We start from the raw sequence: 460,376 nt of genomic DNA on the forward strand, positions 1-460,376 counted from the left end.
CCGCCCACCATCCCAAAAAAATCAGCAGATTCCAATAAATTCACTAGTCTCAAACAAAGCAGCCTGATGACTACAAGATGGGACTGGGTGACTAGAGAAAGAGACTTCTTTACTCTTCTGAGTTTCTGGTGGGGGGGTGGGGGGTGTTGAATCAAGCTTTCCCCAGCCTTAGTCTCCAGGATTCTAACCCCAACATCATGCTGGCCCTCAATTAGTGTAATAGTTTGAAATGCCAGAGAGCTGCAAATTCACGGTGTCCAACAAAGCTTTTTGCTTTTAAGAGCATCCCGTCCAATTTCTCCTATAGAACCTGCTTCCACATGCATTGCATGCTGCCTTTTACATTCAGGAGAGCTTCAACATTTGCAGGCAGTGCAGCACTGCAGCGGAAATGCTGCTAATGGGCACATGCAAGTCAGCCTGAGCCTTGGTCCCTTCTCCATTGCGCAACGATGACGCAATTCTTCAGCCTCTCCGAGGATTGCCACATCAGTTAGGGGCACATTTTCTTCTGATGGTGCTGCCCACATACAGCGCACTGAGCAAAAAAGGAGAGGCCCAGCGACACCACCGGACACACCAGTCTGTTAACATGGATTGATTTAATTGCTGGTAATTGGTAAAACAGTACTGGGCAGAGCTCAGACGGTTTGACAGGGAAAAACTCGGATGCTGACACTGCCTCCTGTTGCTTTGCATGGAAGCTGCACACAACATTAGCGCTGCTGCTCAGAAATGGCTCCTTCCTGCTTTTCTCTTCCTTTGCTTGTGCATTATTTCCATCCATAGCATGAGCACACTTTGAAGGAATCTACAGAAATTGCTCCAAGCATCAAAGTTATTTAGAGCAGGGTCTTTAGACAAAAACATGCTATAGATCAGGTCTTTGGCCCTTCACATTGCTGAGCTTCAACTCCACATCACCCCTTGTCACCTGGCTATGCTTGCTGGGACTGATGGGAATTGTAGTTTAGCAACAGCTGGAAGGTAAAAAATAAAATAAAAAGCACAACAATGGTTGCACCCATTATAGTCTGCTGCAATGTTCCAAGAAACCCAATAAACCAATCAAGGGATGGTAGGAAAAGAACCTAACAGATTAGCCTAGTGACAGTAAGAACAGACTGAAGCTCAATCCAGATAAGACTGAGGCACTGTGATTGGGCGGTTCCCTAGATCAGATGAGTGGGAGGTCACCTGCTCTTGATGGGGTTACACTTCCTCTGAAGGAGCAGGTTTGTAGCTTAGGGGTACTCCTGGATCCTTGCTGTTGCTTGAGGCTCAGGTGGCCTCAGTGGCCCAAAGTGCCTTCCATCAGCTTTGGCTGGTGGCCCAGTTACATCCCTATCTGGACAGGGATAGCCTAACTACTGTTGTCTAGGCTCTCGTAACCTTAAGGTTAGATTACTGCAATGCCTTTTATGTAGGGTTGTCTCTGAAGACAGTTTGGAAACTTCAGCCAGTGCAGAATTCTGGGGCCAGGTTGCTAACCGGGGCAAGACTGTTTGAGAGCCAGTGTGGTGTAGTGGTTAAGAGCGGTAGTCTTGTAATCTGGTGAACCGGGTTCGTGTCTCCGCTCCTCCACATGCAGCTGCTGGGTGACCTTGGGCCAGTCACACTTCTTTGAAGTCTCTCAGCCCCACTCACCTCACAGAGTGTTTGTTGTGGGGGAGGAAGGGAAAGGAGAATGTTAGCCGCTTTGAGACTCCTGAAGGGGAGTGAAAGGAGGGATATCAAATCCAAACTCTTCTTCTTCTTCTTCATATTACACAAATCCTGGTCCGACTGCACTGGCTACCAATTAGTTTCTGGGCTCAATTCAAAGTGCTGGTTTTAACCTATGCAGTGGTACTTCAGGTTAAAGACGCTTCAGGTTACAGACTCCGCTAACCCAGAAATAGTACCTCGGGTTAAGAACTTTGCTTCAAGATGAGAACATAAATTGCACAGCGGCAGCGGGAGGCCCCATTAGCTAAAATGGTGCTTCAGGTTAAGCACAGTTTCAGGTTAAGAACGGACCTCCGGAACGAATTAAGTTTTTAACCAGTGGTACCACTGTACTGTAAAGCCTTAAATGGCTCAGGACCGCAATACCTCAGGGACCGTCTTTACCAGGACCCTGTTATCATCTTCTGAGGCCCTCCTTTGTGTGCCTCCTCCTCAAGAGGTGCAGAGGGTGGCGACCTGAGAACAGGCCTTCTCTGCAGTGGCGCCCCATCTGTGGAATGCTCCCCCCAGGGAAGTTTGCCTAGGGGCCAGGCAAAAACGTTCCCTTTTAACCAGGCCTTTTGTTGTTTTGACTGACATCCTATGCCCTTTTAAAACGTGGTTCTTGGGGGGGGGGTGTTATTGGGTTGTTGTTTTTATTTTGATTACATATATTGTGGTTTTATATTTTGATTTTGTTCTGTGAACCACCCTGTGTCACACAAGCCTTTGGGAGGTACAGAAGACATCAGAGGAGGGAAAGAAGGAAGGAAAGGGACAGAGGCAAGTATTGCGCACAGTACCCCTAGCATTAGGGACGCGGGTGGCGCTGTGGGTTAAACCACAGAGCCTAGGACTTGCCGATCAGAAGGTTGGCGGTTCGAATCCCCGCAACGGGGTGAGCTCCCATTGCTCGGTCCCAGCTCCTGCCAACCTAGCAGTTCGGAAGCACATCAAAGTGCAAATAGATAACTAGGTACCCCTCTGGTGGGAAGGCAAACAGTGTTTCCGTGCGCTGCTCTGGTTCGCCAGAAGCGACTTAGTCATGCTGGCCACATGACCCGGAAGCTGTACGCCGGCTCCCTCGGCCAATAAAGCGAGACGAGCGCCGCAACCCCAGAGTCGGCCATGACTGGACCTAATGGTCAGGGGTCCCTTTACCTTTACCCCTATCATTCAAAGCACCCCAGGGTGCCCCGGTACTCTGGTTGAAAACCACTGTCTAAAACCATTGTTCTACCTACCGGGCTGCCGGACTATCACCTGCAGCGACCCCAAACCTAACTTTGGGAGGTATCTCCTGAAGAGCGTCCCCAAGAACCAGCACCTGCGCTTTGAGGGCTTCATTGTCACCCCCGGAGAGGATCTGTGTGCCGTTCCCAAAGGCTCCATGGACTTGGTTGTGCACACGGTGGACCAGTGCTTGGTGACCAACGTCACGGCCATCCTCAGCCATAGCTGTCAACCTTCCCTTTTTCCCCGGGAAATTCCCTTATTCCAGCGCCGTTTCCCGCTGCTTCCCGCTTCTATCCCGTATTGTTAGATATCCCGTAGAGTGTCCCCGGGACAGGTGAGGCTGCTGACCCCTTATTTTCAAGGCTCCCTGGGACAGGTAAGGCTGCTGATCCCTTATTTTCGAGGCTCCCTGGGACAGGTAAGGCTGCTGATCCCTTATTTTCAAATCTGAAAGTTGACAGCTATGTCCTCAGCGAAGTCCAAAGAGTGCTCAGACCAGGGAGTGGGAGGCACAGGAGCACAGGGAGGCATATTTGAGCCCCACACCCCAAGTTGATGGGCATTGCCATTCAAACGGTGTGTGCGTATAGCGATGAGGAGACATCAGCAAAAGGGAGGAAGCTCATGCAGAAGCTAAGGGAGCTTTCAGGTGGGAGCTATTTTCAGATGACATCCAGCCCTGCCCCTTCCAGGAGCGGCCGTTGCTGTCTCTCGCGCGTGCGCTTGATTTGAACGTGAGGCGACAGTTGGCCGTCGGGGGGGCGGCTGAGGCGCCGCTTTGCTGGCGGCCCTTGGTCGGCGGCTGAGGGCCTGGCTCCGGCCCCTTCCTGCGAGATGGTCGGAGAGGTCGTGCTCAACGTCTCTCGCCCATCGGGTTTTTCCCGGCTCTTTCTCGGGTCAAAGAGAAACCGCGCGGCCTTCGCCGCCTCCGCCTTCCTGAGGTGACACAGCAGTCGTACATCGCAGTGGCGCCTCCAAGCGGTACCCCCAGCTTCCCCTCGTTTCCTTCGCCGCTGGGCAAGGGAAAGGTTGGCCGTTTCCAACGCCTGGAAACGGTGAGGTTTGGGCGTCAAATGTACGAATTCATAATCCGGATATGCGCATCAAGTTACCGACGCGTTAACACGTTGCGTTCTGTTTACCTTTTTTAAAAAAAATAAATAAATAAGGGTCAATGTATGTTCGCGCAGATTCTAAAACTGCCCCAAGAAACGGGGATGTAAACCTAAACAAACAGGTCCTTCCATAGAAAAAGCTCCTAATAGCAGAGCCAGTGCAAATGCCATGTAAGGAATTGTGATCGGATCTGCCCTCCTTGTTCATAAAGTAGCCGCAGAGGGATGTCTGGATGTTTTCTCATATATAGATATAGATATATGAAAATATCCGATATATATCCCATATATATATATATATATATATATATATATATATATATATATATAAATATCCGTAATAATAAGTAATAATAATAATAATTGCACTTTGGCCAATTCAGGTTGTGCAACAGCAGCTGTTTGCACAGCTCTTACACAACAAACCTGCTTACCCCCAAAGGTCAGACTTTCGCACTATCATGCCTTGGAAGTGTGGAATGACGCAACATTTTATATTCCTCCTGCAAACAAGTTGGGATGCATGTTTGAGGGGGAAGGGACGACCTGGTGATCTGGAAATTGCCCAAGACACAGGACGCTAAGTCTAAAAGGGAGGTCCAGTCTTAGGGAGAAGAGGCATAAACCTAGTGCTTTCCTGTAAAATTTTATGCCTAACAACTCAGTCACTGGTGCTCTTCCCTGTTTTGCAAAACCTGTGGCAATCACAGACCAGGCTTAAACTTGAAGCTGATACGTAGGTGCTGGTGGGCAGTTTCCTCCTAAGGCAAATGGCCTTACGAGCCATTTTCATCAGGATCACAACAAGGGGAGGAACCCCCCCCCCCAAAAAAAAACCAACAACTAATGCAGCCCTGCTATTATGAACTCCCTCATGACCAGTCCAACGAAGTTGATTTTGAAGAATCATCGTTTCAGCACTGGTGATCTTTCCTTCTAACAGCTGTGTTGTCAGTAGAGGGTTTCCCAGACTTAATAATAACAGCTTTGAAAGGGATTTTGAATTGGTTCCACTGGCTTCCTTATTTTATTTATTTAAAAAATTAAATTTCTATACCACCCTTCATCCAAGGATCACTGGGCAGTTTACAATATAAAGACACAAAAATACATAGCACGGTAACAACAACAAAAATCTCCACACAGTTTATATTTTTTTAAATAAATTTTATTAGAGTTTATAAAGAGAGATACAGAACTTAATACCAAATATCCTTTTTTATCCGACGCTAGTCTAAGTAATGTATCCTTGCGAGATGCCTGTGCCACAAGATGAACATACTAGGATGAATAAAGAACCATTGGTTTATTGCATGAAATAAAAGAAGAGTATAAAGGGCTTGATTCAGGCAGCAACATTACAGATGTGCAAGCAGCTGTGAGAATTTGCCACAGTACCAAAGGTAAGGTGGTGGTTGGTAGAACTGATCTAGAAGCAAGCAGAGTGCAAAGTCGGATAGTGTTACTGTATAAGAATTCTAAGGTCTCAAATACAGAATAAATATTCATAAATGCTCATATATCTAAATATATAAGCCATGTGTCTGAAGTAGTACAGGAGAGCAATCCTGAAGCCATTTTGACTCTCCCAGTGACCTCAAATATTCCACTGCTATTTGAGATTGCTTTTAATATAAAATATGCCCCTCGGTGAATCATGTCAACTGCGCAGATGTAGTAGTAAACTAAAAAGTAGTAAACTAAAAAGTTCAGATTGGGGCAACTATGCATGTATCCTGCACTGCAAGCCCCTAAGCGCCATGCCACACACTGCAACCCCATACACCCCACATTGACCCCCACAAAAAAACCTAACTGCTCTGGCACTGATGGCCCCTTCACACAGAAAATCCCCACACATCCTGCTCAGGGCCGGATTTAGGTTTGAAGAGGCCCTAAACTATTAAAGGTAAGACGGCCCTTTATATGTCCACACCTGTCCTTTGCCAACAACAAATTGTCACTGTTTTTGTTTGTTGAATATATGCTATCTGGTAATTTATAGACCTAATAGGTATCCAAAGCCATTTGCACATAACAAAATATGTATTTTATAAAAGTAATTGTTGAACTGAAATGCAATTAACATTAATAGTGAAATAATTATTAACCTCTAACTTTAAATTATTTTTTATTCATAACAAACTTAATAATGCAAACACATTGGCATTTGGCAATAACAAAAGTTCCTTTAGAAGCACAATTTACAAAGACTCATAATCTAGTCTCTAGAAACTTGCTATTACAAGAAATAATAATAGGTGCAAATATATGATGCAAACTACTAATTATAAATAGCAGATTGTAGGCACCCTATATATAGAAACGAGCAAATCAGTGATATTTTAGGTAACAGGCGGGGCCCATTATTTTCATCACAGGTGCCTACACAACACAAAACACTGTTGCTTTATGTAGGTTTTATTTTATTTGTTTTTTTATCTTACGTTTTGGAAATGTGCATCCAGGTTTTTTCCTGTAAAATTTTTGGGGGCCCCCAAGAGAGTAGGGTCCTAAGCTATAGCTTGTTTAGCTTACACATAATTCCAGCACAGGGACGCAGGTGGCGCTGTGGGTTAAACCACAGAACCTAGGACTTGCTGATCAGAAGGTCGCGGTTCGAATCCCCGCCACGGGGTGAGCTCCCGTTGCTCGGTCCCTGCTCCTGCCAACCTAGCAGTTCGAAATCACGTCACAGTGCAAGTAGATAAATAGGTACCACTCTGGCGGGAAGGTGAACGGCATTTCCGTGTGCTGCTCTGGTTCGCCAGAAGCGGCTTAGTCATGCTGGCCACATGACCCAGAAACTGTACACCAGCTCCCTCGGCCAATAAAGCGAGATGAGCACTGCAACCCCAGAGTCGGTCACGACTGGACCTAATGGTCAGGGGTCCCTTTACCTTAAATCCAGCACTCATCCTGCTACAGGGCCCAGTTGTTCTGAAAAGATTGCCATATGCCTATATTCTCATCTTCTGCACTGGCAAGGGAGATTTATAATTAACCTAAAGTAGGTAATAAAAACCATCAGGTGCCCATGTCTCTCAAGCCACAGAGAGACCAAAAGAACAGCTAGAGCGAATAAAAGTAAAGCAATTGCAGGGCAGGACTGTGCTGCTCAAGTCTGCAGCAGCTTGAGACAAAAAAACACACAAGGGAAGCAAATATACCACTGAAGACTAGTTTCAAATCCTTCCACCCCAACATTTTTCAGCGCAGTTTTGGTGTGAAAGAGTTCTGCCATGGGAAAAAGGTTTCCCCTTATATTTAGGAAAAGCTTGTAAAACATTTAAACCAACATTCACTTTGGGTTACTACAGGACCGCGGAGTACACTGCTGCAATAAAGTGTAAGAATACCCCCTAAATGAGATTGTTTCCCTCTTAAAGACAGCAAATATAGTTTCTAAGTTCCTCTGACGGGCAAGATTACAAGTGCATGCAGAAACCATGTTATTGGTGAGTTTGTGTGTGTGTGGAGTTTATTAACAATATTTCTTTCCACCCTTTGAGATCTTTGAGGACTGGAAGCAACAGATAATAACAAGCCCCACCATTGAGACTCTGCGACTGACTTTCTCTTCTCCTCTGGCTTTGCTGTTTTCTGCCCTCCTGCTAACATGGAAGCAACATTCCCAGTTGTCCTGCTCAGGTTCTGCGTCCAGATATTAGCCTTCCCTGCTTACTTGCTGTGGTATCTGGGTATCTGGGAACCCCTTTGCAAGAGGTTATTCCCCTACTTCATGTCTGTGATGACAATCAGTTATAATAAGCAGATGTTCAACAAGGGAAATGTTCAGCAACCTGAAGGACTTTGCCAGTCCTACGAGGGCCCTCACACTGCTGGAGATTGGCACAGGAACTGGCTCCAACTTTCAGTTCTACCCCGTGGGATGCAAAATCATATGCACTGATCCGAACCCCAACTTCCAGAAGTTTCTCGACAAGAGCGTGGCTGAAAATCCACACGTGCAGGTGGAACGCTGTTTGGTGGCTCCGGCTGAGGACCTGCACCAGGTACCAGCTGCATCGGTGGATGTGGTGGTTTCAACGCTGGTGCTATGCTCTGTGAAGAGCCCAGAGCAAGTTATGAAAGAAATCCTACGGGTGCTGAGACCAGTAAGTAGCTCACGCCGTGGGAAGAACAAGGGCAATTCAGTAACTGCAGGGGCATGCTGTATTCTCGGGCGTTAGTCAATTCTATATCCGTTGGGGAATCAAAAATTCAGGTAGAGGGATTCGGATCCCTTGTTGTTTCTGCGTAAACCAATTTGCTTCTGAGCTATTTACATTCTCACAAGTTGCAAACGTTGGAATCCCTCGCTTGCTTTTCTCCCTAACTACAGTTAGGAAGAAACAATCCCACACTCTGTGTTATTGAGAGCACCTTACTCAGATCTAGACATGCCTCTTATTATTTTGTCTGTTGTTGTTGCGCACTTGTGAAAGACCAAAGCAAATTTTTAAACATGCTTGTCTCTCATGTTGAAACCGATAAGAGGGTTGGGCAGGAACACCCAGTATACCTGAAGCAGCCTCTCCACTCCCGCCGTTCAGCCCGGACACTGAGATCCAGCTCCGAGGGCCTTCTGGCGGTTCCCTCACTGTGAGCAGTGAAGGGAACCCGACAGAGTGCCTTCTCGGTAGTGGTGCCCACCCTGTGGAACACCCTGCCATCAGATGTCAAGGAAATAAACTTTTAGAAGACATCTGAAGGCAGCCCTGTTTAGGGACATTTTTAATGTTTGATCTTTTATCGTGTTTTTAATATTCTGTAGGAGGCCATCCAGCGTGGATGGGGAAACCTGTATTTATGTATGTATGTATGTATGAATAAATTATTATTATTCCTCCTCCTCACATTTCAGCCTCTCTGCATTTGTTTTGTGTCTATCCCCACCTGCATTTTTTAAAAAAATAAAAAATAGAATGATTCATGTTTGGGATTGGCTTTTTAAACACATTATAGCCTCTCTTTCCTTTTGAAGTATAGTGAGTAAAATGTATCTGTTTCACCCACTGAGGTTTCCTTGACATCTTCCACCTCTGCTTACCAATGAAACTGGCAAAGTCGGGAGCAATCTCAAAATCACCCTTGGCTGACCTGTTAACTGACTAGTGACAGATCCCATACCCTCCAACATTTATTTGATGAAAATAGGGACATCCTATAAAACAGCAGCAATTGTATTATTGGTTTCCCCAACCACTCTGGGCTGCTTTCAACATACATAAAAAAAAAATTTACGTTGGCAAAAAGCAGTTGTGAAAAGCTCCAAAAGGATTTCTCCAAGCCATAGAACCAGCTCCTAGGGGCCGAGGTCCCATTGACCCCACTAATAAAATATTTGAGGGGGCCGGGAACCCCCAAAGGTGATGGGCATTGCGATTAAAATGGAGTGTGTCTGTGTACTACTTCTTGTGGTCGATTATATGGGGAGGGGCATAGCTGGCCTTCCCCAGTATTTTATTCAAGTTGCCACTCCTGCTCCAACTGAGCGAATGGGCATTAAAATGGCCTATGAAGATGTTGGTGAAGATGTTGACCCAGCTTGTAGCAGCTGTGAGAAAAGGCAAATGATGGAGATGTGTAATGTTATGCTTTGAATGGAGAAAGCGGACAGAGAAATCATAGAATTGTAGAATTAGAAGGGAGCCTGGAGATCATCTAGTCCAACCCCCTACAAGGAAGGAATATGCAGCTGTCCCGTACAGGGATCGAACCTGCAACCTTGGCGTTCTCAGCACCATGCTCTAACCCACTGTGCAGTCTATGTTCCTCTTATAAGACTAGAACCCCAAAGCCATCCAATGCAGCTGAATGTGGGAAGATTCAGGACAGAATTCAGGGAGGCAGTGGCTGTTGCCATGAAAAATTAACAGCACTCTGATACCATTAGCGCTGATTATGCAAAGGAATATCTGAGGAACTCCAAAGGAGAATAGAAAGTAACTTATATGCATTCATTTCTGTTTCTCCAGGGTGGCGCTTTCTACTTCCTAGAACACGTTGCAGGTGCTCCTTACAGCTGGACTCTTTTCTGGCAGCAGATCTATGACCCAACTTGGATATGTCTCTTTGACGGGTGCCACTTGGCCAGAGAAACCTGGAACGACCTAGAAAAAGCTGGCTTCTCAGAGCTGAAGCTGCAACACATACATGTCCCTTTAAAATGGCAACCTAATAAGCCGCATATCATAGGTTATGCTGTAAAGTAGCTTGGAAATAAATTACTGAACAAAATCTCCATGCAGGTGTCTCTGGGTTGGGGTGTAGAACCTAACCGTAAGAATTATAGGACAACCCATCACTATGTCACCTATGACCTGTGAACTTCTTGTGCAAGCTGTAATTGGATGCACACACATGTATGTTATTGCCAATCCATTTTTTATTTCCACTTGACAGACTGTCCAGCTATCTTCACTTTCCACAATCCAGCTGCTCCCATGCAGATGTGAATATTGCCATAGCACATAGCTTGGGCTTGCGTCATTCACTTCCACGTGAGCATGCATGAACTCCCATTACTATTCTCCCTGGAAGCATCTGATCCCCATGGAGGTTGGGATATCAGAAGAAGAAGAGTTTGGACTTGATATCCCGCCTTTCACTCCCCTTAAGGAGTCTCCAAGTGGCTTACAATCTCCTTTCCCTTCCTCCCCCACAACAAACACTCTGTAAGGTGAGTGAGGCTGAGAGACTTCAGAGAAGTGTGACTAGCCCAAGGTCACCCATCAGCTGCATGTGGAGGAGCGGGGAAGCGAACCCAGTTCACCAGATTACAAGTCCACCGCTCTTAACCACTACACCACACCATTGTCCATTACCTTAAACAGAATTTCCTTTTAATTTTGAAGATGATTGAGAGGTTCCTATTGCAGGTGCTGCCAGTGTGGTGCTTGCAGGCACACGCATGCTAACAGAGGCCTTTCCTGAAACCCACGGAGTCCCTTCCCTGCACTTAAAGCCTACACAATACAAAACAGTGTCGGTGTATGTATGTTTTGTTTTATTTGTTTTTTATCTTATATTTTGGATATGTACAAGTTTTGTTTCCTTCAAATTGGGGGGGGGGGGCTCCAAAGGCAGTGGGGCCCTAAGCTATAACTTGTTTAGCTTATACGTAAATCCGGCATTTATGACCGCGGAGTACTTCTGCAATAAAGTGTTAGAATACCCCCTAAATGAGATTATTTCCCTCTTAAAGACAGCAAATACAGTTTATAAATTCCCTCTGACAGGGGCAAGATTACGAGTGTGTGCACACACAAGGATATTGGTGAGTGTGTGTGTGTGTGTGAGTGTGTTTAGTTTATGAAGAATATTCCTCTCCTCCCTTTGAGATCTCGCAGCCAGTGTGGTCACTGCCAAGGGCTCTGGCAGCTGTACCTTTATCATATATCAAGCTATTCCTGGAACTTGGTTGCTTCGTTTTAACTGGCTAGTTATTTAGGGCTGGAAGCTGCAGATAAAAACAAGCCCCACCCTCGAGACTCTGCGACTGACTTTCTCTTCTCCTCTGACTTTGCTGTTTTCTGCCCTCCTGCTAACATGGAAGCAACATGCCTCATTGTCCTGCTCAGGTTATGCGTCCAGATATTAGCCTTCCCTGCTTACTTGCTGTGGTATCTGGGTATCTGGGAACCCCTTTGCAAGAAGTTATTCCCCTACTTCATGGCTGTGGTGACCATCTGTTATAATAAGCACATGTCTGACAAGAAAAAGGAAATGTTCAGCAACCTGAAGGACTTTGCCAGTCCCACCGGGGCCCTCACACTGTTGGAGATTGGTGCGGGAACTGGTTCCAACTTTCAGTTCTACCCCGCGGGATGCAAAATCATATGCACTGATCCGAACCCCAACTTCCAGAAGTTTCTCGACAAGAGCGTGGCTGAAAATCCACACGTGCAGGTGGAACGTTGTTTGGTGGCGTCGGCTGAGGACCTGCACCAGGTACCAGCTGCATCGGTGGATGTGGTGGTTTCAACGCTGGTGCTATGCTCTGTGAAGAGCCCTGAGCAAGTTATGAAAGAAGTCCTACGGGTGCTGAGACCAGTAAGTAGCTCACGCCGTGGGAAGAACAAGGACAATTCAGTAACTCCAGGGGCATGCTGTATTCTCGGGTGTTAGTCAATTCTATATCCGTTGGGCAATCACAAATGCAGGTAGATGGATTCGGATCCCTTGTTGTTTCTGCGTAAACCAATTTGCTTCTGAGCTATTTACATTCTCACAAGTTGGAAACGTTGGAATCACTCCCTTGCTTTTCTCTCTTAACTACAGTTAGGAAGAAACAATCCCACACTCTGTGTTACTGAGGGCACCTTAGACAGATCTAGACATGCCTCTTATTATTTTGTCTGTTGTTGTTGTGCACTTGTGAAAGACCAAAGCAAATTTTTAAACATGCTTGTCTCCAACTTTGAAACTGGTAGATGCTTGGGCAGGAAGGCCCAGTATACCTGAAGCAGCATCTCCATCCCACTCATTCAGCCCAGACAATGAGGTCCAGTGCTGAGGGCCTTCTGGCGGTTCCCTCACTGCGAGAAGTGAGAGTACAGGGTACCAGGCAGAGGGCCTTCTCGGTAGTGGCACTCACCCTGTGGAACGCCCTGCCATCAGATGTCAAGGAAACAAACAACTATATGACTTTTAGAAGACATCTGAAGGCTGTTTAGGGAAGTTTTTAATGTTTGATGTTTTATTGTGTTTTTAATACCCTGTTGGGCGGATAAATTTATTATTATTATTATTATTATTATTATTATTATTATTATTATTCTCCTGAATGTTTTTGACAGCAGCAGATAGCCATAGTTTTAAAGGAGAATGCTATAAGCATAACAAAACCATAACATCTTAACTACTTTTAAACAAGGAGATCTAAAGAGCAATCAGATTGTGCAAGAATGTGCATAAGAACATGCTTAACTTCAAGTCCCCTTTCGCAACAGCCTAGATTCAAGCTACAGAAGGGCATTTGCAACCAAGGCTATTTTAAAAGAAGTTGGAGAGGTTTTACTGCGCAGACTGTTCCAACACATAAATAAATAGTCAATTTAATTTTCCGTTAGTATTTGATGTTACCCTTAAGACTTCTCTTTAACTATCCTTTCTCAGATATGAATGAATAGACAGAAAGAGGAAAGCCAAGGCTGAACTTCTTTTTTAAAACTGACCTCATTGTAAAACATTGTAAAATATGTGAAAGCCCAGAGAATTGTACAGTGCTCCCCAGACACTCAGACACTCCTATTTTCCAGGGACAGTCCTTCATTTACAGAAGCTGTGCTGGTTTTTTATTTGATCCGGGAATGTCCCGCTTTTCTTTAGGATATCCCTATTTTCATTGGAGAAATGTTGGAGTGTATGGAGATCTGCAATCCCTGAATCAAAGGGATAAGTAACTATATAAGTTTTAGAAGACGTCTGAAGGCAGCCCTGTACAGGGAAGTTTTTAAATGCTTCATACACTGGCAGAGGGTCATGTCTGCCTTATCCTAAACCTCCCGCAGCAGCATAGATTAGGAAACAGAGTAACACAGAAAGTTGTGAGTGTTGAAATTGCTACATCCCTATGGCCTTTACAACAAACTCTGGACAAATCCTTCATGAAATATTCCGATTCACTCTTTGATGCAAGGTCTGATGATGATGTAAGAGTTCATGAGGTGGGGGGTATCAGGATTTTCACTTTGAGTCAGCAAACCGCAACTGATCTGAAAGGAAAGGAATTTGAATTCTGATATATGATAATAACTGTCAATTGGCTTCGGTGACAAACAGCATTTAAACAAATTCCAATTGCTTCCTGCAAACATGTGAAAATCTTTTTGTCTTCCCACCCCTTTTTGTTTTTTTGTTTTTTGTGGGAGCTGTAGTTTCTGTTGCTGGGAAAAAATGTAAATTTTGGTTTTCAAAATGTTCCAGCTTGCAAAGCAGAATTTTATCAAGCGATGGAAATGATATATTTGTGGGAAACTGATTTTTAAGAAAGAATGAAAGTGCTTTCAGATTATATATACACACACACACACATTATATATATATATATATATATATATATGCTTTCGTAGATTTTCACGGGTACAGGAATGCAGGTTTTGGTGTCCTCGGGTGTCTTCCCGTGTAAAAGTTGGGGTGTCTAGGCGACGTTTCGACGAGGTCTCACTCGTCATCTTCAGGCTGGTGCTTTCGGCTTCTTGTTACTGGAACAGAGCAGGATCTCAGTGTTTGAGTTCCTATAAATACTGTTGAGGAGGTGTGGTGTATAGCCTCCAATGTTCTGGGCAGAGAGGAGGTTCCCAGGCTAGTGTGCCTTTTCTTCTTTTGTTCCTTAATTACTTGAGGGATATCTTGAGTGATTTCTTGAGTGATTTCCTGAATCCCACTTAGGTGGGTCATTAGGTGTGGATTAGTTGCTAAAGCCTTCGTGTCTTGAACTCTTGAACTTTGTGAAGAGTTTTTCTGAGAAGATGGCTGTACTGCACTTGGTTGTGCTCTGGCTTGGCTTCGTGTATAGGGGCGAGCTGTGGTTTTGTGGCCTGTGCCAGCCAGATCTGTGTAGGGATTGCAAACCCAGACCCTCTCCACAGATAAATTACAGACACCATCCAGTAGCCAAACCAGGGTGGCACCTCCGGATGCTGCACCCCCCTGCAATCCCTACACAGATCTGGCTGGCACAGGCCACAAAACCACAGCTCGCCCCTATACACGAAGCCAAGCCAGAGCACAACCAAGTGCAGTACAGCCATCTTCTCAGAAAAACTCTTCACAAAGTTCAAGAGTTCAAGACACGAAGGCTTTAGCAACTAATCCACACCTAATGACCCACCTAAGTGGGATTCAGGAAATCACTCAAGAAATCACTCAAGATATCCCTCAAGTAATTAAGGAACAAAAGAAGAAAAGGCACACTAGCCTGGGAACCTCCTCTCTGCCCAGAACATTGGAGGCTATACACCACACCTCCTCAACAGTATTTATAGGAACTCAAACACTGAGATCCTGCTCTGTTCCAGTAACAAGAAGCCGAAAGCACCAGCCTGAAGATGACGAGTGAGACCTCGTCGAAACGTCGCCTAGACACCCCAACTTTTACACGGGAAGACACCCGAGGACACCAAAACCTGCATATATATATATATATATATATATATATATACCACTTTAGCTAATGGAGCCTCCTGCTGCCGCCGTGCCGTGCCGCCGCGTGATTTCTGTTCTTATCCTGGGGCAAAGCTCTTAACCCGAGGTACTACTTCCGGGTTAGTGGAATCTGTAACCTGAAGTGTTTGTAACCCGAGGTGTTTGTAACCCAAGGTACCACTGTATATATATTCCACCATGAGTCATTCTGATTCCTCAAGAGCAATATATTTTAAACTCGCAGTGGTAAATTCTTAGGCTAGGGACATGATCCAGCCCAAACAGCTATTATCTTTCTCCCTGCAACACCGCCAATTTGGACAGCTGCAAATTGGATGTAAATTGCCCTCTCCTTGGTCATCAGATAGTTCATTTGATGAGCCAGGAAAAGGGATAGCTCCGCTTTTCAGCTGATCTGTATGGATCCATACTGACTTTTGGACCTTCTCAGCATTGGCATGCAGCTGTCAAGGGTTTGCTAAGCTTGACTGCAACCTTCGGCCAAAAAGGTTAGTTAGTTATCCCAGTTCATAATCCTAAAAGGACTCAACATACCGTATTTTTCACTCGATAACACGTACCCAACCATAACACGCATGTAGTTTTTAGAGGAGGAAAACAAGGAAAAAAATATTCTAAACGAAACAGTGGATGTATGATTTTTGTGTTCATGCTGTGGCCACAGACATGTGATCTGACGGTGAGTTTGGGGTTGCCCAATGCAAAAATCCTGAGGATCCATGTGGATCCATGTTTGTAACCACGTTTTTGCACCACTGCAGCCCCAGGCAACAGTGGGTGCGTGATTTTTTTGGTACAAACTGTAGCCATGGACATGCTATGTGATCTGATGGTGAATTTGGGGTGACCCAGTGCAAAAATCCTGAGGATCCATGTGGATCTGTGCTTTGTAACCACGTTTTAAGTGGGGAGGAAAGAGGGAAGGAAAAGCACTCAAGGGACAAGAAGCACCTGTGGAGAAGGCACTCTGTCCCTCTCTCCTCCCCATTCAGCGGCTCTTCTCCCACTGGAAACCATGGAGGAGGGGAACATTCGCTCCGTAACACGCACAGACATTTCCCCTTACTTTCTAGGAGGAAAAAAACGCGTGTTATGGAGCGAAAACTACGGTAAATAAACTTCGGAATTTTTAGCAGTTCACAGTGTACTTTAATTTGCGGTTTGCACAATCAGTTATTTAGAAACGAGCCCTTAAACTCAACCTGTTACTCATTAACATGTCCAAGGACTGAACTGGGGTCATGTTTGACAATTTTTCACGTTGGCAAAAAGCGGTTGTGAAAAGTTCCAAAAGGATTTCTCCAAACCATAGCACTCCTGCTCCAAACTGAGCGAATGGGCATTAAAATGGCCAATGAAGTTCAAAGTAATCAAGTGTAGAGTGATTTTGGGGTGATAAATAAAAATAAAATCACATATAACCTCAGGAATCTGAATTGGTGGTAAGTGACCAGGGATGAGACTTTGCAGCCATAGCAGATAGCTTGGTGAAGAGGTTGACCCAGCTTGTAGTAGCTGTGAGAAAAGGCAAAATATGGAGATGTGTAATATTATGCACAGAATGCACAGAACGGAGAAAGCGGACAGAGAAACCATAAAACTGTAGAATTAGAAGGGAGCCTGAGGATCATCTAGTCCAACCCCCTACAAGGTAGGAATATGCAGCTGTCCTGTACAGGGATCGAACCTGCAACCTTGCCGTTCTCAGCACCATGCTCTAACCCACTGAGCAGTCTGTGTTCCTCTCATAAGACTAGAACCCCAAAGCCATCCAATGCAGCTGAATGTGGGAAGATTCAGGACAGAATTCAGGGAGGCAGTGGCTGTTGCCATGAAAAGTTAACAGCACTCTGATACCATTAGCGCTGATTGTGCAAAGGAATATCTGAGGAAATCCAAAGGAGAATCGAAAGTAACTTATATGCATTCATTTCTTTTTCTCCAGGGTGGCGCTTTCTACTTCCTAGAACACGTTGCAGGTGCTCCTTCCAGCTGGACTCTCTTCTGGCAGCAGATCTATGATCCAACTTGGATATGTCTGTTTGACGGGTGCCACTTGGCCAGAGAAACCTGGAAAGACCTGGAAAAAGCTGGCTTCTCAGAGCTGAAGCTACGGCACATACATGCTCCTTTAAAATGGCACCCTACTAGGCCGCATATCATAGGTTATGCTGTAAAGTAGCTTGGAAATAAATTTCTGAACAAGATCTCCATGCAGGTGTCTCTGGATTGGGGTGTAGAACCTAATCATAAGAATTATAGCACAGCCCATTACTATGTCACCTATGGCCTGTGAACCTCTTGTACAATCTGTAATTGGATGCACACACATGTATGTTATTACCAATCCATTTTTTTCCCACTTGACAGACAGCTACCTTCACTTTCCACAATCCAGCTGCTCCCATGCAGATGTGAACGTTGCCATAACACGTAGCTTGGGCTTGGCTCATTCACTTCCATGTGAGGATTCATGAACTACCATTACTATTCTCCCTGGAAGCATCTGATCCCCATGGAGGTTGGGATATCAGAAGAAGAAGAGTTTGGACTTGATATCCCACCTTTCACTCCCCTTAAGGAGTCTCCAAGTGGCTTACAATCTCCTTTCCCTTCCTCCCCCACAACAAACACTCTGTAAGGTGAGTGAGGCTGAGAGACTTCAGAGAAGTGTGACTGGCCCAAGGTCACCCAGCAGCTGCATGTGGAGGAGCGGGGAAGCAAACCCAGTTCACCAGATTACAAGTCCACCGCTCTTAACCACTGCACCACACCATTGTCCATTACCTTAAACAGAATTTCTTTTTAATTTGGAAGATGATTGAGAGATTCCTATCGCAGGTGCTGCCAGTGTGGTGCTTGCAGGCACACGCGTGCTAACAGAGGCCTTTCCTGAAACCCATGGAGTCCCTTCCCTGCACTTAAGGCAACGTTTTATTGCAGCCGGTATAACAGGTTGTGGAGTGTGCCCACAACAGCTTATCTGGTTTGCTAATGTGCCCCCAGGCACTTTTTGTAGTCCTTGTTTATTGCTATTTACACAACGGGCAAGAGGCGGCCTAATTTCAATCATCATCACTGCTGCCAGTTGCCTTTACGACCCTTCTCTTACATTCCCACAGTCTTCTGATATCTGTGTGCACAGAGATTCCGGTCTTTGCTCCACCTCTGAGCCAGAGCTTAACCCTGCAACACCTGTGAATCTGTCTGCTCCCTTTCCTGCGTCTCCCCTTCTTGCGTTTCTTCCCTGCCCTCTCTCTCCTCCCCCACCGTGGGCTGGGAATCTCTCTTCGCTTCAGTCTCTCCTCCTTCTGAAGCCCTCTTCCCTCTCTTCTTCCTGTCTCTCATACAGTTCAGGCTCACTGATATAACTAATGTCAGGGAGTTCTGACATAAGTACCTATATGATGTAAACTACTAATAATTATAAATAGCAGATTGTAGGCCCCTATATATAGAAATGAGCAAAGCAGTGATATTTTAGGGGGCAGGCTAGCAGGTGGGGCCCATTACTTACATCATAGGAGCCTACACAACATAAAACACTGTTGCTGTATGTAGGTTTTATTTTATTTTTTTATCTTACATTTTGGAAATGTACATCCAAGTTTTTTTCTTTTAATTTTTTGGGGGCCCCAACAGAGTGGGGCCCTAAACTATAGCTTGCTTAGCTTATAGAGTACGTAAATCCAGCACTGATCCTGCAACAGGGCCCAGTTATTCTGAAAGGATCGCTGTATGCCTATATTCTAATCTCAACAGATGGGTTTTTATCCTATGCTAAGAAATCAGGCCTTGACTCCGTAAGCTGCGGAAAATCTTTTTTTGAAAAAATCCTTAACCCGCATGGTCAGAATTTCACTAAAATCCTGACGTTATGCAATTCACTCATAAATGGTGCCAAACGGTTGCAAATGCCACTCTGAAAGGTTTAGCGGTGAAAACCAAAGGGTTTTTATCCTAGGCTAAGAAATCAGGCCTTGACACCGTAAGCTGCGGAAAATCTTTTTTTGAAGAAATCACAAAAAATCTGACATTATGCAGTTTAGGTTAATTTATAATTAACCTAAAGTAGGTAATAAAAACCATCAGGTGTCCATGTCTCTTCTGCCACCGAGAGAACAAAAGAACAGCCAGAGCGGCAGCTGCCAAAGATGTTATTCTTATTTCAGACAATTCCAATAATTAAGGGGACAGTGATATTTAAAGAGTAGCAAAGAACAATTTCAAGATATATCTGGCAGGGTAAGAAGCCAAGAATTATGTATAAGTTATTAACAGATGCAAAAGAAAGAGGAGGCTTCGCCCTGCCAGACTTGAAATTATATTATGAAGCTTCATGTCTCTGCTGGCTGAAAGAATGGATAAAGTTAAAAAATACTGAGCTATTGGATTTAGAAGGTTTTGATAACAGATTTGGCTGGCACGCATATCTATGGTGTGAGAAAAGAAAGATTCATAAAGGCTTCAAAAACCACATCTTTAGAAGATCTCTCATAGAAATATGGGAGAGATATAGAAATTTATTAGAATCAAGAACTCCCCACTGGCTATCTCCGTTAGAAGTTATGAGTCTTAAGAAAGTTAATATGAGGGGGAACTGGATTACATATAAAGAATTGATTATAAAGGAAGGAGGAAAATGGAAAATGAAACCCTATGAAGAAGTGAAAGAGTATGTGTATGATTGGTTGCATTATTATCAGGTTAACGAAATGTTTAAAAGGACTTAAAAGAAAGAGGTTATGAGGAAAAAGAATCTAAATTTGAAATAGAAATAATAAACAATGAAAATAAATTTTTGTCCAAAATGTATAAAATCTTGCTAGAATGGTATACAAAAGATGAAGAAGTTAAATCGGTTATGATACACTGGGCCAGAGATTTGGGTTATAATATACAGTTTAACGATTGGATAAAACTGTGGAATGAAAATATAAAATTTACGGCATGTACTGCGTTAAAGGAAAATGTTATGAAAATGATTTATAGATGGTACATCACACCTGTGAAACTGGCAAAAATGTATAAAACATGTAATATGTGTTGGAAATGTAAAGAAAAAGAAGGAACATTTTACCATATGTGGTGGGACTGTAAGAAGGTGAAGGGCTTCTGGGAAATGATATATAATGAGATGAAAAAGATGTTGAAATATACATTTGTTAAGAAACTAGAGGCTTTTCTTCTAGGAATAGTAGGAAATGAAATAAATAGAATGGATTGTAAACTTTTCCAATATGCAGTAACAGCAGCGAAAATACTATTGGCCCAAAAATGGAAACAGGAACAACTGCCAACGCTCAAAGACTGGAGAATGAAACTGATGGACTATGCTGAACTAGACAAACTAACAGGAAAGATCAGATATATATGAGATCAAAGGTTCATTGAAGACTGCGGAAAATTTTCAGACTATCTGAAATGTGTATGTGATGAGCAAATAACACTAGTGGGATTTCAAGAAGTTCTGTAAATGATAGAGGACTATTGTATTGATGAAAACTAAGAGTGTGAAGGTTTATAAAATGCAATATAAAATTAGAAAATGCGTATTTAAGAATTTGAATAATGGATGATTGTCAGAGAGGTTGAAGGAAGTCAAAAAGAGAAAATATGTGATAAAATCTAGATTGGATATTATAAATGTATGTTGCTATATATATATATATATATATATATATGCAGGTTTTGGTGTCCTCGGGTGTCTTCCCGTGTAAAAGTTGGGGTGTCAAGGCGACGTTTCGACGAGGTCTCACTCGTCATCTTCAGGCTGGTGCTTTCGGCTTCTTGTTACTGGAACAGAGCAGGATCTCAGTGTTTGAGTTCCTATAAATACTGTTGAGGAGGTGTGGTGTATAGCCTCCAATGTTCTGGGCAGAGAGGAGGTTCCCAGGCTAGTGTGCCTTTTCTTCTTTTGTTCCTTAATTACTTGAGGGAAGGAACAAAAGAAGAAAAGGCACACTAGCCTGGGAACCTCCTCTCTGCCCAGAACATTGGAGGCTATACACCACACCTCCTCAACAGTATTTATAGGAACTCAAACACTGAGATCCTGCTCTGTTCCAGTAACAAGAAGCCGAAAGCACCAGCCTGAAGATGACGAGTGAGACCTCGTCGAAACGTCGCCTTGACACCCCAACTTTTACACGGGAAGACACCCGAGGACACCAAAACCTGCATTCCTGTACCCGTGAAAATCTACGAAAGCATATATATATATATATATATATATAGACAGCCAGAGCGAATAAAAGTAAAGCAGCTGCTTGAGACAAAAAAACAAACCCACAAGGGAAGCAAATATATTACTGAAGACTACCATAGTTTCAACTCAGGGGTAGCCAATCCTTCCACCCCAACATTTTTCAGCGCAGTTTTGGTGTGAAAGAGTTCTGCCATGGGAAAAAGGTTTCCCCTTATATTTAGGAAAAGCTTGTAACAAATTTAAACCAACATTCACTTTGGGTTACTACAGGACCGCGGAGTACACTGCTGCAATAAAGTGTAAGAATACCACCTAAATGAGATTGTTTCCCTCTTAAAGACAGGAAATACAGTTTTTAAGTTCCTCTGACAGGCAAGATTACAAGTACATGCACAAACCATGTTATTGGTGAGTTTGTGTGTGTGTGTAGTTTATTAACAATATTTCTTTCCACCCTTTGAGATCTTTGAGGACTGGAAGCAACAGATAATAACAAGCCCCACCATTGAGACTCTGCGACCGACTTTCTCTTCTCCTCTGGCTTTGCTGTTTTCTGCCCTCCTGCTAACATGGAAGCAACATGCCTAGCTGTCTTGCTAAGGTTCTGCGTCCAGATATTAGCCTTCCCTGCTTACTTGCTGTAGTATCTGGGTATCTGGGAACCCCTTTGCAAGAGGTTATTCCCCTACTTCAGGTCTGTGATGACAATCAGTTATAATAAGAAGATGTCCGACAAGAAAAGGGAAATGTTCAGCAACCTGAAGGACTTTGCCAGTCCTACGGGGGCCCTCTCACGGCTGGAGATTGGCACAGGAACTGGCTCCAACTTTCAGTTCAACCCCATGGGATGCAAAATCATATGCACTGATCTGAACCCCAGCTTCCAGATGTTTCTCAACACTAGCCTGGCTGAAAATCCACATGTGCAGGTGGAACGCTGTTTGGTGGCTCCGGCTGAGGACCTGCACCAGGTACCAGCTGCATCAGTGGATGTGGTAGTTTCAACGACGGTGCTATGCTCTGTGAAGAGCTCTGAGCAAGTTATGAAAGAAGTCCTACGGGTGCTGAGACCGGTAAGTAGCTCACGCCGTGGGAAGAACAAGGACAATTCAGTAACTGCAGGGACATGTGTATTCTCGGGTGTTAGTCAATTCTATATCCGTTGGGCAATCACAAATGCAGGTAGAAGGATTCGGATCCCTTGTTTCTGCGTAAACCAATTTGCTTCTGAGCTATTTACATTCTCATAAGTTGCAAATGTTGGGATCACTCCCTTGCTTTTCTCCCTAACTACAGTTAGGAAGAAACAATCCCACACTCTGTGTTATTGAGGGTACCTTAGACAGATAAAGACATGCCTCTTATTATTTTGTCCATTGCGCACTTATGAAAGACCAAAGCGAATTTTTAAACATGCTTGTCTCTCATGTTGAAACTGATAAGAGGGTTCGGCAGGAAGGCCCAGTATACCTGAAGCTGCCTCTCCACTCCCGTCGTTCAGCCTGGACACTGAGATTCAGCTCCGAGGGCCTTCTGGCGGTTTGCTCACTTTGAGCAGTGAAGGGAACCAGACAGAGGGCCTTCTTGGTAGTGGCGCCCACCCTGTGGAACGCCCTACCAAGGAAATAAACTTTTAGAAGACATCTGAAGGCAGCCTGTTTAGGGACGTTTTTAATGTTGGATCTTTTATCGTGTTTTTAATATTCTGTTGGGAGCCATCCAGAGTGGCAGGGGGAAACCTGTATGTATGTATGAATGAATAAATAAATTATTATTATTATTATTATTATTATTATTATTATTATTATTCCTCACATTTCAGCCTCTCTGCATTTGTTTTGTGCCTATCCCCACCTGCCTTTAAAAAAAAAGAAAAATAGAATGATTCATGTTTGGGAATGGCTTTTTAAACACATTATAGCCTCTCTTTCCTTTTGAAGTATAGTGAGTAAAATGTATTTGTTTCACCCACTGAGATTTCCTTGACATCTTCCATCTCTGCTTACCAATGAAACTGGCAAAGTTGGGGGCAAACTCAAAATCACCCTTGGCTAAGCTGTTAACTGACTCTAGTGACAGATCTCATACCCTCCAACATTTATTTGATGAAAATAGGGACATCCTATTAAACAACAACGGCAGCAATTGTATTATTCGTTGCCCCAACCACTCTGGGCTGCTTTCAACATACATAAAAACATAATAAAACATAAAACATTTTTTTAAAAAATCCCTATACAGGGCTGCCTTCAGTTGTCTTCTAAAGGTTGTATAGTTACTTATCTCCTTGGCTTGGGAGTCACATAACTCCATATCCTCCAACATTTCTCTGATGAAAATAGGGACTGAGGAAAAGCAGGACATTCCAGGATCAAATCAGAAATCGGGACGTAAATCTAGGACTCTTAGCATAGGGACATGATCCAGACCAAACAGTTATTATCTTTCTCCCTCCAACACCACCAATTTGGACAGCTGCCACAAAAAATAAAAAATAAGTGCAGAGTAGACCTATTAAAATGAATGAACCTCGCTTAGTCACCGTGATTAACGTAATTTCAATAGGTCTACTTAGTTAAATACCTGCCAGGGTACTAGGGTGGATGAAGTTATTTAAACCTCTCCTTCAAGCCCAGTGGCCTGGTGGGGATGTAAATTGTCCTCTCCTCGGTCATCAGTTAATTTATTTGATGAACCAGGAAAAGGGATAGGTCCCCTTTTCAACTCTTACATCTGTATGGATCCATACTGAGTTTTGGACCATCTCAGCATTGGCATGCAGCTCTCAAAGGGTTTGCTAAGCATGACTGCAACCTTGGGCCCAAAAGGTTAGTTAGTTATCCCAGTTCACAATCCTAAAAGCACCCAACATAAATAAACTTTGGAATTTTGAACAGTTTACATACCGGTTCACAGTGTACTTGAATTTACAGTTTTCACAATCAGTTATTTGAGAAACAAGCCCTTAAACTCAACCTGTTAATCATTAACATGTCCAAGGACTGAACTGGGGTCAAGTGTGACAATTTTTCACGTTGGCAAAAAGCGGTTGTGAAAAGCTCCAAAAGGATTTCTCCAAACCATAGAACCAACTCCTAGGGGCCGAGGTCCCACTGACCCCACAAATAAAATATCTGAGGGGGCAGGGAACCCCCAAAGGTGATGGGCAACATGATTAAAATGGAGTGTGTCTGTGTACTACTTCTTGTGGTCGATTATATGGGGAGGGGCATACCTGGCCTTCCCCAATATTTTATTCAAGTTGCCACTCCTGCTCCAAACTGAGCGAATGGGCATTAAAATGGCCAATGAAGTTCAAAGTAATCAAGTGTAGAGTGATTTGGGGGTGATAAATAAAAATAAAATCACATATAACCTCAGGAATCTGAATTGGTGGTAAGTGACAAGGGATGAGACTTTGCAGCCATAGCAGATAGCTTGGTGAAGAGGTTGACCCAGCTTGTAGCAGCTGTGAGAAAAGGCAAATATGGAGATGTGTAATATTATGCTCGGAATGGAGAAAGCGGACAGAGAAATCATAAAACTGTAGAATTAGAACGGAGCCTGAGGATCATCTAGTCCAACCCCCTACAAGGCAGGAATATGCTGCTGTCCCGTACAGGGATCGAACCTGCAACCTTGGCGTTCTCAGCACCATGCTCTAACCCACTGAGCAGTCTGTGTTCCTCTCATAAGACTAGAACCCCAAAGCCATCCACTGCAGCTGAATGTGGGAAGATTCAGGACAGAATTCAGGGGAGCAGTGGCTGTTGCCATGAAAAATTAACAGCACTCTGATACCATTAGCACTGATTGTGCAAAGGAATATCTGAGGAAATCCAAAGGAGAATCGAAAGTAACATATGCATTCATTTCTTTTTCTCCAGGGTGGCGCTTTCTACTTCCTAGAACACGTTGCAGGTGCTCCTTCCAGCTGGACTCTCTTCTGGCAGCAGATCTATGATCCAACTTGGATATGTCTGTTTGACGGGTGCCACTTGGCCAGAGAAACCTGGAACGACCTGGACAAAGCTGGCTTCTCAGAGCTGAAGCTACGGCACATAGATGCCCCTTTAAAATGGCCCCCTATTAAGCCGCATATCATAGGTTATGCTGTAAAGTAGCTTGGAAATAAATTACTGAACAAAATCTCCATGCAGGTGTCTCTGGGTTGGGGTGTAGAACCTAATCATAAGAATTATAGCACAGCCCATCACTATGTCACCTATGGCCTGTGAACCTCTTGTACAATCTGTAATTGGATGCACACACATGTATGTTATTACCAATCCATTTTTTATTTCCACTTGACAGACTGTCCAGCTACCTTCACTTTCCACAATCCAGCTGCTCCCATTCAGATGTGAACGTTGCCATAACACGTAGCTTGGGCTTGCCTCATTCACTTCCACGTGAGCATGCATGAACTCCCATTACTATTCTCCCTGGAAGCATCTGATCCCCATGGAGGTTGGGATATCAGAAGAAGAAGAGTTTGGACTTGATATCCCGCCTTTCACTCCCCTTAAGGAGTCTCCAAGTGGCTAACAATCTCCTTTCCCTTCCTCCCCCACAACAAACACTCTGTAAGGTGAGTGAGGCTGAGAGGCTTCACAGAAGTATGACTAGCCCAAGGTCACCCAGCAGCTGCATGTGGAAGAGCGGGGAAGCAAACCCAGTTCACCAGATTACGAGTCCACCGCTCTTAACCACTACACCACACAATTGTCCATTACCTTAAACAGAATTTCTTTTTAATTTGGAAGATGGTTGAGAGCTTCCTATCGCAGGTGCTGCCATTGTGGTGCTTGCAGGCACACATGTGCTAACAGAGGCCTTTCCTGAAACCCATGGAGTCCCTTCCCTGCACTTAAAGCAACGTTTTATTGCAGCCGGTATAACAGGTTGTGGAGTGTGCCCACAACAGCTTATCTGGTTTGCTAATGTGCCCCCAGGCACTTTTTGTAGTCCTTGTTTATTGCTATTTACACAACGGGCAAGAGGCGGCCTAATTTCAATCATCATCACTGCTGCCAGTTGACTTTACGGCACTTCTCTTACGTTCCCATAGTCTTCTGATATCCATGAATCTGTCTGCTCCCTTTCCTGCGTCTCCCCTTCTTGCGTTTCTTCCCTGCCCTCTCTCTCCTTCCCCACTGTGGGCTGGGAATCTCTTCGCTTCAGTCTCTCCTCCTTCTGAAGCCCTCTTCCCTCTCTTCTTCCTGTCTCTCATACAGTTCAGGCTCACTGATATAACTTATGTCAGGGAGTCCTGACATAAGTACTGTATTTTTCGCCCCATAGGACGCACCGCCCCATAGGACGCACCTAGTATTTTTTTGGAGGGGGGGAATAAAGGGGGGGAAATTATTTTTCCCCCAGGCGCGGGGCTGGCATGGGGGAAGCCCGAGCTTCCCCCGACCCCAGCCCCCAAAACAGGCTGCTGCCTGCAAGCCTTGCGAGCCCGGCTCACCGGGCACGCAAGGCTTGCGGACATCTCCGCAGAGGGCGTCCTCTGCTGGCCGCGCGAGGCTTGCGGACACCTGCACGAAGCACGGGGTGCCCTCCGGAGGGCACCCCGTGCTTCGGGCTGCAGGCTGCTGCCCGCAAGCCTTGCGAGCCCGCGGGAACTGCCCCGGGCTCGCAAGGCTTGCAGATAGCTTCCTGAAGCCTGGAGAGCGAGAGGGGTCAGTGCGCACCGATGCCTCTCGCTCTCCAGGCTTCAGCGAAAACCTGCATTTGCCCCATAGGACGTACACACATTTCCCCTTCATTTTTGGAGGGGTAAAAGTGCATCCTATAGGGCGAAAAATACGGTATATGATGCAAACTACTAATAATTATAAATAGCAGATTGTAGGCCCCTATGTATAGAAATGAGCAAACCAGTGATATTTTAGGGGGCAGGCTAGCAGGTGTGGCCCATTACTTACATCATAGGAGCCTACACAACATAAAACACTGTTGCTGTATGTAGGTTTTAAAAATAACAAATAAGTGCAGAGTAGACCTATTAAAATGAATGAACCTCTCTTAGTCACCGTGATTACCGTAATTTCAATAGGTCTACTTAGTTAAATACCTGCCAGGGTACTAGGGTGGATGAAGTTATTTAAACCTCTCCTTCAAGCCCAGTGGCCTGGTGGGGATGTAAATTGTCCTCTCCTCGGTCATCAGTTAATTTATTTGATGAACCAGGAAAAGGGATAGGTCCCCTTTTCAACTCTTACATCTGTATGGATCCTTACTGAGTTTTGTACCATCTCAGCATTGGCATGCAGCTCTCAAAGGGTTTGCTAAGCATGACTGCAACCTTGGGCCCAAAAGGTTAGTTAGTTATCCCAGTTCACAATCCTAAAAGCACCCAACATAAATAAACTTTGGAATTTTGAACAGTTTACATACCGGTTCACAGTGTACTTGAATTTACAGTTTTCACAATCAGTTATTTGAGAAACGAGCCCTTAAACTCAACCTGTTAATCATTAACATGTCCAAGGACTGAATTGGGGTCAAGTTTGACAATGATACCAAATTTTTCACATTGGTTAATGCTAAATATGGAGATATGTAATGTTATGCTCGGAATGGGGAAAGCAGACAGAGAAATCATAGAATTGTAGAATTAGAAGGGAGCCTGAGGATCATCTAGTCCAACCCTCTACAAGGCAGGAATATGCAGCTGTCCCGTACAGGGATCGAACCTGCAACCTTGGCATTATCAGCACCATGCTCTAACCCACTGAGCAGTCTGTGTTCCTCTCATAAGACTAGAACCCCAAAGCCATCCAATGCAGCTGGATTGAATTCAGGACAGAATTTAGGGGAACATTGGCTGTTGCCATGAAAAATTAACAGCACTCTGATACCATTAGCGCTGATTGTGCAAATGAATATCTGAGGAAATCCAAAGGAGAATTGAAAGTAACTTATATGCATCCGTTTCTCCAGGGTGGCGCTTTCTACTTCCTAGAACACATTGCAGGTGCTCCTTCCAGCTGGACTCTCTTCTGGCAGCAGATCTATGATCCAACTTGGATATGTCTGTTTGACGGGTGCCACTTGGCCAGAGAAACCTGGAACGACCTGGACAAAGCTGGCTTCTCAGAGCTGAAGCTACGGCACATACATGCTCCTTTAAAATGGCACCCTACTAGGCAGCATATCATAGGTTATGCTGTAAAGTAGCTTGGAAATAAATTACTGAACAAAATCTCCATGCAGGTGTCTCTGGGTTGGGGTGTAGAACCTAACCGTAAGAATTATAGGACAACCCATCACTATGTCACCTATGGCCTGTGAACCTCTTGTGCAATCTGTAATTGGATGCACACACATAGAATCATAGAATCATAGAATCATAGAGTTGAAAGAGACCACAAGGGCCATCGAATCCAACCCCCTGCCAAGCAGGAAACATCATCAGAGCACTCCTGACATATGGTTGTCAAGCCTCTGCTTAAAGACCTCCAAAGAAGGACACTCCACCACACTCCTTGGCAGCAAATTCCACTGTCGAACAGCTCTTACTGTCAGGAAGTTCTTCCTAATGTTTAGGTGGAATCTTCTTTCTTGTAGTTTGGATCCATTGCTCCGTGTCCGCTTCTCTGGAGCAGCAGAAAACAACCTTTCTCCCTCCTCTATGTGACATCCTTTTATATATTTGAAGATGGCTATCATATCACCCCTTAACCTCCTCTTCTCCAGGCTAAACATACCCAGCTCCCTTAGCCATTCCTCATAAGGCATCGTTTCCAGGCCTTTGACCATTTTGGTTGCCCTCCTTTGGACACGTTCCAGTTTGTCAGTGTCCATCTTGAACTGTGTTGCCCAGAACTGGACTCCAGGTGAGGTCTGACCAGAGCAGAATACAGTGGCACTATTACTTCCCTTGATCTAGATGCTATACTCCTATTGATGCAGCCCAGAATTGCATTGGCTTTTTTAGCTGCCGCGTCACACTGTTGGCTCATGTCAAGTTTGTGGTCAACCAAGACTCCTAGATCCTTTTCACATGTACTGCTCTCAAGCCAGGTGTCACCCATCTTGTATCTGTGCCTCTCATTTTTTTTGCCCAAGTGCAATACTTTACATTTCTCCCTGTTAAAATTCATCTTGTTTGTTTTGGCCCAATTCTCTAATCTGTCAAGGTCGTTTTGAAGTGTGATCCTGTCCTCTGGGGTGTTAGCCACCCCTCCCAGTTTGTTGTCATCTGCAAATTTGATCAGGATGCCCTTGAGTCCATCATCCAAGTCGTTGATAAAGATGTTGAATAAGACCGGGCCCAAGACAGAGCAGCTGCATGTGGAAGAGCGGGGAAGCGAACCCAGTTCACCACATTACAAGTCCACCGCTCTTAACCACTACACCACACCATTGTCCATTACCTTAAACAGAATTTCTTTTTAATTTGGAAGATGATTGAGAGGTTCCTATTGCAGGTGCTGCCAGTGTGGTGTTTGCAGGCACACGTGTGCTAACAGAGGCCTTTTCTGAAACCCACGGAGTCCCTTCCCTGCACTTAAAGTCTACACATCACAAAACAGTGTTGGTGTATGTATGTTTTGTTTTATTTGTTTTTTATCTTATATTTTGGAAATGTACAAGTTTTGTTTCCTTCAAATTGGGGGGGGGGGACTCCAAGACAGTGGGGCCCTAAGCTATACCTTGTTTAGCTTATACGTAAATCCAGCATTTAGGATCGTGGAGAGCTTCTGCAATAAAGTGTTAGAATACCCCCTAAATGAGATTATTTCCCTCTTAAAGACAGCAAATACAGTTTTTAAGTTCCCTCTGACAGGGGCAAGGTTATTGGTGAGTGTGTGTGTGAGAGAGTGTGTTTAGTTTATGAAGAATATTCCTCTCCACCCTTTGAGATCTCACAGCCAGTGTGGTCACTGCCAAGGGCTCTGGCACAGCGTGTTCTCCCTAACAGATAGCACGTGTTGCGGTTGGGAAATACAAGCTACCCTGTTATTGATTGGGAGATTTGGATAACCCAAGCCATAATTGGTTAAATTGGGTTGCTGGGGTGTTTTGATTGTTGCCAATTCAGAGTAGGGGTCAGAGTCTTTAAATACAGAATGCCCAACGCTGGGCGCTGGGCGTCCTCTTGGCTCACCCTCGAGACTCTGCGACTGACTTTCTCTTCTCCTCTGACTTTGCTGTTTTCTGCCCTCCTGCTAACATGGAAGCAACATTCCCAGTTGTCCTGCTCAGGTTCTGCGTCCTGATATTAGCCTTCCCTGTTTACTTGCTGTGGTATCTGGGTATCTGGGAACCCCTTTGCAAGAAGTTATTCCCCTACTTCATGTCTGTGGCATCCATCTATTATAATAAGCACATGTCTGACAAGAAAAAGGAAATGTTCAGCAACCTGAAGGACTTTGCCAGTCCCACCGGGGCCCTCACACTGTTGGAGATTGGTGCGGGAACAGGCACCAACTTTAAGTTCTACCCCACGGGATGCAAAATCATATGCACTGATCCGAACCCCAACTTCCAGAAGTTTTACAACAAGAGCCTGGCTGAAAATCCACACGTGCAGGTGGAACGCTGTTTGGTGGCTCCAGCTGAGGACCTGCACCAGGTACCAGCTGCATCGGTGGATGTGGTGGTTTCAACGACGGTGCTGTGCTCTGTGAAGAGCCCAGAGCAAGTTATGAAAGAAATCCTACGGGTGCTGAGACCGGTAAGTAGCTCACGCCGTGGGAAGAACAAGGACAATTCAGTAAATGCAGGGGCATGCTGTATTCTCAGGTGTTGGGCAATCACAAATGCAGGTAGATGGATTCAGATCCCTTGTTGTTTCTGTGTAAACCAATTTGCTTCTGAGCTATTTACATTCTCACAAGTTGCAAACGTTGGAATCACTCCCTTGCTTTTCTCTCTTAACTACAGTTAGGAAGAAACAATCCCACACTCTGTGTTATTGAGGGTACCTTAGACAGATCTAGACATGCCTCTTATTATTTTATCCGTTGTTGTTGCGCACTTGTGAAAGACCAAAGCAAAGCAAATTCTGGGCACCACAGTGTGAGAGCCAGTGTGGTGTAGTGGTTAAGAGCGTTAGTCATGTAATCTGGGGAACCGGGTTCGTGTCTCCGCTCCTCCTCATGCAGCTGCTGGGTGACCTTGGGCTAGTCACACTTCTTTGAAGTCTCTCAGCCCCACTCACCTCACAGAGTGTTTGTTGTGGGGGAGGAAGGGAAAGGAGAATGTCAGCCGCTTTGAGACTCCTTAAAGGGAGTGAAAGGCGGGATATCAAATCCAAACTCTTCTTCTTCTTCTTCTTCTTCTTCAAGAAGGACACTGACAAACTGGAACGTGTCCAGAGGAGGGCAACCAAAATGGTCAAAGGCCTGGAAACGATGCCTTATGAGGAACGGCTAAGGGAGCTGGGCATGTTTAGCCTGGAGAAGAGGAGGTTAAGGGGTGATATGATAGCCATCTTCAAATATATAAAAGGATGTCACATAGAGGAGGGAGAAAGGTTGTTTTCTGCTGCTCCAGAGAAGCGGACACGGAGCAATGGATCCAAACTACAAGAAAGAAGATTCCACCTAAACATTAGGAAGAACTTCCTGACAGTAAGAGCTGTTCGACAGTGGAATTTGCTGCCAAGGAGTGTGGTGGAGTGTCCTTCTTTGGAGGTCTTTAAGCAGAGGCTTGACAACCATATGTCAGGAGTGCTCTGATGGTGTTTCCTGCTTGGCAGGGGGTTGGACTCGATGGCCCTTGTGGTCTATTCCAACTCTATGATTCTATGAAATTTTTAAACATGTTTATCTCTAATGCTGAAACTGATAAGAGGGTTGGGCAGGAAGGTCCAGTATACCTGAAGCAGCCTCTCCACTCCCGTCGTTCAGCCCAGACACTGAGATCCAGCTCCGAGGGCCTTCTGGCGGTTCGCTCACTTTGAGCAGTGAAGGGAACCAGACAGAGGGCCTTCTCAGTAGTGGCGCCCACCCTGTGGAACGCCCTGCCATCAGATGTCAAGGAAATAAACTTTTAGAAGACATCTCAAGGCAGCCCTGTTTAGGGACGTTTTTAATGTAATGTTTGATCTTTTATCGTGTTTTTAATATTCTGTTGGGAGCTATCCAGAGTGGCTGGGGAAACCTGTATGTATGTATGTATGTATGTATGTATGTATGTATGTATATAAATTTTTATTATTATTATTCCTCCTTCTCACATTTCAGCCTCCCTGCATTTGTTTTGTGTCTATCCCCACCTGCCTTTAAAAAAATAAAATAATAGAATGATTCATGTTTGGGAATTGCTTTTTAAACACATTATAGCCTCTCTTTCCTTTCGAAGTATAGTGAGTAAAATGTATCTGTTTCACCCACTGAGATTCCCTTGACATCTTCCATCTCTGCTTACCAATGAAACTGGCAAAGTTGGGGGCAAACTCAAAATCACCCTTGGCTAAGCTGTTAACTGACTCTAGTGACAGATCCCATACCCTCCAACATTTATTTGATATATACAGCACTCTGATACCATTAGCGCTGATTGTGCAATGGAATATCTGAGGAAATCCAAAGGAGAATAGAAAGTAACTTATATGCATCCATTTCTGTTTCTCCAGGGTGGCGCTTACTACTTCCTAGAACATGTTGCAGGTGCTCCTTCCAGCTGGACTCTCTTCTGGCAGCAGGTCTCTGATCCAACTTGGATACGTCTGTTTGACGGGTGCCACATGACCAGAGAAAGCTGGAACGTCCTGGAAAAAGCTGGCTTCTCAGAGCTGAAGCTACGGCACATAGATGCCCCTTTAAAATGGCCCCCTATTAGGCCGCATATCATAGGTTATGCTGTAAAGTAGCTTGGAAATAAATTACTGAACAAGATCTCCATGCAGGTGTCTCTGGGTTGGGGTGTAGAACCTAATCATAAGAATTATAGCACAGCCCATCACTATGTCACCTATGGCCTGTGAACCTCTTGTACAATCTGTAATTGGATGCACACACATGTATGTTATTGTCAATCCATTTTTTATTTCCATTTGACAGACTGTCCAGCTACCTTCATTTTTCACAATCCAGCTGCTCCCATGCAGATGTGAACATTGCGATAACACATAGCTTGGGCTTGCCTCATTCACTTCCATGTGAGCATGCATGAACTCCCATTACTATTCTCCCTGGAAGCATCTGGTCCCCATGGAGGTTGGGATATCAGCCATTGTTGATTACCTTAAACAGAATTTCTTTTTAATATGGAAGATGATTGAGAGGTTCCTATTGCGGGTGCTGCCAGTGTGGTGCTTGCAGGCACACGCGTGCTAACAGAGGCCTTTCCTGAAACCCACAGAGTCCCTTCCCTGCACTTAAAGCAACATTTTACTGAAGGTTAACAACAGGAAGATTTAAAGGAACTATTAGAAACTCAAGGCAGCAGAGATATGAGATGATCAGACCCCCCCCCCCAAACTTGAAGCATGGGAAGTCCCAATAAAAATTTAAAATTTGGCAGAATATTTGGACTATATGATATTTAATTGTATAATTTGGAATATTTAATGTGATTTGATTGGATTGTTAAAATGGAAAACTTAATTAACAAATTTTTTTTTAAAAAAGAGCAACATTTTACTGCAACCGGTATAACAGGTTGTGGAGTGTGCCCACAACAGCTTATCAGGTTTGCTAATGTGCCCTCAGGCTCAGTGGCAGAGCGTGTCGTGCCAGCGCCTGAGGCTGCGTGGAGGGGGTGGGTGGGTGGGATGGAGGGAAACAGGCGAGGTATATATGCCTCATGGCATCCGTGTCACCCAGGAGATCGCAGCTGCAGAGATAAGAAGAGTCGTTCCGTTGTCTGAAGAGGTCACTTCTTGGTTCACATGGAGAAGTCGTCTTCAACAGAGTCCACTGATGAAAGCACACAGCTGTATTGAAGCAGCACTGGCTGTTAAAATTTTGCACCCAGGGAAACCACCCTGATCCACGCCACGCCACAGCTCAGCCTCAGAAAGTTTGCTGACCCCTGTCCTGCAGCGCTTTGGTTTATTTTTGTATTCTGCTTCCTCTACCTGCTTCCCCTTGCCTTTTATTTCTAATAAAGCTTCACAGTTTGACCGCTTAAGTGTGTGCAGTAACCAACCTCAGGATTCTGGAATCCCCATGTGCGTGGAATTCATTCTAATTTGAATGTTGAGGATCAGCGTCGTAAGAAACCAGCACATTCTTCTTTGATCTTGGAAAGACTAGGGGAGCGTGGGCTGCTTTTACACTGTGAGCAACGTGTAAGCAGTGGCGTAGCGTGGGGGGTGCAGGGGGGCCCGGGCGCACCGGGCGCAACATCTGGGGGTTAGGGGGCGCAAATCCACAGGTTAGGGGGCGCAAATCCACGGGTTAGGGGGCGCAAATTACTTGCCTTGCCCCGGGTGCTGACAACCCACGCTACGCCACTGCGTGTAAGCGAACGGTCTGGGAAATGGGGGATGCATTGGTCCCAATGTTCCAGGGCTTTAAGATGTGGGTGGGTGGGTGGAGCTGCTTTGATCTTGAAGTGGGATAAGGCAGCTGGAAGTTAGCCCCCCTTTCCCCATTACATTGTGTGCAGGTGAGGAGTGCAGGGTGTAGTTGCTAGGAGTCTTTTTTTTTTCAAATAAAAAAATGAATTGCTTTGGTGCAGCCCCAGTTTCCCCCCCCCCCTCCACCTCTTGGGTTCTGGGACTGTGGGTGATGCCTAAAAATGAGGCTGGTGGTAAAAGGTAGAAAGGTAAAGGACCCCCAGACGGTTAAGATGCCGGCGTTTGTCCACAGACAGCTTTCCAGGTCATGTGGCCAGCATGGCTAAACTGCTTCTGGTGCAACGGACACCGTGACGGAAACCAGAGCGCACGGAAACGCCATTTACCTTCCCGCCGCAGCAGTACCTATTTATCTACTTGTGTTGGTGTGCTTTCGAGCTGCTAAGTTGGCAGGAGCTGGGACACAGCAATGGGAGCTCACCACCATTGAGCGGATTGGAACTGCCGACCTTCCGATCGGCAAGCCCAAGAGGCTCGGTGGTTTAGACCACAGCGCCACCTGCTCCCCTTATTGGGTGGCGGTGGCAGCAACTGGTGGAGACTTAAGACTCAACTGGCAGCACTGCAGGGCTGTTGTGCAGCAGCCGGGAAAGGAAGGGGGCATGAGAGGCTCTCCCTTCTCCACACAGCCGCCTCTAACTGAACAAACTGGCAGATTTGCTGTTAAGGTTCCATTCCTCTTAAGAGTACAGTAACATATCTGCAGAACAGGAGGGTTGAGAAGCCATGGGAATGAGGATGGTGCAAGGGGAGTTTGAAAAAATAGAGGAGGAAAGGGGGGTGAAAGTGAAAAGGAGGGAACAGGAGGCATGGGACTGGGGATGAAGGTTCAGGCAGTTACTCTGAGCATAAGTGGGGCTGCAGAAAAGGAGGCAGAAAAGAAGCTATGGACAGGAGGGTGAAGATGAAAACAGGTGCAAAATGGGGCTGCAGAACAGAAGGGATTATGTCTCGACAGAACAGACAATCCAGTAATTAAAGTGCCTTTTTGGGGGGGGGGGTGTTGGGCATTGAGTTGGCGAACAGTGGGGTTAAACTGAACTTTCCTTGAACGGTCCTTTCATCCTGATGCTACATTTGCCAAACTAGCTGGCTCATGGCAACCCTTAGCCCCAAATGACCCGCCGTTGTAACTGCCGTCCTTTGCACAAAAGAACTCTCCATAAAACAGGAGCAGAGAAGGTAGGTCTTCAGATCCCTGCATGAGGGGCAAAAGGTTGCAGTGACATCAAGGGAAAGCTATGGGGAGAAATCGCAAGGCTGCTTTGAGAGAGAGAACTATACATACTTGAGCTGAACAACTTGGATGAGTTAGAGGAGGAACAAATTGTTCCAGACCCTTCCAAGTGTCCCTATTTTCCAAGGACATTCCCAGATTTACAGAAGCCGTCCCGGTTTCTGATATGATTCCGCTTTTCCTTAGCACGTCCCTATTTCCATCGGAGAAATATTGCAGGGTATGGAGTTACGGGACCCTCGAGCCAAGGAGATAATTAAATATACAACCTTTGGAAGGCATCTGAAGGCAGCCCTGTATAGGGAAGTTTTTTAAATGTTTAATTAGGTTTTTATATATGTTGGAAGTGGCCCAGAGTGGCTGGGACAACCCAGCCAGATGAGCAGGGTATAAATGAGAAAAATTATTATTATTATTATTATTATTATTATTATTATTATTATTATTAAATAGGATGTCTGTATTTTCATCAGATAAATGTTTGAGGGTATGTTGTTCTAAACACTTAAGATTTGGCTACATGTTAATCAGTTATGTGATTATATCCTTCACAGATTTTTTTTCTTAACCCCTCCCCCCCCCCAAAAAATAAACCCTTGGGTTAAGCTGCCTCTGAATGGAAAATGCAGGTAATAATGATTTTATTATTATTATTTATACCCTGCCCATCTAGCTGGGTTTCCCCAGCCACTCTGGGAGGCTACCAACAGAATATTTAAAACATGATAAAACATCAAACATTAAAAACTTCCCTAAACAGGTGTGCCTTCATATCTCTCTGCCCCCAGCTCCAGGCCCAAGTTATTCCCCCTCACACACATATGTACACACTCATGTGTACATGTGTGACGGGTAAGAGAAATCTGAGTAAGCTGTGGGTTAAACAAAAAAACAAATAAACTGCTTTCGCGCTTCAGAGCGCCGGAGTAGAAAGAGTTACACAGTCACCCTCCTTCCCTTCCCTTCTGGCAGATTGCCAAAGACTGCTTTTGGCAGTCAAAACAAAAGCCTCAGGCTGAATGAGGAAGTCAGTGGGTAACGTGATCCTTAGGAAGTTCGTGAACCTAGCAAGAAGTTTGCAGCTTCCTCTCTCCTCGTCCACAACCCTGCTTTGAGATCTGCACTGGAACTAAGCGATGATAGAGGAAAGAGAGCCATCCACGTCCTAACTTTCCCAAGACAAGCTATATCGACGTCGTTTGCACAGAATTCAAAGCTATTTCCCCTGCTTCTGGACTTCCGAGGGAAAAAGAGGGCGAAAGATCCGAGACTGGGCTAGAGGAGCTGAAATGGCAACAGCCCTGGTCTTCTGCCTCCGTCTCTGCCTCCAGCTGCTAGCCCTTCCCATATACGTGCTGTCGTACTTGGGCGTATGGCAGCCCTACTGCAAGAAGATCTTCCCGGCCTTCATGGAGAAGTTTGCACCCAGTTACAACAAGAAGATGTCAAGGCAGAAACAAGAGCTGTTCCGCAACTTGTTGGAGTTTGCAGGCCCCTCGGGGCAGCTGCGGCTGCTGGAGATAGGAACCGGCACGGGCTCCAACTTCCAGTTCTTCCCGGCCAACTGCAGGGTCACCTGTACAGACCCCAACCCCCACTTTCAACGGAGCTTAGCCAAAAGCATGGCCCAGAACCAGCACCTTCAGTTTGACAGCTTCTTGGTGACCCCGGCGGAGAATCTGCAGGAGGTGGCCGTTTCTTCCGTCGATGTCGTCGTTTCCACTTTGGTCCTCTGCTCCGTGCGGGACATGCAAAGTGTTCTGAGCGAAGTCTGCAGGGTCCTCAAGCCGGTGAGTATTTGAGGGGGGGAGGGCAGCAAAAGATACATGGTGGGGTAGAGATGCAATTTTAGAGGAGTGTAGTAGGCAGCAGGCCGATGCAAAGGAAGGGAGCAGCAGGGTTCAGTGGCGTAGCGTGGGGGGTGCAGGGGGGGCCGGCCGCACCGGGCGCAACATCTGGGGGGGGGCACGCTCGCACTCGCAGCTCTCTGCCCCTACCTGGCTCACTCTCTCTCACTGCAGTGCTGGCTGTGCGAATCCGATCCGAGCCGCCGGGTCGCCGCCCACTGTGGAGGGGAGGGTGCCAGGCGTGCGGTGCGGTGCGGATGGAGAGCGAGAGACTATCTGGGGGAGGGACAGTGCAGCGGGGGGGGGGCGCAAATTACTTGCCTTGCCCCGGGTGCTGACAACCCACGCTACGCCACTGGCAGGGTTCACTTGCCCCAGACCTCAAAGATGGCATGGGGGCCCTCGCCAGGGTCTCCAAAACTTACGCTGTCGTCATGCCAATAACAAGACTCCCACCACAGACCTCAGACAAGCTCTGAACAGGCCTGGTAGGTGTTACAGTGCAATTGTAAGCACGCTTATCGGGAGGTAAGCTCCATTGAACTAAATGGGACTTTGCTCCTGAATAAACATGCCTAGGATTGCAGACCCTCCAAGTGTCCCTATTTTCCAGGGGCAGTCCCAGAGTTACAGAAGCCGTCCCGGTTTCCTTTTCGATCCCGGAATGTCCCACGTTTCCTTAGGAGGTCCCTATTTTCATCGGATAAATGTCGGCGGGTATGGATTTATGCAATCCCTGAGCCAAGGAAATAAGTAACTATACAACCTTTAGAAGACATTTGTCTTACCAGACTGACTTTGTGTATGTTCCTTTTGACAAAGGCCTAAAGCTTCACTGAAGCCTGTGTCTATTTGGCATTCCTTTTGGGACCCCTGACTACGGACCCCAACCTTGTACAGTGGTGCCCCGCAAGACGAATGCCTCGCAAGACGGAAAACCCGCTAGACGAAAGGGTTTTCCGTTTTCAGAGGTGCTTCGCGGGACAAATTTCTCTATGGGCTTGCTTCGCAAGACGAAAATGTCTTGCGATTCCTGGCGGGTTTTTTCCGCTCCCCACCCGCTTTTTCTAAGGCACTAAGCTGCTAATAGCCTTTTAGCAGCTAATCCCTTAAGCCTTTAATAGCCGCTAATAGCCGCTAAACCGCTAATAGCGCTAATCCGCTAATGGGCTTGCTTCGCAAGACAAAAAAACCGCTAGACGAAGAGACTCGCGGAACGGATTAATTTCGTCTTGCGAGGCACCACTGTACTAAATTTCCCTGTCAGACAGAAGGGAGATTGCTAGTGGTAGGTAATCAGCCCTTGGGCTTACATGTTTGTGAATGCCCAAGTCTAATATTCATTCAGAAGATGCATATTTTGCCTTTTGACTGAATGATCCTCAATGCAGCTTGCAACAGATTGTAATAACATACATATGCAGGAGCTCTTAGACCTTCGAACTACTGGAATATTGACATTTTCGCAGGTATTTATGCAAGGAAGAAGCAAAGCACAAGTAGGTCGGTCAGATTTTGGGGAAAATAAATACCTGGTGAAATTGATTTTAAGGCACTGAAAGTGGTCTTATATAATGCACAAAACATCCTACACTCTTGGTTTCCCTGAAATACTTGTTGTTCAAATGGTCTCATCCTTTCCTTTAGGGTGGAGCATTTTATTTCTTGGAACACGTGGCTGCAGACCATTCAAGCTGGTGCTACTTTTGGCAGCAAGTTCTCTTCCCAACATGGAAACTTCTCTTTGACGGATGCTGCTTAACAAGAGAGATCTGGAGTGATCTTGACAAAGCAAATTTCTCAGATGTAAAGCTGCAACATATATACGTCCCCTTACACTGGACACCGATTCAGCCACATATAATTGGTTATGCTGTAAAATAATTCTCAATTCACCAGTGCAATCCAATCAGATGAATGTTTACTGAAAAATATGTTCCACTGAGTTCAGCTCCTGTGTCAGACTGCAATACAGTAGTATGGCTCAGTTACTTGGGAGAAAGCTCCACTGAACTCAGGGAATTTTTATTTCTGAGTAAACATGCTAAGGCTTCTCCTTTTATATACACATTTCAAAGGAAGTTTCCTTCTCTGAAAGGAATTCAGTTCTACTTTCTAAAGTGCAGAGCAGACAGGGAAAATCTTAGAATATAGTCAACGACAGCTTGTTTAAATCAATTAACTGCAAATTAAAGCACTACTAAGACACCATTTTAAAGTTCTCTGCATGCTTTTTTCTCCCAAAAAATATGTGTAAACACATAGCATTGCTAACTGGCCAGAAAAAGAAATCAGCCTGGCCAGCTTGTGCTGATTTGATCTGCAGAAATCAGCTGGCGAAGCTTTTACTGACAGGCACCTAAATATTATCTGAGTGGGGTGTAGAGATTGGGGAATTCTCACCACTTGCTTCAAACAATTCCAGGACTGTGAGGGGCAGAGCCATGGCAGATGAACTGGTGGGGAAGGGACCCTCGCTCAGTGACAGAGCACAAGGTGCAATCCTTGGGCTTCCTGTTAGGACCCAATTGCAGGTGGCATGGGGAAAATATTGTCCAAGACCTCTGGCAGCATAGTGAGCATGGGCAGAGTTGGACAAAAAGTCTGACCCTATATATATGGTTACCTATATTAAGAAGTGAAGGTGTGTTTGTAATGTAGCTGTTACAAATTTTTGTTGATAAAACTGCTGTAAAGGGGTTGGTACAGGAACCAGTTCAAAGGTTGCCTACTTCAGCAATAGTTAACTGATGTCAGTATTTAACTTTATCATTTTTGCTGTATGGTTGTTTTATTGCTGCAACCCACTTTGATATATTTTTTATGACATAGCAGTACATATTTTATAGATAAAACTCTATCCCAAAGGTATTTTAACATCCCTTTAGCACTACCATATTCTACATGTTAAATATGCATTTATACCTGGGTTCTGGAAGTGGTTGATATTCACCCCCTACAGTTTAGGGGTGAATAAAGAGCCATGGGTTGAAAAGGGTATAGTAGCAGGAAATCTTAATGAGGAATAGTACAAAAGAATAATCATCATGAGCCTCAGAAATAAACAGTATGGGCATGTATCTTCCTTGCCAATGTGGAACCTTATATTTAACAAGATTTCACAATCCAACAGTATGCCAGATTTATTTTTACATTTTTGCAATTCCTGGTAATGGTGGGTGATTAATAAATGTTCATGATATTCTGGTATTTCTTGACTATATTTCATATACCTACCTAAGTATATGCAGTGGGGTTGATGCCAACTTCGTAAATTCATCAAAGGGTCAATGATCTCCTAAGCTTAGGAATTAAACATGAGAAGCCATGAGCACTGAACCACTGTCATAGTACAAGTGAACTACTGTGTTTGCTACTGTTTAGGATAATACCAATTTGAGAAACTACTTTTGCCATTTTTATGGATGTTGCTTGTTTACAGATAGTTGTCTTGGTGATATTGTGTCGATTGCAGTAGTCCTTGTATTACCACCCTCTTCATTGCTTTATAGCAGTTAAGCTTAGCCAGCCATGTTGGGCAGAAGATTCCTGCATCGCAAGCGGTTGGACTAGATGTCCCTCAGGATCCCTTTCCAACTCTATGCTTCCAAGCACGAAACGAAGGCGTCTGTATACACACCTGCTTACTGCTGACTTGCTGTATATTGGAAATTTAATTTGTAACATTCTTTTTTTTAACCAGACTTTTGGTTGATCTGATTGACATCCTATGCCCTTTTAAAATGTGGCTCCTTGGGGGGGGGGGTATTGGGCTGTTTTCATTTTGATTTTTTATATATTGTGGTTTTTATATTGATCTTTTCTGTGAACCTCCGGGTATAGGGTGGTATATAAATTCAATCAATAATAATAATAATAATAATAATGCAATAATAATAATGCAATTGCCACAAATCAAACCAACTGGGAATAGGGCGGTATATAAATTCAAATAATAATTAATAATAAAGCAAGTGCCGCAAATCAAACCAACCGGTAAAGCAAGGAGGTGTGTCGGCGGTGCGGCTACAATGCAATTCTTTATCGAAAACGAAACAAAAAGAAGAAGGATCTGAGTCAAATCTTAACTTTAAAGTTTACTTCCAAAAAGGATTTCTCGAAGGCTGGGGATGTATACTCTCAGCTTTCTTGCAATGGGCTTTAAATCGCGCATAAATCCCTCGCAACCGCGGCTCGATCGGCCTCGCTGTTATGTTTGCCCCATTAGGGAGGGAGGTTTCGTCCCGCCAGAGTTTCGCGCGGACCTCGTTTCCGTCCCGCGCGCCCTTTCCAGGCAAATGCAAGAGCGGGAGGCCGCCGAGCGCAGAATCCTCTCGGCCTCCGTCACGTGACGCTCCCAACGTCACTCCGGCCGAGGAGAGGGAAAGACGGCGAGAGGGGGGGAAAGTTGGCCGCCATTTTTTCTCCCTCGACAGACGATGCGGCGGAGCCTTCGCCCCGCAGCCGGGCCCTCGCTGGCGCTCCTCGCGCTGCTGTACGGACCCCTGCCCGGAGCTCTGCCCTCCGCAGTCCCCGCACATGGTGAGCCCGGCGTCCCCCCCTGGTTCCCGTGGGTGCTGCAGCGGGCGCTTGGGCAGGGCAGGTTCCTTCACGCGTTGAGGGCCTTGGGCGGAAGTGCGCCTGCGCGCGGAGTCCCCCTCCGAACTACGACTCCCGGCAGCCTCCAGTGCGACGGACGCAGAGTGCGTAAGGGGCATGCCAAGGAGGAGGAGGGATGCCTCCTGGCGTGGTGGAATCCTCAACTGTTTCTTCCCCGACAGCTCTTCCTTCTACTCTCCCGATTACTGGGATCTCTTCCCAAGTTAAGCGGCCCTCGGTTTGCCGCTCTGCCTGGCCGCTGTTTTTCCTGGAGGTCGAAGCACGTGGATCTAATGTTAGGCAAAGAAGGCAGCGAAAACTCTACCCTTTTCCCTTCCTTCTGCTCCTGTCAAACGGCGCTTGATGCTGTACGTGGTGGAGTTTAAGTCAAAGGGGGAAAACGCCCAAACCTGTTTGGAAGCGCACGCGACGCGAAAGTGAATTTAATTCGAGTAATTCCCCCATTTAGTAATTTTCTGAACTTTTGTTGTTGTTTAGTCGTTTAGTCGTGTCCGACTCTTCGTGACCCCCTGGACCAGAGCACGCCAGGCACCCTTGTCTTCCACTGCCTCCCACAGTTTGGTCAAACTCATGCTGGTAGCTTCGAGGACACTATCCAACCATCTCGTCCTCTGTCATCCCCTTCTCCTTGTGCCCTCCATCTTTCCCAACATCGGGTCTTTTCCAGGGCGTCTTCTCTTCTCATGGGGTGGCCAAAGTATTGGAGCCTCAGCTTCAGGATCTGTCCTTCCAGTGAGCACTCGGGGCTGATTTCCTTAAGAATGGATAGGTTTGATCTTGCAGTCCATGGGACTCTCAAGAGTCTCCTCCAGCACCATAATTCAGAAGCATCAATTCTTTGGCGATCAGCCTTCTTTATGGTCCAGCTCTCACTTCCATACATCACTACTGGGAAAACCATAGCTTTAACTATACGGACCTTTGTCGGCAAGGTGATGTCTCTATTTTCTGAATTACCATGTAACAATGCCACAGGCGCAAGGTCAGTGTCGATCTCTGCCCCTAAAGTTCATATGATTGCAACATTCCTTTTCTAAGCTCTGGAAGAAAGGAGGTTTCGTTAGGTTGTCAGTGCTGTTTGGGGCGGAAACGGTGTAAGATGTCACTTTCAGCAATTTAAGAATACACGTGAAGTGTACCAGTTCAAGCAATATTGGCTTGAAATTTAATCAGCTTTGTAAGCATATCTGACCTGTTCAGTAAGGCTGCTGTGCCCTTTTAGAAGCAAGCCACATAGGCCATTAAATCGATTTATATAATACATAATAATGGAAAAGTTTCAAGAAGAATTGCCTTTCCAAAAGCCTTTTATGTTCAGTTGTTGTTGTTTTAATGTAATGCTGTGTAATCATGTGAAGAAGAAGAAAAACAAGTTCTAGTTTTAATCTTGTAAACTAGATCTTGAGCATAGATGAGATTGTGATATTTCCAGGTGGGAATTCTGATTCAAGTTTTTGCAGGGTGCTGTCGCACAGACAAATTGGAATGAGATCTGCCTCTTCACCTCTGTTTAGACTTTGTTTCTCCTTTGTCATTTTGTTGCAGCAATAGAGAAACTGGCCTGGATCTGCTCTGGGACTTTTCATACTGTATTTTTATTTTTATTGAATTCTTTTTGCAGGATTGTGAAACACTTTATCAGATTTTAGTTTAGTCTGAGTTTTTTATCTAGACCAGTGGTTCCCAATTAGGGGTCTGGGGACCTCTGGGGGTCTGTGAAATGCCCCCATGGGGTCCACAGCCCATCCCCACTAATTTTTTACATGGTAATATCACAGTTTTTATAGTCTGTGTTTTTTTGTATACCTTTGCTTATTTTTTAATATACCTTTGTTTGTTAGGGGCTACCCTAAAAAAATGCTTTGCAGAGGTAATTATCATAGAGTTATCAAAATTTTCAAAAGCAGGGGGTCTGTGGCTTGGCTTTTGAAAAATAGGAGATTCTCAGTAATTAGCTAATCGGGAACCACTGATTTAGACTTTATGCCACATTACAGTAATAATTTACATCAAGTGTTTTGTTTTGTAATGAAAAGTACTCAACTTGTTGAATTGTACTGTTATCTTTTCAGTTTCCTGTGTCTTTTTTATGTGTGTGTGTGTGTCTTTTATGTACTGTTATAAGAATTCTAAGGTGTCATAAATAAAACGTGTGTTCGTAAGTGCACAAGGTAAACACTCATACATAAGTACCTAAGCTACATGTCTGAAATAGTACAGGAGAGCAATCCTGAAGCCATCTTGACTCTTAATGACCCCAGCTATTTCCTCTGCAGAAGAAAATACAGTTGTACCTCGGGTTACATACGCTTCAGGTTACAGACTCCGCTAACCCAGAAATAGTGCTTCAGGATGGTGCTTCAGGATAGTGCTTCAGAACTTTGCTTCAGGATGAGAACAGAAATCTGCCATGCTCCGGCAGCATGGCAGCAGCAGGAGGCTCCATTAGCTAAAGTGGTGCTTCAGGTTAAAAACAATTTCAGGTTAAGTACGGACCTCTGGAACGAATTAAGTACTTAACCCGAGGTACCACTGTATCTTGAAAAACCTCTCCCAATAGTTCTTTTAACTTACAGGTCCTTCAAATCCAATCAAAAGAGCACATTTTGTGTATGAATATGGGAGGTCTGTGGCGATGATTTCAGAAACTAGGTTATTTACCATTTCAAGAGGGTGGCTCAAACTAGCCAGAATAAGGCAGTCAGCACACATTAGGTATCTTGACAAACAGGAGACAAGCCACACCCTCAAATTTCTGTTGTAGACTGCCTCTTTCCGTGATGCTTGTGTGATGCTTTTGGGTGGTCTTTGAATAATCAATCAAACAAGTTGGTGTGTTCTTTTAGGCCGGCATCTGACAATAAGATTATTTAATGATTCACAGAAGCCTTCATGCTTGCATAATCTCCAACAGAAAGCAATCTGATAACAGAACTGCTGTGTCAGATTGCACGGTTGAAACAATGGCTATATTGTATTGTTGCTGAATGCCTGCTGTGTTTTACACTGAAATACCAGTACAACTTTTTTATTTTTAGAATGCGGAAAAAGGCCTCTTGTGGATGAGACAGCAGAAGGATCTCGGATTATAGGTGGACATGATGCTCAGCTTGGGGCTTGGCCATGGCAAGTTAGTCTACAAGCTCAACCTGCTCCTGGAGAATCTTTTTACCATATATGTGGTGGATCTTTAATTAATAGCAACTCAGTGCTGACAGCAGCACACTGCATTAAAGTAAATATGTATGTATTTTTTTTGTTCTGAATCTTTTTCTGTCAGTTTTGTGCTTGAGGGACATGTACTGGTCTCTACCCACAAGGGGGGATCTGGAAAAAAATGTGTTAGTACTGTATATTGCCAACCCTTAACAGGGGTGTTTTGGTTCATGTGTCTTCAGCTAGCCTAATTGAACCATACCAGAGCAGGAGCCCTATAGCGTTGGCCATGGCTCAGGGGAAAGAGGAGGGAGAAAAGGAAGAGGGGAAGATTTCAGTTTTTCCTACCATTCTGAAACCTTTCCCCATTATGCCATATAATACTGTGGTTTTCAAGTTCAGGGCTGGTTGCCAGGCATAAATCTGAACACTTAATTTAATCCATTCCGTTCAATACTTCTGTAGGACAGTCTTTACTGATGACAATTTCCATGTGGTTGCTATAGAATACATAGCTTGTCAAAAAAAAAAAGTTGGGTAGATAGAACCTGCAGGCTGGCATATGTCCATGGAAACCTTCTTTCCAAAATAGCCACCAGCCATCCTCCTGAAGCACTTATTTCATGAACCATAACATCTACATAACAGTTATGTACTTAAGTTTTGGTTGTTTCCTTAATAGCTCATGTAGTATTGTATAATAATGCAGTCTTATTAAAGTAATATAATTATGCTAATAATACTCAAAATAGGTACAAAAGAAGTGGAGATGTGTACCTCAAACTCTGAGTCCCCAAAAATGATATATCCACACTCCAGGAGAATCATCTGCAAGATGGACTGGAATGCCACTTTACTATAGTTATTTTTACACATTTACCTGTTTTTAATTATATGATTATGTTGTTACCCACTCTGGGACTTTATGGTGAAGGGTAAGAAAACTGGGTGGGGAGGGCAGCACAGGAAAAGAGTGTTTGTTTGTTTGTTTGTTTGTAGCTCATGGTGCCTATCTCCCAACTCTAATGATCACTTACAGTATACTATTAAATGTTAGGGGCTTAATCAGGCCATCTTGCCCTCTGAATTGACATCTTCACCATTTGACAGCTGAATTAGCCTCAACGATAGATCAGATTTCTAAACTCACACTATCTGCCCAGCATCCATTTATTGAAGGTTCTTTTCTCTCTCTCGTGAGGTGGGAGTGTAAGTTGCCCAGCATGCTATTTTTATGTTCTTGTTTTACTTTTTTAATATCCCTGTTTCACTCCCGAACTTAACCACTGAGTTCACTATTAGACAGAACAAGCAAGAAACAAAAAGCTGCAGTGTATCCTCAGTCCCTAAAAGGCCCCCTCCTGTTCAAGGTTCTATCCAGCTTTGAATAAAAACCTTATAGCCCTTTTCAGGTCTGGCTGGTAGAAGGGGGGGGGGGTTTCAGGAGGGAGGGGCCTCCTCATCTCCCAACCTATCTGCTGCGTTAAAAGGGTCAAGTGTAGGGAAAAACCTGTCTGAGAGAGCCACTATGAATCATAATAAGCACAATACTGATCTAGGTGGACAAATAGACTGATGGTGTATGGCAGCTTAATTTCTTTCTATAGCACTCTGATCCCATAATTATAATGACATACCTACACATTTCCATCATTGGTACTGTATTTGCATGCACAGTGAAGGCAGAAATCATTTAGCGTCACTTGAAGCTTGTCCCAAACCCATTTGGTCTTGAGCATGCCAATTCCTTCTTTTCCCCACCTCAGGTTTTCTTTTTTCTTTTCCTTCTCGGCTAAGATGTTAAGATTCTGTTAGGCCCCAAAATTCAGATTCATGTAAGGCTTTTGCTTCTTTGTCTTTGTGTTTGTAAAAATTTTTTTTATTTAATTTTTTTATTTAACTTAAATACTGCAGATCTAGGAAGTCCCCGAATATGCAGAAATAATCCGCTTATTTTTGAGTGGCACCAATTCTCTTCCACACAGATGGGCCCTCAATAGCCCAAGTTCTAGAGAAAAAATAATGAATTGCTGTGTCAGCCCATATAGGAATAGTATCATACTGTGAGGGTATAGGCTAAATTTTCGATATGTGCCATTTTCACAGATCTGCGACACAGCAGAATCACAGAAAGGCTGTCTAGGTGCAGTCTGTATGCTTCTGTGACATCAGAAGCCAGTGTCAGTCCTTTAAATAACCTTCAAAGCAGGAAGGCATTTTCATTTCTGGGAGAAAGTTGAACAGTTTTTTGGGGGAGTGGTGCCTTACTAAAAACAATATTCTCCTACTACTTCAAGCAGAGCATAGCTGCTGTCATTGGTTGTTTTGTGAGTCGCCGTGACGCTCCAAAATGCCCTGACAGGAATGACATTCTGTTATGATCTTGTAGTGGTGTTTCAACTGCAGTATTGGGAAATATGGCTTATTTGGCTACTGATTGTAGCAGCTGTACACCACATGAAGCAGCTGCCCCCACCTAAACAAATTGCCCTCCTTTGGCCTACCTCCCCCACCCCACATTGGCCTCCAGATCAGAATCTAGCCCACCTTAAAAAGCCACTGTTAACCTCATAGTTGGATACTTAATTGCTTTTCTATCACAGCTACACTCATTTAGGATTCAATACCTAGAAGAGAGGGGATGCAGGTGGCGTTGTGGGTAAAACCTCAGTGCCTAGGACTTGCCGATCGCATGGTCGGTGGTTCAAATCCCCGCGGCGGGGTGAGCTCCCGTCGTTCAGAACCAGCTCCTGCCCACCTAGCAGTTCGAAAGCACCCCCAAGTGCAAGTAGATAAATAGGTACCGCTTTATAGCGGGAAGGTAACGGCGTTTCCGTGTGCTGCGCTGGTGCTGGCTCGAAGTGTCTTCGGACAGCGCTGGCTCCTGGCCTCTTAAGCGAGATGAGCACGCAACCCCAGAGTCGGACACGACTGGCCCGTACAGGCAGGGGTACCTTTACCTTTACCTTTACCTAGAAGAGAGCTTTCCAGACTGTGTGCCACGACAAATTAATGTGCTGGCTGCAGTGTGTAGGTGTGTTGCAGGGGAGCGGGTGGCGCAGTAGTCTAAACCACTGAGCCTCTTGGGCTTGCCGATTGGAAGGGCGGTGGTTCAAATCCGCAGTGGTTTGAATCCGCGTGACGGGGTGAGGTCCCATCGCTCTGTCCCAGCTTCTGCCAGCCTATCAGTTTGAAAGCACACCAGCGCAGGTAGATAGTTATTGGAATTTTTCAACATAAATGTGCCATTTTAACCCTCAGCCATGCATGCTAATGTAACGTGTAACAGCTGAGAATGGGGATGCTACGAAGGGCACTTTTTCTTCATTTAAAAGCATTTCTAAATTGCTTAATATTCTAAAAACCTAAGTGGCATGCAACACAAAAACAATATCTGTATCACCAACATACTTTGGTGACCAAGAGCAACAGAATTGCAGGGGCCGGAGAACCAGCAAAATGAAAAGTACATGCAGATCAGAGCCCATCAGTGGTGCACTTTGCATGTCAACCAATTATATGAAAAAGTCACACACACACCCCAACGAACTTTTTTTGGATTTATCATCAGTAGGCTTTGCAGGAGAGCAGCCGTGTTAGCCTCTTGCAGGAGAAACAGTAAGCATTGAGGCACCTTAAAGACTTCACAAGTGTTAACGGCATAAGCTTTCGTTGACTCTGGCTCATTTCTACAGATAGTGGAGCTGGTGGCTGTGTGATCTAAATCACTGAGCCTCTTGGGCTTCCCGACTGGGAAGTTGGCGGTTCAAATCCACGCGACAGGGTGAGCACCCATTGCTCTGTCCTGCCTTCTGCCAACCTAGCAGTTCTTAAGCATACCAGTGCAAGTAGATAAATAGGTACCGCTGTGTCAAGGAAGGTAAAAAGTGTTTCTATGCACTCTGGCACTCATTACGGTCCTCCATGTGCCAGTAGCGGTTTAGTCATGCTGGCCAAATGACCCAGAAAGCAGTCTGGACAAATGCTGGCTCTCTAGGCCTGATGCAAGATGAGCATCACAACCCCGTAGTTGCCTTTGACTGGGCTTAAGTAGGGGCTGGAAAGGGTTAGCTTAACCTCCAGTGTGCTAGTAAAACTGAATTACTGTGTCGTGAAATGATGCTTGTCCAAAAAGTGTGCCACCAACTTGAAAAGTTTGAAAAGCGCTGACCTAGAAGTTCCAGTAGGATTTCTCAGCAAAAGGATTTTCACCATAGGTTCAGGTTTTAAAAGAGCCGCATATCATGAAACTTGTACCATTGTAGAGTACAAATGACAATTATCTTTTCTCTCTGTATGGCTTCCATGATTCACTATGGCATGTCCAAGGGATTGTTTACTTTGAGCAACAGGTGTATATACTGATGCATAAACTGCTTATGCAGCTCTTCCCATTCAAAAGTGCTCTGGTATAGTTTCTACTCAAAAGTTCTAGTGTCAAATGCAAAATTATCTGTGCAGTTCTTTGCATCGATGGACGATCTTTCAATTACCTCCTGTTTTTCTTGTCTTTTTTGCGCTTTATTTTTGATTTTGAATAGAATTTCCTAATAAATTTCCATAAAACTAATATACTATTTAAATGACAGAAAAAGCAAAACTCATAGGCTAGCTTTTATGAAGAGTGAGCCATGACAAGATTCCAAGTTCATGGTTTGAGTAGAGTTCCTGAAGGGGAATGATTGCATGTGTGTTGACCCGGGTTTGCTGTTGCTCTCAAATTTTAAAGTCTGAAATGGGAACTTCTGCACTAATTATTTACTCTAGAAGGGATTTTATTCTGTCCTAGGAGTCCAGAATCTTGGAGGGCAGTGATTGGCTTGCATCATCTGTATAAACCCCACTCTCGTACTGTAATACAGAAGGTCAGCACTATCGCAATCCATTCAGACTTTGAATGGGGCACCTTTGAAAATGATGTTGCCTTGTTTCAACTTGCCAAGTCTGTCAAGTACAATGACTATATTCAGCCCATCTGCTTACCTGACACTCCTCCTCTCCTGTCACATGAGACCTCGTGTTACATAAGTGGATGGGGAAGCACATATGAACATGGTAAATCTTTTATTTTTCCTTTAAACTTTTGTTACTAGTGAGAATTAAGTTATCTCCAGCTGCATACTTAGCTGGAAAGTAAGTCCCATTGAAGCAGTTCAACTTATTTCATACATGGGGAGAACATGGATCTTCAGATCAGTGGCACTGCCATGAGCACATACATAGCTCCATAGTATGGCAACCTTTTCCTGGCTGATTTAGAACACTTTCGGATTTCCCCAAAAGCTTTTCCTTTACCTACGGGTGCTTCCAGATTGCTGTTATTGCAGGATCAGTGTTCTTCAAGTATTTTGTAGGTTCCTCTGGATGTCATTATCCCAATGGCAGCTTGTATTTTCCTCATTTAATCCAGATTTGCCATTTCCAGGGAAATAATAATAATTTTTAATTGTTTGTTTGTTTGTACATACATACCTCACCCATCTGACTGGGTTGCCCTGGGCAGCTTCTAACATAATAAAAACAAAGCAAAACATTAAAAACTTCCTGATACAGGGCTGCTTTCAGATGTCTTTGGAAAGTTTTGTAGTTGTTTCTCTTTGACATCTGATGGGAGGGCGTTCCACCGGGTGGGTGTCACTACTAAGAAGGCCCTCTGCCTGGTTCCCTGTAACTTCTCAGTGACAGAACCTTTAGAAGGTCCTCGGCGATAGATCTCAGTGTCTGGGCTGAATAATGGAAGTGGAGATGCTCCTTCGGGTGTACAGGGCCAAGGCTGTTTATTGCCAATGGCCCATTTGCAACATTAAGTGAATGTCTGAGATACACTGGTGTACATTTATCATTTGGATTATTGGACAGGAGACTCTTGAGCAGTTCCACCAGGACTTCAGTAACTTTCACTCCATTATTAACCTGGACCTGGACCACTGCATACAATAGGTTAACTGTCTGGACACTACTGTGCAACTGTATAATATAAGCATCACCTTATATCGGAAACTCACTAACTGCTGCACATACTTACGTGCTTCTAGCTGCCACTTACACACTGTGGTGTGTCCTCAGGTAGAAGAGAGACTTTGAGGGACAGGACCTGAGGAAGGATTGTTGTAAGTCAGCCATGGAGATGTTTGCATCTTATGGAGCTTTGCGAGCAGATGATCTGACAATGAATGTTCTCTCCAAAGCTGAAGTATTTGTGAGAAAGTACAAAGGTGGCTAGATGTTCTGTAGCCCCATCAGGGATGCTTCTGATGGCTTGCAGTCCATCTTTGTGGGAGATGTTGGTGTAAAGAGCTGCAGCATCCATAGTAGCTGGTATGGTGGTTTTGGGGACATTATCAATGCTGTAGTTTCATCAGTTAGCGGTACCCCATATGTAACTTGTACAGTAATACCACATCTTAACATGTATATTCAAACCATTGGAGCCACTCCAGCAAACCAAGCCATCATGCTGAGTGGGACTTACCTTGCAAGGTGAAGAGCTTAAAACCTTTTTTGTACCCTGTAACCCAAATGGACCTGCAGCAAAAATAGCTTTTAAGCGCTCTGCCTTGCTGGGGCAGGGGTAGTGGGTGGTAAATTCTGCTCAGTGCACTGGCTCTGAAAGGATAGTGGTGTTCATTTTGCCCTGCAAGATCTCATGGGAGCATCTCACAGCCAGCATGCTGAACGGGCCTTACCCAACAAGCAAGGCAGAGAGCTTTAAAGCTATTTTTATGCTGGGTAACCCCAAGCAGACTCAGCACAAAACGACTAAGCTCTCTGCCTTGCTTGGGACTTAACCTGCACAATTTCAACCAGCCCACCTTCAGCTGCATATGCCTGAAATTGCACAAGTCAAATGTGTGTAGGATTAAGGATTGCTCTGCTGGTGGCATTGAGTCTATATATCTAGGCACCCCCAACTGTGCAGGTACTAATGCCTGAAACAATGAGTTCCCTATGGTTTCCTGGTTTGTGTATTTTGGGTAGTAGATTGAAGATGCCTGGTCAAAGCTCCTGAGATGGTTATGTACAGGTTTGGTCTTGCACATCTGTAGGAAATTCCTCCCTCAGGCTGTGTTGTTTCTTCTAAACAGAATAAAAAAATTCCTTCCAGTAGCATCTTAGAGACTAAGTTTGTTATTGGTATGAGCTTTCGTGTGCATCTGAAGAAGTGTGCATAACAAACTTAGTTGGTCTCTAAGGTGCTACTGGAAGTAATTTTTTTATTTTGTTTCGACTACGGCAGACCAACATGGCTACCTACCTGTAACTTGTTTGTTCTAGTATTTCTAAGTGGAATCTGAGGATAAAGGCACAATACATGACTCAATATATAATGAGTCATTTTTGTGGCAAGGAGGAGTAGATGCTGGTCTGTTCTACAAAAAAATATGCCAGTTATTCAGATACTCAATTACTCTGGCTTTTGCTCTGACCAAACCTGTGCAAACATCATAATTCTCGTATTGTGCACCAAACTAACCTGGGTAATTTGTAAACCTGGCTAATTTGTAAACTGTCTGAACTACCATGCATAATATAGTGATAGCCATAATAAAATCTTTATAATATGTATAGCAGTTCAAACAGTTTACAACTGGCCAAAGCAAATAATGTGACACTGAATCTACTGAATTTACATCTGTTTGCCAAGCCATAATGACATCTTATTGCACAGTAGACACTACTACTACCACTCTCAGTGGTGGGATCTAAATTCAATGTACTATCTTCACACATAGCCACACTCATTAAACAATTGCACTACTGGAAAAATGAAAAGAACATTGAGTTCTGCATTAGTTTCTTAAAAGTACACACCGTAACTCTTGAACCTTAGTTTAGCAACTAATGTAGATTATGCATGGAGAATGGGGGTCTGGTGCAGTAGGCTTAAGAAAGATGTACTGACCCAAGAGCTACTAATATCCCTGTTGTCCTGTACATTCCAGATTATTAAACAACAAATTAGCATACTTCCACCTTTGTCTTGTGTTTTCATTATAGGCAAAGCTGTACGTATATTACAAGAAGCTCGAGTCAACATTATTCCACAGCAAATCTGTAACAAATTTGATTGGTATGCTGGGGCAGTATCATTGAATATGCTTTGTGCTGGTACTGAAAACGGGAGTGTCGATAGCTGCCAGGTAAAATTCCATTTGAAAAACATATTGGCGAAACCTCCAGCCATGTGGTTGCTAAGTCAAACTTTACTACCTGGTAGCAACACAATTATATGTCAGTGTAACACCATAGTCAGTTCCAGAAACATACAAATTTGTTCATGTTTATGTGCTAAAACATTTATTATTTACAATAGTGCATAAGTATCCCTTATACACTGAACAAAAATAATAAAAAGTTCCCCCTTGCAAGTATACACTTGAAAAGACAAAAGTGTCGGTTTGCAAGCCCCCTCCATAGAGGCTGGCCCCTCTCACTGTCCTCGGAGCTGATATCCAGACAGACCTGGGAGATTTTGATAGGCGACATTTTCCCAAGAGTGGGTAAAATGCACAACCCCTCCCTCCTGCTTCCGCAGGGGAAAGAAAATTAGTCAGAAATCTATTTACATTCTTTTATTTCTCACATTACAGCACTAGAGAAAAACACGTCCTTTCAGTTCAGTTCCTCTAGCAAGTCTGACAAACCTCCTGTACATGCGCAAATGGAAGGTTTCAAATTACACTCTTCACAGAGACTTTTCCAGCCTGTGAACTTCCTGGGAAATTCTTCTTTCCCACAGATAGGCGCATCATGTGATGTCAACAATCTGGCTGTCTGCAGCTGTGATGTTTCCATATACTGACAAAAAGGAGAATTGGAGAAAAAGTGGAACTAGGGTTGCCGTATTTCAAAAAGTAAAAGCCAGGACACCATGAAAGTTGTTGAGGCTTTTTTAGGAAGACCCCCCCCCAATGAGCTTTAAAAAAGGAAAACCCAGAAATTGTTGCACTTTTTAAAAAGACAAAGTTGTTTTGTTGAGCTTTTTGTGTGTGACACAAACACCAAAAGAATTGCGATTTTTCGTATGGCAGCCCTAGTGGAACTAGATTTCTAATACAGATTTCAAGGAATGTGCAAATCTGGGCATACTTCCAGCTGAAGTAAAAAAAGCCTGAAGTAAAAAAAGCCTTGTTTACCTCAGTAAAGACTGCTAAGGGGTGGGGTAGGGGATAAAAGCGGAGGAACTTTATAGAATAGTCGGAGTGTGTTCATTTTCTTCCATTCAGAACACTTGGACCACATTATTTGCATTCAAAATAGAGAGTGAGGAATGTTCTTCTCAACACCTGTGTACATAAGGCCTTGTTACGAGAGCAAAAACTGGATGGAGCGCCATGCGCACTTCAATGCGTAGAGTAAATTTCTCATCAGGCTTACTGAGCTTGTAGCTGGAATTCCCAGAATAGGCATTACCAATTTTTTGTAAGTAACATAGTTATGGTTAGTGCTGTTCCACAAAGTCCAGCTGTCCCACATCCATCTTTTCTGGCAATCTGTTTTTCTTTTGATAACTTTTGTTTATAGTTACTTATTAGTAGCACTTAATCTGTCGCTCAACACTGCCAAAGCTCTCTGGGAGGCTTACATGGAAGGCATAGCTCAGACTTACTGAATTCTATCCAGAGTAGAGTTCCACTCACAAACAGGACGTCCACTTCCTCTCCTCCCCTGCAATGCCCAAAATCGGTTTGGTTTTTCAACCCTCCAGAACTGTTTCTGAGGGTGCACACGGAAGGGAGAGGAAGTTCCACTGTGTGCATGGAAGCCTATTGCACCCGTAAAGCTCCAGCATTAGATACAGCCCCTACTATCATAATTTCTATGCACGCTACATCTCCAGAATACCTTCAGCAGCACTCAAGTTATCTTCTTTATTTTTTATCCTCCAGGGAGACAGTGGTGGTCCTCTGATGTGTTCTTTCCTAGATGACAAGTATTATCTGGTAGGAATCACCAGCAGTGGTGTTGGTTGTGGCCGACCACAATTACCGGGAATCTATATCCGTGCAGCAAATTACAGAAGTTGGATTGATTCACATGTATCTGACAACAAAACCACCACTGTGAGCATTCAGTTTGTCCTGATCTTTTCAACTGCTGGATGGGTAACTTTCCACCTCATTTTCTAAAAGAGGCAAACTTCTACTCCACTGATCTAGAATAATCTCGAATTGTTTTCTGAATTTACTTCTTCCTCTTGGCAAATGTGTTCTAGCCAAATTCATTGATCTGGATTCAGGCATTCAGATCCCGTTGAAATCAAAGTGTAGTTTGTCCCATGGATTTAATTGGGAATGAAAAGTGACACACAGAGCAACCCAAACTGGACTTAGAAACAGCAGTGGAGTGACAAATATGTTGCCACATCAAAAGTCCTGCTGACTCATGCTGACCAAGGCAGATATTTTTTGCTGTGCCAGCTCCAGTCTGCTATAACTGAGAGGCCTTGAATATCAAACCTCTCAGGGAGTCTGTGGGACTTTGGGTCCAACAGACCCAAAGCTGCCAGTACCCTGACTCTACCCTGCAATGCCTGTTTTGTGGCTGCTAGCTACCACTGACAGTAACTTTTTGAATGATTCTGGGGCATCTGCAAAGCAACCCCCATCCCATGGCAGAGAGGCGATTACATTTCATCCAGTCCCCATCAACGTGTGTTTATGTAAGGGATTGTGTTATTAGTTTGCATCCAGTCCTTTATTTTTAAACAACCTATATGCTTTGTATTTTTATTATTATTTACTGAATTTATATACTGCCCTATACCCAGACACCTTAGTGTGGCTCACAGAACAAAATAAGATTCAAATATATTATTTCACCCTTAATTTAAAAATATGAACCCGAAAGGCGCTTTTCAGTTAACATGTGTGATTTACATTGCAACCATCACACCCTTCAAAATGGGCTAACAGGCATGCTCTGAAAACAGTCACTGAGCATACGATACAAACATATTTTTATTAATGTTTAAGCAGAGGACTCATAATTTGTGGAATTCAAATCTTACCCATTTTTTTTTATTATTCTAGAAAAAATGTACATGACAGTTGCCTAACAAACAATGCCATACAATTATACCGTGCTTGATAATAAATTTTGCAGTTGAATGTCAACCTATTTGAAACCCAAGTGTAGTATTTATGGGAATCCTTCACTTTCCGTTGCTGGTGCCCAACTTAAAGATGGGACGTGGGGGGGGGGTGAATATTATTCACTGGGCGTGGGGGGTGAGGTGAATATTATTCACTCTGGGCGGCTTCCAGCAGAATATAAAAACGTAATAAAATGTCAATCATTAAAAACTTCCCGGTACACCTGTGTCCCTGGCAAGAGATAAGAAAACAGCCATGTGTTGAACCCTGAGTCATTCCCTTTTACAGGAACATAGCATTTTGAATACAGGCTTGCTCTTTTGATACAAAGGAGGACAAAAAGTGCTGTGGCATAGTACAATTATTCTGTTTTGTTACCATCTCTATACAGCAGCCTAAAGTACAGTGTGTGCTTCTGAACATGACAAGAGCTTAAACAAGAGTGCATTCCCATGCTTGGTCCAGTGATGAATGTTAGATAAAACAAAGAAACACCTATATGCCAGAATACTGTTTCTGGAGTGGAAAGGCTGCAAAAAGGAAAGCTTAATCTGTTGCGTTTCTGCCTCTCAGCTTGTTAATGGCACAGTAAACCTGCCAGAAAATGAAACGGGAAACCGAAGTTCAAACTCCTGCTAAGTTACTAATCTCCATTATAGATACCTTGGATCACCATGTACAAATCTCTTTCCTACCTCACATGACTGGAGGGGGGGGGAATACATACAGTTGGTATTGTGAATATCTATAAATAAGAGTTAAGTCCCCCCCCCCAAAAAAAGCTGCTTCAGAAGTATTGGGAGGGGGTGAACAGGCGGTTTCCATCCTCCAGTACAGCATGCGAGGTAACCCCGAAGGTTGTGATCAGGGAAATGAATGGAAATAGCCTTCCCTCCCTCCAGCAAGGCGCTGCCACCGGCTCCCGACACCTCCGCCGACGGGAGGGGAGACCCATTTTGCAGAGGGACGAGTCGCGACACCCGCGGCCTGGGAGCGAAGGCTGAGGCGCCAACGCGCAGGCGCCGCCGTCGGAAAAACGTAGCGCGCGGCTGTCACGTGACGCTCAGCCGGGCAGCGCGGGAAAAAAGCGGGAGAAGACTCGCCGCCCGCCATTTTGTGTACTTGACAGACGATGCGACGTTTTCGTGCGCCGGCTGCTGGCTGGCTGGCGCTGCTCCTGCTGCTGGGCGAGGCCGCCGGCGAGAACCCCTCGCCCGGGATCTCTCTAGAGAGTGAGCCCGGCTTCGCTTGGCGTTGGACGGCGGAACCCGCGGGCACATTCTCACGTGTCAGGTTCTCACGTGTCAGGCACGCCCTTCGAGGCTGGGGCTGGAGGGAGGCTGCTAGTGGCCTCCGGTGTTATGGGCTTCCCCTCCCGTGAGAACCGCCCATAAGGAACGAGGCTAGGGGAGGGGGCTGCTCAATGAAACCCTCGGCTGCCATCCGAAAAATAGACCAAGGAGAATGAGGGGATTCGGTTTCTATCCTATTGGAGCAAGCAAAATTACCTGCAGTGTTTTAGGGGTGGGGTGGGGAAATAATAAATTATTTAGAACCAACCCTTGAATTAATTGACTGGAAGGTAAAGGGCCACTAGACGGTTAAGTCCAGTCAAAGACAACTATGGAGTCTATTGATTATGGGACTATTGACTGGAGGGACACAGGTGGTGCTGTGATCTAAGCCTCTTGGGCTTGCTGATCAGAAGGTCAGCGGTTCAAATCCATGTGACGAAGTGAGCTCCCGTCGCTCTGTCCCAGCTCCTGCCGACCTAGCAGTTCTGAAGCACACCAGTGCAAGTAGATAAATAGGTACCGCTGTCACGGGAAGACAAACGTTTCTGTGCGCTCTGGTTTCCGTCACGGTGTCCCGTTGCGCCAGAAGCGGTTTATTCATGCTGGTCACATGAACTGGAAAGCTGGCTGTGGACAAACACTGGCTCCCTCGGCCTGAAAGCCAGATGAGCACTGCACCCCATAGTTGCTTTTGGTTGGACTTATCTGTCCAGGGGTCCTTTACCTTTTCCTTTTTTTACCTAATTGACTGGAAACAAGGCTAGATCCTTTTATGGAGAGCACCTTCGAGAGAAGGAATGAGCTGCCCACATACAAAACAGGAACAGTCTTAGATTTCTTGATGCCCCTTGTCCGTCCACCCTCAGAAAGGGGGAGAGGAAAATCATGAACTCTGGATCTTTCCTTGGAACTAGGATCTTACTCAATTTAGAACATGTGATTTTTACCCATCTTCTTGCAGGTTTAGGTGCCCAGTTGGGGTACAAAAAGAGAGCATCTTGCAATAGTCGTATAATGTAGTCTTCTGTTAACATAGGTTAAAATCAGTGATATTGCAGAGGCTGGCTTTGGTTTGCAACCCAACAATACAGTATAACCAGGGTTATTTTCCCCCACACTGTGAATGTTTCAGGTTTGCATAATGTCTCCATCAGGTGTTCTGGGTATTCCCAACAATTTAAGGAATGTACTAGTGCACAAACACAAGTCCTTGCATAAATGGAAAGATGCAAACCAATTGCTGGATTGCATCTCACCAATATAAATTTTGATATTTAGAATGTGGAACCAGGCCACTTGTAGATGAGACCACAGAGGAAGAACGGATTGTAGGTGGACATGACGCTGAGCTTGGAAGATGGCCTTGGCAAGTTAGTCTTCAAGTTCACCATACTAATGGAAGATACCTTCATGTATGTGCTGGATCTTTAATTGATTATGACTCCGTGCTAACAGCAGCACACTGCATTCAAAACAGGTATATAATTCAGATCTTTATATATTCAATCTTTTTTCTGTGTCTGGTGTGAGAAAAGTATATGGATCAAATATAAGAATATGGACTTACTGAATGTTTTTTGTATGTGTATCCATACATGTGGCTCTTTATCTTATTTCAGCTTTTTGCAAGGCCAGGTGATTTGTAGTGTTATAGCTATATTATGGATATCTGTCGGAGAAAACCCTCTCAAACACACGGAAGAGGCAAAAACGAAGCAAAAGAGAAACAACAAAGACAGTGATATATAGAATAAGGACCCCCCTCCCTTTACCCATAGAAAAAAGGAATCTGCCAACCTGACCAGAGGCAGGGCAGAACTGGAGGGTAAAATGGCTCCTAATCCTGGAAGAGGCAAAAGACTTGAAATGCTTTGCCTATCTCTTCCAGAGGGAGGATTCATCCTATTCACTGAATGTCCCCCAGTCCACTCCAGCAAATTTCTGAATGTAATTCCCCCCTGGGATAATGAGCATCATAAAATCAACTCCCTGCAAAAAAGGCACAGATAGGAAAGGAAATAACATTGCTCTATTTACAGACACAATTGTCATTGTGGCATTCCAAGCAATGCCATAGCTACGGAGGGGCTAGCCCCCAGAGGGGTGCCATTGTGTGCCAAACTCTGTCTTTGACCTGGGTGAAATAAAGCCTAGTTTTGTCCAATTCCAAGTTAGTTGAACTGAATTGAAACTCTTGTTGAGCATGTTTTGAGCTTGCTCTGACTAGTGTTACCTATCTGTATATCTGTTTGGAATGTAAACGATTTGCTGGATATGTTGCTTTTATTATATCTCTTTCATTCTTTTGGTGTTTGATGAGTCTAGCTTCATGTTTATTTTTGAACAGATGGTGAAGCAAGACACAAAATTCATTGCTCTGAAGTTGCAATCCTAGCTTAATGATTGACTCTGCAAGGGCTTTCATTTTGTCCTAGGACAACACCAGAGCTTTGGAGGGCTGTGTTTGGCTTGCGTCGACTTTATGGAGACAAGATTCATTCTGTAAACAGCCAGGTGATGAAAATCATGCCCCACTGTCGTTATGATGCAAGAAGTCACGTAAACGATATTGCCTTGTTTAAATTAAGCCAGGTTATCACATACAATGACTATATTCAGCCCATCTGTTTACCTAGCACCCCTCTTCTCCTGAGTGACAGGAACCCATGTTATATAAGTGGATGGGGATTGACAAAAGAGAATGGTAAATATTTCCTTTTCCTTTTATTTTTTATTTATTGACTTCATATACTGCCCTATACCTGAAGGTCTCAGGGCGGTTCACAGAACAAAATCAGAATATAAAACCCATATATATATATATATATATATATATATGCAGGTTTTGGTGTCCTCGGGTGTCTTCCCGTGTAAAAGTTGGGGTGTCTAGGCGACGTTTCGACGAGGTCTCACTCGTCATCTTCAGGCTGGTGCTTTCGGCTTCTTGTTACTGGAACAGAGCAGGATCTCAGTGTTTGAGTTCCTATAAATACTGTTGAGGAGGTGTGGTGTATAGCCTCCAATGTTCTGGGCAGAGAGGAGGTTCCCAGGCTAGTGTGCCTTTTCTTCTTTTGTTCCTTAATTACTTGAGGGATATCTTGAGTGATTTCTTGAGTGATTTCCTGAATCCCACTTAGGTGGGTCATTAGGTGTGGATTAGTTGCTAAAGCCTTCGTGTCTTGAACTCTTGAACTTTGTGAAGAGTTTTTCTGAGAAGATGGCTGTACTGCACTTGGTTGTGCTCTGGCTTGCAATCCCTACACAGATTTGGCTGGCACAGGCCACAAAACCACAGCTCGCCCCTATACACGAAGCCAAGCCAGAGCACAACCAAGTGCAGTACAGCCATCTTCTCAGAAAAACTCTTCACAAAGTTCAAGAGTTCAAGACACGAAGGCTTTAGCAACTAATCCACACCTAATGACCCACCTAAGTGGGATTCAGGAAATCACTCAAGAAATCACTCAAGATATCCCTCAAGTAATTAAGGAACAAAAGAAGAAAAGGCACACTAGCCTGGGAACCTCCTCTCTGCCCAGAACATTGGAGGCTATACACCACACCTCCTCAACAGTATTTATAGGAACTCAAACACTGAGATCCTGCTCTGTTCCAGTAACAAGAAGCCGAAAGCACCAGCCTGAAGATGACGAGTGAGACCTCGTCGAAACGTCGCCTAGACACCCCAACTTTTACACGGGAAGACACCCGAGGACACCAAAACCTGCATTCCTGTACCCGTGAAAATCTACGAAAGCATATATATATATATATATAGTTTTCAACTAATTTGTTATTGAGAGTGAGAATTAGTTTGGTGATCTTAGAATACCTCCTTGCTGTGAATACATTGGGACTATTTCACATTACTCGGAAGGAAACCCAGGTTTCCCAACAAGTATACACTCAGTAGGTGTTCATGGCCAAAACAAATAAACTGACAATGAGCAGAATAAACTTAGGACCACAACATATGCACATTTCACATACAGTGGTACCTTGGTTCTCAAACTTAATCCATTCCGGGAGTCCGTTCCAAAACCAAGGCACGCTTTCCCATAGAAAGTAGTGCAAAATGAATTAATCCATTCCAGACTTCTAAAAACAACCCCTAAAACAGCAATTTAATATGAATTTTACTATCTAACGAGACCATTGATCCATAAAATGAAAGCAATAATCAATGTACTGTACTATAAAATAAATAAGACAGTATTGTAGATGATAAAAAGGAAAATTTAATTTTTTTCTTCCCTGCACTGATGATAGTCAGGATGGGGGGCTTTTATCAATTTCTTCAGTCATACAAACAATCAAACAATCAATCAATCAATCAATCAATAGCTGAATTGGGTTCCACACAGTCACAAAAACAAATTAACCGAAAAAGCCTCAAAAACGAAAACAGAAAATAAATAGCAAAAACAAAAGCACCAAACTTAATCCGTTCCGGAAGTTTGACTTCCGAAATGTTCGAAAACCAAGGCGCAGCTTCTGATTGGTACAGGTGCCCTGGAAACAATAGCCGACAGCCGCATCGGACGTTCAGCTTCCAAAAATAGTTTGAAAACTGGATCAGTTACTTACCGGTTTTTGGAGTTTGAGAACCAAGATGTTTGAGAACCAAGGTACCACTGTACTTGATCTCAGCTTTACACACTGTGACCAGGGGCACTAGACAGGGGGGTGGGGCAGCCTTGCTTATCAGTGTCCTGGAGACTTGTGAGAACCTCCAGAACCCTTGTGTGACTCAGAGCCCAGTAAGAAAGGTGGAGGACTTAAAAGCTCTTTCCACAAAGGGTTTTCCCGCCACAGAAATAGTTTTTAAGCCCTCTGCCTTGCATTCTGGGCTCTGGGAAGGTTGCTTGACATCCCACATAACCCCTCACATAACTTGTGGTCCTATTGTAATTAATTTTATTACAACTTAGTACGCTGCTGCCATGACTTCTAACCCTGCCCATGGTGATGCCTAAACTCATTGCACCATCGTTAAGCCCAGCCATTCAGATTGCTCATTTAAAGGTTGCACCACTAGAAAATTTAAAGGAGAATGCGGCACACTCAAAGATAAATGGGGTTGCATCTACAGCTGAGAGTATACATTGAAAGTAGATGAATAAATGATTAATTTAATTTGGAATATGCAGAAAATATAAAATAAAAATTTAAGGGGGGAAGGAAGTCGAGTTTTGAAATGTTAAAATGATTGTAAAATTATTGAAATGTATAAGATTGAAAATCATAAATAAAAAATATTTTTTTAAAAAAAGGGATTGTATCTACAGCTCTGTATTCACCTAGGGTCAGTGTACCAAAATTCATCACGTCTCCAAGATGGTGGAATGACTTTTGAGCTCCGTTTTAGCAATTGACATAGGTTCTCTCTCTGCACTTTAATGGGGATGTGGCTGCGGTGCATGAGGCTTAAGAAAGTTACTTTGGACCAAAAGATGTCAACAGCCAGCATTTTTGCATATTGTTCAATATGTTACAGAATGTTAAACAGATGCATACTACCAGCTGTATTTTATGGATTCATTATAGGTACACCAAGTTATATATTACAAGAAGCTGAAATAAAAGTTTTTCCACACGAAGTCTGTAATAGTTACGATTGGTATAATGGACACCTATCAAGGAATCAGCTTTGTGCTGGCTCTGAAAGTGGACATGTTGACGCTTGCCTGGTAAAAGGAAGATAATTCTGTTTCAAAACAAATTGAAGAAACATGTTGTCTTGTTGTTGGTAGCTCAAATATCATTACTGGATGAGGGTAACACCGGTCACAGTACTACCAAAGCATTTGGAAAATTAATAAAAATAAGTTGCTGTTTCTTCATTTGATGAAATGGTCTCATTGACACATCACAGTAAAATTCAAGCAATACCATAATTTCATGTGGCTAATATTGATTTGAGATTGCATGCGGCATAATTTCAGTTAAGATATAGAACTTGTTACCACTATTTTCTTTTTGGGTCCTTTTTTGGCTCACTGAAATATACTAGTAGCTGAGAAATGAGAGTGGGGACTTTTACCTTTACTTTAGAAAGAAAAGTGGAGCATACATTTCAAAACATAAAATAAATGAAAGAAGAGCTATGCATAAAAATTCAGGGTATTCGCTTATTTCCACTTTGCTTCCCTCCAAAACAGAATTTGGCAACAGAGGGTGAGGCAAGAATTGTAATAAAAACATGGCTCTTGTTATGGTAGCTAACATTAAATGGAATATCATGTACAGTACTATTATTGTATGACTAGCTTGATGTCTAGAATTCCTCTCCCCACCTGCCCCAAATGATCACATTTTTAAAGTGGCCTACCTGTTGGTACTCGAGAGTGGGTGGCACTGTGGTCTAAACCACAGAGCCTAGGGCTTGCCGATCAGAAGGCCAGCGGTTCGAATCCCCATGATGGGGTGAGCTCCCGTTGCTCGGTCCCTGCTCCTGCCAACCTAGCAGTTCAAAAGCACATCAAAGTGCAAGTAGATAAATAGGTACCACTCCGGCGGGAAGGTAAACGGCATTTCCATGCGCTTCTCTGGTTTGCCAGAAGCGGCTTAGTCATGCTGGCCACATGACCCGGAAACTGTATGCCGGCTCCCTGGGCCAGTAAAGCAAGATGAGTGCCGCAACCCTAGAGTCGTCCACGACTGGACCTAACGGTCAGGGGTCCCTTTACCTTACCTGTTGGTAGTGCTGTTGAGCCACAAAGGAAGATTACCCAATTCATTATTTCCAGACTCATCCTTATTTCCTAGCAATGAGTATTTTCTCTTGATGATTTCTGAGAGGTAAAACTCAAAACGATTGTATCTCAATCCCTCTGCATGTGAAACCTTCCGAATACTGTCAACAACACTTAAATTGTCTTCTTTATTTTTCATTTTCCAGGGAGACAGTGGTGGTCCTCTGATGTGTTATTTGCCAGATGATGACAAGTTTTATCTGGTAGGAATCACCAGCTTTGGTATTGGCTGTGGTCGACCAAAATTACCAGGAATCTATATACATGCAGCCAATTACAGAAGTTGGATAGATTCACGCCTACTTGGCAAAACCTCCATTGTGAACATTCCATGTGTTCTGATTTTTTCAACTGTGGTGTGGGTAACCATTCATCTTGTTCTGTGAACAGGCAAACTCTGCTTCCATTGCACTTTTAAACTCAATTATTTCCTCCTGCAAATCTTTACCAAAATGCAATATTTAACAGTTACTATGCTTTATAATCTACTTTGAATTGACAAATTCAAAAACAAGTTTTATCTGCAAAGATATAAACCCAGAAGCACTGTTTGTTTAATTTCCTTTATGAATCGCTTCTCATAAAGCTTCCCAAAGCGATTTCACAATAAAAAATATGCATATACAGACTGGTTTATCCATGCCTCCCCTTGTTATGCTGCTTCCATCATCCTCCTGGAAAAAACCCCCTGCTCTTTAGTGTTCAATTGGAGCAAACAGGAATCTGTGTTTCCCCCAGATTTCCATTTGTTCTGATATATCACTAAAGAGCGGGTTTTCCCTTGGAAAGGGGAAAACTCTAGTCAAGCGGGAAACTGCCAGGACTTGTGCTTTCTAGGCACAGCACATGCGGAGTTTACATATATGTATATTTTACGTTTTTTGATGGGTGGGGTATAAATAATAAAATCATTATTATTATGTACAATTTTAAAAGCTACGGTAGTAAGATCAGTGGTAGCTAATAAATAAGTTGCCTGTGTTTAGGACCAAGCTTTATCAGTACAAGGTAGACTAGTTTGTTGAGTGATACATTATTGTTTCAGTGTTTTATCACACACCGTTGTAATTTATTGTTTAATACTGATGTGAACTGTTCACAAGTGCTTTATCAGCTGCGGAAAAGTGGCATATAAATCTTGAAACAAATAGCTCTCATTCTACCATAAGTCCTTCTTCCTAGTGTGCTCTAGTAGTTCAGAGACATGGGTTGAAATCCCCACTTGGTTATGAAGCTCATGGGGTAACCTTGGGCCAGTCATGAACTCTCATCCTAAACTGTTTCATAGGGTTATTGTGATAATATGGGGGGGGGGGGGGCAATGTACAATGCCCACCATGGGAAAAGTTACACAAAGAGTGCTGTAGAATTACAATACTGTACTGTGCTTCAGTTGGCCAGATGCAAAGCCAACCTTGCATGAGTTTTACACACACCCCAAACACTGAGTTGATTCAGAACTAAATCCCTTTAAGATACGCTTTCCCCCGCCCTCACTGCATAATGGTCGCCTATAAGAGGCAATCGTAGGAGGGCACTTGTGTTGCTCTTACACAAGCATTGTCCAGTCCTGACACTAAGGTCTAACTCTGAGGGCCTTCTGACGGTTCCCTCACTGCGAGAAGGGAGGTTACAGGCAACCAGGCAAGAAGAGGGCCTTCTCAGTAGTGGCACCCACCCTGTGGAACACCCTCCCATCAGATGTCAAGGAAATAAACAACTACTGGTACCTGACCTTTAGAAGACATCTGAAGGCAAATTTTTAATGCCTAATATTTTACCATTTTTATATCAGGGACACAGACGGTGCTGTGCTCTAAACCACTGAGCCTCTTGGGCTTGCCAATCAGAAGGTTGGTGGTTCGAATCCCTGCGATGGGGTGAGCTCCCGTTGCTCTGCCAACCTAGCAGTTTGAAAACACGCCAGTGCAAGTAGATAAATAGGTACCGCTGCAGTGGGAAGATAAACAACGTTTCCGTGTGCTCTGGTTTCCATCACTGTGTCCCGTTGTGGCAGAAGCGGTTTAGTCATGCTGGCCACATGACCCGGAAAGCTGTCTGTAAACAAACCCAGCTCCCTTGGCCTGAAAGCCAGATGAGCACTGCACCCCATAGTCGCCTTTGACTGGACTTAACTGTCCAGGGGTCCTTTACCTTACCTTTACAATTTTTTAAGCTGCCCAGAGTGGCTGGGGAAACCCTGCCAGATGGGTGGAATATAAATAATAAAATCATCATCATTATTATTAGGCATATCAATCCTTATTTATCAAAATCCCTTTAACTGATAAAAGAACCCATGCCCCCGCCCGTTGCCTCTCTTAGCCCCGAATACTTTCGTAAAATACGATTTATTGTAACGGGCAAAGCCGATATCAGCTGCCGTCGCTGTGACATTTCACCAGGCGGTTTTTTTGCTTTCCTTACGCCGGGTTAAATAATAGGAAGCTTCGCTTTCGTAGGGCTTGGGGAGAGGTCGTCCCCATCCTCCCTCGTTGCCGGCTCTCGGGATTCCCTTATCGATCCCCGACAGGGGACTCCCGCCCCGAGGAGCAAGCGATCCAACCGACGGGCGTAAAGAAGGCGCGGAAGCTCCCCCCCCACACACACACCTTCCCCTCCCCCGCGCTAACGTCACTTCGGGCGGAGGAGAAAGTTTCCTCGACGGACGATGCGGCTAAGCCGTCTCAGGGCAGCTGCTGCGCCTCTGCTGGCGCTGCTGCTGGGTCAAGCCGTGACCCTGAACATAACGTCTCTGTTCCCCTCGGAGGGTGAGCCGGCCTTTCCTCGTCCCCCTTGAGCGGTGCGCGGCCCGTCGGAAGCGTTTAGGATCGCTCAGCGTTTAGGATCGCAGGGGAGGAGCTGCGCGTGGAGCGCGCTTTCCCCGAGGAAGGCGGGGAGCGGAAGGGAAGCCGCTTCAAAACCTCGGGTGGGACGTGCGCGGAGCGCGCAACAGGCGGCGCAGCTTCGCCATCGGGGTCGCCGCTGGGGAGGGAAGGATGCGAAGGCATTGGATCCCTCAAATCAAGCGGGCGGTTTCTTTCCTGCAGGTCGAGGCCCATGGATCCGCCGTGAGGATCCCTCCCCGTCTCCCGGCAAGCGGTTCGCGGGGTTGCACTTGGCTCCTGGAAACGACCACTGTTTATACTTTTAGATATGTGTGGCTTTATGAATATTTATTCTATATTTGAGACCTTAAAATACTTATATCACTATACCCTGACCATTGATGGTTTATGCCCCCCATAACTAGTAAGTCTGGAAGGTTGCTGCCTCTTTTTTCAGGCAGACCTTCTACCACCCAGCCAACTTCTTTGTTGCTACCCTTTCTGCTCTGCTGTGAAATCTATTATCTCTGGCTGACACAGATTTCACAAGGTGTTGTACAAGATTTAAACACTCTGTTACACATACTGGCAGTGGCGTAGCGTGGGTTGTCAGCACCCGGGGCAAGGCAAGTAATTTGCGCCCCCTAGCCCGTGGATTTGCGCCCCCTAACCCGTGGATTTGCGCCCCCTAACCCTAACCCCCAGACGTTGCGCCCGGTGCGGCCGCCCCCCCCTGCACCCCCCACGCTACGCCACTGCATACTGGGAAACAAGTTACCATAAATATCCTAGCTTTGACCTTTTTAATAATACAAAAACAAAAAAACCAACTTGCAGACATAGCTAGCCACTTGGCATTCCTCACACAATAGTTTTGGCCTTTTTATAACAGAAAAACAAAAATCCAACTTGCAGTTCTAATTAGCCACTCTGGAGTTCCTCACAGCGCCTTGCAGAGACAGGCAGAGACCCGGGCCAGGTAGATAATGTGCCCCCCCCCCGTGTTTTTTTTTACCCTGGGGATAACTGAAGTCTTATAAATAAGTAAGTATATACATAATTTTCACAAAAGTTATGCTGACAAATAATTTTATTTCAAGGCTTGAACCGTATCTGCATATAAAGACAAAATGGAAAATATAGATAAATATGCTGATCAAGGCCCCATTTGGATGGCCCATATGCCCCCCCAACCCCCCATCTGGGCCTGGTTCCTCACACAATAAAGTTTACATGCAAACACACCCCTGTGTTTGGGGTAGGTAGCATTGTTTGGAATAGCTGAAGTACAGTGGTGCCTCGCAAGACGAAATTATTCGTTCCGCGAGTCTCTTCGTCTAGCGGTTTTTTTCGTCTTGCGAAGCAACCCTATTAGCGGATTAGCGCTATTAGCGGTTTAGCGGCTATTAAAGGCTTAAGGGATTAGCGGATTAGCTGCTAAAAGGCTATTAGCGGTTTAGCAGCTTAGAAAAAGGGGGTGGGGAGCGGAAAAAAATCTCAAGACTCGCAAGACATTTTCGTCTTGCGAAGCAAGCCCATAGGGAAATTCGTCCTGCGAAGCGCATCGAAAAACGGAAAACCCTTTCGTCTAGCGGGTTTTTCATCTTGCGAGGCATTCGTCTTGCGGGGTACCACTGTATACACATGTTAACCCTTCAAATTATTGTAGAAATAGTGTATTCCTTCCTTTTAATTAGATTGGGTCACATCTGTGTTATTTTATGTTTTTAAAGGGTTTTTTTTATAAAAAACAACAACACCCCTCCATCTTGAGCCACCCAGCGACACTTGTTGGAAATAAAACATTGTGGGGGGGGGGAACAGCATGCCTCCTGACTCATACGGCCATGATGGGTTCTTCCACGGGGACCCAAATGCCATCCCCAGAGCCACTTGCCAGGAGATGGGGCTGCAAATGCGGAAGGCAAGCTCTGCAGGGTTCCTACATGTGGGTTTCTGTTTCGCGCTCTCATTCTTGCATTTTTGCAATTCAGATGGGAAGCGAATCGGGAGCAGGGCAGTCACGTGTGAAAGCTTTTCCAGGGCGTCTTGCTACTTCCAAATGGGTGCCGCTCACAAGGCCGCTGAAATTTATGCAGAAGAGCCTCCATTATAGCAGAAATTTGGGCGTGTGGAGGTGCTGGTTCTCACAAATGATGTCTCCGGTTAAGTGGTACCGTGTAGTACCTATGCATGGTAATGGGTGCATTTTGCCAAGTTCATACCTTGGGCTTTATATCCATTGGCACAAGAGAGAAACGGGATTTTAAGGAAGTTGTGGGGGAGCAACACCATGACCAAACAATAAGTGGCAGTGAATACAATAAGGCAGCCCTGTTTAGGGAAGCTTTTAATGTTTGAATCATTATGGTATTTTAATATTTTGTTGGAAGCTGCCCAGAGTGGCTGAGGAAGCCCAGCCAGATGGGCGGGGTGTAAATAAATTATTATTATTATTATTAATATTATTGTTATGATTGTAGTAGTAGTAGTAGTAATAATAATAATAATAATAATAATATGTTCTGACGTTCATTTTATTTGGAGAATAGGCTTTTTTAAACAAACTTTTCTAAAGCAGACTTTAATTGTTTGTTGGGTTTGGGGGCAGGGTAGGCATGCAGTTGTGTCATGACTGATGGTTTGGATTTTCTGCGATCAGTTCTCAAAGTCAAAGTGGTGGTAGGGAGAAAATAGCACCTCATTGAAGCATGGAGCTTTCAATCGATTGTGTAAACTTAAAACCATAAGCAAAGCTTCCTGGATCAGGCCAGCGGCCTATCTAAGCGCAGCAACTTGTCCTCTGTGGCCAATCAGATGCCACTGGAAGCAGTCATCAGGAGTTTTGGGGCACAGCGTCGTCAATGTAATGTGCTGTATGTGGGGTTTGCAGCTAGTGCAGAGCAGACCACAGCTTGGGTGGCGAGTGGGCACATACCATGCCAGCATTGAGGGATCTTGCAGTGACTGCCTAATAGCCACCAAACTGCTTTCCTACATACAAAACCCTATACAGTCGTACCTTGGATCCCAAACGCCTTGGTACTCGGACGTTTTGGCTCCCGAATGCCGCAAACCCGGAAGTGAGTGTTCCAGTTTGCGAACGTTCTTTGGAACCCGAACGTCCAACAGGAGCTTCCTGCAGCTAATCAGAAGCCATGCTTTGGTTTCTGAACGTTTTGGAAGTTGAACGGACTTCTGGAACCGATTCCATTCGAGTTCCAAGGTACGAAGGTATAATTGCACCAAATTACTTATATATTTTAAAAAAGCCCCCTGCACTATATGATCAGCTAATGAAGCCTGGTTAGTTTTCTTAAGCTAAAGTTTTGGAGGAAATGAGTGAGACTGAATGGTGGCAGAAGCTTAAGTTTAAGTGGCCAGCAGGAGTGGGAGTTGGGTTTTGTTGTCCAATAAGTAAATAAATACTTCCCTCCACAATGCCCAACAAAAATTCATCCGGTAACAGAATTGTTGTGCCATACCGATCCATTCAAAACAACGGTTCTAAGGATCTGCTTTAAATGTATTTGTTGCTGAACGCCTGCTGTATTTTGAGGGACGTATCTCACCACTAGCATAACTGTGTTTTCATTTCTAGATTGCGGGACAAGGCCTCTGATGGGTGAGACGACAGTATGGAATCGGATTGTGGGTGGACGTGATGCTGAGCCAGGGGCATGGCCATGGCAAGTTAGTCTTCAAGTTTACCGCTTTGGTACAGGATATCACCATGTATGTGGTGGATCCGTGATTAATAACTACTCAGTGCTGACAGCAGCACACTGCATTAAAAAATGGACGTAGGTATATTTCTGTTCTAAATCTTTTTCTTCTTTTTTTTGCCAATTATAGGCGTGAGAAAAGTGTATTCGTTAAAACGACATTAGCTTATTTTTGAAATCTGTATCTACCGCTAGAGACCTGGAACAAAACGTTTCAGTATATCAATAACAGGAGCAACCCACTTAAGGCAATAGACCTGTAACATCAATCCAGAGATCCTTTCACTTCCCCCATCCCCACCTGAAACCATTCCCTGCTATGCTTTATAATAAGGGTGGGGAACCTTTCACAGCCCATGGACAACCATAGGCAAAAAGTGAATTGAACAATGGATGTAATTCATACTTTTCTGGAGTTCACAGGTTTCTACACACACACAAATGCTCACAGCCCTCCAACCACCAGGCAGTGAATTCCAGCATAGACATCCAAACGCTTTTCAAAGATCAATACAAGGCATGAAAAACCAGATCTCTACAGCAGAGTTCATTACAAAAAAAAAAAAAAAAGGCCATCTGGACCCTGCAGTTAAAATAACTACCACCCAGTAATAATTACCCCTTCTTGGGCAAGGTGGTGAACAGAAATCTACTAGAATGTTGTAGTTTTTCAGATCTGAAATGGGAGGAGGGGGCAAGGAAAGAGCAAGGACTCTGCTTTCTGTGTACAAAATGAGTTCACATCTGTCTGCAGGAAAATGCCAAGCATTTATGTATGTAGAGCATTTGTACTCTGCTCTTCAGCCAAGAAGCCTCCCAGAGTGGCTTACATGAAATCAAATCAAGACACTCCCTACGTGTAGGCTTACAAACAAAAAAAACAAACACACAAGGGGAAAGGGAGGAGGAGGGAAGAGGAAAACAAAACTCAAGCACCGATTTCTAGATAGTTTCTATATTTCTGTATTGACCAGCCAGCATAGTTCAGAGGCTGGAGGTGCCTAATGGAACTGGGCCGCCAGCAAAGCAGATTCATTCATGGATCCGATTTGAGACATTTTATACTGGAAAAGAATAATTTCAGTAGTTACTTCCTTATCTCTTATGTACAGCATATTTTAAAAGCACATTAAAAGGTGACCTCTGACCGTTAGGTCCAGTTGTGGACGACTCGGGGGTTGCGGCGCTCATCTCGCTTTATTGGCCGAGGGAGCCAGGATACAGCTTCCAGGTTATGTGGCCAGCATGACTAAGCTGCTTCTGGCAAACCAGAGCAGTGCATGGAAACGCTGTTTACCTTCCCGCCGGGGCAGTACCTATTTATCTACTTGCACTTTGACATGCTTTCGAACTGCTAGGTTGGCAGGAGCAGGAACCAAGCAACAGGAGCTCACCCCATCATGGGGATTCAAACCGCCGACCTTCTGATCAGCAAGCCCTAGGCTCTGTGGTTAGACCACAGCACCACCTGCATCCCATTACTTCTCCCCAAAATCATGGGAACTATAGTTTGCCTCCTCACTGCCCCAGTACCCTAAACAAACTACAGTCCCCAGGATTTTTTGGGGGGGGGGGGAGAGAGTCGCGTGCTTTAAGAGGGCAATGAATGTTACATAAATGTGGTGTGGCTCTGTTTAATCCAGATAATCATACTTTTCAACTCAGTTTCTTGCAGGTGTCTCTGGTACAATTGGTTTGTGCATTTGACTGTTAACCAAAGGTATATTTGACTTTTCAACTCCAAACAGGGATAGTTTGAAGGTCGGCAGTTTGAATCCATGCAACGGAGTGAGCTCCTGCCCCAGCTCCTGCCAACCTAGCAGTTCAAAAGCACGCCAGTGCAAGTAGATAAATAGGTACCACTGTGGTGGGAAGGTAAATGACGTTTCCTTGCGCTCTGGCTTCCGTCACAGTGTTGTGTTACGCCAAAAGCAGTTTAGTCATGCTGGCCACATGAACTGGAAAGCTGTCTGCAGACAAAGGCCAGCTCCATTAGCCTGAAGCTAATTTATTTATAATTACATCTGGAAATGAAATAACTAGCATCGAAGAGCAGTAGGTGTAGTTGCACTGTGATACAGAAGTCACATTAAGAGGTGGTAATTATATTGAGAAGACATGCCCGCATTCATGATGGAGATGCAGACAAATATTTTTGCATAAGATCTCCACTATTAAGGTATAAAACAAACAAATGGAAATAGATGTTGCTCACACACAAATCACAAGCCTGTTGTGAAGGTGGTAGCATTTGCTTTTGCAGTCTTCCACACTTCTGAATGTTTTTTTACAAGGCAATGGAGTAGTGGAGGAATGTAGTGGAGGACAGAGAAAGAGTGGTTGGGGTGAGGAACAATATAAAATCCAGAATATTTTTCATCAGGATCTGCCTACTGATGTGGACAGTAAGCAGTGGAACAGCAACAAATATGGTGACTGAAAAAGTTATGTGGTTGCCTTATGAACCAATCACATGTGCAGAAAAATCATTTCTGAACCACCTGTTTGTAAGAAAATTCCTGTATGTGGACATGATAAAGGGATTTTATTCTCTCTTAGGGATCCAGCATTTTGGAGGGTTGTATTTGGCTTGCACCATCTTTATAACTATGAATCTTCTACTGTAAAGCGCCACGTCAGAGCTATCGTGATGCATTCTGGTTTCAAGAGAAGCACGTACGAAAATGATGTTGCCTTGTTTAAACTAAAAAGGCCTATCAGCTACAGTGATTATATTCAGCCTATCTGCTTACCTAACAGCACTACTCAACTAGTGGCAGAGGAAAACCCATGTTTCATAAGTGGATGGGGAAACACGGAGGAGAAGGGTAAATATCTTATGTGTCCTTTAATCTGTGTTAAAAATCAGTTTGGTCATCTAATTGAGATTGGTGATCTCAGGAAGAATCTTTGCAGTGAGTTGTATTCAATGCTAGCCCTTCTCAGAGTAGCATTGGATTCACTCCAGTGAGGACATTCGGGATTATTTCGCACCATGCACACAAAGAAAACTGAGTTTGCTGCAGAATGTACGGAGGATTCCTTGGACCTGTCAAAGCTCTCACTCTCTCTGTGTGTGTGTTGCATTCACACTGTGTGTTTTTAAATGTACTCTTAAAATGCTTTTTTAAAATTATTAATCTTCTGTGGAATACTGGAAATAGACTTCACAGGGGATGTGTGGCACAGTTCATGAGTTTTATCATTGTCCTGTCCCAAGAACTGCTATAGCTAGCAATTTTATATTACACAGCGCTAAAGAAACACAAGCATACTTCTAACAGTGTTTTGTGTTCATTACAGGTAGAGGAAAATTTATATTGCAAGAAGCTCAAGTTGACGTTATTCCACTATATATCTGTAATAGATATGACTGGTATGCAGGCGTAGTATCGTGGAATATGCTTTGTGCTGGTTCTGAAACTGGACATGTGGATAGCTGCCAGGTAAAAAGGAAATATTTCTATTTTAAAACATATTGTCAAAAATATATTAGCATGTCATTTTTTACCAGCTTCCCATCTCCCTGTCTGCATGTGTACGCAAACTAGCAGTTATGCTTGCATTCACAGAAATGTGGTTTTGGGACTCTTTAATCTTTTGAAACTGCAGGAGAAAATGGAGTATGAAGAAAAGGAAGATTTAACTGAATAGATGGATGAAAAGAGCTTGTCAGTTGTTAATATCTGTCCTATGTCCGAGCCCTGAAAGCTGAAGGGTGCATGCATGTGTGTTTTTCTGATTTGTGTAAATAAAAATGGTTTGCTTTAAACATCTGTGTCCATACCTGTATCAGACAGCAACATGGCAAATCAACATGGCAGAGCATGATTATCGATTTAGGCTTTCCCAACTGATCCATATTTCCTAGAAAACTGTATTTTGTTTTGCCTGTTCATGAGATGCAAATTAAAACTTATTGTTTTTCATGTTCCAGGGGGACAGTGGAGGACCTCTGATGTGTTACTTTCCAGATTACACCAAGTTTTATCTGATAGGAATCACCAGTTTTGGTATTGGCTGTGGTCGACCCAAACTTCCTGGAATCTATATACGTGCAAAAAATTATCGACCATGGATAGATAGAGCAGTCACAATATTCAGCAGAACTTCTACTATGAGCTTTCAACACATTCTAATGTTTTTGACCGTTGGATTGGTAACCTTCCATCTTGTTCTATGAAAAGTCCTGTTCTTTTGGAATTTTATACTTTTCCTTTTAAAACGTATTCATTCCTCTTGCAAGCAAGTATATGGAGCCATTTGTTTTTATAATAATGAATGCTTTGTACTCAGTTGTTTAACCTTGTCCAAAATGAATGGAAAAATCCTTCATTAAAAACGTCAATCCAAAAGGCATTGTTCAGTTACATTTATGTTTGGGGGCTGTAAGTCATATTGTGATTGTACTGATAGGCTGCAATATGAAAAAAGAGCATGGTTTCAAAAACATGAAGAAAATTCTAATTTAATATGTGAAAGAAATGCTTTAATTATTCATAGAAGCTTAATTTACAAAATTCAAATGATCCTATCCCAAATATATATTTCCATAGTCTATAAGAAATGTACATGATAGATGCTTACCATTGCCATGCTTTTCTGTATAATTTAAAAAATAAAACGTAATTTACAGTTGAATACAGGCATATTTGAAATTCTAGGGTAATATTTTTTAGTCCTTATCCCCCAAAGGAGAATCTACAAATGAGAATTTTGCCTATAAGTAGTTCCATGTTTTAGGGATGCGGGTGGCGCTGTGGGTTAAACCACAGAGCCTAGGACTTGCCGATCAGAAGGTTGGCGGTTCAAATCCCTGTGACGGGGTGAGCTCTTGTTGCTCGGTCCCTGCTCCTGCCAACCTAGCAGTTTAAAAGCACATCAAAGTGCAAGTAGATAAATAGGTACCGCTCCTGCGGGAAGGTAAACGGTGTTTCCGTGTGCTGCTCTGGTTTTGCCAGAAGCAGCTTAGTCATGCTGGCCACATGACCCAGAAGCTGTACACCGGCTCCCTCGGCCAATAAAGCAAGATGAGCGCCGCAACCCCAGAGTCGGTGACGACTGGACCTAATGGTCAGGGGTCCCTTTACCTTTACCCTTAGTTCCGTGTTTATTGTTATTAATTGCTTTCTGCAACTTCTCCTACAGCAAAGCAAAATATTTAATGATTTGGTGTTAAAATAAATGGGTTTGGGGGTCCTCTGCAATCCTGTAATTTCATAGTGGCAAGATTGTATTCTGCAGAAGCTATTACTAAAATGGTCAAGCCAGTTTCTTCATTAAGTAAATACCTAGCCAGGTCTGTTAAGTATATACTTATTTACACTTGCGCCAAGATGTTGCAATTGGAACTACTGCTCCTGGAAGGCAAGCTGTAGGGGAAAGACCTCTACTGTAGTTGCAGATTAACTCAGCAAGGTCCGAGTGCAAAAAGCAATATGATAGTCTTATCTGTGCTTTGGATGGCAGTGTTAAAACCTGAGACATGAAAGCTAGGAGCTAAAGGGCACCTTCAACCTAGGTTATGGGCGCAACAACAGAATGTCTAGGCGCGCTTTTTTAATCACAAGAATACAAAGCTGAAAATGAATGAACTGCAGCTAAAACATTATGTTCATTTTTCACATGGTCTAGTCCTTCTCCTGCCCACCCCCCACATATTCTTAAGAGGGTCTCTTCTCTGGTCTTCAGAGAGTGGCTGGAAGTGGGGAAGCCGAAACAGCTCTTCCTTTTCTTCCACTCTGCAGTTTTAATCGCTCTAATGAGATTCCCTGCCGCAAAATGCTCCTAGGAAAATGGGGGGGGGGGCAGACCCCTCGGCCTCTAGGAGTTGGCTCCTATGCAGGGCTGGATTTAGTTTTGATGAGCCCCTAAGCTACTGAAGGTAATGGGGCCCTTTATATGTCCAGCTGTCCTTTGTTGTCAAGAACAAATTGTCACTGTTTTTTGTGTTGAATATATGCTATGTGGTAATTTATGGACCTATTAGGTATCTAAAGCCATTTTTCACATAACAAAATATGTATTTTATCAAGGTAATTGTTGAACTGAAATACAATCAAGAAGTATACATTCAGCTGTGCTACACTGCAGTCTGCAGCTGCATGCTACATGTTGCCATGCAACCATTCCATGCAGAATGTAGGCACCCTATACAGTGGTACCTCGGGTTACGTACTTAATTCGTTCCCGAGGTCCGTTCTTAACCTGAAACTGTTCTTAACCTGAAGCACCACTTTAGCTAATGGGGCCTCCCACTGCTGCCGCACCGCCGGAGCACGATTTCTGTTCTCATCCTGAAGCAAAGTTCTTAACCCGAGCTATTATTTCTGGGTTAGCGGAGTCTGTAACCTGAAGCGTATGTAACCTGAGGAACTGAAGGAAGGTAAGGACAGGTGACCTCACCTAGGCCCGAAGTCACCCCCCACCAAAGCAGGCTCAAAGCTTCTCAAAGCTTTTCAAAATCATTTTCTCAGCAGCTAAGCATCAGAAACATTCCGCTCTGCTGTAACAAAGGTAGAGAACAGTCCATTGTTTCTCAGGCCTTTCTCATGTCTTCTGGCCTTGCTAAAGAATCACATTGCAACTTACTTTCTGTCCGGGAACCATGCCAGAACAAGAGATTGAAACAGATCTGAACATGCTGAAAACCCCTTGGCTTCTCACCCCCCCCCTTTCCTGGGAAGCGTGCCAAGAGTCCACAATAGTCCCAAGACAGCTTTCTGTTCATGCTCAGAGGAACTCTTGGAGAGGAGAAAGGGGGAGGGAACTGGAAAGGGGTATATATGCTTGTGCACATGATTGTGAACTCGTGCATGCTTTTTGTGAACTATCACACTTGCTCCTACCAGTTCATGGATGGTAGAAACTATTCCTTAAGTGTCTGTTGACTCCCACTTCCCTTTCCCAGGCGCAATATTTTCCCCACCCGAGGGCAAAGCCTCATAAGGCTACAGAACCACTGCATATAGAAATGAGCAGACTAGTGATATTTTAGGGAGCAGGCTAGCAGGCGGGGCCCATAACTTACATCATAGAATGTAAGTAGGACACAACACAAAACACTGTTGCTGTATGTAGGTTTTATTTTATTAGTTTTTTATCTTATATTTTGGAAAGGTAAGCTATAGCTTGTTTAGCTTACAGGTAAATCCGGCACTGCTCCTAAGGCCTTAACCTATGTTAATAGGTATGTCTCGGGTCAGCCTCTTGAGGAACCGTAATCCGGTTCCCTCCAACCCCATTCTTTCTTGAGAGAACCGCCTCGGCTCCTTTAATGATCTCCCCTCGAGAACCAGAACCCTGCGAGACGTGTGTGTATGTGTTCGGTGTTTGTGCGGAGGAAAGCAGCAAAAGGTTCTGTCAGAACGAGCGAAGGAACTCCGCGCCATCTTCGCTCCACTTCCCTCCCTCGCGCCGCCGCCGCCGCCGCAACGTTATTCCCGCCAAGGGAGCTGGGGGGGGGGGGGCCGCCGCCATTTTGTTTCCCCGACGGACAATGCTGCGAAAGCTCCGCCGGGCAGCCACGGCCTCTCTGCTGGCGCTCTTGGGGCTGCTCAACACGCCCAGAAACGTCACGTCTCTCTTGTCCATGGAGGGTGAGCCCGGCTTTCTCTTCCCCCGCCCGCCCTTTCCACGTTCTCCGCGCGCTGCGCTCGAGCCGCCAAAAAAGACAGGAGTGGAACTGCGCGTGCGCATGGGAGGGAGCGAAGGAAGGAGGGGCGGGGATTTCCTCGGAAAGTCCCTGAGAGGACTGGGATTTGCTCACAAATCGAGCGGGCGGGCGAGGCCTGTGGATCCGTCGTGAGGAGGATCTGGCAGCGGCATTGGGGTCCCCGTGGAAGGACCCATCGCGACCTCAGGAACCGGAGAAATGTGGTTGTTATCCCCACCCCCAACAAATGTTCTCTTTCCAGCAAGCTGTCGCTGGGCGGCTCGAAACGGAGGGGTGTTGTTGTTGGTGGTGGTGGTGGTGTTTATATATTATTATTATTATTATTATTATTATTATTATTATTATTATTATTATTATTATTATTATTATTATTACCATCACCATCATCTTAAAAACCATAAATAATACCTCTCGGGCTCCCATCTCATTAAAAGGGATACATTATGTCTACAACAACTGGAAAGGTTAAAATGTGTATACTTCAAGCATTCCAAATTATGTTATCCACCCCACAGGAAGGTGTTTGCGTGTAAACTTTATTGCGTGAGGGACTCCAGGGTGGCTAGTGAGGTCTGCAGGTTGGGTTTCTGCTTCTGTTTTTGTAGTATAAAATGGCCAGAACTATTATGTGAGGAACTCCAGAGTGGATTGTTACCGTAGGTCTGCAAGTTGGTTTGTTTTTGTTTGTTTTTGTATTATTAAAAAGGTCAAAACTAGGATATTTATGGCAACTTGTTTCCCAGTATGTGTAACATACTGGGAATGTTAAATCCTGTTCAACACCTTGTGAAATCTGTGTCACCCAGAGATAATAGATTTCACAGCAGAGTAGAAAGAGTAGCAACAAAGAAGTTGGCTGGGTGGTAGAAGGTCTGCCAGAAAAAAGAGGCAGCAACCTTCGAGGCTTGCTGGGTTGGAATTTGTTTTGGGAATTGTAGTCCCAAAACGTCTGGAGAGCCGAGTTTGGGGATGCCTGTAAGACCATCATCCTTTGTGGACTAACCTCCAATCTTCAGAGTTTGGGTGAACATGTTGGCAAACCCTTTGCTCTTAGTAGTGATGTTAATTGATGCCAGATCAGTCCAAATAAGTCATCTGTTTTCCATGGGGGTGCCCAAGGTAGCATATATTACTGAGACCCAGGTGGGTTAGCTGAGCAGACCATATTTATCCTAGCTTTGTCCCCCAGGGTACTTGGTGCAGAACCAGGCCAGGTCAGACGGGAGGGGAGAGATGCTGCTAACCATTAAAATTCCATTGTCCTCACCAGGAAGCCAATGTGCTCTGTAACTGATAAGAGGGTTTGTTCCTGGATTTGGGCCTTTGAGATAGAATAAGATACTATTGATGTACTGCCCATTCTGCTGCCCAGCAGTCTTTTTAGCTGAGGTGGTCCCAGAGGTCATGTTGGAGAACATTTCACTGTTGCGTTGGAAGACTTCAGTGTCCATGCTGAAGCTGCAATTATTGGGCCCACGGAGGATTTCATGACCTCCATGACAACCATGGGGTTTCTCAGTACATCAAGGTTCAACTCGTGGGGCATACCCCAGATCTGATTTTTGCGACAGAAGGTATTGTGGATTTGTGGTGAACTGTTTATCATGGATGAATACTTTTTTGGTGTGCTTTGGACTGGTAGCAGCAAGATCCCCCTGTAAGGGTGGGGGGTTAAGATGGTCCACCCCTGAAGACTTACGGAATCCAAAGGATTCCTGAATGCTTCGTGGGATTTTCTGACTCACATAGTTAGTGCTGCTGTTGAAGCCCTGGTTGGCCACAGGTTTTCATAGTCTGGTTATTTCCAAGTAGGGCTATTGTAACGTGCCCTACATGCCTTTGAAAATGGTCTGGAAGTTGCAACTGGTGCAGAATGCTGATGCCAGAGTTCTAGCTGAATGTCCCAGGGTATCCTCTAACATAAATTCTGAAACAATTGCACTGCTTGTCTATTGTCTTCCAGGACTAATTTAAGCTGTACAAATTTAAAAGTTAACCTGAATGCCCTAAGCTCCCATACTGACCTGCATGAATTTTAAAATCTACGTGGGAAGCCCTGAGGCTTATGGAATAGGGGTCTGTGGACCATCTTTCTCTGCAGTGGCTGCTCTTCTTTGGAACAGTCTCTCCTTTAGTAGTGGTATGGAACCTTTGAAATTATATTGTTGCTGATGGTTTCATTTGTTACTGAGTTCCGTATGTTGTTTTAGAGTGTTTCAATTTCGATTTTTAACTTTTGGTTTGGATTGTGTATACTTCCAACCTAGGACCTTTGCGTAATAACATAAAAATTTACGACACAGTCCAGTCATTGTTCACAGTGTTTCATCATCTGAAGCATGTGTCAAAACTCTGGTGGGCTTCACAATGTCCGAGTGGGCATTTAAGGCATTTGATGGCCCTAGACTCCTTGCCATTCCTCAGTGAGACCAGGACCTCAACAGGGGTGTCAGACATGCCAATCAGAAAATCCCATACAGCAGGGGACCCCAGACTGTGGCCAATGGACCATGAATGATAGGAGCACTGTCTGTGAACAGTGGGTGCAAAGACTGTGTCATCATTCTTAGAACCCAGGGATCGAGTCTGGCCACAAGGTGAGCTGGAAGTGGACCAGAAGTAATGGGAGGAAGACACTTGGAAAGGGTTCTAAGGAATACAAATTGTAATACAATACAATGAAGTACAGTATATGAGAGAAGAAGCAAGGAAAGTGCAGTTAAAAATCATACAGCATTTAGTAAATTGCATCACATTTACAACAACAGGCAGAAAAAATAAGTGGTCCACTAAGACCTTCAGCAACTTTCAAGTGGTCTGGGGTGAGAGGTTTGGGAACCAATGCCCTAAATAATTCCTTATCATCTGTAAATTTCTTAACCCGCCCCTCACCTTTACAGGGGGGAACCATCACTGCCAGACCTAACTCACCAAGAAATGGTGTCTATCTTTATTTAAGACATTTATATACCACTTAATTATTTGCATTTCTAAATGGTATATATAAAGACCAGCCACAGAAAATGGGTCCAGAGGGTGGGTGCATAACAAAGGTGCTAATACCTCCTACCACAGAGACAAAACCATTCCACTCTGTGGCAAAAACCAGATTGTGATCCACAACATGTGTCCAAGGGGTAAGTGATTCAAAAGTTTGCAGTCTTGCATAAACTCTCTCCAGAGACAGAAGCGCTATGGCAAACTGGTCGGTTTATAACAATGACCCTTTAGATCTACTTTTAAGTTCGTTTTGGTCGATGGATTGGTGTGTATTAACAGAACATTTACATTCATGGCATCTCATCAGTATATCTGTGTTTTGATTTCTAGACTGCGGAACAAGGCCTCTTATGGATGAGAAAAAAACAGAGTCTCGGATTATAGGTGGACATGATGCCGTGGTTGGATCTTGGCCATGGCAAGTTAGCCTTCAGCATTATACCATTGGCCTAGGATATTTCCATCTGTGTGGTGGAAGTTTAATTACAAACAACACGGTGTTGACAGCAGCACACTGCGTTAAAAAAAATAGGCATGTATCTATTCTAAATCTTTTTCACGGTTTTAGGTGTGAGAAAGGTGTACTGTTGTTTTTTTAAGCACTTGGTGAATATTCAGAATTCATGGGAGGGGGGACATATTTCAAGGAGGAGTGGGAGAGGAAATGGGACTTCAGGAATACATTTCTCCTCTCATCCTCCCCAAATCTTTTCCCACCCAACAACATAGCAGTAAATGACTGGATGTTTCCTTTTTTAATACTATATAGTTTGGTAGTTAAAACAGTGTGACAAAGTAGATTTTTCATCTCCTGGTGCTCTTCCCCTCTGCTCCCCTTGGCACTTAACAGAAGCCTCTCAGGTCTGAAAGGTGAAGAGGGAAATGGAAGCAGGGGAAGAATTATGAGATTATTTCAGTTGTGTGCACTTCTCCTTTATTACAGTAGGGTTACAGTTTCGAGCATAAGTTCATGTTTCAAGAAACTCATTGCACGGAATACAATCTAATCTATTTTATGGTACGCAAGTACGGAGGGCACTAATGTCCTCCAATTTGCAAATTACAGTATGCCCAGGTGTCTTTCCCCCTACTTTGGCAGCAGGCATACATGCTGATTCCGCAAAGTGTTGATGCAACTGCACTCAAGCTTCAAAATATGCTTGTCATGCAGCATGGGTTATCAGCTACTCTTTTGTAGCTGACACATGCCCAAAATCTTGGTGTAGAATTATTTTTTGCAGTTCTTCGGCTTCTAACCTTAGTATTTGTAACTCTGTGGGGAGTCATCCTCATTATTCTTACTCTGGTTTTTCAGGGGTGGAGATTTTCTTTAATTCTAAATATATAGGTTAGAATTCAACATCACAGAGATTTGACTGTTCTGTTTGTACAAGTATTTCTGCATGCTGGAGGGAACAATATCCCATATCCTCTTCCCACATGCTGTTTTGGAGATTTTTCTGAGCTTCCAGACTGGGAGGAGCTCCCTTACACTTATATTTTTGCACTGGCTTCTGCTAGTGCTCCGAGTTACTTGAATCCAACTTGTAGCTTCCATTTTTTATATATATATACTATCTTCTATTTAGATAATTTCATTATGGTTCACAGTAGAGTTATTAAGACCAGTACATTAAAGCAATAAATAACAGCAGCAACCAAAAAAACCAAACAAAAACAGAGCTAGCTAATACAAATGATCTGAGAGAACCATTTTTCAACAAGCCCCACGAGCACATCTCTATTGGTGCTTGTCTTATTTCATAGCTGTGGTGAGTCCATAGGGTCAATGGCACAACGGGGGGGGGGGGGGGAATCCCATACTTAAAGCAAGATGGACCTTAGCAGATGACAATTTGGCTAGGAAGGTCTCGCCTGCAGATCTCGGTGACCTGGAGATTCACATCGGAGAAGGGATAATTGTTATAAGGCCAGTCCAGAGGCAGACAACTTATAAAGTTGCTGTGCTTATTGATAAGTCCATCATGATAAGATTTTTGGGGAGTTGTGTGCAAATGGAATTATTGTGGCATGTTTCAAGGCTGCTTTGATCAATGTGAGGCCCAACAGCTTAGATGATTTTAAAAGTGCATGAGACAAATTTATGGAGGATATGTCTATCAATTGTGAATAGTCATACTGAGCATGGCTCATGATGCTTCCAGATGCAGAGGCACTATACCTGAGTACCAATTGCTGAGCAGGAACTGTAGGTTCTGCTTGTGAGCTTCCTACAGGCAACCATCTGATTGGCTGTTATAGGACATGATTTGGTTTGATCTAGCAGGATTCCTCTTATGCATATATGCTTTTACTGGTTATATTACTATTACTGCAGAAACCTTTGTCATTCCCTCACCATTTGACTCTGGCTCCATGCTTGCTAGTTTTACACCAGGCTTGAAGTAACTATTCTAAAATAGTTTCTGACTCTGTTTTTGATTTTATTCTGTCCTAGGAACGCAGCCTTTTGGAGGGCTGTCATCGCCGTGCATCATCTTCATGCACACAACTATTATACTCGAAAGCGCCGGGTCAGTACAATCACGGTCCATTCTGATTATGATTCAGAAAGCTATGAACATGATATTGCCTTGTTTACGCTAATAAAACATGTAAAATATAATAATTATATTCAGCCCGTCTGCATACCTGAAAATGATACTATTGACATGTACCCATGTTACATAGCTGGCTGGGGAATGACAAAGGAGAAAGGTAAATCTTCTACTTTTCCTTTAAACTAAACTATTGTTAAGAGTGAGAATTAGTTATTTCAAAAAGCTTCTTTGCCATTTGATGGTGTATTGCACAGAGGTAAACCTAGGTTTGGTTTGCCCGTTAGTGTACACAAGGAATTTCTGATAGTTGTGATGATTAATTTGGTTTTCGTATCCTTTCATTATATTTTTTAATGTACAATTAAAGTTTTTTAATATTTAATGTAATTGTGAAATGTTTCTCGCTCATCACCTTTTCTGGACACTGAACTGTAAAACAGGTGTTCAGGAAGTGTTATCAATATTAGCAGCCCTAACCCTGAGTCGGGACGCGGGTGGCGCTGTGGGTTAAAGCCTCAGCGCCTAGGGCTTGCCGATCAAGAGGTCGGCGGTTCGAATCCCCGCGGCAGGGTGCGCTCCCGTTGTTTGGTCCCAGCGCCTGCCAACCTAGCAGTTGGAAAGCACTCTCGGGAAGGTAAACGGCGTTTCCGTGTGCGGCTCTGACTCGCCAGAGCAGCAATGTCACGCTGGCCATGTGACCCGGAAGTGTCTTCGGACAGCGCTGGCCCTCGGCCTCTTTGAGTGAGATGGGCGCACAACCCTAGAGTCTGTCAAGACTGGCCCGTACGGGCAGGGGTACCTTTACCTTTACCTTTAACCCTGAGTCAGTTTTTCTGTCCGCAGTAATGATGTAAAATTTTAATCTTGTGTGCAGAATATTTACTGGCTAACCATGAGCAAACTGGACAGATTTCTTCAGAAGTATTTGCTCTTTTAATCCAGAAAAAGGAGTGTCATTTGTTGGGTCTATAAATTCTTTAGCTGTGTTTATGTTTTTAAACTCTATACAGTGGTACCTCGGGTTAAGTACTTAATTTGTTCCGGAGGTCCGTTCTTAACCTGAAACTGTTCTTAACCTGAAGCACCACTTTAGCTAATGGGGCCTCCTGCTGCTGCCGCGCCACCGGAGCACAATTTCTGTTCTCATCCTGAAGCAAAGTTCTTAACCCGAGCTACTATTACTGGGTTAGCGGAGTCTGTAACCTGAAGCGTATGTAACCCGAGGTACTGTATTAATCAAGATAAAAACATTTAACAGCTTATAACCAAGGTCAGAAATACAAAATAAAAATTTACCCTGCGAGCATCAAATTTCTGCACTAAGAAAAGCTGGATTCTGCAAGGTCTGCAGACACACCCTCCAGATTTTGCTGAACTGCAACTCCCATTGGCCCTAGCCAGGATGGCCAGTGGCAGGGGAGGATGGGAGTTGTAGTTCATCATCTGGCTGGCCAAAGGTTCTTTGTATATGATCTATTGCTTAAACAAAATATTTGTCATGCTTTCTGCATTTATCATATGAGGGCAGTATATGTACTTGTGCCTTGAACCTGCCATGTATTCGTCTCTATCATACTTTTCAGAAATACGGTAAGCACTCAGAAAGTCATTTCTCTGCCTTTTCAAAACTTGCCTGAGATTTGTGCACTTGAGAAAACTATACGTTAATCTTTAAGGTATTTGATCTAGTCTACAAAGCATATATCTTTTGTTATGACTCATAGCTGATGCAGGCATACTGAATTGGGTAAGCCACTGGGCTATATTTAAATGTATTAACCAAACCCGGCAGACGCTTATGTACTGATAACCTAATGCACTTTATTTCAATTCAACCTTGCTGGATGGGGAACACTGAAGGGCTGGTTTTAATTAATTAATACCTCAAACCTTGAACCAATAACAAACAAGTTCAATAACACCTGAAATCATAGAATAATTAAGAAGAAAACAAAATACTGTAATTAAAACATAGGCACCCAAATCTCAATGTTGAGCATACACAGCTCCATATATACCTGGGGCCTGCGATGACTAGCAAACAGAATTCATTACAAGTTCGGTAAGGATTTGTGAGCCTTATTCTGAAAACGAAGGTAGGTTTCATAGACCTGCTTGGGAAATACAGTGGTGCCTCGCAAGACGAAAAGAATCCGTTCTGTGAGTCTCTTCGTCTAGCGGTTTTTTCGTCTTGCGAAGCAAGCCCATTAGCGGATTAGCGCTATTAGCGGATTAGCGGCTATTAAAGGCTTAAGGGATTAGCGGATTAGCTGCTAAAAGGCTATTAGCAGCTTAGTGCCTTAGAAAAAGGGGGTGAGGAGCGGGGGGGGGGGGAACCCAGGAATCGCAAGACATTTTCGTCTTGCGAAGCAAGCCCATAGCAAATTCGTTTTGCGAAGCACCTCCAAAACGGAAAACCCTTTCGTCTAGCGGGTTTTCCGTCTTGCGAAGCATTCGTCTTGCGGGGCACCACTGTACAAACCTGGTTTATTAAGTTTAAGAGTTAGACTAGCTTAAGCGGTTACCCAGCCACGTTGCATACCTGAGAACCTTGTTTCAGAATGTTAAATGCATTCTTCCAGCAGTTTTTTGTGTTTTCCTTTCAGGTCATGGCAAATTAATATTACAAGAAGCTCAGGTAGACGTTTTTCCGCTGAGATTATGCAATAGATATGACTCGTATGCTGGGAGATTAACAAAAAACATGGTTTGTGCTGGCTCTCTGACTGGACGTGTTGATAGCTGCCAGGTAAAATGGAGAATATACAATAAGTAGTCAACACATTCTGTCATGTAGTTGCTTGACTAATATATCAAAGCAATATATCAAAGTCGCTGGTAAATGAGGGGGAAATGAATCATTTTTATTTTAAGACATATTGCAAAACATGCTGTCATACAATTATTTGTCCAGGCTTACTCACTGCTGTGTCAAAGTAGCACCAAAGTAGTTAATACATTTTGGAGGAAAATTAGTTGATGTGAGAAAATGGGACCTGAGAAACATCACAATAAAATTCAAGCAGCGACATAACTTCACCTTGTAAATCAGCATGATCAGTTCTTTCTAAAAGCACATAATACGCGTGAGGCACAGTACAAAAACACAGCACATGAGTTCCTGACTGCAAATTCACAACTGAAGAAAGAAAAATAAATACAAAAGCAGAGGCGAATTGGAGGGAAAAGGGAATGTTCTTTCCTAATATGGATTCGAAGGATTATATAAAGAAACCATCATCCTTGTTGAGGTTTAAAATATATCACGTTGTGAATACTAATATTAAAATAATGATGATGCAGTAATAATGTCATTTCTTTTATGAATATCTTCCCATGAAACATCCCAAAATTATTTAATGTCAACAATTGAAAAACTTCAACTTTAAAAGCATATTTAAACATATATAAAAACAGATCCAGACTGGGATAAAAATTTCCACTTAGAAAGCTTAAAAAGATGATAGAGACAGTGCTTGTTTGCTTTGTAATAGCAGCAAGATTCAAAGGGTAGGTTCCTACATCATATGAATGGGTCACCTGATGAAATGGCATGTGCAAGAGACACTCCTTCAGAACGCAGCAATCATTTTGGTATATAAGAGGGTTAGGATTGTTGGTGTTCTGATCACCAAAGTTTAGGGTTATTGATAAAAGTACAGGAGCTTTGCAGAAAAGGTAGGGTGTTCATTTCCTTCCATTCGGAACACATTGGACCACTTTGCTTCCATCCAAAACAGACAACATGGAAGCAGGATGGTGCTGTCCCCCCACCTGTGTCATGTCTTGCTCTGATAGCTAAGATTAAATAGCCCTTTTGAGTCTTGAGTTGATTTTCAGGGTCAGCTTATTACTTCCTTATATTATTACATGTATCTCTCATCTTTCCTCCAAGGGGTGGTGCACATGATTCTCCTATTCCTTTTCTCCCCACAACAACCCTGTGAGATAGGTTACGCTGAGAGAATGACTCAAGGTCACCTCATGAGCTTCATGACTGATATGAGATTTAAACCCTGGTTTCCCAGGTCCTTCTCAACACACTAATCACTACACCACACTGTCTTATTGAAACTGTTGCTGGAATTCCTAAAGCATCCATGATCAAATTGTGTCAGCAAGGAAACCAAGGTAAGATACCCAAGTCAGGCTTTCTGGAGGTACTGTTTCTAGAAAAACGTGTTTTCTTTTGATAGTTCGTGAGAGACATAACTCAAGATTGATTGGATCCCAATCCTGTTTCCTAAAACTTCAGAGTACCATATTTTTTCATGTTCCAGGGAGACAGCGGTGGACCTTTGATGTGTTATTTTCGAAATGTTAGCAGGTATTATCTGATAGGAGTCACCAGTTTTGGGCTTGGTTGTGGCCGACCAAAATATCCAGGAATCTATGCTCGTACAGTTAATTACAAAAATTGGATAGATGCGCATTTAATTGCTAAGACCACCAATGTGAGCATTCGATGGGTTCTGATCTATTGGATTGTTGCATGGACAGTCTTTTATATTCTATGAAGAGGCAGACTCACTCTCCATTGTACTAGAGTGAACTTGGATTGCAAAATTGGAAGCAAAATTCTTCACTTTTATCAACAAATTTACCGTATTCCCCCTTATAAATTAAATATATGTATATATCAGATGTTATTTAAAATATATGTGTGTAATGGCCTGTAAATCACATTATGAAATCATACTCTTCAAAATAAAACATGAAAATTAACAGTTGAAAAAATAAGAACTGAATGATCATTCAGTACATAATAAAAATGTTTTTGTCTTGATAGAAGAATTTTCAGAATTAAACCCATACTATCACAATATTTACATCTTATTTCTATGCTAGAATATCAAAGTTTGTGATAGATGGTAGATGTTGTCATATATACATAGCACTTTAAAATAAAACTTATGTTATACTTGTATACACATGCTCCAGTGGAACACTTCCACGCTCAAATGAAGAACTGTTAAATATAAGCACCACATTTTCAAGGATCTATCCTGCAAACAAAATTCATTGTGTTGAATTCTTAAAGTAAATCCACAGTGTTTTGAAGAAGCAGGGCCTAAAGTATTGGACAGTTTTATCTTAATCATTGGTCCCTCTGCTGATTTGTTTATTGCAATGCAATCACACCATATTTCTTCTAAGCAGCTTTGTGTTAATCTTTTAAAAACGAAACACCAGCATGTCTTCTAGGGTGCAGTCTGTTAAATACTGACTAGGTGTTACGACTTTACACTAAAGGTGAACTTCTGAGTAAAAGTGCAGTGCCTTGTACTGAAAAAGTTTGGTAAGCTAGTATTTTTTAAGCTTGAACAAAGGCCTGTATCACTTTAAAACTTCAGAACTCTCCATATAGTGAATTTGGATTCCTTATTATTTGAAAAAAAAAGAGGAGCAGTCACCCATTTGTTTTAAAAATATACACAAATTAAGCAGTTGAATTAAGCAGTTGTGTAAAGATTGTTACCTATGTGCAGGGCCCAGTAGATTTAATTTCTGTGACAGAATGGTAGATGTAACATTGGACTTGCCATGAAGCTTCATTTTCTGCCACGGATGAACAAGATCCTCAGATGGTCTGTCCCTTGTACTAGGCAGCACTACACAAATTATACCTCATGTTCAAGAGCAACCAAGCTGAACATGCCAAAGACGTAACAGCAAACCTCTAGAAACAGGAGACCATGGCCAAGCAAAAATAATTGTATTGTCCTGCCTAGTGGAGTGAGTGGAAGGGACAAACCATCCAAGGATTCCCTCCTCCATTGCAAGAAAATATGTTCTCCTGTTAAATTATTATTTTAAAAGATACCGATGACCATAATAATCTGTGACGATCCACACATCTGTTTCTATTTTTCCTATACTGCTACACATCAACATGATATCAACTAGATATCAATGTGCTGCAACAGAACTAAAAAAAGTTCCTGCCCATCTTCCCTCCTCCTCCATTGTGGGCCTCCTGCCCCATCCAAAGAATACAAGACAGGCAATAGGCAACTCATTAAGTAGCTTTATGAAAAGAAGGCTGAGCCAGAAACATGCCAGAATTTACATGCATCCATCCTCCTGGTCAGCCTCATCCCAGTCCCCTGGCATGTGCTGGTCAATGTCCCTCCAACAGAAGAGAAAGCAGAGGGACAACTCAGCTATTTGTTTCTTTGATGGGACAATCCTATGAAGTTTTTGCCGTGCAGTTGCTCCCATATTGGCACTGCATATAGCGCTGGGTGAAGCTCGACCCGAAGCTCAGCCTTCTGTGGTTCCTATACACAGAAAACCCACCTCCTATTGCTCTCTGCAGTGTGGTGGCCATGCCACTGGTTCTGAAGGAGCTTTGGCTGGGCAGTTTTCTTCATTCATAAATGAAATAAAAAATAAAATGGGGGAGGAACTGTGCCTGGCAGCTGCTTGGGAAAGGAGGAACAGGAAGTGATTACTGTAAATCAAATCGCTGGTAATGCTGTATCTTGGTGCTCGACTCCACGCTTTGCATTGCGACAGGGGCCAGCTTCGATCCCAGGCACCTCCAACAATGGTCTGTCTCAGTTTAAGTGTTCCCTAGAAGACAGCCAAAACAGTACTTCCCATCCCTGTTGCCTTAAGCTCCCTGAGGTCCAGCTCCGAGGGCCTTCTGGCGGTTCCCTCACTGCAATAAGTGAGGTTACAGGGAACGAGGCAGAGGGCCTTCTTGGTAGTGGCGTCCGCCCTGTGGAATGCCCTCTCATCAGATGTCAAGGAAATAAACAACTAACTTTAAGAAGACATCTGAAGGCAGCCCTGTTTAGGGAAGTTTTTAATGTTTCGTGTTTGATTGTGCTTTTAATATTCTGTTGGGAGCTGCCCAGAATGGCTGGGGAAAGGTAGCCAGATGGGCAGGGTATAAATAATTTATCTTTTATTGAATTTATATACCACCCTATACCCAGAGGTCTCAGGATGGTTCACAGAAAAGATCACAATATATAAAATCAAAATAAGAACAATAACCCAATAACACCCCCCCCCCAAAAAAAAAGAGCCACATTTTAAAAGTGTATAGGATTCCGACCAGGTCAACCAAAGGCCTGGTTAAAAGAAATGTTTTTGCCTGACACCTAAAGGTGTATAATGTAAGTGCCAGGTGAACTTCCTTGCATTTCAGACTTTATAATAAATTAGCAGAAGCAACAGCAAAACCACACCCATCAAGAAATTGCATAAGGGCCATCAGCCTGACATGATGATGACGGTTTTATTTATTTATCTATTTATTATATATATTTTTACAAAGTATACCACCTTTCCTCCTGGTAGCTACTCTGAACGTTGCAAAAGCCAGCTTTCCCCAACTCGTTGTTAATACGCAAGTCCTGCACCTGAACCCTGTCAGCTAGTTATTATAAGAACTGCTGAAGGATTGGGATCGGTATTGAAAATATTTTGTTCTTCCCTTGGTGCCCCCTTTTCCCTGCGCAGGCTTCCCTCTGTCCCACAAAGACAAACTGCCGAAAACGCTTGAGCGTGAGGCCTCCGCGCGCCCCGTCACGTGACGCGCCCAGCGTCGCTCCGGCCGAGGAGCGGGAAAGGCGGCGGGTTGGCCGCCATTTTTTTCTCCCTCGACGGACGATGCGGCGTAGGCTTCGCCCCGCTCTCTCACTGGCTCTGCTCGTGCTGCTGTATGGACCACCGCACGGAGCCCGACCCTCCGGGGTCCCTACACACGGTGAGCCCCCGTTCCCGCGAATTGCGGCGCCGACTTCGAAGCCGCTTGTGGGCCGGGCGGGTTCCCTCACATTTGAAGCGCTCGGGCGCCGTCACGGCCGAAGCTAGTAACTGCGCCTGCGCATGGAGTAAGTGTCACCCTCCCTGAACTACGACTCCCGGCAGCCTCCAGTACAAAGCAGGTGGCGCGATTCTTCACGTGAGAGTCACGTGTGCGATATTCGGCGGGTAACGGATTTGCACGCGGTGTTTTGCGTATAATTTTAGGCATATGGAGCTGCTTGTGAGAGTCCATTTCTAGGCAGAGGGACGGGGAATTGCCGTACTTAAGGTTTAAGTCGCAGCGGGAAGATGTTTTCGAAGTGCGTCTCTGCACGGACACGCTTTTTGCAAAGGATGCCATTAAGCTGTGTTACGTCCAACGTTGCCCTGTGTCGGCATTTGTCCTAATTTGCCCAAGTTCGGAAAGAAGCGCACGTCAGCGGCAGCACCCACTTTGAGGTGCTGTTTCAAGGGCGCTGCTTCCACAGCCTCTGGGCTTTTGTGCAAGGACAGTGTGATGATCTTAAGGCTGTGATCATAACCCGGTTTATCTTGACGTTACATTGATAGCAGGCATTTTTTGTGAGGGGGGGGGGGTGAAGTGTATGCCAATCAGTATGATGTAGTCTGTTAGCATTGAACTATGGCTGGGGAGGGGATGCGGGTGGCACTGTGGGTTAAACCACAGAGCCTAGGACTTGCCAATCAGAAGGTCTGCGGTTCGAATCCCTGCAACGGTGTGAGCTCTTGTTGCTCAGTCCCTGCTCCTGCCAACCTAGCAGTTCAAAAGCACATCAAAGTGCAAGTAGATAAATAGGTACTACTCCGGCGGGAAGGTAAACGGTGTTTCCGTGTGCTGCTCTGGTTTGCCGGAAGCGGCTTAGTCATGCTGGCCACATGACCCGGAAGCTGTACGCCGGCTCCCTCAGCCAATAAAGCAAGATGAGTTGAGTGCCACAACCCCAGAGTTGGTCACAACTGGACCTAATGGTCAGGGGTCCCTTTACCTTTATGGCTGGGGAGACCTGAGTTCAAATAGACACCAAGAGAGCAATCTTAAGGAGTTAATGGAACTGGACTGACCAAGCTGAGTGAAGCTCCAAGTTCAGCATAGGCTGTCCAGCCCTAAAAATGGACAGCCTATGTTGAACTTGGATTTTCACTCAACTTGGTCAGGCAAGTACCATTAACTCCTTATACTTAAGATATATAGCCCAACTCTTCCATGAATTGACCAGCTGACCTGGAGATCCACTGGATTTTAATTTGCACATTCTGTGGATCTTGGGTTTGAATTGTCCCCTAAGCCACCAAGCTCCCTGAGCATGACAATGCTGCTGTGTGGATAACATGAGGAGGGAAGACTATGAATACTGCCCTGATACTGAATAAATTGCAGTACAGTGGTGCCCTGCAAGACGAATGCCTCACAAGACGGAAAACCCGCTAGACGAAAGGGTTTTCCGTTTTGGAGGTGCTTCGCAGGACGAATTTCCCTATGGGCTTGCTTCGCAAGATGAAAATGTCTTGCGATTCCTGGGGTTTTTTTTTCGTTCCCCACCCCCTTTTTCTAAGGCACTAAGCTGCTAATAGCCTTTTAACAGCTAATCCGCTAATCCCTTAAGCCTTTAATAGCCGCTAATAGCGCTAATCCGCTAATGGGCTTGCTTCGCAAGACGAAAAAACCGCTAGACGAAGAGAATCACGGAACGGATTCTTTTCGTTTTGCGAGGCACCACTGTATATAAACAAAGCACATGGATTACGCTGTCTTTTGAACATTGGGATATCATCCTGCAAGTATGTGTCCTTTTATTCTGAGAAACAAAGAAGCTGTGAAATTATTTTGGATTCACTTCTGATAACAAGGGATGGTGAGTCAAAATGGGTTTGCTTCAGCTCTCCAACAAGTGGCCTGTTTAGGGAATTGCTGTACTGAATTGCAGTGGCTCTAAGCATTTTGCTGGATGCAGATTGTATTTTATGGAACACTTAAATACATTGCATCTCACCAATATAACTGTGTTTTGTTTTTTAGGTTGTGGAACAAGGCCTCTCATAGATGAGAAAAAAACTGGGACTCAGATAGTAGGTGATAATGAGGCTCAGCTCGGGTCATGGCCATGGCTTGTTAGTCTTCAAATTTATCGTGTTTTTCAAGGCGGGTATCGTCATAGATGTTGTGGATCTTTAATTAGTAACGACTTAGTATTGACAGCAGCGCACTGCATTAAAGAATGGGTGTATGTATCTTTATATTTTATCTTGTCCATTTTAGGTATAATGGGGAAAATGTGTGGGTTCTTTTTTTTCTCTTTTTTCTTGGTTGCTTGGCTATAGCCTGTCTTGATGTCAGTATTCTGTGCACATCATTTTGGTAGGCTTCTCACAAATCTTAAATAATATCATTTTATGAATACAGTTTCCGAAAACATACTCAGAGTAAGCTATGTTTAAATCATGGGTCCAGTGCTTTAGAATTACTGCATACTGTATAAGAATGTATTTTACGCTATTTGAGATTTTTGTGTACTTTACAAGTCACTTACGCTGCTGCCAGGGGTGTTGAGTGGCACCTTCAATTGTCCATGTTATCCAAGTGATGTGTCATCTCATGAAGACCTGTGTAATTGATCCAGTGCCATCAGTTCAACACTATCTAAAATAATACTCAATCTTTCTTACATTTTCCGAAAGGAATAAGGATGGCAGGTTACACTGGATCTGAAGCATGTGATTTAGAACTTAAAGATGCACAAGTTCTGAATGGTGATTCATACAACCATCTTGAAGAACTTCCATTGGGGGGGGGGCGTTTATTGATTTCACTGGACCTTATGAAGGTGTAGCTACACATGGTGATTCAACAACTTCATCACCAGTATGTGAGGTTACTAGGCAGCTTAGCTTATACATGGCGCTCTCAGCACTTACCCCATCCTGCCAGGTTCTTATACTGTGTTTCAAGGGTGATTCTGGACTTTGAGCAGCAGTTTCCCATACCAAATAACTGTTTATGAAGCTTCACTCACTCAATTTCAAAAAACTTACCATGCAGCACGAGACAACTGCTGCTCAATAAACACAAGGTTAAATTACCTGTTGAGCACATAGAACTTGCTCTGATTCTGATTATAGTTTCCATGAGGAATTACAATGGCACCTCGGTTCGCAAACGTAATCCGTTCTATAAGACCATTTGACTTCTGAAACATTTGATAACTGAGGTGCAAAGGGCTGTCTGCAAGTTCAAAGAAGAAAATTGAATTGAAAAACATGCAGCAGAAGCTGTTTGACTTCCAAGACGCGTTTGAAAATGGAAGCATTTACTTCTGGGTTTTCGGTGTTTGGGTTCTGAAAGGTTTGTCAATGGAGATGTTTGAGAACCGAGGTACCACTTTATTGCAGTCATAAAATCAATCCCCTGCTGAATGAAAAGCCAGTTATTTGTATGGAATAGTTTGCCAAAATAATTTCAATATTTTCAAGTGGAATTATTACTTCATGTTTTGAGCTTTCTTATGGTGTTGCTCAAAGTTAAAATTCTCTTAAGCAGCAATTTTGTATTAACCATACAAGGGGTTTTTTTGTCCTAGGAACCCAGAGTACTGGAGAGTTGTGATTGGCTTGCATCAGCTTTATAAACGTCATTCTCATACTATAAATCGCCGGGTGAGAGACATTGTGGTCCATTCTCATTTCAAAGTGAACAGCTATGACAATGACATTGCCTTATTTGAATTAATAAAGTTTGTCGAATACGATGACTATATTCAGCCCATCTGCTTACCTGACATTCCTCTTCTAGTGACAGACAAGAACCCATGTTATATAAGTGGATGGGGGGAAAAAGAGGAGAAAGGTAAATCTTTTGTTTCTGTCCCTTCTGAATAATCTAATATTATTCAGCTGTTTTCGGACTTTAATTCCCATCATCCCTGACCACTGGTCTTGCTACCTAGGGATGATAGGAGTTGTAGTCCAAAAACAGCCGGAGATCCAAGTTTGGGAAACACTGTTTTAGTGAACACAGAAAGCTTTGTTGATATCAATACATTGAGATTTATATCACCTGAGGAAAACCTGGGTTTCGCTTGCTGCTGGCTGTCAGGATGATACATAAATTTATTGAAGTTCAGTTTTGTTCCTAGTCTCATTATTGACTGGACAATGGTTTTTTGGGGAGGGGGACCCCAAACCCTTGAAAAAGCCAAACAATTAAAAACCGGGGGCAGGGATTGAACATGTGGGCTCTGTGGCCCTACCTAAACTCAACCACCATCAGTCTCTGCAGTGTTGTCACTTTTTACATCCTGTACTCTTTCTGCCCCGAAATGAATAGAGGGGGGCTTGCATCCTTTTGGAACTGAGTTTTGAAAGGAGGAATGCTCAGCATACGTGCAGCCCAGCAGAGAACTTTGAAGTCTGGTTTCTATCTGGATTTTCACTATGTCCATTTGTTAGTAGGTATCTTTTGCAGGTGCCGGAGGGTGCTTGCAGGTGCAATGGTGTCCCCCACGGCCAGCAATTATACCACAAATTGTACTTGCTTACAACTTAACCTCCTCACACACACACTTTTACATGATCTTTCATCCCAAATCCAGGTGGGGTGGGTGGAGTGCCTCAGAAGAGATGCCCAAAATTGTCCTGGTCCTGTATTGCCTTATGAAACATCTCAGCCTTATTATACTGCTAGAAGTCTCCTCCTGTGGTTGACCCTTGTCTGTTTGTTGCTTATATCAGTAGCTGGCAGGATGTGTTAAAGTGGGAAATTGTGGGCTCCTGATTCAGTAGGGGCAAGAATGATTCCGTTGCTAATGACTTTGGAGGTGTAGCCCTGTTTCCTAGCACCATTTGTTGTTGTTTAGTCGTTTAGTCGTGTCCGACTCTTCGTGACCCCATGGACCAGAGCATGCCAGGCACTCCTGTCTTCCACTGCCTCCCGCAGTTTGGTCAGACTTATGTTTGTAGCTTCGAGAACAAACATGCACCTTTACAAATGATTATTTTCTCTGATGTCTGAGAAGTATATCCAACCTTTCCTACGGCCTCTAGAATATCCTCAAAGGTACCATAGAATTGCACTGTATTAATGTATGAATTGTTATCCATATGATGTGGTCTCAACTTATTGCACCATCTTTACCCCCAGGCACACAGGCTGCTCACTTAAAGATTGCATCATTGGAAAGATATAAAAGGAAAGTACCACAGTAAAGAAAAATAAAAATACAGCAGCCTGCCAATCTCATGTACTGTTAACAAAATAATAAATAATAACCCCCACAGGTCACACAGTATGACAGTCACACGAGGATAAATGAGCTCACATCTACAGTTTCATGTTTTAGCTGACAAAATTTTCTGTTTCTCCAAAATGTTAGAAGGAATTCTAAGCCTTGTTTGATAACACGTGTAGATTCTGCACAAGGGGATGAAGGTCTGCTGCATCAGGCTTATAACATTTGTACTAGACCCAGAAGGTTGAACACAAACATACTTCCAGTAATACTTTGTGTTTTCTTTACAGGTGATTTGAAATATATATTACAAGAATCTCAGGTAGACATTATACCACTGTACATCTGTGCCAGACATCCCTGGTATTCAGGGCATGGAATATCAAGGGATGTAATTTGTGCTGACTCTGCAAGCGGACACGAAAACACCTGTCAGGTAAAACAGAGATATTTCCACTGTAAACCACGTTGCCAACAGATGCTGTCATGTGGCTTGCTTAGACAAATTATATTGCCCAGTAGGATGTCAAAGTAGCACTAAGTAAATTTACAAAATAAAAATTAAGATTACATTGTGTGATAAAATAGACAATAGAGACATCCATGTAAAATTCAAGTGAGATCATATTGTTTGTGAACGTGCTCTCAGCACTGTAAAAATCTAGAACACACACAAGTTCTTGTCTGCAGATTCATAGACTTAAAAAGGGTGGGGAGGAGAGGGGACGTGAAGGGGGAAAGGGAAACTACTTTTTTGTACTATAGATATGGAAAGAAACTGATTCCAGTTGTGGTTGAAAACGTGTTACCATTAATACCAATTTTTCATCAAATATAACTATAGTAAGCTCACAACTTGTTCACATTCAGTTTTCTGTATGTGGCAAAAAATAAAAAGGGGATGGGGTTCCAGGGAAAATGATTTTGGCCGCCCAACCTGCCAATGAACCCAGTAGGTTTTGACTGTACGCAATTTTGGCTTTAAGCGTGATCCCTGGAATGTAACCCCCACATAAGTTGCAGACCTTCTTTAGCTGAGTGGTGAAAGGGTAAGATTAGAGGAGCCATATTTTTTTCCTAATTTGAACACTTGTACCACTTTGCTTCCAAACAAAAAAGCAACGTGAAAGCAAAAAGGGGTGTGTTTGTCTTCACATAATCTGTGCATCACCATCACCACCACCATGTTATGAGAGCTAAGAATATGTTAGAACATATTGTATTCTTAGGATTTTCGCTTGATTTTAAGTCTTAAGTTTATTGACCATGTAGCTGGACTTTTCAGAACACATGATAAGGTTTTGTAAGCAGCTTACCTGCAGGTACTATAACCCAGCCAAAGTGAGATTACCCAATCAAAGATTTCAAGATTTATCTGTGTTTCCTAGAAAAGCATTGTTTTCTTTTGACATGAAATGCACTGTTCAGACTGATTAGTTTACAGTCCCTCTGCATACTAAAACTTTAAAATACATAAGCAACACTAAAATTTTCATTTTATATTTTTCATGTTCCAGGGGGACAGTGGTGGACCTTTGATGTGCTATTTCCCAAATGTTTCCAAATATTATTTGATAGGAATCACCATCTCAAGCGTTAGCTGTGGCCAGCAAAAGTATCCAGGAATCTATCTTGGTACAAGTCATTTTTCAGACTGGATAGTTTCACATCTACGTGGTAAAACCAGCACTGTGAACATTAAGTGTGTCCTGATCTTTTTGACTGTGAAGTGGGTAATCTTTCACCTTGTTCTATAAAAGGTAAAGTTCCTCAAAAACCCCACAACTGATTTTAATATATTTAACAATACCAACCCATTAGCCAGCTGTTGGTTTGTTATTTAAATTCAATCAACCCTAACTGAAAATATTTGTTCTTAATCTGAAAAGAAATAGTCATAAGGCAATTTTGTACCTATTTAGTTGACAGTAAGCTTTACTGAATTCAGTGGGAATCAGTTCTGACTAGATGTAGGATTGCACTGTTATTAGTGCATTTAAAAATATATAATTTGTATAAGGATTATTATTATTTTGATAAAGCAAACAAGTTGATGTTTACCATTAGTACAATTAGTGATCTGTGAAATCTTACGTGACAATTTTATTTGCAAATGGCATGGTGGGGACCATTTTTCAGCAGGAGGTGGGGCTTCATTTTTAGAGGTAACCTTTGGGGAACTGCAGACCGGATGGGGCCAAAGCCAAATACACACACTGAGTGGCTGAGCTGGGGTTTCTTCATTTTCTTTCCCTCCACCTCCTCCCAGTGGCTAGAGTCCTCACCATTTCATTTCACTTTGTAGCGAGCCATGGAAAAAGAGGAGGGATGAGGTGAAGGAGGTTGGAGGAGCGAAGTGAACACATATGAATTATGGGATGGAACATTGCGATTGGGCAGACAGATCTGACTCTTGAGTAGAGGTTCCCTATCTTTGGCACGTAGGGCTCCGTAAATTAGAATCTGAGTAGAGGTTCCCCATCTCTAGCCCCCTTCCTTGCAAGTGCTTCCCATTACACACCTCTCCCTATTTTCCAAGCGTCTTCCTACACTTACTGGGGAGAAATTCGCATACACCCAAGAGAAAATGCGCAGGGAAGCACAATTTCATAAAACGATAAAGGGAAAACGATGGCAAAGGGAAGTGGGGGATGAAAACGCGGTGAAATGTAATTTAAAAGCCTCGCGCGCGGCCGCTTCCTGCCAATCATGTGCCGTTTATGTGACGTCAGGGGGCGGGGAAAGAGCCGCCCGCCGTTTTTCTTGACGATGCCGCGGCGGTGGCGGCTCTTCTCTCGCCCCTCAGCCGCTTCCTTGGTGGCGGCGCTAGTGCTGCTGTGCGAGGCTCCGCCGGGGGTCCAGCCCTCTGTCATCCCTACGAAAGGTGGGCCCGGCTGCCCGGCTTTGGCGTCGAGGAAGCCGGCCCCGGGCAAGGTTCCCCTCTCACCAGGGCGTCCCGAAGGCCGGCAGAGGCTGCGCTTGCGCGCGACGTCCTCGTCCGGGTGGGAGGTGGGAGGGCAAGGAGAAAGCTCTCCGAACTACGAGTCCCGGCAGCCACCGGGTCACGTCCGCAGAAGGCGACTTCCACGCTATATTTGAAAGCGGCGCGCGCGCCCTAGCGGGGACGCTGCTCACATTGCTGGGCCACGTGCATCTGCCGTGAGGGTTCGCTCGGGCGGAGGGCAGAGCAGCGAAGCCCCTGGCTCTCCGCTGGCAAACGGCGCTGGCAGCAGTTGGCGGAGTCGGAAAGCCCCTGGGCTCACGGCTGGTATCTGCGAACGAGATTGCCTGGGTGTTGTTTTGGGGGGGTTAAATCTAGCGGGGAGGGTTCCGTTGTTGAAGTAGCCAGGCCAGCGGGTGGGTCAGGCCAGTGGCCTGGAGTGAGGAGGACAATGGGAGAGAGTATATTGTGAGCTGGGCTAGAAGCAGGCAGAAGAGGGAGAGCCCCGCCTGGTTCCAGCTTGAATCCAAGGCTGGGGCTATGGGAGAAGAAAACCCTTCTGGGGTGTTAATGCTTGGGAGCCCCTCCATCTTGGGCCCCGGTTAAATACAGTGGTACCTCGGGTTACGTACGCTTCAAGTTACATACGCTTCAGGTTACAGACTCTGCTAACCCAGAAATAGTGCTTCAGGTTAAGAACTTTGCTTCAGGATGAGAACAAAAATCGTGCTACGGCAGCAGCAGGAGGCCCCATTAGCTAAAGTGGTGCTTCAGGTTAAGAACAGTTTCAGGTTAAGAACGGACCTCCGGAACGAATTAAGTACTTAAGTTCTGTTAAGCTCCGTTCCGGAGCCCTGTTCGCATCCAGGAGCAAACGGTAACTAGTGACGGCACATCTGCATGCGCGCACGTCACTTTCCGCCATTTATGCGCATGCGCGTGATGGTATTTTGAGCGTATGTGCGAGCGGCGAAACCAGGAAGTAAGACGCTCCGTTACTTCCGGGTTGCCGCGGAGCACAACTCGAATGCGTTCAACATGAAGCATATTCAACCCAAGGTACGACTATATGTATATTATACCCTCAAACAGTGCTATTTTTCTAGGAAAGGGGGTGCTGGAACTCACCCTTGTTCTCTTAATAATGGCAATGGCACCCACCTGAGAGGTGCCTGAATTGAGTTCCAGGGAGTTCCAGCTGAGAAAAAAAGCCCCACCCTCAAGACACCACACAGGCTCCTGTATCCCTCATTCCAAGGAAACCGAACCCTAGGTAAAGAGAGGGAATCCTGCACAGCTTGAAAGTTGGGGTGGCAATTAATGCCCATTTTTCTCTGAGTCTCATTCCTTTTAGCATTACAGTTCAGTTCTACCTTCCTAATCTCTTTAACACTGGCATATTGCCAGTGCTAACAAATGGCATATTGTTAGCAATGAAAATAACATCCTTTTACTTTAATATCAAATAATGAAAACAAAACATGATCTACTTGCTTATTCATGTATTTCTGATGCTTGTTTACCAAATGTGTCTCATGCAGTAAACATACACAAACCATTTCTCTTTTAAAGACCTTATTGCTCTTTTTCTCTTAATGTTAGAAATTACCGTATTTTTCGCTCTATAAGACGCACCAGACCACAAGACACACCTAGTTTTTGGAGGAGGAAAACAAGGAAAAAAATATTCTGAATCTCAGAAGCCAGAACAGCAAGAGGGATTGCTGTGCAGTGAAAGCAGCAATCCCTCTTGCTGTTCTGGCTTCTGTGATAGCTGCGCAGCCTGCATTCGCTCCATAAGACGCACACACATTTCCCCTTTTTAGGAGGGAAAAAGTGAGTCTTATAGAGCAAAAAATACGGTAAGTCCTCTAACACTGCAGGATAATGCACTTCATATCCTTTCTCGATTCCTTTAATTAAAAAAAATTAAAAAAAAATTACGTTTCAGGGGGGGACATGGAAAAGTGCAACACAGTCTTCATTAAGTTATGCTATCTGTTTAATCTTACTTTGAATTTCACTCTTTATCTCCTAAAAATATCGTTTGACTTCTTTTTTCTGAATAAAATTAAGTAAAGTTTAGAACAGTCTTTGCATGCTTATCTGAGTTCTTCACCAGCAGGAATATCGCTCCTTTGCCACTTTTTTATCTGAATGCCTCATTTTATGAGGCACTTAACAAGCATGACTTTTCACCAGTTTAACTGTGTTTTGTTTCTAGCTTGTGGAACAAGGCCTATTGTGGATGAGATACCAGCAGGGCCTCGGATTATAGGTGGACATGATGCTCAACTTGGAGCATGGCCTTGGCAAGTCAGTCTTCAAGTTTTCCACTTTGGCATAGGATATCAGCATATGTGTGGTGGATCTTTAATTAACCACAACTCAGTGCTGACAGCAGCACACTGCATTAAAGAGTGGACGTATGTATCCTTTGATTCTGAAAGTTTTCCTATCAATTTTAGGTGAAAGAAAAATATGCAAATACATTGGCTGAACTTGAAAAAATCTGTAAGACAATTAAATATTTGTACATTATTTGTGAATCCATCTTGTCTCCCTGAACTGGTTTGTCAGACTAGACTGCAAAGGTACTGCTTAGAAAGTTATGGCGTGCGTTTGTTGCATCTGCAGCCTGGGAAAAAATGCTAACCTGTTCATGATGATAAGATGCTTTCTTGTTTGTCCTTTTAAATTCTGCTTTGCAATATTGATCACGCTCACCCTTATAAAAATTCTGAATAGTCAGCTTAGTCTAAAACAAAATAATTTACCCGGGCTGTATAAAGAGTATATAGCAGAAAGGAGGATGATTCCACATTTTCCTGATAATCCTTTTTATTCAGTGAACTACACTGGTTCTCAGTGCTCTTAACATTGCACTCCCCTTTTTTATTTTGCTCACATTGTTTTGTAGCAAGGGTCGCAAAACTTTCACATAGATCCTCTTCAAGCATTCATAATTTGACTGAAGCTTGGGAAGGGGAAGAGTGTGCATTAGCATTTTTCACACAAGTATAAGACCCTTCCTCAGACAGTTCCCCTGGAATGCATAGAGGGAGGTAGAAGGTTTATTTTGGGGCTGGGGACAGACAGCTAGCTGGCTGTCCCCTTCTCCTATGCTTACTTTAGCCACTTTTGGAATACCTGAAGAGGGCTATAGTAAAGTAAAGGTAAAGGGACCCCTGACCATTAGGTCCAGTCGTGACTGACCCTGGGGTTGCGGCACTCGGCTTTATTGGCCGAGGGAGCTGGCGTACAGCTTCCAGGTCATGTGGCCAGCATGACTAAGCCGCTTCTGGTGAACCAGAGCAGCGCATGGAAATGTTATTTACCTTCCCGCAGGAGTGGTACCTATTTATCTACTTGCACTTTGACGTGCTTTCGAACTGCTGGATTGGCAGGAGCTGGGACCGAGCAACGGGAGCTCACCCTGTCACGGGGATTCGAACTGCCGACCTTCTGATCGGCAAGTCCTAGGCTCTGTGGTTTAACCCACAGTGCCACCCACGTCCTTTAGAAGGGGGCTACAGTACTACAGCACAAAATACACAGAATTGACTTGTTACCATCTTGCATTCAAGTACATTAATAATGATTTAAAAGTAAAAAATAGGTGTAGTGATGGTAAAGTTGGCACTCTAACCCACTGCCCCTGCTGCAGTCGAAATCTGGATTGAGTGCGACCATGCCTGCTATTTACATGGATTTAAAAAACCTTCCATTCATGCCAATGGAAGCTATTCTAATAATATTGGCCATGGTTTCTAGTAAGCAGCTTGGAATAGCTATACCCATATGGATTCACAAGCCACTTGCATAGCTTCTCTCACTTTCAAGAGGTCAGCAGTTTAGGCTTGGACAGCTGCTGTTCAAGAAACTGCTGTGGGAACACACACTTATTCATGGCATTCTTTGGCTATGAACCTTATCTTCCGAGTTGCTGTGATTATTTTAGTTTTCAAAAAGAACAGCTTTCGATGATTCTGAGTAGAATTTGCATAGGCAGTAATTGGCATGAGAAAACCAGCCTTCTGCTGAATGGCTCAGATAGGAAAAGTATTTGCACTCATTATTAAGCACAGTAATTTTGTCAGCCGGACATTTCAGTTGGTTAGAACATGGTGCTGATAACACAAAGGTTGCGGGTTTGATCCCCGTAAGGGACGGCTGCATATTCCTGCATTGCAGAGGTTTGGACTAGATCTTCAGGGTCCCTTCCAACTCCATGATTCTATTGTACTGTATCATTGTAAGATTCCAAGTTTGCTTGAGGACAATTCTTGAATTTAATTGAATTATTGCTGTTGCACATGTTACAAATTTGTTTTAAGAAGTATTACTCTTATCTGGACATAATATATGTGTTACTTGTTATATTTATGTTATCATTTGGAGCAAACTCAGCCATTCTCTCATCGTCTGATCAGAGTCTGGTTGCATGCTTAATGGTTTTGCAGGGGATGTGAAGGAAGAGACAACTCTCAAGTCTCAGTCTGTAAAGTTGCAATTTTATAGTGATCATTGACTTCACAAAGGATTTTATTCTAGGTTCCCCGAGTTTTGGAAGGCTGTGTTGGGACTGCATCATCTTTATAGGTACCAGCCTTATACTGTGAAGAGCCGGATCAGGGCTATCATTATGCACTCCGATTTCCAGGAGAAAACCTTTGAAAATGATCTTGCCTTGTTTAAATTAATGGACTCTATCAGATTCAATGATTATATTCAGCCCATCTGCTTACCTGAGGCTCCGCTTCTTATGACCAATGAGACTTCATGTTATATAAGTGGTTGGGGGAAAACGCTGGACAGAGGTAAATCTATACTTTTCTTTTGTTGTTGTTGCCAGCAGTGAGAAAATAAACTTGGATTTAGCCTGCATGTTCTTTATTTGCAGTGGATGGAAGTGATCTAGGAAAGAGTTGCTTTGAAGGTAGAGCTATGCAAATTCTTGGCCCCTTCAGTGAGAGGTCCTTACATAGCTTTAGGAGGTAATTTTGGATTTACAATCCAAAAACCCATTGAAGTGGGAATATTGCCCTCCTCTGCCGAAAACATACGCAGAAGATTGAATTGCTACTTGAATTGCTACTTCTGGGAGTCAGAGATACTGCTGCCACTTCACTACAACAGCAAGACAACTTTTGGGTGTACAGTATATGTATCTCCATCCAGTGAAGAGAATAAACATTCACAGCAAGTCCAGTGTTCCTACCTTCTTTAGTAAGAATTTTGGGTGGATGCTATCCAGCCATGAGACTGAAAACAACGTCACCCCTAGTGAGGTACTTTTCTGTGAACAATTGTACAGAGCACTGCTTGTTAGATCCCCCACGTACTGAACTGATATTTTCAGTTTAAAGCACTGAACAACAGAAGAGATGTCCCAAATGGAGAGATATATTAGCAAAGTTGTGCTTCATGCACTAGGCAGATAATATGCCTTTACGAACCTTGGCAAAATGTCCTTGAAACTTTTTCTGGTAGTGGAACAAAACAAACAACCCCACTTGCTCAGCAAATGTGCCACAAATAGGAACATAGAAAATTGCCTTGCGCTAGGTCAAACTATTAGTTTCCCATGTCCATTATTGCCTTCTCTGACTGGCAAAAACTCTGCCGGGTGCCTGGCAAAGATCTTTCCTGAATCACCTGCCTTTGGCTAGAGGTGCCAGGAATTGAACATAGGATCTTGTGCAGGCGCTACCACTGAGCTGCAGCTCCACCTCTGCCTTATCTTTTCCTTTGTGGTGTTTTAAGTTTATAGCGAAAAGGAAGTAACACTTTCTCTTGGCTACTGTGGAATAATGTGTGGGTCTTGGAAGCAACGCACAATGGATATTCTTGCACAGATAAGCAATGTCTCCAGTTACAACCAGCTAAAATAAACCTTCAAGCCTAACACTTTCATGGGTTGGTGGTCCCAAAAGGCTTCTTGTAGGAGCTCCAAGAACCTTATGCAGATTTCATAGGTGATGATATTCTTATAGTTGGAGAAACTTCCATAAGGTACTTCAACTAAAGATAACCAGAGATTATCTACTACCTAGCACAGGATCTGGGACTCTGCATTTGAAGGTGCTTGGATAAATACTATGTTCTAGTTTTCTCTCTAATTGTTGGAGAGTTGGCCCTGGTGTCAGCCAAAATGAAATGTTTCCTGTTTGGGATTTTTTTTTGCCAGAGCCTGCCCCTGAGCCCCTTTCACCCCTTTTTGCAGCCAGCTCTGTTTCTCTGCTGTCAGCAGACATGTGATAGAAGCTTACTTTGTCAGAGACCGAGAAACTGTCAGGTGGATGAATGTTGCAGCCAGTTGTCAGTACAACAAAATCGTTCACAATGCTGTAAAAGCCTTATCACCTTGTGAACCAGGAAATTATTTGCATAGTCTTACCTTCAAAGCTGGTGGGAAGAGTAAACCTACTTCAGAATAACCACTTCTAGTTGTGGTCAAGTAAGTTTAGTGATTTCAGGTAAGTTTCTTTGCTGTAAGTGCATTTGGGGCTATTTCGAACATTGCTCAGAGGATGTGCTAGAGAATGGCAAGCTAGGAGTCACAGTTGTCTGCTTGGCATACCTGGGTGATACAGCAATTTGTCACATTCATACATTATGTTTAAACATATACTAAAACTTCATAGGTACCTTGGGTTACATACGCTTCAGGTTACATATGCTTCAGGTTACAGACTCCACTAACCCAGAAATAGTGCTTCAGGTTAAGAACTTTGCTTCAGGATAAGAACAGAAATCGTGCTCTGGCGGCGCGGCAGCAGCAGGAGGCCCCATTAGCTAAAGTGGTGCTTCAGGTTAAGAACGGACCTCCGGAACGAATTAAGTACTTAACCCGAAGTACCACTGTACAATCTTAACCACTGCAATGTGTGAAATAGCTCTTCCTTTCCCTGTGACCTGTTTGTAGCAAACAGTCCCACAAGTCCGCTTTTGTCTGTCTGCAATAACGATGTAAAGTTCAACTTTACTCATCATGTAAATAGAATGAGCAAACTGGGAGGATCCTGACTGACAACTTAATGCAGTGCTGGGATTAGTTCTGGTGATGGTAATCATCCAGTCACACTGACTACCCACTTTGAAGATTGTGCTGCTGGAAAGATGAAAGGAGAATAGGGCACACTGAAGGATTAAGGATAGTATATTCAAAGCTTCGTATGCACCCGGGGTCTGTGTTAGCTGCTGAACAGTATTCGTTACAACCTCAAGGTGTTGGAAGGGTTCTTAAGCTTCATTTTGGCAACAATTGTAGATTATCTTAGTTCTGCACAGGAGATTTAGAAAATCTAGTGCCCAGTGCACTAGATTTAGGAAAACTACTGGCCCAAGAGTTGCCAATATATAAAGCCCTTTTGTGTATTGCTGTGTATATCAGGCAATATTAAACAAAAATAAGCATACTTCCAGCTTTGTCTTGTTTTCCTTACAGGTGGAAAAAGACGTGTATTACAAGAAGCCGAAGTAGACATTATTCCAATGCAGATCTGCAATAGGAATGACTGGTATGGAGGGGCACTCAAAAAAGAAGACATGCTTTGTGCTGGCTCTGAAAGTGGAGGTGTTGACACTTGTCAGGTAAAGATGTCAGGATGTGTATATCATTTTAAGACATGACGTATCACTGTATACTGTGGGTGTTAGGTCAAGTTATTGTTTTGTCCCTTAATAAATAGCAGTAACACTAAAGCAGTTAGGAAACCCAAGACATTCCTTGAATTCTGAGTTAGAATTCTATTCCTCTGTCTGTTTCATGATTATATAAAACCTCATAAGGAATACGCAGAATACAATCAAAGCATAGAAATTGGTATATGGTACTTCATGTGATAAAATAAGACATTAAGGGTGACACTGTAAACGACCAGCAATACCTTAATTTCATACTCTTACTAGTTTTTTTATTAAAGAATTTTCATACTTAGCAAGGGTGCATACATCTGTTTTCAATTCAGAGTCCTTTCTCACTTTCGGTGTCAGAAAGAAGGGAGGTAGTGATTTTTCATTCTTTCGCTTAGTGTATGTGCAGTGTGTTTGTGCCAGTGTTGCAAGGATAGGTTTTTTGATTATGTGTTTGCTTTTGTTGACGGTGTGAGAGGTTTGAGAGCCCAGAGCATGGTTAGTTGCATTTAGTTGATTGCAGTGAATTTTGTTTGTGTGTGAGGGGTGTGTGTGTTGGTTACATATGTAATAAAGGGAGTGGGGCAAAGACATCCTCTCTTGTTTGCCCCTATTAGTTTCAGTTTGCTGCTTAGCTTTTATAGTAGGGCTGTTTTCCAATATAGTTTGGTACCAGTGGTCCATGTTTACTCCTGACAGGTCCTGCCAGTGTCTAGTTGTGACTCTCTTATCTGCTGAGAGTAAGTGGCTTCTGAGTTCTTTGTAGTGTGAGTTTGCGTTGTTGTCTTGTAAAATATTCAATAGGGCTAGTTTTGGAGTGGCTTCTAATACCTGTTTTATTAGTATGCATATTTCTTGTAGGACTGATGTCCAAAAGGGTTGGATTTGGGGACATTTTTAATCTGAAATCTTAGGCACAGTACTGCGCTTAGAGCTCAGAAACTGCTTGCACTAATGAAATTCCTTGTCGCAAAACACATTTAGAAACATGAGTTTCGAATGCTGTCTAAAATTAAGGCTCGGTGGTGGTGAAAAAGTCAGAATATTTATTTTCAGTTGGATCATTTGCACCACTTTTGACAGGTCATGAGACGTAACACCGATTGGGCCACAATTTTCTGCAGCCTAAAGCTTAACAATAACAAAAGAAACACTCATATCCTCATTTTTATTTTTCATGTTCCAGGGAGACAGTGGTGGACCACTTATGTGCTATTTCCCAGATGCCACCAAATATTACCTGATAGGAGTCACAAGCTTTGGCCTTGGCTGTGGCCGACCAACATTTCCAGGAGTCTATATACGTACAGCTCGTTTTAGGAGCTGGATACAATCGCAAGCTATTTTATTTGACAAAACCATCACTATGACCACACCATGTATTCTCATCTTTTTAACTGTGGGGTGGGTAATCACCCACAGTGTTCTATAAAGAAGCAAGTTATCTTATTGTTCAGGAGTGATGTCCGATTCCTTTTAAAATTTATTGGCTTATATTCAGTTGTGTTCCTCTACACATGGAATAATCTAGCACAGACTTCCATGAACAGAAGGGTGGAGGGAGATGATTTCCACTGACTTCCCTTTCTTTTTGTAACACCACAGGGGAGGAGGGGGAGAGCTTTGGAGGAACACAGGGAGGGTGGTGTGAGGAAGAGAATTTGCAAAAGTCACCTCTGCCCTGCCCCCCACCCCCAGTTTCTGTTCCAAATAACCTTGTGTCAGCAATGTGGGACAGAGAGAGATGGGTGACACCCTCCCTTCTTCCATGTTGTAAAAAATAATAGGGGAATTTGTTATTTTTAAACAAGCAATATGCTCCGTAAATCAGATACTTACTTCCCCCTCCCCAATAGATTCAAACACATTTAACCCTTTATTCTGCATGCTTGGCTATAGAAACTGTACACGACGGATGCTAAATGTTGCCATAGCACTTTAAAAATAAAACACAAATTGCAGTTAAGTTCACACACCTTGTTTGAAGTTTAGTTGCAACATGTCTTCAGTCCTCCTTTCCCATCTTCTTGCATATTTTACATGATTTTTGAGATACAGTATGCTTTGCTCACTAGTAGCTGTGAGCTTTGCTACAACTAGTTCCATAGTATCCAATGGCTTTCAGTATTAGAAAACTTGATCTTAGCTCCCTCTGCAGGTCTTCCTTGAACGAAGTAAACAGCATACTTTCTTTCTCCTGTGTAAATCTACAGATTACACAGTACTAAAAACAACAAACCACACACCTATCGAAGGCTAAAACAAAGTATGTGTTTATAAGAATAAACAAATTCAGATACTTAAGATCAGCGCCAGACTTTCCCACAGGCTGAATTAACAAGGCAGTTTGAAACAGCATTTCAGGGTCTTTATTACTGAAGTCAAGGGGTACAGCCACCTATGTTTTTTTTTTAAAAAAATATTTACAAATATTTTAAGCAAAGCTGCTAAGTTTGAGGATAGTTAGGGTCATCAATAACTGTTATATTGCCTGTGCTCACAACCCAGCTTTATAATGACCAGACGATAGGTTGGCAAATAGCACGAATATGCCTCTTTAAATAATGACTGAAAATGAAATTGATGACTGTGTACTTCTGTGATGATATACATGGTTATGGTTCCTGTTTCAAAATAATAGTGCACATTAACAGGTTATCAACCTGCATTTTGCTCTTAAATCAAACACCACGACCTCCCCTGTTCTTGCTCTGAAATAATAGTAATAATAATAATAATAATCAAATGCTCTTTTAATAACATTTGAACAGCAAAATATTTTGTTACTATTAAATATACATATACTTGAGATGTATGGGAAAACTTGCAGATCACACTTTTGTCATAGAAGCAAAATATAATTTAGTATCATGCTAAACATGATGCAGCACACCTGAAAGTTTGAATCCTCTGAAACTCACACACAAGAAATTAATAAGTGTACAACAAATAGCTAGAAGATTCCAGGCCAGGTTGTGAAATACTTACAGCACGCAGTACTTTTTGTTGGTTGCAATCCAGAGGAAGGCACTGACCAGCCCTCATCTGCCTTCACACAAAACATATAACCCACAGCTGAAATGGGATTTTCAAAAATAGATTGACATACAGAATTGAGGTTATGCTGGAAAGCAAAGCTAGAAGCCTATCTGCATGTGCAAAAGCTTATAGAGACTTTCTGGGTTATGCATGAATATTCCATATTCCACCTTCCTTTCACTTAGGGCCAATTTCCTTATTTGATTTAATATCCAAATTCAACTTTTGGTTTTTTTTAAAGGACAATAGGAGTTTCTTTTTTTTTAGAGGGGGTGGGTAAAATCAGGGTCTACTATAGTTCCACAGTTCTTCCCCTTTTCAGCAATAAAGGTTGTGGTGCTGAGAAATTTCACAAATGGACTCCTGTTAGAATAAGATTGCTGAGTTCTGGTTCTAAATGAGTCTTGAATCTCGGCATTCTGTTGTGCTGCTACAACAGCCCTACAGTGCAGGCTGCTGAGCTTTAAAAGTACTAGGTGAAATGGAAGATGCTTGCCTAGTTCTGACCCTTAGTAGTAAGGGTCTATATTTACCTCTGTGGTGTATTAGAGAGGTTGGGGGGGATAATGGAAACCAGATGTTTCCATTGTGGAAACATGTGCTGCTCAGGGTGTGCATTTCCAGTATCACTCCTCCTTCCAGGATACGTTAAGCCATAAGCATTCCTCATTATACCTATTAATTTAGAACCCATAATAACAGCATATTGGGTTCAGGGATTAGAAAATAAAGTTGGGGGTTGTTTGCCTCCTCCAAGGCTTATATTGTGAGCCTTAGTCACAATTCCCCCGATACCTACATACAAAGAAAAGGCTCGTTATTTTGTAGTTCTCAGAGAGCAAGTGTTATTCTCAATTCTTGAAGGGGGAAGAGTTCTAAAAATGTTTATGAGCAAATACTTTTCTGCATGTCTGGGAAGTCCCCAGAGCCACCAAGTATTGGGGAAAAAATGAGTTAATGGGACAGTGTGTGGAATGCTGTGCCATGATGGCAATAGATATATTTTTTTCCCTCTAATGCATTTAGTGGTAACATTTCAAAGGAATGAAATGAATTGAAATGAATCAAATTGAATTGGAATGAATCAACAACATTAAGTAGGGTAAGGCTACATTGCTTGTGTTAATTAGTTCATTGTGTGCTCAAGAACCCAACTGATGTCAAAAGATACTTTAACATCCCTTGAGAACAAGAACCAAAATCACACTATTATTATCCCTGACAGCATCTTTAAAGTGAATTTATAAACGAATGTATCTTCTGTGAATACTAAACTATTTTCTCAAAAATATTTCCAGCAATTTTTGTTAAATTAAATTTGCCTAATGAAATATATAGAAATAGGTTCTAGTTTTCTTGAGCATCTCATAAAAATATAGAATTGATAATCTAAGAGGGAAAATATCTCTGTTTATTGAAACTTTATAAAAATTTAAAATATCCATATAAACTCAATTATAGAATTTGCAAAGGTAACGCTTCAACTACAAAAATATACCTGGTGTCTATGTCAACTGGATTACTTATAAAATTGGAATTGCTTTAAGAAGTCACTGTCAGGTTCACAAATTCAGTTTTGTAATTGAGTGCTTTAACATATATAAACATACTAGATTTTACCTTTGGTATATAATTTTAGCTTCTTTGTGCTTTGAACTGAGACAAAGCTAGGGAATTTGGAGTTTAATGCTTCTGTACAAGCAAAAGAAGAATATTCAAACAGAATATGGGATGCCTGTTCACTTGAAAGAATCATTTCTGTTTTATCTCAAGATGTTTTTTTCTACCCAGTGACATACACACACAAAAGCCCTTTGAAAATATTTTCTGCAACATTTGTTCTCTTGCATTAAACATTTCAGAGCATCTGTATAATCAATGATATGTGGGTCTGGTTTTCACGGCACAATAAGCCAATCTTTCATTATAAATACACCCCACCACTCTGCAGGTTTAGACGATATGACAAGGCGTTCTATGGCTTATTTGACCTGCCTGAGCTCCATACAATGGGAAGAAGCCACATGGGAACCTGCCTGGTGTGGAGAGGGGTTCTTCATGATGAAACCATCATTTAAGATGAACACTGGCTTTTTGTGACATGCAAACGAGGCCATGATATACGTTATCTACTCCTCAAGGAGTCTTATGACCACATCCTAAGACAGAGCACCCTTCTTTTAAACAAGTTGCCTGCCTGCTAAAACCAAATATAATTTCTAGCAAAGTAGTGTGTGTATCTTCTCAACACAGAGATTAGAATCGACAATTTGAAGCAAACACATTGTACGTACAATTAACTGTGACAGCTTTCTTAGGATTCTTCTCCCTGTTGGTGGGCTGCAATAGGTTTGACCCCCATACGTTGAAATAAAAATTGTGGCAGGTCTCCACCCAACTGGGAACCCTGGAAGAGTAGGCCTTCCAATCACAGGTGAGTGCTGCACACTCTGGCACATATGGATCCTTACTATAGTTGTGCATTTCAACACATGGACTGGCGCGAGGGCAGAAACTACTGCTACCTGTGCATTCACTATGTGGTGAAGATCCTTAGCCTGTGAAGGGAGCAGAAAGAAATATCTGATTTAATAAATTGAACCTATGCTAGCTATATGTTGACAGGCATTAACACCTGAAAGCAAAAGATTCAGCTCTTCTGCATAATGGCAATCAAATGCCATAGGCATTAAAAAAATTCAGATGTAGCACAAGAAATTCAAACATCTTGATTGACAGAATGTACATGTCCCACTTATCCTGATTGAAATGAAGATTCCAGTTGTGCCAGCAGAACTCTTCATGAGTTTTCATACTTCCTTTTTGTACTCTGCCATCAAAGGTTCTAAATAGAATCTCAAGTCTTTGTGGAATTTGGATAGAAGAGATTCATTTTTGACCTTTAATTAAAAAAAATGAATATAAAAAATCCTTCTGACATTCTTATGTTCACAAAAAGGTGTTTTTTTCCTCCTTTTACACATTTTTATGGCAGTAAAGATCTTTCAAAGTTTTTAGTTCTTCAATTAGAGTTTTGTTCTGGTTTTCAAGAACAGCAACTCGATTTTCAAGACATTTCACATATTCTTTCTTCTTTCTACGGCATTCTCGAGCTGCTTCTCTGAAATTCCAAAGCAAAGTTTGTTAATTATTACATAGAAGTCAAACTGGTTGGGAATTACAAGCATTCTGCTTTTGCTTCATTAGCTGATGTTCATCTAAAGAGGCTTGCCTTTCTTATTTCACGGACTGTGAAAAGTAAAACAAAGCCGCTTTCTTTGAAAAAATACTGATGTATCCACTTGACATAAAAATATTTAAAGAGCTGCAAGGATTAGCTCTTTGCAAGCTTGCTCTTTTTGCCTGAAGAGTTCAAATTATTTATCATATTAATGATCTAATGTTTTTTTTAAAATGGTCTGGAAATCTGTAAACAGATAAATTACATCATCTGCCTGAAGCACACATTTCAGGGGAGTACATTTTGGCTTTGTGAACAATAATGCTTTGGGACTAATGAGAAATTAGAGGGTATCTCATAGGCAAGTGGACTAGATGGGCTGTCAGCCTGATTCAGCAGAGCCCTGCACATGTCCTTAAATATGCTTTTAATAAAGTAACGAAGTTTGTCTACAATTACACATTTGAAGAAAAGGAAATACAGGGGCTGCAACAGAGGGTATCAGTGATACATGACCCTCTGAACAAAGTGACACTGTCCTCAGGATAAACATCCACAGCAAATACTTAAATACTTGAAGAGGGATGCGGCCATGGTCCCCTTGTACCATTTCTTATAGCTGGCTAGTTTATTAACACCTTGAAGCTCTCTTTATCGTACCAATAATTTCAAGATTTTAATAAATTGGCACTAGCATTTTGGGGGCATTTAGTCTCTTCAAATTGTATAATGAGCTTGCAGTGCCTCCAAGGAGATACAAATACAGTATTAGTGACTAGTTGTATTTACCACTCTCATCCTGAGACACAAGTGGGAATTAAGAAGATGCTCACATATGACACCTGTGGATCAGCTGCCAATCAGCTATTGGACCAAGTTCTAAGTCTTGTTAACATATGAGGCCCTTAACAACGAAGGACCACCTGGCCATTAGATCACCTGGGGATTAATTGGTCTGTATTTTTATATTGCTGCTTTATTGGTTTCAGGTTGTGGTTTTGTTGCAATGTTTTAACTGATATCTTGGTGGTTGGTTTTAGACTGTACACAGCTTAGAAATCTTTGAAATATAAAGTAGTTTAATAAATGCTTTTAAATACATACATACATACATACATACATACATACAAGCACAATGCATGTGTCTCTGGTGTTAGGAGGACAGGACTGGCTGAAATCTACTTCTCCTTTGAAAACCTCCTGAGTTTCCCTTCTGTTTAACTAATGTATTAGTCTTTCTTAAAAAAGAATTAACAGCCCCCCTCCCACATTGTTTCTTTAAACTGGAAAAGTTTGAAGAAACAAAAGCTGTCAAACACCCCAAATAATTATAGTCTAAATAAGCATTTGTTTAGAAAGGGAAAAAATATTTCTTGGGTAGTGGGGAAGAGGGCAAAATAAGAGAAGTCTACTGCTAATCTTGGGTGATATGATTCTGTAGCCAAAGATTATTTTATGGGGAATATATTTCAGTGAATGCCTAAGACCAAATGGGAAACCAAATACCTGTTTTTCATCAGCCGTATTTCACGTTTCAACTGTGGATCGTCCGTCTTGGTTGACTGAGATGTCAAGGAGACAGGAGCTGTCATCACAACCGTCTGGGGGAGGGAAGTGGTGGTTGGTGTGCTGCGTATCTGGTATGTCTGCATATCTCCTGATGCAGCTGTTGAGGAACCACAGTAAAGAATGCTGTGAAGAAAGGTGTTTTAAAGAAGACCCACATTTCCTGTTTGAATTCGGGCACACACAGCCAAGCACAAAATGTACACAGCAGTGGAAGGTGTACATGTAAAAAACTGGATATGGGCTCATAAACAGAAGCCAGATATCTCTTGAGGATAAACATGACACCTTTTCAACAATTTTAGTTTTACTTCCCTTCCGTCAGAATGTATTTTGACAAAACTATTTTGAAGCGGCAGTACCTTCAAAACAATGCTGATGAATATACAATATTGGTTAATTACATAATTCTGCTGACTTCATTCCTAGGCAGAAGCTTAAGGAAGCCCAACATGACACTGGCAACGCAGAAACATGATTTGTGTTAAAACTGGGCCCTCAGCTGCTGCATGTGCAATGTTAGTTCACCAGCCCAACTCCTGCCTGGGTTGCAGATCCAAGGCATGCTTAATGCTGTACATGCAGATGAGGACACCTTGTTTTAAGAAGGCTGTGCAGAACCCTGGATTCTGCTTATGTAGTACTGCATATTAATAAGGCTTTAGGCATGACACATACAGACATGATTAATAGAAAAAATTAGAATAATCTGTGACAGTACTGTAAAAAAGTTTTAGCCTTAAGAGGCAGCCAGGATGAAAACCCTTCTCAACAATCTTTGGACTGCTGCAGATGAGATAAGCATGTTTAACAGAAATTAACGCGGGCTTTACATGGCCATAGTCATAAATCTAACATTGCAATCGTGTGAGAAGGAAAACCTCAGGATTAGGATTGGGCATGAAAGCTGCTGCCTGACAAAAGAATTAGTACCCAGCTACAAAAAGTGAAGTAGGTGTCATCCCTTGGAAAACCACAATGTCGGGGAGAAATAGGAGCATTTCTGAATTATTTGTAGTAGGTACTTACTCTGCACGACCACCTGGTTGCTTGGCACAAGTATCTGCTGACCATCAGATGTCTGTACATACTGTAATAGCGGAGTCCCGCCAGCATTTGTAAAGGTCTGCAAACCTTGCACACACTCTGTCGCTGGGCTGCTCAGCTGTAATGGTCCATTTGGAGCAATGGCAACTTTAAGACAAGAAATAATGAAACGGAGAAGACACAGATCATTGTACAGCGGTGTGTACGGTAGGTTTATAACTTCTTGACACCCCCCCCCCAAAATAAAACCCACAATTTCCTGTATCATAAAGGGATGAACTTTTGCTTAAAAACACTGAAAAATTGACTAATTCTTTTCAGTTGCGAAAAAAGGTCACCCCAAAATGAAAAGCTGGAATTACCGTATATGTAACGTCATATGACTCAATGAAAATGGCTTCAAGAACTTGGCAGAAATATTGAAACCTTGCAAAAATGCATTGCAGGTATTGGAGAATCACTGGAAACGGGAGCCATCCATACCCCACAGATAACAAGAAGTAATCAGTGCTAAGAAAACACAATCAAAGTGACGCAGGAACTTTCTGGTGCTTGCAGCAGAAACAAAAGACAAACTGCGACTTTGATTTATTCTAATCAATAAGAAGTGCTGTACATTGTACAAGCATTAGAAAATTTGCATGGTCTATTTTTCCTGTATTATATTATATTATAATTATATTATATCATAATATATAATATAATTACATAATACATTATAGTTACATATACAAAAACTGATTTATTGATTTCAGGCAGGACCTCTTTTTCAAAATATTTGGAAATGACGGATGATTGTTTTTAGGCAAAAGTTCATCCAAGCTATAGGAAGATGAGTTTGTAAAAAAGTTAAAACCCTAATATACGGCTATCATGTTCTTTCTGTTGTGCTGATATCACAAAAATCTGCCACCAGTTACAGTCTCTTTCCTGTGAACAATTTACTTCATTTTGCAACCAGCACCTTCATTTACCAAACTACATCATAGAACCATGGAATTGTAAAGTTGGAAGGGGACCCAAGGGTCATCTAGTCCACCCCCTGCAATGCAGGAATCCAAATTAAGGCACTCATGACAGATGGCCATCCAGCCTCTGCTTAAAAACCTCAAAGGCAAGTCCACAACATTCTCTTCCTTTTGCTGGCCTGCAAATTCTGATTTATAAACTAGTAATAGATGAATGGTGGGGAAATTCTCAGCAGAATTGTTATAATAATTTCAGAAGGGACCTTCGGATAGCATTATTCTCAGGCTAATACAAAATTCAACTTGAAATATATTTCCAGAAACAGCATTCCTAACACAGACAGTTATAAATAATACATACTATATTGTCCAGTGCTTGTTTGGTAAACGGGCGTAGGGACAGACATTGATGTGATAGTAGAGATACCAGGACTTGCTTCATCTCCTTTCCTGTCTCGTGCGTCTTCAGAAGAAAGATCATTGAAGATTTTTCTATAAAAATTACAACAAAGATACCAGACATGGCTGAAAAACCACTTTTTAAAAAAAATGTAATCGTTACTCCCAATGCATAACCCTAGGTATGCAGTACAGGTGACTCGCATCTTATGCTTATTTTACTTTGCATGGGTGGTGGAGAAGTAAATAAATGACCAGAGAGCAAAAGAAACCCGCTCTCCGTTTACTGATTCTCCTCCGCGCACACACCTGCACAAAGCTGTGATCGTGGCAGAGGTGGATTTCAGGAGCATGACCTGTTCTGCTGCACTAGGTGCTGAGCCTAGGGGGCGCCGCAGGGCGTCATAACTATGGAACAGTGATTTAAGTAGAACAAGAGAAGGTGGGAGCATGCATTGACTTTGGGCCTCACACAGGGCGCTGATGAAATCTGAAAGACCCAAGTCCGCCGCTGATTGTGGGCTTACCTGGTTTTGGGAAAGCGGCATGAGGACTGTAGCAGTGGTCTCAGAGCCCTCACGCTGCCTTCCCTTGGGTGAGGCACCAGGCTTTGGGAAAGAGGCACAAGAGCTCTGGCATGGTCCTAGAGTCCTCTGCTTCCTTCCCAAAGCTTGGACAAGCATTTTTGCATATACATGTGGAGATGTAAGATGCGAGTTACTTTTATTTCTTTTCATGGTGGACAGAACCAGAATACAGGGAGAAAGATGCTGCTTTGTGGCTTTGGAGAAAATGACAATTATTTACCTTGTTTTAAAAAAATGAAAATAAAAAGTTAAATTCCACCTTTCTGCAATACAGGGGCAGGGAACTGGATTGTATTGTTAGGCCAGATCTTTATCATGACCACCACTCCGCAGCTTCTGAGGGATCTGTCAAACCCTGTGGGCTGCTTACCAACCGGAAAAGCTCTGCTGAAGAGCACCAAAGAAATGCCTAAGGAACTGACCTATAAGATGGACGGCGTGCTAGGATTCCTCTGGCTTTCTGTGAAGAGCCTATGCTATCGGAGGAATCTTGTGAATCGTCACTCTCTGACAAAGACACCTGAAAGAAACACATTTTGTATTATTTTGCTGAATAGCATAAGAGACAGCAGGACACACCTTTTGGGAATGCCAAGTATAATTGAATCAGCAGGTTTTCAACCATTTGCAAACTTTTTAAAATTACATTTAGAGTTATCAAGTTTCTTCAAAAGGAACACACCACTACTGCTATTTAAACTAAAAAAATTAAACATGATCCATTGTAAAGTTTGGAATTCTGAAGTAATTCATAGGACTGCAATATAAAACAAGCACACAAACAGTTACTGCAAACTCATGAGAAAGGGGGTTGGTCAAAGTTTCTGGAATAGTTGCAAAAATATTTGGTGTTGGGTTTTAACAGCAGTGCAAATGGTGATAGCATTAAGAAGTCAATAGTCTATCATTCTTCTGTTTGAATAAGTGAATATGTGTGATGTAGGAAGGAACAAAGATTGGTCTTTGCTGGTACAGGTCTGCTAAGCATTAAAATCAGAACAGCACCAGTTTAGTTTAACAATATCTAATTTTGCAGTGAAGCCTGTAGCAAAGTAATGATATATATTCAAGGCTCCAAACTGAAAATATGCAGATTTAGATAAGGAAGGAAGAACATAAGGAAACAAAACAGGAATATCTCAAGGACTCTTGGATTTTCATTCTTTCGGCGCACTTCACCAGTTTGGCAAATGTCAACAGTCCTTCTGGTGTTCCCAAATAAACGCCTTTCATTTACAGCTAACTGGTGAAGCAGCAGCAAAAGCTCCACAGGGCATAGAGCTCTTGCAAAAGTATATTGGTAAAGTAAAACAAAAAGAAGGCTGCTGTCAGGAGAGAGGGGCAGCTTTAGCTTTCCCTCAGTTTTCAGCGATGAAATTGCAGCATTTATAGCCTACAGCACTCCTAAGTGTAAGACGAATTCCTCTATATTAGAAACAAAATGACTGCAAAATGACTGCTTTTAGATCTTTGACATATGTAACACAGATAATGCACAAACAGAGTTTTAATTATTATTTTTAGGGGGCAATACTATTGCTATCTTCAACTAGGGCTTCAACTAGGGCTATCATGTAGGTGGAGCAAATTTGTTTTCTGTTGCTGGAGAGGACAGGACCCAAACCAATAAGTTCAAATCTCCAAAAAGGGGTTTTCAACTAAGAACTTCCTGATAGCATGAATAGTCCAACAGTTAAACAAGCTGCCTTGGAAAAGTGGTGGGCTCTCTTTCATTAGATGTTTTTAAGCAGAGACTGGGTGGCCATCTACCAAGGATGCTGTAGCAGCCAATTTGAATTAGATTACCTTTGAGGTCTCTTCCAACGCTAAGATTCTATTATTATAAATAACCAACAACACCTTAAGAGAAGGCTTACAAGGCTTTTCAAGGCAGCTGAAAACATACACAATTGATCAAAACATGAAAAAATATTTTCTATTGTTTGTTTCTTCCTATACTAGTTTTAGCTTTTCTTGTTTGGTTTTGTGTTTTTGATTTTTTAATCATTGGTGCACATAATCCTGAAGATTTTAAATACTGCATTAAGTTTATGTGAGGTCTTTCTTATATGTCTAACCAGCCATAGTAACTACTGGCTCCAAAGAGTGGATGAGGTAAAAGTTCTACCCACCCACCCAGAGTTCCTCCTATTGGCTCCACCCAAGTTCTGATCGTTGATGCACTTCCTATCAGCCATGTCAAAATGTTGCAATGCAGTCTTTGGCTCATGGGGGAGGGGTAGTTTCAGAATGAAAAAAAGACAAAATTACCCCCCCCCAAAAAAAAACCCACTTTCCCTGCTGTGCTATAGAACACTAAAAGGCTCAAGTTAAGGCTCTCAGTCACAGCACTTTATTCCTATGTAACAGGATATGAGGGAGGCTTCCGGAGAGCAAGAAAAGAAGACTACTTTTTCCTTTCACTCCTGTAATACTCCGAAACAATATATTGTAGACCACGTGTTTTGCATGCAGCAGGTCCCAGGTTCCACCGCTGGGCAACTCCACTCAGCTCTGGGAAACACTCCTGCCTGAAACCTCTGAACAGTCACTTCAAGTTAGTGTAGTCAGTACGGAGCTAAACAGATAAATTGTCTCTCTCAGTGAAGGTAGCTTCCTGTGTTTGTAGACAGCTTTATCTGCCCATTGCTGTTACAGCAGTGAAGTGGTATTGGGGGTTACTCACACTTACACAAGGTGCAATCCTGTGAAGGATGGTAACACCTCATTCTGCCCATGCAACCCTTCCAGGGCTACTTCCTTTTTCTTACAATATGTACACAAACGGCTAAACATGGATGAGTTTGCATCATTTTTATGCGAATCAGCATTAGAAACCATAACTCGTACATCCATTTTGAAGTATCTGTCGGACTGATGCTTTAAAGTTATGAACTGATTACTGCACTTGCCACAAAATGTGAACTCATCCAGATATTATTTTGTATCTAATTAAGTGAATGTGTGAGCGGAGCTTCTGCTTAGGCAACAAACTTCCTTTCCATCTCCAAATCTGCTCTGGGTTTCCCCTCAATCCTTTGGAGCAGATTTGTAGAAGTGTGTGGGTAAAGTTGTGAAGCTCGCACCAAAACACAAAATATGGTGGGGCTGCCCCCCCTAAGATCTCTCACTCTCCCCACCCCAATTTTTCCAGTTTCTTCTCAGGCCTTCACATCTCTAGATGTGGGGGGCATAGAGGGAAGGCAAGTTTCATTGGACAAGTGGAAGTTGTCCACCGGACTTGGTTTCGACTTTTTAATTAATTGGTGTCTAGCACATTATCAGGCATTTAAATAAAGAAGACAAAATAATAGTCCATAATAATGATGTGGAGCTTTGCTGGCTTGCTGCTGTCACCCCACAATAGGCTGAAATGCACTATAGCAAAATTCAGGTGCTGTCAATAAAACTTCCAAAGAAAGTTAACAGTACCTGCACTGATTGCCCTTGTGGTGAGTGAATGACAGATGAGGTTTGAGCTGTATGAATGACTCCCTGGACTTGATCCCCAGAGAGCTGAACCACTGTCAGTGGAGTTTGACCTCTAAGGGACATCTGAAACAAATCAAGAGTTGATTAGCCAAATCACGAAAAACACAATTTAGGCAATAAAGTGCCTACATTTAATGACACTGAGACTGAGGAAGAATAGTACTAAATTTCTAGTAAGGCAAGACTTCTTAAGTAAATACAGTGGTGCCCCGCAAGACGAATGCCTCGCAAGACGGAAAACCCGCAAGACGAAAGGGTTTTCCGTTTGCAGAGGCGCTTCGCAAGACGAATTTCCCTACGGGCTTGCTTTGCAAGACGAAAATTGACGAAAATTTTCGGGGGGGGGGGGGGTTCCCGCTCCAAAACCCCTTTTTCTGAATCGCTAAGCTGCTAAAAGCATTTTAGCAGCAAAACCGCTAATCCCTTAAGCCTTAAAAAGCCGTTTTTAGCCCTTAAAATGTCAATAGTGCTAATAGCGCTACTCCGTCAATGGGCTTGCTTCGCAAGACGAAAAAACCGCAAGACGAAAAGACTCGTGGAACGGATTCTTTTCGTCTTGCAAGGCACCACTGTATCCATTTTTGAATAGTGGTTGCATTTAGCCAGCTATCATATCAAGACACCTCAGTTAACACAAGTTCACACTAGATGTCCTCAGGGGTAATGTGCCACTCAAAACATACATGATTTTCAGCCCAAGTAAGATCGTTTTCCAAACCTAATAACAAAAATGTGGCTATTTTATGTAATTATTCATTTCTGCTTTACAGTAACTAAGACAAAGATGGGCAGCCTGCAGCTTGGGAGCCTTTCGCACTGACCTCATTTCATGCAGCCCTAACACTTCCTGAAACTGCCCCCATTCCTCCATGCCATCAGACTTCCCTCTTTTCTGTTCATTTTCTCCTTTTTTTCTTGACCTTTAAAAAGGATTTTGTCCCGTCCCCCCCCCCCGCCCCCCAGTTTTTTTTCTTCATTATACAATTGGGAGATGCATTATTTATCTATAAAAATAAATAGATCTTGTAAAAGCTTTTTACTCATTTCATGGCATGGAGAAAGTAATTCTGTCCATCTCCAACTGAGATCGATAGTCTTGTGCATATATACACTGGGCATAAGCACATCTGTAATTGGGAATTCTACTCTGAGATCACTATGGTGAAAAATGAAGCAGGGCAATCTTTATTCCAAAACAGCTAATTCAGAGCACTTTTGTCTCTGGATCTGTCCACTGCCTGTATATGGTTCCCAGCAGATTACCCTAGAGAAAATTACCTCCCCTACCACTGCCGCTAACAAAAAATAAAGGCTGACCACCCATGCTGTAAGAAGTCGTGCTTTTCTAACTTCCACTGACAAGAAAGTTCTGAAATTCAGACACTCTGCAACAGAACCCAAATTCATTAATTTTCAGTGCCATCTAGCAAGTACAGCCTCTGCTCTTTTCAACTCAGATCAAGCAGAGCACATGCATAAGCACCAATAAAATGAAACTTCACAACATCAGTGCTTGGTGGACTGCACCCTTTGTTTTGCTCCTGTCCTTTGTGCTAAGGTCAGAAAGGCCGTAGGAAGCAAAAATACTGAAGCAAACAACAGCTGATTAACCCGTATTTTTATAGCAGATTTGTTATGATTCTGTGACTGGGAGACAGTTTTTCAGAATTAGCAACTCTTAAGTTAAAAAACATGGAGATGCTCAACTTTCCCATTTCTTTGCTTAGCCAGTCAGCCTAGGTGATCCTGGAATAAGATCTAAAGAAAGAACATTTGGATTTTATGAGACATGTCAATATCTAGTGAATATGGATGCATTTTCAGCTCCACACAGGAAACACATGATTAACTCAAATTCCTGGAAATTATGTATGCACACACACACAAAAATATAAATATAATGCACTGTAAAAAAACAACCTAATATTGTACAGTAAAATTTCAAATTAACCTACTTAAAAATTCCTCAGAGGATCTGACCTTAGATAGCTTTCTTTACCTGTTGAGAAACACGAGAAAGCTGAGCTGCTTGTAGCGTGGTACCTTGTAAAGATGCTGCTTGTGCGGGTGTTGCTGAATTGTTGCTGTTGCTTTTGTGAGCCTCTTCCATAATCAGCCTATAAGAAACCAAAAGACAATAAAATGCAGAGTTTATTATTACCCAAGGGAGATGGATGCTTTTCAAAGAGTGCCAGAGGACATTATAAAAGAATACTGCCTTGTTGGTGATTACTGTCTTGGCCCTACCCACAGTTGTGTCTGCCAGCCATCGTAAAGAGGATCTTGCATCAGGAGTTGTCAATATGTGCAATTCAGAGACAGGCCTAGAACCTTGTTGAACCCAGTCAAAGATGATCTGCCAGTTCTGAGCATGTTGTTACACAACATTTGAAATAGTTGCAAGAGCTGTTGCTGAGAAACTGGAAATTACATTTCTCTCAATGGAAATATGAGTCATTGATTTTTCCCTGCCGAGACCAACCACAGGAGCTCAGTCCTAAAACCTGAAGAATGCAAGTCACCATAATGAAAAAGTCTCAAGAGCTTCACTTCAGCCTTTCCATTCTTAATCAGATGAATCGTGCTATCAAACAGCAGACACCTCTCATGAACACAATGACAACTTAGCATATACTACTCTCTCTCTCTCTCTCTCTCTCACACACACACACACACACACACACACACAGATTCTACAAGTGAACTCAGTTATAATAGCTACAAAGTTAATAGCTGAGTTATAATAGCTACAAAGAGAAAACCAAGCTGCTAAGCAATGAGGGAGGTATCAGCAGCTCAGTGGGATGCCAAGATTTGCAGAACCAGAGAAAATATTTTGGAGGGGAATGTAAGAAGACAACCCCCTACCCCCACAGCCCAATCATATCAGACCATGCTCAGTGACCATAAAATGCTCAGTGGTTTTTTGGAGTGAGGGACATGCTGGCGGTAATAGAGAAATAGAGCCGGCAACGGCTGGCTGCCTGGAACACTGAACAAGAACATTCCAAACTGCAACATTCAGTTGCAGCTCCACTTGTACTATTCTACTGCTATGGTTTTCAAACTATCCTCCAAAGAACTCTGGTGTTTCTCAATAAGGAGATCAGTAAAAGTGGGAAAACTTCCCTAAAAGGGAGCTAGCCCATCATTACCAATATGTGCAATCTGCAGCTGCCCAGGAGTTTTGTGAGTGTTCTATAAAGTGCCCTCTCTGTTCACAAAGAATAACAATGAGGCACAAAAGGCCTGGTCAGTGCTCTGCAAGAACTGTGCATCCTGGAACATGCCCCACAGTCTTCTGCAATGAGAAGGACTTAGTCTACCAAAAAGCCAATACAGGAGTTCCTTAAAGAGTTTGAAAACTACGTACTTTTTCTAATTACAAAGGAGGGGGGAGGCTAATTCAGCATTATTGTTTACAAATTGAAAGAACAAGGCTTTTAAAAGCTTGTAAGGAACATGGTCTGGAAATATCTCTTCCATCTCAGGGAATCTCTATTATAACCTTCCACACAAAATGAGACATAAAGGTGTCACAAAATAACGCCATCCAACTACAAAGAACACAGTGTTTGTATTTTGCAGGCTAAGATTGTGACAACTATATTACCTATTATTATTATTATTATTATTATTATTTCTATAGCACCCTTTATCCAAGGACTGCAGGGCAGATCACAATATAGAAACACAAAATACATGTCATAGTAACAAACAAAAACAATACCCTCCCATTCAGTTTAAAAGGCCATAGAGTGTTTAATTAGCCAAAGGCCTGGGAGAAGAGGAATATTCTTGCCTGATGCCTAAAGATATGTAACAAAGGTGCCAGGTGAGCCACCCTGGGTGAGAGCATTCCACAAGCAGGGAGCCACCACAGAAAAGCCTTGTTCTCATGTTGCTGCCCTCTGGACCTCTTGCAAAGGAGATACACAAAGAAGGGTCCAGATCTATTCATATTGGGAGAGGTGGTCCTTGAGGTCTTGTGGTCCTGAGCCACGTAAAGCTATATAGATCAAAACCAGCCCTTTGAATTGTGCTCAGAACTAACTGGCAGCCAGGGCAGTCGGGCCAGGATTGGTATTATATGCTCAAACCGTTTTGCCCCAGTGAGCAACCTAGCCACTGAATTCTGCACCAGCTGAAGATTCTGAATCATTTTCAGAGGCAGCCCCACATATAATGTATTGCAGTAACCTAACCTAGAGGTTAAAGGAGCATAGACAACAGCAGTTAGGCTATCCCTATCCAGAAAGGAGCACAGCTGAAGTTGAGGGAAGACACTCCGTACCACTGAGGCCACTTGAGACTCAAATGACAGCAATGGAACTGGAAGCAGCCCCAAGATGCATATCTGCTCCTTCAGATGAAGTTTAACCCCATCAGGAGCAGGCAACCTCCCATCCATTCTGTCTAGGGATCCACCCACTAACAGCCTCTGTCTTATCTGGATTAAGCTTCAGTTTGTTGGCTGTCATCCAATCCATTATTGAGGCAAGACAACGGTCCAGCACATCCACTGCCTCACCTGCAGATGTAAAGGAGAAGCAGAGCTGTGCGTCATCAGTACATTGCTGACAATGTACTCCAAAACTCCGGATAACCCCCCTCAGCAGTATCATGTAGATAGATGTTAAACAGCATGTAGGATAAAACTGAACCCTGAGGAACCTCACAATGAAGGCTCCACAGGACCAAAAAGCACTCTCCAAGTATCACCCTCTGGAAATGACCGAGGAAGTAGGACTGGAACCACTTTTAGAAATCACTAACTGCCTGTGCTGTGTGCTGCTCACCCAACCTGCTGCACCTCCTCCATACCTCTCTGTCATGGGCCTGCTGGATGCAGAGGGAATGCTGGGAGGCACCAGTTGGGGAACCCCCAGAGGAAGAAGGCTCAGAGCCAGGGGATTGGTAGTGGGAAGATGATGAGTGGTCAAAGGGAGAAGAGTGAGAAGACTGGGAAAAGGAGGTGTCAGAAGCTGCAGGGGTAACAGGGTTGAGTAAACAGGAAGATGTGCTGTGGCAGACAGCAGTGCGGACTCACAGAGGCTTAGTGCAGGCAGGCTGTGGAAGAAGACAGGGAGTCTTCCCCTAATGCTGTGACCAGCTACTAGCCCTGCTGGTCTCCCAGAATGCACAGATAAATGGGCAGAGCAGGAAAGCATGAGGGGCAATGGATGAACAAGTCGGGCTTCCAGTGGTTTGTGGGCTGAGTGAGATGGCTGACAGCGCAGAAGAGTCAGCAAAGCAGAGAAGGCAAACTGGGCTTGTGGTGGTGGGGCAAGTCTAATGAGAGGGGTGGCACATATGGGGGCGGAGCAGGCAAGGTGCACTGAGTAAGAGTGGTGGCGAAATGGTGTGAGCAAGGTGCAGAGGTGGCAAAGAGTAAGGGGAGGGAACTTTGGCAAGGAGTACAGTAATGGGAAGTGGAGGGGCTTTGCAGGAGAAGTGCTTTGAGGTGGGAGTAGGGAGGTTGCCAAGTGAAGTGAGCAGGGGGTGTCATTTCCTAGTTATAATTAAAACAAAGGCATACACTGAGTCAGAACAGGCTGAGTCAATACAGTATACTACTTTCACACTTTTGTGGGTGCTCACAATTCAAGAAAAAAACAGGCAAAACGTAATCATACTGGGTTCTGCCTCATAGATAATTTCTAAAATAAATGAAAACATTAAAAGGTGATCAGAGAAAAGGAAAGGAAAGAAAAAAGCAATAGCAAGTGTCTCAAAATGTCTATGTCACACATTCAACTCTTGACCTAGACACAAAATAAACAAGAATTGAAGTTCTCAAGATATTTGCCTAATTCATTATTTTCATTTATATGGACCCTTGCATTTTTTTATTGGAGCGACATAATGTAATTACACAAGAAGCAAGTCTATTACTTAATTGGTAAAAAGCAAATGAAAGTCCCTTTCATATGCTGTTCTTATGATATTACAAAAGCAACAAAACCTTATTATCTTAACTGTTCTTGCATTAAGCTTGGTTTAGATAGGAACAAGAGTGGCAGGTGGGGTGCCATGCCAACATAGCTCTTGGATGTGCCTCTTTGCCCAGTCCTTCCACAGTTGATGGGCCAGTGCCACCAGCAAGGGGCAGCTCAATGTGCCTGCCCAAGTAACAGATGGGTAGAAGCTACTGCCAGTGGTGGTCAGCTACAACATGGGAAAGGAAAGAGCTGGCCATGCTGCTGTCACATGATGGCAATGGGATCAATTCAGGCCTCTTCAATATACCAGCTTGGGATCTGAGACAGCAAAGTGGCACCTTTTCCTCCCCCACCTCAACAACTACTTGAAAAGCTTTTCAGACATGTGTACTGTGTACAAAAATAGCACTTTACTGATGTTTCTTAAACATCAGTAAAACAAACATACTAAATCAAATCTCAATTGATTTGGGCAATGGGATGTTACAAAAAAAAATGCTCTGATTGAAAATTTTCTAGAAAACCACCATCACTGCTACCGCGTTGAACAATGCAAAACAAGACATTCATCTCTAATATGAAGCCTGTTTTATCTAATCACAATCAATTCTTTCCTACATGAACAAATGAAATGTAGTGCTTAATAGTCTTCTTTTAATTAAGATGAAAAGAAGTCTATATATATTGGCTTGATCTATCTGCAAGTTAAATATTCTATTATTATTTGCTAAACAAAATTTAACCAAACAATGAATAGTGAATTACTGATATTAGTTGACATGACTGACTCTTCTAAATTAAGTTACTTGATGCAACAGAAGCACCACAATCTCTTCATGCAGCCTTATAGTTATTTTAAATACTGTTTCAAGAGCATCTTCCAAAATATTAGCTTTTCAGAGCAGTGAATTCACTTCCCAATGTGGTGGTTTCCTACGTACCATCTAGCAGCACTTCTGAATCACCTCTTCTGCTCTAATTTAACCCTATTAATACTTAGTATGCATACTGCAATTTTGAGGGTTCAAAATGCTTCACATGCATTACATTGTTGTAACCTTACCCCAACCTTACAAGGTAGGCCGTCACACGGATGGGGGGGGGGGGCAACAGTGTGAGAGAATGGTGGCTTAAATAAGGCCATGAAGTGAGTTCATGCCAAAGGAGAGATTTGACTTGTGGCCTTCACTAACCTAACAAAGTGAGAAAGAACAATCTTTTAATTCTTCTTCTTAAAGAGTTTAATAAACTTAGGCTTTTCTTGTCATTATTATATATGTGGCAAGGATTTCTATTAACTTGTTACAGAGTTCCCAATTCTTTGGTATTTTGGAAGAACTATACTTTCAGGAGAAAAGAAACTATTCCAGTTAACCACTTTAGATGCTGAGAGAATTCTGTAGCCAACTGGAAAAACATACGTACACTCCAGCTCTTGGCAACTGTAAAATATTTAGATCAAGCCAAAATTTTCAGAACACAGACAAAACTGGAAACAGATAATCATCCAGAAGAGTTTCATAGCTCTTACTAGACGAAGAAATGTAGCTTTCTGTTTCTATAGCACTTTTGGAGAATCATGAAACCTGTACAAACTGTCCAATCTATATCAGGGATGTAAACATCTCAAGTGCCTGCTGGTGCATGGGTATCTGAAATATTTTTACAACCTTAATCCAAATGTAAGGCTAACAGGGGGGATGCGGGTGGCGCTGTGGGTTAAACCACAGAGCCTAGGACTTTCCGATCAGAAGGTTAGCGGTTTGAATCCCCGCGATGGGGTGAGCTCCCGTTGCTCAGTCCCTGCTCCTGCCAGCCTAGCAGTTCGAAAGCACGTCAAAGTACAAGTAGATAAATAGGTACCGCTCTGGCGGGAAGGTAAACGGCGTTTCCGTGCGCTGCTCTGGTTCGCCAGAAGCAGCTTAGTCATGCTGGCCACATGACCTGGAAGCTGTACGCCGGCTCCCTCGGCCAATAAAGCGAGATGAGCGCCGCAACCCCAGAGTCGGTGACGACTGGACCTAATGGTCATGGGTCCCTTTACCTTTAAGGCTAACAGGCAATGTTAACAACTAACTGTAGCCCTGATCAGGCACTACTCATGTGAAGGAGCAACAAAGGGGCTGCAGGGACTCGCTTTTAACCCTAACCCAGTCATCATACAGCTTGTGCCATACTCCCAAGTGCTCAGGGCTAACTTCTGCTGTGGGGAGCCTTTTTCTAAATCATGTGGGGAGCCTACACAACTAGGAAAGACTTTCCATGTCAGAAGTTACACCTGAACAAGTGGGAAGCTGGCACACTCCATACAAAGATGGGGGTGGAGCTAAAGGTATTGCCCCTTTGTACTTGTGTTGTCCCTTCATACGAGGTCTTACTACTTTTCTTTCTTTCTTCCTCTCTTTGTTGTGTTTAATACTGCTAAAAGTTTCCTTTTGTTTCTCCCACACAAAATGTTTGATCGTCTTGATGATGTAATGTTTTACTTTCTGATCTTTCTCTATACCACCTTAAACTTTGATCAAGCTTGTAATCTGCCACTACCTGCAGCAGGAAGTAACTGCACCTAAAGAGCAGCCAAGCAGCAAACTGTACCTGTCCCACACTATGTCCCCTTCTAAAGCTGTGTCACACATATACTCAGCTAAGTCTAGTTGAACGCACAGATTATTTTGTCCCATCTTTACCAAGCCACAAAGAGTTAGCGATGCACAGTATCCATGCAGCCACTTGGTAAACTGGCTGGCTGCAAATATACAATGAGAATTTTACAATTCTGCAGCTTTAGGAGCATACTATAGATAACCAGCTTACCATCTGGTTACATGTACACCACAGTAAACTAACACTAATGTCCCAGTCTAAACTCATAGTTCTTCAAAAACTCCTTGGGCAACCCAAGACCTCTTATTCCAGTTAAACATCTTGATCTTTTTTGCTCTTGCTTCTATGTAAGTCATTCTCTTCATAAACTTCTTGTGCTCCTCTTATGTGTTCCAATGTCTTCTGAAGCAAGGTTAGCAGAGAGCTCTTTCTATGGTGGCGCCTTGTATGTGGATTCCCTGCCCTGAGAGATTACATTATATTCTTCTTTATTTGTGCTCCACTGGCAACTGAACTTAGTAAAACCAGCTTTTGATTCTGTTGCTGTTTAATGTACTGATCGAGGCTGCCCTCTTTTTTGCCACTGTTTATAAAATAATTTGATAATCTGACTTTAATAGTTTGATTACTGTGCTTTCTTATGTGAATTTCTGTTTTATTTAATTGCCTTAAGCAAATCCTTTGTGGAAAAGTGTGATTAAATTATTAGAATAATGATTTATGAAAAGCCTATTCTGCTCTCTTTTAAGAAATGCTCAAAGCATACCATTGTTCTCTTATTTTACTCTTCATTAATTTCTTATCATTCATTTTAAAACAGCTTCTACAACTTAAAACTCATTTTAATTATCACTTTAGATTTGGGCTTACTATTGCTTACACATTCCCTTCCTTTTCATTTTGTAAATTGTAAACCACTTTGGGCAGGAATCGATCTATTTTCTTGTTTGTAACAGTATCTAGTAAGCACTCGGGTGTAGTAGTAAAACTATTGTTTATTTATAGTGCATCACCAATGTACACACTTTACAGAACAACATAATCAAAAGAAATAATCCATGCTCCAATAAATTTATAACTAACATTTCAATAGTGAGGAAGACAAGATAAGATGAAGAGCAGAAGTGGGAAACTTGTGACTAGATGCTGGTGGACTTTGGACTCCCACCAGCCCTATACGGCATTGCCAATGGTCAGGCATGATGGGAGCAACAGTTCAACATCTGGAAAGCTACTGGTTCCCTATCCCTGGATGAAGGCAAGAATAGAAAGAGATGGTTGTCAAAGCCCTAAATACCAAAATGTGGGTTTTGCTGAAGTATTTGAAGAAAGAGAGAGGTGTCATAATTCTGCTAAAATGATGTCTAGAGTGATATATTTAAAATACCTACCATGTTCAGAATGGATCTCAAGGACTGGCTCTCCCCATTTGAATCAATTTGGACCTTCCAATAATAATTTCTTGCCCTTCTTTGTGTGTCCCCTCTGCGAGATGTCCAGAGAGCAGCAACACAAAACAGGCCTCTTCCTTTTGGCAATTAATTTTTATTGATTTTCAAACAAATTAACAACCAATTATACAAAACAAGCCTTTTCTGAGGTGGCTGTGTTTGTGGGATGCTGTCCACTGGTAGGCTTGCCTGGCACCTTAGTTACATATCTTTAGGCACCAGGCAAAAACATTCCTCTTCTCCCAGGCCTTTGGCTAACTAAACAATCTATGGCCTTTTAAAATGTGGAGGGTTATTACTGTTTGTTACTATGGTATGTATTTTTGTGCTTTTATATTGTAAACCACCCAGTGATCCTCAAGTGATGGGTGACCTAGAAATGTGATTGATTGATTGATTGATTGATAATACAGCATCAATGGGTGGGGGGTTTTTTTGCTTCCAAAGGTTATTTATTTTTAAAACTACTACTTATTTTTCAACTTTGATAACAGGCCTCCAAGGTGGCCTTTATTAAAAGAAAATGAACATGCAATTAACTCAGTCAAAGAAGGTACAATTATTTCATGAGTGATGTAAAAGAGAAACTGCAAACACCCCTTTCATAGAATTGTAAAGTTGGAAGGGCCCTAAGGATCATCTAGTCCAACCCCCTGCAATGCATTTTAGATTACTTATTTGGATCACAACATTTTAGACAACTACAGCACTACATTGTCTCTTTAAACAATTATGAAGAAGAATTACCCTTGAAAGACATATTAGAAGTAGCCCCCCAAAGTTGGGCGAACTAGAGTAGATTATTTAAAGGTTCTCTTTTGATTATCTTCAACAAGCTCAGAGCTATTTCACAAGCCTTGGTTTGGCACCGAGTATATGGTGAGCTAGAAACTGCAGGCAATTCTGCCTATCCAGAATACATGTATGAGATTCATTTTCATACACCTGTCTGCCACTGTTTTCACATTACAACTTCACACACTCCCTTTCAATATACCATTACAGCTGTACACCTTTCTAGAGCTGCTTCCCCAAACCCACTAAAGACCAGTATAATCAGCAGATTCAAGCACACCTAAAACCAACAGCAGAATAAAAGCAGCTGTCATTGTAATTTGACGTCTGTGAACTACCCTGAACATTTTGTTCAAAAGGCAGGATATAAACATTTTAACAATATATCCCCAGCACAGCTTTACAGATAGAATTTTAAAGCCTGGGGGAAATAAAAAAAGATAATCGGAGTTGATGCCAGGCGAGCCTTCCTTTGGAAAAGCATATCTTAAGGATACACCTAAATACACGCAAACACACACAGCACTGCGGAAGTTGCACCTGAGCACAAAGGAAGCCGACCTTCCGTTTAAGATTAAGCCCATCACGTGACTCGCTTTAGGTACTTAAAAACTGTACACAGGCGTTCACTGCAGCCAACGCCAAGGGGCCGAGGTCTCTTTGCCCTGCTCCCCGCACCGATAAAACATCGGAGGGAGCCGAGCTCCCCCTCAAAGTTGATGGGCGTTGTCACTCAAATGGTGGTGCGCGTGCCAGATCGGTTATGTGCGTGTGCCACAATCTTGCGATCGATCATGCAGGGCGGGGGTTAACGTGCACAAACACGCGCACCCCCCGCAAAAAAATATTTTATTCAAGTGGGCAAACCTGGTTGGAAATAAGGCGGCAAACGCATCTTTTATCAAAGTGCAACCCAAACGCCTGCAAGTCGAAAGCTTGCTTGAGACTTGTGCGAAGGTTTTGGTTGCTTCCCAACTTCCGACTATTATTATTATTATCATCATCATCATCATCTTTGCTTTCGAAGCCCCCCTCGCCTAATAATAATAATATCTTTGCTTTCGAAGCCCCCTCTCGCCAACTGTCAGGAGAGGGAGGCCAGAGGAGGAGGCGGCAGCAGCCGGCGGGCGGGCGAGCCTGAGGGGAAGCCGAGCCCTCGCCCATAGCGAGCGAAGCGTCCGCGGGTGAGACCCGGCGCTTGTGCAACAGCTGCGGCGGGCGAAGGTCTGCCTGCCGCCGGGGCGTCAGGAGACGGGCGAGGGCGCTTCGCCCTCCCTCCCGCCAAATCCCAACCGCCTCGCTCGCGCCTTTTCGAACGGGAACCGCTCGCTCGCGCCCGGCTTCCGCGAGCCGCCTCTCCCTCCTCCCGAGGCGTTTCCCCGACCCGCTCGCTCTCTCGCCCGCCCTCCTTCCCTTCCCTCGCGCTCGTTGATTCGGCCGCGTCCGCCTCGCCTCGCGCCCTGATTGAGTCGCCGCCGGTCGCGCCCGCTTTTACCTCAGAGAGACGACACCGCCGCCGGCTTCGCCTCGGCCTCACGCGGCGCCCGTGAGGGGAGGGGGGACGGAAGGCGGCGGAGGCGGAGGCGCCGCCGCCGCCCTAACGCCTCAGGGAAGCCAGAGCCGCCGCCAGCATTGTCGGGAGTAGGCCTCGCCAGGGAGAAGAAGCACGCACTCCCTCAGACACGCACCCTCTTGCTCTGGAGCTCGGGGTGGGCGGGTTGCGACGATAGAGTGCGCTGGAGGCCAGAGCTAGAGAGGGCTGCCGCCTTTGACGATAGAGCCGCCGCCTTCGCTGAAGCCTAGAGCAGCCGCTGCGCGAGCGCTCGAGGCACCACCGAGGCGCGGGCGTTCGGAGTATAGAGCGGCAGGGCTGCGCGTGCGGTAGAGTTTTCAGGGCGCCGCTAAGATCTTCGTGGTCGTGAAGCTGCGCGGCCCCGCCAGTTATCGCGCGCCTAAGGAACAAATGTATTTTAATTAAATTTATTTTTTTATTGAATTTATATGCCGCCTTTTTCCTTAAGAGGACCCAGGGCGGTTCACAGAATTTTTATTGAATTTATGTGCCGCCTTTTCTTAAGAGATCCCAGGGCGGTTCACAGAATTTTTATTACATTTATATGCCGACTTTTATTCTTTGCACTGCCCTGGGATCTCTTAAGGAAAGGCTGATGCCAGCGAATAAATAAGAGCTCAGGGTTGCAGCGCGATCCTATCCGTGTTTACTTTATTTGAGCCAAGAGAAAGCATGGGGTTGATCGGGCATTATTTCCTTAACATGGAAGGTGTGATAGGAATTTTGAGGTCTTAAAGGTAAAGGGACCCTGACCATTAGGTCCAGTCGTGGATGACTCTGGGGTTGCGGCGCTCATCTCGTTTTACAGGCCGAGGGAGCTGGCGTACAGCTTCCAGGTCATGTGGCCAGCATGACTAAGCCGCTTCTGGCGAACCAGAGCAGCGCACGGAAACGCCGTTTACCTTCCCGCTGGAGCGGTACCTATTTATCTACTTGCACTTTGAGGTGCTTTCGAACTACTAGGTTGGCAGGAGCAGGGACCGAGCAACGGGAGCTCACCCCGTGGCAGGCATTCGAACTGCCAACCTTCTGATCGGAAAGTGCTAGGCTCTGTGGTTTAACCCACAGCACCAGCTGCGTCCCATAGTCTTAGATATGTGGTAATGTTCATAAGTGTACCAACCAAGCACGTACATAGATCAGCACAGGAAGACCAACCTGGAACCATTTTGATTCCTAAACTGAGCAAATGTTTTCTCTGCAAGGTCAAAGTGGGAAACCTCCCCATTGTCTCTTTCCTCACAAATCCTGTTTTATGGACAGATTTAAGATACGAATAGGGTGTGAGCCTGTGACCTGGCCCAGGAACTAAGTATTTATCATTACAAAGGACTGGCCAGGCTTCCCAGGCAATCCAATCAAGTAACCTGCCAGACAGGAGATAAACAACAACAGGAGAAAAACAACATTCAAATTTCTGTTTTAGACCGCCTTTTCTGTGATGTAGCTATGATGTATCTGGGGGGTGGTCTTAGGTTACACCCCTTATGTGATGCATGTATGATGTTTTTGGGGGTGGTCTTGATCTACAGGGTGGCAATTTCAAAGGTCTTTATAAGGCCTTGCGCGACATTGTTCTGGGTTCCTCCTTTCCTGTGTGTGAGGGAAGCATCCTGTTGCAACAGATCAATAAAGATCAGGCTTGCTAGCTGCTTTGCTTCTCAATATTCTCTGGTTGGCCTCTGTTATTTTCTCCTACCAATAGGGAACCTAATGTAAGGACTCTATATGGGCTCTTGGATACCCCATAAGGGAAAAGGGCATTTTTGTTTACAACAAAGGAAAGGGAGCTTCACATATGTTCTCTCTGCTTCAGAAAAGCACAGAAGAGCACAGACAGATTCTATTTGTACTGAAATATTGTCGAAGCCCCATTTTCTTCCCCAGAATATGGCTGCACACAAAAACACCACCTCAGCCGTAGGGTTCTTGTTTTTCCTCCGTAAGCAGTGCTAGAGAAAGCTTGGTATGCTCCCCCATAGTTGCCTGCAATAAGTCACCTGCGAATGTGTTTCGCTTTGGCTTGACTTTTGTATGTTGTAATTCTAGCTAGAACTATCTGGGAATGTAAGAAACAGGGAAGCGTTGATGTCATTAGGAATTTGCTTCTATCTTATTCAGATCTCGTCAAATTATGTTGCTCCATCTTGACCTTAATGCAATAGGTGAATTCAGCACCGAGTACTTCTCAAAATAATTACCCGAAAGCTGTTACAAAGGGAGGCTTTCTTCTGTGTATAGTTTAATATTATCTTGATTTCTTCCTTAAACATATAAACAATTAAGAAAAATGTTTATTGAATTTAGCATTTTTTAAAATCTAAATGTATTTGCAAATGAATTGGATTATTTCTCAGTTCATAAGATGATTTTCAAGTTAATATTTTCTACACATAAACCATATTTTGACTACATATTTGACAGCTTCCTACTCCTGCCAGAAAATAATAATATTAATAGCACATTTGCCTACAGTACTTCTGTGGACACAATGCTTTCTAGTGTGCTTATGAAGTACTTGTTCCACCCAAATCTACTGATTTGCTATTGTAGTAAATCTGACGATAGGGGCATACCTGTCAATCTAGTTAAATGAAATTGTATAGCCTTGAGGCCTGCTTGCTTTTGATTCATTGAAGCAAGCAGCACATATCCCGATTTAGTTCCTGAATCCAGGTCACGGGCCTACCCTATTCATACACAAAATATGTCCTTAAGACAGGATTTGAAGGATTTCTCAAAGGTATTTCCTTCTGCAGAGGAAATATTTAGAGTCAGTAGGAGAACCTGGTCTCCCTCACCAGCTTCTGGCAACCAGCACCCCCTGGCCAGCTTCAGAGGCACCATTCGCATGGGGAGCTTGTAGCCAGGGCTGCTGCAACTAACAGCTGTGCAAGCCTTTGGGAGGCAGAGACATGAGAGGGCATCAAAGGAGGGAGGGAAGGAAAGAGGGATGGGGGCCAATGTGACTCACGGCACCCCTGACTATCCTTCAAGGCACCCCAGGGTGCCACGGCACACTGGTTGAAAACCACTGACCTAAACTATTGCACTAGCAGAAGCCAGTGTAACAATTGCCACTAGTGGGATGGGACTTTCTCCCATCTTTTCCTCCTGCACATCCTAACCCGTGCCCTCCCCAAATCTACCCTGGTCAGGAGAATCCCAGAATAGTGCAGTGAAGGGAGAGGGAAGATCATTCCATCAGGCAGATGGAATGGCTCCAGACAGAACGATCTCCTTAGTGCTACGTTGAATGTAACCAAAAATGTGCAGCACTCTTGAGCTTGAAGAAAGCATAGGATAAAATATTGGTAAGAATGTAATAAAATAAGTCAGGCATCATTATTTATTAACACAAGACAAAGGAGACACAATCAATGCGTTAATGGAACACTGTCCAGCCAGATGTTAAATTTTTAAAAAAAGTATATCTAAAACCTAATTTCAAATAAATAAAAAACTTTATACATAATTACAGTGTTGTAATTTGAATCTGACAATGGTAAACTTACTGACATCAACAAAAGGAAAAATGCCTTCAGGGCTAAAGACAATGAACATTGGTTTTTGTTTTTTTTACAACCATATCTCCAGCACAGTAAAGCGCGGCCCATCATTCTTGACTACACAGTGAACTAAAATCAGAAAAGCAGTGTAAAATGAACATGGTTGGAATAGTAAGTACAGTTACAAACATAATTAACAAGAGCAGAAATCGTCTGAAAGTAAGACATGAGACATTTTTGTCATTAAGTTGTATGTTCATAGTAGTAAACCGACTCTCAAGATAACAGCTGTTCCAAATTGCTTCATAACCATGGAAGTTGTCGAAAACCCATTCTATTTAGGTTCACAATCGTCTTTGAGCTAATATGGAAATTCAACAAAAACTGGGCTGGCAACATTGGATTGCCCCATTGCATTCACTAAAAATCACCAGCACCACATAGGTCAGTTATGGGGAGCCCACAGCTGTCTGGATGATGTTGGGACAGTTATATGGAGGAGAACTAAGGGCAAACTAGCTCCAGATAGATCCCTTAGCAAAACCTATGGAGAAGATGCGTCTTTATTGAATTCCATTTTATAAGCTGCTCTATCTCATGTACTGATGGAGAACATGGAATAACATACCCAAAGCCACGCAGAGCAAATCAGTGTCACAGCTCAGATAAACATGACACTGATTCCACAGTCATTCCTTTGGAATCTCAGCCATTTTGTATAAGTTACCTGAAGGCAAAGAATTATGCAGCACTGTGGAGGTCCCAGGCCTAAAAAGCAAAATTGAAATCCCAGGAGTATTAGGTCTTTTGAGAAGATAGCAATCTATGAAAATCACACACTAAGCATTTGTTTTCTTTCTGGTTTAACAATCAGATCAAGGGTGAAGGTTATACTGGTGGAGACTGGTTAAGTTTCTTTCCTCCATAATTCAGAATACAGCTTAGTTCTTCCAGACTGGAAGTTCTAAAATGCCACTCTAGCAAGTTTATCTGTACTGAACACAAAATTGCTATTATGCTACATCTCAGAAGAATTGATAGTGTAAGGGGTGTGGAAAGGTATCACATAGGTGTGGGGCGGAAACCCACCACAATTGTTGCCAAGGGAACACGCTACCGTTCCATTCAGTGGGAAGGCATTAAGACAGTGGTTTATTACAAAAAACTGAGACCTCCTAAAAGCCAACATTGCAGTTAAAAATAAGGGCTGGGGTGCACAGGACATTTAGGCTGCAATCCTAAGCACACTTACAAGGGAGTAAGCCACAGTGGGACGTATTTTCAAGTAAACATGCATAGGATTGCACCTATGTTGGATGCTGAAGCCCATCTGCACTGTGTGGTTCACATGCTGAATGATAGCAAGTGTGTGTTTCTTTTCCAAACCATTGCAAATGACATGCCAAAACTATTTCGGCATAGAGGGCTTTGTATTTATGTAGCAGCACCACACTGTGGAAATACTGATAATGCAAAATATTAAAACCGTCTCTGCTATGAGCCAGTAGTTAACATTTCAGCAGTTTGAAGCAATGGACCTCCCCTTCTATCCTGTTTCTAGTTTTGCCATAATTCTTTGTTTTATGATACATCCCATCACCATTATGTGTGACCGTAGAAGATAACCGTAAATATTTTGTTAATATATTTAAAAGCTTTCTGTCTAAATATCAATACATCAGGTCATAAAAAGAACTATTTGAAAAGTTTGTACAGAAAGTTTTTCAAGTATACATTTGGAATTTGTTTTAAGGGATAGTTGTCAGAGCTGCACTTAATATAGCTGTTGTAGTTTAGGATTTAATCCAAGTTTATATCTCTCTTAAAAATGTCTAAAAACATTAACTTTGTTACAGGGTGGGTAAACAGATAATTATTAAAATATTCTAACTATTTACACATAGACCACAAATGGCCCAAGAAGAGTTGTCACCATTTCTGGCATCTGCTTTCAGTGTTCTTTTAACAAACAGACAGAAGGGGAAGTGGGAAAGAATAGGCATTAGGGCACAACCACAAAAGTGAGGATCTAAATAAAAAGACCGAAATCTTGCTTTTCCCAGCTCACTGAAGACAGGGGACTGCAAACCATTCCCAGACAATGGATGTTCCAGCACATTTTAAGGCATCTATTGTCATCAATTCTTTGAACGCTGGAAACTGATCAGTCACTTGGAGTAGAATAATCACAACAACATATGGAGAGGTATTTCCCCACTATTTCAACAGAATTGCAACTGCCTCTGCTTTGAAGACATTCTGCCAAAGCTCCTGCTTTGCAGTAACAAGTCTCGCCCAGAAAGCAAGCTTCAAGATAACGGGCAGGGCTTTTTTTCCAGTTTAAATGAAAGTCGCTCTGGCATTTGCACCTGTTACCATGCACAACCAAGGAAGGAAAAGAAGGAATCATGATTTGGACCATGAATTGAGTGGTTCTGATAAAACTGGTGACCTGCCTACACATCATTCATGACAAAGAGTATGCGGAGGCTATACAGGTTATAATTAAACATTCCAGAGTTGCAGAATTTTTCTTGTTGTTTATAAAACGCTTTTAAAGCTTATGGAGGTCAGCCTCTTTTATAAACATGTGCCTTTAAAATATCAGTTTCTTCTACATGCTATGACATACTCTGGCCAGCAACTAAACAGTAAAAACTGAATGGACAACCTATCTGCATTGCTTGCATTAATTGCCAAACACACTTGATTTATTTTAAGGACTTTGGGTGGGGTTCACCTAAGGAGTCCGGTCAATGCAAGCCCTGTGTGAGGGCTTCTACTTGCACACAACAGAGCTCCCTCCCCCCTGAAATTTGCCTGTGGGAGGGGTATTGGGTGAACAGTGGGTGGCAAGAGGAGTGGAAGGTTTGTTCCGTCTGGTAAACTGCAGGACTAGTGCCGACGGGACATTCGCCACAGCATGATGCTGAATTCCACCCAATACTGAAATCCTTAAAACAATGTCTACCTCATATGTCATTATCTGAGCCGATTTTCTAAATAAATGAATTATGCATATTATTATTTACATATTTAAAATATAGGCAAAATCCTTTTTTTTTTTAATTCAAGAAGTATCTATATGAATAAGTAATTCTTCAGTTCAGTGGATTATTTGATTTGGTCATGGCACAATTTTAAGTAAGCAGTGTGATTCCCGTATTAACAGACTACAGAATTAAGCTAACTTACAAGTTGCAAAGCACACTGTTCACCGGGGGGGCGGGGGTAGGAATGAGCAGGACTCACATGACCTGGTTCTTGCAGGTTGTTATCTTAACTAAATAAACCCTCCCCTCGTATAATCCTAAAACAGTATTAGAAAAAATACAAATATATACAACAGATGAAAAAGTTTACACTACAGTAAAGGCCTTAGTAATTTGCTGTTTTCTCATGCAGGCCAGCTTCCCATTGTCTGTAAAGCCAACATCCTGCAATCCAAATGTTCTTCACTGGCTGCCATCTTCTGCCTTTCGAGAAGTCCATCGCTGCCAGCCCACGAGAGAGGAGACAGTAGGATAGCATGATCCAGCTTCACAACGATAATCACTAATTGTTAACCAGGTTTTGTTTGTTTGCTTGCACATACTTCACTGGTCCTTGAATGCTTTGTAAACTGTGCTATGCCCCACCGTCCCCAAATTACATATTGTATGCTACGTAGATGGGATCCAGTTGATCAGCCAAGAAGCTGTCACGGAGGTGCATGCGCTGCTTCTCTCCTCTGGAGTTGATTGGAATCACCCCGGGATCGACCACTACCACAACTCCCACAATTAGATAATGTTCTTCCAAAACCACGTTGGTAACCAGAGGGACAAGATCGAGGGCCTCCTGCTCACAGCCACATAGCTCCACAACCACCACAAGCAAGTTGGTCCACGTGAATACGGCACTGGGAGAAAAGTTAAGAGATCCACAATTTATTATACACATTTACAGGAACAAAGTCTACATGTCTATCGTAAGGCTTCCACTGTGTCAGGTTTTGCCAATGAACATAAGGTTCTTAAATTGTGCCACTGATAAATGCATCTACAGTGGTACCTCGGGTTAAGAACTTAATTCATTCCGGTGGCCCGTTTTTAACCTGAAACTGTTCTTAACCTGAAGCACCACTTTAGCTACTGGGGCCTCCCGCTGCCAGCGTGCTGCTGCTGCGTGATTTCTGTTCTCATCCTGAAGCAAAGTTCTTAACCCGAGGTACTATTTCTGGGTTAGCAGAGTCTGTAACCTGAAGCGTATGTAACCCAAGGTACCACTGTACACTTAAAAAACATTGCACCTTTGGAATATGTTGCCCTTTATTTTCCAGCAACTAGATCTTGATATGCTTTTTTCTCTTAGAAGCCCTTTATGTGGCCCAAACTGTCACCAAATCTTTGGATACAAGTCTATGCATCCTCTGAAGACAACAATTTGAAGTAGATGGGTGCTTCCTCGTTTCATTTAGTGCACCTAATTTAAAATTCAAAGCTCACCATGCATTAAAAGGTAAAGGTAAAGGACCCCTGACAGTTAAGTCCAGTCGCGTATGACTCTGGGGTTGCGGTGCTCATCTCGCTTTACAGGCTGAGGGAGCCGACGTTTGTCTGCAAACAGTTTTTCCGGGTCATGTGGCCAGCATGACTAAGCTGCTTCTGGTGAAACCAGAGCAGCACACGGAAATGCCGTTTACCTTCCCACCGGAGCGGTACCTATTTATCTACTTGCACTTTGACATGATTTTGAACTGCTAGGTTGGCAGGAGCTGGGACTGAGCAACGGAAGCTCACCCCATCGCGGGGATTCGAACCGCCAACCTTCCGATTGGCAAATCCTAGGCTCAGTGGTTTAGACCACAGCGCCACCCGTGTCCCTACACCATGCATTACACAGGGGGGAAATGCACCCACAATGTGCTTTAAGTGTACACCTGAAAATGTTAAGGGTGAATGCAGCTAACAGGAATCTGAAAACGTGTATAATACAAGTATTCCCCTTAGAGAGATGGGATTGACTGCCACTCTTTGACCAGTATATGTTCTGTGGCATACTTGGGTCTGTTGTTGTGTAACATGTGAAATGGACCTTAATGTTTTGCAGTACATTGCATACCAGCACTGAAGAGAGAATGTTTGGAGTTGTCATCCAAAGCTCAAAACTAATATTAGCCTCAGCTTAATAGTGTCCCAGTGTGTAGATGGAAAAGCCAATAATCCAGATTGCTATGATCCTGCTGTTACAATTGGTGTCCCTGTGTTATACTTCCAAACCTTTACCTTAACAATAATGCATTTTCATTTCAATGTTGGGGGTGGGGGATGGGACACAAGCTTCAGAGTGTGCCTTACCATTCAGCAATGCTCCTGTGCGTCCGAGAAACTGAGGTCTCTATGTCAATTGGATGATAGCGCAAGCCCCGTAGTTCAAGAGTTTCGTCCAATGCCCCTACGATATACAGTGCATCATGGCGTTCTGGGGAGGAAAGAATAAATATTATATGTACAAATTCTTTAAAACAGAGTTGGTAAGTGATTGTGAGGATAGCAAAAATGCCCTCAGTAATTTCATTATGAGACAATATGTACATTATAAAGTGAAATAATAATTTAAAAACTTCACTTCTCCCCCCAAAAAACTTATACAGTGGTGCCCCGCAAGACAAATGCCTCGCAAGATGGAAAACCCGCTAGACGAAAGGGTTTTCCGTTTTGGAGGTGCTTCGCAGGACAAATTTCTCTATGGGCTTGCTTCGCAAGATGAAAATGTCTTGCGATTCCTGGGGGTTTTTTTCGTTCCCCACCCCCTTTTTCTAAGGCACTAAGCTGCTAATAGCCTTTTAGCAGCTAATCCGCTAATCCCTTAAGTCTTTAATAGCCGCTAATAGCCGCTAAACCGCTAATAGCACTAATCCGCTAATGGGCTTGCTTCGGAAGACGAAAAAACCGCTAGACGAAGAGACTCACGGAACGGATTCTTTTCGTCTTGCGAAGCACCACTGTAAATGGAAAAAATGAGGCAGTTCTGTTAGAAATAAGCAATAAAAGATTTGCCCTCTGTTGTAGTGGTGGGCATGGGTGTAGCCAAGGGGGGGGGGCATACTTAACATTGGTTCTGCCTCAACAAAAGTCCTGCCCCCCCTAACAATAATCCTGGCTACACCCGTGGTGGTAGGGACCCTTAAGGCTTCTCTATCTGGCTTCTGGACTCCAGCCCACCCCCTGCCCTTCTCTGTACCCTCCTTGTGGTTTTTTGCCTAGCTGGAAAGGGTCCTTAAACCGTCGTAATGCCTCTTTGCTTGCTTGGATGGAGAAGGGTATGTGTGTGCAGAAACCACTGACTTCTGCACAGCTGTAGCCTGCTGTACAAAAAGGTACGGGTCACATCCATTGCTCCACCCCCTTTGGGTCTCTGGCCTCAGCCACCAATCACAAGCAATGCCCAGAAAGTGGCCCTTTTTTCCTCCCCTGCCCCACCCCCCTGCTATAATAATTTCACCCTAAATACCAATAGCTAAGAAAGAAGCTACACAATATATCTATATATATATATCTATATATATATATATATATATTAGATCACATTATTCCATGCAATTGGGAACGCCCTTGCAAGAAAAACAGGCACATGTTCTGAAAAAAACCAAAAATGAATTCAGGGATAAGCTAGCTGCAAAATGTCCCCCCCCCCCCCCCGCTAAAGTTATCTGCACACTGCAACCCACAGTTTATGAACCTTCTCCCGAGGGGAAAAGGACTGCCTTGTCCTACCTCCACTGGCTGCTGTGAGCTCAGTTCGACGTACAAATCCAAGGTACCCTGTTCGTGCCCAGAGAGTCTGGGCAGCGTCACCAAAGCTCAGGCGGGTGTTGAAATGATCTGCTTGGAGGGTTTCATTATCATAGATTGTGTAGTAACCACTGGCAGTGTGGGGGCTATTCACCCAGATCTGCAAAATTGAGAAACATAGAACTTGATACTTAAAGGAGATCAAAGATGTGTCTTGCAATAAAACAGGCTGAAGTGAAAGGAAAGAGCTAAAATACAAATGCACATTTGACCTGTAAAAGCCTTTAAATTCAAACTTGCCAATATGTATAGGTGTTCTTTGGAACACAGCTTCATTCAGAAGGGATGCAATTTTCTAAAACATATTTACTTTGATTTGAGATTCAAAAGATGCCTGCATGCAAACTCAGCCAGCTGAACAAAACACTTGCCTTTAACACTGCTATGCAAATTTTCAGCTTGCAAAAATGTGAAATGATCAACTGAACACCCTTGTGAAACAAAAAGGAGCTCTTCAAGAGTGAACTGGATCAAATACATACATAAAACAAAGGCAGAAAATACCTCTCCAAGGTGAGAATCCCCAACTGGTCCTTTGGTCTCAGGATTAACAATTATCACTTTGACCCCAGGCAGTATCTAAGAGAGATGAAAAGTAGGGTTGAAAATTGGCTTCTGTATTAGTGACTCAGGTTTTACAAATCTGTCTTCAACTTTTCAGGGTATGATGCAGCTCTGATGCCCACAAATATAATGTAAGCAATTAGAATAGGGCATTTTATAGCAAAGAAGAGGTATATTTCATTAGGATAACTATTGTTGCCCACCTGACACCAGCTGTCTACTCAGGTGAAAACACACAGGGAGAAGCCCTATTCTAAATCTAACTCAGAAGCATTACTTCAGCCGGTCTAATTCATATATTAAAAAATCTTCAGTACAAGCTACAATAAATGTCATGTGTCATGTGGCCCCAAAAGGATAACTTTCAATCCCAAATGCACCAAATCTGTGAAAGAAAGCAGTTCTCACATGCAATTAACGCCTGAATTTGTTCCATTGTCCCCTTATTCTACAGGCATGCAGGAAACATTTCTCAAGGACCCAGAGCTGTCTGGTTGCGTGCCAAGACAACTCACAAACAGATGTGACATTACCTTGCCTGACTCTGAGAGCAGCAGGCTCTGTGGAGCACCTCTTTCGACTAACCGCACTCTGGAGAAAGAGATGGAATTATTTTTTTTTAAAGCAAGTGCTTGTAGTTTAGTAAGTAAATGATAAAAGTACCCTTCCAGTAAGGTTGCCGCCTGTCCTGTAGAATACAGGATTGTCCCATATTTCAATGTAAAATGTTATGTCCTGTATTGATACAGTTTGTCCTGTATGTACAGTTTGTCTTTCTGGACAGTCAAATTTGCAAATTCATGGGTGGGTGTGCGTGCCTGTGTATGACAAATTCCAGACAGGCGATCCTGTTAGGCTGCAATAGATTGTAATGGATTGCTTTGAAGTCACTTCAGCACCAGACTGGGGGGGGGGCCTCTCCCCACCCCACCCCACCCTGTATATTGTCAGAAGAAAGGTGGCAACCCTACCTTTCAGTATTCTGGGCAACTTTTTAATGTAGCCAAGCAAAAAGTGGAGTTCAACATTATGCTATTACAAATGCATAAAAATATCAGCTTCCCAGACAGAACAATCCCACCCCACCCCTTGCCCTGTGTACTTTTCTGGGGGGGGGGGGACCTCTGCCATGTAAGCAGAAGCTCTTGCACAGAACTTCTGATGACAGGGTTTGTAGGTGAATGCTGCCCAGAGCTTTCTTCCAGTTCAGATTCAAGCCATGTCATTGTGTGTGTGTGTGTGTGTGTGTGTGTAAATCAATCAATCACAGTCCAGCACCCAAGACCTAAAGAGCAGCCACTTCTGAACAATAGTTTCTGATGCCTAGGGAGCAAACGAGGGAGGGAAAGGCCGGTAAAACAGCATTAGCTGGACTACTTGGAACCAGAACACTGCGGATTAGGGCAAATGCAAACCGCAGCCCAGTTAGCAAGTCCCACAAAAGCTGCTAGCCTGCAAAACATTTAACTCTTATGAATAAAAAGCAGGCAAGTAAAAAACGGTGCAGGCTAGACTAGAAATACAGCTTAACGGCAGAGAAGACGTGAAGCACAGTCTGCCTCCTGTGTCTTGGATTGCTCCACTTGTCCATGCCTGCTCCGGTGTGTTTCCACTTTCCTTCTGTTGTAAACAAAAATCTGCCCTTTTCCCTTATGGGGTATCCAAGAGCCCATATAGAGTCCTTACGTAGGTTCCCTATTGGTAGGAGAAAATAACAGAGGCCAACCAGAGAATATTGAGAAGCAAAGCAGCTAGTAAGCCTGATCTTTATTGATCTGTTGCAACAGGGTCCTCACTCACCACACGAAGGAGGGAGGAGGAACCCAGAACAATGGCGTGCAAGGCCTTATATGGACTTTTGAAATTGCCACCCTGTAGATCAAGACCACCCCCAGAAACATCACAGGAGTTTAACCTAAGACCACCCCCCAGATACATCCTACCTACATCACAGAAAAGGCGATCTAAAACAGAAATTTGAATGTTGTTTTTCTCCTGTTGTTTATCTCCTGTCTGGCAGGTTACTTGATTGGGGAGCCTGGCCAGTCCTTTGTAATGATAAATACAGTGGTACCTCGGGTTAAGTACTTAATTCGTTCCGGAGGTCCGTACTTAACCTGAAACTGTTCTTAACCTGAAGCACCACTTTAGCTAATGGGGCCTCCTGCTGCTGCCGTGCCGCCAGAGCACGATTTCTGTTCTCATCCTGAAGCAAAGTTCTTAATCTGAAGCACACTTTCTGGGTTAGTGGAGTCTGTAACCTGAAGCGTATGTAACCCGAGGTACCGCTGTACTTAGTTCTTGGGCCATGTCACAGGCTCACACCCTATTCAAACACAGACATACCCTTAAGACAGGATTTGTGAAGGAAAAGACAATGGGGAGGATTTTCCATTTTTCTTAGACCTTGCAGAGAAAACATTTGGTCAGTTTGGGACAGTTTGGGAATCAAAAATGGTTCCGGATTGGTCTTCCAGTGCTGATCTATGTACGTGCTTGGTTGGTACACTTATGAACATTTAACATATATCTAAGACCTCAAAATTCCTATCACACTTCCTATATAGCAAGGAAGGAAAGCGGAAACACACCAGAGTTTGCAAAAGAAAAACAGCACTGTTTCTCCTTTGCCAACTCGCTCAGCTTCTTTGCTGTTCACAGGGGAAGGGGCTTCCTTTCCCTCAAGGCCTGCATGAAAGCCAAGCAAATTAGCTAAAGGAGGGACAGGCTGCTCTGTTCCTCTTTTGCCAGCCCACACACTCACCTGCAGGGAATTCCATGCACCTGCCTGTGTGGAATTCCTGGTCATCAAGACCAACCAGGGAAGTAGGTAAATAAAAAAACTGGCAGAGGAGATTCACTATTTGGTTTTTGTAATACTGTACTGTAACTTTTTTTGTGGGGGGGAGGGTGAAGTTCTTCAGATATGGGGTGTTAAAGACTATGGAGTTGGTGGAGACACTGGTGAATAATTGACTTTAGGCAAAGAATGAGAACTACGGTCTGTGAATGATTTTTGTGCGTCTGTGGTTTCTTCTACCCAGCTTCTCGCCCTTCCTCTCCTTTTCAGAGGCCTTGCGCTTGTTCAAATTCAGTGGCGTTTTCACAAATCTGAGAAATCTCTGTGCATCTGCACCATCAATCTTGGTTACAGAATAACAACATAAACAAATACATAAATAGATAAATATAGTAGTAGTACCTGTCATGTCTTAAGGATTTCAGATCCACGTACACCGTGGTAGGATCAGGCCCTGAGGTTCCCTAAAACATTAACAGAGGTTATTTTTAAGTGTATTTAGTTCCTACTCATAATGAGACAAGTAATAATTAGAAGCTCTTCTGTGGATGATCAAATGCCTAAGGCTCAGAGTGCATGTATTGAGCAAGGAATAGTTTCTCCTGGAAACGTAAGAATATATGGAAGACTTTCCACCACTTCTGACTAACATTACAATCCCCATTTTTCTCAGTCCACAGACGGACAGACAAGCATCAGAGAGCAGCCCTTTCTCGTGTATAAATATGTGTGTATGTGCCTTGTGTGTGACACATATTGGCATATAAGAAAAGATCACATGGATTTTCATCTGTTATTGGTCACCCACTTCCTTCTATATGTATTTATGCATTGTAAGCTGCCGAGAGTGGCTGGAGAAACCCAGCCAGGTGGGCAGGGTATAAATAATAAAATTATTATTACAGTCATACCTTGGTTCTCAAATGGAATCCATTCTGGAAGTCCGCTCAACTTCCAAAAACGTTCAGAAACCAAGGTGCAGCTTCCGATTGGCTGCAGGAGCTTCTTGCACTCAATCGGAAGCTGCAGAAACTGCGTAGGACTTTCATCTTTCCAAAAACACTCGCAGGCTGGAACACTTACTTCCAGGCTTCTGGCATTCAGGAGCCAAATTGTTTTAGTCACAAGGAGTTCAAGAACCAAGATATGACTGTATTATTATTATTATTATTATTATTATTATTAGAAGAAGAAGAAGAGAAGAGTTTGGATTTGATATCCCGCCTTTCCCTCCCCTTCAGGAGTCTCAAAGCGGCTAACATTCTCCTTTCCCTTCCTCCCCCACAACAAACACTCTGTGAGGTGAGTGGGGCTGAGAGACTTCAGAGAAGTGTGACTGGCCCAAGGTAACCCAGCAGCTGCATGTGGAGGAGCGGAGACGCGAACCCGGTTCCCCAGATTACGTGACTACCACTCTTAACCACTACACCACACTGGCTCCCACTGGCTCTATTATTGACTGATAAAAACCTTTCTGAAGCTCGTTCGAGCAAATGCGATCTCTTGAATTGTTCAGCAGTGTAAGTGGACGTAACTGTTTATGCTCACAGCAGGAAAAACAGCTCTTAGATTATAAAATAATATAAGATGTCAAGAGGTGTCAAGAGGTAAAAATAGTGGTGTAAATCAGAACAAAGCATCCTTCAAAAGCTTCATTTGCAGGTTGGGAATACATCGACTCTACAGGGCCCCCTGAAATCCAATAAGGAAACCAACAAGGCTTCACTGTTACCTGTAAACAGATAGCAACATTGACTCTTGACCCAAAAGTGGTGCTGACTGCACGAGGTGAGAGGCCAATGTCCTTGAAGAGCTTGGAGAAGGACTGAGTAAGAGCAACACGTGGACGCTCTTCTGCCACAACCACACAGGTCCGGACACCAGACAGGTGAATGCCTCTTGCCTGCCAATACACACAATGAAACTAGTTAGCTTCTAATAGGCAAAACAAGGGCAATGTTAGCCAGTCCTCCATTTAGCACCCCGGTTTTGTAGCCTGCAATGCATAATTAGGTTCTCTGTTATGCTATCACTGTTTCCTGATCACTAGGAAATCACTGGCACAGCAATATCTGTTTAATACTCCTGATCTACTCCTTTAGAAATGTAAGGACAAAATGTACCAGTGTTACCCTTCCCATATAACCTGTAGTTTTTAGGCAGATATGGGAGTCCAGGGCACATGGCATTTTATGGCAGAAGAGAAAAAACCTTGAAGGATCAAAAGATACGAACTGTATTCAAAGAGTCAGATCAGTATGTACCATCAGGGTTGCTGGGTAATCATTAAAACAATATGCATTTTGTGCAAATGGCAAGATATCCATCTGGTCACACTAACATAGCAAAAAGAAAAAGTTCTAACAATGGGGTCCAATGACTCACCCTTCCCAACTCACCATTGACAAAAATCCAGTTGACACCAAAGAGTGCAGGTCAAGCCTGAATACTGGCCTCATTTTTACAGAACACACCAAGTAATGCTAAGAAGCAAATCATTGGCTGCTGAGTTTTTCTGATCCCACCCCAGAAGAAATCTTACTAGTTTTGTTTGATGAACCAACTGGCTATAACAGGTAATAATCTTGCACCAGAGGACTGAACTAGCAGCATCTGTTACTTTTAGATGCAAAATCTACCACGCTGCTCCATTTTACTCCCAAATTCAAGAGTAGTGATTCTGCCTTCTGAGCTGCTGCGTTTAACATTCCCTTGTCACTATCTTTTCTGAGTTAGATACTGTACTCTGTTTATTTATTTCAAATATTTAACAAGTGCACTTTTCCACAGATTTAAACTAAACTGGCAGTACACCGGGAACACAAACGAATAGCAGAGCTCTTGGGCAGCTTCTCCATTCATTTCAATGGTGATTATGCAGAATAATTCCTCAGTTGATGGTGTTCAATATTTCTAAACTGAATTTCCAAAATGCCTACACAAGATAGCCAGAGAAACCTTAAGGAAAAAAGGCTCCTTACAAAAGAAAGAGAGATCCAAATTTTCAATTGTGATTGTCTGAAAACCAGAATGTATTTTTAAAAATGGAAACACCAATACCTACTGTAACGTGCTTGCGCTTCTTACCTTTAATACATCAACCTGATTCCCAAGCCCCTTTGTACACATGTCCATGACTGAGTAGGAACAGAAAGTGTCCCGTATTTTATACTGGCTTACAGTGGAGAGCCACAGAAAAAGGTTGGATTCCAGCTCCATAGGAGGAATTAAGATGGATTGGTGACCAGAATACACGCTGCCAAGGAAGATCACAGACAAGAGAATATATATCAGTTTTTGGAAGTGGATGGAGTCCATTCACTTGGCACTGCCTAACCTCTTCTCCTGATGGTGACTTTGGTGCTCACATGCAAACCAGCCCCAGCCCCCACTGGTATCTAAATCCAAGCAAATTCCTGGTTTATTGGCATACAGCAGCTTTTGAGACAGATTATTATTAGCTGGGAGTTGTTGCGATTGTTCAGACCATTAACCATAGAAGCATCAGTGGCTCTTATACGGCATTTATTTATAAGATCTATTTATATAAATTTTTACCTTGCTGCATAGCTCCACAGAGGCCCTTGGCCATGGTATCTGATCTCAGTATTACCTAGGGATTTCTGGGGCTCAGCTTGTTTGCACTGCTGTAGGGGACAGGGTATTGCAGGTTTGTGGATTGTGAATGTTTCGGTTAAGTGAGCCACCAAATGTAGGTCTCAGGCTTAGAATAGCTCGTGAACAACTAAAATGAATTTTTCCAGAAGGCTACATTTAAATTAAATTATTTGCACTAGATAAACATCATCTCCTTGCAGACATATAATCCCCAAGGGGAAAGTGTCAACACATAGGATATAAAGGGGGGAAAGATTTTGACTCTGCACAGATTCGATGTATGGAGAAGCCTCTGTCAATCTTAATAGCCCAAAGACAAATGTTAAGACATCTAGCTGATGAAATTTGCTTGCTGTTTAGGAGACAGTGCACTTGTACTCTTGGCTCATGTGAACTGGATTCGCTTCACAGAAATCCCCAGATGTTCCAATCAGACCCTTCGAACAGACAAAGACCAGTGTTCCTGTTTACACCAGCCAAGGACCATTCCCCTGCAAGTTTATCCATTCTTCTAACTCAGGGGTTGGCAACCTAAGGTTCAAGGGCTACAAGTGGCCCATAGGGGTCGTTTAACCGGCCCATGGACCCCTGCTGCCCGCTTGGTCAGTTTCCGTGCGCCGCGCCAAACTGGCACAGAGCAGAGCAGGGACCGCCTTCCACGATGCTGGCTGGCTTCCCATTGGCTGCAGGAAGCTCCTGCAACCAATGGGAAGCTGTGAACGCCTCCTCCGTGTCAGAAGGAGCGCCGGAAATAGTGTTTTTGTGTGTGCGTACACTCTGGCCCACCGCAGCGTCTGCAGGACTGTGAACCAGCCCAAGCCACAAAAACTTTGCTGACCCGTGTTCTAACTGCATCCTGGTTCCTACCTGCAAAGGCACCAAAGTGCAAAACCAAGCCCACAATAGGGATCTAAACAGATGGCAATCTGACGTGAGGAGTATAGTTCACACTGGAGTTTTATGGCTCTGCAGAGGGCGCTGACTGCTGCATGGGACATCTGGAAAAAGGGAGGGGGGTTAGTGAATCCAAGTGGCACAATAGCAAGAACCTGATAAATACAACTTGACATGTATGCCCATGAGAAACCACATTGTGAGGTTAAGTGATGCTGATTATTTAAAGCATTAGTTTAACTACCGTATTTTTTGCTCTATAAGACTCACTTTTTCCCTCCTAAAAAGTAAGGGGAAATGTGTGTACGTCTTATGGAGCGAATGCAGGCTGCACGGCTATCCCAGAAGCCAGAACAGTAAGGGATCGCTGTACAGTGATCCTTCTTGCTGCTCTGGCTTCTGAGATTCAGAATATTTTTTTTCTTGTTTTCCTCCTCCAAAAACTAGGTGCGTCTTATGGTCTGGTGGGTCTTATAGAGCGAAAAATACGGTATTTCACTAAACCAGGAAAGCAAGCCCAGAATCATGCCTTAGTATAGATTGGTGCTGCTTTCTTCATAGCAGCATCCAGAGCTCCTTGCTTCCATCATAGACACCCTCAAAGTCTCTTGTTAAGAAAGGCAGGAAAGGATTACTGTCCTCACGGTATGAACAAGTGCACCGGGGGGGGGGGGGCGGAGCTCAAGGAGACAAAGGACTTTTGCTCAGCCTTGCACAGGCAGTCTGTGCCCGAGCAAGAAATCCAAGTCTTTAATATGCTCTCCCAATTCTCAGACTACTGAGATGCTGTTGCTCTCCCACAGCATAGGATGTCAAATGCTTTGCAAAGGCTAATGGTGACCATCCCACTGCCCAGTGTGCCACAGGAATAGTCCATGGCATCAGACAGGTCCACTCTAACATCAACACTGCTCAGTTCTATCACATACACAGCCCAACAAGACAATGATAAAAATCCACCAACAGCATACAAATCAATATGGCTAACCTGATCCAAAACACCCACCGACCCTACTCATACATGAAAACAAAGGTCACCACAGCCAACCCCAAATGAACAGCCACACCCTAGGCCAACCCCAACCTCTCTCACCACCAAAGGAACACAAGTGAACAGCAGAGAACCTGCACAAGCAACACTGACACAAAACCCCACATATATTAAGTCAAATAGAAACATCACCACCTGACTCCACCCCCACTCATCTTTTCCCCCTCCACCTCTTTTCCCCTATTCTTCCTAATATCTCAACAAATGAAACTGATTTCTAAAAAAACCCCACAAAAGTTACATGGGGGAAAAATACGAGAGAGAGAGACATTGCACATACCTTTGTAAATCAAGAAAATCTTTAATAAATGCTGCAATGTGGTTTGGTTTTGTCCCTGCTGAGTCAGGGATCAGGCAGCAGTAAACCGCTGGCAAGCCTGGCACAAAAGGAAACCTATCCTATGCATGCATGCCACAAACTCCTGTGTGGTCTAAGCTCTTTCTAATTTCATTTAAACCATTGGAACACCAGGAACATCACTCAAATTATTGACTGAGGTATGGTGCTAAGTAACATGCCAGTCCAATGTATTCATAATCTTGCAGCCAAAGATGTGAAAGCCCCTAAGGTACATCTAGGGCTCAGGCTATAGAACAGGAGCCCAAACACAAAACCGACTAGCGAGACACTACTGTACCTTCACTCCTGTAAGCATCCCTGTTGTGGAAACACTGAAATCCAGGTATGCCAACATTTCTGGAGTTGGTGGCTTATAGACCTGAGGTAGCCGCTTCCTGGGCAAATCATCTGGAGCAGATAAAAAAATGAAAGTGATTAATTTTTTATGTGGTCTTTAAAAATGAGCTTCTCTGGGGAACAAAGCAAGCAGGTGATGCTGGAATGCAATAGAACTACTTTTGGCAACACACTTACAAGGTAGTCTCTTTGTTTTCCAAATAAATTACAACCGGGACCTGTTTACATATTTTCTAAAAACAATCTGCCTAAGAAAAGGAGAATGCCCACATCATACAAGAAGCCAATTGGCTCAACTTTTAAGATGACCTATGAGGACACACACATACACATCACCAGGTTGGTGCAGAAGTATCTGATTACTCTGAACTTAATCTGATTTCATCAATCAGCCTATTCGTTTTAAGTAAACAGAATGTCATGCAGTACTTCGCAAGGAAATATGGGCTACAAGCAGACGACCAATGATTTTCTATCATTTGAGAACCTTGCTAAGGTGTGAAATCAGATTTGGACTTGTATTTTGAATGCGGCAGTAAGCAACTGGAAACTTTAAATGGCTTCTGTTCTCTGTGAATGCTCAACAGTTGTGGTATTGGTGAGAAATCCCTCTCCTCTATGAATATGGCTAGCAAGTAACTAGAACAGCTAGACAGACCAGTAGCTCTCTTACCTGTATCAATGATGGTTGGCCAGGTTTTCACATCAACAGCAGATGCTGCCTCTCTGGATCTCAGTAGCCTCATCAAGGTCTGACTTGTGAGGATACAGGCAGCTTTGCTAACCTAAAACACATTGAACAAGTGACTGCTGTTAGGAAGCAAACAAAGAATTAGCAAACACAGACTACCATAAACTAACCTGAGATTTAGAGCTTGCAAACTAAGGAACTTGGTTGTATTTGAAACCCACCACCTATTAGTATAGTGTTTCTTTGAGTGTTCAAAGTGCTCTACACAGTGTGTCATGCAAACCAGGCCAGGGCAAGCCAAATGTTAGTTAAGTGAGACTGTCTTTGTATATTCTCCAAACCAGGACTAGTGCTTAAGCTCGGTCCTCACTAACCAAGAGCTGTAACCACGAGTCCCAGTTGGGACAACAGGCTGAGCTCAGCATGGCACAGCAGCGGAAAGGATCGCAGAGGAGAAGCGGCAGTCTCACTAAGCTAATATTTGGCTTAGTGTGTCGTATGAATGAGGCCATTATCCCAGTATTCCTTAATGGAATCCTGCACAGTATCTCATTAAAAGGTAAGGGGGGGGGGGCAATGCTGAGAGACAGCAGTTTGCCTAACACTACCCAGTGAGTCTGTGGCTGAACTGAGGTTTGAATCTGGAACTCACCAGCCCACAGGTCACACTCTGAGTTTCATGTCCAGTATCTTCAAGTTTCACGGACTTAAAACGTTTCATGTTTTTCTTGTCCAGCTTTGACCTTACCCTGAGAAGCATCCAGCCCTTTTGCTACTTTGTATTTTACAAGAATCGGCAACCACAGAAGGGCTATTGTACTAGCATGAAACAGAATACCACATTCTAGTGCAACAGAATACATTAGAATGCAATGGTGTTCTTGTTCAGCTTAAGTGTGAAGGACAAGAGCAAGGTGAATGCACAATGTGACCTGGAACATAAAAGGGAAACTAGCTGGCAAGATGCAAACTGTTCCCACTCATTTATTGTTCTGTGAATTATCAGGCAGCAACAAGGTATTTCCACCGCATTTCACTGGTAACAGCATAACAAACATAGAAAATATTTTTCCACGGGATTAACAACACACTCTACCAGCTAACGTTCAAGAAACAGCTATTTCATTACTCTGAGATAAAAGGCCAACATTTGGATGTAAACGGCTTTCAAGCTTTTTGCTACTCACATCTACAATCATCCGCACGGTGGGCAAAGTGGCAGTGAGATTCTGAGCGTGTGGAGGCCGGACAGTCACAGGGATGCAACCAGCATACAAGCAGCCATAAAATGCTGCAATGAGCTCGATGCCTGCAAGAACACAGGAAGATATAGCAGAGAAGTAGCTCAACATCCTCCACCTGCTGTCCAGATTTTCTGCTGCAATGAGCTCCTTAAAGATCGGCAGGGACTGGCAGGATGCTGACAAGCGTGAGGCAGGGGAAGTGGGGTTGGAGTCTGACTCGGGAGAATGCAGGCAGCGGTTTGTGGGTGCCTGTACCAGCCAGGAGGCAAGAATCGGAGGCAAGAGGAAGCTTCAGAGTTGGAAGAGGAGGCAGGCAAGGCAAGTGAAGAACCAGGTGCTTCCCCACCCTCTTCTACACCACTGTCTCGAGAACCAGGAGAGAATTTAAGCAGGAAGAGCAGAGGAGGCTTCCTTGTAGGCCTAGTCTCTGGCTACATGAGCGCAGCCCATTGTGGGAAGGTACATAAACCGGTGCAAGGGGAGCGATTCCCAGTTGCTGCAACTGCTCCATAGAGTGTGGACTTTGGGAGAAGCTGCCTAGATGCTAGATCGGTTTGTGTGTGTATCCAGAGCTGTAGAAGCGGCTGTGTTATCTCTGATGATAAAGAGTGAACTCTCTGCCATGTGCATTCCTTTGGCTGGAAGCACCCTTGAAAAAGAGTCACAGCTCTGGAGGGCAAAACACTCCTCACCCACAGCTCAAGGTGGAAATGCAAGCCACACAGGAGAACTGGTGGCAGCAGACCAGACAAAGCAAGAGAGAAATTTTAAGAGGAGCTGCCATGAAGACCCATTCCTAATTTATACTAGGAATGCAGTAAAAACTTGTTGAGTGAATCACTACACAAAATAATCTGGCAAAGCAAGGGAGAACGAAATGCAGCAGATCTAGACTGGGATCACCAATATGATTCTTTGTCACAGTGAAAAGCAGTATTAAGCCACACTGGGGGGAAAGGCCACTTTTGGATTCTCACTCCAAGATTATGCCTATCGAAGCTAAGCATCTATTTGGCAGAAACCCCAGAAAACTTTGCTGATTGGGGGCATGGAGATTCAGAAGCCAGAAAGGGGTGCAAGCGGGGAAATGAAACAGAGGACTGAAAATCATTAAAATGCCCATTGTCCAAACTACCACTGAACTTCCCAAATGTATAAAACATCATCTCCTGGGCCTAAACTTGTTGAGAAATGAAAACAGAACATTATTTGACCTGAGTTGAAATGCAAACAAAAAGATTTTCTTTGTTTACAAAAGTATGTGCATCCTCTCTTTCTTCAGGTTGTGTTTTCTACAGATCAGTTACATTTGTTGCACTCTTCTCATCACTTGAAGCAGAGTTCCTATTACAATCCACATGATCTTCCCCACATTTGAATTTGCTATACCAGACACCTCAGTTTTGCACATCGTAATGCACTCCTTACATTCCAGGGCACAGCAAAGCTTTGCCGTTTAGAGGTAACAGGATGTACTGAATTCTGTGAAACTCCACACCAACCCCCCCCCCAGGCATTGCTTACCAGGAGGATAGAGCAGCACCACGTTATCACCGGCATTGAGGTGTCCCTTTTCATACAGAATCGATGCGATTCGCTCAGCTCGCTTGTGCAGCTGCAGGCAGGTGGCTGTACAGACAGGGGCCCCCTGGAAGAGACAGAAAGAAACATCCTCTAAACAAATGCATGGTGCTTGAAGAGAGTGCTTTGGAAACAGATCTGAACAAATACTGGCTGGTCTCTGGAGGACCACTTGAACACTCTCTCAATTCACTTAAACTGCAATGTGCAAAGAGTCTTGGGGGAATGATGCTTTTATTAACACAGCCCCATGACTGGGCAAATGATGACTGTTACGTGCTCAAAGGATGCATGGAAACCTCCTGGTTTCTATCTCTGATTATCATGATTTAAACTTATTATGAACCCATCCTCTTTCATTATGTGACTAACCGTCTGAGCCCAGCAAATGCATTGACCTCAGCTGACATGGCACACAACCCTTAAGCCTGAACACACACCCCAGAACGTGGAAGAAGCACGTATCAACTGTGCCCCTATTCTACAGGGAGTACAAGGGACATAAAAGTTTGCTAAATGCATTGTTCGTACGTTATCAGACCCCCATCCCTACCTTTGCATTGAGCAGGAGGAAAAGCATGTGCTCGGGCGTTGCTTGTGCTCTCCACTGGAGCACCTCAGACAGGAATTGATGCTGCAAAGAAAAGAAACTGTTAAGCTGCAAAGGCAACCTAAAGATGTGACAGGGCACTGGTGCAAAGAGGGAGATGGTCCTTCGTAGATCAGCCCAGGCTTCTTTGATATAGGACACCCATTGGATGGGAACGGAGAGACAGAACAATGCTGTTTTAGGTGTGCGGTGGGAGATCCCAGAGGGGTGACCTAAGCACAGGCTGTGGGGCCAGCCTAGGTGGGACTACCTGGGGTCCACATTGAACAGACATCTGGCAAGTAGCCAGAGGAAACAGAGCCAGAAGAGACTTTGATTTAAGCAGCTTAAGGAAGCCACAGGGAACTGGGACAATGTGTGGTTACCTTTTTTGTTTAATAGCTCTGCAGTGTGGCGAGGGCAAAAGTGCCAAGTGTCAAAGCAGTTATGATCCTAACTAGAGATGGGAAGGCCTGGAAAAAAACCCGAGAAAGTGGAAAAACAACAACAGGATTTCCCCTGGTTTTTTCAAAAACCATTTTTTCTGTTTGGTTTTGTCAAATGGCAGTGGTGGTTGCTCGTGAGTAACCAGCCAGGACTCAGACCTGTCTTTTACAGGTTTTATTTTGGTGCAAACTATTTACAGTGCAGAGCCACAAGGTCATGACTGCCTCAATCGCTAGCAGAATCTGGGAGTGGTTGTTTCCTGGACCTCCCCCAACATAAAAGTCTCATTACTCCCAGCCTTTTCCTTCCCTCTTTGCTCTTTAGACCTCTGCGCAGGGTGGGCGATGGAAGGGGCGTGCTTCCCTCCTGGCCGGCTCGGCCAGGAGCGGTGCTGAGGCTCCCTGCAACATCCTCTGGTCCTTTTACCTCTTCCCCACTGGAGGTGAGGCTTTCCTCATCACCGGAAGAGGAACTGCTTCGCAAGATTTTCAGAGCCTTCCTGTAACACAACTGCCCCTCTGTTTCCCGCCCCTGTTCCGATGGCAGTTCCCTGACCGGTTCCCCCCCCATCTTTTCCAGGTTTTCCCCAGGTCTTCCCGTCTCTAATCCTAACCCTCTTCCCAAAATTATGTAAAACTCTGGATAGCTCAGTTGGTTAGTGTGTGGTGCTGATAATGCCAATTATGCAGGTTCGATCCCCATATGGGACAGCTGCATATTCCTGCATTGCAGGGGGTCAGTGGCGTAGCGTGGGTTGTCAGCACCCGGGGCAAGGCAAGTAATTTGCGCCCCCCTCCCCCGCTGCACTGTTCCTCCCCCAGATAGTCCCTCGCGCTCTCTCCGCACCACACCGCACGCCTGGCACCCCCCCCCTCCACAGTGGGCGGCGACCCGGCGGCTCGGATCTGATTCGCACAGCCAGCACTGCAGTGAGAGAGAGTGAGTGAGCCAGGTAGGGGCAGAGAGCTGCGAGTGCGAGCGCCCCCCCCCCCAGATGTTGCGCCCGGTGCGGCCAGCCCCCCCTGCACCCCCCACGCTACGCCACTGCAGGGGGTTGGACTAGAGGATCCTCAGGGTTTCTTCCAACTCTGCAATTCTATTATTCTCCCCCCGGCCCAATGATAGAGCACGCTCTGCTGGAGGATACAGCTCCTGCTTAGACTAGGTCTGTGGCCACCTGGCCAGGCAAACCAGCAATTACCTCTGAGCAAACCAGAGTGATAAATGGCTCTCCTGACTCTTTAAGATTTAATGGGCATGAGAAAAGCATGTGCATACAAATCCACTTGGGGCGCTAGCCTGCAAACACCTTTGTCCTACTTTTTTTTGACAAGGCCAAGAAAGCAGCTGTGCATAGGATCGCCCGGTTCCAATCCAGGTAGCAAGTTTGGCTCGCACGCAACAGAAGCTCACCTTTCTCACCAAATCATTCTCTTCTATCTGTCCAAGGTCTCTCCCAGAGGCCTGTGCAATGCGCTTCCCTGCAACCAGGTTCCCCACCATCACAGAGGCGGGGCCGACACCTGTTGGCGGCAGCAGCAAACACTTGGTAAGGGAAGGCAAAAACCACACAGTTGTGTACAAAAGCAGTATGGGAGGAAGGGAACTAAATTAGGCACCACCCTGGTAAGAGGATTCCAAGAATAAGGCATGAGACTGAGCATTACAGGGGAGGAAACCACAGCAGATACGCTTAAAAAACCTCTAAAACAATGCAAAATAGACACTCAGGGCAAAGACCCATTTATGCTGCTGGGAAAGCCTGTCAAAACAAAAAGATCTTCAATTTCTTCTAGGAAGTGCAGATAATGAGTGCCTATTGTACTCAACAGGAACACTACTGCACAGAACATATGCAGCCACACTGAAAGCCCTGCTCCAGGTTACTGCAGAGCAGGTTTCTGTGATCTTTTAATTACTTCATGAAAAATAAATTGTTTTCATTTCAGAATATTCATTATATCATCTATCTATCTATCTATCTATCTATGGTGGGTGGGGGGCACCATCGCATCCCTGTGTTCTGTCCCAAATAAAGTTCCATCCGTTAATTTTCTTGAAAAGAAGTTATAAGGCCTTCCTTGTTTCATGAACAATATCAGTGAAGGAATTTCAACCAAGAATAAGCTTCCGGTCCAATTAGACTGCAGTGCTAAACACAACTTCCTAAATAAGTCCCACTGAACTCAACGAGGCTTACTTCTGAGTAAACATTTATAGGACTGTGTTGCTAGTGTGGATTTTTTTCAAAAAAAGAATGTCAAGTTTCCTCACACAATTACCTGGTTGTTTTTGCCTGGGTTTTGGCAGATTAGTCACACACGTGTGCGGGCACATGAGAATGTTGCATGGGTGCAGCGACCCCTCCAGGAAGTGCTGTTTGGTCTGAGATATATGGATCCCTCCTAGAGGAGTTTTTGGCAAAGTATTGGCTGGAACAAGAGCGAGGCAATATACTCCCACTTGGTGGATGCTGTCGATCGCCTAGGAATAAGAAAACAAGAGAATGACTTTCCAGTGCAGCTTAATTGTGAATCGCTTCAATTCATTACCTTGGCGGCTCTAGAAGAGATGCTGGCAAACCCATCACCGAAAGCTACAATGTAAATATATCACAAGCTTAATGGTCGCTGCTACCTTGCAAGTAAGATATTGAAATAATAAACAACGGGCAGTTAGCAGGCAGTTAGAAATCATGAAGGCAGGCCACATTCTCACAGGAAGCTTTCTGCACTCCTAATTTACAATGAAAGCATATTATACAGTAAAGCTTTTTTGTGGGGGGGGGGGTATAAGGTGTGGGGTTGAAGAAACAGGCCTACATTACGTTTTCACCTTTGCAGGTGGGATAGTCAGGGGAGGGGTCATTAACCTTGTGTGCATGGACACTACATGATCTTCAGCTCCTGAGTGCATTGAAAAAGGTTTCTCCCTTTCAATAAAAACACACACCTTCACGCCTTATTGCCATTATTTTGAAACAATTACTTTTAAAAGTGACTTTAGGGGAAACCTTATGCAAATATGTTAATAACAGTAAGGGAAACAAGATGTGTGTGGCTTTGGGTTTGTTTCTTGCATCACTCCTTGTTTTTGAATCCCACACACTTTTGCTGTAATTCAAAATAGAAATAAAGAAAGACATGCACTCCTATACCAAATACATTTACTTGGTATTGAGCTTTATTGGGACAATAGGATCCGCTTCTGAATAAATATACACAACTGCTTTTTAAAAAATACTGAAAGCTGGATTTAACAGCTGTTGCTGGTGGGCTTCATTTGGCCATACGAAATTTTAACCTGTGCAGTACAATAAAATGCTTTGCCTAAGAGGTACCCTACGTTTTAATATTATACCTCTGTTTCTGTTTCTGTATGTAACAGGTGTGACATACAGAATTATCATCATCATCATCATCAATTCCATGTGTGAACCCAAATACATATGAATCACTTTTTGCTGGGTGGTGCTGAATTTATTTTGGTTCTTGCCACCTTAGAAGAGGCTGCTTTGTACAAAAATAAACATGTAGTGGTCCTTAAGAATGCAGAAGTTGGCCATCTCTACCAATTGCATCCCACTTCATTGATCTAGAAACTCCAGCCCACAGACAAGACTCCTCAGTGTGTCTGGCAAAGCATGGGCCGCTACTAGCTGCTTCTGTTCCTAACAGGATGCCAGTCCATCAAGAGAGAGGGACCAATTTAGCTCAGGGACATTCTAACCTGCAGCACACGGCTCATCCACTGGAAACTGTCCTCTTCCGAAGCATCTGGCCGTTGTTCAGCCACCACCACAATCCTCTCATCGTAGAACACAGTCACAGAGAACACCGCAATCCTAAAAAGGAACAGAAGATGTGCTGTAGCGTGCATTCTTTGCTGGTGTAACCATGTCTGTAAAACGAAACAGCAGTGTCTGTGATGCCTGAACAGGGTAGGCTGAAAGAGATCACAGAGCCTGGCTACAAAGCCACCTCTCCCTTTTTAGGGCAACCAGAAATTCCATCCTACAGTCACACACACCTTACAGCTCCCCGTCCTCCTCACTATTCCCTCCGCTGTGCAATGACCCAAATCTGGAACATCTGCAAAATTTATGGCAGAAAGTGTTTCTAACAAGCGCATGACAGCCTACAATACTGATTACCATGGAATGCGGGGGAAGGATGATAATTAAACAAAATTCAAGGCGATGTCAGACATCTCACTGGCCAGTGGGCATCATTCATGCTGGAATAATTTATACTGACAGTACTGGTTACAGTTACATTCATCAGAGAACCAGGATGTGTGTTAGCACTACCTATCAAGTGAACACTCAGTGATCACTTTGGCTTCTCCCCACCACATAGTGTGCTCAATGGTCCTTAGTGTAGGAAAAGTTACTGGGTTGGCAGAGGTGGTGTAAATTGGCAGAGGATATAAGCAGCATCATGGCAAAAAGGCATGAAACAAGGGGAAAGGAACAATGGGAAGCAAATGCAAATATCTCAACGACTTTCGCCATGTTTTGTGTCACCATCCTCTGCCCTCATAAAACAAAATCCATACTGCATAATAAGAGAATGGCAACTTTCGTAGCAAACAGGTTCTGTATTTGTGTGGCTCTCTAATTACATGCCACTGGATGATGAATTTTAGAAGTAAAACGGTGACCATCCATTGCGAGAGGGATTCATTAGACACCATCTACATACATGCCTGTATAACGTGCAACTTTTTAGCACCATCAGGTAATTAAACAGGTGCCATCTCCCCTACTTTTAAAATGGCCAAGTCTGCTGCTATTGAAAGACTGCCCTGAGATTTCCTGTACTTGAAGGAACAGGGGGAGGGAACAACAACACTTGACGTTCTCCTGCAATTTTGGAACCATGTTCAAAAGAAGGCTAGTAAACAACAGCTGAAGACCCATAATTCCCCAGTTCGTTATTTTTTTATGGAGATGCAGACTTGCCTTCCTCTGTAGACCGTCTTTATAGATTCAACAGCCAGTCCAGTGGCCACAATGTCATCGGCATTATGTCTGCGTCCACTAACAATAAGCATCCCATCTATTTTTCCAACGACGAATACCAAGCTGCCCTGTATGGTGGAGAAGGGGGAGGGGGAAGGCATCAGCAAACACAATCCTTCTCCCCATGATCACCAGCTGCTTCCCCTTCTGCTATTTTGTTACCGTATTTTTCGCTCTACAAGACGCACCAGACCACAAGACGCACCTAGTTTTTGGAGGAGGAAAACAAGAAAAAAAATATTCTGAATCTCAGAAGCCAGAACAGCAAGAGGGATCGCTGCGCAGTGAAAGCGGCAATCCCTCTTGCTGTTCTGGCTTCTGGGATAGCTGCGCAGCCTGCATTCGCTCCATAAGACGCACACACATTTCCCCTTACTTTTTAGGAGGGAAAAAGTGAGTCTTATAGAGCAAAAAATAGGGTAATTCTTTTCTTTCATGTATTTAAACCACCCTTCCTACCAGGTAGCGTACATGCATCTTACAAGAGACCACAAAAGAAAATTACGACCATTTAAATCAGACCTTTTATTATGGCAAAGACCACAGAAACCCACCCAACCTGAAGTCTAAACTTAGGTTTCCCTCTCAACCTGTTAATTAGTGACGGGAAAACAACAACTGTGAAATATGAGAAGATACTGAAAGAAAGGAAATTTGGGTGGATGTTTCTAAACTATTCATAAAAACTGGACTGCGAATCAGATAACGGGGGGGGGGGGGGATAATTGTAGCATCTAAGCCACTGGGTCCTAAAGTGTGGGCCAGGGCACACTAGTATGCCACACAAGTACGTAAATTAAGCCAACATGTCGAATGGATTCACCACTCTATGCTCACGGGAAAAGGGAGACCCCATGCAACATTTTTCTCATCTCTCTCTGCTAATATATGAGAAATAAAGGAGTAAGGCTGCACCAAGATTCCCAAATGCAGCCTGTGCTGCAGATGATAAACCTGGAGGAACTTCAGAAGCAGGTTTGCCCAGAAACATTGCCACTGCTTAGAAAATGCAGCTCAGCTCTACTTTGGGCATAGGGAAAGGCAGGATGCCAGGAAGCAGTCTTAATGGGGATATCTCCTGGATGCAGTGAGAAAGACTATCTGTTTATTGTTCTGAAAACTAACAACATATATATATATATATATATATATATATATATAAGCTAAAAGGTAAAGGTAAAGGTACCCCTGCCCTATGGGCCAGTCTTGACAGACTCTAGGGTTGTGCGCCCATCTCACTCAAAGAGGCCGGGGGCCAGCGCTGTCCGAAGACACTTCCGGGTCACGTGGCCAGCGTGACAAGCTGCATCTGGCGAGCCAGCGCAGCACACGGAAACGCCGTTTACCTTCCCGCCAGTAAGCGGTCCCTATTTATCTACTTGCACCCGAGAGTGCTTTCAAATTGCTAGGTTGGCAGACGCTGGGACCGAACAACGGGAGCGCACCCCGCCGCGGGGATTCGAACCGCCAACCTTTCGATCGGCAAGCCCTAAGCGCTGAGGCTTTAACCCACAGCGCCACCCACGTCCTATATAGGAGCTAGGTGGGTGATTAAAGTAAGAGTGAAGTGTGTCTCTAACTTTAACAAGGAGCAAACACTGTATCCTAGGCACCAAAAGTTGTGAAGCAAAGTTCTAACAAATTATAGTTATATGATAAATGCTTGCCTCTTTCAAAATAAGTTGCTAAATGTATATAACAGAATATATTTATAAGAGGGGAGAAGGCATTACAGGGGGATTCAGGAGGGTTTTGCTTTGTTTTAAACACATTTCTTTGCACAGGCTTGTGTACATCCTGGCCCAGTGACTGCCTACTGTGAGATCCAGTGTGATGCAGTGATTTAGGGTGTTGCACTAGCACCTAGGAGACCAAGGTTCAAGTTCCCATTCAGCTTTGTAGCTCGCTGGGAGACCTTGGGCCAGTCATTGTCTCTCAGCATAATCTACTCCAAAGGGTTGTTGTTGTGAGGGTAAAATGTGAAAGGGGAGAAGGTCCCCTTAAGCTCCTAGGAGGAAAGGCAGATATTAATGTAAATATTAATGAAAGAAGGAAAAGTGCAATGAATGCAGGTGAACGTACAGGTCCCACAAAACCTAGCAAACCAGAGCGCACAAACGGTACATCGCCCACAGGAGAGCCAGCAGAATTCATAGGGATGACCTGAAAGAAGAAAAGGAAGGACATCATTTCTGTACAGGAAGATGCGCAGTTTATCCCCATTGCAATACAGCAAGACCCCTTTCCAGATGGATGTAGCCCAGGGGGGAAAAAATCAATCCTTTCCCCTGGAACATGCTTTGCTTACATAACCCAGGCATTGACATTAATTGGAACAGAGTGCAAACCCAGAAAGCACAAAACAAGGAACGCTGACTCTCACTGACAGGCGCAAGACAGTTTTACTAGTAGGCTTAACAAGACTGGAAACCAGGGCATGATCTGCTGCTGTGATGCTGTGATGCTCAGAAGCGTCTTGTTGCTCCTCTGTATTCACTGCTACCAAGGTGATGTGTGTGCCAACCTTTCCTCCCCTGAGTTAACCTCAATTTATTTTGAGCACACAAAAATTGCGCTCACAAGATCTACGTTTTCAGAGGAAACTGACAAGGATTAACGTGGCGGAAATGAAGGAAGGACAATACAGCTAGCACAGCAGGCAATAACAGACTCTGTCTACAGGATAGAGAGGTTCTCTGTGTATGAAACGGGTGCGCAAGCTGTGCTGGAAAATAAATCACACACCCTGATCGCTTTAATGCCCTCCACAGTTCTACTCTGAATCCTACCCCTTTAGAACCAATAACATCCCAAATTTCTCAGCCACCATGGCAACTGGAAACTTGCTGTAAAAAAGTGATTCTTTTAACTCCAGTCTGCAGAACTGAGTTAGTAACTTCACAGGCAGAACAAATACAAAGCCAAAGGCTTGTGCATCTTTGCTATGCATAGGGAGTCTCAGTTAAAGAGGTGTGCCGATTAAGAAACACAATTGCTTTTCCACAGCCTCCCATATTCAACCTTTCAACTTCCAAAGCAAGCTGAGTGAATGCAGCCTGCCTGGATCTCTGGAAAGCCTAAAGCTCTCAACTCTAAGAGAAATGAGCAGAATTATTTATTCAAGTGTGGCATCTGTGATCTCCTATATTCATCGTTTCCTATCATGGTGCCACAAAAACAGATTTTTAGTCTTTCAGTGGCTAATTGTAGATGGTTCAACAGATACTCCCACATAGTGCTAAATTTGAGACAGTGTTTAATTAAGCTTGTATAGTCAGCTGTTAAGAACGTATGTTCAGCGCAGAAAGTCCTCAGTTGAAGTCTCACCTCAACCATGAGCTCATGGGTGGCTTAAGGAAAGCCACTCTGTCAGCAAAAGCTCCACCACTCCTTGCAAATCTGTGATATGGGGAGCATACTGACCTACCCTACTGGTCGCCATAGGGATTGTTAAAAATATATACAAAGAAGAGTTTTTAGTACAGTCGTTCCTTGTTTTGTGACTGGGATCCGTACCGGAGCCCTGGCCAATAGCCAAAAAGGACACAGGGCAAAGTGCCACGTCTGTGCACACGTGTGGAGCGGTTTGTGCTTCTGCGCATGTGCAAGCAGCAAACCCGGAAGTAACCTGTTCCGGTACTTACGGGTTTGCAGCGGACATTCACCGAAGTGGATGCTAGACGAGGCAGACGTTCGCAGAGGTATTACTGTACTTGCAAGCACGATATGAATGCTTAATAAATATTATAAAAATTAAACACAGAAAGATTCCCTTTTCCATTCCCATCCACTATCTCAAAAAATGTGAAAAGCTGTGAAAAGCCCAAACAAACCCTCTGCTAACTCAATAAAACAGAGCACGATCCATTTAAAGTCAGAATGCAGAATTACATACCTCAAATGTGTTTTTAGTTACTCCAGTCAGCCCATAATACATCATTCCTCCTGTTCTGGAGCTAACACAGATTTCGCCAATCTCATCTGTCTTGCAGAGCTGAGGAGGTCCATCAGGCTTCACTATGCACATCATCCCTAGAACAAATCAAATGCCATTAGGGAACCTCCCGTTCAGTCTCAGAGATCAACTCCTTTGATGGAAATATAAGAGAAGAAATGGAACAGAACCAGGCTTTTGACCCAAGTACACATTTTAAGAAGCAACTGCTATGCTTACAGCAGCTACAGTCCTATTTTGTCTGTCTCCTTGTTTAAGGTGTTCAAGTTATCAAACACTTAACTTTAATGGGCAAAGCCTAATCTGGACTTTTCTTTCTTTCACAGCTTGTGCTTCCAGCATGTCAATCATTAGTTATCCCAGTAAAAGCTCCTTTACGATGTATTTTTGTTGGTTTCTAAGCAGCTGCAAGTTCATTTCTAAGCACAGGAGAGGATGGGATGGGAGATGGGGACTGCAGAAAATTAGATGCACGGGTATGTCATGGGGTGATATGGGCACAGACAGCAATTTCCCTAAGATGGAATACATGTTCTCAAGGTAAATGCTACCACAAAGCTAAATTGTGCTACTGAGACCTTTCCAAGCATGTGCTTTAAAAGGTAATGTGAGCCTTAAGAAGCAAAAGGAATAGAGGAACACAATACCCTTTTTTTTTTTTTTTTTTTTTTTTTGAGTGGGCAGAATAAGCCCAAACAATTTGAATAACCATCAGATGAAAAGGTCTGTTAGCAGTACCCAGAGGATTTTAAGGGTGCAACAGCAAAGGATTACATAGCAGCTGAGGCTACTGCAGGAGCAAAGCAGCCTTTGTGGCAGACAACATGGCTGCCCAACTCCCATATTTATTTGAAGCATTTTTACCTTGCTCTTCAGCCAAAGAACCTCCCAAAGTGCTTACAGTAAAAATCAGTGCTTATCAGTAAAAATAAGGCAGCCCCTTCCCACAAATTTAAAACCTAAAGGACGCAACACAAGAGGAAAAAGTGAGGAGGAGGGAAGAGGAAAACAAACACACCCAGACACCAATTCTTAAAGCTGCTTTTTAATTCTTACAACAGCCAGCTGGATTTGAAAACAGTTCAGGGGAAAGAGGAACAAACAAACCTCTGCTGCAGCCTGAAAGGATAGCTATTGTTAGGTGATAGATGAGAGAGGGAGGAGCCCAAACAGAGAAAGTTTGAAACATTTCAGAGCAGGGCCATGTACGGTCCCCTTCCACCACCATGATCCTCACCTCCTGGCATCACATGTCCAACATCCTGCACAGTGAGAGCCGAGTTCTTATCTTCTGTGTTCACACGTATGACACTATAACTCAACCCATTCATCGATAAGATGGCTCTTCCAGGCAAGGGTGCCCCAGGGACACCAGGTCTAGGAATACAAGAGGCATTAATATACAGTGGTACCCCGCAAGACGAATGCCTCGCAAGACGGAAAACCCGCTAGACGAAAGGGTTTTCCGTTTTTCGATGCGCTTCGCAGGACGAATTTCCCTATGGGCTTGCTTCGCAAGACGAAAATGTCTTGCGAGTCTTGAGATTTTTTTCTGCTCCCCACCCCCTTTTTCTAAGCCGCTAAACCACTAATAGCCTTTTAGCAGCTAATCCGCTAATCCCTTAAGCCTTCAATAGCCGCTAATAGCCGCTAAACCGCTAATAGTGCTAATCCGCAAAGCCGCTAATAGGGTTGCTTCGCAAGACGAAAAAACCGCTAGACGAAGAGACTCGCGGAACGAATTAATTTCGTCTTGCGAGGCACCACTGTACTACAGCACAATATGAGGGGCACTGTTGGCTTCCTACTGATCATGTTGGCCGGGATGGGGATCTTCATGCTTGGGTATATATATGAATGTGGCCCTCCTGGCCTTTCTATTTGGCCCTTGATACCCTTACGAGCTCCAAGTCCTTCCCAAGCACTTTTACCTGGCTGGAATGTACCCACAAACAATTATAATGCCTCTGGCTTACCACAAGGGAGATGTGTATGCATGTGAAGGAACCTCTGACTTTCGTGTGGCCGGAATGTGGCCTACTGTACAAAACTAGGACACATGTTCATTGTTCTGCCCATTTCCCCCTCTGGCCCTACACATCACTGTTAGGAAGGTTCCCCGCAAAGGAATGGTCTCCTTGGACTGCAAAACGCTCTCCACCCCAACTTAGGGAACCTTCCGATAACTAGCTTTTTTCTAATTGCTGAATGGCAGGGAGCCCCACTAGATCTGGGTTTTCTGAAGGCACACAATGCACAATGAAACCCATGGCGACCGATCCTTAGGTATATTACTTGGGTCACTTCATGTAAGGATATTTTAAAAGTTCCCGTATTATCTGAAGTGATCCAGGGAGGGTGGGCAGAAGGTAGGTTTGGACCCCCATGGTAGTTCCCGAACTGATTTGCAGTAGATTGGAAAAGGGACTCTGATTGCCTGCTGTTCAACGATGGTAACAAGGAAAAGGCATATTTTCCACCTTAAATTAGGCGGGTGAAACAAAGCAAGCTTGGGTTAACCGAGTATGAGTGTGTGTGTGTGTGTGTGTGTGTGTACATGGCTGTGGTTGTTAGATCTTGGGGTTCTGGTAAAAAAAACCTAAGTAGATCTGATAAGACTAAAGTCTGCCCAACACCAAACCAGGAACTTTATCCAAAGATGGGTGATCACTGAGTCCATGTACATTCAGCGGAGTGGAAACCTAGTTCTAATGGATTCTCAACCTCCTGATATATTTGAATGTGAATAAATTTCTGTATGAACCCAATGAGAGAAAGACATAATTCGTGCTTCTCATCAACAGATAAAAAGAAAGCCTTAAATGCCATTTAGAATTATTAGGTTTGCTTTCCAATAGCTACAGAAAAACAAACAAACAAAAAAAAAAAAAACAACAATCCAAAAAGACTGCACAGCAATGCCTCAAGAGTATGAAATCATATTCTAGGATCAAAACTGAAACTGATTTGCGTATTTTTATATTTGAACAAAATGAATACATATATTAGATCATAGGTAAAGGTAAAGGGACCCCTGACCATTAGGTCCAGTCGTGACCGACTCTGGGGTTGCGGCGCTCATCTCACTTTATTGGCCGAAGGAGCCGGCGTTTGTCCGCAGACAGCTTCCGGGTCATGTGGCCAGCATGACTAAGCCGCTTCTGGCGCCGTTTACCTTCCTGTCGGAGCGGTACCTATTTATCTACTTGCACTTTGTGCTTTTGAACTGCTAGGTTGGCAGAAGCTGGGACTGACCAATGGGATCTCACCCCGTCCCGGGGATTCGAACCACCGACCTTCTGATCAGCAAGTCCTAGGCTCTGTGGTTTAACCCACAGCGCAGAATAATAAAAAAAACTTGTGAGGTTTTTAAAAAGTTATTTTATTAATATTAAAATAGTTAAGCTCTGTTATTTCCGGCACAGTGTAAGGCAAGCATTAAAAACAAATAATTGGGTGGGTGGAGAAATGTGTAATAAATTAATTACGAAAACAGTAAAATATTTAAATTAGTCGCTTTTGTTCCCCATCAGAACCAGGATACCTATATATGCCCCTCCAGAGTTTTTACCAAGGCCAATATGTCCAAATGGATGGATGGCCATAGAGATATTACTGCCACTTGCTGTGAGGACAGAAGCAGTGAATTACTCAGTGAAGAAGCTATGTACTGACTACAACTTTCGTTTCAGATGCCCCAGATAATAAACGAGCTTAAAGTATTTGTAAATTGGTGGCATCTCTTTAAAACACAAAAGAGGGGTAGTTGGGAAAACCAGACATCACCTACCTCCGAATTGCCACAGTCATTGCTTCAGGAGATGTTGCACAAGGACATATTGCCTCCGGTTTAAGCCCATGGCTCTGGAACAAGCTTAGGAAAGCATCGCAAGAGGACACAGACCCTGGAAGGCAATCATTATCATTTTAAACTGTGAACGGGGCCTGCTAACAGAAACACAAAGGCTGCTTTAGGAAAGCCATAATATCTACCATTTATATGATGCCTAAATGTAATAATATTTCCTAAAGATTTAGTGCACTGCAGACATGTCTGAGTGCTATAATAGAGTGGCTCTTTCTAAAATCAGACTTCCTCACTTAATTACTGTGCAGTAATATAGTTCTGGAGCCCCAGGCATATTATAATTTGCAGGAGGCCTGTCTGCAGATGAAGTACACAAAAAGGCTGGATAAAAGCATATAATAATAAAACTGCAATGCCCACATTATGCTATTTATAAGGCCAGAAGAACCTCCACCTTCCTTTCAAAGCTCTCTGAGCATCCAAACCTTAAAAAGGAATTACGGGAACTGATGTTAATTCTAACTGTACAAAGCACTTCACAATAATCCCTAGGATTGTTAGAACCTCTGTGCAGACTCCTTGTGAATCTGAAAACATTTGTGAAAGAAGACAATGACAAGGTTTAAGTGCTCCCCCACCACACCCAGAAGATTACGGTATCTTCCCAGTGCATTCTGCCTCCATCTGATCCAGAAGTGCTAATTGCATTCAAATTGTAATGCTTGCCAATACCATCTGGCCAGACACTCAATTAATCCCCCAAGAGGAGCAGCACCCTGTTGCTCATTTCTTTCAAAGACCCTTTGCCTCATCCCCTGTGAGCAATTTAAAGATGCTCAAGTCTCCTCCTCTATGCTGCCTGTTAATGAAGGGGGTGATTCCCCACCCCCACCCCAGACAGAAATGGCTGTTGTCCTCTTTTAAAGATACAATTCTCATAGGACTTCTGCAAAGTCTTTGGCCATTTCTCTAGATGTTGCCTTGAAGTAGACCCCCAATACCATGTCTGCCAGAATATATCCAAGTGTTTTAATTCCATTTCTTTAACTTTGCCAGTATAACTCAAGTTATTACACGCTTAGAAGCAGACAAAAGCAAGTGTTAACTCTTATCTGACTACTGCCATTCCAAATTCCTGCGTCTAAGATGATTTACCAAGGTGTTCTTGTATACAGAACACCTTTGCTCTTTATTATGAGTTTTGGTTTTAGTGTTGTTACCTGTCTTGCATACTTAAGGCAGCACCAAGCTAGAATATCTAGGCAAAACTAAAACTGCAATTCAATTCCTCTTATAAAAGCAGCTCCAGAATATTTGGCAACTCACTGTTCTATAAGACAGTAATCATGTGAACAATATTGCAAAAAATACAATGAAGATTGCAAAAAAACACAAAGAAGCAAACCTTTTATTTACCTCTATTCTACAAAATAAATTGCAACAAATGCAAACAGTACAGGGAAAGTTCTCGTGACTGACACACACACACACACACACACACACACACAATCTTTGCTCTCTATTCTTCTAATTTGAAAATATAGAAGAGATAGTTATAACCAATTTCCTGTTGGAGTACAATGAAATATAGGTAAAAGGTAAAGGTCCCCTGAATGGTTAAGTCCAGTCAGAGGCGACTATGGGGTTGTGGCGCTTATTTCGCTTTCAGGCTGAGGGAGCCAGCGTTTGTCCACAGACAGCTTATGTGGCCAGCATGACTAAACCGCTCTGGATGCAACGGAACACCGTGACGGAAACCAGTGCGCACGGAAATGCTGTTTACCTTCCCGCTGCAGCGGTACGTATTTATCTACTTGCACTGGCGTGCTTTCAAACTGCTAGGTTGGCAGGAGCTGGGACAGAGCAATGAGAACTCACCCCATCACAGGGATTTAAACCACCAACCTTCTGATCAGCAACCCCAAGAAGCTCAGTGGTTTAGATCACAGCGCCAATAATTACTAAATTGCCCCCTCTCTCGCATAGCTCATCAGAAGATTAAGTTACATTTCCTCAAGAGGCAAAGATTTTATCCAATGCTCTGCCCCCTGTGGACCATTCACTTCCATTGTATTGCATCTGCCTGCCCATGCCATAAATGATCTTACACCATGCAGGCAAATAAGTGTATACAGCCTTAGGCTGCATTCCCATACTTGGAAATAAATCTTACTTGCATCCACGTGCGCACACACTTTTCAATGCTCTACTGCCAAGTATGTGAATAAGTTATCTTCACTGAGCACAATTCTGAAGACTGTTGGAGGAAAACCTGCTAAATATGCAGGCACTACGGCAGGAAAACAGGCCCACGTGGATACTCACAAGGGTTAGCACCATCTGTTACAATCAGCATCCGCAGGGAATTTAAGCTGACATCTCTTTGGTCCCGGTGAGCCATCATGGCCCAGTGCAAATCTCGACACTTCACCAAAGCCACCTTAGCTGCAACCGAGAGAATTAGAGAAAGTCAGTGCACCAAAGTGGAGGCTTACTTGTTGCTCCTTTAAGTAAAAGCCACAGGGATATTCTCAGAGATCTGAAGGACAAAACTCTAGGCAGACTTAGGAGGTAAATCCCTTTGGTAAACAAATGCTACGACTGCAGGGTGAGAAGATGCCAGCTCTCCAAGATCTCCAATGAGAAAGTAGCAGAACCATGTAGCCTAAGGCTATGTTCCCAGTAACAATCAAGAGTCACACATCCTTTTAGCAGCTTCTCTGCGCCCCATTCAGCTCCATGGGCATGGGAACAGGACTGGAGACCAGATAGGGGCCAGATATGTTTTTCTATAGGTGTTTTGCATATCAATACTTCCTGCACCTAATAAATGGGGAGAGTGTCAGTTTGCATTTCTTGGTACAGAAAGTATTGAGCGGATGTGTAGAGATCTTTCCTATTCTATTTACCGTATTTTTTGCTCTATAAGACGCACCAGACCACAAAACGCACCTACTTTTTGGAGGAGGAAAACAAGGGAAAAAATATTCTGAATCTCAGAAGCCAGAATAGCAAGAGGGATCTCGGCGCAGTGAAAGCAGCAATCCCTCTTGCTGTTCTGGCTTCTGGGATAGCTGCGCAGCCTGCATTTGCTCCATAAGACGCACACGCATTTCCCCTTACTTTTTAGGAGGGAAAAAGTGAGTCTTATAGAGCAAAAAATACGGTAATTCAAGAGTAGCTTCTCTGTGTGAAAGAAAGGTTCGTGATGTTGGGTTATTCCTTCAGAGAAGCTGACTACAGCTGGCTTAAACTGGTTCTGTTGTCTTTTTCGGTCAAGGTCATGCTGACTATAATAATAGGCCAGAAGGAACCTGGGTTTCTCTTTCTTTCTCTTTTCCTTCTGGTGTGATGTTCTGCACATAGTATGCTTAATGTTAAGGTTTAGTCTTTTTGTACGTTTAAATTAAGACTGCTGTAACTGGATTTCTAATGGACAGTGCCAATCCTGAACGTATCGGATTTGTGACCATTATGCTCATTTGCATTCAGTAGCAGTAAAACTCTGCTGGATGAAATACAATTGCCTCTGGTCTACATTTGGGGAATCCTGAAACATGTTTTAAGTTTTTACTCTGCTAACTATACATTGTTCTGCTCTGGATCATATCGAGTAGAATTTCATGACACGTCAGCCGTGCAACAGCCTTTCAATGCCCACCTTTGTGAGTGTGAACCCTCTGTACCCAGGAAAGAGGGCAGGTTTTCATCACTGAGTAGGGCACACTGACAGTGTGCAGCTTGTTCATTACACTCTGAAAGACAGAAAGAGAGCCGGTTTTACACATGCACACACAAGAGAATAACCCAGATGCAAATCAAATAAAAACAAACCACTGGCAAAAATGTGTGGTTTCCATGCACGTGAAAAGGCGTTTCCTCTATAACCACAATGAATCCAATCCAATAAATCTAATTCATAGGATTTTAAAATAATGCTGACATGCTACACTTCACATTCCACAGTGAGACTGCAGTCATACCATTCTTCAGTGGTCCTTCCATCTTTAAGACTAAGCTGAGCTGTGGCGCACGATGAAATTTTTCATAGGGGAACAGTTAGGGATAGAGGCGCCAGCTTGCAAGGGTGAGGGCGATGTTGTGGGCATGAGCATCACGCTTCCCTCCCTAAGCCGGGCAGAAGCTTCCCAGGCTTCCCAGCCCCCAGGGAGCATTTAGGGGGCTAGACTAGTCCCCCTAGTCCAATAACCGCATGCCTCTGTAGCCTACGAAAAGAAGTCACAGTAAAGTTTCTGCAGAAACTTAAAATGCTGACTCACCGTTAGCATGCTATGCCACAAGCCTGCATCTTTCTTGAAATCCAGGACGTTCACTATGGTTTCACCTGCAACAGAAATGTTAACACTTAACTTGTCTGAAATTTTGCTTCCCGAGGTGCAACTTTCTATTCTGCTAAACAAACACAAGGTCTACTCCAGGGTTCCATGAATAATCATATTGTACTGGCCACTTCTCAGACTTGCCATGAAAAACCAAAATCTCTCCCCTCAGATGCTTGCAACAAGCTTCTTAACAGGAAAATAAATCTCCCTCGTTGATAATGCCAAGCATTTCTCTAACAAGAAATGTACCAACAGAACTTTCTACGCACACACTTAAACAGATCTGTATTGCTAAGCGGGGCGGGGGGGGAGGAGATGGAATGCTATTTTAATTGTTTTATTCTATTTTATTGCAGTGATGATTGGTATTGGCTGCTTCAATAGTCCATCAGGGCAGATTAAGATGCCTGTAAATAAACTGCTATGAATGCTCTGTTTTGGTTTATATGAAGGCCCATCTATTCCAGGATCCTGTTCTCACAGTGGCAAACCAGAAGACAGCAGAAAGCCTGGAAGTAAGAAAGCCTGAGCACAACAACACTCTCCCCGCTTGTGTTTTCCAAACAAGTGGTATTCAGACGAAAGCTGAAGAAAAGCCACTGATGACTGATGATGCGTACTGAGCATTTAGGGAAGCTAAGAAAATGCCTGGTGAAAGGAATGTTACTGAATTTTTAAAAATAAAAATAAATGGCAACATCCTTCTCCTTTTGCATGTAAAAGCTAATAGGGATCAGTTTACAAAGTCAAGCTGCTCCTTGCAATAATTTCATAGAATCAAAGAATTGTAGATTTGGAAGGGACCATGAGGGTCATCTAGATCAACCCCCTGCAATGCAGGAATCTTTTGCCCAATGTGAGACGCAAACCCACGACCCCGAGATTAAGGGTCCCATGCTCCACCAGCTGATATACCGTATTTTTTGCTCTATAAGACTCACTTTTTCCCTCCTAAAAAGTAAGGGGAAATGTGTGTGCGTCTTATGGAGAGAATGCAGGCTGCACAGCTATCCCAGAAGCCAGAACAGCAAGAAGGATTGCTGCTTTCACTGTGTAGCGATCCCTCTTGCTGTTCTGGCTTCTGAGATTCAGAATATTTTTTTCTTGTTTCCCTCCTCCAAAAACTAGGTGCGTCTTGTGGTCTGGTGCGTCTTATAGAGCGAAAAATACGGTATGTGGGTATATTGTTGTACAATGGCCTAGAATATTCAATGCAGAGTGGCACATAAATGCTTTAATACAATGATTAAAATTCAAGGAACTATATGATTTTGTACAGAGAAACACATCAGTGAACCAAACTATATACGGTGGTACCTCTGGTTACGAACGGGATCTGTTCCGGAGCCCCATTCGCAACATGAGCAAAACGCAACCCGCGTCTGCGCGTGCCACGATTCGCCGCTTCTGCGCATGCGCGTGACATTATTTTGAGCGTCTGCGCATGCGTGAGTGGTGAAACCCGGAAGTAACCCCTTCCGGTACTTCTGGGTTGCCGCAGGACACAACCTGAAAAGACGTAACTTGAACCGAACGTAACAAGAGGTATGACTGTATACAGGAGATAGCGGCTATCTCAATATGAAATAACACCATTACCTTACCAGACATACATACAAGTCTCTCTCAGTGTGGCTGGGCAATGAAACCTATATCACACTGAAGTGTTTGGCAGTGTGAACTGGTGCACTGTTTGTAAACAATCACTTTGATTTAATGGGTGTAGCGCATATCCTGAGAGATAGCTCAGTTGGTAGAGCATGAGACTGTTGGTCTCAGGGTTGTGAGTTCGAGCCCCATGTTGGGTAAAAGATTCCCGCATTGCAGGGAGTTGGACTAGATGGCCCTTGTGGTCCCTTCCAACTCTACACTTCTATGATAACTCCTAAAGACTAGCACTGGGCTGGGTTCACAGTTCTCTGGAGAAAGCTGTCCACTAGGACATTATTCCCTGTGCTCATAACGCAGCCAGGCAGGACAGCACTCACCTTCAGAGTAGTTGCAGGCCTGAGACAGAGCCTGGCAGTGAGCCAGCATAGCAATTCGTGACACGGTCACACCCATCACACTCCCCTCCTTGCTGGTCTTGTACTGAGAAAAGAGCACAAATATCAACAATTCAGGGACCAAAGTGCTGTTGTATTTGCCTTAAGCATTCATAAAGCTGAAGGCAGAGAGCCCTTTACTCTTTCCCGTGTATATGCATGTGTGTTTGCATGCAAGGCAGAATATGGATAAGCGAGCAAAATTGAGTAGAATGAGGAAACAAATTACAATCCTGAATTTGTGGCCAGGGTTTCCCAAACTTGGGTCTCCAGCTGTTTTTGGACTACAATTCCCATCGTCCCTAGTTAGCAGGACCAGTGGTCAGGGATGATGGGAACTGTAATCTAGAAAACAGCTAAAGTTTGAAAAGCCCTGCTCAACCTATGCTATTCCTGTTCTCTCTCTCTCTCTCTCTCTCTCAAAATAAAGTGTGAACAGACTCACCAACGAAGGGAACAGACCATTTGAAACAAGGTTTAGAACTCCCAAAGTATTCCCATAAACCAGGGATAGGGAACCTGTGGCCCTAAAGAAGTAGCTGGGACTCCAACTCCCATTAACCCCAGCTAGCATGGCCAATACTCAGGGATGATGGGAAATGTAGTCCAATGTCTGGAAGACCACAGATCACCCACCCCATCACAAACTCTAACGGCCGAAGCTTTTTTCTGTAAAAAAAGATCTGTTCGAGAAGAACAAAGGGCACTGGAAGAAGAACTTCCGCGTAAATTTCGTCCTCAATTTATAATTGTGCCAGTTCACAAAGATGCTTAAACCACAACTTCTGGAGAGAAAGGGCACATTAGGAGGACATGAGGTTTTGGCAGCAAGGCACACAGACAATTGAAACACCCTAAATATATTACAAGGCAGCATATGCTGTTTAGTTAATTTTTGCTTGCTACATACCTCAATGTAAGCTGGCTCAGTCCCCGCGTTTGAAATGTTGGGCTGCCAGTCCTTTGGTGACTTAGAGAGGTACTTGGAATCTGTTACAACCCACTTGAGCCTAGGCCAACCTAAAACCAAAAGGTAAAAAAAGTGACTTCTAAGTTGCAATTATTTTTTGATGCATTCACATTGCAAATAATGCAATCTGGCTCCCCCAGAGGAACCTGCTGCAATGCTGCAAGCCTCACAAAGCCCTTAAACAAGTTTTCTTCCCCACCTTCCCGCCACCCCAGAAATACAAGGTTTCTAATCCTTATGAAAAGTTTATCTGGGTTTAGGCTGGTGGGGATCATAAAGAGACATGTAAAGAGGCAGAAAGTTAAAGCCGCTTCATTCAGAATATTATTCTGACATAGAGAAGATTTCCATGTACGAAAATTAAGATCATGCATGAATTATTTGGTCCACAATTACATGTACTGAAGCTGTTCTGCACTGCTAGGTCCCCAAATGCATCATCATGGCAAAACAAGCAAAATGTGTGCTTTTCATACGTAACCACACAGAGGCCATGATTAGTGGGTGCAGAAATGCTTAAGTATGTAACACTCAAGCCATTTACACCTTCGTCATTCAATAGCAGAATTGGATTTCCCTGTAAACCAGCAATGACCATGAAGTAATGTTGCCGCGTGCTCCCAGCAACCCATTCCCATTGTAAAAAGCATCAGGGGCTGTGGCCAGGTAGCAGAGCACATGCCTTTCACGAAAGCAGCCCCCATTCCAGTTACTAGTAACCCCAAATATCTCAGGCAGAAGAGATAGGGGTGGAGTTGCTTGGTTCTTCTGAAAACTGGCTGCAAGCCCTGCTTCTGCCAACCTGGGCTGATGGGTAATTGAGGGCTTGCTTTATCACTTACATAGTCAATAACTACAGCCAGGGAACCTTTATTTATGAACAAGTTAAAAGGTAAAGGGACCCCTGACCATTAGGTCCAGTCGTGACCAACTCTGGGGTTGCGGTGCTCATCTTGCTTTATTGGCCGAGGGAGCCGGTGTACAGCTTCCGGGTCATGTGGCCAGCATGACTAAGCCGCTTCTGGCGAACCAGAGCAGCGCACGGAAACACCGTTTACCTTCCCGCCAGAGCGGTACCTATTTATCTACTTGCACTGTGCTTTCGAACTGCTAGGTTGGCAGGAGCAGGGACCGAGCGATGGCAGCTCACCCTGTCGCGGAGATTCGAACCGCCGGCCTTCTGATCAGCAAGTCCCAGGCTCTGGGTTTAACCCACAGCGCCACCCGTGTCCCATACAAGTTACAAGTTACAAGTTACAAGTTAGTCTGCTGCAAAATAGGAACGTCATGTTCGACATTTATGACTTGTCACAAGTGCACGTGCACCCCTGTCATTTCCTGATTGATAAAATGCCACCCACAATTATTGTTCCATATAAAATCAACAACTAACCTTTGAACTGCACAATTTCTCCATTCTGTGTTTTGGGGAGACCCTTTAAGCAAACCTCAGTAGTGAGAGCCAAAGCAATGCCACAGCTGCCTAGAAGAAAGCCAATTTGCTGGCCACCAGCATCCTGTGGGAGGGAAAAAAGAATCACTGTGATTTGCAGATTGGGGCTAAAAAGAGAAAAAAAAGGCAGCTTTACCCTTACCAAACTCCTAAACGTCGGTAATGGTTTGGTAACTGGATGGTAACATTATGGACAACACTGAGCGAACTACAGACATTCAGAGTCATCCATCAGTAGTTTGAAACTCAAATGACAACCACCACAGTGACAGCAAGGGGAAGCAGGCATTGCACACAATGGAAAAACACAGGGAGTGGTGATGATCTGAAATCAGATGGGTGGCAACAGCGAATGTGGAATGCATGGCATTCATCCTGTGCTGAAAAGTCCATGAATGAAAGTAACTTGAAACTTGGGAAACAGCGCTCCAGAGAAAAGTCAGCCTTCCCCAACCTGGTGCCTCCAGACTACAATTTTTGGACTACAGGAAGAAGTTCAAGGACTATCTACAGAAATACTGTAAGATAATGAATGTCTGATGACACCAGATTGAATGTAAAAGGTTATTAGTAAAAAATGTAAAGATTAAAAAAGATCCAATATTTCAAGATATAAGGAAATACAGTTATATTAAGATATTAAAATTATGACAAAATCAAATTAAGACAGAGGGAAGGAATTTGCTGATAGAATATATGATCTGGAATACAGGGAAGGGAGGTCTGGGGAGGTCAGAGAAATAAGTTAATGTCAAGAATATAATGAGGATAAAAATTGTTTTTGTTTTCTATTTTTCTTTATTTGTATTTTTTGCTGTTTTGTGTTTGTGTGTTGTTGTATTTTTTTCTTTTCGTAGTGTTGTGGTTTATTTTTTCTTGTTTTTGTCGCCTTATACTTATTGTAAAACTTAATAAAAATGATTTTAAAAAACAAACCAATTTTTGGACTACAACTCCTGTTAACTATAGTCACCACAGATGGAGAACAACAGGTTGGTTGAAGGCTGACCCAGGTTATAGCCAGAGTTGTGCTTAACTCTGTGCTAAAGAGAGAAATTTCTGCTCCAAGAAAAGCTGAATTCCGCAACCAGCAGAAATTAAACAAGCATAATTCATGTTAATAGTAATATTTTTATTATTTATACCCCGCCTATCTGGCTGGGTTTCCTGAGCCACTCTGGGCAGCTTACAGCATATCTAAAAACATCAAGCATTAAAAACCCCGCAATAGAGGGCTGCCTTCAGATGTCTTCTAAAAGTTGTGTAATTCTTTATCTCCTTGACATCTGAAGGGAAGGCGTTCCACTACGGAGAAGGCCCTCTGCCTGGTTATATTTTACTTGCAGGGTCCTGAAGTCCAATTCTCAATCCCTTCACCACTAGCTTCTGAAATGTAGCCAACTGTCGCCCACACAATCTCTAGCAGGTCTTTTCTCCTCCAGCCACAGGGGGAAGGGGAAGCATTAGATTGGCAAGACTACCATGTGAGAAGCAAAAGGAAGGGACCTCTGTAGATGAGCTCATAGAAATCATCAGTGGGACACGTTCCTAAATGGTCCAGACAGTGGGAGTTTGTGAAATACCCAGCAGGATAAGCTGCAGGACTGGCTACAGAACATTGCCAGGCCTGCACTCCTTCCTATTTGCCCCCAAATTCAACATTTTTTTTTAAAAAAAAAAACTACCCCAAGAGAATAGCAGGCTACATATCAAAATCCATATTGCACTCAAACTTTATTTGTTAAAATAAAGCTATTTGTCTTTATTTGTTAACTTGATTTGTTAAAAAATGGACTGAACACATGGCATTTCCATACCAAAAATGCCAAACAGAAATCACACACAATAATAATAATAATAATAATAATAATAATAATAATAATAATAACAACAGCATATTGGTAAGAAGCTACCCCTCCTCTTCCAATCCCAGCATCCCTTAACTACAGAAGGGAAATTTATTAGGCTGGAACAAGCTGGAATGAGCAGATGATCAGAGAATCCCCAGCAACACAACAGAAGCGAGGGAAGAAAGCACTGAAATGGACAAGCTGGTTTACTGAGCGTATAGAGTCAGTGCGGGGGCTGGGATAGAATCCGTTTTCATATGCGAGTTGTTATGGCAGTTGTCATATTGAGACCACAAATCAAAGAGATGCCCCTAGGAGACCCATAGCATTACCAGGCTAGGTTACCACCTCATTACCACTTCTCTCACCATGCTCTTTGCCAAGCCGTCTCTTGAAAGACACTCTTAATACCTTAGCATGGCGTGTTATTCCGATTATGGTAAGGGTAGAGGTGACCTTTACATGACACACGGACTCTGTGAGAACACCAGGACCTATTCTCAGCAGTGCTCAGGACACAAGCTGGCCAGAAAATCTACACTGAAACTCATTTCAATCAGGGCTGTTTCTCAAGCTACCTCCGATAGGCACTGATACAAAACTATGCCCGAAAGTCTTGAAAACAATGTCAGAACTTGTTAATACACATATCTGTTTGGGGAAGCGAATTCAAAATGCTACCATCTTTTTGCCTTATACTCACTTTCCCCTCTGGAACGGATATAGTGTCTTATAGTTCTGATCTCTGTAGTTAGCAGTAGCTCGGAAACTGCCTGCATTTCAACTACCGAAATGCATTTCAAGATATATATATTTTTTAAAAAAATATGAAATATTTGGCTTTTCAGCAAGGGAGCAAACCGCAATTCCTATGCAGTAGCACAATGCCATGGAAATCAGTGGGACTGCAAAATAACAAAATAAGCTCCCCATTGTTGCTGTTTAAATAACGTTCTCTAAAATAAAGGTGCTGAGCCCTGGTGAGAATAAGGCCCAGGGTACTGACCGAGGGAGAGGTGAGATACTTCAATCTCTTTTACCATGTGCTCGACGGAAGAGGGAGGCATGACAGAACACCAGCATTTCGAAATATCAGCCTGAATGAGCAACAGCTGTGAAAGGCAGGCTCTCTAGAACTGGAAGCCGCAAAGTCTAAATGTATCCAAGGCTGACAGCCTGACTTGGTTCTCATCCCACATCCTATCACTCCTCTAAGTTCCATCAACGTTACCTTTCGGGTTAGAGGTACCTCTATCGGCACTGGGATGACTTCAGCTAGCAAACAGCCATAGAACGCCACCATGAACATGACAGGATCATTGTTGGGATAAACAAGGGCTACCTGCGATTCACAGAAATTATTAAGTTAGAGAAGGTAGGATGGACAGCAGTCAAGCTTGGACCATTACACTGCAAAGCACAAAATAGGCTGTTTAACTCAAAGAATGTTCATTAGATGACTGCAAAATTAACTCACATGATGCAATTTTTTAAAGAAGTATTTTTTTTTAACATTTAAAGGAGAGGAGGCACATACATTCATGCGCCGCCCCCGTTCATTTTTCACAAGAGGAGCTATAAACCGTTTGTTAAGGCTTCTTACTCTGTCTCCAGGCTTCAAGACAGGCTCATTTTTGGTGCCCAGTTTATTCAACAGCGTATAGGCCAGCTTCAGACTTCTGCTCCACAGCTTGCCTGGAACGCAGAGAAGAGTTTGGATTTGATATCCCGCTTTATCACTACCCAAAGGAGTCTCAAAGCGGCTAACATTCTCCTTTCCCTTCCTCCCCCACAACAAACACTCTGTGAGGTGAGTGAGGCTGAGAGACTTCAAAGAAGTGTGACTAGCCCAAGGTCACCCAGCAGCTGCATGTAGAGGAGCGGGGACAATCTGGTTCACCAGATTACGAGTCTACCGCTCTTAACCACTACACCACACTGGCTCTCGAGAGAGAGAAAGCAATGAGGCCGCACATCAGTCAGGCAGCAGCAGGTGCAGCATCTCCCCTGCCCCTCACGACACACGTCTATTATTATTATTATTGCTGGAAAATATCTGTATCCTGTATCTTAGCCAGTGCAGAATCAACGCAGGATTGCCAAAGTGCTGCTTTTCTAATCAAACAGCTTATGTGCCAAGTCAAGGCAGGCAAACCACAAAGACCCACATGCCTTAAAAAAGCCCGCTATGGTAAAGTGTATATGCTAACAAGACTCTATAAAGATTCTCACCATATGTCAGTGTGTAGACTGGCTTCCCAGTAACATCCAGGGCTGTCAAACAAGGGCATTTGGCCTGCGTCGTCCCCCAGCGTTGCAAAGCGGCTTCTAAAGCAGGAGGCCAGTTGCAAACTACTCCCAGGGGTTCTCCCTTCACAGGCGTCATCTGACGTCCCTCTGGCTTGGGCTGATTTGGGTCTGGCTGTGGAACTGCAAAGAAAACACCGCCAGATCAAGTGTTAAATCCACTGAGGAAAGGAGCAAGCTGTGTATGGAGGACTAAATGGTGCTAAACAAAGTCTATAGCTCCCTGCATTCATGGTGCAAAGGATTCCCCATTTTGGAAATCGCTGTTTCAAAATCCACTTTTAAAAGGTCGAAGCAATTTGAACGTATTTGTTGCTAAGGATAGATACCGCCCAGTAGGAGACAGGGAAACTGTATTATTTCCAAACACAGAAACCGAAGATGTTAACTCGATTGCATTTGGCAAGAACCTACTATTACTGCCGCTGCTACTATACAATTACGTAGCATCAATCTGTGTGCTAGGTACAATACGCAACACAGAAGTGAGCAGAAAGTCTAAAATCTCAGCCAGTCAGCCAAGACAAATATGAACAAACTAAGATTAAGTTTGACTTTAATAAAAGGCACCAAAGACAGAGTAGGACAGAGATAACAGGTAGCAGAAACAGCAGGAAGGTGTGGTCCAGCAAGGATTTGTATATGGAGTTTTGAAAAGTTGGAGTGGTAACTTGATAAAGGTTAATCAAGACGTAAAGAGCAGCAGGTCAAAAGAGAGAGCAGATGAAGAGAATAAAAAATGTCAAGAGAACAGAGCCATTTACAGGAGGAGAAAATTTGTGGCTTAAAAAAAGGAGGGTGGTATTTAAATCCAGGAGAGAGAAATTAGGTTGAGATAGTCAAAAACAACTTGCCCCTGTGACAGTGCCTAGGTGGTATATTCATAGATAATGCCATATACTGGAGTTGCTATAAAGCTGTTTAAGACCAGCAGAGTCAGCACTAGCACGAAAATGTACCATGGAACACCAAGCAGTTTTTTGGGTAAATAGCCCCTCTAGGGCCACCAGGAGAGCAGCACGCAATCTGAGAGGTGCGCCTCACTTGCAATGTTGATGAGGAAGTCTGAGCACAGCTCCTGGATCACACAACGCAGCTGCGTGGGCCACAAAATCTCTTGGGCCGACTCTCAGAGGAATAATCCAAATTTACTATTTGCCATCTGTCTCTCGGTGGGAGCTACACACGCCACACAGAATTTCAGAGTGGAAGTTTCAGATGCACAAATAAAGCAGCAATAACCCAGGTTTCCCCGTTCTCATATTGAAGGCTTGAGCTACCCTCGCCATGTCTGCGGCCCAATTCCATCCTTTTTTTTCTTGGGCACCAGCATTTCTGACAAAGTGTCAAGTGTGACCACCTGATTTGAAAAGGGGATGGGTGTGGGAGGGGAGGGAGAAGAGACAACGAAAGAAATGGCGGGGGGGGGGGACATACTATGCCAAGTGTTGCTCTCCCATCCCTCTTGCAATAAAAAGACTGATTTGGCATATATACCCAATGATGGCACGGTATATTCCCAGACTTTCCCAACTCCGGAATGTTGTCGGACCCCAACAACTTGCACGAGTTGCTGTCGACTCAGCCGACAATCTAGGATGATAGGAGCTGCCCTACGGACTGTTGGACTACAAGAAGTTGGGAGAAGCTGGTGTACCCTGTTTTAAGCAAGAAGAGCTCATCTTTCCCCCTTTTTCTCTTTAAGAAAAGAGGGCTTGACAGAGTAGCTCTCTGCCTACTCCAGAGGAGGGGAACTTTCCAGCCTATGGGCTGAATGTGACCTCCAGGTGCCCCTATCCAGTTCTTCCCAAGCAACAGCCCTCGCTATCTGTGCTCTGCACCCTGGAGTGCTTCTGCCTGTCTGAATAGGTCCTTCAATTGTGATGATGCCATTATGTATCTGGAGTGTGTGTGTGTGTGTGTGTGTAAGAATCTAGTGTACAAAGACTCTCCAATATGCTCTTCCACCCACTGTTTGCCTCCGGCCCCACAACCCCTGACGATGTGGGGCTTGGAAGGTTGTGCGTGAGGTTCCCTTTGTGCAGTTACAGAAAAAGCATATGACCAGGAGGAGCTAGATGGAACTCTTGAGCTTTTCTATATAAGAGGCTAAGATACAGCAGCACATTTGTTTTCTAATCCATATTGATCTGGAAACCTCATAAAAGGAAGGCACAGATAGAAGGAAGAGGATTCTCCCTTAACTACTGGAGCTTAACAGGCATCGAAAGAAGAAAAGCAAAACCAAGCAAAAGAACAAGACACGCAAAGTTTTCTGCAAATTGCAACCAGCCCATTGGCATATCCAAATACCTTCAACAATTTCTTCAAAATCATCCACAAAAAACTCCTTCAGAGGTGGCCGCTTGGGTCGCTTCAGAGTATTGAGCAGCTGCTGGATTTTTGTTGAGACTCTGCTACTTACAGGGACACCTGCAGTGTGGGAAATTAATTCAGTTTATCAAGGGCTAGGTCACCTGTGGGCAACTGCCACTCTGTATAAAGAGCTACCCAAACCATACCCTTTCTGATGCAGCAAATTGCAATATACATGAGCAGAAATTGCAGTGATCAAAGCCTGATGTAAAACATGGGAACGCGGACTATCCAGAAGGTTATCTGGAAGGTACGGCTGCTAATAAAAGGGCCATTTATTTCCTTTTCAAAGCTGTTTTCAGCATTTGCACAACACTGTCTATGTATGTTTTTCATCTCTCAAGACCAGGCCGTATATGGCAAGCTGCAAAGGCCTAGACAAACTTCCCATTCCTTCCTGGGATTGCAGAAACAGAGTCGGGCACCTCTGAGATCACAATTCTTGACTAATGGGATATGTTTGGCCTGGTGGGTCACAAATTGTGCATGCCGGATTGAAATGGTCTTTCTAGGATCCTTTTAGGACTTGACCACCAGAGGGCACTATGGGAACTCCTGAGATTTGGCAAAGGTTTTCTCACAGACTCAAATCAAGGCAGCAGTTTATCCTCAAGGTTATTCTAGTCACCGCAGTTGGGTGCTTTTCTACCTGTATATAACAAACTCCAGCACAGCAGGCCTTTTAGAAGTGCAGGTTCTACTTTAGCACTCATTGGCTGCTTTATGCTGAAAATAGTACTACCAACAAATGAGAGCGAAGCCTCTTCTCCAAGGTTAAGGAGACGCTGGCTTTAGGAGTTAAATCTCAGGGCAACACAGCTGAGGCCCTGGAAATTCTGCATAAGAACAACAACAGAGTTCTCTGACCAAAACAGTTCAATGCAAACTGTCAGTAATGCAGATCAGTTAGTTCATGCATTTTTCCTCTCTCTCTGCAAGGTGCGAATTACTTAGTTGAGAATTCACATCTTTAAAGAAAGGAACAAGGGGAAATGAATAGAGCAGTGCTGTGACAAACATAGATCTGGTGTGGCAAAACAAGACCACCTGTAGGTGGCTAGGTGCTGGCGAAAGGAGTTTAAAAAGCTATTTTTGCTTCTGTTTCAGCACCTGACACTGTACAACCAAAGAGCTCATTTTACAGCCCGGTTGTGTAATCTGAAAACTCTATAATCAAATGACTGGGGAGACTATACAGAACCACAGAACGATCAAATATGGGACCAAGGAGAGGGTCTGTTGTTCTAAGACTCCTAAGATTCACTTTACTTTAACGCCCAATGCCTCTCAAATACCCAATGCAGGGCTCTCATTCCTTTGTAAAACACATTCTGTACTTTTCTTTTCAATGCACACACAAAATAAAATTGCAATTTCCTCACCAGAACTCCCTGCTCCCCTTTCCTAATCCGTAGTTCTCAGGGGTTAACTCCTGAATCCAGTGTTTGGTATTTAACAAGAAAAGCAGTTTCCTGATACTCTGCGTGCATTGAGTTATCGCTCTTCTTTAGATTACAAGGCACAGCAAAAGAACTGAAGCTCCTAATGAGATACCCACAATCACTGGTCTCCAGCTATGCTGAGGAAATGCATCAGCAGTGGTATCTGCTTGAAACAACAATAGGAGCCCTTAAGAAACTGCACTCTCTAGGAACCACACACTCATGTCAGAGAGGCTACCTGTTTCCTCTTCCGACTGTGTGAGCCATTTGGGATCTGCCACACTTTTCACAGTGGTGGACTACAGAAACAAAACAAAATAGTGAACAGGAAAAGGGGAGCTTTCTGGAAGCTTTCTGGGAATCCACAAAACTGTTTGGGTTAACAGCAGGGGCTGGAGACAGGATGAAAGTTCAAAGAGCAACTGCCTTCCCTTACTCATACATCAAGAGGCTGGGCCTTGCTGCAGCAGTGGAGATATTCTGAGGTTGGAGCTAGGCTCAGCTTCTCACTTTGCTACTAGCGGAAAGGGCATACAGAGTCTTTGCTCTCTTCCAGGTGGCAAGGGTGCAAGAACCGTTCTATATCAAGGCAATTTTGGTTATTGCGTTCGAAGGATTTTTCCTTTGAAGCTGGCTCGCCTGACATCATGTGACTTTGACAGGTGAGTGGGACAAGGTGATCTGACAGGTGGGTGACCCCACCTACCTGTCAAAGTGGCCTGCAAGTTGTGGAGGACTTGGGGGTCTAGCCTGCTGACTGCTTCCACTTTTCCACCCTGCAGTACATGTTCTTTGCCCCTACATGAATCAAACTTGAGAGGGTCTCAGTTGTTTCTGCCCACCTCAGTTGTTTCTGCAATGCAAAGCAGAATACACTGACAGGCCGATGCACAAATAAAAGCTGGAGAAAATGCTGGTGTTAAGGGCTGGCACTTTTGCTCAAAAGCTTAGGTAGGAACCGGCAGCTCCTGATCTAGAAGAGCAAAGAGTATTCACACCTTTGCTTCTTTCACACGAATTATGAACGTGCAGGGTAAGAAGTTAAGAAGCACAGGCTTCTTTTCTAAAAGAAACACACAAAAACAAACAAACTACCATTTGGGTATTGGACATAAGAGCTTAATGCCAACAGCTGAAACTTAATCAGCTGCCTTTCTCCCCAAGATGCAATTGCCCAACCTGGGTCTCAGGGCCCCATTGTTCTCAAGATTTCACAAGAAAGCAAACAGAAAAAATTGTTGTTGTGTGAGGCAGGTGCCTACTAATGGCTGACATGGTAGACCTTTAAGATGGATAACATGCATTCTGCAATGCTGCACTGATGAGCTGTAGAAATAAAACCATGTTACTGGTGCCCTATTGGCTTTATCCCATAGTCTGGATTTGCAGATGTACCATCGGCTGTGTCCATAAGGCTAGACCGGTTGGATGCTTTGTGCATGCCCTTCACTATTCCTGATGGAGGGAGGTCAATAGCAGATGGGCGGGCAGAGGAAGCAGGTGTGGAGGTAGTTGCAGTAACATCCGGGGGAACTGAGAAATTTTCTGGAAGGAGGATCAAGAAAAAAACAATTGAGATTCATATTATCATTTTGCAACCAGGTGGCCTAAGATGCGATATCACATTTACCCACCTTTCCTTGGTCTGATGCAAAGGCACCTGACTGAACAGCGAGATTGATTCTACTTTCCATTTCCATTACAGTGCCACGGGCTATTTCACACCCCTGTTTCTCTAGGCCACATATTGCACTGCCCATTTCCAAAGGTTAACTAGACTAACTCATACAAGGACAGCAAAAATGTTATGGGACATATCACCATTGCCCCATATCTCCTCTTAAGTAAAAATTGGACAAAGGATAAGAACAGGAGAGTTTGGACCATGTAATCTTCAACAGAACTTCCTAGAGTCTCAGAAAAGGCCTCCTGGTTTTTCAATTTTTTTGTTTGCCATTTTGCCAACAGAAAAGATTACCCAGCTAGCTGACTATGTTGTCTCCATAGTGCACTGAGTGCAAGACTAAGCCCCTTCCTCATCCCTTATGCAAACTTCCAGATCTTGAACACATTTCTGTATCACAACAGAAATAGTGGCACTGCAGGCTGAAATCTGGTCTAGTTAACTGCAATGCCCTTTAATGAGATACTGCGGCCTAATTTGCATGTCAGGCTGAGCCAAACCATAGCTTAGTGCACATGTGTGAGCTCCCAGAGAGGAAATTGCAGTCACTTTGCTCTGCCCTAGTTGTTCTGCAGCTATACCACACTAAAACCATGGCCTGGGCTTAGCATTTTGTCCAAACGTTTCGTTCACGGTTTAGCTCTCCCAGACAAACCTTGGGCCAAATACTGTAGAACAAAGATTGGTTTTAGGGTGTGATTAGCCTGGAGAGAATTAAAACACAAACCTGGGTTTGGATAACATGCTAAATCAAGCCATTCTTAGTTCAACGCAGCACAGCAGAACAACCAGTGAGAAATCAAGCAACCACAATCTCCTCTCCTGGAGCCTACATGCTTGCTTGTGCTCTGCTGCTGTTTGGCTTGGCATAATGTGTGAACCAGGCCACTGTGTCCAATCTTCTCCATCCTCTGCTGAACTGCTATGTAATTGTGTGTTTTAAGCAGCTAAGTGGTTCATAATTCAACAAGTTGCATTTCTCTGATGTGAGAATATATATAATTGAATAGTTTTATATCCCCCCCCCCAAAAAAAAAAATAGGCTACTGGGAGAGCATTTCAGGGACAGAGTTATCACAACAGATTTAATAAAGGTTAGCAAGTCAAGTATTTAATTTCTGCAGGCAGCACATTCAGTTAACAGCACTGATGTGGAAAAACTCAGCATACAAGTTTGCTTACATCCACGCAATATTGTAAGACACACAGATTGAAAGTTTGCAATGTACTGCATGTGTTCAGTGAGTTTTATGCACACCAATGTCATCATTAGGTAAATGTACAACCATTCAGAAGAATTAAAAGTATCCTGCTGAGCTGTTCCCTGACTTCTTAAGCAGAAATGCTTTATGGTGTACTGCAGTTTGGGTAAGGGAACTGATGTCCTTTCCATCATTGTACCAAGATGTACAAAACAGAAATACCTCCCTCGGAACAGAAGGCAGGATAGGATTTAGTGTGCATTGTGAAGTATATGCTAGACACACTCTTGAGGGCTCATCTGATCAGTAATAGAACATACTTCGTTTTTGTCCAAGGGCTCGTTCTCTCTCTGTGGTGGCCACAGGGAAAATCCTCAATAAATGCCCAAGGTGTGATCCTGTCAGCCTATGGTGAGGCAGCTGGGCACAGAATTCAGTCTGGGTTGATCCATGCTGTATTGGGCTGCTAAGTACTCTTAAATAAATGAAACTTGGCATAAAACAAAGCTTTTTCATACAAGCACCCTGTGCTAGAGTTGCGTGAGAGTAAGGCCTCAAAAATCAATGCAACATTAATAGATTTTAGATATGGCCCTGTATCAAACCCAACTTAGGTGTATTAAATGTTGACAAAGTGCCGATTCTGTGGTTGATTTCAATCCTATCCTTGTGAAATGGCTTCTTGCCTTGAGCTCTTAAGCCTGAGATAAATAAACTTCAGATCTACTGTGCTGAGTGTATCTGTGGCTATGTTTTTAAATGCTCAAAACTTATCGAGGTAGCCATATGTTTATATGTGTCTACCTCTGTGTTGAAAATATAACAGTACCAGTAGAAATGTTGCTCCTAAGTTAACTGTGCTTCATATTCCCAAGATTGCACTTACAAGAAAGAGCTGTATTTTATAGCACCAATTTGACATTAGCTATTCAGCAACCAAATAGCTGGCTGTTCCAATTTGGGACCATATTTCACCATTGCTTTAATGAGAGTATCTTCCATCTGAAGAAAGCATTATTTATGCTGATGGAATTTCAAACAGGTAAATCTCCCAAGTTTTCCATTTTAGAAAATGAGTTGCATCCCAGTAAGAGACAAAGACATCAGCAACATACAGGTTAAAAGAAATAAAAAGAAGCAATTAAGAGACACCAAACAGCTACACATTGCTTGCCTGAAACCAATTAAGCCAAAGCAGAGAGCACATTGAGACACAGCAATCCCCCTGGGATGCAGCGATATCCTTTCGAACACATTAACAAGAAAACACATACAGTGGAGCCAAACAAACCCTACAAAAAATTCATACAGCAGCACCAGCAGCAAGGAGCACCTCAGAGCATCAAAAAACTGAGCCTGGGGTATCCAGATCTTGAAATCCCCCAACAAATGTGTACACGTAGCTGGGGAAATGGTTCGGGGGTTAAATATGCTTTAAAATTGGGTGTTTGGGGGCTGGGGATGTAATTCCTGGTCTACCAGTCAGGTGGGATAAAGCAAAAAAAAATTTTTTTTATAAAAAATTGCCTTGTTATATAGCCACTCACATAGTCACCTATGATGAGTAAAATATCTTGCAGGTAACAAGGAAGTGAAGCTTTTGAAAAGCTTTCCCCATCCCCACAAGTTAGGCCGTTATGCGGAAGGCTGCAGCACAGCCTTGTTGGATAAATTTAAAAGAAGCATGGCGATCTTTTTGGCTGGATAAGGGTTAGACATCTGCAACACAACACAGGACATGTAGGCTACAGCAATCTCTTTGCTCACCCAGCAGTGAGAACACTTAGTGTAAAGAGCAGCCACAAGCATAAAACAACACCCATGTGCATGACGAAAAGTGCCAGGTTACTGTGCACATCTTTCATGACTACTGATGTCACTGGGATCCTTTCTCTAGGCCAGCAGGCTCGCCTTCCCTCACCCATGGGTAGGCCTCTACTTATAGTGGGCAGAGTTTTTAAACCGTTTGGCCTTTGACACTGGGAGATTTCTAAACTTTTGACACAAAAAGAAGACGTGAAGCCCTTGGTTTTGCTGTCCGCACCCCAGCTCCTACCTATTCGAGTATTGGCAAATACATCGGCTAGTGACCCACTGGTCCCTTTGCCTTCTCCATGGGATAGTGTAGAAGATGCTGATGAAGATGTGGATGACCCCTGAATAGATCGGTTGATCCATGACTCAGCATTCTGTAAGCTCTGATGCAATGCAGCAGATAGAGCAGCCTGGCGCCTGAGCGACCCTTCATCTTCGGATGCAGAAGACGTGTCTGTGGGGGATCAGAAAAGGGAAGCACACCGCACTTAACATGCTCTCTTTGCAACCGAGGAAACACTGGCAAAGGCTCCGTACCACCCAATGCAGAGTGTGTTCAAACATGGGCCAACGTGGAGGGGAAGCTGGTAGCAAGCACCCCCTCCCTGCCCCAGTGAGGGCCAGCTTCTTCCTTACTACAAAGGAAAAAGCTGGTACAAATATTCCAAACCGAGTCAAACATTTAACCGCCCACCCATCCTTAAAGGTAAATGCATGGCCTTGTAGGTCACAACCCTGCTCTTTGCATGCTATGGAACCTGGCTGCAGTTTTCCCCGACGGCCAACAATTCTGAAATGGAAAACATCTGTATCAGCCCATCTCCATGGAGAGTTTTGGGAATAGGTGTTCTGGGAAATTGCCTGTGTTCTACGATTACTGGCTTGCAGGAGGACACAGATGAAAGAGAACTTCTTTACAATGCCCAAGGCTGTATACATGGAAGAATTCCTTTGTCACTGTTTTTTCCATACAGAGAAATCAGCATCAGTAGAACAGACTCTTGGTTACAACAGGGGACTCTAAATAATTGCAAACAAAGAGTGATGGAAATAGATCTTCAGCTATCCATATAGTGCCACTGATGTAAAATGTTTTTGCTGTTTGTGCATCTATTTGCATGTGTACACTCACATTTGTTTGCAAACACCATAGCACCTGCCTGTCGATATCCTGAAAATGTAGGCTGTCTATAACTGCAGTTTGCAATAACAAGGTGCAATTGGTTAGGGAATACCAAATCATCAATTTGTCAAATCTTGATAATATGAAAGGAAGAGAAAGACTATACAAATGTTAATTCAGAGATCTGCAGATAATATATGGGTTTCAGCATACCATGGACTTCTAGGAGATGACACAACTGAATGAGTAGAGGCCCCATATGGACATAAACCTCTAAGCAGGCATTCATCTGACCCATCAGATGGAAGACCAGACATGTAGAGCTTTAAAACAGAATGTGGCCCACAAGCCATATCAATATGATCCTGGGGCCCTCCTGACACAGATGGGAAACAACTGCCCAGTCAGCCTCAAATGTCTTATAGTGATGCTGAAGACAGTTTCCAGGGGGGGGGGGGCGGAGATCTCTCTCACCCATAAGATTATGAATTCATTTGCACATATGGGGCAAATCTGCTTCTTTGTTCCCAAACAACAGGAAATGTGTTTGAATACACATATATTTAACTATAAATGATCCTCAGGGGCCCTTCCAACTCTACAATTCTATGATTCTAAGAAATGCACCCAGTTGAAAAATGTAAAAACCAGAGAAGGAAATGTCAGGAAAAGTGAGGTATAGAGTTGTTCAAAGGGGCAAGCTGTGACCTCTTGGCCACTGAGCATGAAACACAATACTTTTCTTCATCCTCTATAAGCTTTGGGGAGAAATGTGAATGTAGGACATTTTGCAAATTGAACATTCAATTTGCAAAAAAGAATTTCCTATGTATGAACCTATGAAGCTGCCTAACAGTCAAACTACTGATGCATCAAGCCCAGCCTTCCTCATCCAGGTACCTTCAGGATGTTGTTCGGCTACAACTCTCATCAGCCCCAACCAGCATGGCAAATGGACAGGAATGATGGAAGTGGCATTCCAGGACATCTGCAGGTCCCCAGATGGGGAAGGCTGATCTAGCCCAGTGTTGTCTACTCTGAATGGCAGTGCCTATCCAGAATCACAGGCAGAAAAGGGTATCTCCCTTCTGCTGTTACTTGATAATGATAATGATGATAATAATAATTTATTATTTATTCCCCAGCCACTCTGGGCGGCTTCCAACAGAACACTAAAATACAACAACCCATTAAACATTAAAAGCTTCCCTAAACAGGGCTGCCTTCAGATGTCTTCTAAAGGTCAGGGACCAGTAGTTGTTTATTTCCTTGACATCTGATGGGAGGGTGTTCCACAGGGCGGGTGCCACTACCGAGAAGGCCCTCTGCCTGGTTCCCTGTAACTTGGCTTCTCGCAGCGAGAGAACCGCCAGAAGGCCCTCAGCACTGGACCTCAGTGTCTGGGCAGAACGATGGAGGTGGAGATGCTCCTTCCGGTATCGTTTTATCTGAAGGTGCTGAGGACTGAATGTGGCACTTCTTCATAAAAAGAGTTTACTCTGCCCCAGAATTACAGCCCCTTCCAATATGAATAGCAAAGTCTAGCAAATGAATGTCCAGAATGTGCTGAATGCCAATATACACATGTTAATACTGACAATCCCAGATAATTTTTGAAAAGGTCTGAAAATTCAAGAGACACCAGGAGATTTGCTAAACACGATTGCCAGCATACTCATTTGAACATCCACATACAGTAAATTTCAAACATTTATTGCAACACAAGTAATTGCCGTGGCAAGATAACCAAGCAAGAACCTGAGTAAAGCGACCAGCTGCATCTCAAGACAAGAGCCCAGTCCTAATATCCCAAAATTGTGTATTGAGAGTGCCAAAGCAGCAACATATTCACACTGCCATGTGTAGTAAGCCCAGCTAGCCTAAATTACTTGTCAAAGAGGTAGCAAACTCCCTGATTGCAACAGCAAACTGAACAATACACCATATAGTAGGGAATTTTGCACCTGTAGAAGAGACAGATTAACCCAAAGCACATGTGTCATATAATCTGTACTGCAGCTCTGACTAGATACCGAAGTGTAATGAAATTTAATACCAACAGAGTTGTTGTTGTTTTTAAAAAGGGTACCTCTGTTGATTAAGATGCAATAGAACAAGATTTCTTGCCTATTACCAGTGCCAACATACTTCAATTAACGAAATTGTTTTCAATTATGTTGGTTTAGGTTTGCAGCCTAAATGTTTTGCAGTGACTTAAGACCTGGCCTTAGAAGGGCTGCTATCAAGAATAAGGTCTCCATTTCCTTGCGATCTGTGACTCAAAGATATTGTTGGTACAGGAAACTATGCTGCACTTGCACTGGTCTTGCCAAGAAGAGGCGACTCTTAGATCTAGTTCCTTCCCCGAAGACTGTTCCTCTTTGTAAATAGTGCATGGAAAGGACCCTTGTCTTGCTTCTTTAACAACTGTAGAGGAAATGTGCACAAGTCTAGAAGCGCAGACCAACAAGTGGCTGAGAATGCTTTAAAGATAAAGGGACCCCTGACCATTAGGTCCAGTCGTGACCGACTCTGGGGTTGCGGCCCTCATCTCGCTTTATTGGCCGAGGGAGCTGGCATATAGCTTCCGGGTCATGTGGCCAGCATGACTAAGCCGCTTCTGGTTAACCAGAGCAGCGCACGGAAACGCCATTTACCTTCCCGCCAGAGTGGTACCTATTTATCTACTTGCACTTTGACGTGCTTTCGAACTGCTAGGTTGGCAGGAGCAGGGACCGAGCAACAGGAGCTCACCCCGTTGAAGGGAATCGAACCGCCAACCTTCTGATCAGCAAGTCCTAGGCTCTGTGGTTTAACCCATAGCGCCACCTAGGTGCACCTAATAGCGCAATGCAACTAATCAACTTTCCAAGTTACCTCCCATGAAGTGAGAGACGGTTTCCTTGAACGGTTGACCTCCAGCTGGTAAGCTCAGAATTCTTGACAGCAGCCCTTCTTACGCATGTAAAAATCATGGCAGGCAGGAAGTGGTAGTGAAGAGAGGGAAACAAAGCTTTATTTTGTTTTTTGATGGGCAAATGGACCCTGGGAAGGCCACAGGAAGGGTACTGCAGAGTTGGCTCAATTGATGTTAAGTTCAGAAGTTGAGAAGAGAGCTGAACCGTGCCAGCCTCTCCGCCAGGGAGATCAGGGCATCCTACATTGGGGTGGGGAAACCCATTTAACCTTAGAACACCACTGTGGAGTAACATTGCAATTGAATTCATGTCTACTCATAACTACATCCTATTGAATTCAATGGGGCTCACTTCCAGGTAGGATTAGAATTCTAGCCTAAGTTAAAAGACGATTGGCCCAAGAGTATCCAGTAAGCAGGGACAAAAGGCTCCCTCCTCATCTACTCCAGCATATAGAAATTGCATGCAGAAGATTTAATCTAATTCAGTCTAATCATGGGGAATGCACTTATTTTTTACCACATTCCAAAACAATCTCTGCGCATGAGATCAAGTGGCTGGCGGGACACAAGTAAAAAAAGCTTTGTGCTTTCATTTGACATCTTGACTGGCAACCAATAGATATTTTCCAGTCACGTGACTCAATAGATTTGCCTAAGCCAGCACTCAAATAATAAAAAAATGGTGCTTAAATGGAACACCACAATTAATACAGCCATCAAAAATAAATGCTGAATATTTTTACCATGCAAGAGCAAAGCGATAGATTTTAAGCTTCAAGGCTGGCAAAAGCCTTTGCAAAGTTAATTCTATATGCATCTTTTGCAGGATTATATAACCCAGCTACTAAAAAAAGAGGCCATATAAATAATTAAAACTTGAAACAGGCAGTGCTGGAGAAAGAACTCAGGGCTGGCAAAGATAATGTGTTGCTGGGCATAAAAGTGCACCTCCCTTTAAAAAAACAACACAAAATTGCTGTCGAGCTAGTCAAGAACAAAGTGATAAACTATTAGGAAAATACTTGATTCACTAAAAGCATCCTGTGTTAAATTTGGCTTTTAATAGACTCTGGAGAATTCAAATCACTGGGTGGGAAACATTCCATGTCTGCCCAGCATTCCTAGAGCTGAATGGAAAACACGGAGTGGTAAGTTATTGTAGGGACTATTGCTATATGATAATCAGGTATGGAAAATATCCGCACCAACTGAATTAATATCTAACATCTTTTAAAGTGTCACATCCTAGGCTTGCCTATAAGTTGAGTCAGCTACATGATTCAGCATCAAAGTTGTTTTTTAAACTCCTTGCTGTATCATTTCACTAAAGCTTATAGGTTGTTTTAAAAAGCACGTCTTGTTTAACTTTGACAAAGTTTTAAAATGTAGGTTGAATAGCATGCAACCTGTACGCAAAGGAGATACCGTAGAACCTCAGCTTACTTTACCCCTGAGTAACATAAACTTCGGGTTGTGAAAGCTGCTAACCCAGAAGTATTTTTCCAGGTTTCGCTTGCGCAGAACAGGCACCTCTGGTTGTGGAAACCCTGGGATCCGACCGGAGCTCTGGAACGGATCCCGTACACAACCGGAGGTACCACTGTATTCGCAAAACAGACAGGTGATCTTTCTCCTGAGACACACACACAAAAGATCATTCCTGGCTTCAAACCTCATGGATCACATCATAACTTAGTTTTCCTGGTTGGTTAACCAATACAGTATTAAGGCAGAGATCCCTAGTTCAGCTATAATGGGGAACTCTGGTTTAATACAAGCCAGATTCTTTGCACTGAGACTGGCATTTGGCAAAGGAGGAAAGGATGAGACAGAGGAACAATCAGCTCCAACACTCACTCCCAGCTTTGTAGACCAGGAAGCTGGAAAATATCATCGAAATTGAGCATTCTCCACTGGGAAGCACACAGATCACAGAGAGCCTGCACCTTTATCCTGCAACCCTAAACATTCTACAGAAAGAGGGGAGGAAGATGCAGGCTGAAGCTATGGAGCACTCCATGAAAGCATCCAATCTTTCCTAACCCTAATCCTAAACTGGATTCATGGTTCAAATGGTAATTTTAATTTGCAATGTCTGGGTACGGTCCAAAGGTGATTACCAGGGAACCACATGCATGCTGCCCTGCATTCTCTGATGGAAGGCGGACAGGATATATAAATGTAGGTAAATAAATAAAAAACAATCTTTTAGCTCTCATAGGGCCCTTCAACATTACCTTAGCAGCATGGCAGCAGCTGCTGCATTGCCCACTCTGCCTGTGCCACTCTGGCAACACACTGCAACAGTTCCTATGCTGCTAAGACAACATCAGAAGGTTCCTTCAGCTGCAGAAGGAAATGTGTGTGAGGGCAAAAAAATAAAATAAAGCTTGCTGGGTAACAAATTACGAGTAAAAAGATAAACAAATCTGTTTTATTTCATTTAAACTCTTATTATCTAAAATATTTCAAAAGGCCAACTCAATTTCTCCCTCCATGTGGACTTTGGAATAATATTTTAGAATAGGAACAGGAGGTCCACCAACTGTACTCTCTACATTTGCAATAAATGGATGCCTTGGTTAAGATGAAACTAGAAGATAAAAATTAACTGCAGCCCTCTGCTTCATGATACACTTCCAGTCCAGTCTATAAAGTTCCAACACACCCCTGCTGCACATGTGTCCAGTTCAATTTTGCCCCACATCGGTCCATTCTCGGAGAATAGCAATGGGTGTTGAGGGGGGTCTATAATTTTTTTTCAGCTTTTCCTGCAAGGGGAACACATTACATTTAAAGCATCTGGTCTGGCAAAGGTCAAAAGAAATACACATGAATACATTCTGCTTCAGTCTTCTAAGGTCCTGAGCCCAGGAGATTCTACCCCTGAACCATCATATGAGCATTAATGTGCTCAGCCTCGAAATTACCCTCAATCACCTGATTTAGACGCAACAGAAAACCATGCTTTCCTCCTCCTCGGTGTGTGGAGTGCCGCAGGGTGCGATACTCTCCCTGATGCTTTTCAACATCTTTATGGGCCCCCTCGCCCAGCTTGTCTGGAGTTTTGGGTTGGGCTGCCATCAGTATGCTGATGACACCCAACTCTATCTGTTGATGGATGGCCATCCTGACTCGGCCCCAGACACACTGATCAGATGTTTGGAAGCTGTGGCTGGATGGTTATGTGGGAGCGCAATTAGTGCCAGCACCGTCCGTTAAGAGTTTGGGTGTAATCTTCGACACCTCCCTTTCCATGGAGGCGCAGATTGCTGCTATAACAAAGGCGGCACTTTTTCATCTCCGCCAAGCTAAGCAGTTGGCTCCTTACCTCTCTCGCCCTGACCTAGCCACTGTGATCCACGCGACGGTCACCTCCAGACTGGATTATTGTAACTCGCTCTACATGGGGCTGCCCTTGAGACTGACCCAGAAACTTCAGCGGGTGCAGAATGCCGCGGTGAGACACCTTACGGGGTCCTCGCTGCGAGATCACATTCACCCGGTGCTATACCAGCTGCATTGGCTCCTGGTGGAGTACAGGATCAGGTTTAAGGTGCTGGTTTTAACCTTTAAAGCCCTATACGGCCTAGGACCCTCGTACCTACGGGACCGCCTCTCCTGGTATGTCCCACGGAGGACCTTACGGTCTTCAAACAAAAACATCTTGGAGGTCCCGGGCCACAGAGAGGTTAGGCTGGCCTCGACCAGAGCCAGGGCTTTTTCGGCTGTGGCTGTGATCTGGTGGAACGCTCTGTCACAAGAGACTAGGGCCCTGCGGGACTTGACATCTTTCCTCAGGGCCTGCAAGACAGAGCTGTTCCACCAGGCCTTTGGCCAGGGTACAACCTGACCCCCTCCTTTGGAAATCCTCACAGAGCCCAATGGTTGCCATTAATCTGATTTGAACTGATTTTATAATGAAATGACTTTAGAATGTTGTATCATTTTACTGTTGTTAGCTGCTCTGAGCCCGGCTTCGGCTGGGGAGGGCGGGATATAAATAAAATTTTATTATTATTTATTATTACTACGAGAGAATGATCTAAAGCAAGCCCCAGGCTTGGATGCTCCCCACCTCCATGCCTACAAGAAAAAGATGCTTTTGGTTATAAACTAACTACAGTTCCCTGTGGCACCTGAACTCAGAAACTGTTTTAAGCAAAGGTTAGATGCTCAATAATGTTGTAACTAGATTTCCTGTCTTGGCACGAGTTTGGACAAGGTGACCTTTGAGGTTCTTTTCTAGGGTTCCATCTGATGCTGTAGACCAGCCCTTGACAACCTGGTGCCTGGCAGATGTTTTGGACTACAACTCCCAGGTGCTGGTTAAGCTGATGGGAGTTGTAGTCCAAAACATAGGAAGGGTACCAAGTTGGTAATGGCTTCTAAGGAGTATTGCCCAATGGAAGCTCATTCCACAGTGAACCATTCGTTTGTAAAGCGAAGCTCCATGCTTTGTGCTGCAAATAGGTTTGTGTTGTGTACACTACTGTTATGTCAGTGTTTTTTGCAGCAAGCAAATACACTATAGATTATACACAGATACACACTGATGTATGCATGTGCCTGGAAAACTTTATTGGGCCAGGTTATCTAGATACATACACAATGGTGTTTTAATGATGTGTGTGTGCACATGCAAAAACTAAAGGTAGTCATCTTGACCCATAAAAAAGATTAGATAATTCATATTTAGACAGTGCCTTTATTTAGGCCACCCATGATATGTACATAGATGTGTGATGTGCATACTATGCATGTGCTGCAGGGTACTTTATGGTATGCTGGCAGCAAATATATTAGCATAAAACATGGAGCTGCCCTGAGATCACAGAGCAACTTGGTTTCTCTTCCCTGTGAATTCAGGCTGAACAAGTCTCTTGTTTTGGCTCCAAGGAAGTGATATCCTCCATTAAACCTGCCGTGTGCTGTGGGTTATGGTTATGCCTTTAAATGTTCAATGTCTTTAAAAACCACTACAAGCCCTACTGGGAGTGGTTAATGAACCTTAATGCTGTCTCTTTCTTCGGATCAAATGCAGAAGACTGCACACATGGGGAGGGGGTTTGTAGCATTTAGCCCAGTATGAGGGCTCCCAGGTTCCTCGTGGGTGACCTAATTGTGTAGAAATTCAGATTCTTTTCAGAGGACTTGAATTACTGCCATCTCATTTCTCAGTGTGAGCCTGAATTCATTCCCTAATGTCATGAGGTTATATTACTTCAGCATCTCTATTTGTAGGGGTCCTTTGTGTGCTTAGATATTACTCAGTCATGTGGACCAGCATATCAGCAAACAGCCACATGTACAACAAGGATTAAAATCCTGAGGATATTTCTCCTTCGCCCCCCTTGTGTGTGAGTCTGTAGTCAATCCTACATTGTGCTTTTGACTGAGTAAAGTTGGCTGCAGCAGAAGCATTAAAAGGCCAAGGTGGTAGTGATTTCTAAAGGCACTGGGTACAGCTGACATCTGAGCTCATGAAACTGGTTTCTTTAAACCAGGATTCGTGAATCTGCGGGGCATTCAGATGATGTTGCATTAGTTCCAACCAGCAGTGCCAATGGCCGGGGTGGTAGTTGTAGTCTATCAGTGTGTCTGGAGGACTACAAGTTCCCAATTACCTGTTTAAACTATGGTTAGTGAGAACAAGCCAGGATCAAACTGTGGTTTCAGATGTTAGTTTATTCTCACTAGAGATTAAGAGTCTCATGCTCCGAGTGGATTCAGATTTTGGAAGAGGCTACCCACACTTACAACCTATCCAATGTTATGATGCAGCTGGGGGGGGGGGGTAGGGGGTGCACTAACAGAAAGTTCAACTAAACTTATACATGGCTTCTTATTTATGGAGTGGGAGCTCCATTGCCCAAATGCTGCTTAAAGCTCATGAGCCAAGCAATTATGTCTCCACCACTTTGATCACCATTAATCAGCTATCCTGAGTAGTGCTGTCAAGGCTGATCAAAGCCATAAGGAGATTCACTTTTCCCAGGGCTGCTGTCTGTCCCCACTGACAGTTAACAGCTGGTTGGCACCATGAACCCCAAATTCCTGTTAATCAAACACCCAGAAGACTGACAGAAATGAGTGTCCCCAAATCACTGGCACATTAATGAGAATTATTATGTTGAATAAGCTGCTCAGTTCTAATATCGCAAGTTTACAATAAGGGGAGCAGTAATTGCTCCTGTGAATAGGCTCTGTTGACTATACAGTATACGGAATTTTTTCAAATGCATAATCAGGGCCCATAAAATCGTGGAGCTTTCCCTGAATTCCACTAGAATGGGAGCATCTGAATGCCATCTTTGTACATTTACTAGCTCATTAGTCATAACGGCGTGTTCAAAAGCAATTAACTTGACCCCACAGTGGCTCTAGAACTTGGGTTCAAGAAATGTCAAATAGGGAAGAGTTTAGCTTATGTGCTGCCATCTAGCTCTGCTCAAAAGAAGGAAATGCAGACCAACCTGCCACATCAACCAAGGAAGCCATCTTGCAACCAGGCCAGAGAGAATCTGATGATACTCCTCATGGCAAACTCTCTGGAGGGGCCACATGGCAAAAAGGTGTGTGGGCCAAAGCTAAAACAGGGTGAGGCCATAGAAAGAAAGAAAGCCCTTTCCAAGACTAAACTAGAAGTTTAGAGGGCAACCTAAATTAATTCCCTAAATTAACTTGAACGGCAATCCTAATTAGCGTGGGGTTTCCATTTATTTATTTTTATGATTAAAATGAATTGAAAACAAATTGACAATAAATGAAACTCAAACTGAAAATTAACTTGTAGATAATTCAAACTCCAACACCACCCAATGTTTACATTTTTTTTTATTACATCCTAGGTCAGGAAGGGAAGGTAAACGGCGTTTCCGTGCGCTGCTCTGGTTCGCCAGAAGCAGCTTAGTCATGCTGGCCACATGACCAGGAAAATGTACGCCGGCTCCCTCAGCCAATAAAGCGAGATGAGCGCCGCAACCCCAGAGTCGGTCACGACTGGACCTAATGGTCAGGGGTCCCTTTACCTTTACCTTTTAGGTCAGGAATTAGTAAGATGTGTAAGATGTTCACTTTGGCCACAGACAGTCCTGAAGACTGGTTAGTGATTTGGAGCTGCGAATAGGATGTAGGGAGATCACTACTTCCAATTTGGTCCCAAGGCTGGCCATGTTCATATGTTAATTTCTGATCCTCTCAAATGATTTCCATGTGCTCCTATAAAAATTCCCAGAAGCACACTGAGCTCTTCTGCTGAACTCTGTGTAGTCCCCTTACCCTCGCAAGCCCCCTATGCTGCTATCCTCCCTGCTACATCTGACTTTTCTTAGAACAGCACAACTACTGCTGGTAAATATGGCTGGGGGCTGGGGGTCAAGATATGGGCCCCACCCCGACTATAAAGCAACTTATGTCGTAAAAAGGCTGAACAGCTTCACCACTGTGTCACTACAATGCTGATTCCCCCCCCCCTATTTTAATGAGAAGAGTGTAACACCCAGACATTACAGGACTGTTGGCATGAGCCTAAGCACACTAAGTGTGTAAAGCTGTTTTTACACAGCCCTTCACTTCACTCACGGCGCAGCCTGAGAAAAAGAAATGTGTACTCATTAATGTTTGATAGCAAAACCACCGGGATCTGTAGCAAAGCCATCTGATCTCTTTTATTGGAGATCTCAGTAAATAAGGACCACCTCAGGCCGCTCTATGAACAGGAAACGCCTGCCAACCACACGGTAAGTGGTTGTGGTTAACGTTTAAAAGCCTGCCTGGAAGCCCTGCCCTGCCATATGAAAGCCCTGTAGCCTAATCCAGTATAATCTGATGAGACAGCAGTGAGAAAAATCAACTCTGCACACACTCAGGAGCACTCCATTCTTCACTATTTCTTCTTAAGTAGTAGGACTCAGCCCTCCAAACGCTGAAAACAATTGCTGCACTTGAACTGATTAATTGTAAAGTATTTTAATTCTCATTACCCATGTGCAAGCTTCAGATCCTTTGGATGTAAATTATGGATTAAGACAAAAACACAAAGATTTTTCATTTCAGAGACTTACGAAGGGTAAACAGCTTTCACCTCTTACCAAAACAAACACCAACCATAAGTGTGAGGACATAAAGAGGGGGGAAAATGGAATTATTTAACCGCGGCTCAAGTGTGATAGAAGAGCCAACTGAAACACTATTTCAAATTTAAGATTCCAATCAGGAATTCAAGCAGATAGGGGTAGATCTCTAACCTGGAGGGGTGCAGGCATCAGCTGGAGACTGTACAAATGTGGACCGTCTTTTTGTTGGCATGGGCAGGGCCATCTTCTGTTCCTTGTGTTTTGCCAATGCAGCTTGCACTGCCTCCGTATGGATGTCTGCAGATGGGGGTGGAAATCAGTGAGTACATCAGAAATCTGCATGGTAGAAGACGACGTCAAAGCCACCTATTGGGCTATCCTTCTGTAGCTGTGTAAGAAATGCCGGGCATCCAGCCACTTGGGCAAGGTTAGGTGTAATGGAACTGGGCATACTTACAAATCCCACAAAATTGGCCAAAGCTGCATCTCTCTCTCTCTCTCTCTCTCTCTCTCTCTCTCTGTGTGTGTGTGTGTGTGTGTCTCTCTCATATACACACCCTGCTACACACCTATTTTAACTTGCTTTCTGCTTACTTCGTAAGTGTTGCTAGAAAAATGAAACCTGTGCCGTTAATAAAGATAGTGGAACTTGTACAGCACATTGGCGACAAATATTCACACAGTTGTTCGGAAATAATTTTACACCATTTATCAAATAAGTGAGAAAGAGACAATTACTTACAAAGTGCCATGAAAACTTACAAACTACCTAAAATGAAGTGAACTTGCAATATCAGATTTTATGCCGTTCTTACAAATTCTTAACTCCCCAAAACTGATGATTCGCCTAAAAGAGAGCTCAACAACTTCGTCCAGATTTTCACTTTTGGGAAATATGGCAACCCTATAATATAATGAATAGATACAATATATTTTCAAAGGTGCAATTAACATTCTCCTTCCCCCCAAGTGTTTATTTGCAAACCAGAATTGCAGAAAAGAGGAGATTGATTAAAACCAAAAGAGCACAGTCCAAATATGGGACATGAAATCCCAACTGATTACCAATTAAAAATTTTCTGCCATCATTCATCCTCACCCATGTCAAGGTCTAGGAAACTTGACTGAGCCATGCCCAAACATTCTAGGGAGTGAGAACCAATTCTAAACAGGGTGCCTGCTATAAGTGAAACTAACTGTGAACACCCCTGTATGAGACATGCACATAAAATGCTGCAAGTGCAAAGTTTCTTTCAATTCAGAACCCTGAACGTCTGGGGTTGTTTTCTAACCACATTACAGGGGAACAGCACCAGTACTGCCAGTTGTGGAGAAATTACTTTACTACAAAGGTCCTAAAGTGGGGATATCATTGAGAAAAGTGTATGTTTTTATAGCTGCCTCTTTTTAAATCCAACTCATGCTAGACAATCAGCTTTCTCTGTACTACAGAGATATAAGAGCCCCAGAATATGGTTCAACATAGGATCCGTATCCTTTAATTCAGTGAAAACCCCCAACTTAAACTGCATAGCAAAACACGCACCCACGGGACATGCCAATACAGATTTGAGTTCCTATTCTGTTACCAGTCTTAAAGTCTCTCTCTCTCTCTCTCTCTCTCTCTCTGTGTGTGTGTGTGTGTGTGTGTGTGTGGTAGAGTTTTGGAACCCTATACAAAAGCATGGCAACTTTGCTGTTGGGAAGAAGAGGAGGAAAGTTCACCAATTTGCACAAAGCTAAAACAGCAAGTATGGCTGACGAGTCACATAGCCCATAGACCCCAAATCATATCCCGTGCAAATGGTTGGGCTCTATCCACACACCCACATATAGCTACAGCTGTATGAATGTCTGGAAGATTTCCTCCTAAAACCTGTTAGCCAATTCTGCCCTCAATAGAATTTTTCCTAACAGCAGTTGAACATATCTGATGCTTTGGTCTCAAAGGCCTGGTACAGCTTTGTGAGTTCAGCAGCAGCAGCAGCAGCAGCAGCCTGCTCATGTTTGAACACTGTGCTCCAGAAGGGCCATTTCAGCAAGCTGACAGGGACCAGGGGGGTTAGCCTGAAGGAGATTAGGCAAAAAGAAAAAGAGTTCATGCTGTAAATGCCAACTACTGAACATGACTCATCTGGACAGGCACAGTAGTTCAATGCTACAGATGAAACAAACGCCACATGATTCATATACTTCAGGAACGACTTCTTTTTCAGGAGCACAATAAGAGGGAACAAATGGTGGTGGGAAGGTTATTTTACCAAGAAAGGCAGGAAAACACTTGTATGCTGAGAGGATTTAGCTGAGCGGGGCTGAAAACAAATTTCCGGATTGGCTGGTGACTTTGGATTGGTGGTGCACAAATTGGACAAAGGCAGAAAAGCAAATTATGATTCAGGACTCAAGAGTTTAACAATGTTAAACTCCACGAGGGTGGAGCAAGGACGTCATCAAAAGCTACCTGCAAGGCCAGAATTGCAGATAACGCAAGCAAGCTGAGGAACATAATACTAAAGCTAAGAAAAGCTAAGACTCTTGCGAGTCCCACGGACTGCAAGAAGATCAAACCTCTCCATTCTTAAGGAAATCAGCCCTGAGTGCTCACTGGAAAGACAGATCATGAAGCTGAGGCTCCAATACTTTGGCCACCTCATGAGAAGAGAAGACTCCCTGGAAAAGACCCTGACGTTGGGAAAGATGGAGGGCACAAGGAGAAGGGGACGACAGAGGACGGGATGGTTGGACAGTGTTCTCGAAGCTACCAACATGAGTTTGACCAAACTGCGGGAGGCAGTGGAAGACAGGAGTGCCTGGCGTGCTCTGGTCCATGGGGTCACAAAGAGTAGGACACGACTACACAACTAAACAACAACCTTAACAACAACATATACAAGGAACACAGTTTGAAGGCCAATATAATGAGTTCAATATTCTCTGGTATGGCTAAATTCTTTATTGCTTGGGGTCAGGTTTGAAAAATCCAACTGCCTAAATGACTAAAAAACAAAGAAAATCATTCCTAATTTTTAATAATGCTCAGACATGAGCCCCGAAGAGCCAGTGTGGAGTAGTGGCTAGAGCGTTGGACTAGGACCTAGCAGACTGGGTTTCAAATCCAAAGCTCGCTGGGTGACCTTGCACCAGTCACTGCCTCTCACCTGACCTACCTCACAGGGTTGTTGTGCAGATTAAATCAGATGGGGGGGGGGAGACCACCTATGCCACCTTGAGCTCTTTGGAGGAAAAGGTGGGGTAAATGCAATCAATACATAAATGATCAGAATTTGGGCACTTCTCTCTGCCACCCAATACCCTCTCACTTGCTGATCCAGCCAATACATGAGATCATCTGAATCCAGAGCTGTGCTAGTGGTGGTGGTTTTAAGTACTGCTATGCAGGATCCTCTGCAGCACTTCCAAAATATAGACAGGAGAGGGAAATGGTTTGTGAGCTGAAAGCGAGTAGCAAATTCAAAGTGGTACCGCATCTTCTCCCTCTGCCTTAGCTAGCACTAAGAAGTAGAAATTTGGACATCAACGAGCCTAAAATCCTAGTTGCAAGATCTTGGCAAGATCTAATACCTGCTAGGGTTTGGAGACTCATGGTAGCTGCAGATGCTCACAAGAAGCAGACAGAAGTCTGACTATTTCTCTCATCGCTAGGTGGATGCATGTATCCTCCATACCAAGATGCACGTCTGCAAGGAGCAACACATAACTTGCCACAGAGGATGGATGAATCTCCTCACTCTGCTCTCTCACAAGGGATGGAAACAGCAGACAGAGGTGCTGAGAGACCCACTTTATGTGAACGTCTCAAGTTGCCTTCAGTGGGCAGAGATGATATGTTGCACATGGAAACATTTTGGATTGCACTGCATTTTGCAGGTTTCTGTCTGATAGGGTGAACCTTCGTTTTTGGTAGGAGATTGTCCCGAGGTCTTGGAAACAAAGGAAGAACATCTCATCCAGTGAAACAGAGTTTGAGGTGTGGTAACTGATTCCAAAATGTGAAGAGACATACAGTGGTACCTCTGGTTACATACTTAATTCGTTCCGGAGGTCCGTTCTTAACCTGAAACTGTTCTTAACCTGAAGCACCACTTTAGCTAGTGGGGCCTCGCGCTGCTGCCGTGCTGCCGGAGAACAATTTCTGTTCTCATCCTGAAGCAAAGTTCTTAACCCGAGGTACTATTCTGGGTTAGCGGAGTCTGTAACCTGAAGCGTATGTAACCTGAAGCATACGTAACCCGAGGTACCACCCGAGGTATTTATATATAAAGACAGCATGAATAAAATTCTCATTTTATCCTCACAACCCTATGAGATAGCTTGTGGTAAGATATAGTGAGTCGCATGGCTGCAGGGGGATTTTAACACGGGTAAACATATCTTCAGAAACCTGAAAGGCTGTCACATGGAGGACGGAGCAAGCTGGTTTTCTCCTGCTCTGGAGGCTAGGACCCAAATTGATGGATTCAAGTTACTAGAAGGGAGATTCTGATGGAACATCAGGAAGAATTTCCTGACAGTAAGAGATGTTTGATAGTGGAACAGACTTCCACAGGAGGTGACAGGCTTTCCTTCCTTGGAGGTTTTTAAGCAGAGGTTGGATGGCCATCTTTCATGTATGATCTAGTTGAGATTCCTGCATTGCAGGGGGTTGGACTGGATGACCTTCGGGGTACCCTTCAACTCTACAATTCTATTATTCCATTCCCATATCCGAATCCAACATGCTAGACACTGGCCTCTGGTAGTGAATGCTCTACTTAAGGATGTATTTTTAGAAAAGCATTTTAAAAGACTGAAAAAGAAGTGTGACACGAAAGGCCTTTTCTCCCTTAAAATCTAAGACTCTAGTAAAGGCAGCTTGAAGGCTTGCCTCTGCAACAATGCTTGAAGTGGACAACAGAGCAGAACTCAAATCCCAGCCAGAAGAAAGATGCAGCTAATTCTACAGGGAGGATTTGGAATGAAATTCTAAACTCATAGCCCCAATGTATAAATCCTGGAGCTGCACTGAACTATGTTTTACTTAGAGTAAACTCATATGAAATCAACAAAGTTAAGTTAGTGATCTCCAATAATTTTCATGGGTCTACTCTGAGGATGACTACCATTGGCTACAATCTCCCGATTTGATTAAAAAAAAAAAAAGGTAAAAAACAACAACCCCTCAATGTTTCTCAGATGAATTTGTAGTAGCCTTACCGGATCGATAGCGTTCATCTCTAGCTCCCCCAGATCGTGCCCGATGATACTTGGATGAAGACGGTGCTGCTGCTGGAGTGGGTGTCTGATTTCGGGGTTCCTTTTGCAGACCTGGGTCGACCCCTGGGGAAATATTACCAACAAAATACTACTTTATGAAAGAGTCAAAGAAAATAAATGGCTTCTTCTGACCAGCATTAAGGATCTGTATTGGCTGATTGCCCAGTAACGATATAGGAACTTTTGCACGCAAATGAGAAATTTACAACTGGCAGAATTTTTTACAGCAAAATCTTACACAACTGCATCAAGTTGTGGGATTTCCTTTACTGAGACTTTGAAAAAGGTAAAAAGGTAAAGGTAAAGGACCCCTGGATGGTTAAGTCCTGTCAAATGCGACTATGGGGTTGCAGTGCTCATCTTGCTTTCAGGCCGGGGGAGCCGGTGTTTGTCCACAGACAGCTTTCCAGGTCATGTGGACAGCATGACTAAACCGCTTCTGGTGCAACGGAAAGACAGAGCGCACAGAAACGCTGCTTACCTTCCCGCCACAGCGGTACCTATTTATCTACTTGAACTAGTGTGCTTTCAAAATGCTAGGTTGGCAGGAGCTGGGACAGAGCAATGGGAACTCACCAAGTCGCAGGGATTCACACCTTTTAAGAACAGGCTACATGACCATCCACAAAAGATTCTTTGAATATTACAGCACAGGCAGAAAAAATCCCAGGAGTCTTGAATGCCTATATCCATACACATGTTATAGTGCTGTCTAAGCTTATAAAATATTCAACCAAGGGTCAACTTGCTAACTTAAAAATTAGTTGCCAACAGCAAGGAACACGCAACAGCATTCAGCCCTGGTCTAGAATAGCAAACAGCATCCAGCTCATGATGTTAATTTATCTGGTCCTTACACAGTACTTGCAGAGCATGCATAGGGTCCACAAGGTTTTGAGCAGAGGGGAGGATGAAGTGAGGGCAGAAATTGGAGCATGTGCTGACCAGGTGCCTGCACATTTAAGCAACATTTGGAGAGTCTTAACTCCCACCCCAATTACACTGCCCATGAAGGAACTAATAATTAAGTCATTATGCTTTTATCAGGAACATGAACAGCAACTGACAGAGTGCAGTGCAGATGACGCACAACTAGGCACAAGCCTTTAGCGTTCTGCAGGCTGAAACATAGGCAAAAAAATGCATTCTCCTAGCAGGGCAGATAACAACATCTCCCAGCTGAGCAAGTAAGTGGCAGTTTATACCTCCTCTAGGAACAGCAAAGCTATCTCAGCTGCATTTCCCAGCCCTAAAAATCTACGAGGAGCAACCTGAATAACCTTGCAATGTTTTCCCCCAACACGACAGTCGTAGTTGCATATGCTTCCCCCTTCCTTATTCTTTAGGGAAAGGAGAGTGTCAGAAGCCATCCAAGTTGGGGCAGAATGAGGAGGTTTGTGGAAAATATTTGCAGCTAGGTTCAGTTTATTCTTGTATGCACATTTATCAGCAAATGTATGCATGTAGATTCATGAACCCAGAAGGATGAGTGCAGTGGAAAAAAAGCATTGGGGGAGGAAAATATTACCCCTGGAACTTGTTACTTCTAACCTTCCAAGCGTGAGTCAAATAAGAAACTGATCAGAGTATGTCAATCTAATTCCTGATATTTCATATCCTCCAACATTTCTCCGATGAAAATAGGGACGTCCCATTCCATAAGGATAATGGGGGATATTTATACCCCACACACATCTTACTGGGTTGCCCCAGCTACTCTGGGCAGCTTCCAACATACCGTATTTTTCGCCCTATAGGACGCACTTTTCCCCCTCCAAAAATGAAGGGGAAATGTGTGTGCGTCCTATGGGGCGAATGCAGGCTTTCGCTGAAGCCTAGAGAGTGAGAGGGGTCGGTGCGCACCGACCCCTCTTGCTCTCCAGGCTTCGCGGACCTCTCCGCAAGCAGCGGGAGCGCTCCCGCTACTTGCGGAGAGTTGCCTGCATGCTGAAGCCTGCGCGCGCTGAGATCAGCGCGTCCAGGCTTCGCGGACCTCTCAGCAAGCAGCGGGAGCCAGCGCTGGGCTCCCACAGCTTGCAGAGATCTGCCTGTTTGGGGGCTGGGGTCGGGGGAAGCTCGGGCCTCCCCCGCCTCAGCCCCGCGCCTGGAGGGGGAATAATTTTTTCCCCTTTATTTCCCCCCCAAAAAACTAGGTGCGCCTTATGGGACGGTGCGTCCTATAGGGCAAAAAATACGGTATATAAAAACATGTAAAACATTTTTTTAAATAAAAACCTTCCCTATACAGGTTTGCCTTCAGGCAGCTTGGGGGTCGGAAAACTCCATACCCTCCAACATTTCTCCAATGAAAATAGGAACATCCTAAGGAAAAGTGGGAATTCCAAGATCAAATCAGAAACCAGGATGGCTTTTCTAAATCAGGGACGTCTCTGGAAAATAGGGACACTTGGAGAGTCAGATATTTTTCAACCAAAGCCCTGAAGTCTTATAGGGATAATAAAAGCATTCAAGCACAATAAAGCAAAATACAAAAAGTTTATAAACACGGTGGTATAGGCTTGTTTGGATGTGGGAAGGGAAATGTGTTATTTTAAAAGTTGCTGACCTTTCTGAATGAACAATTGGAATCTGCTATTTTTACTAAGTAGGCCACAATAGAGAAGTGGATTATTTCACAGAAGGCTACCTGACTTGGAAATCTGATATGCAGTACATCCATTTTTAAAAGATTGGCAGGAAGTGCTTGGAAAAATAAGTTGTTTACAATTTGGGAGACGAAGGCCTTAGAGTGGAAGTGGAGGCATTCACTAGTCAGGATGAGTGATGTTATCCCCAGTTTAGAAATAAATTCATAGCTTAGATCAGCATTTTTCAAAGTTTCCACCTTCCGCACTGATTTGCCTGTCAAGGAATTGCATTATGAAGAATTCTGTAGCAGGTTCTAGGGTTCTGCTCACACAAGATACTGGCTGTGCTTCATGGTCAGAGTTGGACCAATACCCTAACTCAGCAGCTCTCAAATGGTGGACCAGGGGACATCTGTGGCTGGGTCTCCGTACCACAGCTTGCCCTATCTCTCCTCACTCACCCACCCTGCCCTTGCTAAGCCCCAGTAATTTTCAGTCCTCTCAAATAGGTCCTGGGAGTTGGAAATTGGAGAATTCCTGTATTAACACACATAATAAACCATCTCCTAAAGATGCACACGTTACAGAAGAAAATTGGTAGGGAAAGGCAAACTTTGCCTGACACTGCAGATGCTCACATTAAGCAACACTATATACAAGGACTCCATGATCACTGCAGATGGTGACAGCAGCCACGAAATTAAAAGACGCCTGCTTCTTGGGAGAAAAGCAATGACAAACCTAGACAACGTCTTAAAAAGCAGAGACATCACCTTGCCAACAAAGGTCCATATAGTTAAAGCTATGGTTTTCCCAGTAGTGATGTATGGAAGTGAGAGCTAGACCATAAAGAAGGCTGAAGAATTGGTGCTTTTGAATTATGGTGCTGGAGGAGACTCTTGAGAGTCCCATGGACTGCATGAAGATCAAACCTATCCATTCTTAAGGAAATCAGCCCTGAGTGCTCACTGGAAGGACAGATCCTGAAGCTGAGGCTCCAATACTTTGGCCACTTCATGAGAAGAGAAGACTCCCTGGAAAAGACCCTGATGTTGGGAAAGATGGAGGGCACAAGGAGAAGGGGATGACAGAGTATGAGATGTTTGGACAGTGTTCTTGAAGCTACCAGCATGAGTTTGACCAAACTGTGGGAGGCAGTGGAAGACAGGAGTGCCTGGCGTGCTCTGGTCCATGGGTCACAAAGAGTAGGACACGACTACACAACTAAACAACAACAACGACAACATATACAAGGAACACAGTTTGAAGACCAATATAATGAGTTAAATATTCTCTGGTATGGCTAAATTATTTATTGCTTGGGGTCAGGTTTGAAAAATCCAACTGCCTCGGTCACATAAGTATCTGAAATTCAGTGTTGACTCCTAAAACATAGCTTGCTGGCAGCAATATAAAATTGATCACATACATAACAAGTAACTGTTTCACAACTGAAGAAAATAGCTGCAAACCACAAGATTCCCAACCCCCTTCAATGAATAGCCCCCGATGACAGTCTATCCAATGAAAACTAGGCTACATTTAGGAGAGTTCGCCATTTTTTTTAAAAAAATCATTAAATATATTTGGGCGGTTTTGGATGAAGAGGTGAACTGTCTCTGAGGAGAAAGTAAGCCTTTACCACTAATACACGGAATCAAACATTTATAGAATTTCATAAATTTCTAATCTTTAAAACAGTCCCTGAAGAATGAGAGGAGCAGAAAGGGCGGGAGTGGGAATACTTAGAAAAAGTTGTGTGAAATAAAATAAGCAAATCTGAGCCAAAGTTAACCCAATTCTGCAACAAGGAAAACCTAGCCCTGCAACTTGTAAAAAAAATATGCTTATGTTTATAATTTAATTCATTTTATAATTTAATTCATTTGATTTGAATCTCACCTTTCTTCCACCAAGGAAGTTGGCACCATACCAGGAATTTCTAGCCATTCTCCCATCTAGTGGTCCCTCAACAGACCCACTTAGCTTCAGCCAAGGTACTGCATTGCGAGCCTTCAGCCCTTGCCCCAGGACATGTTTTTATTACTTTGCATAATCAACTGCATGTTTTTTCTATTCTGCATAATTTATTCTGCTTCTACGTGCCACACAAAAAGCACAAGAGCCTATATGGAGCTTTGAAGACACAACCTTTGACCACAGGAAAACACTCCTGAATAAAATGTGATTTCAGGAGGCACTGGTTCAATAATTTCAAGCCTAACTACAAAATATTAAGGACTATAAACTTAGTTTTCTAAATACAAGCTTGAACTTCTAAGGATGCTGATTTCTACATTATGTGCTTTGTCTGTACTTGCACAAAATTGTGGTGTACACTAAGCCCTACCTGTATATTCACTCTTCACTTAGTATCCAATTTTCATGTTAAACATACAATGCTCGCTCTAACATACCCACATACTTATTTAAGGCCCATCAGTCCATGAACCTAGCACTGTTAATTATAGTTTTCTTCTACTGTCGTTTCAGCTGCTAATTAGCAGTCACACTGGGTATCAGCTCAGCGTTGCATGAAAAGCAGAGGAATTATAAGAAGAGATCAAACTGCTTTTTTGTAGATAAATAACAAGGTTCTAAAATTAGCTGGAAATCCCCAAAGAATAAAATATACTTATTTGTAGCATTGCTGGGGAAAACTCACCGATGAGCAAGAATGGGAAAATTACAGAGACTATTGAAGCCTGGGGGAGCAGAAAGATTCATAAGTGTTTCTTCCATTTTTTCCCCTTCTTGTTTTTCTCCTCTTCTTTTCTGTTAATTGCAACGGGATGAATGTAACATGATAGAGGGATTTTGTGCCAAACATTTTGAGCTGTGACGAACCGACAACTGAAGATGCTGAACGTTCTTTACTGGCTAGCCAAATGGGATGTCCAATGTTTGGTAGCAAATAAATGTAGGGGCTATAGGTAGGGACCTCTTACAAACAGGCAAAATACTACAGGCAAATACAGACAAAGATACAGACATAGTGTGTGTGTGTGTGTGTGAGAGAGAGAGAGAGAGAGAGAGAGAGAGAGAGAGAGAATGTGGGTGGGTGTTCACATTTCAACTGTCATTTCTTTCATGGCTTTGGTTCCCAATTTTCACAAGTTTACAAAAAAAAAAAAAAAAAACAGTTCTGTAAGAACAGCATGCTTGCCATGTTGATCCCAGAGGGTGAGACTAACAAAGAACTAAAACATACTGTCATTCATTCAAATGGGCCCAGACATGGAAATTTTTCTACAAAAAATGATGCATCTTTACAAGTTTCAGGTTGCAGAGGATTACAAAATAATGGAGAACAGTCAGAAATACACTTCATACCCACAGCTTCACTTTCAATCCTAGACATTTTTCTCTTGGGATAACCCGCAACATTAAAAAATGGCTTCAAAGTAAACTAAATGAATTAATGGGGGAAGTACCTGGAAAAGAGACAACTACCTTTCTTGAAGCACTTATAATATGTGTCCCATACACAAGGTATTAAGACTTTTAATACGTATACTCAAAAGACTTCCAGAATAGTTGCTTATCCCACTCCAGTACTTATCTCTGAAGAAACTCTATTCAACAATTGTTTTAGTGTATTCTAGAGAGAATGCAAGCAATGGATTTATATCAGCACTAATAAGTTACAAACCACAGCACTTACTTCCACAAAGGGTTGCATAGCTTACCTTGGATAACCATATGAGATATAAGTGAGAGTAAAAGAGCAAAGAAGTATTTTAGAGTGCTTCAGTAAAAGTCCTGCAGCTAATGGTACAACTATAAAGTAGCCTAAGCCATGCCTTGGGGAGAGGTTTGTGTAGTCCAAATTCAAAATCATTTAAGAGTTTAGATTCAAGAACAGAACTGCAATTAAATGGTTTGGGACCTGTCTTGCCTCAAACTGCTTATTCTGGAAAATCAAAAATGTGATGAAATAAAGAAAAAGAGCTGGCTACCACCCCCTATATTGAGGGCTGCTCAACCCAGACCTCAGATGGCCTCTTCCAGTAGTTTCAGGTACATATTGAAAAGCACAAAGAGAGAGAACCTGAGATTTAATTGTATATCTGTAAGCCCTGAAATTGGTAACAGAAAATCGATTAGCCAGCTCAAAGGATTCTTTTTCTTTTTCTTGGCAGAGATCTCCCTGAATCTTTAGACTATTTCCACCCCCACCCTTATACAGGACTATCTTCAAAATTCTGTTAGGCAGAGCTGGGAAGTCAACTTGGACCAACTCATGCCAGTAAACATTTAAGTACTATACTTGTAAAACAGTGGGGTCAACAATGTCATGGCAGAAATACAATACTGAAAGATTTTAAAAATTAACTATGGTCAGCTCAAGGGCACCTTATACACATTTTTGCCCGCAAAACTGCGGGGGATACTTGATCTCTGCTGGAAATGTCAAATTAAATAAGCATTAACAGCTTCTACAATCCACATAGCAATAACTTCTTTCCAGAAGAGTTTACGCAGTTTGTTTAATGCTAAGAAACCCAAATATTGACTGTAACAATCTTTGGACTAATACCAAGCAAAGGTAATAGGCCACTTTAAAAACAAACAAACTGAAAATAGAGTGCCTAGCAGAGCCTATCGAAGGGCTCCAATCCAGCACACATGTCTCTGGGAGTAAGTTCCACTTGAGTTTGCAAGTGCTTGCATCAGACGGTTGCACTGTATCATACTTTAGCACTGAAGGTAACCCATTCAAATGCACCCTATTCCCACTCGCAATTTGCCGCCTTTTTAAAAAGGTATCCAGAGACAGAGAAGTGAGAGCTGATCGCCGAAGAATTGATGCTTTTGAATTATGGTGCTGGAGGAGACTCTTGAGAGTCCCATGGACTGCAAGAAGATCAAACTTCTCCATTCTTAAGGAAATCAGCCCTGAGTGCTCACTGGAAGGGCAGATCGTGAAGCTGAGGCTCCAATACTTTGGCCACCTCATGAGAAGAGAAGACTGCCTGGAAAAGACCCTGATGTTGGGAAAGATGGAGGGCACAAGGAGAAGGGGACGACAGAGGACAAGATGGTTGGACAGTGTTCTTGAAGCTACCAGCATGAGTTTGACTAAACTGCGGGAGGCAGTGGAAGACAGAAGTGCCTGGCGTGCTCTGGTCCATGGGGTCACGAAGAGTCGGACACGGCTAAACAACAACAACAACATCCAGAGACAGCTGCCATCCTACAAGCAAAGTGTACTTGAATGCGAGTGAGCTGCAGGGCAACCAGGTTTCTCTATTTTGGTACCCAAAGCAGCACTAAGCAAACACTATATCAGAGTTCACATAGGAGAATATAATTCTGATTTGTAAGACTGATTTTCAGGTAATCTTAGGTACAATTTCAATGCAGTGCTGTCATCCACTGACATACCCCACCCCATGGCTAGCTGCCATTCAACTCACATGCAGTACAGAGCCTGCCACAAGAAAATCAGCCAATGTTATCCACACATTCAGCGGTAGCCAAGGACTCTTGAATAGCTAAATGCTTTCACAATCCCAGGTTCACACATTATTAAGACACAATAATTGTAATGGAAAGAAACAAATTATGACCCCGGGTTTCAACCATGGTTCATTTAATGTGACATGTGAACCAAGCTGTTATTTTAGAGCAAGAAAAGCTGAGTCATTTGGTTTTCAAAACTGTCACGAAACGAAGAATATAGGTATTGCTTGCTGCCTTCGGTAGTCAAAGCCAAGCAAAACTGGCACCAGCAGACCAGGGGGGTGGGGTGGAATTAGGTGTACAAACTACAAGTTATCAGCTATACACCAATGAGGAGGAGAGGGTACCATTACCTTGTCATTGACTAGGGAACTGGTCACAAAATGGGTCCATATTCAAACAGTCTCATGTTTTGGGGACGGCAAAGTGGGAGGGCTCAACCTCTAAAATAACACAATGAAATACTTTTTACGATGCTTGGTTACTGGGGATAGAGAGACTCTGACTTGTCATGAATTGTGTGCACTAGGCAACAGGTACTTCTCACACCTGCACAAGCTTATTCCACACAACAACATTCCAAAGAGCAACCGATACACTACCTGGAGGAAATAATCTCATTACTTTCCAATGGCAAATACTGCAGCTTGAATATAGGGGAAATGCAGTATTTTATATTGGGGGAAAGGCATTTAAGCCCCCCACAACAAATGACCCAAACTGCACATTTATGGGGCAATTAAAAATAAACAATCTGGCAGGACCTGGAGAGAGGGGTGCCAACTTGAATAAAATATTGCCCGGGGGGGGGGGGATAAGCCCTGACTTGCATAATCAATCACAAGATGTGGCACATGCATACCATTTGAATGGCAATGCCCATGAACTTTGGGAGTCCATGGTCCCCTCAAATATTTTATTGGAGGCGGGAGAGACTTCGGCCCCTAGAAATTGACATATGATAGCCATGTTCAAATATATAAAAGGATGTCACATAGAGGAGGGAGAAAGGTTGTTTTCTGCTGCTCCAGAGAAGCAGACACGGAGCAATGGATCCAAACTACAAAAAAGAAGATTCCACCTAAACTTTGGAAGAACTTCCTGACAGTAAGAGCTGTCAAGGAGTTTGCTGCCAAGGAGTGTGGTGGAGTCTCCTTCTTTGGAGGTCTTTAAGCAGAGGCTTGACAACCATATGTCAGGAGTGCTCTGATGGTGTTTCCTGCTTGGCAGAGGGTTGGACTCGATGACCCTTGTGGTCTCTTCCAACTCTATGATTCTATGATTCTATGACTCCTATGCTTGGATATGACTGTTTTCCTAACTGGAGTTTTCTATAGAATTAAAGACCCAAACTTTTTTTTAAAAAAAACAACAACTGTCCAATATATGTCTTTTGGAGCAAACCCAATCCTGAACTACAGGGGAACAAAGAAAGCAGCAATTATACTGCAATGAAGTGGGGAGGAGAGGGAGCTGAGCTTCCTGTAGGAAATCTGTATGACATGACATTTATGCTGACTAAAATAAAAGCAGCTGACACCTTGTCTGTATTTTGGCAGGGTTACCAGGTTAGCTATTTACTTGTCTGGTGCCTCCTCTCTACTCCACCCTGAACCCCAGGATCATGACTGTGTCTGGGCTTGCTAGAAATGAGTCAGTTCACCTTTTTTTAAAGGAACTTTGGCATGCCATTCGTCATACCCAATCTGTGCGCCATAATTGTGTGTGAAACATGTCGAGTAAGGTGTGTGGGCAGCCTTGCCACTAACACACTGCAATGACTCCCCTATTATATAAATGGACATGGAGGAATAAATTCCATCTCTGTGCAGTGCCCGGTTTGCTTTAGCTGGCTGGCAAATGATGATGACGTTTATGAATATCACTCATTCCTTTGGTTGCTCTTACACTTACCACTACAGCACAGCTATTTAAAAGCAGTAGCTAGGGATGCTTCATAAATGGCAGATGGACACCCTCTATCCACTCCTGGCATGGGGCAAAGTAAAGGCTGATCACCCTGTGGTAAATGTCACATACCGTATTTTTTGCTCTATAAGACGCACTTTTCCCCTCCTAAAAAGTAAGGGGAAATGTGTGTGCGTCTTATGGAGCGAATGCAAGCGGAAGGCTCTGCTCAACGGTCCCTTTAAAGAGCCGCGTAGAACGGCTGCCCTTCTCCCTCCTCGGGGAAAAGCCCCCAAGAGCCGCACACACGCTCCGTGCACTCTTTAAAGGGAGCGCGGCTCTTGGGGGAACCTTCATCCCGCTGCCCGGGAGAGGCTGCGCGCGGCTATCCCATAAGCCAGGACAGCAAGTGGGATCGCTGCGCAGTGATCCTGCTTGCTGTCCTGACTTCTGGCTTAGCCGTGTGAAGCCTCTTGAGGGCAGGGGGAGCAATCAGCCCTGAAGAGGCTTCGCGCAACTATCCCAGAAAACAGAAGAGCAAGAGGCTATCCCAGAAACCAGATCCCTCTTGCTGTTCTGGGTTCTGGGATTCAGAATATTTTTTTTCTTGTTTTCCTCTTCCAAAAACAAGGTGCGTCTTATGGTCTGGTGCGTCTTATAGAGCGAAAAATACGGTAATTAAGATGTGAGAACCTATTCCAATTTGAGATTAATACTGATTTTTTTATTATTATTATTAAACATCACCTTAAATTTAGGAGGATTCATAAAGTGAGGAAGGATTTAAGACTGAGGGTTGGCATGTGTACTGCTTCAGTAGCATTGAAACAATTGTACTCAATGCTTCCAAGTGCCACCACGCAGCAACAGTACAGGAAGAAGTCTGTCATTACCTCTGGATAGGTAAAGGTAAAAGGTAAAGGACCCCTGGACGGTTAAGTCCAGTCAAAGGCAACTATGGGGTTGCGGTGCTCAGCTCACTTTCAGGCCAAGGGAGCTGGCATTTGTCCACAGACATATTTCCGGGTCATGTGGCCAGCATGACTAAACCGCTTCTGGAGCAACGGACCACTGTGGCGGAAACCGGAACAAACAGAAATGCCGTTTACCTTCCTGCCAAAGTGGTACCTATTTCTCTACTTGAACTGGTGTGCTTTCAAACTGCTAAGTTGGCAAGAGCTGAGACAGAGCAATGGGAGCTCACCCCGTCACGGGGATTTGAACCACCGATCGGGAAGCCCAAGAGGCTCAGTGGTTTAGACCAAAGTGCCAACTGCATTCCTACCTCTGGATAAGGTGTATATTAACAGCAGTGAGGAGACCAGGATCTATTGGAAACGCTGGGTGATTTGCCGTAGATCAATAAGGAGACTTCCATATTGTTTAACAACAGCAACAACAAAGCCTTTCCCCCACCCCACCCCACCTAAATTAGACAGATGAAATGAAGAAGCCTAACCAAGAAGTGGACATTGTGTGTGTGAAAGGACTGTGAGGTAAGTTTCATTCTGGAACTGAAAACCAATTAGGCTTAGAACATCCTCTGAAGGTTAATTCTAAGTGTTTATCTTTTGCATATGGCTCTGGATGGTAGATCTTGGTGTTCTAGGGGTAAAAAAACAAAGCAGAGCCAACAAACCTGAAGTCTGTCCTTCCCTGCTCTGTTATACTTGCTCACAAACCTAAGGGTAGTCTTTTGAGCAAAAGCCACAATAGTGGAGCTAAAGACCTCGGTGACATGCAAAACTGTACTTTTGTGCCTGCATTTATGCATAATGCAAGATTGAGTGGGAATTCCATTCAGCCACCTGGATGCTTTGCATAGAATAATTTGCCCATATGGTAAGCCAAAGAGCAAACATGCAAAACACAGAGGATGACCAATCAAAAATACAGAATGAATATGCCCTGCTTATGCGTGAAATGCAGAAACTGCTGCCTGCGCTATTTTACAAAGCTTCACAATTTTTGGCCTTCTCCTGAAGCTGGGTGGTTTTACTCCTCTCCTCAAATTTATGCCAGTGTGTACTGAATGCCAAAAAGATCAATGGCAGGAAATTGGCAAGAATCAATGCAAGCGTTTGGCTGCCTAGTTTAATTAACAAAGCAAAGGAATATGATATACAACCTTACCCTTGCCCTAATTTCTTCTAGTTTTCCAGAAGGACAATGCGGTTTATTTGTTTATTTATTTAACTTGATTTATTAGATGGCCCATAACTGTGATTCTCTGGGCAATGTACAAAGAAATGTTAAAGCAGGATGAAATCTACATCATTATCAGCCAAGATCCCCAAAAACCCCACAGTGATAATACTACTGCGTTGGCACTGGACACCAATAAAACTTCAACTGAGCTCTCCTCAGTGCTGGAGCAGCTGTAATTCACCAGGCATTTTTGTTCATAAGTGGTGGGATTGCAAACCAAAAGACCTATTCTGAAAGGATATATTCACCACACTCACACTGATTACTAATCATCATCTGGAGTTGGAGCCTAACCTAGCTTTTTTTGTCACTGGCTAAAAGATTTCTGTACCCTTACATACAAAAACTCTGATAATGCTCCCATTGTCAGCCACCAGGGCAGAAATATACTGCTTTATCAAAGAGCTCTCCAAGTGGTGTACAAATAAAATTGTAAATAAAACACAGCTAAAATCCACAAACCAATTAAAAACAACCATCATCATTAAAAAAAAAAATAGAGGTCACTCAATTATTTGGGTAAGCTTGCTGAAACAAAAGAAGCTTTTGACAGGCGTCTAAAATAATAAGAAGAAGAATGAAGATAACATGATCACTATCAGTACCTGAGTACCTAAACAACTCATGAAGATGATACCAGCAAATTTTGTTAACCACATGCCATTAATTAAGCAAATAAGATGAAATTTTCTAGAACATTATCTACTTCTATCAAGTGCTGAGTAAGCTGCCCGCAACTTCACCTTTTAAGGAGAGTGCACTGATTCAGGCCACTAGGACTGATCAGCATGTCTATCTCTAAACATCTCAATTTTGGCTCTGATTTTCAATTATTTGCCTGAGGGTAAGTACAGGGCTGGCCCAAGACATTTTGGCACAGGAGGCGAACCACAAAATGCCCCTCCCCATACACAGACCAGCCAAAGAAGAAGGGGTGAGTGAAGATCTACATTGGGAACAGGAAAGGGAGAATCAAATCAACCTTACCTGATGGTTGAAATGGGAATCAAAGGCTGTTGCGAGGGGGGAAGGGGATCTGCTCTGAACCACACCAAGTGGGTGCAGAGCCAATGAGACTCCAGAGGGCAGCCCCCACTATTCCCTCCCTAGGGATAGGTGGAGACCAGCAGGACCTCCTATAGGCCACTGTAGAGGCGGCATGGGGGGGGGGGGCTGTGACAGTTTATTTCCTGGGGTAAAATTCTAAGAAAAGCTCAACAACTTTGGTCGGCCCTTGCGGCCCTTCACTTCATCAAATCTGGCCCTCTTTGAAAAAGGTTTGGACACCCCTGCCTGAGACAGTCACCTCATATTGCCTCATCAGTCAGTCAGTTTTATTGCACATAGCCAAAGGCTGCCGCAATGTACACAGAATCATTCAACAATCAAAAGAAAATATGCTGGATTGATACATCACGCTGCCCAACTGATGGGCCGATATGACCTCTCAGTGACTGAGATCAAAGAACTTCCCTTATATTCCCAGAAAAATATCTTTAAACGAACCATAAGGGCAGTGGCAACTAAAAACGATCTAAACTCTATGTACACATCTACATGCGCCCCATTATATTTTATACTTAGAGAGGCCAATGAACATACATCTTATTTTAAGGAATTGACTTTTGCACAACTTCGGAAAGCTTTTACAGAGTTACGATTAAATACAATAAACTCTGCTGATAGAGATGGGAGACACAGAGGCATACCAACAAACGAACATATTGCCTCATGGGTGGGCCGGCCCTGGGTAGGAGGAGGTGTTGATCTGCTGCCGTTGTGATTAAGGTTAGTAGAGTCACACAGTCAGGTTATGCAAGGAGCTGACATGCGAAGCAAGGAGCCACCCGTGAAGGATTCTGCTTCCTGGTAGCAGACAAAAGTTGTGCTCGACTTTCGCATCCCTTTCAACATGAGGATTTGGGAGGCTGCTTTTCGCCTGATGTTTCTCAGTGCAAGGATAACCTCCAAGGGAATGGGGAGGAGAGAATGTGCACACCCTTGTGCAGTGGCGTAGCGTGGGTTGTCAGCACCCGGGGCAAGGCAAGTAATTTGCACCCCCTAACCCGTGGATTTGCGCCCCCTAACCCTAACCCCCAGATGTTGCGCCCGGTGCGGCTGGCCCCCCCTGCACCCCCCACGCTACGCCACTGCCCTTGTGTGAAAATCATGCAAGCATTTATTATGCCAGGATAACAGAAAGATGCTGGTTTCTCCCCCACCAGCCAGAGCTTCTCTATATTCCGCACGTCTTAGTGGTGTGGAAAACTACAAGTTCAAACCAAGGATAGAGGAAGGAAGACATTTTGCCTCAACCCCCACATGAGTTGCTCTTCCTTTACAGCAAGCAGCACATTCAAAAGCTGCATGCTTCCTCAACAGTTTCTTCAAAGTTCTAAGCACAATTAAACATCTCACTTCCAAGAAGCGATTTGTTTTTCTCCTATTCCGGCCTGGAAGCAAGGCCATTCATTTTCATTAGCAGCTAACACACCTGGACGGGAATGAGACTCACTGATGGCTGGCTCTTTGTGCCTTCTATAACAAAAAGCAGCCAAGCAAGATTTTGAGATTAGGGGAGGAGGCAGGCTGCATAGTATTTACAGTAAATCAAGCACTGCTGTACTGCTCCCTGACAAAGCAAACAGGAGTCAGCTAAGCCTGGCAGATGTTAGGTGGCTGTATTTAGAATTCCCTTTAGAATAATCCTGTTGGATCTGCAGTTTCTGCTGGCGGGATCTTCTAGATAGGCAACGCGGTAGCAGTAGTTTTGTTGGGGGGGTTATGAGCTGCTGCTGAAGGTTTAACTGCCATTAGTTTTTAGCTGCATCTCCCCTTTAGTACATGGAAAGGCATCATAAATAAAATGGCTGACAATGGGTTTTTTTTGGGGGGGGGGGGCAAAACTGGCAGAACTGTTCCTTTATTAGGCCTCAATGACAAACAGTCAACAATGTGCTCATTCATAATCAGTAACAAAGCCAGAGAGGCAGATGTGAAAGGAAATGCGTATGGATCTTATAGGTAGATCCATGCTTGTTGGCAACTTTGAGTTTAGTAGCAATTTAAAACACACACACACAAAAATATACCTATATGAGATATAGACATTTATTTAAAATTTCTAGAAGCCAGCACCACAGTTAGGCTCTCAAGTCTCTGCATCCTGGTCTTGCATCTTATAGAAGAAGAAAGATGGAGCTTGAAAGCAGACATATGAGGCATCATGAGGCCTGTACAGTGATCACAACACTGTAGTCTGAAGGTGCAGAACTACACATATGGTAGTTCCTGTAATTCAGGGCAGATTAAACTTGACATTTCTTATTTCAAATCCATGCCTGAACATGCAGTACAAAAAGTGGGGTATATAAGAAGCAGCCTTTGTCTTTTTCATCTACACTGAATAGTGATGCTTTTATCCAATGCAAACCAGCTGTGCTTTGTAAGAATGTACAATATGGGTTAACCGTTAAGGGAAATGATTCCACTAAAGTATGTCTAAATAAGTAGTGTAGTGGCTGAAAAGTATTATTATAAGCTACTATCATAAAACTATGGGACGCGGGTGGCGCTGTGGATTAAAGCCTCAGTGCCTAGGGCTTGCCGATCGAAAGGTCGGCGGTTCAAATCCCCACGGCGGGGTGCACTCCCACTGTTCGGTCCCAGCGCCTGTCAACCTAGCAGTTCGAAAGCACTCCCGGGTGCAAGTAGATAAATAGGGACCGCTTACTAGCGGGAAGGTAAACGGCGTTTCCGTGTGCGGCTCTGGCTCGCCAGAGCAGCGATGTCACACTGGCCACGTGACCCGGAAGTGTCTTCGGACAGCGCTGGCCCTTGGCCTCTTTGAGTGAGATGGGCGCACAACCCTAGAGTCTGTCAAGACTGGCCCGTACCGGCAGGGGTACCTTTACCTTTACTTTATCATAAAACAGTCCCTGTTGTCTAAAGAGTGTAAAAAAAAAAAAATGTATATTGGGGAATAAGCATGCAGAAGATAACACAATGGCCTAGTGATATAGACCAACTTCTTTGGGAGGTGGCTGAAATTATGGTGTATTTTTTTAAAAAAAAATCAATGGCATTGACCTACTTATTGATCCGCCTGCATTTGAGAAAGGAGGTAGGAAGACAGGGCTCGCTATGGGCTCTCGTTTTCAGCAAGGTGGGGGGAGAGGGGAGAGCAAAAAGAAAAGGTAAATGAACAGAGGTTGGTTATTTTAAAAAGTTGCCTAATACAAGCCACAAAGATGCTTGAGAAGAGCCTGCTCGCACCACTATAAATGCCATTCTTAATTTTTACAAAATAAAGGCCTGGTTATCCAAATAACAGCTGTAAAAAGCTAGATCCATTCCCTAAAGGGAGCCATGCAGAAGTAATAATATGCAGTTAGGAACATTGTATTTAAAGAAAACACACAATCAATTTATATGTATGTATAGTATGTGCATCAGGCAAAATGATACACAGTGCTCCAATTTTTTCCAGGAATCTTCTGAATGAATGTGCATCATTTACCAAACACTACAGCCCTGCCTTGGAATATTTTGATGACTGGGAATGCTATACAGTGGTACCTCTGGTTACGAACTTAATTTGTCCTGGAGTCCATTCTTAACCTGAAATCGTTCTTAACCTGAGGTACCACTTTAGCTAATAGGCCTCCCGCTGCCGCCGCATGATTTCTGTTCTCATCCTGAGGTAAAGTTCTTAACCTGGGGTACTACTTCCGGGTTAGCGGAGTCTGTAACCCGAAGTGTTTGTAACCCGAGGTACCACTGTACTATAAACTACCACCAGAAAGAGGCAGAAAGGAAGGGTTTAGGGGTTCATAGGTTGGGAGAACAATGAGATGGACATAGACGAGTCTTTCATCCTGATTGCTGGAAGCCTATCACAGATTCTGCTTTCTGAGACTTTACCATACAAACCACCACATGCACACTTGTTTCTTCAATGCTATGTTGCTGAAATTTTTATATAGGATTGTTAAACAGCAGCATAATAATGGTTGTGCACATTTAGAGGTTCTATAAATAAAAAGAGTTAGCAATTAACAAGATGAAAGAAATGAAAGACCCTGGGATTGACTGATGCTTTTAATGAATAGCCCTGAATTGAGTCACTAGCAGGAACACCCCACTGTTAATAGTTTTACATTGCCCTTCATTTCTCATTACAGGGTCTTCTTGGTGGTGGCTCCAGAGCTGTTGAGTTCTCTTCTAGTTAATCTTCATTTGGCCCCTTCCATTGTAGAAAGTTGTAAAGGCCACAGCAGCTGTTGCTTCTTCACTATGGTCCTTCCTTCTAATTTAGCATCTCTGTATGTCTAATTTTTATCCACACAATGTTTCATATTTTGCCTGATGTTCTATTGTTTTTCATTTTTCTCTGTATGTCACTTTGTGAATGTTTGGGCGCAGAAAACCAATTGAATTAAACAAATAGGTGGGAAACAATAACCATTCACAAATGTTACTTTCCTTGCACCCTGTTTGAAACCTCTATTTATATTTTATAAGCACCACTGCTCAACAAAAACTATAGCATACTTTTCTTATTGATCTTTTCTCTACTTCTTAATAAAGACTACTTAAATCCTGATATTTACAGTCCAAAGCGATGGGCAAATCTACCCAGCTGCTGACAACCTGATGAAAGGATAAATTTCCTTCTGCTATGGTAGATCAGATGGGGAGCCGGGTTCTGTAAACATGGCAATATTGCACGCCTAAAGCAGTATTTTCAACTTCAGCCAGTAAGGGGTGCTAGTGTAAACAAGGACTCAACCTGCACCAGCAAACCCAAAGGAATGAGATTCTGAAAAGGGAACCAGTGCTTTTCACATTGCAGCCTGGAAGCGGCTTCCTGTTAGGACAAGAAGAGGCAAGAAGCAAGCAGGGCAATGCGTACGGTGCTAGGGAACACAGGTGACTAAGTCTGAGAACCAGGAGTGACAGTAAATGTTACCCCACCATCTTGTGAAACCATATCCTTGGGAGGTGCTCTTCTGCAGCCAATCTGACGACAGACAGTCCGTCCCATTCACCCACCCTTCTCGGCATAGCTGTCACTCTGCTGCAGAGATGTCACTGAAGCATTGATTTGCTAACCTTGCAGCCCCAGGAATTGAAGCCAAAGGTGAAGGCTCACGGGATCCTTTGAAGCCCACAATTCAAAGTGTGCATATACACTTGCTACAATTTGATTGCAGGCATACAAAAACAACAATAACCCAGAGGAACAGCACTAGTGAAGAGATTCACGTTGCTGCTTTTCTTCTGCATCCTGTAGAGAATGACAACGCTAATCCTTTGTCCAGAACAGTCCAACATTTATCAAGCCAGCTGTGAATACCCATTTGTTTTGTTCCCGAGAAATCTGCCTGTGTTTTCTTCCCTCCCTGCAACAAGGAACCCTGCATTTTAACACCTCCTTTCCTATTTTAGAGTGATCCTTTTTTTCTTTTTTCTTCTTCTTTTTTTTGCACTATGGAAGTTTCTTAAATCTGCTGAAAATTAAAAGTAGAAATACACCAGCAATGTAATCTGTAAATATGAATACGTAGATCAGCTAACAGGAAATCTAGCGTGAATGACCTCCTAGACAGGAACACATAATTGAGCTCTACAAGCATGGCAGCAAAAAATCTCAAATTTAAAACTTCCTCACCATGACAGCACAAGTAGTCAACTGTCACTTTAGTTTTGGTGCTTTAATCGTTTTAATTAAAAATACTATGTAAACATGAAAAATAACACAAACGACCTTCCAAATTAAGTCCAGAAATACTTGCTCATGAAATGCTTTACTGGTCTATCTGGCCTCACACAATATTTACATAATATCCGCATAGCATCAGAATACTCATAACATCGTAAAACTCATGTAATTTCATAATACTCACATAACATTAAAAGCGGGAGGGGAGATAACACAATTTACAGAAAATTTACTGCCTGGTCAACTGGGAGGCAATTCTTACTGTCTACAAACTGACATAAAATGAGGCAGGTTCTTTTCATTTCTTGTTAACATATCTGGTACTTTATTTAAGGGACGCGGGTGGCGCTGTGGGTAAAAGTCTCAGCGCCTAGGGCTTGCCGATCGAAAGGTCAGCGGTTCGAATCCCCACGGCGGGGTGCACTCCTGTTGCTCGGTCCCAGCGCCTGCCAACCTAGCAGTTTGAAAGCACCCCCGGGTGCAAGTAGATAAATAGGGACCGCTTACTGGCGGGAAGGTAAACGGCGTTTCTGTGTGCGGCTCTGGCTCGGCAGATGCAGCTTTGTCACGCTAGCCACGTGACCCGGAAGTGTCTCCGGACAGCGCTAGCCCCCAGCCTCTTAAGTGAGATGGGCGCACAACCCCAGAGTCTGTCAAGACTGGCCCGTACAGGCAGGGGTACCTTTACCTTTACCTTTACCTTATTTAAAAGGTTTATTTACTACTGCCTTTTATTATCAAATGTAAAAAAGGTTTACAGAACATATTAAAATGATATAAGCATAACAACTGAGCAGAAGCCTCTATTATTATCCCCATGTTTAAAAGATGGCACAAGGGCTACGAGTGAGAGCCTATGGCTTATTCTAAGGCCACCAGTGAGCTGAAAACTAAACCTAAGAAACCCAGATCATACTGTCAACCAAAGGAGCAATAAAAACCAATGACATTTAGGTGGTGAAGAGACAGCACTGAAGAGGAATGGGTCAGGGGTCCTGGAAAAGCTTTGCCAAAGTAGTGCGTTTTGAGGAAACATCTACAAGAACAATGGGAGATGGGACTGGAAATGTGCAGTGCCTTTGTGGCACCAAAGGAAGTTACATCATACAAGAACCAGTGTTTTCCCCCACAGAAGGTAATCAAGGGTATGTAGTACTGGCACCTCTTTTCTTGTTGTTAAAAAGTGTGGCACTTACTATAACAACTTCACGGTGAGTACCAGCACCATTTTCCCCGAGAAAAAAACCCACTGACAATAACTACTATTGTTTTTGTTGTTTAGTCGTTTAGTTGTGTCTGACTCTTCGTGACCCCATGGACCAGAGCACGCCAGGCACTCCTGTCTTCCACTCCCTCCCGCAGTTTGGTCAAACTCATGCTGGTAGCTTCGAGAACACTGTCCAACCATCTTGTCCTCTGTCGTCCCCTTCTCCTTGTGCCCTCCATCTTTCCCAACATCAGGGTCTTTTCCAGGCAGTCTTCTCTTCTCATGAGGTGGCCAAAATATTGGAGCCTCAGCTTCAGGATCTGCCCTTCCAGTGAGCACTCAGGGCTGATTTCCTTAAGACTGGATAGGTTTGGTCTTCTTGCAGTCCATGGGACTCTCAAGAGTCTCCTCCAGCACCATAATTCAAAAGCATCAATTCTTCGGCGATCAGCCTTCTTTATGGTCCAGCTCTCACTTCCAACCATCACTACTGGGAAAACCATGGCTTTAACTATATGGACCTTTGTTGGCAAGGTGATGTCTCTGCTTTTTAAGATGCTGTCTGGGTTTGTCATTGCTTTTCTCCCAAGAAGCAGGCGTCTTTTATTTATTAAATTTGTATGCCCCCATTCATCCAAAGATCACAGGGCAGTTCACAACAGAAAAAAGCGGACATAAAATGCAGGATAAAACAAAAAGAAGCCAATAATCGCCCTCCCACAACACATTTATAGGCCACAGAATGTTAATCAAAGGACTGGTTATAGAGATACGTTTTTGCCTGGTGCCTAAAGTTATGTAATGAAGGTACTAGGAAAGCTACACTGGGGAGAGTATTCCACAAATGAGGAGCCCGTTCTCCTTATGGAAAAGGCCCGTTCTCATGTTGTTTTCTTTGCTGCCTCCACTGCCATTAGGTAGACTTGAACATGAGCCCTCACTAGTGTTCGATTGCATTTGTCTGGAATTTTCCTCCACTCACATTCAAGCCATCTCCCAGTTTGTTTTAAACTGCATTTAAACTACATTTGTTTTAAACTGCATTTAAAACAGAGGAGAGGAAATTGCATTGACAGAGATGCTATTCCAAGCAATGTGAGGCAGAAAGAGGAAGCATAACTGATATAAATTTGCAAATAGGGAAGGGGAGAAAAGAAAGGGTGATAGTCACAGGGTGAGAACAGCATAAAAGCAAGAACCAGAAGTTTAATTGAAGAAAACCATCATTTGGCAGATTATGATCATTCTCTAGCAATAGGTACAATCGAGTATGACGTTATATGGGCTTTAAACTCCACTGATTTCAAAGGGACAAGTATGCACATGTGTGTACAGGTTTGCAAAGTTTTATTTTCTGCAGGGGTGGAGAATACAAATGTACATATGACTCACATTCAAGAAAGTTGCTTGATTACTGTAGCATGACAAGCCATTTAGTATAGTGCAGAGAGAGGTTTGGATGACAAGCCATCAGGGCTTTGTGAATCTTTGTGAATTGGGAAGAGGATTCTACTGCCTGACCATAGGAAACACAAAGTTTTGAAGAGTGAGGAAACACACTTGGCTGAAGCTGAGAAAATGCTGCTCAAATTGGAACTATATTTACTTTCTCTTGACCAAAGAGCACAAGATGCTTTGCAAGGCACACCAAGCCACGAGAAAACTGAACTGATCCACATCTATATATGCATTTGCAAGCTACCTCTTGACAAGAATAGACATTCTACACATTGGGAAGGGGACTTTGCAATTAATAAGGATAATATGAGAGGAAAGTTTCAAATCCAGAGATTTGTTTCACACTTCAATTAAATCTCAGCCTCAAGCACCCTCAAATCCCTTCCTGCTCCCTGTACCATGCTGTGCCTGTAATTTAGATTGTTTGCCTGCGGCAGGGGCTGTCTTCTGTTTTAGTCTTACAGCACCCTAGTACGTTTTAGACATCTTAGGAATAAATCATAAAATCCAAAACTGTGTGATGATTATATTACAATAGGCACTTTATTTCCTATACAATTGTTCAAAGCAAAATCTTAATTTTTACAGCAGCCCCTAATGACATATCTTTAAAGGGTCACTCTGTTGACTCTCGCTGCTAAAGTTAAGCAATTTCCTTAAATCAGAATCCAAAAGAGATAAGGTGCTATCTTTTATCAGACCACCTTCGAGGAATTTCCTTGACACAATGTGGCCTGGTAGTTTTGCATGAAAAGAAGCCTGGAGTTTTAACCGTCACTGTGGCACACCTTTCCTGGGTCTTATCTGCTAATTGGAAACAGAAAGTCTTACTGCGTCAGAAGGTGAACACAGGCCTTAGTTTATAGTGGGAAATGCTTTGATTTTCTTTTTCTTTTTTAAGAAAAAGAGGCAAGCACAATTGAATAGTATCTCTTTCATGTTCCCTACAAAAGCAGAAATACAGCAGATTCCAAAACGAAGGACTTCATTCTACATTACTCATAAATGCTCCGTTGGCACTGAAATGAATGGGAAATCTGTCATCAAGCATTGCTGCACAGGGCACACCTGAGTCACAACGGCAGCAGTAAACCCCACCTTAATCAGCAACATGGTTTATCCTTCTGCCTTCTGCCAGTGCTCTGGCTGACTCCTTTGGCAATTAAGAAAAAGAAGGTGTGGGGATGGTTCACTTACATTTCTTCTCCTAGTTATTCAATAGCATTTAAGCAAGGAAAATAAAACAAAGTGACAGTGCAAGGTGACAGGTGTGGAAGTCACACTAGCTTTCAAGAGGTCCTTGGATTTAAACTCCTAAGATGAGAGAAAATTTGCTGAGATTTTAAGGGGCTCAACATGCAAGCTGCAGCTCACTAGATCATGTCCCTATATAGAACCACGTACAGAACAAGGTCTGCCTTCCCCAACATAGGGCTCACCCACACTTGCCTTTCTCCCACAGATTTATTCCGTTTGGTCTGTAACTTCTAAGCACAGGTCTAAGAGGTTTCTCTTTCAACCTACCACTTTCCCTGGGAAAACCCTCTGTTTACCGCTGAATCGGAACAAATGTCTATCCGCAGAAAAACCTGATAGATGTTTGCTCCAATTCAGAAGTAAGCAGCAGGTTTTCCCGTGTGACAAAAGAAAAACCTCTCAGCCTAGGAGTCATGGACCAAATGGAAGTGTGGATAAGCCAATACAGTCATAGCTCGGGTTAAAGTCGCTTCGGGTTAAATCTTTTCAGGTTGCGTCCCGCGGCGACCCGGAAGTAACGGAACGGGTTACTTCCGGGTTTCGCCACTCGCGCATGCGCAGACGCTCAAAATTACATCATGCGCATGCGCAGAAGTGGCAAATTGCAACCCACACACGCACGGGTTGCGTTCTGCTCAGGATGCGAACGGGGCTCCGGAACGGATCCTGTTCACATCCAGAGGTACCACTGTAGTGCCTTTCAGATGTTTAGGACTACAATTCCCATCACCCCTGTCCATTTTGACATGATGGGAGTTGTGAGTCCAACAACATCAGGGCGTCAGATGTACCCACTCTGAAAATGAGGTGAGTTATTTCGTGGGAGAAGTTTTAAACACATTTCCATCAGATCACTGTAATGCAGCCTTCACGTGCCAGCACATTCATTTGCCCTACAGCTTTTCAGTTTGGTTACAGTTCGCTAAGTTCACCCCCAGTGCCTTTAGGCAAAATCCAGACACGCCCAACGTCCACTGAAAGCAACAGACTTTAAATACTAAACTGTGTACAGGGGCCTTCAGTGCACCTTTCTAAGTTATTCTGGTGAGCAACTCTAAACACAGGATGAAATATAAAATGTGTTCACCTTTTGTGGATTCCACAAACATATGAAGTTGACAAAGTGGAGTGAGAAAATGTGAGAATTTAAGAGACAAATGTTTTTTTAAGGGTCCTGCTTCTATTCAGGTATAGTGAAACAGCTTATTTGTATGCCAGAAAACCCAGCTGTGCTACTTTCCAGATTTTCCATGCAGCTTAGCACACCTGGTTAAGAAGAAGCTGAGTTGGAATTTCCCACCCCCCCTCTCTTAATGCAGCCTGAATTATGAATTCTAAGCTCTTTTGAAAATGCAGCCCTACGGCATATTTAATATAACATGAAAACTGCAAAGTTTTTCTCCTTTCTGCCATTGATGAAATCACCTTGAAGGTAATGATAATCACCATCAGCCCAAATTCACACTGACAAAGCAAAAACAATTTTGAAGCACTGACATTCAATGCCCTTTTACCCTTATTCTTCTTTGGAATAAATTCAGCTAATCAACAGCTAATAACAGTAACAACTGCATCACAAAACTCTCTGCATATACAACCAATTCCCTCCACTGAAAAATGGCCTTGAACTACAGTTTGCCTTAAAAAAAAAAAAACGGTAAGCATCAATACTGCAGTTATTTGGAGTTAAGCCTCTTCTGCTAATTCTTCCTACTTCTGGGTGGATAGTACACTTATTCTTCATTAATTAGCCACCCCTGCTTGTAGAACATTTTCAATGAAAACTAACAACATTCACAAAGCATTCTCACTGACAGTACAGAATAAGCTCATTGGTATTAATGGACAAGATGATCAAAATGTGTATGAATCATTGGGTGACACTCAACAATTCGCAAGTGGGTTTCTTCTCATGTAGCAAGATTGCCTCTCTGTCTCCCTAAACCACAGAGCCTTGGGCTTGCCGATCAGAAGGTCAGCAGTTCGAATCCCTGTGACGGGGTGAGCTCCCGTTGCTTGGTCCCTGCTCCTGCCAACTTAGCAGTAAAAAGCACGTCAAAGTACAAGTAGATAAATAGGTACCGCTCCGGTGGGAAAGTAAATGGCGTTTCCGTGCGCTGCTCTGGTTCGCCAGAAATCATGCTGGCCACATGAGCTGTACGCCAGCTCCCTCAGCCATTAAACGAGATGAGCGCCGCAACCCCAGAGTCATCCACGACTGGATCACAGCTGTCAACCGTCCATTATTTGGCAGGAAACTCCCTTATCCCAGCGCCGTGTCCCGCTGCTGTCCCTTATTGATGATGTCCCTTGAATTTCCTGGGTTTCAAAGGAAGCAGCTCCCCTCCCTCCCTCCCTCCCTCCCTCCGTGCCGGCCTATGAATTGCTGAGGACCCTTGAGAGGAGAGCGAGGGCAACCATAGAGAAAGCAGTTCAGAGAGAGGAGGAGGAGGCGGAGGCGTGGGCAGGTGTTCCAAGGGCTAACCATAGAGGGGGAAAGCAGAGGAAGGACCGCAAACGCTTCTCCCATAGATTTGTAGTGGTTAACTAGCATAGATGGTCTGATCTGCGGGTTTACTTCAGGCGCTATTCTGCCCTGCTTCCTCCCGCCCCACCTGATGGAACTGAGAGCTGCAGATGGAGCATGAGAGAAAAGCTACAGAACTACAGCAGCATCTTCGTAGCTTGGACTTCGTTTTGCGCGAAAAGTGGTTGCTGCTTGTAGTTATTTAATTGCAGTGTTTCGTCAGCTGGTGTCTTGAGCAGCAACCTCTGGAAACGAAGGGCTAAAAACCGACGCTGCTCTCCCAAATTATCTGGTCCCTTTTAACTTCGCATTTCAGCTGGTTGTCTAAAATCCGTTATTTTGGCTGCTGATCCCTTATTTTTGAGGCTGCTGGTCCCTTATTTTCAAATCTGTAAGTTGACATCTATGGACTGGACCTAACGGTCAGGGGTCCCTTTACCTTTACTTTTACCTCCCACCCCATCCCCAGTGGTGTAGTGGAGCAGGGATGGGCACCACCATTTATCTAACAGCCGGGCAATGAGATTATCTTCTGGGATGCTACTTGCCAATCTGCCACATGTGCCAAATAAACAAGCTGTCCCCCAAAAATCTACGCTAAGCAGAGGAAGAGGTAGGTTACCCCTTAGAATGCATGCTAAGGGTTAAACTCAAGACGTGTTTTGAAAAATTCCCCAAGTCCCTTTATTATAACCAATCAAAATGTCACAAAATCATGAACAAGCACTCATTCTTACTCAGGTGCCAAGCAAAGCGAAGGTGCGGGGGGAGAGAAAGAAAAAGCTGTCTTGAAGCCATAATGGCTGCACTGGTCCAAATTTTAGTTTTGTTGAGAATGGGTATCCCTACCATAAGCATTAACTCTCTGAGGCAAGAGCACGTCTTATTCTGAACTCTAAGACAAGGCTTACCTTGGGTCTGTGGAAAATATGGAGCCAACAGCTTTGCCCTTTTCTTCTCATACCCCTTCTGCGTAATGTCCCCTAAAAGAAACCAAGGAAGCAGAAATCAAAGATGTGTTGCCACATTTGGAAAAGAAAAGACCTAAAAAGTGTTTGCATGACATTTGGACCCTTTTTTTTTTTTTTTTGTCTCCAGCAGCAACAGTATTATACAAGCTATTATATTTGGCAATTACCCTCAAAGCCCTTCACTGTTGTACCAGATGGTCTGAAATGGTTTAAGGTTGCAATTCTAGACACACGTGGCAGGAAGGGAGTAAGTCCCACTGAACTCAATGGGGTTTACTCCTGAGTAGACATCGAAAGGATTGCACTGCCATATTTTTTTTCATCTGCTTTTAACTTTGTATCTCCAACGTCATTATTAATGCATTTATTCAAAGCAGATCAGAAACATCTATGGGGGTGCTGTGAAATTCAAAACGCTGCGTAAGTACAGTATATGACTATTATTAAACTATTTTCCCTGACACTGATCTGTCTGATGTACAGGAAGAGCCATCTGGCTGATTGTCTTTCACTCTATAAATTCTCACATTTTTATCTGAATGGCAGGAAAGAGGCTAAAATATGAAAGGATTAAGATAGGGGAGAAAAGCAGGAAACCCATAAACATTTTAACTATCTCTGCAGCGCTGCCTTCTTTCTCAATTTTCCTGCTCTAAGGGTTGAAGGAAGAGGAGATCACAGGGCTCTCCAGACTGGTATTTTATTGTGGGTGTATTCGGCAACATGTTTGTGACACAATAATAGCACATCAGTAGTGGGCTGATTCTGCTTTAGTTTGTTCTGTGATGCTTCTCCAGTGCCACTGCGTCAGTGGAAGGGGCTATAACACAGTAGGAGCAGAAGAAAAATAAACCAGAATATTTATGGTATTAAAAGTTATGGGATTTCCACGGAAAGTTACGAGATGAGCAGTGGTTGGAAATGAAGCAGTGTGACAGCCCCAAAAGATTTGCAGCTGCAAACAGTACTGAAAGCAGGATTGTGTTTGACCTCCCCAATGGCACCATCAACACAACTCATCATGAATACTTAATACAATGGATATCGGGTGATGTCCTAGATTGGGGGTTCAGGTGGTCTGTGGCATGTTCACATTAAATATTCATAATCACTTAAATTGTATTTGTATTGCTTTTTCTGGTACTGTATGTATTTTGTTGTGTTATAATTTGTATTCAATGGAACACAAACTATTTTTATCATAGTATATAATAAAAGGCAGTGGGTGGATTTAACCAAGTTGTTCCATGTAAGGAATGAGGTCTGCTTGTGCAACAGAACTTTTCTGCCCTCTCCTCTTCCATGCCCCCTAAATCAACTCTGGGGGTTTGGGGGAGAAATCAAGAACACATTTAAGGAGTGTAGCAATTGCTACAACAGTCAGAAAAACCATCAAGTGGTCTCTCAAGACTATCAGCCATTTTTAATTGGTCTGTGGGGGGAATTGTTGGGAAATTGCTGATCTAGATCTCTTGGAGAAAGCTTGAACTTTGGTAAAGAGATTCAAGCCTCTCAAATTCTCCACCAAAATGCCTCTGGCCCACCTAATTGATATTTAATGTTTTCTTTTTAATCCTTCAACCTCAAAGCACAGCAACCATTATCTTCATTTTACCAGGTGAACAACAGAAGGGACAAACAGCTCACATACCTAGCAAGCCTGTGGAAACCCCAAAATGACATGATCAACCCAATCATTCATAATCACTACCGGTACTTGTTCTGAGACTAAAAATATATTCCTTGAGCTATATTACCTTAAACAACTGGCATTCTCATCTTGAGGTATAAAAGGCAGGAAAAACAAAAATGACTGTTGTCTAGGGTTAGGTGAGAGCTTGCTTGTCACTTTAGCCCTGTACTTTCAAGATTCTAGGAGAGAGTGTTGGCCTTCAAAACAAGTTTTGCGGATATTGGAATTGTGAAATTGCTATTACACAAAAGCCAACATGACTGCATGTAAAGTGACTCTCAGGCTCCACTCGCAGATGAGAAGTGAAGCTTTGTGTCACCTCAGGCAATAACTATATAATCTAAGTCAGACTGCCACACCTCTCCCCTCTGTCATGCTATGGCAAGTCCAAACAAATTTAAGAATGGAAAATGTATTTATTTAACACCTTCCTATACCGCCCTTCTTCATTCATTCCAAGGAAACTTGCAACAATTTAAGACTGACTCTCTCTCTCTCTCTCTCTCTCTCTCTCTCTCTCGTGTGTGTGTGTGTGTGTGTGTGTGTGTGTGTGAACTACATTAAACAGAAGGCAAAAATGATCACAAGTGAATTAATTCTCTAATCTTCCCCTGGCACCTAAAGGGTAACAAGGTAGGAATGAGGTAGGCCTCCCTGTAGAAGGAGGTCCAGAGAAAGGGCACCACAGTTGAAAAAGCCCTCTTGCCATTCGACACCTCTCTCTCCTCTGATGTTCAGGCATCTGGAAGAGAGCATCAATGGATGACTGCTGTGTGCAGTGCAGCAATAAGGGAGCAGGCACTCCTTTAGATACCTGGGTCCTAGACAGTGTAGTGCTCACAATTGCTGAGCAGCCAGCGGAGCTCTTTCAACCATGGCAAGGTGTTACCCCAAAGCCAAAGTTCAAGGAGTTTTGGGGCCATCTTCAAAGACAGCCCCACATATAATGCACTGTGAAGCATGTCTATAGAAGACACCTACAGAAAGGTCACTGTTCTTTCTCTCTCCTACAATTGGCGCAAGGCAGCTTCCTAAAGTGGCATACTGCTGCTATTGCAAGAACAGCAGGGAACACCAGCAGTGAAAAAACCAGGAGGCCTCTGTTTGTTAGAGCCCACCAATTCCTATGTCTATTGTATTCAATCACATGGGTAAACATCAGCTTCCCATAGCAGTTTCCAAATTGCCATAAGCAATGCTGGCCTGAAGATGAACCATCAACAGGAGAGGAGGGTTGTACTAAAGCTAAACATCAGCCTTTTTGTCAGATTATTACAACTTGTCATGACATGATTCCCTCTCTCTCTCTCTCTCTCTCTCTCTCTCTCTCTCTCTCATGCATGTCAGAACCATTTTTTCTCTTAATTGCTTTGTGCAATTTTGATTGTGATGGTTGCTTTGAGGGTGTCAACAGAAAGTTTCACAGAAAACACATTTAAAAGAAGAAGAAAAGGTCTTTTCCCTAGCATGCTTAGCCCAGTGGCTTGTTGCATATCTTTCCTCTCCTCAAGTAACCAATTTTAGTTTTGAAAGTCACTGCTAAGTCACTAGCCTGACCATTCTGTGGTGACACAAGGCACTGTACATTTCCCCATTTGTTTCTGGATTTGTACTAAGCTATTACATATCCTGCTAAGAGTCCGAAGAAGCAACATCCCTTAGTACTGTGGCAATAAAAGCAGCTTTGAGATTCAACATAAGTAAACAACACCAATGCTATCACTTAATTAAATTCACACTAAAGGCAAATCAAATGTGCGGGCCCCTCCAAAACAAAACAAAAAAAATCTGCTACAGAGCAAATACTAATGAAGGGAAAGCTGCCTATATTCAGATCAATCCTTGGTTCTAAAAGGAAGTACTGTATTTTTTGCTCTATAAGACTCACTTTTTCCCTCCTAAAAAGTAAGGGGAAATGTGTGTGCGTCTTATGGAGCGAATGCAGGCTGTGCAGCTATCTCAGAAGCCAGAACAGCAAGAGGGACTGCTGCTTTCACTGTGCAGCGATCCCTCTTGCTGTTCTGGCTTCTGAGATTCAGAATATTTTTTTTCTTGTTTTCTTCCTCCAAAAACTAGGCGCGTCTTGTGGTCTGGTGCATCTTATAGAGCGAAAAATACGGTAAATTGCTAATTCAGTAACAGGGCAATCAACTACACAACCAAGAAAAAAGGCTGTGAAGGCCTAACGGTTTATGAGAAGGTGGTAAATCAGGCTGAAGGGGGAAGCAGATATGGCTGGATGGTCTTTTATCTGTTTGAGAAACCAGAGCCACAGTTGATGGTGAATCAGAATCAGTAACACATATAAAGAAGTTAAACCTCACTCTCTGCAGGAGGGAAGTGCGCACACACTAACTGGAAGACATCAGATTGATTTGGTTTTCTCCCAAAATGTTCCAGGAGCATACTGTCCTCGTTTTGTTTGAAAATTTAAGCTGAATTTTCTGTAACTAACTATAGAAAAACCAACATGTCAGTTAAAGCTCCACTCCTGTAACACGGTCCATCAGAAACAGTTCAAAAGTATTTAAAATACAGGCATAGTTTTAAAGAAATCCTCTAAAATTATCCCTTTCATTTCCGATTTCTTCAGTATAGGCTCTGTCAGCAAATTGCTAACTCCACAGTTTGAAATGAGTCTGGGCAACGTAAGCAGACTGCACTTCAGAAACCCGAAGAATGCTAGAACTCGCTTTTCAATGAAGGTACTAAATGATGCTAACTTTATAAGAGAGGATGACTACTGACAAGGGGTTCAGGTTTTGGGCAAAATAGAGCTCAGGGGAAATGCTTTGAGAAAATGCTGCTACAGAACAGAATGGCCCCTGAGAATACTGGCTGAGTATCCATGTTGTAGGATTATGAGCCTGATCTTAAATAAGGTCATGGGACGAGGGCTTGCTTGAGCAGTGCTGCAATCAAGTAATGTGGGGTAGAAAATTTTCTGCTGCAGTATCTTTCCACGGAAATGTTTCAGTTTCTGGAAATGCACTGGCATTATTCCACAAAATAAATTGGTAACAATAGATGGATATAATGCCAATCAAACCAGCAATTTCAGTGTTACAACTAACTTTTCTGATGACTATGCCTAAGAAACTTCTAACACACAGCTCTTTGGGAATACTAACAGGTGACCCAGGCCAGGGTACGTGGCAGATTAAATGCAAGCAGTCTACATATAGCACAGCACTAAGAAAAAAAGCAGCAGCAGTGACGGTGTAATTTCTGTAGAAAAAGTTTTCAGAAGCAAAACTATTTCTGCAAATTCCATGGAGTTAATCAGAGGTCCCCTCTCTGGATTGCACTGTCATCAGAGGTGAGGTGGGTGATTAATGACGATATTGCCTTTTCAATGAGGGCAACCCAGCTGTGATATACTCTCCCCAGAGAGGCGAGCCGGGCACGCAGTCTCAGATACTTTCCTAGTGCCAGTCAAAAGTGTGTTTATTTTCCCAGGCGTTCATTTTTTTAAAAAAAAGTCTGTTGTACACAGATTGTGATATTATTTTTATAGGTTTGCTGTTGTTTTATAAGTTTGCTTTATAGTACGGTGTATTAAATATTTTATAGTAAGCTCCCGATAAACTAAACACGCACCAAGTGACTTTCTGTACTCTAAAAAACACTTATGTTTCTTCTTTTACTTAGTCATAGCTTTTTTGATAAGATTACATAGTCCAAGTGTTTGAATCAAGTATTTCATCCCAACTACTGACATACATTACGCACAAATTCCACGCTCAACAGATTACTCGTGAGATACAAAGCAACGAATGAGACAACCAACTGCTTGCAAGATCTTCTGCAGTGGTTTAACTTATCTTTTCCCTTAAATTCCTCAGGACGGTGCCTTATGTACTCTGAAAGTTCTCTCTCCTATCTAGCGTAATTGTAATTGGCTCATTTACAGAAGTAATTGTTGAAGGCGTTCTCTAACAATACACTAATCCTGCCCATGAAGGCCTCAGAGACCGAGTCCTTGCTGAACAGGAGCAAGGGTGGCAGTGACCATGCCATGTCCAGCAGAAGAAGAAGAAGAAGAAGAAGAGTTGGATTTGATATCCCGCCTTTCACTCCCCTTAAGGAGTCTCAAAGCGGCTAACAATCTCCTTTCCCTTCCTCCCCCACAACAATCACTCTGTGAGGTGAGTGGGGCTGAGAGACTTCAAAGAAGTGTGACTGGCCCAAGGTCACCCAGCAGCTGCATGTGGAGGAGCGGAGACGCGAACCCGGTGCCCCAGATTACGAGACTACTGCTCTTAACCACCACACCACACTGGCTCAGCAGTCGGGTGTACAGTGACAGCATGATGCAGGCAAAGCACAAGGGAACCAGAGCAGCCCAGCAGATCCAGCAGCCCGACAGCACTGCTCAAGGAGCACTTATGTTTCTTGTTGAATCACTGAAAATCAATGTTTAAGTGAGTACTGTGGATGCCACCCTCCATGGTAACTTTCCAACGCCCTCTCCTGAATCAGCGCCACCCACCTCACATATACAACTCACCCACAGAGAGAAGGTGTGAATGCACAAACTTTGCTTTTCCAGAGGATCTGGGTAAAAGAAGAATGAATCTTGAGTCTTGGAAAGCACATGGGGCTTAAAGATGAAGCGAGGAAAAGCATTAGACCCTCTTCCAATTTCCTTCTTTAGTTCTATGTACTTTTCAAGGGAGAAAAACAAGGGAAACATCCTCAGCAGCTCATTAAGGAAAGGGAAGTAGGATGGAAAACCTCTGGGGCTTTGTGGGCAGCGAGGAAAGACCTCAAGGACGTCATTGCACCACAGGCACCACATTCACAACACCCCAGTGAGGGCAAATAAAACCTCCTTCAAAAGATCAGCAAACAAGCAGGCAAACATTTTTGTGAGCTTGTAAATTTTCCACATTTCCCTTCCAAGCTAAGTTAACAGCCTGTAACCTACAAGTGTTTATACCAAATAAACCAGCTTGTTTTCACATCAAATCAGTTTTTTTATAAAAAGCAATTGTGCACAGGAAAGAGTGTGCTGTAGAAGATTTGCTTAAATCCATGTGATGGATTGTTTGTACACCTGTTCCTCTGCACATACACAGTCATTCCCAACTTCCTGACACATTTATACTCACAAAGACATCACAGTCCAAAAATGACAGCCTACAAACAATTCTCATATAGCTTTCTACACTGGTGTGGGAAAACTGTGCTCCCCTAAAAAATACTGGACTGCAGTTTGCATCATCCCTGACCATTGGCCATGCTGGCTTGTACTCATGGGAGCCAGAGACCCAAGAACATCTGTAGGGCCACAAATTTATCGCTCTTGCTCTATGCAGAAAATATCTGACATTTGAAGCAGCTCTTAGTCTAGAAGTACTTTGTCCTCTGATTAGATAAAACCTTGCTGTGAAGTCAAGTCAATAAATGTCCTTGCAAGTAATGTGGAAGTGTTGTATCTGCAGATCAAAAAGAATTCTTCTTTAGAAAACGGCTTCAGCATTATGTAAATGAAAGAATTTCTTTAAAGGGGATCTGCAAGATTAAAAGCCTGGTGGATCATGGTACTTAGTCATCAGGGAGTCAAGGACCTCCATGACTAACTGTTTACACTGTCAGGTGTGTAAACTGCTCAAGTGTTTATTCTGCTGCAGTGACATGTTTGGAAGCTGCTGTGAACCCAACATAGCAACTTCCAGTCACTCAACATAAGGAGCAAAGAATCAACCCTACTGAATGGGAGGAAAAGGCAGCCTGGTGCTTCCTGGCTTATTCAAGGCACAAATAAGGTAAAGGTACCCCTGCCCGTACGGGCCAGTCTTGACAGACTCTAGGGTTGTGCGCCCATCTCACTTAAGAGGCCAAGGGCCAGCGCTGTCCGGAGACACTTCCGGGTCACGTGGCCAGCGTGACAAAGCTGCATCTGGCGAGCCAGCGCAGCACACGGAAACGCCGTTTACCTTCCCACCAGTAAGCGGTCCCTATTTATCTGCTTGCACCCAAGGGTGCTTTCGAACTGCTAGGTTGGCAGGCGCTGGGACCGAACGGCGGGAGCGCACCCCACCGCAGGGATTCGAACCGCCGACCTTTCGATCGGCAAGCCCTAGGCACTGAGGCTTTTACCCACAGCGCCACCTGGGCACAAATACACAACTGGAAATGGTTAGGCAAGTGCTTGCTCCTCCCTCAATTTTGGATCCCTATTTGATTGGGGGTGGGAGGGAGACATTCATTTGTCTTGAACTTGCTTTGAGAATTTTCTAACAATACCCCATAGTGTTGAGGAATATATGCATGCCCGGCCAGCAACAAATGTTACTGTTTATTTGCAGCCACTGCATTTATTTATACTCTTTGCTAACCACAGCCCAGACTCTGTGTGTTCTCTTGCATGAGAAAATCCTTCTGTGCCATCTGTATGTAGCAAAACTGTTGCAGCAAACATTTGAATTTGCCTTTGCAACTGGTTACCTTGAGTTATAAGCAGCATAAAAATCCACCAAGAAAAAAAGAACGAGCAGAAGAAACCACCACCACACACAGTAGCTGGTTGCCCACACTGGGAGGTATGATATACATATATACTAATGTGTATTTTCCACAAATATGGTGGTACTTTCAATGATATACTCCTACTATTGTGGGTTTTGTGTACATACATGTCCTCAGAATTACAGACACATACACAGGTATGTACTTACTCCTCCTTCCACACAGTCTGAGGGTGGCTTATTTTCCTTCATCTCTCTTCCCTCCTTTTCTTCAGAAGGGCCGACACAAAATCCGTATTCTGGTAGTACCTTTATTAGGGCCAACCTAAATACCACAAGCTTTTGAGTTCTGCAGAACTCTTCATTAGGCTAGATCATGGGTAGGCAAACTAAGGCCTGGAGGCCGGATCCGGCCCAATCACCTTCTAAACCGGCCCGTGGATGCTCTGGGAATCAGCGTGTTTTTACATGAGTAGAATGTGTCCTTTTATTTAAAATGCATCTCTGGGTTATTTATGGGCTTGCCTGGTGTTTTTACATGAGTAGAATGTGTCCTTTTATTTAAAATGCATCTTTGGGTTATTTGTGGGGCATAGGAATTTGTTCATTATTATTTTTCAAAATATAGTCCGGCCGCCCCCCACAAGGTCTGAGGGACAGTGGACTGGCTCCCTGATGAAAAAGTTTGCTGACCCCTGGGCTACATGGTGAACAAAGCCTCAGTTTGGGGTGGGGTGGGGAGAGAAAAATATTGGCTGGTGGCAACACCACGAGTGCTTCTTGCCTCAAGGAAGAATGCTGATGGAGAAGGTAGCAGACAACATATATGAGGCTTTTAAAGGGGGTCTTTACACCAGACTCAGTTCCTAAGGAAGAAATGCATGGCCAAAACAATACTAACTTCACGTTGAAAGGAGGCAAAAGCATCATCAGAGTAACAAAATGGCTGCATTTCCACCAAAATGGCATTGTAGACAGGGAAATGAGTTCAAAAGGCAACACTATCTCTATCGTCCTTCAGTTTGGCAGCTGATGATGCCCAGGGGCCTTTGATAACAGGGTTTCAGAGCTAGGCCTAGCCGTGCAAACATGTAACGAATCCATGACAAAATTCTTACTTTTCCCAGTCTGCATCAAGTATGGGGAATACGGTAATTTGTGTCCCTTCGTTTACACATTACTTTGTCCTTACATTAGTTTTCAAATATTTGTTTGTGTCAGAGGATATTGGTCCTTTTAAAAGGAAAAAAGATGTACACATTCACCTCTGGAAACAAGCCCTCTGATTTCCCTATGATGATTTTGCTTCATCTTCCTCCCCCTCTGCCCAGCCCAAGAGACTCATCTCATTATGCCCCACTAGAATCAATAAATGTTTTCAATGGCACCCCTTTTTAGAGGTCTGGCAAGTTCCAGTAGCAACAAAAGACTGCTCTGAATTTAGACCAGCCTTCCCCAGCATGGCGCTTTGTACTACAAGTCCCATGAGCCTCATTCAGTAAGATCAATAATCAGGGATTATGGAAGATGTAGTCCAGCAGCACCTGAGGTCCACTAGGACAGGGAAGACCCAATTGGACAGATGATGAACAAAGCTCACTCCCACTACAGATGTCTGGTTTTTAAATTTTGTTACCTACCGCAAACCCACCCACCCCCCAAAAAAAAATTTCAGTAGAACTAATAAAATGTTGCATAGGTTGTAAAAGTGAACTTGCGAAAACATTCACAGATCAAGTCTGTGGAAGAAAAAAAGAGAGAGATGTGGATCAAAATTAGGTACGGTTGCATCACAATCCATCTATACCAGAAAAAAGATAGCCAGATGGACAAATGCTTCTCTTTGCCTGCACTTATTTCATCCCTGAAGTAAATAATTTTACCAGATGGTGCTTGGATAATGCCAAGGCACTGCAAAGCCAAATCTTCCTTAACAGGCACTGCTTTCAAAACACTCAAAAGATTTTGTAGAAACACATCACCACAGGTGATTAAGGGCTGCAAGCAGAGATTCTGAAGCCTATTTTCTACTAAAGGTGCTTCTAACTTAAGGTGGAGGTATATGATTAACCTACAAACTGTCTTCTCTGTGAAGAGTTTAAGGGGTCCAAAAAAATTTGACACGCTCAAAAAATTTCCTACCTCTTTGTCATCAGTGTCATCTATCATTCATTGTGCACGATGCTAAAAAAATGCAGACATATGACTGAACATTTATCTGCAAATCTGGCTCAAGCGAAATAGTGCGTCAGTCTGACTCCTTCTTACAAGGAATTTTATCCATTTTGTCAGCAGGAGAGCAAATTAAACCTTGAGCTAGTCAGCACCACTCAGCCTAATCTACCTCCCAGGCTCATACCAAGAATAAAATTGGATAGTCCTATGTATGTTACCTGACACTCTTAGGAAAAAGATTATGATACAAGGTATATAAACTTATCCAATTTATTACTAGCATCACAAAATTAGGCAAAAAACACAGAGCGACTTGAATCCTAGCTTGCTCCTCTGCTCATATTCAGAGTGGGGGGCACAATTTGCATGCAACTTGCTGCATTTTTATCTCCCACCGTTCCCAAGGGTCTCCCAGAAGATTTTTATGGGGCTGCAGAGAAAACAGGAGCAGGAGAAAACTATTCTGTGAAGTCCATCCCTTCACAGAAGGAAAGTTTGGATCCGACTCAATGTCTACTAATGTATGATAATGGTATCCAAACATTTGTCAAGTCATGAGTGTTTGTGCTTGTGAAAAATAAATTAAGAAAAATAGTTTGCATCAGTATCTATTTTTTTAAAAAAAATAAATCCCAGGTTTTTCCTCATGTGCCTCCTCCACACGAGGTTTGGAAGGTGGCAAGATGAGAAGGGGCCTTCTCTGTTGTAGCTCCTTGTTTGTGGAATGCTCTCCCTAAGGAAGTTCACCTGGTGCCTTCATTACAATTTTTTTAGGTGCCGGGTGACAACATTCCTCTTCAACCAGGCCTTTGGTTGATTTAATATTCTACAGCCTTTTAAATATGTGTGTGTGGGGGGGTATTGTTTTGCTGTTTTGTTTTGCTTACTTGTTTTTACCCTGTATTTTATTCCGTGAAAAGCCTTGAGGTCTTATGATAAAGGGGAGCATATCAATCTAATAAATCTAATAAATAAATAATAAATTTTGAAAAAAGGAAACACACGCAGTACAGTTTTTGAGAAAAGCAGGGCTTTGATTAGCAAAATTAACTTAAAAATTAAGGACTCTGGGAAAACATATCCTAACAACCACTCTGTATTAAAGATCAAATGGACATTGTAAACTAGACCCTTCAGTGCTATTAAAAGAGAACCCATAAATATATCTGTTCCAACAGCAAACACACTATAAGCATGCCAGAATTCTGCTCACATCACCAAAGTTTATGTCATATACAGTTCAGCCTCTGGCTCTAAGAGGAATTACATACATTAAGTTCTATCTTGGGGTATAAAGATGGACAGAATAGAGGCTATAATTCTGGGACACCATTTGTAATTTGGATTGGAGCCAAGAGAATAGAAAAACAAAGGCAAGTGCATATATATTTGCCAAAGTATATAAAAGATCAAGAAAAGAGGCAGGGGGGAAGGAACAAAATTGAGATATATGTGATGAATGTAAAATATTTTCAGTCTCATGGCGAACAATGAGGAGGATTTAACAGTCATAAAACAATTAGTGCCAAATTAATCCAATTTCCTAGATATTAGAATTCACTCCCTTATAGCAGCACAGGGTCCAAAACCCATTAACTTCCTTTTATTTACAAGTATGCTTTTAAGGCATTTTTTAAATTGAAAAACAACCACCCTGTAAATCTCTTATTATATCCTTTGCATTCTTTCACGGTTAATCCAGCTGGATGTGACTCAGTGGGAGAGTCAGAGCAGATATATTCCTGTATCATGGTTCAAATTCTAGTACAGGCAAGGGCAGGACAGACATGGGCAAACTACAAAGGCCATCTTTATGAGCTTAGTTTCTGTGTCTCAGTACAACATTTTCCTTATATGTACCTAGCACATAATGGGATGGAAAGGTAATGGGTGACATCCAGTTATGTCCATCTGCAAGCAAAATGGACTTCTACTTGCATAAGAAGATCCCTCCCTCCTCTCCTCCACCCTGCAGAGTTGAGCAGCAAAGTTAATTCTTTATTAAAGGAAACAGAATACAGAGAAACCTACTGTAAGATTGGCCCCAGTAAAACAACGGCCAGAACTGACGATCTGTGCCTCTTGCTTCCCCCTGTCTCCTCCCGGTCCAGCTGTTTTCCCAGCCATCTGAAACACCATTGGGGAGCTACATGCAAGGCTCTTCATGCCTTGGAAGAAGGGAAGTTGAATACAGAAGGCAGGGTCTTGTGAATCTGTTGCAGTCTCAGTCCCCACCTCCTCCTCAGCTGCCTCTCCTACGTCTGCAGTGCTTTCTCCCTCTTCTTCCTCTTTCTCACTCCAACCATTCTGCCCCCGCTTTATCTTCTGACCTGTCTTCACTGTCCCACCACCACTTCCCTGTCTCTGAGCCTTCTTCTTCTGAGGCTTCTGTAGAGGGTTCTCTGGCTGGAACTTCGCACCACTCCTCATCGTCCAGCCAGTCCCTGACGCCATGCAACTCCCAAATCTGCTCTGTGTACAGGAGAATGGGAAGTCCCAGAGAGAAAGCAGGAGTACCCCTGTGCAATACTAGATATTGCCCAATATACATTGCAGCACCACATATGAAAAATATTTTTAAAAGAATCATTCGCCAATATGCATACAGAACTACCCTCCCCCTAAATACTCCCAAAATCAAAGTATAATCGCTTTCAGTCAGCACTGGATGCTCTTTTGAAAAATCAGGCTTTAATCAGATTTTGGCCACCTCTGGCTGTTAATGGCAAACCATTAACTATGGTTCGGCAAGCTCACCTAGACACAAGCTGTGTAAGAGTGCTTGCAGGCTGAGCACTCCTGCTTCACGGCTCCCTGAGTTGAACAAACCATGGAGGACTAGCTTTATGTTGCATCTGAACTAGAGTTCATGGTTTGTTCTCCCAAATATATTATGTTCAGGAAGCCAAGAGCAACCTGGCTTCAGATCTTGGTTTGCCTGAAGAGAAACAAACCAAGCATGCTGGTTCAGATGATGATGATGATCATGATGATGGTGATAATTTATTATTTATACCCCGCCCATCTGGCTGAGTTTCCCCAGCCACTCTGGGCAGCTTCCAATCAAGTGTTAAAAACAATACAGCATTAAATATTAAAAATATTAAAAACAGGGCTGCCTTCAGATGTCTTTTGAAGAGAAAATGGCTGCTTATTTCCTTTACATCTGAAGGGAGGGCGTTCCACAGAGCGGGCGCCACTACCGAGAAAGCCCTCCGCCTGGTTCCCTGTAACCTCACTTCTCGCAATGAGGGAACCGCCAGAAGCCCCTCGGCGCTGGATCTCAGTGTCCGGGCTGAACGATGGGGATGGAGACTCCTTCAGGTACACAGGACCGAGGCCGTTTAGGGCTTTAAAGGTCAGCACCAACACTTTGAATTGTGCTGGAAACGTACTGGGAGCCAATGCAGATCTCTCAGGACCGGTGTTATGTGGTCTCGGCGGCCACTCCCAGTCACCAGTCTAGCTGCCGCATTCTGGATTGATTGCAGTTTCCGGGTCACCTTCAAAGGTAACCCCACATAGAGCGCATTGCAGTAGTCCAAGCGGGAGATAACTAGAGCATGCACCACTCTGGCAAGACAGTCCACGGGCAGGTAGGGTCTCAGCCTGCGTACCAGATGGAGCTGGTAGACAGCTGCCCTGGACACAGAATTAACCTGCTCCTCCATGGACAGCTGTGAGTCCAAAATGACTCCCAGGCTGCACACCTGGTCCTTCAGGGGCACTGTTACCCCATTCAGGACCAGGGAGTCCTCCACACCTGCCCACCCCCTGTCCCCTCAAAACAGTACTTCTGTCTTGTCAGGATTCAACCTAAACAATGCTAAACGACTCCATGGTTTCCTCACTCGGCTAAGGAAATAGCAAAGTGGGAGAGTGGAAAATGGCCAGGATAATTTGTTAAACCATAGCTGATGGCTTAGCATTACATCTGATTGTGTCTACTAAATCACCACACGAAAATAAATTAAGTGTGCTACCAGTGGAAGCATATTCCAAGTATGGGGCCACACCACATAGAAGGTGGCATGTCCTTACAACTTTAGAAGTCTTCACCTCCATACAAGCTGGGACACGAGTAGTACTTCCCTTGCATATTTAAGTAGGTGGAAATCTATGAGAAAGAGGAGCTCCCAAAAGCTCACAGGCTCCAGGTCATGAAGGTCATGAAGGGCTTTAAAAGTAATCATCAGCACTTTAAGCTGGTTCGAGAAGCAGTTGGTGCAGTTGGGCCACAATAAGGTAGATATGTCCCCTGTAGTCTATCGCTGCAATAGTGCAAGCCGCAGCATTCTGTGCTAATTGCAGCTTCTGAACAGGCCTCAAAGGCAGTCCCACAAAAAGAGAATTGCAGGAGTCAATATATAAGGTGATTCAAACACAGGCAAGTGAGGATAGTTCCTTGTCAGAGAGATACAAACCAAAAAATAAAAGGAAAGGGGGGAAAAACAAAGAAAACCCATAACATTCACAATACATAACAAAACATATGTAGACGCTGACTTCCTTCCACTGTTTTAGGACTTTAAATTTTAAATCTTCTTAATTTATATTGGTTATATTGGTTCTATATTTATATTGGTTCTAGCTTTATACCTATTACAACCATTTCTTCACTTCTTTGACCCTGCAGAACTTCACTTATTACATACTGATATTTTTACTCCAGAACAATGTTTTTTTCATGTACTCTTTAACGCAGTCCCATTCTTTTATTATTTTTTGTTCTGATTGTCCCCTTAAGACTGCCATTAATCTTGCCAAACCTATATATTCACAAAGTTTAATTTGCCATTCTTTTACTGATGGGATTTTTCCCCCTTCCAATTTTTTGCTATAAGTAGCCATTGTCGCATATAGAAATACTTTCTTTTTGTTGCTAGGAATATCGTTTGTGATTAAACCCAGAAGAAATGCTTCTGGTTTCTTAATAAAAGATATTTTAAACATCTTTTTAATTTCTTCATATATACTGTTCCAAAATTGTTTGATAAGTCGACACTCCCACCACATATGATACATTGTTCTGATTTCTTTCCTGCATCTCCAGCAAGTATTAGATTTAGATTAATTCCCATTCTAGTAACAGGTTATACCTTTTGGATATGTTCTTTTTTGAGTTTTGTAATAAGATGGTGAATGTGGTGTTAAGTAAGGTGCTCCATGTCACTTCCTCCACTTGTAAATCCAGTGGTGAGGTTTAGAATACAGTGGTACCTCTGGTTATGTACTTAATTCGTTCCAGAGGTCTGTTCTTCACCCGAAACTGTTCTTAACCTGAAGCACCACTTTAGCTAATGGGGCCTCCCGCTGCTGCCGTGCCGCTGGAGCACAATTTCTGTTCTCATCCTGAAGCAAAGTTCTTAACCCGAGCTACTCTGGGTTAGCGGAGTCTGTAACCTGAAGCGTCTGTAACCCGAAGCGTATGTAACCTGAGGTACCACTGTAGTCCACATTTATTCAAATCTGTAATACGCAGGAAGAACTTTTTCAGAAGTGGATGAATCACTGCTTCCTGTAACCTCTCCAGAAATTTATTACCCCAGGTGTGAAAACCGCATTGAGCCTGGGCTGAGCATGCCAACATGAACTAAATCACCCAAAGTTCGACTCTGTTTCCACATCCTATGCAGTGTCATTTCCGAAATGCAGGCCTCAATAAGAACTATTGCATGCCTGCTGGTAACATGTTGGACTGGATCTGGGAGGTTGAAGTGCCATCTTTGCCATCCACCCATTGTGTGCTCTTGTACAAGTCACTACTTTTAGAGTCTGTTCTTCTCTGCAGAAAGGGAACCGTAGCAAACCCCATGAGATGTTGCGTGGGTGGAAACAGACTACAGGCCGCTTGGTTCATTTGAAATGCTTTAGAACTAGATTAGCAGTAGCAATCACCGCTGTCTAACTGCAGGAGAAACATGCAGATTACCCTGGGGTGCAAATTGTTTAAATGCCCACACCTAGCCATTTTGCCACAGGGTTAACTTCTGGGTAGCAACTGATGAGTCACAAGCAATTACACTAGAGCCAAAATGCTGCAGTCAGAGGAGCCGACATGTCCAGGCTTAACATGAGCCTGCATGTGCGCACACAAAATGCTCTGCAACTTAAAGAGCTGCTTTTCCACAACTGGAGCCAAAAAATCCTTTCTGAACAGTGGTGTTCAATCCGTGTAAGGTGGTAACACCAGCTAATCCTGCTGGGCTTGCACAATGAGACCCTTTCAACTCCCCCCTCCCCCATGTCCCCATAGAATTAGAACACTGAATCATTTACTGTCTAACAAAGGCATAATTGCGACAATAGAGAAATTACAGAAAAGGATCACGTACAGGCTGAAGCACTCTGCAAAGACAAAAGGCTCCAAACACACCAGTGTTGTGGACAACATACCTGTGGTACTAACAGGATCGGCTGCATTTCAGGAATAATAATAATAATAATAATCACATTTTAGAAATGTGCTACGGCTGCTTTTCTGTGTGGAAGAGATCTGTCGGCCACAAAGGATGGTTTGACCACACTAAGCAGAGCTTCTCGTCTTCCATGGTGACATCAAAATCTCTCATGAAAGCTGTGGCTTTCTAGGTGTTATGGATGCTCTAGCCGCTAAGGGTGAAAAGGATTGTCTTCTACACATAACCAATTGCACAATTATTTAAGAACTCGAGTAGCAGGTTCAATATGCACACTAAGCAAGTTTATGCAACATAAGCAAGTTTAGCTCAACACGGAATTTTACTTTCTTAGGAGAGAATATGAATTCCCTTCGTGCAAAAGTTACACCTATGTCAATAGGTAATGAAGCGGGCTGTCTGAAGCAACAAAACCTTTTAACACCATCTCACACAGAACATCCACAGAGAATGCTTCTTACACTGCCATTATAAAATTATAAAATGTGAAGTCTAGGTCTGTGAGTCACTGAACTCAAACAAGTATCAGTTTATATGCCATTAAAAAATATAAAGTTTCTGGTTGTGGCAAACACAGGAAGAGCAGGGGAAAAGAAACTTCTCTTTTTAAATGTTGTGGTCTTTTCTGAACAGGTCACAGAGTTTGCAGCCTTGACTAATGATTTTTCAGCACTTCAGGCTAATGACCTCACTCTAACTTCTTCTTTTGAAAAGTTACCGAGGTCTTACATTCATCAACACCAGCAATCATGACTCCATTGTCTTTACAATGTAACGTAGAAGAAGTATCCATCGGATTTTGCGTTGAGAATTTTTAACAAGGCCAGCAGAGGGAGCGTCATAGGCACACATTTCACTAAGTTACACTACATCAGGCACCTGAATTTGTTTGGGGTACTTAGGACTAGTGGTTAATCACATGCTGCCCACTCGTAACAACTGTATTTGAACTGGACCAAAACACAAGGGATGATATTCCAATGTTCAGTCATACTCTGAGTCGACCATCAAACTCAATGGACTTGATGATTTCAGTAGGTCTAAATCTGTGTATGACTTAGTTGACTATCACCAAATAGGTTAAGGCATCTGGAGTAACTACACTAACAAAATCAGTTGAAAAGGCAACAGAAAGTTGTACGCCATGTTTCAGAAATACCAGTTTGCTAGCAAGATAATAAACAGACAGGAAAGTAGTAACTGGTCAAATGAAGGATAACTAACACTTTGGTGAAGGCTCAATCTTGATAGGCGGTATATGCCCTCCCCTTGAGGTATTTTTCGTCAATAAGTGAAGAAAATTAGGCCATACGGTCTACCATATGCTAGGTTTTAATGTTTAAGACCATTAACAACAGAGCACTAAGACCCCCTTTCTCAGTTATATTCATGGTCACTAGAGCAAGGGTGAGCCAGGACTCATTTCCAGTTCAGAACAAATGGCTACCTGCCCTAAAAAAGCGGGGGGGGGGGAGGAGAGAAATACATTAATGCAATGTCTGACAAAATACTGACTAGAGGAAGAGAGAATAGAGCAAAACAAAATATTTATTTCCACAATTTCCCTTCAAAAGTTTCATCAGCCTCACTACTTTGGGATAATAAATGGGAATGGGGAACAGGAACATGCCTTTCCCAGAGCCTCTTCATTAGCTTCTATATTATATTGAAAACAGTATTAAACAAATTATTTTTTTAAAAAAACAAATATCAAAGTAAAGCCAAGTGCCTTTAGGCTAGACTTATGCAAGCACTTGTTCAACTGCCTATTTAATGACAGAGCCCCACTAATGATAGGGATAATAAATAAATAAATCAGAAATTATTATACAAACAAGTTTAAGCACTTCAGATCACAGCTTTTTAAAGAACTGTTAGCTGCAGACACCAAAACTAGATTAGGCAACAAACTCAATTTATGTAAAAAAAAAATAATAACCCAATAGTACGCATTTCGGATTGGCTTAAGCAAGCTTCTAATTTATAAAATTATACCAGCTTCAGCTGTTAAGCTATGATGAAGAATTATTAGTCAAACAATCTCAATCTAGCAAAACCATTGCAAAGTTTCAGTAAATGGACTGTCCTTGATTCACCCCACTGTGCTCTGGCATTACAGAACAGTAATCTTTGAGGCTATGAAGAGCTGCATCATTTAACTGGGTGACACAAGGACAATACTTCAACTTCACCCCAGAATACCTTGCATAAGTTTCAGCGCAGGTGAGACAGACCCTAAGAAACCCAAGTGAACCAAATCAAGAAAGAAATGAAGGAGGTTATGTCATTTTAAATATTTCCAGGCCTGTTTTAGCAACAGAATTAAGAGGATGCCCATATTTAGCAGTATTAAAATTAGACATAATTTAAATACCATGCTAGAAATCTTGGAAATAAATAGAAATGAGTCACAAGTAAAACAGAGGACATTTAGTCATATATAGTTTATACCACAACTTCTGCAAATAATTGGAGCTAATCCTAGATTGGCTTTCCGGTGGGGAACCCAAATTCTGTTTTGGTGATTTTATACAAATTGGATAGGTTTGCTGTAGAATGCTAGAGCAAAATGAACTAGAAATCTCTTTTTAACAGCCAGACAGTTTTAAAACATAATTGTAAGTTTTTTCTCAGGAAAGGGGGGAAATAAAGGGACGGCAAGCAGTAGGGAGTGTGTTGAAAGGGAATATATGCATATATGTTCAAAACACATCATGTATCACCTTATGTCATTGTTTTCCTACTGCTAGTAAAATGAAATAATCAGTTTGCAGCAACCCTAAAAACAAGCCTGCTGCACTCCCATGAGTCAGTTACTTTTGAGAAAGTGCCTCAACCTTGGGAAATTTATCCAAAGCTATGATGACAACACAATGCAAACAAAACTTGCTTTTTAAACTTCCAGTGGAAGAATAGTCAGACAGTCCTGACTTGTCAGCAAGCTTCACCTACAGAGCTCCAGTTAGGCAAGAAGAAAGTTGTTAGTGAGTATAGCTTTACCAACTTGAAACTATTCTATTGCAATAAACAAATGAAGAAATGCATTTCAGGGCTGCATAATTTAATTCGCTTACGTATGCTATTACTTCTTTGAGGCAAGGTTGTTGTTTTTTAACGCATAAAGCAATGCCAGAGTTATCCTTGTAGCCAAGTAACAAAAAGTATATCACTTCTTCCTCCTGTCTGACACCAGTCAGTGAGGTTAACAACATGTAGGTGCAAAATAATTAATCCACAATACAAAGCTTTGCAAACTCCTCCATTTTAGGACAATAAAAACTCTAGTTTATGCTGAACAATCTACCCTAATGGGATATTAAAAGGCTAATTTCATTACCCATCTTGTTAGGAGAGGTATTTCAGTGGCAGGTTTGCAGCTCTTGTCTCCAAGGAAACAAGCTCACTAATAAGTAAGATTTGTCCCAGATTAGCTAAAGCAAGCTGAAGTGAGCCAGAATAAAAATGTTGTGAATTAAGAGACATTTAATTGTGATTACTTATGCCCCTGTATATTATCTTGTTACGAAATATACGTGAGAAAATTATAAGGTGCAATATATATACATGTTGATTGCTCTGTTATATACAGCTGCTACAAGATACCAAATAAGGGATTTATGCTATAATGTTAATACATATATACATTTTTATAATGTTGCGATACCAGTCTAAACATATGAACTGGTAATCTTAAAGCTGGTAGTCATACGCAAAACATTTTGAGTTGCTCTTTCAACAGGAAGTTGGGTAAAGTGTGGAATCTGAAGCAATATATTTTTCTCGGAGCATACATAGTCATAAGACCTTCTTCAAGAGCTCTAACAAGTAACAAGGCTAACAACAAAAGTAGCGGGGGGGGGGGGGGAGAGCCAGTCCTGGAAGAGTACTGCTCAGGTTCTCAAGAAAAAAAGAAGTAAAGGCCAGAAACAAAGTGAGCAAATGGTTTTTCAAATGAACTTCCCTCCACCTAAAGGCTAAACTAGTTTTTAATCAACTCTTCTGAAAAAGTTTGGTTGTAGTCTGCTAAAGCTTTTAAAACTGCCACTGAATTAAAAGTTACCTCTAATAACCCTGTTAAATTTTTGATCTTCTTACTGCCTTTAACCAATGTCAACAGTACAAGCTCACTAAAATCTGTTCTTTGCAGACTACTGTGCTACAAAATGCCAAATCCTAAATGCATAATATAGCAAATTCATCTTATGCACAAACAAAAAGCTATCTTAAGAACTATTTGATGAGTAAAACTGTTATAGGGATGCGCTTTCCAAAGATCTGCAGGAAAGAATATTAGTGTTCAAATTATTACTTCCACAATTCTAAAACCCTGGGCTTTCGCCCAAATGTTGAGCAGCAAAGGAGGTTGTACTTTGGAGAGGGTCCCATCGCTCAGTGGCAGAATTCATGTTTGCACACAGAAGGCCCCACATTCAATCTCCGGTCTAATCCTTGGCATCACCAGGTACGAGAGGAGCAGGAATTGCCAGAACTCAAACTAATAGCCTTGGAATCAGTGTGCAGCTGCCCTGTGGGGTGAACTACCTGACATCACCTCCATCCATTGCCAGTCAGAACTGTGGCCCAGCCAGGAACAGATGGAAGCTCTGTCATGTAGCCTTGCTGACTGACCAGGTAGCAATACTGAGGTAGCAATACTGAGATCAAAGGTACAAGACCTAACAGAAGAAGAAGAAGAAGAAGAAGAAGAAGAAGAAGAAGAAGAAGAAGAAGAAGAGTTTAGATTTGATATCCCGCCTTTCACTCCCTTTAAGGAGTCTCAAAGCGGCTAACATTCTCCTTTCCCTTCCTCCCCCACAACAAACACTCTGTGAGGCGAGTGGGGCTGAGAGACTTCAGAGAAGTGTGACTAGCCCAAGGTCACCCAGCAGCTGCATGTGGAGGAGCGGAGACGCGAACCCGGTTCCCCAGATTACGTGACTACCGCTCTCAACCACTACACCACACTGGCTCCCACTCATGGGTAGGGAGACCCTGATACTTAGTGGACCAAGGGTATGACACAATATAAGGCAGTTTCCTGTGTTCATAACTTCATTCTAATATTATAATGACAAAAACTGAATTAACTGTGGAGTGAACAAAGACCTTTCAGTTCTCTTAAAGCGTTTTCCATTCACACAATAACATACATATCCTGCCCTCTGTGACACAGACGGGACTGCCACAATCAATAACGTGTTCATATTTCAAAAGGTTGCGCACATTAAATATACAATGTATATATAATATACAATGGGACTTCTCTCCACGAATTTAATCTCACTAAGCAACAAAACTTCAGTGCAGAAAATACCGTATTTTTTGCTCTGTAAGACTCACTTTTTCCCTCCTAAAAAGTAAGGGGAAATGTGTGTGCGTCTTATGGAGTGAATGCAGGCTGTGCAGCTATCCCAGAAGCCAGAACAGCAAGAGGGATTGCTGCTTTCACTGTGTAGAGATCCCTCTTGCTGTTCTGGCTTCTGAGATTCAGAATATTTTTTTTTCTTGTTTTTCTCCTCCAAAAACTAGGTGCGTCTTGTGGTCTGGTGCATCTTATAGAGCGAAAAATACGGTACCTTCTTGGAGCCCAGGCTACCTCTCTCCCCCCTCCCTTCCCCCAATTTCCAGTCCACATCATTCCATACATCTCAACTGTCCCAATATTGGGACATCCCATTTTTCCATGCAAGAGCATGGTGCCCAAAAACACGTTAGTCTAAGTGAAATCTGTTTTAACAAGGCTCGGCACAATAACAAAGGTGTCACCAAATGCTGTTCCACACCCATCCTACCAATGCTCCTTTTTGGGGAGGAAGCAATTTCTCCAGTGTAGGCGGAGGTTGCAGTGACCCAATTTCAAAAGCAAAACTTGATCAAAAGTTCCCGAATCCTTCTGCACTGCTGCTCATCTACACTTGACCACCTGCAAATGCCAACCCCTTTACCAGGAGCGCTGGAATCAGAAAGATTAACAAAGGCGTGATTGTGCTTCGTCTTTTGTTCACTTCTATCACTCACCGGTTCAGGCTCCAAGGCCTGCAAGCATTAACAATAGAGCCCTTTAATGCTTTAATATATCGAAGAGAAACCAGGCATCAAGAGTGTTCGTCAAATCTCAAACTGGGCAGCATATAAATTAGCTTTATAAGCAGTAAAAGCACAGCCAGGTACAGCACACAATTCCTGGATCTGTCTTGTCTCCAGTTTATGGGAGGGTTGTGGGGTTTTTTTCTTTCAAAGAATCATATTGGAGGAGAGTTGTCCTTCGTACATTGATAGTGTTATGCTACAGAGCATATTGCACCCCAAGATGCTAAATATACACACCATGCTATGTGGTTTAACGCTCAAGTACTACACAAATGTATCTGCCTATGTTCCAACTGGGCTTTGCATGTGAGAGTGAGGATGACACCAACAAATAAAAAACAGGATGAGGATATGCAGAAAAAGAGGTGGAGCTATATAAACACTGTGAGGTTACCCTACTACTGTGAATTTTATGAGACAGGCTGCCATTTATTTTGGGGGAGAGGGCATGTACTTTAGGCAGTGATGAGGGCGTGGGTTTTCTCCGCCAGGGCTATATTCTTCTGTGGAAATTTTTCTGTTTTGTAAGGTTATTAGTAACAAAGTATTTAGCTTTGTTTACTAAATACATCTAAAATAAACATGCAAAGTTGGCTTGCTCCAGGACATCAAAACATTTCCAATGCAAACAGATTTTTTCTGATGCAAACTACCCAATGCAAATTACTGTAATTTGAACATGAATTTTTCCCCCAATGCAAGATTTTCTGGAAAACCCACATCACTGACTTTAGGACAACTTACATGCAAATAATAATAATAATAATAATAATAATAATACAGTGGTACATCAGGTTAAGAACTTAATTCGTTCTGGAGGTCCATTCTTAATCTGAAACTGTTCTTAACCTGAGGTACCACTTTAGCTAATGGGGCCTCCCGCTGCCACCGCGATGCCACCGCCATGCGATTTCTGTTCTCATCCTGAAGCAAAGTTCTTAACCCGAGGTACTATTACAACGTCTGTAACCCGAGGTACCACTGTAATAACAATAAACTCCAGAGGGGGTGCATTGTACACACCTTATACACAGGACATAGGAGCAGCCCTGCAGAATCACACCAAAGGCCTGTCTACTCCAACATCCTGTTTTTTGTAGTTTTTAGCCAGATGCCTATGGAAAGCAGAAGTAGGACATGTGTGCAGCAGCCCTTTCCCCCTGTCCCAGTGGGCTGGTATTCCGAGGTATAATGGCTGACCTCGAAAGCAGAATATAGCCAGCACATCTAGTTCCCATTAATAGCCTTATCCTCCCATGAATTTGTTGAAACCCCATATAAGAACAAAAATGTATCTGCCAAACACACACATTTGCTACTAAATGATATTGTTGTTTTTCCTAAAATGTAAGGTATCTCTAAAAACTGGCAACATTGAGAGAACATGGAAATCATGGTATTGAGGAAAACACTGCGCCACAAAACCTTTGAAGGATCAATATATAGAAAAACAAAATGGTGACAGAAGGAAAGAAAAGTATCTGGGGATATATGAGGGTGATTCATGACACGTGCTCTGAATACTGGAGTATATACTGTATATACCGGGTTACATGCTTTCTAACATTATTATTATTATTATCATCATCATCATCATCATCATCATTATTATTATCCCACCTTTTCCTCAGGGTGGCTTACAGATTTAAAGATTTCACTTTTTAAATGAAAAGCTGAACTTCTCAAGATCCTTCAATAACACACAGTTTCTATGTCAGGTCAGATATATAAATCTTGTGTAAAACACTGAAGATTACCAGTTGATAATATACACCTGGAAGTCTACCAAAACTATACAACTGAAAAATGAACCTGAAACAAGCTAACCAACCAACCAACCAAAAGACACACAGTGGTTAATACATGAAAGGTAGCATAACATGTTGTAAGTCAGTTGTCCGTGACAGTGGGCAGAAATATATATAGGATTTTTCATCACAGGCATACACGACTTCCAGCAGATTTCACATCCCATTAGGGTGCAGAGCAGCTTGGCAGGAGGCACTATGCCTTTGAGGTTGACTGTTCAGTGGGTGGCAAAGAGAAAGGCTGTAGGAATTGACAGAAAGACTGACTTCCAAAAGCACACACACATTCCATGAATGTAAGAAAAAACGAAGTTTAGGGAGAAAATACAAAATTGTTGTTTCAGAGTCCAAGTGTGCAATTATTTTTGTCCATTTAATTAGAGAAATTATTGCCCTTTACCTTTCAACTGGGGACAAAGAATTACTGAGTTTCAACAATGGCCTTCTGAAGTAAAGTACTATTCAAATTGTGCCAAATGGTGAGATCAAGCCCTAACAATAATGGAACAGCCAGTGACATCCCAAACATCCAAAAATTGGGGAGGAAGGGAAGCAGCAAAGATTGCCAGCATTTCGTGGAGCTGCCAAAAGCGCAAGTACAACTGATCACTGAGACTACAAATAATTCACGTGGGAAAGGGCATATAAATCATGCAGAAAAAAACGAGGAAGCCCCAGAACCTTGACTCTTGGCAGGGCAACGTTCCATTCTCCTCTTTTTAAATTCAAGAATTCCCCATCCACTGTTGTTAACTATTGGCAATGCCTATTATATGCAATAATGAGAGCATGTTAAACACAATGCTTTCCAAGATGTGCTTTGCACTGAGCTACAGCAATACTGCACTTTAAAGTGGCATTGATGTGCTTGGAAGTATGAGACAGATACTACTTAAAAAGCCATGGTAGGAAACACCACTGTGCCAATGCATCGTTTTTGCAGGGCAACTGCCGTCATTCGAGGCAAAACAGAACAGCCCAGAAACAAACCGTGAACCTGATTATTACCTCTGTGGAGTCTTGACGCACTGGTTTCCTTTAACTAATAAACAGCAAATGGGATAAGTTAATAAAGTTGCAAGGATGACGGGGGTGAGGAAATTTTGATGAAGTAATTTGCAGTCAGTAGAACCGTCTAGCTTTTACCATGCAGTTGACCAGTAACTGCTATTTCTTCACAGTTAACAAAAGTTCAGTAACTGGACAACTTAATTCTTCAGCATAAGGTAAAGGTAAAGGGACCCCTGACCATTAGGTCCAGTCATGGCTGACTCTGGGGTTGCGGCGCTCATCTCGCTTTACTGGCCGAGGGAGCCGGCGTACAGCTTCCGGGTCATGTGGCCAGCATGATTAAGCCGCTTCTGGCAAACCAGAGCAACGCACAGAAACGCCGTTTACCTTCCCGCCAGAGCGGTACCTATTTATCTACTTGTATTTTAACGTGCTTTCGAACTGCTAGGTTGGCAGGAGTCAGCATAAGGTACCAAGCCTCAATGCATTTTGAGCTAGGACACACTCATAATTATTTATTTATGAATTAAATTACACCAAGGACAGGCATAATTTGAATTGATGAAATTATTTGCAGATTAATCATAAAAGTATTAAGGATGTAAAGATGCATAGTACGGAAATATGATTTCCTCAAAGTGCATGAACTTTTTGCAAAAATCTGGCTATTTCTGGCTACTAGTTGTATATTTGAGGTGTGGGTTGGCTCTGTGAAGTTTGTTCGCATTGGTGTTTCCGTGGAAATGGAGTCAAAGCTGTCTCAGCTCTCAGCAACCTCCCCAGAAGGGGAAGGACGCTTGCTGGCAGATGGAGGTGTCAAGAGGCTGCACCTTGGCCAGAGGTGTTAGGCTAGGGGTGTCCAATGTCACAGTGCAGTACACTCTTCTGAAAACCTGCTTGCTACATCACACTGTTGGCTCATGTTAAGTTTGCGGACTACTAAGACCCCTGTAGGGACGCGGGTGGCGCTGTGGGTTAAACCACAGAGCCTAGGACTTGCCGATCAGAAGGTCGGCGGTTCGAATCCCCGTGACGAGGTGAGCTCCCGTTGCTCAGTCCCTGCTCCTGCCAACCTAGCAGTTTGAAAGCACGTCAAAGTGCAAGCAGATAAATAGGTACTGCTCCAGCGGGAAGGTAAACGGTGTTTCTGTGCGCTGCTCTGGTTCGCCAGAAGCGGCTTACGTCATGCTGGCCACATGACCCGGAAGCTGTACGCCGGCTCCCTCGGCCAATAAAGCGAGATGAGCGCCACAACCCCAGAGTCGGCCACGACTGGACCTAATGGTCAGGGGTCCCTTTACTTTACCTTTTTAAGACTTCTGTATCTTTTTCACATGGACTACTGGCAAACCAGGAGTCCCCCACCTTATAATGGTGCAGCTGGTTCTTCCTGTCTAAGTGTAGAACTTTACATTCATCCCTACTGAAATCATTTTGTTAGTTTTGGCCCGGTTCTCCATGTCATCTTGAATCTCAATTCTGTATTCAGCGGCATGCCATATGCAAATCTGATGAGCATCCCCTTCAGTGTTTTTTGAGACTGAACAAAAACAGGCCTAGGACAGAACCCTGAGGCACCCCACTTGTCACTTTTTCCCAAGATGACGAGGAACCATTGGTGAGCACTGTTTAGGTTTGGTCAACCAACCAGCTACAAATCCCCCCAACAGTAACTTGGTCCAGCCCATATTATACTAGCTTCTCCGCAAGAATATTGTGGGGGACTCTGTCAAAAGCCTTATTGAAATAAAGATTCACTATGTCCACAACATTCCCCTGATCCATCAAGCTTGTAACTCTATCAAAAAAGAGAAAGGGGAAAAAAAGAGATTCCTCTGGCATCACCTGTTTTTGAGAAACCCATACTGGGTCTTCGTAATCACAGCAACTTTTTCTAAGTGCTCAGAGACTGACTATAATTATCTATTCTAGGATCTTTCCTGGTACAGTATTGATGTCAAGCTCAATGATTGGTAGTTAGCTGGCTCTTCTTTTCTCCTTGCTATTCCGACTTCACTTACATATTTTTTTCCAGTTATGATTATTGTTATGATTAAACACACAATTTTAAATGTTTATCTGAATTCCTTATGCCTAGGATGAGGGATTTGTCACCTGTCTTATTAATATTTTGGCTTGTTCCTTTGAGACCTGATCTGAGTGTTTTACTCTAGCTATATTAGCTTTTAAAGCTACTGATGTTTTAAAGGTTTTTATACCCACTATCTCTGTAAAAGTCACAAATACAGTGGTACCTCTGGTTACATACTTAATTCATTCCGGAGGTCCATTCTTAACATGAAACTGTTCTTAACTTGAAGCACCACTTTAGCTAATGGGTCCTCCTGCTGCTGCCGCACCGCTGGAGAACAATTTCTGTTCACATCCTGAAGCAAAGTTCTTAACCCAAGGTACTATTTCTGGGTTAGCGGAGTCTGTAACCTGAAGCATGTGTAACCTGAAGCATATGTAACCCAAGGTACCACTGTAGCTGACATTGATACAATGAGATGACACACACTTTGTTCAAATTGCTTATCATTTGTTCAAGTTGCTTATCATTTTTCATTCCTCCAGAGTTCTAAAGCATAGATGTTATCATTTATACAACAATGTATGAATGGTGATCAGTAAATATTATGAGCTGTTTATGCATTCAGGGGTAATCAACATGGTGCCCTGCAGATGTTGCAGAATTACAACCCCATCATCTCCAGCCAACATGGCCAATAGTCAGGATAATGGGAGGTACAGCCCAAGAATATCTGGAGGGCACCATATTGGCTACCCCTAGAATCATATCATTCAATTTTCTATAATTATTTGCTTTAGAGCTGTTTGTTCATTTTAGTATTCTTTTTTAAAATAGGTGTCATTTGTTTTAGTGACCCTTTGGGTGCAATATGCCAGGTATTCTTTGCTAGATAAATTACTTGCAACAACTTTCCAAAGCCTGTCCTTACAGTTTTGGGGTAGTTTTGATGCTGCCCACATTCTCCCCTGCAGAGATTAATTTCTGCCCAAAATTTCCAGATTCCAACTCCTTCTCTGATGCAGAAGTCAGGATCACCCCCAAATTAAATTATCACTCGTTGAGAATGAAGTCAGGTGGTGGAGAAAATGTCAAATACTTGCCAAATACAAACCCAATCTAAACTAAAAGATCTGAGGGTTAAAAGGTTAGTTTCTCAGATTTTCCAGGGGAAATAAAGTAGGCATACTATTCACATGCAACCCGGCCGGTACACTCTTGTGACCACACCCTGTAGATGGGGAGGCAAAATGTGGAATACAGTCCCACACCACACAAATTAACAAGTGAATCTCCCAGTGATAAAAATGGTTCTGGCCTGTGTCTTTGCCCCACTAGAAAAGGAAAAAAGCAGGAACCTGTTCTAACCTGCCTTGAAATAAACACCACAAACACAAAGCACACTTTAAAAAGTGGAGGGGGGGGGGACGATGACTCTCAGCCTGTATGCAGGGCACACAACACTAAGCTTTCAGTTATGTTTACATCAGCAACCACTGCTTGAGGAATTTCATTGCTAAGGAAACCATACTGGCACGTAACCAACATGGCTAATATGCCAGAGCCATTATTGTGTCAACTATAATGTTCATTACAGAAAAGATCATGGCAGGAAGGGCTTTCCTTTTTTTTCGCTTTCCTTTTTTCAAAACCAGCTTCTCCAAGTTTCAGAAGCATTCTGTTTAAATGGTACATGTCAGGATGTGGCAGGTTTTATGTTTCTTGAAAGACTTTTAAAACAGCAGCTAACATCAAGATAATGGGTGGGAGGTATTAAGCCAGTGTGTGCACTCCAGTAAGAGAATGGTCAAATTCGATCATTTCAGTATGCTCTCTGTATGAAAAGTGATATGAAACGCAGCTCATACCCAGTGAACTCCACCATCAATCAGGTGAAATGTTAAGAAATACTACTTGGAGGAGACTGTACTGTATACTTGGTTCTAGGCAGACTGTCCTCTACCACACTGCACTACAGCCATAACAAAATGTAAAGGGATACAGTTTACGTCAGTGGGGGCAGATTTCAGGATAATAATAATAATAATAATAATTTTTGTTATTTATGCCCTGCCCATCTGGTTGGGTTTCCCCAGCGACTCTCGGCGGCTTACAGCATAAGCTGTAGCATCTACTTTGTTTTTACCAAAACCCAAACCAGAGTCTAGTGCAAGAGGCCTACCCTTATAATTAATACAGTCCTTTTGAATCAGGTATGGTCACGGCTGGCATACTAGCCAGAGCTTGGAAAGGGCACTCCTCGCCACCAACACCTCCTGCATATTCAACAGGAGCGACAATAGGTCAAGGAGCACCAACAAACTACAAACCTGATCTTTTATGGAGAGTGCTACTGTATCCAAGACAGGCTGTAACCCTAAACCCTAATCAGAAGGTCTATCAACCATCAGTATTACATCCATCTTGTCTAGATCAAGTTTCAGCTAATAGCCCAATCCAATCCTTCAAAGCAGATAATCAATGGTCCAATACTTCCACTGTCTTCCTAGGATCAGTCATATAAGAGAGATAGAGATGCATAGTACAAACATATTGATAATACTGTGGGTCAAATTTCCACATCACTTCTTCTAGTGGTTTCAAAAAGATGTTGAACAACATAGAGGACCAGATGAAAACTTGTGAAACCCCATAGGTCATGGGGTTTCCCACTGCGAAAGACGAGAAGTCCCCAGTACCACCTTCTAGGTTATATCTTGCAAAACTGACCAGAGGTAGTTCAATATCACAACCTTAACGGTCAGCTCCACATGGCAGCCCAGACTGATACAATGTTCAATGGTATCAAATGCTGCTGAGCAGACCAGGAGAACATTTTACGCTGAAAGCCATCCCCTAAGCCAACCAGGGCAGTTTCAGTCTTGAAACTAGGCTGAAAGCCAGGCTAAAAGGAATCTAGGATAGTCATTTTCATCCCAGAATCCCTGGAGTTGTGCCACCACCACATGTTCACAGATCTTGCCCAAAAAAGTACTGTTTGATACCAGATAATAGTCATTCTGCATGTGCCAGTTCATTAAAACATTATGCAAAATTATGCCACTTGGAAGCACCTAAAATCAAGGCAACCCTAGCTATCCAATTTGGGATCTACTTCCAATATGCCCATTGGCAGAGAACAAATTGCCCACCACTGCTGCAAGGCAAGGCATTAGTATCTTGGATCTGCTGCAGAGACAAGTTTTAACTGCTGCTTGAAAGAGACTTGAACAGAATACTCTAAATAAATTGCAGCTTCACAAACAAAATCAGCATGCCCTTTTAATATGCCAAAGAGAGGGCCATCTGGTTTCACTTCAAGCTGTATGCTGAATGTGGCAGTATTCTTCATCGCAACAGCTGTCTCCTGCCCCGCTGTATCTCTAGAAACAGTGCATCTGAGGATTTATTTTCATTCGCTCTCATTAACACATCCACATTGTCAAAAAGCTGTGAACAGCAATAGAAGACATCTTTGCTATGCAGCCACCAAGCCCTGAACTGTACTGTACTTTCCACCCCCACCCCCGTATTGTGGAACATTTAGGAATATACCTTTGTCTCAGTCCTCTCACCTCTTTGAAAGGTGTCTAGCTTCCTACCACCAGAAGAGATTCTATGGGTAAACAACTGTGGATCAATCTAATTGTAAGCTGTTCACCAGTTCCTTTGGTGAAGAGGAAAGCAGGGAATAGGAAAGTTGAAGATCTATTCTTATGGGTCTCAGGAATAGTATAAATTAAAAAAAAATTGAATAGACATTCAGTAAGGCAATTTGGTGGTGTTGGGGGTTCCAGAGTGAAAACAGACACAACCCCCCCCCACACACACACCCTCAAGGGAGATATTGTGAGCCCCCAAAAGACGTATGTTTGTGGGCTCTTCTTTTTCTAACCCCTTGATTTCATCAGGCAAACCTGGCACAGCTACTGAACTAAAACAATACACAAAGCAGCATTACTATTCAGTATAAATTACTACACTTCTTTGATTCCACCTTGAATTGTGGCAAGCAAATAACACCCCACCCAGCATTACAAGACACAATGACGCAAGCATCAGAGCAAATGCAGAACTGAAAACAATGAGAGGTTTTAGCATTCCCTGCAAAATCAAACAAAGGACTAGATCTGGAACTGCAACTTTTAACACTTAGCATTGCATACTGCTTTACTGGAACTGCTCAGATGAACTTCTTATCACTGGGTTTCAGTGATATGTTAATTTATCTTCGTCTTAACCCACTGTCTAAACTAACAGAACCTGGATCTGGGATGGTTTTAACAATCCCAATAAATGCAACATTCAGCTCAATTATACAATGTCCCCAAGCATGCTTTATTACTTTGGCAAAGTACTAAAATGTATAGAACCAAAGATAAATAGGCACATTTTAGTCTCAAAGTTATGTCTTATGCAAATTCACATCTCTAGGAGACCCAAGGCAGTTATGGAACAAGAGTTTTCTTATAAATCTTTATACAGAGCTTCTCTCTAACAGTCAGAAGGGACAGAAAGTATACACTTCCAACTTCCCCTTTGCATTGCAGTTATTTCTCAGAAATATATAAAGGCAATTTCTTAAGGCATAATCCAACATTGCACAAGCGAAGTTTGCTTACGCAACCAGACTTCACCTTCCTCTTTTCCCCCAGCAGCTTCCATTGTGCCTCCAAAATCTACTCCAAAGGGTTCCAACCCTCCAGGGAAGATTTTGAGAGTCCGGAGAAGGCGTTAGAGAAGGGAGAAGAGGAAAGCCAAGTCCAACTGCACAAGTGGAAGTCCACTGCACTCATGCACTGCCTCTTGAATACAACCCAGAAATCATAAGTATATGCAAATGACCAGTGGCGTAGCGTGGGTTGTCAGCACCCGGGGCAAGGCAAGTAATTTGCGCCCCCCCCGCTGCACTGTCCCTCCCCCAGATAGTCCCTCGCTCTCTCTCCGCACCGCACCGCACGCCTGGCACCCTCCCCTCCACAGTGGGCGGCGACCCGGCGGCTCGGATCGGATTCGCACAGCCAGCACTGCAGTGAGAGAGAGTGAGTGAGCCAGGTAGGGGCAGAGAGCTGCGAGTGCGAGCGCGCCTCCCCCAGATGTTGCGCCCGGTGCGGCCGCCCCCCCCCTGCACCCCCCACGCTATGCCACTGCAAATGACATTTTCAGATGCTCTGTGCTACATAGTCCTTCGCCTTCTAGTTCAGATGTTGTTTTTCATACTTCTAGGCACATGAACCTCATTAACTCTGTTTGAGACACAGTGTGGTAAATATTGTGGTGGTTCAACTGGGCGAGGCAAGCCACAGGTGTGGATATTCGGGCCTTTTGGCAGAAGCTTGGACTGCTTTGGCCTCTTGGTCACTGTTCCTTCCCTCAAAGCTCAAGTAATTATTTCCCAACAGAACTATATGGAAACCAGAGTATCAACTTCACTGGTCGGCAGACCAACAGAAGAGACTCTAGGGCTTAAGCCAAGCCTGGGATACAACCCTGAAAGATGCCTAGTTTCAATTCAGTGAGACCTCAGGGAGAAACGATTACAAGTAATCCCTCTAATCATGTAGTCCAGGCATGTCCAAAGTCCGTTTCAGGGGCCTAATCTGGCCCACCGGTCAGTTTAATCTGACCCCTGTGGCAGTTTATTTCCTGGGGTAAAATCCTTTTAAAAATGCTCAACAACTTTAATCCCCCCAAAAGTTAACAACTTTGGTTGGCCCTTTGGTCGGCCCTCATGGCCCTTCACTTCATCAAATCTGGCCCTCTTTGAAAAAAGTTTGGACACAACTGATGTAGTCCTATGGACATGGGGGCACAGGAAAAGGAACAGCAGGCTGGGTCCTCAACTATATCATCAGAAAAAGGGTCATGGAAGTTAGAGTAAGTTCCTTTTATGACAAACAAGTTCTGCAAGACATCTTGATGGATCAAGCTCTTGCACAAAGAATACAGGAAAGCCTAGCCATTTATTTTTCCTTAAAGCACACCTTGAGCTGCTCCTAATATACACCACTGTGTTTGACACACTCATGTTGTTTTGTAACACTGCGTCCACAACAGAAACATACTATACATGGTATGATCAGGACTGCACCAGTATGGTCCACTGGCTAAAGTTTAGGATTGGGTATTTTTAAAAAGTGACATATAAACCCAGAGTTATTGGGAAGTTAAAATGAAAGAACCTCACATCTGTAGCGAGAGCCCCTAAAAGGAAATTTGTGATACACAGGTAACAACACATTATAAGGAAACAAAACAACAGATTGGGTTCTGGAGTCTAGATATGCAGGACATCCCTGGAAGCACAGAAAACTGCTGAATAACATTTCTAAGATGTATAGTATGAGAGAATGTATAAGATGAGAAACTCAAAATCTAAGGACTGGCTCTTTATGTTTAGATGACAGACCAGCTTGAAAAATAAGCATCATTTATCACAGGACAAATTTAAACCATCCGAGGTGCTTCAAATGTGCATGTCTGGGATTTTCAACCTCTCATTCAACAACAGCCCACTGCCACTACCAAGGATCCTATCGCGCAGGTATGGAAAACCTGTGACTTCAAATGCTGTTGGACTGTATCTTCCATCAGTCTCAGCCAGCATGGTCAGTGGTCAGGGATTGTGGGAAAAGCAGTCCAGCAACATCTTGAGAGCCAAAGGATCCTCACTTGTTGGAAAGCCACACCATATGAGACACCAGCGCAAGGTTTTCATTCTAGTTTTCCTTGAAAATACCTAAAGGCAGCATGAAGAAGGACTATCCCATTTTATTTCCACAACTGGTGAAAATAGATAGGCAGGCTGGCAGGTAGATCATTTTCCTTAGCAACAGAGAACCAGGCTTGAAGATTTCCTGATTCTTTACAACCTAATTATTGGCTAAGCCAAGTGAAGCCTTTGATTTAGCTTGCCTGTTTCACATTCATATCAGGCTGAAATTTGATACATACATTCAGGACACAATTCTATCTTTCAAGTTCAGATAACAGCCCAACTCTCGCCTGTTTTTAGCGCAACAAAAATATTGTAACACTACATCTCTGGCTGAAGAACCAGAATGGCATTTGGTGTGCTGCTTGGGACACAATTCTCTATTTCAAGTTTGAATCCCAGTTCCGAGTCCCATACCCATTTTCAGTAAATGAAATAAATCAAGGGGTGTCAAGTATTGTGATCTAACGGTTCCATGAAAAATGAGCGCATGAAAGGTTATTGCAAGAGTGTCTGTAAAAGGGATATTCAATTTGGTTACGAAACCTAGCCAGGGACTTTATAACAGGCTGTATCATCTGCAAGCCATTCAAATACGTTGATAAGTATCTACCACATGTCCATGTCAAAACAGAACTGTATTGAGCTCTAACTGATAAAGATTATGATCAACCACTCATTAAACTCTATTAACATATTTGGAAAGCTGTTGAGGATTGGCTTTACCCTGACTTGCAACAGTCGTCTATTTTTTTCCCCCAGCAGCAGTTGCAGTCCAAGTGAAAAAGCTAGGTAGGAAACCAGTAGATGAAATTCACAAGTACTACCCTGATTCCCCTGAGTTTTAATTAATTCATGACTTTTCTGTAGGGATTTAGACATACTAGCTAAGGGGGCCTCGAGGAGACTCTTGAGAGTCCCATGGACTGCAAGAAGATCAAACGTATCCATTCTTAAGGAAATCAGCCCTGAGTGCTCACTGGAAGGGCAGATCGTGAAGCTGAGGCTCCAATACTTTGGCCACCTCATGAGAAGAGAAGACTCCCTGGAAAAGACCCTGATGCTGGGAAAGATGGAGGGCACAAGGAGAAGGGGACGACAGAGGATGAGATGGTTGGATGGTGTTCTTGAAGCTACCAGCATGAGTTTGATCAAACTGCGGGAGGCAGTGGAGGACAGAAATGCCTGGCGTGCTCTGGTCCATGGGGTCACGAAGAGTCGGACACGACTAAACAACAACAGCTAAGGGGGCCACAACAAAAGGTAAGGGGGCCAGGTAACCTCTGGACACTGAGTTCTCATGGACCCAAATTTGGAATTAAGTGTTGAAGAAACAGAATGCAGCAGAACCAGCACTGGATTACAATTGCCATCTGCACTCATTAATTTAAAGGTAGTAAAAAATCCATTTATTAAGTTTTGTAAATGGCTGATACTGAAAGTAGTGAAAATGAATGCAAACAGGCAAACAGATGCAAAAATAAATCAGAGGGGTTTTTTGTGCAAAACCCCCCCAAAAACCTGAACTGTTCCCGATGCCCTAAATTGTTCAAGATATTAATTAGCATGTTTTATATGCTGTGGAAATAGTTCAATTTTTCCCTCAGGAGCCTAAAGTATTGAACTGAAAAATTTACTTACATGAAGCTGGGGCAAATGGAATCACTGTAAATGAGTTGTATAAAAACGAAAACAAACCAAAGCTTTACTTGGTCATTGCTATTAAATAACTCGTAATGTCTTAAAATATGCAGGTCAGAAGCATGCCACTTCCCTTACATTGTTTACATTTAAAGAAAAGCGCTGGAAACTATTAATATGCTAATCTTAGCCAAGAGATCTACATGACATAGCACTGTTCAATAATCCACTCCAGAGTTTAGCTTTCACCGAGGTATGGGAATGGAAAATTTTCAGAGGAGAGAGAGAGGAAAAAAAGAGAACAGCTACGAAAATTTTCCATTACAGAAAATTTTCCGCTCCACATCACTGCTAAACACACAGAGCAGTGTCTCATTTCTCATTAGGAGCTAGAGAGAGACTGGAAGGCTTTTGTATCGAAATCAGTTCAGTTTTTGAGAGGATACTTTGTGCTTTGGGACTGTATTTTGAATTAATCATCATGCCTAACCAGAAAAAAACTGGTGTGTGGCACCACTATATAGAAATCATTGAAGGAAGAAAGAGAGTTGGTCAATGTAAATACTGTGGCCAGACGTACGCGAATAATGCAACCAGGATGAAGAGGCATCTGACAATATGCAAGAATTGTCCAGAAAGAATTCAATCCTCATACAAGAAGCTACTGCAGTTAAGTGCTGGAACAACATCTGGGAAAAGTCTACTTCAGGAATTAATTGTAAGTAAACCAACTAATATATTTAACAGCAATACAGACTTGTATCTCTAGCAAATTATTTCTTAAAACCAGAAAGTGCTTTAAGGTAAGGTTGACAAGAGAGCTCCAGATTTAGAGTAGGCTAAAAAAAATCCTTCTCTCCCCTCCCCTCCCCTTTGTTCCAGGAACTGGGTAACTCAAGTGAAACAGCGAATTTGCCAAACATGAAAACTGAAAGTGTTGAGCTGCCAGCTCTGGGGAAGGGAGAAGCAGCAGGGCCATCTTTTTCAAGGTCAGTGACACAAGATATGCCATCTGTAGGTAGCCACTCAAGACAATCAGATTTTTTAGCAAACTTTGAGGACAAAATGTCAAAGGAAGATCAAGAAAGAGCAGATGAGACGTTAGCTCGAGCTATATTTGCAAGCAGTACGTCTCTTTCCATAGTTGAAAATCAATACTGGAAGGATTTTTACAAGCTGATTCGCCCATCATATAAATTGCCATCCCATTATTGCTTAGCACATCCTCTTTTAGACAGAGAGTACAACAGAGTTCAAACAATGGTAGCTCAAAGGATCAGCCGAGCAGAATGGCTGACACTCATGCCAAAGAGGTGGACTAATACACAAGGAAACTCTCTTCTCAGCATTATGTTTGCAACACCTGAAGCGATATTCCTCAAAGCAATTGCTACCAAACCTTCTCATCATATTGGTGAATACATAGCCAACATACTGGGTGAAGAAATTGAAAGTGCAGGTCCACCCAGGGTACAAGCCCTTGTAACCGACAATACGAGTAACATGAGAGGCACAGGGGAAATATTAAAGTCAAAGTACCCACACTTAATAGTATTTGTCTGTTCTGCTCACGGGTTGAACCTTCTAGCAAAAGATATCTTAAGTGTGAGTACGATGAAAACAATATTGGCAACCGGCAAAGCAATTGTGAAGGTATTCAACAATCACCCAATAGCTAATCAGGCACTGAAGAAATTACAGAAAGAGAAGCAGGGGGGGGAAAGTGCCCTTTTATTGCCATCAGAAACTAGATGGAGCTCAGCTACCAAGTGTTTAGAGAGCCTACTGCATACAATGAACTGTTTGCAGCACGCTTCAACAGAAGAAATGGTATCCCAGATTATTCCTCAGAACATTCGTAAGCAGATTCTCGATGACGTGTTTTGGGTTAAAGTTCAAGATGCATACAATTTGCTACTACCAATTTCAGAGGCTACTAAGAAGCTTGAAGATGCACCAATCCTTTCAAATATTCCAGAGATGTTCAGAAAGCTGAATGAAAATCTAATTCAGCTTTTGCCTTCTTCACCTCTCTCTAAAGAAGAGGCGGAAGTAATAAAGCAAGGATTTACTAAAGTATCTGAGATATGCTCTCATCCAGTTCATCTGGCAGCAAATCTACTGGACCCTCAGCACTGTGGACAACATTTATCAGAATCTGATATAGCCACTGCTCTTGATATAATTATGGAACTAGCTAAGAATATCCCTAACATTAATGAAAGAGCTGTGATGGCAGACATTGCTGAATATCGTGCAAAAGAGAAACTTTGGAGCCAAGACATTGTATGGCGGGCATCTGAGGCTGTTTCTCCCCTCACATGGTGGAAGGGATATTGTAACACCCGGCAATTGTCCAGGATTGCTGTAAGGATCTTCAGCATTCCACCAACAGCCACTTCCTGTGAACGGAAATGGAGAACTTTTGACGCAATCAAGACAAAGAAGAGGAACAGACTGACAAATGAACGCACTGCTAAGCTTGTTTCTGTTTCTCTCTTGCTGCAGCAGGAGAACCAGTTACAAGCACAACTAGTGAACAGGATGAAGTGTGATAAATTGCCTATAGACTCGTTGCAGATTAAATCATTGTTCGGTGAAAGAGAATGTGGCTCAACAAGTTCTGAGTCAGATTCACCTCCATTTGGAGTGGAATTCACAAGAAGTGAGAGTGCCTCTACAGACAGTGAAACTGAAGGAGCCCCTCAATGAAAGTAGATCGAAGGACTACAGTGACCTATCATGCACAGCTCTTGGTGGAACAGTTTTCTCTACATTCATGATTTCCTCCTTCAAATTTAAACAATGTAAGGGAAGTCAATACTTTTTAGTTCTTGATGTCTGAAAATATTTACAAGTACCCTAATCAAAATAATTTCCGGGTAAAGCTTTGGATTTTTATATATATAAATAAATAGACTGTATTAAATATTTTTCCCTAAGTAAATATTGGAAAATCATTTGAGTTGTTCATAAAACATTTAGTTCTGAAAAGAGAAGTGTAATGTCTTCTGATTTCTGGAGTCCATGAGGTGTGGAAACAGCTTGTTCCTGATGGGCTCTCACTTTCCTGGAAAAGACACACCTGTAGCTTTGGATTGCTCCTAGATCCAACGTTATTTCTGGAGATTCGGGTAACCTCAATGGCAAAAGGTGTCTATTTCAAGCTACACCTGGTTACCTAGCTATGGCTCGCTTTGGACAGAGATGACTTGACCACTGTACTCCACCCAGCTCTTACTGATGCGTTTTATGTTTTTACTGTAATATTGTGGTTCTTTTAGCCTGTATATTGCCTTGTGATGTTTTATATGAAAGCGCAATTTATAAATTTTAAATAAAATAAACAGAACTCTAACACCGGTTGGCAGTTTATTTCCAGAACCCAATTTAAGGTGCTCACATTCATGTTTAAAGCCCAGCATGACTTAGGCCCCAAGTATCTGAAAGATGACCACCATCCCTACTTTTTTAAAATTAGGATCAGCAGAAGCAGCTCTCTTCATAGTTCCACAACTCTCAGAAGTGCATAGGGGCTTCCTATGTGGCAGCCTCTAAATTGATGGACTTCCTTTGGACAGAGGTGCACCTAGCATCTTCATTGTATAGCTTTCTTTGAATGATACACCTATTTACACTGGCCTTGGATTCTTAAGGTATTTTCCCCACCACTTTTGCTTAATTTAAACTGTCATGTTCTGGCTAGAATGGTTTTATCTGTTTTTTATCATTTCAACTACTATATCTGTTTTTATAACTGTATATTATAAAGTCATCTTGAGACCTTATGGTAGATCAGATGCCAAACTATTAAGTGCAACGGGGGAAATTCTGATTCAGTTTTTTCTGTAAAACCCACATCACTGTCTTCATTGCTGATCCTAATACCCATGTCAGGTAATAAATGCAAAATAATAGCCTGATAATAATACTAGCCATTCTCATCATTAAACTCTGAGGACATTGACCATCTTGTTCTTTTTTAATGCTTTGAGCCAGTACAAGGGAATCTTATCACAAAGACACAGTGTGCAGGAACAGACAACGAGATCTGAAATAGTTTTAAAAAATAAAAACCTCAATGCTTTGAAAGTGAGTTAATACTGAAAAGGAACATCAATAATGGAGTAAATGAAAACAAAAGGTGAGAAGTAATTGAGACCAAGATACTACTAAGTGTTGCCAAAGTCACATGAACAGTAAAATCCATCTTAACATAAAAGCTGATCTTGAGTGTTTTGTACAACAGTTTCCCAGTCTGTATTATGCTAGCTGTGGCTCATATAGAACATTATTATGCATGTCTACTTAGAAGTTAAAACCCCATGGAGTTTAATGGGACTTATTCAGAAAAGTGTACATCGCCAATATATTATTGAACTGGTTCTATCGACTCTACCCCAACATTAACTATGACATTGTCTCATGATGAAAATAAGAATAGTTGAAAACAGCCAGGCTGAAAGTAATTGAAACAAAAGGCTTTCAGGAAGAGCATCACATCCCTAATCAGAACACTGAACAATTAAGAGGAAAGAGAAACAAGGTGCTGTATATATGCAAATGGATTTTGAAATGTTTAAGGTTATCCTCTGTAGGTAAATCTACACACTAACGTAAACCCACACACTGAGTCATGAAAAGCGACTCCGCTCTAAACATACAAGGTCTTCACTCTTCCATGTACTGTAAGTGAAATATCTCTTTTCTTTACTGAAAGTGTAGCGTCACAGAAATGCTAAGGTGACCAAGTGTAAAGTATGAGCAAGTATAAAGCACAGGGGATTATTTTAATTGAGGTACAAGAAAATAAGGTGCCTACACTGAGAATGGTACTTGGCTATCTAATGGTTTTTTGTTGCTGACATCTGTGTATCTTGGGAGACAATGAAGTGCGCCTCAGGGACTGAAGACAAACTGCTGTGTTAGCAGCCCCAAAGTGACTTCCCTGGGGCACAAGCCTGAGCAGTGTGTATGGAGGCCCTGGGCTGCCCAGACAACAAGAACCCCACCCTTGATCTCACTGATGTGGTCCAAAGGAAAGCAGTGAGGAGGGAAGAAGCGAGGAAGGAAATGGTAGACAAACTGAGAAATGGAGAGATGGGCACAGGAAAGGAGGTTAGATACAGAAAACTGAGCTGTGCCAGGCGTAAGTATTTAGTATTCCCTTGATTTTCTTTGATTGCATAGCCTAAGTAGACAGGACTAAGACCCCAGACTTCCTCACAAGGCTTTCTGCACTGTATGCCTGCCTGAGAATCCCTCTATCTAGGCTGCCATCTGATCTCCCTGACAAATGAATGGTGTTGAGAAATAGGCTCTTTCTGGCACCCAATAGGCAAGTTCTCTTTCTCTCTCTGCCATCCAGAGCGTACCCCCATTAGCTTAGAATGCTCCTTTTCCACAGCGACTCCAACTTATTTTGTAAAGTTTTGCTCATGTCCACCCACAATCCTCCTGATGCCAGCCTCTGACCTATTACTATAGCCTGACACTGTCCTAGATGAGAGCTAGGAAGCAGCTGCACACTGCAGCCAGTTATCAGATGCTCCAGCACCACTCACGTGAACAAGAGGAAGGCATCAGCAGGCTTGGAGAAGAACAAAGAATATATTGGGGGGGGATCTAAGCGGGGCCCCAAAACAGCCCAACCGGAGGGTGGGGCATGGATGGAAAACAGTATGTGAAAGAATAGAATGAAACAACTGGAATCCTGAACATCAGCATGCTACACTGTGACGTTTTCTTGCAGGTCTGCCTTGTTCTTTACAATCCTCATCATCACTCAGATGGGTGAACACCTATCTCCCGCTAAAATATGACTCTCTCTTTTTTTGTTGCAATCAACGTGTGTTGGGGAAAGTATAATGAATCACAAAAGTCATCCTACTCATAATGCTTTCAAAGGCCAACAAGAGTCTGGCAAATCTCAAAAATCCAAGTGTGCCAAACAATGAATTGGACTGACGACATAACACCTGCTGAAACCTTTCTGTGACCATTGTTCTCTCCCAGTAACTGTAAAAAACCCACATTATAATTTGGGCTGGGGGGAGAGAGAGAGGTTCAGTTGCAACAGCTGAAAATTAAATTCCTATATTGCCCATTCCACCCCAGCCAAGGCTATGATCTCATGTTCCATGTACGCATGTTGTTTCCACTACTGGCTATGAGTTATATGACCCTAATGCTCCCTAACAAGGCCAACAACTGGACGTCACCCCACTTGCATGTACAGAGTTGCATTACTGAAATACATCAGCATCTGAAGAACAGTACCTTTTCCATCAGGATTCTACTGCTATTTGCTGATATCTGAGGCTGTTTATCAATTTTTAAAGTTCATTGGCTTCAGGTAGATGAGAACTGCTTTGCTATTCCCCTCAGTACAAGCCTACCTTGTGTGTCTTATCTTAAATATTAGATTAAGATTGTTGGAATAGGAACTTTTATACCTGTACAAAGGCCCATGCAGCAATGAATGGTTCTATGACTTGGAGCTCCAAAGCACTCATTAACTATATCACCATTTCAGAGTTCAACTAAGAACTTGCCACTTTCTTTGCTTTGCTTAATCCTAGCATATTTAGCACACAATGACAATCTGGCCTATGAGAATATGCAGAGATATTACCCACAATAAAAGTTGCACTGAATAATGCATATGCAGCATTATCTCAATGAGCCATATGTGTTGACAACCACGCACTTCCAAAACCATATTCGCAGCACCAGCATTAAATATCAATATGGTTCTACAGTATATAGATGCTTCACTTGGAGAAATTATAACTATTACCAGCTCTTTTTTCATCCACACACTACCTTCTATTGCTCTTTAAAGTGCAGTGCTGACAGCAGTAATTTCAAAATGAAAAAGTATTGCCAAGGAAGAAATCAGACATGGAAGGCCTGCAATTCAGATGAAACCCCAGAAAAAGTGAATCCTAGTAACTAGGGCTGAGTATGGCACACTGTCATCATTCAGTCTCGCTGGCATTTCACATATGCTAAATCCAGGTTGTAAGTAAATCCTGCAGAAATCTCAGCGCTGGGGAAAATAATGGAACCCCTAACTACAAAAGGGACTGCAGAACTTGTCCTACACCCTGACCTGAATTGAAAAACTGGTTGATTTTAATGGATAAAAAGTGCCCCTCAGACTCTCAGTTAACACAGTAATGTGGCAGTCTACAACACAGCCTACAAATACATACACAAAATCAGGAGTCGGAACTAAATATGAGGGACACAGAATCCTGAGTAGTAGGTAAGAATGTAAATAAAAGGACTGTGCGCTTTGACAAAGCACACAGTACTGCTTCTATACATAACATGCCCTAATGTAACTTTGAGGAGGGAGGTGTGTAAGGATAAGTGACTCAAATTTGCTCTTCAGTTTGTTGTTTTCATGAAGTCCAGTATTGTTTCTCCTGTCACCAACAAGTCCACAGGGCTTTTTAAATTATTATTTACAACAGTGTTTTTCAAACAGTGGACCTTGGGCCACTTTCAGGTAGGTTTCAGTATCATAGCCTGCCCAGTGCCTCCTCATTGGCCTGCTCTGACTCCTAGCTGCACCACCATTATGTGACTGGTGGGCCTCAGTAATTTTCAGTCATTTCAAGGGGGCCCTGGGGGTAGGAAGTTTGAGAATTTAAAATACTGATAGCCCACCTTTCCGCAGAGCACCACACTACACAAGGTACACATTGTAAATTCAAAACTGAGAGCAGTCCATATATTAGGAATCAGATGGTTTATCAGAAAAAATAAAGAATAAATCAAAACAGGAATTTGTTTCTAAATGGGAGGTTTTTAAAGAATATTTGAAAAATATTGCAGCATTCGAGGAACTTCAGTAATAGTTGTAAGGTAGATATAAGAAATTAGATTTAATGAGAATAAGCTTAATTATAAAAAAAATGTGTATTGGCAATAAGTAATATGAATTTGAAATATGGAATAGACGGGAGGTTGGGTCTTTAGTGTTAAGACTAATAGATGTTTTATTGTTTGCTAAGAATATTATGTGTCTATGGTTATTTTTGTAATTTGTGTATAATTTGGTATTTGTGTTTTTTGTTTGTTCGTTTTTCTTGTTGTATAAATAAAAAACTTTAAATAAACAAAACTAAAAGCAGTCCAAGAGACACTTTTACTCTCGTCTCCACACTTTTACTTTTGTCTCTTTCACCCCATGCACTGCTCCAGGGGTTCTCCTGACTCTCCACAGCAGACCTGGAGGAGGCACAGGGCACAGGCAGGGGAGGTGGGAGGTAGGAAAGCCCTGTTGCACTAGCGGGAGCTCTTGCACAGGATTACACTAGCATGAACCCAGCAAAAAAAAAAAAAAAAAAAAAATCCCTCTAGATCAGGAATGGGGAACCTATGACTCTCCAGATATGTTTGACTCCAACTCCCATAATTCCTGGCTATTGGCCATGCTGTCTGAGGTTGATGGAAGTTAAGGTCCAACAATATCTGGAGGGTCACAGATTCCTCACCTTTTCTGGACATAGAAATAACAGCATACAGCATCAATTGCAAATATAAGACTTCCCTTCAACATCCCTACTAAATTTTAGTAATATTTACCCACTTATCTCCTCCTACAGAGCTTTGAAAATCTAACCTGATCCCTCAAGAATCAGTTATTATTCCTCATTTGCAAATGATGCTTTGATCTCTATATCTAGAAGAAAAATGTTTAGTTTAGAGCTGTGGCTGGATTGTGAGTGCCATCTGGTTTGCTTTTTGAAAAATTTCCTTTGCTCAGGCTTCAACGTGATAACTGCAAGCCTTAACATGTCCCAAACTGGCACATCCGATACTTGTCTGTCTGCTTTATGATTGCTCATGACAAAGCAGCTTGTTTAGCTTACCTGAAACTTTATTTTGTTAAAATATTGGTTAGTAAAATTGTGCAATAGGCCTGAGGCATTCAGCTGCAGAACATACCAGTTTGCATTTAAACCCAACTGTGTGTTGAAGTAAGCTTTACTCTGTTGACTGGCAAGAGTCTCCCACCCCACTCTTCTGAATGTACATTACATTCTACATTACATCCAACAAGATTTTCAAGGTTCAGCTGAAAAGCCCTTTGAGGAAAGGGGCTAGTCAAAACTTAAATAAACCACAAGCACTGGCTTGCATGTAAAGCTAAGCCAGAATTCTAGCTTGTTTCTTCCCTGGAGGGCTGAACAAGAAGCAGGGGAAGAACAAAGTAGATGTTCATCTTAAACCATGCTTGTAAGTCAGTATTTGAAATCCATATACCCAATGGCATAGTGTGGGTTGCCAACGCCCGGGGCCATGTAGAAGTGGGTAGGTTGGGAGGGAGGACAATGGACAGAGTTCACACAGGCATACAACTACCTAAAGGTGTCAATGTCACCCAGGAAATCACAGTCACAGAGATAAGAAGAGTTCTGTTTTCTGGAAAGGTCACTTCCTGGTTTGCATGAAGAAGGTGTTTTTAATGGAGCCCAGTGATGGAATCGCACAACTGTATTGAGGCAGCACTGGGTGTTGATATTTTGCACCCCTAACAATTCTGGGCCTGGGGCAATCGCTCCAATGTCCCCCCTCAAGCTACACCATTGCATATATCTACCACTTGGGGCTCAGCCATTTTTTAAGTTTTCAACCTCTTAATGTCTGAGGATCTCTCATCAAAATATATTTACATGACATTTTTAAATGGGGTAAAATTGTACAATTTTCAGTTCTCATGAAAATCACATACAGTGGTACCTTGGGTTAAGTACTTAATTCGTTCCGGAGGTCCGTTCTTAACCTGAAACTGTTCTTAACCTGAAGCACCACTTTAGCTAATGGGGCCTCCCGCTCCCGCCGGAGCACGATTTCTGTTCTCATCCTGAAGCAAAGTTCTTAAACAGAGGTACTATTTCTGGGTTAGCGGAGTCTGTAACCTGAAGCGTATGTAACCTGAAGCGTATGTAACCCGAGGTACCACTGTAATTTAAATGTATCAGGTTTGCCGGGTCATATTCCCTCTGAGAACTCAAAATTCAGAACAGGACTGGGAAGCACTGGAGCAGGAGGACTCTGGAGGGAAGGAGAGGGCATGAGACTATGCAGAACAGCCCTCCTGATGAAGCCTCCACCTCTGCCCCTAGATCTGACAAGGCAGAAGACCCAAGAGCTGGCCCTGCCCAGCCTGTAGAGAACAAATAGGCAACAGGCGTCTCCTACTGTGACAGAGCAGAAGAGGTCTGAGGAGGAGGTGCACCCAGCTATCCCTCTCACGGGGAGAGGCCCTGTATCATGAGAAGGGAGGAGACTTGTTCCCTTTGGAGAAGTGCCCACCTCCAGGCCAGGAGTGATCACAGGAAAAGGATAGCTGAGTCTTCTCTGCCCCTGCAGGGAAGTAGGGAAACATGTTGGAACAACGTTGCAGCTCTCACACAGTCTTGGCACTCTTGAACCTTGGCCTTTGCTCTCAGGCTGGATTTATTGCTGCTACTCCGCTGCCTCTGAAGAGCACGCAGAGGAGAATCTGCTCTTTCCTACCCAATGAGCCTGAGTCATTGAGGCTGCTTTAATAAAAGTTTACTTCTTTACTCCTATGCAAACACCTCCATTGTCTGGCTTTGGACAGGATCCAAGACACACTGCCCATCAAGTATGGCTTCATAGCCAACATGTTAGAAAAAATGATAATACAGTATAGTACCGTATTTTTGTCCTATAGGGCGCACCGGCCCATAGGACGCACCTCGTTTTTTTGGGGGGGGGGGGAAATGAATAAAAAAAATTTATTCCTTCCCCCCAGCTGCGGCTGCCGCCCCAAGCCTAGCGGACACCCACCAGAAGCAAGAGGAGCCCTCCGGAGGGCTCCCCGTGCTTCGGGCGGCAGGGTGCTGCCGGCAAGCCTTGTGAGCCCGTGGGAACTCCCACAGGGCTTGCAAGGCTTGCGGCTAGCTTCCTGAAGCCTGGAGAGCAAGAGGGGTCGGTGCGCACCGATGCCTCTCGCTCTCCAGGCTTCAGCGAAAGCCTGCATTCGCCCCATAGGACGCACACACATTTCCCCTTCATTTTTGGAGGGGGAAAAGTGGGTCCTATGGGGCGAAAAATACGGTAATTTGTATGGAAACAGTGTACACAAATAATGGAATCCCTCCTTTCAGCTAGCTTCTGCTAGCTACTCTTACAAAAGCGTGACTTCTTAAAGGCGAGTATCAACATTAATAGAAAATTATTAATGCACTCCATCTAATAAACTCCCCTTGCTGTGACTATCCAGTTTTTGAACCTAAAGGGGGAAAAGGGAGCATTCTCTAAGAGTGACAACTGTCTGTTCTGGGTTCGATTTTTGTACTCTGCATGTGTTATTTGCAAAATTGATTTTCATTATCAAAATGTCCTTAGTGGACATAGCTGGAATAACCATCTGAAATAAATGTGTAAGTATTATATAAAACAAAACCAACCCTTTATACATTTGTAAAATACCATCATTTTACAGTTTAAGGAAAACCCTTAAACTGAGTTCCTGGCATCAGATACTACAAGCCATTCCTTGAACAGCAGGAAAGTGCCACAATTTTAGATTTTGGAACAAGAAGACAATGGAGAAAAAATAACACTGCCACAGAAACCAGTTAAGTCAGGTGCTGGATGCCAGCAGTCCTGCACCTGGTTTAAATTGTCACTCCCTGAATTAAAGTAGAAAGTTCCTCTGTTCTCTTAGTATAGTATTAAAGATGAGTAAAATGAAAACCTATCTTGCACTTTTGACAGGCTGACTGCTGCAAGCATCTGAAAAATGTTCCACTCCAGTACTGTTTATGATATTGCAATATGGCTTCAGTTTGGTCTCCTGTGCAGGTAATCAAAAGGGTTCAGTTGGTCCTCTCAGGGGAGGCATTGCTTTAAGTCCAGAAATGCAATCCCATCAAGTCAACTTTACAATAGGGTGCCCCTGTAGGAGATGGCCCCTTTAATCAAGTGTCCAAATTTAGCTACACTCAATTGCCACTGGTCTCCACAAAAGAAAAGAAAATTATTTCTAGCAGGGTAGGGAACCACCCTGCTAATTATTACCTTGACCATACTAGAGAAACTGTACTGCTGTACATATGGATGCACAGGGAGGAAGTAGTGTTTGAAATTAGCCAGGCGCCAGGCGCATTTTGCTACTGGCGAGGGTCCAATTGCGACCATCTAGAGATCTCTGGATGCCAGGTTGGAGACTGACATCTCCATCTTTCTTAAGCAACAGAGCAGAACAGCTTTTTTACTGCATTTATATCCCAGCTTTTTCTCCAAGGAGAATATAGTTCACCTCCCTCCTCAGTTAACCCCTACAGTGATCCAGTGAGGTAGGGTCAAGATGCTGTGACTCGCCCAACATCACCCAGTGAGCTTCATGACTGAGTGGGGATTGTGTTATTTGATGTTATAAAACATAAAGTGTTATAGAAATGAAATGAATAGCAGCAGCAGCAGCAACGATAATAATGATAATAAAATCCCATTGCAAAAAAAGTTTCAATGCACCCAAGTTTGATTTCTTCAGACTGTTGGGGCCCAAGAATTGAATTCTTCGCTCCCTGTCCTATGTTCTGGAGGTCATTTGTCTACACATTGTAGCCTCCATATATGCTCCCACTTCCTATTTTTGCATTGCAACTTAAATCTTTTTTGACTCACCCTTCCTTCATTTGCATGCTTCCAGCTTCTTGTGTGTATACAAGGTGCTGGTAATTGAGTTGTTATGTTTGTTTAGCTAATTCCCCCCAAATAAGTAGTCAATGCTAATACTTTAGTAGACCTCATTTCCCCCAAGAAATGTGTATATTTTGCTGAGCTATTCCCTATTGCAGCGATGAATGTGTATATTTTGATTCTGTGTGTTGAGTAAACATTATTTCTGTGGCTTGGGAAAGACCTGCTGGGTAAGATCTGCCAAGACTCACTATTGCCATGGTTCAAAGATCCTAATAGACGAGAAGCTTAGAACGTGCATAAGGGAAACACAGCCCTACCACGGAGGCCTGTTAACAGTACTGTTTAAGAGTAGCGAATGGTGAATCAAGAGTTACCCATTAATGCCAACCCTATTACTTCTTCTGGAGGGATGGAAGTGTTAGTAACAGCAAAAACAGTTTTCTGGCTGCTTAAAAACTAACCAATTTATTATGGCATAATGTGTGTGGACTATAGCCCTCATTATTAGAGGCACGAAATGTTATCCTGAATTATATATTACCATATACAAGCGGGGCGGGGGGGCACGAATGCAAACACTGAGGTCAGAGGGAAATGCAATGCAAAAAATATGTAATTAAACACTGATCATTCACGAAACACTTAGCACAGAAATTCTGGCACACAGGTGGTGCTGTGGTCTAAACCACAGAGCCTAGGGCTCGCCCATCAGAAGGTTGGTGGTTCGAATCCCCACGACCCGAGGTGAGCTCCCATTGCTCAGTCCCAGCTCCTGCCCACCTAGCAGTTCGGAAGCACGTCAAAGTGCAAGTAGATAAATAGGTACCGCTCTGGCGAGAAGGTAAACGGCGTTTCCGTGTGCTGCTCTGGTTTGCCAGAAGCAGCGGCTTAGTCATGCTGGCCACATGACCCGGAAGCTGTCTGAAGACAAACGCCGGCTCCCTCGGTCAGTAAAGCGAGATGAGCATGCAACCCCAGAGTCATCCACAACTGGACCTAACGGTCAGGGATACCTTTACCTTTTAAGCCATGGCAGTAATGCCCTCTTGTTGTTATCCCATGGTAATATGTGCGGGGGGGGGGGATGTACAAGATGACAATACAAGGTGCTGGAACCAAAGGTTCTCATGCTGGGTGGCTAAACAAAGCATGAAAGTCAACCAGATCCAAGCAATCCTAACCAAACAAGTAGAAAAACAGGAGAAAGGGGAACTGAATTTCACCAGCACACTTCTCTCTGAAACACAGAAAAACCAGAGGACAAGATAATTTTTCCCTTCGGTTGGTTACTGCTTTTGCCCTCATTGCTGTCCTGCCAGACAAAATGCCCTGAAGAAGTAACATGCTGAACAGAACACGTTAGTTTGATAAATTTAAACGCAGCAGCAGAGACCTTGGTGAATCTAATCTTTGGTGACATGCAAAAGTGGGTAATTCTTTCCATGTGGTTGCCTTTTTAGAAAAGGATACATCAAGGAAGCAGCTTGGGCTACATTGGTTTCTCATTCTAGAAACATTTTTCTCTGACTTGCAAAAGGTTGACCAGAGAACAACTTTCTGCTTCCTTTCACTCTAGGCACGGATGAAGCTGGACTCTCAGCTTACGGCCTCACCCTAACAGAAATTATCAGCAACTTGTGATGGCAGTCGGTGGGGACAGCAAGCCCTTCTCATTTATGTATTTAACAAGAACTAATATTGTATGAAGGCTTCCCAAACTCAATTAAAAGTTTCACTATATTATCAGTAAAAAAAGGTAAAGAGACCCCTGACCATTAGGTCCAGTCGTGACCAGCTCTGGGGTTGCGGCGCTCATCTCGCTTTATTGGCCGAGGGAGCCGGGATACAGCTTCCGGGTGATGTGGCCAGCATGACTAAGCCGCTTCTGGCAAACCAGAGCAGCGCATGGAAACGCTGTTTACCTTCCCGCTGAAGTGGTACCTATTTATCTACTTGCACTTTGAGGTGCTTTCGAACTGCTAGGTTGGCAGGAGCAGGGACTGAGCAACGGGAGCTCACCTCATTGCAGGGATTCGAGCCGCCGACCTTCTGATCAGCAAGCCCTAGGCTCTGTGGTTTAACCCACAGCGCCACCCTTATATTATCAGTAGGTGGGGAGCAAAGAGACACTCTTTCAGAGGGAGGAGGCAAAACGAAGAAAGGCCTCTTGAACAGTCCGTAAATGTGAACAAATCCCAAAATCTCTTGGGCTCTAGTTTCTGCAAGCCCCCTGCTATCAGAAAAGTGCCTAAAACAGGGGTGCACAACCTGCGGCCCTCCAGGTTGTGAGTTGTAGTTCAGAAACATCTGGGGGGCTGCAGGTTGTACACCCCTGGCCTAAAAGGAAGAGTTTTCGAAAACTAGTCACACCATTGACATCATTATGTGTGCCCCTGCTTCACTTGGTATTTTCAGCAACAAGCCGAGGCTGACTGTAAAGCACAGTGGATAAAACAACAATTTTAACCCCCCCCCCCCAATATAATTTAATGTCCTTTAAAAATAACACTTGTTTAAAATGTCATTTGAATGTAATGCATCATAAGCTAATCCTCTCCCATCCGTGTCACACTGCATGCTGCTTAAGCGGGTGCCCTAAACCTTGGCAGCAGCTTGCCAGGGGGAGGGGAGAAGGAGCCAGGCTGTACAAGCAGAACTTCGCATGCAGTTTTTTTGAATCTCTGCCTTAATCTCTTACAACTAAATCCATGACGTAATATCAAGCACAATGAGATAAAGCCTGCTTTTCAAAGCAAAATGAATGCACTCAGTTTTAAAAATCAGAATCCTGAAGTGAAGAATTAGACATATGATCATAGACCAATTACCATATTTATTATTGTGCAAAGTATTTATGACTACCAAGCAAACAGCATGGAGAAATATCATTCTGCCAGGAAACAACCCTCCTTCATTTCTGGAATGTTCTGGGCCCTTAAGTACTTCAAGTGTGTGATCTTGCTTAGCATCCTTGCATGTGCCCTAGTGCCGATGAAACAGACATTCTTAATTCCATAACTGCTTCCCTAAGCAGATATAAATTCTGTTGATCAAATGGCGTGTTCACTGTGTGACCAGAGGCTTTAGATTATGCTCTTGGGCAGTACAAAAGCTCTATTTAGTTGCAAGCAGATATGTTTCATTATAGCAACCAAATTATATGCAAGTTTATTTGTGACATATATGAGATAGGAAGCTGGAAGCTTGATTTACATCACTGTACCCTGCAATAACCTCAAAGTAATCATCCAGTTCACAGATTTTAATCAAACTCAAGTGAGTGTAACTGTGCAAAGAAGTGAGTTTCTATGTATGCATTAATATGTAAAATCACTTCACTAACCTGGAAGAATATAAAAAATTTTGCCAGCCCACATGTTTTTGCAGCCCACTCCCCTATATTTCCCTGTACTTCAGTGAGGCTTGCACACTGGGGCCGCAAAAGTACCTGCTTTGGTATCAACTGTTTGCCCTCTCAAACTGCTACTACCCTGAGCAACTGCTCCCAATTACGTCAGAAACTTTCTAGATCTTAGAGGAAGAAGTCGGGATTCAGGAAGCAGGTAACCTGAGTTCCCAATGACTCTTCTGATGAGTCTTGAGAGATTCATCTCCAAAACATAGGGTTGCCATATTTCAAAAAGTAAAAACTAGGATACCCCAAAAGTTGTTGGGTTTTTTCAGAAGGACATATTTCAACCCTACAAAAACAACTCTGCTTTCCAAAAAAGAAGCCCTTGTTGAAGCCCTTTCCGAGGTGCTCCCCTGAACTCAGAACATCCAAAAGCCTCCATGGCCCCCCAAAAGCCCCAAACTGAAGGCCAAGGAAAAATGGGTGCTAAAAGGAGGGAAGGGGAGGATCTATGGAGCTGGGAGAAAGTGAAAACCCGGCAGGAGTATCGGGAGGGAAGCCACAAATAAACAGACAAGGAAGAACAAAAGAAAAATCCCTTCCAAGATGGCGTTCCTGCCTCTTCTCCTTTGCTGTGCCTGGAGCAGCCAGTGATACAACCTGCAGTAGAGCTGGCAGGACGTAGAACTTGAGGGGGTTGTCCCAGTCCCCAAGGTGTATTCTCTAAAAGATTTAACTTCCTGCCAGTGGAGAGATGAATGGACCCATATCATGAAACACATTCATCCCTACAGGAGAATCCTCTGATGTCTTAAGAGGCAGTACCCTTCCTTCACTACTGCCTTTTCATCCTTAACCACTCCAACTCCACATAAACTTTTCTCGTTTTTAGTTTATTACTGCAACACTTTACGTCTAAGGGGTGATTAATTTCTGAACTGAGACCACCCGTGATCCTTTCTTTCATATGTTATACTTCACCCATGTTAATGCAGTCCCCAGAGACTGTCAGGTCTCCTTGTGAAGAAAAAGAACAATGTTTTGTGAACCAGTCTTTGTTACCCCTAAATATGTCCTCTTGCACACAGAAATTAGAGCAATTAAAGAGCTGAAAAGAAAGCATTTCTCTCCATTCTTTAAATGCACTGTACAGCAAAAGTTCCAAAGCACATTCTAAACCCTATGTTCTAAACAGAGAAACCAGAGAACATCAGATAGTTCAGATTGAGTTGGTCTGAAGTATGATGTCTTGTAACCCTCTTCTGAATCTTACTGGAGAATAGACTCTTGCACTCAGCGCTACAACATTCTCCGTTTCTTGAGGAATTCTGTTCCATTTCTGACCACCATTAAGTAACATCTCTATTGGCACAAAGTACATAAATGTGTGTAATGAAGCCCAGATCTTTTCTCCACCTTCTTCTTAATGAACAGCAGCCCCTGAAGACTACAGTGTTTAGCATAGGAGGGAAAGCACAACCTTTCCACAAGAAACTTTTGTTAGTTTGTTTAAAATGCCTTTGAATCTTTTTCCCCACTCCCAGAGTTGCATACGTGTAAACACATAGCTAAAAACCTACAGAGAGGAGTAGCTGAGGGAATTTTGAGTGAGGAAATAGCCAGCAGGAAAATTATGCATCCCACTTCTGCTCAGGTTTAGCCTTGTAAAACTATTTTTCGTTTTAAATACTTTCAGTATTTTGCAACCAGCATTTGTATATAACGTGTAGCTTGACCATATAAAAGCAAGGCCAAAAACAAAACATGCACGATTGCTGTGCAAGCAGGCAGTGACGCTGCTTGAAGTGCTAATGTCTTCCGTGCCACAAGCTTCATGCTGAGATCTGAAGGCAAGGAGGAAATTTATTCTCTTTAAAATGGATCCATCTCTAAGGGAACGCTGAAAAGAGTTGCCTTTGCTGCAAGCTGAATGCAGACCAAAAGGAGACTGCAGAAAGAACTTCCCAGGGACATCTACCACACATATATAATTTGGCTGCACTGCCTAGAATTTAATCAAAGGACTCTGGGCTGCAGCAGAAGCATCAGCATTGCCAAGTATCAGCTGACTGAGGAGGACTACACTGCAAAGGGACTGTGCTGCACGTGCAGCTGAAGCCTCTGCAGTTTTTTTCATGCCAGCAGACTGCGCCATCACAAGTCACCCACAAAGTCCAGCATAAAACTGCCAGGAAAAAAGTACAGTGCACCGCAGGGTGAAGACCTGGGCAAGTAATGGCTTCCTATCCTGCAGTTCACAATAAAAATGCAAAGTTTTTACAAACACACACAGAGCGACCAGAAATTCCCATTTACACAATTATGTTTTTATTAGTAAATATTCCATAACTTCCTGGAAATGGGGGGAAGTGAGAGGCAGAAAACAGACACATCCGACTTCAAAGGCTAGATCCAGAAGCTGAAGTTAGTGCAGAATGCTGTGGCACAGTTGCTGACCAGAGTGAGACCCTGTCAGCAACTAACATCTCTGCTCAGAGACCTGCACCTAGTAAGGAGCTACTAGCATTTGTATATAAAGCCCATAACAGCTTGGGACCAGTTTACTTACAAAATTGCTTTACCCCAGACATGCCCACTCGGCCACTTCGATCAGAACAGGCACTGTTACAGGTACACATAATAGTCATCCTCCATTCTTTTAGTATGGCAGCATCCACATTCCCTGCTTATTGACACCAGGATGCCTTCACTGTACTCTTTTCGATGCCTGCTAAAAGTATTTTTGTTCAGGCAAGCCTATCCAGTCATGTAGAAGCTGTCAAGTGTTTTAATTTGGTTTTTAGATTATTATCATAGAATTGTGGAGTTGGAAGGGGCTACAAGGGTCATCTAATCCAACCCCTGGTTTCTCCCTCTGCAGCAGTGAGAGGGCCAACCGCGATGGCAGTTTCACTCAGTGGTATGAGTCCCTCTGACTCCTCCAGGGCCCGTCTGAAGCTTGTTTCTCCCTTGGCGCTGGTAGCAGAGGGACTCAGGAGGCAGCGATTTCACCAGCAATATACAGTGGTGAAGCCGTCATCACGGTCTTCCCCTAATAATAATAATAATAATAATAATAATAATAATAATATCCTGCCCTCCCCAGCTGAAGCCGGGCTCAGAGCGCCTAACAACAGTAAAATGATACCGGTCCTGGGTGATATATGGCTATATAGTGGTACCTTGGTACTCAAATGGCTTGCCTCCCGAACAAATCGGCACCCGAACGCCACAAACCTGGAAGTAAGTGTTCTAGTTTGCGAACATTTTTCGGAAGCCAAATGTCCGATGTAGCTTATACAGCTTACGACTGAGTGCAGGAAGCTCCCGCAGCCAATCGGAAGCCGTGCCTTGGTTTTCTAATGGTTTCAGGAGTCAAACAGATTAAGTTCAAGAACCAAGGCACCACTGTATCGCCCAGGCCTACTTCACAGATAGTTCCCAACTTGTGTCTTCTCTATGTCAGTGTCAAGCCATATCAAGAAATATAGACTACTGGCATAAAAACCTTCCATACATCCAGGGGAAGACTATGGCAAATACCTTCACTTTTAGGCTGCCTTCTATGGAAGCTATTCCACAAAGGGCTGTGGCAGATGTTGTAACATACATAGTTGCCCAGACTTAACAAACAGCCATGATGCTGTGCACAAGAAACTCCTGTGTCTAGTCCTATATCCTTACCAATATGTAACACCTGCAAAGACCAGCAGGCTCTGAACTGCTTGGCCTAGTTTTTAAATTTACCATTCCTCAACTAATCACCTTCCATCACCATTCTCCTGCCAACAGTCCCACAACAGGGGTTTTTTGCTCAAAAACTAAAAAGAATACTGCAAACGTATGCATCAACTCTACCCCCACAAGGTTTGAATCCCTAAGAAATCTGACTAAAAAGATATTGCAGAGATCCTAAGTCTTGTGTGAAAAGAATACAAACCCGGCACTATCTAACACAGATTCCCATTTTACTTAATTGTTTGTCAAGCCCCCTTTACAAATCAGATTGACCTCTGCACTCTTGCAGGATATGGAAATCTCAGCCAAGTTCATCATCTCTACCCAGACAAGATTAAATCTCTCCACTGCCTGTTTTGTTCCTAAACTTTCAGTGACACTTGCTTTAGCAAGGCAGCAACAATATCTCTTCCTTACACAACCACCGACTCTCCTTACTCCTGTCTATATCCAATCAGGAATCAAGTTGCTGGTTTTGGATTCTCAGCCAAGTCAAGATTTAATAACTGAAAAGCCTTTTGAATACTAAATCAAAGAGCCTTAAAATATAGGCTATATTTCATCAGCTACTGCCTTCTCTCAACAGGCAAGCAACAAAAAAAGCTTAAGCCAGAACTAATTTGTTACTTTTTATTTTGCTATAAATATGAAAAAAGAACATAAACTTACACTTGCTTTGCATGTTCTCCAACTGAGTTCTATCACCACAGCCCCAGTAGTGTTTGAAGACAGAAATCTTATGTCTAACTAGGATTCAACATACAGCCACTTGGCTCCATTATAAAAAATTCTGATTCAGTTTGGCAATATTCTGTTTTGCAAAACAGACACTTCAGGGATGTATTTTAAAAGCAACAGGTAATAAGCAATGGGGCAGTACTAGTCCTACCCCAAGCAGACCTGTTCTTTTCAATGGATCTACTCTGGGTATATAATTTAGCTGGATGATAATAATAATAATAATAATAATAATAATAATAATAATAATAATAATAATAATAATACGCTGCCCATCTGGATGGGCTTCCCTAGCCACTCGGGGCGGCTTCCAACAAAATATTAATACAACATGAAATCAGAAGTCTATATATTAAAAAAAAATCTCCTCACTGTTTTAATTCAAGTTATCTAGGTGTATAGCCAAGAAACACAATGGAATAATTTGCTTCTGACTCATTCATCCCCAGTTTTCCAAAGGCTGCTCTCATTTTCTACTGAATTAGTTCCAGGAACAACAACCATGATGTTAAAGCAGCCACTCCCTCTCCTACTTTACCAATATGTTCCTGATATCAGCCACACCTGCATGGTTTCCGCTATGCAACTTATGTCTAACTTAATCATAGTCAAATCAGTTTCCTACTTGGTGGGCCACCTTCAGCAACACTATGGTTTAGTACATGGACTGGCAAACTAAGGCCTGGGGGCTGGATCCGGCCCAATTGCCTTCTGGATCCGGCCCGCGGACGGTCCGGGAATTGCCGCATGGATCGGTGTGGGGATTCTGATCTTTCAGGCTGCGCCATTCCCCCCCCCCCACACACTACAGCAGTGCCTCCTCCCTCCCTCCTCCTGGCTTCTCCCTGCCCTGCCGAGAGGAGGAAGGGGCTGGGCTTTGTTAAGCTGCAGTTTGCTAAGCGCCATTTTAAGCAGCCCCTCTCTGGAGCTAGTCCTTTCGTGCTGCTCATCGTTCCGCCGCCAGCCCCTGCCGCTTGCAAGGCACAGGTAATCAGCCACCGGGGCTCATCCGGTGCTGTGGAGAAGGAAGGGGAGAGTCGTAGGGGGGGGATTTCCCCCCAAAAAATATAGTCCAGCCCCCCACAAGGTCTGAGGGACAGTGGACCGGCCCCCTGCGGAAAAAGTTTGCTGACCCTTGGTTTACAACGTGACAGAGAACGTTTGCGACCAGGCAAACAATGATAAATAGTATGCCCCAATCTCATTGTGGCATCAAATAAGAGAATCAGCTGTAAGCAAAAATGTATTCTGAGACATCGCCAAAATATGTGCCTCCTGCCTTAGAACGCTTTGTGGCACCATTCCCCATTAATGTATTCTGCGGCCTGGGAAGTGACTCTCACATTCCACAATAGCAACAGCAAAAGATCAATCCACAGACACTACAGGGTAATCAATGTCGAAACCACTCATTCCCTACGCTTTCTATGGTGGCTCATAATGGCCTAAAAATACTGAGCCAGCACTACAAACGCATTACATACTGCGAATGTACAGGAGTGGAGTGCAAAACACTCGGAGTTTATGTTCTTAGCGCAATCACTGAGACTGAACATAAAAAAGATTCTTAAATTAGTATCTGTCCTTGTATTTTACCTTCTGTTGAAGTAAGCCAATAATATTCTATTTTCTGAGTCGTTCGAAACATTACGCTGATGTGCTAGATGGAGTCACGTTTCCTGTTTCCACTGCGATGACAACTTATTGTTTCAATCATCATTCTTGAAAATGTGTACTCAAGAACCAGATTTAAGGTAACAGAGGACAAAAGTGCACATATGTTTTAAGGAAAGCTATTTTGAGAAAGCCTGTCAAAACCTGCTTCAGCTTGGATAAAGAAATAATTCCTGTTTTATCACACATGTGCCTAGGGCAAATACTTAAATGTAGTCTGAAAAGCTAAACTAACTGAAAATTGAATAATCACACAATTAATGTTCATGGGCAGAGCAGGCATCTAAAAAGCAGTAATTACTACAAGCTACACTCTGAATTTTGCAAATCACACTCTTTGGAACAGTTCTGGAAAAGAGGATCAGTTCCGATCACAAGGACCCCCCCCCCCCGAGATGACCCTCAGGGTCCCTTCCTCTATTCTACAATTCTACGAAAATGCTAACTGTAATCCATCTACCCTTCCACTTTTAAGAGGGCAAGGGCAAAAGAAAGGATACATAGAGCAAAAAGTATCTCTACACAAAATTTAACTAAAACTGTTGCAATGAAATTGAATAGACTCACACTGGTAAGAGGAACGTCCTGAATGATTCCCACCTCCCTCAAAATTTTCTTGCTTTTCCAAGTGCGCTATGATAACTTCAAAGCAGTTTTTATTCTACATGCAGTGAGTTTTCAGATGAGGAGACCAGTATCCCAAACATGCAAAAACCTATTCCAACTTTTGCTACTTTAGGATTAATCTAGCCTAATTTGAAAACTAGCAACCTACAAGTCATTAGATCCAGTAAATAAACAGTGGCCAAAAGGCAGCCCTGTTTAGGGAAGTTTTTAATGTTTGATGTTTCATCGTTGTGATGGCCTGGGATTCCGATTCGGAGGATGAAACAGAGGAATCCCGGCCTGCACAGGAGTCCCCGCCTCCAGGGCCGGCTGAACTGGGGCAAGGCCTAGATGCTGAAGAGCCTGCACCTGTGGCAGTGCATCAGGAGCTGGCCCCAGGTGAAGCCCTTCTGGCCCCAGAGAGGCTTGACGACTCGGTGGCCACAGGTGAGCCTCCTCCAGGGCCCAGTAACCCTTCGGCCTCTCCTGATCTGCAGAGGTTTAGAGCAGAGAGGCGAAGGGAACTGGTTGCCCCCAGGAGGAGTGCTCGCCTTAAGGCCAGAGGAGGCGGGGCTCCTGGGGGCCGGGACCGCCCCTGGCCTTAGAAGAGGATAAAAGCCCAGTCAGCCCGGCCCCAGGTTGCGGGAGCAACGTCGTTGTTGGCTTCAGACCTTCCTGCGTTCCTGATCCCTGCTCGGCCTCCTGTTCCTGACTATCCGGTACTCCTGTTCCCTGCTCGGCCTCCTGTTCCCGACCATCCGGTGTTCCTGTTCCCTGCACAGCCTCCTGTTCCAGCGTTCCTGTTCACCGCCCGGCACTCTGCCTCGGACCTTGCCCCTCTTCGTTTGGACTCTGCTACACCCAAGGTACCTTACCCCCGGGACCAGCACAGTTTGCTCCCGCCCCCTCCCGCACTCCCCCTTCGTAGGGGTGCGTTCGGGAAGAGCCAGAGGCCATGGCTGAACAGGCGGCTGCACTGGTGGCTTTGGCCCAGGAGAACCAGGCCTTGTCTCACACCGTGCAGCAGCTCAGTGACGCGGTTGAGGCACTTCAGCAACGCTTGGAAGCCCTACCGGCTCCTGGGGCCGACGCCCCGGCTCCGGGCAAGTACCCAGTGGCTTTGCCTGAGAAATTTGATGGAGCCCCGGCCAGCTTTCCCATGTTCCTGGCCCAGGCCAAACTGTATATTCAGGGGCGAGCCCGGAACTTTCCTGACGACCGTACCAAGGTGCACTTTTTGATTAGCTTGTTAAAGGACCAGGCGGCCAAGTGGGCGTTGCCGCTACTCAGGCAAGACTCCCCCTTGCTGGCAGACTATACGGGGTTTTGCAATCGTTTGGAGGCCGCGTTCGGCAACCCCCAGAAAGAGAGTCAAGCCAACCGGGCGATTCGGCATTTGAAACAGGGCAAGTCCACGGTGGCCACATATACCACGGAGTTTCGGCTGTTGGCACAGGACTTGACCTGGAATGACTCGGCACTGCGGGACCAGTATCTCGAAGGGCTTTCGGACGAGGTACTGGACCAGTTGGCCACAATGGAACGCCCCACCACGCTGGACACTCTCATTCAACGGAGTCTACAAATAGACGACCGGTTGGAGGATCGTCGTCAGGCCCGGGGTCGCCGACACTTCCAGTTCACGGCACCAGCTTTTTCCGGCAGCCCCACGGTCACAACTGATTTAACGGAGGAGCCTATGCAGCTCGGGGCAGTGCGGCCACGCCTTTCCCCCGCAGAGAAGGCGCGGCGTCGGGATGGAAATCTCTGTCTTTACTGTGGCGGAAGTGGACACTTCGCTCGGTCCTGCCCTGAGAAACGCCAGCCGCAGGGAAACCGCCAACCCCAGTAGCTGATGGCCCTAGCTACCGGGGGTCCCAAACCGTACAGAATGGGCCCGCACCAATGGACTTGCAACATCTTATGGTTTCGGTACGTTTATACCCTCCAGGTGGGCCCTGGATCCTCACCCATGCTTTGGTAGATTCAGGGGCAACCCGCTCCTATATGGACGCTGCTTTTGCCGCCCATCATCAGGTGCCACTTCGGAACAAGCCAGTACCGGTCCAGGTGGAAGCGATTGACGGACGACTTCTGCGGTCAGGTGCCGTTACTCAGGAGACCCAGCCTCTGGTCCTGTGTCTCCAGCAGCACCGGGAGTTGCGAACTTTGGACATTGCCTCTATGCCCCGCTTCCCCCTGGTGCTCGGGATGGACTGGCTGGAAGCCCACAACGTTCAGATTGACTGGGTCAAACGGACCGTGCACTTCCCAGACCCATGTTCCCATGCTCAATCCGGAATGCTGGCGGCCGCGCCCTCAGAGGAGGCAGTACCCACGCTCCCAGCCGTGTACCAGGACTACCAGGACGTGTTCGAGGAACGGGGGGCAGACCAGCTGCCGCCGCATCGGCCTTTTGACTGCGGCATAGACCTCCAACCCGGAGCGCCTTTACCAGTGAGTCGCTTATATTCCCTAACAGAGCCAGAGCGCGAGGCTTTGCAGGACTTCTTGCGCAAGAACCTGGAGCGTGGGTTCATTAGGCCTTCCACCTCGCCCACCGCGGCACCGGTGCTTTTTGTTAAGAAGAAATGTGGGGAACTCCGCCCTTGCCATGATTACCGAGCCCTGAACAAAATTACCGTCCCAGACCGGTACCCCTTGCCCCTTATCTCGGAGCTGCTGGAGCGGGTGCAAGGGGCACAGGTGTTCACCAAGCTGGACCTCCGGGGGGCCTACAACTTGATTCGGATCCGAGCCGGGGATGAGTGGAAGACAGCGTTTGGGACCCGGTACGGGCAGTTCGAATATTTGGTTATGCCTTTCGGTTTGTGCAACGCGCCTGCTGTGTTTCAACGCTACATCAACCACGTGTTTCAGGACTTGTTAGACAAGTACGTGGTGGTGTATTTGGATGACATACTGATTTACTCCCGTGACCCGGCTCGCCATGAGGGACATGTCCGGACCGTGCTGCAGCGCTTGCGTGAGCACCGTTTGTACGCAAAGCTCAGCAAGTGCGAGTTCCATCAGCGGACTGTGGACTTCCTTGGTCACCGGCTCTCTCCAGATGGGGTGCAAATGGACCCGGGGAAGGTGACAGCGGTTCAAGAATGGGCGGCACCCCGGAACCGCAAGGACCTACAGCGTTTCCTGGGGTTCGCCAATTACTACCGGACCTTCATCGCTGATTATGCTCATCGCACCACCCCGTTGACCCGGCTACTGCGCCCAAAGACGCCGTTTTCCTGGGACAAGGAGGCAGAGGAGGCGTTTCAGGGGTTGAAGGCCTGTTTCCAGAGGGCACCAATCTTACAACATCCTGACCCCTCTCGGCCCTTTGTGGTGGAGACCGACGCTTCCAGTACGGCTCTCGGTGCCGTCTTGTCTCAACAGATTGGTCCTGAAGCGCCACTCTTACCCTGTGCCTTCTATTCCCGCCAGCTCCTACCAGCGGAGCGTAACTATACTGTGTGGGAGCGGGAACTACTGGCCATCAAGGTAGCCTTTGAGGTCTGGCGCCACCATCTTGAGGGGGCACGACATCCGGTGGAGGTGAGAACCGACCACCGGAACCTGGAGTACCTCCAGACCACCCGCAAGCTGAACCAAAGACAGATCCGGTGGGCGTTGTTCTTTTCCCGGTTCCAGTTCCGGATCCGCTACATCCCTAGCTCTCAGAATCAGAAGGCGGATGCCCTGTCCCGGAAACCTGAAGACAACGCAGACACGGTACAGCAAGCAGAACCCACCACGATCCTACCTCCGGCTGCATTCCTGGCCACCCAGGAGGCGCAGCCACTGCAGGTTCGGGTGCGGGAACAGCAGCGGGTCGACGCTTGGGCCCAGGAACGACTCCGGGAGCTGGCTGAAGGGTCCAGCCCACAGTATCCGGGGCTGGTCCTGCATCAGGGCCTTCTGCTGCACCACGGTCGTCTGTACATCCCGCCAGGGCCACTACGGCTGGAGGTTCTCCGGATGGCCCATGATGCCCCAGCAGCGGGGCACTTTGGACGGTATCGGACCACCCATCTGGTCAGTCGAGAGTTTTGGTGGCCCCGCCTGAAGGCTGACGTGGCTCGCTACGTTGCTGGTTGTGATGTCTGCCGGCGCGCTAAGGGACCTACCGGGCGACCCCCCGGCCTACTTCAGCCATTGCCAGTTCCACCGCACCCTTGGCACACGGTTTCGTTGGACTTTGTAGTGGACTTACCCTCGTCTCGTGGCTGTACCTGCCTTCTGGTTTTCTCCGACCATTTCACCAAGATGGTGCACTGCGCTCCCTGTCCATCTGTACCCACAGCCAAGGAAACTGCTCAGCTGTACCTTCAGCATGTCTTCCGCCTGCATGGCCTACCTGAGCGCGTGGTGTCCGACCGGGGCGTTCAGTTCACATCCCGGTTCTGGCAAGCACTACACCAGACCCTCGGGACGGAGGTCTGCCTCTCGTCAGCCTACCACCCACAGACCGATGGCCAGACGGAACGGGCGAACGCGGTGCTGGAGCAGTACCTCCGGTGTTACTGCAGCTACCAGCAGGATGACTGGGTCGACCACCTGGCATTGGCGGAGTTCGCCTACAATAACGCGGTGAATGCGTCCACCCAGCAGACCCCGTTCCAGGCCAGTTATGGTTATCATCCACGGCTGTTTCCAGAGGTGCTGCCGACATCCGCAGTCCCGGCGGTGACGGAGTGGCTTCAAGAGCTCCAGTCCCAGCAACAGCTTTTGGTGGAGCAACTGCACCAGGCCAAGGAAGCGTACAAGGCCCAGGCCGACCGCCACCGCCAGGTGGGGCCGGAACTTCGCGTCGGTGACCTGGTTTGGCTCTCCACTCGCCACCTCCACCCCTCTCGACCTTCGCGGAAGTTGGACGCCCGCTTCACCGGTCCGTTCCCTATCGTAGACCAAGTTTCTCCTGTGGCATTTCGTCTCCGGTTACCCGCAACCCTGAAGGTTCACCCGGTCTTCCACAGGTCCCTTTTGAGTCCGGTGGCCCCACCCGACGAGTTCCACCCGAACCGTCCCCGACCGCAGCCAGTGTTGGTTCGGGGAGAGCCTGAGTACGAGGTGGAACGCATCCTAGACTCCCGATACCGCAGGGGAAAGCTGCAGTATCTCATTGACTGGAAGGGGTACGGACCGGAGGACCGTTCCTGGGAACCAGCGGCCAACGTCCACGCACCTGCCTGCCTCCGAGAGTTCCATGCGACGTACCCCGGCAAGCCGGGTCCGGACCCTCGGTTGAGGGGGGGGCCTGGGAGGGGGGATGGTGTGATGGCCTGGGATTCCGATTCGGAGGATGAAACAGAGGAATCCCGGCCTGCACAGGAGTCCCCGCCTCCAGGGCCGGCTGAACTGGGGCAAGGCCTAGATGCTGAAGAGCCTGCACCTGTGGCAGTGCATCAGGAGCTGGCCCCAGGTGAAGCCCTTCTGGCCCCAGAGAGGCTTGACGACTCGGTGGCCACAGGTGAGCCTCCTCCAGGGCCCAGTAACCCTTCGGCCTCTCCTGATCTGCAGAGGTTTAGAGCAGAGAGGCGAAGGGAACTGGTTGCCCCCAGGAGGAGTGCTCGCCTTAAGGCCAGAGGAGGCGGGGCTCCTGGGGGCCGGGACCGCCCCTGGCCTTAGAAGAGGATAAAAGCCCAGTCAGCCCGGCCCCAGGTTGCGGGAGCAACGTCGTTGTTGGCTTCAGACCTTCCTGCGTTCCTGATCCCTGCTCGGCCTCCTGTTCCTGACTATCCGGTACTCCTGTTCCCTGCTCGGCCTCCTGTTCCCGACCATCCGGTGTTCCTGTTCCCTGCACAGCCTCCTGTTCCAGCGTTCCTGTTCACCGCCCGGCACTCTGCCTCGGACCTTGCCCCTCTTCGTTTGGACTCTGCTACACCCAAGGTACCTTACCCCCGGGACCAGCACAATCGTCTTTTAAATATTCTGTTGGGAGATGCCCACAGTGGCTGGGGAAACCCAGCCAGATGGGCGGAATATAAATAATAAAATTGTTGTTGTTGTTGTTGTTGTTGTTGTTATGGCTGGTGTTACAACACTAGAAGGAATGTGCTAAAGATTTAAACAGAAAGCACTAAAGATTTTTTTAAAAATCAGTAAAGAACACTTCTTTAAATAAATCAGAATGCAGGACACCAAGCAAAGACAGACCTTTGGTCTGATCTATCAATGCAATTTTGTGTAATTTTAGGTTATTTGTTTTTGGCTGAAGCTTAAATTCCCAGCACCTTTCACCATGAAACAATCCAGGCAAAGTGTTGTCACTTTTATCTGGCAGAATTGGTAATCTTAGATTCTGCCCCAAGAATATAATTCAATTATTTTACTCAAACAGACCCCAGAACATAATCAAACACCTCTAGATCAGATTTCTGGGCCGATCCCAACCATAATGAGAGGTGGGGGTCCTCTCGTTATTCCTATCTCTGTGATCTATGCAACTGATATAAACCATCTACATTAAGTCATGAAATGTTTCCCCAACCCTGCCCACATGATCAACTCACAGCAGCGACAAAGCATACTGTAAACAGGAATTTCAACCACAAGCTCTTGATGGCAGGAACTTTCACTTTTCTAAAAGAGGCTGTGAAAACACGGCTGTTGCAATGGTTCAGAGGTGGAAAGCAGATGCAACCGGAATATGAACTTTTCTCTCTGTGCAAGTGTCTCGTGGATCCCCCCCTCCCACGCAACATATTCATTGTATTCAAACAGAGTAGGACAGAAACACAAGGCCTCAAGAAGAAAAAATTGACAGGAAGTGTGCACTAAGGAAAAGTTAAGACTTGGGAGGAGTTGTGCATAAAATATGTGTTAAAATATCTAAACATCTAAGTCTAATCTTAGGAATCCTAGGCGGATTGAAACGATTGACAGGCGATGTCAAATGATGCAATATCACTGGCGAGGGGTGAGTTTGCTTGAAATGATTTTTAAACTGGTAAGGTGGTGACTTGGAGACCCTGAGTCTTGCATGTGCCTCTCACAAAGAAGTTCATTTATTAGCTTCTAAGAAGAATAGAGAAGGCATAGGTGTTAAGCAAACTGCACTGTGTACCAATCTTCGATACATTTTAACATGACTGATGGAACTAGCCTGGAACTACCTGGAACATATCCTTACCAAGGGCAAATGGGCAATAACTGCCAAATCATGACTTTGCAACGAGGCTACAAGAACATGAAGTCCCTCCTGCAAACAAATTTCCTCTCGTCTTCCCTCAGCCAAGGTTTAGCAATACACAGTTGGGTTGAAGCCTAATTTACCCTTCTACAAATGGAAGGGCTCCTTGTGTCAAGTCTTTTGATCCAGTGGAGGATCCCAATGGAGGCAGTGGATAAAGGTAACTTTCACTGACTCTTCCTCCCTGTAAAGGTAAAGGTAAAGGGACCCCTGACCATTAGGTCCAGTCGTGGCCGACTCTGGGGTTGCGGCGCTCATCTCGCTTTATTGGCCGAGGGAGCCGGCGTACAGCTTCCGGATCATGTGGCCAGCAGGACTAAGCTGCTTCTGGCGAACCAGAGCAGCGCACGGAAACGCCGTTTACCTTCCCACTGGAGTGGTACCTATTTATCTACTTGCACTTTGATGTGCTTTTGAACTGCTAGGTTGGCAGGAGCAGGGACCGAGCAACGGGAGCTCATCCCATCGCGGGGATTCGAACCGCCGACCTTCTGATCGGCAAGTCCTAGGCTCTGTGGTTTAACCCACAGCGCCACCCGTGTCCCATCTTCCTCCCTGTAGCCATCCCCCCTTATCCCAGAGGTTCGCCCAATCCTTTAAATTTTTAAAGGGTGTAAAGGGGAGTATCAGCAGAATTTGCCTCCCATCTCCCACTGGCAGGAGCATTGCCTGACCAGAACTCTACTCAGGGAATACTGTCATTGGTGAAAACTTAGTCTGTATCTATGCCATGTGCAAGCCCTGTTTAATAGTCCTCTAAAGTCCAATTTGAAATGTCTCTTATATAAACAACATTAAAAGTATGAGAACCACTCAATGCAGCTTTTTTTCCCCCTTTTCTTTTTACAGCCTGAGGATATTGTTACTGTCATGGAGTCTAAAAATATCACAAACTGCAAGGGAAATTATAGATTTCTTGCATGCTTCCTATTGTTCACATCAAATCAATAACTTGGATTGAAAAATATTGCTGTGCAAGCAGAACACACTTCCACTCACACAGAGGTTTGGATGGCTGATTTCCCCTCTGAAGTCCCTCAGGAGCCACCTTAGAGGATATCCTAACACCCCAAAGGCAGTTTTTCAAAGGCCACTGGAGGACAGAACTGGTGAATCACTCATACATATTGTGCAAAACAATGCAGTGATAAGGGTAGCAACTTGCCAGGCTTAATGTTTACCAACGATGGGAGCACAATTTTAATTTTCCTCCTGAGATGCTAGACTGCCTTCAGCCAGCCCTGAAGAAAACTGGGTTTAAAATGACAATTCAAGAAACCAGTTGAGTAGAAGTGAGAACACACACAAAAGTATGCATTTGCTCGTGCTAAAAAATTTCAGCAGCTCCTTTAAAAGGATGTGTCTCTTAAGACACTGCACATATATCACTGCTGTCTTCAACTTTTTCAGACACAAACCTACCTGTAACCCAAACATGTATCTGGGGATATATCTTTAAATTTGTTCCATATACTTGTATGCCGTCGCAACTCACTTTAGATCTAGTCATGACCCAGTAGCCGGTCCCACCCCATCAGTTGAAGACCAATACTATACCATAATAAACAAAGCCAAGCACAGCTGAGAATGGGGCTCTCCCAATCATCAAGTGTAGCAAATGTGCAAGACAAGTCACGGCTCGAAGGTGGCAAGTCAGAGGGCTGAAATTTAAGAATGAGTGGGGAATTCATTCAAGATATATGTGTGACAAGGATGTGTCTGTGCACCAAGCTGGTGCTTGCATTCTAATTCTCAGCAATCCTGATAAACACAGTTTTCAGCAAGATCTACAGTAAACTGTTTCAGCTTGAACAAAGCAATAGAGCCCAGTCACACAGAGATGTGAACTAGCAATAAAAAATGCTTTTTGTCGCCCTGTATCCAACCCAGCATTGAATGTCAGTCCATAACCACCCCCACCCCGGACAGACACTACAGAAGTGCTTTTATTCATAAAGTCACCCAATTTCAACAGCTATGGCTGCCTAAAGCATAAAGCATTATTCCTGCATTAAAACATATGTTTTTCAAGGCAGCTAGCCATCCAGCTGTTTCGACAGCAAGATTACAGAGAGCCTACTTATGTCAAGATGCAATACAATTCCTTGCATTGTTTTTATACCCTGGGGACATTGACTGGGGAAAGCAGGTTGCTTGATTGCTGTACAAGTCTACAGAAAGAGCCTCATGCTGGTCACCGAGGCAGGAAATTCCCTTGTATTTCCATCATTACAAGAGTGTTTTAGGGTACGCTTGTAAAAGTTCATAACCTACTTACCGTATCTGTTCTTGTGGTCCCAAAAGTTAGAAGAACTGGTGGAGAGGGAAGCGAAAATATCCCACACCCCCATTCCTTAACAGGTTTTATGCCTCACTACAACCCTAGCTTTTTATGTAAACCAGTGGTTTTCAACCAGTGTGCCATGGCACCCTGGGGTGCTTTGAATGATAGTCAGGGGTGCCACGGGCAACACTGACCTCTGTCCTTCTCTTCTTCCCTCCCTCCTCAGATGCCCTCTTGTGTCTCTGCTTCCCAAAGGCATGCACAGCTGTTTGTTGCAGCAGCCCTGGCTACAAGCTCCCCAGGCAAATGGTGCCTATGGGACTGGCCAGGGGGTGCTTCCCAGGTCCCTGTGGGGCAGTGTGAGGAGGCACTTCTATTTGGGACAGGGGGGCAGCTCAGAGGCATGGGGCAGCAGTTGTGGCTGCCTGGAGGACTCTCAAGGAGAGGGGAAGAGGCTGAGGAAACACTCCGCAAGGGAAGTTGTTTGAGAAAAGGTGAGAGGCTGCCAGCTCTGCAGGCAAGGGGTGACATAACTGGGCTCCTTGGCCCCACAGGGGTGCCACAGAAAGAATGTAGTTGGTCAAGGGAGCCATGGACTCAAAAAGGTTGAAAGCCTCTGATGTAAACAGCATGTTTTACAATGCCATTAAGTAAAGGTAAAGGGTAAAGGGACCCCTGATCATTAGGTCCAGTCGTGGCTGACTCTGGGGTTGCGGCGCTCATCTTGCTTTATTGGCCGAGGGAGCCGGCGTACAGCTTCCGGGTCATGTGGCCAGCATGACTAAGCCGCTTCTGGCGAACCAGAGCAGTGCACGGAAACGCCGTTTACCTTCCCACCGGAGCGGTACCTATTTATCTACTTGCACTTTGACGCGCTTTCGAACTGCTAGGTTGGCGGGAGCTGGGACCAAGCAATGGGCTCTCACCCCGCCTTGGGGATTCGAACCGCCAACCTTCTGATTGGCAAGTCCTAGGCTCTGTTGTTTAACCCACAGCGCCACCCGCGTCCCACAATGCCATTAAAGGGGACAGCTAAACAGGGTTCCACAAAACATGGAGATTTGAACCTTGAACAATGCATTCATCATCATTCTTCTCAAGGCTGTGCACCATATTCAAAGCAGTCTGGAAACCAGCAACCTAAATATGTGTCAGGCAATAAACAGGAAACTGCTGGCTGCACAACTTCTGTTCAGACGTTTTATACTTCCTTCTAACAGATCAACAAAAGTTGGTTGATTTGGGAATTGTGCAGAGGTCACAAGGTTCAAGACATGTGGTCACTGAAACTAGTTATTCAGGGTCATAGTCATACAGAGTTCCCCATAGGAATGCTGCTTGCCCATTTCCTGAACTTTTAGGTACTGTATCATTAAAAAGAGGTCTGTTCTGTAGCACACCAATCTCCATACTGTGCACCAGGGCACACTAGTCAATAAAGCTTACCTTGAAAAAAGTAAATCCACCATGTTGGATGTACCCTCTATGCCTCTCAGACGAGGGAAGCCCTATGCATCATTTATCCCTGTTGTACGCACGTACTATATGAACAATGTCATCTCAGGAGAGGGAATTTGGAAACTCACATGTCTGGGAAACCATGTTGTAGCTTTTATACTTACAATCCTATAAAGAAGGGTACAGAATGAATAACACTTTTTTGTCTTACTTTACTAACATTAATTTACATTAATTTCAACATTCAAATTATATATTTTGCACTGCCTTTTGATGCCTTTCCTTCTCCAAAAGTATGCAAAGCACACGTACACACACTCAGCAGAAAATCTCTGGCCATGAGCCGGCCTGCAGACTATCAAAACCACAGTTTAACTATTTAAAAAGTACAAAGCCTAAGCAAATTTTGAGTGCATAGTGCACTTGGTTGCTGCGTAAAAAAGACATATGACTCACAAGAGAAGCACAGACAGGACCATAAAACATGACTGGACCTCAGGACAATGTTGCACTGCCCACACACAGTCAGTTCTTTTGCATGTAAAGAAAATACCAAGCTGTACGCCCATGAACACTGCACAGCCTGGCCAATGCAACCTCTTTTCAGTGACAGGCAAGGAAGTAGTCAAGTCTGAACTTATATGAACTGAGCCTGCTGAGCTGAGGTTCTCGTCTATACTAACCTAAGTTGATGTTTTTATAAAAACACCTTGGACTTCTCATTCCCTGAACATCATATATAAGTTGCCCAGTTGCTCTAGTAAACTGAGAACTAGATTATTTCACATTCTCAATCAAAATGGTTCAACCTTACGACAGAAGGATGCATTTTTCCTCAAGCAGAAAACAAAAATGGTGTATTTCAATATTCCCTACAAACTCTTTTCACAGAAACTACTTTGGGTGGAAGGGCAGATTACAAATCTAATAAATGATTTAGGAATTGTTCAAAAATTGCCAAGTTCTTACAAGTAATCAAGATTTCACAGATCAGATTATTTTTTAAAACAAAAATTCTGCTGAATACCAATTTGTCAACACTCTCAAAACGCTACTGGCAATTTCACACAGTTGAGTGGCTAAAGTCCTTAAATACTGATTATCTTACCTTCTTCCTTTAACTTGCCAGTTAACACTATAACTAACTCTGATCTCTCAAGACTTAAATCTTCACTTTAATAGTAACATAGATGCCCAAAACAATCCACATGCTCAATAGTTATAGGCTACCTGCCTTGGAGAAGTCTTGTACATGTTAGCATGTAAACGCAGCCAAATGCAACACAAAGCAGGCAGGATATTCATTCTTTGCTATCAGAATGTCACAGAAGTTAAAGCTCATGGTTGCAATACTGGGAAACCTAAACCAAGGAGGTGGGTATGTTTAGCCTAGAAAAGAGGAGACTGAGAGGAGATAGTATCTTCAGATATCTCAAGGGCTGTCACATGAAGGGAACAACCTTGTTTTCTTCTGCTATGGAGGGTAGGACCTAAACCAAAGGCTTCTAATTACAAGAAAGGAGATTCCGACTAAATATCAGGAAGAACTTTCTGACAGTAAGAGCTGTTTGACAGTGGAATGGTCTCCCTGTGGAGGCTGTGGACTCTCCTTCATTGGAGGTTTTTAAGCAGAGATTGGATGGCCATCTGTCATGGATGCTTTAGCTGAGATTCCTGCATTGCAGGGGGTTGGACTAGACCGCAGTGTTCCCCAACCTTGGGCCTCCAGCTTTTTTTGGACTCCAATTCCCATCATCCTTGACCACTGGTCTTGCTAGCGAGGGATGATGGGAGTTGTAGTCCAAAACAGCTGGAGGCCCAAGGTTGGGGAACACTGGACTAGAGGACCCTTGGGACCCTTCCAACAGGCTTCCTACAAAGACTGCACTGCGAAAGTCACTCATTCTCTCTTGGCAAGCTTTTCATAAATGCTTCATTTAAAAATTCAGTCTCTAGATGTCAGATGTCCCAGCCGTAAAAACAGGATGATAATGGCACAGAGACGCCCATGACAGAAATGTAAGAATATGTTTCGAATGTGGTGATCCTGATACAGGAAGAGCTAGTCCTACAGACCTATAATAAAGGCACAGGTCAGTAATGAGACAGAAGGCACTGTGAGTCACATCAGCATTACACTGGAATCCCCAAGATTCAGTAAGACAGGATTTCACCACCACAAAAGTTCTGAAGTCCTCAGGCTCCTGTTTATGCAGGCCAGCACAACAGAACAAGTCATGCAGTAGGCCTCAGCTGCAGAGGTGAATCAAAAGTTAGTCAACCTGTTGATGCCATATATTCAAGGCATCCATCTGCAAGCACTATGGCAAGACACGTACAACATCAGGAATGGTCAGTGGTAGCAGATCTCACATATTCCTCTTTTGCAGAGAGAAGCAGGCTCCAACAAGCAGTCACAGCCAGCAAAAATAGAAGCATTTCCAAATTAAATATAACTTCCGAATCTAAGCAGTCTCTCCCGAGGAATAAATAGAAAATGAAAAACATTCTTGAGAAAGAAAGTGAAACAGCATTCTTATTGGTATTTCGGGTTTTGAACCAGCTGCCACTGCAATTTCAGCGGACCTGATGGGGAAAGCACAAGGCTCCTGCTTCTTTAAGAGTTGTCATGCTGAAATTCAGTCTTCTGTACAGCTATTAAAGGTTCATCTGGCCATTCTATAATTTCCAGTGCTAGGTATATACAACTTTTCCCCACAGAGACGTAGAGATATAAAACATTGCCCCTATCGGAAAGAGAGAGAAAGAGAGAGCCCATGGCCAAATGCAGCTTTAAATTTAAATCCAGAAGTTGAGGTTATATAAAACTCTAACCTCATTTCATCTCTGTGATACACACTAGTCTCAGGGCACAATTATTACTCATTGTTCACTGGGACAGCAAACAGTAGGGCAACTAGGCAGACTCGAAAGTAGGAAAATGCTGGCTTGGGCATTTATGTTTAAAGAGTGGTGAAGACTCCTCCTATCAGACATCCTATTAGTGAGGTAGTTTCAGGCCTTGAGGTTGTCCTGCTGGTATTTGTCATCAGCAGAAGTTTTGTATATAGTTTAAACTCCTTGAGCTGATATTTGCTGCAAGGGGGAAAAACAGAACAAAACAAGCACAGATGACTCTGCGTGAGTCAGTGCTTATTACCATTGCATCTTGGAGCACCAATGATTAGGAAACAGAGTCATAAGAAGTCAGGACTCACAGCTTCTGTTCCTGACTCTGCCACTGACTCACAAGGCAACCTTTGGAAAGTTGCATAGTCTCTGACTCAGACTCCCTCCTTTGCAAAGAGATCGGATCATTCCAACAGCCCCCCGTAAGTATGTTGCAAGAATAAATGAATATTATGTAAAGTGGTTGTGGGTGCATGTTCACTATGGAAACTTATGTTTGCCGTCAGATGGTAAAAGTTCTTCAATAACAACCTCCTCCTCCTCAACACCTACGGTTAAAAAAGGTGGGCTTACACCATAAGAATTTGTTTGCCAGTTGAGAGTCCCAGAATCATGTACCAGTCGGCACATCATCACTCTGTGGGCCTGCTGGAACATATTCTCACCCCAGCAGAGGATTGTTTCCAGGTAGGGGTCAGAAGCGGGTCTTGAATAGCCTTTGGCTAAGACAACTGCGAGGCTACCAGCATGAGTTTGACCAGGCTGCGGGGGGCGGTGGAGGACAGGGGTGCCTGGCGTGCTCTGGTCCACGGGGTCACGAAGAGTCAGACACGACTAAATGACTAAACAACAACAAGACAACTGCTTCCCCCGCTCCCTCGATCAAAAGAAGTGATAGAAACTAAGATATATAAGGTAATCACCAAATGGCACCTTAAACCTTGGTTACGGTTGCCACAACGGAAAGTCAAGGCACCATTTTCTTTTATAATGAAATTTATTATTCTTGTTATTATTTTTCATTTCACTTCCACACCACTTTATATTTTAAAGAGAAAATATCTAAGCAGTGGGCAACACATTAAAACATCCATCAAACCACCCAGAATAAAACAAATTCAAGTTTCAAGGAAAACATTTCAAATCCTTCTCTAAGTGACATTTAGCTTTCCCCATATTTATTGACTGACTTAATTTATAGAGCTGCCACATAGCAGAAGTACGCTAGGAACCAGTGCGGTGTACTGGTTAGAGTGCCAGACTAGGACCAGAGAGATCAGGGTTCAAATCTCCACTCAGTCCTGAAGCTCACTGGGTGACCTTGGGCCAGTCACAGCTTCCAAACCTACCTCACAGGGTCATTGTAGGGATCAACTGAGAAGCAGGGCAAACCATGTACTCCTTGGAGCAAAAGGTGAGATAGAAATGCAATAAATAAGCTCTTCTGCTCCCCTGCTTAAGAAAGTGGGACGGTGCCAGCCAGATGGAGATGTCCTTTGCCAGCGTGGTGCCCAGAGATCTCAGTGTAGTTGCAACTGGACCAGTGCCCATTGCAAAAGTGCCTGGCTAATTCCTAACACTGATGAACAGCTATAAACAACTGAAGAGGCCATCCCACCATTATTAGAACAGGGGATCTGCTCTGGCATGAGAGATGAGGAACTCATTAAAAGGGAGAACCAGAGGGAGAATGCAAGCAGCACAAGCAGAAAGTCTTCAGCTGAGCTCTTCTTCCCTTTGAGTTGCTCTTTGGCATGTTTATTATATATTACAGTTAAAAAATAAAATATTGTGCAGCACCTGATACATTTCTAGACTACCCATCATTAGAAATAACCTCAGGGTTCACAAACAAATGATGACCAGTACTAAAATTCATTACCCATTACAAATGGACACCACTGATTGACCACCTACAAATGCCTTGGTGAAGTTGATATGTCCCCAGCTGGCATCAACATGCAATTAAAATAGATGCCAGTTGCATTTCTGATGGGAGGGCATTCCAGAGCTATAGCCACCACAGAAGAAGACCTACCTTGAATCACTGCCTGATGCACTTACTGGTGGGAGCCCCAAAATGCCTCTCCTGCAGATTTTAAGTCCCAGGATAGTTGAAATACAAAGAGGTGTATGTTCTGAAGCAATCTGAGAACAGCCCATCCATCAAGTTTTGCATTGTGCCATCCTAAGATGGCAGCGGCCTTTAAGGTTAAGCTTTAGCATCCTTAATTTGTAATACATTATGAGGCAGTAGTTGTGAGTAAGTAAGTTCTAGGCTTTCCCAGCTGTACTGCTTTAAAAACAACAACAACATGCCCCTGTATATCTCCAGCTTTCTGTAACAGAATTAAGGGTTTCTGTTACAGCTTTGGAAAAGTATCTTATCTCACAGGACTGATGCAGAGATTGACAATTCTAAAATGCTATATAAATGATAAGAATTATTCTACCACAATAAAACAGCAGAGGGGCTTGCAGAAGGATGCTCCACCACCTTTTCAGAAGTGTTCAAAGCAGTTTACTTGCAGTTTTACAGAATCCATGCCCAAATCCTTTCTGATAGGCCAGCACAGTCACTTATAGGCTCCGACACTGGGAATACTTTCATTAGCCCTCTTCTCCATGGAGAAGTCATGTCTCTCCCCTCCCCATCCCCATCCCCATCCCCCATAATATTGAGGGTATAAGGCTTCTCTTTATGAGGCTCTGGGTGTGGGGTTGGGAGTTCCCCCTCCAGAGTCTGACTCTTCTGCTTTCCATCTCTACCCCATCCAGAAAGCAACATGAGGTTAGGCTGCTTCTTCCTCCCCACCTCTCTCTGTCTAGGTAGCAGCTGCCAGGACATTACCCCGTTCGTTTCTACATGGTTCCATCCTTATTTCAGACATTGTGATATATTGATATATTGCTATGTTTAGCTGGTGATATATCAGGATGTTGAAAACCCGATATTGCCCATCCCTACTATTTAACAATAGTGACAGGTGGTGATAGGTTGAAGCGAAGAGAAATCATGACTTTGCTGTGGAGGTGGGATTCCAAGGGTAATTCCTGGGTTACAACTCAGACTCTTATCCTCAACACACACTCCCTATTGAGCAGTGTTCAGATATATAAGCTAGGCGCCAAACCCTGGCTCATTTAACCAGGGTGAAATCAGCCCTGAGTGCTCATTGGAAGGACAGATCCTGAAGCTGAGGCTCCAATACTTTGGCCAGCTCATGAGAAGAGAAGACTCCCTGGAAAAGACCCTGATGTTGGGAAAGATTAAGGGCACAAGGAAAAGGGGACGACAGAGGACAAGATGGTTAGACAGTGTTCTTGAAGCTACCAGCATGAGTTTGACCAAACTGCGGGAGGCAGTGGAAGACAGGAGTGCCTGGCGTGCTCTGATCCATGGGGTCACGAAGAGTCGAACACGACTAAACGACTAAACAAGAATCACCAAAATGGAATGCCTAGTTGCCATTTTGGAGCCAGACGACTCAAAAGGCGTATTTTTCAATACAACTTTTTGGTTCCTGAAATCCATTCTGATTATGCAGGTAAAATAAAATGGATAGAATTCTACAGGATGTGTTGCTAGTGTGTGATCCCCAGGCATGTACCTCCAGATGGTGCAGACGTCAGGTGCCATTCTGGCATCCGGGCATCTTCACTTGGTTGCAAGCGGCCTATAGCCAGGTGCAAAATGTGTCTGGCAAATTTTGAACACTGCTCTGCAGCATCCAGAAAATACTTAGGCAAAACTACAAGGGCACTGCTTTACTGTAGTGCTTCCCATCAGAAACATATTTCTACACACCCTTTTGTCATACAAGCATAATAAAATATCTAGATTATTGCAACGAGCTTCATATCCAGCAGAAATAAGATAGATATCGATTAGATATTGTTTGCACACAATTGTGGCAGCACACAGCCATTCTGTGCTACCGGTTCCCCAGTTAGAGGGCTGCTCTAGTGCTCCTTCTTTGTTCACAAAATGAACAACTCTTCCTGCTCCCCACACAAGCGCACCAACATCTGCACAAATTCTGCCACCACCTCTTACTTCTCTGAAGACTCCCAACACAATAAATTGCCCTGGCAGGCAAGCAACCACAATCCAGATTCTTTAGTGAAGACACATGGATAAACAAAGAGGAATGAAGTCACTTGCTGAAATACAGTCAACCACTGTCACCTAGACAGGCTAGCTCATGTTTAGTCTGAAGAGTAAACAGGAACCTTCACTCCTACATGATGAAGCAATCACAAAGCAACAATGACCTGGAGTGTTAAGCTCAGAGGAAGCCTGCCAGCAACGGGAGTGTGAACCAGGGTAGGGCACTGGTTGTGTCTGGATGTTTGAAAGTCAAGTTTGAGTCCTCACACAGCTATGAACCTCACAAGGTAGCACTGGGCAAATCAATGCCCAAGTCTGGTGATGTGACTAGAGATAATTATTTTAAAAAGTTGCTATGAGCACCTTGTGAAAAAGGAGGGATGTCAACATGAAAAATGCTGAAGAAGTATCTGAAGAAGTGTGCATGCACACAAAAGCTCATACCAATAACAAACTTAGTTGGTCTCTAAGGTACTACTGGAAGGACAGTTTTTTATGAAAAATGCTGTCAGGTTACAGCAAATAACCTTGAACAAAGGAACACCTACATACAGTGGTACCTCGGGTTAAGTACTTAATTCGTTCCAGAGGTCCGTTCTTAAGCTGAAACTGTTCTTAACCTGAAGCACCACTTTAGCTAATGGGGCCTCCCGCTGCTGTCACGCCGCCAGAGCACGATTTCTGTTCTCTTCCTGAAGCAAAATTCTTAACCCGAGGTACTATTTCTGGGTTAGCGGAGTCTGTAACCTGAAGCATATGTAACCTGAAGTGTATGTAACCCAAGATACCACTGTACTACTAAGCAAAGAAAAGAAAAGCCCCCATTGACACATCTTTCCTCCCAGCATATTATTTCAGAACAAGGTTATGGATTCACTGTTTTATCAAACTCAAAAGATTCCCCTATCCCTTCAATACACTTTCATTTGTTGTAGTTAAGCTGTTCATCATATATGGCAGTGGAAGCAAGCTTGATACTGACAAGCGAAGCTTCAAAAGAATCAGAAACCAAAAGCAGGAAAAAGGAAGTGGGGCAGCTTACCTTGAAGCATTTGGGGTTCCCAGCCCTGCATGACCAGAGCTTCACAGTAGAGTTTCAGAAAGGGAGCGCACGATTCATGGACTGCTGATCAGCGTGGCAGTCAGAGGATAAATGAGCACTACTCACAAACGAGTTGCTTCTCGAAGAAAGCCACTCCCTACATCAGTAGGAGTTGTACGGCAGATTGGATAATTCACGCTGAAGGGCGGGGTGTAAAGGGAATTTATGACCTAGTCTAGGAACATTGAATCATTCCTCTGCCCCCAAAATGGGTTATCATTTTGTTCTTTCTTATCATGCCTGACACGAGGGCTCAGCACCATAACAACCCTCCCTCTCCAGCCCTGGAGAACTAGGTAATGAAGTAAAAATGAATGTATGCTACCAAGTGTATGGCAAATAGCAAGTATGGGAGAGGGGGAGTTCGTTGTGATTGTGGGGAAAGTTAGTCCTTTCTTCTCCTGCCATGGTATACACACAAAAGTTAGGGCTACCAGCAGATTCGGGGGGGGGGGGGCATTGTTGGGACTGCAACACTTGAAAGGTTTTGGGTTTTTTTTAAAAAACAAAAAACTCCCCACAGCCCATATTGAATCTGGAGGACAAACCCATTAGTAACTCTATGCAACAGTAAATGTTTCATTTAACATCTAGTTTGGCCCTTCACATTCTGTGACAAGGGTGGCTAAACAATGGTCCTGCAGATGTTGCAAAACTACAACTTCTATTGATCCTAGCCACCGTGGTCATTGATCAGGGATGATGGCTGTTGCAGCTCAACGATATCCAAAGGTCCACAGCTTTCCTATCACTGCTCTAGGATCATCAGAGTTGTATGTTTACTACCATCACCATTAATAGGATTCCCCTTGTTTATTTTATGTTGCTACATATGACTCCTGCTTCAAGGCTAAATTATGCTATCAAAGATATAAGGGGCTTGTTTCCTTTCTCTATCTTCCTCCATGGACCTGTGATCATTTCTTTTAAAAATTAACATTGAGAGGGTAGGATACTCTATCTCAATCTGCACTCCTTTGCTTTCCCAAAGTGAAGTTTTCATGGTTGGATTTCTCTATTCCCCCACCCCATTCACCAATCCCCCCCCCATATTTATTTATAATTTCACCCCCAAAGAGCTAGAATACTGAGAAGCGCCAGGTGCAGTGGTGTTTTAACCAGATAATAGATGTACACATACACAGTCCAGACCACAGCTGTGTGTATTTGGAGGTCGGTTATGACAGTAAGTCAGTCTTCTTGACGGCCTTTCTAAAAATGTATGTGCGGCATAGAAAGCCACATCCTGTTATCTTTTTAAAAAGTTAGGGAAACCCCAACATTAATAAGCAGAAAATAAGCATTTTTCTTTAAAAAAAATAAAGAAAAACAACAAAGACTATGCTAGAAATGCCACTACTCCCAAAATAAAGCAATAATGGAGCTATGCATTTATATTATGGTAGCAGGGAATGACCAGCAATTAAAAGAATTCCTGAATATCAGTTGGTAGATTGTGCGGGAACTAGCCAACTTTAGGGGTGGACACCAGGCAAGAATGGGTCAGCTGGTTTACAGTCAGACCTCGGTTCCCGAATGCCTCCATTTTGGAATGTTTTGGTTCCTGAACACTGAAAACCCAGAAGTAAATGCTCTGGTTTTCGAACGTTTTTCAGAAGCCGAATGTCCGCTGCGGCTTCCGCTTGAATGAAGGAAGCTCTTGCAACCAATCGGAAGCCGCACCTCGGTTGTTGAACATTTTGGAAGCCGAACGGGCTTCTGGACCAGATTACGTTCGACAGCCAAGATTTAACCGTACTTGGTTTGGGAGCAAAACCCTTAACATTTATCAGTTATTTGACACCACATAGCATCTAGGGAGCTTCACATGTAATTAATTCAGGAACCTTTACAGCCTTATTGAGTAGGTCAGTATTATTTTCTACTTATAGCAGATAGATTGCTGAAGAATTAAGCTGGGCCTTATGTTAATTGCATCTTTGAAACTTGTGCTTGAGACCCTCCTCTTTCATTTAACTCTGTGAGCCCCCACCCCAGGGCCCCCAACCAAGAATGGAACCACAGCACAGAGCAAATGTGATAGCGGTGGTGGTGTTTTTTAGCTGTTAAAAATAGCTGTGGAGATGATATTTAGCAGGAAAACGTCAAACACACCAGGGATCCAATCCATATCAGGAGATTACACAGCCGGGTTGTTTAAAAAAATGAGGAAGGTAATTCCCAGAACAGAATTCAAAGGCATGGCAAAAGACATGTCTAGGTTTAACTCCAAAGTCACCTAGCAAATTTATGTAAGAGGTGAGATTTGAAGCAGTTTTTCTGGATCACAACACAATCTTATAGCCACTGTGCTGTATAAACTTTTGCTGTAATGCCTATCATAAGGTCCATGACAAGTAGGAGCTCCCTATCCCTTCACTGAATAGACAAAATGGCTACAATGCCAGCAGCTTGTACATATTCATGGCACCCTTTTGAGGACACACCTATGACGGCACTGAAAACTTGGGTTAGCTTGGCCTCGCCTATACTTGCCACACAAATCCTGTTAAGAGAAGCTCAATCTCCAAACTGCTGCAACTCAAGTAAGTATGGTTTAGGACTCCCATGCAAACCATCTTAAAAGACAGTGTCCCAAGAGGCAAGATTTCCTATATTAGATGGATGTTTAAAATCCAGGGTTATCAAGTGACCAGGAGATGTACCTCATTTCAACACATCAGTACTGTATTAGAGCATTCCAGGTCTACATGAGTAAAATGAAGTGTCTGGGAAAGGAACATGCTGGATCATGTCACAGAACTGTACTTATCATAAGCAGGCCTCACCTATGAACAAGGAAATTACCTTACAGACTGTACTGCATGCAAGCACATTATAATTACAGAGATAGCATCACCAAGGTGTCCTTCCTGACTTGGTAAAGCTGTCCATAGAGATTTGCTGCTTCCCACTTCTCTCTCTCACTTAATGCACCTTACTTCTCAGGGTTTGAGTTTTCTTTATGTTCTTTAACGTTAGGAAACTGTCCCATTTGGGGGCATCAGGGCTGCTAGATACTACTGTAAGCCAACTACCATGCCGGAGATACGTGAGAGAAAGCAAAGGGAAGCAGTATATTACCGAAGAACTTAACACACGTGATATGCAAAGCACCACCACTCTTTCCTTATGAGAAGATCTGCAGGTGTTACTGACATCAGTTTGCCTCAGATATGGCTGAAATAAGAAGGCATGTTGGTTAAGGGACTGCTGTTGAAAACCAGAACTCTGTGTCAGTTTCTGTGTAATGCCTGTGTCTGTCTCATCTCCCTCTGTGTCTGTCTCATCTCTCTATAAAGCATAGTTAAGGAAATGCATCAAGCAGCAGCATCACTTTCTTAGCTTTCCCATCTAGTTTACCCCAGTGGCAGCCAATAAAAAGTGAAGCGGAAGCAATGAAATTTATGGCATGACATCAGTGTCCCATGTTTCCTTAACTACATGCCTTACAGGGAAGAGGAGGGGGGAGACAAAATGAAGATGCCGTTTTCAGCAGAAACACTTTAATCACCATTCCGACTTTATTCCACCCCAATAACTCAATAAACACCGGCATACACGCTTTTTAAAAATGCCTTCCCCCCCCCACTTCATGTACATGCCCTTTCACATTAAGTTCAGTTTCACATTATAAGCTAAAGTCATCATAAGGTCACTGCAAAGCAATTCCCATTCTGAAAAAATGATAACATGTTCACATCTGGGAAACATTCACAGCACCAACAAGTCAGGAGCAGCCTAGGATGTACTTGACAATTTCCTAAGTGACTATGTATATAAACTTTTTACTGGAACTGACCAAAGCACTCCTTTTACCTTTGTATTGCATTGTTTGATATTTGAAAAATGAATTTATTTACTTTTTAAGGAAACCATGTATATAAACTCCTCCTAGGGTGATCTTCAGTACAGGAAGGCTCGTAAGACTTCAAGACAAAGTTGGAAGTGGCCTTGAGATGTGATGTGATAACAACTTCCCTTGGGATGCAGCTCACTATGCAACAGTTCCACCTGGATACCAATTACATGCATGCGCAGCCATACCTGAAGACAGCTTCCTTACTGAATGTTTGTTTTGCTATTGGGATTGTAGTTCCATTTGCGTTTCTCAAGCTGGTGTCTGACTGTAATAAATTTCATGTTTCAATCCCAGCAAGCATTTACAGCAGGGGCCAGCAAACTTTTTCAGCAGGGGGCCGGTCCACTGTCCCTCAGACCTTGTGCGGGGGGGGCAGACTATATTTTGAAAACAAATAATGAACAAATTCCTATGCCCCACAAATAACCCAGAGATGGATTTTAAATAAAAGCACACATTCTACTCATGTAAAAACACCAGGCAGGCCCCACAAATCACCCAGAGATGCATTTTAAATAAAAGGACACATTCTACTCATGTAAAAACATGTTGATTCCCGGACAGTCCGCAGGCGGGATTGAGAAGGCGATTGGGCTGGATCCGGCCCCTGGGCCTTACTTTGCCTACCCATGATTTACATGTTGTAAACCTAGCAGACTCCTTTCCTGCCACTAGGTGTAAAGCCAACAAGCACCCTAAAGCTAATAGTCAATTCACCTTTCAAAAAGAAACACACTACATAATGAGGGGGAAACATATTGGCCTCAGAAATGTTAAGAACATATAACACATTCTTCTCTTGCTATTAGGCCGCTCCAGAAAAAGGAGTGTGGCTGATTTCTGCTTGGACCTGCACCAAATACTTTGCCAAAGAAGGTAACACTTTTCTGACTTCACATGGTGTCAGGACAGGTTAAGGACACTGTGCTTTATAAAATCACCTTTCAGATTGGCTACTACACCAAAGTGGCCAGTATAGTTATGAGAGAAAATGAAACTGGACATATTCTAATCTCGCTCAGGACAGCTCTCTGTGTAGGGCTACATTCTGCAACAAAATATGGGACTGGATGCAGAATTCAGATTCTTAAGAGTATCAGCTCACATTTATTTATTCTTAAACTTTCCATTCCTTAGAGATGTGTAGATATGCTTAGAGAAAATGTATGGACAATGCCAACTAAAATCTCAGAAGCCAGAGAGATGCCAAACTGAGACTGCAATCCTAGTCACACTTACATGCAAATAAACTAATTGAACGCAGTGGTACTTACTTCCAAGTAAATATGAGTAGCATTGCACCAGAGAGTGAGGCATGGTTGTATTGCCTTTTGCTTTCTACCTTTTTATGCCCTGCATTGTGCTTTGCCTGTCAGTGGTCTAAAAATTAGAATTATGCATAATAAAATAAATTATGCAGATTTACATAATTTATACAGCCTGTTCAGTTTGGTTTCCCCCACAAGTGCCATATTTCTCCTGGATGGAGATTGTTAATTTGTTTAGCACAGAGTACATACAGCTCTGGCAGTGGCATATTCTACAACTAATAATGTTTTGTAGTTGATACTGACTGGACCCAAGGAGCAGAACACAAGGAGGGAAATACTGGTTTTATTTTTTTTTTATTTCTCTATTTCAGGTGAGGCATCCCAGAGTGGTTGCCAACACTACATTTCAGATGCTGGCTGAGAGGAAAGCAGAAACATGAAACCTGTCTCATTCTTAACTGAACTGGAAGGGAAAACAAAGAAGGGGGGAAAAATCAATACTGTGCACACAGGTTAAAGACATTAGCTTGTTAAAAACAGAACAGAAAATACAAAGCATTTCTCACTGTTAGTATTACTGGGTGCTAAAGTTACAGGGAGGAGAAAAGGAACCACAAAGGGAGAATACGCTCAGAAGGAAAACAGCAGCCAATATCACAAAAGTAGCAAACAAAATTAGCAAAACATTTTTAAAATGCTTATCGTCATGTGTTGCAAACCATTAACAGGTCTCAAATAAAGTTGCTGGAGCAACAGGTGCAGCAGAGATGCCTATACTGCTTCATGGAAGAACATGCACCCAAGAAATCCGAAAACTCACTTTTCATGGGCACATTGACAGAACACTCTCCAAGGCAATGTGGTTCTCCTCCTATAGAGAAGATAACTAGGACTACTGCTTCCTCTGCAGTCATTGGGGATTTACAAGGCATTACAGATCCCAAACCAAAACAACAGGATACCAGCCACATGACTCACACTGTACTTAACACAAATGTTAACGGTATAGCAATGCATCCTAAGTAAGTTTTACAGAAGTACTTAACAATGTCCAGCTTTTGCTCACGTGAATATGCCTACAAAACAAGTTTGTTTTAGGTAAAGGTAAAGGGACCCCTGACCATTAGGTCCAGTCGTGACCGACTCTGGGGTTGCGGAGCTCATCTCGCTTTATTGGCGTACAGCTTCCGGGTCATGTGGCCAGCATGACTAAGCCGCTTCTGGCGAACCAGAGCAGCGCACAGAAACGCTGTTTACCTTCCCGCCGGAGTGGTACCGATTTATCTACTTGCACTTGACGTGCTTTCGAACTGCTAGGTTGGCAGGAGCTGGGACCAAGCAACGGGAGCTCACCCCGTCGCGGGGATTTGAACCGCCAACCTTCTGTTCAGCAAGTCCTAGTTTCTGTGGTTTAACCCACAGCGCAAGAGGGTATAAATCCCACCCACTTTCATTACCCTTTCACTTAAGACATTTGAGTTTTTTTGCTTACCACATATATTCAGCATTACTAAAACAGTCGTTCTTTGCGGACTCCCAATGACCCCAGGCCCCAACTCAAGTCCTGCCAATTCCCAATGAAGTAGAGAAGGATGGGGGGGGGGGATCTCTAATACAAAGCAGTTTGGGGTGGGAGGTTTAGAGTAAGCTCAGCCTCTCTCTTGCTAATGCTTTTCTCTCAGCAAGTTGCTTTAAGTCAGAGAACCTCTTTGGGACAAAAACAGCTGGGGGAAATTGGGGAAAGTTTCCGCTCCGTTCCCCAGCTTCGTACAAAATCCGTGATGAGCGAGTACTGAAACACACGCCTGCTGCCATCATGTCTAACTGGGCTTCATATTTTGTGGACATGGGACCCAGTATTTTTTCCTCAATAGGGCACAAGTTTCAGCTATCACAGCATGTATAAACAGAAATCCGGTCAAACACGTATTAGAAGGACAGACAGACAGAGAGTCTGGGATTTTTTTAAAAAAAAATGTATGCTACAAGCAATTATTTCATAGTTGGGGTGGTTGGGGAGAAGCACACAGGGCCTCAGCCATGTTGCTTTGGGGCCAGTAATTCTAACAGAGGTGGAAGCAGAAACCTATCTAGTCCCCATAAGATCAAGCAAATCACTTGTGATAAAAATATAAAGCAGACTTTCCTCACTCCTAAACTTCTTGATCTCCAGATAAGAAAACAGCTTAGAGGTTTTGTTGTTTTTTAAAATCCCATCACAGTCTAACACCCCTTCTCCTTTTTAGAAATGAAATCAGAGGCAGGTGGCTGCTATCATAGCCTATTCAAAGTCCTAACTGGGAACACCCACAAAGTAAACAAATTACCTCACCATGGGGGAAAAAGGGAGGTAACTGGGGACAAAACTAGATGAAAATATTCCTTTTAATCCACGCAGAAGGAAGATGGAACGTAACCCACAATTTTTCTCCTGTAGTGTACATTGTGCTGGGTAGTCATCTCTATACCAGTACCACATCCCAGGCACTTCTTTGAGATACAGCCTGCTACCACAGGCCTACCACCCTCCATCTGGGGTGGGTGCTCATATACCGTCTCCTTTTATTATTTTTCATTTGTATCTCAACTAACAATTTTCAATGATAGATAAAAGTGGCGCAACTCAAAGCACCAGTGGAGTGGGGCCACACGGCCTCACAGTAAAAGGTATTAGGTTTTTTTGAGGGGGGGCAAGAAGTGGATATGACAGAGGTGTATAAAATTATGCATAGTGCAGAGAACGTAGATATGCTCCTCCAACATCCTGCTATCATGCGCCACACAACATCGGCCCCCACAATCTCCTTCAGAAGCTGGCACCTCTGCAGTGCATTATTTAAAAGTTGTAGTGATAGCTGCAAGCGTGGACAGTTTGGTTTCTGACAAGGCTGTCTACCCCTCCCAATTGGTGATACATGCATGCGCGCGCACACACACAATGAGTTTTTGGGTTATTTTTTGGTTTATTGGTTCAGTGGCAGGCACAGAGCTGCCTTTTATTGGGTAGAAAGGGTTCTGAGCATCGGCATTTGTTATGAAATGGGCATTTCTTTTAAGCCAAAATTGCTTAGATATCAAAATGTGTACCTAGGTCGAAAAGGGCTGGGGACTTCTGAACCTCTTAATACCAGTTGATGAGGAAGGTGAAAGAGAAAGAGAGAGCAATTCCACTCGTGTCCTATTTGTGGGCTTCCCAGAAGCATCTGGTTGGCCAACATGGGAAGATGATGCTGAACCAGATAAACCTCTGGTCCAGCAGGACTCCCCTTATGTCCTTAAATAGCTGGCTGCCACTGGACAAAAATCTATACCATATTAATGTATTTTCATCTGCACCCATTTTTATAACATGACAAACTGAAGCAAGTCAATTTATTCCTTGTGCAATTTAAATACATCATTGCCTACACTGATACCAAGGGGTGTTTAGTTCACACAGCAGAGGCCAGATACATGTTAAAGCATCTTCAAATAGGCATCAGTAACTGATAAATAACTAATCAGAAAAAGACCCTTCTTGGTGGTTATATCTAATGCAAACCTACTGAGCAAAATATTTATTGAGCTTGTACCATATGATTCCTCTTTCTCTTCCCCTCCCCCTCCAAATCTGCTCCAGAAGGTGACCCAATACTCCTGAGCAGATTTTGCAGGATGATTTTTTTTGGGAGGGGCGTGTTCCTGTTAGATTTCACCCAAAGTGGGTTTGCACCACTTTAACTATCATGGCTTCCTCAAAGAATCCTAGGAATTGTAGTTTGCTAGAGGTGCTGAAATTCCGTGGTAGAAATCTCCAGCTCTCCTGCCAGAGCTTCCTAGAAAAGGAAAGGGACTGTTTTATTAGAGCCAGTGTGGTGTAGTGGTTAAGAGCGGTAGACTCCTAATCTGGGGAACCGGGTTCCCCTCTCCTCCACATGTAGCTGCTGGGTGACCTTGGGCCAGTCACACTTCTTTGAAGTCTCTCAGCCCCACTCACCCCACAGAGTGTTTGTTGTGGGGGAGGAAGGGAAAGGAGAATGTTAGCCGCTTTGAGACTCCTTAAAGGGAGTGAAAGGCGGGATATCAAATCCAAACTCTTCTTCTTCTTCTTCTTCTTCTTATTTGACTGGCTTAAAACTGAAGTATAGATACTCCTAATGTGAGTTAAAGAACAAATCAAATGCACACTCAAACAGGATAGATTTTGAACCTATCACAAGCCAACAGCATTTGACAGTCAGAGAAATACTAATATGTACTAAAATGCAAGGCATGCAGGTAACATTATTTGCACATGCACACACATCCCTACACAAACACATTTTCATAATAAATTAGTATTCTTGCTGGGCAATGCTGAAAAAGTACTGCAGTGATCTGAGCTGCAGTTTCAAAGCGTAATCAGATTCAGATGCTGCATAAACAATGCAGGATTTCCTAAAAACACAGAACAGTATAGGTTGAACCGTGTAGAAATAGTTGGGGTTTTTTTAAGCCTAGGGTAAAATGACATACACTGCAGAAAATATAAAAATGTCTTCCCAGCAGTTACAAGCGCCAGTAAATTCAGCAATTTACAATTTTCTCAAAAGGGCATAAGAGGACATTCTCTGTCATTACTTCATATCATCAACATTCACCAAAACTTAATAGCAGACATAATAACAAGCTATACTCTTACATTTTTTTTATGAACTTCCCTAGAAACTGGACTAAAATCCCCTCCAGAAATTTTGTGTGCTACAAAGTGACATATCAAAGTAGCTAAGAGTGACCTTTAAAGGCCTGAAGCCTCCAAGGGGGTTAGTACCATTAAGGTACCATTGTGGTAAGTACATTGATGAACAGGGTCCTAAACTAAGACTTAACATAACACAAATTTCCTACTAATTTCTTAATGAGAAAAAACCCCAAAGTGATCAATGAAAGGAACAGCAACACCACTTTTAAAAGATGCATATGCTACTTCTTGTGAGTTGTCTATTCATAGAACTTCTGCCAGAAAAACTTACTAATACAGTGTGTTTACAGATCAGAAAAAGGCTTGCTTAGCAAAGCAGAGCAGAACAGGACTGTGGAATATTCTTCCATGGTTTTACTGATCGTGATCCAGCATGTGGAGAATGTGATTCTACATGTAAAGAGCAAATTAACTGTACAGGAATAGAGCTCAATTTCTGAGTAATTCACATGGAAATACTTACGGTATCTGATATATAAGGCTTTAAACTAAAAAATAAAAATATCAAATTTGGCCCAGAAGCGTATAGGCAGCTTAATTAGCCAGTAATAGATGTTACTGTTGTACTAGTGATTACAAGTACTCCCAAACTACTGGTCTGCTCCTTCAGAGGAAGTGTAACCACATCCAGAACAGACAATTGACTAGTCTGTAGTGCAAGACAGGCAACTGACTAATCTCATTACTCCAGTTAGGTAGGTATATACCGTGAAGTAGAGATGTTATGGTATGAGGGCATCTAGACCATATTCTCACCATACACTAGATGACATTCCAAGTGTTCATCTCTTAAGTTTCTGTGGCCAAGTTTCAAACAACCATTCATTTTTTTCAGTGTTTGCAAGTGCACTTTGTGTTTTCTTAAGCAGTCATATTATGAATGACAAAGAAAGATGCAAAGGAGCAAAACAAAAGCAGTTTTTTATGATACCATTGCTTATGTCTGCTGCTGAAAATCAAAAATTCTACTAGGCCCTTGATCTAATCAATGTAGCTCTTTGGTTGAAAACCCAAGTAACTTATCCCCAGTAAGATAATTCGCAAATAATTTCTCTTCTGAAATAACTCACAATGCATTCATGATAAAAAAAGCAAAGGAGGTACACAAAAGGGGCTGGCAACTGATTGCCCCCCCCCTAAAAATTCCCTGTAGACATAATCCCTAATGTTACACCAGAGAGAGAGAATGTATACCCTGTAAAAATGACCTCTCTTATTCCTCCCCCTATGCAGAGTCAGTCCTTTTCTCTCAACTTCAACACACAGTGTCTTCTGTTCTGCAAAAACCATCTATGGGCGTCATTTTCAAGAAAACTGAGGACAATAGCTTAACAGCCAGTGTGCAGAAAGCTCAACATGGAGACTAAAAAAAAATGCAACCACAGAAAAGAAAAGAGGAAATGTGCCATTTATGGCTCAAACACAATTTAAGGTTTTGTTTTTAGCATAAACAGGAACTTTCTGTTAGCTGATTACAGCTGCATGAAACAGCTTGCACAGGTCACATGGAAAATACATTATGCTCCCCCCACCCCTCATTGTTATCCGAGACTCCTCACCCACATGTAGACCTCATAAAAAGGAGTTGATTTTTTCCTTGAAGGAGCTATTAAAACCTGTAAGATGACAGGGAATTAAACAGAAGAGGAAACCATCTACAGGAACACATTAAAATTGGTACATTTACATGATATAGAGGGCAAGGGGGAAGGGGGGGAGAGAGCAAGCATCAGGTCAGTCTCTTCCCTCGAACTGTATGAAAGGCTTAGAGCTCTCTCTCACTCATACATAGAGCAAGCTACCCAAGGGCATTTGAAAAAGGGAAGATTTACCACTCCAAGACAGCTCTTGTAGCCCCTTTTCAAAGACAGAGCCATGGAAATATTTTTAAACAAGTATTTTAAGCAAACACAGATTTTTTTTCCATACCTACTGAACTGTCAGGCTTGGTGGAAAGTAGCAAATCAGAAGAAGGCCAGATGACAGATAAGTGTGTAACAGAAGGGTGGGTGGGGGGTTTTATATTGCAATAAAGGATCCAGAGAGGACCTTATCGAGAAACGGGGAATCCAAGCCCCATCAGCTCAGTCACACTCTCCCCACACTTCAGTGATGCTCACTGACAGGCACACTGCTGAGGAGTCAGAAGGGATGCCCACCCTACCCGTAATGTGGGTATCATTTGCACAATGCATGCAGTATTTTAAACAACCAGGGAGAAGTACATAAAGTGCAGCAACAACCCATACATGCTATAAGGATGAGCAACGGGCTACAGGGGACCCCCACAGCGCAATACTGTACAATGTTTAGCTTTGTGCATTTGCAGATGTCACCAAGACCAGCATCTACCACAAGCCAGGGAAGATTCAGAGACGCTTCTGCACCCCAACGGATTACAGTATGAGCAAGGTGGCAATGAGGTAGCGGCCTACCCATTTCCACTGCCTAACGTGGCAAAGGGACTGCAAAGAAAGAGAACTTAACAATGTAAGTGCTAAGGTGCAAGCTTCAACTCACAATGAAGTCACACAGGCAGCATGTGAGTGCGGATGGGGGGGAAGGGAAGGGAATGAAGAAGGAGGAAATCTCTTGTGTACCTTCGCAAAATTAATACAGACTAAGGGAAGGCAAAGGAGCAGAAGTAAAGGAGCAGAAAATGGAAATCACACACAACACAGAAATAAAGAAAAGGAGCAGAAAATGGAAAGCACAACAGGAAGAAACACCATAGACAAAATAATTGCCACACATAGGAAGAACAAGGATATAGTTTGAGTTCCTCACTTGCAATTTTATAAATCATTTAATGTGTCAACACAAATAGAAGTTATTAATATTGCAGTTGTTGTATAAGGGATTATGATGATGTATGGAAACTAGTAACATTTTGGAACGCAGAAATATAGCAAATAACCAAGCCATCAATTCTAGCACGTGTGGGGGGGCACCTTATCTAAATGAGAAAAATCGATATTTGAACTATTGATAATAATAATTGTATTATAAATTGCTATTGCTACAATGAGGCTATTATTATTGGATGGTAGTTGAAAACCAATAAAAAAAAATGAAAATGCAAAGCACACGCGCGCACACACTTAAGAAGAATTAAGAAACCCAAAGGCTCGTTTGCACACTTTCTAACAGCTCCATGCTAACCCTAAACGAGGAAGAAAACGCCATTATCTAGAGAAGGGGGAAACGGGAGGTTGCAAAGAGCGCAGGATTAGGAAAAGGAGAGAAAAGGGCCTCTTCTCCTTCCTCCTCCTCCTCCGCCACCACCACCATCATTGCCCCCAAAACCGAAGGGGGGAAATGCCCTCTGCTTAGCCAAAGAGGGGGCGAGCGATGGAAAGGTGCCAGGAGTGGGAAGGGAAGGGGAGAAGGGCTCCGATCCCCTTTCGCCCTCTCTCCGTTCCCGCCCTGGAAAGAAGAGGCTCACCTTCCGAGAGCTCCAGCTCCAGCTCGGCGAGCTGCTCGCGGACCTCCCGGGGCAAGCTGGCCGGCGGAGACACGGCGCCGTTACCGCCTGGCGGCTCAGCCATGATGGGGAGGGAAAAGTGGCCGACTCCGGCGGCGGCGGCGGCAGCAGCAGCTGCGGCTCCTCCTCCTTCCTCTCCTCAGCGCTGAGGGCTCCGGATCCCGCCGCGCCAAGCAACGGTGCCCGCCGCCATGGCCGTGATCCTCCTCCTCCTCCGCCCGCTTCGCCTCCGAGCGCCGCCGCCTCGTCCTCCTCCCCGCAGCCGAGCTGAGCCCCGGCTAGGTCACATGAGAAAGGCGGGAGGCGGGCAGGCCCAACCCGGGCTCCGGCAGCAGCAGCAGCAGCAGCGGCGCCGCCACCACCGCGCGAACCGAACGAGCGCCGCCTCAGGCAGGGCTAGGCCTAGCCGGCGAAGGCTCCACGGCTAGCTAGGCCGCGGGCGACCTCCGCTGGCCGCCTCGGACAAACGCACTGCACCGCGATAGCGTTCGCTCGGGCCATACTTCCCTTCTTAAGAAAGCGCTTACCATTGGTATGGCGCTTGTGAGGCATTTCCAGAGGTTTCCAGGGGGACAACTTGATGTAAAATATTGGGGTATCGTCGTCCACGTGACGCAGTGCAAAGTTTGAATGGGAACGCCATCAACTTTTTTTGGGGGGGTGGTCAGTGGGACCCCTTCATATATTTTATGGGGGCGTCAAAGCCCCCAGAGCCCCTAGAAGATGGCTCCTATGCCTCCAACATACTTTTGAATTATGGTGCTGGAGGAGACTCTTGAGGGTCCCATGGACTGGAAGAAGATCAAACGTCTCCATTCTGAAGGAAATCAGCCCTGAGTGCTCACTGGAAGGACAGATCCTCAAGCTGAGGCTCCAATACTTTGGCCACCTCATGAGAAGAGAAGACTCCCTGGAAAAGACCCTGATGTTGGGAAAGATGGGGGGCACAAGGAGAAGGGGACGACAAAGGACAAGATGGTTGGACAGTGTTCTCGAAGCTACCAGCATGAGTTTGACCAAACTGCGGGAGGCAGTGGAAGACTGCCTGGCGTGCTCTGGTCCATGGGGTCACGAAGAGTCGGACACGACTAAACAACAACAACATGCCTCCAACATTTATTCAATCAAAATAGGGACATCCTATTCAATTAGAAGAAGTGCATTTTTCTATAAAAAAAAAGTTGTTAAAAAGTTTGGCTCCAACTGTAACAACAACAAAAAATAGGTTCTGGTACTGCATGCCTTTGAGTAACCCCTGAGAAAAAGTACTAGGAAGAGGGGGAGCTTTTTTTATAGAAAAATAGGTGCTGGTAATCACCATGAAGTTGTTACAGTAAGAGCCAAACTTTTTAACAGCAACAAAAAATAGGTGCCAGTATTGTGTACCCTTGAGTAACCCCTGAAAAAAACCGCTAACACTAATAATACCCTGAACATCAGACTGGGTTGCTCTAGCCACTCTGGGCAGCTTCCGACGTACAGTGGTACCTTGGTTTACGAACTTAATCCATTCCGGAAGTCTGTTCTTAAACCGAAACTGTTCTTGATCTGAGGCACGCTTTCCCTAATGTGGCCTCCTGCCGCCGTCACCCTCGGATTCCATTCTTAGACTGAGGTAAAGTTCTCAAACCAGGACACTACTTCCATTTTTGCGGAGTTTGTAAACCAAATTGTTCGTAAAAAGGACTGTTCTTAAACCGAGGTACCACTCTATATAAAAACATAAAACACTAAACATGAGAAGACTTCACTATACAGGGCTGCCTTCAGATGTCTTTGAAAGATTGTCTAGTTATCTCCTTGACTTGACTCCATACCCTCCAATATTTCTCTGATGAAAATAGGGGTGTCATGAGGAAAAGCGGGACATTCCAGGATTAAATCAGAAACCGGGAAGGCTTCTGTAAATCCAGAACTGTCCCTGGAAAATAGGGACACTTGGATGGTCTGGGCTCAAGACGCACTGAAGTGGGTCACCCCACATGCATAGCTCAAGTTTGTTTTAGACCCGGGATTGCTAATGACCAATGTTAAGATGAAGGGTCTGCCTTGCATGTTGAGCATGCTGCTTTATGTAAGTGAGTCAGGGGCTAGTTGATCTCTCTGAAATGGTGCCTCAACATCTTCCATATGTGCAAAATCAAGATTTGGCGCATCACATGGCAGGACAGTCGGGAAAAAAGATGTGCTCTCCCAAGCCCACATTCCCAGAACGTTCACACTTCTGCTGCAGCAATGTCTACACTGGCTTGGTCATGTCCACAGGCACTCTCATACTCTGTGGCCATCCCACAGCTTCAGGATCCAGCCTTCTAGCCAGCATGCTCAATGGTGACATGCATACAGGAAACCTGACTGGAAGTCAAGTTCGCTTCTGGCAATACTGTAATGCCAATGCCTACCACAGAAACACAATGCTCAAGAACAGGAATGAATTATCAGGAATTGAGTAAGCAATGTGGGAGGGATTAGCAAGTTGTTCTCAACCTTTTATGGCCAACACATTTTGGAAAATTTATGACGTGTCACGGACATGAAAAACCTGGCAAATGCTCATCACTCATCTCCAAAATGTCAAAATATCAATGCCTCTGTAACCACCTTTTTGTGTTTAAAGCAAGCTGCTTTGGGGTGGGGCAGGGGGCCTTGGCAAGCAGCAACTGGGGTGTTTAAGTGCACAGTAGTGCTTGTGGACTCCAGGATTGAGTAGAAAGTATCTTTTATTCCACTTTAATAGACAGGATTGATATGCGACGTGCGTATCAATATATTGTCAAAATCACAAGCTGCATTTAAATCTCAGACCGCTAACTAGATTCCTTTGCTCTTGAGATTCCTTTGCTTACTCCAGGACAGGAAATCTGTGGTCCTCCAGGTGTGTCTATTCCAGTTCCCATCAGCCAACATAAGTGACGAGTCGTAAAACAAGTTCCGTATGAAGGTTCCCCATTCCGGTTTTCATAGTAAGGCTGAAATCAATGCTATTTTGTGTGGTAATGAATCCTCATCTATAAAATGTAGTCAGGAATTGAGGCTTCCCCCAGACTTTTCACACTTTGTGACAAGGTACATGATGGAAACAAATATGGAAATACTTGAGGAAATATTTTAATACAAATAACCAAGTTTTGCAACTTATGTTACCTAAATTGTAGAATAATTTTTATACACTATTTGTTCAGGTATGTGTATTTCTTATAGCAAATCAATAAAACTGGCAAACTGATCCCCTTCTGCATGTGAAGACTGGAAAAAACCCATATATGCTGCTTTATACAACACACAAAATAAATAGGGGGTTTATCACTGCTGTGCCAGTACATTCACAACCTTTCAATGGAGGTTACACAAAGAATGTTGTCAAATAATGGAGTTTGCTTTGCCATAAATCATCAGGCAACGACTAGCAAAAGTGTAAATGAGACAAGCATCTCATGTAGTTGTGGGGAATATTCACTTAGGCTGTCATAGGATGTAGGTCTGTGGTTTCCCCCCCAACTTCCCATAATTTTACAAACGCCACAATTCAAAGCAGGGAGGAATGAAGTGACTCGACTCTTCTTACAATCTTTGTGCGGAAAGTCATGCCATCACCAAGTTGTTTTTGCCCCTCCTGGGGAAGACAGAAAAACCACCCTACTGTTCCCTCACTCCCTTGCAACAGCCCTCCCTTTCAAACTGAATGATTTTGAGTATAGCTGGTGAGGCTCCAACTACATGTAGTTCTATTGTAAAAAAACAACACAGGATAAAAGGCAAAGTGAAATAACGTTGGTGAGGACAGAAGTCATAGTTTCCATTGTACTGGGTCAGACTGGCCAACTGAAGTATTTGCTTTATGTTTCAGGGTGAAATTTAAAAGAATGAATGCTGTTGTCTTATACGTCCTCTATAGCCGGGGGGGGGGGCGCGCGATTTGTGGTTCTCCATATGTTCTTGGACTACAAATCCCCAACCACTGCCCATGCTGCCTGGGGGCAACACCATCTGGAGTGCCACAGGTTAGCCTTCCCAATCTACAACTATACTCCCGATGTAGTTAATTAGCCGTATGGGTAAGAACCAACATCCAAAGTAGCCTGTCGGCCATAACGGCATTTAAGTACAGTGGTGCCCCGCAAGACGAATGCCTTGCAAGATGGAAAACCCGCAAGACGAAAGGGTTTTCCGTTTTCAGAGGTGCTTCGCAGGACGAATTTCTCTATGGGCTTGCTTCGCAAGACGAAAATGTCTTGTGATTTTTGAGGTTTTTTTCTGCTCCCCAACCCCTTTTTCTAAAGCGCTAAACTGCCAATAGCCTTTTAGCAGCTAATCCGCTAATCCCTTAAACCTTTAATAGCCCTTAAACTGCTAATAGCGCTAATCCGCTAATGGGCTTGCTTCGCAAGACGAAAAAACCGCAAGACGAAGAGACTCGCGGAACGGATTATTTTCGTCTTGCGAGGCACCACTGTAAAGGTAAAGGTACCCCTGCCCGTACGGGCCAGTCTTGACAGACTCTAGGGTTGTGCACCCATCTCACTCAAGAGGCCGGGGGCCAGCGCTGTCCGGAGACACGGAAACGCCGTTTACCTTCCCGCTAGTAAGCGGTCCCTATTTATCTACTTGCACCCGGGAGTGCTTTCGAACTGCTAGGTTGGCAGGCTTCGAACCACCGACCTTTCGATCGGCAAGCCCTAGGCACTGAGGCTTTTACCCACAGCGCCACCCACGCCCCACATTTAACGGCATTTAAGATCCACCTATTTAGGAGTGTCTCAACAAATAGCTTCAGGCATATAGTTCCTGCCCATCCTTCCGTTTTGATCGGTTAGTGGTTTTGAGTAATAGGTCTTCCACTGCCACATATTCGGCATACCAAGTCATTTAGCATCTGGACAAAGGATGTGTGTCTTTTTAAGGTGGATTTTATTATTTCCTTCTAACGGTTATTTCAGTTTCCCATAGCACCTTGGCAATGTCAAAAACAAATACAAATACATGTATAATTTTAACAATTAAGCATGAACCTACTTTACACATTTTTGTTTTAGACAGCTTTGACAACAGGAATAAACCAAACTGACAAAGTAGAGAATCCAGATAATTACTACTTCTTTTTTTTAAACAGAAGTCTCACAGAAAAGTGAGAATATAAATATCAGAAACCAAACTTTTCCAGGAGAGACATAGCTGAGTGGTTTTGACTGAAGAACTGAAACCATTTGTGCACTAGCCAGTTACATCAGAAATATATTTGAGGGGGGGATTTTATCCATGACAATCTTCTGTAAAAAACACACACCCTCCAGCTATTAAATATAAAATTCTTGAAGCTGTTACAGGTTACTTTGAAGACCGATTAGTTTCCATTTAATATCCTCTGAAACCTACATTAATACACTCATCAGATGTCTTCCAGAGTCCAGGGCTGGAGACCCCGCTAACTTTCATCCAAAGAATATTTTTTTAAATGAAATGTACCATCCTGAAGGAAACCCACACAAAGAATATCTGCTCTCTCTCAAACACACACACATACACACACATAAGAGCATGATAGGCCATTAAAGATTAATGGTAACAATCTTATGTTTCAGAAGGAAATATCAAAAGTTAAAGAAAAAAACCTATTGCATATTTGTTGTAATCACAATTTACAAAAGTTTAAGCTCCCCCCAACCCGAAGTGCATTTCTGTTGCATTTTGTCTGTATATAATGCTGCATTTTACAAATTCGAAATCTGTACACATGTAGCAGGTATTTTTTCTCTCTAATGTGAATATTCACTTGGGTAACAGTAAAAAGAGTGAACATATTCAGACATTTAGCCGATATTGATGAAATAGTAAGGCCATAGCTATTTTACTACAATAAAAGCATTGCTTAAGTCACTTAATTGCTACTGATCTGCCCCAGTTTCATCTATTAAGTTTTCTTCTGGTCAGTAAGATGGGTTTAGTTTAACCTACTGCTAAATCTGCATCACACTTTCTGCCAAGCTAAATCAAAAAAAGAAAAGAAAGCAGGAATATTAAGTTCCATTCCAACGGAGTATCTCCCCCTTTTTTCCCTTCCAGAACATAAGTACAATAATAGGACCCAGAGTTATTTACCAATCCTAAAAACATGAAAGGAGGAAAACTCAGAACACTCATAAAATCACCAACAAATGAGAGTTGAGGAAACTGAAAGCTGTTTGCCATTATAATGAATTATTATTTCAACTGATAAGACTCAACAGGCATGTCTGTCCATTACTGACCTTTAAGGTGAAAGGTAATGGCATTTAGGTAGACAGCTTTGACACTGATGTTTTATGGATGAAATGCAAACATCAGCTTCATCTCCACTGTTTCAATATTTACAATGAAAATGCTTGTTTTGGTTATTTTACCAGTACAGGCTATGCCGGTATATATTACATTCATCCAGTATTTTTTAATAGACAAAGGACAAGGGTTCACAAGTTGTTGTTCACTGCCTCAATTTCCCAGTAACTATAAGAATGCTTTGTCCATTAACACTTTAATGCAAAACTATGCAGAAAACAAGCACTGCCACATTCAACATTCTTACAATAAAACAGCAGAATTGCCAGCAGTGAATCTAGTTCTAAAGATGTTATTTCTCGTTTCCAAAGTAATATGGGAAGACTGATGGATGGAGACTCAAGACACTGCCTGAGAATGAACAAGAGCAATAGTGAGCCCAGATAAGTTTCCAATCATGCAATAACTGCAAGAAAAGTTAACAGCACACACTGTTCACTCTCTTTTTAACAGTTGCATTTACTTCATTATTTCCTCTAAACCTAAAAGTTTATAGTAGATTTGAGGGGGGGGGGGGGGAAGGCTATGTGAATTGAGTTGATAGTTACCAAATATTGAGCCCTCAAGAGTAGCAACTTTACACTGGAAAAAGCTGTTTTTACACACTTAACACATACATTGCACAAGAGCCATAACCCACACAAACACACACACACACACACACACACACACACACACTCAGGGTGTATAACACATCCCTTCCATAGGTCAACATTTTTAACTCACAAGAAAGCAATTGTGAGCTCTATTTTTTTAACATCCAAAAAAGCAAAAGAGCTACACTTTCAAGTTGATCTGCTTTTTGAACAAAGATTTTACCCATACGTGGATACATAACGCAGGGTTAGGTTTCACACACTCACATTGCCAGGTAATTTGTTTTGACTAGCCCCTTTCCAAACAACTACATTCTCTCTGAATGACAGACAACCATATATATATTTCCAGAACTCCTGTCGGCTCTTATAAATTCAAATACATCTTTAGTTTGTAATGTCACAATACGTGTCTACCCTAAGGATAACTGTCGCAGTTCAACCTTTTTTTCCAATCCAAGTGCAGTAATTAGATTTATGATCTTAAAAAAGAATTTTTGAAGTACTCTTCCATACATTTTGCAGCGTTCTTAACACTTTTAAATATTTTTTTCACCTTTTGTGGGTTATGTCCATACAAAAATAGCATTATGAGTAAACCAAAATGGGTTTCCGTGTTAACAGATGTGATCAATGATTTGTGTAAATTTAAAGACTGCCAAACCCAGCACATGTACTTTAAAATGAGTAATGATTAATAACATGCATAGAAAAAAAGAATATCAACTATGTAAGTACATATACACTTTTCAATCAAATAAAAAAGTGATTGCCAAGCTGAATAATAAGTTAGAGAAATGACAAATCTAACTTTATATATATATTTATATACTTATAAAAATAGATATGAGTGTTCTCAAAGCCATTGATAGAGAATGCCTACTGAGTAAAAATTGCCAAGGGTTATCTGGCTAAGAAAATCAGAAGATGAACATTTTCACAGTTAAATTATTTATCTGCCACTGACATTTTAAAGTTATCACTAGCATATATAAACTAGGATGTGGTAGTATCTCGCAACTGCATTTTCCAGTGTTCACAACTAACAACTTTAGATTTGTTATACTTGCTATTAACTAAAGAAAGGTACACTTTGTTGTTGCAAGCTACTTTCCCCTAACACTTTAATACAGAACCTTGAACCCTAGCATGCAGATTTTGGCAGATTTAACTTGTTGTAGCTTTCCTATTCCTTTTATGACTTACTACAGTTACCAGCTTATAACCCAGACTGCTCGTTACACAATGTTGTTAATCTAATTAACATAAAGCTATGTAAAAATCCTCTCCAATGTTCTCCAGAATAACTTGGAAGTTTCCATGGCTATCACCTCTAAAAAACCGAGGAAACCTAGTTACCAAACTTGCTGTTTTAAAAGTCTGCCCTCTACACAAAACCTGATTTCCAGTATAGTATGAAGTGCTTTTTTCGGTAGAAAGAGCTTTTTCAATATACAGTATCTATCAATGCAAGTCACTCTAGAGGCCAATCCATGTATCATAGCAAGGCCAAACTTCAAACTGACTTGCCTCACTTCTACACATTTAAGCATACTGAAGAGATGAAAATCCAAGGTCATTTAATGTGATACCAAGAAAAGGACTGCTGTGCACTTTTTCTGTATTAGTCCTGCATCAGTACTGGAACGACTATTCCAGCTAGATGTGCATAATTCTGTAATAAAGATTTAGAGAAAAATACTAAAGCAGTGGGGGGAAATAAAAATAATGCAATCCCTAATTAGGGGGAAAGCAAGTACAAATTAAAACCTTGCCCACTATTCATTTACTAATCTTGCTGTTTGTATAATCCAAAGTAAAATAAGAGTTTTAAAAGCTGACCAAAATTAGTAAGTTCAAATACTACATTTCCAAAACACAAAATACTACAGTAGTACATTCAGTTATCAGCAGTGACTAAATCATGACATAACAAGTATGTGGCTACACTCATTCATACTGACCAAGCATGTCAGTTTTGGGGCTGATTTGTAATGCAAGGCCATTAACGGCATACACATCATCCTACAAGCCGGACATTAAATAGATTTAAAAAGTAATTTATAACTTTTACAGAAATGCTTTTTTCAAAAAAGAAAAAAAGGGAAAAAAATATTTTGCTTCTTCTTTCTCCAGGTGAGGAACATGCTATCGTGTGTATGTATTTGTTCCTCATTTTCAACAAGCTAATTCATAACCCAAGACTCTACCTTCAGGCAGGAAACCCGCTGCAAATTAAAACAAAAAAAAAAGTTACAAAAATTATAATCTTTTATCATATTTATATTGATTCAATTCCTCCAGCATTTTATATATCACTTTGAGATGAATATTGGGACCTCTTCAAGCACTCTCACACCGCAAACTCTGTGCTCTTGAATTCAGTGTCCGCTTTCCCCACATTTGAATTTCTCACGGCTGGCCAGTTTCTCCTCTACTGCTCATTAGTCCATAGTTATGATTAAATAAAAAGTTTGATCAATTTTCCTTTGGTGATCGTGGTGGCACGTACTGTTCCTTGCCAACACGCCGAGGCGCTCCCTGAGGAGAAGACCTACGTCCACATTGGCGCCTCTGTTCCCTGATTTTTCCTGCGGCTCCCTTGGGAGGCCCGTTGCCCCTGAAGACCGCAAAGTCCTTAACCCGTCCTTCAGGTTTTTCGCACGCCTTCTCTCCAGCTCTTTCATGGGTGCCATTTTCTTCTGTTTTGGCAGGAGAGGTTACATTGGTACGCAGCTCCCTAAGCGGCTGAACAGGAACTGGAGCCATCTCTTTTGGGGGTTTCTGGCAGACTTCAGCATAGCTGAGCTTCCGGGGTTGCTTTGGGTGTCAAAGAGAAAGGTTTTAGTGTGCCAGAATACAAAAGGACAGCATGCTGGATAGCATTTTAAAATAAAAACCAAGTACAGTGGTACCTCGGGTTAAGTACTTAATTCATTCTGGAGGCCCGTTCTTAACCTGAACCTGTGCTTAACCTGAAGCACCACTTTAGCTAATGGGGCCTCCTGCTGCCGCCGCGTTGCCAGAGCCTGATTTCTGTTCTCATCCTGAAGCAAAGTTCTTAACCTGAGGTAATATTTCTGGGTTAGCGGAGTCTGTAACCTGAAGCGTATGTAACCCAAGGTACCACTGTAGTTTCTCTTCAGTCAATGCAAAAGTTTATTTATTTATTTTTTTCAACAGCCCCCTCTATCCAAACACAAACCTTCACTGCAAATACTGGGGTGAAGTTCCCACATTCCCCAAGGCTTGGAGGTGTTTATTAAAGCCATTGAAAACCCACTGAAAGCAGACACCCTTACCTGTACTGTCACAGTAGGCATCGTGTTCGTACTGGTTGTAGATGAAGTGGCGTTTGTCCTAGGTGATTTTACAGTACTGAGGGGGCACACAGGTGAAGGTGGCGAAGTCTGGCTTGCAACCTCTTTCTGCGCTTGGACCTCTTCCAGCTTATCTGGTTGAGTGGCACTGGTAAATCCAATGAGAGTTTGATATTACACCTTGCACAGGAACTAGATGGGCTTCTTGAAAATAATTTCTTGCACCCAAAGCAATCATTTTCCAGGTATGGGAACATATTTAAAGGCAGGGGGCACAGATTCCATATGCTCCCTTCCCTGTGTGCATGTTGAACGCATCATCACACACAATGCCAGTCCACTCCCACACAATTAATCATAACATCATAGGTCCATCTCCTTTTGTGTTGTTATGCACTAGTCGTATGAGCAACACATTTTTTTCATTGTTTTTATATTCATTTGTCTGATAAACATTAAAATACAATAGCCCAGTTTGCATGGAATGTAAAGCCAAATAAATGGCTTGGCACAAAACAAGCAAATATGTGGGTGTAGCCACTGCTCTCCTCCCCTGGTCTGGCAGTGCTACCCAGGACTAAGCTATGGTTTGGTTTAGTATTAGGTCTAAACTCAGGCTCGTGATTTGTCTCACTTCAAACCCCAAGCTGTAGGCAAAGGCTTGTTTCTTGGGTTTACCACTTGTGGCTTTTCTAGGGGAAACAAACTATGAGCCCAGATTCAGACTTAACACTAAGCAAACCACAGATTCTCCTTGGCTAACAGAGCAAAACCGGAAATGTGCTATGGTCTCAATCTTCACTGCAGAGGCTCATCAGCACCAAGTCATTGTTTGGCTTAGAATTGTTTGAACTGGCTCCAAGTGGAACCATATTCCTCCATTTAATCTGCTTGCTCTTAAGACTCACAAGTGAGCTCTTAAGAACTGTTTACTTATTTTAAGGATATTCAGTATAACCAGATATGGGGACCCAGATTACTGCACAGTACCTTTTAAAACAGAATCATCTGTTACCAGACATCTGAGGAGATAGGCAGAACCATGAACTACTTCTTACAAACATGAAGCGTACACAAAGCATTCATCAATTAAAGGAAAAAGGGCAGGGCATTCTGAGTATAGCTGCAACTTTCACCCATACTATTATTGATATTTGCTGTTGTCTTTTGTTAAACTAGCTGCCCTGTAATTTGCTCCCCCCCGCCCCTTGGTTTTCTTTTTATTGATTGCATGTCACTTTGAACAGCCTGCTGGCAGAAAATGCCTCTAGTACTAAAACAAACATAAATATATTTGCCCTTCCCTTTCAATGCAGCTACATAGTTCCAGGTGCAACTTAAAACTAACACTTGTCTCCTTACCTTAATCCAGGAACATCAATCTCACAGGGAGAACTGGCACTCATGACAGGCTGAACAGTACTCTGGGCCTGCTCTTCCTGAGTAGATGTTATACAATCGACTGGCAACTCTTTGTTTTCCTAAAGGAAGCAAAAGAAACGATGTTTTCAACAATACAGACTAAGATAAGAACTCACATGAGTCATAGCCACAAACAAGGGGCACACAAACATTTTAAAACAGGAATGTCATTCAATCAAACCCACAGAGTACATACATTAAAATGGATCCTTTACAAGTTTGTAAAAGCAGCTGCACCTGTCTACTCCAGCACTACACACACCAGCAGCCATACCAGGGGCGAACTCAAGTCTTGTATTTAAAGCACTAGCCTGGTAGCCACAGTGGCCACAAACTGAATGCAGGTGAGTGAGGGAATTGGCAGAGGAGGGATGGAGCTCTCAGTCCCTCCTATGCTCACAGAATAGAAAACTAGATATGCCCTCAGAGGAGGCAAGCCATTTCCATACTCAGTGCAAACCTAGAGCAAGCTGCTATGGGGGACGGGACAGATCTCATCACATGACTAGTTACAGGTCTGATGGGGCCTTCGGCAAACTTGTATCTAATGGGTCTCCAACTCTTGTCACTGGGCCCTGTGGCAGGCTTAGCTGATAGCAGGCTCCAAAGCGATGCTATATAGGGGCACGGTGGGAAATTTAAATGGTGACTATACTCAGGTACCTAGCACTGATTCAGTATAAAAAATAAAGGCGGGCCCAGGGCAAGCATCACTGATGACACCTTCCAGGGCACTGGCCTCCTGACCTTCACTCTCCTTCCCTCTTTTGTGAGCCCCTCAGCAAGCAACTAAACATTTGCAGGCTACTAACCTGTATAGGCTTATTTACAAGGGTGGTGGAAATAAGCCTGGCTCAGATTTCTCACCCAGACATTCAGCCCCACTAGACGTAGTGCTCCTGTATGGACCCCTTGGAGCAAGACAAGGTTATGCACTGTGTAGCAAGCATTCCAAGACAGGGGTGCATTTGTTTTATTATCTGTCACAGGATTTGGGGCCGGGCTGGTGGGAAGCAGCCACTTCCTGCTCTCTTCTAACAATCTGTGCCCTTGATTAGGGCAAGACTTACTCTAACCTCCCCTTCTTGCTCTGAGATTAGGTCAAGCACTGAGATTAGGTACCTTTTCTTTGCTTATTCCTTTGACAACGTCCGACATCCTACTCTCTAAGACTGGGTCCCCTTGTGTTTTTATCATGCTGCCAGGCAATGGAGGGAAATTCGAGGCTAGCAAGTCAAACTTTGGTGTCAAAGTCTTAGTTTCAGCTGATGGCGGAGGCCGCTAAAAAAGAAGATAACATGTTGTTATAATAATAATAATAATAATAATAATAATAATTTATTTGTACCCCGCCCATCTGGCTGGGTTTCCCCAGCCACTCTGGGCGGCTTCCATAGAAACAAAAAATACAGTAAAATATCACAGATTAAAAACTTCCCTGAACAGGGCTGCCTTAAGATGTCTTCTAAATGTCAGGTAGTTATTTATTGCTTTGACATCTGCTGGGAGGGCGTTCCACAGGGCGGGCGCCACTACCGAGACGGCCCTCTGCCTGGTTCCCTGTAGCTTTGCTTCTCACAATGAGGGAACCGCCAGAAGGCCCTCGGAGCTGGACCTCAGTGTCCGGGCAGAACGATGGGGGTGGAGATGCTCCTTCAGGTATACTGGGCCGAGGCCGTTTAGGGCTTTAAAGGTCAACACCAGCACTTTGAATTGTGCTCGGAAACGTACTGGGAGCCAATGTAGGTCTTTCAAGACCGGTGTTATGTGGTCTCGGTGGCCGCCCCCAGTCACCAGTCTAGCTGCCGCATTCTGGATTAGTTGTAGTTTCCGAGTCACCTTCAAAGGTAGCCCCACGTAGAGCAGTAGTCCAAGCGGGAGATAACCAGAGCATGCACCACTCTGGCGAGACAGTCCGCGGGCAGGTAGGGTCTCAGCCTGCGTACCAGGTGGAGTTGGTAGACAGCTGCCCTGGATACAGACTTGACCTGCGCCTCCATGGACAGCTGTGAGTCCAAAATGACTCCCAGGCTGCGCACCTGGTCCTTCAGGGGCACAGTTACCCTATTCAGGACCAGGGAATCCTCCACACCAGCCCGCCCCCTGTCCCCCAAAAACAGTACTTCTGTCTTGTCAGGATTCAACTTCAATCCATTAGCCGCCATCCATCAACCATGTTAATATACTGTGAAGGTATACTGTCACAGTATACTGTAATATACTGTGAAGGAGTAACATACTATGCCCCACCCAATCAATATTCAATCTAGAGAAGAAATTGAGTAACACACTTCTTCCCTCCATCCAGATACCCTTGCAAGCCATATTCATGCAATACAGTGAACTGGTTCACACACAATGCTAAATCAGACTGCGGCTTTCAATGAAAGCATGAGCAAGTAGATTCCTGGATAAAAGACTGCAGGCGTTCTGCTGCTGCACTGCTGTGAGCTATGCCATGATTTGCCTTAGCATGCCATCCACACCCAGGCTCATCATTTGCAGCTTCCAGTAAGCCTAAGAACAACCTGTGGTTACACAGCTTGTGGTTTGTCTGGAGACAAACCACAGACCTGGGTCCAGACGATATGCTAAACCAAGCAAGCCACGACTTCACTCACAGCAATCGCAGGATCAAAGGAGAAGCAAAAAGCGGCCACAACATCCTCTTCAGAAGTCCCAAGTGCTTGTATTTAGGTATTGCTGTGATCCATATCAGTGAGAAAATATCCAAGTACTATTGAAATTCGCACAAAATGAGATTTCAAGAAAATGTATTCAATGGAAATTGAGAGCAGTATGACTGTGAAATCTAATTCCATTACGTGCAATACAGGTGGGCATGAAGAGAAGGGTCACAGTTCGGGCAGAAGGGACGAATGGTCCAAGCCACTATTTTGGAAATGACAAAACCTCTTTTGGCATATGAAGGGCCATCACAGGGGCTGTTTTACAGTACAGTGGTACCTCTGGATACGAACAAGATCCGTTCTGGAGTCCCGTTTGCATCCAGAGCAGAATGCAACCCGCGTCTGCGCGTGCCGCAATTCGCTGCTTCTGCGCATGCTCGTGACGTCATTTTGACCGTCTGCGCATGCGCGAGCGGCGAAACCCGGAAGTAACGCATTCCGTTACTTCCCGGTCGCCACAGAGCGCAACCCGAAAATGCTCAACCTGAAGCAACTTCAACCCAAGGTATGACTGTACAAATATTCATTTTAGTAAACCCAAAACCTTACCACTAGTCTGTCATCTTCCCGTCTTCTCCGACCTCTGAAAATGTTTCTCCTGTAAATAAGCAAAGAGAAGCTTCCATGAACTTTCTAGCTATTTTTAAAGCTGCTAAAACTGTCAATAGCTTATTGATATGATTAAATGCCCACCCATCTTTTATTCCCTGTGTTTTATTGGAGTTTGCCCAGTTTTATGGACACCCTAGAGCTGGGAGAGAGAAGGTTCCCTCAGATAATTAACAGTAATATCTTTCCAGCACCAGTGTTAATATTGTAATGTGGTTTGGGGGACTACTTCAGCTCAAAGTTTTGGTGATTATCTTTGATGTGAGAGAGAGGGTATTTTCCTTTCTTATTACTCACTTTTAGTCTGCTACTGCTTTTGAATTTTAAATTTAAGAACAGCATTTGTATGAATTTCATTTGTTTGTAGAACTTTGTTTTAAGAGTAGCTTTGAGACTTTACTGTAGCAAAATAGTCCCAGGTTCAAATGCTGACAAAATAGAGCGCTGGATGCGCTGAGAAAGACCCCTGCCTGACAACAGCTACTACCTGTCAACACAGACATCCTTGGCTAGATAGACCAATGGTCTAGCTCATTATAATGCGGCTTTATGTAACTGGCAAAAACCTTAAAGCACACCTGTAAATGATGTATTCCTTACCTGCCTCGGCTCATGCCATAATCACCATTTTGCTCTATCTGTGTAACAGAAGAATCCTTCGGTGAATAGCTTTGATCTTGGTGTCCTGACAATGAGTTTGCTTGCCGTTCCGTTTGGAAGTTCCTTGAGCTGGCTCTGTGCAGTTGTCCATCTCCTACGGACACAGCACTGACTGCGGATGTTACTTCAGCAGAATGTTCAGAACTACTTGATAATCGGAAATGAGGCTTCACGCTGGATATGTAAAATATGTGGACATAGATTAACCCAACAGTACAAAAAGGTGCTCCTGTCAACAAACTAAACTGGCCACCAACACATTAAGAACTAAGGAAGCCTTAATAAGGGTCTCCATAATTTTTCTTTTTTGGGGTGCAATTAATCATGTTAAAACAGAACATTACTTCCCCCTTTAAAAAAACACAAAAACCACTCAGTTTCAATATGCACTGACTCCCTGTATGGATGTGGTACCCAGTCAACACTAAGGTTACAGCTTGTAAAATAAGGTTCAAAGAAAGCATGCTCGTTTGAAGGTAGGAAATGAGTGGTTGGATTTTGAGCTGAACCTGAAAAGGGATTAGAGTGATTATATAGATACACAACTTGATATGCACAAAAAACCAAGCTGAGTAAAAAAAAGTAGCCTTGTTTTTGCTTTCAAGCATTGTATTCTGTCAATTCACAGTATTAGCTGGAAACACTGTAAGGTGGGTTTGAGCAGAACACACCCTGCTAAACTATTCTGTCTGTTGTGAGTGGAGGGGGTGTACAGCCATCAATTTAGTATCACAGTATTAATAAATCTAATCCTTAATGGAAAAACTCTTTATTGGCCCAAACCATAAACTGATTCAACTTCAAATGTCACAAATGAGTTTGCAAAAGTCTGAAATATATTTAGAAACCAGTTGGTAGCTGCTACTTCTTTTTGCAGTAACTGGAATCAGCTAATCCATCCATCCCCATTTCAAGAAGGTTATTAAACTCATAGGAGATCAACAAAAACTGCCAAGAGGGTCCAGAATGCTTTAAGACCTAAATGCAGAGACTTCTATAGCTTTTCTTTTGAGAAATGACTCCTTGTAGGAAACTGAAGAATTGCAGTGTAGTACAATACAAATCACACTAGTAATAACCAGATGAACAGTTTACAAATTCCAGAATAATGTTATGACCAAGACACAGTACAATTAAATAGAAATATGAAGCTTTTAAAACCAGATTTCAAAGTGTGAGCCAGCCCTCAGATCTCATAATCTTAGCTGTCATTGAGAAGGGCACACATTCTTAGCCTAAGCAAGAGAAAGAGAGGTCAAAGAAAGAAAACAGCAGGAAAGAAAAGTATGAGAATATTAAGAGATGCTCAGACTTCGATTGTTAGGCCCATTTTCTCTCATGCGCAATATTTATCATCACAGGGCTGATACTCAGAATCCACATCTCATTCTCGATGCTTCCATAAAATAAAAAACACACAACCGTCTGATCTGTCAAGAAATATTACTCAGAGGCATATGTATCTCCAAAGCTGTGGTGTGATTTAATCCTACAGGATATTCTCAAAGATTAGAGATATTTTGTTCAGATGGGGGGGAGGGGCGCGGCATAGTTAAGGCAGGCCAAGATATTTGTTTTCCTAAAATGTATGCCCACTGACAAAAATACTTTTGTAAGGAGAAAATCATTTTCCAATGTGGTTAGATTATTTTGTACGGCTCTGAAACCAAGCTTTAAAAGCTTACTATATAGGCATGTAATAATATTAAAACAGCTGGGAAAGACAGATACACATTCATACTGCCTAAACCAGAACATCTTCTGGTTTAGATTAAAAACATAAGACCCTGAAACTTTCTAGTCAGTCTCCAAGCTATGGCAACTATAAATTAGGATATGAAAGATATTTACCATAATATGCTTAGAGGTGGACTACCCACTTGATGCAAAGCTACATTAAACAGAAAGTTTTTCCTTTTAAAACAACCTTTCCTAAACACATTAATGTAGGAAGTTTGCATCTGAAACTTGACAGTGCACAACCAAAAATTTTGTGTGCACAAGTGAAATTGTTCCATGAGTGCTTATCAAGTTACTTGGACCCAAGATAAAGAGGGCGTCTCAGCATCTTCTACATTTTCCCCAGCTTTTCACTTAGTACAAGCAATTCCACAGAAAGTAGGTTCCACATGCTGGTGGCATCTAAAACTCAGTCCATACCAAAATGTCTCAACCTGTCTTACTAAAGGCTTTAGAAAGCCAAGTGCCTGCACAAACCAAATTTTATTGAGTTTCAGTTAAAATTAAAACACCAGTACCACAGGTCCTGTTGTTGCTGAAATTACCGTATCATAGTCCAACTTCTGTTAGTGATACTGTCTGACGACCCTGAACTTTGGCCTCCCCAAATGTGTACAAAGGCTGTTTGCAAACGAAATCTCACAGAAAGCAATGACTGTGTTAACCTAGTACACTATCATTTTCAGTAATTACGAGTTGCTCCCATTTACTGGATTTTTTCTTCTTTTATGAGCATATCTACACTCAAATCTTTACAGCTGTATCAGAACAGAGTCTAATTTGGTAAATGAATTACAGAGGTGGAGACAATATGTTGGTTGTAACAGAAGTAGCTTGAAATGAACTGGTCATTGAGATGTTGTACTGTACAACTGCACTACACCTTCCTCCACTGCACACCCAACTGCAGAGAGCATTCCTTTAAGTGTGTTACTGATAAACACTTCAATACAACAGAAGAATGAGCCTGCAATGCAGGGGTCGGGAACCTCTGGCTCACAGGCAAATTTTGACCTGCAAGGGGTCCAATTTGGCCCACACAGCCTGTTCCCCTAAACCACATCCACCTCCCCATCAGCTGATGCCACTGATAAGTATTAAATTCTGCATTGGCTGTGCACCTAACGCAGCAGGATTTAATCACTGCTGAACAGTGGGGGTTAAATTCTGCTTAGTTCTAACAGGAGTAAGCAAGGGTGTCTGAAAGTTCCCTACCTTCTCCCTCCTTGTTTTTCCTCTGCTTCTTGTGGAGCTGCTGTGAAAACAGCTTCTCCTGAGCACAGCAAGCATGGTAAAAATCTGTGGTTTCTTCCTCCCTTCACAAACTGTCATTGCCTTCAGTACAGGGGTGGAGACATGCTTGTAGCCAAGAAGCAGTAAGTGTCCCATGGCCCATGCATATCACAAGAACAGCAGCAAATCTTATTGCAAACTACACCCAAGACTTGTGTAGTGGTGAGCTATAGCAAATACAAATTTATGAAGCTGTTTCCTAGCTAATCCTAGGAACAGTGGAAGCAAATTCTAGCTTGGAATTGAAAGTTCTCTGAACCGGAATCTGTCTCCGAATGGCTAAACAGACGGAAGGGAGAAAGCTGCATTGATCAAAAGAATGGCTACCAAGACAGATGCAGTCATAGGTCTCCCAAAAAGGGTGTGGCCAGTTTTCTTACCGGTTTCTATGGAATGGGCGAGCTATACTTAATCCAGCAGCATTTGTCTTGTACGATCCTGGTGAATTGAAGCCATTCACAAATCCACCGTTAGGAAATGGAGCCTGCAGCAGACACAAAGTATATATCAAGAGGTAGCATAGAGGACTCATCCCAATGAAAACAAAGCTTCTTTAACTAGAAAACTGAAGACCACAACAGTATATACTCAAAACCAAGCATGGTTCCCTACCTCTACATTTCCACCAACTGTATACATTTCCCCTTTTACCAGAATACTTAGCTGTGGCGAGGTAATGCTATACCGAGTGGAGATGTTCTCCTTAAGAGTATGTAAAGGCTAGAAAGTCAGGGCTCACATAAGAAGGCAGGAAAATGGGGACAAGATATGTTAGCTCAAGCAAGGAGAGAATGAGAGAACCAATGTGGGGTTTTTCTATATTAACAGCAAGAATTTCCAGAGTTTCAAAGACAGGGCTTGCTGAGGATAATCTTGCATAGCAGGGCTTCTTCAACATCTCTCCAAACCCCATATCCCAGTGGCTGTAAGTGTGAATTTCTACAGTGATTATCTATCACTAGTTTAAAATTAAAAGGTCTGTGTGTAAAGGCCTCGAATCCTCAGTAGCTTACTTCCAGAGCGACTAGCAGAATGCTGAACATTATTAAACCCACTAATTGTAGTTCATAGTTCAGAAGGCTCAAATTTATTATTGTTATTCCATTGCAGAATCTCATGGTTTTTCAAGCAGGCCTTTAAAACCACTCAGTAATTTTGAATAAGACAGTTTATCTGTATTTAGTACTGAAAATGCTTAAAGACTATTTTTTAAAAATACTCAAGTGGTATTTAATGACATAACAGTGTTCTTCTGAAGCCACCGAAGAAAGATAAACCCAGGTGACTCACACATGAGAGACTTAAGCATAAGCTTACCAGTGGTGTTTCAAAATAAGGTGCAGGGTTTGGAGACCATGTCTGAGGCACAATACTGTAGATGGAGTACTGCTGAGGACTATATACAGGCTGCATAAACAGTGGTGAGGCAAACTGTGCTTGTGTTTGAACAGGTTGAACATACACACTGGAATCCACTACCCGGTAACCATTCTTGGCAAAAAATGTGTTGATGGCTTTTATCCTGGCCTGTAAAAGGAAGATGAAACCACAGCACATTTACTATACATGGTGACAAAGCCATTAAAAGGTCTGTATCAGAGTAAAAGGAAAGAGGAAGCCACATTTATTTGTACTACTTCCTTCATCTATCAGGTTAGCCTGCAGAACTAGCTTTTACAAATTGCTAAGAATGCACTTTACAATTTGGTTTGCTTCTGGGATGAAGTTCTATATTACAAATACCCAATATAAGACTTCCTTCCAAAATGTCACAACAACTAAAACTGACTATTTAATCTAACACTGTCATTCAATATTATTGAGACAGATCTGCTTAGTAGGTATGCTAGCAAGAGCAAGCAGTTCCACTAATGCTGGAATGAGGAGCATGATTGACCAGGATTAGCATGATTCACCAGAAGGTGGGATTGTGCACCTGCCAAAATGCTCTTTGCAGCTTTGCAAAGCACCGCTTGAAGCAGACTCTCCCCCACATCAAGGATGTGCTACCCTCTCGTCTCCCACTTTCATGGTTTGCTTTGGCCATAGTTTAATGTTGTTCGGTTCGGTTGGCACTATGAATAAGACTAAAAAGTGCCTCAAAACCATGTCCGCAATGCAATCCTGATTAGACTTAACTGTAGTCAACTCCAGTAATGCTAACCATGCTTGAAACCAGGGGTGGCCAACCTCTGTTCAAGCCATAACCACTCCCCCTACACCTGACCATCATATACAATGTCATGTATGCGGCAAGTAGTTGTGACTTGGCCAAAAGTGGGCTGCAGGCACAGACAATCAAAGATGCCTGCAAAGCCTTCTGCAAGACACTTTGAAGGCCTGGCTATCAGCTGATCGAAGCCCTGACAAAGTGCAGCACACAGCTCTTTGCAAGCAGTGACAATCAGCTGACTGTTGTCCCCTGAAGAGAGCCTGCAAAAAACAACAATCAGCTGGGATCAGCTGCACTAGGAAGTTCCCCATCAGTCCCATCCCAATGTTAAAAGTTGGCCCTCTTGGTTGTGGGAGGTGGGGGAGTGGAGACGAGAAAGATCAAGATCCCGCTGGTTCCTGACCCTTCCTTTAAACCATGATTAAAATAAACCAATTTGGAGAGAAACATTACACCTACACCAAACTGGTATTAAAACCACAGTGCTGAACCAATCATTTAAATACTGAAATATAACTTAAGATCCGAGAATACTTGAGGCAACTTACCATTATTGGCTTGCCCTGAAAGGTTTTAACTTCTTCCCGTAAATATTTAAATGCCTGTACAGATACAAAAACATTCACTGAGAGACTCACTTTGACAGAATTACACTTCAGAGATATTGGAAAGCTTATGGAACTATCTGCATAAATACAAACTGAACTAAAAAGAAAGAAAAACAATCTGGCTCCTTTTACGGAGGTTACTTGAGGAACAGTTAAGAGCTTTGCCACATAAAGTGTTACATTAAAGCTGGGGTGGCTGGTCTGGTGGCAGTCCTCCAAACCTTTGCCTCTAGCCCTCAGAACTCTTCCCACACAATCTTCACTAGCCTGTGTGCTTTTGCCAGGCTGGAATATGTCCTAGACCTCCTGATAATGCCTCTTATTTGCTTTGATGAAGGACAGAGTGTGAGAGTGTATCTAGAAACCAGCCTACTCTACAATGGTTGCATTTGATTTGTTGCTCCACCCTCCTTTGCTGCCAGAGTGTGAGAGTGTATCTAGAAACCAGCCTACTCTACAATGGTTGCATTTGATTTGTTGCTCCACCCTCCTTTGCTGCCACTCACCATTGGCATGTGGCCTCAGTAAAGTTGCCTGGAAGGTCATGTGCCTCTTGAGCTGAAAGGGTTTCCTACCCATATCAAGGCAGCAAATACACCCCTGGAACAGCTGGGATATGCCCATTCTGCTATGCCACCCACTCCCCTCAGGTAACGGAGGCAGTGTTAATCAGTTGTGTGTTCTTAGCTGCCTTCAGTCTTCTAAAGTTCTCTCCCCACTTCTCAACTTCTGGCTGCGTTTACATGATTGCTTTGAGAGACATAGGTTTATAGCTGTTCTTGGCTGCCCTCACCCGCTAGGAGAGGACAGAATATAATAGCACTGTAAAATGCTGGCCACCACACGATTTTCTTACCTGCTGTGCATCAGTGTCTGACTGGAATGTAACGTACCAGTTGTTATTGTGAGCAAATTCACAACTTATCACTTTGGGGCAGCTTTCATTTTTAAACAGTGCCTTTACCTCCTGGAGGGGGAAAAAAGACTATTTCAGTAAATTACAATTGCTGTATAGGTTTTTGTGACATATTATCAACTGGGACATTGTACCATCTATGAAAAAAGTCAAAGAGAGTGAATTAATATATATGCAGAACTATGTTTATCATCTTTATTTTTAAACATTTTGAATTCCTACTGGAGTACAAAATGCTTAAGTTCAGTGAAGCACTGTTACATAAATGTGGAACAGTGCATTTAGCAATCACAATAAGAAACATTACTTTGCTTCAACTTCCAAACAAGATTGCTAACAATCTGTAAAGCCACCATGTGATCTCCTAAGTCAAATAGGCTTCCTGCAAAACAAAGCAACCTTGTTCCAAAACAAATATCCATATCCTCAGCTCTTGTGAACTAATATTTCACAACTAAAAAAAATCAACTTCTCAATTTTTTAAAATGCCATTGTTAAGGTGCATTTAGTATCGGTATGGCAAATGCTACTCAGTTATGCTTTACAAAAGCGGAAATGATCGCTACCAAATATTCCAAATCTCCCCGATAGCCTGGAGGGAGTTATTGCGATTAACCAAGAATAATGCCTTAGAGAGTATTGCCTTACAACAATGCACATCATTCTAAGTTCTCAATGGGAAAAGGAAAGCTTTCTGCAGGATTGACATCTTAAAATATCTTTAATCCTGAGAGGTGATTGGCTGCTGTGGGTGGAACTCAACGCCGTGCTAAGGAGATCTTTCCATCAGGACAAGCATTTCTGTTTCCCCGACAGAACAATCTCACAGAATGGATTTGAAGGTGGTGCAAGGGGAGGAGAGGGGGAAACCCCATTATGCTACCATGAGCCCTTGTGCTGACTTCTGCAAGTGCACCAAGCCAGCTGAATCTGGTCCTTTCTATCCAGATGAGTTTCCCTGCAGAATGGCACTTTTTTCCAACTTGTTATATCAATGGAATGCTTGAATGTTTTCTTACCTCTACAGGTGTTGTTTCAGGAATCTCGCGGAGAATAATAATGCATCGTTTGTGGTTTGGCCTAACTTTTTCTCCTCGTTCATCCACTTGGACTATAGGAGTAGCTGAATTTAAAAAGAAGTAGTAGCTAAAGAATAGCTTTTAAACTGCCAGAACCAGAAACAGATACAACACAACAAGACCCTAAGAACGACATACATGAACCCTTTCGCCCAACTTTCAACTTAAAATCTGAAATGGCTAACTCAATTCACTTGATTCTCAGTGCCCACAAGCTCTGCTCATTCTCATGTTAATCTTTCCCCTTTTTGGTAAAGAAGTTTCAACCAGAGGAAGTAGAAACCAAAGTAGGAATTACTCCAGAAAAACCCAGTGCAACAAATCTATGGGCAACATCCAGTGACGTTCTCACTTCCACACTGCACTTATGCCACAGGACTTGCAATTCTCCTTCACCTCTCACCAGCCTCCATAACATGAAAATTTGCTCAAGGCCCTTCAGACCTCTGAGGAGAGAAAGGTTAACATGAAAATGAGCCCCACTGCAGAAGGAGACACTCACTGAAGCTACATCGAACCTCACCCTGGGGCATGAAAGGGGAAGGTAATTATTTCCCTTCAGTTACACATAGCTCAAACATAATAGGTTTATGTATAGGAAGGGCAGGAAAGCAGTCCCAAATCAAACAGTGCAGTTTCACTTTAAGGGAGTGGAAGGCAGCTAAAAACAGCAACAAGTGCCTTTGGTGCAGACATATGTTTCTCAGATACAGAAATGCACCTATCTGTCCAGGGGTAAATGCATCTAAAAATACAGCTACGAAAAGAGTTTGACATACATCTTAGTACTTCCACAATTAGATCCATATTAGTTGTCAGTTTCTTAATTCCTTCCATGTTGGCGATTGTCCATATTGGAATAAATTGATCACTGTCCATTTGAGACATCAAGTAAAGATCCTTGGATAGATTCTCACTAGAAATAAACAAATAAGCATCTTTGTAAAATTATACCCAGAAATCAGGGTGGCTTATAGGGACAGTTTTATCAAACACTTCAAAACAGTAAGGAAAAATAGAAACTTTTAAAGATACAATGTTTTTGTATAGGATTATACTGTAGACATTCATGTAACAGAGATATACCAAGATCAGAGGATGGAATCATACACATAATGAAAGCAGCAACATAACATCCTTTTACCAATTTGTTCTAAATATTGATACAGTATTACCAATACGTGTTGCCTATTACTACAAAGAAACACCTGGCTTATGGTTTTGGCCTGGTTAGTGAATGCTGAACTGTCAGGAGCAGCTACCTACTGATCTATAGACATTTATATCCAACCTACTTCACCTTTGGGCAGTTCACAGTATCAATAAAAAATACAAAACGACAGTAAGATGCATCCAGCAAAGATGTCCTGTTACTGCAAGGATGTCCAGCTCCTCACCTTCCTCTCTCCTCTGCCCTTGGGCCCTCCCATGCCACCCCTCAAAATCTGTTCCGAGGTTTCCCCAACCTTCTGGAGCGTATCTTGGGGGAGTAGGGGGCACATGGAGAGAGAAGGAAAGATGCAGGTTCATTGCACAGACAGAGGTCCTTGCTCTAACGGGAGCACTTTATGGGATGCAACCCTGAAGTAATAGAAAAATAGGCGAGCACAAAAACTAGAAAAAAAACTATCAGGGAGCAATATAAAATCGCTACAAAAACAGCACTAAAATCCAAAGGAGAAAGGAAAACATTTCAACAAGCAAACAAAAACTTTAAAAGGTGACTTGCATTTCTTTTTTACAGTAAGAATTTCAGAATCTTGACTGGGTCAGGAGGGGAGGCATAATACCAACCTCGTTCTGTCACAATAGCATTGTGCCAAATATTAACAGGAGGATTCAAGAGGAAACATTTGCTTCTTTTTTTAAATGGACCACTTGCATAAGAGTCCTTAAAGCAAAGGTAAACTGCCCTCCAGTTATTGTTGGGACTCCATGCTGGCTGGAGCCAATGGAAGTTGCACTCCCACAAACAAATGGAATACACCATGGCAAGAGCCAATATCTAGCCCTAGTTACATTTACCAATACATTAGAGTTCAATACCGTGAGAAACAGAACTCCAATTGTTTCTTCAAACATTCTTTCAAGTCTTCCGGAGAAATGACGGGGCTGCCTTCATCTGAAAAAAATGTATTCGAGAGTGAATTACTAATATTTTTTCTTTTAAAAAAACAAAACAAAACAAAACAAAACACCCAACATACAGAGGAGGGGGCAGAAGTGCAGGTTTAAGAACTGCCATCCTTCTTATCCGATATATGGTACAAGTTTTGCTTTAAGGTATTGGCTATATTATATCTTTTTACTGAACTTAGAAATGTACAGTATTCTTGTGTATACTTTTCATTGTATATATGTGTCAGGGGACTGCCATCGGAACAGGAGAGGGAGGCAGGGGGGCGTTTGGGATACAGAGAGCCTCCTAAGCTTCTGAGGAGCAGTTCCTCTTCCAGCGAGGAGAAAAGCCACACCTCCAATGGAGAAGAGAGGGAAGGGGCCAGCCAAGTTTGGAAAGGGCTTGAAGATGCTGCTAAGAGCACCAGCGCCTCACCTAGCGCCTCACCTAGCCGAGATTTGGAGTGTCTACGTTCTTATGTTGGGGGAAAAGCCAGAAGAGGCCACTCCCGGATTCTGCAAGTGACTAAGACAGACATGAAACTTGTGTATCTGCACTGTAAATAATTTGCACAAAAAAACCTGCAAAAGACAGGTCGGAGTCCTGCCTGGTTACTCACGAGCAACCACCACACAGCATCTGACAATATGTTTTTACCATTATGTTGCACATAGCTCTAGGCCAGAAGTGATAAACTGGCAGATCATTATCTTCCCAACCTCCTGTGTGGCAAGCCACCCATTGAATAACTAAGAATTAGGTGAAATCAAATGTGTGGACCAAGGTACAGCCCACAAAGCACCAAATGTCATGACCTGCCCCACACCTGACGCCGTATGATGGCAGCTGGGCATGGCTTGACCAAATGGGAGGCTGGAGGTACCCCAGCACTGCAACAGGTACTTTTAGTAGAACAACAAAATATAAATTTATTGTTATTAAGTGGTTTTATTACAATGATCTAGCACGTTGGAAAATCCATTCTGATATTTCTGCTCTAAACAGAGATTCCTGGATTGCTTTATTAATGGCAAAATCTGTTTATAGCTCCTTCGCACCTCAGCAAGCAGAAACATTTCAAAGCTTATACTGGACTTATGAAGTCAGGCCTTCTAACCTACAAAAGATTTTACTATTTCACCTACCCTAAACATGTCCAATTAAGTCACTTGTGACACAACCAAAGAAACAGGGATGATGAGTGCGAAAACAACAGCTTTCTGGTTTAGAAAAAATTCACTGCCTGATCGACCGGGCACCATGGTTTAAAAGGTGGCATAAAATTAAGAGTTTCTTTTCATTTCAAGTTAACATGAATATTGTAACTGAGGAAAGGTAGCTATTAGTAGCCTCACAATAGAGAAGAAGAAGAAGAAGAGAAGAGTTTGGATTTGATATCCCGCCTTTCACTCCCTTTAAGGAGTCTCAAAGCGGCTAACATTCTCCTTTCCCTTCCTCCCCCACAACAAACACTCTGTGAGGTGAGTGGGGATGAGAGACTGTGACTGGCCCAAGGTCACCCAGCAGCTGCATGTGGAGGAGCGGAGACGCGAACCCGGTTACCCAGATTACGTGACTACCGCTCTTAACCACTACACCACACTGGCTCTCAAGACATGTTAGAGGGCTATGGATGACAAGCTATGGTTAATCTGAGTCCAACTGTGAGTTCAAACTGATTCTGGTCTCAGCTCATTCAACTTTTAAATGATATAAAGGAGACTGCCTGGAAAGGTATAAGACCATTATGACACAAAGGAAGGTGCAAAACATACAGTAATTTGTGGCACATCTTTACCCTGAAGAAGTTGATAAAACATCCAACTATTTACTATGAGGGTGAAAACTGCCATCTTGGGATTTGATAAGTCAATTTTCTCTTTTGGGTAGTTTCAAAGATGCAGAACTCCCATCTTTTCCCCCATCCCAGTCTGTGAAAAGAAACAGTGCCCTGAATATATGCATGATGCCTGCTCCTTGTTATTACACGTTACATACAGCACAGACATCTCATGGGAAGGAAAAGCATACATGGAGCATCAGTTCCTTCCCAGTCAGAACTTAATGTCCTGTGACTTAATCCCCACCACCCCTCATTTGAAATATTACACACTGCCAGGTACACAAAGGAAAGTTCATGGCCACATCTGAATGAAGAAACTGGTTTATATGTGCTTAATTCAAAATGCGGTGTCATTTATGGTAGCAAATTTTACTGCAGTGTGACTATCTTGCCTAAGGACTGTAAGCAACCAGGGTGGGGTGGGGAAAGCACCATCTTCATAAGGGTTTACTATGTAAAAAAAATACTAGCGTCAACTGTATATGTCTATAAACATGATCTTTCAAATTCAATCCAAGGAGAGGAGTCAATACTTTCTGAAGACACCAGGCAAGTCTACAAGGTCACTGACAAAGACTATAACATTGCATGACACTCTTAGAAAGACTGTTTTATTTTCCCCTGAAACAGTACATCACCTGTTGCTTCCCTTCCAGGCTCCCTGAAGCTTTTTCCTAAGTGCCACTGTCAGTAGTTCTTTGATCTCGCTCTCAGAATATACCCCACTGTACTACCTCTACACGTTGTCTTCCAAGCTGCTCTTTCAACAACCCTACTGAGGGTTCTAGAAATTCAAGGGAATGTCAGAACATCCTGCATCTTTAATGACAAGCATGTGTGTGCATTGTGTGGAAGGAAACAAATAATGTCACTATTCTAAATCTGAGTTTTGATGATAATCCCCATGCAGTACACATGAATGGACTTTAACACAGAATATATGTAATGGATATTGCTGATGCAAAGGGTAAAAACATACAATTTGAATATCCAGAAAAACAGGGAGGTACCTATATTTAGGGGCTCTCGCAAAGTAGACTGGAAACTTACCAGAAACATCATAGAGTTGGTATCCAAGTTCTTCATGTGTCAAGACCATTCCATTAGCCGCGGATTCCTCAACACCTGAGCTGTTTGATGTTTCACAAGATGAATACATTGTGTCATACCGCTTAGCACCATCATCTGCAACCTCAGCATTACCTGGCACAAGTACAAAAGCCATAAATGGGAAAAAGCTCAGGTTGCAAGCAATGAAAATGCATTTCCTTCCATTCTTATTGTATCCCACTTTTTTAGACATTTCCTTCACAAAGGAGCTTACAAACGTCAACAAAAACCAACTCCTGGCAACCATCAATGTTACCATTACAAACAATGTAGTTTTATACACCTGTACACACAAACACTGAGTATGCAGGGCCTTTTATATATTATTTGCTCCCTTTATCCAGTTTCAGTCAACTTTGGATTAATGGAGAAGGCTGAATTTAGAAGTCCCTTCTTCCCCCCCCCCCCCACACACAAACAAATACTAATCGTGGATTAAAAGTACATTATTTAAAAGTAAAAGGTAAAGGTAACGGTACCCCTGAAAGTTAGGTCCAGTTGTGGACGACTCTGGGGTTGCGTGCTCATCTCGCTCTATAGCCTGAGGGAGCCAGCGTTCATCAGCAGACAGCTTCTGGGTAATATGGCCAGCATGATTAAGCCGCTTCTGGCGAACCAGAGCAGCGCACGGAAACACCGTTTACCTTCCTGCCCTCTACTTGCACTTTGACATGCTTTCGAACTGCTAGGTGGGCAGGAGCTGGGACCGAACAATGGGAGCTCACCCCGTCATGGAGATTCGAACCGCTGACCTTCTGATCAGCAAGCCCTAGGCTCTGTGGTTTAGACCACAGCGCCACCCGCGTCCCTTATTTAATAAGTATTACATGCTTATTTTATATATAAGAACAGCTTTGAACTGCTGCTGAGGTTACAAAACATACTGTACTTAAGTAACTGGTCGAGTTCTTATCTAAGAAGTGATCACAACTGCCAATAGCCAAGATTAAAATAACCAGTTTTAATACTCAACATGTTTCTGGAAAAGTAGAAAACTGTGTGTGAAACATGCTCATGTGTGTTACAGTGATGTAGAAAATTTTCTAGGTAACATTTTTTATTTCCTAAGTTTCCTATGATTTCCTAGTAACAATGAATGGATGACACCTGCAAATAAATATCAAGCTTTTACTAAGAGAGCTGTTTATAAGGGCAACCCAGGGGACAATACCAACAGTAGTTTCCCTTCAAACGGCTTTCTTTCTAAATGCCCATGTTCTTGACAGGTTTAAGCAGCAATGTGGGAATTCAGGAAAGGAGGGAGAAAAGACAAGCACATGGGGTGATGAATATTAAGGGGAAAGACTGGTTTGTATGGTGGAGCTGTATGTGCCCCTTCATGCAGCACTTTCTATTCCAAATAGAAAGTCTGGCAAATAGAGATTTTGAAGCTACTAAAGCAAACTCCATAAAGACAGCAGTTTTCCCTACCCACTTTCTCTGGTCTATCTGAACTACCTTTCCTAAGAAAATGAATTCCTTAGCAGATCTTGTTTGCTCCAGAACCTGCTGCATTAGCAGGAAACTGAAACCTAAAACAATTGTTCATTAAAGTATGAATTTAACAGGCAACAGAACAATCAAGCAAAACAAGGTTAACAGCAACCTTGCTTCTCCCTTGAAAACAGCAACTACTTGCAGCAGAGAATCTCCCATAGGTAGAATTTATTCCAGTAATTCTACATTTCCCTAAACTTCAAATATGAAAGGGATGATGGGCTACATTTCACACTTCTTGCCACCAAGAACTAGAGGCCACACAACTAGAGGCATTGTGACATTACATGTAAACTGCACATGCTTAAAAATCCTAGGAATGTCTACTTACATTTCAAAAAAATCTATTTCCACTAGAAATATGTGGGAAAGCACTAAAAGTGGCTGGTGCCATAAGAATTCAGAACCAAGTTCTTCTTAAATGCAAATAATTTTCAAGCTGTGCATAATCTTAAATATCACAATTCTGCCTAGATTTTCACCATTCTTAAATTGTGCAGGCGTTGTTTTGCCAATGTGTTTACCACGCACATGATCTAAGGAATAATTCAATCAGCTTGGGTTGTATACGGCCCTCAGCTTTCAAACTTTTTGTTCACAGGGTCACATGTTCACTAAAGTTCAGAAATGATGAAAAAAGCTCAAGGAAAAGGTGAGAAGAGAAAACAAAGGGAACAGAAAAAGGCAAAGTGAGAAAGAGATTCATTTCTGTACATTTAGCAACTTGCTTCCCTCTCAGCGCGATACTTGGGTCATCATTGGGCCTTTGTAACTTTTTAGAAACACTCCCATTCCGGAGTACTAACCATGTGAATATCTTCAACACACTTCCTCACAAATTCACATATATTTCTATCTAAGCCAGGGCTGGAGGACCCACGGCTCTCCAGATGCTAGTTCCATCATCCCTAGCCACTAGTCATGCTGGCTGGGGCTGATGGGAGTTAAAGTCAAACAACATCTGGAGAGCCACATGTTCCCCACTCCTAATCCAAGCAAACCAGCTGCCTCTTCTGAAGCTGAAGTAGTGCCTTCTGTTACAGACAACCAGCGCCCAGAAGCAGCTACTGTGCTTTCAAGGACAAAAGAACTGGTTGCTTCTTACTGCTGGATTTAGAGTCACACTATAACCACAATCCTAGCTAAGCAAGGGATTAAGCCATTGTTCATATTTAGAAGTATGGTCTTGACATCTTACCCTCTGTACTATTTCCCGGCACAGCTGCTGTCTCTTGCCATGATTGCTCAGTGCCATTAGTTGCTGGTGCAGCTTCAGAGTTTCCTTGCATGCTTTCCTGCCATACTTTTGCATTAGGATTTAAGCTGGCACCTTTCGATGTTACCTGCTGAGAAAACAGAAGATGTGTATTAGCAAATAACAAGACTTAAAAGGTCAGGAATATTTCTTCTGTTAAGCTTTGGAGATCCATCTCCCATTTAAAAAGAAGTGGGCTGTGGCCGTATTACAAACTAGTTAAGACTAGTGTGAAAACTCAGTGGGGCAGATAATGGAGTAATTAGGGGATATAAATTTCCCACAATTTCTAAGCAATTCCATGGGGTGAAGGAACCCAGTGTAACAGTATGGCTTTCTTAGATTCTTGTAAACCGCTGTGAAAATATGAAAGCACCCCCCCCCCATTCACCCTGCCCCACAGTCCCTTGGTAAGCACTTTTTATCTCCTACTACCACCGCAATAACTTCTTTGAGTCTGCATGCTGGTATTTACTGCAGTTTGCACCCCTCCCCCCAAAAACCCACTATATGAGGTTTTAGGTTTGATAAATACATTCCTTAGTGACCCCTCCCTAGACCACTGCTAGGCTCTTAAAGCAAGGGTGCGAACCTCCAGCCAGATTTGGCCTGCCACAGAACCCAATGTGGCCCCCAATTTTCTGCAAACCCCACAAACATACCTCATGTATGTAAGATGTGGGGCAGAGAGAAATGCTGCTAGATCAGCTGTACAACCCAGCTCCCCATGGAAACTCAATTGCACAGCTAATCCCTGAGGAAAGCAAGGTTGAAATTATCACCTATCACCGTGGGCAATGAGTTCACCCCTGCCTGACCAAATCCCCATGGGGAACTTGGTTGCACAATCAATCCCTGCAGAAGGCAGCTTTGCAAGCCCAATGCTCAGAGCTTTGCTAAGTGCAGGGCTGGCAAAGCCCCTTGCATTGCAGTTCCCGTGCACCTGATAAACAGCTGGCTGTCAAGAACTTCAGAAGTGCTGTGCAGTGTCATCAGACATCATAATGCTCCAGCAAGGGAAGAATCAGACGTCCACCTTAAGCTCCCAATTGTTCATTTGAAGCTCTACCCTTACTCGCCCCATACCTGACATCAGGTAGGTGGGTGTGGCTTATCCAAAATGGCCTGGTGGGTCAGGTTTGGCCCCTGGGCAGGAGGTGCCACACCCTTGATTTGGAGAGCTGGAAACCACAGGAAGGGAGAGGGCTCTTGTGCTCAAATCCTGCTCGTTGGGTTTCCCAAGGGCAACTGTTCAGCCACTGTGAGAAAAGGATGCTGAACTAGATGGGCCATTGGCCTGATCCAGCAGGCTCTTCTCGTTTTCTTAGTAGGTGCCAAATTTGATAAGAACTATGCAGTCTCCCATGGAGCAATTCATCCTATGGATAAGTATATTTTCATTGCTTTAACAGCACCTCATTGCAAACACCAACATTCTAAATATGTACCTAACATCAGTGTAACCCACAGACAGTTTTTCAATAACGCACCCTCTCTTATCAGTAAGTTTAAAAAACTATGAAGTCCAAGAACTCTTAAGTCAGAAACCAAAAATATTATGAGGAGCTTCCAGGTATTCAGTTGTCTGCATGTTTCAAGGGATCAGGCTGGCTTATAACCACACCTTGCCTCATTGGCAATTTAACTTTCCCCCCAGCTTCAAGAACCTGCTCTCTGGAAGATGGGCTCTCCTGAACAACAGAAATATAATCTGCAGCAACACACAGGAAGATACGGCTCTTTATTAAGACAGTATAATGATACTGAACAAGCACTGACCATCTTGCCACAGAGAAGCACAGGCCAGAGAATAAGGAAGTTGAATTCCAGAGTCTAGCCTTCTGGAGTCTCTCTAGCATCAAGGAGTGGCTTTAGTACCATACCCTGTCCATAGAACAGAAAAAAAAACAGGGCATAAGGAAGCATTATGGATTGCCACATATATAATTTTGCCCCCACCAAGATCACAGTACAACTAAACATCAGTATAGCTTTGTGAACTAAACACCTATGTCTCCCAAAATATGAACTGGCTTCACCTCCTCCGATCATATTCGAAAGGCTTGGAACAGAGACATGGGTAAAACAGTGAGTGACTGAGAGGATTCTTTCTCAAGAGTAAGGTACACTCCAACATAGCTGGTTTTAAAATCACAGGTCATAACATCCAGTTTGAATCCAGTCTCAATCAGTTCTGCCTCCCCCCAATGTATCCAGCGTCATACAACTGCATAGTCATGGGAAACTGTTCTACTTCATTAGCAGAAGTGAAGACTTGTGACAGTACAGAAATGCAAAGGTTAAAACAGAAGCCTCAACCAGAAACTGGTACCCCATCTTCCCATTCACATTATTTTTCTTCCTTATATTTTCGACTAGATCTCTGATTCTGCACGCCATTGTCATAAATAATTTAATAGAACTATGTATAAAGGTAGGCATGCCAAAGGCACAAATTCTAACATAAAAATAATAATAATACATAACATATTATCAGGCTTCCCTAACCTACCACCCTCCAGATGCTGGGACTCCAAACCCCATTAGCCCAAGCCAGCATGACCAAATCAGAGACTATGGAAGTTGTTATCCAACAAGATATGGAAGACAGAAGATTAAGAAGACTGCTGTAGTTGTTCTGTTATAGTAAGAAGGAATCAAAACCATATACAAGGTTTTAACAACTTTACAAGATACACTTAAAAAGTCTTAAAACCTTGCCTTCCTCCCTTCCCATCCCTGGGGAAAGCTGACATAAGAGTTTTCTGATTATCATTATAGTATATAATAAATAACACCTCAGCCAGAGCTGAACCTATTCCTGCTCCCATAACAGCCAATGATATATAGCAGGGACAGGGATGTGCACAATGTGATTATCACATCACATACATCCCTTACTAAACATTATGGTTAAGGAAAGAGGCATAGAACTGGGTCTGCTTTTGAGCAGGACTCATCCACTTCTACACTGAGAAATCGGTGGAGATAGGAGTGAATCCGTACAATCATTTTGAGAAAATACGGGACCCAACAAAAACTACTCTTTTGTCCAAGAATTGCAACTGGATTGCTTTCTTCATGCAGGTGAAAAGTTCCAATAAGGTTATAGCTTCTAGAGTAGCCTTGAAGTTAGGTTGTGTTTATTAACTATTGGAGATGGAGATGAGTAACCTCAAGATCTCCCTCGTACCTGTTTTTAAAGTTTCCACCTCTCCACAATCATAGATGCCTGAAGTATTGCGAGAATTAACTTTCACACAAAAAGTGTGTGAGAGAGGGCTAGAATAACACACACACAATATTCAGTTTACAATGGCACGTCCAAAAGAGCTCATAAAACACATCCTCCTGCAGTTGATAAGATTTGTGATTTTTTGCTTTTCTTATTGCATTTTCTTTCACCTGTTCTGAGCACTCCAAGTTTGCACCAGCTTAGCTGCAAATCAGGCTTCGCCAAGGAACTAACTTCGATCAGCAAAAGCGGCCGGGGGGGGGGGGGAGAGCAGCAAGGACAAAGGTCTTTTAAAAAGTTATAGTTCTGAATGTTTTGCATATTCTTTGTAGCAGTTTTTACACATATAATGTGAAATGTGTTCTCTGAGAATAGTGCTGAAGAAAAAAACGCAAAGCCACTAGAGGCTGAAAGCTTCAAGTCCTGTAGTGATTGCTGGTTGGTAATTACATACATACTTATTCTTTCACTATCATGAAATATAAATTCCTTCAACAAGCACTGCAATATAGCTATTAAAAAAGGAAAATCTTATTTTTAAAAGGTGAGATTGCATTGCACATAATGCACAAGCTTCCCAGTGAAACAACCAAGACTACACAATTTTTTAATGACTGGCAACCTTTTCACATACCTGCAAAGTTATTCTAGAGAGTCTCCCAAACTTCTTATAACTGTAATGACAATCTAATAATGGTGCCTTTTGAGTGCTTGCAAAGCCATTTGCAGGCCAATTAAAGTCGTTTCTAAGCACCAATAATCCTCAGAGAGCAAATTCAAACTACAGTTTGGAGGAATGAAGCCTTGCTGCACCAACTTCCTGCTTCCGTTAAATGTCTAAATTTCATACATGAGGACTTAGCTCAGGATGAAATCCAGTACATGTTACCAGTATGTTACCGCTTATTTCTACTGCTTGTTGCCAAAGCATGATTGAGCAAAAACAGTAAAAGCAAACAGCAAAATCCTACATGTGCCAGTGTCGAAGTTACAAAACTTGTTACACAAGGATATCATTCAGGAAATACTTTTCAGTAACAGCTCTGCAGCAGCTTCTTGGTTTACAATGCTTAACAAATTTCAATAATTTCCTCCTCCTTTGCATCACTGCAGGTGGTTGGACTAGAAGAACCTCCCAACTCTACAATTCTATGACTAAACCATATACAAATGCAACTTTTCCCATGCCTTTTAGGCATATTAGCATTGTAATAGCTGGACATGAAATATTGTTTTGTGAAGTGACCAGATCTAGCCTTGCTACATGGAATACAGGATTAGAATCCACGCACCAGACCACAAGGCTTAGCAGGCTTGTGTCCTGCCTAGTGACGGCCCAAGTTTCAGAGATCGCCTCAGCCACACACACAGAGCCCTGGACTCAGCAGAGGAGTTCTGGGGGAAGCAGAGGTCAGATTCTGCAATCCCCATTCTGCATGCTTTTCTCTGGATCCAACCCAGAGGGTTTAGTAACAAATATACTAAACGCCTGCAATCCACAGTCCATCCCTGAACAGATCATCATTAGAGTTCTGCCAAACAAGATCAAGACGGGCTGCACTAAAGTAACACTGGCAAAATGAAGCTCTTGCACTAGTTGTTACCTACCATTCCCCACCCATCCACACTCACTTTGCGTTTTGCACATGCCTGACTTAACTTTGCAATGCAGTTAATATTCAAAAGGGTGCCATATAAAATCAATTATCAAGACTGCATACCGTGCATTTCTTTCACTGTCTGATGTGTCATGCAGTTTCCACTAAAAATTCAAACCACCACACATTTCTATGTTGGTATCACTCATTCACCAGTCTCTAATATTTTTGGCTTTAGAACTATGATAACAGGAACAAAGTAGTATTGTTGCTTTGATTTTTTTACCTTTGTTCAGCATAGGTTTATTATTTTTCCAACAAATAAGTTACTCAATAGTCATTTTACTGTACTTAAAGGTTAGCTATGCCATAGCACCACTTTTGAGTATTTCAACATATACTTTACTAAACTCATCCAAGAAAAGGAGATGCATTATTATGTAGATAATGAGAATCTGTTATTCAACACTCCTAATTTATAATGAATCAGATTAGGAGATACAAAATATAAACATGAGAAAGCAACCAATATGGTAGCAGTGGGGGCCCAGCCAGGTACACTTGTCCCAGGCCTCAGGGGGCTGGGGAGGGGTAGGGGGCGTTGTTTAAGTTTATAACTTTATTATAACAAGACTCCTGCCCAGGGCCTCAGACAAGCTCTGCATGGAAAGGTCTTCAATATCAAAAACTGCTAATTGACAGTCCATGAGCCAAATCCAATTTATCACTAGCCCAGTGGAAGTATTGAAGGGGGGAATGATTTTGCTTCCCAGTCTTAGCTAACACTTTAAAGCAAGGAGTGGTGGTAACAGCTGCACTTTTTTCAGCCACATTCATGCCAACTGAGCTAGTATGCATTATACAGACAAAGCAGTAGAAGGGGAAACACGCATGCAGTTGCTAAGCAACTATGGAAGCATTCCCCATCACTTCCAGGTTAAGAGGAAGCATCAAGAGATGCTTGTATGGTTGCCAAACGACCACACAGAATCCCCTCTCAGCCTCTTTCCCCAATGAAGCTTACCTAGTTTGAAAGTCGCACAGCTGCAAGAGGCAGAGAAGAAAAAGAGATAGTGACCTCTTAGCACTGTGTTCAGCACTAAATTGACTTCCCAGTTCAATCTCCATGTTATAACAAGATGGCAAAACTTTAATACGTAAGTAAATAAAATTGCAGCCATCTTTAAACCAACATGGGCAATTCATTGGATTTGAGGTGTCATTATAGAGGCTAAGGTACTGATAAAGAAAAAAGAAATGAAGATTAGCTGAATAAGAAAAATCAGGAATATCAAAAGAAATTCTTAGCTTGCATTCTTGAATGATCCACTGCAATTAAGTATTATTTGCAAGCAAGTATGTTTAAAATTGCATGTCCTCCTAGAACTCTTTTACTTAACCATGATCACTATGGTCATTAGCCAATCAGGAATTGGAAACATCCAGTTCACAGACCAACCTTTGCCCATAAGGTCAAATTTGGCCCAGAAGGCCATTTTCCCAAGCCTACTTCCACCTCTCAGTCAGCTGTTGGTGGGTGGTATCAGCTGATGGTCAGGGTTCAGTTCTGCATTGGCTGCACACATCAATTCCCCTGCTGAGAATTGGCATACACAGCCAAAGCAGCGGGATTTAATCCACAATCATCAACTGAGGAAGGGAGATTAAATCCTGCTCAGGCCCCAGAATGGAGCAGGCCTGAAGACTCTGCTCATCAGTTGCTGAGCAGACTACAATTCAGTTGGGTGATGCTTCACCAACACATTCCCTGCAGGAAAAATGCTGTTAAAGCAGAACCCCTCCCCCTAACATCCCACAGGGCAACCTTGAGAGGTGAGGAAAAATGCACACCTATCAAATCGCCTGACAACCTCAACACAAGTGGGTGGCTCCACCCACCTGCAAAAGTACGCCTGTGGAGAGAGAGGAGATAAAGTTCTGGTTCACTAAATCAAAAAGGTTCCCCATCCGTGAGCTAGAAGATCTTGCACAAGGTACACAAGTTAAATAGCTATCAAAAATATAGCATGTTGGTAACATGCACAGTTGTACCTTGGTTATGGAACAGCTTAGTTCCCGAACGTTCTGGCACCCAAACGCCGCAAACCCAGAAGTGACTGTTCTGGTTTGCAAACTATTTTGGGAAGCCGAATGTCTAACAGGGCTTCTGCGACTTCCGATTGGCTGCAGAAGCCACACTTTGGTTTCTGAACATTTAAGTCGAATGGACTTCCGGAACTGATTTTGGAACGGATTTTGGAACAGATTGTTCAACTTCCAAGGTATGACTGTACTTGAAATCAAACTCATTTGCACCAGCTCTGTTGCAAACTGATGATCATAAATGGCTCTGATGTTAAAAGAAAACGCTTCACTGCACTAAAGGGAGCCGTCCAATTGTACTGAAGTTCAAACTACAACCATTCCACAGTTGTGGAACAAAACAGACTAAAACAGTAAGAATGCACCACAAACATTGTTGTGGGGGCTAGGTTCATCATTATAAACAAAGATTTTTTTAAAAAAAATGAAAGCCTCACCATAGGCACACATTTAGAAGAGTTTGGATTTGATATCCCGCTTTATCGCTACCCTAAGGAGTCTCAAAGCGGCTAACATTCTCCTTTCCCTTCCTCCCCCACAACAAACACTCTGTGAGGTGAGTGGGGATGAGAGACTTCAGAGAAGTGTGACTAGCCCAAGGTCACCCAGCAGCTGCATGTGGAGGAGCGAAGACCCGAACCCGGTTCCCCAGATTACAAGTCTATCACTCTTAACCACTACACCACACTGGCTCTCTTTGTATGAATTACAGCACATTCCTAGGCATGTTTACTCAGATGTAAGCGCTCTCAGATAAGTGTGTATAGGATTGCATCCTTAAAAGCATGCATTTTCAGTTATTTTATAAAGTGATAAGCTTGCATGCTTGGGAAAATCAATTTATAAGGAACAAATGACGAGTCATTACAAACAGCCATACCATTTTCCCAATAGAAGAAATTAAAATAGGAACAGACTCTTCCTCCTGGTCTGCTTATATCCATTTTGGTTTTGGTTTTTAAGATAGGTAAAGTATTCTAGCACTCCAGGTGTAATGGCTACTACTGCAGCTGCTTATTTATTTCTATGGTAAGTTTTCTTAATTAGTCCTTAGCCTTCATATCACGTTTGCATCTAAATGAATGTGATTCCTTATGTACTTACTGAGGAGTAATGCGATGACTATACATGTATAGGAATGTGCTGTGAATCCATATATTTTCTGACATTTTGCACACCTTGGAACACTAAGAGTCACAAACCCTTTTTACCTAAAGTCAATCTATATTGAATAACCTTTATACTACTGAACAGCCACATTAGTCCACCCTTTAAGTGCTCATGAGGCCTGTTGGTGAAACAAAAAAAATTATAATGTATGACTTATAAATAGGTTCTAATTACACACCTTTGTCAGAAGTCAATGGTTCTGCTGAAAACGCATTTAAGGCATTCACTCTTTCATCATGCATTATTTTAATGGGTGCCTGAGGCTGTCTTCTAATACATATTTACTTGTTAGTAAGTCCCACTGAAGAAAGTCCCACTGGATTCAAGGCATGTATAAAACTGATCTACAAGTAAGACTCCAAATAAATATTTAACACAAGAAACACTTTTATACTTTCTTAATCTAAGTAACTGCTTATCTTATCACAAGAAAGATTGGAATTGCATTTGAAAATGTCATTCTCCATTTTGACTTTGCACTGTTTGAAAACAGCCATATGCTACATACAACTCCCATTCACAAACTTTTCCTTCTACAGTAATAGATTTACACAGTACTAGAAGATACAAAGCTATATTGTTTAGTTACGAGTAACAATATTATTGCAATAATCACCATGTGTTAAGTTCTTCAAATAAGAAAACCGATTAAACCCATCTCGTTAAAATCACCTTCAGATCCAGAAACTACACCTCTTCACCACTCAAAGCGTGCTGTTTATGGGCACAGTTAAGCCAGCGCCAAGTTGCTAAGTTGCAACATTTCTACAATAAGAACAATACAATCTGGAATCTACTCAAAGCATTAGCTAGGCAAGAGAAAGAGAAAGCCAGGCAGTCAGCTGATTATTTTGCACTCATGCCATGTGCCTGCGGTTGGGGGGGGGGAGCTATTTGGGCGGAGGGAGTAAAAAAGAAATCTTCCAGATTTTATTTTATTTTATTTTAAAAAGATAGGAGGATATTCTGGTGAGGAAATAGTTCTAGTAGTATCTTCCTTCCCCGGCGCGGGCCTCAATGTGTAACCTTCACACGTGCCCGGCCATGTTCCACGCCGCAACCACCACCAGAGCAACTTTTACAAAAGGTCATTGCAGTGCCTTTCAAGGCCTCCCTTCACCCGGGCTTTCCCCAACCCCCTCCACGCGAAGCAACCAGCCACGCACAAAAAAAAAAAAAAGAAGCTCCCATTCTCACACACACGCACAAACGCGGCCGCTCCGTTTCTCAGCACAGGCCAGCTGGGCCCGGAGGCCTGCTTCGCCTTCACCCTCCCGAGCCACGCTTCCAGCTCTCGGGAGCCTTAAAAGTCACCCAACACGCGCACGCACCGCCGCCGGCCTCGAAGGCCTCCAGCTCCTTCCGACGCCTGCCCTTGGGGGGGGGCACACCCACACCACCCGGCTCCCCCCGCCGCAAGCAGCAGGGCCGCCCCTCGGGACGTCTATCCGAGCCAGCCAGCCACCCTAAAGCCCCATATGCACATCTTAAGCCACCGAGGCAAGAGACCACCCCACCCACCGCCGCCACATTACCCGCCCGGCGGCAGCGTGAGCTTCCTGCGCCCGCATGGAGCGCCCGGGGTCTCTGCGTGAGAGCGAGAGCGCGCACGTGCGGCGGGGGGGGGGGGTGTGAATCAGGGAGGGAGGAAGCGCGCGCGTACTGGGCACCTCCCCTCCTCCTCCTCCTCCTCGCACCCCCCCCGCCCCCACCTTCCCTCAGCTCAGTTGATGATTATCCCAATGTAAAGGGAGAGGGGAGGGTCAGGCGCAGAGATTTGCTGTGTCAGTCCCAACCCCCTCCCCCCCCTCACACGCGCAGCGAGGGCGCGAGCCGCCTCAGAGTCACGTGCCTCAACACGGGCCAACCTCCCCCCCCCACCGCCGCCTCGCGCGCACCCGCTCATTCCCTCACTCACCTCCACGAAGAGCAGCATCTTCTTCCTCTCAACCTCCCAACCCCCTCCAGTCTGCGACCCTCCCGACCCCGAGGCCCCACCCCCGCCCCCCCGTCGCCGGGAATATTCTTCGAGACCCTCCCCGCCCGTCGCGCTCTCCACCGGCGACAGTCCAGACTCCGCTCTAGTAGCCGCGCGAAAAGGGCACAAGCTCCGCCTCCCGCCGTCGCCTCCTCCGGCCTCTCCACCAGGGCTGAGCCCTCCCCCTTCTCCCTTCTCTTCCGGGGCAACCGCTAGAAGCGCTTCCGGGCCACAAGCAGGACACTGAGGAGCCCCATAGCGATGACCCAGCCGGAAGTAATGGCGGCCGCTGGGCCGGTAGCTGCACGCGCGGCTGCGCGGCAGCCGGAGCGTACCATTCTTTGAAGCGGGGGGGGGGGACGTTGCGGCTGCTTTTTGCAGGAACCATTCGCCGGACTTGGAGGGGTGGTGGTAACGCAGTGTTTGCGGCCGCGAGAACAGGCGCCCATTCCCAAGTGTCGGAAACTTGCGCGTTCCTATGTGGTGGACATGGATAAAAAGAGTATTGGGAAATGATCTATAATGAATTGGGGGGGGGGGGGCCGGGAATGTTTAAAAGTACTTTTCTCCACTCCCGCTCCCAGCCTGCGAAGAAAAACAGATTTAAAAGTACTTTCCGCCCCCCAACACCAGAGTCCTTTCTGTTGGGGATAATTCAGACTGAAATTCCCAGGTGTCAGAAAAAGCTATTTATGTATGCTACAACGGCGGCCCGTGTTTTGTTAGCCCAAAAATGGAAAACAAGTGAGGTCCCAACCAAACAGGAATGGCAACTTTAATTAACAGAATATGCACAATTTGCAGACTTAACATATAGAATAAGAGAACAAGACGTTTAGAGAAGATTGGAAAATGTTTATTGAATATATGGAAAATAACTCTACAGCTGAAAACTCTGGCAGCATTAAGATAAATTCAACAGTAAATAGGTTTTTGATGAATGCAGTAATGGAAAACTGATTGGGATGTTTTTGTAAAATATCAAGGGATTTAAGATATGTAATATGAACCATGGAAAGAGAAAAAGGGAAGTCCTGGATAACTTAAGGACGTAAAAGGAGTATCTGAAATTGTAAAGCAGAAAATTTAATAATAATTATTTTTAAAAAGGAAATGTGTTCTTTTGCTTAGGCTGGGTTTATCAGCCTTATATGCACTTCCCTCGCCCCACCCTCCGCAGCCTAAACCTTTGTGGATTTTCTTAGGCATGAGTTCCGGAGCAACAGCTCAACTAAAGTGTCACAAAAACACAGCAGTCTTGTGGCGGCACCTTAAAAGAGCAATCGAATGTGCTACAGCGTCACTTTTCAACCCTGTGTCATGAAAGCTCGCATCTGCAAGAAGTTCAACGGTTCTTCTGACATGCCCCTAAAAGCCACCTCGTTTTCTGTTGGGTTGTTGCATCGCAAGCCATGCTGATCGCTATGGGACCTGCCAATACGTATGGGACCGGGCTGCTGGTTTGCCAAGTAATCCCAGTCTTTGATGCGTTCCATGTGTCGTGTGTCTGTTGTGTAAAACATGCGGGCAACATGTGACACCTCTGTTGGAAAGTGTTGCATTGGCTGCGGATTTGCTACAGGGTTTTGCTGACTGTGTGGAAAAGCCTTACATAGTTTTGGAGGCAGGGGACATGAGAACCTGCCTCTCCCCCTATAATCCATCCCAGTCACACATTTACTGGTGGTGCCACATTCCCATGCAGCAGTGGGGTTTCTTTCTAGAAAAATAGGTGCCGGTACTCACCATGAAGTTGTTACAGTAAGTGTCACACTTTTTAACAACAACAAAAGAGATGCCTGTACTGTGTACCCTTGAGTAACCCCTGAAAAAGGCACTGCCTTGCAGTAAGAACAATAATAAGAATAAGAATAATTTTATTTGTACTCCACCCATCTCACTGTGCTGCCCCAGCCACTCTGGGTGGCTTCCAACAAATACGAAAGCATAATTAAACACCAAACATTAAAAACAGGTCTGCCTTCAGATGTCTTCTAAAAGTTGTATAGTTTTTTAACTCCTTGACATCTGATGGAGAGTGTTCCACAGGGCGGGTGCCACTACTGAGAAGGCCCTGTGCCTGGTAAAGCATGCCGTGACTAGAGCACATGCCTGTAGCATAGAAGCACCAGTTCTCTGGAATTCCCTTTGAAGAGAAGCAAACTTTGACATTACTATGTTGAAAACCTTTCTTTACTCCCAGGCATTACCAAATTATTCTTATTTTATCTCTGCTGGTTTAAATTCTTGCTGGTTTTTATGTTTTTAATGCTGTTTTATGAGTGGTTTATGTGCAGGAGAGCATTAGTTGCTGGGACTAAGTCAAATTAAACTCACTGGGGCTTCCTTCTGTGTTGACATACATAGGATTGCCATTCTGGATTTGTTTGGGAGGAATAATAATAATAATAATAATAATAATAATAATAATAATAATAATTTATTTATACCCCGCCCATCTGGCTGGGCTTCCCCAGCCACTCTGGGTGGCTTCCAAAAAAATATTAAAATACCCAGGAAGGGTGGGATATGAATCATTTAAATAAATAATGGTCGTTACTCTGGAAGAAGTAGGCTTCTTATACAATAATGAATGCATTTGTCTTTAAGGTGCAATGGGGCTTTTATTTTAATGCATCAGAGCGTCTGCAGTGGAGCAAAGGGAATCTCTACCTATGAAGTAGCTCTACCTATAGAAATCTATGTCTGCAAATATTTTGCACATGTGCAGATCTGCTAATCCCTATGAGGCACCTTGGTCGGAGCTCAGCTTGATGTGGTTAAAGTTACCTGACTGGGCAGACATTTGAGCATTTGATGTACTAATCACTGCAGGATTTCAGAAGCACTGCAGCTTTGAAGATCATCAACAAATAATTGTCACCTAATTATAGAACCATCATTACAGAGCATTATTGGTAAAGCAGGAGGTGGGGTTCTTCAAGTATTAAAGCGGCCAAGTAATGAGCCAAGCTCTAATTGGACTGCTCCACTTATTTTTCTGATCTTCATGCACCTATTATTTTTCGTGCGCAAAAAAATGATGTATGTTCTTGTCTTGTTCATTTCAAAAAGTGGAGAAGACTGAAGTTTGCTCCTTGTTCCCAGTTCTTTACTTCATTGATAGCTCCATGAGCTGCCTGAACTCAAGTTTTATTACTGCACACCAAAATAAGCTTTGGGCTAAGGCCAAATAGAAGGGATGCGGGTGGCACTGTGGGTTAAACCACAGAGCCTAGGACTTGCCGATCAGAAGGTTGGCGGTTCGAATCCCCACGGCGGGGTGAGCTCCTGCTGCTCGGTCCCTGCTCCTGCCAACCTAGCAGTTTGAAAGCACATCAAAGTGCAAGTAGATAAATAGGTACCACTCCGGTGGGAAGGTAAACGGCGTTTCCATGCACTGCTCTGGTTCGCCAGAAGTGGCTTAGTCATGCTGGCCACATGACCCGGAAGCTGTACGCCGGCTCCCTCAGCCAGTAAAGTGAGATGAGCACTGCAACCCCAGAGTCGGTCATGACTGGACCTAATGGTCAGGGGTCCCTTTACCTTTACCTTTTAAGGCCAAATAAGCCTATATTTTACACTTCCAATACCTTTGAGATGCGCCAACAACAAAGTGTTGTTTTTGTGCAACATGTTTTAACACATGGTGATTAAGAAACTGGGCATTTCCCCAAATTGCTATTGTGGAGGAAACATTTCAATTGGAAATCTCATTTTGCATCTTTTGAAATTTAGTTTATTAAGCGAATAGTTACAAACTATAGGAATGAAGCACAGAGTCATCATTCATGTTCTTAACAGGTTTAACAGGAAGTTCAGGTAAAATCATAACATCACCCATGTGAGATATTATTGGATGAGGAGACCTCACTTCTTTTCCATTTACAGATGCTTATCATGTTCAGTCTTAGGCAATGTTCCAAATGTATGTATACCATGACTGGGGAGGAGATTGTGTTGCAGAGTGGTGCTTTATTTGTATAAAAAATAAAGTTGTGTCATGGGGGGAAAAATAGTATTATTATGCTGATAAACTTTGTGGTGGGTTAATTTTTCTGCAACTGCTATGAACTTTTTTTTTTACACATAAGACTTTGCTTAGGTTGGCAAAAGTGTTTAATTCTGAAATTGTCAAGTAGTCTGCAACAAGCCTAAATGTTACAAATTCCCTGGAGATAATATCTGTATTAATATAATTAAAAATGACATCAATCATTTTCCTGATATTGTTGTCCCAAGACAGGGGGTTATGCAGATTTATGAATTCTACATTAATAATAATAAGAAGAAGCCACTCACAGAAGCAGAATTAAAAACCTAGATATAATATGTACAGATAAAGTGATTCCAAGAACACTAAGTCATCATAGCTAAGGGTGGGGGAGGTGAATTATGATTAGTGGAAAAAGTGCTTCCCGCAGACCTATTTCATCGTTCCTCCAAGGAGGAGATCCAGATCAAAGGAAGTAATAACTACCTCTCTATTCTGCCATGGTCAGATCCCCACCTGGAATTCTGTGTCCAATCCTGGGGACCACAGTTTTAGAATATTTAGGATATTGACAAGCTGGAACGACGTGTACAGAATAAAGCAGTGAAAAGACAAAGGGACTTGAAACCAAGCCTTATGATGAATGGTTGAGGTGTTTCTCCTGGGGAAGAGAAGACTAAGAGGTGATATGATACCCATCTTCAAATATCTGAAGGGCTGTCACATGGAAGATGGAGCAAGCTTGCTTTTTGCTGCTCCAGAGGGTAAGACCTAAACCAATGGATTCTAATGACAAGAAAGCAGATTCCAATTGAAGATTAGGAGAAACTTTCTGATAGTTAGAGCTGTTTGACAGTGGAATGGACTACCTTGAAACATGGTGGACCCTCCTTCACTGGAGATTCTTAAACAGAGGTTGGATGTCTATTGTGTTCCTTTCCAACCCCACGGTGCTATGATTCTATGACTCAACTGCAATGGGAATAAGAGCACCTAACAACTTTGAACATGCTGGAAAATAGTGTAACTAGAATCAGCAATGTGTGCTTGTCAGTTGATTCCAGTTCCCACACAAAGACTTATCCAGAACACTACCAGGAGGGAAAGATAAAACACACACACACACACACAGAGAGAGAGAGAGAGAGAGAGAGAGAGACTTGGGGCTAGAGAATCAGTTTTATTCTCACCTAGCTGCAACTCTCAGTAGTTTCCCAATAGTTAATTCCCCACCCCCATAATTCCTCACAAATCCCACCTTGTATGTTGCAAGTAGAATTTTTTGTGGGATCCAGTTTGCAGCCCATGCATGTCTATGCATGTTCCCAAGCCTACACTCCTATGCATATCCAAGGGTAATCCCCATTGAACCCAGTAGAATTACTCAGCAGAGATAAATAAGATTGCACTATAAGTCTAGTATCTAGGGAACATCCCATAAAGCTTTTCTCTCTCTCATTCATGTGATTTGTTAAACCGGCGTATGTTACCCAAGTTTCCTTTAGACGAGTCTAGGGACTGCTCTAAATAACTTTTTCCCCCAATTTCTTTTATTAGTTTTCCAAATTTATAACACATAAATCCACAAACATGAAAAGAAAACTGAAATATACTCAGAGTTGTGATAGGAATTTTATGGTATTAGATATATGGTAATGTTCATAACTGCACATACATAGATCAACACAGGAAGACCAACCTGGAACCATTTTGATTCCTAAACTGACCAAATCCTTTCTCTGTGGAAAAGCCTCCCCATTGTCTTTCCTCACAAATCTTGTCTCAAGGATATGTCTGTTTGAATAAGGTGTGACCTGGCCCAGGAAATAAGTATTTTTAACACCACAAAAGAATGGCCAAGCACCCCAGGCAATCCAATCAAGTAACTTGCTAGACAGGAGATAAACTGTGACAAGGAAAAAAACAACATTTGAATTCCTGTGATGTATGCATGTACCTGAGGGGTGGTCTTAGGTTACACCCCTTCTGTGATGTATGCATAATGTTTCTGGGGGTGGTCCTGATCTAGAGAATGGGATTTTCAAAAGTCTTTATAAGCTCTGGCACAGCAATTCTGCGGGGTCCTCTTCCTCTCCTGCGTGTGAGGGGAGCACCCTGTTGCAACAGATCAATAAAGATCAAGCTTACTAGCTGCTTTGCTTCTCAATATTCTCTGGTTGGCCTCTGTTATTTTCTCCTACCAATAGGGAACCTATGTAAGGACTCTATATGGGCTCTTGGATACCCCATAAGGGAAAAGGGCATATTTTTATTTACAACAGAGTCGCAAAGTGATTTTATGCTCTTTATTCAGCTCATAGTGGTAAGGAGGAATGAATGAAAGTCCCCTCAAAGTATCTGCTTTATATACATTATTTACACAATGGGCTGCACGTGATTGGCTAATTCCGGAATTCTACTGTAAGCCAATCAGGTTGTGGATTCACTTCTATCTGGAGCATGATTGGGTGGTTCCTGCCAACCAATCATACTGCTGCATTGTTCTAGGACTGCTGCATTCTGAATCCTATTGTTCTAGGACCAATCAGACTGCTGCATTTTGGATCCTATTCAACTCAGTACATAACAAAAACATTAACAAAAACATACAAACAAACGAACATTTATCCTAGCTGTAATAATTTCATTTTTGTTAACATTGTTAGGTGACTTCCTCGAATCCCCCTGGCTGAGTTTGCATCTAAATCATTGTAGCAGTTTTCCAAAACTATTTTTACATAGAATTTACTTGGTTGATTAACATCTTTCTTTCTTTTCATTTTAACAACATAGTATTCTACAACCTCACATATTTGAATCCTAGGCTTATCTGAAACTCGCAAGTAATTCTATTTAAGTTATCTTGACATATTTAGCTAAATAGTCTTTGAATTTCTTCCATTCCTCTTGGTACTCCTCCTCCTTCTGGTCGCGGACTCTTCCGGTCAGGTCGGCTAGCTCCCAAAAGTCCATCATCTTCATCTGCCATTCCTCCACTTTTGGTACTTCTTGTAATTTCCAATTTTTGGCCAACAAAATTCTAGCTGCAGTTGTGGCATACAAAAACAATCTAACATCTTTCTTGGGCAGTTCCAAACCTTTTATTCCAAGTAGAAAGGCTTCTGGTTTCTTAATAAATGTATATCTCAACATTTTTGGTGCTATGTGTAATTCTTGTTTAGATTCCGCTACTTTACCGTGGAATCTAAAACACAATGACACGAAAGGGTACAGTCCAAACATTCATTCCCAAAATACTAGTTAATTAGAGACATCATTCCACAGAATGCCACTGATGTCTCGATTCACATTTATGTTTCTGAGTCAATTGTATCTAAGAGAAGATCTACATCATTTAGAGTAGTAAAGCCCACTCTGTGCATACAGCAACACAGCCCGGTACCATGGAATGTGCCAGCCTCAAAACAAGGAAAGATCAGATAGCTCTGTTAGCAAAACTTACTTCTTACAGATGGAGTTGTTTGATATACAGCGATGTGGTAAACATATATATTTTCTGTTCCTCGGCTCAATTTAAAATTCTAGTTTTGGCTACTAAGCCTTAAATAAATTGTGACCAGGTTATTAGAAAGACTGTCTGCACCCATCCGAACTTGCAAAGGTCCTTGGGTCTTCTGTGCGGTGCAACTTGGAAACAGGTTGACAATTTTAAATATTTCATACTGCTAAATCCCTGACCACCCTAGGATCTCTAAGCTCCAATCTTGGATAAGAAAACCAAAAAACCCCCAAAACCGTATTATTACTAGCTCCAAGCATGCCACAGTATACAGTAGTACCTCAGGTTAAGTACTTAATTCGTTCCGGAGGTCTGTTCTTAACCTGAAACTCTTCTTAACCTGAAGCACCACTTTAGCTAATGGGGCCTCCTGCTGCCGCTGTGCCGCCGGAGCACGATTTCTGTTCTTATCCTGAAGCAAAGTTCTTAACCTGAGGTAATATTTCTGGGTTAGCGGAGTCTGTAACCTGAAGCGTAGGTAACCTGACGCGTATGTAACCCAAGGTACCACTGTATTCCCTTACAGCGAATACTTCTGAATGAGTTTCAGAAACAATGATGCTAGAACTGAGAGGTAGCTCTCTAAAGCTCATGTACAGCATGACAACCCTTTCTAGCTTGTATCTGGCAGAGCCGAGGAATGGAATAATCCAGTGGCGTAGCGTGGGTTGTCAGCACCCGGGGCAAGGCAAGTAATTTGCGCCCCCTAACCTGTGGATTTGCGCCCCCTAACCCTAACCCCCAGATGTTGCGCCCGGTGCGGTCGGCCCCCCCTGCACCCCCCACACTACACCACTGGAATAATCTACTGTTTAATTATCTGAGCAGTGAATTCCACCATCTCTCCAGGAGGCTAATGCATTCTGGGACTTGTATATAAAGCATGCATGAGCACAGAGAACAACGAGTTTCTGTTCCGCGAGGCTTCTTTTTATGCGAATGAACACCTGATGACGTCATGGATTAGAAGCCATAGAATGGCAACTATGACATCAACTACACAAACAGAACCCGTTCATCCCCTAGGGATGAGTTTCTGCCTAACAGCAAGTGGGTGTAATTAAACTGTTTGAAGAATAAACCTACCACACAACTGAACAACTTGACCCTGTATAAAAAGCTGATTTGCCTTACTCTGTGCTGCAGCCATGGATTTCCCAAAGGTGGTTGGACTTGCATGGGAAAAGTCCCGCATGGGTCCCGAATCTTCATCATCTTCAGGAAACTCAGGAAATGAAAGTGATAATGATTACGAACGCGATCACGCCGGCCGCCATGTTGCAACCTACAAAAACGAAGCCGCTATTTCTACCATCGATGAAGTCCCCCCCGCTGTGCAGAATGTGTTGGATAAAATTGAGCTGGCCCAGCTGGAAAGAGCAAAGAAGGTATGTGTTGGAGAGAAAAATAGAGTTTCTGTCCTGGAGCAGGGACTGCTGATGGATGAGGGGGGTCAAATATGTGCAGCCTTTCACAATAGGTTTTCAACATGGACTCCTGCTGGCACGTTAAGCACAATTCTGCTCACCCCCCGAGAATTATATTTGAGAAAAGTCAGGAGAAATGGGAGTAATCCCAACTTCTGCAGGTAACTGATTCAAATGAACCAGATTAAGTCCTTCCATTTGCTTGTTTACCAGACCTGCTGTATTTATTGGATGCCTCTCTAGCCCTCGCAATGTGAGATGTGAAGAGTAAAGGCTCCCATCAGCTATTAAGAACATATGAATAGCATAAGCAGATGTCTCCAGGAAACCCGTAAGCAAGACTTGGAAGGCAATAAGCCTCTTAGGAACATAGGAAAGTGCCTTCTACTGAACCAGGACTTTAGTCCATCTAGCTAAGTATTGGCTACACCAGTCATGGGAAATCTGGGACCTTTCCAATGCTGTCAGAGCATAACACACATAGTCGCCAATGGGGATTATGGGATTTGCAGTCCAACAACATATGAAGGGCCAGATGTTGCTTCCAAATAGCAGGTATTCATAAGTAAGATGCCTTTAAATCTAGACTGTGGTCCCACCTAGCCGTTGTGACTAAAAGGTGCCAATAGGCTTGTCTTCCATGTCTTTTAAAGCTATCCAAGGTAGTAATATTGTTATTTCTTGGGCACAAGTCCTTAATTATTGCTTTATCATTATATAATTTTTAGCAAATGTTTCAAACATTTCCACAATAATCTTCATATCAAAGTTACCTTTCTTCAAAAACTGACTTCCCAACCTCACTTCTCCAGTGTTTTCACTCAAACCTTTTCTACCTTTTCTTTTTATGTTTATCTATTACACAAAGTTTCTCTGTTACAATTATGTCTTTTTCATTTTTCTTCCTCTGCCTTTAACTTGAACCTTGCCCGCAATTTCATTTGATTATAGTTTTTTTTTAAATAATCCACTAACTTACTTATTTATTAAGACTGATTGATATCGCCATACTGTACTGTCAGCAATGAGTTGTGAGTGCTAGCGGAGATAAAAGTCCGGGAATCCAGCCATATTTACAGGATTTATTGCTCCATGAAGCTGTGTACAAGCAGTTCAAAAGTCTGACTCATTCATAGCGGGTCAGTTGTCCCGAGTAGACTTCCTTTCGATTTCCCCCAGCATAACCACCTCCTAAGCCCAGTCCCCCTCCTTCCTCTCTGACGAGAGTGGCTTGTCCCCGGAAGTGCCTGCCCCCTCTCAGATTCATTACCTACTGACAGCTCTTCGTCATCCTCCTCGTCCGAGGAGGAGCAACTACTTATTAAAGGAGCTTTCTCTCCCTCTTCTCTGGCTCCAGTTCCCTGACATGTACCCACTGGGTAAAGGTACCCCCTGCCCGTACGGGCCAGTCTTGACAGACTCTAGGGTTGTGCGCCCATCTCACTCAAGAGGCCAGGGGCCAGCGCTGTCCGCAGACACTTCCGGGTCACGTGGCCAGCGTGACATCGCTGCTCTGGCGAGCCAGAGCCGCACACGAAAACGCCGTTTACCTTCCCGCTAGTAAGCGGTCCCTATTTATCTACTTGTACCCGGGAGTGCTTTCGAACTGCTAGGTTGGCAGACGCTGGGACCGAACAACGGGAGCGCACCCCGCCGCGGGGATTCGAACCGCCGACCTTTCAATCGGCAAGCCCTAGGCGCTGAGGCTTTTACCCACAGCGCCACCCGCGTCCCACCCACTGGGTAGTGTGCTAAAAATAACACATACCATGATAAAATCAGAGTCATAGGAGCCAACTCCTGGGGGCAGAGAGGTCTTCGCACATGCCCCCCCATATAATATTTGAGGGCGCTGGGGACCCCCAATGTTGATGGACATTGTCATTCAAATGGTGTGGGTGCACCATGTCATGTGATCGATTATGCGTGGAGGAGCTTACCTGGGCTTCCCCCATATTTTATTGAAGTTGGCACCCTTGATCAGCGTGAAACATTTACTAACACCACAGGTTCTTTAAGGTCCATTACTGTGTAGCCAGACAAAACGAGGATGTCTTCCTGTAATGGGAAGCATATTGACCCAGTGCTTTTCCAGCTGCACTGGCTCCCGGGGGAGTACAGGGTCAGATTTAAGGTGCTGCTTTTGACCTTTAAAGCCCTTCACGGCCTAGGACCCTCGTACCTACGGGACCGCCTCTCCCAGTATGCCCCACGGAGAGCCTCAAGGTCCATAAATAGCAACACCCTAGTGGTCCCGGGCCCTAAGGAAGTTAGATTAGCCTCAATCAGAGCCAGGGCCTTTTCAACACTGGCCCCGGCCTGGTGGAACGCTCTGCCTCATGAGACCAGGGCCCTGCAGGATCTGATTTCTTTCCGCAGGGCCTGTAAGACAGAGTTGTTCTGCCTGGCCTTTGGCTTGGAGACAATTTGATTCCCTCCCTCTCTTTCTTTTTTCTTTTCCTTCTCCTCCTGCGATGAGGCTCCATTTTAATATTTTAATGTTTCAATATTTTAATGTTGTATTTTAATTTTGTTTTTAAGTTGTAATCATTCAGCTTGTTTTTATTATTGCTTGTAAGCCGCTCTGAGCCTGGCCTTGGCTGGGGAGGGCGGGGTATAAATAAAAATTATTATTATTATTATTATTATTATTATTATTATTAATGCTTTCAGCAAATGCTACAAGGATGGCTCAGTCAGGGGCAGGGAAGGAGGTACATAACCAAGAAGCAGGCTCTTGAAACGCTTCTGAATATGTCCTGCCCTCACATCCATTGTAATTCTGTGCTTTCAGGATGTTTCTAAGAAGCTGTTTCGCATTCTGGACAATGTGAATCGGGCCTATGAACACTACAAAAAGGATGACGGGATCGATCCTGAGATTGAAAGAGACTACTACCATTCACAAACCTGGGAAGAGACGAGCCGCCGGGCTCATTTTTTGGATGGAATTGATGACGTGCTAGATGAGAGCGTCTTCAAAATACAGGAATTAAAGGCAGTGCTGGAGGCGCTAAAATTCTGGCGTTAGTTCCATGGTGCTGGAAATGGGAGGGTATACTGTGGCAAGTGCCATCTTCTAGAACAGGGGTCAGCAAACTTTTTCAGCAGGGGGCCGGTCCACTGTCCCTCAGACCTTGTGGGGGGCCGGACTATATTTTGGGAAAAAATAATAATGAATGAATTCCTATGCCCCACAAATAACCCAGAGATGCATTTTAAATAAAAGGACACATTCTACTCTTGTAAAAACACGCTGATTCCTGGACCATCCGCGGGCCAGATTTAGAAGGCAATTGGGCTGGATTCGGCCCCTGGGCCTTAGTTTGCCTACCCATGTTCTAGAAAAGGGTACAGTGGTACCTCACAAGACGAATGCCTCACAAGACGAAAAACTCGCAAGACGAAAGAGTTTTTCGTTTTCTGAGTTGCTTCGCAAGACGGATTTCCCTATGGGCTTGCTTCGCAAGACGAAAACGTCTTGCGCCTTTTTTTTTTAACCGCCAATGCATTCCTATGGGAAACCGTCAATACACAGTGGTGCTTCGCAAGACGAAAAAATTCACAAGGTGAAAAAACTCGCAGAACGAATTAATTTCGTCTTGCGAGGCACCACTGTATTGGAGCAAGGAATCTTAAGTCGCTGTCAACACACGTGGGATAGAAAAAAAGTTCATACTGTGTGTGTCTGTATGCCAGTAAAATAACAATGAAACACTCACAATCACGAAGTACAACAAAGGGGGGGGGGAGCCGCTGGAGAAACAAGGTTACCAAAAAACAAATGCCCTAAATGCCAAATGTCCCGTGGAATAGTCATGTCTGAACAAGCTACCCAAAACTATAGAACTGCAGCCTTCGAAGATGTCACAATTTTGAATTGGATTAGAGGATAGGCACCCTTAGCTAGTAAAGAGGAAGAATACATTCAGTTGACATTAACATGTGAACCAGCCTGCACAAAACATTACATGTACAGCACTGTAGCATTCCTGTCTTTCCAAATTGTCGCTTGTCTGAATTTTGGAATGAAATTCTCCAATCGCAAGTGTTTATAAAAATTGGGATCTGCTTACATATCTGTGGGTGACTTGCAGCAAGGTTTTCTAGCTCCCATTTGGTTTATAATAGCAACAACAAAATGGCTTTCCCTCTCCTAAATTGGGCTGTTGAAAATTAAAACTAACCAGGAGTAGACTTTTGTGCGAAAGGGCTATGGGCTTAGTCCACTCCAGTCCTGGCAATTGTACTGAAAACAAATGTACCCAGAGTGGCTCAAAGTAGACTTGGAGAGAAACCCCTGTTATTTAGTTTTAATTGTGTGTTTTTTGCATTTAGTTCTCATTGTTAGATCTTGGGGTTCTAGTTTTAAAAGTGGGGGAAGGAAAATGACAAGACCAAAGACTTCCCACGTAAGATGTAGAGTTTTAAAAGTCACAAAAAGAACACTGAACTAGCCCAATAATGGCTACTTAAGCCAGCTGAGGGACACGGGTAGCGCTGTGGGTTAAACCACAGAGCCTAGGACTTGCCGATCAGAAGGTCGGCGGTTCGAATCCCCGCAACAGGGTGAGCTCCCATTGCTCAGTCCCTGCTCCTGCCAACCTAGCAGTTTGAAAGCACATCAAAGTGCAAGTAGATAAATAGGTACCACTCCGGCGGGAAGGTAAATGGCATTTCCGTGCACTGCTCTGGTTTGCCAGAAGCAGCTTAGTCATGCTGACCACATGACCCGGAAGCTGTACGCTGGCTCCCTCAGCCAATAAAGCGAGATGAGCGCCGCAACCCCAGAGTCGGTCACGACTGGACCCCTTTACCCATTACCTTTTAAGCCAGCTGTGACACTCCAGGATTCAGGCAGAGAAGTATTTCTCACCACCAACTTCCTCATCTTTTAAACCAGGACTGAACCTCCTTGGTGCCTTCCTGCATGCAAAGATATGGCTATAGCAGACTGGTTTCCTGAGAAAGCAAGGCCTTGGTGATAGTGTTTAACCAGTTAAATCTCTGTTCATTCGATGGATAAACTGGAGATTGCTTTTAAAAGGACAGCTTCTCATTCTACATCACGGGTGTTTCCATCTTGACTCACTTTGGGTTTAAACATTATTTCCAGATGAAATGCTGAAAGCGGTTGACCGAGAAGAAAAAGTCCTTGCCACTAATGACATAATTGAAGAGATGGAGGAGAAAATCCAGAATTTTATCAGTGCAATGGACTCAAAGATTCAGCATCTAATCAAACTAATCCGCCCACTTTTAGAAGGGAAAGCTAAGCAGAGACGGAAGTCAGGTACCTAAATGAGATGAATCTGTTAGAGAAAGAGGTTGCATAATCAGGAAGCAGAGGTCTATATTGTTGGGAGATAACTGGGGAATACCAGTTAATCCTGAAGTCCCACATGTGTGGGGAACTACAAAGAAAAAAACAGCTGATTTTTTTAAAAAAAACCAACCCACGGGGTTTGACTTTAGCCAAAGCAGCCCCTAGCAGAACTTAAAACACAGATCTATGTAGCATTTGTAAGCATGGGAAATAGGTTGTTAGAACTTTAAATATCCGAATATTAAGCACTTACAATTGAGCTCCCCTGCTTCTACCCATCTTGGAGTGAATAGACTACAACTTTGAGTACCGTAAGTTTAAATACTTACTTACATCAATCATAGGTCTCACTCATGCACCATTCAGTGCTACAGCAGAAACAGCACAGGCAAGGTATTATTGGTTGCAAAATACAAAAAAACCCTTCAAGCTTGGAGTATTATTACTATTATTACTATACTGCCCTACAGCTGCAGGTCTCGGCGGTTCATGGGATAAAATCAGAATATAAAAACACAAAGTACATAAAACAAAAACAGAAACAGTTTGGGCTAGGGAGCTCCAGCATCATGCATGATATCAGCTTACACGGTTAAAACGAAGAGAAAGGGAAGGCAGAGGAACAGGAAATTGACAGAGTTGAGGGGTGTGTAACCTAGCTGTGTCTCCTCTAGAAATTTACAACTCTGTGGTCCTTAACTCCTTCATTTACCAACTAGCATGGATATGCATTGTTAGGTTTGACTGCAAAAACGTCCACATATGTTTGGCTTGAAAGAAATAAAAGTACCGATAAACCAAACAGCACACCAAAACTCAAGGAACCTGTGTCAGAACCCAGCTGCAAACTCCGTCATCTTGGACAATTAAGCCAGCATCAGAGTTTGCATAGGGTGGAGCAGTTGCTAGGGGTTTTAGTGGGAAAGAGATAGAGACACTTGCAAGGAAGAGCTGTAAGCCTTGTTCATTTTGTGTGTGGCATATTCAGTTTAGGGATCTCTCTCATCCCCTGCTCTCTTGATGGTCTGTGCCAGCTGTGTGCTCCTCTTATCGGTTGACAGAGTTCGGGAGCCTATTTCCAAGGAGATTTTGCTTCCCCAAAATGTCTGTCCATCTACTTTAGATAAACAAATATTTATCTATCTATATATCCTGCTTTTCAATGTCTCAAAGCGACATACAAGTATAAAAAATTAGAATATACAAAATTTGAAACATGAACTTAAATCTCTGAAATTTAAAATGTCAAGAATTTAAACAAGAACACGAGAAACATTAAAACATGGTAGAGAAATATCCAAGATGCAAAGGCTTCCTAAAATAAAATGGTTTAAACTAGGCACCTGAAACTCAGCAGAGATGGTGCCTGTCTTCTAGGGGGAGAGAGCTTAGCAGAGCTGGGCCTGCAACACTGAAGGCAGAATGCATTGTTGACACAAGTCATACTTCTGGTTTATTCTGGAGGCCTCAAGTGCCTTATTAAACCATGGTCTCCTTTGATGATCTGATTGCACTCACTTTGGGACAAGACTGATTGCAAGTGGCTGTAGCATGTTTGTTACATTTAGGACAGCACATAGAGTTTTATTGGGCTGGATCTACACTTGCCTTTTCATTATTAGAACGATACTAGAAATATCGTTCTAAAACATCAAGACAGGAAACGTCCCCTTTGGTTTTCGTTTTGCTTTCTTTCCCCGCAGTCTCTCTCCCTGATTTCTGGTTGCTCTGCAGTGCCCTCTGGTGTCACATTTCTATAACGCACTATGAACATTAAAGAAAAGAACGTCTTGTGACTATATGGTTACCGGAATCATTCCTTAACTCCTTTTTAACGTTAAAAACCATGAGTGTAGATCCGCCCTTGATTTATAAGGAAGTTCACAGTGTCACTGTGCAACAACTCCTGTTCCAGAGGTACTTTATCACTGGGCTAATTTTACTTTGTGTATACTCTAATGCCTTCTTGTTATCTCTTCGATGATTTCAGGTCACAGAAATGCCATGTTTAAAACATGGAGAGACAAAGTGGCCGATGCGCCCCAGGAAGGGGAGCCTATTACAGCAGAGCGGATGTTGGACGATGACCCTCTTACATTCAGCCGCACTAATGAGCTCAACAACATGATGCAAGAAATGGTAGATTCTCCGACTTTTTTGAAAATAGAGCATCCAGCAGTCAAGTACATTGTAACCATGGTAGCTAACCTAGCTAAGGCCTACAGCCTTCTAGGGAAGCAGTATCGCAGCCTTAAAATCAAGTGTGAAACCGAGAGCGCCTTGGAAAGCAAGAAGCCAGACCCACACGTTGCAACTCTGCAAAGGGAGCTGCGAGCGGCCATGGAGAGGAAAACAGCGATGGAAATTCAAGTCCACACCGTTGAAGAGATGTGCAAGACACTCATGATTACTAACGAAGCATTGCACAGGGAGCTGCAGGAGGCAAATGAGAGGGCAATGGTGGCACGTCAAGCCACCCTCAGACCTGCTGTAAGTAGGATTCCTGAGAAACTTCCCACAGGGAGTATGAAAGATATGAAGGAAGTCAAGAGTGAGAAAGAAATCAAGGATGAGAAAGAAATCAAGGATGAGAAAGAAATCAAGGATGAGAAAGAAATGAAGGTTGAGAAAGAAATGAAGGGTGAGAAATATATGAAGCTCCACGCTGAGCTTGCAGGAATGAGAAGTGTGAAAGCTGAAGAAAAGGGCACTTATGAGGAGAGTACAAAACCCCACACTGAACTTGCAGAAAGTAGACGTGTGAAAGTTGAAGAAAAGGGCACTTATGAGGTGAGTACAAAACTCCAAACTGAACTTGCAGAAATGATAAGTGTGAAAGTTGAAGAAGGGGGCACATTTGATGAGTCACCCAGGCAGCAGAAACCCACGGTTGCAACCATTGACCCTGACCAGCTGCAAGAAACAGCTTCCGATGCAGAAGTACCTCTGACGTTTCTTTCAGTAAGAGCTCGGGACAGCAAAACTGGACTGTCACGACTGGCAGTTGTAGGCCCGACGTCCTCAGACCTGTCACAGGCATCCTCTGAGCTATCACAGATATCGTCCGACGAAACGGGAGACACAGAAGCTGCTGGAAAAGAAACAGCAACAGCAGCACCTAGCAAATTTGCAGGAAAGAAATGGGGGTCAAGGACAGCTGCCTGGAAAAAATTACAAACAACCCTTTTGAAAGCGCCGTCACCACAAAAAGTGGCTGGCAAAAGCCACCAAGAACCTGAAGGGGAGCAAGCTCCCCAAGAGCCAGCTGAAAGCCCTCCCCCTAAGCCCATTCTCAAACGGGTCACCAGGGAGAGTGTCGGTGGAGCGGAAGTCGAAGAACCACACCAAGAGCCAGCAGAAGGACTCCCAAGCCCCCCAACAAAGCGCAAGTTTTCCATGAAAAAGATGGCAGGGCAATTGGTCAAGACTGTCAAAGAGAGAAAGGTGGTCAAGTTTGATGACGACGAGCCGACTCAAGAGACTCAAGAGACTGCTGCAGGTGTCCAGAAGGAGGAGGGCGCAGAGGTCCCAGGGGAAAGCTCATCACCACAAGCAGGAGAAGCTGAGGAATCAAGCCATGAGACAGTAGGCAGGCCCAAAGGGAAGAAGCGCCCCAGCAGAAGCGGCCAAGCAGGTGTGCTACAGCCAAAGTGGGCAGAGAAGACAGGAGATGTCATCCGTGGTTTAGGCAAAAAGCTGCAAGAGCTTGCCAGCGATAGAGGTGGTGTGTTAGATGCAGAGGCTCTCAAGCGCATTTTTGAGGAATTGGACGCAACCTATCAAGACACAGTGCAGGAAGAGAAGCCCGAAGGTCGTGGCGAAGTTCCAGGAGAAGTGCCTGAAGGCCGTGTCAGTGGTCCAGCAGAGGAGGCTGGAGGCAGCCCCGTAGACCAGGAGGATGCACTATTCACTGTAGAAATCCCCACGTTGCCTTCTGCATTTGTGCAGAAAAGGCAAAGATACTCAATTGTTGAGGAACTCCCTGGACAGGATACAAGCTCTGGGCTGCAAGAATTTCAGGAGGTCATCCTTGCTTGCTTAGATGAGAAGATAGAGAAGTTAAAGAGGAGTCTCTCAGGCAGCTGGAAGCCGTCAGCAAAATCCGAGCTCACACAGACACTAAGCAAAGAGATCTCCGAGGCAATAGACAGAAAACTGGATGAATGCATCCTGATGAAGCAGAAAGTATCTGCTGGACGGAAGAAACAGAAGTTTGCAAGGAGCACAGAGGGCACAGAGGTTGAGTTGGAAGAGGAAGATGGGAAGGGAATCAAACTTCCATCTTTGTCCTTTAGCAGTCCTGTGGTGTCCCAGGAGTCTTCAAGTAGCTCTTTCAGTTCTGGGACGGAATGGGATCAAGAAATGACAACAGGACAGGCCTCGCCCTTCAAGTCCCAGCGACATAAAAGAAAGAAGAAGGAGGAAGAAGAAGAAAAAGAAGAAGAAAAAGAAAAAGAAGAGCAGAAAGAAGAAGAGTTGCGGAGAGACCAGAAGGAGCCCCAGTTGCAAGTGGAGGAAGAAGACTTGACCAAGGTTTCACATCCCATGGAAGGAGAACAACCTCCAGAACGACAACCTGATGAAACAGATGAGCAAGCCAAGGTCTCGTGGCAGGAACTGGAAAAGGAATTGGCAAAACAATCTTCTGCAGAAAAACTTAAGCATGCCCAGAAAGGAAAAGAGCCATGGCGCAAAGAGAGCAAGTCAGATTTGGAAAGTGATAGCTCACGGGAGCTCAGCAGAGAAAAACAGCTTTGGTACTTGCAAATCCAGGAGCAGCTGCAGGAGGAGAAGCAGCGGCTGCATGAAGAACAGGTCCGGCTGCAGGAGGAACGCCACAGGCTGCAAGAGGAACAAGAATACCAGCTGCATTGGCAGGAGATGTGCGAGGGGCAGCGGCAGCAGTGGGAGCGGGAGAAGGAGCAGCAGAAGGAGCAGGAGCGCATGTGGCAGGCGCAGGCCGAGCACTGGCAGCTCCTGCAGCAGCAGAAAGAGGAGCAGGAGCAATTCTGGGCCAGGCAGCGGGAGCAGCAGAAGGAGCAACAGGACCTGTTGCAGAAGGCGGTTGAGCAGCTACAGGTGGAGAAAAGGGAGCTGCTGGCGCTGCGAGGGAAGCAAGCAGAGGAGCAGTGGCGCTGGAGCCAGCTGAAGGAGCGGCACGAGAAGCAGCAGCTCCTCTGGCAAGAGGAGGACATGGAGCAGGAGAGGAAGAGGAGCCAGTGGCAGGAGCAGCTGCAGCTGCAGGAGCAGCGGATGGAAGCCCTGCGGCAAGAGCAGCAGGAGCAGGAGGAGAAGAACGCGCGGTGGCTGCAGGAGCAGAAGGAGAAGCAGGAGGAGATGGAGCACCTTTGGGAGATGCGCTGGGAGCAACAGCTGCTCCGCTGGCGCCATCAGATGCAGATGCAGAGGCTGCAAGTCCAGAAAGTGAAGATGAAGCAGCAGCAGATGCAGAAGGAAGAAAAGGCCTTGCTTCCCAAGCTGAAAGTGGTGGAAGGTGCAATTCTGGATCAAGTTTCCAAGCGATATAAGATTGCTTCCCCCCGTAAAGAAAGGCGATATGCTTCTCCTAGCCCCCTGCTCAGCCCCGTGCCTAGTTCACAGTTTGACGAGGATACCTATGAGCTGGAATCCACTTGGTTCCCCAGGCTGTTCACCAAAGCGGAGGAGTTTGCTGCACCCGGCACCACAGAGAAGCGCTACTGGATAAACATAGAAGCTCAGAGGAGAAACCTGGAGGTGTTGGGCGAAGCTGTCCGGAAGGCTGGCATCTCCCCAGAACTCTACACCCTCACCAAAGGGATAATCAAGCAAGCATTGCACAGCAATGTGGAAAGGCTGGCTTTGCTCTTCCGGAAATACATCGCCTTCCGTCGTCTCCAGCAAGTCAGGTAAGACTAAAAATCTTCATGTGAAGCTACTGGGAACCTTAGCGTTGGCGCACAGTGTGGTGACAGCGCATTGCCCCCAGACTATATTTAAAGAGCACGGCAGAAAACAAGTTGAATTAGTCATCCGTCTATAAGGCGGACAGTTGGAAGGATGTGCTGTTGTCACATGTATACAATTTTAAGAGCAATCTAAAATTATATATGTTGAATAGTGGAAAAGATGGACAAAGGACACAGCTCTGTTGGATTCACAGCTCTTTATTGCAGCAGTTAGAACTGCTCCTGGAATCAGACTGACTGCAGCCTAGCTGGCTGCTTTATATAATACTAAGAAACAGTAATGGGATGCGGGTGGCGCTGTGGGTAAAACCTCAGCGCTTAGGACTTGCCTATCGCATGGTCGGCGGTTCAAATCCCCGCGGCGGGGTGCGCTTCCGTCGTTTGGTCCCAGCACCTGCCAACCTAGCAGTTCGAAAGCACCCCCTGGTGCAAGTAGATAAATAGGGACCGCTAACCAGCGGGAAGGTAAACAGCGTTCCGTGTGCTGCGCTGGCTCGCCAGATGCAGCTTGTCACGCTGGCCATGTGACCCAGAAGTGTCTTCGGACAGCGCTGGCTCCCGGCCTCTAGAGTGAGATGAGCGCACAACCCTAGAGTCTGTCAAGACTGGCCCGTACGGGCAGGGGTACCTTTACCTTTTACCTTTTTAAGAAACAGTAAAAACTCACAACTAGCTAAGCAATCAGGAGCGACAGTTTTCAATCCTTCATTTACATACTGGTGGCCCTGAGTGAGAACTGCCACTAATCTTAATACTTAACACCGTATATATCTCATTATAGTTTTACCAAACTGTTACCATACACTCGAGGAGGACATGGAGCAAGACCAAGGTGGGCTATGGCCTGGGGAGAAGAGGTGTGACTCCTAGGACGGTTCCAGACTGTCGCTGTTTTGGGATGGGATTCAGCCACACAGTAAACTCAGTTTGTACGACTACAGTTGATTGGGAGGTTTTGCAAACCCGCCTTTCAAAAAGTTCAGGTGTTTGGACTAAGGAAAGTTGCAGGAAAATAGATGGGGGGGGGAATAACAGTTGTTTTGATGCAATGTCATCTAACTTCCCCGAAAATAATAAGAATGAGGTAAAAGTAAAGGACTTCTGGACTGTCAAAGGCAACTATGGGGTACGGCGCTCATCTCGCTTTTTAGGCTGACGGAGCCGGTGTTTGTCCACAGACAGCTTTCTGGGTGATGTGGCCCTTGAAGCTGACTCAGAAACTCCAGCGGGTACATAATGCCATGGTGAGACTCTTTACGGGGTCCTCGCCGCGGGATCACATTCATTCAGTGCTTTACCAGCTGCACTGGCTCCCAGTAGAGTACAGGGTCAGGTTTAAGGTGCTGGTTTTGACCTTTAAAGCCCTATGCGGCCTAGGACCCTCGTACCTACGGGACCGCCTTTCCTGGTATGCCCCGTGTAAGACCTTAAGGTCCATAAATAATAACACTTTAGAAGTCCCAACCCCAAGGAGGTTAGATTGGCCTCAACCAGGGCCAGGGCCTTTTCAGTTCTGGCCCCAGCCTGGTGGAACGCCCTACCGCAGGAGATCAGGGCCCTGTGGGATTTGACATCTTTCCGCAGGGCCTGCAAGATGGAGCTGTTCCGCCTGGCCTTTGGGCTGGACTCAGTCTAACCCCCGCTCTCACTCTCTCTCTTTTTTTTTAATGGAACCCCTTATATGGGATTTTTCTATATAAGTTTTCCCTTGGCTCTTTTTGCTGGCCCATGTAGGACCAGCATGGATAGTTGGCCCCAGGGAATATTTGATGTTTTCTCCCCTTATGGCTTTGATCTATGGGCTACCACTAAAACGAGGCTGCATTTTAAGCTGCATTCTAACTTATATTTTAATGAACTTTGTTTGGTTTTTTAAAAAATGTTTTTACTGTATTTATATTCAGTGTTAGCTGCCTTGTGCCCGGGAGGGCAGGGTATAAATAAAAATTTATTATTATTATTATTAAACCACTTCTGGCACACGGAGGACTGTGACGAGTGCCAGAGCACACGGAGATGCCATTTACCTACCCGCCACAGTGGTACCTATTTATCTACTTGCAAACTTTCAAACTACTAGGTTGGCAGGAGCTGGGACAGAGCAATGGGAGCTCACCCCGTTGTGGGGATTCGAACCCCCGACCTTCCAATTGGCAAGCCCAAGAGGCTCCGTGATTTAGACCACAGCGCCACCTGCTCCCTTTAATAAGAATGAATGTTTATTAAACAGCCAGCATCATCTCATCTCCTTGCAGCCCAATCAGGATGAATGTTCAATAGCCAGGTCATCCATAAGTGGTTCCAAATGCCAGGTAGAGAGGCTGGGAATACCAGAATGGGCCCTCTGGCTAAGGACTAAGCTGCTGGGCTTTCTTTATACTAAAGGAAAGAGTTATCCACATTTATATTCCTCCTGCCCTGTATTTACAGAGAAACCTTACTTATTCGGTTGGAGGCTGCCAAAGAAGCCAAGGACGGTGTTAGAATGCAGGTTTTGTACAAGATGGTAGACAAGCTAGATGCTCACCAGAAAAGAGTTATGGGGCACTGGACTGTTAAACAGATGATGGCAGAGAAGCAGCGTCGGCGCTGCCTTCAAAGGATGATTGCCTTGTTTGCTCAGGTGAGCCTAAGAGAATGAGGGGTTCACAACTCAGAGCTGGTGTTTTACTTTTACAGGATGAGTTTCTCTTACTGCCTTTTTTCATTTCAATCTATAGAACCCAGCCTCTTGGATAATGGCGTTGTCCTAAGTGAATCTCCACCCCCCGTCTCTCCCACTTCCTCATTCCTCATCACCATCACCTCCTCTATGGGTGCTGCTACGTACCCTCTGTCTTTGAGCTCTTTGCTCTCCTACTTTTAAGGCCCGCCGTGTTCTAGGAGATGGAGGGTCTGCCATGCTTTCTAATGACAATGTGTCAGCCGGGTGTTCTGGCTCTCCCATGATTTTCCAGCTTTCCACCTCATCTGCCTCTGAGCTGCAACCTCCCTCAACCCCTTGTTGTAAATCTATACTGTCTTCCTCTTCCTCTTCTTTGGAAGAGTCAGGTTGGGAAGGCGGTCTCCACCATTTCTCCTCTGCCTAGTCCCTGACACCCCGGGGATGATGACCCTCGTAGTAAATTTCCTATCCCTTGTGAGCAACTCACTGCATGAATCATGAGTTTCGCCATCCAATCTGCATCAGTAGCGGACAGTGGCAACGGGGGTAAGGATATTCACTGTGTGATGATGGCTCCCACTCACATGGGGGGGGGGGGCGGTTGTGCTTTGTGATACAGTCACAGTGGGCTTGGGAAACTCACTAGGTATATGCCGGAAAATCAGTCTATAATTTTGGCATGGGGAATTGCTGTTCTGTGCACACCAACTCTCCACTAAAAGTCACAGGGGGGAAAGTATACCTCCTTGGTGAGTGCTTGAGCCCACAGTTCAGTCTTTGGTCTGAAACAAATCTTATTTTCTATCCCACATACAGGGAGAAGGGTAGGGCTCAGTGATATATTGATATATCATCCAAAACTGGTTTGAAATCCATATCGTGATATTGGTTTCATAGTTTTTGACCTGGTGTTGTTGTTGTTGTTTAGTCGTTTAGTTGTGTCCGACTCTTCGTGACCCCATGAACCAGAGCACGCCAGGCACTTCTGTCTTCCACTGCCTCCCACAGTTTGGTCAAACTCATGCTGGTAGCTTCGAAGACACTATCCAACCATCTCGTCCTCTGTCGTCCCCTTCTCCTTGTGCCCTCCATCTTTCCCAACGTCAGGGTCTTTTCCAGGGAGTCTTCTCTTCTCATGAGGTGGCCAAAGTATTGGAGCCTCAGCTTCACTATCTGTCCTTCCAGTGAGCACTCAGGGCTGATTTCCTTCAGAATGGATAGGTTTGATCTTCTTGCAGTCCATGGGACTCTCAAGAGTCTCCTCCAGCACCATAATTCAAAAGCATCAATTCTTCGGCGATCAGCCTTCTTTATGGTCCAGCTCTCACTTCCATACATCACTACTGGGAAAACCATAGCTTTTACTATACGGACCTTTGTTGGCAAGGTGATGTCTCTACTTTTTAAGATGCTGTCTAGGTTTGTCATTGCTTTTCTCCCAAGAAGCAGGCGTCTCTTAATTTCGTGGCTGCTGTCATCATCTGCAGTGATCATGGAGCCCAAGAAAGTAAAATCTCTCACTGCCTCCATTTCTTCCCCTTCTATTTTCCAGGAGGTGATGGGACCAGTGGCCATGATCTTCGGTTTTTTTATGCTGAGCTTCAGACCATATTTTGCGCTCTCCTCTTTCACCCTCAATAAAAAGTTCTTTAATTCCTCCTCACTTTCTGCCATCAAGGTTGTGTCATCTGCATATCTGAGGTTGTTGCTATTTCTTCCAGCAATCTTAATTCCGGCTAGGGATTCATCCAGCCCAGCCTTTTGCATGATGAATTCTACATATAAGTTAAATAAGCAGGGAGACAAAATACAGCCTTGTCGTACTCCTTTCCAAATTTTGAACCAATCAGTTGTTCCATATCCAGTTCTAACTGTAGCTTCTTGTCCCACATAGAGATTTCTCAGGAGACAGATGAGGTGATCAGGCACTCCCATTTCTTTAAGAACTTGCCATAGTTTGCTGTGGTCGACACAGTCAAAGGCTTTTGCATAGTCAATGAAGCAGAAGTAGATGTCTTTCTGGAACTCTCTAGCTTTCTCCATAATCCAGTGCATGTTTGCAATTTGGTCTCTGGTTCCTCTGCCTCTTCGAAATCCAGCTTGCACTTCTGGGAGTTCTCGGTCCACATACTGCTTGAGCCTTCCTTGTAGAATTTTAAGCATAACCTTGCTAGCGTGTGAAATGAGTGCAATTGTGTGGTAGTTGGAGCATTCTTTAGCACTGCCCTTCTTTGGGATTGGGATGTAGACTGATCTTCTCCAATCCTCTGGCCACTGCTGAGTTTTCCAAACTTGCTGGCATATTGAGTGCAGCACCTTAACAGCATCATCTTTTAAAATTTTAAATAGTTCAGCTGGAATACCATCTATTCCACTGGCCTTGTTATTTGCAGTGCTTTCTAAGGCCCATTTGACTTCACTCTCCAGGATGTCTGGCTCAAGGTCAGCAACCACACTACCTGGGGTGTGCGAGACATCCATATCTTTCTGGTATAATTCCTCTGTGTATTCTTGCCACCTCTTCTTGATGTCTTCTGCTTCTGTTAGGTCCTTTCCACTTTTGTCCTTTATTATGGTAATCTTTGAACGAAATGTTCCTTTCATATCTCCAATTTTCTTGAACAGATCTCTAGTTCTTCCCATTCTGTTGTTTTCCTCTGTTTCTTTGCATTGCTCGTTTAAGAAGGCCTTCTTGTCTCTCCTTGCTATTTTTTGGAAATCTGCATTCAATTTCCTGTATCTTTCTCTATCTCCCTCGCATTTTGCTTGCCTTCTCTCCCCCGCTATTTATAAGGCCTCATTGGACAGCCACTTTGCTTTCTTGCATTTCCTTTTCATTGGGATGGTTTTCGTTGCTGCCTCCTGTATAATGTTACGAGCCTCCATCCATAGTTCTTCAGGCACTCTGTCCACCAAATCTAAATCCTGTTCCTCACTTCCACTGTGTATTCATAAGGGATTTGATTTAGATTGTATCTTACCGGCCCAGTGGTTTTTCCTACTTTCTTCAGTTTAAGCTTGAATTTTGCTATAAGAAGCTGATGATCTGAGCCACAGTCAGCTCCAGGTCTTGTTTTTGCTGACTGTATAGAGCTTCTCCATCTTTGGCTGCAGAGAATATAATCAATCTGATTTCGATGCTGCCCATCTGGTGATGTCCACGTGTAGAGTTGTCTCTTGTGTTGTTGGAAAAGCGTGTTTGTGATGACCAGCTTGTTCTCTTGACAGAACTCTATTAGCCTTTGCCCTGCTTCATTTTGCTCTCCAAGGCCAAACTTGCCAGTTGTTCCTTTTATCTCTTGATTCCCTACTTTAGCATTCCAATCCCCTATAATGAGAAGAACATCCTTCTTTGGTGTCACTTCTATAAGGTGTTGTAAGTCTTCATAGAATTGGTCAATTTCAGTTTCTTCAGCACCAGTAGTTGGTGCATAAACTTGGATTACTATTATGTTAAAAGGTCTGCCTTGGATTCGTATTGAGATCATTCTATCATTTTTGAGATTGCATCCCAGTACAGCTTTCGCCACTCTTTTGTTGACTATGAGGGCCACTCCATTTCTTCTGTGGGTTTCTTGTCCACAGTAGTAGATATGATGGTCATCCGAACTGAATTCGCCCATTCCCGTCCATTTTAGTTCATTGATGCCCAGGATGTCAATATTTATTCTTGCCATCTCATTTTTGACCACATCCAACTTACCCAGGTTCATGGTTCTTACATTCCAGGTTCCTATGCAATATTTTTCTTTACAGCATTGGACTTTCCTTTCGCTTCCAGGCATATCCGCAACTAAGCGTCCTTTCAGCTTTAGTCCAGCCGCTTCATCAGCTCTGGATCTACTTGTACTTGTCCTCCGCTCTTCCCCAGTAGCATGTTGGACGCCTTCTGACCTGAGGGGCTCATCTTCCAGCGTCATAACTTTTATATGCCTTTGTCCATGTAGTTTTCTTGGCAGAGATACTGGAGTGGCTTGCCGGTTCCTCCTCCAGGTGGATCACATTTGGTCAAAATTATCCACTATGACCTGTTCATCTTGGGTGCCCTGCTCGGCATAGTTCATAGCTTCTCTGAGTTCTTCAAGCCCCTTCGCCACGGCAAGGCAGTGATCCATGAAGGGGTTTGACCTGGTAATATATCACAAATCATGGTTGTGTGTGTATGTGTGTGTGTGTGCTATGCAGAAATCACAATGTGGGGGAAACCGTGAAGCCAGCTAATGCTTCTCTCGATTCTTGCAGCCCCTGTTAAGTCTGCCAGCTTAACTCTCCCCTGCCTCCTGCAGTGGGCAGCGAATCACAAGAGCAGACGCAGGCAAAAATCATGATGCAGGAAAAACTGTGAAGCCAGTCAATCCCTCTGCATAGCTCCATCCTTATTTCAGGCATCGTGATATATCATGATGTTTAGCTGGTGATATAGCACGATGTTGAAAACTGTGGGAATGTTCAGGGATGCAGGAGAGGATATATTGTCTGATTACAGCCTTTCCAACTTGTGTTAACAAGTTCACAATTTAGCAGAGTAACATTCCCCTTTTTAAACTTGCAGCGGATGCGTTTGCTCAGGCTCGCTAAAGCCTCTATAATAACTGTCTTGGTATTTTCCCCTTATTCCCTCATAAAAGATAAGACACGATGCAGTCTTCTATAAAAGTATAAAAAGGTTTACTCACACATCTTTCTGTTCACAATAGGATCCCAGAAGGCAGACTTAGCTTAGAAAAGTAACATATACCTAGAAACTATCTCATAAGAAGATAGTCCCTTTGTCTTCTTGCATCTTTGGCTAAGCAGATGTTGCTTCTTCGATGCATGTAGTCAAAAAGAGAGGGATGGCTGCCCTGCCCTGTGCTTTTGTCGTTACCTGTACAGGTGAGGCCACGCCCACGTCTAGTCACATGCAGAGGAAGTCTGTCCCAGCCCAGAAGGAAACAGGAAGTTTACCTGCTGGCTGGACAAACATTCCTCCCCATGTGTAAACATGTTCACTCTAGGAATGTTGTCCTTGACTGCTCTTGTGTGTCACATCCCACAAATACCAGGGGCAAGAAATTAGCAGAGCTTTGTTTGGGGGGTCTCGTATTTTGAGCAACATTAGTAAGATGGCTTCTGTCTCTCAATCCTCCCTTTGCCTCATTCCCCCGGCTGCATGGTAGATCCTTCCCTGAACCTTTGTCTGCATCAGGCAAACTGACTGCTCTTTCTTTCTGCACAGCTCCGCTTGAGTGCCAAACTCCAGCTTACCAATCCATGCCCCTTGTTGATCAAAGCAGGAGATAAAACAAAGAGGGAAAGCATACACGTGCCCAACATTGGACCTGTCTTCCTGAAGCCCAGAACCCACCCAAGCCCCCTGGTTTGTGCAAAGAAACAACAAGATTTAACATTTTCAGCTACAATCAGGTACAGTATAATAGGTTCTTGGAGGGAGCTCCTATGAGGTTGCGGTCTCTGTGGCCCGATTCAATTTTGCGCTAGCGTAAGGGCAAGAATAGGGACGCGGGTGGCGCTGTGGGTTAAACCACAGAGCCTAGGACTTGCCGATCAGAAGGTCGGCGGTTCAAATCCCCGCAACGGGGTGAGCTCCCATTGCTCGGTCCCTGCTCCTGCCAACCTAGCAGTTCAAAAGCACATCAAAGTGCAAGTAGATAAATAAGTACCGCTCAGGCGGGAAGGTAAATGGCGTTTCGTGCACTGCTCTGGTTCGCCAGAAGCGGCTTAGTCATGCTGGCCACATGAGCCGGAAGCTGTACGCTGGCTCCCTCGGCCAATAAAGCAAGATGAGCGCCGCAACCCCAGAGTCGGTGGCGACTGGACCTAATGGTCAGGGGTCCCTTTACCTTTAAGGGCAAGAATGAAGATTGAAAATGAAAACCGAAAACTGAATATGAGAATCCAGACAACTATTGCTCTAGCAGGAAACTGGTTGTGCAACATGAAGTATCGGGGCTACAGCAATGTGTTGCGCGACCAGCCACGGAAAGCATGCTTTCTTCCTCAACTTTCTCATGCACAAGCCATTCCTCCAGTGCAGCTACTATACCACTAGGGCATTTTAGTATACCACTCCATGTCAGGAAACCTAACTCCTACTTCTTAGAATAAGGAGTATTTTTAAAATTACACTCTATTCAATGTCAAAATAGCTCATCATCTTGGCTCAGGGCAAGTATCCAACAGATAACGACCATTCAAATCCATGTAAAACTAATGTTCTATGAATACAAAAGAAAGAGAACCAGAATCCCTCTCTGAAGCCTCTTTAAAAAAAAAGGACATCTTTTACTTTAAAAAACAAAACCAATTTTTGGAAGGCAATCAAGAGCTTCACAGAGGAGAGTCTCCTAATCTCAGCATCAATCAGCTGCTTCTTCAGATCTCGATCAAACAGCTAGCCTACTGGACTGTTTGGGGTTACTGAGATCCAAATTACTCATTACACACCCATGAAATGGTAGCCCAACAGCTATTTCAGGACAGCAAAATTTGGACAACCAGGATAGAAAAATAGCAGAAGATGCCCTCTCCCTTGATCATCACCAAATTTCAAATTACTTCCCATTGGTTTTTCTTCTCTTCTGGGTGTTAGTTGCACGTTAGAAATATAAGGATTGGATTGGCACTTTTCTTTAAGATAGTAGCTTACTTCAAAGCCTTTTCTTTCTTTGATGTATAATGGCATTCCTCCTCTTACTAATAGGGAGCAAAGCGGTGAACAGATAGAATCACTGTGGAAGACGGATATCACGGAATTTAGTATCCCCCTTGGACCCAAAGAGCCTGTGTCTCTGATGTGGTCCGAGGCATGCGGCTTTCCGGATATCCCTAGACTTTTGGAACTAGACATTTCCTCCATTAGGAAGCAACCCTTACGAAATATCAAGACTCGGTAAGTGGCCCTCCGTTATTTGAATTTCTATTCTTCCAGCTAGCAGAATGATAAAAGAAGACCAGCTGCATAATTCATTGTAATTTTCTAGCGTTTTCATACAGTGCAAAAGGAGTCGATGTCACTTCTTTGGTTTCATGCATCTAAGAACATAAGAAGAGCCGACGGGATCAGGCCAATGGCTACTCTAATTCAACATCCTGTACTCAGAGCGGCCACCCAGATGCCTGCGGGAAATCTGTGTGTTCACATATTAGGAGAAATACATCACTAGGAGATGAAGAGGCGAGAGAGGATACTACCATATTTTTCTGTGTATAAGACGAGGTTATTTTCTATTTTAAAAATGCGTCAAAAATTGGGGGTCGTCTTATACACGAAACATGGGCACCCAGGGAGATTTTTATTTTATTTTAATGTAATGTCCAGGATTTGGGCTTGGGCGGGCTGGAGTGCGCATTCGGTGGGCCCATTGGGGGTTGTGGCAATCAACCCCGAAAGGGTCAAAAGCTTGTCGCTGTCGCTGATTGTGCGGATTTTCACTTCTACTTTAGGGTTTGGGCAACCCTAAGATACTGTTTTCTTAATTTTCGGTTCCAAAAAATAGGGGTCATTTTATACATGGGTGCATCCTATGCACAGAAAAATACGGTATTTCCTGCCACTCTGTCAGAGGTGCAACTGAGGCGAGAGACATTCTAGTGCCTGAGACAGAGGTTTAAAATATTATTGGGTAAAAATATAATAATAAACTAAATTACTGACATTATGCTGCTTTTTAATAGGTTTAGTAAAAAAAAGTTAATCCTTTAATAATCTGTCATCTGGGGCAAGCTGTCCTACTCTGCCTGTAGGGAGGTCTAATTCTAGCACGTCAAAGTGCAAGTAGATAAATAGGTACCCCTCTGGTGGGAAGGTAAACAGTGTTTCCGTGTGCTGCTCTGGTTTGCCAGATGCGGCTTAGTCATGCTGGCCACATGACTTGGACAAAAGCCGGCTCCCTCGGCCAATAAAGCAAGATGAGCGCCGCAACCCCAGAGTCGTCCGCGACTGGAACTAACGGTCAGCGGTCCCTTTACCTTTACCTTTACCTTTACCACCTGTTTTAGAAGGCTTCCGAGTGGCATGATACATTTCTCTACAAGTTGTTTGACTCCATTTCCCATCAACCCAGGCCACTGGCCTTGCTGGCTGGGAATGATGGGAGTTATAGTATAATAATAATAATAATAATAATAATATGATGGGCACCATGTTGGGAAGTCTGTAATTACACACAAACACACACCATAGGCTAACAGTCTGGCTAAATATGTGAATTCTTTTCATTGCTGTTTAAGACAGGTTTTATAGTATTCAAGGAATATAATTAGTATCAGTATGAATGCCACATTTCAATTATCAACACAAAATATCAAATAAATGCATCTAAAGCTTAGGTCACCCCCACATCTGAAAGGCAGCATACTGAAATGCTGCTTTTATTAAAAGAATAAACAAAATATAAGGTCCACAACTGGATTTATTGAGAAGGAATGAGAACAAGCAGCTAGAGACATCACTTCTTGTATGGACTTAAGTCAGACAAAAGCCAAAAATTTGGATAGAGAAAGGGTTGTGTAAGGAGGGGTTTAGCCCCCTTTTCTCAGTTTCCAGCACTTTTTGAAGCGACCTGGTGACTGGTATATAACATCACTTTTTGACAACCATGCCCCGAAAATAAAGGAGTACCGGTATTTGATAACATATAAAATGTCTGAGCTAGTTATGGTACTTCGTAGAATAGTCTACAGGGGTCACTGTTGAGCAGCACAAAGTTATTATGACTCCGTGTTCAGCTCCATTCTGCACTCTTGTTTTCCCATATATATTTCCCCCAAACAAACGATGCGAGGTAAGCCAAGAACAAATGCCGGTTACTGTTTGAAATAAATTAAACCACAAACCCAGGTTCGGATGTCATGCTATACCAAATAATATGAGCAAAAGTAGCAAGAGAGGAATGAAATACCCACAATTTTAGAAGTATGTTACAATTCAGCAACTAGCAGTCCCGAACAATCAGCAAATATTAATCTCAAACAATCAGGGTCCCATGAACATCTAAACAACTAAACTAAATATAGTTTATTGAACCATGGTTTAAAGTGATATGTGAATAAGGTCTACAGTGTTTTCGATGTTTTTCAAGTTAGCTCAAATTGATACCTGTTTCATTCCTATTCTTAAAGGCATTGCTACATTTTTAAGGCTGCCTCTGAAACAGAGGAATTTTCTTAGTTTTCGAGACAAAGTTAGCTGCATCAAACATTATGAAATAGATAATATTTTATATTCTCCATTAACTGTTGTTGTTTTCTTCTCTTGTAGGATTCAGAACATTCCCAGGTGGAAGTTATCTGGATATAATTTTATGCATTTGTAATTTAGATAGTAATTCATTCAGAGTGTCAGTGTGTAATTTAATCCAATATGTAATATATCTATAACACAGGTTGACTGGGAGCACATTTATTCTAGATCTGAGGTATTAATGTGTGATCTGGTGTTGTTAGTCACTAAAGGGGTGACATTGGGAGTCCTACAAGTCATGCTTGATTCTTTACTCCAGGTAGAAGTGGGACTGTTGGTGAGGGAAAGGATGTTTGGAGCCAGGACACCTAGCTAAACTTTACATGCAAAACATCATGCTTGAAATATATATAGCAAAACTCCAGCGGCTGCTTCTGTTACAGAAAATGTGCTTCAGGGGGTGGTATTTTTAGGGGGAAAGTAGTAAGTGGACTCGTATGGTTGCCATATGTCCTCTTTTTCCAGGATATGTCCTCTTTATCAGGGGTTAAACAAAAGCATTGCTGCTAAGCATAGCGGCAATTTGCCCTGTTGAACTTCCAAGATGAGACATGAATCCCAAATTCAGAAGGCATGATTCACACTGAAGAGATTCACACAAGCAGTGGGGGAGTCCTCTAAACTTGGTAGTCATTGAAAGCAGTTAGAAGTTCTTTTCAATTAATAAGAATAGCTGTCAACTTTTCCCTTTTCTCGCGAGGAATCCTATTCGGAATAAGGGAATTTCCCTTAAAAAAAGGGGAAAGTTGACAGCTATGTTAATAAGTAGAGAGCAAGGGGAAGGGATCCCTTAATATTTTTTTTTAATGATAAGCACATGAATCCACCCCATGGAGCAAGCACATACATACATACACTGTCTCTCCCCACACACCCCTCCAGTTGCATGAGCCCTAAGAAACTGTGTCAGAGTTTTGTGCCCAATCCCAGCTCACTTAGAATCATAGAATCATAGAGTTGGAAGAGACCACAAGGGCCATCGAGTCCAACCCCCTGCCAAGCAGGAAACACCATCAGAGCACTCCTGACATATGGTTGTCAAGCCTCTGCTTAAAGACCTCCAAAGAAGGAGACTCCACCACACTCCTTGGCAGCAAATTCCACTGTCGAACAGCTCTTACTCTCAGGAAGTTCTTCCTAATGTTTAGGTGGAATCTTCTAAACATTAGGAAGAACTTGCCACCCAGAAACACTTTCACAGGTTTTTCCCCTGCCAGCAAGCAAGCGTAAGCTGAGGCTGGATGATTCATGGATCTTTATTGTGGCTTTCACTGGGCAATTAACAAGATAAGCGAGTCCCTGGCAGGGGATGGTGCCGTGGACCCCCTGGGTGTGTTCCACAGACACCCAGGGGTCCCTAGACCCCCAACTGGGAACCACTGGTCCAATATTTTACCCAGAGGGCATCACACTGGCCTTCTGGGAACTGCCATCTTGCATTCAGATCCACTTTTTCGGTATGAAAATAACATTTAAAACTTCAGATAACTTTTCTGAATCTATCTCATTCGCTCACACACAAAGTTGGTCACCTGTCCACCTCTACCTGTGAAAATGCAGCCGGGAAAGTATCTTTAGTGCAGATTCCGGTTTGTGGGCATGTGTAGCAGGCAGAGGAGTAGATGGACTGTCACACACTAATAGGATGACTTGCCTTGGATTCAACCCTCCATGTGAAATTTTAAAAGGTATAATAAACAAACAGCCTCTCCACAGTGACTCTCAGCCTGCTATCTACCCCATCTGTGAGTCTGCTGAGCAATAGTGTGACTTCACCTACGATTCACACAGGACCCGTTGCCTCCAGCAAGCCATACTTCATTCGTTTCGCAAGAGCTTTGTTTCCCGACCTACAGGAAATTCCACCTCTGAGGCAGCGCACAAGGAATTTGCTTCTTAAAGAGGCCAAAAGTTAAAGGCTCTGTCTGTCAAGGCAGGCTGACAAATGGAGTGACTAAGGCCTATTGTAGCTCTGACATAGTAGGACAGTCGGAGCTCAGCTCAGCAGGAAGGAGCCACAGGCCCAGTCACATTCAGGTTGAAGCTGCTTTCAGCACCTAAAGGGAAATGCCCAGTTTTCCTGGGTCCACATCTCATGAAGTCTGGAATATTTTTGTCATTTGCATTTCTCAGCTTTTAGTCAGGGCTGGCTGAAGGGTTTTCATTCCCCCAGGCAAATTATGACCTACCATGAAAGGTGGCGTTTGGACCACCAAACGTTGGAGGGGGCCATTTGCAGGTGTCTGATGTTGCTTTTGAGTGAATCGGACGACGTCAGGTTTTTGGCAAACCCCATTGAGGGCGTCAAGGGCTCATTTTATGACCTACAATAAACGTGGGGTTTGCACCGCCAAATGTTGCAGGGTTTAATTTGCAGGGGTTTGACACCACTTTTGAGTGAATCTGACGATGTCGGGTTTTTGGTGAAACCGTGACCTCACAGGTTAGGGGACTGAGGGCTCATTTTATGGCTTACCATGAAACGTGGGGTTTGCACCATCAAATGTTACAGGGCCCGTTTTCCTGGCATTGGCGCCACTTGGGAGTAAATTTGCAGGTGTCACGTTTTTGCCGAAACTGTTAGAGCTCCAGCGGCTCATTTTATGGGGCACCGTGAAATGTAGGGTTTCCACTGCTAAAGGGTGCAGGGGGCCTTTTGCAAGGTTTTGGCGCCACTTGGGAGTGAAGCAAATGAAATGTATTCTATGAAACTTTGACCCCGCAGGTTCAGGTGCCGAAGGTTCATTTCGTGGGCCGCTGTGAATCCTGAAGTTTTCACTGCCCAAGGGTGATTTGGAATGAATCAGACAAATTTGAGTCCTTGGGGGTGAGGTGAGAATCCGTGTTTTAGCATCTCACGGAATCAACATACAGTGGTACCTCAGGTTACATACGCTTCAGGTTACATACGCTTCAGGTTACATACTACGCTAACCCAGAAATAGTATCTCAGGTTAAGAACTTTGCTTCAGGATGAGAACAGAAATCGTGCAGCCGCGGAGGAGCGGCAGCAGCGGGAGGCCCCATTGGCTAAAGGGTGCTTCAGGTTAAGAACAGTTTCAGGTTAAGAACGGACTTCCAGAACGAATTAAGTACTTAACCCGAGGTACCACTGTATTTCAAAAAGTCTCCCCAACCTAGCTCTCAAAACGCAATATTCTTGAACTGTAGGGTTTCTAATTTTCAGGTTTGCTGCAGGGTACTGAAAGGCGGGTGGCACTGTGGTCTAAACCACAGAGCCTAGGGCTTGCCGAACAGAAGGTCTGCAGTTCGAATCCCTGCAACGGGGTGAGCTCCCGTTGCTCGGTCCCTGCTCCTGCCAACCTAGCAGTTTGAAAGCACATCAAAGTGCAGGTAGATAAATAGGTACCGCTCTGGCGGGAAGGTAAACGGCATTTCCATGCGCTGCTCTCGTTCGCCAGAAGTGGCTTAGTCATGCTGGCCACATGACCCGGAAGCTGTACACCGGTTTCCTCGGCCAGTAAAGCAAGATGAGCACCGCAACCCCAGAGTTGTCCACGACTGGCCCTAACGGTCAGGGGTCCCTTTATCTTTACCTTTACTGAAACGCCTAGCTACACAAAACCTAATTACAGCCCGTTCTGAACCCTTTTTTGGTTTGCGGTATCTGCTGCAAAAGTATTTGTGATAAAGGACTTCCATCTAATAAAAGCCAAGAATACTGCCCCTTGTAAAGCTTGTGCCTTCGCTATTATTGCAATGGCTTTACACTCGCTACATGCCACTACGCTTTTGCGTTCGAACACCGAGGAAGTTTTATAAGCCCTGCACATAGCAACATGACACCAGAATGCCAGGTGACACCAAATCGCTCCATCAACTTTCCCACTGCAAAGCGGATTCAGCCGGTCCCCCTCCCCAAACAACACCATCATTCAGGGCAATAATAATATTTGTTAGGTCAACAAAGCAACATGCAATCTGAGAGGTGTGCCCCAATGTTTGCATTATTTAAACATAATCTCTTAGAATGCTGGGAGAAGGCTCCTGGTGTGTAAAAACCTAGTAATCCAGTTTCTTGGGGTAGGAAAAATGTCTTGGTTCATATCTGGAGTATCTTCACCAATAACATTTTGTGTTGCTCAGGGTTAACCAGGGATAACCAGTCAACACTCCCCAACAAAACGAAACAAAAACCCTGTCATTGTTAATTGCTGTCTAGATGCATCCTTATTTTACATCCTTACTCTCTCCTGGATAGCTCAGTTGGTGAGAACGTGGTGCTGATAACACCAAGGTTGCAAGTTTGATCCCTGTATGGGACAGCTGCAGACTCCTGCAATGCAGGGACTAGATGACCATATGGGTCACTTCCAGTTCTACAGTTCTGTGATTTAAAGCATATGGCTTCCTGCAAATAATCATGGGAACTGTTGTGCATTAAAGGTGCTGGGAAATAAAGTTCTGTGATGGATATATTACAGTTCCCAGGATGATTTGAGGGGAAACCAGTGGGTGCAGAATGCCACGGCGAGACTCCTTACAGGGTCCTCGCTGCAGGATCACATTCACCCAGTGCTGTACCAGCTGCACTGGCTCCCGGTGGAGTACAGGATCAGGTTTAAGGTGCTGGTTTTAACCTTTAAAGCCCTATACGGCCTAGGACCCTCGTACCTACAGGACCGCCTCTCCTGGTATGTCCCATGGAGGACCTTATGGGAGGACCTTACTTGGAGGTTCCGGGCCACAGAGAGGTTAGGTTGGCCTCAACCAGAGCCAGGGCTTTTTCAGCTGTGGCTCCAATCTGGTGGAACGCTCTGTCACAAGAGACTAGGGCCCTGCAGGACTTGACATCTTTCCGCAGGGCCTGCAAGACGGAGCTGTTCCACCAGGCCTTTGGCCAGGGCACAGCCTGACCCCCTCCTTTGGCAATCCTCACAGAACTCTAGCCCAATGGTTGCCATTAATCTGATTTGAATTGATTTTATAATGCAATGATTTTAGAATGTTGTATCATTTTACTGTTGTTAGCTGCTCTGAGCCCGGCTTCGGCTGGGGAGGGCGGAATATAAAAAAAATATTTTTTTTAAAAAAAACCATGTACAGTTGTACCTCGGAAGTCGAACACCTTGCAAGTTGAACGTTTTGGCTCCCGAATGCCGCAAACCCAGAAGTGAGTGTTCCAGTTTGCGAACGTTCTTTGGAACCTGAATGTCCGATGTAGGTTCCACGGGTTCCGATTGGCCGCAGGAGCTTCCTGCAGCCAATCAGAAGCCGCACCTTTGTTTCCAAACATTTTGGAAGTCGAACCAAACTTCCAGAATGGATTCCATTTGACTTCCAAGGTACGACTGTACTTTAAATGTTTGGTGTGGATTTGACCTCTGGCGCATTACATGTTAACATTGGGGCTGCCAGATTTCTGAAAAGTATGAATACAGAATACCTTGGTTTCTATGCTGCAGAGCAGTACGGGACTGCGATAATTCAACAGTATGGTTGAGTCATATGTGTCCTTTTGAAGTTTCCATATGTCTAGTAACAAGACAAGAGCAAATTAAGTGCAATACAGTGGATACTTACCCCTGGGTAGATCCCACTTAATACAGTGGATTTACCTTTGAGCAAACCTGCTTCTACTGCATACCTGACAAATTGGTTATGCGTCATCCAGCCTTAGGCTTTGGGAGAGATTAACACCTTACAAGAAGAAGCGCTGTTCGCCTCCTGTTGTTCATCGTTGTCACTGAGTAGTAGCTAGGGCTTTGCAAGGCCTAGGAAGCTGGACACCACACATGCGATGAAATGATGCACAATGGGTGGTAGTCCCAAAGTGTTGCATTGTCTAGCCAAGAAAGGCAGCTCCACGATGAGTCACTTAGAAACATCTGGCTTTGCTAAGCTCTCGATGGAAAGGCTGAAAGTAACTTGGAAGCAAATGCAGTTTGCCTTCATCTCCCTGGAAGCTCGGCAGCTGGCAAACGGTAATTAGGAAAAGCTTGTCTCCATCACAGGGAAGAGGTCACAGCAGAGTCAATATAACTTTGCGATATAAGCACAAGAGGAACAATCTTGAGGTGCGGGATGAACTGAGCAAGGGTTCACTTCAGCCAGGGCCGAACCTCAGAACAGAAGATGAAGCTGCTGGATCAAGCCGCTTGGGTCCAGCACAGAGGCTGACCAGAAACCTCAGAGAAGCCAGGACAATAGATAATGGTAATAAAATATATAATGTAGCATGAGAACGATTGTGGAATATGAATATAAAATTTACAGAATGTTATGGTCTAAGATGAATCCCAAGCCGGAATTAAGATTGCTGGAAGAAATATCAACAACCTCAGATATGCAGATGATACAACCTTGATGGCAGAAAGTGAAGAGGAATTAAAGAACCTTTTAATGAGGGTGAAAGAGGAGAGCGCAAAATATGGTCTGAAGCTCAACATCAAAAAACCGAAGATCATGGCCACTGGGCCCATCACCTCCTGGCAAATAGAAGGGGAAGAAATGGAGGCAGTGAGAGATTTTACTTTCTTGGGCTCCATGATCACTGCAGATGGTGACAGCAGCCATGAAATTAAGAGACGCCTGCTTCTTGGGAGGAAAGCAATGACAAACCTAGACAGCATCTTAAAAAGTAGAGACCTCACCTTGCCAACAAAGGTCCATATAGTAAAAGCTATGGTTTTCCCAGTAGTGATGTATGGAAGTGAGAGCTGGACCATAAAGAAGGCTGATCGCCGAAGAATTGATGCTTTTGAATTATGGTGCTGGAGGAGACTCTTGAGAGTCCCATGGACTGCAAGAAGATCAAACACATCCATTCTTAAGGAAATCAGCCCTGAGTGGTCACTGGAAGGACAGATCCTGAAGCTGAGGCTCCAATACTTTGGCCAGCTCATGAGATGAGAAGACTCCCTGGAAAAGACCCTGATGTTGGGAAAGATTGAGGGCACGACTAAACGACTAAACAACAACAACATGGTCTAAGAGAAAATTATATGAAAATGATATATTGATGGGAACTAACACCAAGTAAACTGGCAAAAATGTATAAATCTAAATCAAATAAGTGTTGTAAAGGTAAAGAGAAAGAAGGTTCTTTTGACCATATGTGGTGGTCTTTTAGTAAGGTTAAAGCTTACTGGGAAATGATATATAATGAATTGAAAAGGATGTTTAAAATAACGTGTGTGTTTTTAAAACCAGAAGCTTTTCTTTCAGGAATTATAGGGACAGAACTACCAAAACTGTATAGAAACTTACTCACGTATGCAACTACAGTGGCAAGAACATTACTTGCCCCCAAATGGGAAGAAGCAGAAGTCCCAGCAAAGGAAGAATGGATACAAAAACTTATGGAATATGCAGAAATGGCAAAACTTACCAGAAGAATAAGAAATCAAGATAACAAACTTTTTATAAAAGAATGGAAATGGTTTATTGAATATTTGCAGATAAATTGTAAACAGATAAGAGCATTGGCAGGATTATTGTAATAACCTGCAGTTTTATAAGAGTATATATTTAAAGTAGATGAATAAATGAGAAAATTAAGTTAATTTGGATATACAGAAGATATTAAAAATAAATTTACGAAACCGCAGGAAGTAGAGGAAGGAAGTCAAGTTTTGAAATGGCAGAATTATTGTAAAATCAGTGAAATGTATAAACCTGAAAAGCATAAATAAAAATTAAATATATATATTTTAAAAGCCCCCCCCCTCCAAAGCCTGCAAGCTGGATATGACTGCATCAGGTCTCAGCCCACCTCTGATTCCAAGCCACTAGCATTCAGAGTCATAATATCATAATGCCACTGCGGTTAGATTTGGCCTACTTTCAGTGCCAAAGTTTAGCCCTGGAATGCAGAAAGTGCTTTTGAGCCCTTTCCCTTACCTCTCTGAGTACCCGGTATATTCCTAAACCTATCTAGAGATAGAGTTCATCCTGATCAGAAGATAGGATTTGTCTCTGTGTCTCTCTTTATGGTCAGTGTATCCATCAGCAATCCATCTACTCTTGTGGAAGCAAGGCAACCAGGCCTCTCAGGGCATCAGTGCAACAGCACTGGGGATATCAAAGTGATGTAATGACAACATTGGGGCTGTGTCTGAAATACTGCTGCGCTGACATAGGGATGATGTGTATGTGTGATTTTCGAATGTGTGTCCTATGGGGCTGTGCGTGTATTAACCTTGTATTGTGAGTTAATGTTTATATTTTCGAGGTGCAAAGCAGAATTGCGGACAGGGACAGCCCAAAACATTCTGCTGTCTTTGGTGAAGCTCCCTCCGCCTCCCAATGACATATGAAGAAGCAAAACAGACCGACAGTTGAACTTTATTTCAACATGGTTAATGAGAAAGAAGCAACACAGCGCCTGAGGGCAGCAGGCACACCCTGCTCCATCCCTAATACAACACTTCCACTCCATGCGCCCTAGCATCTGCCAATGCCTCACCCATCCTTGATCGTGGTCACAATGCTGAGGACAGGATGCCTCGCTTATTCTCCAAGAGCAGAGACTAGAAGCAGGTCCTTGCACATGCTCTGGCTATCTCCCACTTGGACTACTGCAATGTGCTCTGTGTGGGGCTACCTTTGAAGGTGACCCGGAAACTACAACTAATCCAGAATGCGGCAGCTAGACTGGTGACTGGGAGTGGCCACCAAGACCACGTAACACCAGTTCTGAAAGACCTACATTGGCTCCCAGTACGTTTCCAAGCACAATTCAAAGTGTTGGTGCCGACCTTGAAAGCCCTAAACGGCCTTGGCCCAGTATACCTGAAGGAGCATCTTCACCCCCATCGTTCTGCCCGGACACTGAGGTCCAGCTCCGAGGGCCTTCTGGCGGTTCCCTAACTGTGAGAAAGGAGGTTACACAGGGAACCAGGCAGAGGGCCTTCTCGGCAGTGGCGCCTGCCCTGTGGAACGCCCTCCCATCAGACGTAATGGAAATAAACAACTATCTGACTTTTAGAAGACATCTGAAGGCAGCCCTGCTTAGGGAAGTTTTTAATGTTTGATGTTGTCGCTTTTTATTATTAATATTCTGTTGGGAGCTGCCCAGCCAGATGAGTGGGGCATAGCTATATTATAAATATATTATTATTAATTTATTATTATTATTACTACTACTACTACTACTACTATTACTATTATTATATTCAGCTGCAGGACTACCTGACTAGGGTCAGAAGAGGACCAAATGTAGACATTTGATAATTTGACATTTGATAGATTTGGGGAGAAATGCATCAAAATGCAGCATTTCTTAAGAAACATCTGGGTGACCACTATGAGAACAGGTGCCAGGATGGCTCAATCAGTAGAGCTTGAGACTCTTAGCGTCGTGGGTTTGAACCCCACACTGAGCAAAAAGATGACCCTTGTGGTCCCTTCCAAATATACAATTCCATGATTCTATGAGAATAATGAACTAGATGGGCCTTTGGCCTCATCCTGCAGGCGCTTCTTATGGTTTTAATAACAGGTTAGACAGGGCCGTCTTTAGCATATGTGGTGCCAAGGTGCAAAAAACTGCCCACTGCCCCCAATTTTTTTGGTGGGGGCAGGCAAAAGTTGTTGAGTTTTTTTTTAGGGGGGAAGCTCAGAGTTGTTGAGCTTTTTTGGGGGGGGCAGCGGTTGGAGGGAGCAGCGTGTGTGTGCTGGACGGGCCTCTTGACAGACCACCGTGCAGGAGAGCGGAGCCGGCCGGCAGCCTCAGCACCTGCAGCAGAAAAGCCCGCGGTGCTCCGATGGGCTCTGCTCCACTCGGCAGCAGCTGTTGGCTGGCCTGGCTCTTCAATTCCCAGACTCCAAATCTCGGCCCCAGACTCTCGGCCTGGCGCCCCTGAGAGCCCAGCATCCAGGTGCCCCGCACCCCTAGCACCTATGGGTAAGCCGGCCCTGAGGATAGGTATGGGCTGTGAATAATGTTACATGCACACCACATTCCAGAACAGTGAGAGTGCAATGAAAGCAGAGTCAATGGCAATGTGTGCAATGTTAGATACCTGACCACTTTGCTTTGTTTTGTTTTCTAATTCCTATGAGAAGAGGCAGGGTTTTATGTGACGGCATCTTTGAAATGTACGAATGATGAAGCATGAAAAGAAACACTACGTTGGCGATTACTTATTGTTGAGAAGAAATGAAGCCGCACTGAGTATATACTTAAGATTGTTTAACATGGATTAGTTACACTTTTAAAATCCTTTTGCACACATGATGGAGATGATGCACCTTTTTTAAAAAGTGTGTTCATTCAAACTTTCACTGCATGTTTGGGTGTAGAATTATCTCAGTCTGTGTCAATCGGTGGTCATGTACCTGCTCACTGAAAGAGTATATGGTTTTCCAGATTCATTAAACCACAAGCAATTGGCCTGATTTTATGTCTGTGTTCTCAGAGCGCAACCGGTACTTTTCCCACCTTCTGCTGGAATGAATGATTAATCCCTCAGGCGAAAGAAAGGCAATCTTAAATCGGGAAAGAGAGCCAACCCCTTGGCCTGTGAGCCAACTCACATAAAGCCCCAAATATTCAGCAGGCAGCATTATTGAGACATTTCCCCTGCATTCATGTCAAGACACACCCAGCTCCTTGGCAAGGCTGCTTGGAGAGTGCAAACGATGACAACTGGATTATACAGGGCTGCTTATCTCATCTATGGCTGCACCCCACCCTCAAGATCTGGAAGCTCTACAAGACAGAGAAGGTCACTTCACACTTAACGATTTAATAAAACGAGAAAGTACCGCAATTCCCATTTGCTCTGCTTTCTATATTTCTGGTGACAGATTCTTATGAGATCCTAACTCGAGTCAACGCTGATCTGGATCGCAGAAACGTTTAGGTTTTGAGTTCGAAAAATAAAAATGCACAGTAGGCAGGACAGAATTGGACATATATTATAGGCACCTATACCTAAAATGTTTAACATATAGGGGTGTAGGTAACTAAATTCTGCCCAGAGTAGAACCATCAAATTTTTTGGCAATTCCTTTCAATTAGTCTACCCTGAGTTTGTCTAGCACGGAATATAATCTATGTCCCAGTTTTGGGCCAACATGGACGTTACTCTATATTTTGACATTGTGAATAGCTTTGCCGTGGAAAGAAAATACACAATTCTCAGGCTCACCGCTGTGCCATATCACATGGATGATCTATTTTGCCCAGCCAGTGTGGGAACAAGTGCTCTCTCTCTCTCTCAGTTCCAATATCTATTTACAAAGTGCAATAAAACCAGCTAAAAACAATTCAACAATTGTTTAAACAATTAAAGCAGAGTAAATTATAGCAGATAAATTCTTAAACAATACAGAGGAGACACTCATGGCAGAGACTTATTAATCCAGCTGCGAAATATTACCTGTTGTCAGGGGATATGCAGAGATGTCCCCATAACAGTGCACATATTTCAAACGTATGCTTTCCCTTGCAGAAATAAAAGCCACCCAACGCTCAAAGAACCACATGTATATCATCCTCACTCATATTTGCAATTCTACCCTTCCTCTCAGGAGGCCAGAGAAGCAAATTCATAGGATCCCAGAGTTGATAGGGATCCTGAGGATCATCTAGTCCAAACCCCTGCAATCCATAGTTACGGGGTTTCTATGAGATATCCCTTTTAGCTATTAGCATGGCTTATGTTGATACCTGCTTCGATTCAGAGGTTAGAATTTACACTGGGTGCTTTTAGACGGTTTTCTGGACTCGCTTGCATTCACACTATACTTTTATATATATATATGTGTGTGTGTGTGTGTGTGTGTGTGTGTATATATATAATTAAATTTCCTGTTTTACAATTTAGAATATTCATTTAAACAACCTTGAAGTAGCAATGACTTCCCTTCTTCTCTTTCCATGGTTCATTTTGCATAGCACAAATCCCTGCATATCTTATATAAACTAAAACATTCAGTATTCCCTTATTACATCCATCAAAACTTATTCACACTATACTTTTAAAGCACATTTGAAGCCTATTTCCACCCTCAAAGAATTCTGGGCACCGTAGTTGGTTGAGGGTTACAGTGGTACCTCAGGTTAAGTACTTAATTCGTTCTGGAGGTCTGTTATTAACCTGAAACTGTTCTTAACCTGAAGCACCACTTTAGCTAATGGGGCCTCCCGCTGCTGCCGCGCTGCCGGAGCCTAATTTCTGTTCTCATCCTGAAGCAAAGTTCTTAACCTGAAGCACTATTTCTGGGTTAGCGGAGTCTGTAACCTGAAGCGTATGTAACCTGAGGCACCACTGTACTAAAAATTGTAACTGTGAGGGATAAACTACAGTGCTCAGACTTTGAGGAGGGAAATGTACATTAAAGGTATATAGAGGGTTAGCTGGAAAAAGCTCAAATCTTAACACAAGTCTCTGACCTGTAGAATTTAATGCAGTCTTCTCCACCCAATGCCTTTCAGATATTTTGGACTGCAACTCCCATCACCCCCAGGCAGCATCTCTAATGGTCATGGTTGATGGGGGCTACAACAATCGGAGGGCACCATGTTGGGGAAGGCGGGTTCAATGGCAGAGGAACAATGACAAGCCAGTTCAAATGCTGACATCTGGCAAATTCAAATTGAAGCCAGCTGCTGACTCACGGTCACTCTCTTGGGTCTTGAGCAATAAACAGATGGGACTCGAGGAGCTCTCTTCGTAAATCAAATGCTTTTGCCAAGCTGAAGAAAGGAGGAGGAGTTTGGATTTGATATCCCGCTTTATCACGACCCGAATGAGTCTCAAAGTGGCTAACATTCTCCTTTCCCTTCCTCCCCCACAACAAACACTCTGTGAGGTGAGTGGGGCTGAGAGACTTCAGAGAAGTGTGACTGGCCCAAGGTCACCCAGCAGCTGCATATGGAGTAGCGGAGACGCGAACCCAGTCCACCAGATTTCGAGTCCACCGCTCTTAACCACTACACCACGCTGGCTCGCTCTCAGTGTACTCACACTGGAGTACGTAGTTACCTTTGCTGGTATGGATATCAAGAAAAAAATAAGAGCAAATGATTGTGAAAGGTAGCCTGCTTAGCAGCTCTCTTGCTTTCTTGTACAGTGGTGCCTCGCAAGACGAAATTAATCCTTTCCGCGAGTCTCTTCGTCTAGCGGTTTTTTCGTCTTGCGAAGCAACCCTATTAGTGGCTTAGCGGATTAGCGCTATTAGCGGTTTAGCGGCTATTAGCGGCTATTAAAGGCTTAGCGGATTAGCGGATTAGCTGCTAAAAGGCTATTAGCGGTTTAGCGGCTTAGAAAAAGGGGGTGGGGAGCGAAAAAAAATCTCAAGACTCGCAAGACATTTTCGTCTTGCAAAGCAAGCCCATAGAGAAATTCGTCCTGCGAAGCACCTCTGAAAACGGAAAACCCTTTCGTCTAGCGGGTTTTCCGTCTTGCGAGGCATTCGTCTTGTGGGGCACCACTGTATTTGGCAGGAGGCAAAAGCAAAGCCTTTGTTGGGTGGGCTGCCATATCTGACTGGTGGGCTATATTTAGTTTGCTGGATTTTGAGTGGTGCAGGCCCGGCATGAAGTTTAACTCTCCTCAGCACAGCAATATTTTCTACTTCACCTCCACCAGCTATATAGCTGCAGTTATCTCTAACTTAAGAGGTGAAAGAGACACAATGTTCTCTCTGTGTGTGTTGTTGCACCTCCTGGGGTGTAGTCGAACTGCCGAAGAATCACAGTGCCCACTGAGGCTGCAAAGACTGGTAACTCGTAACCGCTGTCTCCTGTGTTGTTTTTCCTGCGTGATCTCCCCAGGGCGCAAGCCTAGCCTGTGCGCATGGAGGTCCTGGCATGCTCTGATGACTGTCGGTTTGCATTTTTTAGTACAGAAATTATTGATCTGTTGTGTAGAGATCTTTCCTATTCTACTTAATTCAAGAGGGTTCTGGAAGCTTCTCTGTGTGAAAGAAACAAGCAGCAGGTTCATGATGTTTGGGTTATTCCTTCAGGGAAGCTGAGTACAGCCGGCTTAAACTGGTTCTGTTATCTTTTTCTGTCAAGGTCATGCTGATTATAATAATAGGGCAGAAGGAGCCTGGGTTTCACTTTCTCTTTCTATCTCTTTCCTTCTGGTATGGTGTTCTGTATACAGTGGTACCTCGGGTTATATACGCTTCAGGTTATAGACTCCGCTAACCCAGAAATAGTACCTCGGGTTAAGAACTTTGCTTCAGGATGAGAATAGAAATTGTGCAGTGGCAGCGCAGCAGCAGCAGGAGGCCCCATTAGCTAAAGTGGTGCTTCAGGTTAAGAACAGTTTCAGGTTAAGAACGAACCTCCGGAATGAATTAAGTACTTAACCACTGTATAGTGTTAAGGTGTAGACTTACTGTAAGTTATTGTAAGTTGAAGTTAAGTCTGCTGCAACTGGATTTCTTATGGACAGTGCCAATCCTGAATGTATTGGATTTGTGACCATTATGTTAATTTGCCTTCAGTAGCGGTAAAGCTCTGCTGGATGAAATACAATTGCCTCTGGTCTATTTTTGGGGAATCCTGCAACATGTTTAAGTTTTTACTCTGCTAACTTTTCGTTGGAATTCTGCTCTGAATCAATATCAAGTAGAATTCCATGACAATGACAAGACCTCTTGGCCTCACTGATTGTTAGGATTTTTGCTCCGTGCTTGCAGTCATGGGATTGTTGTCTATCACATGACGGTGTATGTTTTCATTCCACATAGTGGGAAGTGACGGAGAGAGGATGTTTGGTATTACTCTGTTTCCGTGATGTGGGACTATTGTCCTTTGTTCTTTCTCTTTGCTGTCTGATGAGAAAGAGGAAAGAGCTAAGTCAGAATGCTCCGAGTGTATTATATGTAAATAAACATAGATCAGCCAAAATGCTGTGCTATTGAGTTTGTTACACAAACTGCAAATACTCTGCAGGATCCTTAAGCGTGCTAATGCCTTTAGGTATCAGTTGCTGTGATGTTTGGGCTGGAGAAAGCTTTTGAAACTCCCAAACGACCGACCAGGAGGGAGAGAACATGTCAGTTGGACATGTGTCTCTGCCAGGGTCCTACACGCGAGTAGGACGATCCTAACACTGATGTGGTCCAAAGGAGAGCAGAGCAATACATTTGGCACCAGCCAAACCCGGCTGCAGGAGTTGCCAGGAGGCAGCGTACAAGGGCCCATGCAACCATCTCAGGTTTGCTCCTTAGCATTCCTTCCCCACTCCATGGAGCTCCAAGTATAGGCAAGCACTCATCTGGAACACCACTGGGGGTCTGAGAGGTATGCAGGGAGCAGGTGTGGATTGAGAAGTGGGCAGGGAAACAGTGTGTAGTAGCACATTTCCCTCTGCTGATTCCAGTTGCCTCTCCGGAAGCAGCTTTTCCTGTTCACCAAAGGCCACTGGGACAATGCTGCAGGCGTCTGCATGCAGTGTCTGCTCTGGCCCCGAGCGGCGTTGTGAAATCTACTTCTTTTCAACCTAAGCTTACCGTACAGGGTGGTTCCACACCTCAAGACACACCTCCAAGGACTTCAGAGGAAGGGCAGAAAACTAAATGTACAAAAAAATAAGTTGTGCTTCTCACCCTGAAGCTTCTTTTGCTCATTTAGTGTATTGATTATATATATATTTATCCTACCCAATGCCTAAGGCTCAGAGTGAATAACCACACATCTCCACAATTATGCGGGCGTTGGTAAGGTGGAGGGAATACGTGTGGGAAGCCCGCAAGCAAGACCCGAGTGAAGCATCACCTCTCCCTACTTGTGATTCCCAGCAAAATAACATTGCCTTATTCTTAGGTGTACAACTATGGACATCCAGGATGTCTATAAAATATAAACTTTATTAACTGTCAGGGAACTGCCATCGGAGCCAGAAGGAGAGGGAGGGCTCCAGAGGGATTCCGGAGAGCGTCCCGGGAGGGAGAGAAGCAGCACATCTTCTGGGGAAGGAAATCAGCGTAGCACCAGTGGAGGAGGGGGGCAGATGGGGGAATCGGTGAGGTGGCTCCAAGACTCCTTGCCGGGGACCAGCGGGGAGAGCACGGGTCCTCCGATGCCCACACCCTCCCTGCGCAGAAGGCTTCCGCGCAGAGAGAGTAGGCGGAGACTAGGCGTCAAAGAACTTTTATGCTGGAAGAAGTTCAAGAAACGCCCACTGACGGATTCTGCCAGCGATTGAGACAGCCACGGGCGAGTGGCTGTCCAGACAGAAAGGGTTCACTCTGGCAACCCACCCAGGTGTGGCACCGATTTACACATGCCAGGTTATAGACCATTGACTTGGCATGAAAGAACAAACACTTTCCCAAAGTTACCTAGAGTGCAGGAAACCTGTAGATCTGGAAGCTTATATCAGATGTCAGAGGATTGGCCTTCAGGTGCCACCCAACTCCCCAGATCAGAGAGAGTTCAGGGATGCTGTGCAAGTGTCTAAGCTGGAATTGCTTGCTGTTCAGCACAACTGGTAGCTCAGGGAGTAGGGAACTGGGTCTCGATCCACAAGCTCTTCATTTTCGCCCTGCAACGTCTGCCAGCATAGTTCAGCCCTGTGTTGTGGAGAGAGATGAACTGAAATCAATTTAATAAAAACGTGTATGAAAACATACATGTGTATTGGGCACAGGGAACGTTCTTTCATATGTGGTGGACATGTAAAAGGGTAAAAGAGTATTGGGAAATGATTTATAATGAATTGAAAAAAATGTTTTAAAGTACTTTCCCAAAAAAACCCCAGAGTCCTTTCTGTTGGAGATAATTAAGACTGAAATCCCCAGGTGTCAAAAAAGGTTATTTATGTATGCTACAACTGCGGCCCGTGTTTTGTTAGCCCAAAAATGGAAAATAGTCCCAACCAAACAGGAATGGCAACTTAAATTGACAGAATATGCACAACTCGCAGACTTAACATATAGAATAAGAGAACAAGAACATAATATGTTTAAAAAAGATTGGAAAACGTTTATTGAATATATGGGAAATAATTGTGTACAGCTGAAAACGCTGGCAGCATTAAGATAAATTCAACAGTGTAAACAAGTTTTGATGGATGCAATAATGGAATGCTGATTGGTATAGGTTTTTTTTAAATATGCAGGGATTTATGATATGCAAAATGAACCATGGAAGAGAAGAAGGGAAGTCACTGATATCCTAAGGATGTAAAATGAATATTTGAAATTGTAAGACAGAAAATTAATATAAAGGAAACTTTGGCATTGGAACAAAGAAGTGCTGAAACAAGTTAAGTGAAGAAATTACCGTCACTATAGTGATTAAGAACATAGGGGACTCCTGACAGCACCTAGCACATTCATATACCTAAACATTCTGGTTTGTAATTATAATATTGCCTTTGGCTGCAGTCTATGAATGAGGTAATAGGGATTGCTTGCAATTAAGCTGCCCTAATAGCCTCACTGTAATGCAGACTGGTGTGTTTTGAAGCAGGAAAGATGGATAATGATAGAATATTATTGTACATAATGCTAACCTGGCCCTTGTATGCCAAGCCCTATTATTTTTGTACTTTGATGTTGCATTGTTGCCCGACGGACAAGCCAGTTGAATTAAACCATTACAGATCATATAACCTCACTTTCTAGTTTACTAGGTTCCCACCTGGGACAGTGCCAAGGGCTACCTACCATCTGCTGGAGATGTGTTTTGCTCCCATTGCATGAATTCTGGAGGAAAGCTTTTCCTCTTTCACCTGATATTTCATGACTTGGTCCCTGAATTTAAAAGCGCCAGTTTGATGCAGAGACTGTGTGATAAATCCAAGTCCAGACCTTGCCACACCTGTATTTTGTTTTTGTTTTTGTTTTGTGTGTGTGTTTTTTGCTGCTGCTCCCTATAAAGCAGAAGTCAGGTTCTTGGAAGTTAGGTAAATTCCAGTGTGATCAAAGCAGGCCTCTCTCTGCTGGGTGGAGCTGATACATTGTTAATGGGTTTTTTTTTTAAAAAGTTTTTATTTTCCAAATATAACCCATACACAAGTAGGAAAAGAACACAATAAAGAACGAAAAAAATCACTTGGTGCATATGTTATAGACATTGTTTTCTCAGACAGGAAAAGACTTTCTAGTTCTTTGACTGACGCCTACAAAAGTTCAAGACCGGTAGCTGTTTTTGGAAATGAAAACAGGGCCCCTCCAGATATTCTTTTTATTGTGCATTATTATTGTTTGTTGTTCTAGATGCTATGAGCATAGTCCTAGTCTGTACCCCATGTTCAATACATTTTGCACCAGGAAAAGTTCAGGGTCGTACTGTGTCAATTCCAATCCGCATACAGTATTTTTTGCTCTATAAGACTCACTTTTTCCCTCCTAAAAAGTAAGGGGAAATGTGTGTGCGTCTTATGGAGCGAATGCAGGCTGCGCAGCTATCCCAGAAGCCAGAACAGCAAGAGGGATTGCTGCTTTCACTGCACAGCGATCCCTCTTGCTGTTCTGGCTTCTGAGATTCAGAATATTTTTTTTCTTGTTTTCCTCCTCCAAAAACTAGGTGCGTCTTATGGTCTGGTTCGTCTTATGGAGCGAAAAATACGGTATATACTAACTACAGCTTCTGGCTGTAATCCTGTAACTTTTCATACCACAAATGTTCTTTTCCCGCTTTTGTCCTGCTGTTGCCCCTCTGGAAACATCAATGTGATAGCATTGGGGAATCATCACAAATGGTGGAATGATGTGTGGATTTGTCCAGTATAAATGCCATTATTTCATGTTTCAGAGTACCCCCCCCCCAAAAAAAGAACCAGTCTGGAGGGGGCATTCGATGATGTACAATAAGGTGGAGAAGGGCAAGATGGCTGCCTTGTCTTCTCATTCTGTGGTACAAAGATACAGACAAGATTTCTGAGCTGCATCATAAGCCATCCTGCTTGCACTGAATGTACACACTGAATAAACAGCATAAAAATGGCACCCAGTAAGGTCTGTTTACAAACTACTTATTTTGTGGTGAAATACACCTTTGAGCTCAGCACAGCCAGAAGGAAAGGTGTAACTGTGCCACTCAATTCTTTCCCCTTCATAACTCCAGCTACGATTATCAGAAATCATAGGTGGCTCACCAGCCACACCTATTTCCCAGTTCCTTTGTCTCAATCACTAGAAGGCCTCTGTGGTACAGCAAACATGGCTCAGCTCATGAGAAGCCTTGCTCCAGATTTTTAAAAACATTATCCCACCCAGAGCAGTTAATGGAACTGGCTGCCCACTGCCTGCATGGAAGGATCAGGGTGACTTTCACAACCTCTCTGTCTGGCCTTTTGGCATCTCTCCCATGGCCCCATTCTTGCATCCAGCAGCCTTGGCAAAATAAGGGTAACCTTTGAACCCCCACAATTAACTATCCATTCATCACGAACGACAACTGAAGCATTATGGGTGGAATTCACCTAAGGAACCTCATTCTCAGAAACTTGGAGAACTTCCACTTGCACAACAGGGCTCCACCCCCTGAAATTGGGTCAGGAGGACCCCCAGATCAGGGCCGTCTTATCCATAGGTGCTAGGGGTGCAGGGCACCAAGGCGCCAGGCTCTCAGGGGCGCCAGGCTGAGAGTCCGGGGAGGAGCCTGCCCGTTGGTCAGAGTGCCGCGGTGGGCTCTTCTGCTGCGGGCGGCTCTGCACTGCGAGTTTGGGGGTGACCAAGCCAGCGAGATGATGAGGCAGGCGGCCGGCTCCGCCCTCCTGTGAGCCTGGGACTGGGCAACGTGGGGGGCACCGGGGGAGGAATCTTTGCACCCCAGTGCCGTATATGCTTAAGAAAGCCCTGCCCCAGATCAGCACACAGGGAAAGGAGAGGAGAACCATGCACTGATTCTGAATTTCACCCATAATTTGCATGCGGGAGACTCAGGTTCAAAGAATGGCTCAACTATAAAGTTCTCTAAGTTTCTCAGCATAAAAGAGCTGAGCATGATAGCTGTACTTCAAAATGCTATTTTCCAAAGATAAACAAAAAACATTCATTTCCATGCCATCCTTCTTTTTAATCCTTTGTATATATATATATGTAGACAGCATCTTAAAAAAGCAGAGACATCACCTTGCTAACAAAGGTCCACATAGTTAAAGCTATGGTTTTCCCAGTAGTGATGTATGGAAGTGAGAGCTGGACCATAAAGAAGGCTGATCGGTGAAGAATTGATACTTTTGAATTATGGTCTGGAGGAGACTCTTGAGAGTCCCATGGACTGCAAGAAGATCAAACCTATCCATTCTTAAGGAAATCAGCCCTGAGTGCTCACTGGAAGGACAGATAGTGAAGCTGAGGCTCCAGTACTTTGGCCACCTCATGAGAAGAGAAGACTCCCTGGAAAAGACCCTGATGTTGGGAAAGGAGAAGGGGACGACAGAGGACGAGATGGATAGACAGTGTTCTTGAAGCTACCAGCATGAGTTTGACCAAACTGCGGGAGGCAGTGGAAGACAGGAGTGCCTGGCGTGTTCTGGTCCAGGGGGTCACGAAGAGTCGGACACGACTAAACGACAACCAACTTATATATGTTTATAGGAAAAAGGTTTCCAGTACTCACCATGAAGTTGTTGCGGTGTACCACACTTTTAACTTTTGGGGGAAAATGTGCCTGTACTGCGTACCATTGAGTACCTGTGGGGGGGGGGAAAGCACTGTTTATCATTCAAACTAATTCTCATTCCGTTATCTCAGTGTGTTATTTTCTGGCATTTTATACACTTTGCATTTACAATAGCACTTCTGATGTTGAAAGCACTGCACATACCTACATTACTACAACAGTCCTTGCTCAAGGTGGCTCAATATCAGAATGCCTATATTGCAGATGAGGTCAGTTTTATATTGCCTCTGGACAGCTACAGAATTTGTGGCAGAGGTGAGATCTGAACCTGCCGCACCAAGGGTAGTCAACATGGTACCCTCCAGATGTTTTGGACACCCATCCAGCTCCCACCACCCTGATCATTGGCTTTGCTGGCTCAGGGTGGGGGCAGTTGTAGTCCACCATATCTGGTGCGCTCTATGTGAGCCACCCCTGTGCCACGCTACTGTGCCTATGTATATTGTGTGTCCTAGTGTGGCTTAAATAAAAGAACGCAATCCTCTGAAATCTTAGCCTTACTGCATAAATTGAGATTGCACTTCCCCAGCCACCAGGAATAATCAACCACAACTAGAGAACATTTCTGGTGGTGATTTCCACCCCTGTTGCTGTAAATAATCAAATTGATGTGCCATTATGTTATGTACTGAGTTGAATAGGATCCAAAAGGCAGCAGTCTGATTGGTCCTAGAACAATAGGATGCAGAATGCAGCAGTCTGATTGGTTCTAGAACAATGCAGCAGTATGACTGGTCCGCAGGAGCCACCCAATCCAGCTCCAGGTGGAAGTGAATCCGCAACCTGATTGGCAGTTGAATAGGATCCAAAAGGCAGCAGTCTGATTGGTCCTAGAACAATAGGATGCAGAATGCAGCAGTCTGATTGGTTCTAGAACAATGCAGCAGTATGACTGGTCCGCAGGAGCCACCCAATCCAGCTCCAGGTGGAAGTGAATCCGCAACCTGATTGGCCTACAGGAGAATCCCAGAATTAGGCAATCACGTGCGGCCCATTGTGTAAATAATGTATATAAAGCAGATATTTTGGGGGAACATTCATTCCTCACTACTATGAGCTGAATAAAGAGCATGAAATCCACACTCGGTTCTGAGTATATTTCACATTAAAACCAATAGCATCGCTGCATTAAATTCACTAGACTTTAGGTGAGCAAATTGTGGCCTGTTTGATCAAAATGCATTGATTCTATGCTGCCTCATAAGGAATCATTTCTATGGGTGAGTTTGGTCTCTCTAGTCCTCCCATTATCTGTGGTCACTTCTTCTTGCATTCACATGGGACTTTGGCTTGAGAAACTTTCTCTGACTTGATAAAAGTTAATTTCTAGCAACACTTCACTATACTGGGAGTTAATTCCTTATATGGATTTGATATTTTAGTGGCATGATGAATAGAGCAATATGCCTTATACTGAGTCAGACCATTGACCCATCTAGCTTAGAAGCGTCTGCCCCAGGGGTTGTAAACTTTTGGCCCTCCAGATGTTAAAGGTAAAGGTAAAGGTACCCCTGCCCGTACGGGCCAGTCTTGACAGACTCTAGGGTTGTGCGCCCATCTCACTCAAAGAGGCCAAGGGCCAGCGCTGTCCGAAGACACTTCCGGGTCACGTGGCCAGCGTGACATCGCTGCTCTGGCAAGCCAGAGCCGCACACGGAAACGCCGTTTACCTTCCCGCTAGTAAGTGGTCCCTATTTATCTACTTGCACCCGGGAGTGCTTTCGAACTGCTAGGTTGGCAGGCGCTGGGACCGAACAGCGGGAGCGCACCCCGCCGCGGGGATTCGAACCGCCGACCTTTCGATCGGCAAGTCCTAGGCACTGAGGCTTTAACCCACAGCGCCACCCACGTCCACTGGACTACAATTTCCATCATTCCTGGCCATTGGCCATGCTTGCTGAGGCTGATGGGAGTTGTAGTTCAGCAACACCTGGAAGGCCAAATGTCTTCCACCCCTGGTCTACACTTATAAGCAGTGGCTTTCAGAAATAAGTCCTTTCCAACTTTACTTGGAGGGATGCCAAGGACTGAATTTGGGGTGTTTTGCATTCAAATAATGTGCTCTGCCACTGAGCTATGACCCTTCTTTACTAGTGTATGAAAGTGCCAGGAAAAATGAGGGAACAGACATGTTACTGTAAGGGAAAACAGGTGCAGAGCAATCAAGGATACAGCTAATTCCAGATGGATGAAGCAGAATATGTTTCTTGCCATAACACCAATGAAAGTGGTCAACAGCTCAGACACTGTGTATTGTTAGCAAGCTATGAGGAATGTAGAACTTCTGGTTCTACTGCTAGAAAGTTGTCTTTTCCCAGATACCCATATTACTATGTTTTCTTTAAGTTTCTCTTTTATATATTTAAAAATGTGGCTTCCCTCTCAGATACAGTTGCAGAGATACTTTCCACATTTCACCCGATAAATAAAAGGCAGTGCTAATTGGAAGTCTTGCTCCATAAGAGAAATTAGTTTACGATAGTGTCTTGGATGTTACAATCAGCTTTCGTTGCATAAACAGTAGCATTTATTATTATTTTTTACCTCAGCCATGGATTCAGATCTGGAGTTCTGAATCTTTCCATATCAGTTTTTTGTTCTTTGCACTTGACTGAAATAATTACAGTCAAGCTTGAGAGTTAGCAATTCTGGATAACCAATCTAGCAACCCTATACATGTTTGATTCTCCACCACTGATTTAAAAGATGTTACCAGCCAGCCTTTAGGGAATTTGTAAAATCTCTAGATTGCACTGTGATTGTTACTGCATTTTTTAACATGTAAAAGGCAAATAACATTTACTTCTCGAGATTTCAGCTTTGGTAAACCTCATGAATGACACAGCCATGCACTGTAAAGCCCAAAACAAATGGAAAAGACACCTCAAATATGTTTTCCTCTAAAATGTTGTGATTTTCTTTAAGCCGCAGAAAAAAACAACAGCTCTTTGCATTCCAGAAGCACCTTACCAGGCAGTTTAACTCAAGAAGACTTACAAATGAGTAAGAGACAGGCATATTGTACTGCTGAGGTGTTATTCCTAGTGTTTTACAGCATAATTCAATGGAGATCTACTCAGAAGGAAGACCTATTCAGTTCAAGGGGATACTCCTAGGTAAGTACATGCAGTATTGTATATTCACAATGCAATCCTATAGATGTCCATTCAGAAACAAACCCCACTGAGTTAAGTGGGGCTAAGGATAAAGGATAGCAGTCAGACATGGTGCACATGTGAAAAGGCTGAACATTTTTGGATACAAATACACACATGGATACAGCAGCTATTAAAGATTAATATTCAATTGAAGCCAGAATTTTTTCTTTTAGGGCTAATGGACACACAATTAGAAAAGGACTATGGAGGATTACTCCAATATATTACTACAGCGGTGAGACTGCTATATGCACAAAGATGGAAAGACACAGCCCTACCTACTATAGAAGAATGGTTGATAAAATTATTGGATCTGGCCAAGACGGCAAAGTTAACATGCTTAATTAGAGAAAAATCATTACTGACATTTGTTAAGAACTGGACATTTCTTATGGACTTTTTGCATGAAAGAAAAAATGATGGTGTAATGATTTGATTTGATTCCCTCCCCTCTTTCTTTTTTCTTTTTCCTTTCTGCTCCTGTGATGAGGCTGCATTTTAATATTTCAATATTTTAATGTTGTATTTTAATCTTGTTTTTAAGTTGTATTCATTCAGCTTGTTTTTATTATTGCTTGTTAGCCGCCCTGAGCCCAGCCTTGGCTGGGGAGGGCGGGGTATAAATAAAAATTATTATTATTATTATTATTATTATTATTATTATTATTATTATATCAGGATTTGAAGACTGAAAAAATTCTGGCTTCTAGAATGGTTGGATTTCTAGGAATGAATTTATTATATATATTATATATATTAAAAATAATAATAATGGGGACGCTGGTGGCGCTGTGGGTAAAACCTCAGTGCCTAGGACTTGCCGATCGTATGGTTGGCGGTTCGAATCCCTGCGGCGGGGTGAGCTCCAGTCTTTCGGTCCCAGCTCCTGCCCACCTAGCAGTTCGAAAGCACCCCTAAGTGCAAGTAGATAAATAGGTACCGCTTTATAGCGGGAAGGTAAACGACGTTTCCGTGTGCTGCGCTGGTGCTGGCTTGCCAGAACAGCTTCGTCACGCTGGCCACGTGACCCGGAAGTGTCTGCGGACAGCGCTGGCTCCCGGCCTCTTAAGTGAGATGAGCGCACAACCCTAGAGTCGGACACGACTGGCCCGTACAGGCAGTGGTACCTTTATATAAAAAATAATATTATATATATTATATGCAGCTGCAGGATAGAGAAACGGAAGTCCTTTTTGTCTTTTCTCTTTCTGTAGTTTCTCCTTTCTTTCTCTTTTCTCTCAACACTCTTTTTTTAAGTCTCTCCATTCCTTGTTTTTTTTCTTCTTCTTTCTGACTTTAAGACTAAGTAGCTGTCTTAGCATATAATCAAGAGATACTTTGTAATGGGTATGCATTTTTGTGCATTTACGAATAAGTATCAATAAATTATTATTATTATTGGTTTTTTAAAAGGATAAAAGATAGCAGCCTTAAGTACTGTTTTAAGCAAGTGATCACGTTTCAGGAGCCAGGATGAGGGATGCTTACTTATTCTAAATACCTTGCTAGGTAAGAAGACTTATTGCACTAAGCCTACTTTATTGGGAGTAAGTTTGCATATTGGCCCAGCTAGCTACTCCCCCAGCCTAAGAATAAAAATAGTTTTAAAAGTACTTCCCCCCAAAAAAACAGAGTCCTTTCTGTTGGGGATAATTCAGTCTGATATCCTCAGGTGTCAAAAAAGGTTATTTATGTATGCAACAACTGCATCCCATGTTTTGTTAGCCCCCAAAATGGAAAACGAGTGAGGTCCCAACCAAAGAAGAAGGGCAACTCAAGAATACAGAATACAGAATACAGTGGTACCTCGCAAGACGAATGCCTTGCAAGACAAAAAACTCGCAAGATGAAAGAGTTTTTTGTTTTTTGAGTTGCTTCGCAAGACGAATTTCCCTATGGGCTTGCCTTTTTCTTAAAACCGTCAATGCATTCCTATGGGAAACCGTGCTTCGCAAGACGAAAAATTCACAAGACAAAAAAACTCGCAGAACGAATTAATTTCGTCTTGCGAGGCACCACTGTATGTACAAATTGCAGACATAACATATAGAATAAGAGAGCAAGAATAATGTACGTTTAAAGAAGATTGGAAAACGTTTATTGAATATACGTACAGGAAATAATTGTGCACAGCTGAAAACGCTGGCAGCGTTAAGATAAATTCAACAGTGTAAAAAAGTTTTGATGGATGCAATAATGGAAAACCAATTGGTATAGTTTTTGTAAAAAATGCAGGCATATAAGATGTGTAAAATGAACCATGGAAAGAGAAGGGAAGTCAATGATATTTTAAGGATGTAAAGTGAGTATTTGAAATTGTAAAACAGAAAATGAGTCCCATGGACTGCAAGAAGATCAAACCTATCCATTCTGAAGGAAATCAGCCCTGGGTGCTCACTGGAAGGACAGATCCTGAAGCTGAGGCTCCAGTACTTTGGCCACCTCATGAGAAGAGAAGACTCCCTGGAAAAGACCCTGATGTTGGGAAAGATGGAGGGCACAAGGAGAAGGGGACGACAGAGGACGAGATGGTTGGACAGTGTTCTCGAAGCTACCAACATGAGTTTGACCCAACTGTGGGACAGCTGAAAACGCTGGCAGCGTTAATATAAATCCAACAGTGTAAAGTTTTGATGGGTGCAATCATGGAAAACTCATCGGTATGGCTTTTGTATGCAGGGATTTGGAGATGCAAAATGAACCATGCGTGGGGGGGGAAAGAAGGTAAATCGTTGATATATTAAGGGTGTAAAAGGAGCATTTGATTCGCTGCTTTCGCTTGCGGAACGAAACGCCCATGCGCGCTCCTCGACCTTTCCCTTTGCGCTCGTGGCAACCGGGAGAAAAAAAACAAAAAACGGGACAGAACGAGAGAGCCGCATCGGGGCGGAGCATGCGCAAAAGCAGCCTGGGTTGGGAGGCGAGGGGGCGTGGCTGAGGGGGCGGGCGCAGGCGTCTCGGATTCCAGAAGGGGGCGTGGCCACCGCTGCGCTCTCTTTCCCCGTCCGGCGTCCAAGGTGCGCCGCGGCTGCTGCTATAGCGAAAGCAACAGGTGCGCTTCGCGGCAGAGGAAGGAAGGAAGGTCCGGCTGGGGGGGAGCGGCCGTCGGAAGCTCGAGCGAGGTAGGTAGCGAAGGGTAGCCGAGGGCACCCCGCCGATCTCCCTGGCCGGGCGCTTAGTCGCTGGGATGCACCGGTCCAGCGGTGCCTACGATTTCTCCCCGTGGGGGTGCGCTCTCTTTTCTGCGCCGGGTGACCCCCCGATTCCCGAGGCGGCGGAGTCGGCAGGTGCAACGGAAAAACCTTCACCATTGCCCCCTTCCCGGAGGAGAGGACCCTTAATAATGATGATGATGATAATTCTATTATTTATACCCAGCACGGCCCCCTCCCCGCTTTCCCCAGGGGAACTGTTGTGACGTGGGGTTTGTGATTTCAGCTCTCTTGACATAATCTGCTGGAGACAGTTCTCTAGTAACACTTCTTTATTACAGCAAACAAGACTGAAGACTGAGGAGGGGAAAGCTACATTTATAGGGACAGGGGACTAGCTAGAAAGGATACATTTTGGAGGGAACAATATCAGGCAATCACAGTCCTGCCTTTTGGAGGAAACCAATAAGACAGAGGATCCAAATACAGCAGTTTAAATGAACCAATAGTAGCTGTACCCCCTGAAACCAAAAGGCAGTTACTTTACCCTAATGCAAATATAGACAATAATAATACAGATATAAAATCCTTTGACTCAATACACAACACCCCTCCCCCCCTAGTGAGCACAGCAGACGTAATCTCTCAGGTACTGTGGGGTCCTACAACTTCTACTTGATCTCCTGACAACAGGCGTTGCCGGTTCTGGATTGGGTGTTACCTGTGGTAGAGGGGCTGCTATAGGGGTTTCCTCAGGAACAGATGGAGTCCCAGACATCTCAGGGTTCCCTACCTGTACCTCGTCATCATGAGGACTAGCAGACCCTGGTTCATTTGCTGAAGCCCCTGGTGACTGCACCTCTGGGCCATTTTCACTCTGGTCTTGCAGCTCTGCGTCGTTAGCCAGGGATGAATTATCTGACTCCTCCCTGCTGAGCGCCCGGCGCCTCAGCTGATCTATATGTCTCTTCCAAACTTGCCCATTTTCCAAGGTTACATAATAGGACACAGGTCCACTAGCCCGGGTGACCACACCAGCCACCCACCGCGAACCTCGTGAATAGTTCCTCACCCAGACCAGATCTTCAGGGGCGAGATACCTTGTTGTGTCAGTCTCAGCCTGGGGGGTTGCTCTTGAATTATGGTTTGGCATTTTATCCGGGTGGACATAATCCAGCACCGTTACCAGTCTTCTACCCAAGAGCAGCTCAGCTGGCGACTTGCCCGTCGCAGTACACGGCGTCGCATGCTGCAAAAATAACATTCGCGCGATGCGAGCTGACCAGTTACCCTCCATTAAGCGCGCAATGGATTCTTTGGCTGTTCTTACCATGCGCTCAGCCTGCCCATTGGAGGATGGGTGAAAGGGCGCGGATGTGACCCCTCTTATGAAGTTATCAGCCAAGAATGCCCTGAATTCTTGGGATACAAAAGCTGCCCCATTATCTGATACAATGGTCTCAGGTAACCCGTGGGTTGCAAACAGCTGCCTCAACACCTTGATTACGGCAGCTGATGCCATGCTAGGGACCATCGCCACTTCTAACCATTTGGAATATGCATCGACGACAACCAAAAAGACCTTCCCCTGGAATGGCCCAGCAAAATCTAAGTGCAGCCGGCTCCAGGGAGATCTGGACTGCTCCCACCAGTGAACTGGTGCTCTGGCCACTTCTGGCCGCACCTCTTGGCATGCCTTACATGTTCGTACCCATTGTTCTATGTTCTGGTCCATTCCAGGCCACCACACATAACATCGGGCTAGCGACTTCATCCTGACCATTCCCGGGTGTCCCATGTGAAGCGTCTCAAGCACCCTGTTTCTCAGTGGTGCTGGGATGATCACCCTATCTCCCCACAGGAGACAACCCTTATGCATGGACAACTCGTGCTGCCTTGTCGCATAAGGCCTGAATTTGTCTTCATGCGGACCACCTGGCCACCCCCTCCCCACCCAAGTGAGCACACGGGAGAGAACAGCATCTTTCCTCGTTTACTCAGCTATATCAGTAGCCGTTACAGGAGCCCCCGGAAGTGTTTCCAGCATCATTATGTGCTCCGCTGGAGCGGGATCCTCATTGCTCCCGCCAGGAAGGGGCAATCGACTCAGCGCATCAGCGTGGCACAACCGTTTCCCCGGCACATGGGTCAAGGTGTACTGGAACCCGTTCAGGAATATAGACCAACGCAACATTCTGGGGGAGAGAATTTGTGGCGTTTGTTTGTTCGGGTTGAACAACCCTAACAGTGGTTTGTGGTCCGTTTCAATGGAGAAATGGCGACCGTACACATAATCATGGAACTTTTTGATTCCTGCCACAATTGCAAGCGCCTCTTTGTCAATTTGAGCATAGTTGCGCTCCGTGGGCGACAACGTACGGGAATAGAAAGAGATGGGCTTTTCCGACCCATCCAGTTCCCTATGACTCAGCACCGCCCCCAGGCCGTATTGAGAGGCATCACATGCCAGGACCAGCGGCTTTGACTCATCATAATGAGCAAGGACGCTCCCGCTACTCAGCATTCTTCGCAAGGAGTCAAAAGCCTCCTGCTGCCCCTGCCCCCATCGCCACACATTCTTTTTCTGCAACAGTCTATGTAATGGTTCAGCTACCGAAGCTTTATGGGGTAAGAACGAATGATAAAAGTTAATAAGTCCCAGGAATGACTGCAACTCCGTCTTGTTCTGTGGTCGTGGTGCCTCGATGATGGCCTTAATCTTAGCATCTGTGGGGTGGATGCCTGATGCATCAATTTTAAACCCCAAGAAATCCACAGCTGGCACCCCAAAACTGCATTTTTCCTTTTTCAGTTGCAACCCCACCTCCTTGAACTTGAGCAACACTGCACGGACACGCGCAACCAGTTCCTGTGGGTCTTTTCCAGCAATCAAAACGTCATCAAAAAATGGCAAGACCCCCGGCAGACCTCTTAACAGGCGTTCCATGAGCCCTTGAAAAATCCCTGGGGCCACACAAACTCCAAATTGTAATCTGTTAACTCTGAACGCCCCTTTATGTGTGACAATAGTCTGTGCTTCCGCTGATTGTGGGGTTACTGGCAGCTGTTGGTAGGCTTGTGCCAGGTCAATTTTGGCAAACACCTTGCCCCCAGCCAGTTTAGCCAACAGATGTGATACGACTGGAATGGGGTATGAGTTTCCCCTGAGTGCCTTATTGATAGTACATTTGTAATCTGCACAGATCCTGACTTCCCCATTTGCTTTAAGGGGCGTGACGATTGGAGTCTCCCACTTAGCAGAGTCCACGGGTGAGAGAACTCCCTGCTTGACCAATTTATCCAGCTCTGCTTCGATCTTGGGTTGCAGTGCAAATGGCACTCGCCTTGGTTTGAGTCGGATTGGGGCCACCCCAGGGTCCAACTCGAAGTCAACTGGGGGCCCTTTATAACAACCCAGTTTTCCATTAAAGAGACCAGCAAACTCTTTGCATAATGCCTCGCTCATCTCAGGGCAGGTTTGGATTGAATTAAGCCCTGATATACTCAGTCCCAGGGCGGGGAACCAGTCAGTGCCCAGGAGACTGGGGCGACTGCCCTTCGCAATCACCAGTTTGAGTACAGCCTGTTTGTCCCGGAACTGAACTCTCACGGCACACATTCCCATAACATGGATGCGGCCCGCTGAGTATGACTGCAAGGTTGCCGGGAAGGGCTCCAGAGGGGGCAACTTACCCCTGGGGAAGAATGTCCTCGCGGTCTGGTCCGACACGATAGTGAATCCAGATCCGGAGTCCACCTCCATGTCGCACTGCTGACCCTCAATCTTCACCTTGACGTGTGCCTTGCCTTGCGCTGGGAACTGCACGACCCTCCCGTTGATCTCCGTTACATAGTGGCAGTCCTTTAGAAAATGGTTTGCTGTGGGCGGTCTGCGATGCTCCAGTCTAGGTGTTCCTGTCGCTCCCAACGCCGCCGATCTACAGACCCTGGCGATGTGACCTGTCTTCCCGCACGTCCGGCACATAGCATCCCGGAAACGACAACTCTTCCGCTCATGGTTTCCGCCACAACCTGGACACCTGCCTCGGTGATCTTTGTGCACTGTGCAGGCCTGACGCACTGACTCGACCCCACGGACTGGGCTCTGGCTCGGAGTAGCCTCTAGCTCGTCCATGGCATGCGCAACTTCTATCTGTGGCTTAGGGGCCTTGCGACTGGCATCAAGCTCCTCTCTTTCATAATTCTCCGTGGCGGTGGCCTCCTTCAAGGCTGAAGCAAGGGTAACCTCTTCTTTAGCCACGATGCGTCTTCTGGCTTTCTTGCTGCTCAGACCACCGATAAACCGATCCAGGAGAGTCTCTTCCAGATTTTGGAAGTCGCAGTGCTGAGCGAGCTTCCGCAGTTCAGCTAGAAATGCAGATACAGACTCCCCAGCACGCTGCTGCCTCTCATGAAACTCCATCCGCCGGGCCATCTTGGTCTCAGTAGGCGCCAAATGGCTTGTTAGGCAGGCAAGAATATCTTTGAGAGATGTCTCACTTAGCTTCGCTGGAGCAAGCAATGCCTTGGCCAGCTTGAAGGTCTCAGGCCCACAGTAGCTCAGGAATGTGGCCCTTCTTTTGCTGGCATCGGTGATCCCTTGAGCCACTGCGAAGAACTCGAAGCGTTCGACGTAGTCTTCCCACGTGTGGGGCTCTGATGGCTGGAAGGGCTCCAATACCCTTGGACTCTCCATTGTCCTGTGGCAGGGTCGTCTTCTCAGCTGGCCAGTGAGTCTTGTTCTTAGCTGCAATCCGGACTCTGAGGCAGGGCTGCGTTTAACCGCTCCTCAGCATTCCGGATCCCACCTTCGTCGCCAGTTGTTGTGACGTGGGGTTTGTGATTTCAGCTCTCTTGACATAATCTGCTGGAGACAGTTCTCTAGTAACACTTCTTTATTACAGCAAACAAGACTGAAGACTGAGGAGGGGAAAGCTACATTTATAGGGACAGGGGACTAGCTAGAAAGGATACATTTTGGAGGGAACAATATCAGGCAATCACAGTCCTGCCTTTTGGAGGAAACCAATAAGACAGAGGATCCAAATACAGCAGTTTAAATGAACCAATAGTAGCTGTACCCCCTGAAACCAAAAGGCAGTTACTTTACCCTAATGCAAATATAGACAATAATAATACAGATATAAAATCCTTTGACTCAATACACAACAGGAACGACCCATAATAATAATTATTATTATTCTATTATTTATACCCAGCACAACCTCTTCCCCCACCTTTCCCCAGGGCTACGACCCATAATAATAATAATAATAATTCTATTATTTATACCCAGCACAACCTCTTCCCCCACCTTTCCCCAGGGGGACGACCGATAATAATAATAATAATAATAATAATAATAATAATAATAATAATAATAATAATTTCTATTTATACCCAGCATAGCCCCCTCCCCGCCTTTCCCCAGGGGGATAACCCTTAATAATGATGATAATAATTCTATTATTTATACCCTGCCCATCTGGCTGGGTTTCTTTTACACTCTGGGCAGCTTCTAGCAGAATATATATATATATATATATATATATATATATATATGCACACAATAGAACACCAGGAGTTAAAAACTTCTCCGTACAGGGCTGCCTTCAGATGTCATCTGAAAATGGTGTAGTTCTTTTATCTCCTTGACACCTGATGGGAGGGCGTTTGGCCATGGCAGAGAAGGCCCTCTGCCCTCTTTGAAATGTGTCGTGTTTCGAGAGGGGGGTGCCAGGGGAGCCCACGTCAATAAAATATTGGTTGGAGGCAGGTAAGCCCTGCCCAGCATCATGGATGTACACTATTTGAATGGCAATCCCCACCAACTTTTTTGGAGGGGCGGCCCCCTCAAATATTTTATTCAGTGGATCTCAAAGAGATCTCAGTCCCTAGGAGTTGGCTGCTATGTGGGGAGTGGATGACGACACCACAATAAAAGGTGGATTTTGGGTACTTTGGTTATAAAGCTGAAAGTGGTAAAAAAAGGGTTAAAATACTCTGGTATTTGTAACTCATGGCTAGCCCAAGTATAGGATAGGCTACTGACTGTGGCTCCTCAGATGCTGCCAGTGTTTGGGTGGATTGTAATTTGACTAAACTGCAAGGGCTGGCAACCCTAATTTGCAGGCAGGTGCATTTTAATTTGTGTGTGTGTATCTGGGGCGTTGGACATCATCTCCTGTTCCACCAGTAGGAACTGTGCACTTCTGCTGGGCCCGGAGGTGCTACGATTGCTGATCTCTAAAGTTCTTGCGCTGCATTTTCCTCAACGGGTCACTTGAGGGTGAAACTCTCCAGTGTCTTATCGATTGCACAGTCCCAAGTGCTTGGTGGTTCGGTTAACTGGTCTGGAAGTGCAATGTGGTTTATCCTACTGGGCCAGCTATGTGGGATCCTTGCTGGATCTTCTCGGGATGTGAGGAGGAGGAAATGGTCAACCTGTATATTCACGAAAATTTTTGCAAGATTAACAGCTCCCTTTGTAGTTTTCTCTTGCATCTGTGATTGATGTGAGGACTGCTGCTATTCTCCGGAGACTAGACCTGGTCCTGAAGATCTACTGTTCCTTGTATTTATCAAAAACAATTGTTTTCACTCTACCTGCTGCCTTTGCTAAGGCTAGGAATGGGGACTCTGGCCTTCCAGGTGTGCTGCCATCTCCCATTAGCCACATTTAGTATGCCAATGATGAAGGATGATGGGAGTTGTAGTCTAATAACATCTGGATGCCACAGGTGCCCTGTCCCTGGCTTAGGTCTATTTATGTTGTGGCCGCTGTGTTGGGGTGTTCTTGAGCTTTTTGGACCTTTTAGCTTGTTGAGGTGGGGGACGTGAGCATATTGGATTTTGCAGGCTTCTTGTTGATTATAGAAAGCAGCTAAGTGCTTCTGTAAAGCATAAAGGGTAAAGGGGACCCCTGACCATTAGGTCCAGTCGTAGCCGACTCTGGGGTTGTGGTGCTCATCTCGCTTTACTGGCCGAGGGAGCCAGTGTACAGCTTCTGGGTCATGTGGCCAGCATGACTAGGCCGCTTCTGGTGAACTAGAGCAGCGCACTGGTTTGCTTTTGAACTGCTAGGTTGGCAGGAGCAGGGACCGTGCAACGGGAGCTTACCCAGTCACGGGGATTCGAACCGCCGACCTTCAGATCGGCAAGCCCTAGGCTCTGTGGTTTAGCCCACAGCGTCACCCGCGTCCCATTCTTTAGAGCATACTGGTACTTAAAATAAGCCTGACCATGAATACTTCACAGGTATTTTTCTCTCTAGGTCTAGCTCACGGCGGTGTGCTTGTTGACATGGTGTTCTCATTCTGCACATTCAATGGTGCAGTGCTTCTCAGTCTTCTCAGCTTAAACTGGGCTCTTTTAACCAAGGGGCCCTGGGACAAAGGATGGAAGAAAGACAACCTAATCACATGCTTATAAATATGCCCAAAGCACCTGTGGGGTGGTTTGTTAAAGCTCTGGGTGTGCCTGGAAAGATTTGTCAAAGTTTGTCCAAAAAATCTCCTCCTGCCAGCTTGTGGCCTTGATTCACCTTTCTACCTGAGCATTGGAAATCTCTCCTGGGTTCATAGTGCAAATGAGGAAGTGGTTACTAATGCCCAGAGTGAAAATCTTCTTTAGAATCCAAGCTGGATATTCTTGACTCTAACCTGCAAGAGAGAGAGAATATCTAGAGTGGCTCTCTTTGGTAGACGAGTGTTTAGGAACCTGTATCTAAAGTTAAACAGTTGCTCTATTGCATAAAGAGTTGTTATCTCTCACTTTCCACTTTAGTTCTGTTAAAACTGAATGCCGTTTATTAGATTTTTTTTTAGATCAGTTAATGGATTCCTTTGGTGGAGGGTCAGACTGTGCAGGGACAACCTATACTTGCAACAGTTTGGTTTTCGTATTAAACAGACCTCACGCGAATCACTCGGGGGCACGTACAATATTTGCATTTCTCCCCTTGTTTAAAGTGTAGTGGGCGGAGGAAGGAAGCTTTGCAACTCATTATATTAACAAACCTTTGCTCTTGAGCGGGGTGGAGAGGGAAAGGAATGTGAAACCCGTAGTGTTTTTCTTCCCTTCTGTGCAGTGATAAATATTTGGAGCATAGATGCAGAATTGGGACATCACTCATCTCCTTCCCAATTTTTAGCAGAATGAACGGCTTTCTGGCTTTCCTCTGTTATCAGGCATTGTGTGCATGCCCTGTCATAGCATTGAACCTGGCCTGGAGTATTGGATATGGATTAATTATGGGTTTCACTGTGGGTGACGTCTTCATAGCTACTAATATGGTTACCATCTTTGGTCAGGCTAAATATGGGACAGGTCCAGGGAATGGGGTGGGGGAATTAAAAATTTACTTTACCTGGTGTAGAAATAGATACCATAAATACAATCAGAGAGCAGTAATAATTTGAGCTGACTCACCACCACTTTTGTAAGGAAGGAGATTTTGGAACAAGTGCCCTCATGTTTTAGCTGCTACTCTTTGCTTAGTGATTTCTTTTTCTTCTGATCTTGCTCTTTGGTCGGCCACCCTTCCTCCTTGTTGCCTGTGCAAACTCTCCACCAAACCAGTTAGAATTAGGCCCATGCAAAGGGCAGTCTCCCCCTTCTTGCTCTTCAGCTCCCCCACCCAGATCTGCCCACCCCACGTCCCATGATAATGGCTCTCCTCCTCATGGACCCATACTCTGCCTACAAAAAATTCCTGCTCTTGCTCTCACTCTACTCCTGCCACTGGACCCACCCTCTGGTCATGCAGTTTTCAGGATGAGAAGGAGGATGAGCTTGAATATGTGAAAAAAGGCCGTTTGAAGTCCAAACAGGACCAGGGACACTTTCCCCCCCAAAAAGGGACAACCACATTTTTCTAGGGATGGGTGGCAACCCTAGACTTGGGACTTGTCCACATTTGAGCATCATTTAGCTGTTAACCTTCTTTCCCCCTATTCAAATTGGGATGGAGTATGTAGTTCATACTGACATGTATTTGAATTTTTTTTAAGAGAAGCAATTTTGTTCTTTCCTGTTCATACCAATAGACATTCCCTTTTGTGTCTGTCCCTGCCTTTTAATTTGCTGCTTCTGTTATGCCAATTAAGAACTGATGTCGGACCTTGTTTTAGTTCCCCACTCAATAAGTGTGCAAGAGCCCGCAGTCAGGTAAAATTAAATTTGCTTGTGCAGTGTTCTGGTTGTGTTCAAATCTGAGGAATCGAAAGGGGGGAGGGAATCCTCTATTCACGAGGATACTTGAATAGTTAGGAGCACATGAAAAGGAAAATAGCGGAAAGTGGCAATTGATCCACCCACCTAAAACATCGAAAAAATTGTCCTTTACCCTGAGTGGAGATTATTCACCTATCAGGTAAACCCAAGTTTACAGAGGAAAAACATTGGGATTGGGATTATTTGAAGGCAACTATGCAGATTAAATGAGAACGCGTACAGTTGCCAGTGCAGAATAAACTCAGAATGAGCTCCTGTGTGGATAAGCCCTTCATGCTCAACCTCAGCCCTCCAGATGTTTTGAGACTACAATTCCCATCATCCCTGACCACTGGTCCTGCTAGCTAGGGATCATGGGAGTTGTAGGCCAAAAACATCTGGAGGGCTGAGGTTGAGGAAGCCTGCCTTAATGTAATGCCTCTGCTGACTACCATTCTATTTCTTTTCCCTTCTCTCCTGCCTTCTAATATTGTAGTGTGATGATAGCCTATTAGGTAGAAGTATTAATTAGTTTTAGTTAGTCTAGCTGCCTTGAACTTTGAAGATGTCGATATTATAAAAGCTGAAGCTCTGGCGAGGCTGGGAGAAGGAATAGCGACAAGGACACGGGAAATATTGTACGTATATCGTAATTTTTTTTGCTAGAAAAGGCTTCTGAGATAGTTTAGGCTACACTGAGAACTTGTGGCTTGCTCAAGGTCACGCAGTGGTGTCTTTAGAAATGGTGAATTTCTCTGTGTGCATGCCACACAAATGTATACAGCAAATGCGTGACCACTAAAGGCACTCTAAAGGAACATGTGTTGCAGAGCTAGCATGGTATGGGTCTGCCTGCTAAGGTGTGTACACTTGATTTGCACCTTGTAACACCCCCCCCCCCCGCAAGTTCCCTTGTGGAGCAGAGACCCAAATCTGGGTCTGCCCAAACAAACCCAAAGCCCTCTGCAATGCTTTGCCCCTTCTTGATCTAGAATGGCAGACTTCTTTCCAAATTCAGTGGCTAGCTACTTTGACTATGATTCTATGATTGTGCTGGCGAAGGCAGCTTCTAAAGGAAGTGTTAAGCTGAACTATTATGGCGGAGAAGCTTAATGAGGGAGCTCATGTGTACCGTGGCACAGAGCCAGCAAAGAGTCTGAGCATTTTGATGGCAAAAGCAGGTAATTGTACTATTGCAGATGTCCATCTCTTCTGCCATAAACGTTACCCCTGGAAACAAGAGACCCTTTCTACAGGGCGTTAAATGACCCCTTGTGTTTGAATATGAGCTTCCCGATTCAGTAGCGATCTCTTATCAGCCGGATCTTATTAGCAAATGGCTACAACTGTCTCTGGGTTAACTTCAGTTTTTCTTTCAAACATTCTGCCTGGGTTAGCAGTTGCTGTGCTCCAGCAAGTTTTAAAATAGGAGTTTTAAACTGCTGCACAACCATTCGGAACTGGCTGTGAAGAAGGAGACTGTCGTGTCTCCAGAGAAAAGAGAATGACATGGTAGAAGTCTGCTATGCCAGGAGTTGTTGTCGTGTTTTTGTTTTTTTTCAATTTAAAGATTAAAAACCCAGAACTGTTCCATGTCAACTTTATTAGGCTAAAATTTGTTTCACAAGCGCCAATTCGGGTGTTGGTTTTCCTTCCGTCTTTTCAATAACTAGTAATTTATGTACGTGTGTATTCAGTTTATAGCCTGCCCTTCCTCCTGAAAGAGCCCAGGGCAGCAACACATCTATAATAAAGTTGAGGATGTGATAAAGGTTTAGAAAGGGAGTTTACTTTTATAGGAGCAAGAGCAGGGTATAATATGGGGAGCAGCATTCGATGCTTATCTGACAGTTCACAAGTTCTACAGCTATCAACTTAACAGCCTTGTTTGATTCAAGGCGTCTTCTGGAGTAGATTCCAGGGGCTAACATATTTGAAAAAAAATGGTTTCTTACTAGTAAATTCTAATCAGTTCTGTATTTTCTGCTGCACAGGCAGGTTTAAACGAATCAATGTATGGAAAGGAGTAGTAAATTATTACTGAAAATAGTTCTGCAGGAGGCAAGAAAATTTGAAATGTTGTGGGGGAAAGTATTCAAGAGACTGAGGATGAATCACATGTCCTCTAACGTTTCTCCGATGAAAATAGGGACATCCCATTCCACATTGATAATTTTACTATTTATACCCCACCCACCAGACTGGGTTTCCCCAGTCTCTCTGGGCAGCTTCCCACATACAGTGGTACCTTGATTCTCAAATTTAATCCCCGGAATGGTTCGAAAACAAAGGCGCGGCTTCTGATTGGCTGCAGGAGCTTCACTCAGTCAGAAGCTGTGGAAGCCATGTCGGACGTTCGGCTTCCGAAAAACGTTCACGAACCAGAACACTCACTTCTGGGGTTGCGATGTTCGGGAGCCGATTTGTTTGACAACTAAGTTGTTTGACTACCAAGGTTACCACCGTATAGAAAAACATAATAAAACATTAAACTTTTTTTTTAAAGCTTCCCTCTACAGGATTGCCTTCAGACGGCTCAGGGGTCAGATAACTTGATACCCTCCAACATTTCTCCAGTGAAAATGGGGGCATCCTAAGGAAAAGCAGGACATTCCGGGATCAAATCGGAAACCAGGGTGGCTTCTCTAAATCAGGGATGTCCCTGGAAAATAGGGACACTGGGGGTCTGCAATGTTATCAAGCCATTATGGTCTTGGTGTGTGTGTTCCATTTTGTTGCTGCTAAAACTAAAACCCTGCTATAAATAAAGCCCAGCAGAGCAACAACTACTATCATTAGTTATCTGATTAGAAATTTTAATTAGTTTCCCCATATATGTAGCTGTTGGTTAAGGAGTGGCACCTGAAGGTAGGGTGTTCTTATCTGCCACATCACATAATTCTGACTGATCAAAGGTTAAAGAACAGTGTTAAAGCTACATTTATCACTGCATAAAGTTTGCTGCCCATTTCCTTAACTCAGTGAGTGAACAGTAGTCTCGCTCCAGTTCCCTGGGTTTTCTGAAAGTGATCTAAACTAGAACTTTGTGTGAAATTTATTTAAAGAACAACCTCTTTTTAAAACGGTTCTGAGTTTTCATATTTGCCACCCTGCACAACTCAGATTAGTTGTAGTGTGGCTGGAAGGGAGAAGACCCCTAAGATGATCTGTATACCGTAACATATGGGTAGGCAAACTAAGGCCTGGGGGCTGGATCCGGCCCAATCACCTTCTAAATCTGGCCCACAGACGGTCTGGGAATCAGCGTGTTTTTACATGAGTAGAATGTGTCCTTTAAAATGCATCTCTGGGTTATTTGTGGGGCATAGGAATTCGTTCACCCCCCCCTCAATATAGTCTGGCCCCCCACAAGGTCTGAGGGACAGTGGACCGGCCCCTGGCTGAAAAAGTTTGCTGACCCCTGCGGCGTAACACATTGTACGTACACTGTTCCACCGAAATAAACCGCCCGCCAATAAACCATAGTGGATTGATGTACAGATACAATGGGCAGAAAAGGCTACGATAAAGGAATGCAGTTGGAAAATGTATTGTCCTCCTTCCTAGTGGCTGGGGGAAAGCCAGATGGGTGGGGTATAATTAATAAATTATTATTATTTATTATTATTAGCCTTGTGCTTTGATCAGGCTGGTATAGATACTGAGTTTGGGTGTGATGCTGCAGACGTGGCTGGAAGTGGACAACTTCTGCTTCTTTGGGTGGTTGCTCGTATCCAAGTAAGATTGTCTTCCATGAACACGGTCTTAACAGTGAGTCTGTAAGTGACTCACCTTGTCGTGGTGACTGGGCTTGCACGTTCCTATGATCCTTGTGAGCGAAACCACTGGGAGTCTCATACTCGCAGCAGGGTCACCCAAGTCAGTAAGGTCAAAGGGAAGGAGCTAGACAAAGAATGATCTAAGAAGTCCTCAGCGGCAGAACTGGTGGATGATAACAAGCCTTATGTTATGACGGCTGTGAAGGCGGATGAAGGCTGCAGCAGATAAGAATCTACCAGTCGTTGTGATACTCATGCCATCGGAATAGAGCCTTACTGTGAAGACTGCGCGTTGGTCAGCGTGCACTGATCTACACACATAAATTCACGCACAGGCGTTTTCCAAAAACCCATCCCAAACCCCCAAAGTCCCATGGCGACCAGCAAATTGTAATGGGGGCAGGACTGTGAAATCTGGAAGTCCCTAGTCATGAACCGGCACATGGGCGGTGGATACAGATTCAGTTGCTCTGACTCAAGGAATGAGGCAGGTGAGCAGCTCGGCAGCTGTATCCATGCCTGAGCAGCCCTATTTGGGATCTACTCTGCTCACCCCCAAAAGGGGGAGAGGCTAGAAAAGGTGCCCTGAACATAGTCTGCCTCCCAGTTTCCCTGACTGGATTACCGCTCCCAGTGGGGTCACCACCCAGCGGTCATAAAAGGCAATTGAACATTGGAACATGGAATATACAAACTTTGTTGGACAAGACAGATAATGAGCGTCCCAAACACAGAACTGCCATCATTGCGGGAGAGCTATGTAGTTTTAACATCAATATTACAGCGCTTCAAGAAACTCGGAAGAGCAGGTGAGGGACAACTGAAGGAAGTGGGCAGCCATTTAATGTCCACTCATTCTGGAGTAGCCTTGGTGCACTCAGTGAAAATTCCTCCTTTATCCCGGAATGGATAACTTTGAAGTGGGAGTGACGTGACCATCTTGTGTTTGCTAAGAAACTTTTATCTCCTTTAAAGATTAACAATGCGCTTGGTAATCGCCCAAAGGTTTCTGGGGATGAGAAACCTTAGATATGTCCGCAATGTGTTTACTTAGTGACGTCCATGTGAGTAAAGGGAATGCAGACTGAAATTCATAGGGAAAACGAACAGACTGGTAATGTTATCACTTCTGAAACAAACAACACCCTTGGCTGTCTCGATCATAAAACCTGCCAATGTTAATGATAATCATGGCTTCAGACATGGTTTACAGGCGTAGCACAAATATTTATTATGTTACTTATTAGATTTGTAGACCAACGTATCCTATAGACTGCAGGCACTTCATGTTATTCTAAAACAATTATACAAGTCAAAACTCTCTTTGGTAAAACGCAGCAGTGCAGAGTGAAAAGTTCAAGCCTGTGGGCAGCCAGTTGAGTCCCTCCAAAGGCCCTGGAGAAAAAGTGATTTTTGACTTGGCGGTGGGATTGTGCCACCCTAGTTGCCATCTTGCCTCTTCCACATGTGGCATGCCATAGCCGAAAAGGCCCTTCTCATGTCACTACACAGTGAACCACGCTGCTGGTACAGTGGTGCCTCGCAAGACGAAAAGAATCCGTTCCGCGACTCTTTTCGTCTTGCGGTTTTTTCGTCTTGCGAAGCAAGCCCATTAGCGGATTAGCACTATTAGCGCTATTGGCAGTTTAAGGGCTATTAACGGCTTTTTAAGGCTTAAGGGATTAGCGGTTTTGCTGCTAAAAGGCTTTTAGCAGCTTAGCGCTTCAGAAAAAGGGGTTTTGGAGCGGAAAAACCCCTCAAATTTTTTTGTCAATTTTCGTCTTGCGAAGCAAGCCCATGGGGAAATTCGTCTTGCGAAGCGCCTCTCAAAACGGAAAACCCTTTCGTCTTGCGGGTTTTCCGTCTTGCGAGGCATTCGTCTTGCGGGGCACCACTGTATAATGATAAAATGTATGCATGCTTCCCCGGCTGCAGGGTCCAGGACATTTGATATTGCATTCCCTGGGATTAATGCAGGAACTGTCTACTGAATCATTGCTGCTCTGATGCAAATCTGTTACAGAATTTGTGCGATCTCCGCAGCAGCCTCACGCTTTCATAACTTCTTTGGAAAGGGGCAATGCTTTTCTTGTATTGGTAGCATCACAATATTGGGCTTTAACCAGTCCCTGAAATTGAGAGATACTTTTATTAAAACCAGCCTGATGTATTGTCTTAATCCTTGAGTTTTCCAGAGCATAATGTTCGCAAAATAAGCTTAAACTTTCCCCTTAATTCCCACTAATAATCGAAAAACAAAACTCTTATGAAATGCCTGGCTCCCAGATGTACCTGAAAATATTTGTGCTCTTGGCAAAAGTACAAGTGTGTGCCAGTGCCTTTGCATGTTTCTACAGATGCACAAAAAGGCAAAACATTCTCTGGTGCTTTTGCAGTTCCGTAAGCTTCTTACTCAGTTGTTGTGGAGGCAGTTTCGTCGTTAAGGTGAGTCGCAAATACCTTTCGCTCTAAGCGCTCGTTTAGAGGGCAAGGGGACTCTAGGCCGAGGAGAAAAAAGCCATAAAGCTACTGAGCTCTCCAAATCGCTTTCAGACTTTCACCTTTCTTACCCTGTTTTTCTTAGCAATAATTTGTAGGGCAGAGTGAACGTCACAGCTGAAGCTTGCTGGACGGGGCTGGGCTTTAGCAAAAGCCTGCAAGTTTTCTGTTGTTGCTTCAGAACGTGCTGTTCTCTGCTTCTGACTTGTATGTAGTTGCTGAGGAGGCTGTGGGGCACCTAGCAGTCTCTGTGTTAAAGCTTTCTGTCCCTCCCCCCCCTCCCCACTGCTTGTATTGAATTTCAGAACTCCTGACTTAAGCAAAGCTGACTGGTTCCCCAGCTATGGATCAGCTTCTGTACTCCCTAAACCATGCAAGGCTTCTTTGGGATCCTAAAGTCCACATTTGTCGCTCTCCAAAGCTTCTGTTCCATGGGGAGCGGCAAGACGACCTACCTAGGCAATGTTTGCTCTGCAGATGAGTGTTCATGTGTAAACATTAACCAGAAAAAAAGCCAAAAGCCACTTAGCTGTCCTGAACCAGCGCATGCCGGGAAGAGAAAAAGCCGGGGAGTGAAAGCCATCGACCTGGATGACCTTTACTAATTTTGTTCGGAGGGAACTCTGGACTTCCTTGGAAGCTTATCAGCCATCTCTCTGTGAGATGCTCAGTACTGGCAAGCAAGCTCTGGGTGCGAGATACGGTCCTGCCCTGAATCTGCAGGTGGAGGGAGACAAATGTTCCGGAGCATGCTCAGTTTGTCGGGCAACGGGGAGGCCTAAGAGTGAGGCCAATGCCTTGTATGGGGTCTTCCACAATGCGCAGTTCAGTCCTTCCAGAAAGCCTTTCTTGGTGGTTGACACAGCAGAGTCTGGAACAGTTAAATGGAACCAATGCGTTCTGCCGAAATCAATAGCCCGTAGACCTGAAAGTCCATATTGGCACTTAAAACAGCGCTTTCGCAGCCATCCGAGATAGCATTTTGCAGTTGGAGAAGCTTCACCCTTTTTTAAAAAAAAGCAGTAAAGAAGAACATATAAATTATGGTCGCATTCGGTTTGTAAGCAAACATAATCCTATTATTACCGAGTGAATGTGTAATATGAAATTGTGGGGCTGTGCCTATCAAAAGTCTCCAATGTAGTGAGATAGGTAAGGTAAAGGGCCCCTGACCATTAGGTCCAGTTGTGGCTGACTCTGGGGTTGTGGCACTCATCTTGCTTTATTGGCCGAGGGAGCCGGCGTACAGTTTCCAGGTCATGTGGCCAACATGACTAAGCCGCTTCTGGCGAACCAGAACAGCGCATGGAAACACCGTTTACCTTCCCGCCAGAGTGGTACCTATTAATCTACTTGCACTTTGACGTGCTTTTAACTGCTAGGTTGGCAGGAGCAGGGACCGAGCAATGGGAGCGTCGCACCGACCTTCTGATCGGCAAGCCCTAGGCTCTGTGGTTTAACCCACAGCGCCACCCGCGGCCCATGTAGTGAGATACAGTGGCATAAAACATTAGTCTAATGCAAGACAGAGCAGGAGGGAGGAGAGTAATATATGTAGTCAGTTTAATCTGCAGGATTGGTCTGCAGGGCTGAGATTGAGTCGCACACTTATTCATTGTTTGAGGCTATTTTGTTGCTGGTGTGTCTCTGCAACATACCGAGTAGTGTTGGTAAGAAAGCTCATCTTTTAATATTAAATCCTTATGCTGCAATATCTCAGAAAGGGGTCCATAGCGAAGTTTTCGTGGAATGCAAACTTATTTAAACTTAATCCACGTTTAAATGGTTGGCAGTCTTCGTATGCGTGAGCTCATGCAACACCTGTGGTGTTTAATGCCACTGGCAGTGGTTGATGTTCTGTGCTTCTCAGTCTTATTTTCCAAGTGGAGCTAAATCATTCTTACCGCATTGCTTTTTGTGCTCCCTCTGGCAGTGCCATGTACCCCCTGAACTGGTTGCTTTACCAGGCGAAAGACGGGCTTTTTGTTTGTTTGGAGGCTCATAAGGAAGAACTTGGTGCGTTTGTCTTAATGCAGACTGTTGTGTTCTTGCTACTGACCTCTAAGAACATCATCATCATCATCATCATTTATTATTGATACCCCGCCCATCTGGCTGGGTTTCCCCAGCCACTCTGGGCGGCTTCCAACAGAATATTGAAATCCAATAGTCTATTAAACATTAAAAGCTTCCCTAAACAGGGCTGCCTTCAAATGTCTTCTAAAAGTCTGGTAGTTGTTGTTGTCTTTGACATCTGGTGGGAGGGCGTTCTGCAGGGAGGGCGCCACTACCGAGAAGGCCCTTTGCCTGGTTCCCTATAACTTGGCTTCTCGCAGCGAGGGAACCACCAGAAGGCCCTCGGCGCTGGACCTCAGTGTCCAGGCAGAATGATGGGGGTGGAGACGCTCCTTCAGGTATACTGGGCCGAGGCCATTTAGGGCTTTAAAGGTCAGCACCAACACTTTGAATTGTGCCTGGAAACGTACTGGGAGCCAATGTAGGTCTTTCAAGACCGGTGTTATGTGGTCTCGGTGGCCCCTCCCAGTCACCAGTCTAGCTGCAGCATTCTGGATGTTACTGACCTCTTAAGGATCCAAATGTATAGAGCAGCCTGTAGAGCTCAGTTGGTTCAAGGGTGGTGCTAATAAAGCCAAGGTTGCAGGTTCGATCCCTGTATGGGACGGCTGCATATTCCTAGGCGGTTGGACTGCATGATCCTCAGGATCCTGTCCAACTCTACAATTCTGTTTAGTGTGTAGCTTTTCCCCCTCCTCCCCTTACCTGCCACCAGTTGGCACTAGGGTGGTGCGATATATTGCCCCAAACTGGTTTGAAGCCCATATCGTGATACCGGTTTCATTATTTTTGACCTGGCAATATATTGTGAATTATGGTGCGTTCGTGCGCACGCTGTGCAAAAATCACAAGGTAGGGAAAAGCGTGATGCCAGCCAATGTTTCTCTCGATTCCTGAAGCCCCTGTTAGCTTGGCCGGCTCAGCTCTCCCCTGGCTCCTGTAGGGGGCAGCGAGTCACAAGGGCAGGCGCCAGCAAAAAACCACAGTGCGGGAAAAACCATGAAGCCAGCCAATGCCTCCATCCTTATTTCAGATAGCGCGATATATAGTGATATATCACAATGTTTAGCTGGTGATCCATCGCAAGGTTGACATGTACTGCTCAACTTGCTTGAGCAACGGCTGTGTGGCCGAACTTTTGCGCCCATTCCATTCCCCCCCCCCCCCCGCAATTTTTTAATTCATTTTATAACACAAATAAAGAACACAAACAGAAAAACAAGCAATACAAGCAAATTCTTGTCATGTCCTTATTTTTCTAAATATTAAGTGGGCTTCCCCAAGTCCCACCTATCTGATTTTCATTTTACTTCATCTTTAGCAGTTTACAAATATCATAATTTATAAACATCTCTTTTTTTTAAACCACACTTAAAATAACTTCACATTTTATCACTTACAAATAATACTATTTTAAAATACCCTATTTTCTGCTTCTAACCCTACCGCCTATATCCACATCCAAAGCTATTCTAAGATTTAAATATTAACATATTTTTTCAAATATTCCTTAAACTTCTTCCAGTCTTCTTCCACCGTCTCTTCTCTCTGGTCTTGCAGTCTCCCGGTCAGTTTGTCAAGTTCCATATAGTCCATCATCTTCATCTGCCATTCTTCGATAGTTGGTAAATCTTGTTTCTTCCAATTCTTCGCTAGCAATATTCTCGCAGCTGTTGTGGCGTACAGAAAAACTTTTGCGCCCATTCCAGGGACAAGTGACATGAACCTACGTCCCTGCACTGGTTTGCATGACGGCTGTCTCTGTCTTGGCAGCTTAGGGCAAGGTTCACACAAACTGCAGAGATACAACATTGTGGCCGGGCCAGGGGTTGGGAGCTTAGCATGCTGAAATGCTAGTTTGAAAGAGAGAAAACATTGGCACACGGGAAAGTAGCTACAAACAAGGGAAGGGTTCTAGCCTAGTCTGTACTGGCTTGTCTAGGGGCCAAACGTGTTTGCCTGGATTGCGCAAATGACGGACGGGGAACCTCTTGTCCCATAGTTGAATGGTGATAGTTCATTACCTGCTTCGACATGTTGGAAGGTGCGTTAACCTGAAGCCACTGATGCAGGCAAACCGACAAATATGCAGTGCAATCGTGATATTAAGAAACACCCCAGAGACTCCATATACGGCATAGCTGTCAACTTTCAGATTTGAAAATAAGGGATCAGCAGCCTCACCTGTCCCAGGGACAGTCTATGGGATATCTAACTATCCAGGATAGCAGCGGGAAACTGCGCTAGAATAAGGGAATTTCCCGTAAAAAAAGGGGAAGGTTGACAGCTATAATATACAGTGGTACCTCAGGTTAAGTACTTAATTCGTTCCGGAGGTCCGTTCTTAACCTGAAGCGCCACTTTAGCTAATGGGGCCTCCTGCTGCTGCCGCCACACCGCTGGAGAACGATTTCTGTTCTCATCCTGAAGCAAAGTTCTTAACCTGAGGTAATATTTCTGGATTAGCGGAGTCTGTAACCTGAAGCGTATGTAACCTGAAGCGTATGTAACCCGAGGTACCACTGTACGGTCTTTGAGCAGATCGCATCCCTTGCGTGCTTAAATTTTCAGCTTTGGATCTCATGCGCACAGGAGCAAGTTGGGGAACCTGCCAAATGCTTAAAAATTGGCTGTGTCTGAGGCCAAAAGTCCCCCGTCTGTACTCCACCCTCCCCAATTTGCCCTGCTTAGTGCTTCATGTTATTGCTATGCTTTCTCATCCCCTCATGAATGCGTATGTGCGTGAGAACCTGTGCTTTTAACTGAATTCGCCAAGCCCTGCTCTTGTGGCCTTTTCCTGTCATTTTCTCCTGCTGCTGCTCCTCTTATTATTCCAGAGAATAGAAAGAGTTTGTCCCTCGGGTCAACCTCCACTCAGGGGAATGTAACTTCCTCTAGATTGGTTTCTGTGGTCAGGTCAATTTCCCAAGCTAGCAAAGTAGAAGAACCAGTTCTCGTACTTAATTTGAAGAGGGTCCTGCTGCTGTTGGGCCTCTGCATCTGGTTTTGGAACTTGGATTTAAGTGAGCAGTGTCTCCTAGTTAGCTTTCTTTCACCTGCCTGCAAAATGAGATTTAAGATGTTTGATGTAGTGCACCTCACCTCCCTCAGTAGATCTCTTCCCCTTCTTAAAATCTCAGAGTGAGCAGAGATGGGGAAATCGGCCCTCCCTCGCCCGTCAACTTGCCTGAATGACTGCCTCGTGTTGTTTGTTTTGGCAGACCCGCTCTGTCCCTGTGTCTCCTTTGGCAGTACTGTTACAGGACGTAATAATGTCACCCACAAATCAAGGGTTCATTCATCCCTTACTCATCCAACGTGATATATGCCACCATCTGCCAGCAATGCCCCTTCTGTATTCCTCATAGGACAACACAGGCCAGTCCCTATGCAAAAGAATAAATGGACACAAATCTGATATCAGAAATGACATGATTCAAAAGCTATTAGGGGAACATCCCCGGAGCGAATTATACTTCAAAGGGAGACTGCAGAGTGGCTTACAATTCACCAGGAACTTCAATGTTATTGCTTGCGGATTGAACAGAGACAAAGGGTTTTTAGCACATTATCTCTGTTGATTGGCATACCAAGGTCAGGGAAATTTGTGTTACCAGATAACTTTTAACTATGTAATTACCACTGTCTTTTTTGGGGGGGGGGGGGGCACTTCCTTCTGGTGTTGCTGTTTACACTATCCCTCTCCCCCTGTCCAGCTCTGCCCAATGTTATACTCGGGAAAACACTTTATGCGTATATAGTAGTAGTAGTAATAATAGTAATTATTAATAGTAATAATAACAAATCCTCGCTTTGTTAATGACCCTCTTTTAGTTCTCCTTTAATGGCCCATCTCTTATGTATTTTGGTGTTTTCATTTTGTGAACAGGGATCTTCGGAAGAACGGCGGTATACGAATTTAATAAATACCGTATTTTTTGCTCTATAAGACACACTTTTCCCCATCTAAAAAGTAAGGGGAAATGTGTGTGCGTCTTATGGAGTGAATGCAGGCTCCATGGCTTCAGCGAAAGCTGCGCAGTCTGCATTCGCTCCTCGCTCCATAAGACGCACACACATTTCCCCTTCCTTTTTAGGAGCAGAAAAGTGCATCTTATAAAGCGAAAAATACAGTACATCCTTGAGTTGTAGATTCCTTTGGAGCTCTTAAGAACCACCTGAAAACCATGCCCACCTTGCTTTTCTCAGCACCTAAACATTGCCCTTTCCTAACCCACACTAGAGAGTTAATCTTACAGTAGCCTTTTTCTATATAAAAAAGAAGTGGGCTCTCCCGGAAGGACTTACGCGAGTTTGCTGTTGCAGTAAGAACAGCGGAAACAGCTGATATGGTATACTTGCTGGTTGGCAAAGAGACGCTCCATTGGGTAGACAGTCTTCTTACACGCAACACAACTTTCCTTAGCCGGCAACTGGAACTTCTGGCGGAAGAAAAGTTGGCAAGTTCAATGCAAGACTCCCAACAAGGCTGACAGTCAGTCCTAGCAGAGCCTCCTCCTGAAGCAGTGTTTCCCAAACTTGGGTCTCCAGCTGTTTTTGGACTACAACTCCTGTCACCCCTAGCTAGCAAGATCAGTGTGCACCGACCCCTCTTGCTCTCCTGGCTTCAGGGATAGCCGCCTGAAGCCTCTGGAGGCTTTGCATTGCTTTCGCTGAAGCCAGGAGAGCAAGAGGGGTTGGTGCGCACCGATCCCTCTTGCTCTCCTGGCTTCACTTCGCTGGAGAGGCGATCCACAGCTTTCCCTCTCTGCGCAGCGTCCCTTCAGCGAAGCGGGAGGAGAAATGTAAGGGGCTTGATTTCTCCTGCCGCTTCGCTGAAGGGGTGCTGCGCAGAGAGGGAGAGAATTCCCCCCCCCCTTGTTCTCCTCCTCTAAAACTAGGTGCGTCTTATGGCGTCTTATAGAATGAAAAATAGGGTGATAAAAGCATCATCTCTCAGGTTCTCTCCTGAAGAAGCTGGCCTGACTTACATTTTAACTACGGCTGGATCCAGAGGTTCAGGAAGCTTGATCAAATTCTAGCTCTTTACAGGATCCAGCATTTTAGGGGGAGTCTAGAACCCCCAGACTCATAACATTATGGTGATGGAATCCAGAGGAAAGAGATTACAATGCTGCTAACTTTCATGCAGTTCATGGTAACTTGGGGGAAATGCACACTCACCTTGGGAAAGGATGCTATTGGTTAATTTTTTGTCTACCTTTCAGATGCTTCAGAAGTTATTCTTTCCTGATACCTGCAGTATCATTGATTAGTTCTTAGCCGGTGTTGTGCCATAGTTAGTGTAGGGCTTGGACATTGGCTAGGTTTCTTCTTTTAGTGTTAATAATAATAATAATAATGTGGTGTAGTGGTTGAGAGCGGTAGTCTCGTAATCTGGGGAACCGGGTTCGCGTCTCCGCTCCTCCACATGCAGCTGCTGGGTGACCTTGGGCCAGTCACACTTCTTTGAAGTCTCTCAGCCTCACTCACCTCACAGAGTGTTTGTTGTGGGGGAGGAAGGGAAAGGAGAATGTTAGCCGCTTTGAGACTCCTTAAAGGGAGTGAAAGGCGGGATATCAAATCCAAACTCTAATAATAATAAATAATATATTTATACCTGCCCATCTGGCTGGGTTTCATTCATTTCAAGCAGCCTTTGCAATGAACATAATGCCACCCATAGGCTTCAGATCCATAAATGAGTTGAGCTATGCTTATTGCATTGCCTTTGATTTACCGTATTTTTCCGTGTATAAGACTAAGTGGTTTGTTTGTTTTTTACCAAAAAATTAGGTTTAAAATTGGGGCTTGTCTTATACACAGGTAATGCTGAGGGGTATTTTCTTAATTTTTGGGGTCCCCCCAAATAGGGGGTGTCTCATACATGGGGGCATCTTTATAGATGGAAAAATACGGTACTTCAAATTGTAGTTTAAAATAGTTTGAGCAGGGATGCGGGGGGTGGCAGACAGCTAACCCATTTTGTCAGTGCAATGATTTATGCTTGTGCAATTCTCTGCATCTTCCCCATATCTTCTCCAAATTGTTTGGAGAGCCCTGCGAACAGTTTTGGGGGAGGAGAGGGGAGGAAGAGGTGGAATAAGTTAGTTGGCTACCACCCATTATTTCTGCTGTGCTTGGCTTTTTTTCTTCAAGATAATCAGCTAGTATTGCAGTATAAAGCTTCCACTACGGTTGAACTTATCCATAACTCATTGAGAAGTGTTTGCATGGGAACTGTTTCTGCTGAGGCTCCTCAACTGTAACCTCCTCCTCTTGTAATGCAGATTACGGTAACTATAAGGTGTTGCTGTGGATATGTTTTTCTTTTTTAGTAATTCAACTTAATATTTCTTCAGACATATTTCAGGGAATCTAGCATGAAACCAATTAAGCCTTTTTAAAAACCACAACTTGAGAGGTTGGTTCTCTCTTTAAACTTTTGACCAGATTCTGTATCTAGCAGAATTGAGCAGTAAAAGATTTCCCGGGGCTGCCTCCCTTTAAGTTGGCAGGAATTTTGATTCTTGCCTACGTTACTAGGTGTGTGGGTCTGCCACTGCTGTGGGATGCTGGGACAGGAGTCTTTTTGTAAGGACCCCTTTTTACAAGGATCCTCCACCCCCCACCCCCTGAAAAAAAGGCTGAGAGGCTGGAGCTCCTTGCAAACCTTAGGTTGTCCATCTGTCTGGGGCAGTTCTTGTATATTCCAAATCATAAGCAATATCAGGATCAGGAAATCCAATATCAGAAAGAAAGAAAAATACAACCACAGTGTTATTTATTTCATTGTCTCTGTTTTTCTCTTCTCTTATCCTCCCCCCACCAAAGCCAACCAACCAGGGGCTCCAATGGGAAACCCGTAAGTAGGAGCCAAACGCAAGAGCCCTTCCTCCGCTCCTGTATTTTCCAGCAACTGGTATGCAACTGGTCCTGTATGGACCAGCTACATATTCCTGCATTGCAGGGGGTTGCACTAGATGATCTTCAGGGTCCCTTCCAACTCTACAGTTCTGTGATTCTATGATTCTATGATTCTATGAGAGCAGGCAGTGGAATGAAGAGAAATGTAGAAGTCTGCCGTGGAGCAAGAGAAGTATTTGATGTAAAATCTTTTCCCCCTTCACGCTCTAGTTGCTGTTGCATTTCAAGATGGAGCCATCTCCCTTTAACAGAAGGCAATGGACTTCGCATTCTCTGAGGATCACTGCCAAGGAGTTGTCTTTTGTCAACAAGAACAAGTCATCGGCTCTCATGGAGAGGTTCTCCAAGTAAGTTCTGCGACTGTCCTGTCCAAGAGTACTGACTGTTCCTTCTATGAGAACAGTGGTAACAACTAGCAGCTGGCCATGTTGGTTTTTTTGTATGTATTTTGAAGAGCTCGAGACTCCTAATCTGGGGTTTGAGCCCCAAATTGGGCAAAATATTCCTATACTGCAGGGGGTTGTGCTTAGATGACCCTCGTGGTGCCTTCCAACTCTAGGATTCTATGATTCTACTCCTGCGCTAGAGAAACTGAACATTATTCTTGACATAGGTCTTCCCTCTGGCTTAATCTGGACATTCCCATCCCTCCAAACCATGGTTTTGTATTCCTGTAAATTAGAACCCAACAAAACAATTTTATTATTTACACCCCGCCCATCTGGCTGGGTTTCCCCAGTCACTCTGGGCAGCTCCCAACTGAATATTAAAAACACGATCAAACATCGAAAACTTCCCTAAACAGGGCTGCCTTCAGATGTCTTCCAAAAGTCAGATAGTTGTTTATTTCCTTGACATCTGATGGGAGGGCGTTCCACATGGCAGGCACCACTACCGAGAAGGCCCTCTGCCTGGTTCCCTGTAACCTCACTTCTTGCAGAAGACCTTCAGAGCTGGACCTCAGTGTCCGGGCTGAACGATGGGGGTGGAGACGCTCCTTCAGGTATACTGGGCTTGACTTTCCCAGGTGTACAGGCGAGTTATGCTTTAACAACTTGTTTGCTTTTTGTTCTGTCTTCTCTGCATTTCTTATTTTAATGGCCTCTGGAGGTGCATTTGTGATTATGGGTTGTCAATTCAGATGTCACACTCAACCAGTGTTTGCTGTGATGTCAGAACTGAGTCCCTGTGTATTAGAGCTGTTCTCCTTTGCAGAGATTACTGAACAGAGGACTGGGGGATGTCACCATGTTTTTGTTGAACTAGGAAAACAAACATCGTGGTAGCTAAGGTGTGTAGCTTGCCAAATCATCTACCTTAAGTGTTTTCAGGAAATGCTTCCACTGGATTCCTGATAGAGATAGCAGCTCAGTTTGAGGTTTCTGAAGGAGGAAATAATAGAATCAAAAGGAGTTGGCTTTTGTAATCCATGCTTTCAGCAATCCTAGCTGGTATGAACATGACAACGCCTTCTCCGCTGACAGAAATTGGAACTGGCTGCATGTGGAAGCATTCAATGTGGGGCACGGGAGGCTAGCCGCTCTGAATATTTTAAAACACTTTGTTGCTTAAGAAATGTGGCCTGTTAAGAGGCTTAACATGACGTTTCTTCTGCCAGTGCTTGTGTGCAATTTTCTTACCCACTGAAAAATAGAGGCCCCCCCCCAACAGTTCAGCATGCGGTTTACAGACACCTGATTTTTGTACTAATAATGTCCTGATCCTGTACTTGCACAACACCTCCAATGAGTACTTTTTTGGCCTCTTTTTAGAAAGTGCAGTAGAATCCCAAACAATCCGGAGTCCTCAGGAAAACTATCAGCATGGACTGTGTGTCTATATATGGATTGTCCATATGTATATATAGTTATATTTATTAGTCCCCTGTTCCCAAAAAGTGAAACTCAAAGCCCCTACGAAAATGAACGTTTAAAACAAGGAATATATGTCTGTCCTGTCTGTCTGCATCTATCTATATCTCCCTCTTTGGAAGTATTGTTCCTGACACCCAGATCCAGCACTGCTTCTCTGAATCCTAGTGCTACATAATCCCTGGGCAGCAGGTCCATTTTTTGCTTCTAGGATTTCAGAACTATAAACGCCCTGCATTTATTTGCTTCCAATTATGCTTCAACACATTGGCACATTTATTGTGGTCAGATGCCACCCAGTGGCAAGAAGAGTTGGGCTGGGCCAGCATGAAGATGCTTTTATTTATCCTCTTGTCTCGTGTAAAATTCAACATTTTGGAGCACAGGGTGCAGGGAGAGATGCAAAAGTAGGAGCTTTCTTCTTTGATTCGTACTGTTTCTCCAGCCTAGCAAAATGATAAAGTGGCAGGGAATGAACCCCCTGCCACATAAGGGAGACAGCGGATTGAGGTGCTTAAGAGTGTTAGACCAGCACCCAGGAAACCTTGCTGCCCAACCATTGACGCTCAGCCGTGAGGCTCATTGTGGTTGACCTTGAACCAGTCACTATCTCCCATCCTAATCTACTGCACAGAGTTATAAATTGCAGGGACTGTTACCATCAGCATTTGAAATTCGCCAGACTCCTAATTTAATCCTAGGCCTATTTGGTACTTTCAGGTAACTTCTAATTTTTAATATTACAATATTTATTCAAATAGACTTTAAATTTCTTCCAATCCCTTTCCTAATGCCACAGAACCAGTAATCCCCCCCCCCCCATCCTCATGCGCAGGAGCACAGTGTATGTGCCTGACCCACACGCTGGGGGAACCCTGACCTTGAAAGTGGGTGGGTTCCACATTGGTGGTGGTCTGAGTTTAGAATAAATCACCTGAGAGATGCTTGTCTGCTGGGTCCATTGTGTGGTACATGCAGCTGAAGAATGGCTTGCAAGAAGGACTGAGTGCATATCTGCAGGCTACGGAAAGAATACTTAGGAAATTCAGGGGAGAGGTTATCCGGTGAACATTAGTCATGGGTGTGGTAACCAGGCCTTATCAAGAACTGCTGACTCTGGTGTCTCCTCCAAATGGCTTTTATTTGGGGACAGTTGAGCATTTAAATGCAGAGCAACTCCACTTCAAACTGCATTGTGAGTTAAGGGCTTTTAACCATTCTCAGTCAGAGGCCACAGGGGGCTTAATCTACCCCAAACTGCTTTGCTGTTTAGTCGTTTAGTCGTGTCCGACTCTTCGTGACCTCATGGACCAGAGCACGCCAGGCACTCCTGTCTTCCACTGCCTCCCGCAGTTTGGTCAAACTCATGCTGGTAGCTCCGAGAACACTGTCCAACCATCTCGTCCTCTGTCGTCCCCTTCTCCTTGTGCCCTCCATCTTTCCCAACATCAGGGTCTTTTCCAGGGAGTCTTCTCTTCTCATGAGGTGGCCAAAGTATTGGAGCCTCAGCTTCACGATCTGTCCTTCCAGTGAACACTTAGGGCTGATTTCCTTCAGAATGGATAGGTTTGATCTTCTTGCAGTCCATGGGACTCTCAAGAGTCTCCTCCAGCACCATAATTCAAAAGCATCAATTCTTCGGCAATCAGCCTTCTTTATGGTCCATCTCTCACTTCCATACATCACTGCTGGGAAAACCATAGCTTTAACTATACGGACCTTTTTTGGCAAGGTGATGTCTCTGCTTTTTAAGATGCTGTCTAGGTTTGCCATTGCTTTTCTCCCAAGAAGCAGGCGTCTTTTAATTTCGTGGCTGCTGTCACCACCTGCAGTGACCCAAACTGCTAGTCTGTCATATAATTGGCTTTTAAAGAACTCTTAAAGCACAGTTTAAAAGAATTTCCTGCTGCAGGTTGTGTCTTGTGGGATCCTAAAGACTGAATGGATGTATTATGGCATAGGTTTTTGTGGATTACTGAGATGCGTAATGTGTTGTTTCCAGTCAGTTTACCATTTTCTCCTTCTCTACCTATTCACATGCATGTATCTGTACCCACCAACCGAGAGGGTGGTGCTTGCCATACATGAAAGCTCATGCCACGATTAATGGAGGCACTTAAGACGTTTATTGCTGCTGCTGAATATTTTGTTACAGGCTTATGACACCATATGGTTTAGAGCATGAGTAGGCAAACTAAGGCCTGGGGGCCGGATCCGGCCCATTCGCCTTCTAAATCCCGCCCATAGACTGTTCAGAAATCAGCTTGTTTTTACATGAGTAGAATGTGCCCTTTTATTTAAGTGCATCTCTGGGTTATTTGTGGGGCATAGGAATTCGTTCATCCCCCCCCCATATAGTCTGGGCCCCCCACAAGGTCTGAGGGACAGTGGACCAGCCCCCTGCTGAAAAAGTTTAGAGGCTTCTTTCTCCTTCGCCAAACAGCCTTGTCAGTCATCCAACATTTAGCAGATCCTCGAATGACCCACACATACAAACTTTGTGTGTGCTTCACTTTGCAAGTTTAAAAGTAAAGGTAAAGGGACCCCTGACCATTAGGTCCAGTCGTGACCGACTCTGGGGTTGCGGTGCTCATCTCGCTTTATTGGCTGAGGGAGCCAGCGTACAGCTTCCGGGTCATGTGGCTAGCATGACTAAGCCGCTTCTGGCGAACCAGAGCAGCGCACGGAAACGTCGTTTACCTTCCCGCTGGAGCGGTACCTATTTATCTACTTGCACTTTGAGGTGCTTTCAAACTGCTAGGTTGGCAGGCGCAGGGACCGAGCAATGGGAGCTCACCCCGTCGTGGGGATTCAAACCACCGACCTTCTGATCGGCAAGTCCTAGGCTCTGTGGTTTAGGACTGTAGGTTTAGGACTGAGAATAAAGCTATTTCTCTCTCCATTTCTCTCACCAACCCTTCTCTCTACCCCTTTCCCCACAAAGGTACCAGAAAGCAGCCGAGGAAGCAACTGCGGAGAAAAAAAGAAGTGTAAGTATTGAAAAGATATTTATGGAATGAATTGCCACGTGAAAACCATGACAGTATCGGAGTTTCTCCATTTCCTGTAGTGGCTGCTCTTGAGTGTCCTCAAGAGAGTTGTCTTGTCTCTGCATCTGGTGTTGACTAGGAAACTTGCTTTGTGGATGCTTTTGTTTGGCTCCTGAGCTCCAGGCCTTGCCCAGCCTCTGACCCACTTTCTTGTCCTTTCAGGGGTTGACCGAAGCACAAGGAAGTCAAGTGACTTTCCCTGGGGTCATGCACTGACTCTCTCTGTATCAGCTTCTCAAAACCAGAACGCTCTTAGCTCCCAAGTCCTTTGTCCTAACCTCAAAACTTCCATGAATAGCCTTCTCTGTGCTCTGAAGCAAAAGCAGCTGTAAGATTCTGTACCTTTTCGCTCATTGCTTAGCTTTGAGCCTTAAATGGATGCTCGCATTTAGTTCCGAATTTCTACCTACGCTGCTACCTAAAGGATACCCTGTAGGAGGAGATGGAGCTGACCTTGATTCCCAATTCCTGATTATTTTATTCAACACAGAAATATAGAAGCTGTTTGAATAAGGAACTGAAGTTGGTATGCCTCCGCTTTCCAAAATAACTTTTTGTACAACCCCAAATCCATGCCACCAAGAGGATTTCTGTTTCTAAGTAACAGTGGACGCTCAGGTTGTGAACGTGATCCGTGCGGGATGCAAGTTCGCAACCCACGTCTGTGCACGCGCGGGTTGAGATCCGGCGCCTCTGCGCATGCATGACTGCCGAAACCCAGAAGTAACCCGTTTCGGTACTTCTGGGTTTCGGCGGTCCGCAACCCAAAAAACCGCAACCTGAACCGGCTGTAACTCAAGGTATGACTGTACTATTGCTTTTTTTCCTTCTGGGTCAGAGCTGCTGCTGCTTCGTCTTTTGTACTAAGATATTTTTGACCCCTTCTCTTCTCCCCCTCCTGAATCTCCAGTTCACCAGTTGAAGTCTATTATTTATGTTTCTGCCTTTGTCATCCTTGTTGAATAGAATATCGGTTCAGGGAGCCCAACAGGTGGTGGGCATGTTTTTGTTCTGTATGAATTGCACGTCAACTACAAAACCCCTCCTATTGTTGCAAAACTCCCATCATCATAGACCAGGGGTAGGCAGCCTAAGGCCCAGGGGCCAGATGCGGCCCAATCGCCTTCTCAATCCGGCCCGCGGATGGTCCTGGAATCAGCGTGTTTTTACATGAGTAAAATGTGTGCTTTTATTTAAAATGCATCTCTGGGTTATTTGTGGGGCATAGGAATTTGTTCACCCCCCCCAATATAGTCTGGCCCCCCACAAGGTCTGAGGGACAGCAGCTGAAAAAGGTTTCTGACCCCTGTCATAGACATCGCTTTAACAAGCCCACAAAGGACAATAAGAAAATGGTGATGCATGCTGCAGTTAGCACCATAATAATTTTAAATTGTAGCTGCACTTTAGAAGTATCCTTGCTATTACTGTTTTGTGGTGTGCTGTTGTACGTCTACAGTGGAACACAATGGCCTTCAAAGGAGGGCAAACCCAGCATAAGGTACACTCCACCTGTACCTTACAGACTTTGAGAATGGGGTGGGGCTGCATGTGGAATTCCTGGGTGCATGCAGCTTTCTGGCCCTTGCACAGAATCATATACCTTGTTGAAGCAGGGCTGGAAGTGCATGTGATACTGGGGGTGAGGTCCATAGGTTTCCATGGGAATAAGAATAATTTATTATTTATACCCCGCCCATCTGGCTGGGTTTCCCCAGCCACTCTGGGCGGCTCCCAACAGAATATTGAAAACACGATAAAACATCAGACATTGAAAACTTCCCTAAACAGGGCTGCCTTCAGATGTCTTCTAAAAGTCAGATAGTTGTTTATTTCCTTGACATCTGATGGGAGGGCGTTCCACAGGG

General features: G+C 43.7%; 12 protein-coding genes, 4 long non-coding RNA genes and 1 pseudogene across 62 annotated transcripts in view; 11 read left to right on the plus strand and 6 right to left on the minus strand.

Moving 5' to 3' along the window:
- The first annotated feature begins 5,291 nt into the window (after positions 1-5,291).
- Positions 5,292-10,305, plus strand: LOC310671655 (thiol S-methyltransferase TMT1A-like; annotated as a pseudogene). Its single transcript, XR_014515477.1, has 3 exons — positions 5,292-5,461; positions 7,571-8,176; positions 10,040-10,305. The product of XR_014515477.1 is annotated as a thiol S-methyltransferase TMT1A-like (transcript).
- An 851-nt stretch (positions 10,306-11,156) lies between these two features.
- On the plus strand, positions 11,157-34,536 carry LOC310671264 (uncharacterized protein). Its single transcript, XM_083427009.1, has 5 exons — positions 11,157-12,116; positions 17,179-17,414; positions 18,356-18,386; positions 30,524-31,132; positions 33,038-34,536. The coding sequence occupies exons 1-5, from the start codon at positions 11,613-11,615 to the stop codon at positions 33,272-33,274; spliced, it is 1,617 nt and encodes a 538-aa protein (XP_083283135.1). The 5' UTR covers positions 11,157-11,612; the 3' UTR covers positions 33,275-34,536.
- Positions 22,007-25,588, plus strand: LOC310671677 (thiol S-methyltransferase TMT1A-like). The gene is made up of 2 exons (XM_083428076.1): positions 22,007-22,514; positions 25,329-25,588. The coding sequence occupies exons 1-2, from the start codon at positions 22,143-22,145 to the stop codon at positions 25,563-25,565; spliced, it is 609 nt and encodes a 202-aa protein (XP_083284202.1). The 5' UTR covers positions 22,007-22,142; the 3' UTR covers positions 25,566-25,588.
- On the minus strand, positions 23,670-25,316 carry LOC310671737. Its single transcript, XR_014508130.1, has 2 exons — positions 24,138-25,316; positions 23,670-24,107 (listed from the first exon to the last, which is right to left on the minus strand). It is a non-coding gene; the product is annotated as an uncharacterized lncRNA (long non-coding RNA).
- Positions 34,537-34,603: 67 nt separating the features above from the next.
- LOC310671656 (thiol S-methyltransferase TMT1A-like) lies at positions 34,604-41,281 on the plus strand. Of its 4 annotated transcripts, none has more exons than XM_083428034.1 (3): positions 34,604-34,696; positions 37,142-38,014; positions 39,719-41,281. In XM_083428034.1, exons 2-3 carry the CDS (start codon positions 37,514-37,516, stop codon positions 39,953-39,955), a joined length of 738 nt encoding a protein of 245 aa, XP_083284160.1. In that variant the 5' UTR covers positions 34,604-34,696; positions 37,142-37,513; the 3' UTR covers positions 39,956-41,281. The 4 variants fall into 4 exon arrangements, with proteins under 4 accessions (XP_083284160.1, XP_083284159.1, XP_083284161.1 ...); XM_083428033.1 differs by having other exon boundaries at positions 34,607-34,696; positions 37,197-38,014; XM_083428035.1 differs by lacking the exon at positions 34,604-34,696 and adding an exon at positions 35,751-36,169.
- Positions 39,892-56,964, plus strand: LOC310671603 (transmembrane protease serine 12-like). The gene is made up of 7 exons (XM_083427933.1): positions 39,892-41,437; positions 41,514-41,915; positions 42,006-42,613; positions 45,730-45,934; positions 50,637-50,902; positions 53,846-53,988; positions 55,738-56,964. Exons 3-7 carry the CDS (start codon positions 42,511-42,513, stop codon positions 55,975-55,977), a joined length of 957 nt encoding a protein of 318 aa, XP_083284059.1. The 5' UTR covers positions 39,892-41,437; positions 41,514-41,915; positions 42,006-42,510; the 3' UTR covers positions 55,978-56,964.
- LOC310671824 lies at positions 47,798-50,627 on the minus strand. The gene is made up of 2 exons (XR_014508231.1): positions 48,820-50,627; positions 47,798-48,474 (listed from the first exon to the last, which is right to left on the minus strand). It is a non-coding gene; the product is annotated as an uncharacterized lncRNA (long non-coding RNA).
- Positions 56,965-57,998: 1,034 nt separating the features above from the next.
- LOC310671601 (transmembrane protease serine 12-like) lies at positions 57,999-75,901 on the plus strand. Of its 5 annotated transcripts, none has more exons than XR_014508071.1 (7): positions 57,999-58,175; positions 59,517-59,715; positions 60,674-60,942; positions 63,786-63,928; positions 65,140-65,313; positions 71,423-71,514; positions 74,106-74,244. XR_014508071.1 is itself a non-coding variant. In XM_083427931.1 (6 exons), the coding sequence occupies exons 1-6, from the start codon at positions 58,076-58,078 to the stop codon at positions 71,441-71,443; spliced, it is 906 nt and encodes a 301-aa protein (XP_083284057.1). In that variant the 5' UTR covers positions 57,999-58,075; the 3' UTR covers positions 71,444-71,589. The 5 variants fall into 5 exon arrangements, 3 of the variants coding, with proteins under 3 accessions (XP_083284057.1, XP_083284056.1, XP_083284055.1); XR_014508072.1 differs by having other exon boundaries at positions 71,423-71,510; positions 74,106-74,240; XM_083427931.1 differs by lacking the exon at positions 74,106-74,244 and having other exon boundaries at positions 71,423-71,589.
- A 3,108-nt stretch (positions 75,902-79,009) lies between these two features.
- On the plus strand, positions 79,010-91,783 carry LOC310671607 (transmembrane protease serine 12-like). Of its 4 annotated transcripts, none has more exons than XM_083427945.1 (6): positions 81,239-81,361; positions 82,552-82,753; positions 84,680-84,755; positions 84,861-84,939; positions 87,389-87,531; positions 89,063-91,783. In XM_083427945.1, the coding sequence occupies exons 1-6, from the start codon at positions 81,250-81,252 to the stop codon at positions 89,297-89,299; spliced, it is 849 nt and encodes a 282-aa protein (XP_083284071.1). In that variant the 5' UTR covers positions 81,239-81,249; the 3' UTR covers positions 89,300-91,783. The 4 variants fall into 4 exon arrangements, with proteins under 4 accessions (XP_083284069.1, XP_083284071.1, XP_083284070.1 ...); XM_083427944.1 differs by adding an exon at positions 88,811-88,913 and having other exon boundaries at positions 84,680-84,939; positions 89,063-89,164; XM_083427943.1 differs by lacking the exon at positions 81,239-81,361 and adding an exon at positions 79,010-79,144 and having other exon boundaries at positions 84,680-84,939; positions 89,063-91,778.
- A 319-nt stretch (positions 91,784-92,102) lies between these two features.
- Positions 92,103-109,824, plus strand: LOC310671588 (transmembrane protease serine 12-like). Of its 2 annotated transcripts, XM_083427893.1 has the most exons (6): positions 92,103-92,502; positions 94,582-94,786; positions 96,140-96,405; positions 98,077-98,222; positions 99,304-99,546; positions 102,952-103,077. In XM_083427893.1, the coding sequence occupies exons 1-5, from the start codon at positions 92,406-92,408 to the stop codon at positions 99,541-99,543; spliced, it is 954 nt and encodes a 317-aa protein (XP_083284019.1). In that variant the 5' UTR covers positions 92,103-92,405; the 3' UTR covers positions 99,544-99,546; positions 102,952-103,077. The 2 variants fall into 2 exon arrangements, with proteins under 2 accessions (XP_083284019.1, XP_083284018.1); XM_083427892.1 differs by lacking the exons at positions 92,103-92,502; positions 94,582-94,786; positions 96,140-96,405; positions 98,077-98,222; positions 99,304-99,546 and adding exons at positions 100,492-100,670; positions 105,282-105,547; positions 108,178-108,323; positions 109,552-109,824 and having other exon boundaries at positions 102,952-103,153.
- An 887-nt stretch (positions 109,825-110,711) lies between these two features.
- ATF1 (activating transcription factor 1) lies at positions 110,712-135,237 on the minus strand. 9 transcript variants are annotated; one of them, XM_083427872.1, is made up of 9 exons: positions 134,932-135,197; positions 124,688-124,761; positions 124,352-124,402; positions 122,585-122,707; positions 119,575-119,672; positions 118,528-118,658; positions 117,181-117,345; positions 116,092-116,251; positions 110,712-114,525 (listed from the first exon to the last, which is right to left on the minus strand). In XM_083427872.1, exons 4-9 carry the CDS (start codon positions 122,705-122,707, stop codon positions 114,381-114,383), a joined length of 822 nt encoding a protein of 273 aa, XP_083283998.1. In that variant the 5' UTR covers positions 124,352-124,402; positions 124,688-124,761; positions 134,932-135,197; the 3' UTR covers positions 110,712-114,380. The 9 variants fall into 9 exon arrangements, with proteins under 9 accessions (XP_083283998.1, XP_083283995.1, XP_083283996.1 ...); XM_083427869.1 differs by having other exon boundaries at positions 124,644-124,761; XM_083427870.1 differs by having other exon boundaries at positions 124,625-124,761.
- Positions 135,238-138,344: 3,107 nt separating this feature from the next.
- Positions 138,345-329,173, minus strand: DIP2B (disco interacting protein 2 homolog B). 5 transcript variants are annotated; one of them, XM_083427265.1, is made up of 38 exons: positions 328,729-329,173; positions 237,453-237,524; positions 211,139-211,261; positions 206,096-206,221; positions 194,045-194,257; positions 190,498-190,647; positions 187,598-187,717; positions 185,210-185,407; positions 184,581-184,672; positions 184,209-184,319; positions 181,068-181,191; positions 179,615-179,724; positions 178,648-178,750; positions 176,597-176,661; positions 175,978-176,071; positions 174,642-174,761; positions 172,299-172,413; positions 169,746-169,885; positions 168,449-168,585; positions 166,636-166,716; positions 164,494-164,621; positions 163,260-163,374; positions 161,813-162,014; positions 160,944-161,053; positions 159,048-159,128; positions 158,438-158,561; positions 156,857-156,978; positions 155,652-155,763; positions 154,920-155,029; positions 153,204-153,334; positions 151,806-151,974; positions 150,451-150,621; positions 149,121-149,182; positions 146,452-146,509; positions 145,859-145,933; positions 145,277-145,454; positions 143,858-143,981; positions 138,345-142,419 (listed from the first exon to the last, which is right to left on the minus strand). In XM_083427265.1, exons 1-38 carry the CDS (start codon positions 328,829-328,831, stop codon positions 142,167-142,169), a joined length of 4,722 nt encoding a protein of 1,573 aa, XP_083283391.1. In that variant the 5' UTR covers positions 328,832-329,173; the 3' UTR covers positions 138,345-142,166. The 5 variants fall into 5 exon arrangements, with proteins under 5 accessions (XP_083283391.1, XP_083283392.1, XP_083283393.1 ...); XM_083427266.1 differs by having other exon boundaries at positions 184,227-184,319; positions 328,729-329,125; XM_083427267.1 differs by lacking the exon at positions 328,729-329,173 and adding an exon at positions 315,371-315,517.
- On the minus strand, positions 221,759-227,493 carry LOC310671840. Its single transcript, XR_014508247.1, has 3 exons — positions 227,289-227,493; positions 225,520-226,912; positions 221,759-225,368 (listed from the first exon to the last, which is right to left on the minus strand). It is a non-coding gene; the product is annotated as an uncharacterized lncRNA (long non-coding RNA).
- LOC310671783 lies at positions 273,668-276,929 on the plus strand. The gene is made up of 2 exons (XR_014508187.1): positions 273,668-274,287; positions 274,452-276,929. It is a non-coding gene; the product is annotated as an uncharacterized lncRNA (long non-coding RNA).
- A 4,483-nt stretch (positions 329,174-333,656) lies between the features above and the next one.
- Positions 333,657-370,627, minus strand: LARP4 (La ribonucleoprotein 4). Of its 12 annotated transcripts, XM_083427485.1 has the most exons (18): positions 368,294-369,935; positions 365,867-366,081; positions 361,789-361,893; positions 359,953-360,100; positions 357,198-357,350; positions 354,232-354,307; positions 352,965-353,101; positions 352,126-352,229; positions 351,047-351,157; positions 350,131-350,184; positions 348,727-348,936; positions 347,790-347,893; positions 344,317-344,550; positions 343,657-343,705; positions 341,540-341,698; positions 340,358-340,476; positions 338,978-339,143; positions 333,657-338,495 (listed from the first exon to the last, which is right to left on the minus strand). In XM_083427485.1, the coding sequence occupies exons 3-18, from the start codon at positions 361,789-361,791 to the stop codon at positions 338,154-338,156; spliced, it is 2,169 nt and encodes a 722-aa protein (XP_083283611.1). In that variant the 5' UTR covers positions 361,792-361,893; positions 365,867-366,081; positions 368,294-369,935; the 3' UTR covers positions 333,657-338,153. The 12 variants fall into 12 exon arrangements, with proteins under 12 accessions (XP_083283611.1, XP_083283613.1, XP_083283607.1 ...); XM_083427487.1 differs by lacking the exons at positions 365,867-366,081; positions 368,294-369,935 and adding an exon at positions 370,034-370,295 and having other exon boundaries at positions 359,953-360,097; XM_083427481.1 differs by lacking the exons at positions 365,867-366,081; positions 368,294-369,935 and adding an exon at positions 370,034-370,293.
- Positions 370,628-378,460: 7,833 nt separating this feature from the next.
- FAM186A (family with sequence similarity 186 member A) lies at positions 378,461-402,361 on the plus strand. Its single transcript, XM_083427239.1, has 8 exons — positions 378,461-378,995; positions 381,829-382,060; positions 384,151-384,327; positions 386,351-390,248; positions 392,739-392,931; positions 398,192-398,379; positions 399,677-399,865; positions 402,236-402,361. The coding sequence occupies exons 1-8, from the start codon at positions 378,756-378,758 to the stop codon at positions 402,288-402,290; spliced, it is 5,172 nt and encodes a 1,723-aa protein (XP_083283365.1). The 5' UTR covers positions 378,461-378,755; the 3' UTR covers positions 402,291-402,361.
- Positions 402,362-428,906: 26,545 nt separating this feature from the next.
- Positions 428,907-460,376, plus strand: part of LIMA1 (LIM domain and actin binding 1) — a 77,640-nt gene continuing 46,170 nt past the window's right edge. For 3 of the 12 annotated variants that reach the window (XM_083427409.1, XM_083427418.1, XM_083427410.1), the window contains exons 1-3: positions 428,959-429,063; positions 453,798-453,934; positions 458,403-458,448. In XM_083427409.1, coding sequence (XP_083283535.1) covers positions 453,816-453,934; positions 458,403-458,448 — 165 coding nt within the window. In that variant the 5' untranslated portion in view covers positions 428,959-429,063; positions 453,798-453,815. Of the gene's footprint in view, positions 429,064-444,421; positions 444,531-453,797; positions 453,935-458,402; positions 458,449-460,376 lie in introns of those variants that run through there. The other 9 variants (XM_083427407.1, XM_083427412.1, XM_083427411.1 and 6 more) reach the window with 7 other exon arrangements.

The sequence above is a fragment of the Podarcis tiliguerta genome (genome assembly GCF_965153285.1).
Source record: "Podarcis tiliguerta genome assembly, chromosome: 2".
Classification (NCBI taxonomy): Eukaryota; Metazoa; Chordata; class Lepidosauria; order Squamata; family Lacertidae; genus Podarcis; species Podarcis tiliguerta.

Bases quoted from the DNA above. Each gene is read 5' to 3' on its own strand.
- LOC310671264 (XM_083427009.1), top strand. From the start codon at position 11,613: ATGGAAGCAACATGCCTCATTGTCCTGCTCAGGTTATGCGTCCAGATA. The intron at 12,117-17,178 runs GTAAGTAGCTCA...CTTTTTCTCCAG, and splicing joins TCCTACGGGTGCTGAGACCA to GGTGGCGCTTTCTACTTCCT. The intron at 17,415-18,355 runs GCTTGGAAATAA...ACATTCCCACAG, and splicing joins ATAGGTTATGCTGTAAAGTA to TCTTCTGATATCTGTGTGCA.
- LOC310671677 (XM_083428076.1), top strand. From the start codon at position 22,143: ATGACAATCAGTTATAATAAGAAGATGTCCGACAAGAAAAGGGAAATG. The intron at 22,515-25,328 runs GTAAGTAGCTCA...CTTTTTCTCCAG, and splicing joins TCCTACGGGTGCTGAGACCG to GGTGGCGCTTTCTACTTCCT.
- LOC310671656 (XM_083428034.1), top strand. From the start codon at position 37,514: ATGGCAACAGCCCTGGTCTTCTGCCTCCGTCTCTGCCTCCAGCTGCTA. The intron at 38,015-39,718 runs GTGAGTATTTGA...CCTTTCCTTTAG, and splicing joins TCTGCAGGGTCCTCAAGCCG to GGTGGAGCATTTTATTTCTT.
- LOC310671603 (XM_083427933.1), top strand. From the start codon at position 42,511: ATGCGGCGGAGCCTTCGCCCCGCAGCCGGGCCCTCGCTGGCGCTCCTC. The intron at 45,935-50,636 runs GTATGTATTTTT...ATTCTGTCCTAG, and splicing joins CACTGCATTAAAGTAAATAT to GAGTCCAGAATCTTGGAGGG. The intron at 53,989-55,737 runs GTAAAATTCCAT...TTTATCCTCCAG, and splicing joins GGAGTGTCGATAGCTGCCAG to GGAGACAGTGGTGGTCCTCT.
- LOC310671601 (XM_083427929.1), top strand. From the start codon at position 67,665: ATGCGGCTAAGCCGTCTCAGGGCAGCTGCTGCGCCTCTGCTGGCGCTG. The intron at 67,765-71,422 runs GTGAGCCGGCCT...TTTCATTTCTAG, and splicing joins GTCTCTGTTCCCCTCGGAGG to ATTGCGGGACAAGGCCTCTG. The intron at 74,375-74,849 runs GTAAATATCTTA...TGTTCATTACAG, and splicing joins GGGAAACACGGAGGAGAAGG to GTAGAGGAAAATTTATATTG.
- LOC310671607 (XM_083427942.1), top strand. From the start codon at position 81,250: ATGAATTTTAAAATCTACGTGGGAAGCCCTGAGGCTTATGGAATAGGG. The intron at 81,362-82,551 runs GTATGGAACCTT...TTTGATTTCTAG, and splicing joins CAGTCTCTCCTTTAGTAGTG to ACTGCGGAACAAGGCCTCTT. The intron at 82,754-84,679 runs GCATGTATCTAT...ATTCTGTCCTAG, and splicing joins CACTGCGTTAAAAAAAATAG to GAACGCAGCCTTTTGGAGGG.
- LOC310671588 (XM_083427892.1), top strand. From the start codon at position 100,496: ATGTGCCGTTTATGTGACGTCAGGGGGCGGGGAAAGAGCCGCCCGCCG. The intron at 100,671-102,951 runs GTGGGCCCGGCT...TTTTGTTTCTAG, and splicing joins CTCTGTCATCCCTACGAAAG to CTTGTGGAACAAGGCCTATT. The intron at 108,324-109,551 runs GTAAAGATGTCA...TTCATGTTCCAG, and splicing joins GAGGTGTTGACACTTGTCAG to GGAGACAGTGGTGGACCACT.
- ATF1 (XM_083427864.1), bottom strand. From the start codon at position 134,449: ATGATGATGATGATGATAATAATAATAATAGTCGGAAGTTGGGAAGCA. The intron at 119,673-122,584 runs GTACTGTTAACT...TGTTTCTTTCAG, and splicing joins CACAAGGGCAATCAGTGCAG to GTGTCTTTGTCAGAGAGTGA. The intron at 114,526-116,091 runs GTATTTGGTTTC...TTGGAATTTCAG, and splicing joins ATACGGCTGATGAAAAACAG to AGAAGCAGCTCGAGAATGCC.
- DIP2B (XM_083427265.1), bottom strand. From the start codon at position 328,831: ATGGCTGAGCCGCCAGGCGGTAACGGCGCCGTGTCTCCGCCGGCCAGC. The intron at 184,320-184,580 runs GTAAGAAGCCTT...TGTGAATCGCAG, and splicing joins TCTTGAAGCCTGGAGACAGA to GTAGCCCTTGTTTATCCCAA. The intron at 151,975-153,203 runs GTAGGAACCAGG...CTTCCTTGGCAG, and splicing joins GCACTTTGGTGCCTTTGCAG to CGTGTATTCTGGTCACCAAT.
- LARP4 (XM_083427476.1), bottom strand. From the start codon at position 369,686: ATGCGGGCGCAGGAAGCTCACGCTGCCGCCGGGCGG. The intron at 360,101-369,650 runs GTAATGTGGCGG...CTGTTTTCTCAG, and splicing joins CTCACGCTGCCGCCGGGCGG to CAGGTAACATCGAAAGGTGC. The intron at 338,496-338,977 runs GTAAGGGTGTCT...TGACACCCAAAG, and splicing joins TGCCTACTGTGACAGTACAG to CAACCCCGGAAGCTCAGCTA.
- FAM186A (XM_083427239.1), top strand. From the start codon at position 378,756: ATGGATTTCCCAAAGGTGGTTGGACTTGCATGGGAAAAGTCCCGCATG. The intron at 392,932-398,191 runs GTGAGCCTAAGA...CTTTCTGCACAG, and splicing joins TGATTGCCTTGTTTGCTCAG to CTCCGCTTGAGTGCCAAACT. The intron at 398,380-399,676 runs GTACAGTATAAT...TCTTACTAATAG, and splicing joins ACATTTTCAGCTACAATCAG to GGAGCAAAGCGGTGAACAGA.